The sequence below is a fragment of the Chroicocephalus ridibundus genome, chromosome 3 (assembly GCF_963924245.1).
Source record: "Chroicocephalus ridibundus chromosome 3, bChrRid1.1, whole genome shotgun sequence".
Classification (NCBI taxonomy): Eukaryota; Metazoa; Chordata; class Aves; order Charadriiformes; family Laridae; genus Chroicocephalus; species Chroicocephalus ridibundus.
The window spans coordinates 94,197,112-94,773,827 of NC_086286.1; the positions used below are offsets into that span (position 1 = coordinate 94,197,112).

At 39.7% G+C, this 576,716-nt stretch overlaps 4 protein-coding genes and 1 long non-coding RNA gene across 14 annotated transcripts; 4 read left to right on the forward strand and 1 right to left on the reverse strand.

The window, feature by feature from the left end:
- The first annotated feature begins 12,284 nt into the window (after positions 1 to 12,284).
- On the forward strand, positions 12,285 to 123,225 carry FILIP1 (filamin A interacting protein 1). Of its 7 annotated transcripts, none has more exons than XM_063330149.1 (8): positions 12,285 to 12,762; positions 41,690 to 41,829; positions 58,187 to 58,465; positions 76,713 to 76,886; positions 79,016 to 79,194; positions 104,503 to 107,308; positions 114,310 to 114,533; positions 117,297 to 120,166. In XM_063330149.1, exons 3-7 carry the CDS (start codon positions 58,193 to 58,195, stop codon positions 114,514 to 114,516), a joined length of 3,639 nt encoding a protein of 1,212 aa, XP_063186219.1. In that variant the 5' UTR covers positions 12,285 to 12,762; positions 41,690 to 41,829; positions 58,187 to 58,192; the 3' UTR covers positions 114,517 to 114,533; positions 117,297 to 120,166. The 7 variants fall into 7 exon arrangements, with proteins under 7 accessions (XP_063186219.1, XP_063186220.1, XP_063186217.1 ...); XM_063330150.1 differs by lacking the exon at positions 117,297 to 120,166 and adding an exon at positions 116,144 to 116,670; XM_063330147.1 differs by lacking the exon at positions 117,297 to 120,166 and adding an exon at positions 122,392 to 123,225 and having other exon boundaries at positions 12,286 to 12,762.
- A 5,757-nt stretch (positions 123,226 to 128,982) lies between these two features.
- TMEM30A (transmembrane protein 30A) lies at positions 128,983 to 142,427 on the forward strand. Its single transcript, XM_063330154.1, has 7 exons — positions 128,983 to 129,336; positions 135,377 to 135,493; positions 136,130 to 136,237; positions 137,363 to 137,450; positions 137,925 to 138,068; positions 139,796 to 140,002; positions 140,927 to 142,427. Exons 1-7 carry the CDS (start codon positions 129,055 to 129,057, stop codon positions 141,118 to 141,120), a joined length of 1,140 nt encoding a protein of 379 aa, XP_063186224.1. The 5' UTR covers positions 128,983 to 129,054; the 3' UTR covers positions 141,121 to 142,427.
- A 5,775-nt stretch (positions 142,428 to 148,202) lies between these two features.
- Positions 148,203 to 152,228, forward strand: LOC134513447 (cytochrome c oxidase subunit 7A2, mitochondrial). The gene is made up of 4 exons (XM_063330155.1): positions 148,203 to 148,311; positions 149,539 to 149,628; positions 151,068 to 151,152; positions 152,013 to 152,228. The coding sequence occupies exons 1-4, from the start codon at positions 148,294 to 148,296 to the stop codon at positions 152,069 to 152,071; spliced, it is 252 nt and encodes an 83-aa protein (XP_063186225.1). The 5' UTR covers positions 148,203 to 148,293; the 3' UTR covers positions 152,072 to 152,228.
- Positions 152,229 to 152,374: 146 nt separating this feature from the next.
- Positions 152,375 to 164,113, reverse strand: LOC134513448 (uncharacterized). Of its 2 annotated transcripts, XR_010070430.1 has the most exons (6): positions 163,988 to 164,113; positions 162,679 to 162,824; positions 158,391 to 158,494; positions 155,195 to 155,259; positions 153,856 to 154,040; positions 152,375 to 152,797 (listed from the first exon to the last, which is right to left on the reverse strand). It is a non-coding gene; the product is annotated as an uncharacterized LOC134513448 (long non-coding RNA). The 2 variants fall into 2 exon arrangements; XR_010070429.1 differs by having other exon boundaries at positions 152,375 to 154,040.
- Positions 164,114 to 168,107: 3,994 nt separating this feature from the next.
- Positions 168,108 to 270,169, forward strand: COL12A1 (collagen type XII alpha 1 chain). 3 transcript variants are annotated; one of them, XM_063330156.1, is made up of 67 exons: positions 168,108 to 168,126; positions 168,484 to 168,569; positions 171,196 to 171,303; positions 179,689 to 179,805; positions 180,494 to 180,637; positions 181,564 to 181,620; positions 182,346 to 182,609; positions 182,723 to 182,887; positions 183,341 to 183,514; positions 184,344 to 184,634; positions 184,859 to 185,461; positions 186,832 to 187,104; positions 189,740 to 190,012; positions 190,962 to 191,234; positions 202,350 to 202,619; positions 204,530 to 204,796; positions 207,038 to 207,230; positions 207,935 to 208,056; positions 210,733 to 210,882; positions 210,966 to 211,085; positions 211,634 to 211,798; positions 211,989 to 212,135; positions 212,757 to 212,896; positions 214,077 to 214,206; positions 215,264 to 215,409; positions 215,688 to 215,817; positions 216,629 to 216,768; positions 217,527 to 217,656; positions 219,033 to 219,172; positions 219,455 to 219,587; positions 219,688 to 219,714; positions 220,026 to 220,168; positions 222,598 to 222,727; positions 223,597 to 223,736; positions 224,816 to 224,945; positions 225,566 to 225,708; positions 226,712 to 226,841; positions 227,770 to 227,912; positions 229,460 to 229,589; positions 229,757 to 229,876; positions 230,517 to 230,663; positions 231,468 to 231,584; positions 232,013 to 232,159; positions 232,631 to 232,705; positions 233,270 to 233,409; positions 234,525 to 234,648; positions 234,849 to 234,992; positions 237,216 to 237,380; positions 238,229 to 238,267; positions 238,361 to 238,499; positions 240,606 to 240,748; positions 241,128 to 241,237; positions 246,345 to 246,494; positions 247,678 to 247,755; positions 248,387 to 248,473; positions 249,352 to 249,405; positions 249,928 to 250,023; positions 251,446 to 251,499; positions 252,990 to 253,043; positions 254,331 to 254,384; positions 255,554 to 255,625; positions 262,286 to 262,321; positions 262,432 to 262,498; positions 264,132 to 264,320; positions 265,408 to 265,476; positions 266,526 to 266,696; positions 267,835 to 270,169. In XM_063330156.1, exons 3-67 carry the CDS (start codon positions 171,231 to 171,233, stop codon positions 267,843 to 267,845), a joined length of 9,198 nt encoding a protein of 3,065 aa, XP_063186226.1. In that variant the 5' UTR covers positions 168,108 to 168,126; positions 168,484 to 168,569; positions 171,196 to 171,230; the 3' UTR covers positions 267,846 to 270,169. The 3 variants fall into 3 exon arrangements, with proteins under 3 accessions (XP_063186226.1, XP_063186227.1, XP_063186228.1); XM_063330157.1 differs by lacking the exons at positions 168,108 to 168,126; positions 168,484 to 168,569 and adding an exon at positions 168,310 to 168,440; XM_063330158.1 differs by lacking the exons at positions 168,108 to 168,126; positions 267,835 to 270,169 and adding an exon at positions 267,056 to 267,828 and having other exon boundaries at positions 168,311 to 168,569.
- Positions 270,170 to 576,716: the final 306,547 nt, after the last annotated feature.

Consider the following 576,716-nt stretch of genomic DNA (forward strand, 5'->3'; position numbering starts at 1 on the left):
TGTGTAACCCCTGTCAGTATCCTGAATAAGTCTCGGAGCTGTGGGACAGAGTTTGAGCAATATTTACATATTATGATACACTGAAAAGTTGCAATATACAGATTGTTGAACTGGTGGAGCTAGACAAGTAAGAGAAGTTAATCAGGGAACTGCCATGCTGGGTTTTTAACAAATGGTGCATTGCTGTTTTACCATGAGATGTACCTCAGAAAGAATGAGAAGTTTTAGAAGCTGTGGGCAGTGCAGGGTAACTGGACCACTGTGATTCCATTTTTTGCAAAGGTCAGGTGAAGGCTGACTTAATTTTATTGGTAGCTGAGCAGAAGACAAACCTGTTTACATTCCAGAGGAATTAGTTTCATAATTGTGGTGAAGTCAAAGAGGAATTTGGGAGGGTTTGCTCATTAATGATCTTTCAGAACAAGATTTCGGCGCCTCTCCTTTTCCTTTTATATGCTTTAACTCATCTATTTTTATTTTATTCAAACAGTACAGAAAAATATGAATTTTTATTTCTGAAGTTGTTCTTTATAAGCAGAGTTTGCTATAAGTGTGCTTATTCTGTTGTAACAAGGAGGTAATTTCATAATATTTATAAAATTCTAATTTGTGAAGGTAATGATGTTGGAGAATTATTGAAAACATGGAAAATTTATTCTTCTGCCTTCTCTTGTACTTACTTATTCATTGAAGAAACCTGAGGCAAGATCTGGGATGTCAGAAATATTTATATAATAGAATAGAGAGATATGCATATTCAGTTCTACAAAAGGGTTTAAAGTTTATATGACCCATATATGTTTGGACTAGATTTTGTTCTTTGTGGAATCTCTCAAAAGTACGATTGTAGTATTTTTGGAGTAACCTATTTTTCCATTCATTCTTGTAATGTATCCAGGAAAAAAATCTGCGATAGAATAAAAGGACATGCACTAGCTAGGATTAAACAAAAAAGCAGGGAATCAGTGGTAGCAAAAAAAAAAAAAAGAGTGACTAAACAGTCAGAGGGTATTCACTAACCCCCCCCGCCCGCTTCTGACCTGAAGACAGTAGTGGAAGGACCTCTTCCCACAGTGCCTCTGTAAAGGTTTTATTGGTTTTGATGGAGAAAGATCTCAAAGTAAGGAGATACTGCTCTCCACCGAGAAGCAAGTCCCTTTTTCTTTAGGATGTAGTGTTTGCCTGAGGGTGACTAGTCCTGCCTGTGCCCTTGTCCGCACAGGGGATGCTTTTTCTTTTTGTGCATTGAAGTGCCACTTGTAACTTCAAACCCTGGCCATCATTTGCCTTTCTGTGAGTGTAATACACTCAACTACTGCTAAATCCCTTATATTCAAGAGGAAAAATGTGTAGCAGGCAGGTGATGAGGAGCTGTATCCTTTCCTACCATCCTAAAAAAACTTCTCATATGTAGCTCTTGTTCTACATCCTCAGTTCCACCTCTAGCATTCTGATGATTTGAGATCAGTAGTTTGGTTGCTCAGGAGTGTCACAGAGATGCCAATAATGCATGAGTATGTCTTTTGCTTTAATAATTGTTGAAGTTCATTTAGATGTTTGGAGGCAAATTGGTTTATTATATGTCTTTATATATCTTCCTCTATATATATGTATCAAAAAAATCAAATCCCATGTTTGCAGCTAAAAGTCTATCTTGGTGGCTGTCTCTTGCTCTATGTGATGGCCCTGTTTTTGTTATGAATGGTGGAAATAAACCTCAGTGCAGGTAAAGGCTTGAAACTCATGCTCCTACTAAAGAGTGTTTATTGTTCCTGGATTTGAGGAGACGTTACATTTAATGATGTCTGTCAGCTGTCAGTGTAAGTGAAACTGATTGCACAAAACACTCATTTATGTCTAGTTAGGTTCTTACCTGCCCTCATCACTGAAACTTCTACACTCCTGCTACAATATATCAGGTGCACAGACTGCCCGTCTCACCTCTTCACTGGTTTATTTTCTTTTATGCATCAGGACATTTTTCTATTTTCTTCCCTTTCCTGGTTGGATGATTTGTTTGGCTGTTTCTGAAGAGCTTTTTCTCTTAGATTTGTCAGTTTATTGCTTAGTAGAGAAGGTACAATTCCTACTAATATTTAAGGTGAAGGATAAAGAGCTCTTCTTCATCAGATTTTCCTCCTCCTTTGACTAGGAACCAATCCTTTTGGTTTCTTTGTCTTACAGAGCTCTACGGCTGTATGTGGCAAATCAGCCATATCCTTCAGCTACAGCAAAATTAATCTTTTCTTCAGGTGCTCAGGTTCTGCTTCAGTACTTTGTTACCCTCTGTTGAGAATAATTTATTTTACTTGTTTTGCAATGTTTTTCTGATTTGTCTTGTTTTTAACTTCAAATGGTCACGTTATTCTGTTCTGTTTGAGTTAATTCCCGGCTATGTCACCATGGTCTGGAGAGTATTAGCTTTTTATCTGTTACTTCTTTTCTGAAGGGTATACTCTCCCTAGAAGAGTCTCAGTGATGGTGCCCTCGAGATTTGTTGTTTGCTGGAAATTTTTTATATAACAATCTGTCATACATGCAGCACTAAGAAGCGAGCAACGCAGAAGCACTTAGTGGATGATGTGGAGGACATCTTTTTGACAGAAATATAGGAGAATAATTTGAGATTCATAAGTGTCTTCCTGACTTTCTAGAAGGATTTACTTAGACCTGAGGGAGAAAGAAAAACTGCTTAATATGTAAGAGTTGTGGGAAAACCATGACAAAATAAAGTAAGCTTCAATTTTTAAAGGTATACATGTGTGAGGGAAGTACAAACCACTTACAAATCTTGGCCTCCCGCCTTCTGTAAAAGGAGGAATGTGAGGGTAATATTTGCCAAAAAGAGATCTGTTTCTGGTTAAAGGAATCTTAGACTTAATGTAGATTCTAGGGGTAATAAAACAGAAGTAGCACAAAGTGCATCAGCTCTGAATATTAATTGAATCATATGTTTCCTCAGTATCAGTTAAATGTGTAGTTCAAGATGTTCTTTGGACTTCTCTTAGATAGTTGAACACTGACTTTGAAAGGCAGTTAGATACTGTGCTCTTCAGTGTTGGAAGGCCTGTAGGACTTAAATTACCAGGAAAGGACTATCAGTTTGAACAACCAGCAGTGCAACTTGCTGCCTGTCCCTGTTCTATTTAGCTACATGCTAACTATGAAGACTTAGGTCTTTACACACAAGAGTCTTTAAACCATGAAAATAACCAAAATTTCAGGAATTTGTAGGGGGAAAAAGAATGAATCTGGTTTATTTACTTTCTTGTTGAACCTAAATTTTATTTACTTCTTAAAAATGTGTTACATAAAATAGCACATGGAAAATACTACTAGATATGTAATGAAATTAATACAAATTATTATTCTAGAAAAATGATAAATAGAAGACGTGCAATTGTGCTGCAGACTAGATTCTTCTCACATTACTCAGACCATCCAAAAATGAGTGTTTAATCATCTCCTCTGGATGAAATTATTCACTTTGACTATAGAGGGAGCATAAACAACCAGCTCAGATTGTATACCTAACTTCACGGCTAATTTAGGTATGATTAAATCTGCTCTGATGTACTGTTAATTTTGTGTGTTGACTCCATACTTGGAGATGTTCTGAAGCCATTTGGATATGGTCCTGGGCAGCCTGCTGTAGGTCACCTTGCTTGAGCAGAAGAGTTGGATGAGATGACCGCCAGAGGTCCCTCCCAATCTGAACCATGGTCTGATTCTGTGGCAGCTTTTAAAAAAATATGAAATTCCAAGTAGAAAGTAGCAATATTGTTAATTTGTAAAGAGAAAGGTGGCCTAATAAAATAAATCATGTAATTTCCTTACGAACTTCTTTAGCCAGTACTAGCTCTGGCCTCTCTGCTGAGCAGTCTTTGTGCTGTTATGCTTTTGAGTACTGAAAGCAGGGATACTCAGGAATTAGATGAATATAGATCTACTTTAATTAGACAGGTAATGAAAAAGAAGAAAACCTACATTGCTGTCAGTAGGGATTGTTCCTTACATTTGACTTAGTTTGTACCTTGTTCTGTTGAGGTTGCTTATATCTTGAAAGCCAATAGTTTAGTGGATGCGGAATGTTTAAGGCACTATTTGTATTTGGCTCCCTTTCATTTTCTAGGAAGAGGTGCCTTGCAAGGAGGCATTCTTCAGTGCTCTTGCTACCTCAGGTTCAGGTTTCTCTGTGTCTCCCCTCTCTTGATTTCTATACTGTGCAGTAACATATTTCCCTGTTGCATAGGGATTCCCCGTCTCAACTTCCATCACTGTTTTGGTTTCTCCAAAAAACTGCATTCTTATTTACAAGGACTGAGAGGAACCTCAAGTAGTTTCTCCTAACTTAGAGGGGTTTTCATCTCAGTAATTTTTGTTAGTAGGCAGGTATTGGACATGCATCACAGTTTTTGGTTCAGATGGATTTTCTAAGCAATTCATAGTCAATATATGTGGAAGAAAAGGGGTTATATCTGTCAGTTTGTTCTTTAGCACCATGAGCATACGGTTTCAGTCAGTCATGTACTGATATGATCCTGGTCACCTCTTCCTACTTTAGTGCTAGATTCTCCCATGAGTGATGTTCTAGCATGGCGGTTTGTAGTTAGAGTGAAGGTGGCAGATTTAATATTCAGTCCAAACATGTTATTGTTCAAACTTTTTCTGTTATTCCAACTGCTGACTGACTGGTAATAACAGGAGTAACATTTGTGGTTTTTTACAGAGAATGTTTTCCAACAGATATGTTTTTAAAATACATATCCTCCTGCTGTTTGAAAAAAAAAAAAAAAAAAGTAGTTGTATAGTTTTAATGCCAAAATATACAGAAAGTTTATATGCTAATATGGAAAAGTTGGGGCATATCTGGCCCTAAAGCAATAAAACCTTTTTTTTTTTTTCCCAAGTTCCCTATTTGCATCCTCACTTGTTACTGTTAAAATTTTGTTATCTAAATTTCAACAGTCAATAAAAAAGGCAGAACAAGTCTCTTCTAACATTCCCCAGTAAACTGTGTGCTTAGAAAACTGTTCTAAACATGACTGCTTAAAAACAAGGCATTTTGAAAGACCATTCTATTTTTGAGTATCACTCGCAAGCAATGTCTCTTCATGCAAGTGAATGGAACAGCAGTTTAACTGAGCCATCTTCATTATTATTCACCAAATTCTTAAATAATAGGAAGTAGAAATAAGTGCTTCAGCAGGTTCCTCTTACCCGCATCTGTGAAAGTAAAACCACGAAGTGTAAATTATGGCAAATGTTCAGAGATATCTGGAAAACAGGACCTATTGTTTGCTGAACAGTTTGACAGAAGTAAGCTATTTTGCATATATGGTCTTTATATTTAAAATGGCATGTCTTTGATACTTTATACTTACTATAATCTTGAATTTCAAAACCCTGCTTCTGGCTCCTTGCAGAGATGTTCCTCAAGCATGGACTTGCACCTGAACCTAAATACCTTATCCCTTCCCTCTTGTTCTCCTGCTCAGTGCATGCAAATTATTCTTGCAAATGCTATGACTGTCTTCGAGAGGTGTATGTGTACAGTTTGGTCCTGGGACTGGAGACAATTCTTCGTGGAAAAAGTTAGTCGGCCTGTTATTTACATATGGAGTATATCTGTGGCTCATCTCTGGGGCATCTTGTCCTGAGGCTTCCAGAGAAACAAAATTAGGAAAGGCTGCTCCTGCCAGCCTACTCTTTCCTAGGTAGAGAACTCCAGGCAGGTACCTATTTTGAAGCTATCAGGATGCTTATACATATTTTAGCCACTCCTTTCTCCTCAGCAATTCAAGTTCTACAGGTCCATAGATAATGTAATAATGAGTCTAGGCTTCTGTCAATAAAATCTGCAGGAGTACTAGTAATGTGCGTGTTAGCTTACAATGTCTTAAGTGAAGTAAGGTTAAACCACTCAGAACTTGAACTGAAACATGTAAACGGCCCTGAGTTGATGACAGAAACCAGTGTCTCCTGGGAAATGCAGCTGCAGTTTGGGGATATGCAGTGGAAGCAGCCTCCCCCCAGCCTGCAGGAAAGCAAGCAAGGGAGCAACGGATGGTGCAGAAATGGGTGCAAGGAATACAGCCCTCTCTCTCCATCCTCTCACACCGTCTACTGTGAATTAACCCCAGTGTATTAGATAGGTGGCACTGTGTTCTTGGAGATTCAAAACCAGAGCTTCGTCTCCTATGGACGTCCAATAGTGCATGACACTGTTTGCAGGTGTAGAGGTGCTGTTTGTTCTTGGTGATCTAGTCCTTAGGTGTCGCAGCTTTAATAATAAATTCAGAAGATCTGTTTTGTTCGGGGAAAATATTCTATTACTTCTGGTCTGCACATTTATTAATATTCTTAGTTTATGAAGACTGCCATGTTTCACCTCAGACTGCTGCATTTCATTTGAAGATGGCTCATTTGTATGGAGGGGAGAGATCTGGTAAAGAGCACATCTACGTCAGAGGGAATTTACCAAGTTGTGTCAATATCTGTACAGTTACATAATTACAATAACAGAATGGCATCTATTTGATAATTCCACTTTTTCTGCAAGTCATTGGACTAATGAATGAAATACAGCAGAAAGAACTGAAACCATCTTAAAGATAAATGGACAGACTCTTCACTGGTATAAAATAAATGTTGATCTACTGACTGTAATTGAGCTACGGTTTTCTGGTTCACAGCTTGTTATATTTTTCTGAAAAGACAGGGTGCTAAGTAGATTGAATACAAGCTGAACTACAAGGAGAAGAATGTTTTGTTTGGTCTTATTCCATTAAAAGTGTAAGTGAAGTTTCTGTTTGTTTCCTTAATATCAAGCATTTATAATATTCTTTGCATGTGCTACTGATAATTACCTACCTGTAGCTGATATCTTCATGTTCCTTTCTGAGTGGTTTTTCCTTTACATAGATCTTTGTAAAAGTAAGATTCATACTAATATTGAATGGAAGGTGATATTTTGATTACATTACAAAAATCTGTAGCAATTCTTTTGTGCTCCCCTCAGGGTTGAAAAGCGCACAAACAAATCTTGAGAAAATACAGGACTATTTTCATTCAGTGCAACATCTCATCATGGGATTATTCATGAACCATATTCCAGGTGTCCTTTCATGGAAATATTTAAGCCTCAAAACAGTATTCTATTTTTATCTGTATTTATCCATAGTTATCTGATAGATAATCTAATGTTACAGCATTAGAGAAGTAGGGTCCTTGCTTATTTCCTTGATTATTTTTTTACAACTGTATGTAATTTCTGGGTTCTTTCATAATGTACAAATATCTGCTAAGGGACAGTAAGAAGTTCACTGTATTTAGTCCCTTAAAAGAGAAGGCTCAGAACTGACTTGATTATGATTTTTAATTACCTGCATAGGGAAAAGTGGTGTAGAATTGTTTTCACTCTGTGGCCCAAGGACATCTGTGCACTATTTCCAAGGGGGTCACAAAACCCAGGAAAAACACAGCTAGCTCCTGCAGGCTTAGATTTTCTCTGCAGTGTTGTTAATCTCCACAGGAACATTTTTAGAATTGAACAAATCGAAAGAGGTTGAAGGCCACTGACTAGACATCTCATGGGCTAAAATCATCCAACATCAAACTGGAAATAAATTGCAAAGTTTCAGTTTGCTTAAAACAGTAAGTGTAATTAACTGTTGGTCTGCATTATGTGTTGCTGTGTCAAATTCTCCATATTAGATTTATATAATCTTTCTAAAAGATGTGCTTTAATTCACTGTAACTTGCTGTTTTGCATGAGGAAAATTCCACAGCCTTTCCTGTGTAGGAGGCTATATTAGATTATGAAAATAGTTTTTTCTGGCCTTAAAAGCAATTAATCCGTGTTCAGCTCATTTTTATCATAGTCTTTGAGCACATTGCATACCACTCCTTGGGTGTGGCAGCGAAGCAAATATGATGATTCACTCCATTTTCAGAGGTCTGAGTTGGCACTTTCCTCCAGGCTTGTGCTTCAGAATGTCTCCATTTGACCCAAATGTAAGTGAGAGACAGGTTCTAGGGCTTTGGACTCAAAAGTGTCCCAACATGATTCTAAAGTTACCACTTTTTTTTCTGTCATTTTTCATAGACAGTGTTGTGCCCCTCTAAGTCTGATGGGCCGTCCGATGTTCTTGATGTGGCTATGTATCTAACTGTCTCAAGTTGTCTTTGAATTTCACCTCACTTCATTCAGAGAAGACTTAGGAAATGCCATAATTTTCGTTGGTACAATGGAGAAACACAAAATTGAAAACAACTGAAATGTCGAAGTCTTTTAATATGTTTATTTCATTAAAATTACAAAATAAAAAAGCAAAAAATGCTTTTTGAACACAGAATATAGATCAAGACAGCATTTGAAGAATCAAAATGAAAGTCACCCTGGTTTTATTTCACTGATAAAGCATGCAAAACTGCTATAGGAAAGACTATAAAACTCCAGTAAGTGTTCCTGGAGGTTTGTGACTGTGGCAAAGCATCTTAAGGCACTAATTTTTTTTATATATCTGACATGTTTACCACTAGAAAAATTAATGTCATATGTTTTGCAGATGTCAATAAAGGGAGTAAATAGCGTAAGGAAAATATAAATAGCAGTGTTAATTATGCAGTTCACTTTTTAATTCTACATAGTTTTCTTAGGAAAAGAAATTACATATCTGGGAAAATATTTGGATTGCAGAATGTCACAAAGTATTTTTTAGTTTCATTAATTTGGCAAGATTATAAAATAGACAACTAAACTAAATCTATGAGGTAAATGGCAGAAATGTGGTTTTTTTCTTTGGTTCTAAAAAAAAGCAGGTGCTTGAGCTGAAGATATAGCAGACCTAATATCTAAAAAGCAATATCGGCTTTTATGAGGTGACAATGGTATCTGGAAAAATGAAAAGAATAAATACCTAGCCCTCTCAAAATATAGATTTGAGGAGGTGCAGCCAAGATGAGTTTAATCAAAACATGATCAAACACCCTCCCTTCCAATGTACTGTAACACAGCACAAGTTATACTGTAAAGCCAAAACAAAGCTAAAAGCACTAACGCAATTTAAAATAATATAGCTTTTATGGAAGTGAGCGATAAGTATTATGAAAGCAGGGGATCAGAAGACTATGGTGCACTACCCTTCAGGCAAACAAAAAATTATTTTTTTAGAAACTAAAATACTGATCACTCTTACTTCAATGCATTTTAAGGAGCAACTTAATGAGGAGCTGACAGTGGTTGCTCACACAGAATTATACAAATAGTAGAGCTCCTCAGGACGTAAACAGTTGAGAAACTCTAAGCCCATATAGATAGATTTGTTTCTAATATTTTGGTCTAGTTAATTATGATATAAAATATTTGAAAAGGACAAAGGTAGATGGCTGTATCTCTGGATGCCACTATGACTTAAGAGAATGAAATATATGCATACACTACAGTCATAGATAGTTGAGATAAAAATTATATAGTAATACTATAGTATGTGTTCCAGAAAAAGTTTATTTACAGGCATGCATTTTAAGGTCAAGAGGGACCAGTAAGGTCAGAAGAAGACATCTGTTTTGATCTTCTCTATAAAAAATCATGGATTTTCTGCCAGTAATTTCTGCATCAAGCCTGGAATTTCTCTAGAGCAGCTTAGGTCATAAAAATTTTTCTTCCATTTACTAGTAAAGTAAGTATAGAGAAATATGATAGTGTGAACAATGACAATCCCTCTGCTGTATTTGTGACTAACATTATCTCCAAAAATGGCAACAGGCCCTGCTGCTGCTCTTGTTCACTCTCTAGAGCCATATTTTGTCACCTTTGCTTTGCATTGCTCTAGCCTTTGGTGTTTTGATTGAAATAGTGCTGAGAGCTTTGGCTTCCATTAAAAATGCTCTTAAAAGTATTTACTTTGGACTCTAGTATCCTGGTTGCTTGATTAAGAGATAACGTAAGAAATTATTAAAAAATCACTTTTTAGACTTAGTTGTAGGATGTCACTAGGACTTAAGATAATGCTGTACATTGACATTACGACCTAACGTAGGATGCCAAACTAAAAAGTCTCTTTTGTGGTTCTGTTTTTCTCTTATTCCCCAGCCTCCACAACCTAGCTATTTATAACTATTTTTTCCATCATTCTTAGGGGAAATACTTAGATGCGAACCATTTTCATAGTGCACAAATTTTAAAGTTTTACACTTCCAGTAATGCAGATTAATTACACTCTTTCCTATGCTAGAAGTCTCTATATGTTCTTTGATTCACTTGCAAAATCTTCTATTTTCCTCAGATTTTTTGCTGAAATCCCCACTGTGTTACAGGATTAATATCTATGCTGCACAGCTGGGGAGTAAGTTTGCAAGTGTACAAGAATGAGCAGACTTGCATCAGCAGGTCACTATTGAAACCCACCCACAAGGGCTGGCAGCGGAGATTGCCTCCTAAGAGGTTGTATTGTTTTCCACTCAGTGAATGTGCCACTAACTAATAGAAGAGAAATGTTGAGAATCATTTGGTTTCTCTGAGATTTATGAGCCAAGTTAATTGTTTAGTTTTCCTGATTTATTGTAGTTGAATGGATAAAGTACTATTAATATTGCACTTTGAGCAAGAAATTGAGGCCAGAATAGTCAAAACGTTACTCATCTGATTGGAGTACGTCAATTTTATATGAGGGCAAAATCAGATGTTCTTTTTAGAATGTGGATGTATGTAACTCACTTCAGTTCAAAGTGTAAGCATGTAACACCAAACTTTGTGCCAATATATTATGTGTTTCTACAATAATCTTCCAAATAGCTGTTTCTGTAAAATAGAAGTGTTTGTATTTTTATACATTCTAGCTATTCTGTCCAAGTCAAATATTGAAATGGATAACATGAAATTAGTGATTATTACTTGGTCTCCAAAATAAAATATGTTTGACATGATGGAAGCATTTGAGGCATTTATAAATGCATCATCAATGTCTAAATAACAGTTACTTGACATAATACCTAATATTTACTTCATTTTCTGCTTATGAGCTCCTTAGGAATGAAAGTATTTTTTCATTTTTCCTTACTTGTTTAGAAAATAACACAGGTCAAGCAGAAGTCATTCCAGAGACAGGGTTAGAGCACCAGACTACAGCTAATCCTACAGCTGCTTCCCGTGAGGGCTTGTACTCACCCCCTGGCATGTCATATAGTTGTGGCCGATTAGGTTCCTGCATGTTGAAATTGCCACAAAGGACATCAAATCTCTTCACTACACATCCTGCTATTTGCACAGTGGCCCAGCATCATTGTTGTGATTTGCTCGAATCTCCTTCTTTTGCTCTGAAAGTTTGTGGCGTCTCAATGTATAAATATCGGCAAGCAAATCTTTTAGCATCTTTCTACTTTTTTCTCCTCTTTCTTCTCTCTTTCCTTCCTCTTCATCTAACCCTAGGCGAATATGGTAAATTGTCACCAGGGAAAAGCTTTCCAAAGGAGGCTCATTCTGCATTTTGCTCTGAAGCACAGCTCAGATGAGAACAGAGCTGTTGGGGTAAAGCATTTTCCTTGCCAGAGATATTTACAGGGGCTTCGCTCTGGAGTCTGGTATCTGCAGCATCTTTGGAGAATCTTGATATCGTGGTGGTTTGTGAGCTGAAAAGCTGCCCGATTTACTGCTGGTCTGTTGATTAAGAGACTTACAGCTTAGAATTAGGAAGAGTAATTACATCCAGAAGCAAGTGTGGATACATGAAAATGTATACAGCCCTGGAGTGATGCGTTCCTAATATCCATATCAAACAAATTGGGGTTTGTGTGGCTTTCCTTTTCTTCTTCAGTGAGAGTTAGAGACAGAGTAGGAATTACTGTAGGAAGCTCTTGGTCTGGGAAAAAAGGTTGTCTTTGGAATAAATACCACACTGAAAACTTTCCAGCCTAAGACTTTCATTAATTTATCCATGTCATTTTAATATATTTAAACTCTGTAAAAAATTATGCTGCAAAAAGTTCTCCCCACGTGTAATTTTTCCTCAAGTGAAGTGCATACCTTTCAAATTATAAACTTCCTACTTGTCCTAGGAAAATCCTCACTGTATAAATAATTGAACTCATCTGCTGTGAACACAAGTATTCTTTCTCTAGCAGTCTAAAATATATGCCTAAATACACATCTTGTACTTAGTGCTTTAAATAGTAATTACTCCCGTGAAGTCACTGGAAGCCCTTAAAAGGATTTGACAATTTCCCCACAATCTTTCAGTGAATGTAGTAGCTGGGCTGTGCGGTGCTACATCCACTGATAATTCAGCAGCTGAGGAACTCAGCAAAGCCTGCTCCAAACTTCTCAGCTGTTGACAGGCTTGACTTGCTGAGAACACTGGTTAAATATAGCACAAGCGAGCTGAGCTCAACAAAGTCATTGCTGTAACACTGTGTGAAGAGACCAGAAGAGGGGAAATACAATCTGAGAACTAAACTGCCAAAGCCTAACACCACCTAGCAACAGTTGAAAAAACTTTTAAACAAAAGTCTGGGTGAGACACAGACAGAGTATACCTCCTACTTCTCCTGCCTGGGATTTCTGCGAGAAGCAGCTCCGGTCTTCTGTTCTCTACCCCATTTCCTTCATTACTTCAGCTGCCGGTAGACCTAGAAAAGTGGGGAAAGTTTCTCTCTTTGTGTTCTCCTGGTCTGGATCGGTCTACTACTGTGGTGGTGCTGTGGGACGAGCTACTGCAATCTTGCAGTGTAAAGGATATACTCCTAGGTTCGTGTTGCTGACAGGTAAGACTGAGCTAACCACTCCAACGCATTCTTTTTAAAAGAGCGATTTACTTCTTTTAAGAAAGTGACTATTGTCTCTTTCCTTCTATGAACAATCTTCTGCATAATTTGGGTCCAAGTAGGTGAAAGCTGGGATAAAAGTTTTAGATTCTTTTTTATGCTTTCATCACATTGCTTAAATAACTTTTGCAGTTCTTAGAACAAGCATAATCAAGTAGGTAGTAGTAATATGAAAAAATGTGTATAGAATTTGACATGTATCTTGCTTGTATCTGCTTACATGCTGACAGAAGACAAACCAACATTTAAGAATAGAATACATATCAATCCTTACCAGTGGTAGTCTAGCAGCTATTAAAAACAGTGACAGCTTGTGTGATAAGTGAGAGGAAATAGCCATTCAGTAACTGAATTAACTGAATACTTTGTGACCCAGTGCGTTTGTACCTTTCGTTTCCTTAGTAACTTTTAGCACAGGCACACCTGGTGCCTTTCGTACTACTCTTGTGACAACAGCTCTTGGTTCTTCCTCTTGCACTTATTTACATAGAATGAATATTAATCTCTGCTTGATTGGTTAGCTGTATAATGCAACCATCCTAAAGACTGACCTTATGTTTATTGTACCCAAGTGTGCTTGAGCTGGGTCATTGTTATTAAGGTGTTTGTTTCTTTTAGCAAAATAAATGAGAAACCAGTCCTCAGATGTTTTACCCTGGCAGCAGAATGGAAGCATGTTTATCCATTGGAAATGCATATCCTATGGTCCTGTAATGGTCATGTAATTTAAGGGAGGAATTGCATAGTATGATTTGCTTTGTCTAAACTGACAAAAGCTGTTTGGTCAATTGAAGAATGAATTCACACACACACACCCCCGCCCCATCTTTTAAAGCCATTTTCTCCAAACAAAAGAAATCCAGTATGCATGAATTTTTAAAAGACGTACTGATTATGAATTCATATGCAATATGAATTCAGTTATGAAGGCAAAGATTTAAAGAATGCACTTAACCCCTGCGAAAACCCTGTTCACAGATTTATTTAGAATTGTCTCAGATGAAAAATATTTGTCCATTCCTTGAGATGAGAAGGTCTTGCTTCAGCTAAATGATTCTAGTTTCATCCCTGCATACTATAGAAATGACATCAATACCACATCTTAGCAGTGATATGCTTACAGATTGGATGAAATTAAAATACTCTGAAGCAACTTTGACTTAGTGGCTGAGAATGTAACTGCCTGTGAAACAGTAAGATAAATGAAGTACTAGGATGGAGGAAAATTCTTAAAAGCAAACACAATGTAGTTTACATTTTATTTCATAGCAAGGGGCATACTACTTAAGCACTAAATAGGAATTCTCTTTGTTGGCCATGATTTAATGTGATAACCATTACTGTGAAATTACTGCAGCACTATGGTATCCCAAATCTAAACCTCAAAAGGAAACTTTGGTATTGCTTTTTAATATAGACATATCCTGAGAAAGTTATTTTTTTTGAAGAAAGCTGTACAGTGAGAACTAAAACAGAGACAATATGATTTGTACAGTTTTTATCATATTGACATTAGAGTGAAAATTCCTGTTTCTTATTTTGACTGAGTTAATTGGCAAATAATAAACTGTGAAGAAAGGGCAATTTTGACTTTCTGAATATATAGGGATGACAAAATCAAGGAAAATGCTATGCTAATAATTGCCTTTTGGATTTAATTGTCACTCAGCATAATGTATGGTTTTACGATTTTACTTTTCTTGCACAATTTACTTTTAGCAAAGTTTTTAAAAGCAAAACTCAAATTTATTAGCCCAATAACTATCAAATGAAGTCACTTTTGAAGAGTCTGATAGTCACTTCCAACTCTAACACACGGAGTTGTGGTTTTACATACATCTGTCTTCCTTTCCACTTCAAAATGGAGGAGGAGGCTAAAATTACTCTTCTCAACAGGTGTCCACAAAGAGTCTCTGGGATTTTCCAATCAAATCTGTGGAATATGTAATGTGGCTATTCAACAGATGGTTTCATATTTGAAGAATAGCCAATTCTACTAATGACTACAGTGAAACCATGCTCAATTTTATATCAAATCAAAAAGTAATTTAGGTTTTGGCGATAGACTTAATTGTAGAGATTTTCTTGGAAGACAAGTAGACATAGCATACCCATTTATTTTCCCCATTATATATTATTTTGATTTTGTTTATATTCCCATAGCTGTGCAATGAATGCTGCCTTTCATGGTGCTAAAGCCTGTGTATTCCTCCCAATCTGAATCCACTTCCAGCCTCTGCCTGTGGCTCATTCTTTCACCTTCATTACAGCAATACTATAATTTATGGCCTCTTTTAGCCAATCTAGCCACAGCTAAAGTCATCATCTTAACTGGGAGTTTTGTCATCGCCTCAGTCTTTCAATCTCTTTATACGTCTGGTTCTTTTTAACACCAAATTCAAGGACTTGAAATTCATCTTCAAAGCTCAGCACTGTTCTGTCCTTGCCTACATCTGCCTCGATTTTCCCATAGTCCTCCCACTCATATCTGGTAGACTATTAACCTTCAGCTCTGGTGTTAACTGGTCCATCCTCTATGATACTGGCTTTAGTAAGCTTGACATCGACTTAATGACAGAGGAGTTTTCTATAGTGCCTCTCACTGTAGCACCTGACACTAATGTCATGGAAAGACTAAACTTGTCTACTACCAGAGCTATGTCGACCAAGGCAGGGCTCCTGAAGATACAGTTGTGCATCCTGAAAGCAGCTTGTGGAGTAAGCATGAGTATACTGGGAAATCTCTACTTTTACTAGTATGCCCTGTTTTGTTCCTCTGGGTCACAATTTCGCCAGTGTAGCCATTTCCGTGCTGAAGGCTTCTTACTGATACAAGTGTATCCGTAAAACTCCTGATGCAGGGTCTTAATGTTGGCACAAATTCCACACATGCTTAATTTAAAGCTTTTGGTAATCTCATCTAACTCAGTTGATGTGCCCCCAGGCACAAATTAAGAATGTGCCTCAGAGCTGTGCTGAGTCAGAGGCCAGGTTTATGCCACTGAATTCAGAGTGAGATTTCCTTTGAGTTTAATAAGATCAGCTCTTAGCATTCAATAATTAACAGATAAATTTCCAGTCCCCTCAAGAGCATTTAACAAAATGGACCATCTGTATTCCTGTCCAAATATTTTTTTTCCTAAGAGACATTTTACTTTTTCTCTAATTTCCTGTTTCTTCCCTTCCTTTCTCAAGGTTTGTTGTTGCAGTTTGCCATACTATTTTAATATATAAGCTGAATTTGGGGACAGGGATTTTGTCCTACATGTTTAAAATGCCATTTGGAGTAATAGAGCTATAATATTTGTGAAGAAGCCAGATGAAACAACAGGACAAAAGAAAAGGAACTCCACTTCATGTATTCATACTTACTATTTCACAAAAAATATTTAGTATATAAAACCTAAGATAAGAACTGAAAGCTAGAAAGATAAAATAGTGTATGTGATTAAATAATGATAAGCTGTTGTATAGAAAGGTTTAAATATTCTTTACGAGAAGTACAAACACCTATACTTTTCAGCTTCATCACCTTATTCTGGTACTTTTCATTTTTAGCCGTTTATCTTTTGATTTCTCTCAGTGTTTAATACTGAAAGTTGTTTTCTAATTTTATACGGAATATTGGGAATTATTTGGGGAATACAGTTGTTTCTTTATGTTAGAGGATATTGGATTGCTGAGGAAACAATTATTTAATAAAGAATTAAGATTTCTTAACCCCTCTTGTTCCCATTTAGTAGCTAGTATTTGTACCAAGTTAGTGATACTAGGAAAAATAAAGCATTTATAACACAGTCCTGTATTTATTCTCTGAGGTACCAGTGTCTGAAGGAGAGGAACAGTTGTACCTATTTCCTGTTCAGGAGAGACAGTGGGAGTCTCTAATCATGTTGAAGATTGTGTGATGACTAATGTATTTGAGAAAATTGTGCCTTTATGGATACTTGTTTAGATTTTTCCTTTTATTTTGGGTCTTTTAACCTACTCCTCTGGCTTCTGCAGATGATCTCACTTCCTGTATCACTTTTTATTCTTACCATCATAGCAAAATAAATACTAACATAAATGCAAACACAAAGTCTTTTTAAGTTGGGACAGCTTTTTTTTTTTTCTTTTTTTTTAAAATTCAAGATGGCTTTGCCCTATCATTCTCATTCTACTTTGGCTGGACTATATCTCTAAATCTTTTCCACAAGTAAAGCATGCAAATGCTAACTGTAAAGATAATATGTAAGATTACATAGATTGTGGTCACCTCCAAAATGGTTTGCACACTTTGCAAATAAAGACAAAAAGGCAGCTCCTCTATTAAAACTATTAAAAGTGTATATCCTAAAAGCACATTTGCATTTTAATTTGAAATCAATCTTCTGTGGATACACAGCTGTTAAAGTACATGATTTATCCTAGGCTGTTTAGAGAGCAGTGTTCTGAGGCAATGAAATGACACTGCTTTTTTTTTTTTCAGCAGTTAATAGAAGATTGCTATATGTGGTATTCTAGAACTGAGAGAAAAATTAAGAATTCCAACATCCAGTTCTTTAATATTGCAGCTTTATGAGTGCTGAAACTTAATCAGAAATATGCGTGTGTGCACATGCGCATGCTTTTTGTAAGAAAGCAGTGCTTTTTGGCATTACAGAACGCGTTGCTGAAGGAATGGGACAATCACATCCGAAGTACGGGGAAACAGACTGGAGCTTGTACTTTTTGCCTTAAATGGGCAACCCGTCTCATTGCTGTTAGCTGACACAAGCAAAGGGGTGTGTGAATCTAATAGATTGCTGTACGTTGTCCAAATGAGTTTCATTTCAAAGCTGATAAAACAGCAATTAAAATATTAATTATCTATGATGTGACCAGACTCTCATATAAACCGATGAGGTTTCAGAACAAGAGCAAAAACCTCAAGGAATTTGCAATAAACTTTTGGAGTTTGGTTTCTGTACTTTAAGAGCCCTTTAATATAGTGAGGGTTGCTTTATTTGCTTTTCCTTTTTGGGGAAATGGTGTCAAAGCGTATAATGTTTTGTGATTTATGCTGTTCAAAAGTTTGTTCCAGTGCATATGTAAAAGTAATATTTTGGAAGCTTCTATGTGAAGTCCACAGTATTTAGAAGCTTGTAGGTTTTGGGGGTGGGGAAGGGTATCTAACTAACTAGTGTGTTATGGCTGTGGCTAGCAAGAGCAGAGCTACATCTTCACTAACAAACTTTTAAAAAAAACTGAGAAAAAATGGATTCTATTGTAATAACAGAAAAGAGTATTTTAGAAAATTATTTTAAGGCAGCTCCTCTAAAAAAAAAAAAAAAAAGAAGTAATTGAAATGAAAGATTATGTGTCCTTGTTAGAAGAATTTTCATTACGGTTTATCAGACTGCTTGCATTTTTCAGAAAATACAAAGCAACCGAACGCAATAGAAAGCAGGAGACTGCTAACATCAGTGTAATCGAATTGCTGCCAACTTGCCTTGTTTATCTAAGAGATCTCTGTGAAAATAAGGTCTTTCCCACACATGCATGAGTCATAGGATGTAATGGGGCTAAGCAGACTTGCTTCAGCTTTCTAATGTGCACATATCTAAGCTAACCTGTTTCAGTGCCTGTTCCTGTAACTAAATGAGCTCTAGCTTAACAACAGGAAGGGAGAAGCGGTGGTGAGTTCATGGTGCTATTTCAGTGCAATAACCTTAATGCTAAGGAAACGATGCAATTTCCATTTATTGGGAAAACTGCAGTTACTCTGACAACAAATACACACTAAAGAAAAACATATACAATTTATCATCAAGTTCAAATTTGTGAATGTAGTAGATAGGATATTCATAAAGCCTCACACTAGCTAGTTATGTGACTCAAAGGACATTCTTACTTTTAAAATATATAATTCATATTGCTGAAAAAATACCCCTTAAAAAGCCGTAAGCAAGGGCATAAATAAAAGGGAGGCAAACCACATGTGGTTAGCCATGACTTGTTCAGTGTTGGGCTGACTAAAATTTTTTAAAAAATTAGGCATATATTTCTCATGCTAAAGCTATTCAGTTGCTGTGTCTGTCATTCATACTTAGTCCCAAAATCTCACTTGTCCCACCATCTGTAATCACGAAACCTCTTGGATAAAACTTTTGAGGTAGAGTAGTTGTTCTAGAGTGTCTTATTTCTCCTCCTTTTATTCTTCTACAAGGACTTCTGTAATAAAAAGAAACGCAAATTATTTTCCAGTAGATAAGAATTTCAGTTCCTCAATCTGATAAAATTCTTTAGAGAAAAATAAGCATTCTGATTTTTGATGCTGGGCAGTCAACAGAAGGAAGGGAATGATGCCATGCTAGATATCCTCAAGCATGTCAAACATAGTGCAGAACAAGATGTCCCTTCTGCACGGAGGGACACACATGGCAACACAGCTCCTGAGTGCCAGAGGAATCACGTGTTATGAGGCAGCTGGCTATGGGAGCTGCCACCACTTCGAGTGGCAGGAGCCAGAAGCTAGAAGCCAAGTCACAAAAGGCATCACATTGCAAATAGTAAAAGGCAGGGTCATATTAGCATGTCCTCTGAGTGAGGGGTGCCACTTGTGGAGTTACAGAACCAGAATTTAGGTGGAAGGAATTGACAAGAAGTCATCTAGTCTCACTCAAAGTGGGACTAACTCCAGAGTCTGATCAGGTTATTTTCAGTTATCTTGAGTATTTTAATTTGCAATTATTCTAACGTCTCACATCTTATCTGGATCACAAAGTTTTGAACATGGTTGGCTGAGGAATATTTTGTCAGTGATGATAATCAGTATATTGAAATCCATACGCTGAATAAAAGATGACTGGAGAGGTGGTTGATAGTAACAAAAATCACAGGCCTTTGGCACTTTCAAAATTGCAAAAGAAGCAACATCTGTTGAGTTTTTTTGTTCAATTTTGTTACATTTGATGTGCTATATCCTAAAATAAGCATAAATAATAAGAACCAAAAATCTTGTATGTAATTTTCTATCCTAGTTTACTCCAGCTTTTAGAATGCATACCCTCCTCCACCTCCCTGATCCATTCTGTTTGAGAGCCAAACATTTAGAATTAGGATAGCATTAAGGTGCCATCTCTCTGCAAAAGAATTCTGAAAAAAAGGTTAAGTGTATTCTATCTTTATCTTTCCAGGTAGTCCAATAAGCTGAAAGGCTAGCATTGAGATTGTCAGTAATAAGCAAATAAGGAAGGAAAACAGAGATGCTGCTTTTGAGGAGGGAAACCCTGAAGACTGCCTCCACTGCTCAGCTCACTTTTCTTACTGAACATCTCTTTCCAATTGTATCCTAACTAATCAGGAACAGAGCATGACGCGCATATGGCAGACAGGATTCCTAGATGGAGTTCTGGTTAACCTGAGACTAGCTCAGGCTCTTTTGGTTTAGAAAAGCTCTTGATTGTGGAAGCATCTAAATTTACCTGGCAGTGGTTACTGTAGCATGAAGCAAGGACAAAGTAGTGGTCTTGTGGCACTCAAAGGGATGTGGCAGGCAGTCTTTCCATATAGGATTACTCATACCTATTAAGAATAATCACTGAAGACAGGTATTCTTCTTCTCTTTAGATGAATCAGCAAGTAATGCTCCTAAAGCTGGGTGCTGTAATTAAAATTTTGCCGATACACAACAGGATTGCTGTGGTACTTGGGGACCCAGGAGGACTTGTTCAGAGGCCTCTCTGGAGCCTCTCTGGTTCCAAGAAAACAAATTCCCACCAGTGATACCAGTTTCTAGCCCCTGTTCAATATTGCTACCAGGCACAAAACCTATGTCACCACAGGTCTCTGAAAACTAATGAAGTGCTAGAAAAATACATGATATTAGCTATAGACAGCGTAATGAGTTTCTCCTTAGCTTAGAGAGCACAAAGGAAACACAGTAAAATATCAGAAATAAATTGAATGATCTACATAAGTGTTCAGTGAATACCCTGAACACAACACAACAGTTTGTAACAGTTTGTTGAGGAATAAGTAGAATGGGAACAATTCTGCAGGCTACTGCTGTCAACTGAAAAAATCCCTCCAAGACAGCACTGAGTATCTAAAAATGAGGCAAGCATAACTGCACACAAGGTGGGTTAATTTAGATACCTTCAGCATTACTTGTATAAACAAAGACTAAATCACCCTACAGGGAACAGGCTGTAAGAGTGACAGGACATATGATGGATTGCTTATTATTCAGGTTCCCACTCCAAAATATTCATGCCATGTTTGAATTTTGTTGTTTATACCTTTCAAATAATGTTACCTTAAAATGTGAGGTGCTGGGTACCATACTGTGGGAGAGGAGGGCTGGTTAAATGGCTGGCTTTCACATCAGTGACTCCTTGTATGACTCTCAGCAAGTTATTTACTTCTACACTTTTAATAACACCTGGGATGTTACAAGAATAAATATAGTAGTGACTTTGACACCCTGAGATGTTACAGTATTGAACATCATGTCAACAGCTTTGAATAAGGAGACTTAAATAGCCTTCCTTGGAAACCAGATTCTGCTGGGAGAAGTAGGAATAGAAGTTGAATTAGTCCGAATGACAATATGTATTTTTAGAGGAGCTCCCCAGAGGGAAGTATAGCTGTGCCCTGAGCTGCGAGTAGCAAGAAATCAGCTATACTGGTAAAGCACAGCAGAAAAAGGAAAGAGGGGGACTGGGGATGTGACCAGGAAGCTGTAAGAACAAAACCATACCAAAATAGAAGGTAAACTAGTGTCAATACTAAGATGTTTAGGAAAAACAAACCCATTCCCTCAGGTTCAGTTGTACCAGAAGAGATTCATAGGGCAAAGGTGGTGCTGTCCACTCCTGGACTTCTTGTTGTTTTGGCAGTGCTCAGGACAAGCTGCCGGATATAAGGAGGCTACTGGGGAAAAAAACAAGCTTGGAGGAAAAAGGACATTTGAGGGAAGGAGTGGACAGGTGGCAATTACCCAAATTAGCCGATGGTGGGGCAGCCCCGGAGCTACCACGGGGCTGGGGAGAGGCCACAGGAACCCCATGTACTGGCTGGGGGAAGAGACGGCATCTGGAAAACAGAAATGTCCTGCCGTGCTGTCTGTCTCCTGCAGGCCTGGGCAAGTAGTTGGTGTTTCCAGTCTTTCCCGCCTTGTTAAAGCAATGCTGACAGCTCAGGTGACTGTCTTGGTAGCTGAGATTTTTGATAAAGAGTTACCCTAGGGATTAGGTTGCCATTACATGACTCAGCTTTAATAAAAAACAGAGAAAATTAGAAAAAAATAGTCCTGATGTCTTCAAGAGAGTTGAAGTCTGTGAACTGTAGATGATCTGATACCATGAGGTATTGCTTTAAAATCTCCTGAAACACAGCTTTGGAAGATTATCTCAAAGTTTTGAATGTGTGCTGTCGACAATACCAATAGACAGAAGGGACAGTAGGTCCAAGAGCAGGGCAGAGTCTGACACTCACGTATGTGCCATGGCACAGAAGAGACAGGCCAAGGCTTGCAGCCACAGCTGCCAAAACACTGCTAAAGGCAGTGCAGGTCTTCCACACCATGCCCTGCCATGGTGTAGTGGCAGCAGTAACTGCAAAGGCAGGCCTGAAGTTAGTTCAGAAGAAAGGAAGAGGTTTGGAAATAATTTCTTGAAAGTTTACTTGAGAGCCTTCTTAGGGGGGAAAAGAATGGAGTAATAAATGACCTTTACTTAGACTTCATGAAAGGGATGTCAAGTCTTTATTGTGAGAGCATCCTCTGTTAAAAGATGAGAAATGTGGATGTCCAAGCAGCCACCCACAACCTGGGTGTACCAGCACAGGCTGGGCAGGAACCAAACTGCTCTGCATGTCCTGCTTTGCTTCGAGAGGCAGTGAAAGCTGTAGTCCTCCCTTGGGGCATGATGTGGGGAAGGGTTGTGGGAACATAAGGAAAACGTACCTACCAAAAAAAGGGTAGCGTAAGAGTGAAAAATTAAAGTCTCCTGGGGTGGTTATATTAAGCTGCAAGAAAGGGGAGTGGAAAGCTAAAGAAACAAGTGGCACCCTTTTATGGGATCCCAACTAGCTTTAGGAAACCACTTAATTTCCATCGAAAAATAGAGGCCCATGGTAACGACATTTTGAAGGCTCCAAAAATGCTGGGGAGTTGCACACATGCCATAATGTTGTACTGAAATGTAGCAGCATTTTAGCAAATGATTTAGCATTGTGGGGAGCAGAGCTTCTCACCCTATGTACAACAGTAGGACCCATGCTCTTGCAAAAAAATCACACCATTCTTTAACAGACCATGAGTTCAAAAAGTTTGTTTAAAATCTCACAGTAAATTGTAGCATATCAGGGTTTTGTGTTTGGGTTTTTTTTAATTTAGTGGTTTTGTTTTGTTCTTTTTTGTGGTTTTTTTTTTTTTAATTTTTTCTTTTATTAGTGAAAGAACAAAGTTACACCCTCAGGACCTGCTGTCTCAAGGCTGAACCTAGTATCTAATCTCTAAGATCCCCTGGACAGCCTACTTCATTCTTGTTTTCCTGGTGTAAAAGCAAGAGACTCTGAGAAATGGACAACTATTAGCTTCATTTCAGGGTGGTCATTTGGTTGCTTCTTGAATTAGGCAGCTTGAGATGCTTGAAAACAGCTCAGTGTGTCTCCCCCAAAGGATACATATACATCACATCTCTGATGTGTCTAAGCTCCCTTGGCCTCTGTCCAGGAACATCCAGATTTCCTGACTCATGGCAATGTACCCTGTCTGGTTGTACTTCATTAGCAGCAGCTCAAAAATCAGAACAGTATTCTGCTGTTGCATAAGTTTTTCCAAGCAGTAAACAATAACACCCCGCCACAAGCTTTATTACATTTCTCTTGGAATTCAAGATCCAGAAAAGGCTGACGCTTAGTATTTTCTTTAATGGCAATCCAAAAAGACTGTAAGATGTTATTCTTCAATAAATATTTTCAGGATAGCTTAGTACCTTATTAATTAAGTGTTCTGAAAAGGAAGAATAAATGCTACAGAAGCTACAATAAGCCAATAATTTTTCTCCCAGCTGAGAAATATGGTTATGATTTTTTATTGTCATATCAATTTTGTTGCTATATCAGCACTTACACACTAAAATGGTGAGGGTAAATTTAGGGCTACAGAAGCTGAGAATAATTAGTAGGGAAAATTACATTTTATTAGAGTAGTAGCATACCATTCACTAAGTCCTATTCTGAATAGCTCTTCTTTACTTGCATCTCAAGCATTTGTTTAAAACATTTTAAAAGCAGTAGCATTATCAACTGGCTCAAAGCAGGTTTGAAAATAAACAGTCCATGACTATTAATGGGATTCATTAAAAGAAAACTCTGTCTGACTCTAAAATCTATTTCGGAGCTACGATTGCTCCTCTCCCCTGCTTGTGGCACGATGCAGCTGCTCTTTCTTTAATATTTTTGCTGACAGCTACAGCTGACAGATAACATTTCAGTTCACCCCAACATCAACCCTATCTCAAGGCTCCCTTACTTAGATTGAAAATGCTGGCTTCTTCATGGCTTTACCTGTATCACAGTGCAACCCTGTAACTATGCGATTATTCATATCAGTCACTTGTAATGGAGCACATATAGACGGTGATGCACGAAAAAATAGTTTCAGGGAACAAAGCCAAAAGACCAGAGAACCTGAGCGGGGTCAGTGAGAAGGGTGTACAGGAATAAAGTAACTGTTATTTTGCAACACAGTCAGTCTCTAAAAGGCTGCAGTTGAGTTTTCTTTGTATGAAATGCCAGAGGAGGCAGGAGTTTCCTATGGGAACACATAAGCAAAGTGTCAGAGGATTTCACAGCGTCGAGGGCAGGCACAGCTCCAGCCTGGGTGAGGGTGGCAGGCAGGAATAGGGCTGCAGTCGGGTCACGTGTTGGGGAAGCGCATGAGCCATCCCACGGTTGCTAATGGCACAGCAACAGCTCCTTTTCTTTCCCTTACTTCATCTCCTCTCACACACTCTAAGAAAATAGGCCCTGAATCTGGGAATAAAAATAATATTGCATATGTAGCTATGCAATATGTCCATTGGTATTTTTTAACATTACAATATTTGTCACCTTATATGTTTGTTATTGTAGTTTTAGTTATATTTGTTATCACAGTCAATATAAAAAATATTTTATCCATCTTAATGTATAATCCCCTAGCAAACAAGCTTTGATTTCTTGGTTCATAAAAGTTTTCGTGTAATAGTCAATCACTCAGTAATACCGTGGTGATTCACCCAAAAGGAACGTTTCAGAAATGCAGCACTGTTTTCCTCCCAGACAGAAAACAAGAACATTTACAGTGCTCCCAGTTCTGTGCCTGAACCTCTGAAGCTGTAAGACAGGAGAAGGCGGTGGTGAAGGATAGGTTTCAGAAGTAGCCATCATGTAAAAGAGAGACCCAAAGAGAAAAATGGGAAGGAGACATTGCTTAGTTAGTCCTTCAAAGGAATTCCCAGGAAAATCAATTATGATTAAGACTGTGCATATATCTGTACTTTTTTGATTGATGGCTGAATCTAAAAAACAAAAACAAATGAATGCTTTGGTATGTTTTTTCAGGATTTGCAGTGAGGCACATTAGTTTTTGTTTGGATTAAATATTTTACCAGACTGCAAAAATACTGTTTTTATTATGGGGCTCTTCTAGCAAAATTTAAAGAACAGGAAGACAAGTGGGAGTTTGGAACCATGAAAAAAAACCCAAAGCAACTCAGAAAGGAAAAGGTTAGAATGCTTTATTGCTACAATACAGGGATTAAAACATAGTCTTCCACCTCTCAGGGAAATACTTTAAATACAAGGTATTCTAAGATGACTGCTTCTTTCTTCACAGAGAAAAAAAAGCCTACTTTATATGAAATACTTAAATATTCACCGGAGCAAGAGGTGACACTTGGGAAGACCCGAAACTACATGCAAAGTCATGGAGTTGTTCATACTCCCTGTGACCCAAAATTTACTCATTTGTATTCAAATACGCATTTTGAATCATGCAGACAGTAATCATGCAGACAATTTGAACAGCAGTTTCTGTCTGTATAGTAAGAACCTAAAACACTACTGGGCTTTGACGGGGAATTGGGACATGTGGATAAAAAGGGCAAAGAAACCATTTTCTCATCTCTTTTCTGCTTCACGCTGATAGTACCTCTGACTTGTGATGTTAGTGTTGGGGCAAAAAAGATCAGAAACAGCAAAAAGATCTGTTTCTGCAGTTCATACATTCCATTTTCATTTTTTGTTTCTATGAAACTTTATACTGAATTTGACCCAAATCTGCTTCAGAGTACTCAAACCCATGTTTTTAGGTGGGATGAATTGTTTACTAGAAGACGCTGCCCAGCACAATTTCAGCTTCAGGCTCTGATGAGGCTGTTCTGCTTCCAGTCCCCTGGTGGTGGGAATCCCCAGGAGCAAAGCCTTCTCAGAAAGATGGATGCGTAGCTGTAACACCAGGGATTAGGTGAGACAAGCACATCCTTGAGTCTTTAGAGATAGTGTGCACGTGCCTCAGCCCTTCTCTAGGCCACAGGAACTGACGTAGTGCTGGAGAATATTGATATTAACCCCATATTCCCATTTGTCTCCATAGAGAGAACCTAAGCAGGCACAAAACCATCACTGAAAAAAATATCTACTAGTACAAATAAATACTATGGTGTCACTATACTATGAGGAAAGCAACAAACCTAGTTTTTCTGTGAGTCCAGTGATGCAGCCTTTAACAGTTTAAGAAATACCTAGTGTGAGTACTGTTGTATTTTAATTTTGGTTTATTTTGTCTTCTTTGGTCAACTCTTCTTCCACAGGCTTCTCAAGGATGGCAAAAACTTTGTGATTCTGTCATGCAGTTCAGTGGAATCATTTGGATTCTAACTCTGAGGAGAAGCATTTCATCTGTGTAACCCCTAAAATCAAAACAGTTTCTTTATGGAAACAAGCCTGCCTTAAACAGCTTGCATTAAAACTCCATTATAGTTAATAGGTCAGAATTCCCAAGGACATCGCAGAAAAGTCTGGCAGAGTGTCAGAGAGGTCATCTTAAAAATGCTGTGATAGATCATTGCAGGCAGGAAAAAATAAATTGCAGACATTATGTTATTTTTATATATTTTTCAGAGTGCTGCCAAAATAGGTCATTTGCAGATCAAATAAAGGAAAACATTTAGCAAATTTGGCTGAAACCATTATGAGGAACATTTATAAATTTCTTCGGGCATCTGAGAATGGGCTGTGTATGTCAGCTCACTGATCATGACCATCTCCTTTTTTCATGTACTCTGTAAGAAACCATGAATCTTTAATAAAAATGCTTCTTTTTGTAACACAGAATGAAGGGAATGGATTTGTTGATAAGGAGTCTTATCAACAGAGATAGGTACATTTTCAGTCTCATCTGTTTAATTCTAGAAAGAGAACTAGTTGTTCTAAGTCAAATACTTCAGTTGCTTTCTCTTCTTTGTGAGTCCTTCCTAAAAGTCATGAGAAAACTGCGAAAAAATCAGGATGTTCCATACACATACTTCTGTGAGTCCAGTGATTCTGGACTCTGGATTTCTCTGATCTAGAAAATAACCTAAACTCTGTTAAGAGAGGCGTTTGAAGGATTTCTGTTAGTCTCGGGTTTTGTCATCCCATCATCAAAATATAGCCAATCAACTGGGCATTAGGAATAGATGAAAATTGGAAGTCTAAATGTGAGCAGATATTAAATACTCTATTAAAAGTTAGGTGTGCTGATTGACTTGCAAATGCTGGGACATAGATGAGAAGACATACTACAGAGCAAGCTGATAACAAGACCTCTATCTAAGTTTGCCTGACATTTTTCATTATGAAATCTAGTCTTGCATGAAACCCAGTTGTTTACAGCTTCGCCAAACTGCAGTTGTTCAGGCTGGATGTCTGGCTGAGTCTGCATTGGTTTTGGAAGTTTCAACTAGAACGCTTTGAGCATTTCCAAGAATGAGATGAGAGAAAATTGTTTGCCCATGTGAAAACAATCCCATAACCATTTTGCTGAAGAGCTTTAATGTCTTCATGTTCCAGAATGATCTATTGAAATTCAGCCAGTAAACTGCTCTGTGGCAGTGAATTGACTTTTGCCATCCCTGTGAAAATCATGCCAGGCTAAAAGCCACTGAAAAAAGTATTTCACCAAGGACACCTGGTAGAGATTTGTAGCTAACTTCTCAGAATAGCCCACATACACTGATGCTGTCCCAGTTCTTCACATCTCACCTGTTGCAGCTGGCTTATGCACATACCATTTCCAGAGAGCATCTCCATTTTGGGGTTCCAGGGCTAAGCAATACTCTTCCCACAGTTACTTCTTCATCTGATGCTACAGCACTACAGCACAAAAAATGACGTGAAGGATCTTGCTGCTTCTGTTTCAACAATACTTCCTCAGTAGAGCCTGTGCCACGGTGGGGAAAAATGTATGGACAGCATCATTGCCCTTGCTGCTATGGAAGGACACTAGGAGGGAATAGCACTGTGACAATAGACTGTGACCTGTCAGTCAGGATTTCTTTGCCAGTGATAAGTATTGTCCATCACCTTTGCTATGGAATTGAAACACTGTCTTTGGGAAGGCAGAGGATAATCAGCAATCACACCGACACTTTGGCAGTGTAAACATGCTTTTATTAGTTATTTATCTGGATCTTCAATTGACTCATTTGGAATCAAAATTGTCTCAGTTCATGTATCTGTGGTCTGAGCTTTTTGTCATTGCTCTGTTTGGCGTTCACCATCGCCTGCCAGGCCGAGCTGGACTTCTCTCAGTGCCAGCATCTGCCTCGGCTGACCTTCCAGCTGTGATCTTTGGAAGTGATTGTCCCCAATCCCTCTCTAACAGTGGCAACTCTTCAGAGTGCAATATCACCCGTCTGCATGGCACCATGCTTCCCTGCAAAGCTGTCTTCTCAGTTCTCCCTTTGGATTAAGGCACAGGGCAGGCTTCTGAGGCAATTTGCTCAACCTGCTTTATTTTTGTAGAAACAGCTATGGCAGTTGCTACTCCCCCATATTTTTACCATCTTCGCTGTTCCTCTTCTCTCTGCTGCACTCGCCCTCAGGAATTCATTCCATCTGACTGTGCCATCTGTCAGAGTGCTTCTCATTTGCTTGCCCTCCTCTCAAAAATTAGGGCTTTGCAGTTCTGCTGCAGTTTCGTAGAGCAACAATACATGCTTCCACTTCTCACAGTTTCATCTTTGTTTGAAAGCAATGTGGTAACAGCCATACAGAAACCGTTAAGAATTTATGGATGACGCTTTGGCTATGTCAGCTATCAGGAAATTAGACAATGCCAATGCCAGTTCTCTGGCCTTCAGTCCAAATGTCACTGTCCGATCATGCCTATGTTATTAAACTTCCTCAGCCTTCAAAACAGGTTGGCTATGTCCAGGCTGCCAGCCTCTGGCTAGGCTGGTTCCCAGCCCGGACTAATTCCTGAACCATTCCAGGAGGGCTGTGCCAAAATTTTGACCAAGCCTTGGCACTGTTTAACCTACAAGTTTAGACATAATCCTTATGTCATACTCATCTGAACACATCGAATGCCTGGGATCATCTGAACAATCACATAAAACCCTTTCTGCATTATAAAAATATATTTTATTATTATTGAATCAGACTTCTCTAAGATTACAGATAGAGTGACTGCTTTCCAAGAATATTTTGAACTTCCAACACTGGAAAATTCTAGCATTGGAAAAAATTTTGTGACACATGTTTAAACTGATTTTTTTAGTTGGTTCCTTAGGCATTATTTTAGTATCTCCTCAGCATGCACCTTTGTTTGCTTTCTACTGTTCTGCTTCAACTATCTGTTTCCTTGTTCTCCTTTCATTACATGAATAAAAAAAAAAAAAAAAAACAACAGACAATTTTAATTAAGCTCGGGGACTAATGTTTCCACCTGAACTATTGTAATTAATGAGCATAGCAGATGATACTTTGGTCAGATGAGTCAAAGCTAGTAACACTTCATTGGGTCTTCTTAGTTCCTCATGGACAACAGTGCTTAGAGCTACAGGCACAATTGTGCACAGGATTTCACAGGACTATCTCCTTTTCAAAAGGAAACATATGAGCAAGGAAAAAAATACCGGCAGAAAAGCTTATTTTAACCATATGTGTGTTTGGAGGACTGTCTTTTATTGAACAGGAGTTCAATGAATAACATAAAAAACTTGTACAGGCAATTCTAAGACCTGTCAGGGAAGAGAAAAATAAGAATTTCTTGATGCATCAACGGCTAAACTGTAAACGGCCAACAAACCAACCAGAAACTCAAATAACCACTTTGAACCCTTGGCTTCAGCAGAATAGAGCACTTGGCTTTTACATAGTGGGAACATCAGGCTATGCAGGGCTTTCTACACTCTTCCATGCAGAAGTAGAGCATTGGTGTTTGCAGCAACTCACAAGGATTTGATGCCAGCTGAATCCCTTGACCCTCCTCTCCTGTGAAAGGACAGTGGCAGTGCCTTAGAGTCCCTGGAGTTGTTCTCTGTGATAGTAAGGCAGAACCTCAAAGGCAACTCCATCCTAAATAGCATGAAGTAAAAAAGACCACCCCTCTTCTTGCATAAGTTTCCAGTGCTCCATGCATGTTTTGTTGCAATTAGAATTGTATATATCACAATTTTAAAGCAAACCAAAAAGACTTTTATCTGCCAACATCCTCGTTCAACTCCTTCTCCAAGAGCTGATGAAATCATCTGACATAAAGCAGAGCAGAGGCTGCATTCTTTACAGAGCTTTGAGTGATGCATATTTTACCAACTTATCCATGAGAAAGGGATTCTTGAACAAAACAGCTAAGCAAAAGAAGAGATCATTTTAAAAATATGCTTATGTGGAATTTTAGTTGTGACATGCACCGTGAACATTGCTAATGATTTCAGATATCAGACCATTCTGCAATTAAGCAGCAATCAATGCACTTTTAAAATTGTTGCTCTGAAAATGTAATTTATGATTCCCTACTTTTATCTCAAATGTATTTCTGGCTTAAAAAAATACGGATACAGATTGTTTAAAAACTTCAGCCCTAATTCAGCTCAAGTTTCTGAGGAATAACTGTTACATCAGTAAACATAAATCATAGAATCATAGAATCATAGAATGATTTGGGTTGGAAGGGACCTTAAAGACCATCTAGTTCCAACCCCCCTGCCATGGGCAGGGAAACCTTCCACTAGACCAGGCTGCTCAAAGCCCCATCCAGCCTGGCCTTGAACACTTCCAGGGATGGGGTATCGACAACTTCCCTGGGCAACCTGTTCCAGTGTCTCACCACCCTCACAGTAAAGAATTTCTTCCTAATATCCAATCTAACTCTATCCTCTTTCAGTTTGAAGCCATTACCCCTCGTCCTATTGCTACACTCCCTGATAAAGAGTCCCTCCCCATCTTTCCTGTAGGCCCCCTTTAGGTACTAGAAGGCCGCTATGAGGTCTTCCCGGAGCCTTTTCTTCTCCAGGTTGAACAGCCCCAACTCTCTCAGCCTGTCTTCATAAGAGAGGTGCTCCAGACCTCTGATCATCTTCATGGTCCTTCTCTGGACTCACTCCAATAGGTCCATGTCCTTCTTATGTTGGGGCCTCCACAGCTGGACGCAGTACTCTAGGTGGGGTCTCACTAGAGTGGAGTAGAGGGGAAGCATCACCTCCCTCAACCTGCTGGCCACGCATCTTTTGATGCAGCCTAGGATGTGGTTGGCCTTCTGGGCTGTGGGCGCACATTGTCAAGTCATGTTGAGCTTCTCATCCACCAACACCCCCAAGTCCTTCTCCTCAGGGCTGCTCTCAATCCATTGTCCCCCCATCCTGTATTTGTGTTTGGGATTGCCCTGACCCACATGTGGGACCTTGCACTTGGCTTTGTTGAACTTCACGAGATTTGCATGGGCTCATCTCTCAAGCCTGTCCAGGTCCCTCTGGATGGCATCCCTTCCCTGTGTGTCAACCGCACCACACAGCTTGGTGTCATCGGCAAACTTGCTGAGGGTTCACTTAATCCCACTGTCCATGTCACCAACAAAGATGTTAAGCAGCACCAGTCTCTAAATATATGTAAGATTCAGACCCTTGCTATTCAAGATATTCACCTTTAATTTTAGGTGCTTGAGGCATTACCGAAAGCTTAAAAATATTACTGAAAAGAGTGCTGTGATATCTGAGCCATGGCATGCAACTCATTCGCATGCCCAGTGACAAACAGGATGCTCTGCCCTTCTTTCTGCCCACCAGAACAGTTGATTTTGGATTTAATTTACAGGTGTGGCATGTGCTTTTGGTATAACATTTTGCAGTTCCCTGCTGCTCTGTTCTTCTTTTTAGGCCCATTAAATACTGTTTATTTAACAAAAAATGTTTTGCAAGAACAGCTTTCTCATTTGAACTGCTCAGTAATGACAACAAATTTTTGTAGTTTAAGACTAACATAAGCCAGTTCCAGAGCACCTGCCGAGAGACATTATGACTTTTGTGTACATTAGCTGAGGATACAGATAGGTTGTGTTGTTGCAGGGTATGAATTACGTTTTTTCTTCTAAAAATAGAAATCTTTTGCATTTGGACAATAAAGGGTTCATAGCGTGTGCATTCAAAACTATTCAATAAAAGCATCCTCAGTGAGATAACAGTACATTTTTCATGTCACAACTACAGTCGGATAAAGAAGCCTGCTTTCAAGGGCCGCAGCCAAGCCATAGTAATTTAAAATAGCTGAGCATCCAGTCCTTCAGTTTTAAATCCATGTTCTGTCATAAGCAATCAGATGAAAAAAGGGAACTTTACTAAATTAGTAGTAAGCCACTGATGAGTTTTCCCAAGGTGAGGTTTAAGCCTTGCCCTCTCTCTGTGCCAACCCCTGTAATTCAGTCAACTGGAGGGAACTCCACAGCATAATTTGTGGCAGCTGGGGACTGCATGCGTGCTCTGCTCTGGGAAAGCAAACAAACCAAGCAAGACACAAACCAGCAGCCAAAAGCAGATAGCCAGGGAGAGCAAGTGCAGGGCAAGGATTTGAAATTTCCTCTGAGCGTTCTCCCTGCCTCCAGCTATTTTCAGTTTAAGAGATTGCCTGAAACTGATGTGGTTTATCTGCTTAACAGCCATAAGTGAGTATTTCTTCCAAGTATTTCTACTGTCTCCCTCCAAGCTATGTTAACTTCTGCATCCACAGACGAGACATTCTGTGGCTCTGCTGTTCGGTGTGTGAAGAACCACCCCATTCTGTTTGTCAGTGGAGACTGCTTCAAAGTCCGTGTAAAGCGAAAATAACCAGCCAAAGAAGGCAGGTGCCAGGACGTGACAGGAGCGTAGACTAGGTTTCTACTAGAATTCTATGGATTTGAGAGATGTCAAAGTCACCCACCTTCCTGGCTTCCTTCCCACACACAGCCAGGATGGGAGGTAGCCAACTCCAGACCCTTGCAGAGCCCAGTTCCCCGGCCTGCCGATGAGCAAGGAAGGGTGAAGGCAAATGCTCTCTGGCTGCCACGATGCACAGAAACGATCTGATAACTCCGGGAGATTCTTTAGAATAGGTTTGCCTCTCACAGCCAAAGAATAAAAAACCTGCACAGGAAATTCTTGCCCAGGGATCTAGATCTAGAATTAGAACCATAAACTTTCTGGCCATCCCAAGACTGTTTCCCTGTGATATTTCAGAGGAGCACAGAAACCAGCAGTCCTCAGGGAGGCTCTAATGTACTTATGCCAGTCATAATGGAGACTTAAAACCTATAGTGCTGGAGATTCCTTAGTGAAGCCGTGTCTTGTATCTGATAAACAAACCTGAATGAAACAATGATGTGGCCCATTAGGATTTTCTCAGGCACCTTTCAGGGTGCCAACACTTCTTTTTTGACTCACTTGTGGAACAAGCTCATGATCTTTTCCTTGTCAGTGTTTGGCAGCTCTGTGTAGGATCTGCATGCAAGATACCATGGTGCTTTTGTTATGTGAATAAGCGTCTGTTAGGAATCTCACCGCAACCACTAATTTATTCCATATAAACAGCAGAGAAGTCATGAGAAAATACAGGCTCCGGTTTAGTACCAACCTGGCCTGCCGTCACACAAGCTCATTTAAGTGTTGCATTTTGATCAGTGCTTGCTGAGTGTAGCGCCATGCTTAATTTATCTTGTCTAAATCAATGCAGAGTAGTGACCACTTTCACAGGACATGGAGATTATTTAATTTATGAATTGGCGAAATCCGTCTATTTACACAGCAAAGCACCTATTAAGCATTGAAAAAAAGCAGAAAATGCCTAGCCACCTTGGGGTTTTTTGCACGAGCCTTTAAGAATAATCTGTAAATTTTCAAATGAAGATTAACATAATTCAGCATGTTACTGTTTTAGAACTACATTGCTATATTTACTATAAAGTGGTGGAAAAGAGATCGGACATCATGCTTTAAATTAGTAGGTGACACAGTGATTTATGTTACTTATAATGTGGGAGGAAGAAGTTAAGAATTAGCAGTCTGAAGGCAAATAAATCTTGACAAATCAAAGGAGTACATTCTAAAAAAAAATGTTTGAATCACTGATGCGTAAATTCAGAATCTCGTGTCAGAAAGTATAAATTCAGCATATAGCTTTTCTTTTGAATATGGATGAAGTTTTCTTTTAAAAATAGCGAGGACATGTATGAAAAAATGTTTCATAACATCAGCCTTCCAAAAACTCATCAGTTCCCATTTATTCATGATCTATTTGAAGAGTTCAGAGCACATGGACAGTTTCTGTTCAAATCAAGGACTGTTTTTGCTTGAGAAAAAAGTAGCAGTTTAAGGAGGAAACAAGACTGTTTTGATTTACATACATCATGTGGACTGCTGAGGTAAATCAGGAATTTGAAAAATGCATTTCTCTTCTGACTGAATCCTTAAAAATACAAAATGGGAATAGAATCAGAGGCTATGATGAAAATCAGTGGCATTGTCAGTCAAAAGTGTAATTGTGATTGCTTAGTTGAGAGAAAAAAGTGTAAAGGAGGCATGAAGGAAGGATGTTGAATAAGAAGAGGCTGGAGAAGATGGATGGATGCTCCTTCATAATGCATGAGTGAATGTGCATATGGTAAAAGCAAAAGGCAACAAAATTAAAACGAAAAAATACATGCCAAGCTATGTAGACAAACATATGTAAATGGGTGCTTGATTTTCACCATGTTTGATTGAAGCCAGAAGCTTAGAACTCTCAAAAGTATTTTATATAAGGGAGGAAAAGATGTTAGAAGTCAATAATTCCGGTCCTAAGCCATCTGTTAACTGATGACAATGGAGAGATGTTTTCCATTCTACTGGATCCTTTCTTCCTGAGCATGTATGCTGAATCTGAAGAGCTGAAATTAGCATTGTTCACAAGAAAACAGTGAGAGATTTTTAACTTAACTGGCTAAGAAGTGAACTGCTAATAATAAAACCAGCAAAACTGATATTAGGTTTATGAAGCCATCTTAGGTGGGAGTAGAGTGAATCAAGTTAAGATACTATTAATTACCATAAGATACAATATTATAGTAATGTTTTGGGCATCTTCATAGTAAAATTTGCCCTCACAGTGCTAGTACACTTTATGTGAAGATACCATGCTGCTATTTCTATCAAAATTTCAAATAGGAGCTACATGAAAGTAAAAATACGGGTAGTTCCATCATGGCCATAGTTTTGTCCCATTTGGGGGAACTCTGTGAATGTGTGTGCATTTAGAAAGAAATACTTTTTGTAAATGACTGATTTTTATGTAAACTTTTTACTGCTTTTGATGAAAGTAGTTTTTTTTCCAAACTTTTTTTTTACCCAAGAAGTTTTCTGCTTTGTAGAAGTTCATGGGGTTTTACTTCAAGCTCAGCATAAGCAATCTTTTAAACATGAAAAAAATGAAGTTCAAAAAGTAACTCCAAAAATGGATGGTTCTGTTTTTAACAAAATGTCTTTCCTCTCACATGTATAACCCATGCTAACCCAAAGTAAATGAGAAACAATCATAATTCTGTTCCTTTGGCTATATCTTTTGGATACCCTCCAACATAAAATGCATTAGCACAAAAATGTACTTGTCCTTAATTAATTTATAGCTCAGAGCAAAATACCATAAATAACAGTTGAACTTCAGCTGCAAAGGTTTTAAACTCATGGATAAAATGTTGTATTAAATTTGTAATAAAACTTAAACAGTGCTAGAGGACAAGTAGAACTAATTATCAATAATCTTAGGAATTTCAGTGATGGACAACTGAATGTAAAAGATATTTATTTTGTAGTACATTTGGGTTATATTGAGTTTATTGTCATTGTTGGAGAGAAAATTATTTAAGTTTTACCACTACCCTGAACAAACACACTTACTAAACTGAACTATTTGGTTGGGAGTTTTGTTTTGTTTTGATTTGGTTTTAAATAGCTTGAAGCACATAAAGGATGCTGGCATATCTTGTTCTGAGGCATGCATGGTTGAAGGTTACAGAATCTGCATGATATACTATAGCTCTATGGAGGAACACAGGACCGTAAAGGATCTAATGAGTCATCAGATCTGTTGTCCTAATATTGCAATCCCATTTTATAATCCCCTTCATAAACTTATGAAGTTCCACTGTGACTGCAGTTAGGATTTTTGCTGCTGTTACTCCAACTGAAAAATTGTTCCCAAATCTCATTACTCCAAGCCAGAATCTGTTTGTGGGTTTTAGCATAGATTAAATTCTGGCCAGTCTGTGCCGATGAGTTCCTTTGCCAACATTGTCATTTAGTTTAAATGACTCTCCCATCTTCCTGATGTTTACCTCCATGATATATTTATAGACAGCAACTGGATCACTTAACAGCCTTAATTTTGCTAAACTAAACAAGCCAAGCTCTTCATTCTGTTTTCTCATGTGATAGGTTCTCTATTCCCCTGATCATCCTACAAGTCCATCTTTGTACCTGAACAAGTCTGAGGTAATGTGCTACAAATGACAAAGCCTTCTATAATAGCATAATAAAAGAAACCATAGCAAACAGAGTAATAATTTCAGGCTTGCAAGGATGTGCTGTGCCAAATATTTAGGAGGTTGAGTAAAGGTTTTGAAATCTTCTAAGAGGATCTTTATTAGAAATAATAGTGTGGTTTTTTTCTAAGTTGTTGATTGAAATTGAAATATGAAAGGTTTTAGGGTTTTAATCAAAAGCTGGGAAATCAATGAAAATTATTGTTTGGTTAATACCTTCAGTCAGCACAGTATGCAATTGATTAGATTTGTGACAGCAATCATTGAACAAACAGGTCTGGCATTTTGAAAGTTTGTTTGACAGCAATGATGGAGAAAATTCCTATGAACACTGTATGGTATGTGATCAGTCTTTCCTGGAGAAGCCACAATTGCATTCACATGTTGTTCTTTAAGAAATTTCAATGGCAGGATTCAAGGGGTTAGTTCCCTGGAGTTAGCTCTGCAGAGTGCTCCTGTAGGTATGAGCCACTGGAAAAAAGAAGAGAATGTGGGGACAACTGATCCCATCACCTTCCAGGACCACAGAGAAATGGATATTTTGGTCAAATCGAGTATCCTGTGGTCTCTTGTGCCATAGCTTCTTGGAAAACTCCAGGAAACTCATGACTCCCAGCTGTTAATACTGTGACAGCAATCTTTTTTGGCTGTTTTAATTTTAAACCTTATTAAGTCAATAGTTTAATCAAGTTGCAAGGGGAGCTTCATACAGAAACATTTTCCCAGTCATGCTGAGCCTGCCATCCCAGCGCGTGGGGCCACAATCACTGGAGTGTAGGATGCCTCTGTTAGTGTGAAGAAGAACATTGGTGGGGGAGCATTTGTTTTTCTACAATCCTTCTTTTCTGGGGAATAAACACACATGTCTTTTTCAGCTTTTCTCTGTCTTCTATAATAAGGAAAAAAGACCTTTTGTAATACGCTGTAGGAGAGAAGCACAAATTTATCTGGTACATGCACATATGAAGATCAAGGAAAATGAAAAGCTTTTAAAATACAAGCAATTTCTTAAGCAAAAGCAAAGGGGAATCCCAACCGTGGTTACGAGTAATTAAATACACAAGGAAATGTATGTCAGGGCACTACATGGGTGGCTGCTCCCTGGGGGCTAAGAGCAGGGGGAATCCCCGTGGGGACTAGTGGGCTGGTGGCAGTGCCAGCACTGAGCATCAGGCACTTCCCTGGGGATGGCGCGAGGCTGGGATGGGCCATGGGCCCACGAGTGGGCCTGGCTCAGTGGGGCCCATGGCCAGGCAGGGCAGGGCTGTGAGGAGCTGGAGACTGGCCCTACTGCGGTGATGCTGGGGCACGGGCTGATGGCCCTTGGCAGGGCTGACATGGGATACCATTGTCAGGGCCCAATAGGATATTGTCCTAAGGGCCCTGACAATAAATTAAATGGAACCGTAATTGTAATGAACATTTCTGATTATCAAAATAGTTGATTTGATAGTGAAAGCCATCACATGCTGTCTGCCCCCATGGTGGTCTGTGGGCTGTGGGAAGTAGGTGCCCCTTTGTGCATCCCGAAGCCTTCTCCAGCCGATGTCGGTGGGGTGTAGGGTGCTTGCCAAAATCAGCTTCAGTTTGTGTCGTATTCTGACTAACTCTGCATAGCCAGACCTTCACAGTGCCCCACCACACTGCCCGACCAGAAGGACTTCGTTGTACCATCCCCAGCATGACAGCTGAGGCTTGGAGCTGCAAAGGAGCGAAAAGCAGCTTTGAAAGCTCTTTGCTTTCCCTGGCTGTTCCTTTGAGGGTCCTGGGAACTGTGGCTCATAGATCAATGGGAAGATGGGGACTTTCATCAAAGCTGTTGTTAGGGTATCTTGGCCAACCTGCCAAAGAAAAACTTCAGCTTTCCTTCTGCTTAGTTTGATTCGATGATCCATGGTGCATCTGGGGAAAGGGGGCATGTGTATGTGAATGAGAAAAGCCGAGAGGCTTTCTTCAAAACAGATCTACAGAGAATCAATAGCTTTTTATTACTGCACTGAGAGTAACAAACAAAAATGATTCTATTTAGTGTATGTGATTAAAGCTCTCAACAACTGGCATGGAAAAAAGAGCCCAAGAAGCATCCTGCTGTGCAAAGGGCTGTGATGGAATTGTAGCCCTGTTACATTAAAAATGCCAGTGAGGGAAAGCCTGCAAGCAAACCTGCTTCTTTCATTAGCCTAACGGTGGTTAGGAGCATTTTTGATGTACCCGTGTGATGGCTGGGAGTGAAATACCAGCCTTGTTCAAATCAGTCACAAAATCCCATGGGCTTTTTGGTACAACACAATGTTGTATAGCGGAGAGTATTTTAATTAAATGCAGTGGTGTTCATCCTGACTGTTTCTTTTACTCACCATATTTACTGTGGCATCACTTAGTTAAAATGGAGAATAAGATATGTATAGGCATAAATATTATCTCAAGATATTTTAAAGTTTAATGAAAAAAAATGTTTTCCAGAGTAGTGTAAAACATCTACCTTTATCCTGCTACTTTGTAAAACATCAGAAGATATAAATTACTCAAGTCCTGACTGTGTTCCAGGATGTCTCCTCTTGGGAAGATTTAGCTGTAGTTACTACACTTGTAAGATGACTTTAAAACAATATATAGTGGAGGGAAAGTACTCTTAAGGGCCTATTTTTACACCACATCTCCTGTGAACAAGGTTTCTGCAAATCATGAACACCACTTTTTTTGCATTCAGTGCATCATATTTTAATCTCGTTTAGATTGCTGAAAATCCAGAGTAACATTTGTAAACTCAGAAAAATCAAGACAAATGAGGTCAGAATTTGACCCATTAAGCCTTGGTCCACCATTTCTGTAATCTTAATAATTAGTATGAGGTGACTGACAGAAAACTATTTTTTATTTCTTATACTTTGTGAATTGCACTGAAAATTAAGTTCTTCATTGCAAAAGCATGGCTCACTTTCTTTTATTGACTCTACATAGTTGCATATTAACTTTTAAAAACAATAGTCTTGATCCTTCCTCTGTTCAAATTAATGAGAACACTCTTACAGACTTTTTTTTGAAGGACAAACTTTTTGTAGGGCAAAGAATCCCATGTGCCTCATACAAAATTATCTCTGCTTCATGTAAACTATCGTGCCAGATGCGATTCAGAGCTTGTGGGTATAACAGTGTGATAACCTGAATTCTTACACTTGTAGGAAATGGTTTTTGCGATTAATAAACAAACAAATAGATGGATAACTGCTCAATTTTCTCCTAGAACTATCTGTTCAGGACTGAAGTTTTCTAAACAAATTTTCAATAAAATTGAAGTATTTATCAGTAAAATCTGGGTTTTTTTCCTATAAAGCCAATTTAACTGTGATTACAGCCGGTTAAGATTTCATTACTGTATCTATCTTTGTGGTGTTCACAATCCAATAAATCTTGTTCTTTCAATTCAGAGCAAGGACAAAAAAAATGTACAAATACCTAGTTGGTATTTACTATTTTGCAAGAATTCACATACAGTTTGTTAAGAAATAATGGTGAAACGTGTCATACACTGTTCTAACTGCTATTAACTTAGACACTGTAGTAGTCCTGCTTTATTCCTTAAATGGTAATGTCCCTAGTATGACTACATTGTTATTAGGAGAACTATATAAATGATTTAAGTAACAGTCAGTCTGTTGAACTGAACAAAATTGTTACTGTTTTCTTTTAAAAAATCACGGTTTTTCAGAACACCATGTTATCCTTGACCAAGTGTTTTGCCAAAGGAAAGACCTCTATGGTCTCACAGTCGTCAGGAGCTCTCTGGCACCACAGTCCTGCCCCTGAGCCTGCCTGGACACATCACTGCTCAGACCTATTGGCTCTGATCTTTCCATGCTGTCTCTGAAGTGAGTTCAACCTACGAAACTCTACTTATACTGTAACTGTGCTGCACAGTTGAGAAGGTCAGGGCAGAATTCAGGGACTCCACAAGGTGGATTTAAATTCGGTTCATTTATGCAAACTAATCAAATGCACGAATGAGCTTTTATCAGCACGAGACCTTGCCTCCCTCCAGTGTTACGGCTCTCTTCCTCATCATATGCCCTGCAATGTCCCCAGCTTTCCAGTAGCAATGCTCCCAATTCCCTTCATGTCTTCTATATCTCCATGGTGTTTGGAGTTGTCACCATGTCTCCAGCCTTCCTTTGTTTGCGTTGTGGGCTTTGAAAGAAACTGGTCTGCAGCCCTTGCTGTGCTGCAGATTTCCCAGTGTGACCAGCCAAGGGAGTCATGCATTCTCACTGAGCAGCTCAAAGTCTGCAGACCACGTGGGCCAAGCTGGACATGTTACTTCTCTGCTGTCTTTTCAGCATTACATTGCATTTCGTTGCATTGCACATAATCTACAGAACTAGTCTACTCAATGAGGAACCCAGTGCATTACCTACTGGCTTTTTTCTTCCCTCGTTATGGCTGCTTTTTTTTTTGTATGGAGGGGGTTATTTGGTGTTAATTGCTAAATTATTGCAGAAAGCTGCATCTTGTGGTACCAGCTCTTAGGAGGCAGCAGGAGCGTGAGGTTTTACCACCTCTGGGTTTGTATACTGTATCATAATGGCAAGCACGTTGCCTAGTGTATTCTGAATTCTTCAGGTTGCTGTACTCTGTCATGGCTTTGGAGGCACATGGATAAAATCAATGGAAATCTCTAAATTAAAAAATACAAGCATTTTCAAGCCACTTTAAGTCTGGAAGTCTGTGTTTTCTAGCTGGCCTGCTGGCTGGCAGGCAGAGCAAGCAGAACATGCTGCTTCTCACTTTGCACTTGTGGGCAGACCCTGAGCCTTATCTTTTCTCTAGGGAGCAGCAGGGATCCCAGTCAGCCTCAGGTGGGAGCAGCGGAGTGATGGCACAGGGACACCTCCATCCTCGACTCCCTCCTCCCCCCTCCGGACCTAGATTCTAGTGAAGCCCCGCTCTGGAAGCATCCCTCGACACAGGTATTACTCCACACCATGGTCTGTCTGGATGACACGTAGGAGCTTCCAGGTGGAGCTGAGCTCCTAAATTAATAACATTCAGGAGATGCTGTTGCAATAGCATGGCTGGAAAGCAATGCTTGAGCTTCTGCAGATGTCGGCTCCAGGAGGTGACCAAAATGACTTATGTCATGTCGTGTCTTTCAAAGGCTCATCTGAATTGCAGAGCTGTCAAAGCCCTCAGGGACTGTTGGGGATTACCAAGGACATCCTGAATGTTCATTATTTTCCCTGAAATTTTTTAGCATGATGGGTTAATAATAAGCATCCTGAGTTAATGAGTTAGCATAATGAGGAACTCTTCAGCGCTGACTCTTATGACCATACTGGGTGTCTCACAATATTTGCCTGGTATTTTGCCTGTCTTTTAAAAGACCCATTGCTGGTTTCACATTGGTTATATAGTAATCTTTATTTCCAGTTTTAAAATGCCTCATGGTGCTGGAACATACTTTGAAATCGTGAACCCAGCTCAAAAACTGGAAGGCACTCATTAACTGATTTTATAAAAAATTCACAACTTCAAGCCCAATATCATATAATATATTTAAATGTCTGACTCATTTGGAAAGCTTGGGATTTTCTATATTAATTATGGCCTCAGAAGATCTATGTCAACAGTCAGAAAGCAACTCCATTTGTAGTCAAGGATTGCAAACACAATCTTCCTGGAACTGAAAGTTGTACATTGTGCAATTTTTATGGCTTGTATAGCTTTTCTATTTTTAGTTGGTTGAAACCTGCAATACATCATCTAATCCTCCTTAAATTGTCATTCATAATGCTAATTTCCATTAACTTGGCATAAATAAGGTGGTTTTTTTCTTAAATTTGTATAGTTACTATTTTGCCTAACAATGTTACAAGAACAAAACTGGTTTTTTCTCTGATACAAAGTTGATGTGAATACAAATTGCTAATGGTGTGTTTCTAGTTATGGAATTTTTAAACCAAATTAAAAAAAAATCCACAGTATTTTCTTTTTTATTTAAAAATATATAGTGTTATGAAGTTCAATGACTGTTACATTACTTCAACAAACTATTTAATCCTCCACCTTTATAGGCATTTGGAAAAGTTTCTCTGAGGTTTGGGAAAGCCTAATAGAATTGCACTTTTCAGCTTTTTTGAAGATACAATAGGAAGAACAATTCTGGGTTTTTTCCTTTCTGGAAATACATCTTCAGTGTATTAGAGATCAGTCAGTGACAAGTATTTGTACGTAACTCTCCAGCCTTGTTTTTGCTTACTTAAATAGAGATAATGTCATGTATTTGGCTACCTACAGAAATTGTTTGCGCAACATTACTTCATACCCTGGCAGAGCAGAGGGCAGGGGAGCTAAGCCTGCTGCTGGCACACCAGTTCATGATGTCTGTTCCATAATGCTAAATGCTGGGTTCTGACAGTATTTTTATTTTCCAGACTTTCCTATCCCTCTAATTATAATCTTTTGTCTTTGACCCATAGGCTTATTTCAACAAGTCCCGGGTTTGTGGAATAGTCTGTGTTTGCTGCTTTCCGTGGGGTATGGCCAGGTGATTTCTGGTGCCTGGAAGGCTGGTGCTACAGCCGAGCCACGCTATCATGCCAACATGTGCTGCTAAGCTTTTATCCATACAGGCTTTTGGTTTTTCTTGATGCCAAAAAGTAATAACATTTGTATTAGTAAGTACAAGTATAATAAAGATCTTTTTTTGCAAGCATGACAGCTACCTTAGGTCAAGCACATGGCAAACTCCCAGCTGTACAGATTTTTTCTAAATATGGCCATTTCATACCAGGTCAGTTTTGCAGTCCTAGAATCGACTGACAAACTGCTGACTGATTTTTATTTTTATTTTTTAATTTATGCTGTTTGTTTGACATACACTCAATGATGTTGAACAGGATTAATTTGAAAGATATAGCAGGATACCAGATTTTGAAATTAACTTTGATTAAATGAGTTACAGAACTTAACATGGAGGCAAATATTTTTGGGGGTTTTTGACTGAGTTTAATAATTTCTCTAAGACAGTGATATACAAATCCCAAAGCACTGTGCTGATAAAAGAAAATCCAAAAGTGTAACTGAACGGAAATGAATACGAATTGACATTTAATTCAGTTTCCTAGCTGCTAAATATTTTAGTGATAAACAAATGTATATATTCCTCAAATTACATTTAGTTTAGCAGACTCTTTCACGTTTAAAGACATAAAATATTCTTAATAATTTAGTAAGGAAATAGTTATTCAATGTGAGGACTTTGTCCTGACTTTTCCGAAAGCCTTGTGAAGTATTCTCAATATATATACAGGGGAGGCTCAGCTGACTAGTCTGGGCTTGCTTTTTCTGGACAGCCGTGCTTTCCAGTTAGCTATTGGGTTAGTTACTGGAGTGCTCCCCTTTAACCTTCAGCTGGGCAAGTCTGAAAAAAACTCCTCCACCTCTGAAATTCCTGCAGTGTGCAAGTGGACAAATACAGATAGGGAAAAGCTCTTATCTGTGGGCAATGCAGTGAATTTTAAGAGGAAAGAGTTCCCTCAAGGCTCACTTAGACATTGTTACTAGGGATAGAAACCCGAGTGAGGTTTATTCTCACTGGGGAATAGTGAGTAAAACAGCATGCAAAGTGTGAAATGAGCACGTCAGAATACTTTCTGTTACATCTTGTTTCTTAAGATAACTAAACATAGCACCTTAATATGACAAGAAATCAATTTGCATCCTCTCAGGAGGAAAACTGCTTAATCTTGCTCTTCCCAAACAACAAATGAGAAGCTAAAAAGCAATAACAGTATCATTTTGAGCAATTCAGACACAGGACGAAAGATTAGGCTTTGACCATAACCAGCATTTACGCCTAGGAAAGCAGCTGCCTGGGCAGCTTGTTCCTGTGGAGCCAAGATGTGTCGGAGCTGCCAACAGCAACCGCGGCATGTCCTTGCCAAGGCCATGGGTCCGCCACACATGCCCAGGAGAAGCAGCCCAAAGTAATTTCTCAGTCACCTAAACTTCCTTGAAGGCAGATGAAAAATATTTAAGTAAACAAATAAGTAATGCTGAGACATTACATAACTGCTGGGTCAGACAGTTTTTCACTAAATAAAGAGAAACAGTCATTTCTCTATATGCTGCTTTCTTACCCAATTTCTTACCTGATTTACCAATCATATACCAACTGCATATGCCTCTCTTTTTTTTCTGGATGATGACTAAACTTTTTGGCATTATTGTGAAAAGTCAAATCAGTCTTTTAAATTTGTGTTGAGACACACAGCGATGCCTTAATATTTATAGGCACCCATCAATTCCCTTCAGCAATGCTGAGACCCACATTGCTTTTCTGTCGTCCACTTTCTCATAGGAAATAGGAACTTGAAAATGTTATTATTAATTATTTTTCATATTTACTTTAATTATTAAAAATGAGTCTCCAGTTTCACTTGCTTTAACCAAAAGAAAGCTGACATAGATCCAGTGTTTATTGCTGTTTCTTAAATTACTTGTTTTGGGCAATAATGGCTGAATTCCCCCCTCTTTTCCCTCCCAAGAAAGAGAGTTCAGCCACAAGGAATTGTGGCTGGAGAGTCAAATGAGCTCATTTCCCAGTTAGGTAGCTCAGTAAGGGTGAGCTTTTGATTCTTTTCAGTACTTTTTAGAAGTAGTGGGTTCTTTGCTCCTCTTGAACAGAAGTGTCCCTGCAGCAGTGGTCTGTGTACTGATGCCTTGTAGAAAATCCATCCCAGCAGCACAAGCCACTTGAGTTGATGACTTCATTAACACAAAGTTGGCAGGGCTGGTTATCAGAGGGACTGTGAGGGGTGGCCACAGTCCCACAGCCTCTGTCATGTCCTAACATTTGCCACCAAATGTGGCGCTGCATGTCAGATGCTGATAATGAGGTGTCAAATACCTGCTATTGCCTCCCCACCCAACAGCAAATTCGGCCTTTGTGATGATGCATTTGTGGTTCCAGCGCCAGTTTATCAATCAGCTTACTGATGTGCCCAAATTAGGGGCACAGCCCCTTCAGAGAGGTCAGTGGTGGCTCAGAGGGGCACAACTGAGACCTTCCAGCACATCCCGGGGGCAGGAGGCAGCAGTGTCCTCCAGCCATGTCCTCTCACGAGGGGGAGGCTGGAGCAACACCGCCCTCTGCCCGGCACCTTTTTCCATGGAAAGAAAATCAGGGGTTGCCTTCTCTGATAGACAGGAGCCATGGTGGGCTTCAGCAGTGGTCACTGGAGCTGCATGACAGAGGACGAGGACAAGCCTGAAGTCTTAACATAGCCTCAGAGACCTCGGGCTCCATTTCAAAGACATTGCAAATTATGGATGAAACCTAAACTCCTAGCTCAGTCACACAAGTGAGATACTTAAAGCTGAACAGTGTGAATTTGTGCCAGTGCAGATGATTTTATCTTCATCTAGGCTTGTAAAACACCCACTCCATTTGTAGGTGTCTTTTAAATATCTTTCCATGGCTCTGAACTGAAATTACTCTCTAAGAAAAGCAGCTAAGAATTTTTTACTCTATCCTAGCGGAAAAAAACCAAAATGCAACCTTTTAAAAAAAGTTAAGTAAGGTAGGGTGTTTGGCTAGTTGCAACAAGACAGACACAATTCACTTAGATTTTATCCCTGTTGAAATTGGATTTTAAGAACTCACAGATAATCTGTCAGCAGGTAATTTTAGTTATGTTAATGCGAGACCAAGCCCACACAGAGATATTTATTTGCTTCTTCCTTCCCTCTTCCTTCCCTATTCGAAGTAGCTATGTCATGTTTTCAGCTTAGCCTGACTTTTCGCTCTGCGCTAAAAAGCCAGGTGAAGATTTGAGCAGATTACCATTGACAGACTGTTCAAATAGTGATGAAAACCAGCTCAACCTGTAGATGCAGGATAACTCTTTAACTTCATTCTTTTCAAGTGAAATCGTCTAGGGATTTTGAAACTAAGACATTAGAAGAGGCACGTAAATATGGTTTCTATAGATGAAAGCTATTTTCAATGCCCAGGTGAGGTATCTGCAGGTTTTTGTGCTGCTTCCTGTCAGTGTGAGGCATTGGTTTTATTTAAATCAGTTAGGCTAACATTTACTTCTTTACTGACTTTGCCACAAGTTCTGAAGTCAGTGGAAAGCCTGCAGGATTACTGGGGAAATAATGACAGTCACTGGGCTGGCACTGCCAAGGAATGAAGTAAGACTCTCCTTTCCTTTTACCTCTTTACAAATACTCAAATACTAAGGAAGTGAAGGCCAGGGCTTTGAATAATGCAAGGACCATGCTGGAGCCTCCCAGTGCTAGTCCTCTTATCAGTGACATGAAGCAGAAGAGCTCAAAGTTTGTGCCACTGAGCGCAGAAAAAAAAGCCAGGAGAAGGCTGGTGTGGCTTCGGGATGTTGTGCAACCTCTCTCTCTGCTTCAGCTGCACTGACTCTTCCTGAGCCCTGATGAACTGTTCCACCTCCAGACCATCTTTCAATAGCAACTTAAAAATGTGCCTCTACAATACGTAATACACTTCTGCGTGCCTTGACCTAACTTATTTGAAAAAATACGGATTCTTTTCTGTTTTCCCACCACCCTCCACTTATTTTCTCTCTGCAGACCGTGTATTTATGGTGAGTTGCACTTTCCCTTTGCATGGCTGATTAGTTTTCCATTGCCTTTGTTTGTAAAGGAGAAGGCTGTGGAAAGGAAGGCTGTAAGTTAAACAGTCCCAGGGCTTGAGCACGGATACTTGAAGGTGAATGTCTGTACTCTTATTAAACTGTTGGAGTGGTCCCCGGCACGCTTTTGGCCAGGCCACTTAACACACTCCCAAACCATTTAAGAGCGTGTTTCGGGAGTCAGCATGGGCTAGGAGCAATTCCCAGTGGGCAGTGTGGATGCAGCCAGCATGTTATGGATGCTAAGAGGGCTTAAGAGCCTGAAGGATTTTCCAGGACAGCTGGCCTCGCAGTGAGAGAGCAATCCTGGACATGGTTAATCTTCAGTGTATGTGTAGCCAGAAAATTATCTTTCTTTTTTTTTTTTCCCAACTGGAAAAATATTATTTTAAAACCACCAAAACTGATAGTGAAACTCAAGGGCACATTTAGTATCAGAGACTATTTTTAACTCCTTGTTTTGAAACCAGTTAAACTTCACAGAGGAGGAACCTTTTGGGAGGTGGAAGACAGCCCAGTCTAACAGAGGGGGTTAAATTCACCTCTTACCAAACGACCAGGCATTCATGTGCAAGCTGGTACTCTGTCTATCAACAACTGAAACTTCCTACAAAGGAGTCACTGAGAGAGATTTGGAACTTGCTCCCTGCTTTGGTTGACAGCTGAAATTTGAGATGCTGCAGATGTGTTTTTACACCGTTGTCTCTTGGAGACAATATTTGTAGATGACACAGGTCCTCTGTATAATTTTTTTTCCCTTTTTGATAAAATCTGTAAGGGTATCTACACTGTGATTATTTTTTGATATTTTTGTAAAATAAAAGAAGGATAAATTAGTCAAATGTAAAATGTAGCCATGGTCGTTTACTGGTTTCAGTAAAATCAGAGCTGTGCAAAAAAGTACAGGATTCACGATTCACATCAGGTGAGCGAACGACAGCAAAATACTTCCCTCGACCCAAAGGTTTAAGTTTGCTTTTGGGACATTTAGCTTTTTGTCTTGGCTCACACTTGTTAAAATCCAAGTTAATTAAAAAAAAAATAAATTTCAAAGTGAAAAGTTGAAATAGATTTTGTAGAAAGCTAATAATAAGAGTTAGTTTCCTCTTTTTTTTTTTTTCTTTTTTCCCCTGTTTGCCTCATGATTCATTCCGAGGTTAAAGTAGGATTGCAGGGACCATGGAATGATTTTACTTTATATACTTTGTTCCCTCAATTACATACCACTTTTAGGTATTTTCGGTTGGTCACTGTAAGGACAGAGACAAGGGACTCGAAGGCAAGAGCTGTGATGGTTATCAGCCTGCTCCTGTCTGTTGCTGCTTTCAGAATTTTCCTGCCATCTTGGAAGCAGAAAATGCATTGCTATAGGAGCAGTGGTCTTCAGAAACTACTTACGAGAGATACAGCGTGGTTCATAAGTCCATAACATATTTAATCTTGCAGGTTATCAGCTTGCTTCTGTGCTGTCAACAAAAAGAAATAACTAATGCTTACTTAACACCAAAGATTACCCATCTGCGGGAGTGAAAAATCTTTGGTAGGCCAGCTAATCCGCATCACCTCTTACAATTTTGCAGGCACATTCTGGCTGTCAGGTGATAAAACAAATGTTTAGTGGGTTTGGACTGAAACTAATGGTGACATTGCTGTCTTTATCTTCATGTGAAGTTCACAGTTTGATTTTCAATTGAAATGGCGTATCTCAAAAGGGCAGAAGGCTGTAAAGCAATATGTGAAGAATCTTGATAGGGCACAGTGCTCATCCAGCTCTCAAGGGGTGGCTGTGTCTTGAGACAGACTCCATCAGGTGCAAGGTACGCAGCCCCAGCAATCAGGGGCATTTCTTTCCTCCAAGGATTCATGCTTTTCCTTCAAATCAGGGGCGGTCCTGGGCACAGAACCCTCCAGTGGGCTGGAAACAGGGTGGGAAGAGGGATGAATAGGAACCAACCTACTTCCATGTCTCCCAGCTCAGCTGAAACATGCCAGAAAGGCGCCACCGCAGGCAGTTGGCACTGTTGCCACCTATCTTGCTCCTGGCCAGTCCCTTTCAGCCAGATAGTGACTCCAGAGAATAAATATCTAAACCCTCGTCAGACCTAGCGGCATGTTTGTCTAGTGGTGTCAGCTACTTGAGCTGTCTCTTCTCTGTGACTCCTGTTTGTACTTTCTGGCAGCTGGGAAGCACAGTAATCAAAACACGGGTAGAGTGATATATAAAAGTTTATTTTTTTGACTGAATGATGATCTAATAGCTTATCATTCCTCATGCCTCATGCATCCAAGATGTTTTTCCAGATGAAGCCTGGGAAACATGAATCTTTGTGAAACAAGTCTATGTTACTCCTTAGTTGGTCAGCATGCATTACTCAAGTAAAAGTATTCCAGCTGAAACCACAAGTTTTCCTGAAAATGACAAAATTAATGGAATTATACCAGCATAAACTCTGTTCTTTGTAAACCTCGTCCATAATTTAGCCAGAGAAGAGTTTATCTTGGAATTAAGAAAATGGTGTTAAAGTGGTATAAATCTGCCTTAGTGATGGCTGGGTTTCCTCTTTTAGTTTTGTGAAATCCTTTTCTGCTTTCAAGCAGATTATACCTATTCAGAATGGCTCCTGGATGTGGCATTTTCAGAAATCTTTTTCGTTTCTTCTTGAGAATACATTTATGCTTATTCCTCTCATTTCTTTTTTCAAGCAAAGGAACTATTGTTCATATAATCCTTGGTGAATATAATCCATGTGCTACTACAATCCACTGTTACAAGAATCAATTTTAGAAGCTATAAAATAAATCTTTGATAAAGCAAAAAGGCTTTCCTGATTCTCATGCTGTACGTCAATGAGTGTGTCTGCTGTAACTTTGCTACTTTTCTACACTATTTGCAAGCAGCATAAAAAGAAAAGTTCTATTCACCAAATAGATTAGGGAATAATGAGATAGCAATGACTTGATAGAAGAAAACAATCCTTGTCCTGCATCTAAAACAGTCAACCACATTTTTTTCAGAGACCCTTAAAAGGGGCAAATTCTCCTGTCTCATAATTAAAAAGACTCAAGTTTCTTCCACTGATGAGACTCGTATGTATGGTGTGACAAAATGAGGGAGGCACTGCGACACCCATCTGCCATGGGGCAGTATCTCCTTTCTGCCCAGGCTCCTCCGAGCAATGCCATGGCCTCTCCCCCTCACTTGAGCACAGGCGGATGGTGCAGCCCAGGGACCAGCCCAATCCGCTGCATCTGGGACAGGGCTTACAGGGTGGGAGGGAGCCCATGGAGCAGCACTCCCAATACAGATGGTGCAAACCCTGCTACGGAGGCAGAGTTAACAGGATGACATGAACGTTTCTTCTTCAGCACACGAGGCTCAGCACACGTGCTTGGGCATTGCTCCTCCTAACACCTGTGTAACAAATGCTTTACTAGCGCAGCAAGCAGACCAGCTGAAAGGACAGAAGGCAGCTGTGGTGTTATGCAGAGGCATAGTGGGGCAGAGTGGCTCGAAAGCAGCCCGTCAGAAAAGGACTTGGGAGTGTTGGTTGACAGACGGCTGAATATGAGCCAGCAGTGTGCCCAGGTGGCCAAGAAGGCCAACAGCATCCTGGCCTGTATCAGGAATAGTGTGGTGAGCCGGACTAGGGAAGTGATCATCCCCCTGTACTCGGCACTGGTGAGGCCCCACCTCGAGTACTGCCTTCAGTTTTGGGCCCCTCGCTACAAGAGGGACATTGAGGTGTTGGAGCGTGTCCAGAGAAGGGCTACAAAGCTGGTGAGGGGTCTGGAGGACAAACCTTATGAAGAACGACTGAGGGAGCTGGGGTTGTTTAGCCTGAAGAAGAGGAGGCTGAGGGGAGACCTTATCACCCTCTACAACTACCTGAAAGGAGGTTGTAGAGAGATGGGGGCTGACCTCTTCTCCCAGGTGACAAGTGATAGGACAAGAGGAAACGGGTTCAAGTTACGTCAGGGGAGGTTTAGATTAGATATTAGGAGACATTTTTTCACTGAAAGGGTTATTAAACATTGGAATAGGCTGCCCAGGGAGGTGGTGGATTCACCATCCCTGGAGGTGTTTAAAAAAAGGGTAGATGGGGCACTTAGGGACATGGTTTAGAAGTGGCTCTTGTCAGGGTAGGCTAAAGGTTGGACTCGATGATCTTAAAGGTCCCTTCCAACCTCAGCAATTCTATGATTCTATGATTCTAAGTCCTTTCCTAGTCTGTATAAGAATCACAGCCCTGTGGCTTGGTTATTTGAGCTGTTTACTGAGTAGAGAATTGTCCTGATTCATAAAGTATCCATACCTCCGTGCCAATAGTCCAACAACAAGGGCAAGCAGCTAACACAGGCTCTCACAAAAGCACAAGAGTAATGTATAATACTGTCAGAAGGAACAAAGACCTTTCTTTGTTTGCTCTTGTAGATAAGTTGTGATACATATGAGGGCAAGAGACTGGGGGAGGGTTAGAGAGCACAATGGATTAGTGCTCTAGGCGCGAATGTGTAGAAATTCAGGAAACTCCAGAATTGCTAAGGGTTTGCTATTTGTTCTGTTCTTCACTGTATTAGTCATTTGGTTTAGCACTCTCCTCTGACCAGCATGACTGAAACAAACACTGGAGTCATCTGCAAAAGGAAAACCAAGAATGAGGTCTGCGTTCCCTTGGCATGGTGTTGTTCAGCTATCACGCAGTCCGAAGTCTGACGCACGTCTGCTTCATGCAGCAGCATCTAAGTCCAACTGGGCAGCATTGCTCAGCACGCAGCTCTGCACAATGCAGCCATTAGGTCTTACCTGGTCCTATGACAACCTCTTGGTAGTGTCATTCTTTCTATTTCTTCAAGTCAGACAAAACAATAATAACAAGCATTTGCAGACCCCAGGAAAACAGCCTGGAATGACTAGTAATAAAACTATTAATTTTAATCAGCCTTTGAGGTGGTGTGAACACTTGCATGTCTACATGTTTGTCCTGTGAAAGCCACACACTGAGGCCACGTAGCCTTGGTTCTGGCTACCCAGATCCCTTGGGGCTAAAGCCATCCATCCCCATCTGAGGTGGTCTTGCCGAGGACTTTTAAACAAACAAGGTCAATTTAGTCTCCCTGTCTTCCTCTCTTCCTGACATCTGAGAAGGTGTCATCTTTTTTGTATTTTTGTTTGGTGGGTTTTTTTTGTTGGTATCTACTACTTGCATATACAGACCGATACTATTTAGAAAATTTTCCTGCTCTCCTCTTCATTTATGGGTGTTTCAGATCTGATGGAGGTTTTAGATTATTTGGTCCCCATTCTGAATATTTTTTAACTTCTTTTTAAGTCCTGTGCTATACATTGATTGTTAATCACTGGGCAGAGATTTGGCTTCCTCAGTGTCTGAGTTCTCAGCAATCTCCCATGTGTACCAGGCAGTTCTGCACAGCGCTTTGCTCCATTCCAAATGCCTACGCAGGGGAGCCTCTGAAAGATTCAGTTCCCATCACCACAGCTGAGAAACAATTCCAGTTTTGGCTCACTAATAACCCAATTGCACAGACCCTACAATACATTGTTAGCCTGTCAGAAACCCAGCATTTTCATGTGATATCTTAATCAGTTAGATCTGCAACTGAACTCCAGACTACAAATTTTTAGCCAAAGGCAACAACCATATCATGGCTGTAAATCAACTTTTTTTGTGTGCGTGTATTATAATATTACTATTATTATTATTATTACTATTTTAAAGGAAAGTACTATGAGCCAAAATCAGCATGTCTAATTAGCAGGAGGGACTACATGTTAAGTTCAAAGAACCCTTTTGCATTATCTGATTCTAATAACACTAGTAACAGAGCCTAATCTAACCTGTCATTTCAAGAGCTACAGAGAGAACAAATTGCCATCGACGGGGGAAAGGTTTGGAACAGCATCCAGTCTGTCCTCTCCTGACATCCTACTCAGCAAATTCCTTACAGATTTCCTCCTGATGTCACTAAAACTAACATAAAGGTTATTTCATAAAATCTTATGTGGATTGCTAACTTGTGAAAAGCGAAGGACCCATGCCCAGAACAACAATACAGACTCAAGTAAATAATCATAGCATTTATCCTTTGTCCTTAAAGCTTAACAGACGAGTGAAACAGAGGAGAGGCTGAAGAGTTCCCATGCCAAGTACCAATGCTGTGAGCACATATTAAAACGAGTAGCCAGGTGACTGATCATATAAAGACTTCTTGTTTGACTAGAGACTGTTAGGAAAGATTTCCAGTTTAATATGCAATATGATGAGGAGTGGGAAAAAAAACACAGTAGAGTTCAATATTAAATGCTAAAGTCATTATAAATCATACCAGCTATTTCTTCAGGGAACACAATCCCTTCAGCAGATCAGAAATGCTGTAATATATAGAGGTGTGATCGGGGCAGACAGCAGAAGGACATTTGTTACCAGTGTTAGACCGGCAGTGTCCCCAGAATCAATTTTGGAGCCCTGGTGAAACAACAGATAGGCAAAGTTTTAGGATTTTGGTATTTACATACCGAAATAATGTCGTGCAGCTGGTCAGAAACTTTTCTTCTTTATCATGATGCCATCAGAAATACAGACGGATGTCCAAAATGATAAAACTAAGCACTCCTTTCCAGCACACAGTATTTCAGCCAAGATCACTGGTATGTTCTGGCTACTTCATGCTGCTCTAATTAAAACTCAGTCATTCTTACAGCTGCTTTGTATTCCTAGAGCACTGCACAACAGCTGGATCATGCCGTTGATTTTGGCCCTTAAACTCCTTGGCAATTGCTGTGTGAATATCAAAACTTTGTCCCTTTCTGTCACCATTGAAGCCTGGGTTCACCTGCATCTCTGGCTCCATCACACAACACCTTTGCCTTTGGATAACATGTTGGAAAAGTATCAACATCGTAACCAAAGACAGAGTAGGTGTTAGTATTACACTGATTTTGGCAGGCTTTTACACAAAGAAATGTTGTTAGGGGCAATGCCCCCGAGAGTGACAGATTGTCTGCCACACTTACTGTGATGTAAGACTTGCTGCAAAATAAATCTACAAGTGCTAAAGAAATTTTAAAAAAGGCCAAGTCTGACTTCCTTTAATGACAATCATATTCTAATTAGCTAGTTGGTACAAAACTCCAGATCAATTGATTAAGCTATTCTGCTGCTGTATAAATGAATTTAAAAAAAGATATAATTTGCATCTGTCCTTTGTGGACCTATATGGATTTACACCAAGTAATAGCACACTTTAAAGATGCATTCCTTATTTGTCTGTTAGCATGCTTATAAACCTATAGTCAGCTACTTAGCCTTTACATGGCTTCATGAATTGTTATCTCAGCTCCCACAGGGACAGATGGTTCAAAGTGGCTGTCATGAGTTATGATGTGACAGTGTGACACACCACCTTTCGTGAAGTCTAACATATCCAGCTAAGTGCATCTGGTTGATTATGCAATGCTTGAGGTGGATGATGTGTCTCAACTAGTCGTGAGTTAAATTTAAAATTAATTGTGCACCTTCAGGTCTAACGGTTGAGTCATCTTACTACAGAGAAATCACTAACGCAGCATGTTACTAAGCAGAATACACTGTAATGAAATAATCTTTTTTCCACTGGAAAGCATATGTAAGACAGACTTGCAATATTTATTCTTAAAACATGTAGGATGTTCTAGAGCCATTAAACCATTCACTCTAAGCCATGAAAAACAGGTTTGGTTTAGAGATGAAAGTGGCTGGAGGCTGTGACCCACAGGGACTCAGAAGGAAACACTTAGAAAATAGAGACAGATTGAATCCCAAGTGCTCTCTCCTGAGAGGAAGCATGGTTGGAAAGTTTAAATCCCATTAAAGTTAAACAAATTGAAAAGCCCTATCTGAGAGGAAACATAGTACAATGTTTATTTTTCCATTACAAACCTGAGACCTAAAAGATTTCCTGAGGTTCTCAGGTATTGTTCATGCTTATAATGGTGATCTGTTTTTAGAAAGTGTAATTCATGTGTTTAATCCAAACTGTTTGATGAAAAACACACTGCATAAACATTCAGGAAGTTAAAGGCCATTGTATACCTGTATCACATATTGTTTGGATAGGAGCAGACTTAAAATGCAAGGAATCTCATCGTGAAACTCTCTCACTCGAAAACATCAGGTCTAATTCTCTCCCCATTTATGCTTCTGGACCAATTCCACTGAATTAATGAAGTTAAGACATGAGTAACCAATGATAATAAAAAGAAAATCTTCCTGCTGAGTGTGAAACTACCAAAATGCAAGGCTAATGTGAGCAAGAGATTTATAACACTGGCTTGAGTCAAGTAAGTAGCAAACCATAGCAGGCCCAGTGTTACATTAGACAAGCTGATTAGTCAATGTTTTTTATGTTTTGCCCCATCATGAGCAAATTGCTACTCTGAGATCCTTATCAGAAAAGTATATGATGTTAGTGATGTTAGAAGCATCTGTTTGACTAATGAACAAGCTGCAAACTAAATCCAGAGATGAATTTCAGTGAGAGGTATGATTTGGAAGCAGTGGAGTATTATTCATTAGATCTATTGATATAAAACCTGGGCAAGTTTCAGATATACAGACCCTTCTTCAGCTTTCTTCAGTCTGTGTTCCAATTGTAGTTGATCTAAAGCAAGATATTTCTCTGTGCAGATCTTGCTTTCTAGTATTCTTAGACTATCTTGGGTAAAGTGGATTTAAGTAAAAAAATAAGGTACCAGAAAATATGACCTTATACAAAAGTAAATTGGAGTAAGGCAACATAAACTCCTGATGGGTTCCCTTGTCTGTTATACAAGCAATTTCAGGTGGGATGAAGAATATCTAATTTTTAGGAGACCAACTTACTTTTTACATCTGAGTTTGGCCCTGAACCAAGCCTAAATTTACTATTGCTTTTGTATTGTGTATGACAAATATCTTGATTGCAAATAACAATCAAGATCTTCTACAGTTAAACACTGAAAATAATTACAAAGACCTACTTCAACATAACATAGGAAGGTGACAGGATAACAAGGTGAGAGGTAGTAATATGGATCCATATATAAACATGCCTGAGTTTCCTATGCACACCTGTTTAATAATGATAAGTAATGAAATACACACTCAGGAACCCATCCTGTCTTCTGTGTCATTGTTAATCAGTGACACAGGACGAGACCTTAGAGGGTAAATGGGATTTTAAGGGCTAGCAACCTCCCTGGCCAATCTGCAGGGTCAAGGGGGAAGAAAGGTGGGAGATACGCATAGGACAAAAAACCAGACAGGCAGATTAAGCTAATTTTAGTAGACTGTGTTGTGTGGATGACAACTTGAAAAGGGCTGATGGGTAAGAAAGAGAAAACATGTGAAAAGATTTGAAGATAAGGGCAAATGGTTTAACCTGATATTGCTGAATGGCATTCAGCAGAGAGAATCAGTGAACGCTGTTGTTTGATGAGGGTGACACGCAGGAAGGATGATTTTCACAGCTATGTTTTCTGTGACACTAAGCTATGTTACTTGTAAACTAAAAAGTCCCAGGGCCCCCATCCTGTCCCTGGGGTTAAATAGCACAATCCAGCCATGCTCGTACTACTAAAGTCTCTTCTCTTCCAGAACAGGTTGGCTGTGTCTGGACCTGGCCTAGATTAATTCCTGAATTGTGCCCAGGAACTGTTTGGGAGAGAGTTATAGTTTGCCTGGACCAGCAGTGTGCCAAGGAGCATGCTAAAAATTTCACAATACAGTAGGTCAAGTGCTACAGCTCAGGAACATTTGCTGTCGCTGTTTAATTTCTTAGGATAGACATAGTTTAAGAGTGCAGTGCAGGTGCTTAAGAGGACAGAGATGTGAGCATTCAATAACCATGACCTGACAGTTTGGAGAAACGTTGAATGTTCTGGAAGGACTGCCTTGATCTTGCCCGTTTACCTCTTAGTGGTTTCATGCCCTCTGTGCTCTTTTTTGAAACTTCTTTTTGACTTTCCTTTATGACACTTACTGACTAATAATTTCATGCAGTATTTAGCTTAAGATGGAGTTTACCACTTCATCTAGTCTACGTTCCCCATCTTTCTTGGTTACCTGGAATAAAACCATTGCTTCACTCAGGGAAACTATAGTGTGACCTTTGTTTGTCATGCACTGTCACTCCACTCTCATAGAGAATATACACTCAAGGAATATGCTTCTCCAAAATTTAATTGCATTCCCGTCTCTCAAGTAAACCTCATATTAAAATAAGATCTACTTAACAACCTGCTTTGCTTTGTAGCGATGAGTTGTGAATGATCAAAATGTTGACTGAAGGGAAGGGAACACTGGAAAATGTTCTTTACCATTTTCCTGCATCACTTTTAAGTTCCATACATTTAAACTCATATCAGCATCTTGGCATGCTGAAAAAGATGGTTACCCTGACTTTGGGATTCTGTTAAATTTATAATTAATGCCTTGGATTCACTGGATGCCACACACAGAGTTGTTGAAGTGGCTGAGCTTTCTACCACCATCTCTTGAGCATGACAGTATATTTCAGTTTTTAGAAGATTGCTGTTCTTCCAAAAGACAGTATTTCCACTATGGTTTTTGTAAGTAATTTTGTTTATAAAAGCATCTTTATGTTTGTTTCTTTCTAGGTAGGGATGAGATCCCGAAACCAAGGTGGAGAAAGCTCGTCTAACGGGCACTTCTCCAGTTCCAAGCCTGTCATCAGCCATGCAGAGAATGAAAAACTTCAGGAGGATGCCAAGAAAAAGAACAAACCTCATCGGAAGGAAGATGAGGTCATGGTTTCAGCAACTGTCAAACGGCACTCAAAATCACCTGGACCTACTGAACGAAAGAACAAGAAGTCCATAGAGCTTTCTAAAGAGGACTTGATAAAACTCCTCAGTATAATGGAAGGAGAACTGCAGGTAAATTAAACATCTTTTAAACTGCATTTTCTATGTACCTATTTATTTTTAGGTTGTCCAAAAAGCACAGGGCTCAACAGAGAGGGACACGCAAATTTAAGGCGAAGGACCATAAGGAGAGAGCAATGGTAGTTGGTGTTTAACAGGATGGTCATAGTTTTAAGTACTGTTTTATTTACCACGTCTATCTGCAGCTACCAAAGCAAAAGACATTATAAACACCTGTCAGAACTGATGAAGAAAGGGGGATCTGCAGGTCTTGAACACTTAAAAAGAGGCAGAAACAACCACAGGGGAATCACTTTGAGAGAAAAGGACAGCAAATATAGTGAGTGTAATTACAATCGTTGATGCAAGTATTCAAGAGACAAATCTGCAAGTCAGTAACACTGAAAAAGGAATTAAGACGGCCCCTGGACCTTCTGCATATTAAAATGTTGCTCAGGGCTCAGCCAAAGCTCTGCCTGTTCTGCCTGGCCTCCAGCACTCTGCACATTCCCTGCCTTGAAAAGACTCATTAGTTTTATTTCTTGGAGTAGTGCTCGCTTTAAAGTTTTCTCAGTTGTCCTGTTTTGCATGTTTATTCAGCCCAGTAGTAAGTCCACGATGGCAGACAGCCTGATGTTGTGCTTAACTCATCCCCCAAATGTCCATCCAGTTTTGAGGATTCTCTTTAATGCTAATACATCATTGAACTCTCAGAAGTGTCAGCCTTCAGGGAATTTCAAAATAAAGAGCTGAAACATGGTATTTCAGAAAGTCAATATGAATCCTTCTAACTTTTCAAAACTTACCCCTTTTTGCAGTAGGACCGCTTGCCAAATTTGTACGTTCTTTTGTTTGCACTTCAGTGATATTTTTCACTGACCTATGGACTAGCAGAAAAAAACCCGCCCAACCTGTGTGAAAACATTTTATCTCAATCCCTTTATTCTAGTTAACCATCATTATTTAGCATTTCATATAAGGCTTTACTTTTTTCCTGAAACCCACATTCATAACTTTTTTACTCTAATTTGGACTTGTTATCATCTTATCTGATTACAAGAAGCAATTGTTTTGTTAATGTCTTTGGTATATGAGTCACCTGAGTTGCGCCTTTACCATAACTCTGAGATTTCACCTCATTAAGGATCATTAAGTATCACTCTTCCTGTACATAATTCACCTTTGGTTTGTCAGAAAGTACTTTCAAGTTTCAGGAAATATGTATTCAAACTAAATAATTTTGTCACAAAGATACAGAATGGTTGTTTTGCAGTGAAAAATTATGGAAAAAAGCAAGAAAATCTACTGAATGCAATTTTGCAAAGGAAAAATCTTTTATCATTACAGAACAGTATCCATTTTTATAGTGCTTCATTTTGCTTTATACAAAAACTTGTATATGACATTTCCTAGAAGATGGAGCTAGCATGCAGCTTCAGTGGTGACTAGAATCAAACCTCATTAGAAAGGTGTCCTGCTCATGTGCTGTTCAGAAAGATTTATCCTGAAGTCCCCTTTGTGGTCTGGAAAGGGGAGGTGAAGAAAGTCACTAATGTTTCCTGCATGGCAATAAATGTGGTCTTTATTCTTATCTCTGAGTAATTCTCCTGTTCAGTACATGGAAATGTGGCTCTTCACCATAGTCTTTTACTTTATGGGGGAGTTACACAATCTTTAAGGGACTGCCCACCTTCTGATTATCCCTATGAGGTGGTGGGGATAGCTGCCATCTGCACTGTAATATGGGCTGAAAATCCTCACCAAGATGATACTCTCATTGTCCTGGTCAATACTTTTAGGGATATTTGTACATACAGACCCCACAGAGATGTTAGGCACTGGCTAAATCTTCCTGGTGTCACGGGAGGATTGTGAGGACAACCAAGCTGGTAGTTGTAGAGTGCGTTTGTTTTTCTGCTCCTTACTGCCAGGCAGAGAAGAGAATCGTTATTCTTTTGAATCCACAGGAGCTTTGAATTTCATTTCAAAAACCCCCTTTTAAATTAGTTATTTACCTGGTACCTGTGTTGAACCGTTACTGAATCGGGCAAGCTATAGCACTTTGGCTTGAGATGAGAGCCTGGCTTTGATGCTACAAATGAAGATGCGCCAAGGAAGACTCCAGCCAAAATAAATACTCTGGTATTACCTCCTGGCCGTCACAGTGACCTAATGCACTGAGTCATTTCGTGGCTTTTCATTTTCAGGTCTGTTTGGACACTTCTGGTGGCTGGCTGGCGTTTTGTTGGACTGACAAATCAGACTGTGGGTTTATTTTGAAGCCATTTCAATACTGGCAAAGCAAACATTATATAGGCATATGTAAAAAGATTTTGTTTTGAGAAGAACAGCAGGCTGTACCTGTAGGGAGATTCCCTCCCTGTAGGGGGGAATAACATACCATGACTGTTTACTTAGCAGCCACGAGCAGGATAGATCTTACGTCTGCACTATCAAAGGCAGAGCATGTAGACACTGCCTTGTAAACCCCAAAGAGCGAGCGCAGCAATGGGAAGTAATCTGGTTGTGACAACCATGGGGTTAGCAGGGTAAACTGGTAATGTATACGTATGCTTCATGTGCTTAGTTCACTAGCCACATAATCTAACAACATAGCAAGCATAGACCCATGCCATGCGGCTGCCGGTATGAATTTTGAGTCCTAACTTTGGGACCTGACCTCCCAGATCTTCATTTTGAAGGTGAATGTGCCAGTAAACTGTGGAGATATGCCCTAGCAGTGAAGTGAAGTTTATGTCTTTCTTTTCTTTTTTTTTTCTTTTTTCTTTTTTTTTTTTTTAATTATAATAACCTCAGGTAGTTTTCCTGTGCTGTAGCTTCCAGGGTCAAGTTGGACTCAGCTCTCTCTGCCTGTTGTCAGGCTCCCTGGCTGGGCCCTGTGCACTTACTGAATATAGAGAAGGAAAGCTTTTCGTAAATGGCTGAGGTCACCGTAGCCTAGGCCTTATTTTGTAAGAAAACAAAAGGGGAGAAAAAGTATACAGAAGCTGCGGTGATGAAAATGTATCCCAATATACATGGCAGGAGAGCTCTTAAGTGCAACTTCTCTGAAGGACAGTGGGAAACAAATGAACTGATGACAGGAGCTGATTTTAAAGGCCTTATAGCTCAGTGCAGTGTCTTTTCTCTTGTGAGATCTCACTGCTCATATAAAAAACAGTGATTACAGGGTCTTTAAATACATATTGGATATACAGGGACAAAAAAATCCATGAAGGATTTCTTTCTATACCTGAAAAAAAATTCTAATTTTTAAATACTGCAAAACTGATTTGAAAAGAAAACTTCAAACACCAGGAGAATAAATCGGACAATGAAGGTATAGTATTAATTTCCCTGGTAGTTGCAGTGATTTCAGTCAAACCAACATGTGAATATTATTAATTACAGACCAACATAGGCAGTGTGCATCTTTACAATGATGATATAATCCTATCTGTGGTTCACAGATTTTTGTCCAACAGCCTATGTATTTGTCCTGGCAGGAATATATTCCCTGTACACTTTCTGAGCCACAGCCATTAATCTCCAGTGATACCAACACTGATTTTCAACATTTCCTGATTAGGGGCCTGAAGGGAAATGAGGAGCAGTATTCATACATGTTTACCATTCACTGTTGTGTTGTGTGCTTGGAAAAAAAACCCATAATAATAAAAGTTCATTTATGAAGACAGCATCTCACTAAAAATCATTGGATTTTTCAAGAAAAATAATTTCTTAACCAGGTTCCGTGCCTGTTGCCAGATGACTGTTTAAGCTTGGGAGACAGTTTCCTATGTTTCATACCAATTCAAATAGTAACAACTTTTCCACTCAAGGCCTTTGTTATAGGCCATGTTTGACTGTGTTTCTGCAGTGCAGAAATGGCATTCATCTCCTGCAGCTCAGCCACCCGTTCCTGTTGAGGTCCTTCACACACTTTAGGGCAGGTGGAAGTGCTTCCTGAGAGCCTGGTGCTGTGGAGGAGCAGAGCTTGTGCTTTATCTATACTTCCTGAGAAGTCTTTGGACTTCCAAATGGTCGAGTGTAACGCTGGGTTTGGACTGACTTTTGAAGGGAAACACTGTGTAGCAGATATTCAGAGGTAAATCTATTTGCATAGAATCCCTTCTTCAAGGGGAGAGACCAAATGACTCCACTGTCAAAGGAGCCCTTTCCTTTAATCTGCATTTATTTAAAACTGCATTTAGTGGTTAATTTGAGTGCTCACACAAGGTGTCAGAGCTATAGCTCCCCAGGAAGGACGTCTCCCCTTGCCTGGGGAGCAGCAGCCAATGCACTCCATGGCAAGGTGTGCTCTCCCTATATCTCTGGCTCTGGCTCGACGCCAACACTCCTCGTCATGTCCAGTTTGGTGTCTCTGATGAGGTTGCTAATGAAAACATCATTCCAGGATTAAGACTGGGGTTAGCAGGTTAATTGCATTTGTGCCCCTGATTACCAAACTGCAGATTGCACTGGTGGCTTCATCAGCTGCAGGGGGGGCTTGTGTTGGGGCAGGTACCAGGGGCTGGTTGCTGATGGTTGAAATAGGGTAACTGTGGGGGGAAGGAGCTCTGTCATCCAAGAGAGCCAGGAGGAGCTCACCTTCAGGTGGGCTGCAAGACTTTCTTCTTGACCTGGGTGTATCAGGGAAGGGTTAGCAGAGGTGAGGGCTATGTGTTTTGTTCTCTCTGGTAAGGTTTTCGTAAGTTTTTTATGAAAAAATTAGATAATTCTTTACTGTTTCTGACATTTTAAAAGGTATTTTAGTATTTTGCCATCTGTCTTTCTATCAGAAAAACTAAGCTTTATAAATGTAATGGAAAGGAAAATTCTTTACTGTTTCCATTTTTCTGCCTTCTACTTTCTTTCCTTTTTGTAAAGCTACATATTTTATTGACACTTTTTGATTTATAATCATTCTGTTCGGTTCTCTCTCCTAAGATCTAACGTTCCCTCTTTCTTCAGCTTTCCTTCTCTTCTTTATTTCTCTGGTAGTGACCTCTTCCCTTATTCTACCTTTTTGTCTCTTCCTAACTCAGGCTTTTCTTATCCTCATACTGCAGACGGATTGACTGACCCATTTTCCTGAGAATCCTGGAGATAAAATTGTAGAAAATGTGCTGTAGATCAAGTCCCAGCAGCTGATTCTTTAGTCAACCTCTTCATTTAACCTTTGTTAAATTCATCAAGCTGTGTTTTAAGGTTAGGTGGGTTGTTTACCTTGACTACTCCTATTAAAAAAATTCAGAACTGGAAAGCTTTAATGTTCAGCAGATTTCTCTCTTAATTTCTAATTGTAATTATGTCTAGTGAAATCTTTATGAAATTGCGCTATACACTGATCATTCTTTGAAAAGTCTACCTCTCTCCCTACTGTTTGGTGCCTGATGTGTTAGTAGCCAGCAGTTTCGCACTCTCTGAGCCTTTGTTTCACAGTGCTAGCCATGCCATGTCCTTTTAGTTTCCTCTAGCAAACAGGCTTTCCACATCTCCTGTCACCCCTTGATCAGCACCACTTACACCCTGGGTTCATCTTTCTTAAAGTTTGTTGCTGGAACTGCACATGGTGCAGTAGGAGAGAGCTCATTGGTGCCTCATACATTTGTTTTAACATTTCCCTTTCGCTGCTGACATGGCTTTACTTGGCCTTCCTATCACTTGTCAGTCTGACTGATATAAGTGAGAGAGTTTGATTCTTTAGCTGTAGTTGTGATGTTTTTCTCTCTGTCTCTTTTTCCTCTTGCTGCAATGTGTGAACTTTCATGTAATGCCTTGAACTGCTTTTGTTTCAAAGTTGACTCTCCTGAGTTGTTGGAACAACATTGTAATAGCCACCTAGATATTGTTTAGTTAAAAACATTGTACAAACTCATGTATTTTTTTCTTCAGTGCCTTTCTTGATACTCTTGCATTAATATTATTAAATATTGAGCTGCCTGAAAGGTGGGTGGAAACCAGATGTTTCTTTTGGGCAATCTTAAAGTCAGAAGAGAAAGTTGTGACAAGATGCCTTGGCACCAGAGGAAAGAGTACATAGCAGAGTGAAGAGCAGGTGTTTTCAAATGGTCATTAGCAAAATCCTGTAGTTTGAGAAGCTAGAGAGGATCCAGAGTGGAAAGATTAGGTAAAGCTAGTGAAAAGTGCATGTAAAGTAGTTTTGCATACATGTTTATAACTGCGAAGTCTTGTTAATTGGATTGAAATAGATTAGGATTTTCTGAGCGTATCATACAGATGAAATTCAAATTCCCCAAGAGAAAAACTTTGGCATGTGCAAAGCTACAGGGAAAAAGAGAAGATAGGGTTAATGTGAGGAGGGAGAGGTGACTTAAGGAGAAAGGAATGAGAGGAAAGAGGTTGGGCAATAGAAGAAAAAGAGTGTAAGGAAAAGGGGAATAAGACAGTGATAAATAGAGCCAAGCTAGAGTCTTGGAAAGGACAAGACAATGAAGAGAAAGATAGTAGCCACACTGTAGCAAAATAAGAGCCTAAAAAAATCCCCCGAAATGTCTGGCGTAAGAATATCAGTACAACAAGTCAAAAAATTCTCTCCCCTCTGACTGACTCCTTGTTTGTTTGTGTTTTCCTGGTGAAGCAGGCTTTCCAGGGACAAAAAAATTAAGTTAGGATAGACTTCAGACCACAAATTCTCTCTTCTATTTTCATTGAATAATTTATAACCAGAGATTAATTTTGTCCAGAATAGTGTTTTTTCTGTAGCTTGCAATCATTGCTCTGCAAAGTGCAGGAGATATCATGGGAGATGAGCGGGACTTGTCTAGCAAGTCCCAGAATAATGAATTTTAAAATAGAACCCTGCTGTTTTATGAGAGAGGGGAGAAAAAAAAAAAAAGATAAAACAGTCGACTGAAATATAGTTAAATTGTGCCATTCAGGCAATTTCCTGCTCCCTCTGAAATGAAGGGCAGATGTACTACAAACCATAGTGATGATAGCCATCTCTTTGGTAATAAAATTGCTTTAGAATTATATGTTTTTCAAAGTAATTATCCTCAATAAAATGTCACTGTCACTGGACAGCTGTAGTCTGAAACCTCTTTCAGAAAGACATTTTAACATCCTTCTCTGTTAATGACTGAGCTGTACTTAACAGAGCTACATCTGTCGTGTTATTTAGGCTTGGAGGGTCAGAAGAGACAGGAATAATTGGCAGGTGTCTCTGATCCGTTGAACATCTCATCTAGAGTGGAGGGAAGAGTATGAGCAGCTTTTTTAAAAAAAAAAAATAAAAAATAAAAAATTCTTGGTCTCCTGTCCAGAACAGAATAGAAAGGGCTGCCCCTGATCAACTTTTAAGTTTTGGTCCTGTTCCCACTGGGATCAGTGACTTTCACTGATCCTCCTTTGCAATCTTTTTGAAATAAGTTTAATCAACTGATGTCACTTGACTCTATTTTTTTTTTTTTCAAATTTACTTAATAGAAATTGTATACTCAGTGCAACGGTAATGAGAAACCTTGTATCTTTTCTCATTTTCTTGACAGAAGGCTCACTCTGTGGGAGAAGAAATGGCCAATCCTTTTGCAATAAATGCTAGATGCATGGACTCTCTGGCTTTAAAATATCTGGGATTCTTGGGAGAGCTTGCAATGAGCATATGTCTTATGTGTCATAATGCTGTCCAGTACTCTGAGTCACCAGCTGTTAATTTAACATTGCAGTTGTAGCTGAGTCTGTTTTTATTAACTTTGCTGTCCCAGTTGTGTATTTATTAAGTTTGTGTCTCCTGTTCTCCAGCTGGGGATCAGATAAGCTCTTGAGAGCAAATCAGATTGTTTTCCATCCAAAATGAGCTTTAATAAAAGCAAATATAAGTCTTTATATAATAATTGTGAGAACATGGCTATCTGAGAAAGTGTCTTGTTTCTAGGGTTAAAGGCTCCACCTATTGGTTGACTAAAGTGAGAGAAATGTAACATTTTCACATAGAAAACTGCTGTCCCTACTGAACATCCTGTGTCTTGCCACATCTTTACGAAATTGCTGGCTTCAGTGCAGAATTTTGCGTGATGTCCAGAATAAAATGAGCTCAGTGACTTATTTCTGAGGGCTGTGCACATGCAGCATCCAAAATGATGCACTGCTGAGACACTATGAAGGGAAGTCCTTTCCTAAGACAGGAATCTTTTGGATTTTGCAAGGGAAGTCTTTCTTATCCTGGAAATGATTGTTTTTCTTTGCATAAAAATTAGCAGTCAGTGGAACTGACTAACCCAACTACAGTTGCATGGTAACTTCCAGGCATTTGTCACCTTCAGATTTAAACAAGTCAGAAACAGATGTATTGATGTGGCCAGCTTCATAATGAAAACCTTATTCCCCAGTATTGGCTCACGCAGTCTCAGCAGTTCAGGCAAAATGGCGTGTTGAAGGTCTTCAGAGTTGTTCCTGGGAATGCAATGGGAGGATGGACAGGGGAGAGGATGTCCAAGTGGGGCTTGGCGATGGCAAGGGGAAGGACAGACATTGGGAAGTATCAGGGGTATTTTAGAGACAGCAGGAGGCTCTGAGGGCATCGTGGGCATGACCAGGAGCTCTCGCTCTGCACCTTTCATTGCCCACCGTCTCTAAGTTACTTCACTCTAAGAGTTCGTGCCACTTCCTTCATTTCCTCTGACAACTCCTCTGTTCAAATAATTGGCTATGCTGGTGAATGCTTGCTGTAATGCAGTCCTACTGTTCTTGCCCATTCATCAGTCATCAGTAACTTGAAAGCACATCCGTGTAGCACAGAGCACTGAAAAACAGCTTGTTGAAGCCAACAAAATGCTTGGACAAGAAAAAGTTGTGTATACAGTTTATTACACATGTATACACACTTATGTCTCTTGGTATCCCACTCTGAGTTATGCTCATGTCTCCGCAGAGGAGGCAGAAGGATTTCCTCTGAATGTCATCATCCTGACGACTACAGTCCCGCTGGCACCAGTGTGTCTCTTGCTCCGTCCTGCTCCATGCACGCTCATTCCTATCAGAAGGCAGCTAGATCACTGTGGAAAAAAAAATACCTGGGCAGGTTTCTTCCTCTTGGACAGGGAGTACTTCTTATGCCAGCAGCTTCGAGTGCCTCCCTGACGCTCAGGTCAGAGCACATAATTTCAGGTGCTTCAGTTCCTTATACAGCCAATGAAGCACTTTCAAAGAGCAATTTAGACAACCCGAGTTACGTGTCCAATGAAGATACTTTTTAGTTTCCAATGGATTTCAACAAATTGGATGATAGTATAGAAATACATAAACATGGAGGCAACAAAAGAATATAATGAATGGGGGGAAATTAATAGGAGAACAGCTGTATTGATGTCAGATTGACATATTTTTTTGTAGTATTCATAGCGTTAGTACCTCGATCTTATATACACTTATTAATTAAATCTCACAGCATTCCCGGGAAGAATTATTTCCCTTATGGAATGGAAATTGGAGTATGGTGAGGTGTGAAGCTTTCTCGTGTGAAGCATGAGAAAGAGGTCCATGAATAGAACATGGATCTCTTGCGTCTTGGTCCAGACTGGTCAATGTAAGATTAATGGGCAAATGATAACACAAGAAAAAGGAAAATAATTTTTTTTTTCTGTTATTACTCTTTCATTAGTCATCTTTCTTTTTTTTTTTCTTCCTAAAGAGGGGCTAACTGATCACAAAATAAGTTGTGGTTATAAAAGGAACACTGCAACTTACTACACAATTCCAGCAATATCAAAACACCTTAATGTGTGGGAAATGTGCTGCAATTTTAATGAATTCCTATACTGCTGTAGTATTGCTCATGGTTGGCCATTCACCTGGGATATGGAAAGCTGCAGATCATTTCCTTAGCATGAATAAGCTAGAATAGGGACTCAGTCATTCGGGTTTTCATGACTGATTTGGAGTACCTGAACCAGGGAGCTCTCCTCTGCCTTTGCAAGCATTGTGGTGACTAGGGCTGCTCAGAGGAAAGACATAGAGTTACTTTGGTAATTACCTCTTTTGTTAGGATTCACATTCCATCCCGCAGCCATACACCAGCCCTGAACTGTGAATACAGTCATTCCTGTGCTGTTGTTAATGATTCTTCTTGCTCAGGTGTCCAAAAAGGTGTTTTAACAGAAGTTCCTTCCTCTCCCTGCCAGCTAGTTTGATCAATCTGTGGTCTCTGCTTGCTGCTGGACTTCAGGTCACGTGCAACATGTTCTTCTATGGTTAATGTTGGCTGAGACGTAAACTCTGTGACTGGATATGGCAAACTCAAAACAGTGGGGTTAGCCATTGTGATGCATTGCTGAAGCATGTAGAGCATATCCCAACATGCACATGTTTGTGCACATAACTGACAGTGACCCCTCGCGTTGGTCTCTCTGTGCTGACTGGATCATGACACTCTAATTCCGTATGCTGCAGTAACTGCCCCACGGTTCGACAATATCAAGCAAAGCGCTCTTTCAGTGTGAAAAGACAAGACAGGATATCCCAGACCCTAATAATTCTGAAAACATCAAGCAGTGTGGAGTTAATACTTCTCGGGGCCTTGCCATGGGAATTTTCTGGCCGTGGCCCAGACTACAGATAATTAATTATGTCAGTGAAAGGCTCTGGTGGCCTGTTTTCTTCAGAAAAAAGTGACATCATCCATGGAGCTCTCTGGCAATAAAGCAGAACAAAGCTGTGTGGGCAGGAAATAACAGACAGATGTCTTCTAGCGCTCATTTGATCTGTTTCGAAGCTTGCTGTAAGAAATAATACATTGCTCAGTACTGCTTCTCCTCAGCTCTGCAATCTTTAGCGTGGACTTTTTTAAACATAAGAGGCCAAATTAATCTCTGATGTAATTCTTTTGGAGCCACTTCAGAGCATTTGTGCAGTGGATGCACAATCATGTGCCTCTCCTCCAGTATTGATTTTAGGAGGACTTTCTGTATTATCACGGTAAGATAAAGCACAACAAAATGAAATACACTGTATAGCTCCAAAGGCTTCATACAAGGTAAGAAAGTTCTGCATGGTGTGGAGAAGACAGGACAATTCTGTTTCATATCCCCAGGCCTGAGGGATCACTTGCATTTCTGGATATATTTCGCTAAACTTTTGTACAAAAGCAACGATGGTCACTTTTTGTCACTGAAGTAATCTCTTTACCTCCAAAGTTAATGACATACATAGACCCGAGTCCAGAAATGTTAAAAGAAACTTGTGCAAGTGAATTCCACAGTTTCAAGTATTAGGAAATCAAGCTAAGATGAAAGGCAAGAAAAAGACTTTGCTGTACATAGAGTCTTCCTTGCAAGAAAAACTATGCATACGTATCATTAGCCAGCAGTTTGCATGTCTAGCATCACTGAGTGATATAAACAAGGCTACTTCAGATATGTGGTACAGGAAAGAAAAATATTTCTTAAGTCTTTAGCAAAAAGGAGCTTTGTATGATGCAATGTGCAGTAGAGTATCTAATCTCCCAGCTTCGAAGCACAGTTTGTACATTGAGTACACCTGACCCGGAAGACAAGTTGCTACCCAGTCCTTGTAGCAGTATGAAAGGATAGCTTGAGGAATCAGGCATTTAACGAAAGCGTCATTCTGGTAGGCAGGGGTAATTTTTATTACTTTCTCTATTTATATTTACAGTATCATGACACAAAATGAAGAAAGGGCACTTTCCTTTTAATCATTTGAATTTCCTCCTAAGGTAAGAAAAGAAGGGAAATTACTGAGTTTAAATGTAGATTAGCGTTAAGAAAGTTTTGCAGATAGTTTTTCAAGAATACCTGCTTGAAGATGCTTTCTTCATTAATGTAAAATAAACGGACACAGGGTAGTCACTCTCTGAGGTCTCTAATGGGGATTATCAGAGATAAAACTATTCCTGCACTGGCAGCAACACAGCATGAGCTTGTCCTGGATAGTGCAGAAAGCAGTGTGAGAACATCCTCCTGATTTCCCTCAAAAGGATGCCTTGAGTGTGATGTTTGTTAGGTCTAGGTGAAACATTTGTAAAGTTTACTGGAATGCAGGAAATCGGCCGCTGGTAAGATCACGACATTACATGGAGAACCTGTGACCTTATCTAGTTTCTGATGCAGTATAGAGCAGCTGCTGCACTATAAATAACCTGAACTGTGTGAAATGCAAGTAACAACATAAGTAGAAGCAAAGGTTCCTGTCTGTGGTTTGATAGTTATTTCTTGCCATTAATCACTGGCAAGAAAAATAGGGCTTCATAAACATTAAACCTCTATTACTTGTGCTTTCACTTGTGCAGGCATAATAAAGTGTCATGATAACAAGAAAATAAATAGTCAAAAAAAGGAAATATCAGATCTTCCAAATATAGCATAAGTGCATTCCCTGTAAATACTACTACTGCTCCCAAATTTTCAAAACTTCTTTTAATTAATTGAGAGGATTGTCATCATGTTATTGAATATTTAGATTTCTCTGAAGTAGTTAGATGTATTTTTGATGGCTCCAAACATGGAGCTATGAAGGAAATAGTTACTAGTAACTGATTTAAAGAGAGGCATATTGTGAATTTGCAGGAAGGCGACTTACAAACAAAATCCAAGAGTTTAGGAGATGTACTGGCAAAACATCTTGAATTGGATTTTACTCTCATCTGACAGTGATTACTTTGACTCTATTCAGCCCATCTTGAATACAACTGAATTTTTTTTCCGATTTACTAGGTGCCTTACATGAAATGAGTTTGATCAGCTCAGTCCCATTTCCCAGGTGACAAATGGGCTGTGGCAAAAATTCCCCGTTTAGTGGGTGCTGAGTTTTGTTCGCAGTCTCACGGGAGAGGCCAAAGACTGTGGGAATGGGGAGAGGGGGCTGTAGTAAATTGGCAGGGCAGGGCACGAGGAGGAAGCACGTTTGAACGCCGGGCTTGTGTAACAGTATTTCCATTGACCAAGAATTTGGTTGCTAGGCTGCCGGTCCCCTTTTACAAGCAGCAGAATCATGCTATTGTTCCCTAAATGGTTTCAGTTTTATGCAGGGACCTCTTTACATCCTTTCTATATCATTTAAATATTTTACTAGGCACGTAGTAAAGCTGAGTTTGGAACTCAGACCCCTGCTTTGCTCAAGCCAGTGAGCAAAAGAAAGCCCTTCTTTTTTATTCTGCCAAAAAGTGAGTATTTCAGGGTAACCCTGCAAAGAGTGGCCTCATGTCAGCCTTCCAGCTGGGTGGCTAACATGCACTCTGGAGGGGAGGGGAGCATTGTCTTGGGGAATTTGTATTTCCCAGGTGGAAATGCAGACACCACATCTTAAGTAAGTGCACTAATCACTAGGTAGTAGAGCGGAAGGAAAGGAGACCAGGCAAAGCTGTGCAGGACAGCAGTGATCCATGGCACTTCAGCCCCTCCATGGACATACTCAAGATCTAAGGCCATCAGCCTTCAGAATTTGTCACCTCCAGTAAGCATAAAACAAGGCTTAGGTACAGTTCAATTTTGCAGTTCCTCTATTAGCAGGGACAGCTAAAGGAGTTAACTGAGTACTGTGTCCAGTTCTACTCCCCACAATTTAAAAAAGATGCAGACAGGCTGGAGAAGGCCCAAAGGAAGGCCATGGTGATCAAAGGGCTGGAGAATGTGCCCCATGAGGAAAGATACATTGAAGGAATTGGGTCTTTTCTCCCTGGAGAAGAGAAGGCTGGGGAGGGGCTCATCACAGTACTCCAGTACTTAAAGGGCAGCTACAAAGATGACGGAGGCTCTTGCTTCACAAGGAGACACGGAGAAGACAAGGGGCAATGGAGTACAAGCTGCAGCAGGAGAGGTTTCATCTTGACATAAGAAAGAAATTTTTTACAGTGGGAACAATCATTCACTGGAACAGCCTCCCCATGGACGTGGTTGAGTCCCCATCACTGGAAGTTTTCAAGGACAGGGTGCTAGATGATCTCATTTAGACTTCCTTTCCCATGAAAAGTTGGACCAGATGATCTTTTGAAGTCCCTTCCAACGTGGGCTGTTCTATGGTTCTATGAGTTTGATGGACAGGGAGTCTCTAAACAGACTTTGCTCCTGGCAAAAATGAGTGTGGAAAAACACCGCTCAGCATATCTGGCCTTCTGTGTTTCTTGCCTTGGGAGTATTTCTAAGAGGTAAAAGTGACTTCTTCGTTAATCTGTCTTCATTGCTCCTACTTGTAGAGAATCAGGTACTTAGGAGAACTGTATTAACAGAAAAATCTGTTTGTTTTCAAGAATCCACAATATGAACAGTATAGATAAAAAGTTATCTTGGGGTTTTCTGTAGGACAATTTAAGTGATGAAAAAACAATAAAAGTAAACGTATGTGTTTTCTAAATTCTGTATCTTTAATTTAAAGAACTCTTCTGACTAATTGCAGTCTTCTGGACTTACGCAAATAACTTCCATTGTGTTACAAGCTGTTGCAATATGTGGTCTTCTCATGCCTGAATATTCTCTCACATCAGAACACCAACAAAACAAAACAAAATGACTTAAGAGATGGCTTTCCTGTGCCAAACGCCATGTTTCTTTTACCAAAACAGCTAACAACTTTCCTCTGGGATTTGTATACAAGTTTACTTCCAATTTGAAATCTCATCCTTGTGTTTGTCTCCTAGTTTATGATTTATGCTAAACAGCATTGTGCTTTGAGACAGGGGAGGCACCTTCAGTAAATGTCCATCAGTAGAAACAGCTTGCCAGTATGGTTCCCTCTTCTTAGCAAGGACCCCCCACTTTGAGCCTCTTGTACCTCTTCCCAGGCACATGAGTTGAAGTAGACCAAGTGTTCCTCCACAGGATTATTCTGACTTGTTGTCTGAAAATAGGCTGTATCCTGCAGTTTAATATCACAATAGTTGTTCACTATACGTTGAAAGAAAACATCTCTATGTGAGCTACCCTCTAGTTGTTTCAGTGGAATATTCGTCATCTGGAGGAAACGTGAAATCATGAGTTACACAGGCCTGCTGTTTCAGCTCCTTCCCTCTACATTTATCCTAAGGAGTTTCAGAGAGACTAACTGGAGTTTGCAAATCCTGAGGCTGATGGGAGTTTAGGATGTCACCTGGGCCTCTCTCTGACCTAGGCTAGCTCCACTTCACAATCTTCCTATGCTGGGGATTGTTGCTGACCAAATAAAAAGCAAATTTCTCTTCAGTTTATTATTAGCATGAGGCCCCTTTTTTGGGCCAGTGCTTCCTAGCAACCTGAGGGTCTGTTTGTTAGTTTGCTTTTCACAAACTGTTATCATAAGCCCATGGAAACAGAGTACTTGGTGAATTAGCTGATACCCTTGAAAAGATAACGATAGGAGCGGTGGCCAAGCCCAGAAAAGGCAGAAGGCACCTTGCTACGCTAACGTGATCCAGATCCTGAGTGCCTGCAGAGCATGGGGTGTCCAAGAAGGGGGATGTGAGCAGGGAGCTGCCTGCGCCCTGGGGATGGTGCCACCCAGGCTGGGTACCATCCCCTTGGGCTGTAGCAAGCGGTTTTTAGGGCTGACAACCCTGCCCTGTTCCCTGGAGCTAAGCATGTCACTGCTTCCTTTAAAAGACAAAGCCATGAATAAGGGTTTCCTTCAAAGCTCTGAACTGAACTTGGGTACCTTCTTTCCCTTAGGAAAGCACCTTGCTTAGGGTGCTGGTTCCTCCATTCAGCATCACTCGCTCCCCTGGCTCAGCTCCCTTTGGCCCTCGGGGGACCCAAACCCGCAGCTTCCAGAAACCTTTCTTAGCTGGCAAGCTATAAGCTGTTTCAGGTACTCTCACTCCCTCCTGCTAGAGTTGCTCCATTTTAATCAGTAATGATTAAAGACTAATGAGGCTGGAAGGAAAGTATGCATGACAGTGGACAACTGGACAGGAGCTGGGGCTCTCACTGGCAAGAGCAATGTTCGGTCCCTCACTCAGCTATTACTGTATTAAATAGCCATTGCAGGGACTGGAGTCCAGCTCTTTGCTCTCCCAAGTCACAGTGCTAAGTCACCAAGCCCAAGCTGTCTCTGTTTGCTCTGCCTGGTGCTGTCAATGTTTAATTACACCGTCCAGGGATCAACAGCTTCAACAGAAGAGAATGAATTCATCCTCCTCCCCTTCCAAATAGACCAGGGTCCGAGGTGTGCCTCACCCTGAGGAATGGGGTGTGTGGGGCATGAAGCCTTCTGTGTTTAGGACCAAAACGAATCGTGGTTTCAGCATGCTTGGTTGTGGCCCTTGGTGTGCAGGGTGGAAGGGGGCTGGCCCCCCCATCCTGCTGTTTTCGGTGCCCCATTTGCACAGTGCTCTCCCCAAGCACGCCTGTGGCATGGGGCACCCCCTGCAAGGCACACAGCAGGACATTGAATTCCTTCCTTGGGTATGATACAGATACGGCCCAAAAGCTTTCTCTGGTGATAATTATAATGGTGATATTTATAAATACCCTAAAACTCCCATGCTATTCTATTAGATTTTTAAGGCCTTTTTCTTCAGTATAGGAGCATTGGCTTCATGGTAACAAAGACAGCAAGATAACTGTTATTTCCACAGGGATATAAAAAAATGATATATTCTCAAACCTGTCTAAAACTTTCCTAAAATAATATTTTTCCTTTGCTGAGAGTGGCATATTCTCAGGACGTGATGTAGTGAGGTGTAAAGGCTCTCTTGGCACTCCTTGCGACTAACCCACATAATTCACTTGTAGTTTTGACATCCATGAGTGATGCACCTTTCCCACGCTTGTGCTGAAAAAAGATTAATACCATTCCAGTCTGTATTTTGTATCTTGCAGACTTGTGCACAGCTTTTACTTCAGCTTACAAAATGTACAGTGTAAGCTCCTACAGCTAGCTGTTTATAAATGGGCTAGTTCCCAATTGTGTGGCATGATCTTTGCCTTAAGTTCATTTTTTGTTTCATTTTCATGTTACTTTATTTTATTAAAAAAAAAGATTAAAGGGTCTTTGCCATTTTCTGAAATTATTTCCTTGCTCATTTTAAAAGCAGGTGGTTTTGTAGAGCTGTGATGCCTCTGTGGTATTAGGTAAAGATTTAAGATTTGCTACAGGGATAATACAGAATGCCATTATGAAGAATGTGGAAAAGCATGAAGCCTGGTCAGTCCATAAATCCTAAACAGTCATTGCTTACATAGGGGCAAGATCCGTAAGGGGTTTTTCCTAAAATATCTGAACCTTTTCTCAGCCCTTAATTTGCATGCCAAGCTCACACGGGTTGTGTCAGAAGAGCTGTTGAGAGAAAAATTGGTGTCTGTACCCTTCTTCCCCCCACACTTTGGGCTTACGGGAGAGATGGGAAAATGTGGGAGCTCCCTCATGCCCATCAAAAACTTGTACCTTTTACAGCCCCTCCCTGTATAAGCCTTATAAACCTGCCTTGAAGGACAAGCAAGTGCCCTGCCCCCATTTTACAGATGGCTTAACAGATGTTGGCAAGTATCATTAGAAACAGAGCTTGGGATTAAGCGTTTGTCCACAGCATAGCCCTAAAATGCCCCTTCTTCATAGCCAGGTGGCCTTGCAGAGCAGTCTCATCATGCCCAGATGCCTGCTTGTGCTGCCTGAAACTGGGGGCTCCCACCCAGAGCAGGGAGAAGGAGCCAGGACCTGCGATCCCCTCGGCCACAGGAGCACCCCTGCTCCCAGGTGCACCCCTGCTCCAGCATCAGCAGCTCTCCTCCGCTGCTGGGGGGGTTTGCTTAGCCTCTTAGAGTCTGCCACCAGTTATGCCGGTTATAAGGGGTCTGCAACACTTCTAGGGTTTTGTTTAAAAAAACAAAAGTTAGAAAACTTTAAAAGATACTTGAAGAGAACATTTAGTCACAAAGTCAGGTAGGGAACAATGAGGAAATACTTGATTTGAGGCTGTCTGAGAAATATTAATTCAGCCCACTTGTGCTGCTTGTTCTACTCATGTCCTTACCCCAGTCAGGGAACAGTATGGGCAGTGAGTAAGATGAAGGATATGAAGAGTAATGATGTTCCCTCGCTATAGATGCAACCCAGATAAAAATTCATAGCATCCAAATGTAATGACAGGCAGGAATAGATTATTTAGTGCCTACAAGGATGACATTTGGATTGCGCAGATCATGTTTACTCTGATATCTTCCAAAGTTTTTTATGGTTGCATTGGCAGCCCGGCATTCTTCTAATTTATTTTATTTTTATATATGCAGTCTGTCCATATGAAATGGCCCTATTTTCCCCGTTTTCCCGTGTTGGTTAATAGGTTGGCTTATGGTACTGATTTGCTATGTTACAGGCAAGGGAGGATGTGATCCACATGCTGAAGACAGAGAAAACCAAACCTGAAGTTTTAGAAGCTCATTATGGGTCTGCAGCTCCAGAGAACGTGCTCCGAGTGCTACACAGGGATGCCATACTTGCCCAAGAAAAGTCTATAGGGGAAGATGTCTATGAGAAACCAATTTCAGAGGTAATAACTTGATTTACATCATTACATCTGTGCAGGGGGAATCCTAGCCAGAAGTGAGACGCCATGTATTTGACATGTGTGCAAAACACACAAGAGGATAATACAGCGCTTGTACAAATGACAAGAAATTGAAGAAGAACTGAATATTCTTGTTCACTCAACCACAGGATAAATTGTAAGCAAAATCACTGGGTTTGAACACAAACAATAAAGAGCTTGTATGCTCCTTAGGGCTAGTGCCATTAAGCGAGAACAAAATCTTTGGGTGTTACATTTCTGTTTTTTAAATTCCTTTTAATTATAGGCTCCAACTTCTGCTGCTCACAGCACTGGTAAGCACTCTCTGATTTTCTTGGCATACTAGAGCAATATCATGTGGGTAGTTAGGAAAAGAAGACCTTCAGAGATTGACTTTGACTATATTTATGGGATCATAAATCCATAATCATTTTACGTCACTTAAGCTGTAGGACTGCTAAGTCAGTTCATCCCCTAAAGGAGACTTGTATGACTTGATCCCTTGCTTTAAAATAAATGAATGTAGAATAGACCTGGGAATATCTGAGGCCAGTGTGAACGCCAAAATAAGCAGCCACTGCTCATGTTTATAGTTTCCTAACATCCAGGGCATGGAGAAAGAGCATGCAACGATGTACAATATAATATACTGTAGCACCTGCCCAAATCTTCATAGTTCCTCCTATTAGAAGATTTAATTTTTTCACCAGGAATTATGTCTAACATGGGATAGACATATGTGTGTGTATTCTGCGTATTTATACTGTGTATTCTCATTGAAGCGTCTTCTGGAATTTTGGAGATGATAGTAAATAAGGAAAGCAAACATTAGCTTGCAGGATCATGCGTGAAATACTGTTTAGCAACATTACAAGAGCCTAGCAGGGCTTTTTGTCTAAAGCAGCTGATAATTTGATGGGAACCTCAGTGTAAAACTTCTGTCATATGTAGGTCTACAGGGGTTATGTTGGAGCTAAAATAGGATGATGGCAAAATTTCATAAGTGCAAAAGATCTACTCTCAAAGGCTGAATCCAACCTGTCTCCTTTAAAAAATGCAGTGACTATTTTACTTTGATTGCTATGGTCAACTTCTAGAGAGCAAATAGCTGTGGTCCTCCTGCTCTCTTATTTCTCTCCATTTGTGGAGGCATCCTGTGAAATAGCAACTGCCTGGTACAGCCGGGGCAGGGGAAGATGCGATTCCCACAAGGCAAGGGCTGGGGGTGGGCAGAGCAGGCTCTGCCAGCTGCTGTACTGGGGCCAGGCAAGCAGAGAAACACCAGGGCTGAGGGCTGCTTTGGTGGGGAGGAGGATGGATTTTGTCATCTGCTCTCAAGGAACAGTGAAAGGAGCAACATGAATAGCTGTTGCGGCTTCGGTGTGTCCTGGCAACTTTTTAGACACCCCTCCCTGGCTTTAGTCTTTCTTTGAGTAATAATTGGCATATTAAATTAATTAAAAAAAAAAACACAAAACAAAACAGATGACAAAAAAGGTAAAGTGTTGATAATAAAGAAAGAGAATTTCCGTCAAAAAACAGGCTGAGGGGAAAACCCTAAGGCTTATAATGAATTGTATTCGGTAATGTAAAATTGAATCTATGCTGAACCTAATTTTTAGCTCAGCAGTCCTACAGATGTGTTGAAGATGCATAGCTCAAATTTCAGGCTTGATCTTACACCTTGGACTCCACATCTAGGTGTCTAGTCCCCATAGATGTGTGTGAACTCAGGCTCCCAGGGCCTGAGGGCATGTATCCTGCCCTGGCAATTGCTACAGCTTTTCCCATGTGAAATGAGGGAAGTGTGCAGAGCATCTCACCACAGGGGAAATTCAGTACTGCAATAATATTATTTGTTACCCTAAAACTAACCAAAGTTCTGTCCTCTGTGTATCTGAGAACTGCAAATGTTTATTGCAAAGACGCCGTTCAAAGAAATCATTACTTTTACAGGACAGTTACTCTTATTTCGAGTCACTGCTTTATGTAAAGCCCAAGACAAAATTATGGGACTTGCATTTACCAAACACAACATTGTTGGTTAATAAATCAGATGAAGTAAGCAAGGAGACCTTTAAAACAGTCTATTCTCCTTTCCTACAATCCAGCTGGACAGACTTGAAGAAAAGCAGAAAGAGACGTATCGGCGCATGCTGGAACAGCTCCTGTTGGCAGAAAAGTGCCATCGCCGCACAGTTTATGAGCTAGAAAATGAGAAACATAAACACACAGATTACATGAACAAGAGCGATGACTTTACCAACCTCTTGGAACAGGAGCGGGAGAGGTGAGTACGTGAGACAGTGCAAAGAGTATCCCCAATGTCCTAGTGCTTGTCAGTTCAGCAGTGACACGGCCTGGCATTTTCTGTGTTTAAATGACACTAAACTCATGTGTAAACCATTTGTAAATGTCGGTCCCCTCATGTTATTAGTAAGTACATTACTGAGCTAGTCTAGAGCTGGAGGAATACCATTGACTGTTCTGGTAGCGTGCGCTTGAATTGAGAAGCGAATTTGTTTTGAATTACTCATGCCCATTTTGGGTTCACCTCCTGGTAGCTTTTGATCAGGTGTTATTTGTGTTGGCTGAGGTTGGGGCTGGCTTGCTCAGCTACGCGCCGCATTTTGTGAAGGACAGGGCACTATTTGTCACAGCAGGAAGGTGGCGTAAGGAAAACCACATCACACATTAGGGTACTGGCACACAAGTGGTAGGGACTTTGCCCTGCCCTTCGCATTTAGGCTTGCAAAGTCACAAACTATTTGCATTATTTTTCATATTTTTGAAGACACATGCCTCAGGCAAGATCTATGTTCCCCTGGAAGGAAATATTTTCACGTTTTATAAAACGTGCCCAGCCTGGGATGGACTGGCTGCAGTGTTTATCTCACAGGCTCATAGGCTCCAGCTTTTTTTTTCTTCAAGTGTTTGTCCTGCTTGTGGGAGTAATTTGTTCTCTGAGTCTCTAAAAAAAGAAAGAGAACCAACCTTAGGTGAAGAATAAGCACTTGGTAACAGCCTCAGTTTTTCAGTATGAAATTTTCATGTTTGTACCAAACTGCTTGAAATCAATCCACAACATTTTATTTCAAAAAAAAAACCAAACAAAACCAAGCTCTGAGAAAATGACTTAAGGCAAGTTCAAAGAAGAAAGGCTTTTGAGGAAACCACAGTCTGGTGGCAGACATTTGCAAAAAGCCAGGAGCTAAATTGTTTAGTGTATTTCCTGAGCTCAGTTCAACGCCAGCTTTGAGTAGGTGGCACATGAGCTACAGTGACCGTATTTCCTGGTTTAATAGCTGCTGGTTTTCTGTCTCTCTGTTTTCCTAGGTTGATTGGCAAACTTTAAAGGACCAAAATGCTTCTGCATCTTAGCAATGTGATTCTTTTAGCAGAAAATAAAAAAAATAATGTTGTATTTCCCAGTAAGGAGCAATTTCACATCTGATTCTCATAGATGCCATTTCTTCTCTATGCTGAATATCTGTGTATGTGTGAACATGCAGGCAACTAAAATGCTACAAAAGAAAAAGTGGTATTAAAATACCATTTACATTTGTCTTTACATTTTATATTTGCTTTCATTTGACAATTGTTACCTTCTTATTATTCCAGCTCAACACGTGAAGGCCACTACATAGCCTAAGATTATGACCTGCTTTAAAACTACTTCCTTCAATGAATTGATTAAAAAGCTTAGTGTCTCACATTACTACTGCTGAGATATCAAGCACCATCTCTGTGGGCATTTTCTCATACTCTTCCTGCTCTTTTGTGTCTTTTGAACTTCAGTTGTTCCACATTCTACCATTTTTGGAAAAACAGCAATGAAAAAAAGGATAATTTGAGTTTGAACTTCTATTGAAAGCAGATCTTTAAAAGGAACTAAATCTGCCAGCTTTAGTCACCAATGCCTCTGTACTGGTAGCTGCGGGGGAAGAACTGCAGTGCTGAAGCCCTTTTGATTTATGTTGAGTGACACGAGAAACCTGATGTTTGCTATTTAATCCACTTTGTTTGTCTAAGGCACTAATGAGAAAATTCGTTTCAAGTTTAGCAGCGACCAAGCAGAGAGAACATGGCATGTAGCTAAACATAGAAAACCAAGCATGCACGTCCCTCCCTCTTCAGGGTCCTCCTCCCAGATCACTTGCAGAGCAGATTAACAGTCAGGATGGGCTGAAAACCACTCATTAGTGTATAGTCTTAAATGATCTCAAGTCCTCACCTTTGTTTGCTGGGCGCACATGAAACTGAGGCAGCACCCACATCTTCGTAGGTATTAAAAACTGGAAATAGTATCATTTGAGGGCTATATTCACAGAGAAAGAGAGGGTGATGGGATGACTTCTCAGGAAAGTCCCACAGTGGCAATCAGCAATAGATTTTTGCTGAAAATAAAGAGTTTGAAGTGGAAAGATTAAGTTGCAATAGGTTAAAACATACAAAATCTCCCATACTCGTTCAATCTGTATATCGGAACAGAGAACTGACCTGCCCAAAGGCATTTCTCAGGGTCCCGTGTAGGCATTCTTGTTTTATAAGTACCACTTTATATATAATTTGTTTTACTGTGTTGCTTTGAGGCCTGAGGGTTATTTTATTAAGAGCTGAACAGACTTGTAGTCTCCATGAAAAAGAAAAGGGACACAGAGGTGAACTTTGCCCGTCAGCCACTCCGCTGCACTCGTAGTTATAATGTTAATGAGACAGGGTGAGCTGGAGGAAGAACAGTCCTGTGGGATGGCTATCTCACAGCAGTCTGGTACAATGAGAGCAGTGATAATTTCTGTCCTGGATCTAAGTAATTTCAGTAATTTCTTTCCTTACAGTGTTTTACCAACCTTTCCTAACTATTGTTGTCCACATGAACTTTTAGAGGCCACATCTGCCTTTGCTGTCCTGTGAAAATTTGAACAAGATATAATGGGAAATTCTTTAAGAGCAGAAATATGCCTTGGTTCTAATGTATTTCTAGCACTCTCTTAATGTATTTACTTTGGAATATTTTTCTACATACACTTTCATGCATTATCTCTAATCCATCCACAACAACATGACATGAAAGCAAACAGTCCCGATGGGAGACTAATTATTAGGTCAACCTTGCACAGGAAGGAAGTAACAGGAAAACATGGTTTGTCAAGAATAATTACGCATGAAAAGTATAAAAAAGAGGAAATTGTACACAGGAATATTCAAAATGTAGACAGCAAGGAGGAGTAAACGGAGAAAGCTGGACAGCCTGACTGTTGGTCTTGGCTCTGCAACACCAAGTGCAACTAACCTGTAGAAAGGTTGTGGAAAAGGTTGGCATGTTACAGGAAAAGAGTAGTGACAACCATTTGCTGGACAGAAATGAAAGAACTCTGGTACATTTAGTGGAAGGTGCTTCTACAGACATAGTGTCTGAAATGTTTTGCAAATTTCCCTACAGTACGCTATAATCATACTTGAAGATGGGAATATTTTGAAAGTTAGGGATAGTATTTTCTATTTTTACCATTCTATCAAAATTCCCCTTTTCTGCACTTGCTCACCTCAGCTGCTCTTCCTGTAACATCAAGTTCTCCGTGGGCATCTCCTATCCCCAGGAGTGCAAAAGCAGCCATGTTCCTGGAGCCTCCTGACGAGGCTGAGCAATAAGGAGAAGAGCTGGAAGCCCCCGGGCCCCCTCAGAGGCCTTTGGTGGCAGACAGTGGCATGAGGAGTCTCTGGTCTGGCAGATGGAGAATGAGGGGTCTGACTAGAGCTTCACTAACAACGTGTCTTGCAGTGGACACCTGAAGAGCAGGAGACCATGCAGTGGACCTGCAATGATAGAATTAGTCCTCCCGGCACAGGCACCCTCCTGATCTTCAGCCAGGCTTTGGGGAGGGAGGGAGCTGGCGGCGTGAGCTTGGGCACCGAGCTGGCTGCAGCTGAACCAGCTGTTGGCACTCCCCTGCCCGAGCAAACTCTTGTGTAAAGCAGGTTTAACATGAAGTGGTACTTGGTTGTCCTCTGTTCTGGCTAGTCCCAGCCCTCTTGCCTTTAGGGAACTGGGTGGAGGGGGGGAAATCTTTAGGATCAGTTATGAACTGTTTTATTTGATCAGCAGGGCTTTTTCTTCTAGTGGAAAAGGGGAGAGCTCTGTGTAACCTCGGCACTGCTTCGACCTCTCGATCGACCTAGGAGATGATGTTTAAAATCCTGACATTTTTAGAGGTGCTAATCTCTGAACAATTTGTCTTGTACTCTTCTTTTAATCCCGTTTGTTGACAGCACATTTTGCTGCTATTAAAAACGCTGGAAAGCTCCCATTGATTTTAATGGTTCAGAAACAGGCTTGTGGTGAGCACCACTGAGCCAGTCCTGCAGGAGGGATGGCAGAAATAGCCTGAAAGCCTTCAAAAATGGGGGGAGGGGAGAGTTTCTTTCATATGCATGGGACGTGGTTTGTGGAATAGAGGGTGCGATGTGGCAGAAAGGCTTTGTTGGAGCTGGTTAAGGGAGATCTGTGCAACTGCTTTGTGCGTAATTTGATCATTTCCAGCACGATCCCTGAGACTGCTGAGACTCTTTTACCCCACCACACAACGTGTCAGTAAATACACACCCTGTATCTAATGTAAGCATTGTCTGTCTGAAAGCATCGATATTATGTTTAGTCACATTTTATTGTAAGACTTCATAGAAGCAATGAGGATTTCAAATTGGCTCTTGCTTTCTTTGCTGCAGCTTCAAATTATTCTTTACAACCGCAGCGACAGTGTTCCCAGTGCGCTGAAGCATTTCGCATTTTCCTCAAAGGCAAGGCCGAGGATTCAGGCTGTACTTCCTAAGCAGTGCCCTGCTAAATCTGGTTTTAGTTAAACCCCCTTTTTGAAGTACATGGCCATAATTAGATCTGCTTAGAGGAGACAGCAGGACTGTGACCCCAGATCTTTCCTCCACAAAGTTTCCTTTCAGTCTTCGTGTAAAATTGTCTCCTCTCTGCCTCCCCCATCACAGCACCCCCAGCAAGGAATGCACTGGCAAGTCCCTCGGAGGTCTGTGATAATACATTCCTCTCAGCTTCGGTCATCCTGGCACCGAGATGCTCTTGGCTGCTCTGCTGGTGATGTAATTCTGGGCCCGCATCACCTGCAAAGGAAACTGATCTGTGAGCAATAAAGCACACAGCCGTCTTGAAACAAAAATGGGAATGTTGACGTTAGCAAGTTTTTAAAATCTTTTTTCCCCCCTTTTTGCATTTCTGCTTTTATTACCAAAGCTCCTCTTCTTCCTTTTCCCACGAGACGGCAGCACCAAGCCTTTCATTGGGAAGTGCTTGTCTTTTTGTTCCCGTTTATTTCATGGACCCAAGCAAGTGTAAAGGCTGGAGTGTGAGACAGCTTGGAGATTTTGTGTGCGTTACCTTTCCAGTTTGCATTTTCTCTTGATTTTTATGGAGATTGTAAAATAAAGAAGCTGGCAGGAAGACAGCCAGGCAGAGTATCCATCAGTCAATTACTTGTTTAGAGAACAATCAAGCCAAAAGTACGAAGTGTTCAGGGCTAATAAATCTCTGTGATTTACCAGTTTAAGGCCAAATTCTGTGGTAAGAATAGCCCCATACAGAGATTGGGGTGAGGTGTATGGTGCAAACGTATAGCACAGATTTTGGCCTGTAACTGTGTAATCTATTGGTGATTCCTTTAAAATCTGGAAAGTAAGTTTCTTTACAGAAAGATTTTTGCTGGATTTTTTCTCCGAGAGTTCTTAGCCATATTTGCACTCTGACTTTTTTCTCATATGGTGATTGTTTCTGTGTCCTGGTTTCCAAATTGTGACACAAAAAGAAGGAAAAGCCAGCCTGATGGGACTGTGGGAATTCACCATTGCCTACAGTAGTTACTCATCTTACCGCACATTACTGGCCGTAGTAAAGCACTGAGTCACTCTCTGTCTACTTCTCAGTAAGTGCATCTCTAAACTTTTAATGTCATAATGAGGAAGACAAGGGCAACAGTACAGTTTTCATTCTTTTCTTTTAGGCTGACATACTATCTATATGGTTTGGAAACACTGGCTATTTTCTGTCAATGTAATATATTCACAGGATCACAGATCACAAATTCTGTGGTAGTCTATTAAAAGAAATAAATGAAAAAACCTGGCAATGACAAATACCATTTCTGCACAGTTAAGTAAATCTGAAGGTCATCCATTTTGCAGGTCTTGTCCTGTTTTACAGCTCTAGCTGACTGCAAGGCAGTGACTGCTCAAAGTTTATGTTTTAACTAATGAATCTGGTCCCAAGTTCCAACAAAACGGCTCCAAAGGTAATTTAAAAATGAGAGAACAAACAGATACATCAGACTGTGGAGAAACAATATGAAAGTATTGCGAGTCTTACACAATGTGAGGCTTGCCATGAGCTGGGACTAATCCAAATCCATCTCTTCACACTTGGATAGTCCTCAAAACTGTCCAGTCTTTCAGTCACTTCTGGGATTATATAAAATGGCATCATGTGTTGTTTCAGCTATTCTTCCAAAATTATTTCTAAGTAGGCATCAGCTTCACAGCCCTTGAGAGAGAATTATTATACAAAACTACATGTAGTTCATTATTCCTAGCAAGTTTGCTTGCTAAAATCATCAATTCAAATGCTCACAGGGTCAGATGGGGGGAAAAAATGACTTCATTCAAAATCTACTCACGAACCCAAACTCTGTCCAGGGTGCAATAGGTAACAATTTTAATATTTAAGGGGGCTTTGGCATGTTTCAGAGTTATTATACTACTGAAATAAATATCAATTCACAGCTCTACTGAGGCCATCTTTTTAAGTTGTCATTTTTTTAGGCAAAGAAAACAAGAACTCAGTCAGGGTCATGTAGGGAAAATTGCTTCCTCATTCAGAAAGATTAGAAACAGGTTTCAGTTGAAGTGCCAGGTTGTTTCAATGAATTTCTAAAAAATTTAGACAGATTCCAGCTATTTACAAGTACAAATACATGCTCATAGGCACTCAGACTTGAACATGTTGGATATTTGCTTTATGTTTAAATGGAAGTTTACCTGTGCAGAGATGTACAGACTGATTAGCGAAGTATATGACTTACTAGTTTGATTAATGCCCTACAAATATTCAAGACCTGTTCTGCATGGCCAGATAACTTCCACTAAGTTGTGTGAAGAACCTCAAGATGTCATCTAACTTGGGGGGGTTCTTCTGGCTCAGTGAGCTTACACAGCAGCTTTCCTAACCCTAAACCAATGTAATGCTTTTTTCATTTTCTTGCCCCAAAAGGGTGCTATGTGCATCCCTTCTCCTTCTGGCAGTATCTCCACCAGCAGTGGAGCATACGAATAGTGAGTTTTGTATTTGCATCATTTCAGTTTTCTGTTCCCACTCTTCCCAGTTAAGTCACTTTTATACTTTCTGAGTTCTTTTTACCAAAGGGGCGAAAATCTTCTTGTAGGTCAGTACCTGGGCATTCAAATTCCCACAGACACAGGAATTCACTGGGCCGGGTCTCTCCATCTCCTGAAAAGTGAGGATTTTTCACTTGTTGGCTTGGTGAATGGTACCAAGATACGGTCCTCTCTATCTGCTGCTTTTATTAAAATGACAAAGATGGAAATGAAATTACTTATTCAAGATGAACAAATGTTTAACTGAAATCCACATGAAACTTTTTATTCACTTGAATAAGAGAGAAAACTAAAGTGTGGGTTTTTTTTCTTTGATAATTGCATATCGAATTTTTGGTTCAGCTCTAGAACTGAAAAATCAATTACTCACACAGCTCTGTTATCCAGTTGCTTATGTTAGGGAATGATTAATAGTAATGTAGCTGACTATGTAATGCCCTAATGAGAAAAGATAAAGAAATGAGCAGAAAATGAGGCTAAATTACAGCAGAGTGACAGCAATGCTTTTCTGATGATAGCAATTATGTCATAGGTGAAAAAGTATCTCTTGGTGACAAGTATATATATCACAGGACGAAAGTTCCTGTACAGTTCCTTTTAAAATGTTTATTTTCAAAGGAACTGGAAAGGGATAAACGTATTCTCTTTCATCATTTAAATATCAGGCTTTTCCTAGATGATTTGGTTTAAAATGATGCATAGCTTTCAACATTTTTTCATTTTGCAAATTACTGGCTGGGATACAATGCTGGTTTGCAAAAACAGTAGGGGCAAAACAGCCTCTCTATACTGGGGAAAGGCAGGGGTGTGGTGTGGAGGATGGAGCATTGCCGCTTGCAGTTGTTGCACAGCTCACGCTTTGTGGGCGCTGCTAATCCTACGATGGAGAAGAGCATGTCCTGGTTTGACTGGCTCATGTCCTCACCTGACAGACCACGTGCTGTTGGTCCAGCTTGCTTTTGGCGATTGTTTTGTGCCCATCATTAGCACACTGAACTCTCTGCACCCAGCTTCTTTGGGTCTTAGGAAATAACTAATCCATAAAAACGCCAACCTGACACTGGATTTTATGAGCACAGAGCTGGCACTGGTGCAATTCCTTTGAAGTCAGTAGAGCTTTTCTTGATTAATGGGATTAATGAGAATCTGTGTAGGAACTCTAAAGATGTTAAAATAACGTGTATGTGTGTGTGTGTACCTGTAGAAGTATACATACATGCATATATAAATGTATTACATGCAGCAGTTTCTTGAGTGGAGTTACAGCTCCTGGATAAGATTTTGCTCTCCAGCAAAATAACTTAAAAATCTATTTATTTCCTGTATGATTATATTTTATATACCTTCTATATGCATTTCTGTTTATGATGATAATAATTTATTACTATATTATTTTTACGTAATGTTTACAGCCATATAATGCCTTTGTGTTTTGAATTATTTTTGGTCAGCATTGCCTATTGATTCTGCCAAGGAGGCTGTAAGCTTTTCCAAATTGATTTTGCCTCTCTCTGTGTGTGAAGCATCATTTGCACTTATGTCACTATAACATTTTAAAAGAAAATAGTAATTTGTAAGCAAGGATGCTCAGTGGAAGTCAACAGCTGACAACAAAATACCTGATTAGAAAACAGGATGCATAAGCCCTGCAGTTATTCAGAGGGCAACACAGACATGGTAGAAAGAAATTTTAAGGCAAGCAGAGGCAAGAAGAGCACCTTCTAATTCACACTTACTGCATCGGAACTGGCGTGGTTTCTGCTTGCTTGCTCTCCATCTGGTTACATGAGTTTTCTCTGTCCTTTCCTTTCACCATTACCAGCTCAACAGGCTGGTGGACAGGACATCATCTTGGAAAGGGGTAGAGCAAGTTGGAATATTTCAGACTGAGGAGAGGAATAAAAGCAGGTATGCTGGTGCAAGAGGCAGCACCATTGCAAGTCTTCTTTCAAATGGAAGCACCTGTAGCTCCCTGTCCTTGCGCAATGGCTGTGGTCAGCCCCTTGCCATTCTATGGGCAAAGACATGTATTTCATGGGTCCCAAATAACCTCGAGTGGAGAATGATATTCAGCTCAGGCAAGATGATGGGACTTCCAAGTATGTGCAACAGCAAGTTTGTGCAACCAAAATACAGATCTGCCCAAGAATCAGGTGCCTATGAATATTCAGATTTATATGTGTGTTGGTTTTTGTTTGTTTTTTATGTTTCCCTCTTTAAATTCTTCATTAACCGCATTCCAGAAATCTATGTGAGTCTTTTTTTGGATCCTGCTCTAAGCAACTACAAGTAGGAGGTTAAAATAGCAGGCTCAAATCTCAGGGGAGTCTAGACCCGGGGTGAGTGCTGCGGGGTGTACAGTGGAGACAGTCTCTCCTATAATTGTCTCTCAATAGACACAAATCTTCTAATGCAAGCAACAAACCTAAGAATTGCATGAGCTGTAGTAATTAGCTACGTGGTAGTAGAAAAGCTTTGTGTAGGTGTGTGTGTGGGGTGTGTTTGGGGTTTTTTTTCAGGGTTGTGGTGGGTTTTGGTGGTGTTGGTTTTTTCTTTGCCGGGGTGGTAGGGGGACGCGTCCATTTATGCTGCACCTCCAGAACACAGGGGCTAAAAGCACTAGCAAAGGTGGGGTTGTGAGATGGATGTGGTGGGCAGGTGTGTGCTCCTTTGGGTTCAGGGCAAGAGCTGAGAATCCTGGCATGAACATTAACAGAAATACCTTCATAGCCTTTCAGACTGACAGGTGGGACATGGCATATTAGGATGTGGTGTGACAGCCAGGATTACTCAGTGCTGATGTTGTTAAAATCTATCAGTCTCTCCTTAGTTCATAAAAGCAGCTGCTGACTGCCCTTTTACAGCATTTGAAAATTTTGCTGAGGATTCATTATTTGCTAAATCACTGAATATGGTGCTCATAGGAAGTCATGTTCAAAAATCAAGAAGGAATCTTCATGAGATTATGTACTTTTCTCCGCTTTTATAGGTGTGTATTGTTTTATCCTTATGTCAACCTGTGACTGAGGTAGCCAAATATAATATAAAACAGTGCACATGTAGCCGGTATTTCTAAGAAAATCTGAGACCCTCCATTGAGGTTTGGCGAAAGTAGAGCTCTGTGGAGCCTGCCAGGGGGATGACAGAGGGAAGAAAGATGGTGAAGAGATGAATACAGAAGAGAGACCAAGTTGCAAGCAGAAGACATATAAAGAAAAATACATTAAAAATGCAGTAGAAGGCAACATAGTGATAATGTTGCTTGATGCAGTATAGCACGGGCACTGGGACTTCCCATAACTTGTTTGCACCAACAGATGATACACTTTAGGGAAAAAACTACTTTTGCCTTGATTTTCTGTTTCCAGTAAGGGAATATTCAGCACTGTTCTTCATGAGTTAATTCTTCTTGTCATGCTTAAAAATGTGACCCTTATCTCTAGATAGAGTATTTCTGTCCTACAAACCCACACTTGGAGAAGTCAGGTGAGGGGGAGGCAGCAGAAATGGCAACAAGAGAGCAGAGAGTCAGCTGCCAACAGAACAAAAGCAACACACAGGTGAAAATCAGCCAGGGTTAATTAATGTCCCAGATGCAACTTGAGCAAAAGAGGCTGAGATACTGCCAAAAGACTAAGTTTCTCTCTCCTGGTAAGCTGAGAACAGCCGTGGCGCTCTCTGTTTGCAAAGCTCAAGGTCACTCCTCCGCATAATTTTTCCGCATGAACACCTAGCACATCAAAAGTGAGTAATTTAGAAAAACAAGGATGGAGACCAGAGCAGTGAAAGATGGCACTAGCAGGGTGCTCTGATAAAGCATGGATGCATGGAAGCAGGCAATGCTAAAAATGGCAGGTCCACAGGGGGCAGCAAGGAATCATCTAGACAGCCTGGGTTGATGGGCTGAGGCCAATGGTATGAGGTTCAACAAGGCCAACTGCTGGGTCCTGCACTTGGGTCACAACAACCCCATGCAGCGCTACAGGCTTGGGGAACAGTGGCTGGAAAGCTGTCTGGCAGAAAAGGGACGCGGGGTGTTGGTCAACAGCCAGCTGAATATGAGCCAGCAGTGTGCCCAGGTGGCCAAGAAGGCCAATAGCATACCGGCCTGTGTCAGGAATAGTGTAGCCAGCAGGACTAGGGGAGCAATCAACCCCCTGTACTTGACACTGGTGAGGCCCCACCTTGAATACTGTGTCCAGTTTTGGGCTCCTCACCACAAGAAAGACACTGAGGTGCTGGAGCGAGTCCAGAGAAGAAGCATGGAAGCTGGTGATGGGTCTGGAGCATGAGAAGCAGCTGAGGGAACTGGGGTTGTTTAGCCTGGAGAAAAGGAGGCTGAGGGGAGACCTTATCACCCTCTACAACTGCCTGAAAGGAGGCTGTAGCCAGGTGGGGATCGGTCTCTTCTCCCAAGTAACAGGGAACAGGACAAGAGGAAATGGCCTCAAGTCGCCAGGGGAGGTTTAGATTGGATATTAGGAGAAATTTCTTCACTGAAAGGGTTATCAAGCATTGGAACAGGCTGCCCAGGGAAGTGGTTGAGTCACCATCCCTGGAGGTATTTAAAAGACGGGTAGACGTGGTGCTTAGGGACATGGTTTAGTGGTGGGCTTGGCAGTGCGAGGGTAACGGCTGGACTCAAATGATCTTAAAGGTCTTTTCCAATCCAGATGATTCTATAATTCTATGATTTTATGATTCTCTGATTCTATGATTATGCCATGTGGCACTTCTCTGAGGTCCTGGACACCTCTGCCCCTGACTCTAGTGAAGTTTTGGTCAAAGGGCCACAGCCTGCTTCTATGACACTGTTGGTGCTTATTCACAAAAAAATGATCAGAACATACTATGAAACAGTAGCCTTGACCTGGTATAATTAGTTGCATAGACAGGTCCTTATCTAGCTGTATCACCTTTACTTAAGGGAGTTCCACCAATGCAGTCTTTGTTCGTTTTGGAGAGAAGAAACTAGTGATATAATTTCATGTTGTGCATTTCTGTATTAATCTATGATTTCCACTCAATTTTTTTCTACCTATTTATTAAATATCTGTCTCAGGTGTGTAATATTTGAGATACTGAGCTTTCACAGATATCAAAAGGATACACACAAGTGTTAGGTACAGTGGAGTGCAGAAAGTACAAAACAAGAAGGAAAAAAAAAAAAAAGGAAAGCAAAGCCAGAAATGCTTTTGTTAAACTTTTGAATCATGCTTCCATAAAAGGCAGCAGATCCTAATGTAGGGCAATTTTCATGCTGCAAAGAGAAAAAGAATTTTAAATCTAGGCAGCGTGACTTATTTAGAAAGATCTGGGGAGTAATAAAAAAGCCAGTGTGTGAATGTGTGTGTGTGCGCACGCAGTTTCTTTAACAGCTGCATGGTACAACCTGTTTTAAATAAGAACAAAGGTGAACAAAGCCAGTTGTCAGTGCAGCTCACCAAATGAAGTTTTTTAGTGTGCATGACGTATGCCATATAAAATGTATTGCCTGAGATATAACAGCACAGAGTCCAACTTAAAGTCTTTTTCTCAGGCTTTTCCTACCAAGTTGCATTTCAAGAATTTATTGTATTGATCTTCATCATTGTTTTTTGCCCAAAAGGCCCAACAGATCAACTTGTTCACTGTATCTTCAGCAGCAAATTAAAATCAGCTTCTTACCTCCCTCAATATTCAAAGTTTTCATGTTCTATCAAGATGCCACTGAACTCATTAATATCTGTTATGCTCAGCATAGGCAACTGGCTAAGTAGAAAGCGGAGGACAGGTCTGACTTACCAAATGAGTTTGACTTGCCAAAAGAAGGCAAAACCCCCCCAAAATAATGATGGAAGATTTTCACTGCTTTGGGGGTTTTATGAACAAAAAAAAAAACAACTGGCGAGCTACACAGTGTACTTTTTCATGTACTTAAGTAAACACAATTTCAGGAAAATTTGTGTTTTGCGTAAATAGAAATATTTGGGGTTTTCGTAATGCGTTAGAGAGCTTGGAGAGAGTCGCAAGTGCTGCCTTTGCTATAAATGTTACATATGTTTCTGCACTGAAGATAAAGAGCGGACAGAGAGCAGCGCAGTCTGCTCGAAAGGTTACAAAGCCCTGTTTACGGAGAATTTTATAATCAGGCAATCATTTGTTACAAGCCTCCAAGATCCACAAGAGGAATCAATCGTTGTGCAGAGTTTAGTGAATTTTTAAAGAGAGCAACAATATCAAAGAAATGTGTAGTCTATTAGCACATCATTAAATAGTTAAACCAATTCCATCTTTTGCTTCCCAGTTACTCTCCTCTATCGCAGACAACTGTGCCAGATGCATAGTACAATTTCTGACTTTCAGAGGTGAGCTGAAATTTGGGATTCCTGGCTATTCCCTCCCCAGCTTTTCTTTCTGGTGTTTTTCATATCTGGTCTCACAATGTTGCAAGTGCTGCTTTACTCAGGAATGCGTTTCTTGGACTACTTCATCCCAATGAAAGCATAAACAAAAAGATTAATGAAATTCTGGGGAGCAAGTTAGATTTTCCCAGCCTTTGATGTGACTTAAAAGTGAAGGTACTCTTGAGAAATAACAACATAGAGGACCTTTATATTTTTGTATGTACACATAATTTGATTCCTATGCAGTAAAAGAGAAGTTGTAAAGGTTAAAGACCTGTTTGACCTTAGTTATGACATGCTACGTGATGTCCTGTATAGCTCTGGTACTGCTGTAGTGGTAGTTACCTGGAGTAGTTGTACTGGTGATGGAGAACACTTTAATTATGAAGTCTGGTGATGGTACAGACATATTTCAGCTAGTGCAGGGTGTGTAGGCTCACCACTACCATGCTGCACTTTGTCTAAGAAGCCCTGCATCCAGTTGTCTGTTGGCTCACAACCAGACAACTTCAGTGACTCTACATCACCTTCCCCGGGTTTTCTCTCCTAAGTTGTAGTGTAAGCTGTAGGAGCTGGTGGTCTTGCATAAGTCCCCTCTGGGGATCACTGGTGGTCACAGGTGACACAGTCACATGGTGACTACCATGAGGTAGTGTATATGGCGAATGTCACCTTGTCTTAGTGATCTGACCTAATTTAGATTTTTTTAACATGAGGTTGGTCAAGCCCTGCAACAGGTAGCCCGGAGAGGTTGTGATGCCTCCATCCTTGGAGGTGTCTGGGACTTGGGTAGAGTAAGCCCTGTGCAACCTGCTCTAACTGGACCTGTGGGAGGCTGGACTAGACATCTTCAAGGTCCTTTCCAACCTCAACCATTCTGTTGTTTTATGATGCGGCACCCTCCAGAGGACACCACGCATTTCCTTGTGACTCTGCTTGCACCAGGCCAAGAAGCAGTGGCTTAGACTGGGGCAGGCTCTGTGGCAACCTCTGGACATTCCCTTTAATGTGTTCCTTGCCAGGCAGGGACACTGTCAATGTCCTCAGTCACCCTCTGGCCTTCTCATGACACATTATTGTTCCATCTGCTGGCTTTTTGCTGCCAAATTTGTGATGAATAGAGGTAATGCCTTGAAGTCTGTGGTGTAGACAGGAGTCCGCTACATGGCTGCTGCGACTGTGAGTGGTCAGACTTCATGAAACGGGTGATCCCTTCTGACCTGGACCCCCAGAGCCCTCCCCCTTCTTCACGTCACATCTGTAGAAAGCTGACTGCTATAGTCTCACTGCTGCTTTCCTAATAGAAATATTAGGTTCCCCTTGTTGTCCCTGAAATTTCTGCTCTGAGCTGAGACCATGAAAACACAGATGAGGGAAGATGTGTTGCTTGCTGTTCCAGCCTGGTCCAAGCACAGCATCACGGATCAGAGAAGAGCCAGAGCAGATATGAGGGGACATCTAGGAGGGTTGTGGATTTAGAAATGGAGTGCAGAGGCGAGGAGGACTCTGGGAGTGAACGGTGGGTGCAGCGGGACTGGGACGAGCTGTGCAATGAGTTCAGAGCCCAGAGCCGGCTGGGACAGGCTGTGTGACCAGATATCCTCCTGCAGAGCCAGCAGCGCCGGCGGGGCAGAGCCTCGCCCCCAGCTGCTGATCATACTCAAACCCATCTGTCAGCAGATAGTTTTGAAACTTGCTTTGCAAAGTGCTCTGTGCCCGTCTAGTATCAAACTGCCTCGAGGCTGACAACCTGCTATTGCTATCAATTATTTGGTTAACTCAGAGTATAGAGTTTTATGCAGGCAATCTGAAGGATCTAAACTCTTCTGACAATCTCCCTGAGTGCCCATGTAATGCCACAACATTAAATTTCAGTGGTGGATATTTATTTTAGTGTTTGCTGTTATGCTAGCAATTTCCTTTTTTTAAAGAATATGTAGCTCTACCAGAACAGTTATTAGGATTGCAAAGGACGCGGTAAATAGATTAAGCAGAACGTTTGTCTGCTAGATGCGTGTGAACATTTGTAATTGCATAATCAAACACAAGTTTTGTTCAGAGACGTTTCCTCTGACACTGGAAAAATGGAAATGTATTGAGATGCATCAGCTTTGCACACAGAAGGCAACAATTTCTCTGTAGGACCCCAGCTTCATCTTTTGGAAAGTATTTAGTAAATGAGGTAGGGGAACATAAAAAGGGAGAGAATGATTAAGGCTGGTATATGTTTCCTTGGAAAATATGACTCTACCCCTGTTGAGTTTGTGTGACGGATTTCCTACACGGTGCAAGTCACATGAAGCTAATTTACATGGATAGGGAACATTTTTCACTTTAAGACTGATGCTTATTTTGGGGAGCTTGGCGGAGATCTGGGCTCTGACGTGCAGGAGTCTGGAGCATCCGCTCCTGGGCTGGAGGCAAAGGGGGCTGTAATCTGAGCACCCACAGTACTCACAGCACCCGCCCTGCAGTGCTCCAAAAACCACATCCTACATATCCCAGAGCAGGTGTCCAACCTAGACCCTAGTCCCGTTGTGCTTCTATTTCCCACCCAGCAATGAGCAATTCTGTTCTCAGCAGTCTGAAGAGCGTGTGGTAAATCCGGCCTTGAATAAAGAGCATAAAATCCATAAAAACCATTAAACACCCGCGTTTCAAATGAGCACTGCTCAGCCCACGTGCTGAATGGAGGAAGGGTCCTAAGGAAAAATAATGAAAGAACACAAAATTAGATAGTCTCTCAAAAATGTAAACACACACACGCTGGCCTATTTTTATGTATAATAATATTTAGCATGATACACTTTCAGTGGTTTTGTACATTACAGGCTTGTTAAAGAGGAAGGTGAATGGGAAGGGGAAGAGGGAAGAAAAGGAGGAGAAGGGGAAAGGGAGGGGAAAGGAGAGAGTAGTTTCTAGTTCCCCTTGAGACTGAAGAGGTGACTGTGGGCAATCTACAGAATCATTAGGCAAATAGAAGGAATCCCCAAATTCTTGGCTGGAAACAAAGGAGCTGAATTAGGACTTCTTTAATTCAAGGAGCTAGCAGAATGGTGCTTTTCAGACCTCACGCAGACTCTCCCTCAGTTAGCCTTGCTACTATGCATGAATTTTCAAAACCAAATGTGCATGTATATTAAATCCACGGGGGATTTTCATCATGTATTCACGCCTTTATCAACTGATCTTAAGATCAGCCAGTGCTTACTAAGAGCAGTACCGCTGCTTCAAACACCGGCAAGACAAGAGAAAAGCAACAGGAACTTTTCTTGAGTCAGAGGAATGAAGTGGCAGCTCGGACTGGGAAGCATCGCTTTTGTGCGTCCTCGTTCAGTTACGCGAAAGCAACTGGCAAGGGTTTCCTGCGATCAAATTATTATTTCTTAATCGTTAACCTATAAACTGCAAGCCCGGAGGGGGGCTGTCAATAATAAACTCCGGGAAAGGGGCGCTAAAAGGAAGGGCTGGCCGAAACGAGCCACCGACTCGCCTACACCCTTTCCACCCCTCCTGCCCCGCCGAGGCGGCTCCACCCCTTCCCCCTGCCCCGGCGGGGGGCGCACAATGCTGCCACCCGGCCCCGGGCCCCCCCGCCACGGCCCCGGTCTCCCCCCGTCGCCCCGGTCCCCCCTGATCCGTCCCCCACCCCTGCTCCGCCGCCCCGGCCCCCGCCCGGCGGCGGGTCGCAGCCGTCACCTTGCATTGCGCGGGGGCCATGGCAGCGAGGTGAGGGCGCCGTCCCTCCGGCGGAGGGGCTGAGCCGGCGCGGGGCGAGTCGTGCTGCAAAATTTTCCTTTTGTATTACTTTTTTGGTAGCTTGTCTAATTATAAGGTAAGATTTTATTTATTTATTTATTTATTTTTATTAATTTGAGCAGCGCTAATTGTTGTTGTACATGCGCACCTCAGTGGTTAACTGAGCCCACTGGGCGCCGGCGGGAGGCTGGAGCGGGGTCCGCGTCCGGGGCGGGGGGGGACCCGGGATGCTCGGTGCGCGCCCGGGGCAGCCCCGCTCCCGCCGTCGCGGCTCCGGCTCCAGCCGGGCTGGATGGGGCGGAACTGCGCTGATACTGATGTTTGGCTGGAGCCGGGGAAGGTGCACCTGGTGGGGTCGTGCTGTGGGGGTGTTCCTCGCCCGGACAGCGAGCGCACCGAGGGGTCAGGGGAGGATAACCGCAGCTCGGAGACAGGTTTGGCAAATTTCATCCCTCAGCTGAGCGCTGCTGCCGCTTCCTTTTCTCACAGATGCTGTTTGCATGCTTTCTACTCCCCCTCCCTCCCCCCCCTTCCCCCCTGTGATCTGCGAAATTAATGTGGATATCTTAATTGGGGGGCTGGAAAAAAACGCCTGTCCGGTTGTAATACTGTTTCATAGCCTGAACGGGTTTTGGCCGTGTTTTGTTCTTTAAGGTCTTTGGTGCTTTTCTTATGTGAACAAGGTGCTGGAAAGGTGGTGGGACACTGAATCTAGTAAGTGTTCTTACTCCAAAATACTGCTTTTAGTCACTCTTCAGTTGAAGTAAGACAGTTTCAACACAAATGAACTATTTCAGAAAACTTGATTTTAACTTTTACAAAATCAATGTTAAAAACAAAAGGGGGAGGAAAAGTTGTTGTAGAAGATAAACAATGTGTCCTCCTAAGTAAAGAAAATATTTTAATTCTTTCAGTATAACTTGGGAACTGTTATGTAGTTTTGAAGTAGCAAGAATATTAATTTTACTCTTGATATAATTCGATACAATCACTTCTCAAAAGTTAATTCACCAGCGAAGAATATGCAGTTTTTTACACTTCAACTTTGTATAGTAGGTAGCCACAAAAATTTGTCTGTAGAGTTACTAGAACTGATAACTATTTTTTTTTTGAAGTTTTTATTTGTATTCAGAGTTGACCCTGTGATAAACTGAACAGCAACTCAGGGAGTTCTGTAGCAAGGTCATTCAAACATTTGTCTCTGTTCTTGCCTTTAAACTTTAATGGATAGAAAGGAGAAAGTAACACAGATGTGCTTTATTATTTTTCTTACCATGGCATCTGATTTCATTTACATCTTTCTTCTCTCAGTTGAGATGGATATGAGGGGAGGACTAAAGTTGATGATTTGAAAGTGTTACCTAATTTTGAATTGCCCAACTTGAGTGTTAGGCCTGATTGTTTTGCATCCTGGAGAGCCTGACCACCTTTTGGCTCTCTTTGGTTTTAGCTGAAATTTTAAGTGCTCAGAATCAGTGAGATTCAGCCTCTGGGTATCTCAGCCTGGCCCCAAACATGGAAGGACTCAGAAATTGTCCTGACATGTGGAGGATTTCTCAGTGCCTGTAGAAATAATCTTCAAAATCAGCTGTAGTACATTAAACAGGAAAAAAAAAATGAAGAGGGAACTCCTTTATTAAGTTAAACCACCTCTTGCTGGTTTTCATTGTCCCAGGATTCCAGTGAGCAGCCTCTCACATCACTTAATGGGCACCAGCTTTCTAGCTACTGCTAGGAAGTTGTCCAGTCTCTCTAACTCTGCATATGCAGTAGTAAACTCTTTAGGGTTGAAGTGGAAAGTCGAGCTTGCGAAGGCGTTTGCTTTCCCAGTGCTTCCTTGGGATTGCTGTGTGAGTGACTGAAATGCTGCTGGTCCCTTGAGGAGGAAGCAGCCTTCATCAGCCATCAGTCAGCTCATCCTTAGAGTGACCAAATCCTTGTTAACGTGCTTCTCTTAACCCCCACTTACTGGCTGTCCACAAAACAGGATAGAAGTCATTATATCCCATCACAACAAACTTTTTTGAATTTAAATGGCAAAATAAGGTACTACAGGAGCAGTACGTCTGAGATGGCTTTGTGCTAGAGCAGCAATGAGGAGCTCTGTGGACCTCCAGGCTGTGTACGAACTCAGTTAAAAGGTCCTCCAGAGACCTTACCTGCTTCTGTCCTTCCCATCTTCTTCCTTCTACCTGCTGTTCCTCCTGCTGCCCCTGTCTTGATAGCGGGAGAAATAGCTCTCCACCTCTTGGCAGATTGCTCTTCACGTTAGCCTCTCCTGCAAGTGCTTCATTAAACTCTGGGAGACAACTTGGGAAGCTTGGCTTAGTCTATTTGCAACGCAGGGAGCTAAACCAGGCCAACACAGCTGAAATGCGGTGCCAAAATGTTCACACAAACCGCAGGGGCAGCTCATGTCCTTTCATGTCATCCTCTGGCTTGCCCTGCCTTACCAGGGTTTCCTCACGTAAGCGAGTGCCCATTTCTGCGCTAGAGATGGAAAAGGTCGCACGAGCATTTGTGATGTTTTCTTATCTTGATGGAAGTACAAATGGAAAGGGCAATGCAAACACTGATGTAATTTTCAATAAACGTTTTGTGAGCTTTTCACTTTTGCATGCTCTGTTTAAAACATTCTGAAGTGAATGCTTTTTTGAAGGGAGAGGTGGGTTCTTAGAAATTACTGAGCATCTTTCCTGTGATAATTGAAAATTCTTCGTATTTTCTTAAAATACTGTAAGCTACTTGGGAGAATGGCTTCTTGTATCAGCTGTCAGTGCTGAGTGGGGTTTTTATAGTTCCCAGTTTGCTGCATTTATTGTATTTCAAATGTAGTCATGAAGTTTATGATCCTTCAGAAGGCAAGAAAATGTCTACTGACCACTATTTGTAATTTCTCTTGCAAATGTAGACAAGAACTAATGCTTGATTTTAGCTAAGATCTTGCTGCTGCTACTGCTTTTACCATAAATAAATCCCATCTGAAACCCAGTAATGCCCATTGGAGCTCTGCAATGGGCTATGGTGTGAAACTATTGCAATGTCTTTCAAAAACACGAAATCGCTGTTCTCCAGCTGCAAGTTATAACTTATGTTGAAGTCTTGCTCTGGTCTGAGAAGACGCTCTGAGAATGGTACTGTGGGGTTCCTCCTTTGCATCTCAGTCAGTGCTGGACTTGACATACACAGAAATAAAACAGGAAAAACTATGTGGTTAAGCAAAGTCTGTAGCTTTGAGTCAATGAATTGATCACAGCCTTAAAGAGAATGTGAAACCACCCTGATGACTAACCAGCAGACTCCAGCAAGAAGCCCTTCAACCACTCTGTGTTTCTCATTGGAAGGAGGAGATACAGCCATCCATGTCCTCTGTCACCTTCAGGGCAGACTCAGGGACTTGCTTGCAGCTGACCAAAGCCCTGCCTCCATTGGACATCTCTTCCCAATGTATCCAATGTGCTGTTTTACAAACTGTGTCTACGCCATAACCCAGAACCGTCTCTGACGCATATGGTGACACAATAACTGGACTTTCTGGCAGCTGGCATGTAGCTGGGGCGGGGGGAGAAGGTATGGTATTGGCCAGGTTTGCTTTAAGGAAAAATTGCCATCCAAACCTGAAGAAGACATTAGCCCCAGCCTGAGCAAGGCAGTCAGGACTGGTAAGACAAAGCATAGGAATATAACTATAATAAAAGAAGTGAAGCCACATCTCTGGAGGGATAGGGTTCAGCATCTATCAGCATCTCGTTGCACTTCTGATGGTCAATCTGAAGCTTGGAGGGCAGAAAGGGAAGCAGAAAGACCTTATGCAATGAAGTGCTTCAGTACCAAACCCAAAGGAAGGAGGACAGGGCGGGCCTGGTTATTGCCCATCAGCTCTTACCTTCCTCCTCACTGACTGCTTCCAGCACACCATTCATGAAGGAGGTTAAAACTAAGTCCCTAGTTGCTCTTCCTCTACTCCGGGGTCTCCCCACTCGGTGAGCTGAGATTGGTTGTTGAAAGTCTTCACGCTCCAAAGTCCCCAGCATGGCTGCCCACAGACCTCCATCCTGCTGCCCCAGCACTGGCCGCGCAGCTGTGACCAGCAAACGCTGCAGTCTGTGGAGGGATTCAGGAGACGCAGCTCCCCGATGCAGCAGGGACCACGTGAGGTTGCATCAGTAGCTTTTGTAGTCCAGTGTCCTGCCCTGCGCCATTAGGGTCAGAGGCGTTTCCGTTTCCTTTGTGATACAAAATGTGGTACAAGGGAAGAGCATTGTCCTGGCGTGTTTGTTTTTAACTGAGGCAGTTAACAGTTTGCGTGGGCTCATACCTAAGGGATTGCTATTTTATTTGTCCAACATACTGCAAGGGGGAGTCTGATCATCTTGAATGCAGGACAGCTGAAGGCACCTGTTCTTCAAATACTGTGGGGAGGACAGATAGCGAGGAGCAGAGACCACCTGGACCCTCATGGCAGCGGAAGACCATGTATTCAGGGAACAACTTGGGCGGCATGTTTTGACATGATGCGTGTGGTAACCCGTGGGGAGAAGAGATGCTGCACAGACCTCTGCAGTGCTGCCCACAGAGGAGCAGGCACTGTGGTCCCCCTCTCCTCAGGGAAGTGGAGCAAATCTGCCTCCATCCCTGCTGTGCCGAGCCCCTGAGACTCTTACTGATGAATGCAGGTTTTCCAATGGTATCCAAATATTTCTCCCCATCTCTAAAAAACCAAACAACACAGCAAATAGGGGGACTAGATTGGGGGTACCAAATTGTTGGCTTGTCAGTGTTTTGGCTGTATCTAGCCCCGCATTTCATTAATAAAGGTTTTGTTTTGTTTTTCTTTTCTTTTTTGTTTATTTTGACCCTGAACGGAGGTGCTTTCAAACTCTTGATAATCCAGAGTGCAGTTGCTCTGGATAACACATTGAAGGCACATGTGCTGTGAGTGTGAGGTGCTTTCAGTATTACATCGGAGCCCATGCAGGTCTTCATTACTTAGCAAACATTAGCAGCAGCAGTCAGGTGAGAAGCCTGTTGTGAGGGTCAAGAGGGGACAACGTTAGCTTGCAGTCCTGCAGAAATTCCAGTTTAACCGCTAAGGTATGAGAGTTGTACAAGGATGGGAAAGCAAGAGCAAGCTTAAACTCAGCTTTATTTTAGTGTTTAGAAGTAACACTGAAGAGACGTAGATTTTGTTTATTACTTTGGCATCTGCACAGACTTGGATGCTGCTTTGCCATCCATCCCTCGCGGAACCAGATTTTAGAAGCAGTTTCCCTGGACATGGAAACCAGAAGTATTGTCAAGTATCTTCTGTGAAAGTTCACTTGTCAAATCTTGGGCAGTCTAGTTTCACTGTGTAAAAGCTGAGGCAGGATAAAACGCTGCACGGTGCTTCCTACCTTGTTCAGCACGGACATGTTAGCAAATTCACCTCCGTGTATTGGCACAGTTACAGTGCTTTATTTTTGCTTTTCCCAGAGGGGCCAGGCCAGTTATTGCCCAGTGCTGACTCTCCTGCGAGGTACAGCAAGGTAGTGACAGCACTACTCCCGTTGTTCAGTCTCATCCCTGGCATTTCTTTGTCTTAGTTTAACAGACACTTGGGGTTTTTTTCAGTGGCTTTCTCAGGAGTGTTCCCCAGTAGACTCTCAGGTAATCGTGAGGCCAGTGAATTGTTTTGAACTCTGTTTAGCAGCCTGGTTGGTGTCTACCACCTGTAGCAACTGCTGTGTGAAAACCACGCGTGTCCTTTATGAACAGCCTAGGAATTCAAAATCACTGGCAGTTTGCTGAGCGGCTCTAGATAGGCTTTCAAGTGGCAAGATTGTTAAAAGGAAAACAAAATGCTGTCTCGTTTGTTTTTTTTTCTTTAATTTATAGGGGTCACCTTAAAATTTTCCTGTGGGACAAGGGAGGCTGGAAACGTTCTCTGATTTGAAGATCTCATATTCTCGTATATATGTTCATGACTTTGAGAGATGGGTCATTTAGAGCACCACCGGGTTAGGGCACACTGTTCTGTCATAGCAAATAATATTTTGTGAAAGGATGCATACTATTTCTTTAAAAATGTAGCCTGGGGGAGATGAGGGAGAGTTCTTGGCAGAAACTTTTGCATGAAGCGGTGTGATAGAGCAGCCAGGGAATACATTGCATGCTAATAAAGTTCCTTCTTCAGTGTGAAAAGTGCATGCTTTGTGAGTGGCAGCGGGTCTTTTTTACCTTTTGACATTCTAACTTGACCCATAATGAGGCATCCACCAGCACGCCTTTTCAGTCCTTTCCAAAGAGCTGCCAAAACTGAAGAGATTTTTTTGAGAATAATCTGTGACCCAGCAAGGTTGGCTGTAAGGTTTGTTTGTTTTTCTCTCTCCCGCTGGTTCCTACTATTCTCTTACTCCCACATCCTATCCGACTCTTGTTTTCAAATGCATTCTTCAGCCTTCTCCTTCCCTACCTACTGCATCCTGTGTTCTGCTTTCTGACTTCCTTCTCTTTTCTTATAGCTTTTCTTTCCAGTTCCTGTTCGTTCTGGTCCCTGAGGAGCAAGGAGTGAAACATTAACAGTTGCTGGAGGACCAAGTTAATATGGCTGTTGTTATGAGTTTAGAGTTCAGGTGAGGGCTCCGGGAGACATCCTTTGTGTACAACATTGTGCCCCGGAGCTCTTTGCACCGTTTCATTGCTGGGGCAGCAGAGAGGAATGTGTATCTGTGCTTCACGCACTACCATCTACAGTCCAGCATTTACAATAAAAATACTGATAAAAGTCGATCTTTACTAAGATATGGATGTTCTTGTTATTGCAAGTTGGTTAAAAGGTGGTAAATTGCTCTGCTATTATCGCTTCACTGCGTGTCTCAGTTACAAAGAAGTTGAAAAGCTTCAGAAGTAGGGTAAGCAAAGCAACTGGATTTGAATCATCACACACGTCTTGACAAGAGAGTATGGGAGTTGCAGATATTTTGACAGTGGTTTGAAAAACGTGTCATTTCATGGTAAATTCAGCATGCATACCTGTGTCTTTAAGTCATATTGCTGCTTTTACAATAAGGGTCTGGCATTAGTAGGGGATATATCCCTGTGTTATCTGTACCTGTTTGTCAGTTGAGGATCACCATCCTCATAAATCTGTGCTTACAATATGTGTAGAAACTTCCCGTGCTGATGTCAACATCCTGAATGTGAATCACAGATATAAAATACTTCTATGACTAATAATAAGGCTGGAAAATGTAGGTCTTTATTATCTTTCTGAGGATACACTAAATTTGTGTATTGTGAGCTTTTATATTGTCTGAAAATACAGCTTTACAGACTATATAAAGAAGAGCATTTTTTCAGCTGAGGTTAGCTGTAGCCAAAGGTTTGATTAGTCTGACCCTTGGCAGTCCCCAAAATCTACTACTCTAAATGGAAATCTGCCTGGAAGAAGAAACTTTTTAATATAATAGTCACTGTGCTGGCAAATTTATCTTCCTGCTAATTTCTTATGCCTGTGATGCCCAGATGGGTATCAGTTGTGTGCTAATGTAATCTTCTGTCCTGCTGGTTTATTTATAACCAGCATTGATCCATTTACGTATGGCTGCATATAGCAATTAGTTTTCATTTTTTATCTTATTTTACGCATTTCTGTGTATGGAAGACCTAAGGAGGAATCCACCTTGTAAAACAAGTTTGGTATAAATGGATTGGTGAGCACATATACCTGTCCTGTTGGGGTATTATATACTTTTACCAATATCATCCCAACAGAGAAATAAATGTAAAGGAATTAAAACCTGATGTATTTGTTATCTATACCTGTATAAAAATTCACTGCTTTTCAGATTTCTAGATGATTCTGCATAGTTTTCAGTTAAGTCTTGTAATTTAAAATATTTGGTTTGGGAATGTAACTGTAGTAGGTAGTTATTTCTTGAAAGACTACTTAGTTTATTAATGAAAAAAAATTGATAAAGTGAAGGTGTTCTTAAAAAAATGGAGAAATAAACCTATATATATATATATTAGTTTAATGCATCTCTTCTAACTTGTTTCAGGTTGAAGAAACTTCTTGAGCAGGAGAAGATCTATCAAGCCCGGAAGGAGAAGGAACATACAAAGAGACTCAATAAACTAAGAGAAGAACTAGTCAAGCTCAAATCATTTGCACTCATGCTGGTAGATGAAAGACAAATGCATATTGAACAACTTGGTCAACAAAGCCAGAAAATACAGGACTTAAACCAAAAGCTAAAGGAAGAAGAAGAAAAGCTTAAAATTATCAGTGCAAAAACAAAAGAAGATGGTCAAAAACTGATGAAACTAGAGGCAGAACTTGAACATAAAACATCATCATTTTCTCAAGAACATGAGGAGATGACTGCTAAACTGGCTAATCAAGAGTCCCATAATAGACAGCTGAGGCTTAAGCTAGTGGGGTTGACTCGCAGAATAGAGGAGCTAGAAGAAACTAACAAAAATCTTCAAAAAGCTGAGGAGGAACTTCAGGAACTAAGAGATAAAATAGCAAAAGGGGAATGTGGGAACTCTAGCTTAATGGCAGAAGTGGAAAACCTCCGCAAGCGTGTGCTTGAAATGGAGGGGAAAGATGAAGAGATCACAAAAACCGAATCTCAGTGTAAAGAGCTGAAAAATAAACTGCAAGAGGAAGAGCACCATAGCAAAGAGTTGAAACTTGAAGTGGAAAAATTGCAGAAAAGAATGTCAGAACTAGAGAAGCTGGAAGAGGCTTTCAGTAAAAGTAAGTCTGAATGCACCCAGCTACACTTAAACTTGGAGAAAGAAAAGAATTTGACTAAGGATTTGATAAATGAGTTGGAAGTGGTGAAGACTCGAGTGAAAGACCTTGAGGCATCAGAAAGCAAATTGGAAAAGGCTGAAATAAGCTTAAAAGATGACCTTACAAAGCTGAAGTCATTTACTGTAATGTTGGTTGATGAACGAAAAAACATGATGGAGAAAATAAAACAGGAGGAAAAAAAGGTTGAGGGTCTAACCAAGAATTTTAAAGTTGAACAAGGGAAAGTTATGGATGTAACAGAGAAACTGATAGAAGAAAGTAAGAAATTTTTGAAGCTGAAATCCGAAATGGAGGAAAAAGTGTCTAGTTTGACAAAGGAAAGGGATGAGTTAATTGGCAAACTGAGAAGTGAAGAAGAAAAATCCTCTGAACTAAGCTGTAGAGTTGACCTGTTAAAGAAAAGAATTGATGGTATGGAGGAAGTAGAAAGAGAAATTACAAGAGGTCGAAGCAGGAAAGGACCAGAGCATGGTTGTCATGAGGACAACAAGATTAAAGAACTTACTGTTGAAATTGAAAGACTGAAAAAACGTCTCAAACAATTGGAAGTGGTGGAAGGAGATTTGATGAAGACAGAAGATGAATATGATCAGCTTGAGCAGAAATTTAGGACTGAGCAGGATAAAGCTAACTTTCTTTCTCAGCAGCTGGAGGAAATGAAACTTCAGATTGCCAAAACCAAAGCAATAGAAAAAGGTGAAGCAGTGAGCCAGGAGGCAGAGCTCAGGCACAGGTTTCGTCTGGAAGAGGCCAAAAGCAGAGATTTGAAAGCAGAAGTTCAAGCTCTTAAGGAAAAAATCCATGAGCTGATGAACAAAGAAGACCAGCTTTCTCAGCTCCAAGTTGATTATTCGGTTCTGCAGCAAAGGTTTATGGAAGAAGAAAATAAAAACAAGAGCATGGGGCAGGAAGTTCTGAACCTAACAAGAGAGCTGGAGCTTTCTAAGCGTTACAGCCGTGCTCTGAGGCCCAGCATAAATGGACGAAGAATGGTTGATGTTCCTGTGACATCCACTGGCGTGCAAACAGATGCTGTAAGCAGTGAAGCAGCAGAAGAAGAAACCCCAGCAGTGTTTATAAGGAAATCCTTCCAGGAGGAGAATCACATCATGAGCAATCTGAGACAGGTGGGTCTGAAAAAACCCATGGAGCGTTCTTCAGTGCTTGAGAGATATCCTCCAGCAGCAAATGAACTTGCAATGAGGAAATCTTGGATACCATGGATGAGAAAGAGGGAAACTGGGGCTCAGGCAACTCCTGATAAAGGAGCCCGAACCCACGGTAGTCCAGCGCATCCCGGGGAGGTTGTGCTTTCACCGAAGCAGGGTCAACCTCTTCATATTCGGGTGACACCAGACCATGAGAACAGCACAGCTACTTTGGAGATAACCAGTCCAACCTCAGAGGAATTTTTTTCAAGTACCACTGTCATTCCTACTTTGGGAAATCAGAAGCCACGAATAACCATCATTCCCTCTCCAAACGTTATGCCTCAAAAAGGAAAAGGCAGTGAAAGTCCCATGGGCCCAGATCGTTCTATGTCTCCAGTTACTATAACAACGTTCTCCAGGGAAAAGTCCCCAGAGGGAGGGAGAGCACCCTTCGCCGACAGACCTGCGTCGCCAATTCAGATTATGACAGTATCAACATCCGCAGCACCGGCAGAAATCTCTGTCTCTCCGCAATCACAAGATATGACCATGGGAAGGGCTGTCTTCAAAGTAACACCGGAAAAACAAACCGTCCCGACTCCAATCCGCAAGTACAATGCCAACGCCAACATTATTACGACAGAAGACAACAAAATCCACATCCACCTAGGTTCCCAGTTTAAACGCTCTCCCACTGCTGCAGCTGATGGTGCGAGTTCTGTGATAACAGTCAGACCGGTGAATATAGCAGCAGAGAAAGAAGTTGTGACGGGTACTGTCCTTCGATCGCCTCGGAACAACCTGTCCTCGCGACCTGCATCAAGCAAGGTGACAAGTACTATCACTATAACCCCTGTTACAACGTCTTCCACCCGAGGAACACAATCAGTGGTAAGCAGGGTAGTCTCATGATGTAGTCTTCATAAAAAGGGCAACCATAGTTTGGGTTTGAGACACCAGCAGGGAAAAAATGTGTGGGGTGAGGAGAAACTCTTGACTTCCCTACATTTGTTTCAGGTACGAGCTTAACTATAAAATCAGAATTTGCCCGATTATTGTATTTTTGTACCAGTGTTGGACACTGGTATACTTTTGTCATTATCTCCCAAAGGGGTGACTTTCAAAGGAGGTCCTTTCAAAGTTCCTTTGAAGTTATTTTCATAATGGCAATCCTGTAGAATTGCAAGTGAGAGACGGAGAGGGAAAAAGAATGATGGAGATGACAGAGGCGGAAACTGTATTTTTATCTTTGGTGAGTGCAATTTCTGCATAATGATTTTTGGCCCAGCCGGTGGGTGTTTATAGTCTGATCATGCAGGCTGGTATTTCTTTGGTATAATCCCATTATAGTTATAATTCAATTAATATAATATCTGCTATAATACTGAACTCCAAAGGAATAAATAGGCAGACATGGTATCGTTGCTTACAGCTCCAAACCTCTTTCAGCCAGTAAACAGTAAAGCTCTTTCTGTTCCTCTGAAATCCTCAGCTTCTGTAAGTGCTGTATTACAATAGTGCTTCCTCTAACATATTTTTTGCAGCTTTCTCCCCGTGCCTCTGTGGTGGCATCTCACCTTCTTTTTCATACTTAAATCAGTTTCTCACCTCTGTCTTTAAACATAACGGACAATATTTATTGATAGTCCTTCCCCCAGGTTTATTATCCAACATGGTTTTGCATTGCTTTAGTTGGAAATACTCTAGGAAAGAAGAATTTAACCAAAATAGAAAACCATCAGTACTGCATTAGTCCAAAAGCTTATTTAGCTGCAGAGCCTGCAGCAGATGCTTAGGGGAAGATAATTTTAAGTGGGTAAACACACAGTAATGTTTCCCTCAGCGTCTGTTCTCGGTTTTTGGCAATAGGTGGGTATTTCTTTCTGAACCAGGGCCTGTAGCCACATCTTTGTGTTTAATAGACCGTGGCAGAGTTTTCTTCCATTTATTATTCTAATTGCTTTTTGAACTCATTTATACTGTTGTTTCCACAACATCAGGGGGCAGTGAATTCAGTTGTGGGCTCTGGGAAAAATGCTCTTTTGTTTGATACCTTTTATGCAATACCTTCATTGGTTACAGCCTCTTTCTTGTATCTTGACAAATACTGAATAGTCATCCCCTGTTCATTTGTCTGCAGACCCCTGCAACACGCCTCTTCAGCCATCTCTTTCCAAGCTGAAACGTCAAAGTGTATTTAAGATACACTTCCACACTTTCGGAGAGAGGCTGCCATTCCCATTTAAGCTCTCTGACTTAAGAAATCTTGCATTCGTCATACAGATCCATTTGGACTTGCACATGCGCCCTCTCTCTCTCCCCACATAATACGTAATGTCTTGTAGATACTTTACTGTACAGCGTTTTCCTACATATTAGAGGCAACTGTTCATTTTTTAAAAAGTCTTGAACTAATTAATTTACAAACTCTTTTGTCTCTTGTAAGCTTGGAAAACTTTTTTTTCTAAGAGTTCCTCATTCTTTTTTACTAGATGTCTGCCTCTACTGTGATGATGCACTGAACCATGACAGACAAAACTTTTTTGTTTTGTTTTCAGCTGGCTAAAAAGTGGCTTCTTTCTTCACTTCATCCTCCCTGATTTGGAATGTAAGGAAAATAGTTCAACCATGAGATTTACTTTATCTTACGCTTCCCTTTGTTTTTTAAGGTCCGTAGTCAGATGAGCAGGGAACTTCGGACGAGCCCAAATGTGCCTGTTCCTCCCTAGCCTTCTGAAAAAAACATCCAGAAGTTGTATATTCACCATCTGTTTTGCAAATGACTACTTTACAAACACATTTCAGTACCCCTAGTCAGAAAAAACAAGTTCTGATCATTTACTCCATAACCCTAGAAGAAACCAACATTGATATAATTTTGGGGGTTGGAGTTCATGAAATCAAAGAAGACAAACTGATACACAGCTGCTTTCTTAGCTCACTGGTTTTAATTTTTTTCTTAACTCGGCTCATACAAGATGCTTTGTACAATGTACCAATGCAGTGCCAAGCTACAAAGGAGAAAATAATTCTGAAGTTCCTAGCTCTCATCTGTTGCTATAAAAAATTTGCAGTTACTGTTTTCATACTTGAAAACATTTAACTGTTCTTCCAATTTGAATTTACTGAGTTATCCTCAGTACTGCAGGTGAAGTTAATTTTAAGGTGCACACATGGTACTATTAAAAGCTCAGCATGAGCTGTGCTGTTTCCCTGCATATATGAGTCCAAAACCAGAGGCTGTGGTTTCATGATGGACCATCATGATTTTGAACCTCATGAATCCCATGGATTAAGGGGTGTTAACGGTTGTATTGATTTACAGTGACATACACTGAAGAGTAGCTACAGATTTATATTCCCCTGATCCAGGTCCTCTTCTGAGTTCTGCAGCAGTTTTGATTTAGATAAAATGAAACCCTGATCCAAAGAAAGACACGGGCACCTGAAGGAGAACTTGGGAAAATTTTGAGCACTTAACCAAAAAGATGAACCAAAAAATTAACCCGAATGTTTTAGAGGTACTTCATGTTCTGCCTGCTGCACAAGCCCAAGGCCGGCCAGCTGAGCAGCTGGCCTCGTCACACCAGCACTGCCACCAGCGTATTCCAGTCCCACAGGGGTCTCCACGGCAGGAGCTGATGTGATGGAGACTGTTTGACCAGTTGGATGAAATTCAGCATTTAACATAGAACCATTGCCACTTCGATTAAAAAAAAAAAAAAGACCAAACCCTAAGCTGGTAGTTGCCTTTTATATGCTAGCCTATGGATCTGGGTACTTACCATAGAAGTGGAAAAAATGGGGTTTGGTCCTCCTTAACTTGATTAGAATCAGACCCACTCCCAGCAAAATACTTGGACTACCCTAGCAGACCTCGCAGCTAATTTTTTTATTACAGATGTGTCACAGCACAACCAAAAATACATGGCTATAAGACCAGAGGGTATGCAGACCAAAATGAGCCTGAAACTGTAGCCTGGTTGTTAGTATTGCCTTAGCACATTAGCCCAAGTCCCTATTCCCAGGACAGTTCATATCGTTTACAGTAAAAATGCCACAGAATAAAAGCAAATATTCAACGAAAAAAAACAAACTGTGGTGCCTGTATCCTGTTTTTTGATTTAGGCCTTACGTTTGGCTGTAGGCTTAGTGGTGAGTTTGGATCTTCTTTGGCTACTAGGATGGTTGTCAGTCCGCACATCCCTGTGCACCCCACCTCCTACAAGCCTGGCATGCCGTGCCAGTTGTTCATGCTGCCAGGATACGCACTGAATCCGGCGACAGGCAAATCTGCAGGGAGCAGAGGGAATTCCGGTTGCAGCAGAGCCAGTATAATGGCACGGCACCAACCATGCAAGGCGTCCCGTGACGGAGGCAACAAGGCACGGCTGAAAGGCTGTTGGGTGCCAGAGCTAACCGGGCACACGTTAAAGCTGCTATAAGGGTACTTTCATTTGGACAGCATTTAATTTGAGATCGGCATCTAAATTTAGCTCTTTGTAGGTGTCCCATATATGCTCTAAGCTTCTGCTAGAGTTCCTAGAGGTCCAGGGGTCAGCTCACTTGCCCGTATGGAGGTGCATGGTGCTATCTGCATGCCCTGTGGCAGTTGAGACACGTGCACGAGGCTGGTAGGTATAACACACACCTGTATCTTTCTGTAGTGGAAGCTGATGGGAAACCTCAGGTGGCACAGGATGCCTCAGTGCCGGCAACTGAGTCAGTTCCTACTTGTCAGTCCCCCCCTGCTCCACTGTGCGGAGGCTGGAGAGTGATGCAGCTGAGGTGCTGCTGGCATCAGTGTGAGCTGAATTGCCCGCTGGGCTCCAGTGACTGTATTGACTAGTTCTCAAGTCCCACCTTTTGAGGATTCGGTTGCCTAAACATACTTCTTTAGTGTCGTTTGAAGTGATGTCAACTAACTTCCTAGTTGACTTGTCAACCTAACTTCCAGCTGCTTTATCAGAGGCTACAGGTCTCCTTCGGTCCCCTGTCTTATCTACCAGCCCTGTGCAGATAGTCCTGTGTCAGCCACTGAATGGAACCATTTCTGTCCAGGCCAAGCTGGTCCCTGATCTGATCAAAAACAAGTGCTGAAAAAGCACCTTTTTAATGAAAATATTCCAAAAGTAAATGTGTGCATGAAAGCACTCTTTTTGTGTGTCACTAAAATGCATTAAGCAGGATCTGTTATAAACCACTAAAACATGCTAAATGTTCTGTACATTCAAATTGCTTTTCTTCCTTTAATGGGACTCTCTGACCTTCCTGCAGCCTCACAGCTTAATATACTTGCCAGGGTCCACAGTGAGCACCGATTATCGACCTAACCGGCTTAGCAGCTGCATGTATTTATCTCCCTCTCAGTAATGTATTTACTAACCTCGCTCCGGCCCCCTGTGCCCTTCCAGCAACACATACTGCCAGCTCAGAGCCAGCCAACATCACTCTGCGTCCCGTGGGGCCACGGCTCCGGCTCTCCATGCCGGCAGCGTAAGGGTTGGTTTCTGGTTGGAGCCGCATTCCTGTATCAAGACAGCAGCCTACAGACAAACTGGGCTGGAGGGAATTGCTTAGAGCTTGATTCTTGGAAGAAATGGCTAAGAGACAGTCAATTGTGTGGGTTCTCTGCCACAGATGGGTACCGGAGAGTGTCCTCTGCGTGCTCACCCCATCGCTCTCACCAAAGGGGACTGCTTGGTGAGGAGCCACCTTTGTGCCATTTCACTTGGCAAACACAAAATGCTTTTCCAGCTGCCTGTGAAGCTGGCATTAGCTTCCATGTGATCAACATGTTAGTATGCCCTAAGGAAGGCAACTAAGAAATTTAAAGCAAGTTAGAGTTCTTTTCAAAGTGCTTTTGAGCGATTTAGGCTTGAAATGAGTAACTTGAAAGCGCCCAAATCCTTAGTTAATAATTTACATGTGAATAAAGCTGAAGAAATGCCTGAGATTCCAGCTACTTCATTTGATTGCCTCATGTTTACACACTGTGGAGCTCTTTCAGGGAGTACAAGATGTTTGTCATTTGGGTTCCCTGGGATGTTGACATATTTTCCAAGGCTGATGGAATGCATTTGCATGTTTTGCCTTACAGAATTGTATGGGACTAACTTGTTTTGACATCTACATGTGAGTTCCATATTAGCCTTTAGACTGCTATTGTAAATGTTGCTTTTAGTTATTGAAAATGGCTTCCTTCCTGCCAGGCAGACAGCATTCAAGTTTTCCAATTGTGATTTTTTTTTTTGTGTACACATGGGGTTTTGAACTGTTCTTAGAAGATTAAGGAATGGTTTTCCTTTGAATACTCAGGATGCAGACAGAAGGCTCTGATGCTACTGGCTGGAAATTCTTCGAGAGGGAAAAATGTTCCTTCGTGGAGCATTTTTTAAGGGCATTTTCAAGTAAATGTGCAAATATGTGTTGCAGTCGATGCAATCCCCTAATCCAGTCTATTTCAGGAGTTTCGTTTTATTGTGCTTACATGTCATAAGTTGCAGAATTTAGTCATTTAGCAGATGGGTCTAGCCAGGATTCCAGGATCTTATGAGAAGTGTTCTCTTTTGTGAGCTCAAAGTCTTTGTCCATTATCTGAACAGAAAAAAGTCACATATGAAATTCAGCTGAGACACTAAAGTTGTCACTGCTAACATTTGTATTTGTATTGCACGCTGCAGAAGATAAACCACATTTTCCTTTCAGAATTGTCATGATTAGAAGTATTTTCTTTAGGTCGTGGTCCATAAGGGGTAGCTTCCAGTTTTGGCCTTGCAGAGTATGTGCAACATTATCTGGCCAATGGAGATAGAAAATACCAGTTGGCCCTTTTTTGAATCTTTTTGACCTATCCAAGTGCATTTACACAGTGGGATTCAGTTGCCTAAACTATGTACTGATTGCCATTTTCAGAGCTATAGGAGAGCCAGCCTGGCCTGCAGCTAGTGTTCCAGAAAGGCACAGAGCCCTGGTAGGAGCCCTGTTGGGTCTGCCAGCCCCATGCTTGGGTCCTCAACCACATTCCATCCAGAAGAAAAAAAACATTAAAAATTTCTCAAGGCCAGTTTTTAATTTTTCTGAAGTCACCAAATTTGACAATAAGTATGCTTGGTAGGCTGTTGTCCAGGGCAGCAGACTGGCAGATAATAAAATGACCATGTCCAGACTGCTTTGAGGTATCCCTGGAAATCTAGGTTGCCTGCTTCACCCTCACTAGAGTTCATGAAGTTGTGGCTAGGGCTTGGAGGGGGAGAGCCCTCTCCCACATCCCTCCTCCCACAGCCACAGGAGAAGGAAATCCAAATCTTCCCTCTGTCTCTCTCTCCCAGCCCCTTCCCTGCACTTCCCAGTGCAGAAATAAGCGGCTCTGGCCATGGCCAAAGCATACTTTGGGAAGCGAAGTTCAATTTTAACTATAATGCTGAGAAATCTTGCTCCAGCACTGAAAATACAGCAGTTACTCTGGGTTCAGCGTTAGCCTCGTGTGGCTATATTGTTTTGAGGGCCCGCTGCCTCTGTGCAGGATGCTAATATTGCATCTGTCTGACAGCTGAGCCAGCGTTTCGGTAGCCTGTAAGGCCATCCTGCTCTGTGTTGTGCTGTGGACTCGGAGTTTTGCAGGGATTCCCATCCCCATGACATCTTGATGCAAAACACTGGACCTCCGCTCTGGGAAAAACATTTGATCGCAACTGTACCTTTGTCCCTGCTCTAGCAGTACGTGCTGTGGGCAGGTTCCAAATGTAAACGTTAATTTGCTAATAGGCGTGATTTGGGACGTGGTGGCTTGAGAGGTAGAAGAAGAACCAATGAAAAGTATAAGATGAGCATATATGAGAAGAAAAAAGTCCTCCATTCATGTCGTTTCTCTCTGTCTCTCTCTTTTGCAGACAGGACAGGATGGGTCATCCCCGAGACCTGCACCCACCCGCATTCCTGTGTCAAAAGGTATGAAAGCAGGAAAGCCAGTAGTGGCAGCCCCAGGAGCAGGAAATGTGACAAAATTCGAGCCTCGTGCTGAGACTCAGTCTATGAAAATAGAACTGAAGAAATCTTCAGCCAGCAGCTCTGCCTCCCTGGGCGGGGGTCAGGGCTGATGGCGGTGGCTCAGGGGGTATGTTCTGCAGGTTTTGCTGCTACCATGGAAGTCAGCCCCCTGTCTGTGTAGTTGCTCACGTTTACCTGTACTAATGGAGTCCTGCAGCTGTCACTCACAACAAACTAATAAGTGTGTGCACTGACTACTTAAGTAACAACAACCTTTTGTTTTCTTACTGAAGTTAAAATAATAAAAAAGAAGCCATCAAAAGGCAGTACGCCAGGAAGATTTCCAGCCTAGGAAGTGATAACGGGGCAACTGCACTAGGTTATTGATCTAGCCCGGGATTTCTTAATGATAGACTTCGTCACTTTCTAATAGATCGAAGGGAGTTTGGTCACTTCTACTACATTGTCTTCCACCTTAACAGATCACTTTCCACCTTCGCTGCTGCATGGGGCACTTTCCTTCCTGCCTGTGATCACATTTTTTGAGATGCTGCGTTGCCTAGGGAAGCAACGCCAGGAGACAGCACACTTGAGGTCGCGTTTTAATGAAAGCTAGTACCGCAGGGGTGGGAAGGAGAGGAAGAGAGGAAGGATGGGCGCTGTGTGACCAGCCTTCTCTCTAGGAGTCTCCCATCCAGTACTTAAAGGGGGCCTACAGGAAGGATGGGGAGGGACTCTTTATCAGGGAGTGTAATGATAGGACACGGGGTAACAGCCTCAAATTGAAAGAGGGGAGATTTAGGTTGGATATCAGGAAGATATTCTTTACTGTGAGGGTGGTGAGGCACTGGAACAGGTTGCCCAGAGACGCTGTGGATGCCCCATCCCTGGAAGTGTTCAAGGCCAGGCTGGATGGGGCTTTGAGCAGCCTGGTCTAGTGGGAGGTGTCCCTGCCCATGGCAGGGGGTTGGAGCTAGATGATCTTTAATGTCCCTTCCAACCTGAACCATTCTGTGATTCTGTGATCTAAATCAGCATTTCTCAGTGGTGAGCTGCTTTCTCAAGGTGGTTACAAAATTCAAGGGGGTGGGGAGGTTGCACAACGTTCGGCCGCAGCAGCAGTAAGCAGCAGCTTATTTCTTACAAAGGGGGTTAAAGCTTGTAGATGGTTACAGCCGGGTCCCTGACTTACACACACTGGGTTACTGCCAGCTCAGGGGTCAGATGAAGCCAAGGGAGCCAAAAGGTGTTTAGTCCTTGAAAAAAGTTTGAGAAACATTGATCTGGCTGAAGTCAATACAGTCCATTTGTGCCTGCTGCAAAGACCACTAAAGGCTACGAAGCAAGTCACGCCATTGGCTTCACTAGGTTTTCAGTTTTCCAGTTTGGATGGGCTTGGTCTATGTTTAAACCTTGATTTCCAAGCATCTTTATGTCTTAGAGGGGAAGTCAGCACAGCGTGCTGGTGCCAGGAGTTGCTATGTAAAGGCACAGCTCAGGTACAGACAGTGAAAAGGATAGGGTTTGGTATGGAAGTTACTCTCAGTTCTCAGTTGTTTGAAGTATTTAGTCTTAAATACAGACCGCTTCACAATACCATGGTGATTCCTTGTTTTTCCTTCCCTCTTTGTGATTTCCTCATATATGTTTGCATTTTTAAGCATGCTTTAAGGAATTTTTCCAGCATGGAAATGGTGTGGATGCTCATGATTGTTATGATTGTTTATTTAATAACAGGAAAGTTATTAAAGGGCATTTCCATTAAGTGATCAATTTCCACAGAAGAAAGTCACAACCAAAAGAAATGGAGCCAAGCAGACTGATAAATGATGGTTTTAAAGCTCTCGTAACTCAACCACCACAGCGAGCTGTAAAGGACCCAGTGGTTAGGAATAGCTTTCAGAAGGCAAGGCAGGAAGACGACCAATAAATAATAAATACAATTCACAGCAAAGAAAATGCACCAGTGGGTGAAATATTAAATGGCTTTCTGTCTGGGAGAAGAGATTTGATGGAAGAATCTGCCACAGAAGGTCAGCAAAATTATATCAGCCCAAGCAATGTTTAGTCTTCAGTCTGCACTTTGCATTGCTGTCCAATTTAAGATCCGGATATGGCCATTATCCCAGGGTAAAGCTGGTATTTTATTATTCACACGAGGGGCACTTCTGTGATGCAGAAGCTGCTGCCGTATCAGAAAAGGAGTAGGCTTCAATTTTTACACGTGTAGCATCTGCAATACCAGTTAATTTTAAGGTGCTTGTTCCTATGACATCTGAAAATCAGATTCATATTAGTAACATTTTTCATAACACACAATTCCCAGTATTTCAGATAAAACCTGGAAACTGGAATTAGCAAGCAATGTGAGTTACCATGCCAGAAATATATCAGATCCTCTCAATTAATTGTTAGCGCTTAAAAGCCTCAATTTGTCAATAAATTGTTGCCAAGATCTTACTGTTCTTATTGTAACATAGACATTTTTTAGCTGATGTTTGAAGAAAACATGTTATTAAGAGCTTTTTGCTGGATATTCACTCTAAGTATTGGCACTGAAGCAAGTCTTCAGGTCAAAACAGTCATTTAAATAACATTGCAAACATGAGCCCCAAGATAATGTGGCTCGATACAGCGATGAACTACAGCTGCCTTAAGCCTTCCTTTTCAGATCCTTGTTTCAGCTAAAATAGGTATTTTAGCTGAAAATAGGTATTTATAGCTAAAATAGCTAAAAATAGGTATTTAGTTGTACTCATAATTTTTTAACATCTGTTTTAATTGACCTGAGATTGTTGTTTCTTAAAGGCAGAAGAAGAGTAAGATGAAAAAAGAAAGCCTATAATTCAGAAGTCTTAAAAGTTGAAGTGTAACTGTCTTTATTATATAGGAATTTCTTCTGAATCTGAAGACAGTTATATTTAGTGACTACAGTAAGATTCTCCATTCAGTCGGTCAGCTCCAGAAGGGAATTTGGACAACCAAGTCTAAAGACAGTGCCTAAGCCCCAGAGGCATCTTGAAGATCTTCATGAAGTTCTTCCTCTGCACTTCTCTAGTCAGTGTTTCAGTTGTGACTTAACTAGCACTGCAGCCTCTGAACCTAACTGAGATCCATAATCTAGGTATTCTTGTATTTCCTCTAAGGGCTTTAAGTCAAGGCACAGTTTCATGGTTGCTTAAAGTCAGGATGTAACCCCACACTGGAGTCAAAAGCTGTAGTCCTGTCTTTGTCACCTCTAGCAAGGAAAGTACTCACTTCCATTTGGTTTTCCCTTGAGCTGGCACAAGTGTTTGAATTTAACTGGGAAACTGATCTGAACTAAAAGAAATCTGGCAAAACCCAAAAAGCTTTAACATAGCTTAGTTCCAGGCTCTCAGGACGGAAAAAGAAGGAAGGCGGGCGTAGGAAACCAGTGGCTGTTTTAAACTGATTGTGGAATCATGAATGCCTCCTCGTTGATCAAATACCACACAAATGTAGGGGTGGTGCTGCTTATTTTAAAAGGCCTTTGATGGAAACCTTTCTTCAAAGGTAGGAGACAGGTTCCCCTTTCTCACTGGTATCTGATGAGACTCAAACCTACATCAGCTGCAGCCAAGTTCACCAGTGGCACTGACAGACAGTTGAGAGGGAAGAAGGTGGTGTTCGCATTCCCTCCTGTAAAGGCTGGGCTGTTCTGCATGGAGGGCTTCAGTATTCACTGAGCAGAAAGAAGAGAGTGGTTGAGTGGTCAGCATATTGAACTAGGAGGAGGGAGCCCCCCCGGATTCTGGTCCCTGTTCCAAAGGCTGCTTTTGAGCCTGGCCTTTTGTGAAAAGAAGGCTTATAAGATGAAGTGTCTGTGTTCATCCATCCCTCCTTCTGTCCTTCATTGATAATAACATTGAACACATCAACCAATTTCACCCAAATCTGACAAAGCAATAAGGGTTTCTAGAATGAGAAGTTCTTCCAGTTTAATGAAAAGGGCGACAGAGAAGAGGAGCAAGACCTTGGCAGTGCCCCACTGTGCAGAAGAATGTAGCATGAGCTCACCTTCATACAACATCAAAGAAGGAACACAGGAGAATGATGTCAGAAATACCACAAGGACAAGCTTTGTTCAGACCTCAGATTTTACTAGGCGCCAAAGAATCAAACTGTGACACACCAGTCCATAGGAAAATATCGGGGCTTCTTGTGTGTTCTACGTTACTGGATTACAGCGCAGAAAGCAAGCCTTCCTCTGCCCAGGCCATCATCTAGACTGACTCATCCTCATTGTTTCTCTCTCTTACTTTTTTATCTGTATTGATTTCTTATGAAGTGGAACAGTTTCAGTAGCAAAATGCACTCAGCTCAGAGCAATAATGATAGTTAGCATGCTTCATCAGGAACCGAGCTGGCTGAGAACCAATCTTTGTATTTTTGGTAGGAGTCAATGTCAGCTGGAGAGATGCCCTGTTCTGGCTGACTGCGTGGCCATATAAGCAGTTACGATAACTCGAGCCCAGCAGTGGGACAGCAGTGAGGTGGAGAGGCAGAAGAGCAGGGAAAGGGCCAGCCCATTCATGAGCAGCACGTATGGACTGAGAAGGTGCACCCTCAGTTCTCCAGATGACCTCTGTGATTTTAAATCTAGTTCCTAATAAGTTTTCCACTGTGTTCTCTAGATTAGATCCTGTCACCTGAATTACTGTTACATATGAGTATTGCTAGTGTAGTCACTAACAGAGCAATACATTTGAGTAAGTGTAACTGAAAACGCGGGAGCACAGAACTTCAGCCCTAATGCCTGGGGGATTTCTTTCAGACTGGTAAACATGGTGAGCAAATAATAGAAGAAAACCAGAGATTTTGATTTATTTTGCCCACCATTTTTGCATTTCGTGACACCCATTAGTGTGATTTTTCAAAAAACAAATAACACTTTGTGACTCTTCTGAATATGCTCACAGAGTACGCATGTTACCATATTTAAACCTCAAACCACTTACAGCACATAAGTAATTGGCATCGTGTGAGTAATCTCTGAAGGCACGTTAATACGTTGATTCATGCCAGTTGGATGCCAAGTCTTATGTTACTGCCTGCAGTGTGCTACATGTGTTCTAAAACATGCCCAGTGTTTACATGAATTTTCAGTGATTCTGATCAGAAATGGAAGAGCATGTCTTTAAAGAGAGTAAGCAACTGTCCTGCTGGGTTTCAGGTGCGTGGCATCAGCTGCAACAGTCAGGACAATTTTCAGACCAATTACGTGTTCCCATCACACCTCAGTGGCCGATTTCATTGAGTCGGTTTGAAACCTGTAGTTCGCTGGCAGGAGTTTCTGTGAGCTCATCTTTCGAACTTGTTTTCATTTAGGGGAATGTTTTTCTCCCCTCTGTCAGTGTGAGTTACCCTCTTCCCCTTAATTTTGCCTGAGCTTTCTCACGCAAAACCCTATGCAACATTTCTTGTTGTAGATGTTAACTTCACTTTGAATCTTGCTCCCTACGTGCTGCTCTTACTTGGCTTTTTGGAAGATGCAATCAGGGTTAATTACTCTTAGATGCAGAGCTATCAGCTCTGAGAGTCAGGTATGAATCACTCAGGAATGAACGGTTCTTCACTTTAAAAACTCTCTTCGACAGGATTTTAAAAATAGAAACACTGATGTATCATTTCTGTTGCTTGGGTGTGCGTTGTCTGTGGCACATACATTTTTAAATTATCTGGCGTTACCTGTTTGTATATATTGTAAGAAGAAATTAAACTTCGTATGTTAAAATGTCAGTTGATGTGCTTCATTATATGACTCGGTATTTTTCATAGGCTACCTGTTAGTGTTGTGTTTCTTGGAGAAGCTCTGATTTGCATCGGTGGGACTGAAAGCAAAATTAGCAGTTTTACATTAACTGCGTTTTCTTTTCCTGTCATTAAAATAAATTGTTTTGTTTAAGTGACTTTGTAGCTTCTTGAAACATTCACATCTATAACCCTAGAAAAATTTAAGTAATCATATCCTACAGATATAATCATATTCCTACAGAACTCTGACAAAATCTGCCCTACTATAATTTTAGTTTAATTACTGTTCGGACACCTCTTTTACTAACTACAATATGTGTGTGTATAAATATATGTGTTTATTTTTTTATATATATATAAACATTTTAAATGAAAAAATGGTTGAAAAACTAAGAGCAAACATATACATGTACGTGAGAAATGAATACTAGAAGTGGAAATTATTTGATTTTTTAATTATTTCTCCTGCTCTTTTCTGCATAATTGCTGTATTGGGTCTGTAGGAGGAAGACTGATTCAGAAACCTACTGTAGTTTTGCTGTTCAATCAGTAATTTGGCCTTTACAAGGAGCATGATACTTTTCTGCTGGTCATTTAGTTTTCAGAATTTTGTATCTAAACTCCATATTAATATATAATGTGCATAGCGCATATTAAGAAAAATTTGTTTTATATAGAGTTCGTGTGACTCCCATTGAACTTAATGGGAGATTTCACCTGAGGTTACAATCTGATACTAAGTAAATGCAGCTTTTCACATCATATTCCTCAAGAGCTTGAAGTTAAAGATCAGCACTGGTTGTACGGTAAATTTTTATTGTAGTTTGTGGTTCTTTCACAATTCATTGCTCAAAAACTGGAATGTGCCACCTAGTGGCAAAATTCTGGTATTAAGAGTACAAGGAAAACGTTTTGATTTTCTTTCCTCTTAGAATTTAACTTAATCAAAAGTCTTGCAACATTAGGGAGCAGAAAAAGGCACAAGTCAATAAAAACATAAAAGCGAAAAAATACATGATTAGTGTCATTTCTTGGGTCATGTCAATCCTGAAAAACCTTCAGACTATTAAGAGAGGAAGGAATCTTAAAAAACCCAACCAAATAATTTCAATTAAGAAAATAAATGCTTCTGAAAATGTATTATTGTATGTTTCTAGTTAGCATTGGTACAGTTACATTATTTCAAATGCATAAACCACACCTTTTCAGAGAAAACCAGCATTGATAGCTAAGGTCTTACATTGAAAAAGTTGCCTGTAAGAGCAGCATATATGGATAGAAGAGAAGACCAGGTCCTTAGTATTTCAGCAGAGCCCAGAGATTAATCAGGATCAGGGATCTCCTGCATTACACACAGGGCAAGGTCAAGTCCAGCCTTTCAATGACAACGCCAATACTTAGTTTTGCCTGCGGTGGCTGAAATCTGTCCCTATTAAAGTCAGTAGCAAAATTCAAGCAGACTTACTGACTCCAGCGTAGCTTTATAAGCCAAATTTCAATTAAAAATGAGAATTGACCTCCTAACCTCTTCCTCATCCCCATTTCAGAATTGCTAGTGGGTTTATGACAGATTTGCTCAGACAGGATACAAGAGGCCCCACTCCAAGTCTTCCTCTACCTGATTTGGGTGTGGGACTGGAACCTTGGTGTTCCTGTGGTTTAATCCATTCAACTACATTATTCTTTTTCCCTATGGACAACCGAGTGATGGTCTTGACATTGCAGTGGAAGCCAAGGGCTCCTGAGTTGTAGCCTGATACAAATTTAGTTTGCCTTTGTAGCATTAGCCAGGATGGTTTTTATCAACCACTGATGTAAGTCCACATTTCTAGAGGAAAGTGTAGTGATAAGATGAAGGGTAACGGTTTTAAACTGAAAGAGGGGAGATTTAGATTAGGTATTAGGAAGAAATTCTTTGCTGTGAGAGTGGTGAGACACTGGAACAGGTTGCCCAGAGAAGCTGTGGATGCCCCATCCCTGGAGGTGTTCAAGGCCAGGCTGGATGGGGCTTTGAGCAGCCTGGTCTAGTGGAAGGTGTCCCTGCCCATGGCAGGGGATTGGAACTAGATGATCTTGAAGGTCCCTTCCAACCCAAACCAATCTATGGTTCTATGAACAATGCTTTGCGCTGCCATTGTAACTGTTCTTCTTTAAAGTGTCATCTCTTCGCAGTTTCATAAACCCAAATGTTTTGCTCTCTTTTCTTTTAGAGAGTGTCATCATTCACCAGTTACGCATGAACTCTAGATGAGTTACCGCCCCCCCCGCACGCTCTGTGTGCACCACCCTCCTTGCCAGTTGGATGGATCACTGTAGAAGCTCTCTACCATCAACACACCAGGGTCACTCGTGCTACTGATTATTCATGGAAGTATTTGTTACTTCCATTAGATTTTATATATTTTTTTTTCTTGGTAGAGCTTTAAGAATGAAGGGCCTTGCTGATATTTTTAAAGTACATAGTCAGAGAGAGAAGCAGTCTTTCTGCCGGCTGAATTTCACTTTTATTTGCAAAGCCTAAGGCATGTGCTTTATTTTGTTTGATGTTTGCGATATAATTTATTTTTATAACACAATTTGTAAAGTAACTGTCCCAAAGTTGCAATTCCTGTTGTCCATGGCGCATTTATTTGTAGAATACACTGTCAAATTCGCAATTTGATATTTTTTTAATAGAGAGTATGTAAAGAAAGAAAAATTTTAACTTCAGCAGTGTTTTGTGTTTAAATGGAAAAATATTCAGCACATTTTTTTTGCCACCACGAGATTCTGTGAGACTAAATACTCTGAAGACTGCTGTATGGAATTTGTACTATCGCAGAATATTTCTTGCACTGTGTGATGGTTTGGCATAAAATTAAGCATTAAAGTCCAATGCCTTGAAATACAACCAGATTTACTCATTTTAAACAATGTAAGCCAGTTTTTAAAGCTGTGATTTTTTTTTCTATATAATGTATGTTTTTACTTCTGCCTGTACCAAAAAAGCTGATTTTCATTACACTGTAACTAATAAATTTTCACAACTATGCAAATGTAATCAAGTGTTTGAATTTGAAGTCTAATTTCTTAAGGTTGGCAGTACTCGTGTATGTATTTGTTTATAGGGACAGAATGCATGGCTTTGGAAGTTCCATTTTCTCACTGGTGTCCCACTGTGGTATCACAGTGATGTACGTAGTAAAACTGATTCAGATGGTTTTAGATATGGAGCGGAATCTATCAACCAAGCCCTTAATGACTTAATGAACCTTGTGCTTTCGCTGCACTGTCAGAGACGTTTGACTGGTACAATCAGAATATTTAGTCCTGGACTAGTAGAACTGTACAAGTGAGATCCCACGCACTCTGCCCTACGCCGAAGGGCGCATTTTACACTGGTGGCTGTAGCTTTTCAAGTAGCATCCAGAGAATTCTGTGGCAGCTATACTTAAAATGATTTTTTTGAATGAATTTATATATAAAGCTGGATACAACCCAGGCAGGGCCTTTTTTTCCCTATGCATTTCATAATGAATTATTTTTAATCTAAGTCATTGGCACATATTTAAAATACTGCGGATTTTTTAATTGCAGAAGCTACTGGGAGAAATTACTTTTTGGAAGGGCAAATGGTGTTGCTTGCAGGAGATGTGCTGTGAGACGCCGGAAAGATGCATTAACTCAGTGTCCCACTGAGAGGACTAGGTCAGTTCATCTTTGAAGCTGCAATACCGCACTGCTGCCGAGTCAATTCGATCTTCATGGGAGCCACAGGAGCTGCTTTTCCTTCTAGACAGGAGTTCTGCAGCAAATGCTGACGCTGTAGAGAAGCAGGATATTCCGGGACCTGTGTAAACTTCCTTGGAGCTTCTCTGCATTGTAAAGAGCTGGCTAATACAGCTATACTGAACAAGCAAAACAAATGCTGCTTATCATTGCAAAAGAGTCGTTTTGTTGGTGTAGCGTATACTTCAGCTGGTACACCAAGTTTTTTAAGGAGTGTGTGGTTTTTTTCTTACGGCAGAGGATATATGCCAATAACATAGCTGTGTCTGTAGATCACATTTTAGAGTGAGCTGAGAAGAATTCCAGCTTTTGGAGCATGATACAGCTGAGGTGAATAAAGTTTAGTACGTGCCACATTTCAGTTTACTGCACGGTAGAGTGAACATCGTAATGACCCAGATCTTCTATTTTCAAAGCATTACTAGGGAATCAAAACCTATCCGTGTTAAGAACTACATTGAGCTCATCTGGAATGAAACTGCCAGCTATTTGAAAGTGACAGTGACGTGCCTGAAATAAACTTCAGCTTTTAAATATGAGTAAGAAGATATAAGCAAAATCTTATTCTGAAATTGAGTCTGGATTTAAAAGGTCTCAATCAAAGTAGAAAATATTTTTCCTTGTCTAGATTTTAATATAAAGCTGATTCAGTATGAGTGTCTGTGGAAGGTGTCCCCTTTTGGTTTATGATTCTGAAACAAATATATAAACATCTACGGTTTCGCAAGTACATTAAGTTTTTAAGCTTTACAAAATAAAGGTTTGTTTAAAGCATAACTACAGTCGTGTTGTATTTGAAATCGTTTAGATTTTAAAAATATTTTCGGTGAACTGCAGCACTTTGGAGTAGGAGACTGGTAACACTGGTCATAAAAGATCCGGGGTGATACACACTATTTAATCGCTGGCTGATAATGGTTTATGCTGGTGGAATAATAAATTCTGATCCGACACCTGGCAGGCAGATAAATTATTTCATAGAAATGCCTGGAGGGTAAAACTCCTGTGTGCTTTGACAGGTGCTATTTCATCTTCAATGCATTTACGTTCCTGGTCAATTTTTTTACATTACCTAATTTGGATATGAATCTAAAACAAATAAGTAAAGAAAGTGCATTAGCCACATAATGAGCTGCTATTCTGGGGATACTCGGGAAGAAATCTATTAATATAGACTAAAGATGTGATTAATTTCTACAAGTATTGTCATTTTAAAGGAAGTAATCAGGAAGTGCTTTCAGACTGACAATGTAGAGGCTACCTTGGGCTATGGAGAGCAGCAGCTTTTAAGGAATTTAAAAGCAGTGAAAGATCCAATTTTCTCTTAAAGATCTCTTCCTGTCTGAAGAGGATTGAAAGGCCTGTGTTAGTATAATTATAGGTGATGGTATATAATGTTTCAGTCTATTAAAAAAATCTCCAGTTCTTTGATTTCTAGAGAAAAACTTTACAGCCAGTGAGTTTTCCTTTTGCGTCACTGTGAAACATAATTGGACTAAAGGGGAGACAAAATTGCCTGTTTTGTAGAACTATCTCTAATGTAGAAAACAAGATATAAAATGGAGGTTACTGCCCTGACTGTTCCACCTCTACTGTGCATCACTGAGTTCCATCTCCCCTTCTGAACAGTTACATTTAAGTTGAAAACTTCATATATAATGCTTTAAGTTATGTAGATTTAGTCCCTGAAATAATCTATTTGGCAGTTACTGCATTTTATTTGGATTACATTCAAAATATTCTGTTCTAAATATTAGGAGGGTTAACCGCATAAGGTTTTATTTGTTTAATTTTATTTTGAAAAGTATTAATTATTTGCATCTTTCCTAGAAATAAGTGGACAATGTGACAGGGTAAGTGCCAGAAGAAGATCACTTTGGGGGCTTAATGGAATACAATTAAAAAGTAAATGCAAACTGGTGGTCTTTTAGATTAACTACAATATATTAATTTGTGTACAATTTTAAGGCTCATTTTATAACCCTGAAATGAGACTTCAGTTTTCAAATTAAAATTCTGTAATTTTAGCATTTATTCTTAGATAGTCAGATACATATTTGCTTATTCCTTGCCTTAAAAATGTAACACATTGAGGCCTTGACTATGTGATATGTCTGTGCTAGGTGAATGCCTAATAAATCAGTTTGCCATTCCACATATTAAAAAAGGAACATTATAAATGTATGTTTCAATAAGTGTTTTTCTTTTTTTTTCTGTATCTATTTGACTTATAACTGCACACGAACCACCATGACCACATCGCACAGCACCTCATTGTAGAATTTCATGAACATTAAATTTGTTGGTTGCACTTGCTTGGATAGAAATGGGTTTGCCATAGCGTAAAACGGTGAAATAATATCCAACCAAGACCTTAGCTTACCAATGAAAAAGTAAAACCGATATATCGAAGTACTTATGCTGATATTCTTGATTTCTCTAGAGACTGGAAGTAAGATACCCTCTGATTGCATCCAGTTATGTTACTGAGGATATAATCCTTTTGGCAAAAAGAAAAATCACACTTCTGATTAACCTGGTTGTTACAGTGCAAAGGGTACGCCAAGCTTATAGATGAACATATGGCCTTAGTTACAACTAGCTGAAGAGAGAGCTATGAATGGCTAATAGCAGATCTGATCTGTATGGTAGCTTAGAATGTTTTTTATGTTTCACATCGTGCAGAACGGTTTCAAGCAGAAATTTGTTCAGACACCTCACTTCAGTTGTTGCTTTGTCAATGTGGCAACGCTTATCCTCACATCAGGACTTGGCCACGAGGATGTGTACCATACCACACCTTGTTAAATTTGTCCAAAAATTCAAAAGTTCAAAATTGGACAGCAGCTGATTCCACTGGGTGGAAAGGAGGAAGTTCTCCTGTTTTCTCCTTCTTCCACATTTCCCAGATCTATCCTGGGCTTTTGTGGCTCTGGCTGTATTAGCATGACATTTGATACAAACGGAGCAGATGAGCGCTCAAAAGCTCTGGGGCTCTTCATATTTCCATGGGACATAATTTGAGTTTTTCCTGAGCTGGGTTTAGCCTGGCGCCCAGGCAAAACGTTTCCCCTGCAGGTCGCTTTGAAATTTTCTGAAGGGAAACTTTCACATCGACCTGTGTTTGCCTGACTGAGGGCATCTCTGCAAGATCCTCTAGGGAGTTCACACAAATGACAGCACAACATCAGTGATCCACACCATCACCTCCGTGGCTATTCCCCCACAACCGACAGAGTTTGTGCCCAGTTTAACCACTGCAGAACAGATTCCCACACAAATTTAACCTGCCCATTCTTGCCAGTCCTCTCATACCTGCAGCATCAGGTTCGCGACTTCCTGACACTGCCCCTTGGTTATCCTGCTTCCAGAGAAATGTCTTGCCATCTCACAGCAGTTTTACCAGCAGCCTTGTTCCCTTGGGATCCCAGGTTGCACCTCGCTGGATTTTCTGTGAGGCTGTGGGAGTAAAAGTTACTACAGCTGAAGGTGGTAATTGAAAACAAAAGATAATAAAGAAAAAGGTGATAGTAGGGCCAAGGGGCTTAGGAAGGTGAAATGACAGCAAAAGGTAGGGCCCACAAGATAATGGAAAGGATAAATTAGGAATGAGATTTAGCTTTAGCCCAGATGCCACAAGGAACACGAATAATTTTTGAACCCTAAATAACTACTTAGGCAACAAAGTAATTCTTAAATTTCAGATGCTTAAGTGTGCAAATTTCCTATGCTGCCTGCAGAGAGGTCTTTCGAGTCTCCAGACAGACACGGCATTTGCACAAGTCATTTGCTCCCCCCAGTGGTCTTTGCTGATACTTTCGATACTTCAGAGAACGAAAAGGCATTTGTTTTAGTGAAACTGTTCCACAGACAGCTAAAACGTCTTAGACTGGATTGCATGCTTATAAAATTATTTAAATAGTTTTAATTATTTTTTCCTAAGTAAATACATAAATACTTGCCGAAAGTGGATTTTGGCTACTCTCTATGTAGTGAGGACTACACCGCCCTCACAAAACAATCTTCAACGTAAAACTGCCAATGAAGTGAGAAATACGGACTTTCAGTGTCACATTCACTTGAGCAATTCCTGATAAAGCAGGTATTCTGGGATACGAAGACATAATCCGACACTGCTTTCCACAAGGCAACTACTTAATGAATAGAACCCCCATTGGTTCCTAAAGGGAAAAAAAAGTAACTATGACAGCAATGTCCCTGTCCACACTCACTGCACTGTGATTTGCTCACACATCTTCTGACAAGAGAGCAGGAATACAGCACGAAACAACTCCCAAAAGTGATGATTAGTATGAATGGCTTCATCCAGGTAAGCTCTTACAACTTTGCTGAGACTATTACATCTCTACAGTGGCACTGGCGCTGTCCCTGAGAGCAGGCAGCTTAAGTTAACCTCTCCATTTTCGATCCACCGTTGCTGCCTTTTTCCATCAACCCTCCTCCGAAGCAGTGGGAACAGGGGATAGGGGGGGCTCCTCCTGAAGCACAGCGCAGGGGTGACAAGGCCGCAGGCCCAGGCCTTCTCCCCTCAGAGGCGGCAGCAGCAGGCGGCAGCGGCCGCCCTGGCCTGGCCTGGCCTGGCCTCTCCCCGGAGGGCGGCAGTCACACCCCCGAGGAAGGGGCCTGCGTGCCCGCTGGGACCCAACTGCTTCACCGGAAGCGTGCGAGGGCGGTGGAAAGTGACGCAATGCGTTACGCAGCGCGGCAAGGCCTGAGGGAGGTGTCTCAGCGGCACGGCCCGCCCGCGGCGCGGCGCAGCCACTGCGCATGCGCGCTCCCGCCGAAGCGCGCCCCTTACTGCGCATGCGCCCTTTGACCCCGCCCCTCGGCGGCACCACGCGCGTCGCAGCCTCCGCGCATGCGCACTCCGGCCCCACCCGCCGGGGGCGCCCCCGCACCTGCGCACGCGCAGCTCCGTGCCGCCCCGTTCTCTCGCCGCCGGGGACGGGCGCGGGGCGTGGCCGGGGGGGGGGCGGTGCGGCGTCATCAGGCACGCGCCCGCCTCCGGTCACGTGCTGGGGGGTATCGGTGAGGCGGGGTTGGGGGTGTCGCCGGCGGTGCCGGTGTCAGCGCGGGGTGCTATCATGGCGGTGAACTACAGCGCGAAGGAGGAGGCGGACGGGCACCCCTCGGGCGGCGTCGGGGTGCCGGGCGGCGGCGGTGGGGCGGTGGGCGGCGGCGGCGGCGGGGGTGCGGTGAAGACCCGCAAGCCCGATAACACGGCGTTCAAGCAGCAGCGGCTGCCGGCCTGGCAGCCCATCCTGACGGCGGGCACGGTGCTGCCGGCCTTCTTCATCATCGGCCTCATCTTCATCCCCATCGGCATCGGCATCTTCGTTACCTCCAACAACATCCGGGAGTACGAGGTGCGGGGGGGGGACGGGGACACGGGCCCGGGTTCGGAAGCCCCCGGAGGCCGCTCGGGGGGCGCCGGGCCGGGCCAGGCCGGGCCAGGTGAGCGGCGTTCGGGATGGCCTGCCCCCGCAGGCCCCCGCGCCTCCTTGCGACATCGGGCGGCGTCTGTCGCTGCCGATACCCGGCGAGACGTCGAGGTGGCGAACGCGGTTTCCGTGAAGAACGGACCCCTCGCCCTGGCGGCTCCGGATCGGTTTAACGTTTGTGCTCTTTGACAAACCATCCATTAATGGCCCTGAGGACGCTGAGCTTGCAGAGTGTCCTCCGCCTGGGCCGCAGGCCTCCTGTCAGCCTTGCAAGTGCTCCCCGGTGAACTTCAGGGAAGTTAATGGCGGTAGTTAATCAACGCAGCCCGATGCAGGTCCTGTTCTCGGTGGTACAGAAAGTACGTGTGTCGTCCTTGGGACAGGTGTCCCTGCCCGTGGCAGGGGGTTGGGACTAGATGATCTTGAAGGTCCCTTCTGACCTAAACCATTCTGTGATAGCTTGTGGCAATGGGATATATACCTTTAAATGTCCCGAAGTAATTACAGTTTCAAGACAGAACTCTGCGGTGAATGCATTGCTGTTCTTACGCGCCCGAATGATCTAACGTTTTAGATGCTCTATGGGAGACCGGGGTGTCCGGAGTAAACTTAGAAACAAAGATGGATGAGTGTGGCTTTTTCTAATTATACTTACAAAACCTGAGTCACTTACATCAGATAATTAACCACATCGCTGCTGTGAAAAGTTGCTGAGCATTAACCAAAAACTGAACCATGTGTCACAGTTACGTCCATTTGGTAGCAGGATCACTTTATGTTGTAAGGAAACAACCCAAAGGGCTTAGGGACAACCTTGAAAAGTAGCCTGATAGCTATGATTAGTTTCGGTGGGCTAATGTGACAAAGACTGATTTTAGCAAAATAAAAAAACAAAAAAAAAACAACAAGCAAAACTAAAACAAAAAAGTGGAGTTGTTTGTTGGATTGCTGTGTTTGAGAATATGAATTTTTGTGGATCGAATCATTCTAGTTATCAGAGTAAGCTGTCACTTTCAAATGAGCAGTGTTCAAGGCAGTGGCTTGGCTGGTGGTAGCAATGTGGCAGTGAAGCCCAATTAACTAAAGAAATCCTGAGGCAGACAATGAATGGTATTATATTTTCATATTTCTGTTAAAATGTAAACAATGTTAAAATAAAACCAATTTAGGGTTCACTTTCCTTTTATGTTAAGAGCTAAAATTCCAGTCAAGGAGAAAAGCAGAAGTGAAAAAAGAACAAAGCTGAGGTGTATTTTACAGTGTCCGAATGTTGTATGTAAGCATATTTTTAAGAAGCAGTTTTGTCTTGTGTCAACGTTTGAGGGTATGCAGAACACGTGAAAATTGACACGTGCAGAACACTGCCAAGTTGTCTTGGGCATGTAGACATTTAAATTGTTGTGTTATAGTCATATTTAAGGTAAATAAAATCACATGTTTTCAATAGGACACTCAATAGAGAGAAATAAAAATTAGTTAGCAAAGATAATTTTTTTGACAATTGCATTTAAAATAGCCATTTTGATAGTAAAGCAATACAAAGTTTAACATCATAATGATTGTAAGGTAAATATAATTGCATAAATAGATCTCTTTTTTTTTCATTATGACTGGATCTGCATTGATCTATAGGGACAGGAAATGCATTGGAGTTTCATGAATCCAAAAATGTAAGCAACTCCTTGTGCATATATCGCTGCTGTATGCATATATGCAATTTTTATATACTAGTGTTGCTTAGCAGCTCAGTCACGTACTCCTGGTAAGTTCCAGCAGGAGGCAAAACCTAGATGTTCCCACCTAATGTGCAGTACGAAAATCCATAGGTGAGCTGGGAGCATGACTGATGCTCCCCTACGCAATCAGATTGCATATATAAAGCAGTAGTAGCCATTTGTATTTGGAAACCAGTTGGCCTGTGCTGGCCTTCCACCCATTGTAATTTCAAGATCTTCAAGATTAGAAAGAGTTTCGTTTTTTCGTTTTGCTGTGTGGGTTCAGACTGGTAGTATCCACCTCACATGAAGCTCTCCCAAGTCAGATCATTAGGCTTCTGTGAGGACAGGAGCGACAGAGTTCCTGACTGCTGAAAGTATGAACAGACAGTCGGGGTATACAAGTGAGAATGGGGAAACTTGGGTCCTGTTCTCTGATCCTCATGTTTGTTTTATCAAGCATATCAATGCAGAAATTCTGTGAATGAGATTATAATTCTAAAGGCAGCTGAATTTTGTGGAGGGAAAAAAAAAAGTTTAAATCAAAAAAGGCTTTACAGTTGCAAGAACAAAACATAGATGAAGCATTTTACAGACCAGCGTTTGGGCTCTGAACGCCAGTGAGGCATGCAGATTAAGACACTGCTGTGACCCCTGTGCTTAGCTGAGATACGTCCCTGCTTGGTGTGCTGTCTTCTGTTAGTAACTTCCGAGTGTTACTCACAAATAGCTGTAAATTTAGCTCTGGGAGACAAGACATCTAGAAGCTAGGTGCAGTGACTAAGCTCTTTTAAGAACGCAATTGGAAGAGGAAGCAGAGGTAGTTGTTTACACCCACCTCCTAGGCAATAGCATACTTGTTAAGTGTGTATGCATATATATATATCTGCCTGTAAACTTAGTGTATTGGAATTGAATAGGATGTATAATTTATGCCCCTGAAATACACGTTTACGTACAGTTCAAATCACCCTTCCCTGGAACTAGATATTGCAGCCATTAGTATCCCTGTGCGCTGTGCTGTTTTCATACAGGTGCAGGGACTGAGCAGCAAAATGTAGCTTTTCCATTGATTTCCTTTATAAGCTCTTTTGAATTCAATTGTGGAAGATTTCCAACAGCTTAAGTGTACTAGAATTATAGGGTTTTTTTGAGTTGGTGTTCTCTAGCATTTTCTTACTGTTTTAAAGGGTATAAACAGCCATTCGTCTTGGGTCTATCGTGAAAATAGTTCATTTGGGTGGAAAATGAGAATCAGCTGTGTGAGTGTATCTTTTTGCCCTGTTATTAAAAGGTGAAAAAGTTATTTTTCCTGAATTGCTTTTTTTTTTTCTTTAGAGTGGATGCAAAGCATTGGCAGAGCATATTAAAATGTGATAAAAACTGAGAAGTATCCAAAACATTAATTGTGTAGGAAGGAGATCTTTGTGCTGTGACTGCTGCTATGAAATGCATAATAGTAGTTAAAAAGCCAGATAGACTTTAAGGCATGACTAGGAATGAAGAACTGGAAGAAAGTAGATTACTGTTGCATGTGTCTTCAGTGTTGTGTGCAGTTCCAGTAGCCCCATCTCAAAAACGATACAAAGCTTAACAAAATCTACAGAGAGGGATAGCAAAGAGTTATGGGATGCCTTTTATACAAGAAGGGGCTGAGCAGAGTAGGATAAATACGTGACAGCGCATGAAGTCTACAAAGTCGTAAATGGTTTGGAGAATACGTACATGCAATAGTTATGTTATTTCTATACTTCAAAAACGTAAATCGAAAGAGGAGGACATCAACAGCCTGAAAAGCCATTGGTGCCTGATAGCTTGGATGCACGCAGTGTCCTTGGATCAGGGGTTGTTGGGAAGGGCTTGCTCTGTGTGGGTTTGTCATATGAACGCTGGGTCCGGCAGGTTCCTGCCACAGACCCCAAAGTCAGTCCTTCAGTTCTCAAAGTCCTGGTTTTGTCATTTTGTCAAGAGGTGAAGACAGATACCTCTATCCCTTTAGTTAAACTCTCTGTTGAATGTAACCTGTAAATGTGGATGCAGAAAAAAACACTTGTGTTAGCAGTTATTGTCCAGGAAAGCTCTTGCATAGCATTGAGTCTGATAGCAGTGATTAAAAGCATGCTTCTGTTTCAGTATACACCAATTTCATGCTTCGCAGAATTTATTCAATTATATTTTTAAAAGTGAAGTCTTTAGATCTTTCACAACCTTGGAGTATTTGAATTTTGTTCTTGATCTTAAACAACTTCTTAAACTTTTTTGTTGGGCAACAAAGATGGTTGAGGGACTGGAGCATCTCCCTTATGAGGAAAGGCTGAGAGAGCTGGGACTCTTCAGCCTGGAGAAGAGAAGGTTGAGGGGGGACCTGATTAATGTTTACAAGTATCTAAAGGGTGGGTTTAAGGAGGACGGAGCCAGGCTCTTTTAAGTGCCAGTCCCCCTTTTAAGTTCCAGTAACAGGACGAGGGGTAATGGGCACAAGCTGGAACATAGGAAGTTCCGATCAAATACGAGAAAAAACTTCTTTACGGTGAGGGTGACAGAGCACTGGAACAGGCTGCCCAGGGAGGTTGTGGAGTCCCCTTCTCTGGAGACTTTCAAGACCTGCCTGGCTGCAGTCCTGAGTAATGTGCTCTAGGCAATCCCGCTTTAGCAGGGGAGTTGGACTAGATGATCTCTAGAGGTCCCTTCCAACTCTGAGAATTCCGTGATTCTCCACATGCTGAAGAACTAGCTCAGGATATGGAGGTTTAAGTTCTTTCTAAAGGAAATGCTTGTTTAAGATTATTTTAGCAGGAAAAAAAAAAACAAACAAAAAACCAAAAACCAAACAAACCACCAGGTTAGCCTTGAACAAATGAGATGAGTTGTCTGTTGAGAGCTGTGGTGGTTTGTCTGTCTGCTGTAGCTAAACAGAGCTCTTCAGGACCACTGCAGTAGTGCTATTTCTAGATCAGCGTAAACTCAATATCTTGTTCAACAAAGGAAGCAAAGATTATGTGATCCTCTCTCACTCTCTGCCAGATAATGGCTTCTGAAGCTGACTCGTTTCAGCTAGGCTCATTAGGGTGTAGGTCTCATCTGTCAGAAACCTGGCAAAAGAGCAGATACTAATAATAAAGCTGAAGGAAGGGCTGGAGCGTAATAGATATCAAAGAAATCACAGGAAGAGAGACCTTGAAGAAGATCCAGAGGAAAACAGGCTTCAGTTGTTTCCTGAACCTTGAAACTGCGTGTTTGTTTTAGCTAACCTTAATACAGGTATTAGGACAGATGATAAGTCACTCTAATTCTTGATAATGCGTTCCACTACAAGCATGTATCAGGGCAAACAGTTTGCAGCAGCCTTTCATAAAACTATAGAGGTGTTGTAGTTTAAATGTTAAACAGTTTGTTGCCGTAACTTGGTACATGTTTCAGCAATCTCAGTCTAAATTCTAAATAGAAAGTTCATAGTAAACGTAGAAATACATAGGTTATAGGCAGATGGAAGCTTTCTGCGGCTGCACTTGTAGCTAGCCTGCTGAGTCCGCGTTAATTATTTTCTGCCATCCACATGCTGGAGCTATAGATAAGGGAGAGCTAATGTGGTCCAGTGACTTCAGTTGGCTGGAGCCATAGGGTGATCTCGTGGCTGCTCAGGATATGTTGTGTGTACTGTCCAGGTAGCCTGTATGTACAGACTACATCCTCCCTATTTTAGGAGAGTTTTTGGGCATTAAGTGATTCTTTTTTTTTTTTTTTTCGTTTTTTTAATGTTCTGACTAATTAGATGGCTAAAAATGGTCAGCAAAACAAGTTTTCTAATGCAAACCTTCTTTATCAATTACTAGATTTTTAAAAATTTAAGCTCTCTGGAAGGCATGTAAAAGCTCAGATCTGCTTGTCATGTAGTGTGCGTGTGTTTGGAAACATCCTCTTGTCAGGAGTGTCTGCTGTTGGTGTTTTGGTGTGTGTTTTTTGTTTTGTTTGTTTTGGGGTTTGGTTTTGTTTTGTTTTTCTCCAGCCCTAATGGCCTGCCTCAGTGTTAAATTTGTTTGGGGCTGAAATTGAGCATATAGACAGAATCATAAAATCTTTAGAAGACCCTCTTCGGATCATCCTATAGGCCTGAATGGGCTTTTGGAGTTGAGGTGTAATAAGACTACAGAATGAATGCCATGTTAACTCTCTGGCTTATTAATCAATTTTTTTCCTAACTCTCCCATTGTAAACTAATGACTTTTTTTTTTTTTTCCCCCCTGTTACAGATTGACTATACAGGAACAGAGCCTTCTAGTCCCTGCAACAAATGTTTAAATGTGTCCTGGGACAGCACACCACCTTGTACTTGCACCATCAATTTCACACTGGAACATTCATTTGAGGTATGCCACCCTGTATGCAAAGTGAAATTAGAACAGTTTGTATGGTTTATTTCATAATTGATAGGAAAGCTGTATCATTTAAGTCCTAATTTTTTTCCTATTTTAAAGGATTATTCCTAGTTTTCCTATGAACTTGGATCTGATTTTTTTTGTGCAGGGATGAGATGTTTTTTTATGCTTCTGTTTTTCTGGAAATGTACAACATTAAATGGAATGCTTGTGCTTTACACATTTCGATTTAGCGTGTAGTGAGTAGATGGGCTATTCCTGCACGATTTACAAAAACTCAGTTCAACAAGAATTGGAAATACCAGATAAGTGCTTTCTGACAAACTGGAGGCAAATAATAAGGCTTATGTGGTTAACATCAGACACATTAGGTGTTGGGATTAGTGCTGGTGATAATCATTCTGATAGTTTATGAGATGTTGATAGTGTTTGACTTCAGGGTGCCAGTTTATGTTAGGATAGTACTCTTACGGATGCAGGCTTGAGGCTTTATGAATGTTGCTGTAAGGTAAACACAGTTTAAGAGGTTAAAATTTTAACATTATGATAATTAGCATGTTCATATGTTCTATTGATCTGTTCTTTGTGTGCATGTAAAACCCTCTTGCCCCAACTTGCTTCTTGTAGAGCAATGTATTCATGTATTATGGACTTTCCAACTTCTATCAAAACCATCGTCGTTATGTGAAATCTCGAGATGACAGCCAGCTAAATGGAGATAACAGTTCCCTACTTGTAGGTATTTATGCTTGCATAATAATAGCAACCAACTTCTGAGTAGTGCATAAATCACCATGTAGCAGAGTATATAGTTTAATAATAATAATAATGAGGTACTAGATTTTTTTTTGCATAACAGAAGACAACCATAAGAAATTCATAATTTGTTTACAAAAAATAACTGTGAAATACTGTAAAATGTCATGTCAGACTTTTCATTAAGTGGACAGCAATGCAGTACTTTGATTGCTTCTCAAATTTGAATAGTTTTAAACTGTCTTTTTATCTTCAGTCAGTAGCATCTATCTGTATCTGTTCTGTCTAAAGTTTTCATTTTCAGTCTAAAATAATATTTGGTTTCCTAGCACTTGGTTTGGATATTGTAGCGAAATGCATCTGGCTTTGTAGACTCTGGTTCAATATTGAACATCAGTGATATTGGAAAATACCAGTATTGTTTATTCTGTTCAAGATACTGTGTAATGTTCAGGGACAGATTTCTCCTCCTCTTAATTTTTATAAGGAGTGGAAATGCAGTTGCGTTCTTTCTCCAACAAGAATGATTCTCTCTTTTCACCTGTAAACTTTAAAAAGCTTAAAAAACTTTAAAAAAGGGGAGAGTTTCAGGATGCTACATCTGATGACTGACACAGGGTTTGTGGGGACTTTTGCTTTCATTTTTGTCATGCTGTTGGAGTCCTGACAACCTTTTGTATTTTATGTTACGCTTGGTTTCTTATCATAGTCTATTTTCTATAATGTTGATGCATACTTAAAAAAAAAACAGCTTTAAAGAAATAATTGAGTACTTCATGTTGAAAGACTGTTTCTATTAAAAGACAAAAGGAAAAAAGTTCTAATAGCTTCCAAGAAAAGCCTTGTTTTTAGTATGACCATGATGGGATTCTGAGTTTATTTGTGTTTTATTTATATTTTATTCCTGCTTGTAAAAGAAAAATGAATTATGCTAACTGGTATTGAATGCCGAAGTATTTGTACATGTCCTGACTTGTGAGAAGATTATTTTGTGGTACATTGGTACATTTAAGATGTGCACATTATTGAGGCACTGTAGTAAAAACCAGGTTAGTTGGATAAACTAGCACAGATTAATCTGCTTTTTTTCTTTCTAACTATCAGAATCCAAGTAAGGAATGTGAGCCTTACCGCACGAATGAGGACAAACCCATTGCTCCTTGTGGAGCTATTGCCAATAGTATGTTTAATGGTATGGTAACACTTTTAAGTTATTACTTGGATGTTTTTGTGATCTAGTGTATGTTTTGTGTTTTGTTGCAAAATATTCTGAGTGAAGACATCATAGGCTTTTTTGGTTTGAATTAACACGTTTTTGTTGTTCAGAGTAAAGTAAATATCTTCTGTTGGGCTGCTGTTGCTTTTTTCAAAATTGCTATCAGAATTAATTTAATCTGATAGTGTGCAAAGCATGGAAATACCTGTTGAGAGAAGCTGTTAGTGCTGTGGAGTACCCATATAGATACCATATACGGATAACATGCTGCTATCTAATGTACATTGATTCTTACAGAACAGCTTGTGATTGTGTCAGGCAGGTAATAAATGCCTTGTCCAGTTTTTTTTTGTTTTGTTTCTCCTGGAGGCAATTGTTTCACTGCCTATCAGGATTATCGGTCTAATGAAAGCTTCTTCAGCTGGTGTTCTAATTTGATTTTCTTCTTAGATACATTGGAATTATACCGCATTGATAATGACACAAGGACTCCTATTACTTTGATTAAAAAAGGCATTGCGTGGTGGACAGATAAAAATGTAAAGTTCAGGAATCCCACAGGAGATGGAAACAACTTAACTGCACTTTTCCAAGGTAAAATAAAAGATATGAAATCTTAAGAATAACAAAACACTTCAAACACACTTTGATTCCAATGAGTTTTATCTCATTGACAAGATTTTACTGAATGTGCTAATTAAAAATATTGTGCTAATTAAAAAATTTTAAGAAGAGATCCAAGCTAAGGACTACTCTGCTATCTAGAAAGATTGTCTTTAAATAATGAAAGCTTCACATTTCACGTGAAGTGTTTGGTTTTTACTTTTACTGTAATCAGTAACTTGTTTTTGCTTTAAAATTTCTGCGTTTTTTTCACTTTGGATACTGAGAAGAGCCTAATGTGTGCATTGCTGTTGTGGTTTAACACCAGCTGGCAACTAAGCACTACAGAGCTGCTCACTAACTGTGCCTTCTCCCAGTGGGACGGTGGGGAGAATTGTAAGGGTAACAGTGAGAAAACTCGTGGGTTGAGGTACAGACAGTTTAATAATAAAAAAAAAATAAAATTGTAAGGGGGGGGGAACCCAACCAAACAACAATGGAGGAAAATGAAACCCAAGAAAAACAAGTGATGCAAAAGAAAACAATTGCTTATCACCAACCGAGTCCCTGAGCGATGGCAGTCCCTGCCTACCTCTACCAACCCAGTTTTATTGCTGAGCATGATGTCACATGGTATGGAATATCCCTGTGGCCAGTTGGGGTCAGCTGTCCTGGCTGTGTCCCCTCCCAGCCTCTTGTGCACCCCCAGCCTGCTCGCTGGCAGGGCAGTCTGAGGAGCAGAAAAGGCCTTGAGGCTGTGTAAGCACTGTTCAGCATAAATAAAACATCAGTGTGTAATCAGTGCTATTTTCATCACAAATCCAAAACATAGCAGGATACAAGCTACTATGAAGAATTTAACTCAATCCCAGCCAAAACCAGTATAACTGTTATGATGCTTGGATTTAACTTGAAAAGAAATCCTGCAGTTGTTTAATCAAACTCTTCATACGGAGTTTTCATTTAAATGTTTCTACTGCTAGATTGTGTGCAAGTTTTCTAAAAACCTGATTCTTTTTTGTGATTAGAAGTGACTGATGTCTCTCATTTGTTAGGTTAAATACAGTTTGGTAAATCAAAGTTTTCTTTGGCTACCAGCGTCTGAAAATAATCTTCCTCAGGGCTCTGAGGTGTGTGTGTATGTGTTTATGCAAAGCATATAATAATTTCAGGTTTAACCTGATGTGGGTTTCTTGCTTAGTCACAGCCAAATTGCATGTTACCAGTGTGATGCTAAACCTTGGAAAAGCAGATACCTTAACACAGTGTAGAATTGTATTTCCAATAAAATTAGGAGAGTCATTAGTATGGCATCATCTAAAATACTGTACATAATTTTATTTGCTCATGGTCCAGGAAGTAGTAGTCGAACTCGAACAAGTGAGTGGAGGAGCTGTCATCATGGAGAACTATCTCACTAAGGTTGAGTAATGTTTTGAGACAAGACTTCCTAGCTATATAAACATGTAGGGAAGGCAGATTTGTTTAAACAAATGGACAGTGCTGTCATGAGAATAAATGGATATGCACTACTATTTCTGCTGCAAAATAAAAAGTTTTTAAACAGACCCCAGCATCTTGCAATAATAGTGAGACAACCTGTCTGTACTGTTTGGAAGTTAATGTTTTTTTTGTAATAGAATGAATTTGATGAGCTGGTGTGTTACTTAGTCCTGTATTTGAAATACCTTATTGTTACTATTTTTGTTTAATCCTAGGCACAACAAAGCCTGTGAACTGGCCCAAGCCAGTGTATATGCTGGACTCGGAGCCTGACAACAATGGCTTTATCAATGAAGACTTCATTGTGTGGATGCGTACTGCTGCTCTGCCAACATTCCGCAAGCTGTATCGTCTCATTGAAAGGAAGAATAACTTACAGCCTACCTTACAGGCTGGAAGATATTCTTTGGATATTGCATACAGTATCCTTTGAAAAACCTTTGAAAGTGGCTAAGGGCCTTAGGTGGATTACATAGGCATATATTTGTCCAAGTTCAAATTGAACTAAGCGTTTTGGTTTTTTTTTCATCTCTTAAAAAAAAAAGATGATACGGAGCTGTGGTTGAAAACTGGTAGTCAGAATAGGGTAGAATATTGCCATCTTTTAATTCTGTGTAAGTTTTTATAGAACTAGTAGCTTCATAGCTAGAGGGAAATCGGATTGCTTGGGAGCTGTAAAGGAACTGAGAGATGCACAGGAGAAAGGAAAGAGGTAGTTGGTAGCCTAGAAATTTGAGAACTTTAACTTCAAGGTGTAATGGCAATATGTAATCAGGGGCAGACTGACTTTGGAGGTCAGAAAAATGCCAGAGCTGTGGCTCAGATGGAGATATGTCATTCTATTGTGGACAAACTATAGACTAGGTAGAAGTGCAGGAGACTAGAGGAGGAGGGTTGTCATAGTTACCAAATTCTTAAAATTCAAAAGCACTTAATGATAATTTTAAAATAGCTACTGCGGTATTTTACTGTGCTGCAAAACTGTGGGGAGTGCATATAAAACTGAATTAACATGAAGACAAATTTTGTACTAAAACATATTCAAAAATTAAAATTTAGCTTTCCCTCACTTTATTGAAGCTGCTTTCAAAAACTCAAAACCATGCATTTACTCCTCCCTTACAAGGGAGTTAACATCTAACATGGCATTTTTCTTGGAGTAGCTGACAGTGCCCAGATTAGTACTAGCCTAAAAGAACAGCTAAATGTTTCATATTTACACTTCCAGTACTCAAAGGCAGCAGTTTGTATTTGGAACCTCAGTAAAATGACCCAAAACTTTAAGGTGTCTGACACACAAAGCTAAACTTGGAAATGTGCTTCTTGTTTTCCTAAATGTTTTTCAGATTACCCTGTACACAGTTTTGATGGACGAAAAAGAATGATCCTGAGCACCATCTCGTGGATGGGAGGCAAAAATCCTTTTCTGGGAATTGCTTACATCACTGTTGGGTCCATATGCTTCTTCCTAGGAGTTGTATTGCTGATCATCCATCACAAATATGGAAATCGAAACACTAGTGCAGACATTCCCAATTAATCTCGCATTCTGAAAACAAATGTACTGCATGTGCATCAAGGCCAGTCCAGAATGGACCCAGTTTTTGAAAGATAAATCTCTGCTTCTGTCACTTCTGAGACTGGGTACATAGTTTTGATCTAAAGCTCCCCTTTCCCATACCGTGGATTAACTCTTGAAAATGACGGGTATACAATTAGCTGTATTGATTGTATCTCTGCCTATGTCAGAAATAATTTTTTTTTCTGATATTTGCCTCTAACTAGGCAGGCCACACGATGCATATAGCTCCTGTTCCCTTGATGCATCTGCTGCTTGTTCATGTGCTGTGTGATGTCGGTATGATTCAGTACCTATAGATTGTGTGGAGAAAGACTGTTGTAAGATACTGTAAACTTTCCGGAATTCAGATATCAGCGCTGTTGAAAGGAAAAGTCAAGTCTTAAATGTTTTTTCAATTTACTGTCTTGTGTGCATGGGCTCCTACATTTCTTGCTGAGATTTTAATATATTTATATAAGTTGTTAAATATTTTTCCTGTGTCCTGCCCACTTCTGTTGTGTTAAAGGATTTAAGTGCTGTGTAAATTTCAGCGCTCTGGATTCTTTGTATATTTACAATATATGTGCCTGGCCAGTAAACTAGCATCCTATGAAGATATCAGAGAACCTACTTGTTAATTATCTGCGTGAGTCCCTTTTAAAGTTTGTTCTAAATTGGGAAATGTTTCTTGCAGGTAGAACCTACTTTTTTTCTAATTTTCTTTGCTTTAAGTCATATCCAATACTAGTTTACCTCTTGTGCTTGCTGGTTTTGCTTTTCATGAGCAGCTCCAAGCGTTAATTAAAAAGAACCTAAAATGTTTTTTCTGTTCACAAATTTGGGTGAATTCCTTTTATTGGAGGAGTTTCTTAAATTTCTTGAGGCATACGTATTCGGAGCAGGCTTTGTTGTAAAGGAATTATCATACACTTTTTCCTTATTTGGAGTGAACACCACATTAATTTTTTGCGGTGTTAGGATAGTAAACTATAGAAATTCAAAAGTTGAGATGGAAGTAACCTTTTTTCACTGAAATGCAGGTTGAGCTTGCTGTGAAACCTAATTTAAATCCTGCAGTTAGAAGCAATGGGTGGGTTAGTGTCTTAAATCAAATTACAGAAGGGTTCACTTTTAGGTTAATTAAAAGTTAAGTGCAACCTGTAAAATATTACTTTTTGGTGACTTTTTTTAGATGATGCACAGAAATTGTAATGTATATCGTGGAGATCACTTTATATGCAACTAGCTTGATAAAGTATTGAGTATATTAAAAAAGACCTAATACATTCTGCAAACCATTTAAAAGAGATTTTATTGTGTTGTTGAACATGCATTTATTTTCATTGATTTTCAGTAAGTGTGAATGCAGTTTTAGTTCTATTTCTGGGATTGCATATTTGTTACAAAAAGCTGTTTATTCATGGTCCAATAGCTTAATCTAGAGCCAGCTTTAAACACCACTATTAATTTATCACATAAACATATGAATGTTTTTACTGAATTACCCGTGTCATCTTTTTAAGCTGGCAGTTTAAGTGTGTAAGTCTGTATAAACTATGGAATGAAGCAACGCTTCCAGTGTGCTAGCTTTCTGTAACTCCATATAATAATTTCTTTGCATAGTACAGCGTGGCAGCACAGAACTTCAAATAGCCAAAACGCTTTAAGATTTTATTTAAAGTGTTGCATCTCTGTTGCTGGAATTATAGAATAAGGGTATGTACCTCTGTATATTGCAAGGCAAAAAGCTCGCACAAAATGTTAAACTGGCTTTCATCTATAGAGTAGCTGCTAAAATATAGTAAGCAAGTAAAGGGGGTGTCTCCCAATTACTGGTTATTAAAATATTTTGATTTTTAAACTTTGTGTTTGTCACTTGAAATGCAAATATGTTCTGCTTCATTCATAATCCCTGTCTTTTCCCAAGTAGGAAATGCTGCCTTTTGGGCTGTGTTCAAAATTAAAAGCAAAGTATTTTTCTATCTTTACCTTAAAATATTTTTCAATGCCTTACCTTTTTTTTCTACTGACTACAGCTGTCGGTGCTGCTTAATGAGGTGCACCAGGATGAGAATTGCTGTCTGGTTTCTGTTACAATTAAGCTTTTTCTCTGAGAGCCTGTAGCTGTAAATACTTGTCAGGCAGTATGCCTGACAGACAGTGTGCCTGCGGAGCTTAAACGGCTTATAAGATCTTAAAATATTAGGTCAAATTTGTAAACTCTTCCTTCACTCATGCTCGTTTGCCTTGATGTCATGTTGGTAACTATGGAGATCTTTGGATGTTACATTACTCACAAGTTAGGTGTCACGGGTTATATTTGGGTTTGATTGCTTGTGACCCAGTTCTCCAGTGGCATCCTTCAGAGGTGTTCGTTGCCAGGGTTCAGGAATACCAAGAGTGAAGCCTCTGCTTTCCGAGTGCCCATCAGGCCCTTCCCAGGTCTTACCCAACTGAGGCAGGGCCCAAAGTGTGAGAGGTTATGAGCTTTCTGGAGGCTGCCGCTGTGATGAGGGTCTGCTTATGAATGAGTCTTTCCTGGAGAGAGTTAATTTGGGAAACTAGGATATGTCCCTGTCTTCTGCAAGAGCTCTCCAAATTCACTAGTGTGAGACCAACTTCCTTCTGGTTTCTTGTAACAGAAAGAACTAGTTTCCTAACTTGTTTCTTCTACACTATAACAAAGCAGATTGTCACCTCAGGTGGTTTTTTAACTGCGTCGGGCTGTTTGGGGAGCTGTCAGTTGTGTTTTGCAGAGTCACAGGGAAGAGTTACCAGCTTATAACTGGAATGTGAAGGATCCTTCACAGCCTTTGCCTGCCAAGGTCACACTGGTACTGAAACTAGGTTCTCAGCAGCATGGTTTTGCTTTAATTATGAATGTTAAACCTTGAAGAATGGGAGACTCGTCTTTATTTATAGAAAGGGAGGAAAGGCCATGACTGTCTAGAGTCAAATAACATCTGCAAGGACGTGTATCTACTAGAATACATCAAATAGAGCAGTGACGGCGGCTGGTGTTTGGATTGGATTCATGGAGGCGTTATTGACTGCACCTTTCTCTCAGATGCCCTGGCTTGCAGTGGGAAAACAAGGGTTTACAATGTCTGTAGACAGACAGATGTCCAAGACTGAGTTGAAGTGAGTGTCTGCTGGAAAAATGTGATTAAGTCTAAAGCAGAATGTACCTACAGTTACTTAAAAAAAAAATAAATTGTTACTGGTAAGAATGCAACTGTGGAAAACAATAAGGCATTAACCATCGAGTAATCTGGAAACACTGCAAATTATTCTGATCTTCCAAGTTGACAAAACATGAATATGGTTTCTGATTTTGACTGAAAATTTGTGATCTACTCTTGGTACTACGTAAGTAGTCTTTGTTTTTATAGAAGTTTGATATTTGTGTTACCTGGGGCTGTTCCCTGTAACTGAACTAACTAGCTATGGTGAGTTAGGAATGAAGAGGGCAACAATGCAAAGGCCTTCAGGAAGGTTTGCAATATCAATCTTAAAATCAAGCCAGTCCCATCAGGGTTTTTTTTTTTGTATTGCCCTAGTCAGTGAGTTTAAAAAACAGCAACAAAAAAACTCCACAAAACCAAACACAAAAAAATCCCAACACCCCAAAATGTCCCACATATCAAATACTTGTCTGTATTGAACAGCCTGCCAGAAATTCTCACTTTCAAAGTAGGAGAAAAAGTGTGAAAATCTAAGCAAATTTCATTTCTGCTCTCTTCTTAGCAACATGATTGTTTTATGGAAGAGGCTGCTTCTAGCAGTGTGAAAATGCACTCTGAGGTAGAAAGCACAGTTGCAAAAGGTTCTTTTTGTTTTGTTTTGTAGCAGTCGCATTGAATTTTCCTCAGCAGTATTTTCATATAAAAATACCCTACGTTCTAGCTCACGGAATCTGTTCTGATCGCTGTGTTGCCTTCTATGCTCAAATGTGAAGTCTAATCTTACTTGACAGTTTCAATTAAGACCAAAGTCCATTATGAATTGGCCTGATAAGAATTAGCAGGTCCTTAGACGACCTGAGTCTCAAATAAGCAACTACCTTCCTGTAAGCCTCCCATTCCAAACGTGCTCAGCCTGGGTTTGAAAATAAAGTAATACCGTCCGGGGGTGAGTTATACCAACTGCTGCTAGAAAGTCTGAAGTTGGAAAATTATCTTTCTCATTTCCTGTTGGGAATGAGATAGAGGAGTAAAAGCCTAAGTCAATAATTCATGAAGCTCAATAAGTTTAAAAAAATACTGAAAGAAAGTAGGTGGAGTTCTCTCTCTGATTTCAGATAAAGATGACATGAACAATTCAAGCAAGTTGAATACCAGAGTTATGTCCAAGTTTAATTGAATTTGCACCAGAGCAAGTGGATTGTGCTCAAATTTTGCAAAATAAAATGGTGAGATGCTTTAAGTAGCGTTAGACAGCCAGGAGGGTAATTAATGACCTCATTAATTCTGTAATGGAAATGGGAAAGTTTGGACTGGGATGTTTTTAGAGGAAACGAAAATACAGTTGTCTCCAGGCTTGCCTACTGACGCCTGGCACTATGGGGCTGAAGTTGGTGTGTGCTTCACAACAGATGCTTGTGAACTTCGGAACAAATCGTTGTTATGTCAGCAAGTTCTAACACAATTTTAGTGTATTATACAGCTCAAAGTAGCTTGGAAAATGGTTATACTAAGACAGAATACAGTTTGTTTTCTGCATATACAACGTAGCTTTTAACTGAGTTAGTCAATTATTTTGTTTGCAAGAAAAAAAATTAAACTGGTGGGCAGGCAAGAGTCTGAAGGAGGTTTAAAAACAAATTGTAACTTTCAGCTGTCCTGCTGCACCAGGGGTGTCCACTTCCACAGTTGGGTAGAATGTGAACTCAGTTGTTCGTGCGATCTCTCTAGTAGGGTTTACGTACCCTTCTATTACTGGTTTAAGAGGTAAAACGTTTTTTGTGATGAGTGCTTATTAACATACAGATTAACAGCCCTGTCTGCATTCTGGTTTAAACAAAACTGTTTAGCAAAGCATTTTGAATGCAATACATGCAAAAGTTACTCTGTCCTGTTAGGAAAAAGCGGTCTGTGTTTTTGCTTTAGTGAAATACCCTCACCCTGAGGCAGGAAGTTGCCCTTTCTCTTTCCCTCAAGTTTTCATTTCTTCATGGATTAGTCAACACTGAAGACAGCAGCTCTGCTTGCTCTGAGCAGTCATCTTGTAGCTTGGATTGGTACGTAACCCACATGCCAAGCTTTAAGTATGGCCTCTCTGTTGTAAAGAGTATTTTGACAGACAGTAGCACTGAAGCTCGGATTCAGACGCACCAGGAGATCGCCCACAGTGCAGAAATTAAGCAATAATAGTTTCTTTGCGGATTATGATCCTTTTACCAGTATCCAAATACAACTGAGTATGTAAAAATTAGAATAAAAATATTATATGCACTCCTAAGATGAAAGATTGCAAGAGGAATGAATGGAAATCTATCTTGCAGTAGTAGTAATGTATTTTAAGTGTTATTCTAAAACAGCACTGCTTGAGCGTTCAAAAACTATTTGTTAAATAATGCATCCCATTTCCTCCTTTGTTACCACACATCATATTTCTCTCTGATTATGCTTTCTAAATGGTATTTTTAATATTCTACTCAGCTAAGACTATACCTATAAATACTTCCTCTTTGTGTTTTTAGTTTCTTTCTGGGGCAGCTCATCAGTCTGAGAAGTGCTGTGCTTTGAGATATGATCCTTGTTATTTCCATACTAGATTGAGCACTAATTTGCTGTGTTTGACAGACATTATTCATCACGAGGTTTGGTACCAGTGCAAAAGCAGTGTAATGCCAAAACCTGCGCGTACTGCAGCTGCAGCAAAGCCAGGAAATAGTGTTTCTGATAGCATTGTATTTCAGTGTAAGGTTGAAGCATGACAAGATGCAATTGTGGGACTAGATCTGCAATGCAGAAAAACCACAGGCTTCTCGGAGAACATCCTTGAAGGGCAAATAGATTACTTCAGAATCAAATAGGCTTGCATTTCATACAAATCTGGCATTGCTTTGCTGTCTGTAATTACCTATTGTGAAACACGAAGCTGAAGTTGGGTTTTCTTTTCTCACATGCAGATTACTCAGTATCCCTGCTACTAATGAAGTTTGAGGCAGTGGGCAGGTACATATTTTATTTTGGAGGTTTTTTGTTTGTTTGTTTTCTGTGCTCACCAAGGGATGTTGCATCTATCCAAGGGTGCGAGAGCCACCCAGCTGGGTCAGACCCGGGCTTGGCCGAGCTCCGTGTCCTGCCTCCAGCGATGGCCCAAGGGGATGTCGCGGGAGTCCCTATGAACAGAAGCAGCCCGTGGTGGAACTCTCCTGGGCCTTGCTTCCAGCCTTCGCGGGTCTGTAACGTTTTTAATGAAAGGTGATTTTAAAATCTGTATGTAGCAGCTCTGAAGGCTTTTCTTTCATGGATTTGCCAAAGCGTCCTCTGAAGGCTAAGAAGTGGCCGCCACCTGCAGCATCCCGTGGAAACACGTTTCCTCAGTTTATGCTGCACGAGGTGCAGAGATACCCCATGGTTTGACCCCGCGCCCAGCTGCGGCGTTTGCTGCCCTGTTCTGCTGCTTCTGGAGACGCTGCCGCTCTTGCCTCCCCTTCCCTATCCCGCCCTCGCTGTGCGGGGCTCGCCTCATGTTCCCGCGCCCTGAAATGGGACAGACGTCCCGGCCATTCCTGCCTAGACGGGGCGGGGGGTGTGGGCTCGGCCTGGGCCTTCCCCCACCTCAAGCCTCCCTTCTGCCCTGCGGCGCCGCCCGCCGTCGTTGTTTTACTGAGGAAAGGCTGTCGCGGGGGTGCGAGGAGGGGGATGGCTTTTCCCAGACCAGCCTGGAAACAGCCGGGCGCGCTCACGCACCGCCGCGCTTCTCCCCAAGGCGGCTGCCGGCCCCGCCGCCGCCATCTTCTCCCGCCCCCGTCACGGGGAGGACTGACGCGGGGGGCGCTGTAGGCTCCGCGGTGGCGCTCTGGGCGCGCGGCGCGGCTGCCTCTGTGGTCCCATCGGTTGAAGGGGGGGAGGGGGGAAGGGGAGGTGCTTCCGCTTCCGCTGCCCTTGTTACCGGCGGGAGGTGACGGGACCAAGAGCCGCGATGTGGCGGAACCTGCTGGTGAGGCCCCGGGGCCGGCCCGGCCGGGCTGAGGGGAGCAGCCCGCTACCGCTCTGTCAGCCCCCGGCGGGGCTGCGGCTCCCGGGGCGGGGCGGGCAGCTGAGCCGGGCTCTGTGTGTGGGGGGTGGTGGGGGTGGTGGTGGTTCTCTCAGGGGCTGTCGGCGCCCGGCCGGGCCGGGCCGCGGGAGCTCGGGCGCCTGGGCGCCTCGCTGCCGGCCGGGCTAATACCCGGAGCTGCTGCAGGAGCCGCTGGGGATGAGGGACGGGGAGGGGGAAGTGTTGCATTTCAAGTCCTGTCCCACTCGCTCCACCTAGTGCTGAGCTTCAGGAACTCGAAGGGATGGGAGTCGGTGGGGTCTGGGTTGTTCCCATAAGACGGCTCTAAGGAGACCAGTTTTACGCTGTGGTTATTTGGGGTGTGCGAGGGGAGGAGGTGCGTTGTTCCGTTACTCGCAGCCACAGCCAGCATCACCTGGATGTTTCTCCCCCGGCTGCGTTTTTAGCGGGGGTGATTTTGCGGGGGAGGATCAATGTTGCTTGAAGGAGACTGTTGGCAGGGTAGAAGTACAGCTGGCTCCTACCTTTGAGACTTGAGATGTTAATGAAAGCAGACTTTGAGCCATCAGAAGGATCGTAGGTTTTCTTTGTCTGACCTGTGCTAACGAACACCTATATGATCTGACTACAGAAAACAGTTCTAGCTTAGGATGCTGCAGGGTGTCTTTAGCTCTATTTGTGTGTGCCTCCTTCAGCTCTATGAAGGGTAGCTCCCATGCTGGTGTCTAGCAGGTGAACTGCAGCTGAGAAAAGGTCCTTGGCTGCTCAAATGTGTTTGTCTTAAATACTGTTGCCCCTATCACTAGAGTCAGACACAGAAAATCTCTGCCTGAAACGGAGATCTGAGGGGCTGAGGTCAAGATTTCCCCAAAAGGATTCGAATTAGGAAGGTTATGCCACTGATCCATAAATCTGTTGTATCTTAACGGAAGTAATTATCTTGAGTTCTCTTTTTCAGTAACCGGTCAATCAGTCTTTTATGTAGTCTGTTGAAAGACTGACTGAATGAAAAAGTGGGTTGTGGTGAGGTTTTGGTTTTTTTTAAGACTTTCTTTTCGTCTTGTGCCTTCCACTTATAGCTTACTTCTTTAAAAAAATACTGCTACTCCAGTGTGGATATAGCTGAAAAATTTCACTGTTTTTAAAACACTGTTTTATCTTTTATTTCAGGGTCTTCGCCAGATTTCCCAGAGGACCATAAGCACTGCTTCACGCAGGCAGTTTGAAAATAGAGTTCCTGAGAAGCAGAAGCTTTTTCAGGTATTGAATGAGCTCTGGTAATAGAATAATGTTAGTAGAATGACAAGGTTTTAGTAGACCATAACTGCATATGTTCTGTTGCTAATGAACTGGTGAAAGTCCTCTTTACATCTGAGGTGACTTCTTGAAATCAGTTGTACAACTATAGTGTTTGGAATCAGCAGTTATTTTTTACAGAGATTAAGATTACTTGTGCACGCATACTTGACTTGCTGACTCCTTAGGGTTTTTTACCCTGTGAAATGATTTGTACCTGAGTTTCTTATGAGTAGTGGGCACTGTACAAAGATAGAGACACAGTACTCTGAAGTGGACTGAGATGGGGGAGTATGTCCTGAGAAAAACAGCAAGTGAGAGGACGGAAGTACAGTGAAAAGTTTAACCTCCAATCTTACAGCCATATCCATAGCTCATAGACTCCATAATTCTTAATGAGGATGTGGTGGTATTGTACGTCTTGGTTATGAAAACAGTAAAGCCTTAAAGGATTGGATTCGCTCCTAGAAAACTATTGAATCTTTAAAAGTAATTTCTGAACAAATCTCTTTCTGACTGATAGGGCCACCTAGTGAGAACTAGTGGTTTTTCAAATGCCAAAGCAGTGGATACTCGAGAGCATACTCCCAACTGTGAGCCACAACCTGGCTTCATTCTGAGGATAGAATAGACTGAGCTTCAGCAGTGTGAAAGGGGAAAAATACGTTAGAAGCCCTGGTTTAATAGTTTTTGTGTCTTGTTGCTTTCCTTTCCCCTGAAAGAGAAAGCCAGTCTTGTCGGGACACTAAGGAGCACAGTTTTGATTGTGAGCCAAGGGTAAGCGTGATGTTGGCGATGGGTGAGGTCAGAGGTTCTCCTTCTGCTGGCAGAGCTCTCTATGCATATCTCTTCCTCCTCCCATTCCTTTCTTGTGGGGCAGCAAGTTAAGCTGGGCTTGGTTCCACCAGCACTGGAAACAGGCTTAAATTCCAGAGCAGTATAAACTCGCCGATAAGGGTAAAGATCACGAGGATCTGGTGTCTGGGAGTTTTACTTTGGGTGGAGCAAAACATTTTCCTGTATGACACCAGGTGATAGTAGAGGCTCCTACCCTTGCCGCTCTCTATGCCGGAGACGGATGGGAAGTTTCTAGGGATGGTACTCATACCCTGTGCACCCGAGGGGGGCTGGCAACTGGTGTCAGAAGATTTCAGGCGTCTGCCAGTGGCTGCTTTGGAAATGAATGTGCACATCACTTACTGTATTTCCCTAGTGAGTGATCACCTGACACCAGCGTGAAAGCTTGAAAGACAACGCAGAATCTAAATAAGGTTCAGTGTCTTTTAGGAGTTGGGAAGATAATTTGGGGAAGTAATTCTTGTTGTGGGTAATTCTAGTTATATTAACACAGTGTTGCAATAACCGTATTTAAATAGTTTCTTTTTGTCACTTGTTTCCATTAGGAGGATAATGGCATTCCAGTGCATCTTAAAGGTGGTGTAATGGATGCTCTGTTGTATAGAGTCACCATGGGTCTGACAGTTTTTGGTAAGGCCAATACTAAAATATTTATGCTTTGGTGCAATTTCCAACGTGCTACTGTTAAAATACTTTTTTCTTTGGTACAATCTCCAGCAAATTCCTCTGTAAATTAGTTATGTAGTTCCTTTAGTCTGTTCTTCAGAGCATGCAAAATGCATATAGAGAGGGGAAAAAAACATTTGGACACACTATGTATTTATTTGTGCTTTGTCAAGGTTAGCTTTTCAGATGGCTTTTTTCCCCTGACTAATAGTACTATGGGCTGGATACTCCTTCAGAATTCATGTATGACGTTAGAGAAAACTAGAACTACTTAGAAAGCTTATTCTGAAAAGGAGTAAAATGTAATTATAGCACATACCCATACCAGTTTTTTTCACTAGCCCCTTTTTAGTGCTAGGTGATACTTGATGTGCGGAGTTTTCGCATGCTGTGAAAACTAGCAGAATATATCCAAGCTTTATGATACTGTATATATCTAACCTTTACGTTGCTTGTTACATGGTTTTGTAATAGCCTCTAACTTAAATGTGTTGATCTGATGTATTTTCAGTTCAGTAACTTTAAGAATGAGTAACCATTACTTTACGATTGTCTAAGTTCCACAAACGTGCCTCTCCCCTTTTTTTTTTTTCCCTGTTTATTTTTATGCAGCCTATGGAGATGTATTTAAGGATTTTTATTTTTTAAAATATGAAGTGCCAAAAAAAAAAATTTGTTGAGATGTGGCTGTGGAAATGTGTTGTGTCTGAATTGTAGCTGCTTATTGTCAACATTTCTTCTGGAACAAACCGTGAAAGGGAAAGCTGTCTTGAAAGAAATTCTGTTTACCATTCTGAAAATATCTTTTCTGTCTCTTAATTCAGGAACGGCCTATGTTGTTTATGAGCTGCTTGTCGCTTCAATGCCCAAGAAGCAGAAATGATTCCAGTTCAGGATGCCTCAGTGACTAGCATCTCTTCGTCCAACTCCATGTGACTATGATGGCAGCTTATACGTATTATAAGCAGCTGGCTTAATGCTTGGAGTCATAATTTAATTGTAACATGTTAACTGCAATCAATAAAGCAGTTTTTACGTTGCGTTGTGGTGTTCTCGACTGTATCATGTGTTCTATATTAGAGTGCTTTTTACTTCCAGTAAATGTACATTGAGTTGATTAATATGCAGATTTTTGAATTGTGAGCCTTTTTTCTTTGTATGTCGTTTATGTTAGTACTTCAAAGGTGAGTAAAATGCCCTGAATTCCTGTGAGAAAGTGATATCGTGTCTTCATTATAGCAATTTCATCTTCTTGCTTTAGCAGAGCAAATTAATCTTATAATAAATGATTAGGATTAGATTAAACCTGTGTGGAAATGAATGTTGAGGACTCGATGATTATGCTGTATCTTTGTTGTCAACTGCTGGAAGTTTCAGTTGCCTTTCTCTGCTACAGCTTAATGGAACATCACATTTCCTGAAAAGAATGAAGACTTCTAAGCATGCAGACGTGATTAGCAAGTGATTGTGTATTTATTTTGCTGCCCATGAAATCAACGTACGTATGTTAATGATGATTAAGACTCGCTAATCTTCCAGCATTGCCTCATGTTTCAGGTGGCTAAGGCCAGCTTGTTCTCAGTCATTAGGGTAAGTAAAGCAATCAGTTCTGTAGCGTAAAATAAGAAAAAAAAAAGTTTATTAGAGAATTTGTTGCTATTCTAGAGCCAATAGTAAAGTGGAGGAGGGACACAATAGATGTTAATACGAACTGTACTGGTGCAGTGCTAGAATTTCTACTGATTGAAAAGGTTTACAGTGACTTAATTAGATACTCTGGCAGTTGACGGCTAATTTGATCTAGGCCGAACTGGACACTCTTAAATCAGAAAAACTGAAGATATTGAAAGCAGTGCTTAGAAAAGCTCCAAATTCTTATTAATCATTTTTGACAGTTTTTAAGGCTCTTTTGGAAGAATTTCTCCAGCCTTCGCTGTAACTTTGAGAACAGGCTAAATGCTTAGAGAGACTGCCTTCTCTCTTTATGAATTTTACTTTTCTGAGGTTTGAGAATAGGACTGCTCCGTGTCTGTAGGGCAGGAGTAGATCTAGTTCATAAGTTAACCGGTTAATCCAGGTTAACTGGATTAAGTATCAAACAACTATATCTTAATTTGGGTTGGGAGGAACCTCTGAAGGCCAGCTGGTCCAATGTTCTGCTTAGAGCAGTGACCCTTCAAAGCTACACTGGGTCGCCCAGGGCCTTGGCCTCTCACACAAGGAGTATCTCCAAGGACGGAGATTTGACAGCCTCTGCGCAACCAGTTCCAGAGCTTCACCGTCTTTTCTCTGAAGAGTATCTTTCCTTTTCTGGGATACAGGAATACGTGGTGTTAGCATTCCTGTAACACCGCTTTAAAGGAAGCCACAATTGCACTTGACTACTTCCACCCATATAGCACAAATTTTACAAACTTAAGTGGGAAAGCGGGTATCTTTGAATGTTTTATGTTAGGGAATGAGGCAAAAGCTGGAGGCGTGGCTGAGTATTTTAGGCTGCTGCTACTCCTTCCTGTCAGGGTGGCACAGTAGCTGCTGCTTCTAAAGCTCATCAACACTATGGTTTCTGGGAGAGCTGTCAGCGCTGCTCCAAACTTTCTTGCAGCAATTTGAAACTATGTGCCTTTAAGTTACGTGCCTTAGCGATAACAGCTGAGGAGTGCTCACCTGCTCTGTTTCACCAGCAGACCTGTATGACAGCTCCCTGCGGATGTAGAGACACAACGAAAGGCTGATAAAGCTAATGGTTTGACCATGATCCTTCCTGAAGTTGTCCTCTTTCCGTGGCTGAGGTGGTGTTCATCAGCTTGCTATGGCACTGACAACTACAAATGCCGCTGGAGATCCATCATCTTGGGAGGAGAAAAATTTGATTGTGGTTTAGAATTGGGGAGGGATATCCAGTAATAGCTATTAGCTGCTATCGTGTGTTTGGGAACAAGCCTTACACCTGAAGTAGCTAGTGCTTCTAGGAAGCATCTCTAAGTGGGTGCATATGAGAATCACTTACAAGCTTACCCGGATGCCTCTCACTAGCTTAACTTGCAATTACTGGGGAAGAACATCTCTGGAGAACCAGCAGTACCTGGGCGTCCCTAGTTAAGTTTTATGTTCCCAACACAGTTGGTGCCTTTGTAGCCTTCCTGTCAAGTTGCTACTTGTGGTTCATTATACTGAAGCTCTGGTGTTGTCTCTGTAACAAATAGAGCTTCTAAAAAAAAAAAAAAAAAAAAAAAAAAAAAAAAAAAACCAAACAAAAAAAAGGAATCCACCGAAATAATCCTTTTGTTTCCCTTCTCAAGGAAACAGTGGGTTTTCCGAAATGTGAAAATGAGCGCAAAAATCTAGCTTCCCACTCCACTACTGTTTTAAGCCTCTTGTGGATTAAGCGCGTTTAGAATTTTTCATTGCTATCCTGGAGAACCAGAATATGCTTGTTAAACTTGAGGCAAACTGGAGGAGAAGGGCCAGTGTACTCAGAACTTTCTAGTAGAACCAAAAATCTTAAAACAGGAGAGTGGGAGAATACCCCTCGATGGTAGTCTCTCTGCGTGGGTGGGGTTAGTCAACTGTATGACCAAAAGAGTAAGAACTGCCTGGATAGACATCTTGGAAGAAGGTTTGGGAAATGGGGTACAGCTTACCTCGAGATGAACATTGATGCCTACAAGGAAGTGCAACCTTCCAGCACAGCGAACTATACTTCACAGCATGTGAAGGAACCGATCTGCTCTCTGCGACACTGGTAAGGCTTCTGCGGCTACCGTGTGCCCAGGGTTACTACCAAGATGTGGACCGAGTGGTGGGCATCTGGAAGGCAGCATAAGGAAAAAGTCAAAACCTTTAAAAAGCCCACATCCTTTCCCACCCGCAGGAATTATGAAGAATATTGAAAGAAGGACAAATGTTTAAATAGTCTAAACTATAAAAATCCTGTGATGAGCTAGCTAGGTGTTAAATGTGTGTTTCTGTGTGCAACCAAAGCAGAATGGACAGTCGTTCTCACCATCTACTGCATCTCAGAGTCTTCTGTCTCAGCGACAGCTTGTGAGCTGTGCTGCAGGTGGCACCCTGGTGGGAGGACATGTGGGGTTAATGCAAGCCAGGAAAAAGATCTTTGTACTGCAAAGCAATCGGTATTTACAGACAAAGCCTTGAAATGTTGTTTAAATGAATAACAAATGACCAAAAATTGTTCTGGCAGAGGTGGGTCTGGTAATCCCAAAAGGTGTCCCTGAAGCCTGCAGCTGGAGGCCGGGGCCGTGCTGTGCTGCTGGCGAGCGCTCACGGGGTGGCGTGCGAAAGCCGTGGCTCTGCCAGCGCTTCAGGGATTTTTTTCTGCTGCTGGAGCTGGAGGAGGATGAAACCAAACAAGAGCCACCGTCAGCTGCTCAGCACCACTTTCTGGGGCCGCATTGTAAAGCTAAGAGGGAAATTCCCATCCCCTGTTCAGTCTATATGTGTATTTTGTTGCAGGCATGTCCATGTCACAAGCTGCCAGAAGATGTAAATTAGGTGCCTATACTGTCTATACTGTCTTTCCCTAGGAATATGAAAAAAGAGAGCTACAAATCTTCTCTTACAGCTAAAATGAATGGAAAGTTTCTGGAAATATCTGAAGATCCTATGTTCGATGTCCCTGTGGGTACAAGTAAAAGCAGCGACTTCTATTACACCTTGTTAATGTGAGAAGTTAAACTTTAAAAAAGAAAATGGTCAGTATTGTGAAGTCTTAGATTGCTAGCAGTTAATGTACTCCAGTTATGTGCTTTTCTTACCTGATTCTATTACTGTAGTGCTTAATTACCACCCTTAATATTTTTTTGAGTTAGATTGAGTTTATTGATGTAAATATTACTACCTTACTGCATTCCGCTTTTTGAATTGTGTTTAGGCAATAGACATGGTATCTTCCTAAACAGAGATTTCATGTTCGTGTAAACTTTATTTTGTATTTCATGTTCACATAAACTTTATTTTTCAGTTCTTGTAATTAGAAATGTTAGCTATGATTTTTTTATATTTTGGTTTAATGGATGGGAAAGCCTCTTGATGCTGAAGACAGGGGAATGCTGTCCTGGCTTCCACTGAGCTGGATTGTTCTAAATGTCATCCCGAAAATATGGAAGACGTTTTCTGCTAGATAGGCAATGAGTGCTCCATCTCTTCCACCCCCTTTGCCACCCTATTTTTCATTATTTAAGCTTTTAACCTTACATGGTTTTAAGGTTAACAAAGAAAGCTTAGTAGTGTGCCAGCTTTGGCAGAATGAAAAAAAATAAAATTGTTCATGCTACTGTAAGAGAAATGACTATTCAAACAAGAATCAGACAGATGAAAGAGATGAAAACTAAATCCTCAGTATTGCAGTTCTAGGTTACACAATCCTTTCTGAGACTCCAGATGCACAGACCGTGTTTTACTTTCTCCGCTGGGAAGGTAGCTCAGAACTATCTACTCTTAGAACTGTGCCCTGGGCTACATTTTCTTGGCTGCTGAATATATGTATAGATCCAATTAGCCTGACGCACTCAAAAATTTCCCTGATAAAAGTATGAGGACTAGTAATACACAGTATCACAGCATCAGCTTCCTAAAAGACACCACGAAAAATGTTCAGAAACTCTTCGAAATAAAAACACCGGAGAGATCTCTAGGTGTATGGCCTTACCTGTACTTTTTTTTCTTTGTTGAGATCCCAGAGTAAAAATACCACTTTTCTAACGTTGCTCGCCTTGGCTGTCACTGCTCTGAACTATGAGAAAGCGTGATGAATTTTTTTTGGCATCTGTTGTATTAACCTGTCCATCCTTACTCCCCCATTCTTTCCCAATTCTGTTACATATCAAAGAGCTGGAGGTTGACCTTCATAGTTGCTAGAGTGAATCAGACTTTCAAAGGCAAAATCAATCTGATCAACCTGACATGACCCTAAATAAGGTATTTAGGTGATGAGTAAGTCAGAACCAACATATCTTTTCATGTGCATGCTTGTGCGATTATTTTTTTAAACAAGTTCCTTTTAATAATAACACCACCTTCTCGAGTCAAACTTGCCTGAGCCTTTCCACTTATTTTTTCAGTACTCAGTCAATTCTGCTGTAAAAATAATGGCTTGTCCCGAAACACCACGTGAGGAGAATTTCTTGTCTGTACTGTACTTGAGTGTGAGTATTCAAGTCTTCAAACTTGGTGGGCAGCGCACACAGTCTGAGAGATACGTTTTGGTCTTGTCTCAATATTTCTCAAGAGTTGCTCTTATTATTCACAGGTTTTCTAACTGATTTTCTAACTGACTAACTGATCACAGGCTTGCCCAAAACACACGTACAGCTACAGCACACTCATATCTATTTTCTCAAAAAGATACATCCTCGCAAAAAAAAAAGTAATTGGCTGGGATTCCTATTTTTAAATGTTGTGGTAAGTCAAATTCACTCACAGGGGCTGGGGAAGTACGTGAGAGAAGGGTGTTACCCCACTGCGTTCCCAGTCAGGCAGTCCTGGTTTTAGCTCCTCAGGGAATACCAGTATCTGTACTCAGCTCACTCAGCTCACAAAATATTTCCTCCCGTTGCATATAGCCTGCTATGTCCTAGAGAAAACTACCAAAGAGGGATTAATTTGTCCTTTGCTCATGTGTTTCTTTCTTTGAGTTCCCAATCCACCAATGTGAACTTTCTGAAACATGAAGGATCCTTCCTCTCCTCTGTCTGGGTCATGCATTGCATGTAATTATCTTTCCTCTCCCTCCCCAGTATTTTATCATTTTATTTTTATGTCACCAGCTTTGGTATTTTTATTGGTGAAACAGTCTGTCCCTTGTGTTGTTGGGTCTTTGCTGGCTGCAGAAAAGGCAAGATGCTGTCTGGTGGGCATGGAAATAAATTGGAAAGGGATGATCAGGTAAGATCCGGTAATATTTAAGCTTTACATATACCAGAACATGGAAGGAGCTACAATACAATAGACCACAAGAGGCTTGGAGGTTTAGAGTTACCTAAGTTAGGGCTTCCTAAATAGAATTGTTACAAACGAAGTATGAAATGAACAAGATCATGGCATTGTTTTAAAAGCATATTGCAGCATAGGTGCTCTCTTTCCTCTATCAGCAACATGCATTTGACTGCTAACGGAAGTGTAAAATAAGAGAAGAGTATAGTGTCTTGTGATATGTCAGTTTAATAAAATGGTATCCTTACCATTAGAGGTGTATCGAGGAATAACTCTCTTCTTGAGGCTGTCTGTGTTCACCTAGAGATGCAGTTCCCTGTGATTTCACCAGGAGAAACAGCAGAATGTTTTCCTTGAAAAAAAGACAATGAGGTGTTCAACTGAGGTACTTTATATGTGCTCATCCAAAAGTTTTTCATCTGCCACAAGCATCCAGAAACAAGTTGAACTGTCTCTTAATGTCTTTGGGTTAAATACTTTCTAGAGGACTTCTTAGGGCCAAAAGAGAGATATGTTTATTTGTCCAGTTTTAACAATATCTGAGACAGTGGCAAAAAAATTTAGATATTTGTAGATGGCTGTCTTTAATTTTCCACAGAAGTTTTCCCTTTTAACCAAGAAAACTGGGCTGTGCAAGACCTGAAGTATGTGATCTGCCCAAAATGTTCTTACTCCCAAGTTAAGATTCCTCCAAATCTCCTGGTATCGTTCTCATCAATATGACCTTAACATTATGCATCGATATTCAGAGATGCTTTTTGGAATAAAAGGGAGAGAGGGAGATTTGGTGCTACTAGAGCTTGTCTCACCTGTTGAGACAGTTTGTGCCCTGTAACAGTGAGCAGCTTCTGTTCCTGCAGGGGTGCAAGGAGGAGCTTGTGGTTCCATCAGGACCTTTAAGCTACAAATGTGTTCTTTAACTGATTGAGTTATATATATTTATTTAATATCAAAATGGTTCCACATTGTTTCATCTCAACATGAGCACTTACGCTGGATGACTAATGTCCTGGGACCTGAAGTTTATAATGGAAAGGCTGACACACGCACACATGCAATCTTATCTATCGTAACACTATGCAAAAGGGAATTATATAATTAAAACATTTTAATGATCTCTATTGCTCAGTGGGAAGTTACAAGTCCCAAAGGACCCAGGCCAACTTTGTTATCAAGGTTTATTCAGCCATCTCTTAGGAGCAGTAGGGCACATTTTGCTAAATATAGTGCGGTGTGCTAATATGTGCTATGTGTGGAGCATTGCACTGGGACCACTGTGCCACAGAGCTGGAGCCCAGTGCACCGGGAGGTTAGTACACCTTCTCCCTTTGCCTGGGATTTTCAGAAATGCGTGCCTAAACTTAGACTCCTAAATTCATACTCAGGCATTTACATAAATAGCCTCGTTTTTCCGAAGAGCAGTACCAAGAAATTCCCTTCTATTAAAATCATAAAATTGAAAAAAAATCTTACAACAGCAGCAACAAGAAGAAACGATTTTATTATTTCTGGAAATAGTACTCAAACGTACGGCCAGATTTTGGGAAAAGAAGAGGGGAATCACAACTTTTGGTTACCCCAGCTTAATTAATTCTGGGGTGTAAATGCAGTTTCTGAAAGGAAGTCACAAAACTTGGGACTGGTGCAGGAGGGACATCAACTGTGTGGCTAGTAAAAGCTGCCTATGATGTATTTCACAGAGTTAGGCAGGAACCTCTGTCACAATCTTTATCTCTCTGTTCAGGTCTAAGATCCAAAAGCAGATGGGTAGAGACTGGCAATCACTACCAGCCAAACGTCTTTTGATCAACATCAGGCACACTTGCTGGTCTCATTCTGGTCCCCCCAACAAATAAGCGCAGACGTGAGCAGACTACAAAGCTCAGCACCAGCAGAAGACTTGGCTGGCAAAAATACCAGGGGTGAAAAGTAAAAGCGCTCAAACCAGTTGCCTAAACTTGGGTGTCTAGCACCACCTCGGGCTATATTTGAGGCATTTATGTGGGGCTGGCAAATACAACACAGTGAGTTGTGCCTGCAGAATACTCACGTGCCCATGGTACAGCAGTTGGGGGCTTGGCAGGATGCCTGTGGCACCCAAAATGGCACTGGGTCTTGCCTCAGCCTCCTCAGTGGCCTACCACAGTTTGAGATCTGCCAGCCTACGTAGGTCCTGGGCTTTAGCTGGCAGCTCTGCAAGAGGTCTCAGATGCTGCAGGGCACTCAAATGGCTCCAGAGCCCGATGTGAAAGCAGCTGGGCCAAGCCCCATGGACAGTGGGTGGCCAAACTGCTCAGGCACCGCTGAGTTCGTTAACTAGATCTTCATCATCCACTGCAGAAGTTTAGATGCTGGGCCGACGTGGAGGCAACCAAATGCATCTTAACCCAGAGCGAAATGCCACTTGAAGTGACCATGCAGGACAAAGTCATGAGCGCAGCTGATGTGCTCAAGAAGCACAGCTGCGATGGTGGAGCATGTGTCAAACAGCACATCCCTTGTCTGCCTTCTCACCTTCTCTGGAGGTTAGGAAAGCAGATTCTGTAGTTATTATTAGAAAATAAGGTCCCAACAGCTACTCCTAGCATAAAGAAAGGGACCCCATCTTGCAGCTGTGGCTGTTCTTAATTGGGGAAGAAGATCATGATGTAGTACAGCCCCGGTTGTGATGTGCCTTAAGCAGCCCATCACCTAACTACATATCAAAGAGCGCTGGGCAGAGGGTAAAGGAGCAATAGGTCGGGTGTACCAGCTGAACATTTGCACTCTAGAAAATGTAAAAGCAAAAGATGGAAAGAAGCTGGGTGGTGTTTCAGAACATAATTTGTGCTTAAAAAACTATTTGTTTAAAAATCCTAAACAGATTATTTTTTTAATACTGCTTTTTTTTTTTTTTTTTTTTTTTTTTGGAAAACAAATAAGAGACGCTGGAGCTAGTAGCAAACATATTTCTCCAGAAAAAATAATATGTTATAACAGAAATCAGGACAATGCCAAAACCAAGACATGTTCAATAAACCGGGGAGGTTAAAAACTAACAGAGTAGCGAGGCCAGCTGGAAAGCATCCGAGAGAGCGGAGGAAAGGGCATGCGAGAGGAGACATTTTAACAGCTTCCTGTGAAGTCTCTCTGCAAGCTGTAGAGGTGTTGATACACAAGAGAGACACTGAACTCCAACAGGTGAAAAAGGCTGCCAGCAAAGGGTGGGTACGAGCTTTCAAGTAACCCTTATGAGTAGAAACAAAAAACAATAGTGTTCTGTTTACACAACAGAGTGCTTCTGATACTGAAGCACAGGGCAACATCTATTTATAATCCAAATAAATCTTATGTTCTGGTATTTGGAAATGTCAGCATTCAACATATTGGGAAGCAGCAGCCACAAGGCTGCATTAAGAAATGCCGATTTAAGTCTGCATTGTTTTGGTCTGTGTATTTTCCTCTTTAGTGACTAGTCAGTTACGACCTGTGCAAAAGAAACTGATTTCTTCTTTAAAGTTAGCTCGTGTGGAGTTCATATATGTCCTGACAGGTGTTACCTAGGCAGTGCTTTTAATGCCTGCAAGCTAAGCTCTTGCCTCTTTTTTTCCACAAAACCCTCATGGATGGAATTTCCATGTCCATCATCACCTGTGATAAGTGACATGCAGATGAGAGCCCCATAGCTCTCACAGACGTATGTATAACCTGGGCTACCCAGCTCCTTGGGCCTGGTGTATTCCCTGGCCATGTCCTGGCTCAAGTTTTCTCTCTTGGGCGTACTGTTCTTCTCTTTTGGAGAGGAAAGAGCTGTGGCGAATGCCACAACCTGCCGGCATGGACATCAAGGCACTGAGATTGGGAAGGCAGGGAGAGGGGAAAAAAGGGGGGGACATGATGACCATTGAGTCCATCTCCCCTGAAGTTTAGAAATGGTCAAAAAATTACATGACTTTTAAGTACAGATATGCTGCAGCAGCAAAAAGGTTTTTAGCAAGACTGGTGGGGTCTGTACCTCTGGCAGTCACATGTAGGAAGGAATCTCCCAGTCCTAGTTCTTTGCTCTCAGGCTGAGAGTTTGCAGAGATACCAGTTAAGCAGACAGTTAATTTTTTGTATTAAACTGAGACTATTTTTGTGGAATCATCCAAAGACAAAGGCTTCTCTGGTGTAGTTTTGGGTTTTTTTTCCCCCTAAATCATTTTTCCTTTCACTTCAAAATAGACTTTTAATCTGTCGATCCAACTTATTTCTGACTGCTGCGCTCATAGCCCAACTATGGTCAACATGCGACTCACCTCAAACAAGTCATTATCTATTGTCAGCCACTAGGAAACAGCTCCCCAAAGTGTGCTGTTAGTACTAAGTATGGTATGGAGGCTTTCTCTTTGAAGTCCTAGCGTACTTTAAATAACGGGGGATAAACTAAATGGCCTCTCAGAATCTTTTCCAGACTCATTTACTATGGTTTTGTGCATTCGTACCAGATTCGGTTGTTAGAGTGTTTAAGCCTTTGAATGTTTGTCCCCCTGAACTGGCAGAAAGTTTGGGGCTGACCTTTACATCCTCTAAACCTTCTTGGAAAGATGAGTATTGGGAGAGAGTGCAGCGGCAGCTGAATATTCCTCCTTGACAGCTTCCCTCTGACCTGCCCCTCAGGCAGGGGAATGGCAGCATCCCTCCACACTCAGTGCCTTTTGTGCCTGTTGGGGAGAGAAGGACAACAGCAGCGGTTGGCCTAATGACAAGGTATTTGGCCTTAAAATTCCCCCAATATAATTAGTTATTCCAATTATTAGTCTGCAACAATGGGATCAGGTCACTCATTAGCTAACACAACTTGAACTTTCAGTATCTTTGAATACCTTGTCCATTCAGGCACAAGCTGATCTTTTCCATAAACCTACCTACCACCTACACAGACCCTGCTGTCACAATATATATTGACATTTTTTGATACAGAAGTACTGATAAGAATTAGCAAAATGTTCCTATTCAGAGCTTGGCACCACACCATTTAAGACTTTGTTGTGGATTAATATTGTGTGCTTCTTTGTAGGGAGTGACTACATTGAAATTGTTGAAGGGTTACCAGATGCAGGGGAACCTACAGCTATTAACCTTTCATCATATGTTGAATCCAATTAGGTACTCAGAGAACACTATATTATAATGTTCTGCGAGTAGCAGCTACTGGCTAGTGATGTTTAAAAGTATTTTGATTCTCTAAAATGATATGTTTCCTCAGTGGAATATCATTCTTTCACTGAGAACCCTTCAGCCACATGAAGAAGAGGAATACTTAGACCTGCATCTGCAGGTCTTTGTGGCTTGTCCATTGCTGTGACGGGAACGGTCACATTAAGACATAACGTGATGCCTGACAAATGTAAAGGGTCATTGTCCTCAGCTGATTTCTTTTCTAGCCCTCTTTAATCAAGCAAGATTTGTACTGGCTTCATTGGGGAATGCTTCCTGAATAGATCAGGATTCTGTTGTGAAATAACAAACCAGGTTCTTTCAAACAAAGCAACTTAATTTAGGAATGTTTTAATATAAGGCGCGTTCCATATATATATGGAAGGGCCTATAAGATCACTGCATCTAATTTTTTCCAGTTTTAATATCAAAGATCTGATATTTTTTAAAAATGACTGTCTACAAATTAAATGGTTTTTATGAGACTCCCAGATTGCATTAGAAGGCCAGTTCCGTTCTATTTATATCTCTGCTTTTGAATGATTTATTTACTTTTCCAGTCCTACTTATTTGGAACCACAATAATTTCTTACTTTCAGAGCATTACATGATGGGAAAAACCAGTTAGAGAAATTAAAGAAATAAATAGTTGCTAAGGAAAACATACCTGGTGAGGTAGATAATTATTTCATGGCTGTAACACTCTCCTGGGACGCTGCTTCCATAGTTGTTCCACTAGATGAGCAGATTTCAGATAGAACCAGTCCTCTCTGAACACTGCTAATATAAGAAGCCATTCCTCATTATGAGAGGTCAGACTAGTACTGCTCTCTGAATACCAGCTCTGAAATGAAATTATCTGAATAAATAAACACCAGACCGAGTTCTTCTCATGCCATTGACTGCAAATCTCTCAGAGAAGGCAGGGCCTGGAGGAAGCGGTTTGCTGTATTTTGCCTTTCTGTATTTTGTAGATGCAGATATAATACTGTGCAATATTAGCTTTATGACTGATTTAATAGGGAATAAAAAATACGCTGGAAAGGTCGTCCTTTGTGCTGTAAGGAATGAATGGGCCTCCTAAATGACTGTAGCAAGACTGTGTAATTTAGATACACTGTAGTGATAAATGCAGTGACAGACTGACCAGCAAAGTAGTTCTCGGGTAGATGGAGGTAAGTCACTGGGAGCAGCACAGTTTTGCCTGTATATCAACATTAAATGCTGAATCTACCCATTGTTTAATGTTCAAAAAGCTGACAATTTCTTTGATTCTCCCTCTGTGTAAAGCATATACACAAATATATATATGTGTGTGTGTATATATATATGTGTGTGTGTATATATATATATATGAGAAAATAAGGCATTTACCATATTCATATATAAAGCAGATGCAACTAACTGTCAGGAAGCCACAGAGGCCAAATCTAGCATGATATCCACACGGTAAACAATACTCAAGGTTTACAGTGCTGAAATGCAGAACGTCCTGTTTTATTCTGCCCTGGCGATGCAGCCTAAGGAAATAAAAAAAAGGTGCCAGGAGCACAAAGTATCTTGAATTACTCTAGACCCCGAACCAGTTCAAAATTTCTAAGAAATAACTGGTTACCTGCAGTATTACTATCACATACCTACACCAGAAATGGGCATCTGCATTAAAAGAATAAATATGAATTCAAATCTTGATTTTTGTATTTAAATTTGTCACCGTTTCAACTTATTCAGCTTAGATAGCAAAGGAAATTGCAGAGCTGGAGTGCATGGCCTTAATGTGTTTAACACTTGTCTAAGAAACAAGCAGACAGGAGAGTGTTAGTAAATGTTTATGCATTTCAGAAATGCCTTCTGCATCACATACTATGTACTCAGACTATGAATGTACATAGCAACAGAGCTGATTAAAAACAACCCGTTTAATTACTGTGATGTATGGAAGCACATATTCTAAATGCAATTTGTTGGTGTATTTTACATGTAAAAGGTCTTAGGAGGAACATAGCTAGAATGGTTAGAACAAAGAGTTAAAGATAAGAATGAAATCCTGCTGCCCTTGGAGTCAATGAATTATTTGCTTTTGCCAGCTCTGAGATTAAGAAATTATGCAAAGAAATTAAGCAAAGCTGGTCAGCTGAGAGGAATGGGAGACAGTCCCCTCAGCAGCACCTAAATCTGTGAGGGAGAGACTATGAGATTCTTGCACCTTTGAGAGACCCATTGGTTTCAATGTCTGCACTCATGTAAATCCAGTTGTAGAATTAATTAATTAATGTACCAAATTATTTAAATATATTAAAATAATTGTTCTGAGTGATTGAACTTTTAAATAGAATAATACATATTTTCTTCCATCCTCATTTTTTTTGCATTAATTGATTTTAACTATTAACATAAAATCTTGGTTACCCTATGATGAAAAAATCCAAAGCACATTGTAAAAAATGCTGTCTCAGTGCACAAGTGATAAAAATACCTCAGTTCCTATGGAATTCCTAATTCACTTCCTATGGAAGGATATTTCATTGTAATCCCTGATACCCATTCTTCTGAAACTGTTGTTCACACCACATTTATACTGGAGTTCTTGGCTTGTTCACTCAGGAAATTAAATTCAAATTTAAAAAAGTATCTTAGAAATATTGCTTTTGCATATCAGATCTGGATAGGAAGAAATTAAATTCTTTGTGCCAAAATGCCAAAAGTGAAAATCCAACTCAACAGCTGGGCAAGGGGGTTAATAGGTCAAGAGTTTTTTAAAGCTTATCAGCGGAGGAGATGTTGCTTTTGGAAAGTGCATTTAATCAACACCAGACAGCTGAAGCGGTGGTGTGTCCCTAAGACTAGCTGACTCACATCCAAAGTGTCTGGAAATGTCAGCGCACGTTTTCTGGTTATCACTTTCTTTTCAGCGTTTGGGTTCTCATGCAGATAACTGGAGTATTACAGAAATTAAGACAACCTGACTCAGGTCAGGAGAGAGAAGTCCTCCTGTCGACATGTCCTTGATCTCCCAATCCTGTGTAAAAAGTGCCCAGCAGCTGTCCTCCAACAAACTGTTGATCTCTATTATCAGGCACTTCCACCCTGTCTGGAACTTGTCCCGATTGCTCTCAAATTCACATCTGTGCAAAAAGCTGATATGGGGCCAATATGCCCCAAAATCATAGAATCACAGAATGGTTCGGGTTGGAAGGGACCTTAAAAATGACCTAGTTCCAACCCCACTGCCTTGGGCGGGGACACCTCCCACTAGACCAGGCTGCTCAAAGCCCCATCCAGCCTGGCCTTGAACACTTCCAGGGATGGGGCATCCACAACTTCTCTGGCCAAACTGTTCCAGTGCCTCACCACCCTCACAGTAAAGAATTTCTTCCTAATATCCAATCTAAATCTCCCCTCTTTCAGTTTGAAACCGTTACCCCTCGTCCTATCGCTACACTCCCTGATAAAGTCCCTCCCCATCTCTCCTGTAAGCCCCTTCAGGTACGGAAAGGCTGCTATAAGGTCTCCCCGGAGCCTTCTCTTCTCCAGGCGGAACAGCCCCAGCTCTCTCAGCCTGTCTCAGCCTGTGCTCCAGCCCTCTGATCACCTTCGTGGCCCTCTTCTGGACCCGCTCCAACAGGTCCATGGATATCACCGACTTCTCCAAACGACGGGGTCCTAAACTCCGCACTGAGGGCCTGGCCCCGTCGCGCCCTCTCCCCACCCTTCCCAGGCTTTTCTTTTCCTTCCTGTCCCTTCCCGTTTCTAACAGCGGTGGCCCGGGGGTGCCCCGCGGTAGCCTCGGTCCGTGGCCCGTCCGTGCCCGCCGCCGCCGCCGGGGGGCGCCCGCGCACCGCAAATAGCCCCGGTGCGGCGGGGGCTGCGCGGGCTCGGTGCTGCGGGGTCGGGCGACTGGGACGCGGCGGGCTGCGGCTGGGAGTCACCCGCAGCTGCTCTCCCTCCTTGTCTGCTCCCGCTCTGGTCCCTTTCCGCCTCTCGCGTTTGCGGACCCTCTCCGCGGGGACGGTGACATCCCGTATTTTAGCCCGGAGGAGCCTGTTCCGAGAGCGTTACCGAGGCTGCCGTTCCCCACGGGTGCGGGAACAGACCTCGCTGCGGCACGGCCCCGGCCGGGGGCTACCGGCTTGCCCCGGGCAGTGAAGGGCCCACGCGTCCCGCCTTGTCACCCCCCTGGCACGGCGCGCTGTGACACTCCCGGGAGCAAGCGCCGGGAGGCCCTCGCCGAGCCTCTCGCCCAGCGGGCTGCCCGATTTTGGGACGTGCAGCTGCTTTTGGATGCACCCGGTTTCAGACAGGGGCACGGGCGCGGGTTTGCCCGCAGGGTGCGGGGGAGGAGGCGGTGGGGGCCGGGCGCCCCATCCCCTCTGCCCGCGGAGCCCCGGGCACCGGCGGCGCTTCGTGCTCGAAGCGAAACAGCGGTGTGTCGAGGGAGGTGGTTTAATGCATGTAGGCTGTACAGGGTGGAGGCCAGACACACCTGAATTGTGTTAAAATGACCGTATTCTCTTTGCCCCCGAGGCTCCCGGCCGCGGAGCTGCCCACGTCCCCTCTGCAGGGCTATCCCGGGGACCAGCCTCGGCCCCAGGGGACGGGGACGACTGCGTGGAAACCCCCACGCGGGGACACCCTCCGCGCCGCCATCCCTCGAAGCCGTGGCCGGGGAGTCAGTTTTTCCACTGCCCTCCCGTGTTCCCCCCGGTCTGGGAAGCCGAGGGGAGGGAGGGGGCGGCGGGCCGGGCCCCTGCCCCCGGGCGCGCTGCCGCGGCGGCCGCCCGCCTCATGCCGCAGGAATGCGCGGAGGTATGCGCCAGTTTCCAGAAGTGGATCCCCTTCCTTGCTGGAGCAGAGCAGCGCGCATATATCACCCGGTGGCAGCAGTCCACCTTCCCTGCAGTTTCGTAACCGCTTACGAGGGTAAATTGAGAGTTGGGAACAGCCCTCTATTAAGTAGCAGATTGAGAAGAGGCTCTTCCCACTTGGAGAAGGCAAGTCTTCCCAGACGGACCCCTCGCATCGGGAGCTACAGTAATCGAGGCGCCTCCTCTGCGCTCAGCTATTGCTGCTGCTTCTGCTCCTCCTTCGCCGCCGCTGCTACGTGCTGCTCCCTCCACAAGGTGCCCCCGGAGCTTCATCCTTTCTCCTCCTCCCTTTCTCCAGGTCCGACGGCTGCGGCTCCTGCTGCAGGCACCGCCGGAGGAGCTGCCCCGCCACCGACCCCGCCAACCCTGCAGCCGCCCCTGAAGGTCTGTGCCCGCGCAGGAGCGGGGATCCCCTGCCCTCCCTCCCCTCGGCCGATCCCCCGTCGCCTGTCCCTCCGCACCAGGCACGCAGCCCCTTCTCATGCACCTTAGGCTGAGATTAATCAGCGCTGGGTTGAAGGCTGACATAGGATGGGGGACAGAGCGTGTGTCTGCCTGTGTCTGTCTGTCTGTCTGTGCGCGTTGGGCATGTCAGAGCCGGCTCGCAGGCGTTGCGGCCGAGAGGGCGGCGGAGCGGCGCGGAGCAGAGAGACCCTCGAGGGGTGCTGCTGGCCCTCCGGCCCCGGGGGAGGCACGGGGGAGCCCGGCGGGCTGCCGCGCAGATGTGCAGGGGGAGGCGGCGGTGGCGGTGGCGACGTCCCGGCCGCGGTGGGTCCCTCCGTCCGGAGACACCAGGCGGAGCCCGGTGTCAGCGCCCAGCGCGCCGGGCGGCGGGCGACCGCTGCGGCTTTGGCAGGAGCTCTGGCTTCCCTCCCCTCTGTGTGCAGCTGCCGGTGATGCTTTCTCCCCTTTCCAGGTTTTTTATGCCCTTTGATAGGTAGTGGGTTTTTCCTGTGGTTTGTTTTTTTTTTTTCGTTTATGTTATTCTTTTTTCTTCTTGAAAGTGTTTAATGTCCTGCAGTGCGCGGTTTGGAAATGCTTTGGCTAAGCTTTGGTAGGTTGAATTAGCGTGAGATTGGGCTGGTACTGCTGGAAGCCCGCTTTTTTTAAAGTGGTCTCTAAAGATCAATGAGAATACCTTTAGTCCTGACACAGCCTGCTTGTGTCCCTGCTGAGCCAGCGAGAGGACCTTTCCTCCGCCACCTCCAGGCTTTCTTTCACATGCCTAAGTGCCAGAAAGAAAGAAGGTGTTTCTGGTTGGGCAAATGAATAGTTTGGCTGAGACATTTTATTTCATGGGAAAAAAAAAAAAAAATACCAGAAATGGTAGACCTGCAGTAGTGAACTAGGTGCCTTTGTGAGGTGATTTATTTCTGTTGCTCTTGAAAAGGATCAAAAGATGGCACTCCAAGCCCACACAAGATATCTGGGACAAAAGTCCATTTACATTGAGTTTAGGTGATCCTTAAGCTCTCTGCAGAATGCAGTCGATATGCTCAGGGACAGCCGTTTCCCACACAGAGCACTGATATGATTTTCACCTTTCAGAACAATTTAATGCTAACCTTGGTCTTTCTTGTGTTAGTGTCAGGGAGTCATTACCGTCAATATTACTCTGTTTACCTGCTGGAGGTATCACTGGTCTGAAACCATTGCTTAGTTTTTCTTTGAGCACTTGTTATTTTTATGTGCAGTAAAGGCATTTGGCTAAGGCTAGTGTATACAGCTGCCCGGCAGAAGCCTGTTAAGTTCAGTGTCGGTAACTGGGAAATTCCTGGATCTCCACAGCATCTACCCACTAAATGTATCTTGCTGGTTAGTTCTCTAGATGGCAGAATAATATTATTTTCCCCTTCAGCTGTTTCTGCGGACTAATGATCTATGTATTTTTCTTTTGTTTTGCTCTTGGCACCTTCCCTGTAAAATTTGTTGCCTAATTGCTTTTGGAATTCTCTTTCATCCAGCCTAATTATGATATATGATGTATTTATGACTTTATTCAAACAAATTACCCTTCCCCTACTTCCTAAGCTAGAAACCCCCAAACTTCAGAAACACTGATGTGCGTATGCGATGAAGACTGTTCATATTAGCCTTTACTTGGACAAGGAAATAATTTGGAAGTCTTGCTGGAGCAATTGGGAGTAATTTGACTTGACCTAGAGCATATAGTTAGGAAGGTGTAGCTGCTTGCAATTAGGATCCACTAACTTGGCCTAATCTCACCAATTTTGCTAGACAACCTGCCGTGATTGTGAGACTCTTTCACCTGCCTGCTTTTTACAGTGTATTGTAAATCTATTTTCTCTCAGGACGTGTAAATGAATTATCAGATGTTGAAACATCATGGCTAGACAGACGTGTCAGGTTTCAGTTGTGTTACACACACTTCTGTATAATCTATTTCAGACTTTCAAGAAATGAAGAATAGCACATTCGTAGGCAGAACCCCTCAAAAAAAGTTTTATTACAGTTTCCAAGCTGCCTTGAGACCACTAAAACACAGCTAACTAAGTGCTTCAACAGTTACGAAAAAGGAGCCGAATAAAATCCCCAGCTGAAAGAGACATTTAGTTGATCCAAGGCAGAAATGACCTCTGAATTAGCTATCATCGCACGCGGCAATGAAGTCATGGAGCTCCCTCCTGGCTCCTGCCTGTGCAGAGGCACAGATCTTCACCGCGCTTCCCTGATCAAATTAACCCCAACTAGGTTAAAGCCGTGTGTGCTTACCGTGATTGGAAAGGGTTCAGCAACAAAAGGCACATTATTGCGAGACGAGACTCTCCAGTTAGTCATGCAGATCTGTCATCGTCTTGGATGGCTTTCAAGTCTAGAGGTTTCAACCTGGTCCCGTGGGTGGGGGCTGGGGATAAGGGAACAAAGTGAAATCCACGGTTCGTCTTTTTTATGTTTCATGAATACACCCACGCAATCCTCTAATCCACGCGTATCATTTCCTTCTCCTTTCTCCATTTTTTTTTTTTTTCCACCCTCCCCATCACTGCAGATTCATTCATGTTGTTGTGATCTGAAAGGGCAGAAATGAAGACAGCGCTGTGCTCGGCAGTCGCTGCTCTGTGTGCAGCCGCCCTCCTCTCCTCCATCGAGGCTGAAGGTAACCTTCCCCTCCCTGTCCCCTTGCCCCCGGTGTCCTGCTGACCAGCAAACCTCCCAACCAGCCTTGAGCTACCGGCTCTCTCCCTCTCTGTTTTTGAGTGTAACTACTTCACGTTCTCTCTTTCTCTCCTTCAGAGAAACGCCTCTCCTTCCTTGCCCAGCTCCTTCTGTGCTCTGTTTCTCCCGGCTAGTCAGCCGGACCGTAGCTCCCTCTCTCTGTCTCTCTGGTGTGCTGTCCACACCGCCCCGCAGACAGGACATGGGCCACCGGCCGGTGTGGCCGCCCGGGCACAGGGCCCCTAGGAACCCGCTGCCATGGCTGCTGCTGGCGGGCAGCCCGGCATGGCTGGGCCTGTGGCGCTGCCCCGCTGACGGACCGAGAATGGCTGGTCTCTGTGCTGTAGAGTCTCGTTTAGTTATGTTGAGAGAGGAAACGAAAAACCCACCACCCAACAACCCGCAGCTTTGAAATAAAATGCTCCCACAGAGCCTGTCTCTCTGCGCCTGTGTGTTTTGTCCGGGCGGGACCCTTCGCCTCCGCCCCGCCGGCCTGCCGGCACACCGGCCTCCCCTGCTCAGCCAGGCGACCCCCGGCTGAGCCCTGGGTGGGCCTGACCTTCCCTCGGGGACACTTCAGCCTCTACGGTGGCTCTGACGTGGGGGACACCTCTGGGGAGATGCTGCCACCACCATGACATATGTCCTGGGCACTGCCGAAGGGTGGCTGGGCCTGGGCCAGGCCTTGCTGTGATGGCCAGGGCCCCAAGGCTCTGGCATGCACATGGCGCCGTCACACCCAAAGAGGCCTTTGTTCTGCTCCTCCTCTTCCTTTCACGGTGCCGGCCCAGTCTCTCTGGAGGCTGAGGTCCCTGTCAGCCCGTGGCAGTGTCCTGCCTCCAGCTGCAGGGATGAAGACCTGGGGAGAGCCATTGTGGCCGCCACGCTCACCACGGAGTGGCTCAAAATGGCCTGGCCCTGGCACGTTTGCCTGCCTGGTGGATTAACAGCAAGTGTGGGGGCAACCTCCCCTGTGGCCCTCTGTGTGAGCTGCACGGTTTTGGTCTTGGTAATAATATTTCTGCCAGCAGTGGCTGCCAGGGGAAATAAAGATGCTGGATGTCCTGTGCTGAAATGACTTGATCTGACCTCTAGGACCTGACTCCGTCATAGGGTGATCCGAACCACTGGGTGTGAACTCCCCTGGATTTACTGGAAAAGCCCAGAAGCCAGTGTCTGGTAATTCAGTTTTTTCCCCCTTCCTTTTCTTTCTGTATTGAACTAAAACAAATTCTCGGATCGTGGCCTGCTGCAAGCGCCTGTGTCTGGACCTGGTCACCTTGTCTGATGGCTACTAAAAGCTGGCGTATCAGAGATGCCTCTGGGACCTCCCGGCAGCGGTGCTTGCTTGAAGCATGCAGATGTAACGTACACTGGCTTTCTGGAAAAAGATGACATTTCTGCCAGTAGTGCAACATCTGGTCACCCTAGGAGAGAATCAGCCTGCTGCCTTCCTCTCGCGCTGCGTTGTTGTTGGCTGAGGAACCGAAAAAGGTCATTTGAAGTCATTTCAGAGTTGCATTTGAAATGCAGGACCGCTGTGCCAGAGAAAGCAGAGAAAGTGTACAGTTTTGATGGAGGAAGGGAGTGGGTGTGTTTGTGCATTCTTCCCCATCTTAGGAGGGAGTTCACTCGGAGCTGGAGTAATGTTGCTGTTGTACTGCACCACTGGTTACATGTATGGAGTAGGTTATTTCAAAGTGTAAGCAAAGGTGTTTTATTTAACTGTAGTGTGGACTAAACCAGTTGTAGCTTGAGCGCTGTTAATGAAAGCTACAAAAATTTATTTGGAGAAACACAGTTATTTTATAACAATGAAACTAGATGCATTGCCAGACAAGCTGGCCAAGCTTGTTTGGATGTGATGTTGAAGGATGTGCCATTGCTAAGCAAAAGGGTGGACAAAGCCTGGTCTTGTGAGTTGTAGAGAGCTCCTGGACAGGACTTACTCTACTCTGCATTCACAAATGTGTATTAAACAAAATACCTAGTTTACAGTGGTCAGGTTTCTATGACAAACTTCTCCTAGCTCCAGGGTTTTGAAGAAAGAGCAGAAAAGTGCCTTGAGTAGGAAGGGCCGTGAGAAATAATGGTGCTGAAAATGGAATTTAAAAGCTAGGAGTAGCTTTGGACTTGCTCTGGTGGGAATTGCTTTTGTAGAGCTTTTTTGCAGTATGTTTTTTATTTGCACTACACTGGTCATCCTGCACTGTTTTAATTTTGTGCTTCAATTTCCATCATGTTGTAAATTGCACGTTGGTTCTTATTTACTTTAGTTCTGGTTTAATTACAACTTAAATCCTGTCTGCTGAACTGACTTTCTTCTGTGGACAGTTGTCCTTTAGTCTATTTTTCTAACTTTCAGATCACATTGTGACAAAGCTGTCCCTCCACCAGTCAATCCTGTCTGTCGTCTTCTTTTTTTTGCTTTGTTTTGTTTTGGTTTTGTTCCTTTGGCCCTCTCTGTGTTGTTCACAAGAGATGCAGTTTGAATTTTCTTTCTCTGAGGTGTGGGTAGACACTTGGTGGTATGAAAAAGTGAGAGGAGGATGAGGGAGAGGGTCATTTGATGTGGTGGAGATTGCTGATATGGTGTGGGAAGATGGAGCGAAAGCAGAGGGAAGGAAAAGCTTAGTTCTATTTTTCTGCCTTCCTTCAGCTTTCATTTTTCAGTCTCCCCTGGGAGTAGATCTGGTGTTTATCTGATACTGCTGTTCGTAGATTCCTAAAACTTGCAGGATGAAACTGGTTCTTCATCAGCATCACAGCTGCTCTGCGAGTCCTTCGTGAGAGCCGTGCTCTGTTGCTGTTGGCAAGGGAGTGAACTGCAGTAACGATGTTAGAGCTTTTCTACGGAGATAAAGCAACACAGGGGTTTTGAGGACAATCACTGTGGCACTAGAGGGGGTAAAACCAACATATAGTCTAAATGCATTCATGGCATTTCACTGGGGAAGTTGTTTGTTTACCCTGGACAAGGAAGCAAATCTGTTTTCATGCTCAGCATTTTTGCTCTTTTTTTTAGAGTGAAATTCTTGTTTTATTTTGCAATCCTTCTGACGTCTCCCTCTCAGCTTCTTGTGCGTGATGCCATTTTCTGCTCTGTTCAAGTTGCTTCTTGCCTTTTTAGTCCAGCACTGCAATACTCCAGCACATTCCCTGTGTGTCCTTGTGTCAAGATTTCTTTCTCTCACAGTATTTTTTCCATTTGTGATCACAGAGAACCAGGGGGAATCCTATGTCCTTTTGCTAGATAAGAATTATTTTAGTCATAGTTGAGTAGATTACTATGCAAATAACCTGTTAGTTATAATCTCAAGGTAATGCTGTGATGTCATGGCTTGTGTAGTGTGTTGTGTTTCCTAATACAGAGGGATTTTCAAAGGTACAGGAAAGGAATGAGGAAATCATTGGTTCTGCGTGACCTCGCTAAGCATGTGAAGGTGCTGACTTTTCAATGTTTCAGGAGCTGGTTCAGACCTAGAAAAGTCCATTTTCTAGGCTGGAGGTAGGGAAGGAGGGTGTCACTGAGCCAAGCGTGGGACCTTTGTGTCGTGCAGAAAAAGGTGTGTCAGGTGAAAAATCTGTCTCCGGGACATGCAGTACAGTAAGTGACAAATAATTGCAGTGCAGCAGTTACAGAGGATTAGAAAGTTTCTCATGTAGTAAAGCTTGTGTTGAGTATGTTAATTTTAATTGACTGAATGGTTTAGAGATGATCGGGGATAGCTGAAACTTTTAAAATTAGCCACCTATTCAGCTTTGGAACTGGACCATTATTTTATTATGTTTTGGTGTCCAATTTCTGTCTATCAAGAAACTAGCTGTTGATTTCCAAGTTCCTAAAGAGAGAACGATGTAGACTGATGTGTGAAATTGAAACTTGTATATACATGAAGTGACTGTAACTCCCTGATTTTCCTGCTGCTAATTAGAAGCAAAGTGTATGTGTGTGTATATGTATATACACATGCACATACATATATATGCACAAACATGCATAAAATTTGGTAAATGTTCATGCATGCAGTGTGCGTATATATATATGCAATTATGTTTAGTTACATGCATCTTTATATGCATAGGTATATATATTTAAATGAATTTTTTTCAAAATACAGTTATGAGCTAAATATTTTGTATTTTGAAGAAATTTCATATACATGTATAAAATAAAAAAAATGCAAACATACAGGTGGCAATGTTTCTCTGTTGTGATTGGCAATGAATATCTAACGAGGCTGAGAAGCTGCTCTTTACTACATTGCTAGGCTGTAGCTTGTTCTTTCTCCCATTCACAGTGGCAATACTGACTTCGAAGGAGCCTGACTGGGGTTGTGATCTGGTTGGTTGTGTCGAATTCATGTCATATAGGAAGAAAATAGTAAATGAGGAGTTTTGGCCTCTTCCAGTCTTGGCAGGGCTTATCTCAGTGGGAGCAAGGCTGGACTTATTCTTCAGCTTCCGTGGCCTGTACGTTATTTTAACATGGGCTAACATGTTGTTTCACATGCTAATTATAGTGAGTCTTTTCTAGTGATGGAATTACAGATTTTGTTTCACATAGGGATTGTGGATGGCAGCTACTTCCAAGTTATATCACTTTTAAGTCTGATTCTAGATTTAAATTGTTTGATCTTCTGATTATATTTTAATGCTCTCTTGTTAAGAAATTCATTGGGATTCTGTAGCAGTCACATTGTGTTATCTGTAAAAAGCTGTAGGCTTTTGTATATTAGGTTTGTATTACCTGTTAAGTAATACAAGCTAGTATAAGATATACATAGCATGAGAAAGATGCCTTGCTCTATATTTTTTGTTTCAGAAAATATACTGTTATTATACATGTATGTAACACAAGGAGTGGCAATGAATTAAGTATATAATGGCTGATTTTTTTTTTTCTTCTTTCTTTTGTGGTGCACAAGATAGGATATCTGATGGAGGAAGTTATCACATCATAGTTCTAAGAGTTGTGGAAATTAACACTGTGTAAACATTATTGTCATACAGCGAGAAATTTTTTTTTACTACACTGGAAACCTGTAGGGGAGCCATACATTTCTGTGCATCGACAGTGGAATCACTGTATTAAGGCAATACTATAATGCCATCACATGTTACCGTCATGATCCTGTGCCTTGTCAAGTCAGTGAGAGGTTTGGCGTGGATTTTGATGGATACAGGATGACTGATCAGCAGTGTCACTCACTGTAAGCATATGTGCAACTTCACTTACGCAAGTAGCCTGACATCAAGACCACTTGCTTGAGTAAAGCTGCACTGACACACAAGCCTTTGTCGAGTGGAGTTTTAAGGTTTGTCCCTGTAATGGGACAAACTCCCACCACAACCAGGGGCATTTTGTTCCTAGAAGTCTGTCCTGATTCCATATTGCAGATGTATTATTTTCCCACTGGTCAGTTCCCTTCTGGAAGGAAAATTTTAATACGATGGAGTAACAGTTGCCCTGTTTGATTGTCTCAATCAGGTTTTTCTCATCTAAACATTTTGCTGTACTTCAGATAGACTTACTGCTCTCAGTCATATGACTATGGTTTTGTCTTCACCCTGCAGCCAGTTTCACATGGGTGAAATCTGACCCATGTGAAGGTCCATGGATGTTTCAGAGGTTCTGTTTGAGTATCAAAAGCTCACGGGCCATCTGGAAGATATTTTGATGACACTGGATCCAAACAGGCTTTTTTTTTTTCACTCAGGCGAGGTTCCTTTTTGGATTTCAATGGGAGAAGTACTCAGTGCTTGAGTTTGATAAACCAGATTGAGAATGAATGGATTTAAAATGCAGCCGCGAAGACTGGCGTTAGGTGTTGGGAATAACTTTACAATGATAAAGGGAGTGAGGCATTAGAGTAATTTCTGTGGGAAGCTGCCAGTCTTGCCAACAGTGGAGATCTTTAAGAATGATCCAAGCAAACATGTCAGGAGTGACATGGGGTAGCCGATCATGTCTTGTCCATGGGATGGACAAGGGGACTTTCTGAGGTCCCCTGCAACACTTCTGAAAGGCTGTGAGCACCTGGATGAATGGATACGTCACTTCTGTATCGATGTCCTATTCTTGTTGCCTGCCAAGATCCACATCTGAATTTTCATAAAATGGATTAAAACCCTTTAAAATGTTAAAGACTTCTCCTCACAGTCAGTTTTTTCAGTTTATCTGGAATCCGGTCATTTGGATATCAACAAGTTGGGCTGCTGCTGTCCTTCAGCAGTTAAAGCCTAAAGTCTCCTCTGCAACATGCCAATTTACTTGCAAGGTTGGTGGTGCTATTTTTTCCATGTACTGAATTTTTTTAAAAAGCATGCTCAGGTCAGTTGTCTCTGCCTTTGCATTAAATTTGTCCTGAGCCATTGCTACTGAAACAATATTTTATAATGATATTCTTATCACCTAAATGTATTTTACTATTAACACGTGTTGCATGATTTTGGTACTAAGTAACTACCCTGCTCTCCCTAGCATTGTGATACTGATAAACTGAATGGTGAATAAACTGTGCATGCAGGTTAATGGTCTAATCTCACTGCCTGTGTATGGACAATAGGAAGAATAACATTTACTTCAGTACTAGCGTATCTATTGTATCAGTATTTCAAAGCCATATTATCCTATGGTTGGAAATTAGAGTAAATTAAAAGGAAAAAAAAATGCCTACACAATTGGTTGACAGTTTTTTTGAGCTCAGCACTACTTGTTGCAATTGGACAATGTCTTTTCGTAAGTATACGTTCTAGCATTTATTTCTTTATCTGCTCTTTAAATTATGTTCAAAACTGAACAGAATCTGACATATGATGGAGATCTTCCATGAAGCAGAGAAGATCTGTCTATTAAAAATGCCTGCAAAACGGTCTCACAAGTAGTTAAGGAAAGTATGGCTGAATCTAATCTTACTTTGTAGACCTATTTAAACAATAATATAATATATAATACACCTACCATGCACTGACAGTGAGTCAGTAAAATACTGCATGAAAAAGCATGACAATTTTACAAAGAGAATATCATTATAAAATATTTATGAAACGTCTTTGTGTAATGAACCTTGTACATGGAGGCTTTTGTCCATCATGGGAAGCTAAAAAAATAATAATCAACATTTCATTTACATATGCATGATGCTGCAAAATAGCGTATGTAAACTATTTCTTTCTGTACTGTTCAATTACTTCTGTCATCAGCTCCTACAAGTTTTATTTGCAGTCATTTGTTCAGGTCACTGGTGCCCTCTTTGCTGTTTTCTATAAATTCTGTAAAATAAATGTCCATAAATATACTTTGATGTTGTCTTTTCATAATTAACCATTGTGTTGTTTGGAACCATACTGGCATTTTATGTTAAAATGCCACTACTAGTATGGGTACACCTGCTGCAAAGGGAACATGAAAACAATAGTTTACACCTTTGAAATTGTACAGCAATCTGGTGTAAACAGGTAGAATCTTATTTTTTGTGAACTTTCACATCAGCTCAAATATTTCAGCAAATTGCAACCATTTCTAACCCCATTTATTATCCTCTTGGTTCCTGAGTTCTTTGCATCCATATGCAAAGTATGTCACTTTCGTGGCTTCTAGGAACAAAGGGGTGGAGCCGTCCACCTTTTGAAACAAAATGATACGTCAGTATATCCTTATTACTGATATACATTTTACATGTATATTCGTATCTAGACCCTAACAGAAATTGTTTTACTGATCATTAAATGCCCAATCTTTTCCTGTATTCTTTAAAATATCTTTTTTTCTCTGCCAAGTTTCTAGATTCAGTGAAATTGATACAAAATATGACTATGCAGAGACTATATTAAAAAGCTGATCAATTCTTTGATGTCTAATTAAGAAGAGTACTGTGTTCTCAATGTCCTAAGTGATCTCATGATATTGTAAGCAGGTTGTGATTTTGGCATGCTTGTACGGATTGCACCCAGCATGTAAAAAAATTTCCTTTAATTGTTATGTGAAATGTTTGCATATGTGGTGATTATCTGTGAACTCATTGTACATGTATCCAAATGTGTTTTCTATTGTGCTTGATTTTGCTGGCCATTCTTGAATGTCTTGGCAACTCAAGAAACATATGTTCTGTGCTGTCCTCTGTAATGCGTATACTCTTTGATGTTTTGTCATATTTTGTCAGCTTTTATTTTACTCTTTTTCCAACAACATATCTTTATATTTGTTGGAAACAAATTTATGCAAAGACAATTTTAGTAAGCTTTGCTCAACATTATTTTATTTATTCATTTGCCAAAGCTTGTTCAAACTTTTAAACATCCACCTGGTGTAAATCTTTTGCAGTTAATCCACCGTCAGACTTGAATTTTACAATTATAGATGAACATAATGTTCAAATGTCATGGAAAAGGCCACCAGATGCAATAGTGGGTTACAGGATAACAGTGGTTCCAACAAATGGTGAGTTCTGTAAAATTTTGTTATGTCATTAAATTTTTGGAAAACTTGGGTCTTATCTCTAACCTGGGTATAAGAGTAGCTATTAACATCTTTCTGAAGTTTGTGATCAATACTGGGTAGCAGCAAAGAACATACAGGAAGGAGCAGTGATTGTTCAAAGTTAGAGTTTTTCTTACCGTAGCGTTTCTTCTTTGGGGACTGCAAGTAGGAAGTTTTGGACGCCTTTCCTTTGCAAGGAGTAAAAAGAAGGTAGAATCATCACTCTGCTCCTCTCCTGCCAGCAGTGATGTCATATGTCATATAACTTCCTGATAATGGCTGTGTAAGATACCCATTATTCTGTTTCACTTTGAGAGATGCTCAGTGGAAAAGAGAAATTGAATCAGAACTGGATCGTGATTTGTTACATGATAGTACGTTTTGTATGTGCATTTTAAGTTTCAAATTTCCTAGAATTTATTAAACACTGCAGGTATTTTGTTCACTATTGAAGACAGGTTAGTTGGAAGTTTCATGTTTCGAAATTCATACTTCAGGAAAAAAGAAGGTGTTATTGTTTTAAGATTATCATGGGGTTTTAGATAGATAATTCTCTGTTGCTGGTTTGTTTTTTTTTTTTAATGATCAACTTGTCATTGATATTGCAGGATTTAAAGGCTGCATTAACTGTTTTATATATTTATTGCAGATGGGCCTACTAAAGAATTTACTCTTTCACCTAGCACTACCCAAACTGTCTTATCAGATCTCACACCTGATATAGAGTATGTTGTATCAATAGCTTCATATGATGAAAGAGAGGAGAGTCTACCTGTGTTTGGCCAATTGACAAGTAAGTACCTGTAATACAATTAGAAAATTGAGTAAGATAACCGAGTGGTCATTCACAAAACTTGTCTTTGTTCCCATTTCTCAACAAATTTGCCACATACCTAAACTCAGATCAGATGTAGCTATCTGAGCAGCCTTTTTCCATTAAGCATAATTCCTAGTAAAAGCAGACATAATTTGCAACAGATAAGAGGAGATGAATATGGATATACTGTGTCTGACAACCCCCATAGAGTTATTTGCAGGAGGCCACTGGCTCTTTTGAACTAAACCTGCTTGCTGTAGACTGTATCTGCTGAAGTCAAGGGGAAGACTTTCATTGACCTCAGTGACAAATTAATCTGACCAGCTTCTTGTATGTGTGTGGGGAAAAAAGGCTAAATACCTTCATCAAACAATAACATGTGACACAATATGTCTATATGCATAATAAAATATGGAATTTAAATTTTTAAAATTTGTATTTAATAATTAAATAGAGCTTAAAATAAATGTAATTAAATAAAAATGTTAAACACAGCAGACTATCTTCTTTGACACATTTTGGCATATGTCCCAGGCTTCCCAAACAACCATGGGAAAATTACTTATGATGAGTTCCCCTATGTGTTAGACCAATAGTTAGACCAATAGACCAATAATATTGGTATTTCATCCAGGGATGTTTCAATTAATTTTCAGGAAATTACTGTACAAGATGTGCAAATATAGAGGGTTCTTAATTATTTGCATTTTCTGTATCTTGTGTTGCCCTGAATGCTATGTTGTCAAATCTGTAAGTACAGGTGATGTATACATAACTTGCATTTATGTTTTCATGTTCTGAGGCTTGTCAGATTTGTGTCCCTAATTCCCTACATGCTTTTCTTTGATGTTTCCAAATTTAATCTGATTCCCTCCATTAATTCTATGTTGTGCTTTGTGCAGTTCAGACAGGTGGTCCAGGGATACCAGAGGAAAAGAAGGTTGAGGCTCAATTACAAAGTAAGTTGTTTTGTCTTTCAGCTTATCTGACGTTTCAGAGAGAAGTGGTCTAGGTCTAGGTCCCCATATAGTTAAACTAGGGCCCCATATAGTTAAACCGTGTTCCTGTGTTATACCTAGCAATGAAATTTACTTGTAAAATTGTCCATAGATAAGAAAACTTGAGAAGGGACTGGGATGGAAGGAATTTATAGCTGCATTGAAAGAATATGGTGCAAAGTTGTAACCGAAACTAGGAATTTCATGCAACTAAACCAAGCAAGTCCACGAGTGTCGTAATCCTGTTAACAAAAGACGTTGTGCTGTGGATAAAAGGCATTGCAGAAGAACTTGTGCAGCTATTATGGGGAGATAAAGATCCAAAGCAGAAGTGTTAACAAAATGAAATGTTCCTATCACATCAAACTGTTGCAAAAAGTTTTGTATGTGAATTTTCATCTGCTGTGGCATAACAGATATTGTGGCATAGCGTGAGAGGTGTCTCAAAACTGAGTATCTAGGTGACAGTTGCCTTTTGCTAATGGCAGCTAGAAGGCTCATATGGATGTTCACTTACGCGAATAATGCTTCCCCAAGTAAGATATTCCAGATAAGAATATCAATCTGTTAGATATCTGTTTGTTTTATCTTTTACCTACTAAGTTTCTGTCAGACCTTTCTCACTGATTTGTAAGAACGTGATTGCTCATTTGCTAACAGAGATGTTTTTTTTTTCTGTGTTTCAGGATGCTCCATAAGTGCAATGACAGATTTAGTTTTCCTGGTAGATGGTTCATGGAGTGTGGGGAGAAATAACTTCAAATATATTCTGGACTTCATGGTTGCTCTTGTATCAGCTTTTGACATTGGGGAAGAAAAGACGAGAGTTGGAGTTGTTCAGTACAGTTCAGATACAAGAACAGAGTTCAATTTAAATCAGTATTTCAGAAGAAGTGATCTTATTGATGCAATTAAAAGGATACCTTACAAAGGTGGCAACACAATGACAGGTACAGATTTCCCACATGCCTGTTTATTCAGCATTTCATTTTATAATTCAAATTTGCTTCAAATCTTAGTTCATTCAAGGCTAATAAAATTCAACTTGTGGTGTGGTTTTTAGGTGAGGCTATTGATTACCTGGTTCAAAACACCTTCACTGAGTCTGCTGGAGCAAGAAAAGGCTTTCCTAAAGTAGCAATTGTCATTACGGATGGAAAAGCTCAAGATGAAGTTGAAATTCCTGCAAGAGAGCTTCGCAACATAGGAGTTGAAGTTTTTTCTTTGGGTACGTTGAGTTTTTCTGATGATTGAAAGATTAACATTCCTAAAGAAGCAACTTATATGTTTTACAGATTCTGTGTTTCAAGAATTTCGCTATGCCACTCTTTCCATGTGTATGCCTTGAAATGGGTTGTTTGCGCCTTCCAGAGTGGAACATACCAGTTGTGTTAATTTGATAGTAATTCTGTAGCTCCTACATGGAGATTAAGATGACTGACAAGTATAGTTTCAACACTGGCCTTATTGAAGATACCACATTATTTTCTCAGGTTGAAAATGGAGTATGTCACTTACCTGTATTAATCATTATTTTGTAGATCGATTATTGATGACGACAGAAGATAGAACTGAATTAAACTCAGCTTTACCCCAGGATGTTCTGATATTGTATGAATACATTCACAGGTGTCTGTATTTTGTGGCCACTTAACACAGTCCTGTCTATTGCAACTTGTAGGAATTAAAGCAGCAGATGCAAAGGAACTCAAGCTAATTGCATCTCAGCCTTCACTGAAGCATGTGTTCAACGTGGCTAATTTTGATGGAATTGTCGATATACAGAATGAAATTATCTTGCAAGTGTGCTCTGGTGTTGATGAACAACTAGGTGAACTGGTCAGTGGAGAAGAAGGTGAGATATTTTATATAACTATATTTATTGGCTTCAGTTTATTCTGATTGCATGTTTAAGGGGTTATGCCTACTTCCTTTGCTTTATTTCTGGAGTTTGATCCTTTGCCTCATTAGCAAGTGGGGAAACCAGGTCTCAGCTTTGTGCACTTAAATGCAGGAGAACAGAACATGCGACGTAGTAGATTTGGAATAGCTCCATTATTCCATATTTTCAAGGGCAACACAGTGATGTGCAGCTATCAGAGTCTCATACAGCCAGTTTGGACACCGGCATCACTTCTGTGGAAAAATGTACTAAAGGGAAAAAAAAGTGCGTGGTGAATGGGCAGAATATGTAATAGGTTAAGAACAAAGGAATGAAAACTGGAGAATGCTGAGAAAACACAGACGTCAAGCTGTATCATTGCAGCTTTCTGGCCTCGTAAGCTTCTAAGTCACTACTTTTTCTTTGACCAAAATGTCAGCAGAGGTGACTCCACTGTCATTGTGCTCTGCTCAGGTCTGCATTTCTTCACACTTTCTACTGTGTTTCTGTGGGTGTAGCTTTCACTGCTAGTTGAAATAGTATTAAAGCAAGGCAGCATTTCTCCTGGAACGTCTACTACACTTGGGGGACCACAAATGCATTGTTCATATTTCTACCCTCTCACTGATGCCTCGTTTGGACTGTCCTGTAATTCACTTGTGTTTATTTATGCTAAAAAAATAAGTGATTTTTAGCAAACATTAAGCAAAGATAACTAACTTTATTCTAGAAATAAAAACCTGGAAGAAAATCAATTTATAATTATAATTAATATTTTGCATTTGGTTTTGATTTCTTTCAGTGGTGGAACCTCCTTCAAATCTGGTGGCCACTCAGATCTCCTCAAAATCTGTTAGGATCACTTGGGATCCATCCACAAGCCAAATAACTGGCTATCGGCTGCAGTTCATTCCAATGATAGCTGGTGGAAAACAACATGTACTGAGTGTGGGTCCTCAGACTACTGCTCTGAATGTTAAAGATCTCTCTCCAGACACAGAGTATCAAATTAATGTTTATGCAATGAAAGGACTGACCCCCAGTGAGCCAATAACAATAATGGAAAAAACACAACAAGTAAAAGTTCAAGTGGGTGAGTTAGGAGCTACTGTGTTATTTTCAAACAGTAGCTTTTTGTTGTTTGAACCTCTGATGCTTGTTTTAATATCATACCTTTACTATTTATAAGAAACAGCTTTACTCGGAATGATTTATTTCCTTTATAAAAAACCGGGTATGATATTCAAACTGCAGATGCAATTGTAATGCTCTGGCTATTGAATATCTGTTTAAAGTGGTGATTCTTTTTCTTCACAGAATGCTCACGTGGTGTGGATGTAAAAGCTGATGTTGTGTTTTTAGTGGATGGTTCCTACAGCATTGGTATCGCCAATTTTGTTAAAGTAAGAGCCTTTTTGGAAGTGTTAGTTAAAAGCTTTGAGATATCGCCTCGAAAAGTACAGATAAGTCTTGTCCAGTACAGCAGAGATCCCTATATGGAGTTTTCTTTGAACAGATACAACAGAGTGGAAGACATAATTCAGGCTATTAACACCTTCCCCTACAGAGGTGGATCTACCAACACAGGCAAAGCGATGACATATGTGAGGGAGAAAGTATTTGTTACCAGTAAAGGATCAAGACCAAATGTGCCGAGAGTCATGATTCTTATTACTGATGGAAAATCATCAGATGCTTTTAAAGAACCTGCAATAAAGCTGAGGGATGCGGATGTAGAAATATTTGCAGTTGGTGTGAAGGATGCAGTGCGTACAGAGTTAGAAGCAATTGCATCACCTCCTGCTGAAACCCACGTTTACACAGTGGAAGATTTTGATGCTTTTCAAAGAATATCATTTGAACTTACACAGTCTGTCTGCCTACGGATTGAGCAGGAACTGGCTGCTATAAGGAAAAAATGTAAGTAACTACTATTACTTAGAGAAATGTAGAGAATGCGATGAAAAAAGATTGTAACCAATGTTTTGTGCCTAAGGAATTGATGATATTGTCCATATACAAATGATAATTTTAATAACTGGGGATTTGGGTCTCATTTTCAAACATATTAAAAGCAATGGGGGAAATTAATGGAAAAAAGGACCTGAAAAAATTATTGGAGAAATATTTTTTTCCCCTTCCCTCCTAGGTACCTAGAAAACTATTAAAGTGTGTGTCTATCTGGAACGACCTTAGTGGATGTGCTCTGCTTTTACACTCAATGTCTTGAGTAAAACAGTTACTAGGGCCATTCTTCTTTAGCGGTCCAAAATGAGGTAGCTGGTTTAAGCTTGTCTTTTAGAATTTCAAAGGCAATGGTGCAATGCCAACACCTCCAGAAGGTGATTTGATTAATTTTTAGTGTAAAATGAATGGCCCTCTGAAATGGGCTTAGACAAGACAATTTGAGACAGCAAAATCTAGGTGATATTAATATAAATCTAACTGTAAAAACTGAAATGAAATAGCACGTGAAAGTCTTCACATGCATCCAAATTTGGTGAGCTTGGATAATGTTTAATATTTGAAAGATTTCTAAATGACCAACTTTTGGTCAGCTAAAGTTACTTATGATCAGTTGCACCCTCAGTGTCCCTACCTATATTTAGTAGAACAGTAACATTGAATAGTCCCCAGTATTGAAAACCCCACTCTCTTTAAAAATAAGCCTTTTGTTTCAGGATAGCTTTGAGGAACAAACCAGCAAAGCAGCCTTTGTTTTAGAGGGCTCAAGCAGTCTTAACATCCCCACTGTTAGGCTGACTAGGCCAACCAAAACAAGCCCAGGATGTCAGGTTTGTGTTTGTGCCTCATGTCAAGTTCCTTGTTTCCCTTTGACTCCATTCCTGAAAAAATACTGGGATTTATTTTGTCCTATTTGTAATCTAGATCTGAAAAAATCCAAGGATTCTTGGTTCCCATTGAGGGTATAATGTTATTTCTGTTCATGGGACATGTGAAAGAGGGAACTCAACTTGATCATCAGATTCTAACTTAAGTTTTCATAAATACATTTTTTTAGATGGAATGTTCTCATTCAATATAGAAATCACTGTGTTGGTGCTTCTACTCATTATTGTATGATTTGAGACAACCTAGATATGAACTTCATGAAATTTGATAGCTATAAGCAAGTATAGAAAACAAATACTGTTGCATGTGCAACAAAATATCTGTTCAATTAGAATAAATAAAATTATTGAGGGACATTTTTAATTTAATTTAGAGATTTTGTATTAAAAAATATTCTAGCAAGTATGCCTCATCTGTGCATTTTTATTTTCATACAGCTTACGTACCCGCAAAGAATATGGTCTTTTCTGATGTAACATCTGACAGTTTCAAAGTGAGCTGGTCTCCAGCTGGATCTGAGGTTTTGTCCTATCTAATTAAATATAAAGTAGCAGTCGGTGGAGATGAATTCATTGTTTCAGTACCAGCTTCGAGTACTAGCTCAGTTCTCACCAACTTGCTCCCTGAAACTACTTACGCAGTCAGTGTGATTTCTGAATATGAAGATGGTGACGGCCCTCCCTTGGATGGAGAGGAAACCACTTTAGAAGGTAGGCTTCCCATTATTCTCGGACACAAAAGAGTTATATGTTCAAATAAGAATTTGCTTTGAGAGAATGGGTGTATGTGGAACAGCCAGCTAAGGCTGAGAAGCTGTACTAGTATGCAGGATGAGAATAAACATTGCTGTCTCTCAATGCCTTTGGTAAAGATACGAAATTCCAATAATAGGCCAACATTAAATCATTAAGATTGGATTTTATTTTCCCTGAAAGTTGGATGGATGCTGTGTTTCTTTGCAGTGCCCTGGTTTTGAATGAAGTCAATAATATGTTGGATTTGATGATCTTAAAGGTCCCTTCCAACCTCAGCAATTCTATGATTCTATAAATTAATTGGCATGTAGTAGTCTTAATATACAGTTAAGTTGGACTAGGTGATCATTGTACGTGCCTTCCAACTGAACTATTCTATTCTATTTAATATTTATGACTTGGATGCAGGAATGCATGTTGACTTCAATTCATTTAAAGTCAAGCATGTTACCTATGTAATTTGCTGTGTCTACATCTAACTTACATTAAAAGAAATTCTGTTTTATGTACCATAGGCTCAAAGGGGGCTGAGTTTTTGATCAGCTGTTTCTCATCAGAACTTCATGGGTCTGATCCAGTAACTCTTACTGATTCAAAACTTTCACTGATGTTAGTATGAGTTTATGTGATCAATGGCTGTAAATTTAAGCGTGGTGGCTGTAGTTTTTCTTGGTAGACTTGCCATGATGCATTTCCACTGATTTAAAGAAGGGTGACAGTAAATTTGATTTTTCTATTCCAGTAGTTGAATACTCAGTCTAGTCTAAATCATGCTTCTTAAAATATTGATCTACTCTTTTTCATTATTCCATGCTGTCATTTGTGACCTTTGGTGATGTAAATGGTTCCAAGGGAGCAAAAGAAACAGCATGGAAATTTGTTAATTGCTTTCCTCTTAGGACTGACAGAAATACACACTTATAAAATAGCTTAGTTTGGATGTTAAGTTTGGAAGATAAAGGTTTCGCTGTTGGTGTGCATATTTCCATGACTGTATCAGTCAGAATGTTTTGGCCACACATAAATTTCCCTTAGGAAAACAGAGAAGCTCTTGGCTGATAGAATATGTAGCTTGTGAGCGTAAGGGTCAGGAGAAGGAATAGCTTTCACAAAAATAATCAGTATTCCCATGCTGCAACTGATACTACCTTCAATAATTGTCAGCATCTTGATCTGATGAAATCCCAAAAAGTCTGAGAAGACAGAGTTCTTCTACAATCATGTAAACATCAGCAGCTCTCCATGCAGATCTAGCTAACAATTTGGGCCAGACAGCTTTCTTGGCAACTGGCTTTGGTTTCAGGCTTTTAAAGAATTTGAAAGTATTGTGTTTCTGATTAGTAGAAAACAAGTTTGATTCTTTGAAACTGGGATTATTAATTGCTCCACTCTTAGCAGGTCTGTAATTTAACACTGAAGAACAATGCTTTTGGCATATAATAGAATCATAGAATGGTTCAGGTTGGAAGGGACCTTAAAGATCATCTAGTTCCAACCCCCCTGCCATGGGCAGGGACACCTCCCACTAGACCAGGCTGCTCAAAGCCCCATCCAGCCTGGCCTTGAACACTTCCAGGGATGGGGCATCCACAGCTTCCCTGAGCAACCTGTTCCAGTGTCTCACCACTCTCACAGTAAAGAATTTCTTCCTGATATCCAATCTAAATCTACCCTCTTTCAGTTTGAAGCCATTACCCCGTGTCCTATCATTACAGTCCCTGATAAAGAGTCCCTCCCCATCATACTTCAGACAGTGAACAACAAAAACCACAACTTTTTTTGCCTAAATGACAGTGCTATGTGCTGCTAGGCAACCTGCAGCACAGTAGATCTTAATGTATGTCGGAAGAGTCAAGTCCTTCTTTTGTGTGCCCGTTGAGTTCGTATGAAATTACCTGACCGGCTGTATCTTTTGACAAGGAGCAGACCAGGTTAAATCATTCACCACAATTTCTCCTTAATTTCTGTGATAATAAGCTATTTCTTGTCTTTGAGTTTTGAGACTTAATTCAGAAGCCTTTTTTAAACGTTAGATGCAACTCATATTACAAGGAATATATTTTTTTGTTGTGAAAATTTAATTTAAGGAATTAGAATTGTTGTTGCGCTTTTTCCTGTTGCATTTACCTTGGTCATTTCTTTAAAATAGGAGAGCTGCCCGTGTGTAGTCAGGTATATCTGACAACTCTCTGTACATGGAGGTGATGCAGAAGCAAATGGCCACAGCAAAGAAATCTATAAGATTTGTTGTGTTAAGAGATTTCCCCACCATGCCCAAATGTCCCTTAAATAGTTCAGTTCTATTGTTACTGCTATACACAATCAGACTGTCTTAAGTTTCAGAAGTGGTTGTATAAAGCGGGATTAATGTACTTTTGGGGACAACTTTGTTACAACTGATGATTGTAACTCTGGCCCTAAATTTTCAGAAAAGACTAATGGTTTGCGTGCCTTAAAACAATGGGAGGGCAATATAAGCTGTTGTTTTGTTAAACTGGATGAGCTAACAGAATGGTTTGAATGATTTCTCTTCAGATACTACTTCATTAAAAACAAATATTTACAAATTATATGCGTATATTTTTTGCAGTTAAAGGTGCTCCTCGAAACTTAAGGATAACAGATGAAACTACTGATAGCTTTGTAGTTGGCTGGACTCCAGCTCCAGGAAATGTCCTACGGTACAGGCTTGTATATAGACCGCTTACTGGAGGAGAAAGGAGACAAGTGACTGTCTCAGCAAATGAAAGATCAACTACTCTACAGAACTTGATCCAAGATACAAGATATGAAGTGTCTGTTATTCCTGAGTATCAGTCTGGGCCTGGGAATTCCCTGAATGGATATGCAAAAACTGATGAAGGTACAATGCTGTGAATGTAGTAAGCTTGAGAAGAATTCCCTGCATGCTGACATATACCTACTGAAAAGAGAATAACCCATATTGGCCATATGTATTATTCCAGATGAACAGGGACTTACAAAATTACTCAAGCCTAGTTGAGAGGTAATTTAAGACAATATAATTTATCAAAACTGTAATATTTAATTTTAAACGATAGTCTATTGAACCTGAAACACCTACTATGGCAGAGTAACTTGGGTGAAGAATCTGCTTGTATGTTTAATTAATTGTCCTTATGATTCTTCATATTGTCAGTGATATAAATTATATTTCTTTTCATCAAATTCAGACCCTGTTTGAACTTTTTTCTGAATGGCTAGCAAGGAATGAATGGAACATTTAATTTACTAAAATTATCACTGTAGCCTTAACTTGTATGAAAATGTATGAACCTTTAACAGGTGTCATGCCTTATTAAACAAAATCCAAAGATTACAGAGACAGCATGAAAGTCCTGATCACTGGTGAAACTTCACTGAGATTGTAAATATAAGTAACCAGAAAAACTATCATCAAAAATAACTCTGTAGGAAAACATAATATGTTAATTTCACCTTTCATTGGTGATCTTTGACTTGATTCTGCAGACAGTGACTTCAGCGTGTATCTTGGCATGTTAAAGTTGAGCATATGTTCAGGTGCTAATATGTATAAGTGTTCCAGGGTTGAGCCTGTTTTAGCAGAAACAAATAGAAGCATAAAGACTTCATTGGACATATTTCCTTAAGGAGGGTGGGGATGGAATTCTACAATCCTGGTTGCAGTAAAGTTATACTGTAGCAGCGTTAGTGCAGGCTATTCAGGAATTATTTTTTCAGAATTAAATCCTATGTTGTGGTAACCTAAAAAATAAACCAGGAAGTGATGCTTGCTTCAACTTGTTTTCAACATCTTTTGACACGTGCAGTCCGAGGACATCCAAGAAATTTGAGAGTTTCTGATGCTACAACATCAACAATGAAGTTGTCTTGGAGTCCTGCTCCTGGCAAAGTGCAGCAGTATTTTATAACATACACTCCAGTCGCAGGAGGTGAAACTAAGGAAGTGACTGTGAAAGGTGACACTACCTCTAAAGTGCTGAAAGGCTTAGACCAAGCCACTAGGTATGCACTGACTGTGTCTGCCTTGTATGCTTCTGGAGCAGGAGAGGCCCTTTCTGGAGAGGGAGAAACACTTGAAGGTAATTATTTATTGTTTCTGTACAGTCATTCATTTATTTGATTGATGTTTAAGGTGTCTTAAATCGTACTGTTTTCCTGAGTTTTCTGTAGAAGTAAATATGTGAATGAAAAAATGGGCATAAAGACATTCTCCTACTTTACAGGGATTTTCCAAACCTACTGTCTGTCAGAGAAAACAGTAGGGTCAAATCAACTGCTTGCGGAGGGGGATCTGGGTCTCTTGAAAAAGATATTGCCAGAAGCACCAACCAAAACTGAGTGTACTTCAACACCAGCCTCAGTGAAATATTTTGTCTTACAACTCTCAACTTCCAAGCAGTTTTAGTGGCAGATTGTTCTTAATGTAACAGGTTTAATGGGGTTAAAGTATCTCACTCATTTGAAAATTTGCAGGGTTTCTACTGTACTGAGGCTGAAAGATGTTCAGGGACCATTTTTACATTAGAGAAGCAATATTTAGTCGAGGCATAGGAATAATGAATCAGATCCTGCTTTTAACTAACAGGAGTAAGAACCTGGATCTGAGCATTAACAGAATGCTGGCAAAAGCCTAAGTTGGAGCCAAAGACTTTCTTATAAGGAGGGGAGGCTGCTCTCGCTCTGCCTTTGAGCAGAGAATTTCTCAGGCTTGCTTTCTGTGAGCATTCTCAGTGTCATCTGTTCATTGTCAGAGGATAGGGAAAGCTGCCTCCTAGGCCATGAAAGGAAGTGTGACTGTGCTCTGTGCTGGCCAGGTATGTATTGCTAAAGTCTGGCACTGCAGCTGTGTAGGCATGGGCACTTGAAAACATCTTGCAGATGAATTACGTGGAATTAAAACTTGTCCATTGACACTAATGGAGTTATAGTATGGATATAATTGGCTCTCAGTTTCTCCATCAGTTTAACTTTTTGTTTTTGACATAGGTTAGGAAGCAAACCAGAAAACCTATTTTGAATAGGAAACTGTAAAAAAATAAAAATCAGTTCCAATGATTCACCAATACGCTGAATTCATCCCACTAGAATTTAGACGCATATTTGAACACTGCAGTTTGCAGCATGGACTCTCTAGGATTCTTCTATGATTAATGAAGAAAGGCAGATACATCCAGAAGGCAGGTAGTCAATCTGAGATCTCATTTTTCCTTCAAAGGAACATTTCTCTGTCCGTTGACTATAGAAGGAGCAACCGAGAGCCAGGCACCAAACTCCTGCCTGCCCCCCTACCTAAGTCTCAGGCAATCCATCTACTTTCTCTGATGGCTGCACCCTGTCTCAGGGTACCAGACACCTTGCAGTTTTCATGCTGCAAGTTTGCTAACTCCCTTGCTTTCACTACCCATGCAAGATCCAAAATGCTTCTTTTGTGGGAGAAAAGGACCTGTCTCCTGCCCGGAACACTGCTCAAGTCGGGTAAGGGAGAACGGGTAGCTGCCCATATTCTGCCCATATCCTCCAGAAAAGCCAGAGATGATCAGGATTTAGTGAAATTCCCTGTTGGTGGTGGTGCTGCCATTTCCTTTTGTATAGTATTCTACTAGGACTAACACTTCTTTAGGAGGAAGAGGGAGCATGGAGGTGTAGGCCTTAGTCTGGGGGAGTTTGAACTCACATCTCCACATCCCAGCAGATTCACAATGCTGTAGTGTATGCTGGGCAAGAGTCTCCTTTACTCTTTCTGTTGAACCTGAGCCACTGTACACCCAGGAATGCAAATTTCACTCTCAGAACAAGAGCAGACTGGATCCCAAGTGGACAGAGGAGCCTGACATCCCTGCTTTTTTCTCTGTGCTGTCACTGGAACGAGGAATTCCTCGGTCTTCCTTTGCAAATCTTGAGAGGCCTCTGTCTCTCTGTTAAACAGACTGAATTGTCCACTTCCTTATGGAGATGCCTCAAGTTTTAGTGAAGGGTTGACCAAGTTAACTGTTTACGCTTCGTAGAAAAATTTTCATTGAGTATCTTTGTAGTAGACCCGTGAGAGTCCCTTTATTAACATGGAGCTCTGAAGAGATCAAGTGTGTTCAAATTCGTATAATAAGCTTAGCTTTTTAGCCTATCATAAAACTTGAGCAGTAGAAAAGTCTTTTAAGGCATTGCCTAGAGCTTCAGTTAAAACATATTCTAAATAGAGAGAGCAGTGAATGAAATACAGCAGAATCAAAAAGACAGAGTCATCAGAAAAACAGAATTCGGTCTCAGGTAGAGACTGTCTTGTCCTTCCAGTCCTCCCCCCACAGGAGAGCTCTGATTCTGATTTGGAATTTCTGCAGTGATAAATTGTCAATGAGAAGAGTCAAAGAATTTAAAAGGATAGTTGACTATATCTCAGGAATGGATTTATACGTAACTAGATGGAATTTAAAATGGATGTTGCACTTAAAAGGATACAGAAACATTCCTGTAAGAGGTTTTACTCCAAGCAACTGAATTAAAACCTTATGTCAAAAATTCTGTAATTCTTGACAGATTTTGTCTTGTGATAAATAAGAATAAATGAGCATCCTGTCACGTAACTGAATTACTTTTTATTCAGTTCCTCAGCTGGGAGAAAACCAAATTAAAAATGACTTTTATCATTTTGACAGGTATAGCTTTTTGACTCAAGTGCATATCTTTTGAAGATTCAGCTGGATTTGAAAATCCTATCAAGGTGCACTCCAGAAAACATTATTTTTCGCATTAAACCTGTCTATTAAATTTTTCTTGGTTAGATAAAATGATAGTAAGAGCATATACAGATGTCAGTCATTACTGGCTGATCAAAGGTAAAGAACAGAATACAAATTTCTGTTTGCATGACAACAGAGGCCTAAATCATGATGTTTCCTCATGGAACATCCACTGTGTATTTCAGTAATCAGCATATCTGCAGTTTCATGAGGTAATAAAAATACTTGAATTAGGACAAAATTCTTTGGACATGGTCCATAGATATTTTAAAAGACTCTCTGACTAATGTTATGAAAGGTTCTCAGAATATCTGTTGAAGTACATATAAACCAATATTTCATTGTATGGTACTTTCTTACCTCATTGGAGGATAAGAAGACAAAACCTTTGAGGAAAAACAGAAAATTAAGAACAAAAGGGTGGCAATTTTGGAACTGAAAGGGAACATTCAAACTTCAAAGCTTAGTATAGAAGTTTACTTGAAAAAAGAAGTTATGCTGCCTGTGAAGCTGAAATAAATTTGGTTGGACTTGGCTGAAGATACACAGGTCAGTGAAGTGAATACTTGACTAACTATTAGCTGAAATAACTTGTCTGACTGAGTCTGGGAATGGGACAGATCTTAACTCCTAGAGAAATAAACTTATCAACAGTAATGACAAAAAAGCTGTGAAAGGAAGCATAAAAAAGTGGTTAGTATTTCAGTTAGTTTTTCCATGAGCCATAGTGTCTGAGAAACAAAATAATGCAGCGTGTGTTTGTCATTGGCAACAGCACTGAAGTACTGAACACCTAAGTATTTTCCTGTATCAGGAATCCCAGTGGGGCTTACTTGATGTCTTCACCATATGAATTCTCACCAAATCTATCCAGTCAGTGATGCCATAGTTGCTGGCCACTTCAGTTCATCATCATCTCCAGAGCTAGGCTTGAGATTGCCTTTCAAACTGGGATAGTCGTTAATTTATGGTATTGATACTGAGAAATCAGTTTGGGTGTAGGGAACATTTCAGCACTAACAGGAAAGTGAGAAAAGAGGAGCTGGATACAGTAGCTTCTCCAGCCATTGTGTAGTCAAGCGGCAGGAAATGAAAAATCCAAGCTCTCAGATGTTTATGGAATTTTACTGAGTCACTAAATGGTCCCCTGTGACTAAGTGTGTAGATGAGCATTCTTACTGCCTTCAGTAATGATTTATTTTGCTCTGCATGTAGTAGGAGAATTCACGTGGGCAGTTACTGCGTCTCAGTTGCAAGGGTAGCCTTCAGCAGAGAGAGAAAACCTGGTAATTTTTTAGACTGTTCTAACATGATTTGCAAGAACATTTCTGCCCAGGCACTCACTGAAGGTCCTTCCATTATGTGTGTTATATTCAAAGTATTTTGGAGCAGTTAAAAATTGCTTTTGGATGTTCCTCCTCTTCCTCTGCTTTGCTTTGCACGACAGTTTTTCAGTGTTTTGAAGTGGCTTGTCTGTTTTGGGGTACTTGGGAAAATCAATCTATACAAGCCCAGTAATCATTCTGTGTACTTGATATTATTTACCATCTGGGGAATCTCTGCTTCTCCTTTTGTTTTTCTTTTTGCTAAGTATATGCTTGCCCTTATTGTTTCTCCACGTAAAACAGAGGACAATTATACCCCCAAGTAACTGTAGATAATCTCTTCTATAAACTGTTTGCATAGCTATTTGGTCCTGCCCAAAGATAAGCACATGCCAGAGGATCAGAATTTTATGAACTGTTCACAGACAACATGGTACAGAGAGTTTAGCAAATGAGTAATCAGAAAATTACTCCTTTCTGAGGGTGCTGTCCCATACAGGTAACCGTTATTCAGAGAGAATGGGTTTCTTTCTTTTTTGTTTGTGGAGTGGGAAAAGAGAAACAATGTTTTTGCCCCTTTGTTGAAGGATTGTGCTTTCCTTCTTCAGTAATTGAGATTTTAGGAAATTTATAGTGGTCTGATCTTTTATACAACCTCTTTCAGTCACTGGCTGATTTTGTCTGCAGTTACGAAGTACCATCCAGAGGTGAAAGTTCTGGAGCTTTATATTTCATACTGCATTAAACATAACTGCACGTGCAAAATATGTGCTGTAGAAAACTCTCCTCTTTTATCCTCTCACTTTCGAAAGTGCATGGTGATCAATCACTAGGCAGCTTTGGTTGGAGCCCTTCTATAAAGGTGCCATGGAAAAATTTTCCTCAGACACGTTTTGTTGGCTGTGATTCCCCTCAGCTCACACAAAGTCGTTGAAACTGCTAAAGTAAATGAAATCAGTGCAGGCTGCTGTTTGCTGTGTGGTGGAACAAGGCTTGTGGCAACCGGAGGAACTAAACGAATTAGCACTGATGGTTATATTTGATGATACATAACGCAGATTGACGAACAAGCACAAAGCACCCACAGGAATGCCTTAGGGAAAAGTCTCCCTCTTATCCCCAAACACCCCAAACGTTAACCATTTGGCTTTCAGGTTTTTTTTGGATCATATGATCTTACCCAAGTCATCATACACCAGAAATAAAATACAATGATAAGCATAGTGAGGGCGGTGAGTGTAAATGCAACAGACAGCAAGCGTTTTGTGAGAGCTACTGTTTTTCTAATCTGTTTTTTAATAAGAGAGGTAGTTGCAAGTCTGGCAAGAATTTGGTTTTCTGCCCAAAGGCATGCTGTCATATGAAAAGAACATACTGCACGTTAGCCGCTAAATAGATTAACCTTCGTAATTTGCAGTTGTTTTAAAGAGAAACAAATTCATTGCTAGATTAAGTAATCTACACAAAAATGTTTAATCCTACTGCATGTCTGAAAATTTGAAAGCTGCAGATCTGTTTTATGAGTGTCATTTTGCTGGCAGTTATGAATTTTTCAGAACAGCTTTAAGAATATTTCGGTTACTGAGTTTAAGCAGTCATTACACTTTTAAGTACGAATTTCAGAGAAATTTAAGAAAAAAGCTTTTTTTCTTTTTTTTTCTTTCTTTTTTTTTTTTTTTAAGAAAAAGATTCAGTGGTCAGATTCCCATCTTGCTTGCACTGATAAATTTCAAAGTATTTTCCACTGATATCAGTGAAGTTCCTAGGCTAAAACCACGGTGTAAATGGATGTAGTTCTTTTGAAAGAAATGAGACTGCTAGTCTATATTAGTCCATTTTATTCCTTACCTGTGTACATTTTAGAATAAACAACAGGAGGTGTAGGGTATTATATTCAGGAGATAAATTTAAGAGATAATTATGTCATAGTCTCTTCCCCTTTAGAAAGATAATCTTTATGTTTTAGTGACGTAGGGCCCAGTCCTGCCATCCCATTTGAGAGGTACTCTGTGCTGTGAGAGTTAGGCTGTACTAAAGCAATATGTTAAAAAAAGTTGTCATGACTGAGTCACTTTTCAGTTTTATATTATTTTCTGTTGTATATATTTCTTAGAGATTAGGTTTAGGGATTTTGCTGAGGCGGGCTCTTTTTTTGGTCAGAAAATGGATAGTAGTTCTTTGGTAAATAAATGATTTATTTTAGCTGTTTCTATAGTAACATAAGAATGCTTTAGAAATGAATGACCTCCTACAGGCAGAATAGTACAAATTCAAGTGACATTTTCTTACAATGAGGTTTTTAGCATATCACAGGGACTTTTCGTAATGTTCAGGCTGTTTCCGTCCTGACGGAAAAAAGGACTCAGTGTCCTCAGAAGATTTAACGCTGTTTCATGCATTTTTTAAATTATACATTCCAAGATTTTTGAGTCTGACATTTGAAATTGACTTTTGATAATCTGTGGAAAATTATCTTAGTTTTATATTGGAAATTAAATATATACCAGAAGAAAATTAACAAAGGGGAAGGTTGAATGAATAATAAAAAGATATTTCTAGACAGTTGAGAGTAGTGTTAACTGATTAACTGCTGGAAGAGACAGATTAAATATTAAAGGAACTGAGTATGTATTCCAGTTGGCTTTATCCCAGAGGAGGGACTCAGGAATGCTCTGGGCAAAGTCCCTCTGTTTTGGGTCAGAACTCTTCTGGTTTGCATCTTCTCACCTTTCTGCATTCCCAGTAGCATAAGAGCAAGAAACCTGCTCTACCAGAGCATTCCCTTTGTGTAGCAAGTCCTTGACTCTCCCCTGCACCATGTCCACATCCCCTCCCTAAATGCTTGAGGGCTGGTACTCCAGGAATAACCAACTACTTTGGGGCTCGCAGGGAAGGATATCAGCCGGCCAAAGTGACTGCCTACTACAATGCAGAGGGGAGTCTGACCATTAAGCTAAAATCTTAAAGTGATTCAGCTACCATCTCATCTGATGCGTGCACTTGGATCCTTGGCTGCAGCGGCCCAGCCTGCTGACTTAATGGGATACTCCTGATGTATCCCATTGTAAACAAGGCAGGACTGGGACCATACAATTTTGGTATACGCCTCTGCAAGAGAAGGCTCATTTATTTAGTTGATTCTGACCTTTTAGGATGTTGGCTTAGATCAATTCTATGTTTAACTTAAATGAAACATGACTCTGCATGAAATTTACCGCTGCAGATTGATTTTGAAAGCTGGTTTTAAGAGCATATGCAGAAAATTGTTTACTCTTTGGATCCAAACTGCATGAACAATTTCCACTGAAATCAGCTGGAGTTGTCTAAATGTTTCTGAAGGGGAAGGCCATTTGGATAAGGCCATTTGATTTTTATGAATGTCAACGTTTTAATTTTAGCTGATTCACAGTCTTGTGTTCAATAACAATAGTGATTGCTGGAGAGCTATGGGAAGGGTGCCAAGTGGACACAGGGAAACTGCTTTAATATTATATCATGTCTCTGGCATACTATAGTGGAAAAACTTAATATGGAAACTGGACATTGCAGAAGTCCAGAACTGGATGTAAAAGCACCTGACTGAAAGTTACCAAGTTAATTTCTGAGAGTGTGTCTGCACTACTGTACTACAAGATGCATCTTGTAGTAGAGATGTACTGTAGGCAGACTGCAGATCTGAGCTAAAGGCTGCTGAAGAGAATCTGATAGCCTGAAACTGGTGACTGGCTTGCTCACCCAGGTAGGGGTTTGACCTGTTTGTGCAAGCGCTTTGCTTTACTGAGCACGTACTCACTATGGGTTACAGCTGCGCTTACACCAGCTGGTTTGGTGCTCCAGAGCGTCATAGGACCTAATGCCTGCTAGGGGATAATTTTCAAAAACCAGCTGTTTCCTCACTTGCTGATGGCTTGGGGGCTGCATGAAGTGATAGGCGTACTCTAACTTCCATTTCAAGTCAGGAAAAAGCAGGAGTCTTTTGACTGTTAACCACTTGTGAGCCAGTCAGCCAGCCCTTTTCTTTCTTACAGCGTGCATTGTCTTTCCATGCTCCTTATCCGTCCTGTTTAAACAAGCGGGCAAGAAGCAGGTGTACAACAAGCATTTCTGAACATGTGGACCAAAGAACAGAATGACTGCTTAGATGTTACAGTTGTACTTTTTTTTTTTTGTGAAACATAGGCAAGGTAACTAGGTATTTTGTTTTAATCCAAGGGAAAAATATCTCGTAGGTCTAATTGTATGTTTGCTAGTCACTACATTATACCAGTGTTATAGTGGAGCTTAAATATGTTTCTTGACTCTGAATGTAGCAGCTTAAATAGTACTTGATGGAATCCTAATAATTTAGGACTTACAGTTGGACTGCATCTTAAACACAGCTGCTCCCCCAATACAAAAACACTTTTGGGAGAAACAGTGAGGCAGAAAAAAGCTGTCAGTGAACTTCCACCTCACACATGAGGTGCAAATCAAGTTAGTGTGTTATGTTAAAGAAATGTTCTCGGTTGCAGTGTAACATATAAAAAGTCCAATTTCCTTTAGTAGGTAAGTTGTCTTGTCAGCAGTTTCCAACTATTTGAAGTAAAAATTTTCCATTTAGTTCTAGTGGTTTGGTAGGAATCCCAGTCCCTTTTCCCTCTCTTACCTTGCCTTATAAAAAAGACATTTAGTTCCAAAGAATATTTCTTTCAGAACCAACATGTTACAGTAACTGGTGTTCATTACAGTCCATTCCAAACAAATTATTTTCCTCTGTTATTTAATGACCTCAATAATGACTTAATCAATAATGGTTTTAAATATGCAGTTATTTTTGCAGTGTTTCCAACATATATCATTAACTGTAGCGTCCAAGAGTAGACTTGCAAAAAATTGTGCTGTGGTAGCAGATACTTTAATACTGAAATCATGTTGTGGCAGAGCCATGTTTTAAAGTAGCCAAAATAAAGTGACTTGTATATTTATATTACATTAAAATATGGAAAGAAAGAGTTTTATTGTGAGACATCTGTGCATTCTATCAAGTTAGGTTTTCCATATTTTTTCCATTTGGATTGCCTTAATATTTTTTTTTATTGTATGAAAAAGCCAAGATTTGGGAGTAGAAGCTTAAGAGCAGACAGAAAAATTGGTGTAATTTACTTTTGAAGGCAAATCTTTTTTTCAGGCTTCCAGGAAAATTAGCCTTTGGAGTTTAGATTCTGCCCTGGTTTTTATTTAATGCAGTTGCTGAATTCAGTGAGATTGCATGAAGCATGAGCTGAATCAGGCCTTTTCACTATAACTTTTTCACTATATGCAACTGCTGTTGTTGTGAAATGATAAACAAGTAAACTTTACCAAAACCTCTGTATCTTAATATTTTTTTTTAGAAAAGATGGCATAAATTGTGATGATTTACATTGTGAGGCTAAAAATTTGTTTGAAGAGTAAAATTATAAGAACTGATGCAGAGTTGGGACGGCAAGAGAATTGCCGCTAGAAGAACGTGGTGGGATGTTCCAAGATTCTGAATTAGAATCAGAAAAACCCCACAATGCAAAGAAATTCTGCTACGTGCTCTATTTAGCTGTATTTGAGAGTCAGCTTTGTGATTGGAGTGGTACCCTCTGATTCTGTAATCTGTGTAGGTTTTGAATCTTTATTATACTGTAAGCATTGGTTTCATCAGATAGTTGATATTAATTTCCATTCATCGTTAAGCCAAGTAGGACTCATTGGCTCAGTTTTAATGAAGTTGTGCTGGCAATGAGATATTTCCAAAATGAAATATTTCTACAGGTAGTTAGTTCTTTTTGCTCCTGCAGAATTGTGTTTGGAAATGTTGCAGATTTGTGGTGGGAGTGAGAGATGAATACAAAAAGTGAAAACACAGTGTATGACTTTGAGCAACTGGTTGCTCAGTCTTGAACTGAAACTGCTTCAGGCATCTGAAAACAGTGAGGTCTGTTCTTGCAATGAGCCTAAGCAGTGGAAATTGGATAGGTACTGAATTTCTGTGTGTTCAAAGAATTTTGACTCTGGTCCTGTAGTTTCTATGGTATAATATAGGGATATATTTTTATCAGTGCAAGTAAAGCTTAACTGTGATGCCATGAGGCCACCTCAAGTGTTTAAGTCCTCTTGCTAAGCAGTCTCTCAGGAATGTCCTGTAGGCCACAGAGAATACATGCCAAAGAACCGAGCACTTCTGTGTGTATGTGGATCTGGTTTTGTAGATCCCTTTTGCAGATCTTGCTACAGTGAGGCTATTGCGTTAAACCCACCAGTCAGCGCTCCTTTCCTGCCATCAAAAGCCAGCTTCTGCAAAAGGAAAATTGAACATACGTTATAAATGTATGTTAAACATTAAACAGAGGCACTCCTTTCACTCCACCACTTAAGACCAATGAGCTCCATTTTTAAGCAGTGGAATTACTCTGGTGTGTTAGGTGAAACTCACGCATCCAGCTGACAACTGGGTTTCACAGACTAACGAGCTGTTTCCTTCATTCCAAGCTGGCTGGAACAAACTACAGGGAGGAAAGAGGTACAAGTCTTATGAGTGGAAAGATGGAAACTGTTTTCTACTGTAACGGTGGCATGAGGTAGACATACTGCAAATTAGTTGTAAACATGAAATAAAATAGCTGATAGATCTGGAGAGATAAGAACAGTACTATTAAATAAGAAGTTACGGTTGTCAGAGAAACGACTGTTTCACTCAGGCAAAAGTCTCCTTTGTTTAATCCCCGGGAAAAAAGTTACACACATAAGGATGAAGAAGAATGAATGAAATAAAATTGTTTACTTGAGAGTTAAATTCTACCTAAATGAGCCGCAGCACATTTAAGCACTGACTTCATGCCAAGTCTTTGATTAATGCCATTTTTATGTTGCATATTCTAAAGCATAACTGCTAAGTATCTTGCATGGTAAGAGATAGATAGGGTCATTCATAATCTAAAGTTAGCTTTAAGCATTTTGTTGAAAAATCCATTAATTTTCTCTTGGAACTACAAATGTATGTTATTGAAACTAATATCGATGGGAAAAGTTTGGTTTTGCTCTTACGATCATTTTACTTTGCCATTTGTACTTTGCTAACTTTTGCTATTTATATTTTAGAGGTAATTTGCTGTTTTCTTTCTTGCAGAACGCGGTTCACCACGTAATTTGGTTACCACAGATATAACTGACACTACAGTTGGATTATCATGGACACCAGCTCCAGGAACAGTTAATAATTACAGGATAGTGTGGAAATCACTTTATGATGATACAGTGGGAGAGAAGAGAGTCCCTGGAAATACAGTGGATGCTGTGCTAGAAGGCTTGGAGCCAGAGACTAAATATGGGATTTCAGTATATGCAATCTACAGCAGTGGAGAGGGAGACCCAGTAGAAGGAGAGGCTTTTACTGACGGTGAGTGTACTACAACGTTACCACCATTTGTAACATTCTGTTCTTGATGAAATTATCATATTTTAAAGAAAATGGACCTTATTTTTCATCACCTTTTTTTTCTAAAAAGTCCCCCCAAACCAAAATGCCACCTCAGATCAGTCAATTCTGGCTTTTTGTTTGACCATTAAAAAAAAAGGAAAATCTCTTCTATGTCATGTAGATTTGGATTCAGCAAGAATTACTTCCAACTTAAGACTTGATTTTGTCTGCAAATTACTCTGAAGCCAGCCTTCCATAGGTTTGGTGTGACTGCTGGAAATCAGCTGGAGGAAATGTTATGGATATAGTAAGGAGGAAAGGTGGGGTAAATTCCCGCAGAACCAATGAATTGCCTTTCCAAGTTATTGCCCTTTCCAGTCTTCACAGTCCTCAAACTGAGGCTCACTGGGTCATTTTGATGTTTGTTATTTACCTTTCCTGAGGGTCTTCTATTTTCTTATTTGATAAACATTATGTACTATTAGTCAAAGCAGGTCAAGCCTCTCTTGCAGCGTAGGCAAAGAAAAAAACCACGGAGAGGCCAGGGATAGCTTGTTGCTGTATAGGGAGAACTGGCAAGTAGAGGATACAGAATGAATGAAGGGATGCCCTGGATTAGCCTTGATGTTTCTGTTGTTTGCCTAAAGGGGCCACGTGAAGACAAAGCCTGAGGGAGTGATGTGGGAGTGCTTCATGTGTGTTTACATGTTCTTGTACTCTTTGCTAAGCATCTGTTTTGACTACTGTTGGAGACAGGATGCTGAACTGCGTTAACCTTTGTCCTTCATCCAGTGTAGTTACTCTTAAGGTCTCCCAAGTGTAGTGATTGCTGCCATTGGTAAGAGCTGACTCCCCAGAGTCAAAGCAGACTGCTGTCCCACGTCTTCCTTCTTTCTTCACGAACCGCAGCGTTAGCTGTCCAGCCTTTTCTAGGTTAAGTCGGCAGCTTAGCCATATCATTTGTTGCTTCTCTCAACGTGCTGCCTGAGGGAATTTGCTGTCAGGCCTATCAATAGACCCAGACCTGAGACTAACTAACATTGCATCTTTCTGTTGCAAATACAATTAGAAATTTTCAGTTCCTAGGACTGGGAGAGGATACTGTAGTCTGCAAAGCCTACCTTACCGTGTGATGAAATGCTGACTGATTCTAGCGGGCCAAGAAGGTTCTGTTTTGCCAAAACCTAGATGGCTTATTCCGGCTGACAGCCAGAATTACATACCTTTCAGTTCACTTCACATCATTTGTAACATTTGTACAGTCTGGAAAATATCTCTTAGAAGCCGAGTGCTGCAATTTGTAGAGAAAATGCTTTATTAGACCATGTGCTTATTTCAGCACATATAATATCCTGTAAATAGCGGTGAGTGATTTTTCCAAGCATTTGGAAAGTCACTCAGCGCTATTTGCAGGATAGTTTGTATGGAGCCTAACACCCAGCAGTTTAGATATTTACCAGTACCTTCTCAGATGTGTAAACTCGAAACTTAGAAAATCTTAATTCTATAGGACTTTGTGTTCATGAAAAAAAGGCTTTATAATTTATCAGTTTCACTTGAGAGTGCTGAATCCGTTACTTAACAGCTTACTGAAAAGTGTGAGTAAATAAAACTCCCAATTATGCTGTGTCATCGTGTAATTTATACCTCCCTCTTTTTTTTTTTTCTCTGTAGTGGAAAGCACACTTATGTTTCTTTAGTCCATTAAACTTAAAAATAATTTAACAATGGTCTGTGAGATTCCCCTGTGTCTTCCCCACAATCAAATACTGTAATTTTAAAGAGGGCAATTTTTTTTTTAATACAGCAGAATGAATTTTATAGACATGCATTTGAACATATCTTTATGTGACAAAGTAAATATTTATCCGTATTTTTACACTGAAAAGTGTCACCAAATGCCAGGACTGTGACAGTAGACAACGAGACAGAAAATACAATGAGGGTTACATGGCAGCCTTCACCTGGGAAAGTCTTGTCTTACCGTGTTTACTACCGACCACGCAGTGGAGGACGGCAGATGTTTGGAAGAGTAAATGCTCCTGCTACAAGCATAGTGTTAAAGCGACTTAAGCCGCGAACTACTTATGACCTCAGTGTTGTTCCAATTTATGATTTTGGACAAGGAAAATCAAGAAAAGCAGTAGGAACAACAGGTACGTATCACAAGCTTGAACAGGATTTGATAATTAAAATTTTGTGCTTGAAATTAATAATCACAATATGTAGAAAAGTATGGTGGAGTCTGACAAGATCATGAATTAAGAGGCAAATTGAAGAAAATGTTAGAGGTTGAGAAAAGTGTTTGATTTGTTGGAAACTTCACTATGGCGTAGCCTGAGCACAGCCTTTTGCTGTTGATATCAAGGCTGTAAATGTGGTGTAAAATCTGGTTGAAAATACTGGACTTGTTTTGAAACACTGTCATCAGAAGGTAAAACAAGGTGTTTTGTGAGGAACACGGTATATCAACAGACTACTTAATCATTTTGTTTTCAGTTGAAAGTTTCATAATTTGCCTTTTGGTCCTGGGTACTGATTAAATAGCTAACCAGTATCCTGTTACTTAGATTTGTCTTCTTTGGTCACATTTTTTCTGTGGAAAACCTGAGGTAATAAAAAGGGGGAGTAGATGATTTTGAAGCCTCATCAGTGGAAGTCTGACCTCAGAGATCATGGTCTTTTGGACAAGCCGTCTTCTCTCTCAGAAGCTGAAACTCTAAAACATTTACTAAGTCCTGGTGAGGGGATTTTTGTGGTAAAAGCAAAACTCATTTTCTGCTCTGTCTTTGGTATGAATCTGATGCTGGTCTTTCATTTTTTGTAAGGAAATGAAAAGATCTATCCAGGTCAAGTCAACCAGATTTCGAGTCAGTTTTTTCTTCCGTAGAGAGCCATTACCAAAAGAGAATTTTTTTCAAGATGTTTTTCCCTGTATGGGATTAGTGCCATTCACTGAGAGACACTATAAATACTTCATGCCATCCTCTGTTCTTGAGCATACGTCATATTGAATGATGACAGGAAGCAAGAAACAAGTCTCCTGACAGTGGAGATATTGGCACCTCAGTTACTGAAGGAAGACTTCTTTTTCAATTAAAATGCTGTTGATGTAGAGGAGTCATGAAAACTTGATCAGCTCTTGATCAACACCTACTTTTTAAATCTTGAAAATTATACTGAGATAAATCTCAGATCATCCAGCTGCTTTTGATTTTTGACCCATTCATCTTGATATGGATATGCCTCTGTGCTTTCACTGTGAATAATTGTGGTGGTAATCACTTTTTGCAAGCAAGTGGAGCCTGAGTGATCTTGTTAGTTGAAGCTGCCATGATAATTCAGGGAGCAGTATCATGGGGGATGAGACAGAGAAGAGGCATTTTTCCTTGTGAGTGAGAGTGTATCTACTGTTTCTCATCAGAATTCACAATCTGAGGACACTTATGATCTTTCAGCTATAGTTAGACAATTACGTAGACACAGGGATAAGACAAACTCACTGCTGCAGTATTTTCTATGGCTGCACTTCAGATACGCACAAAAGCAAAAGGGATGCAGAAGTTAGCATCAGGCTTGTTAAGCACTCTGTCTGTGTGTGAGTACTGACCTGCACTGGGTAGCCACTAGTCTTCAGAGGAAGTTGCTTTTGACCTAAAAACCTCAAGCCATTTGGCTGGCACTCCTCTGAAAAAATATTTTTTGATGTACTGCCACACCTGTGGTTGGTGAAGTTGCTTGAGCTGCCAGGCCCTGAGCACATCAAGGGAGAGGACTGTTGACAGGACCTTTTCTACAATGAGTCCTTGCTTTCAACCTCTCTCACCTGTGGGACCCAGAGCTCTGAGGAGGCAGCTTGAGAAGTGATACTGGTGATTGAGTACTGTCTAGGAGTCACTTTTGCCTGCAGTAAATTCTGATTTTTTCCAGTGTTGGTTTGAGAGGAAGCTGCTTCCATTTCTGTCTTTTGGCTCACCTACTTGTTGACATTTAAAAGAGAGAGGGCTAGTCTAAGCTGGCCATCTAGTCTTTCTCCATAATTAATAAAGAGAAAGACTGATGGTGGTTAGTCCACCTATTGTCAACATTTATTGTAAGATCAGATGGATGTTTAAGGTAGGTGAGATGAATTGCTATCTATCCCTCAGTTTGTTGGTAGAGGGAGCCTTGATGACAAACTTAGCCCCCATACCTATTGGTTAGGTAGATAAAATTAGGTGAAGTGAATCTCGCCTATCATCTCTTCGTATTTGTCTTTATGTCAAAGGAAAGGCACAAAGAGTTTAGGGCTGCTACTAATCCAGGATTTGCATATAGATTTTTACATAAAAGCGTACTTTTTGATTTTTTTTCCATAACCAGACCTGATTTAAATCCTTTTTTTTCCATCTTTGCAGCCTCTCCCTTTAAGCCACCTCGAAATTTGAGAACTTCTGATTCAACTATGTCAAGTTTCCGAGTAACCTGGGAGCCAGCCCCAGGGCGAGTGAAGGGGTACAAAGTAACTTTCCACCCTACCGAAGATGACGGGAGTCTTGGAGAATTAATAGTGGGGCCATACGACAGCACAGTGGTATTGGAGGAGCTTAGGTATGGATAATAATTCATGGTTTGGTTTTTTTTTTTAAATAACTTTAGATTAGGGTTTTGTTTACTTGTGACCTGTGATTGAAATGCCTGGCAAAATCTACTGTAAGTAAGAAAGTAATTGTGTCAATAAGCTACAAGGATCTTGTTATGCAGTCTCTGAAAGATACCTGGCAGGGCTCTTTCTGAGATTATTCACATCACTTGTGGTGAAGGACTGAAGGAGGCAAAGATGTGGGCAGAGGCTGCGTACTGCATTTTGTATATGAGAAAGCTAATGCAACACTGAAGAAAGTTGGGATTTCTAAAGTTTCCTCCCAAAAGTTCCTTACCTCACGTGAAAAAAACCTAGTTTAGTTCTTGATTTATTTTCTCAGAGGCCTGGATTTATAAAGTAGGCTTCAGTCCATGTCAAAATCTGTTATGCAAATGTATTAACTGTATTAAAAATAGGATAATTAATTATGATGTTAATTTTTATTAATCTTAAATTACTTGAAAAAAGTAGGCTATAAATTTAAGTATAGAATCTAGAATCAGCTTTTAATTTGCCAAAACTTCACCATCTTGTGGAAGAGCTAGTCTTTGGGCTTCACGTTTTAGCACCTTTGCTGTGGGGATTTTTTTCTGAGGATTTCATAAATGAAGTGTCAGCATTTAGCTAGCCAAGTGAATTTAGTTACAGTACATTTGTTTAACTATTGCAGGGCAGGAACTACGTATAAGGTAAATGTTTTTGGAATGTTTGAAGGAGGAGAGAGCAGCCCTCTGGTTGGACAAGAGATGACCACCCTTTCAGATACTACTTCGGAGCCATTTTTGTCTAGAGGTAAACATGATTGGATTGAAGAAAAGGCAGCCTTGGCTTATGGATAAAAGAAGACTAAAAGTTTACCAGCATTTCCTTATCATTTTTCTAATCATATAAATATTTATTTACAGGATTCAGTATACTCCCTGCCCTGATGGCATAGCCTCTGGTCTGAAACGACCACTAAGTGTGCCTCAGTTCACGATTCTAGTCCTCTGCACCCTTTAGATGATCTTACAAAGATGATAACTCAGACAACCCATGTTGTGCTGATTACCCAAAGCCATCTGCGTTGCATTTTAAAGCCATCCACATCTGTGTTAAATCACATAAGGTCAAATTCTTGAACAGAGATCATGGCTCATCTACAGGGGTGTTCACAGGAGTAGAACAAGGAATTTTAAGCAGATCTTTAGCCCTTTGCTTGTCCTTATATGGTGACTTTTTGTTTTAAGACTAAGATGGTATAATGAACAAAGATCTGATAGTTGGGAATGTCCCAGTGTTACTGTGTATTATTTAAGTTTGTATGCAACATAACCGTTATTTAGTCTTTTTTTTTTTTTTACTATAGAAGGAGGAGACTTAGTTCAGAAATGCAATTGTTGAGTGCTCTCCAGTATCTGTTTGGGACTTTCTCCCTGTGTAGCTAAACCTTCCAGTCGAAGTTTTATGAATGTTATGATAGCAGCTCCCTTGATGTGGTTAATGGGCCCCTGCATGCTAAGGGTTGTGCTTTGTGCCCACCATACTCTCAATTAATATTGGATGCAGAGTTTCAAGGCTCAGTCCTCCTTCATGGAAAGCATAAAGAAGCAGGTCTTTGCTTGGTAATAGCCAGATATACATGTAGAAGTAAAGACTTTTCTCTGCCATTTCAAGGCCTACATAACCATCAGAGAGAATTTGGTGAGGAGAAAGAACCTGGCTGCAAAGACCTTTCAGAGTTAAATAAAGAAAAAAAAGTTTCTGACGATAGACTTTATATTCTTTTTGCTTAACCTCTTTGGTGCCTTGTTTCCACACTGGGCTGCGTGAAAAATATTTGTCTCATGTAATTTTGTTGACATTTTTAGAAACTTCTAAATTAATTGCTGTCCCACTCTGTCTAATACAAGAGGGTAAAACTGAGCAAAAATACATAATAGTCCATCAGTGACATTAGAGTAAAGCTGTAATAAGTCTGGCAGGAAAAGAATTGCACCAAGAGAGGTTTGTTATTTTTTTATTATGGCAGCTGTCATTTCTGTCTTCAGTATTATATTCATTAAGTTAATTAGTTTTACTAATGCATGGATTTGAGTCATGGTTAATGTGAAAAATGAATTTTATACCTGGGACTGTAAATGCAATAGTATGTTATTTATTAATGGGGGAAAAAAAATATCACCCTAGGTCTGGTGCCTTTGCTAGAATTTTCCATGTGGGGAACTATGGTAGTTAGAAGAAAAACAAAAAGTCAAAATAGTTTAATTTTTATATTGTACATGAAGCTAACTTTAACTTCCATATTAAAGTTATGCATGCAATTTTTTGAACTAACATGGTTTTATTTAAACCCTACTCCCAACTGATTTTATTGTCCTGACTAAAGACTAGATCTATATTTTCTATGCAGAAGAGGATCATGCTTTTAACCCCCAGGTACATGGAATAGTTATATTCATGAGTCTACAGTGTTGGATCAATTATGTGGAACATATATGAAATCACAATATCTTTCAACTGTGATGAGTGTGGCTGATTTTTCTCAATGGGATTTCTTCCATATAAAGACCAGAAGCTCTGATGGCAGGAAGCCAGAAAATTTGCAGCTGGTAACACAATCTACAGGAAAAGAGAGAGAGCAAGGATTCTTTTTTTTTTTTTTTTTTTGCAAATGGCTGCGGATAAAATCATTGTGTCTGTCTGTTTTGTATAAATATTTGTTATTTTCCTTGTGATGAAAACAATATGATGCGTATTTTATTCTGTAATTTTTACAATGAAGATGTCTGAAATAACTTCCTGCCTTTTCAGAACATTGCAGCTTTATATAAATGTTTGTTCTTGTCCCCTCTCTATCTCTCGACCTACGTTTATGTTTGTGTATCTTCTTTAAATTTTGTTCTTTCTTTCCTGGATGTGCAAACTTCTATACCACCTGTAGTACTATGCCTTTTTCCCCTGAAAATTCAGAAATATGTATTTGAAAGTGGTTGTAATATATGCTATTAATTCCACTATCACATAATTGAAAATAAAGCGGTAGTTTAGCTAACCAAGACAGACTAAAATACTGTAAATTTGGATAATCTGATAACGTTCACTGCCATGTCAGTGGCTAGCTCAGTAGTCTTTTAAAAAACCACTGAAATAAAGTTATCAACCATCCTTAAAGACCAAAACAGATAATGTCGTGACGAGAGAGAAGAGCACTGGCCTTGACATTTGTGAGGGCTTATTTATAAAAGGAAACATACATGAAGAAATTTATGCAGCTCTTGCCATGGAACCAGTGACTAGTGTGAATAACGTTCACAAAGAGGTCATAGTTGACAGAGTGCCAGTGAATAAAACTAGAGCTATTTTGGAAGCTAACGCATGACATATGTCATATAAAAGGATGGGGAAAGAAAGCTATCATGCTAAGGCGATATTTTTCTGGTTGAAAGCTGTCATGGTAAGGTTATATTTTTCTGGTTGACACGGCAGGTTTAGAATGTAGAACGAGAGCAGAAGCTGATATCGTGCTGCTGGTGGACGGCTCATGGAGTATTGGGCGGCCAAATTTTAAAACTATCAGGAGCTTCATTTCCCGTATTGTTGAAGTTTTTGATATTGGTCCTGACAAAGTACAGATTGGTAAGTCCTTGTATGTTGGAGGGAAAATGAGGCGTAACTACTACACAGCCACATAATAACTGAGTAATGGTGTTTTTTTCCAGGTCTTGCACAGTATAGTGGAGATCCCAGGACAGAATGGAATCTCAACGCTTATCGAACCAAACAGGCATTGCTAGAGGCTGTAGCCAATTTACCGTACAAAGGAGGCAATACTCTAACAGGTTTGTCATGCTGCCAGGATTTTCCTTAAGCTCCAATAAAAATAATTATAGTAGCTGACCCCAGTATTGTTTAGTGAGCTCAAATTTGTCTATGATGAAAGGGCCTTACAGTTCAATTCAGTACATTTCAGAGAGACCAGGCATAGCATGTAGACATATAAAGTCGGTGGAAATCTGGAGAAAAGTGACGGAGGAGAGCTTAGGCGATGAAGAGCTTGGGTTGTTGTTGAGCATATGAGAAGAAAAAAAAGGGAGTTCCATGTCAGGGTTGGGATGAAGGCAACGTGAGGACCCAGAAGGGAGGCTAGAGGAGATCAGACAGGAGGGTGATGCATAAAAGAGATTAGAGACTTTGAGAGGGATGAAATAGTATCAGTTGCTGATAAGTCTAGATGATGAGCTGCAACTAGGTTCTGAGAGCTTCTAGAAGGAAGCATATCGTGGAATGATATTGTCAGAGTGAAATCACTAGGATGAAATACTGTCCTTTACCATGACTACTATATGGAAATAGTTTATAGTGAAGGTTACGTTCTTTATCATACTAGGCATGGCCTTGGATTTCATCTTAAAAAATAACTTCAAACAAGATGCAGGCTTAAGGCCCAGAGCTCGCAAAATTGGTGTTCTCATCACTGATGGCAAATCACAAGATGATGTAGTCAGCCCTTCAAGAAGACTCAGAGATGAGGGAGTGGAACTTTATGCAATTGGTAAGTATTATATGAAGAGGTAGCCTACGCCAGCCCCCTCTTGCCCATCTGCTACGTGCACAGAGAAGTGGCTACATACATAAGTACCTAAAAGGGTATTCAAAGAATGTGTTTAAGGACTTAAGTTCATGGCGTTATGTTCCTTGGCCATCATTTCTAAGAAGTTTTGTTTTCATATTTTCTCTGTAAGGTATTAAAAATGCAGATGAAAATGAATTGAAGCAGATTGCAACGGATCCAGATGACATCCATGCTTACAATGTTGCAGATTTCTCCTTCCTGGCTAGCATTGTTGATGATGTAACCACGAATCTGTGCAACAGTGTGAAAGGTCCAGGTACATCGCATTTTCAGTCTAATTCATCCTTTTTCCATTTATGTGCTTGCACTGCTAATTCCTTTCTACTACTTATTGGGAACACTGTGTAGCTCTGGGCTGTTTTTTCAGCTGCTGGTGTGAGGAAGTTGTGCAGACCACCTGGTCTACCCTGCAGGGGTTCTTCCTTTGCTTTCAACAATGACTGTGTTATACCTAACACAGCGTGACATGACTGGACGTGCCTTCTTTTCTTCCAGAGTCAGGAACTATGTGGCTCAGTGTGTCACCTTTTTGCTCATTGTGGCAGGTTCTTTGTCATGTAATAAGAAAAAGTACTTTTCAAGTATTAATGTCTGACAGTCCAAAAGCAAAGCTGAGCATGGAAAAACAGTAATGTTAGGTGATGGGTCTCCAGTGCAACACTGGAAGGAATGATAAGGAACTTGTTTGGCCTTGAGGGTGTGATGGTGAGCTATCTCTTCACAGAGTTGTTTGAAGAATTTCTGAGGAAACAGAAACATGAGCAAGTACCTAAAGTGTTGTTGGTTTTTTTTTCCCAAGTAATTTTTTTTGTCTCATGTTTTTATTCCGGATGATACAAGATAAATTAATAACTTTTTTATTTGCTTACACTTGTAGGTGATTTACCACCTCCTTCTAACCTAGTTATTTCAGAAGTGACACCTCGTTCTTTCAGACTGAGGTGGAGTCCACCTCCTGAGAGTGTTGATAGATACAGAGTTGAATATTACCCTACTTCTGGAGGTAGCCCTCAACAGGTTAGTACTGTATCTTCATCTCTGACATTGTCCATAATAACCTTAGACTTCCACATCATAGTAATATCATTCTGAAGTTTGTCCTGTGTATGGTATAACAGTAAATGAAAAAAGGCTCCCAAGGTCAAGAATATCATGCCTCAGTAAATGATACACAAAATTACAAAAAGTAGGAGCATAAAGATGACTTTTGTTGTTTTAAAATGTATTTCTTAAAAACGGTTGACTGATATTTCTAGTAAGTGCTTTGTGTTAATAATCCATTGTCATATATTTTTTTAAATGTCTGTAGTAGAAATTTTCTGAGCATGCTCATGGGTAGGCTCACTCTGCTTTTAGTACATTTTCTTGTTAATAGAAAAAAAGACAGTGGGTGATACAGGTTGTGAGGTAGTGCTTAGATTAACATTGTATGGCGGTACTTTGAATCTGTGCCTAAGCATATCCTCTAAAATGTTTAATGCACAGGGTCAAACTCGTCTTGTGGTTATTCTCTACACAGAGAGCCAGTAACTGGCAACCCTTGATTCTAGGCAATCTGAATTGCTCATCACTCTCTTCAACCAGACAGAATAGTATTTTGGAGAATTAAGTCAGGCACCTCTGTGTACCTAACTGTGAATTTCCCATCTCGGAATGTGGATTTTAAATCTTAACTCAGATTTGACTCATGGAGAATTTAATCTTAATAAATTATGACCTCAGGATATGGCCTTTGATTAGGGTTAGAGCAGCCATTACAGTGCACACTGACTTTACAGCTTGACAGCTTGCTGGCGTTTCTGTTCCACGAGGTGTTGCTAATGCCATGTGCTGTAACCATATAGATTATCCTGGGTGTTTAAAACTTTTTTCCAAAGTGGTAACATACATCTCTGGCACTTTCATTATGTTGCTGAGTAATATAAAAGTGTAAACCCATGCGTGAAAGCAGTGAGTGCTGCTAGATATATCCATCTCTATTGAAAACAAGTGCCTGTATGAGGTTTACTTATTGCTTGCATTGCAAAAATAATGGTATGCTGTAAGACAAAATACATCGAAGATTAAGACCATACTTATTTTGAGTTCCATACCATTGCTTTCTGAAGAGTTTCGCAAGGAATGATTTTTTTTGATAGAGATAAGATTACAAATGCATTTGTTGTACAGTGGTTAACATTGCTTCTCTTTTATGTAGTTTTATGTAAGTAGGATGGAAACAACGACAGTTCTGAAAGATCTGAAACCTGAAACAGAATATGTTGTTAGCGTGTTTTCTGTGGTAGAAGATGAAAGCAGTGAACCTCTAATCGGCAGGGAAACAACTTGTAAGTTAGAAATGCAACTTGAATAACATGTTAACAGACAGTTTGACATACGGGGACCTATCCAGTAGGACTTTTAGCACTATGGACTTTCTTCTTAGAAGAAACAAAATTTTTCATTTGAATGACCAAATTGTGTTGTGTTACACTGGTTGTTCAGATCTTGGCGGAAAAACTTTAGCAAAGTGAAACTGCATTGTGGTAAAAAATGCTTGTCCCAGCTTCATTCTAGGCTCATGAAGCATGGCTGTACAAGACTAGAGCAAAAGACATGAATTACAAGACAGAGTTTATAAATTTCTGGAATCTGATCATATACAAATGTGTACTTCATTTTTATGCTAGATAATTAATTCCTGCTACTAGCAGCCATAATTCTATAGAAATTCATTTTAATTTTATAAAGTCAACACAAATCCAGTTCAACACAATTACATCACTTCTATGAGACATAACTTAGCCATTATGTTTCCATTATTAGCTGTCTGCGTGATAGATTTTAGATATGTTTATGCTGAATGCAATATAGGGTGACTTTCCTGCCTCTTTAAGTGTATTGAATGTTAGGTGTTCATGTCACTTCTTTGATTGTTATATATTACGCTTGTCATAAGCCCTCAAAGTATGCGCCTGATTTTTATAAAGTCTGTGGTAATTTTTTGTGTTTATTTAATAATTTGAGACATACAGAAAAAAAGAAGAAAGTACAAAAAATCCTTTAATAAGTACAGATCCCAAACCAGTCATGTTCTGTTTCATATTAGAGCATTCATGTGAGTTAATGTTGCTTTCTAGAATATTCAAGTGTTCCATTGCAAGCTTGTAAGATAGTTTTAACTATGTTTAGCAAATCTGTAGCTCATTCAAAATGTGACGACCATTACCTCATTCTTAAACTAAGCAGAACTTAAAATACCACTGCTTTCAGGTATTCTACTACCCATAATGTACCCTAATACCCATATGCAATGTTCTCAGCAGCACTACCGCTACCATAAGTGAAATATGAGAGGTGAAGGTGGTAAAGGAAATAAATTAAAATACATATTTCATTTGGCAGTGCCAGTCTCTTCAGTTAGAAACCTGAATGTTTATGACATTGGATCAACTTCCATGCGAGTGAGATGGGAACCTCTCAACGGAGCTACTGGTTATTTGTTAACATATGAAGCTGTGAATGCCACAGTCCCAACCACAGAAAAAGAGGTAAGAGAATCTGTCTTCACTTCCTGTACTCTACCAAAAGTAAACTAAGGAAAACAGATAGATTTTCTTGATATATCATAGTAGTCAAAAGAGACTGGCATGTACTTCTCAAAGTGCAGTATACTTCCTGGGATATTGTATACAATGACATCAGTCAGGAAGCTGTAAATATACTGTGAATCTCACAAACAAAATTCCCTGGAAGTTAAATCATTGCTTGTTATTCTGCCATTGCTTTCTTCAGTTTTTAAACACAATGTGTTATTTTTCATGTGCAGATGCGTGTTGGACCATCAGTGAATGAAGTTCAGCTGGTGGATCTCATCCCCAATACTGCGTACACTTTAACAGCTTACGTATTGTTTGGTGATATCACCAGTGATCCACTCACCACCCAGGAAGTGACATGTATGGACATCTTGATTTTTGCTTTGTTCTTACTGCTTCAGCAACATCTTTACTTAATTTTATTTCATGCAAGAGTTTTCATATATTCTTGCTTGTTTAGAAGACCATCTTTTCCGTGTTTTATGCATTTTCTAACACCCATACATTTGCAAAAGATCTTAAAGGCAATTTCAATTAAAAGGGACCAGGTAATGAAAGAGGAACAAAAGGTTTTTTTCCTTGAATAATGAAGGGAGTTGGCTTGACAATCTCGAGGTTATGGTGTTTTTAAAAGGTCTCAGTTTTGCTTGCATTAACTTAGAAACCTTGTTCCTGAGTTCAGACATTCTCTTAAGTATAGAAAATCCAAAGAAAAATGCCATACCAAGAAAAAAAATGATCTAAACATGGCTTCCTCTTTTAAACCTTTCATTAAACATCTTTCCTTGAACATTTCCTACTGTCAGAGGCATGTTTCTTGGCTAGATGCACACAGTATGGTTATTATGTTCTTAAAAAATGTTAAACCCTTAATTGTACATGAAAAGTGACTGTTGTCACCAAAAGTTATGATCTTAAGCACCGATACTTCTGAAAGCATTGTGCTTATAATTTACAAAGGTGAAGCTACTGTGGTTTATAGCTGTCTTGCTCATTGCTGGAACAATAAGGTCTTAAGCCGTCTCATCTAATGGCCAGAGCAATGAACTTCCCAGAAAGTTATTGCCTCCATTTCAATGAAATACATGAAAATAATTTAATTTCTTCTGTGAAAGATCTGTACTTCTGCCCTGAATAGCATTTTCACTTACTATTGTCATTATTTTTACAGTACCTTTGCCTGGACCCAGAGGCTTAACAATTCAAGACGTTACTCACAGCAGCATGAATGTCCTTTGGGATCCTGCCCCAGGGAAAGTTCGAAAATATATCCTAAGATACAAAATAGCTGATGAAGCTGATGTAAAGGAGGTAAACGACAGGAATATTTTTGAAAGTACTAGAAGACAGTTTTATTTCGGGGAAGTAGGTTACTAAAATAATAGTAAAAGTAGCATTATAAACCACCATTGAGAATAAAGAACATCAGTCATAGTGATTGCAGTCAGGAAAGGGTACTGATTTCTTGGAAATTGAATAAGCACAAGATAGATTTCTTTGTGTACTCCCCTCTTCCTCCTCCTCCAGAGAGGAAAAATCCTCATACTGACTGGAGAATTTTCCTGTGCTTTGATAAATAGCCGTTCATACTCCCTGCCTAAGTGTTTTCTTGCCAAGCTCTAAGAACAGCTTACAATTAGGAGGACAGGATTGTGGAATAAAGGTATGTTAGCCCCCTTGCCCACTGTTAGAACACTTGTGAGCATTCTTAGAGATGCCTTTGAGTTATGTGCAAGCTTTCCATAATTGCACTGCTAGGCATGAATCAGCTCTTGGAGGATTAAGTGTGTTTTTGTAAGGGAATGAGAATTTCCTGGAGATGCACTCTGCATCCTCGTTTCCAAAAGAATGAAGCAGTGAAAGATCCACAAGTGGTACTAGTATCTGAGACAATCTTGCTTGCAAGGGAATTAGTAGATAGCACTCAATATTCAGGTGTAAATTTAGGGGTAAATGGAAAAATTTAGTGCAGAATACTTCTCTGTTTTTCAGTACAGGAATTTCTGCCATTTAATCAAATGCAGAGTCAGAGCAATTTACAGTTCTTAAGTCACTACTTTTATTCTTAGGTGGAAATCGACAGACTCAAAACCAGCACTACTCTCTCTGACCTGTCCTCCCAAACACTGTATAATGTAAAAATTGTTGCTGTATACGATGAAGGGGAATCCCTACCGATAAATGCAGAAGCTGTCACTCGTAAGTTTTCCTAATAACCCTTCTTGTGGTTATTTTAGCCTTACGTTCTATTTAAGTTGTGTGTGCTCCAATATATTACTGAGTTGAGGTGGAACTGTAATTTAATTTATCTGAGAAATATTTTGCTTGCATTTATAGCGTTATTTGCAACATAATAATCGCTGTGAATCTTAGAGGTCTGCAGTCTGTAGAGAGGTGACAGGTCAGCAACTGAAGCAAAATTATTTGTGTTTAGAGGCTGAAGGGGAGTTGTAGGGGTAGAATTACTAAGAAAATATGAGGGCAGAGGAAAGGTTTAACAAGTCTATGCAGAAATCTAGGAAAGTGACTGGGAAGCTGGGGCGTATGCTAGAGGATTAGAGAGACATGATCTTGCTTTTGATCAAAGAGAGTTTTTGAACCATGGTATGCTAAACCAGTCTGTACTTTTAGAGAATCATAAAGGCAGCATTTGCGTAATCTTGACAAACAGAGGCAAGAAAATGGTGTTGCACAAATGGTAAGAGCCAATCTCCACACAAGAGAGGTGACAGACTGAAAGGAGAAAGCCCTCATCCTGATCTAGGCTTATGATTTAAGAAGACAGACATCCAGAAGATCTAGAATAGAAATAAGTGATGTTACCTTATCACTGCCCCTCACTCTGGTGTGAAAAAAAAAAAAAGAAAAAGACAAAAAGCACGCACATGCTCTCTCTCTTTTTTTTTTTTTCTTTCGAATTTTTAATTGTGTAGCCCTGTGTATTTAAAAATGTTTGTGAGATTTTTTTCCTTGCTTTTGTGCTGACCTTTTCTCTATAGCTGTGGTTTTGTGGGAATGTGTTTAAGGAGAAAGAGGAAAGCTCTGCCAAAGAAATTATTTTTAGTTTAATTCTCTGGTTTTACCTATTTACTAATTTCTTCCCAGTGGTTGTAATATTTTGCCTCCTTAACCTACAGTTAACCTATGTGAATTCTTTCTAAATAAGTGGTATAATTCAGTCATGACTTATTTGGCTTATATAAAGAATTTTAAGATCTGGGAGAAACTCATGCAGGAGCTTGACCTCTGTGTGTGGGAGTTCATAATCACTCCTTCTAACTCCAAAATGTAAGAGCAAGGACTGCAGTTGTTGTGAGTAGGCATGTGAGTTGTGACCTCTGCTGAGGTCAGTGGTGCTATCAGTTGATAACCTGGTGATGTGACCTTATGAAGGACGATTTGCTTAGTGTAGGTGGGCTCTATTATACTGCAGCATTTTATTGTAGTCATTAGGGAGATCAATCTTCTATGTAATCTTCTAAATTCTTCGTCTGAGTAATTCCATGTATACAATAATTAATTGTATTTATTTTGTAGTTACATTTTGTGGAATACTTTTCCTTTTCTCATAATAGAGCCTGTGCCAGCACCAGTCAATCTCAGAATCACAGATGTAACCACCAATAGTTTCAGAGGAACTTGGGATCATGGAGCTCCAGATGTCTCTCTATATAGAATAACCTGGGGACCCTATGGAAGATCGGAAAAACAGGAGGTGAGGATAGATAGTCACCATAAGATTTTGTGGGTAGGCTCTCAGAGGATATATTTTTAAAATCAGAAGTGTAATTAATAAACGGCCTATACCTTGCAAGCCCTTCTGTTGCACTCAATGGAAATTCAGTGAGAAGATGTAGAACGCGTAGTTACAGCCACCTGTAGGGATGTTACTGTGTAAAAAGTTACTCAATTATATCCCATTGTCTTTTTGTTTGTTTTGTTTTGTTTGTTTTGCTTTTATTTATTTCTTTTTTCTTTTTAAATATTTCTCCACAAGACTATCTTAAATGGGGATGAGAATAGTGTGGTCTTTGAAAATTTGAATCCAGATACATTATATGACATCTCAGTTACTGCCATCTATCCGGATGAATCAGAAAGTGATGACCTCATTGGCAGTGAACGAACATGTAAGTAAATTTAGGGTTTCTGCATGTTGTTATTCATAGTTATTAAATCAGAAAGCATATACATACAAGAATTCTGAAAACTCTTTCTACTTTTTTCTAGTACCTTTGGTACCAATCACCACACAAGGTAAGAATCTGAATTTCCAGGTATGGTCTTTTTAAGTGAAACTTGTAGCTATCTTTTTCTAAACTGTGAGGAATGTTGACATTAAAAAGCTGAGATCATTTAATAAATATTATTGTGTATTTTGAAGAATACCAAACACTAGATTACCGCATGTTTATTATTTTACAAACATCACAGTTTATGTTGTCTTGTACTTAATACATTCTGCTCTTGGTCAGGCATTCATGCAGCCCTAAAAGTATGAATGAAGCATTTGTACCTGCTTTTTGCTTGAATTACATATTTATTCTTTCCTTTATTACGTTTCTCAGCCCCAAAGAGTGGCCCGCGAAATCTTCAGGTGTACAATGCAACTTCACACAGTTTGACTGTGAAGTGGGATCCTGCCAGTGGTCGAGTGCAGAGATACAGGATCATTTACCAGCCTATCAGTGGGGATGGCCCTGAACAGTCGGTAACTAATTTTGAAGTGATATAGTTATTCAACCTTAAATTATAGTTCCGCAAGTTAATCCATTAAAATAATTTATTTTCAAAGCACAACAGTGTATATATTAATCATCTTTTAGGTAAAGGTGAATATTTGTAGAGGATAAGTATATATTCCCACCTTTTTCTTTCTCCCCTTTCAAATACAAGATAGAATGCTCTTTATGGAGCAAAAATAACTTTGGATACAGCCTATTTTCTTGAAAATCAGGTAATCTATACATACAACTAGAATAAAATTAAAAAGTGTTGAGGACCAAATCAATCGGCACGTGAGACTACAAGTCACAGATACACAGTCATCACAACAAGCAATAAGATGAACTCCCATGACTACTTCCATAATCCAGAGTTTTCCATTGTTCTCATGGCATGGTTCATGTGCTATCAGAGGGACTTTGCTGTGGAACGTACTGTGGACAGTGGAGACTATTTCTTACCACCCTAGGGACAGAGTAGCCACCCAGAAGCAGCAGCTGCAAAAACGAATACGTGCAAAACATATGCTAGGGAAGTGTTTGAGGTACTTAAGTGTCTTTTAATACGATTGAGCAGCTGTAATGATAGGGAGAGCCAGTACCGTATGATCAGCCAGCTTTCCCCGCATCGTCAGCAAGAGCTGTGTTAACTACTGGAGGCCTACGCAAAACAGTCTGGGAATGGTAATTCAGTCAGCCTGTTTATCAGAAATGTGTGCTACTTAAAAATGCCTTATTCTGCAGTGGGAGGCTGTTGTGGTTACTGCCAAATGACTCAGAGGAACAATCTCAGATGAAAACCACGCTCATTAGCTTGTTCCTGTAGTCGGAGATCACACATGTTCAGAAACGTATCTAAGAATGTTTACTTTAGAATCAGTTGGATACTTACGCACCCATTTTTACTGTCTTCTGAACAACATGCATTTGAGTTGAGGTAATTGAACTGTTGAATGAATTGAGTAGTTGAGTGCAAGTTTAGTGAGAAACCACTAGAAGAATTAGGAACAACAGTAAGGTTAATTAATATCTGTAATTAATCGCTTGTACTGGAATGAAAAAAGAATTATGGACATTCTGTTGAAATTTGTGCAAAGAATACACTTAGACTTAATTATTCACAACTGGATAGAGTCCAGCAGTGTCAGTTGGAGAAGACACCTCTTTTTGAGGAAAGCACACAGAACACTCACGCTCTGTTCGTGGCAGACATTTTAATGTTTGTCTGCAAATAGTTCTCAGTCATACGACAGTAATTCCTTGTCTGCTTTTTTTTGTTACTATGATATTTTGTTAAACTGCAGGTGCTGGATAGGCAATACCAGTGTCCCCACTGAAATATTTTAAATAGAATTTCTAGAAGTTTTTTCTTGCTCCGTCTGACATTTTATGGCCTCAGCACCAAGAAAGATCATAGGTGATTTGAAGACAACTCCAGAGACCATCATGATCATTTAGGGTCAGGTTTTCAGAGGCAGATAGATACTAAAATATAGAGGCAGCCATGATGGGATGCTAAAAGCATTTCTGCTTTGAACTGAGCTTTTTACACTTGATTACAAATAAAAAGTTTCCTTGTAAATTAAAATAATCTACTTCTATCAAATGTGAAGATGTATAAATGCTCGCTCATTATCAGTTCATCATCAGAAGCTTTTAAGTGCTATGACAAACATATTGGATGAATAGGCCTTGAGACCGTGCAGATAGTCTTAAAAGTACAAAGGATGCACTTAAGCAAGTGTAGTTTCACACAAAACACAAAAAGCTCATGATTCACAAATGCTGAAGATCGAAGTATTATTCTCAATGCACTTTAAATCTTTTACTTGGTGATTATGATCACAGGATGATATGTAAAAGAAAAATCGAAATAAAAGACGTATAATGACTTTAGGCTCTTGACAAATATGTTTTAGAAGCTGAAGTATCATGCTGTACAATTTTTGAAATCAAGGAGAGACAATGTTGATGTTGTATCAAATGTACTTTAGAGATCTACACAGTGTTGTAATTTATTCTGTGCTTGCATCCTACCTGAGAGTGGAGCATAAAGAGCCCAATTCAAAGTCTGTCAAAATGAATAAAAGACTGTCATTGATTTCAGTATGATATAGTCAGAGGCAATGTGGAGAAACAGCTTTGTGCTGGCACAGAACTGGCAGTTGATATATAATTGTTGTTATATGCAAGTTTGGAGGTCTTAAAGAATACTGGCTTTGTGTCACGGGACTCTGTCTAAATTTGCTAAAATGAGCATGTACTAAATATTATTATTGTTCAATGTCTACCATCAGTGTCAGTCACAAGAGCATTGCAGCATATGATATATCATAGCAGTTTCCACTCTGCGTCAAATGCTTACATAAGAGAGGCAGCGGAAAAGGGATTTTCATCTTCTTTTGTTTTACTGCAGACTATGGTTGGAGGGCGACAGAACAGTGTGGTGATACAGAAGCTTCAGCCTGACACACCGTATGCTATTACTGTGTCATCAATGTACGCAGATGGTGAAGGGGGACGAATGACAGGACGAGGCAGAACCAGTAAGTAACTGCTTGAGATCTTCTTACTAGGTGTGAAACAATATGATGTATTGCTTTTCAAATTAGCTGAGAAAAATTTCTTGTGGTGAAATTCATCCCATCTGTATTTGTCATTTGTCCTTTGATGGGTTTCAAGTATCTAAAGCAAGAAGGCCTGTCAGTCTCCTGGCAGAGAGAAACCCTGGGTCACTACCTTAGACTGAATGCCCGGCTTTTAAGGCTGAGAAACCCTAATGTTACTATGGAACTTCTTCATTTTCATCTGTTTAATTGTCTTACGCCACAATTTAGTAAACACCTTAAAGCATCTGAAGGCATGTGACTCATATGTGTGCTGTTAAGTATAAGTTTACTATTTTCCTGTCAGCACCTTCAGTTCAGAGGCTGACCTTTACTGTGTGCACTTTGAGACTCTACCATTTTATGCTGATAGCATTGTTTTGATCCTGCTATAGAAAGCACTGAGTGATATGCTGCCAGAGGCACTTCAGGTATAAAAATCAATTAACTATTTTTAATTAATTATTTAACTATAAAATTATAAATAACTTCATTAATTCATTTGTACTTAGTTTACTTTTGACCCTGCAATGGTAAGTCAGACAGAGGAATGGAGAAAACAATCCTGATGAACTCATCATATAATTCTAAGATAGTGTCCAGAAAGAAATTTTTCTTACTATATATAGCATTCCGTATGCTGTTGGATGGGGCTGATGTGTTCTGATTAATGAAGACAAATAACATTTAATATGAACTATTAAACCTGCAGTTTTTTAAATTTCCTAATGATACATTACATAGGCATGATTTTACATTGCAGGCGAGAGAATGTGGTTGCATATTTCTGACAACTTGGTCTGTTTCAGAACCTCTTACTACTGTGAAGAACTTGCTAGTTTATGACCCAACCACCAGTACTCTGAATGTTCGATGGGATCATGCAGAAGGAAGTCCTCGCCAGTATAAAGTGTTTTATGGACCTACAGCTGGAGGTGCAGAAGAAATGGTAAATACTTTGTGTGGATCTCACTGTCTCAGATAAATTGCAGCTCATGGTGCTAGTGAGGGAAATGCTGCTTGTTTGCCTATGCACTGGCTTTTTTTCCTGTTCATAACTACCTGGAGAAAATGCAGAGCATCTCCATGAAAGTCACTTACTCCCATATGTATTACAGATTATTGATTTTATATAGTAGACCTTCAGTGGTTAATTCTTAGCACAGGGATTTAATAGCACACAAAATTTTTGTTTGTTTATTCTTAGAGCAGTATGTGTGTGAATGTAAAGCTGACTTCAGGGTGTACAAAAGGCTAGAAAGTCAGCAGACCTCATTTCTACACATTTTTACTGCTAAGAAGTCACGTGACTGTAGGGAGTCAGCCGGGATGATATTTGTGAAAGCAGAAAAACCCACATAGGTGTTTTATTCCAATCTCCTAAAATTACTCAATTGCTGAAGAGCTAAAACAGTCTTGAAAATGGGAACCCTTGTTGCAGACTAGGAAAATGCTATTCTTTCCCACTTTTGTTTCTTTATCCACATGTGTGCATTCGATAAGCCTGTGAAATGAGGAGTACATGAATTGACGCTGCTTCAATAGCATCTAGAGAGCTACTGATGATGAATATCCTTAAATGTTCTGGAATTAACACGAGCTGCTCACTACTTCTTCTCATTAGCATGTTGTAGTGTTATGTAATGTTTATTTTTTGATTTAGAAATTGACTTTTTAATGCTTCTGAGCTGCTAAATAGTAGTCATTAAAGAAATCACTGCCGATTTTGCTACTGTTACTAGTAGAACAGGATTTGGACCCAAAAGTGAACACAGCTGTAAGGAATTGTATTGGAGAGCATGGGACTTAACAACTGTTTTGGTTAAGTCCAAGGCAGAACTTTCTTGAAAGGCAATTCCAGAAGATACCATGAACCCTGTTACTTCAGGCTTCACCTTTTGTAAAATTTTTATCACAACCAGTCTAGAAATGAGATGTGGTGGAGGAGTAAGGGAGATACAAAAAAGCTTAAACTTTTTGCATACTTATGTAAATGTCATGCCCCTACCTTTCCTTTTAAATTTGTAGACCACAGTACCAGGAAACACAAACTATGTCATCTTGAGGACTCTTGAACCCAACACACCTTACACTGTAACTGTGGTTCCAGTCTTTCCAGAGGGGGATGGTGGACGTGTCTCTGACACTGGAAGAACTTGTAAGTAAAATAGCACTTTTCAAGAAAATGTTAGGATTTTTTGTGTGAGTGGCTCAGATCATTAGAAATTAGAAATCTGCATCAAATGTGGAAGTTTATATTCCCCAAAGTTTATATTCCACTTATGTCAGGCAAACTCAGCTCTCATGTTGTGCAGCAAACTTACTGTTTACTTCTACACAATAGCAAAATTTTAACTGTAGTGCCAGTAGCAATACTGGTGAACAAATGGCAAATATTGGTGTTAATCCATGCTAATGTCCATACCATATATTTAAAATTTTCCGGGGAGTTTGAGTTCCTAATGACAGCATGATCTAAAATGTGTAGTTTGTGGCTACTTTCCATACCTGTCTGGTCGACAATAGGGTAGCAAAGTGTTATGATCATACTTCCAATTTGCAGCATAAACATCTGTACTTTGCTGCCGGATGGGAATGTTTGTAACGTCTAATATCTGAGATTCTTAGATTTGTAGATTTTGGGGCAACAAAAGTAATGTATTTTTCTTGGGCTGATGCACTTTTCAGCTTCCTTTGAGCACTGTTATGAATTCAAGTAGAAGTAGAACTTACGTAAGCAACTTTGCAAAACTTAATTTAAATTATCCTTGATCCTAGTGGAGAGAGGAACACCAAGAAACATTCAAGTTTACAATCCCACACCAAACAGTATGAATGTCCGATGGGAACCCGCTCCAGGTCCAGTACAGCAATATAGAATTAATTACTCTCCACTGTCTGGCCCAAGGCCATCAGAATCTGTAAGTAATTTAGTTTTTATACTACTCCTTAACAGTGTGTGGAGGATATTGCTTTCTTCAATGAGTGTAAAACAATAATAATAAACTCAGGCCAACTGTCTGCCCAGGAGTGTCCCTGCTGAAAATAGCGTCTACAGGAATTTAGGCCGTTGTAAATAAATGCTTAATTTGGTGACACAATAGAAATAACAAATAAGATTCCCATTTAAAACTGAGTATTGAGGATTGAGTATCCTTCATCGTATTGCAGGTAAAGATGAGTTAAAATAAAACCTTTTTTTTTTTTGAAACAGACAGGAAAAACCAACAAATATTTATTAGGAAATGTTTAATTGTGAAACCAGATACCAAGTTTATGTGATTTTACCACTAAACCATCTGTTCACCCCAAATCATTAGTGTTTAAGAAGGTCTTGGTGAGTAGTGAAGTCTTGATATGGGTAAAGATTTACCCTCCAGATGTTAAGAGTTCTTGGATTTGTGTAGTTTTAGAGCTAAGCCTGTGAATGTTCTCACACAAAATGTACACCCATATTGTACATGTACAGGTGGATATGTTTTTATGTAAGGAAGCATAAGATTTTTAATGAATAATTTGCATCTGTAAAGTGAAACTGAATATTACTTCACACATGAGTGGGACCTGTGTATTAGTACCTGTTAGAAAATGTCCTTTATGTATGTCAGTAAACCATGACAGAATTTACTTTTTTGGTTTCTGTTCCTAAATGTTTCTTTTTTTTCTGAACTATTTTTATGTAAAATCTGGAAAATAACAATTCCATTTGCAGAATATGAGCTCCTTATGTATATATGCAATTTGTTTTGCACCTCCTCATGAATTTTTATCAACATTACTAAACTTGTATTATTTTTCTTGGAAAATGTGTGGTCTGGTCATGCTCCCAGCATTTTCTGTATTTCATTCAAATTGTTCATTTTAAAAAGACATGGTATAAACTGAAGATTTTTTTTATATAGGTGCCTTTTGTTTCTGTTTTAGATTGTGGTACCAGGCAACACTCGTGATGTGATGCTGGAGCGCTTGACCCCTGACACTGCTTACTCAATAAACGTTATAGCTCTGTATGCAGATGGAGAGGGAAATCCAAGCCAAGCTCAGGGAAGAACATGTAAGAGGCAGTCAGTACTTGCTTTGTGAAATATATGTGAAAACTGATGTGTGAAGAATTTATAAAATTGGTTGCAATCACAAATAGCATAAGCCATTCAGTGCAACTCTGAGATTAATGCATCTGAATTATGGCTGAAGCAATTGCAGGCCTCCATGGAGGGGAGCTTTTGCTATGTTGTCTATGTTGTGGTACATGCATAATCACCAAAGTAATTTTCACTGGTGAAATAAGCCTAATTTGAACATTTAAGAGTTTAAAAGCTGTTCTTTAAAATGTGATTACAGATAAATAGCAATTTGTCTTTTGGAAAAAAATAGCACGTTAAGATGGATAGAATTTGCTGTCCACAGAAAAAAACGTGCTTCGTGTTTTGTGTCTTACATGATAATTGTATATGTCAGCCTCCCCAGATGTTTGTTTTTTGCTGGAGATGCCTAAACACCAAAACCTCCTTGTTACAACTTAGCTTGTGGGATCTTCGTTGGCTTACACTTGGCTTCTTTAAAATTCATTTTAGAAATAACATGTAAAGAAATTGTCTATGGCAATAATAGGTCACCTCTCTTTTGCTGTTTCTATGCTTTCTCTATTAAATCCCCATATTCATCTAAAACTTGCAGATGTGACAGGCTATAGTTACACTTGTCTGCAAGAGTCTGAGAAGCAGAATTATGTCGGTGCTCACTTTGCATGTCACTCTGATGTTCTCTCCCATACTGCTCCAGTTCCTTCAGTTAAGACCCTATCTATTTAAGACCTTCAGGCACTGCTGTATTATCATTGACTAAATCTACCTGTATATGTTTATTCAGGGTTTCAAGAAGGGCCGTTAACTTTGGCTTCAGGGCAGCATTTGAATCAGTGAGAACAACACTGAACTGGAAGAATCATGCTCCATACAACCTTCTGTATTTTCTTTCTTTAGTGCCTCGCAGTGGTCCAAGGAATGTGAGAGTGTTCGATGAGACCACAAACAGCCTTTCTGTACAATGGGACCATGCTGATGGGCCAGTCCAGCAGTACAGAATCATTTATTCACCCACTGTGGGGGACCCGATTGATGAATATGTAAGTTCTGCAGTTCCTTAGTAAGCACTGAGATGTTCTTAGTTGATTCTTTAGACTACAGAATAACAAAGACACATATTTTACATGTAGTACACTTTGCATGCCCTATGGGTTCTTTGGTCAATGTTGTCAATGCTGAGAAGCCACGGTTTGTATGAAAGTTTCCTTTTTTTTTTCCCCCACAAAGTCACAGAACATACACAGTTTAATGAACAAACTTGTGTGTAAAATAATGTTAAATGTGTGAGTCACATATTAATCAGAAGATTCTGAGCAGAACCTTCTTCCTGACATTTAGTTTAAACATTGTGCTACAGTGAATAGCCATCTATTATTCCATACGCTATTCATTATGAAGTCAGTGAGCTAAGATACAGAATAAACATAAGTTTGCATTTTATAAATTGAAGAGTGTTGGCAGAGTTTAATAAGAAAGCAATGGTAACTTTGATTCAGCAACTAACTTGCTTTTGTAAGGTTCAGTCTGAATTGTAAGTGTTTGTGTTTAATTTCCTGCAGCTTAATGGTAGCACAAGTTAATCTGATGCTTATAAAATTCTCTGAGTGTTTATAGCAAAACCAAACTCAGATCCTATAGAGGTCAATGACAGAATTCCTGCTGGCTGCCACCAGCCAAAATTAAACATGTATAAGAGCACTATCTAAATGCTATTACTGTTTATATATCAGTGTATTGGGCATGCTGAAAATTCACTGTTTGAAAATTCCTTACCAGATCTGTTAATCGGGACACACATCTTTCAACATACATATGTGCTTTACAGAAAATATTGGACATTTCATAAAAATAGCAAGTCTCAAATGGCTGAACATTTTTATCAAGTAATAATGGAAAATGTTGACTGGGACTTGTTTTTGAGACAGATATCTCAAGTTATTTTCCGTTGTTTCAGTGCTGTCTGGTCACTTTATGGAGCAGTGTCACTTTTTGGATTATACCCGCCTTTTTGTTGGAAGGGAGCAATGGTGCATGGCTGCACCAGGAAGTTGAGGAGACTGAGGGATGCATAAATAGGCATGTTTTTACATAGCAAAATATTTAGAGCTTCCTTCTCAGACTAACTTGTTTCTTCCAAAAAAATGATATTCTAAGACGAGGATAATGAAAAGGTAGAAATGAAACTGATGGGTAGCATGAATGACTGACCTCCATCCCCATTTTAGGAGCTTTTTCCTCTCTTTCTCTGTCTCCAAACACATCATCATCATTTTTTCCTTTCTATGAGGAAACAATACTGAAATCTTGGCGAGGAACTGCAGCATCTCAGTCCAATGTGAGGGTAGGGACTGAAAAGCCAATTTGATTTATCTTTTTGTGCTGACCACGGTGTTCTATAATTTAAAATAACAGATACTAATAATTGTTTATAGGCTATAACCTTTAAGATATCCCGAATGACTTTATCTACAGTGGACATAAAAAAAGTGCACCAAGTGTTGAAAGAAATTTTTAGTTCTAGTTACTGCCATTATTGATCAGTTACAGGACTGTGAGTTTATTTACATCTGTTTCTTTTGTGTTCTAGACAACAGTTCCTGGAATAAGAAATAATGTGATACTACAACCACTGCAATCAGATACACCATACAAAATTACTGTTGTGGCTGTGTACGAAGATGGAGATGGTGGACAACTGACTGGGAATGGCAGAACTGGTAATTAGTTTTAATATTGTATATTCTTTTTTAAATTTAAGACACATATTCCGTGAGCACTCCAATGTTGTTAAGGTTTCATTATGTTAATTACATCTTACAATGTAAGTTTCTAGAGGTTGAAAAACAGTCACTAGTCTAATTGGAATGTTTTTCTTCATTTTTAGTTGGCCTGCTTCCTCCTCAAAATATGTATATAACTGATGAATGGTATACACGATTCAGAGTTTCCTGGGATCCTTCACCATCCCCTGTTCTTGGCTATAAAATTGTATACAAACCTGTAGGTAAGAAAACCTATTAATTCTGAGTATACCACTTTCAGAATAGTGAGTGGCTAATGGGAGATCAGGATAGAAATCATATGTATCATGAAATGTTTGTGTTAAAGGATTTATTTATTTCCTTTGTTTACTGATTTTGATGAAAGCTTAAGTCTTATCAGTATTTCATAAGAAGCACAAACTATCAAATACAGTGTTTCGTACATGCAGTTGTACAGTCAAAATTTAATACAGTGACTAGATAAAGTCCTGGACCAGACTTTGTTTTCATCTTTTTAATACCTCTTGTCCTTCTGAGGATATGAACTGGTGGTGTATGTGGAATAAGTATTGGACTGCTATTAGGTACTAATATCCTTCAGAACCTTTGTTTTATGTGGCAGTGAAACAATATACATACCTTTCTGTAAGTTAAATTAAACACAAACATTGCACAATAGCTTATAAAGCTATGTATATGTTCTATTTGCAACAGTCTAATATGCTAAAATTTAAGAAATTAGTATGTTTTGTTTCAGAAAAAATGAGATGATATGCAAAAAACCTTAATGATATGTAAAAGATGGCAGATAGTTTTGTAGCTCATCTAATCATTAATCTTTCTCTCTCTCTTTACCTCCTTAATATTTCCTTTCAATTCAAGGTTCAAATGAGCCCATGGAGGTTTTTGTGGGAGAAGTGACTTCCTACACCTTACATAATCTGTCTCCCAGTACTACCTATGATGTGAATGTTTATGCCCAATATGATTCTGGAATGAGCATACCTTTGACAGATCAAGGCACTACATGTAAGTCAAAATACGTTTGTTGTAATCATGCTAGATACGTATGATGATCTGATGTAACATGGATCAAGAGAGGATTTTTAAGGCTGGTTGTTAGAAAGTTTGAATATCCTCTCATGGAGAATACTTACCATCTGTCCATGACGTAGACCTTAAAAACACTAAGCTTGGGAACAGTAATGGAAATACAGTTTTAAGTAATGATTTGATGATATAAAGTTTTCCAGTCTGCTTCCTAAAATTTTATTCAGCAATAGTTGGAGTCAGTCTTTAACTGTCTCCAGGGTGCTACAGAATCTAACCGTGCTAAGCAGGTCTAGGGTTTTTTGCTACTCTGCTTATATCTCACGTTAGATCTCCAGTGATTGAAACTTCAGCTTTTCAGAAGGAGATCATTTTGTTGATAGCTTCAGATAAGAAACTTCTAAAATTTTCTTCAGTTAAGATGAATCAAGCATCCTGAGTTTTGTTGACTCAGTACATTCTTTTCATATTGCCATATATACGAGTCAGATTCTGATTTTTGGAAGTTTCTTATCTTCTAAAGAACTCAACTTACTTCATGTTAAAACTCATAAAATGGGCTGTTACCCACAAAGGGAAGGGTATCAAACTTTAGGTTTTTGTAAATAGGTAGGCTGGGATCTCTAGGGTGTAACAGAAAATGAAGAGCTTTGACTAGAACTGCTTGTTCTTTCTGTGAGCATTTAAAAAAATCAATTTCTGAACAATAATTTTCATTTGGATGTACTTTATCCATTACATACTATTTTCCAAAGAACAATTTCTTTCTTTCTCTGCTCACAGTATATTTGAATGTCACTGACCTAACAAGTTACAAAGTGGGTTGGGATACTTTCTGTATCCGATGGTCACCTCATCGGTCAGCAACTTCCTACAGACTGAAGTTAAACCCAGCTGATGGTAAGTGCATTTTCTGGAAACATAATTGTCTTATTTCAATGACAGCAACACTTACTTGGGATAGTGGCAAGCACCCACCAGAAACCATGATACATCTGGTTGAGCTTTAAAGCTCTGAATATAACCTGTTTTTCTAGAGTGCTGAAAAAGCTGCAAAGACTGAGTGCTGCTTATTGTCAAGTTAACTTTCACTAGTGGGTATCTGCTAGTTACCTGGGTTTTACGTGTACACTGCAATATATGCTTCAGGGTGCATAATCACCACATAATCTTGGTCTAGAAAAGCTTTTACGGGACAAGAATAAGACTGCTGTCCCCCCCACTCCAGCCTCCTCTCAAGAGGTCTCTAATTTCTGCAATTATTTGTACACATATTAAAAGGGAAATAGTGGGTTCTAACTTTCTTTCTATTGGGCTTTTTTTGACAGGTTCCAGAGGACAGGAAATCACAGTACGTGGATCAGAAACGAGCCATTGTTTTACTGGCCTCTCACCAGACACAGAGTACAATGCTACCGTCTTTGTTCAGACCCCTAACCTTGAGGGACCTCCAGTCTCTATGAGGGAGCATACAGGTAGGTAATAGGTACTGTGAACCTTAAGTTTTGGCTATAGAACTTGTCTTGTTTCAGCTGTAGAACTTGCTCCTAAATTGCTCAGAATACCTCTTTTAAATGATCTTTCCTCTTTCTCTCAGTATAATGTAAACTGGAGTTAACGAGGGAAAGAGAGATTCTTATGCTCTTCTTCAAATCAAGTATTTCCTAGTATTTAGATGAAAAATGCTAGGAAATTATGCACATTATCAGGTGCAGCATTACCAGTCTCATGTAAAAGTGTTCCTGTTATAATAAAATAATGTACCTTTGTTTTAACAATAGCTATAATCTCATTACTCTTGTAACAATAAATTTTTCCTTGCCAATTATACATTGTTTAGGTTAGTGAGAAAAGATTGCAATCTTTCTGTGTGGTAATATAATACATAATCTAGAGTTTGAATGAAATAATTTATGTGGAGTCAAAAAATTATTATTTCATTTCAGTCCTCAAACCTACGGAGGCACCAACTCCCCCACCTACACCTCCTCCACCTCCCACGATCCCTCCAGCTCGGGATGGTATGTTTATTTGTAGAATTATTCAGTATTTTTATGTAGTTGCTGCACTACTTCAGAGTTTAATTTTATTTTTCATAAATTTAAACAGATTTAAAACTAGCACAGCGTTTTAGGGAAATTAAGCTTGAGATCAGTTTCCTAATGCCATCCATTTGCTCTTGAGCTTTACTAGACTTCAGTGTTTCATGTTTTAGAACAGCAAGGTGCATACATTTTGGGAAAAAAATCATGATATTCTATAGCTCTGCGGCAAGTCTGAGAGTCTGCCTGCCCTCAGCGGACAATTTATATTTTATGGTAGCTGCTCAGAAAAAAATATTAAATAATTAATTTAAACCATTTACATTTGATTCTTAAGCTCATCCTCATTTCTTGAACTTTTATTTGAAAAATTTTAATAAATGTTTTAGTGTTGAGCATTAGCCCTCCGCCAGGTTGACTGTGTGGTAATAGAAGTTTGCTGAGTATTTGTCATTCTTGAGTTTTCCAATTTTGAAGCAATGCTCATTATTTCACAGTGATATGATTGATGTGTTTTAAGTGTGCCTTTTCTTGGTCTTTCAGTATGCAGAGGTGCCAAAGCTGATATAGTATTCTTGACTGATGCTTCCTGGAGTATTGGTGATGATAACTTCAACAAAGTAGTGAAATTTGTTTTTAATACAGTAGGAGCCTTTGACTTGATTAATCCTGCTGGAATCCAGGTAGGTTGTTATTTCTATTGGGTACATTTTGGAAGGAAACTGAAGATGAAGCAGAATTAATAAAGTTACATCTGATTTTTCCTTCCTTTCAGAATGCTGTCATTTTTTTGTGTTAGATTGTTGTACAACACATGTGTACGTGTGTGCATCCATAATTATTTATGAAATATATTGGTCATCCAAGGGAATCCAGTCTATCCTGAGAGGTTACTATTCTGAAAGACAAGTTTGTAGTGTGTGGGAATCCTCCAGGCAGAGAAACTGGGGTGATGTATGGTCAATGTGCAGTTAGTTTTACATTTTTTTTGTACAGGGCATCAACAGCTGGTACACTGCCTAGGTGTAGGTGCTAGGTTTTGCCTGTGTCATATCAGAAGTCTGTTTTGGGGACAGTCTGACTGTTGAGTGAGGGTTACATTTTAATTTCTCAGTGCAAGAAAGGAGTCTTATGCATGTAGAGTCCAGCTCGTTTGCCATTAGCCTTGTCTTGTCAAGCTGCCTAGAATCCCACTGCAGTAAGTAGGCAGAATTCCTTTGAGAGGGGCACTTGTAGAAGTATCTTCATCCCATCCTAAAGATAGATAACATGGGGCCACTCCACAGTGGGCAAAGTGAAAATATGAAAAGGTGAAAAGTTAGTCATCTTAATGAATTAATTCATCTTTAAAGAGTAAACAGTAATAGCTAATGAGGAATGGACTATCAGGATTTCTGGGCTCATCACAGTTGTGTCAAAAACATTTCCTGTCAGGCTTCTTACTGTAAGCCTTGCACCATTCCAGGTTTTCTTCTGCTTAAGGGAAGCTGGATGAGATCACTGCCTAGGTTCCCATAACCATTTCTCTTTCACTAGATGAAGCGAATGACATGATATGTGAGAGGGTTTCTTACAAGGTATTTCTGGAACATTGCAACGATGAGAAAAAAGTGCTGTGTGCACATTGCTGTGATGATATCTGTGTATGTAAATATGTGTGTGTGTGTATAATCATACATATATGAAAAAGATTTTACAATTATTTAATACTTACTAATATATCACAATATTTCAATGGAGAGAGCTGGTCTGGAACATGGAGGTATGAGACTGAACACTGCGATATATTGCGTTTCAGGTTTCATTTGTGCAGTACAGTGATGAGGCAAAATCTGAATTTAAACTGAATACATTTGATGACAAGGCCCAGGCCCTGGGAGCTCTTCAAAATATTCAGTACAGAGGAGGAAACACAAGGACAGGTAATTCTGAGCAGTAATCATATTTCTTTAAGATTAAATGTTGTCAGAAACTGCCTCATTATCCTAATATTGCATGGCTGAAAAATTAGGTTTTTTCGTTCTGTTTTAGCTGTGTGGCTGTTGCCCTTTCAGAGTAAAGTAAGGGATTTCTTCTCTTGCGGATAATATGGCTGACTCCTTGTTCATTGTGCACTTTGCAGGCAAAGCCCTAACATTTATCAAAGAAAAGGTTTTGACTTGGGAGAGTGGCATGAGGCGAGGTGTTCCCAAGGTACTTGTTGTTGTCACTGATGGTCGGTCTCAGGATGAGGTGAGGAAAGCAGCAACCGTCATACAGCACTCCGGTAAGCAGTTCACACTATCTTGCTGTATCATTTCCTTATGTGTTAAGCAATGCAATTATAAGTGGTGCTTCAATCAACTGGGAGTCCTTTACTCATCATTTATGGACTCAGAAACGTATTCTGAGTATTTGGGAAAAACTCAAAGCTATTTAAAGAATTTAGACTCTCTGGGCCAGACTTTGTCTTTCTCTAGCCTTCTCTCTGAGGAAGAATGTGATGTCCCAAGGCTTTCAAGTAATTCATCTTGCATACCATTTCATAGACATGACTTTTGCTTACTTCTTTCTCTCCTTGCTGGGGGGACCACAGGGATCATTGCGAAGTGTACTCCATTCTAGTGCTTTTGTTGTAATGGGCCTGGATTTTTGATCTTTATGTTTTATATGTTTTACCTGGTGTAAACCCGTGAATCTCCAGTGAAAGTAACTGCTTTTGGTGGAGCTGGGTCTGAACTGACTCCTTCATTGCCTTTTGAGCTGCGAAGTATTGCACTTCCTCTTCAGATTTGCTGAATGTGGCTTATGTGAGTCTAAAAATCTATTCCTGTCCCTGCACCCAGCAGTTTTGCATTTCAGTGCATGAACCACCTCGAGTCCTGTTCCCCGAGTAAGGAGATGTTGTACTTCATTACAAAAATCACTGGCATGTAAACCACAAGTGGTTGTCATCTCTGCCTCTGTGATCTGAAGGAATCAGCTCTGTCTAGATGGTTTCTAAAGATGTTTGGCTATCATAAAAATCTCTACAGTCTCCCTGGATAATCTGCTTCAGTGCTTTACTACTCTAATAGTTGGAAAGCTTTGCCTCACATTTCACCTAAGTGTTTCTTCAGGCTAATGAAACTATTGTCTTATTTTCATTTACCTAGTTAACTGGGAAGGCAGTTGATCACTGCCCACTGTAACGGGCCTTCATATTTGAAGTCTGTTGTCATTTCCTCTTTCTGTCTTCTCTTTTCTAGACTAAACAAAACCATTTCCTTCAACCTCCTCTTGATCATGTTTTCCAAACCCCTTATCATTTTTGCTCTCCTCTCTACTTGCTTTGGTTTCTTTGCATCTTAAGTGTCATGCTCAAAGCTGGACAGAGTATTCCAGCCAAAGCTTCACCAGAATCAGATACAAAGGAATTATTATCTTCTTTTTGAAAAATTAACAAATTAAATAAAGATCGATTTATCATTTGCAATAAAAGTGAATTCTTCTTTCAGCCTTCAACCAGCATTTCCAATGTCTGTGCAGGTTCTTGTCAATGAAATTTTGTGGGAGATTTTTTTCTATGTAGTGCTGAATTGTGTAGTGACATTTTTTTTCTTCCTTGTTTTCTGGTATGGCAAAGAGAGGTCAAATTATCACATGAAGGCATAGGTGGGAGAAGGGAAAGGAAGAAATGAGTCAGAAACAGAATTCTGTAAAGGCTGGAAGATAGCAGGAAACAAAAACTTAACATGGAAGGCAAGGAGGCACTAATTTAAGGATTTGAAGAAGAAAATCATCCTGATAAAGAAGCAGATTATGCCATTACACAATTCTAGGCTCTGGGTTCTTCTCATTTGTCTTCAGGCATCTAATAACTAAATGCCTAGTCTCAGGCCATCATGTAGGGGGTCCTTTTATGTCCAGTGAAGAGAGCAACATATAGGCATCTACATACCATGGCTTCTTCTGTCTTGAAGGGAGGTGAGATGAATTGCATTCTGAATCTGCCCATGTCTGTCTGTTGATTATAGAGACTAGACAACTAAGACTTGTTCCTAACTTGGAAAGTAAAAACTGGTGAGATGAATGCCACCCAAAGAAAGTGACACTGAGAAGCATGAAATGCAGCAGATGACAACAGATAGAAAACTGGATAACAAATAGTCTGCACAGAGATTTTGGACACAGAACAGACACAAGATACTGTAGAATTGAGAGGATTGTACATTTTGCATGAAAAAGTGAGGGGACTATGTAGGCAAAGCTATGTGAGATTGGATAATGCTCAAGAAAAATCAATGAAGGAAGGAGGAGAAAGCTTTGAAAGAAAGATGCAAAGTCCGTTTAATCCCTCCTGAGCTTTAATAGGGTGAAAGGATGTCCAGAATGTATGCCTATAATGAAGACCAGATAAAAGACTAGGTAGAGCCTGAGAAATCCATGATAGAGATGGTTTGTGAATATTGGCCTGAAAAATGGTAATGTATGTTTACTATATTTCAAGTAACAAGTGTTATTTTTACAGGCTTCAGTGTCTTTGTGGTCGGTGTGGCTGATGTAGATTACAATGAGCTGGCCAAGATTGCCAGCAAGCCCAGTGAGCGTCATGTATTTATTGTTGATGACTTCGATGCCTTTGAAAAGATTCAAGATAACCTTGTCACCTTTGTGTGTGAGACAGCTACCTCAAGTGAGTAGAAGACACCGTTTTCCCAAATGAATACATTTGTTTATATACTGCTACAGTTGCCAACCCATTTGAGGTATATCAAAAGAAATGTTCATATATAAAAGTTAGGTTTCATAATAACTGGACATAGTTAAAGGGAGCAAATTACCTTTTCAAAATTTTGAAGTAGGTATTATATTTTATATAATCTTGTCTCATGTTTCAAAAGTACTGGTACAACAAAAAGAGAGTAACAGTCAGTGAGAACTACTGCTCTTCTAGAAGTAGAAGGATGCCTAATATGAACTGGGGGGTACAGCAGGTCTCTTACCACTGCTCTAGGGGTGCTAAACAGGTGCAGCTATGGAGTGTGATGCTGTTTTAAAGTTATCTAAATAAAGTTCAGTTGTTTACTCAAGTAAAATCCTTCTATGGCAAAAATGAGAAATTCTCAGGCCTGTTATGTGCAACTGTGTACTCCCTAACTGCCTCATCCACTAGCTCCTGAGGAGCCATATAAATCTGCAGTTTTTTCTTGTGAATCTGACAGCTATTATGCAGCCTGACTCATGCCTTAAATATTCATGGAAAGACTGTGTCATTTGCTCCTTTCTTCTTATGAATTAGACTCAAAATATTTGGGGGGTTCATTTGTTATTCCATACAATTTGTCACAGTAGAAATATCCTACTAAAAGTAACGAGTACATCTACCACAGAGCAGAACACAGTATGACAAATGTAACAGAAGTTGGCTGATAATTAATAACGGCACAGACTTTTCGGTAATAAAACTTCCTGAAGTATACATATGCTCATATCCTGTTAGGTTTTATAGTTTTGAATTACATGTTGTTTCATGTCTTTTAGCTTGTCCTCTTATTTACTTGGAGGGGTACACTTCACCTGGTAAGTAACTGTCTAAAACTTTGGCATAGATGCATTTGTATCTTTTACAGCTCTACAGTGTTTTTATTTTTTATTTTCTCTCCGGATTTAAAGGTTTCAAGATGCTGGAATCATATAATCTAACAGAGAAGCATTTTGCTTCTGTACAAGGTGTATCACTGGAATCAGGCTCTTTCCCAAGCTATGTAGCATATAGACTCCACAAAAATGCCTTTGTCAGCCAGCCAATACGGTAAGTAAACCTGAAAGACTCATATTTAGGGCAAGCAGGTGAGGAAGGATTAATAGAGTTTATAGATGATAGCATTAGTATTTTATGGAAGATGCATTTGTTTGATGTTCTTTTTACTGAACTCCAAGAAATATACTCCGAAGGAACGTCTATCATTGTTATCATTAAAGGCTAAGCTCTTTCTTCCATTGTGATCTGTTCACTATTAATTGTTCTTTTTTGGAGATTATGCTTTTAACCGTTCGAGTTGCATATAATCCACAGTCTGTCTTTAGGCAGTTGTACAGCCTCTTTAGTACAACAAGCCCACGTCGCTGGAGGGAAACAGTTTCAATACGCAGGGATAAGCACCACTTTTTGCAGGGGCATCGTTCATAGTGCAGTAGGCAGTTCATTGATGCCATTGACTTAGGGTAGTTTCTTCTCTACTTGACTTGCTTTATTTGGCGAGTGGAGTTTTCAAGGGCCTGTGGTCTTAGAACTTGGATATGAAGGGCTAATATACGGTCTTTCTAACATTTTTTCACAAAAAAAAAAAAAAAATAGCAGTTAGTTTTACTAAGAGGAGAACAGTACCTCTGTTTTTCTTTTTACATTTGTTCCTCTGGTATCTGTTTAAGTAAGTTTCAAAAAAGTCATTTTGAGTCAGAGGAGATGCCTAAAGATAGCCCATTGTTCCTATAAAATTTAAGGAAATTTAACCTTCTTTTTATACAGGCCTTTGAAATCTTCTGCAGTCCTGACAGATCAGGTAAAGGTCAGATCACAGGCACAGGAGCTGAGGTGCATGAAGAAATAATTTCTTTTTGCCAAACTTCTCAGCTCACAACTTTAAAAGTTGAGGACTCGAGGACTTGAGTTCATTGACGTGCCATTATAGCTATGGGGGTGATAGATCTCTGACAGCCTGGATTTTTATGATCTAGGGAAGTACAGATAATCCCAGTCACTGGCATCTTGTTTTGCAACTCTCCTACATTAAGATTAAACTTGCATTTAGCAGGATAAAATGATAAACAGACTTTCTATTTATTTCATTTTTTTTAGAATGTTGTGATACATAGTCCGTTGTCTGCTGTAAGGGGTGGAGTAGACTTACCAGAGTATTCTGGGCATTTATTTTTCATGAGAAGCCAGAAAATAAAACTCAGTTTAGACTGAGTCAGCAAAGCAATACAAGCATCCTGATCCTGGTGGCATAGTTGTTTCCATATCTGAGATAACTTGGTATCCAAGTTATAAATATTATTGCTATATCTACTTTAATATTTCATTTCTTGCGCTGTGCTGTGTGGTGTTGTCTACTTAGTGATTGTGCTGTTATTGCAGAGTGTCCATAATTGTATGGGCGCAAAATCTTTGCCTAGAATACAGAGCAGCTTCTCTCTTCATTTTAAGGTTTCTATGTTTATGTTCAGGAGGCCAAATCCCCCTCTCAGCTCCATTAAAACAGAAACTACCTTCTTTCTTACAAATCCCTTCCCGGATTCCCTCCCTTCCCCTTCGAAAATGTTGGAGGCCATTTAATGCATGTTTTTATTTACTTTTGCCTTTCTGTTTTTTAATGTCTAACAGTCTGAACATTACAAATCTGAACCTCAGCCACTGATGAGGCCCAAATACATCACTAATTGCAGGGAATATGTTAAATACATCCTTCATTGTATCTGTGCCTGAAGGGCGGCAATAGTTAAGTGTTTTCTGTTGCCTGTCTAAACCAGGCCAGAAGAAAAAAGTATAAAGCTAGGGTCCTATTTTCTGTACTTATCACCAAGGAATTTGAAATATGTGTAGTTTATGCATAATCTTGCCACAAGAATACATCTCCAAGAGTTCTTGGTCATATTCTGGCTTCCTCCATAACCATGGTGCCTACATCAATTGAAGACAGGCCGTGAGTTCATTTTAACGAATCACACAATGATTTTTATCACAAAGTTCTATTCTATTTGAGAAAATGCTATTTTGTTAAAATGCTCAGTTCCATTAAACAATGTGGTTTCCCTGTTACTCTCATGTCTTTTCTTAGAAAAAGAGCAAATTATGAAGATCTTGTTTTCCTCGTGTGTTTCCATGTGAAATAATGTCCTCATATTGTCTTAACAGGGAGATTCACCCAGAGGGATTGCCACAGGCATACACTATCATTCTGTTATTCCGTCTTCTGCCCGAATCCCCCAACGAGCCTTTTGCAATTTGGCAGATTACAGACAGAGATTACAAACCACAAGTTGGAGTTGTGCTTGATCGTAAGGATGATTTTACTTAGTGTGCAGAGAATTTATATATTACATTACTTTGCATGCATTCTTCCCAAATATTTCCAAACCCAAAGCATTCTTACATGGTAAAAGGATTATATATTTTAGTTTTAAAAGATTTTTTTTTTTTTTTTTTTTTACTTTGTACATCAATTATTTTTTCAACTAACAATAATTCAGTTAAGCTATGTTTCAACTTTGGTATTACCTCTAAAACCCAAGGAATGTACATCTATGTACTTATGGGTCAATAAGACCCATATATACATGGTTACCCATTTGAGTGGGTGTCTTAGGTATCCGACGTGTATCTTAAGATAGTGGTTTTAATAGTACATATAAAATGAATTATTTTCATTTATTGCAGCTGCGAGCAAAGTGCTGTCATTCTTTAACAAGGATACAAGGGGAGAGGTTCAAACTGTAACTTTTGATAATGATGAAGTAAAGAAAATCTTTTACGGAAGCTTCCACAAGGTAAAGGATTTAAATTATGAATGTTGCTTTCTGAAGTGCTGTTCTTTGAAACAAAAGACAAGGAAGCATAAGTCACTGTCAGTTATATCCAGTCTTTGTATAGTACTGTAAGTTGACGTAGGGACTTACAGATCGTAGAAAACAGGATCTCTGAAGATACAGCTCTTTTTATTATTGAGTTAAAGGCTTACTTTGAACCAATGTAAGAGATTTGTAAAGAACTTGTCAAGGATTTGTCAAGATTGTGTAAGCGGAGGGATATATCTGAACAAGACATCATAGCCTGATTCCTGGCACATAAAAAAGGAAGAATAAAAGATAAACTGGAAAAAAAAAGGAAAAGAAGTTGTGATGAGAAAAGACTAGGGGGAGAGAGTAGTGATTTGGAATCATCCAAAGAAGAAGAAGATATAACTACAGAAAGTATGTAGCTATTGAGTTATAGAAAAAGGCAGGGAGCCAATTTTGGGAGGTGAATAGCATATTGAATAAGATTCATATGTTTAACAAATATAATAGATGCATATGTATATATTTTGTATGTATGCATGTGTATTGGTATATTTTGGGCTTAAATTCACTGAGCCTAAAATATTCCATAGTATTCCAAAGTAATATTAACTAAGCAACAATAATGACAGAGAGCCCATAAAAGATCATATAACCTATTTGCAATTTAGAATGAAACGCATGGTTTTTGAGCTGTTAAAATGGCTACTGAAATCCTTACATGTTACTGCATCTGCCTTCAACTGTGATAGTTGTGAGCTTGCTTTTCCAATTTTATACACTGAATTATGAAAACTCGATCCTGCCGGGCTTCCTTACCTCTAGTCATGGGGAGGTGTCTGACTGAGGCTACATATATGTCTAAAACACAATTTAAAAAATATTTTCATGCTGTGTTACGCATGTATGTTTAGGGCAAAAAAAGTGAGTTGCAATTGCAACATTTTTGGTCAGCTGAAATGCACATTCTCATGTTTTCATTTATCTCCCTTCTGTTTTTTTCTGATGACTAAATATGGCTGGAGTATAACATTTGTTTTCTTTATGATACCCTCTCCTGCATGACTAGTCACTACCAGCATTCCTTTGAGGATAGAGATAAGAGGTTGCCTCTGTCTGCTTGCTGATACTGGAGGCCACATTGTCAACCGATCTCTGCTAGGCTGAAACCAGGGCAAGCTAGCTGGTACCAGCACTATGTTTTCTGACTCAATCTGTTTAAAACACGGATGACTACAGGAATCACACAGTACTATAAAAGCTATCAGTTTCCTCAGAATTTGACAGAGGAAAATTTCCCAAGATGCTTCTATGTCATGTCCAATTATTCTTGTGTTTATAATTTATTTAATGGTTAATTATTTTTGCATATATGAATAGATGTTTATGTCACTGGCTTTGTGACTGATAATTATAAGTAGGCTTGAATCACACCTACATTAGGCAGCCTCTATTTTTGGCATTTGGCTTTTTGCCTTTCTTTTTTTTTTGGTATAGCTTAGTAGGACAACTGAGTTTTAAGGAAATTTAAAAGTTGAGTCAACTTATCACCGAGAAGTACTGTTAAAACACAGAACAGCAGGCAGTGTCCCTCATTTTAGATATCAGTGTGAGAACTGAGAATTCCCTTTTTCAGGTCAGTGGTGTGAAGCTTTCTACATGCTGTACTGCCAGCAGACTGTTTTAAGTGTCTGCTCCTAATTTAATTGACATACAGAGTCATATTTTCCCTTGCAGTTCCTCTAAATGTGATAGAGCTGAGTAGAATTATCTGATAGCACAGACAGTAAATCTGTGCTCATTTATCAGAGCAAATGGGGAACAACCTACAACCCCAGCAACACTAGCAGTTATGCATAGCTGTGTATTATACTTATTGGTGAAAAATAATTACAGGGGAAATAAAAATCCAGCATTTTGTATTATTTTAATAGTTAAATACACTCATACATGTGAACAGAAAGCAATCCTGTGATGCCAAACAATGTATCGGAGTAACAACCATTTGCAAATTTTCTTAAAGCTCTGGAACTATGAATTCTTGCTTGTAGGACTATTTCTTAAGCAAAAAGGAATCATGTACGAGCTATTTAGTGGAGGAAACAAAAGAAAACAAAAGTTCAGATTTTGATAGTATTTAAAGTAACTGGAGTAGCCTTGATTTAAAGAGCTGTATTTGGGATTTTTCACCATGTAACTGAGCTGACTCCTCTGGATTGTCTCCAGGATGATTACTGAGATTGCTATATGGGTCAGGTTGTTAATGATAGCATCATGGGATTCCCCAGCTCGTGTGCTGGGAAAGTCCTATGTATCAGTCATGTTGATTAGCTCCTAATAAAGGATAGTAGTAGTTTCAGCTTGATGAAGGAAGGAAAGTAAGATTAACACATTTCAGAAGGTACTTTGCAATTTCTCCTGCCATCCAGTTTCAAAGAAATAACAAATCTTTAGAACGCGAGAAGATGTTTTCCAAAATATCAAACATTTTTGTGGTTTTCATTCGATGACTTACTGGCTCATTCAGTGAAGCACAGTTAACTACACCTAACTGTGCAGGGAAATTTACTTTGGCATACTTGAATGCTTTGCGTAGCATAGCGATGGTGAAAGCTGTTGAATCTGGCAGGTCCCATAGGAAAAATCCTGACTGCCTGAGACAGTCATTAAATTTATAACTGAATGCTTTGGAGAGACAGATGACTTCTACTTTCTTATTCTTACCATGCTAGACTTCCTTGTAGATTGCAGTTTTGCAGTAGTCAGCCACAGGAAATTTGATAATGACTGTATGTCTTTCTGCTGATGTACATATGGGATAATAGTTTGCTTAGCTTATTGATGTGGTTCATTTAGCAGTACATCAGAACTCCATCAAACTTTGTCTTAGAAGGGGTCCAGAGAGAAAGATTAAACTATGTTTTCTTTCTTAAAACCTCAGTGCCTTCTGGCACTGGAAATGATCAAAAGTGATGCTTTATGTTGGTGTGTTAGAAATTGAAGAGAATGTTTCTGTTAACATTTTTGTTAAAAACAAAATGCAGCAGGATTGAATACAGAGATGTATTACTTACTGTAAACACTAGATGCATACTTTTATTGGATTTATGCTTGGGCCATGAGATTCAGGCTGGAATTCAGAGCTGGCATTAAATCAACAGTGAGCTGAGTCAATGGCTTGGAGGAGCTCTGCTTATTTTTGACTGCTGGGGTTGCTTCTTCTTTGGATAGATGTACGATGCTCAGCAGTCATTGCTGTTTGAACATTTTCAAATTGATGATCCCCATTCAGCATTCTGATGTAGATTCATCTCTCATAAGTTTTGTGTGCAAATGAGAATGCAGTAATATGTGTTCACTATGCAGATGTCATTTGCTTTTTCTAATTTGTGACAAATACTTAACATTCCACTGGAAGGATTTGCATGTTAGGTACCTTTAAGAGTTAGTAAATTACATCTGTGATAATTTTAAACTGTTTGATGCATTAGTTAACTATATGTATAAATGATAATGAATTTAAAATTTTGGCTTATTTTATTTTGTGGAAAGTTTGGTACGTAATACCAAAATATACTTTGGACGCACTCAGCTATCTTTCCACTAGTTTTTTATTCGGTCAATGAACAACGTTGGGAATGTTAATTATAAAAACATTTGTATACACAGCACTGAGAATTAAACTGTGATGCCAACTGAATTTCATATGACAAAAAAATGAGGACAGTTTCAAAATTCTTAATTCCAATTAAATAAAGCATAAGCACATCATGTTTTAAAAGTTTTAGATAAGCAGTGCTGATGCCTTGGAGACTGCTCCACATGGGAAAATATCTAATATGGAAAAAAAGAACAAATTCTCCGGAGATTGTTCAGGCACTTGTTGACTCAGGACATTTAAGGGAATCTCTGTTTCAACTTTATGCCAATTTTTTTAAGCACTCATCAAATAGCAATATGTTTCTGAAGGGTTATGTACTGTGATAACACAAGCTTTAAAATATAAATACATACTTGAAGGATTCTTTACTGCTGATCTTACTGTGTTGATATTTTAACAGATATATGTTATAATGTTCTGTATAAAATATATGCAGTATATATGCCACTGAAACCTTTATTTTGCTTTAGGATGTTCTTCCATCAAATGCATATTAGAGTTTTTAAAGTGTCAGACCCTTTTTTCTTTCTTGGAGATTCCTGAATGTCTTCTGTTCTCATAGATATGTAGGAAATTCACTTGCGTAACATTTGTCATATGTGCTATAAATTTTTGGAATGGTAACCTTTGCTTCAATTTTGTTTGTTCTTCTGTTTAAGGTTTACTGTGTGTTTAAGGTTTACCCCAAGCACTTCGTTCTCTTCTCCTGGTAAACTTACTCTCCCTTCGTTACAGTCATTCTTTTCTCCCTCCTAAGTTTCCCTTATTTCCAATAATTAATCTCTTCCTCTTCTTCCCTCTTTCCCCGTATTTTGGCATATGTTTTTGTAGCCAAATTTCTCTCACGGAAATTTCTCTCTTGCATCTTCGATTATTTAGTCTTTTTCTGGGCAGGCTTCTCTGCTCACTTCCTGTATCTCAATGCAACTACTGCCTCTGGTTGAGTCATCTGTGGAAACTGAATCCTGGATCTTTGGATCTGAAACAATCTAGTCTCTGAACTACAGACAGTCTATTAGCCACTGGGCAGTCACAGACTCATAAACCTCTTGTGTGGTCCCAGCCATCAGAAGAGGACAAGAAAAGCTTGTATTCCCTTCCTCTCAAAAATTCTTTTTATTTTTTACTTTTCTGCCATCTTAAAGCAATTCTCAGGCAAGGTTTTTAAAATAGATCATTGTTGTTCAACCATTATAGTAAATAGTACTTCTTAGCTGTGCTTGTGTGTTCATCTTATTGACCTTCAACACATTTTAAAGCGGTTACTAATGTCATAGACTGTCCTTGGGTTTAAATTTTTCCACCAGTTGAAAGTACAGCAGGATTACTAGGAAGAAAATTTAAAACAGTGCTACCTAAACAGTGAAATACTGTTAAAGTATTAAAGTAAATATGCCTATGTGCCTTTTCTAAATATTATGTTAAACTTTTTTTCAGGTCCATATTGTTGTAAGTTCATCAAATGTTAAGATTTACATTGACTGCAGTGAAATACTGGAAAAACCAATTAAGGAGGCTGGGAACATCACAACTGATGGCTATGAAATACTTGGGAAACTTCTGAAAGGTGACCGGAGATCAGCAACGGTAAGCAATAAACATTAATCCATTCATTAATGCAAATCATTGAAATTTTCTGAGGAAAGATGTTAGAGATTAAGGATTGCTAAGAAAACAGTATCTTAGCACCAAAGCTTTCAAGTGTCTGTGCTGCAAGACCCAGTATACTTAACTGAGAAGATTGGTCTTGATAGCTTTTCATTCTAGCAGAATTGCAAGAACAAAAATCTAATAGTTGAAAGTTGCAGTCAGGTAAATTCAAACAAAAGCAGAAATGTTTTTCTTTTAATAGGGAGAGCAGTTAGTCATTGGAACCATTTACTGTGGATTCTCTGTCATTGGAAATCCTTAAATGAAGATTGTTTTGTTTTTCTAAAAGACATACTCTAATGAACAGGTTGTAATTCTGACAAGTCCTATGGTCCGTCTTGTCTTGGGTGATCAGAGTAATCCCCATTGGCTTTATGATCTATAAACCTATAATGAAAAAGTGGCTGCTGCTATGAAGGGCACATCGATTATCTTGATGGATTAACTATACTTAATATGTAATCAATGGTATTACCTGGTCTTCATATTAGAAGATTCAAGTCTGCAATCTGACCCATGTGTGCAAACCCTAACACCTGAAGAAGATTCCTGGTGCTCAACACCAAATGTTTGGTTGGATGTATCAAACTACAGAGTCATAGCTCTTGGGGTGAAAGAAAGAGAGGAAACTCTTTTACTGTACACTCTACCCACCTACCTACCTACCAGCCTTTCTGCAGAACTCGTCCCTGATGCCAGTGAAAAGTTCCATACATGAATCTGAATTAATATACGACCCAAGGACCACAGTCCTTAGAGCTGGTCCAAAAGTTTTTCAGCCAGATTTCATGTTGAAGTGCACAGGCAGTCAGCCGATGTAGAAGTTCGTTGGTATTATTCATTAAGTATAGCAAAATATTTCTCGTGTCTCTCTATGTGGTTACCTTTTGCCCCAGAGCAAGAGCAAGCACCAGTGCTTGAAGTCCTTGTAGTCTTCTGTAGGGTTGGTTTTAAATTTTTTATTTTTAAATAATTTTTCTTTCAGTGTCAAAAAAAGAAGTGAAAGTCTTAATGACGTTAACTACATAAATTGCTTGAGGAGTCATTTTTAATGATAATGCCACTAGATTTCATAAATAACATCTCTAGTATTTTTCAAGAGTCCTCCTTTCTTTTACAGTTAGAAATCCAGAATTTTGACATTGTATGCAGTCCAGTTTGGACTAGCAGAGACAGATGCTGTGATCTTCCTTCTATGGTAAGTATAAATGAACCAATGGCCATTCAGAAAATTGTTACTAATAGCAAATTTAACATTATCAATATTAGCCTTGTATTATACCTCATAATGACAAAACATCTAAATCATAGTAGTCAGAGCAGCCAGTGAGCAACACTGGATTTCAAAGTTTTGTGTCTGAGGGAGAAAGATTGCACTGTGCTAGAATTGAGTCCCTTAGGAATGGTGGGAAACACGTCAGTTATAATTTGTATTTCAGTGGTATTTAAGATCCTAGGTATTATGAATGGAACAGCTATATTATTTTTTTATTTAATCTGTTCTTAGATTGGTGTTCAAAAAGTAGCTAGTTTATTCTTTGTCACTGCAAGCTGATTGTCTAATGGATCTAAGTATTAAAACAACAGAAATTGCATATGAATTTGATTTTGCTTGTACGTCTGTTGTTAGTGTCTTGTATAGCTCGCAGACAAAATTTCCTAAAAATGTGAAAGGTCCTGTAGAAACATTTGGAAAACACTGGTTAGCTGTGAATTTTACTTGTTCTTGAATATATATAGAGAATCCTGCTGTTATTGTTTTAGAAAAGTATACTGCCACCAAGTACTTTTTTTAAACAGGACAGTAATAGTTGTGATTAAATTTTCAGAGAGATGAAGCAAAATGCCCAGCTCTTCCAAATGCTTGTACCTGTACTCAAGACAGTGTGGGACCTCCAGGACCCCCTGGACCAGCTGTAAGAACTATTCACAATAGACAGATTTTCTGATTTTTAAATTTATGGAAGTAGTTATGTGTTGATCTGTGGTTTTGTGAAACAAAGGCCTGTCAGAGGGATAGTTTCTATCAACATGTCCATAACATCATGGTAATCTGTTCCCCTTTCATCTTAGTTTAAAACACAGTTGGGCAGCTCCTACCACCTCTACTTGTTTATATAATAATCCTTTTCCCATATTTCCAATGTGCTCACTGTGATTAGCTCCTCATCGTTTGATAGGTTGAAAGAATCTGGCCCAATCTCAGCTGTCTTGCACTTCATGTGCAAGATATTTTTAATGGACTGTGCAAATATTTTTCCTAAATACAGAGTCAGGATTTCACTCCAAGGAAAGATTCTTTACTCTGTCAGGGAAATAAATTAGTTACTCTCTTTTTTTTTTATGTGGAGAGATAGTAATCTATGGAATGGATAAGCTCCTACCGATTGCTTTGAGTATAAGGGAGTTATACTCAACCCAGTAGTCTGTCTACTTTGAAGCGATCAAAAATGCTGCATGAGGAATCTGAAGCCCAGTTAAGTTCTCTGGCAGTCTACTAGAGAGGTTATCCAGAGATTTTGATGAAGATAAATTGAAGAAATTTGTATCTGCAGAGAAAAAAATGACAATAATTTTTAATGGGCTGAATTGTCAAGGCCGAAGCTGATGTGGTTTACTTGAGTTTCTGATGCATCTTTTATTCTAGTACTCTTTTTAGCAGTGTGATCTGTACACTTCAGTACTTTGGGCTTTCACATAAGTATTTGATAAGAGGATTCATAATGCACACCAGTATGATGTACTCTTGATTTACCTGTATGAGATACATTTTCTGTCCAAATATTCAATTTAGGGCGGCCCAGGCGCTAAGGGTCCCAGAGGTGAAAGGGGTTTGACTGGATCATCTGTAAGTATCTTTCTGGAATGCATCTATGATGTTGCTACATGCTTACATATATGAAAATTTGTATGCTTAGTTCTATGCTGAGCTAAGAATGGAGATTAAAAATTTACTTGGAAATATGCCTATATGTTATTTATGTGCAGCCTGCCTATTCGAGACTATAAATACATAGCCTATGTATACACATAGCCTCAAAGGCATTGACTGCACGTTAGGAAACTAGAGTTCATGCACCAGGATGTTAATACACCCTCTGCAGCATTGTTCTTTCTTCTTTACAGAGGAGACAGCTATACTTCTAATTAACGTTGCCAGAAGGCATGTATTGGCCTGAGACTGACAACATGAATCAGAGAATAGTTTATGAAAGGATATGCCACTTGGATAACTGTTTCCACAGTTGTTCTGAAGTATTGAATGTGCCTCCGGGCTTCTGACCTTAAGTGTCTAACTCAAATGATTTTGCAGTTACAGATCTAAGAAGGGGTTGTCATTTACAATCTTGTTTTAATTTTCTGCTTTAAGGGGCCACCTGGTCCTCGTGGCGAGACAGGTCCTCCTGGTCCTCAAGGTCCCCCAGGTCCACAAGGCCCCAATGGGCTTTCAATTCCAGGTGAACCGGTGAGTGGCCATTCTGAATGTGGGTGGGAATGTGTGGAGTCAGATCTATCTGTGGGGGTGGTGGTCTTGGGAAGAGGGTGGCAGCTTTGCCCTAACATTTGTTTTTCCCTGTATTTTCCAAGTCATTTTCCGAAACAAGTCTCTCTCAATACAATAGCATTTTCTATCCTGAATGTTACATGTGCTTACGGGATGCCTATGAAGGGATAGAGTCTAAAGGTTGTAATGTACATCATGCTACTCTGTTTTTAGTCTTACAGCTTTTCTGTAGAGTTGCTAGGCCTTAAAGTTCTAGGACTCAAAACTATCAAACTGTCATGCAGGAAAATTAAGCATGCAATATTACTCTGAAGACTTTCTCACAGATTTACATGTCTAGCTTCTCTTTTCTGAGCTTAAATCAGTAGCTAGAAGTTCAGAGAGGCAATGGGTGCATAGATCTAGTCATGCAAAACAGCCCTTCATTCCTGGGAGGCTTTCTTGGAAACAGCATGTATATTTTAGTGAGCAGCGACTTCTGATTTCATGTACATGCCTTCAACGCCAGAGTAACTTTCTTAACACTGATGAAGTTTCACCAGATTCTGTTTTTTATAGCAGATAGCGTAGGTAACCCTTTGTCTACATTCTAAATTTATGAAGACTGCTTTTGCCATATTTGAATAAGTAATCACCCCAACAGCAGGAATATAATGTTGATGTTTCCTGTTTAGGATTAGCTTGAATTTTAATATAATCACGTCCTTTTTATATGAAGTCCTTGATTAAAATATAAAGTTTATGAAAAAAAATAGACTTGATGTCTGAATGCACAGTCTCATTTTGCATTTGAACTAGGTTACCTTCTCAGTCTGTAATGTAATATGGGAGATAGAAAATAAAATATGCTTTAAGATAAACACTAAGTACACCTTCTGTTTTGTAAGGACAAAGTAGAAAGATTTTATTAGCCAGTGTAGATGCTTTTCAGTTTTTTCTTGTATACTGGGAGGAAAAACTTCATCAAGGTGACCTAGAGGTGCCAAACAGCAAGAAGGGCCAAACAGCAAGAAGGGCCAAACACATTCCTTTTACATGTGGAATACAATAAATACATTTATTTGTCATATTAAGTTTGAAACCTCTGAAGAATGAAAACACCAACGTTGGTAGAACTTCTCATTAGTTATCAAAATCTGTGCCCCCTTCAAATGTCTGCCTGCCCGTGTTTTTAATATAATGTCAACCAGTCATCCTGCAGTTGCAAATGTTTGTGAAGTGATCAGTATTGCTTCAGTTAAGAGGTATATGTATCTTGATTTATTCCATAATACGTAGTTGGCTTATGGATTCCTTAATTTAGGTATCTTGCAGGAAATATTTTATGTCCATTTACACATTCTGTAATTCAGAATATCTAACAATCATTTGTGAAAATTATAGGGTCGTCAAGGAATGAAAGGTGATGCTGGCCAGCCTGGACTACCAGGGCGATCGGTAAGTCGACACTTAGACAAGACAATGTCATTTTACACTATGCGTGATGCAGGTTGGCTGCTGGACAGCTGTCTTTGACATCACTAGGAGTCATGGGCTCTTCTCATACCTTCCTAAGCAATAGTTTTGGAAACATAATTATCTCACACTTAGGAATTTGAAATGTGGGAAATAGTAAACCATTCAAAACAGCAAGAGTGAAAGAACAGCTGTACTGAGTCAAGCCAAATATCCATCTGGACAGTTGTGAATGCACAGGGACAGACCATTGGATTGGGAAAAGTACACTGATAACTCCCCAGGAAAAGTCCCTCAACTTCTGACCACCTGCAGTTAAATGTCTTCCTAAAATAAAGGTTGCAGAACCTTTGCTGAACCCCTCTTCAGCAATGTTGTCTAATTCCTTTCTACTTTTGGAAGTCAAATGGTCTTGGAACATTAATTGTATGCTTTCTGGAAGAAGAAAGCAATATTAAATTTCACTTATTTGCAGGTTTCTATATTGTAAAGTAGGATTAGGTTTTGTGGAGAAAAAATAAGGGGTTTTTTTGATAATCAGCCAGATATGGATAATCTAAGGTCATTCATCTGCACATGTGCTGATATAACTGAGCTTCCTTGGTTACTATGTTGTCCTTGATTTTATTGGGGATATAAAGACTATACAGGAGATATTTAAGTGGTTTTGTGGATTTAGTTTCATATATCAGATAAGGTCAGTCATAGACCAAGGCCCTTGTATTCTTTATCTGTTTTATTAGTCCCTATAACCCTGAGTAATATACATTTAGGCATTAGTAATGTCCTGTAGAAAGCAATGCTATATTTTAGTGTATGGTGATATTAGGCAGGAAAGGGGGAAGAACATGACAACACAATACAAAGCTGTTCGATATCCAGTTCCTACAATAGTGGTACAGATCCTACAGAAATTATTCCTGAGTGTTCTCTAATGTAGCCTGCCTGTTTAATTTTAGGGTTTGTTCTCTACCCAGAAGCTACAAGGAACAGAAACAGAGAATTTAGAATGTGCACAATAAAACAGCAGAATGTTAAAAAATAGGGCAATAGGGGGAAAAGAATAATAAAAGAAGAGTCTAATTTTTTTCTTTACATACACTCTAATTGATGACTGCAGCTAGGCTTTAGCACCAGGTGTTAAAGAATTAGCTGATATCTGTAAGTCATGCTTGTAAAGACAATAAACCAGATATATCTGTTTTATGGGAACAGTACTGAAAATTATTTTTGAAGTTGAATTATGAGCTCATAAGGAAATGGAAGTAAAAAGTAGAGTGAGAGTGAAGACTCTTGTATCGTGCATATGAAATAAATGGTTCTCCTAAAGGTTTGTTTTATTTTTGTAAATGACAAAAAGCAACATTGAAGACAGTTAAATATTTAAATGTGTGCATGTATACTGGAGTGATTATCATAGCAGTGATGTTTGTTCTGTCATGGATACAGTTTATCACGCCTTTTCCCTCTAGGGAACCCCAGGTTTACCTGGTCCACCTGGCCCAGTGGGACCTCCAGGAGAAAGGGTAAGGTTTCCTCAGTTTATCTTCTGAAAAGATGAAGTAATGTGGTTGCTTTTGTTTTGTTGTTTGTTTTTTTTTTCTTTTTCCATTGTTTATCATATCTTTCTATTTTCAAATGCTTTTTCAAAAGGAGTCCTTTTATCAGTATCCAACCTGCAGAGGTAAAAGTGGAAGGACTAGAAAAACCTAGAGGTGAAAACCTCCCCAGATAGCCATAGGGTAGCCAGACAGGTTCTGTAAAAATTGCATTGCTCACTCTCCTGACTAGGTTCTCAAATGCCTGCACCCATAGAGCAGGATGTCCCCTGAGCAGGGCCCTGCTGAGGTACTCAGCCCTGCTGTCTTCCACACACTGTTGCTACTGCAGGGCACCCCTTCAAAACTCTGCTTGTCTCAACATCTGGGAGATGTCATATCTGTAACGAATCTGTCTGTGCCATTCTTACTGTGAAGGTCAAGTTCGCTTCTTAATCTTTGACTATCTGGAGCTAAGAACTTTTCTTTGGATGGGGGATTATGAAGACAAATGTCTTCATGATGAAGGGCATGCACACAGGTATTTCGTTGTGGAGTTGTTGCAATCCCATTCTTCTAATTTCGGGTCAACTAAGCAAATCTCTTTTGTCTTCATAGTGGCATATCACCTTTGAGATGATTGAAGCAATGACTTTACAGTCAAAATTAATAGCTGATGTATGCATTTATAGTTATCCTTTAGTGGGAGCTGATAGCTGGAAATGAAAACAGACCACCATGTGATAGCCAGTTCCCAAAGAACATACCATTGGATTGGTGGGTCATTAGGGGGCTATGGACCATCAATGTTCATTTGTGAGTGCTATTTTAGATTACTGAAGTGGGATTTCTCAGCATCTCTTGTTGCAGGGGAAGTATCTGAGAGGGAAGTTTTTCTTCATTTAAGTAGAAACCTCAGATTTTCCAGCTAATCTGTGAGTGAGAGAACAGCAAAAAGGGAGATCTTGCTCCTATGGGATAGAACAACGATTCCTTTTCTTAAAAATGTTGAGAGACTCATTCCATCTTCAGTTAATCAACAGCAGCTGAACATCCTCTAAGCTGGCTGAAAATCATTGTTCCATAGCCTTCTCCAGCATTAGTTGTGATAGCTATTTTTATAACTTACATTACAGATAGGTTTTAAAATATATGCTAGTAGTAATCAGGAGTATTACATAACCTTAATCATAATCAATTACATAATCTTGAAGTCCATTTTAATCAGGCTAAAATCCTAAATTAATGTCTAATCATGCTTTTGTTTTTGAATAGGGTTTCACAGGAAAAGATGGTCCCACAGGTCCCAGAGGCCCACCAGGACCAGCGGTAAATATAATTTTGTCTTTGATACACTCTGAAATAAGAGACCTGAGCCCAGAAAGAGCCACATTGACATTTTCAGTTTCTATCAAATATGAAATGGATCCTTTGTTTAATATCCTAAATGGATCTGTGAAACTCTCAGTAAAAGGTGAGCAGACAGCTGCACAAAGCATGTCTTCACAAACATTCATAAGAGATGTTTTGAAACTGATTTCTGCCAGTGTAAATAAGGGAAGAAACATATTTCTTGGTTCTTTAGCCATGATCTTTAAATGCATAGCTAGGTCTACGGAAGCCAATCAGCTTATTACTTGTAGTCTGGTGAAAAAAAATGCTGTCAATGCATTTTTTTTTTCTTGACAAGAGTATTTGAGGATTGTTTTTTGCTGAAAAAGATACTTCATTGTAGCTATGTTCCCACATTGATTGTTCCCACATCATTTCTAACGTGATCCCACATTATTTTGTGGGATCACGTTAGAAAAGGTGCTGGTTGTTAGAGAAAAACATGTTATGCTGGATCAGACAGCCTGAGATAAGCAAGTTGCTGCAGCTCCATGTTACCAGTTCCAACCAGTAGTGAGTCAGAAGATGTATTGTCAGTAGGCACATGTACACAGAGCGCACATTTTTACCACGTATATTTATATAGACAGGAGTCGCTAGGGCACGGTATTATTTGGGCTGCCCCTGCTCCCCCATGTTTGTCTTTCTGGTGCTCTTTTGTGGGTGTGCAGATAAGCTTTTATCATATAACCTAACACCGGTCTTTTATTTGTTCATATTTATCTAGTATCACTAGAATGAATTTTATGGGCTTCTTGTGGACTTTTACACGGATCACAGACCTCCTAGATGAAGTTAGGAGGCCAAACTGTCTTGTACTGCTTTAGGAATCCGTCATTAGGAGCAATAGAAAAAACATACAGACACATTTTTAGATTCAGAAATGCCTGTTAAACTGGTGTTATGTAAAAGGACACATGTCTGTGAAGAAACAAACCATTTTTTCTGGAGGAAAGTTTTCAAGCCTGATCTGTATTTAACAGAAAAAAACACCCAAAACCTGACATTTTCAGTATTGCTTTGCACTCACTACAACAACACATTTCTTATTAGCACTTAGGCCATTGTGGATTTCCACAATTCAATTTACATGTCTTCTGCTGTAGGGTGCCCCAGGAGTTCCAGGAGTTGCTGGCCCAAGTGGAAAACCAGGGAAGCCAGGAGATCGTGGGACACCAGTAAGATAATGATACGCTTATAGTATCAAATTTAAAATTACAGTCTGTTGATGAATATGAGACTGCTCCTTGCTTTAAATACTTGTCTTGCACTTATGACAGTGGTTAATACAATGGAGCTGACCTAAGACCGCAAGCCTTTTTTTCTATCAGTTTTATTTTTACAGTATGCCATTTTGCTGAGTTTAATAGTTGGGGCTGGAAATTGTGGTCTGTGGTTTCCACTAAAAAGATCATGGACTATTACGTGCCAAGATATATATTCCTACACTGCATAAGCAGGAAGAACTGGGTCAGCAAAATGACTGGAAAGTCTTTATATTTGTGTATGTGTGTATATAGTATAAAAGTGGTTTACTGCTGAAAATGAACAATCTTTGATAATGTTACATAATCATTTCTGTTTTGCAAGTGTTTTGTGTTTTTTATAATGTGATTTCAAAATTACTTGGGGGGAGGGGGTGGTTTCTGTGGGTTCTATTCAAACCTTTAAAGTTAAAGTGCATCCTGAATAGGGAGAAAGAGCGGGAGGTGCTGCCTCCCACCAACAGTTTCAGCAGAAATTTGAATGGATTCATTTATAGGATGTTTGAGTCAGGAGTGGAGACAGCAATTGAAACAGGAAGTCATTCATTACTTGTACCTTAATGTCTGGCAATCAGCCAGAATTTTCCATCCCCCTTCAATGTCATTGTGTATACGATAGATAGATAATTTGGAAGAATATATAGTAGTCTGGACAGCTTGATGGTTATGAAGTGGAAGTTCCTAGGAACACCTGGAAACTGGGTCATTTTCTCATACATATGTTCTCATACCTATAAATCCCATTTCTCCTTTCAGTAGAGGACGTTGAGTGTCTTAGGAAAGCACTGAAGCTTTCCTGCCTTTAGACGTACATTGCTAATGTAAAATTCCTGCCAGGTCAGATGCTTGATAGACGTAGCTGGGGCACAAGGTGCTGTGGTTTGTTCACAAGTGAGCTTCAAACTACCAGGTGTACTCAACTTTTCCTTCACCTGGGACACTGGATAACTGACTCAGTTCAGAGCAAAGATTTTCTGCAGGTGCATAGAAAGAACTTTGTCTACAAGCCCAGTTTCAGTGATTTTGCAAAGCAAGGCAGTCAACTCCTGTCCAAGCATGATGTATAAGTTCTCCTACGCTCTAATCTGAAGAGTTCCTTTCAGTTAGAAATACATTTTTTTTTTCCAGTTATTGCACTTTCTTGTAATGTGACACTGTGCATCATATTTACCATTTCTTATGTTTCTAGAACAGATCCCAGCAGGAATTCTGGCTTGCACCTTGCACAGATGTTTTATCAGACTCCTGGTGGACAGAATTTCAACGCCTTTCCTTTGTGTTTAGTATTAGAATTGCCAAAGGTGCAGCCTAATGGCCAAATGCAACTTGTGGTGTCATAAATCATAGTTCAGGCTTGCCTGAATTTGTTACTTCCTGTCCTGGAGAAAGACAATAAAGCTTCACATTGCCTCTGGTAAATAAAAGGAGTAAATAATTTTCGACCAGATCCTGCCATTTTTTCCTCTACCTGAACAATCTGTATTGCTGGCACTATGCAGCGCAAGTCAGGTGAAAGACCCCTACAAAGCAAGGGACATTATACCCCAGGCAAAAGATACACAGCTACATGTAAATTATGAAGAGCCTTGGTGTTGTGAAGACATTCCCAGTGAATGCAGTCAATGGAATCTCTCTCCTGATGTGTTAAATAACACTAATGTGCTAAGCTGAGGCAGACCACACCACGAATGTGGCTGTAAACATTACTTTAATCTGTACTTATACTAGAACAAGTTGATACTTCAAGTGTTAACTGAATTTTCATGGAAATAGGAAATTTGACTTCATTATCTGCTTATAAGTACTTCCAATATTCCAAGTTTGAGAAAAGAAGGCTCCAAGGAGACCTTACAGTGGCATACCAGACCTTATAGTGGCCTACCAGTATCTTAAGGGGGCCTACAAGAAAGCTGGTGAGGGACTTTTTAGGATGTCAGGTAATGGTAGGACTAGAGGGAATGGATTAAAACTAGAGATGGGTTGATTCAGACTGGACATTAGGGAGAAGTTCTTCACCATGAGGGTGGTGAGACACTGGAACAGGTTGCCAAGTGAGGTGGTGGAAGACCCATCCCTGGAAGTTTTTAAGGCCCGGCTGGATGGGGCTCTGAGCAGCCCGGTCTAGTGGGAGGTGTCCCTGCCCATGGCAGGGGAGTTGGAACTAGATGATCTTTAAGGTCCCTTCCAATGCTAACAATTCTATGATTCTATAAGTTCCAAAACTCAGGTGTTTTTTTCATTGTAGTAACAAAATGACTGAAAAAGGAACAGTAAGAACACAAACGAGTCAGTAATCTATTAGGAATTGAGCACTGACTATCCTCAAGGAGACTAAAATATCTGTCCTCTGTCTATCTCGTCCAACAGAGAGTGAAAATTTCCGTAAATATAACATAGGGTAACAACCATCAAGGGTAAGAAAGAGTCATTAATCTAAAAGAGGATATTAGCTCAAGAAGAAACGGATATGTTTCCTGTGAAAAATTGTTATGGGAAATAGAAGATCTTGGACTATCAGAGAAGAAAAGTTCCAGTACTGTTTTATAGGTGTGAGGGTGAAAATGGTAATGCATGTGTAGGCACACTAAGTGGTCTTAGGGTAGAGGTGTCTTGTTTATGAACCAGACTCTGTGACAACAGGGTCTAGAAGGTCCCCAGGAAACAGTGCAAGGCATTCATGTTTTATATATAAGGTGCTATTAGACTGATGTCTCCAGGACCAAATAGACTGTGAAAACCTCTAGAGGTTAATCCCTAGCAGGGATGTTTGTTGCGAGTTAAATGCAGCTTTTGAGCATTTTCCATTCTCTGCTGCCATGTGTTTACTGATCTTGTATCCATCTGTGCAGACATCCTAGATGAAGTCTCAAAAAGACACTGCTTTGGGAGCAGTGAACTGGTGGTTCTTGTGGGGAGCAAAAAACATTCTTTTGGGGGAAACAATTGAGCACATTATCTTTCAAAGTAAAAATAGCAAAATTTCCTTTGTTTTGTCCTCCTTCAGCCATAGAACTTTGCTGTAGCCCCAGCCTTCATCCCACAGCTCAGAAAAATCCCACATGCAGCATAAACTAGCTTTTCCACACACTGACCCCAAGTGACTCCTTCATTGCAGGATATCAACAAAACAGAATGTCAGCAGCAGCTGCTGCTTCTCAAAATGCTGGCAAGCAGTTGGCTAAATTGCACGTTTTTGTCTATTAAAAGAAAATAAACTGAAATTCAAGAAGAATATAACCAAGTGGGAGGAAGATGCAAATAGCAACTCAGCAATTGCAGTTGTTATTATTTTTTGGAAATCATATTTCTAAAACATCCAGGTAGAAAATGAACTTTATTGTTAACATAGCTAGTCAGCCTCTAATCTTCAAATTTTAGAGTTAGTTTGGAATAGCCCATAGATTTCCAATCATCAAGCTGAATCATTGTATCTTTGCAAGGTCACAAATTGAAGATGAATTGTAAAGTTGACTATATATCACTTATAATTAAGGAATAGCCATAGCATTTTTCTAGCTGGGGGACCTTTGCTGTCAATACTTTGGAGCAATGTTGTGCGTTTGTTACCAGAGCGCCTTCCTGTCTTACCAACATGGCTTGTGGCTGAAGGCAGGAGGAACTTTTCTTGACTGGTCAGCAAAAATATTGCCAGAAACAGTATATAGGATTTGAACGTTTTAAGTTTGCTTAATTTCTCTTTTCTCTTCTGTGTATAGTTCTGTTGTATGAATGAGCTAGCAAGTGAATTCATCGGAACAGGGCATTTTAAGTAGTTATTAGAATATTGGTGGGATAGTAGACCAGAAATCTGATTTCTAGTGCTTGCACTTACCTACTGAATAATCAAGAAAACATACTGCATGATTTTCTTCCACTCAAAACAATACAAGGTTGTACCATGAAAGCCTTAGAAAGAATGAGAATTAGAATGAGCAGGCGTTATAATAAGCAGATAACGTCAAATGAATATGCTTTCAGAAAATAGCCAAAAGTTGCCAAGTTTCAAACACAAGGAGAAACACCAAATAATTTGTTAATATTTTTTCCCCCAGATTTTCATACTACAGACTAGAGCAACAGAAAAACCTGCAATTCTATTCAATTGATATTTCAGATAAAATGATAGTTTATGACTGAGGCATTAATGTCTGAATTGAGAGTCAAATTACATGTCTTTTAGAGCTTCAGTACATCAGTATTTATCACAATTTAATTAGAGAATGACAGGTAGAAATGTCATATTTTCCGGGTAGTTTTAATTGTTACAGCTTATTTATGTGGTTATGGCATTTACAAGTCCATGGTCTGTTTCAGCGTGTGGCTGTGCTAAGCTAAACTAAAAGACAGACCTTTTCCCTGTGGACTTCACAGAGTAAGAAAAGATACAGATGAAAGAGCGAAGGACAGAAGGGAGAGAATATTCAGCGGTTTGCTGGGTATATTGTTTACATATTAGTAACTGTCTCATTGGTGGCATAATTTATTCTAGTGTCACATCTTTCATTTGAGTCTGTACAACTAATTTTGTGTGAACGATCTGTTATGCCTGATGCAAATGTATGGTATTCCAACTGCTTAACTCACTGATGGATGAGCTGCCTCGTTTTTCCTGTGGCGTGTCATGGGGTAGGTGTATGCAGCACTGCTGCAGAGAAGCTCGGGTAGCGTACTGAGTTCACACCCCGACATACCCCATGGGAATTTGTTTTGCCGAAAACCTTGATGGAAGTCTATGAAGCAGTGCCACCGCATTCGAATTGCATCCGCTGTGACCTCAGTGGAATGATTTGTTGTCTTGTGTTGTTGAAATTAATTGTGGGTACTGTGGGAATGTTATGAGAAACAGCTGCGGCCCACACTTAGCCTTTGCTTTGTAAATGGTGATAAACAGGCTCCTTAAAGAAATACTACAATTTAAAAAGCAGTAATACCTAGGATGTATGTGTAACTATGTGGAGATCCATGCAGAGCAGAAGATGACCAAACTGGTCTTCACCTTTGAAATATACCTTATGTGCAAATAGTCATTTAGGCTACAAGTGAAAATCTATTTGAACTCATACTAGCCCCTTTTTGCTTGACTAACAAAGCTCTTGTGCTCTTTGGACACATTCTGGCAGGTGAATTTACCTGTGATTTTTAGGAGGACTCAGCTGTGGCCTAACTCTGCATCCACTGAAGTCACCTGTAAAACTCACACTGGGCACTTAAGGAGGCATAGTTTAGGGCAAAATTTTATTTGTACTACCCTGGAATTTGGCACACATGGTATTTGTTACAGTGAGTATTCAAGAGCATTGGAAGAGCTATTCGTAACAGCTTCCTAAGGAGGTCTTGCAGTAAATGCAATTTTCTTTTTTTTTCTTTTGTATTTTGATGTCACAATTGAAAGAATAATTTTTTAAAGAGTGACCTAGTGGCTAAACCAAATGACTGTGAATCTAATTTTTTACTTATTTTAAATGGGCATTTGCCATTTTTACTGTGGCCAAAATAATGTCAAATAGATCAAAGCAAGTGATAAACATCCTTCTGAGATCATTGCTGTCTGTTTTGAAAATCTTTAAAAATCCATCATACCCAGCATCGTAATTACATTTTCTTTGGAAAGTATGATTTGCTCTCTCTTGATGCTTTTCTTTGCTAGCAGTGGAATGCAAACATAAGGCTAAAATCTTGGAATGTTGTGTGAGAGGCGCACTCAAAATTTTGTTTGCAGAGTACATTGTGCTTGCATATCTCCAGTTCAGCATTTAAAAACATCTTTACAGCGTACCTGATGTTTTTCTGGCCATGGACACATACATACATAAAAACTAGAATCAGTCCTTCTGGTTGGCTTCTTACATAGTATTCTTGAAAACCAAAAAACCCATAAAACCCACTAGAATATTCAAAGGCCAATGGAAATTGCTGTTAGACAAAAGTTAGCTCTTGGAAAATGTCAATAATTATAAAGTAGCTCAAGCTAAGACTTCTATGAGGCTATCGTATGACCAGAAAAGGTTGAGAATTAGCAGGGAAGCTGTCGTTATAAATATAATAAGCGCTTAATGGCATCTGTCGATCTTATGTGTCATCTCTGCATAGCGCTTCTTTGCTTAACACAGGGTCTGTGTTAAGGAGACAGCTACCCTTCCTACACACGTGTTATTCTTCCTAGCTTACCTTCTTTAATGATGAGTTGGCTTAAGACTTAAAATTAAACAGTCATATATAATTCACACAAGACTATTCACCATTTACAGAAGTGGAATGCTAGAAATTCAACTTTCAAATTGCCAGTATGCTCCCAGTGTCAGAATACGTCAGTTTCTTTGGCTCTAGTTTGAATTTTTCCTTCAGATCTTTTTCTTCTGCATGTCAGTGTGTTTGATTATACGAAAAGATCACTGCTTGTCCAGTCTTTTTTGGCACCTGCTGTAGCATCTCTGAAATGTAAAGTTCAAGGAGGACCAGGTCTGTCTTCTTGAAGGAGTCAAAATGTTTTCTAAAATTGCATATATCAAACCTGTAGGTGGGGTGGAATGACATAATCCTTCAGTTGTTTTATTTTTACTGTATTTGTTTTAGGGTGCACCTGGAATGAAGGGAGAAAAAGGTGACAGAGTAAGTCTGCTTTAAAGTCAGTTTTTCTCAGATTCTTTTAATTAATCACTATGTCTTTAAAAGCACAGACACTTGCTAATAAAACACTTGGTTTGGTTTTGATTATTTAGGGTGACATTGCTTCTCAGAACATGATGCGAGCAGTCGCAAGACAAGTTTGTGAACAACTGATAAATGGTAAACAGTGTTGCTTGCTTTGTTGCTCATACTAATAATTTATTACTTTGTTTGTTCAAAGAGAAAACAGTGGTTTAAATTGAAGGTGAGAGATACTGGCCACAGAGCATAGCAAGAACATGAGTGATCTGATAGCTGTCCAATGCCAATGAGTTGGTGGAAAAAAATGTAGCACTAAATTTTTGCCAGATCCAGATGACTAGCTTGATCGTGAACTAATCTGTGACCTTTGGCAATACGCATGCAAGTCTAATGCTCTGTACAAGGAAAGTGACTTTCCTTTTGTCAATCTGGTCCAAAATTACTTCATCTTCGTCATAAAATCAAGATACGTTTTTTCATTAGACATGTCTTATCTTCAGGAGGAGGGAATCAGTGAGAAAAAGGATGCTCACTGCAGGTACTTTGCTAGCAGGAAAAGACAGATGAGTGTTGGGTAAATACTGTGCACAGAATCAGCTGTGTTATGGCAGTGAAAATGATACTTATTTGGATAAGGACTCCAAATTGAATTGCAGTCCTCTACTGCCACAGGGTGCAGCTCTGCAGTCCGTGAAAGCGTTCTCTACAGAGGCTTTCTTTGCCATCAGTAGATCTGCTGAGGGGGGCAGAGACAAATGTGCCCATAAATTGTTCTTAATATTATTTCTATGACAAGGGCAAGTGCCGATTGAGGTAAACAGATGTACCTTTTGGTTCGTTAGCAGTGCTTGTGTACAGGAATGGGGACAGCATGTCCTTTAAAATGTCTGGGGTGGCTGCTATTTGAAATGCATCTATTAGTTACCCATCACAGCGGAAGAAAAGTACATTCATGAACATGCTAGGCTTATGATGTGTTACCTGAGTTCTTTTAGCACCTCTTTTTTGAACATCCCTGCCTTATTTTTTTTTTCATATTCAGCTGATCTTTTCAGGGTTATGATAGGACTGACACATTACACTAATCAAGTAGGGTTAGATGTGGCGCACGCGCACACACACACACACACCCCCACACACCCACCATTAAGGGCTCATTTCTGCATAGCTACACAATACTGTTGCGTTTGTTCAGACACATTTATTTGGAAATGAAATTTGCCTATATGCAGAAGGCATATAGGTAGAAGCCTGTGCATCCTACAGGCTTAAGAAAGCAACTTCATAGGCTGTGCGCTGCTTGCTCTACCTGAGAAAAATTTATACTGTGTTTGTGGTAGCTTCAGAGCTCTGAAAGTACATAGAAATGTGATACTCCACCTTTTGAAGTGTAACAACTCATTTCTGTTCTTCAGAGTAGAAACTCTTAATAAGAGCTGTGATGGCAAGAATGTTGTAAACAAATGTGTATTTTGTGACTTTAATCCCTTTAAAATTAATTTTGATTAATGTTATTGGCTTCCAGAATCCCCCTTACCTTTCTTCCCTCCCTCCTCCATTTATGTTCAGCCTTTTTATCAGATATTCATCTTAAGTCTTTCTAATTCATCTGTACCAGTTCGCTGCTAATTTATTGAATGGCAACAAGGATAGGATTTAACGAAGAGAGATGATTTGTTATTCCTTTCCACTCTGATAAAAGACTTTCACTCATTTCACATAGTTTATTGAACTTTTTTTATTTTTCTTTATTTTTCTTTCCTTTTTGAAGGTCAAATGAGCCGGTTCAATCAAATGCTGAATCAGATCCCGAACGATTATTATTCAAATCGTAACCAGCCAGGGCCACCAGGACCACCTGGTCCCCCAGGAGCTGCTGGGACAAGAGGAGAGCCTGGACCTGGAGGAAGACCAGGATTCCCAGGGCCTCCTGGGGTCCAAGGACCACCCGGTGAAAGAGGTGAGTAAATTCCAAGGCAGCTGTATATTTCACAGTGGACATAGTGCAGAGGCTGCCAGAGGAGCAGTCTGATCCCTTTACCATGTCAGACTAGGAAGCCCACTGCTAGCATTCGCCTGTTAGGTCAGTTGCGATGCAACTGAGGGACACTGATGTTCTTGAGGACAAGGTTAATTACGGCAGTGTTTTCCTCTGTCTCTCCCCTGCTCGTGTTTCATGAATCACAAGTTGGTATAACATCTTGGCTGCTGTCTCAGGCTTCCACAGGATATCCCAGGAAAGTGAATGTTCTCAGAACTCTTCTGGCACTAAACAGCTACATCTTGAAAGGCTGTTTGGAGTAACACAACTCTTTGCAGAACAGAACTGTGATTAAGAGAGAAAATGAGTCATTACCAAGAATAAAAAGTAGGAGTTGAAAGAATTAGGTCTACATCCTTGGCTCTATGCAGTGTTCTGAGGGAGGGAAGCAACTCTGAATTGAGTTTGAGCATATGTGTAAACCCATTTTGTGGCTACCTTGGACCCCTGCAATGACATGGAGTGTCTGTACTGTCCTGCATTGTGGCCTTTGCTTATTGCAGCTACTCTACTGTAGCATAGACTCAGTGCTGTGTTTTCTGGCATATGTGTTAGTATAATCTTTAAAATAGACTTAAAAAAATCAAGGAAGAATGAATTTCTGAGTTCTGCTCTTTCTTAAACTTCATCATAACTGTTTCTAAGAAGGTCTAAAGCATCCTTTATAGCAGAAGTATGCAAGCTTGAAAATACCTTCCTGTTTGTAATTTAAAATAATAAGGTTCTGTGGTATTTTAAGTATATCAAAGACTTTTCTATGTTTGAGAAAGTTTATTCACACTAAATTACCTCTGCATACTACTTTATTTGTAGGTTAATATATATTTATATCCAAATTATTTTCCCAAATGCACATTTGGACATCTGTTCAAAATAAGGTTTGACCAGCCTTGTTACATTAAATAATGGGAACTAAATATTAATATCAATGAGAGCATAAAGAAATATTTGTTGATGTAGTTTCCTTCCTTTGGTTTTTATTGCTTTTTTAAATTTTATTTTATAGGAATGCCTGGAGAGAAAGGTGAAAGAGGGACTGGATCTCAAGGACCACGAGGTTTGCCGGGACCACCTGGTAAATATTTCTTGTTTTATCAGATTACAGAAAAGTAGGAGAAAAAGACAATGTTTCTTCATAGGCAACCAGACTACATGTAGTGAATGAACATGCTTTACTCTGTTCAGTTCATGTTTTTTATTAGAGTTTACTGGAAACCCCTACAAAAAAGGGCAATTCAGAAAGATTTTTGGATGTGGCTAATAGGTATTTATCTTTATCTTGTAATTTACTCTTCTAGTATGCTTGCTTGTGTGAAAATGTATTTAATGAAAATACATTGTCCAAATATTTGATGGATATTTTCGTAAGTGTTATCAGATGATACTTTTGCAGTATCTAGTTCCATTATTTACTTGTGATTACAGAACTACAAATAGTCCCTGGACTTCAAAATATTCCCACAAGCAGGGTTACCAGATGATAGAGTCAGATGATTTGACTATTCGTTTTGGTCTTTGTATCATGCAATTTTGTTCACTGACACCTTGGCAGAATTCAGCTACATCATTTGTTTCCTTGTAGTTTACTCAGCTCAACATGGTTTTTCATTACAGGACCCATCAGATGCTTGCAGCAAATTGTAGCCTCTGTTACTTGAAGCTTTACTTTTCTGCTAACCATAATAAGACCGGTTCCAAAAAAAACATTACCTCATCTATCCTGGGGCTAGAGGGTAGCAGAATTAATGTACTCCTATATTTTAATTGAAAACCAGTGTGCTTGTCTAATCTAGTAGTTTCCCTTGAGATCTTCGTATCTTACATGGAGGGGAAATAAACCAGAGAATTCATTGATGTTTCTTACTTGGCTGAAATTTTACTAAATCAGTTTCTGTGAATAAATCCGTAAGTAAGCCACACACAGGGAAGCAACTAATGATGAGTCACATTTCTAGTTTTCTTTTGTTTTTCTTTCTGCTGACCCCCATTTAGCAACTAAGTGCAAGTGTTTTCTCACCAAAGACATAGCCTAGACTGTGTAGTCTAGACAGCAGTAATGTTAGCTGTTTTATCAAGCTAGCTCTTAAAGAAAACAAGCCCCCAACCTTTCAATTCTAAAAATAGGTCCACAAGGAGAGTCTAGAACTGGTCCACCAGGCTCCACAGGATCACGAGGACCACCAGGGCCGCCCGGTCGTCCTGGAAATGCGGGTATTCGAGGTCCCCCAGGGCCACCAGGATATTGTGATTCATCCCAGTGTGCTAGCATCCCTTACAATGGCCAAGGATTCCCAGGTAGGTTATGAACAACTTGCCTTAAATAGCCTTTGCAGATGTGGCTGTTCATATTAAGCTGCTTTACATGAGACAGTCCTGCTAGCCTGGACATACTGAATCAGGAGGAAGTGGTTGCAGTGAGCAGGCCTGCCTCATTGTAATGTGCAGGTATATGAGCAGTCATTTGGACTTTGATGCAGATTCACTTGATGTTACATGCGGTTTACTTAAAATAGGAAGTAGTAATTAAATATTTTAGTCTTTTTTTTTTAAACATAGACAGTTAGTCGTTGATAATGTTGCTCATAGGATTTAAGTGACCATTTTCTTCTTCTTCTTTTTTCCCCTCCACCCCCACCCCTTCCAATCGTCTTCAGAACAAGGTTGAATTCTCCATGTTTCTCTTGAAAAATAAAAAGAATGCTGTGGTTGGCAATTTCCGTGTGTCTCTTTTTGAGCAATGTCAGGATTATTTATACAAAATTGATACCTGAAATAAAAATTTCCCACAAAGGAAATCCATTTGGTGATACAGTGCAGACAACTGAAAAACACCACTGTCCTACAATTTCTACTGAGTTAAACGCCATGGAGTCTCTGATTAGCCCTGGGTCATATCAGCCTTCCACTTTGTGATGTAGCTCAAAACAGTAGGCTGCTTCTGGAATCAAAATAAAGGGTCACAGCGGCCACCAATTTCTGACTGGAAAGATTCTAATATATTTTAACATGGGGATCCTGCAGGACCACGGTATTGTTAACAAATTAATATGTATGCATTGCAACATCTCAAAATTAGTGTATGTGATACTACTATTGGATATGGTTTGCTGTTAGTGTATTGTGCATGTACCCATGAAAAGAAAATAAAAGAAAAGAGATATATATATATATATGTACACACTTGCAGACTCAGTGCTGCTGGTTAAAGAGCCAGGTGGTTGTGCGGATCTCACACAAAATTCTTATTTAAATGAAAGAGAAAGAAAATTGTACCTGTGATTCAGCAGTGTTCTCCTTTCTAGTAAGCAGCTATGTATACATATATAAATATATGCCTATGACTTAACTGTTATGTATTTAGTTGAATGAAAGTATGTTTTTGCACATCAGATGGACTTTTTAAAAGACTAACATCATCTTTGACCTGTTTCAGGTTTCGGCTAACACATTTTCTAAGTCGCCAGTGCTGCTTACAGTTTGAATACATGAAAATCCTGTTTCTGAGATGTTTGCGCACGTGCTTATTAGAAAATGAGTCCGTATGGATATTTCACCACGGATATGGTTTTTGAACCATGTTGGCCTCATAGAATGGGGAGATTCTTTTTACTAACCCAACTCGTGAATGAGATAAAGGACAGTGATGTCAATTCATTAAGCCGGTTGCATTTCAATAATAAAATAGACAGTCTTTCTTTTTTAAAAAAAAAGACCCAGACTTTTAAAAAAGCCTCAGTGGTGAAGGAGGCTTATAAAACTACTAACCAGCAAAGGTAATGCCATTAGAAGAGACAGATTTAACCCGGTAAATGAGAAATGACTTATGTAAATAGTAAACTAATTGTGGCTTGTAAATGGTTTGTACGGGACCGTATCCACTAAAATCTGTTAACAACTCTACATGATGCTTTTGCATAAAAGCCTGCTGCTGCTTGCTGTATGCCGGAATAACATCTTTGACAACTTATGAAACCTACCTGTCTGTTGCTTGTTACCAACATGTCTGAATCGGGGCATGTGCCTTTTTTATATGTAATCTTGTTGGATTCTGTAACTGCAGTTATAAATACCAAAGTTTTATAATTATTTTTCTTCTGTTTTGCTGTAGTTTTTGGTGTTCCTGAAGCACCAGCTGTAACTCGGTTTGTTACGAGGAACAGCACGAGAAAATGACATGTACTGTATATTGCCGCTGGTGATGATAGTTATATCTACATTTACTTTCCCATTCTCAGAGAAAATTAGTATATGCCAACCCCCCCGTTCATTTTACCTGCTCCATGTCTTCTACTAATTACGCAGTCTAAAATAAAGTCCAGTGCTTGGATTTACTGAAGTAGCTGTAAAATAATATTTTTATTTGATTTGCTTTGGTGGTTTTTTTTTCCCCTTTTACAATAACTGGTCCCTTGCGTAATTTAAGACTCTTTCTGCAATGTTTTGTGTATTATAACTACAAAGCCTTTCAAAATTAATTTTAAACTTTTTATTATTTTACTGCCAAAAAGCATTCATGAAAAAAATGAAAAATACCCCCAGTGAACTATTAATTTATATATTTATTATATATGGAAATAAGATCGGACTAACATTATGTAGGCAAACTAACTTTCGTTGTATTTGTGGATTCACAAACATGCGATAACTATTATGTTCAATCGGACAACTATTTTCAACCAGAACCATACGTGCCTGAAAGTGGACCCTATCAGCCTGAAGGTGAACCCTTTATAGTACCTATGGAGTCAGAAAGGAGAGAGGACGAGTATGAGGACTATGGAGTTGAAATGCATTCACCAGAATACCCTGAGCACATGCGCTGGAAAAGATCACTGTCAAGAAAAGCAAAACCAGAACCATAAAAGATCTGGGTCTTGTTTTGGTTTTTTGGGTTGGCGGTATTTTGGTTTTGCTATACTTGCATTTGCAGATACACACAGGGAGAGCGCATCATTTCTTTAGCAAAGTAGCTTTCCAGTCTTTTCATATCAGATGCATCCCTGGTTTGTATCTTGCTTATGTGGGGATAGCAATGTGTGTACCTAGAGACTTCGTATTGCTCTGGAAACGCTTGTAAAATACTTTTGCTTATAGTGGCTGCGTACAGGTTAATATGTGCATTCAGTTATCCCAATGCTGCCTTTCATTAAAATAATGTAAAAACAAATAAATAAAAAAGAGAAAACCAAAAAACCAAAACAAAAATAACCACAGAGCTGCTGCAAATTTTCTACGGACCGTCTGCTTTAGCTCTACATTTTTCTTCTTTTTCAAATGCATGTTTGCAGTTCGGTCAGATCACAGGTCTGCATTATCTAGTTAAAAAAGAAAGAAACAAAAGGTTCCCTCTCCTTCCAATGTCATTGTCATTTTCTTCTATTCTTAGTTACACTTTGCAGAGCATATACTGCTCTTATACATCTCCTTTAAACACCACAGACATTAAGTAGCTGAAATCATTGTATCAACTGGATACGGTTTAATAATGCCTGAAATCTCCTTGTTTGTAGACACAGTAACTTTTATGCCAAATTGCAGTCAATCCTGCAGAGATGGAATTGCATGTTTATGTTGTATATTTAGTATGGAATTTTTTTTTCAGAATACAATGTTTCTTAGTTATCAAAAGCAGTTGGAAATTGTTTGCAAGACTATGGATATAGAATTGCTGCTTTTATATTTTAACTGCAAATTGTGAATTTCACTGCCTTATATTATTTATTTCTGAAATGAAAGAGGCATTTTTCAATAAAACTACTGAAAATTTATACGTGTCTGTTCATTTTTTGAAAGGCACGGTGAGACTGATCTGTGTGTATTCTATTAGTGTTATTCACTCAGTCGTTTGGAAATTCCAGGTACTCAAAATCAACTAGAGTGGGAACAGTCTTAAAATAGCTATTTGGGCTGTGGTGTCTAGAGGTGGGTGGATGAAAGAGGAGAGGCTTCCTCTGTCTGAGGTATAAGACTTAAAAAATTCAATCTGCAAGGCTTTTGGTGAAGAAAACAGAAGAGAGGCTTTGAGCTTCAGTTGCTGTCTTTTTTGGGCGTTCTGATGGGTGGCTGTTGCAGAGAGAGAGAGAGACTCTTTCCACCTGAGGAACTACTTGGCCTGCAGTGAGTACCTAAAGCCACACAAACTTTTAATTCCTCATGTGCTGTGGGCATTGTAGCCACGGCAGCGCTGAGTTCAGTGTGGGCAAAGAGCTCGCTTGAGGAAGTGGGTGTCTGGTGTTTGCTGAGCTACATCCTGATGGGACCATCCATGAACTGGCTACTGTCTTCTCAGGACGTCATCTGTGCCTGCACAAGCTTTGATCACAGTGATGCAGCTTTTCCTAGAGAGGGTGACAAGGATGATTTGGAAAAGAACAAAACTGCGTCGGACCAGAAGAGTCACTTGGTAACTGAGGAGGAGAGAGTGAACTGGTGGTGATCCTTCCTGTCCAGGGTATCTTAGCCAAGGTCTGTCTTAGAAGTAGAAATGGCTTTTGCAATAGGACCTGGAGCAAAGCTTTTTGACTTCATTGGGAAAGCTGGAATGCCGTTTATTAGTATCGTGCAAGACAGCTGCCACAGAAGTGAAGCTAAATGTGCAGGCTGGCTTCCCATTCACTGAATTTTACTCCGCGCTGGAAGCTATATGACAAATTTTAGTGTCCACAAAAGGAAATTATACTACAACTCCATAGAGTGCCTGACTGGTTATCAGTGAAATGAAATCCAAACAAAAGGCATTTCAAAGAGTGATCCTGATTACAGACATATGCCTTTTAGACTGTAAGAGAGTAATTCTGGGATGAACTGAGGAACATTTAAAGGAGAATCAAAGCCATTGATTCTTTATGTTTTCTTCTAATTACAGAGAGTTAATTATCAAAAACATATCCTGCAGCTTGATGTGCAATGAAGAAGTGCATGTGTCTGGCAGAAAAAAAGATACCGGTAGAAATTTGGAGTAGTAATTAAAATGTTTCTCTGAATTGTGTTTAAAAAAATCAGCATCTTGAATTGATCTCCCATCTGACTTTTTCTGGCATTAAGGTGTCCCTTGGACAAGCTTAACCAGATGCCCGTATCTTCATAAAAAAGATTCCCTTCTGTCCTCCAAGCAGAAAGTTTTACCTTATTTAAAGCATGTATTTTAAATTATTTTTCTATTTCTTCACACAACACACCCAATGCCTGTCAACCATGCCTTGTATTCTTTGTGTCCTTTATTAATATCAATCTTATTAGGGAAGCTGCTATTCAATTATCTGGTGGCCGGAAATATTTAAACATTCAATAAAACCTAAGCTTATTGTTAGTACGTTTTAACGACAAAATTCTGCTCACGGATGTGCAGGATGGATACCATCTCTAGGATGTGTACTTCCTACAGGCACAGAATTACAAAGTATGAGTCATGACCATCTCTGAACTTGAGATGAGTGTCGGTAAACATTTGGATTTCATCAAAAAATCTCCATAATCCCCAAACCTGGTTAACACTTCTTTCACCTGTGCCACGATATTTGACAGAGGCATCCTTCTTCTGACAGTGTATTTTGAAGTAAAAAGGACTTTCATCTGAAATCTGGAGAAAATACTTGAAACGTTTGCACAGCACATAAATGAGTGTTTACTGATGGAGGCCAACAAGGAAGAACAACTCATTTCCAGGAATTCTCAGGGGAATGAATGACTCTCGGGGGGCAGGGGGCTACTGATGACACTTCTGGGAAAGCTGTTGCAAAGCTGAGCCAAGCAAATCCTGGAGAAATACACATGCAAAGCAAATACAAACAAGTTTGAGTTCTTGAACATCTCATGCACAACTGAGCAGTTTACATAGGCTGGAAGTTTTAAAGAAGGAAATGGTTTAAAAGCTCAATTTTAATTGTATACGTATTTTCTCTCGTTTTGGAAAAAACTGTGTATGAACCACCAGGTGGGAAAGGGCTGCTGCTTGTTTGAAATCTGGGCTGAGCATTGCGGAGAGGACAGTCTTAATGAAGACAGTCTTTCTGTGTTTGGCAAACATTTGCTCGGAGAGCAAGTTCTTCACATTCCTGACAGAATGGATAGGAAAACTGCACAAATACCTGCACAGCGCTACTGTTTTATGAAGGCTAAATATTATGGTAATGCATCACTGCTGAGATCTCTGTACGATAATGGGCAAATTGGAGTGAAGGACACCATGTAAAGAGCCTTATTTGAAAACGTGCCTCCCTTCATTTTTATTTGTGTTGTGGTTTTGCAATAATCTTTCAAATGGCCTAGCACTGACTGCACAGAGATGCTTATAAAAGCAGAAGATAAAGGGACAGTGACTGATTTTGCCAGACATGAAGAGTTTCAACCAACAACATAAGCTCTTGATCTTTGTTCCCATGAAAGCCCCTTTTGATATATAAAAAAGGTATATTAGTGATAACTTGATCAATCTATATAGATCTTAAAGGCAGTAATTTATATTTGCAAGTTTCCAAAATAAATTCCACTATGGAAAACACATTAAAGGAGTCACATAAACCTGAAGGTTGTCCACTACCTTTATGAAGAGAAATATTGTGTTGGTATTTTTTTGACTGCAGCTCAGACCAAAGTTACAAATGGGAAAACTTTTTGGGAAGATGTTGTACTGTGAAAACACTAATTATTTTCATGTCAGCTTTTTAATATAAGAATGAATACCTTTTGTGTCCTTCTACTTTAGATGCCTCATTGAACATACTGATATGAAGGCAGTTGTATTCCTGGTCTTCAAAGTCAAAAAGATCAGACTGGCTTATAGCCATCAAGAAAACAAAGCTTCTAAGAAAAGTTTTTGTTCCTTCAATATTCTGCAGAAGGCCTCAAAACCTCAAACTTTTGCCTTGAACAGCTAGTTAAAAGATGCACAGCCATCAGTTTCATGCTCTATTAAAAGAGATGGGAATGAAAGGAAATTCTCTTGAAGGCTTTTTCACGTCTGAACACTTCTTCAATGACATTCAGTGAAAAAGGATAGACTCAGACAGGGATTTTAGTGCTGATACTCTATTGGCCTCTGAAGAGAAATGCTCGGTTGCATTTTCATTGAGTTATTTTCCTGTGCTGTTTAATACGACTCACATCTCATTGGTTTTGTTCTTTTGTGTCATGCATGAGATCATTGAGCTAATTATGACAAACTGCACCCCAGGGGGTGATTCTGAAATGCAAAGTGGAATCCTCCCTCCTGTAAGATCTGCTACATTTTGCCACTGAGTATAGTGAGGTTGAATTTATAGTCTTGCCTTCATTCAACAAATGTCTTCTGTAAGGTTGGAGATCTAGAAAGCCCTTAGCAATAAATTATTTGGGTTCTTTTTTGATGAGGAAATGCAACAAGACCATTTGGAGCTGTCACCCAGATGCTGCTCTCAGTTTCATTTCTGGGTCAACTTTGCTGCTGTGAATTTCTTCATTCTTGAAAATCACTGTTTCTGAACTGTTCTTACAGAATAGTGCCTAGTTTGACTTCTACTGTCTTTCATTTTGATATAGACAGTCCAGGATGTCTTGAAGGTTTAGTTCATGACCACTGTACCTTTTGTTTGTTCAACCCATATTTATATTTATATGGGTTGAGGGAAAGGGACTTTTTACGAGGACGAGGGGTAATGGCTTCAAACTGGAAGAGTTTGGACTGGAAGACTTAGGTTAGCTACCAGGAAGAAATTTTGGACTATGAGGGTGGTGAGGCACTGGAACAGGTTGCCCAGAGAAATTGTGGATGCCCCATCCCTGTAGGTGTTCAAGGCCAGGCTGGATGGGGCTTTGAGCAGCCTGGTCTAGTGGGAGGTGTCCCTGCCCATGGCAGGGGGGTTGGAACTAGATGATCTTGAAGGTCCCTTCCTACCCAAACCATTCTATGGTTCTATGATTCTTCCCTAGAGTGATGCAAGCTACTTACTGGATTTTTCAGGAGTTGCTAAAGGTTAGGGAACATGACATTTCTGGGTGCTCACTTTGACACACTCATTTATCTCTTAGTTTCTGAAGGCAACATGACTCTAATAACTCGACGTCTTTAATCAGCCTTGCGTTATCTTCTAAGTCACTACCAAGATTATTTGTATAATATTAAATATTGAAAAAAAACAATAAAAACAGGACAGAGAAGAAATATCCTCTGTCTCCCATTTTCATAGCATGTTATCCCTGCAAAGTTCTTAAGTTAAAAATACTGAAGGAGATGGATTTTATTCCTTCAGATGTAATGAAAGTAGAAAAGCTTCAGATGCTCAGGAAATACCAGAAAGGAGAAAACAAAAGCTGTATCTTTTTCCATTAGAGAGGGCACCTTTCCAGAGACTTCTGCCATAAAATTCACCAGAATTATTGGCCTCTGAGCAAAAGAAAGATATTTATAAGTTACCAGAACTCCAGTATTGATCATGACAAAAGTGTTCCTGTTTGGGTAAGCAGAAGTATATAAGACTAATAAATATTCAAGTAATACTGTTTTTACAGCTGCCAAACTGAAGCAAATGTGAGATGTTATCAGTTATAATGGCTTGCCGTTTGTGTCTCATAGCAACCACCACTGGAAAGTTGCAACACATCATTTAATGTTTGCAGTTTTGGGCCCCGTTCATGACAAAGAACAGAACAAATTAATTAAAATTACTGTACACTGTACAGTAATGGTTTTCTCTTTATCAGTTATGCCCCTGCACAGTCTTCCTTCCCTTCTTCCATGCCCTCTTTCCTTCCTGAAGCTTATGTGCTATTCCACTCTGTTCAGCCCTCCTGCCTGTGCAGCTCCAGGCTCCTCAGGCACAAGGACATGTTGGAGCTAGTCCAGTTGAGGATCACCAAGGTGGTCCAGGGGCTGGAGCGCCTGGTGATTGCAAGAGTTGGGCTTGTTTAGCCTGGCAAAGAAGTCTGTCAAGGAGGGATCCCTCTGCAGATAAGAGAAGGGTTGTTTTTTTTTCAAAGCCCAAGGTATTTTTTTTATAATTACTGAACTTTTTTTGATTTCAGTGTATTTAGGATTTGTCCCTAAAAAGCTGAAAAGGAATCCTGGCCCAATATCCATCCTTAGATGTTTATCCTTAAGTTTTGAGTTCTAAAAACTCTGCTGATGTGAGAAATGTCAGCATAACATCAAATAAAGTGCAATCTGCAGACTTGCTTTCTTTGGCAGTTCCTCAGAATACCGTGAATATTCTGTGTTGTTATTTGGCAATGCCTTTGTGTACAGTATATCTGACAGAAAACGCCTGTAGACTAAAATCCCAGCCAGTGCATCCTCCAAGGTAGTATCCGGAGGTTATATTTCTCAATCTCCCTAACTGATCTCTTTTCAGTAGCAACAGAAGTCAAAACAGCACCAAACATTTCATGTATCTGTCCCATTTCTCAAAGACATGTCTGAAAGACGTGTTTTCCCTCTACGGCACTTGATTCCCACCGAAAAAGCCAAGAAATTTGTGAGTGAAATAGGTGAACCTTTCAGAAATTTGAAAAGAAGTTTAAAATGTGTAGTAAAGATTAAAAGCTTTACTTCAGACAGTGACATGAAATGAAGCTGTTTCCATGATTCAGAACAGTGCTGGACCAACGTAAGTTCCCACCCACAGGTCACGAAAACCAGACAGAGAGACCATCTTGCACAAGAACTGTGTGCTACCACAGGGCCACAGGTCGCTCCCATTTCTTCCTGAATCTGAGACATCGGAGGTGATTAAAAAGACAGGAAGGGGAAAGCAGCACTAATGAGATTCCCAACAGTTTCCTCAATGCAATAGTTTATTTAGCATGGGCCCAAACGCTGAGTTATCATCAGTGCACTGACTGTGATCTCAGTGAGCCATGGCAATAAGGAATTTCAAGAAAAAGAGGTTTTCTAAAGACCATATCCATCTTACCTGGATTTTGCCTTTATTTAGTTTCTTTAAAATGCAGCTTCTTCCTCCAGTTGAAGTGGGAGCCAGTTCCGAACTACTTCTTGCTCATGTAGATGAAATTGGGGAAAGGAGGAAGAATTCGCCAGCTGTGATCCCAATGCCCCGATCAAACAATTTTCTAACCACTCCCTCAGCGTGTGTTACTGGCCTGTCATGTGTCTGTGAACCTGAAAGGTTCAGAATAACCTTCAGAATAAAACAAAGATCAATTGTGAAGGAGCAAAGGCGAAACATCCAATTGCAGTCACCAGCTGGTGTAGTGTGATGACTGTTTTCTCCTGGAGTAGGCTGGGAGGAAAGGCTAGTCTTCAAGGGTGGAAGAACGTCTTTACTGAGCCAGGAAAGAGAATATGACTTGCCATTCTTCCTTTGACAGACAAAGGTCTTAAGAGCTCTTGCATAGCAGGTGCCCTCATTCAGACTCCATCCACTTGTAGTCATCCCAGAAATCAAAGTAATTTGTTCATTTTCATAAGGATCATCATTGTCCTTGGCCAAAAGAATGTTTTCTGAACGCTGCTTCTTTTGTTCCACACACAGAGCGCAAGTTACACTGCCTGTGCTGGCAAAACGATGGAAAGTTCATCCTGTTAGTTTATACGCTAACAAACAAACGAAACTCAATGGGACCTAACCCATTTTATTAAGCACTTCATCTTTTAGCCCATGAACTAAAATTTTAGGTTTTTAGTGACACACTCTAAAATAAGTATCAGAGTTACCTGTAAAGGCATGGAAAGGCTCATGTTCTGTAGGAAGCATCCAGTTGGGGCAGTATAAGAACTTAAACTTGCGGATCTGCACACCTGAGAGGGGCCTCTTGGCTTGGAAGATCAGCGTATTAGAGTAACCACACTTGTCTCATGTTGTCCAGCATGAGCAAAAGGGCAAGAGCTCTGTGTTGTCCAGCAGGACATCACTCCATAAGTAACTGTCTTAACAGCTGGAGACCAGCACTTCTGCAGCATCACTGGGGCTGATGGCCCCAGGCTGGGCTGAAATGGCATCCTGGGACACAGGCATGGTGTGGAGGCCCCAGTGGGAGTTTGGCACGGACCGTCAGGCCTAGCACTGCCCTCAGGTCTCTGAAATACTATTTTCTGCTCATACACTATTTTACAATATTTATTTAGTTTGGGAAATCTTCAAATGGTCGTCATTGGGGCTACTGCTTCACCAGGATGGATGGTAAAATTGTGCAAAACATGTCCCTTATGAGCCCTATATGGGCTGTTCCTCCTGAGACTGGAGATATGCTGTGAGGGACAATGGCTGCTGACATTGGAAGATGACTCAATGCAACACGGTCTTGCTGGAGGGGATGGACAAGAGTGAGTGTTGTCACTAAATAAAAATGACAATGAAGCCTCTACTGAAAAAGAGAAGTGGAATAAATTAAAACCAAGGCATTAGGCCTGGTAATAGTTGGACTACAGACACTGGAACAGATGTAAAATTTAAGAAAATCCACAGTTTTGTTCACAAATCCTCATGCTCCTATTTAAGGCAACGCTATTTACTGCTGCTCTTTGAGATCTACTGGGGAAAAAATGATGAAAATTGTAGCTGATGATCTCCAGGAATATAAAAACAGAAAGTAAGAGGCCTACACTTTTAAATAGATGTAGTCATCATTCCTTTCTGGCAGAAGATACACAGATACAATTTCTGCATATGCTAAAAATGCAGCCATTTGAAGCCGAAGGTGATTGAAATTTTTTTCAAAAGGGTGTATGTTGAGAAATGTGAATAACAATTGCTGTGTCCTGCTTTATACACTAGTATACAGAAATAGTAACTAGAAATGGAGAATGAATAAGAGCTACAGACAGTTATTTATAAATAGATATTTTAGGCAATTCTCTCGGGAATTAAGCTCTAGATGGAAAGACACTTAAAGGAGACACAGACAATAATATTTCAGCCAAGCAGTGGCTTCGTCAGAGGCAATATTACATATTTGCTGAAAGAAAACTTTTCTTCAACAATCCTGCATGAGAGAATTCAATCAGATGTTTGACTCTGACTCAGTTCATCTGCGCTATGTCTCAACTTCAGTCTAACTGCATTACTCAGACTTTCAACTTATAATTTTAAATTCCTGCCTTAAACGAAAAGATTCTCCTTTCGCATTTCTGAATCTTACTATGACTCCTATTCAAAGCTGGATGGGTAATATTACAGCCATATATGGCTAGCTATCACAAGAACAGCTTTTCCTATTTTCTGCATAGTAATACCGTGCATTTTTAATGGATCTAGCTTGTGTTTTAGAGTAAATGAAGAGTTCATGATGTCTCAAAGAAAAGCATATTATCTGTCCCTTCTTAGAAGTACTTCTAAGATGGCCTTATAAAATATGGTTGGATTCAATGTTAAGTTAGAGATGGTAGAGAGGAAAAAGCATCTGTATGGGTATATGCAAGGACAGTTTCATTTCAGATCAAGGTATAGATCTTACCCAGAAGTGCTCAGCAAAGACAGAGCTCCTTTATTTTTATTCCCTTCTAACAGTCTTTATTAGAATTTCTGCATGCATTGTAATGCTTCACAAATGTAGGTAAGAAAGTCCAGTCAACTGTGCTTTCAGAACCCTAACAGATCAAAATAGCTTATATTTCCCATGTAGAATGACTTTTTTTCGCTCACTTTGCATTCTGTGTAAACAGAGTGAATAGAATGAAGTACATTATGATAAAATGTGTTTTGTGATTCATAAGATGTATATTCACTGTCATGTCTTGGTGTGATACGTATTTCATTTATTTAATCTATTTTGCTTTTGCAGTTTTAAGAATGGCTACAGCTAGATCATCTGGGAAGTTCTCACTGTAATACCAATAGAGTATGACATTTTGTTCCAGTTTAAACTTCACTCAGCTTTATCTGCTACATCTGATTTTATTCTTGCGATTCTTTCCCTGGGATCATCACTTACACAAAATGCTGCAAAATTATACATATTTCTAAAGCTGCATGAATCAATTCAGCTTTGGCAGTCAAAATTTACAACCAACTTTTCTCACTTTCTTAGCATGTAGTGTTTTGGCACATCCCATTGGGCTATGATTATCCTGTAACATTAGTAGCGCTGTGCGTTGTACTTTGGGAAAAGCCACATCGCAGTGTGGTGGAAATTCCACTGGAGGAAGAACTAGTTCCTTCCAAACCAATTGGGTTTTGCCTTTAATAAACTCTTTAGATATGGATCAGTATGGAATTTCATGAGTTGTGGCCAGATTTTCAATAAGTCTCAGTAATCTGAGTTAAGCCTTTTTTTTTTTTTTTTTTTTTTCCAGAAAGTTCAACTTCTGTTTAGGCACTGAGTCTAGTTCTAGTTCAGATGTAAACCATCTTTTTAAAGGAGGGTGGTTAGCCGCACTGTGAAGGTGCTGATCCCTAGCTAGCAAGATCTTCTGAAAGGATGCACTTTTTGCTGTGGTTCAATGCCACACTAGCGTATCCAGATAGCTCCTGAGTTGGAGGTGGCTTGTAACAACCCATCTTCAAATGCAGGTAGGGTTTACATTTGCTTGTCTTGAAACAACTACGTGGCCTTAATCTAAATGAGATGGTCATGTTTTCAAGAATGTCTAGTGTGTAAGAATTCATTGTCTGTCTGCAGTGAACATGAATATAGAAGATAGTGTCAGAGAAAAGTAGGAGGAAAAAAAATGTTAGCCGGTGTCCTTAGCACCCAAAGTGCATAGACTACAGGCCAGACGAGAGCATGGAACAGGTTCAGCGTGGCAGCTCAAGGGAGGTGGTGGGATGGCATTTCCAGGAGTAGGGGGAAGAAAAAGGAAACAGAAGGAAAACCAGAGCTGCACCCAGGTACTGCTCAGCTATAATGCAACCTGGGAATCCCTATGGGTTCCCTGTAGGATCAGCTATTTACCGTTCATAGATATAGTAAGTTCATTCACTTTAGACCATGAACCCATACTGTATAGTGACCCAGAGCTTTCCATGAGGAAGCAGTATGTACCTACTGAAAGGTAGACAGTCAAGTCAATATCATCTTTGGGTGGGTGAATTTGTATCTCACAACTAAATATGCTACTAATAGAGTATAAAAATAAAATGCAGAATGATTTTCTTGTGGGCTCTTTTTAGAGTAGAAACTAAATAATGCTCCAAGGAGAAAGAAAGTAGAGAAAAGTATTGTCTCTCCCATATTAAAAATATCCATCCATCTTTCCTAATAGGTAGGACACACAAAAGGCACATCTGCTAAAAATATCTGCCACTGAACAGAAGCATATGAGCTAGGTTATATAAAAGCCTAATTGTTTTAACAAATGATGAATAAAACAAAATTAGTTTTGTAATTCCTACAAGTCTTTCTGTCATCATATATATTTAAATGAAATGTAGGTAGTTGCACAAGGGCAAATGCCTTCTTTCTCTTGCACTTTAAAAACATTTAAATTTTCATAGGTTTCTTCCTATCCAACCATGACTTTATGGTTATTGAAAAATGAGTCAAATCTTGGTGGTGCTTTCTGCCAGCTTATTACAGATTGATCATTCTTCACTCACTCCTCACCTCCACATTTTTCTGGAGTAGACCAGTATGGGTGACATTGTAGCGAGTGTCTGCTATAGGCTGCCTGACTGGGAAAAACAAGTGGATGAGGTCTTCTACAGACAGCTAAAAGTAGCCTCATGTTTACAGGCCCTGGTCCTCATGGGAACCTTAACCATTGAGATAACTTTCGGGGGGACGACACTGCAGGACATAAGCAATCCAGGAGGTTCCTGGGTTGTATTGATAGAGAAGTCAACAAGAAGACACGGTCTGCTGGATCTCAGAAACAAGGAAGGGCTCATTGGAGATGTGAAGGCCAAAGGCAGCCTTGGCTGTAGTGACTGTAAGATGGTGGAGTTTAAGATTCTGATAGGAGGGAGGATGGTAAAAAGCAAGCTCATAACCATGGACTGCAGGAGAGCAGATTTTGACCTCTTCAGGAATCTGCATTCCATGGGATAAAGTGCTAGGGGCAAGAGGGGTCCAAGAAATCTGATTGATATTCAAGGATCACATCCTCCAAGCTTAGGAACAGTCCGTCCCAATGAGCAGGATGTCAAGCAAAGATGCCAGGAGGCCTGCATGGATGAACAAGGAGCTCTTGGCAAAACTCAGACATAAAAAGTGTGTTTTCACTGTGAAGGTGACTGAACACTGGTACAGGTTGTCCAGAGAGGCTGAGGAGTCTCCATCCTTGGAGACACATTCAAAAACTGTCTGGAGGTAGTCCTGGGCAGCTGGCTTTAGGTGGCCCTGACTGAGCAGGGAGATAGGACAAGATGACCTCCAGAGGTCCCTTCTAGCCTCAACAGTTCCGTGATTCTGTGACTCAGTAATTGGCTCTTCCTTAATTCCTTCAATGCAAAATGGATCGTACCTGCATGCAAAACACTTGGGCAAGTGTAATAAAATGAATGTAATTTGAATTTCTGGCACAATTTCTTATGCTGTAAAAATAGTTGTTGGGATGAAGCATGAAGATGTCATTAGCAGTGTTTTATGATCTCCTCAGATTTTGAGGTCTTGCCAGTCTAGCCTTCCCCCGCAGCTCCCACTGCAAACTTATCTCAAAGAAATGTTGAGTATCCATCATTAGCACAGCAAGTTTCCAAGTATTGTGACATGAGTCATGTAAATTTATGCAGTCACTGTCAAAGCATTTAAAATAGAGGCTTATTTTCAAAAGTGACTCCTTAGAGAGGGCAATATTTTTATGTAAACAAATGACAAAGCACTAAATAGAGGCTGCAGTTTTGGAAGAGGATGGGAGCCCGATGTGTGCAGAGGTGGCTTCTGAGCATCTCTGCTGTGTCCTCCATGACCTAGTGGTGTACTACGGCCAGCATAATTTCCCACCCCGGGTCACCCAGCACGTCATAGCTCTGATCCCACATATGGCAGAATTATGTGCTTTCTCTCAGAGGCCAACTCCTACCATGGTTTGAAAAACTGCAGTTCTGAGCTGCTTTCAGGCAGACCTGAATTTGGACCTGAACAGTCACTTGGTTTATGTGTAGAATTGAAAATTAAGGCAACTAATCCTATGGAAAAATTTTTAGGGAAAGAGCTGTCCCAGGACTGATGAAGGGCAATGCTACGGGAAGGTCATAATATAGCAGATTTCTGACTGTGCTCGTCTAATTCCTGCTCTTAACCTTTTCTTGGCATCTTGTAAAATAAATAATGGCAGTCAGCATGGGAAACAAGATTTTTATAAGACCTCTTTTTAGACTAAAAAAGTGAGGCAATAATGATTTCAGCTCTTTCTGTCCCATTTTGTTCTCCTCCCTCATTATAAGGGACTAAAAGCAATGGAGGACCAACCTTCTTGCTCGCTGAAATGCTCTGCTTTTAAATTAATTATTAGCTGCCACCCAGTGAAAGCTTTGGAACATGAACCATGGTGCTAACTGGAACACCAGTGACTGATCCAAGAGGGAACCTTATCCATTAAAAGAGGTGTTTGTTAGAGGAGTATCCTCTCAATGGCAACGATCTGGGGAAGATCACTGACAGCTGTCTTTCAGTGGTTTGTCACTCTGTGGCAGATTATTGTTCAGATGCAACCTACTATTTTGACATTATCGCTGACTTGTTCTTTCTGGAGAAGTAGCTTCAGGCTTGGTTTCAGTCAGAGCTTGGTTTATTGCCAGGATCTATCACAAACACAACCACAAAGCTTCAGGGAGGGATGAATTATATGTCTTTATTTAAATGGACCCCCTTAGTTCTGCTACATTCAACATACTGTCAACAAACCGTTCTTCCTTCAGAAGATAAACCAGCAGTTCACATCACTGCCAGGAGGACTATCCATGCCCCATAGCTCTTTCTAGCTATGCTGCTCTTCAGGAAAAATGCTGAAATACGTTGTGTCAGCTGGTGGGAAACACTGCCTTCAGATCTTTGATGAATAGAGGAGAGCCTTGATTCCTTGTTTTCATTTTTTCCCCTGGGGTTATTCAACATGCCAAGTCTAAAATTAATGCTCATGATGCTCTTAAAGCAGAATGAAACCCTGGCACTGAAGGCTTTTATGGGCTGTGATGTCATGCCTAGAGACAAGTTTGTTTATGTGGTTGAAAGTGGACTTACTGGGTTTTCCCATTGCTTTTTGCTTGCCCATGCCAGTACAGTCTGTTCTTGCAGAGGGCTGGATTCCTACAAAATACTTTTGAAAAGAAAAACAAACATTATCTTTTATATCTGTAGACATCTTCTCTTTCGATCTTTTACTTATCATCTTAACCTTTCTGATGTGATATCATAATCCTCCTTGGCACTAATCCAGTATTTCTCTGGATTGGTCAGTGGTCTGGATTGCTCAGTGTTGTAACTGCAACTGGAAAACCAGGTTGATTCTTGTATTTTCCTATCCTGTTCTTATTTTTGCATCCCTGAAGAGCTCAAAAAATTTGTTTTGGATGCGTTCAGATTTATGATAAACACTTTGATTACAAATTTGGATAGTTTAAAAATTTGATTTTGGGATGCTACTTCAGCTCATGTGTTTTGGAAATGCATGAACTGAAAGACTGCCCTACCTTCAAACGCAGCAGCAGACTCGTAAGAGGAAGGACACAATATGCTGGTTTCATGGCACAACCTTTGGCTGGAGGAGGACTTAGACCACTCTTATAGAAGGAGGATTTTGACATGTGTGTGGATATCAGTTTGCAGCTCAGCTGTTGTTCCTCACTGTACCTTTTCCCTAATTTGGTTAGGTGAGATGGATTTGTGTCTTTGAGCCTGTTTGAAGTATACCTTAGAATCATAGAATCAGAATCATTTAGGTTGGAAAAGACCCTTGGGATCATCGAGTCCAACCATCAACTCCACTCTACAAAGTTCTCCCTTACACCATATCCCTTAACACCACACCTAAACGAGTCTTAAACACATTCAGGGATGGTGACTCCACCACCTCCCTGGGCAGCCTATTCCAGTGTCTGACCACTCTTTCTGTGACGGATTTTTTCCTAATGTCCAGCCTAAACCTACCCTGCTGCAGCTTGAACCCATTCCCTCTTGTTCTATCACTAATTACCTGTGAGAAGAGACCAGCACCAACCTCTCTACAATGGCCTTTCAAGTAGTTGTAGAGAGCGATGAGGTCTCCCCTCAGCCTCCTCTTCCTCAAACTAAACAGTCCCAGCTCCTTCAATTGCTCCTCATAAGATTTATTCTCCAGGCCCTTCGCCAGCTTCGTTGCCCTCCTCTGCACTCGCTCCAGCCTTGCACAAAGGCACTGCAGTAAGTCATGTCGGTGTCGTGACCTGTGTTGTGGAAGGACATCCGCACTAACACTGTTCAGGGCCAGTCCAGAGAGGGGTAAAGTGGAAATAAATCTGGGCTCTAAAACTGCTTGCGAAGCATTGTAAGGTTAGCCAGAGCTCAACCAGGTCAGGCATAACCAAAGCAGTGCCAGGCTAGTGGGGCCAGCACATCGCAGACTTAAAGAACCTGCACACGTACACGCACACAGACACACAGATGTTTGTTTCGCAGTAGGATCTGCTCAATTTGTGTCTTACCTAGGCTGACTAGCAGAGAAACTCATCCTTGCCCTGAGTAACTGCTGACGTGTTCTGAGCCTCCATGCCCCACTCCTGCAGCGAGAGCCAGGTCTTCCTCAGCAGGGAGAGGTGGCAATGGCGAGAGGTGGCACAAGTGGCTGCGTGTCCAGTGCCCGGCTCCCAGGGCTTCGAAGTGTCCACATGGCTAGGCATGCAGGGAAGGGAGCTCATCTCCTCTGGTCCAGGTGTCCTGAGGTGCTATGTGGAGACTGGGTCTAGGCAAGCTCTTCTATCACTATTAAAAACCATGATAATTTTACAATTTTGGCAACCTAACAATAATTTTTATCAGGAAAAACAATCAATGACTCCCACTACAGATTGGCATAAATAATTTATTTTTTATACACAAACAAAAATATTGTGTTTGTGGCTTCTGGGGTAAAGTCTCATGCTAATTTCCCTGTCAATTCTGTTTGCTGCAAAGTTTCATAAATGGATCAGCATTTCTATAAACTCACATCTTCATAGTGGGAATCTTGTTTCAAAGCTTTTCTGTTTGTTTGTTCTGATGCACATTATAGATACTGTATTATATTTACTGAACATTTACTACTTACTGGTTTGTCATTTTGGGTGTGGTGACTCACAGTTGCTGTCTATGCTTCTTCGGAAGTTTGCTATGAAGAAGGAAACTGTGCTAAAGCACTTGGGTCTTTATTTTGGACCACGAATTGGAAAAGATTTGCAGAGGCAATATGTATGTGCTACTACGTGGAGAAAAAGCAGCAAAAGACAGCATGTATGTTCTAGACCCATGAAGTATTCTGGGTCCAGAGAGAATAGAAGTCAACCAGAAGTCTTTCCATTGACTGTACTGGATTTTGGATTAAGTTTTGTGTATGTAAGTGGCGTCCAAAGGTCTGAGCTGTTCACAAATGGTCCATGTCTGTTGTAGTTACTGGGAAATGCAGGGAATGGGCCAGAGCTCAAAGCTTCAGCTTTTTCAATTCCAAGTCACACAGACAAAAAGAAAGATGCCATTATCCAACCTGCTGCAGTCCTCCAGAGCGCTGAGTTTCCCTGTGATCCAACTCCTCAGCTATTAAAAAAGTAACAAAAATTTTGCTGGCTAGAAGTACGTTGGGCAGGAACTGGTGAATCTCAGCAAAGGGGACGAGTCATTCTGAAAATGGTCATAAATATAGTTGGGCTGGAAATTAGGAATACAGAGACTTTCTGAAGTTTCAGTATATAATATAATATAAGTAAACCCATAAATGCAGTGAGTTTTGAGATGAAGATTGCTAAGCGTAGGGAGGGGAATCTTATGGGAGCATTCCAATCCTGGCAAAGTTGCTAGCCACAGACTGCCTTAGGAAGAGATTACGTGGTACAGTGTCTGCCATTGTGGGGACTAGGTTCAATGAATAAATACACTACAATAAAAGCTCAGAAGACTAAAGTATGCAGGTATTGAGGGAGCTGCAAAAACTCACAGGATAGGTTTCTATGTACCCTGCATTAGCTACTGAAATAATCTATTCAAGTGCAACATAATATACTACACTGAAGAACTAGCATGGGTCTCAAATTAAGAGTTACGTCTCATGTTGACTTTATGTACAATATTTAAGAAATAGAGTGCTTTGAACTTGAATTTCCCATCTTCCCATAGGAAAAAAAAAAGACCTGGAGAATTCTGTTCACTGGAGCAAACCAGACTATTGGCAAAATATTTGCAGAGAACCTTTAAATCCACAGATGGAAAAGGCCTGCAGAAATCACTGCATAAAAAATAACCAAAAGAATTAAGAAGTTGTTGATCTTTTCTTGAGAAATGGTGGTCTAGAGGACAGCTGTTTGCTATACTTGAAACTAGTTCTATGTGCGTAATCCCGAGGAGGATACACTTCCAACTCCAGGTGAGCATAATCAATGGCACAGTTAAGTAGGATGTAAACTGCCTTCAGCATTTGTTACCTCTTACTCATGTTAGCTAAGAAAATAAAATCGCTTCTGCCAATGCTTCGGTTATTGCCAAGAGGTCTAGTGTGTATAAGAAACAGGAGGGAGAAGTTGGGAAACTTGTTGCTTCTTGCTTATAAGAGCCCCAAAAGAGATTATGAATTGCTTTCTTCAAAGGGAGTCCTATTATCTGACCTGGTTTATCAATCTCAGCTTCAGGAACACAGAAACAATTTCCAGCTTTACTGCACCTTTCCAAATATGACAGAAGAGTTTAAAGCATGGGTTGTGACCACTGTCTGTTGCTGCTGAGAGGAGTGCTAGACATTGTGTACAAACAGCTGGACACACCACAGAGGGCAATGTCTGTTTGACAATTATTCATTGTTCAGGGAATTGAAGGAGAACTCTCCAAAAGCGTAGCTGGCTGTCATCACTATTTGATTAAATCCTGCAAAGTAAAATTGGAGATAAACTAAATTATGTGGTTTTGTATTTGTGCTGGGTGCTCTTTATATCTAACAAGCACCCAGATTTTGAGAAAATATGGTAAAATAAGATCAGAATGAAACACTTTGACTTCAGATTTGCAAAACTGCCATGAGAAAAGTAGCACTGAAGGAGAATATGCCTTACAGTCACAGAAAATCTATTCATCCCTTCTTCCATCAGTGGTGACAACAACAGACAGACACTTACTGGTTAAAATAAAAGGTGACTCACACAGGCAGTGTGGGTGAGTAAAACTTTGCAAGACTGCCTTTCATATTTGACCAGTGTAATGATTATGTTGCAGACCTTTTATGGATGATTTGGAGTATATGTGAGCATAGAATGCATGTGGGGGTGAGAAACAGTTTTTTTTTCCCACATACAAACCCTAACCACATGAATCTCAAATGAGACTTAAAGCCATAGTTCAAAGCAAGCCCAGTTGCACTGGGCTGAGCCATTTTTAGTGTGCAGAAAGAGCAGGAAACAGGAGCTTGTGCCCTTTTCGGAGTCATTTTAGGACACCATAAGGCCTAAGAGAATGGAAGTAGAGGAACTGCTGTCTTTTCCTAATCAGAAAGGCTGTTGCCCATGATCAGGTTCTGCCCGTACACTCCAGCCCAGTAGGCACAATTGCACAAACCAGATAGATGGAGTTTGTACAAATTAACGTCCAGTAAATGGTAGTACTTTGAGTCTTCTTGCATGAGAGGCATAGTTTTCAACAGTGTGAAGTCAAATCCAATCTTGTGTTCTCAGCCTTGGATGTTGATTTTCAGTCAAGGCAGTCCCCTGGGGTCAGGATTTTCTTCCCATGTGTCATACAAAGAGTTAGAAGAGCTTCATTGGACACTGGCTAACTGCAGCGGTATGTGCAACCTTAGAGCTTTTCCTGGGAGTCGAGGGGCCAAATCAACTATGCAGAGGTCAGCTTGGTGGCATTTCTCATTCTGAAGCCCAACATGGTCTTCCCTCAGATGCATACTACAGTCCCTTGGCAGGGTCCTTTTACATTCTCACTCAGAAGAGCTTCTTTATTGCTCGAGTGTGACTCTTGCTGTACATCAGATTAAAATTTCCTATTTTCTTGAGCACAGCTATCATGAAACTTTTTTGCTACGTAGGCCAGGATATTGTTGTTGTTGTTGCTGCCCCTCGTCTCTATCAATTACACAACCAACTAAAAAAGTAGAGTTTAATATGTGCTCATGTGTTTGTCCCTTTCTGAATAATTGCTGAGACCTTGTGACGTGGTGAACAGGCAGGAAGCCCCTCTTCTCAACATGCAGCAGGCCGTGATGGGTGTGTGAGCTTTTCTTCCAGGTGTTAACATGCCTTGAGCACTATCCTGATTTCTGGGTGGTGCTGCCTCCTTTGGCACTGTCTAGAGGAGTTACCAAACCTGTAGAGACAGAGTGACCTTGTGACATGGCTGCTCAGGATGCAGCCTTGTTTTTGTGACCTTGGTTGAGCAGGTGGTGCAGCTAGGTCTGGCACACATTGACATTCCTGGGAGAAAACATCAGGCTTGCCTGAGACCTCCCTGTGGCTTTTCTGGTCCTGTGCTCTGCATGTGCTGCCACTGGACCTACAGAAAAAGTATGCTTCATAATAAGTCTGTCCTCCTTTTAACTTTCACATCTCTTGGTACACCTTCTGACTTGATTCTCTTCCCTACCACAGATTTTCTTGGGGCTATTTCTCCTGTCACTCCCCTTCCCCCTGCCTTTCCCTTTTCCTTGTGGATACAATCTAAATTTCTCCACAGCTTTAGGGACCGGAGGAAGTTTCTAATTCATCTGATCCCTGCACTCCTGTTGTCTAGCTGTTGTGAAAGAAGAGTTTGGTGTAGCCAGGGTTGAGTGTGGAGAGAGAGAAGGAGAGAACACCGCGGCTGATGCATGAGGCACTGGCTATGGGACAGAGAAAAGGCATACACTGATTTATTCCTGCCAGTAGTTATTGCCCTCTCTTTGGGTTCTCTATAGGTACCAGCACCTCCTTCTGCCATATGACCTGCCCTTCCACTTCTTCATGGGCAGGAGCAGCAGACAAATAGTTGTCCATTTGGGGTAAAAAATTATTTTTGCTTATTCTTCACAGCATTATTCTTTCTTTGATACATTCACGCCCCTGAGGTCCTAATCATGTGAAAACCAGAACAGAAGGAAGGCAAGGAGGTCTGGAGCACTAGCTTCAACCACCCCCAAACCTTGGGGATGTTTTTCTCTAACTATGCACAGACATGCAATTGGAGTTGCCTAAAATCACGATGACACTTTGAAATGAAGGGTATTTGGCTCCTAAATCTACATCTAACTCAATCTGCAGTGTTAAGTTCCTTTCAAAAATGTGTCCTGTTTAATAGTTAGATTTTGAATTTCCTGTTCTAGATGTATCACTTCCACAACCTATTAGTTACAGAATTACAATCCAAAGTGTATTTTTTAAACTTAATTGAATTTATTTTTGGAAGCTCTCTGGAGATATACCAACAAGAAAGAGGCAATTAGTCAGTAGAAGCAAAACTTCATACGCATGGCAGCATTTTCAGTAATTCCTTTCTGCTATACAAATCACATCATCACTGCTGGGGTTTTCCTGGCTATATTTCTTAATTTCTGAAACCATGTAGTTTAAGATACCTTTGGAATGGAAATAATTATAATATATTGTCCTTGTGACATTTTCTTATGTTGAAATGAGTTGGGGCCCTTGCAGGGATGATCCAGCTAATCCCTCTTTCCAAAGCAGGGCACCACTAGAAGTCACTTGACGGCATCTGGAGTGGATTGCCTGAAGGAAATGTAGGCAATCTTTGGATGTCTGGCTTTTGTCAATACCACTGTACACATTTAATGACGATATGATGCAAGAAAAGTCCTGCTTTCCTGCTCAGCCTTGTGATCTCAAGGTCTGCAAGCAAGTTTCTTAATGCTACTGTGAGACTGGACTGTTTAATCTGTCGTGTAAGCAATTTAAGGATTTCCATTGCCCTTCTCTCCTGCCAGCAACTGGAAGCATAGTCAGGACCACAGAGTCATAAAGAGTCTTAGGACATGTGCACTAAAACCCATCAATTCTAAGGTTGGCATGTGGCACTGGGTTTTTTGTACATGCCAGAACACTAATGCTTGCAGAGCAGGTGCTTACTATTCGATAATTTCCTGCACCTCCTTTTTTGCTACCCAAAACCAAAGGAATAAATAGGGCTGCTATTCTTGGCAAATCTGGGTCATATTAAACACAAACTTGTGGCTACTTTCAGCATGTAAGAGTCAAGACAACACACAGCAAAGGGGTTTTTCCTCCCCATTTTTAATATAAGCCTCAAATCAGAGCCACTAAGTAAGGACCCTGAGGCCTAGTTTTGTGTATTCAAAATTCTGCTTTGGTTAGTACATTAGTGCTTTTAAAATATTGGTTAGTTCTGCTGACAGCTGCAGACTGTGACTTCCATGAGGCTACTTTGAAGTTTGTTGCATGGATTTGTAGGACCTCATCAGATGTTCCTCCTTAGCTTGCAACAAGGCTGCTTCTCTGCAGGAGGGTGAGCCAGGGCTCAGCCCTCAGCCCGCTCCACTCCTTTGTTTGCTCCACTCCTCAGCCAGGAGCTCCACTCCTTTAGTTACTCCACTGTATTTTTGGCAGTCCAGTCGACTCTCCAGGTAGGGTAAACAGTTTTGAGGAATTGCTGCCCCAGGTGCAATTAAGCAATGCACCGGTGTCCTTGGGAGCAGAAAGGCCCAGCAGTCATTCTTCAATTCCTGCTACCTCTTGTCTCTAGACTGCCCACCAGCAAGGTCAGCTGTTGGGGGGGAATGTGTAGCTGGGAAGTCATGTAAGTTGGAAGAAGGGATCCATCAACTAAGCCTTTTTCTTAACAGAAATTTAAGCCATACAGAGCCATTATTCAAGATAGCTGGTGGGACACAGAAAAGGGTTAGATTTCCTCCTTTGTGATTTTAGCTTGGCTTCATATGAGCATACTACAGTATTTTAGCACCTAACCTAAAAGTGGCATGCCAAATATCCTGGCTTCTAATTTGGAATGCTTCTGCAAGTGTTATTTCCCTTGTCCTCTCTAATTGCACTGAGAAGCAGCTGTATCATCCATTTATTGCCAGCATGTCAGCTCTAAACAATACAGTATAAGTCATCGCCATCCTCCTATCACATATTTATGAGAAGCATCTTCATGCAATTTCCCAAGTTGCTCTTCTCACAAGAGAAGAATCTTCTCATATTTATTAAAAAATTCAATAACTACACATATGTTAACATATGCCTGTTCTATAGCACCTGAGAAGCTGAACACTAATTGGCGATATGCTGAGAGAGTTGCCTATCAGACTAAGTTATGCAGATCTAACTATTGTCTCTTTTTATACAAAAATTGGCTCAATTTTTGGTTCTGCAATTGTGCAGTGCACAAGGGTCCCGGACCACGACTGACACACAGAAGCATCACTGCAAAGCAAATAATCAATAAAGATCAATAGTGACAATTACGCCTATTCTGTGAGCCTAAGAGAGTTCTCCAGTGACAGGGAATGAGGTGTGTAACCCATCCTGGGCGCTGTGCAGGGTAGAAAAGGGAGATTAATCTAACATCTGGATTTAACATGGATTTATATAAGCTGTGGCAGATAGGGCACATGTTCTTTGGAAAAGGTGAGATAAAAGTGATGTGAAAATCCAGCAGGTGAGACATATTTCTGTTTAACAGAAACAGGTATCAAACAGGACCCTTGAGATATTTGGGGAATTTGTAGAATTGCATAGACATCTTTTAAATTAAAATTTCAGTCCTGTGTCTTAAAAAAAACTGTCATGTTCTCTCTCTCTCCACACTGAAATATACATACACACGTGCACACTATATTTTTTTATATGAGTATATATGTGTGTATACATATACACTGAAATGACCTTTTATTTTAAGACAAACAACAGATAATTAACAAAATCTTTTAGCTGCTGAGCTAAGGAATTCTTGTAAAATTGCAGTTATTGTTCAAACACAAAATTATCACAGGATGTGGTTTTCAAAAGGCAGCGAGGGATAAGGGTTGACCATCCTGAAGTAGGGTTCTCCTTTTGCATGGTACTTTACATTCTACTTTTAAAAAGTAGTCTCCCTGGGTTTCTGGCCAAAAGTTCATCACAAAAGCAACACAAAACTACATAAACTGTCACATTATCACCACCTGGCGCTGCTGTTTTGCGTGATTACGTAGGTTGAAACCTAGAAGCAGCTCACAGTGTTATTGTTCAGATCACCTCCTGCAGGCTAACGGATGTTACCCAGTAACTAACCTATGTTCATGACCCATCATTTATTGAAGTACTTCTCCATAGGCAGATCAATTTAATTAAAAAGCAAAGCAGCTTAAAAAAGAAAACAAAAGGTCCCAGCAGTTGGAAATTAAAGCCAAGTAAACCCAGGTGGCAGTACTGACAGTGAAGGTAAATTAACTATTAAAATGCTGTAACTAAGGATGTGAAATCTGTGACAATTTAAATCCTTAAATAAAAGCTGTTGTGCCCTTTGAAAAGATATCACCTGGTTCTGAGACTCACTCAATGAATACCCATGAGCAAAATAGATAGATAGTCATTAGAGAAGAAGGGGTAAATGGGTCTCTCTGTCCCAGCCCAGATTTTCCAAGTTCCTTGGTAAACTGCAAGGTAAGTTGGAGCTATTACATTTGCTATGAGTATTTTTTTCGCATCTCATGGCACCTAATCTGCACTTGCAGTCACCCATATGATCTAGGGATGGGGCACAGAGAGGAATGTGTGACATACAGTTAGTTAATATCTAATGCCTCCCACGTGATGTGCCCTGATGTGGAAGGATAATGGACTTGAGAGACCATCTGAGTGGGAAAAAAGTTCAAGCTCCTGCGTCAGAGAGAGAGAGAGAGACGGCTCACCATATCTTCTGCAAGGGTGGTAGGCTAGCCTGTTTTCTGCATGTGAATCCAGAGGGCTGCCCCAGGGGTCCCTCTGGAGTTTGTGCAGTTCCTTCACAAAGGCCTGAGATTACATCCAAAGGGCTGTGTTACACGTGGGGACTTGCTTTCCCCAAATGGTGATCTCTATAAGGAAGGAAGGGAGACCCCTTCCTCCAATGACCTCTTTGTTGCGTTTCACGTTACTACTTTCAGCCCCTCCTCTCCTGTACAGAAGGATTCTGGGGTTACTGGATGAAAACTAGCTTTTAGGAATACTTCTTTTGGCAACTCATTTCACTTCTAAGCAAATAGCTCGAGATGGCAGAGTTTTCCACTTTCATTAACTCTGCTCCCTCTCCAGCAGTGCGTTGCTGACAAGCGTAAGTGCTCTCATTGTTAAGAGCAATTGTTCGGTCTGCGTCCATATTGTTCAAACAATGTCTGTATTGTTAGGAGCAACATTGTTCAGAGCAAGCAAATATTGCATTGGCTCCAGAGGAAGTCTGGAAAACGCTATTGTGGAGAAAACTGCATTTTTACATGTGTCCAGTGTTTCTGTCTCATTTCAAGTTTGGTTTACCATGATGAGTCATCGTGGTGGCGTAAGGAAGTGGAGGAGCCAAATACATGCCTCTTGCTACAGACGTTTCTCTGTTAACATCCCCATTTGGACATTTGCTGCATACATGCAGGCTCTGAACCTTGTCCGCAGGGAGCGGCTGAGCAGCCTTACTCTCTGGCTACCGCAAAATCTCACCCAGTCAGACGTACGGCACGTCTGCCAGCACACCTACACACAGAAGGAAGGCCCAAAAAAGATGGATTCCCTTGGGTTTCCTTAGGAATGTAGTTGTAGAAGATTGATATAGGAAGCTGTGGCTTAAATAGAAGTGGTGTGAGGAGTAAAGGCAATGTTGTGGTTGTGGTTCAGCACTAATTTAGCTCCTCTGCTGCTCCCTGAGTAACTTCGAGCAAGTCACGTAGGATCTCCAGCCTTGGCTGTCCATCTGTACGTTGAGTCAATACTTCTCCTTTCTTAAACTTTGTCAAGACCTGGTGTCTGAAATAATGGGGCCTGATGTAAGACAGAAGTGATCTCACGTAATTATACAGATGTCTGCAAGTTATTTAACTGTGTGATTTAAAGGAATATGCTATTTGAATGTGTTTTAATCAGCTACAAAATGCTCTATTCAGCATGCTATATAAGCACAATGACATTCGGATGAAAAATGGGCCAATTTAAAATATACTAAAAATAACAATATATAAGCAAGTCACATAGCATGACTTTTAGAGGATCAAAATAGCAATGAACAGAATAACCATTGCATTTTTAAAACTACCACGTAAAATTTGGTCACTTTGGCTGTCTATCAGCAAATAACACAAAATGAGGTTTATATGTGAACATCCTCTTCTACAAGTTGCTTCAAAATGTTAAACTCTTAACGTCCTCAACTTGTTGAGCTGACTGGTGCAAAAGAAAATAATCGGCCTTTGGGTGTCTTCAACAGACCAGTAGATTTTGATCTGAAGTTAATATTAGCATGTTCTGTTGCTGTAGTCAATATACAAGTTACAGTAGGATCACTGGCCAAGGTAGGAACAGCCATGTCAACTCAAATCAGGTGTCTGCCTAGCCCAATATCCTTTTGCAACAGGCAAGGGGAAGCCTAGAGGGCAACCATGTGAGATATTTCCCCCAAGTGCTCTTCTGCCCTCCAGCTATTTCAGCTCAGGAAATTTCCTGAGACAGATATCATACTGAACCATAGTAATTTGAAGACTTTGTTCTGAAATAAGGCTGCCAACAGAGCAGGGTACATACATACAATGTGGATCCAGCAGTTTAGGGATTTTTGGAGGTGGATGTACATCTGCTCAATAGTCTTCTCTATGCTGTTCCAGATGTCTGCTTGGCTTCCAAACTCTCCATCCTCTATTGCTATGTGGGTTTTGCTCCCAGCTCATACTGGCATTAACAATGACGGTAGTTTAAGCAAATGTACATACACTGCAGATAACTCTAAGACTGACACTTATAAAAACCTGACCAACAACAACGCCTCAAGGATAAACCATCAGAATACCATACAGAACAGTAAAGAAAAAATCATTTCCTACTCTGAGAACAATTTGTAGTCCAAAAGTATCTGTTAGTGGATCTGCTGCCCTTGAATTTTTTTTTAATCCCCTTTTAAGCCTGTGGATACTGTCTGCCTCCACAAATTCACGTGTCAACAAGTTCCAGAACTTCACTACCCTTTGTGTAAAAAATGTACTTCTTTTTAGCTATTTCATACTAATCTCCTACTAATTCATCGAGGGCCTGCAGTGACAGTCTTGTGGATTATGATGAAAAACATGTGTTCTTTTTCTTTTTAACCATGACTATTATGACTTTGTAAACCTCATGAATATTTCATTCAACCTTCTTCTCATTGAAATGTCCCAGAGTTTTTTGTTTCTTACTGTATGGCAGCTGCTTCATCCTCTTGATCATTTTGAGTGCCTTTCTCTGTGTTTTGTTCATCTCCCCTCCATCCTTTGGACGTGAAAAACACGACTATGCACAGTATACCAAATGCAGGTGTAACAAAGTTTTCAATAGTGGCAAAATGATGCCCACCATGTTGTTCTCCACACCCTTTCTGGTGACACAGAGCACTCCAGTGGCTCTCTTCAGGCTGCCACTGCCCACTGAGCCAATGATTTCAGAGACCAGAGATGACTCCAAATGCTTGAGTTGCACATTGAGTTGCTGAACTCAGACCTGACAGCCGCATCTGTAGACGTGATATACATCATTTCTACTTATATGTGTCACCTTCTGTTTTTCTGCACTGGAGTTCACTTGTCACTTTTTGCCCGCTCACTCACCATTTGACTGCCTGAAAGGCCTTAGTGTCATTGCCAGACTTGGAGTTTCCACTAGATGTTCCTCTCATCAGGTCACTGATGAAGATGTTGACTGTAACCAGTCCCAGTAGCAACTGCCAAGGGACTCCACTAGTGAAACTGCTTTCTCTCCTCTAACCAATTTTAACTCCACAAAAGGACCTTCACTTCAGTCCTATGGTGACTTAATTTCTGTAATTGTCAGGACCTGAAGGCAAGAATAAGTCTTTATTGCCCTGATCAGCTTCACCTTTGGGCCACATCCACTCCACTGCCTGTGGGCCCAGGGGCTCCATTTCAGCCCTGGCCCTGAGACATGCTGAAGGTAATCTTGTTCTTGGCCTTTTGTCCTGCTGCCCTGACTTACTGGCTGAGATTTTATTGCTTTGCTGGTGTAGCCTAATCTCTATCCCTGTCTCGTTGTTGGACCTATGCTGTAGGTAATCTCCTGTTCTTCCTGGCAGGACTTTCTGGGTTGACCCTGGACCTGACTCAACACATGACTTCACCCTACCTGTTGATCTCTGGGCAGTTGATGACACCTGTTACACTCACCACCCTGGTCCTGCTCAGGTGCTGTGGGACAGTGCCCAAGCGTGATGGCATTGCTTGTGCTGGGGTCACCTTTGACTCCTGGCTTGCCCTCTCATGGAGTAGCCCTGCTCCTGCTGCTTTCTGGCAGTAGTAAGTGCAGCAGGATTTTCCTTTTGCAGAAGTCACACTGACACATTTTATGGTCTTGCTCTTCATTATCGATTCTACCATCTCACCAGGACTGGAAATCTGTCTCATTAGTCTGTCATGCCCAGGTTCCCTTGTAAAGCATCTTCAATAGATGGCAGTTATATCATCAGTCCTTTGACATCATGGCTGTTTGCACGACAGGTTGCATACCTTGTCCAGCAGCTGTGAAACTTCATGTTAGAGTTACTCAGAGCACTTGGGTGAGCACCAACCAGCCCTGTGTATTTTTTTACTATCTGTTTGAACGTCCTTTGCTCTAAATGCTTTTTAAAATTGGATGATTTTTATTTTCTTTCTGAATTTCTGCATTGAGGTTACCTGAGCATCCTGGTGGTTTCAAACAGCCTCCAGGTGGCTTGTAGGCTTTTTGCCTTTTTGTATTGCATTTTTTTGGGGGTTGTTTTTTTTGTGTGTGTTTTGTGGCTTGTGTTTTCTTTTTTTTTTTTCTTTTCTTATTATCTGATTTTAGAGAGTCCTTTTTCTTGGAATTCCTTGTGATGTGTTGATTTACCTTACTGTCAGCTATTACTGTCTGCTTTCCTCTTAATATCTTTTGAACTAAGGCTTATGGGCCTCTTAAGGCTACATCTGGAACAGCATCACTTCTTGTAGGTCCTGCAACTGGCTGGTTGACGAAACAGTCCTTTACTGGGCAGCTGAAATATCTCCTTGTTACTCAATCTTCAAAACTCATAGCTTGTCTAGTGTTGTTAAACTTTTCCTGATTGTTATCATTATTCCAAATGGGCTCAGTAGAACAGTTCTAGTATTACATTTTTGCTTTTAGAATATGGGATTTCTACCAACAGAGATTTCAGGGTGCTTCTATTTTCTTGTGGTACTTGAGCTGCTCTACTGCATGTACAGCACTACTCCTTTACCTAAGTATCTTGTCCCTCTAAAGCTGATAACCTACAAACAGTGATAACCTACAAACAGTGAACGTTGTCCTTCCAGGAGGCCTCTGATGTGCTGCTGTGTCAGAGTTATCACTCAGTGCCTGACCAGTGTTTCCCTTGTCCTAATTTTTAGGTATCTGTCATTGCAGTAGAAGCACTTCCAGGCTTTGTTTTTGCTCTGTTGCTCAATATCACAGTCTATCTCTTTTCTTTCTTGTCTATGTTATTTATTTTTCTCACTGACTTTTTCAGCATGTCTCAAGTGTGCCTAACTGAGCCTCTTGTCGTTGCTCTGAGCCCAGAGAACAACTTCACCCTAACATAAACATGCTGTTGGCAGCGTTTCAGTTACCTTTGGCTGTCTAAACTGATTCTAGATATTTAAGTTTATGAATTTGGGCCATTCTCAGTGGGCCAGAAGATGATACAGAGCTGGGGCAAAATCACGACCTTTGAGACCCGCTGCTGGAGGCTGGGTAGAGTACTCTAGAGCACCTCAAAGGGCATCAGATCCTTTTGTATGGAAAGCTGAATCAAGCTCCTGACACTAGCAGCCTGTTCAGTGCTAATCAAGGAAATAAAATGCATCTGATCTTCCCTGCCACCATGCAGTGCATATACATCTGTACCTGAACACAAGGGTATATGATAAACAAAAGTCTTTTTTTATAGAGACAATCTTAGCATGAGACTTTTTGGGGTATGCTTAGCTGAGTGTAAAACAGGAAAGACTGGGGGGGTGATTGTCAGACACTGAAAAATCTGAATACAAACCTCCAGGAAAAGAAAAAGGTAATGAAACCAGAATGGCAACTGAAGCATTTTTTAAATGTTTAGCTTTTGGGATAATTTTTGTCATTTCCCTAATGGTTGTTTACACTTCCAAAATTACTACTATCCACTACAGTACTACTTCCCACAGACAAACAAAAATTCTACGAAGACAGAGCTACATTAGTGCTTTGGTTAGGGTAAACCCTACTCTGAGTTTTTGCCTTATGGACACGTAAGTTGCTGTACTTTTTTTGGGAAGTGAATTATTAACATTTCCTTAGACATTAGACAGAAAATTTCATTGCCCTTACACCACAAGAGAAGTGATATAACCTAGAAGAATTATATGTTGTGGGTTTTTTCTTTTTAATTGTGGTAAATTTTTTCTTTTTTAATTGTGATATTTTGTAGCTTTGAGCTTTTCCCTCCTTTTCCCAATCCCCTAAATTGTCATTGATATTTCAGTCAGATAATTGAAATTAACACACCTTTCATCTTACATTCAGATTTGCTATATATTCTGAGTAGCCACTGATCTCAAGGAGGGATTTTTCTTTATAATTATTCAGGCTCTAATGGAAACCCTTTACACAGATTATATCCATAGCTCTTGCTCTCACATAGGTAGAATTGAAATTTAGGAAATGGAAGAAAGACTGTATGGCATATACAGGAACAGTGTTAGAGGTGAGTGTATGAGAGGTAGTTAGTGTACTTCATTAGTCGGGATAATAAACTCTCAAAGACTCAGTGAGGCGGGACTCATTCTACAGGGTGCCTGCTCCAATAACAGTTCAGTGTAAAACAGGGTACATGGAGTCTCAGTTGTGCAAGATGCTTATCTAACCTAGAAATGCCTGTGACCAAATGAATGCCCTGATTTGAAATCTTGTTATTTAGTGCCTATATGTTATGTGGGGTCAGGGTAACAGAATGTATTTAAAGGCTAGAATAAAAGATTCCATGTTTGTAACAGTCTGGACATCTTGGACAACCTACTAGCTCAAAGGGATTTTTGGAAAACAACATGTTTAGAAATGCCTCTTTCTTCCCTCTTGATATCAATGACATGCACTGATATAGACCTACTGACCTTGGAAAAGTATCCAAAATCCTCCCTAAATAAGATTTCAGGGGTAAAAATTACATTATTGCTGTCTCCATAAGCTCAGCATCCTGGCGCTATCGCTATTTCTTACTAGTTTGGTGTGAACAGCATAACTGGAAAAAATCTCATATACTAACTGGCTAGTGATAAAGCCATTAAAAGCCAAGTAATAATCAACAACATATTTGAAGGCTGACATCTTCTTCACTTGTCAAGTAATGCAAATGTAGCAGTTGGTAGATTATTCTATTTACAAAGAAACAGAACAGCAGCGGAAGATTAATTCTTGAGGTTATCATCCTTTGATCCTGATCAGAAGCTGAAGAATATTGTGCTTTTTGAAGTTAGCTGTTACTAGGGGTTACTAGCTGTTACTACAATTACTAGGGCTAGCATACGGTAAGTAAGGAAGCTGAATTCTTACATCCTATCATTTGTTCTAAGGTATTTAAGAACTCAATCCATTGTGGAAATACAGTGCAGTCTGCACTGGCTGACCTTAGGACTTTAATAGGTAGGACAGAGCGGATGAACAGAAATCGTCTCAAAGAAAGGGCCTTATTTCTCTCTGCTGCCTTCTGCAATGCATAAGGAACTGCACGGGAACAACCATCAGAAGCCTGGGCAGGTACTGGTGAGAAGTGTATGGTACTCCTGAAAAAGCACAATGAAAATTCTTAGTCACAGTCACAACAGCTGCACAGGGGGGCATCCTCCTAGGAGGGTGCCCCTGTGGGACCCTATCACTGCTCTTTTCTGCTGACCCCTGGGGAGAGTTTTCCTTTTTCCTTTTCTCTCTCTCCTTTTTTGTTTTTATTTTCCCCAGAAGTAACTTTCACCATTGGAGCCATTGCCTGTTGACAATTAGGGTCCTTGAGTTATGGGTCTCAGTAATAAAGCTTTGTGTATGTAAACCGGTTTCAACATCCTTTGTGCAACAGCGTGCATCTTGGTACTTCACCATGTGAACTGCCCAAAGCAATTGCTGTAGATCAGGAGGAATTTTTTTAACAAATGTTATGCATTTGCCCAAGACTGCACACGTTTAACTTGGAGATAAGATTGTTACTAGATAAGAATACTTAGTAATTGTTTTAAAACTGTGATAAGAATTAATCGTAGCGTCATATAATCATTTAGGTTGGAAAGGACCTTTAAAGTCATTGAGTGCAACTATTAACCTAGGACTGCCAAGTCCACCACTAAACCTTGTTTCTAAGCACCACATCTACATGTCTTTTAAATATCTGTAGGGATGGTCATTCAACCACTTCTCTGGGCAGCCTGTTCCAATGCTTGACAACCCTTTTGGTGAAGAAATTTTTCCAATCTAAACTTCCCCTCGTGTAACTTGAGGCCATTTCCTCTTGTCCTATCACTTGTTAGGAGAACAGACCGCCCCCTGCCTTGCTACAACCCCTTTTCAGGTAATTGTAGAGAGCAATAAAGTCTCCCCTCAGCCTCCTTTTCTCCAGGCTAAACAACCCCAGTTCCCTCAGCTGCTCCTCATAAGACTTGTTCTCTTGACCCTTCACCAGCTTTGTTGCTCTTCTTTGGACATGCTCCATCACCTCAATGTGGTGCTGGAGCACCACAGCACCACCTGATCAGCAGGTCAGAAAGACCTTCCAAAGATTAAATCTGTCCAAGATGAAGCATGAGCTTCTGTGCAAATGGCTGATGAACCCTGAGACATTGACGATGAATGAGACTATCGCAGTGTAAACTTATTCTAAGGTGCTTAACTTCCATTGACATATTAGATGTACGATTTTTAATAACAGGAATGATCATCACTCCGGGGAACTAAAGGGATTCAGAATAGACTGTATAATCAGTTAAGTCCAGATACATGTTTTTTTTGGTGATAAGATGTGCTCCAGTGCAGCCTTTGGAATGAAGTATAAAACAACTCTCGAGAACCTGTTAGTGTGTAGTGCCGTTGCTCACAAGGCTCCTAAGCACAGGGCTGAGACGCAGAAAGAGGAAGGATGTCTTCTGAAAAGACACTTCAGGGACACTGGAGGTTTATTTGCTGGTATGTAACCTGCCAGCCAAATCTTTTAAGCTGTTAGAAGCAAATAGGCAGCAAAAGAGCACCTGTATGAGGGAAGGTACAGCCTTTCAGTTCAACTACAGCAAGACTGGTGCACTACATGGTTCTTGTTGCACAACGGCTAATGTTATTTGCACTATGTTGTCCTGTTCATTCTCAGCTGCGAGTGACTTGTGATGATTAAGCAAGAAATAGTGTATTATCACATGTCTACATGATACTTTACAGGGAATTATAACTGTTTTCCTGTAATCAGAGTTGATCGTAGGGAAAAATTTGCAGAAGCAAAGGGCCTAGCACAGCTGTGGGAAGTGCGACACTGAAGGCAAAGTTCCTTGCACAAGAAATGAAGGGCCTGGGTCCTCAAATCAGACCAAGGGCAGGTTCATGCCTGGGTCAAAGAAGAAAAGAACCAGACAGGGAGAACAGCGTGATACAAAAAGCAGACAGAGAGACTCTCCTGGGGAGAGATAGAACGAGTGTGTGAAACTGTTATTTGCTAACTCCCTCGTTAATGCTTATGACTAATTATGGCAATTAGCAATAAATACACAGTGCCATATCTGCTAAGTAGTTATTTCACCACAAAATGCAAGTGCTGTTGTGCATATTTTCTTCCAATTCTTGGCCAGGATTAGCTAATCAGAGGAAGAAACTGATCAACATGACTGAAAAGTCATGTTGATCATGACTGAGGAAGGGGAACTCTACTCTCCATGGCAGCCTTGAAGTAGTGACACGTATTTGTGTTACTAAATTATTACTTTGTATTAATTTACTCTTGGGTCACTTTAGGAGAAATGGGGAACACTGAGAATAGAGCAGTGTTAAATTGATGAATGAATAATCAGCTGAATCATCACAAATGAGGAAAAAAGTTCATTAATCCAACTGTGAAAGGATTTTGTCTCTTTATTTTTGATAATGAATTCCGTGGTCCCTAGTAGAGAAGTAGAAGACAGCTTTCTAGCTTTTGCTTTAACCTACTTTGTTGTGTTAGTGCTTCCAGTGGAAAATCTTTTTAAGTTGTAAAGATTTTAGAAAAATCCTGTGTGGGAGAAATGACTGTGAAGATGATGAATTTTTGGTAATGAGGCATCCCGTAGGAGCTGTGCTGTATGTGTCAGGCTTGTGCAGAAGTCTTAAATACCCTAGAGCACCTATTTCTTTGCAACATAAGGTTAACAAATATGCTAGGTAAGGCATTCTTTGGATGTGGCAGCCAGAGGCCAGACAACGCCAGAAAGAGCAGTAGACACTAAAACTTGTGCAAGAAGTGGAATTCAGCTTATGATGACAACATCTACATTTAGGCACTCTGGGGGTTATTTAGGCAATACCTTTTGAGATGTCTTAGGCAATCTTTCCTGTCCTCTAGATGCTGCTCAGGGAGGGGATCAGTCCTCCATAATCCATGTGAAACATCCAGCCATCCCCTGTGGATGCCATGTGTACTCCTGGGCATTCAAAAGGCACTTGACACCAACTTGCGAGCAGCTGAATCAAACTTTAGATAGGTCTAGACTTGTTGGAGCTCCCTCTGTAGTCAGGGGACAGAAAAAGGCTTCACATTGACCAGGAAGGAAGCCTAAAAGACAGTGCTGTTGAATTTGGAGAGGGATTGTGAGAATAGGAGTGAGATGTTGGCCAGTTCTGTATGCATATTTATTTGCAGCATTTTGAATTGGTCCTGAAATTTAAAATAAAATAATTTGCTTCCATCTCCAAACATAAACAGGTCAATTTGTAAATACACACTGACTTTAGACTTAATACCAGAGACGGTGTGTCAGAAATTTAGAGTAAATTGAGACAGATAATTGTAAAGAAAAAAACCAGTTGCTTATCAGAAGTAACAAAGATAAAAACTTTGATGTATGTCAGGATGTGTATATGTCAAGAGATGATGAAGCAAAAAGAATCATTACATATAAGTGTCAAATCAAAGAAGTGTATGACTGTGTCAGAAAAAGACTGCAAGCTTTTCAACTGAGTTTAGAAAAGTCAGAGGAGTATCTGTGAACACATATCACAAAGGCAAGTAAACAAAAAACATTCCCCAGTTAAAAGGGAAGTTTGGAGAGAGAGGAGAGCCTTTTTCTCACTCAACAGAATTGTAATCTTTGAAGATAAGAGAAACTGAGGGCGGAAACACAGGAAAAAGGAAAGAGAATTAATGTGTTTGAACAGACTTTATTGTCTTTATGCAGGTAGGTGACTTAAAATTTTTACATATCTATGATATCAAAGTTTACCATTTTATGAAACTTATCTAAGCTTTCAGTTATGGAAAATCAGAAGATTTAGCCCTTTTGATGGGAAGCTTTGAACATAAAAACTGCATTTGACAGTCTGGCTACGCTTGGAGTCAAAAAGCCTAGGAAAAAACCCAAATCAAGCCTTGATCCTTTGAACAAAACCCAAAATAGGATACTGATAACAAATAGGTACCTACATGGAGTAATCTAGTTGAACACAAATCATCCATTTCCTCTGTCAATAATCAAAGGCTGACCTTGTTCCAAATACCTGTCAGCAAACAGGATGTAAAGAAGATAGGGAAGGAACTAGCAAACTTAAAAACTTCTTCCTATCATGTTTTCATGGGTTTTTTTTTTTTTTTATAGTACTTTCAATCGTGCTAGAAACTTGCTAGCAATAACCCATGAATGACAAAGAGAAAAAAGGTGATCCTCAGTTCCAGATGGTGATATTGAGACTTCTGCCACAGCTGGGAAGCTCCAAGGCAAGAGAGTTTTGAATTCATGTTGAAGGTGAGAAACAAAGAAACCAAACTGCAGCGAAACATGCAGGCAGTAGGCAACACTGCAGACTCTCTGGAAGTTGAAATCGTTACCTTGATCATAAGAAGCATTCCTCTGCTATGAGAATGATTGTGACTTTTCATGGAGGCAACACAACAGTGGTGGTGATAGATAGCACGTTCATTCGATGTGCTTACTACTTGCTGCAGATGTGGCTGGGCAGCAGGCAGGAGACCCCTGCTTGCCTTGTCCTGGATGCTGCTCTCTGCATCAGGTGAAGCTCCTGGGAGGCGGAGATTTCTCTTGGACTATCTAGGCATGCACATCTGGAGTAGAAGATGGGACAGTCAGTGTGAGAGCATGAGGGAGCCAGCAGGCAGGAGTCTGCAGTGTTCAGACACTGGGAGTTTTCTGAGAGGCCTAGGGAACAAATACACGTCTTGGAGGTGATGGGAAGAAGACCTTCCGAGTGGACCCCACGCAGGCTGCCCAGTGTTTGTTGCAACCCAGGGTGCCAGGAGAAAGCTGTTGGCCTGAGAGAAGACTGGTGAAAAGGACTTGCATGCCAAAGGGCAGTTTTGTTTTCTAACCTTTTATTTTAATCTGTCTCATCTGCTAGAGTTGACTCATTCTGATGTCAAAAATTACTGGGTTTTTGGTCTTTGTTTTCAGAAATCTTGGCTGTATAGATCTAAACCTTTGCTATTCTTGGCACTCTCCCTGTAAGTGCAGACAGATGCACCTCAAAGTAGTGGCTGGCTCGCGAGCCTTTCAGAGTCAGCAAGGCCTGGATACATCCCACTGAGCATTAGGCATAAAGCTGAAGTAATTAAGGGAAGGAATAACCTTTCCTAACTGCATTTTGCTGAAAAAGTGTCTGTTTAGTGGAAACTATTCCCTAGGAATGATTTGCCAGGCACATGAGAGGTTGGATGGAGGGCCAGAGCAGGGCAGGCCTGTCGCTCCTGCTGACCACACTGGTACCTCGTATGCCGTTAGTTAAATTCCTGGCACCTGAGCAGGTGAATCTGTGTCCAAGAGGGCAGATCTTCTCTGGAGATATTCAAAACCCATCTGGATGTGTTCCTGTCCAACCCGCTCACGGTGAACCTGCTTTGGCAGGGGGGTTGGACAAGATGATCTCTGAAGGTCCCTTCCAACCTCTACCATTCTGTGATTCTATGAAATTAAAACGCCTTGCTTAAAGTACACAAGCTTATAGCAGGCTGGAAAAGAAGGTGGTTGGTGATAAGATTTTTCTTATTGTGAATTGTATTAAATTGGTGCAACAAGGTGAATCCTTTGTTAGGATTACTGGATCCAGGACACTGGCTCTCATCCAGCATCCTTTATTTCTGCAACACGAATCAGGTATCTCTAATAAAGAACCACCTCTGTGAATGCCAGCTAACAGTGCAATGTTCTTTTTTTACAGCAGATAGAAGGCTGTTTATAACGGAAGGGAAACATTTCAGATATTAATAAGGGTGTAATATTCTCCTCATCCCTCATTTGAAAGTTATTGCTAAGGAACAGGAGAAAAGAGCTGAATGTGTGGAGTTCTGTGTGCGAGGGCAAGACTCCTGGGCTCCTCCCAGAAGTTTTGGGAGGCTGAGTTTCGTATATAAATACCATCGAAAGGAAAGAAGGATGGACTGGTAGCAGAGAACCCCATAAATTAGTCTCTTGGAAAAATGCTTGCTGTTGCTCTTTGTTAAAGAGCAACTATGATAATGCTGAGAGGAGAACTTGCTAGCTAATCTTAAGAACTACTTTGTGGACACTGCAATAGTAGGCTGGAGCTTGTCTTGGTTTTTGGAAGAGAGGTCAGCCTTTTAAGAAAGAAGGGGAGAGAGAGTCTCAGGCTGGAAGTGGCTGCTTCTAAACGGGTTGATGTATGAAGCAAGCAGTGCCATTTCCTTTTTGTCTGATAATTGTGGGGCACTCTGGGCCATGATTTTCTGAGCCATTTGTGTACTACTTGATATAAATGTTAAAGGTTACAGACAATGCTGAGAACAAGGCAGACACATTTTGTGTGGTTGCCTCAAGTCAAATCTAAGAGAAGATTAGACTTAATTTTCATCAGATCTTAGTAATACATATTTTTCATACCTCTGCCTACTTATACTTATTTTCTTATACAGCATTTACAAGTATGTCTCTATATAGACATCTATATATACCATAGACTGATGCATATTATTATATGTATTAGATTGCTATTAAGAGGTTTCTTCCATTAATCTCTGTTGTTCTGTTGTTTTTAGAGGCGAAGAATAAAAATGAAATGGATTTCTGCCAAACACTAACTAAAATAATACCAGGTCAGTCATAAAAAGTGTTCCTTTAGTGAAAAAATACAGATTTTGCAGACCTGTGACTTCAGCAAAGAAAGTTAGGTTGTGTTTGGTGGGTGAGAAGAACAGAGTTTTGCATCGTCCACAGAAATCAAAACCAACTGTGAGCCTTAGAAAGCACTGCAAGGAATCCCAGCAGGCACCCGTGAACATGATTAACAATAGCACTTTAAAGGACTACATTTTCAAAGTGATGTGTGAGGTTTTAGCCTCCTGACATCCACCAAATGTGATGAAAGTCATGTGGCTAAAAGTTGTGCAATGCTGTGAAAATTCAGAAGATTAGGATCATTTGATCAGACGACATGAGAACCATATGATTAAAGTGTCTGTAGTTCCAAGTTCCAAGACAATGGAAATTTATAAGGCTCTTTATATCATGAGAATTTAAATAGCTAGAGGAGTGCAGATGGCATGGTGCGAGTTCGCAAAACGCTGCAGTGCACGGGTAGATAGATGTACAGATATGTGAATGTAAGTGAAGGAGGCAAACCTGAGTACTTTTTTTCCCTTTCTCCCCACACAGGATTTTTATGCAACTACATTAAGTTCCCATATGTTGTAAAACAGTACTTGAATATCCAGTGTTTATCTACAAGTTGTAATAGTGGCTTTTATTACAATCAAGAGTTTCGATGAGGGTGTATCACTATTATAGAGGCCTATTATAAATATTCCATCAAAAAACTGTGATAAAAATTAGGATCCTTAAATACTACCAGTATTGCTGAACAATATAATTACTGATATATAAAAAAAGAATAAAGGTGATAAGAAGTAAATATTTTAGGTAACATTCACCTCAGCTTTAGCTGTCTGAACTGAGGTGTTCAGCCTAAGGCAGCTGTTCTGGATTCTAAGGCAAAACACAGATATCTTCCACTTAAATGCCCATCTTAGTCATTTATCTCCTTTTACATCTCCATAATTTACCTTCTGGAGGCAGCTCCCTGCATCCTATTGTCATATTTTATTTTTTTTTCCTCCAGGACTTTTTTTTGAATCTGTTCAAGGATCTTCTCATTCCACTTTTTAAAATTTCTGGACTTTTCTCCCTTCTTTGCTATTTTTCCCTCCCTTTAGAGGTCTTGCTTTGCTAGAAGGAAGAGGAATTAGTGACAAATGGGTGAATCCCAGAAGTTTGGTTCCTTATCTGATGTCTCTTAAATTATGAACTTTTGCATTTCCGAAATCGGCCTACAAAGTTCATGAGAACAGAAGACTCATGAGAAAAGACTGCCTTGCATGATTTTGAGTGTTTTCTCCTTTTCATTTGGCGAAGCATATGATTTGAATAGAGGACTTTGGCATTCTTACTCATAGACGTTGCCAGAAACCGGAAGCACAAAGGCATACAAAACTGAAGCAAAATGAAAATAAATTAGTCAAGGGTTTTGAAGCTAAAAATAATTTGGTTTGCAGAGTTCAAGTTTTAAGAAAAGGTTCAGGGTCAGGAGCTGGAAAATATCTAATTTGATATGGCTTAAATTTGCCCATTGATATAGTTTTTTGAAGTTTTACAATTTGGACCTTGTATCCAACATGGGTCTGAAAGAAAGAAGAGTTGTATTTATTCTGTCAAATTCCTGCCTGACTGGGGATCAGCAAGTTCTGTTTTATGCACTGGGTGCGTTCTTACACCATGGAAGAGACAGTCTCTGCCATAAAGAGGACAGATTGGAAGTAGGCAAACAAAAGAGCATTATTATCCAGAAAATACAGGTGAGGAACGTGACTTGCCTAGAGACCCAAGGAGTGTTGGTGGCAGATGCAGGAGCAGGACTCTCTTTACAATCAGCTCACATTAAGACCGTTTTTGGCCTTCAAGAACAAAGCTTTCTGACACTATTTGTTCTGACAGCAACCTTAACTCAGAAGCTGGAGGCTAGCTGTAAACCACACGTGGTCGAGTATCAAAGCATAATGAGGGTTACAGCTGTGAGATGAGGTTCGTAGTGATGGTAAATGCAGTGCTTCTAATAGAAGTTGCCTTCAGCCACCTCTAAAAAAGCAGAATGCCTTCTATTTTATGAGAAACTAAAAGGTGTTTTTTCACATGACGGAAACTACCATTTAGTTTTCTGTGAATGTTTTTGTGCATAAAATAGTCACTTTATGTAAATCTAAAAATATTTTGTATAAGATTGAATGGCACCTAATTTTTATTACTAGAAAGAATGGCTGATGAAGATAGTAATTTTTTTGTTGAAGTCATAATACTGTTTTTCAAACATGGAATGAAATAAAAGAAAATTGACGTCTCGATACAGCTGTGCTGTTACTATACTCTTTGAGCACCGAAGAAGAGTTAAATAGTGCACTCCGCTTACAGCTGAGCATTTATGTTTGGGTTGACGTCCAGATAATTGCTTATATTTGACTGAGGCATTAATGTGAATTTCTAGATGAACTCAGAAAAGAATTTAAAAAAATAAAAAAAAAAACAAGGATTCCAAACTCTATCTTATAATAAATTTATTGGTAAATGGATAGTGTGCCAGAGCAGAAACAAATAGGAATGATGGAGCACAGGACAATCTTTCAAAAATGAAGTCATAAAAACTTAATGTGTCTGGAAGAAAATGAAGTCCAAATGTTTTACATTACATCTAGGAAACCAGTGCATTTTAATATGACTTAAAATTTTTACTATAAAGCTTATTTTCTCAGCAGTTGTAATGGATAATATAATCACAGGAGGAAAACATAAATATTTTAAACCAAACTGAAAGCAACATTACGCTAGATGCTGCAAATAAAACTAGTAACTGTTTGTAAGATACTCAATACATGGATGGTCATAAAAATGCTTAGTGTAATTATCAATAATGTTTAATGCAAATGCAAAGAACCTGGCAGTTGAAAGAGCCACAGCAGGTAAAACAAAGAAAAGATGTAAATAAAGTGAATCTTACTCCAGTGTAAACTAGTAGAATTTAATAGAACAAGGACTTAAGATTGTGGTATGGCACTTCATCTGTTGCTTGCATGAATCTTAAAACTGTAGCACAAGGAATGCAACTCCTGAAGCCATGTTACAAATTCAAGGGTGAAGAGTACAAATCTACCTTTAAAATTCCAAGCTTAATTCCTTAATGTGCCTCTGCAGCTTAGATCAATATACAACTATGCAAATATCAGATGTTTTAGTAAAAATCCTGTTTGCTCCCAAGAATAATTGTGCGTAAGATATTCACTGATTACAACTTTTATATGCCTTGATTGAAATTTATGTATTTTGTGCAAATTGGTTCTTCCTGTTCTGTTTCCTGTATGGACTCCCTTTTAAGGGCTGATTTGCCCAAGGATATTTTTAGTGTTCTCCTTAGTCTATATTGCCTGATGAATCATTAGAATGGATACTGCTAATATGCTAGGATATTGCAAGCAATGAGATACAGTCCTGAGAGATTCAGAAAAAAGCACCAAACAATTTATTTATGTTTCACCAGAACATCTGAGTCAGTCCAACGGGCAGCACTGCCGGTGAGCAGATAAGTGTGCAATATCTGGCATGATTCACTGCCCTTGATGCATCGTTGCTTCTAGTGACCCCTCCTGATGAGCCAGGAAATCAAGAGTTGTAGATGCAAAAAGTGAGGCTAGTCTCTGTTGGGGGTGTTCACGTGGGACGGAGAACATGCTGGGAAGGGAATCCTTGGAGCAAACGGGCCATTGAGGAGTGTTATGCAGGGAAGATAAGGAGTGGGCCTTTCATATTAAGGATCTCCTTGGCTTCACAGAGCTCTATAGGGAGAAACTAGAGACATGCCTATTGGGAGCTTCTGCATCAACTTCAGAGGGGAAAGTAACGCTGGGTGGTACATCTTGGGAGTCCGCTACACACCTCCTGACTGATAGGAAATAGAGGAAGGGGTCTTCCCCCAAAAACTACTGAAAATCTCCCATCTGCAGGCACCTATCATTATGGATGGCCCCAACCATCCACAGACAACTGCTGTGAGGGCAATGTGGCTTCATGCAAATAACTCAAGGTTAGATTTTGTGGATGACACGTTTCCAATGCAACCATTAGAGAGACTGGCCAGGTGTGTTGCTCTGTTGGATTTACTAATCACGGACCGAGAAGGACTGATGAAAAATGCAGTCACTGGTGCCATCCTAGGGTGCAGGGAGAGCAAGGTAATGGAGTTCAGGATCTGGAGGAAGGCTGGAAATAAAACTGCAGAGCTGGGGCTCTAGACTCTCAGGGAACAGACATGGTTATTTAAGGAATTGCTAAGCAAAATCCTCTGGGAAGCAGCCATGCAAGGGCAGGGTGCCCAACAGAGCTGGATGACTCCTTCAAAGTGAACTCACTGAGGGATCAGGAACAAGCCATCCTTTTGTGTGGGAAAACTAGAAGTTTCAGCACAAAGCCAGCTTGACTGAAAGGGAGCTTCTTGATGAACTAAGATACAGTGAACATGTTTGAAGTGGAAACAAAACCAGGCAACAAAGGAAGAATATAAAAGGATTGCTAAGGTACTTAGGGACAAAATCAGGAAAGTCAAAACCCAGATAAAGCTAAAAGTACCTTCATTAAATTGAACAATAAGCACAAGTTGTAAAGGGAAGATGTGGGGCTGCTGATGTATAAGAGACAACACAGTGTGGATTATTTGGAAAAGGTTGAAGTTTTTACCTTGCTCATCACAGGCAGAACCTCCTCCCTGCAAGTATCAGAATAGCTTGGGAAGGAGCCAGCACTGGGTGAACAAGTTAGAAACTACTTCATCTGGACATATTCATATCCTTGGGACTGAACTAAAGGTGCTGAAAAAGTTGGCTGCTGTAGTTGCCTTGTTGGCTGCTGTGATTGCAAGGCTCCTCTGTATTGTCTGTGAAAAATAGTGATGAATGGAAAAAGCGAAAATTACAGTCATATTCAAGATGGCAAAAAAGAGGGTCTGGAACACTGAGCTGCTGGCTCACCTCTGTCCCTGTGAAGACCAATGTGCATGATCTTCTCTTGGAACCCATTTCTAAACTCAAACAGGACAAGGAGGTAATCAGAAACAGTCATCCTGATTGCCTTCTGTAGTGAAATGACTGGTTATGGGAATGAGGGGAGGGAGGTGGACGTGCCTTTAGTAAGGTTTCTGACCTCGGGCTCTCATCTGGAAGCTGAGAATGTATGGGCTGGTTGATCAGACCATTGGGTGAGTTGAAAATTGGCTTGGTTGCAAGGCCCAAAATGTAGTACTCGATGGCTCTGTGCCCAGCTGGCAGCCAGTAGCAAGCAAAGTACTCCAGGGTTGATAATAGAGCTGATGTTCTTCAGTATTTTTATCAGTAACTAGTATAATAAAACAGAAAGCACTGTCTGGCAAATTTGCAGGAGTCATTAAGTTAGGGAGGAGCTGCTGATACAGTAAAGGACACAGTTTCTATCCACATTGACCTTGATAAACTTGAGGATTGGGCCAGCATGAATTTCAAGAAAAAGAGTACGTATCCACACCTGGGAGACTGGAACAGGCTGGGTGAGTAGCAGCCTTGCTGCAGAGGATCTTGGGAATACAATAGAGGGCAAAGAGGTTCGTGTAGGTTGGAAAGGTCTCCGGAGGTTGTCTTGTTGAACATTCTGCCATCAGATCAGGTTGCTCCGAGCCTTTTCCAGTTGTGTTTTGAATACCTCCAAGGATGGAGACTCCACAACCTCAACCTGATATAGTGCTTATCTACCCTCATATCGTGAATTTTTCTGTATATTGAGTTGGGATTTCTTGTGTTCTAACTTGTGTTTGTTGCCTCTTGTCCTCTCTGCACCTCCGAGAAAAGTATCTCTGTCTTCTCTTACCCTCCCAGTACATCATTGTAGATAGCGGTAATATCTCCCACAGCCTTCTTTCTCTGTACTGACCAAACCCAGCTCCCTCAGTCCCTCCTTGAACATCCTGTGTTTCAGCCCCCTGAGTGCCTCGGTGACTCTCACACTGAAGTGACCCCAGAGGCCAATATCTATCTTGTACTGGAGTGAGCCCAAAACTGGATACAGAACGTGTGGTTTCACAAGAGCTGCAAAGAGGGAAGAGTCAATTCCCTTGACTGTTGGCTAAGCTCTTTTTAAATATAGCCCAAAAGCTGGTTGACTTTCTTTGCTGCATGTGTTCACTACTGACTCATTTTCAGCTTCTTTTCCACAAGGACACCAAGGGCTTTTCTGCAAAGCTGCTTGAATATGAGCCAAAAGTGCACTGCCATTATGAACGAGGAAAAGTGCATAATGGACTACCGGATACATTAGGAAAGTGTGGCCAGCAGGTTGGAGGAATTTATTATAACCCTCTGAATGGCTCTGGTGAGACCACATCTGGAACACTGCAACCTGTGTTAAGTCCTCTTTTCAAGTGGATTTTTAAAAATGGGGAGAGGCCAATGGAGGCTTTCTTCAGTGGTTAGAGATTTTGAACAGATGGCCTTTGCAGAGGGGTTGGGGAAGCTGGTCTCATTCAGCATGACAAAGAGGAAGTTAAGTCTGGCAGCAGCCTACAGATACTTGAATGGCAGTTGCAAAGGTTATGGAGCTTAGCTCTTTGCAGTAGTGGCAAATGGTATAATATGAGACAACAGCACAAAGTGCAATTTGAGAGGCTGGACATTAGGAGAAAATATTTTAATTGTGAGGGTAGAGAAGCACAGGATTTAGTCACCCAGAGAGCTGGTTGACTCTCCATTCTTGTAGGTTTTCAAGACTTGGTTAGACAAAGCTGTGGCAGACCTGATCTAGTACCTCTTTTGAGACCTGCAGATGTTCATTGCAGAAACATTTCTGTGATTCTGTGATCCAGTGCTGTTAGGCAGATAGCCCTCAGACGAATAAACTGTGCTGTTCACCAGAAATCATCACTCCTTTTCAACACTCAAGGAGGCACAGCTGGAATGAACAACGCTTTCCACTGATAACGGCCAAGAAGAATGGAATACTTCTTTTTTTTTAATTTGCACTTGGCTGTAGTGATTCAAATGATGATGACCTTCCTGTTTCATTTCTATAGTTCTCTTTAGCTAGAAATGAAACCACTTACCTTAGAGTAGCTAAAAATGAGTCAGGATTAGTAACCATTCTGTTCAGAGAAGGGAGAAAAGCTTGTTGATACTATTTCTTCACTGCATTGTGACTGCATTTCACAGAGGTTAGTTCTAAAATGAAAGATGGTCAGAAAAGTATATTTTCTTGGAAATGCTGATGAACATCAAGAAGTTGATAGTAAGGACTACTGACGTAGTGGCAACTACTATGAGAAATGAGATTCCTGGTGATTTGACCTCTCTTCTGGTGGATGCTGATGCAGTGGCATTAAACCCAGTTTCCCAATAAATGTCACTAGCAATTTAGTGCAGCAAGTGATAACTGTGAAAGAATTCAGAAGTTTCAAGCAATTATTCCTCATACTTTTTGTTAGTACGGATGGAAGTATCTTTAGATAGGCTATATTAGTTTATGTTAGCTTAGTTATGTTGTTAGTATACTTACATTAATCTATATTCAGTAGATTCATGCTTCACCTCAAATGTTACTTGAGGATGTGCTCCTTTATGCATCATATTTATATATGAATGCATTCTCCTGGCATTGGGAGCTCATTCACAACCAAGAAAAGTACATATAAGAAATAAAGGACTTTTTTTTTTTATTTTAATTTTTTTTTTCCACTCTGGTTCTGGCTCTCAGTACAAGTAGGGAAGACGACTTCATGCCCCGTATTCCTAATTTTGAATGAGCAGGAGGCATGACCTGGGCTACTTTGCTTATATGTGTTGGCCAATAATGCAGATTGGATAGCAGGGAAGAACTTAGCGTGGCTGACAGCATTAAACAGCTTGGTCTTTGCAGTGAAAAGTGGGCATTGAAGTCATCATTTGTGTTATTCCTGCAAAGACAAAGCAAAGGCATGGCTGCTTGCTCAGAGCTCTGACATAATAGCCGAATTTTAATTGTTCTCATTATGCAAGTTTTATTAGATGCATGTATTTCAATGAAGTTTTTGCCAGGAAACTGACAGATGTTTCAAGCTGATCAAATGGTTGGAATTTTTTGAAGTGTTATGGTCTTATGTTGTTTACTGGAGTCAGACAAAGGGATTGAGAGTTTCCAAAACGTTTAGTCCTCTTGTTCCAAACGGCAGGTTAATTTTTAAATCCTTCAATAGCACTCAGTTTTAAAACAAAAGCAATATCACATTACAATAAGAACAAATCAGAGTTCCTTTGCAAAGAGAAAGCTTAACTAAATAGTTGGAGGACTATGTCATTTGGAATGCAGATATAAATTTAATCACGAATATGTTTAGATTGGAGTAATTTAGGGAATGAGAAATTCCAAAATGTTTTGCATTAGCCAATGTTGTTGAAGAGGTGACCTGGCAAAGCACAAAGCCTGTGTGTCAATTGAATGTTTTCTGATAGCCAGAAAACTATTAGTTTGTGATTCTTCTTGAGCCTAGAAATGGCTCCCATTCTATAAATTATAATGATTTCTTTCTCTTTTTAAAATCAAATCTCCAGGTCTTTACTTCAGTATTTCCCCATAGTGATACCAAATGTTTGTGTATGTGTGACAGTGTACGAACCCCAGTTTTACGGATACATGTGCATTGCATATTCTGCTTGTGAAGAGTCCTAAATCAATGGGAATCTTTTTGCCTGTGTAATTAAGTATGCACATAAGTGGGAGATCAAGGCCTGAGCAGTGTGTTCACTTTCTTTCATCTGTATCATGTTAGACCCCTATCCTGGGGAAACCGTGAGATGTTTTTCAAGGAAATCTAGTTCAGAAAATAGTCCTGTTTCAAGGATTAAGATGATGTAAAACACAGGCTCTTGGGAATAAGACATAAAACTCTTGGGGAAAAAAAAATGTTCTTTACCTAGGGGTTAAGAAAGGAAGAAGCTGCTTGGAGAGATCTCAAACTAGGAACTGGGCCATCACGGTCCTTTTATAGCATAACTACCTGGATAGATGTCATTGGCTGCCTGCAACAACCAAGGTATGCAGAAGACAATCCAGGAATCGCAGAATGGTAGGTGTTGGAAGAGACCTTCAGAGATCAGCTACCCCAACCCCCCTGCCAAAGCAGATTCACCTAAAGCAGGCTGGACAGGAAGCATGCAGACTGATTTTGAGTATCTCCAGAGAAGGAGACTCCACAGCCTCTCTGAGCAGCCGGTCTGATTACAGACTGCCCAGAGAGAATGGGAAGAGTGTCTGATTACCTGATTTCTGCAGAACTTCTAATAAAGACAAATGGTGCAGAGCCTAGACTCTGACTTCTGCCTCAATTAAGGAACTGTGACAAATCGACTGAGGCTCTGGATGCAATTTTTAGCCTGAGTTCTGCACAGCCTCCATATTAGTGATGCCCAGAGGGTAAAACTTCCTTTCCCTTTATGGGATAGGCAGTACTAGTGCAGTTGTGAAAGTTTTTTGTTTTATTTTGCAAGTTAAGAATGTACCAATGAGTAGTTGCTTTTAGGTAGACAGAGTGTTGTCACTGGAGACTTTTAAAAGTGTTTTACATTAATTTGAAGAATGTTTTGAAGCAGGTAAGAAAAAGAAGCAACTGTATTTTTGCAACAGAACTTTACTTCATCCTTCTTATTACTATACACCTGGATAAAGAATAGAAATAGAATATTATATTCTGTTTCAGTTGAGTTGGAGGTGACCTACAATGATCATATAGTCCAACTGCCTGACCACTTCAGAGCTGACCAAAAGTTAAAGCGTATTATTAAGGACATTGTCCAAATTTCTCTTAAACACTGAGAGGCTTGGGGCATCGACCACCCCTTTAGGAAGCCTTGTCCAGTTTTTAACAACCCTCTCAGTAAAGAAATGCTTTCTAATTTTGCTACTGTATTCTAAAGCCCCCTGTCTCCTAGTTTTCTTCTAACTCTCCCTGCTTTAGGCTTTCCTCTTCCGCTATTGTGTACACAGCTTGACTAAAGCCCTTTGGAAATCTTTTGCACTAATGTTTGACTGTCTTGTCAGATACCCCACAAAACACCAGCTCAGTTTTTGATTCCAACATGGGAAATGCCCATATAAGAAAGGCAGTGCCTTCTGTCTGTGAATTCCTGTCATCCCAGAGGAAACAGAGAATTCAAGCGAACCCACTAGGACAGGCTTTTACTCTTTTCCTGGTTAACTTGCTTGTCATATTGCAGGCCCAATAAGAAAATCAGTGACAGTAAACATGGTAAGAATGACATTATTTTCTTCTCTAGGTTACAATGTTACTAAAATGACTAATGAATAAAAGCTTGCAATTTTTTTGAACAAAGAGCTACTACATGTTTTTTTACTTGAGCAAGCGGCATTCTTTCTATTGCTGTATTAGTCTGAACATCTAAACCCACTGCTCATTATATTGACTAAGCTACTGCACACTAGTACTTCTGGCACGATCTACTAAGTCTAAAGACTAAGCTGGTGGTATAAATTGCACCAAAACACATACAGAAGGGTCAAAAATATATACTTAGGAGTCTTCAGCTTCTTGCTTACAATACATCACACCATTTTATTGTGAGAAAAAAAAAAGGAATCTTGGCATCACAGTTCATTCTTAAATATAGGAAGGGAGCCTTTCTTTAATCTCAGTTCAATTGCAAATAAAATTAATAGTTTAGGAATTTTTTGTGTCATCTAGCAGCCAAAGCAAAGAAATAGGAGGAAGCTCAACTTCCTCTACTCTAAGTCAGCAGTAAAATAAAAGCAATAGTACTTCCTTGAATTTTTCTTAAGAAAAGCGAGGGATAGAAAGCAGCCCCCTGCCCCAGTTACTTACCCACAGGGTTTGTAACACCAGCACATAGAGGAATCAAACCTGCAATGGTTCATTGTGATGAGCCAACAGCAACCTCCAAAGAGGCCACCCTGACAAATCTAATTGCTGGCACCTGTGAGTCCTTCAGCATGAGTTCAGGGTGGAGTCGCCTGGTTACAGACCCCTACGGATTCCTGAAATTCTACTAGTAAAATGGATTAAAACTGGGAATTCTGATAGTGTTGTTTTCTCGGCAGACTGGGAATAATCTGCACAATGCAAGCAGTTCATCACTAGCTCTTTGTGAAAGAATGTTATTTCTTTGAATTTACTTACTGTGAAATAGCCCTGGTTTAGAGTTTGTTATTCAGTTTGCTAAGGTTGCCTGAGAAGTAAGTGGCTGTGTTCCAGAGAGTGGAACTCATATAAAGGTAATGTTGTGTCCTTTATTTACACTCCTGGTCTTGCTTTCTGATCAGCCTTTATGTCAGCTATTATGACCACTATATGAGTTAAACAGGTCAGAGCTTCACAGATTTTCTCATCTGGGTCCTGCCATTGTGCAGATGGTAGATGATATCAGTGATGGTGCCAGCAGCAGCTCCTGTCTCTGTAGTAGTCCATATGTGCATGATGAAAGGCTTACACTTTCACTCTTTCTCCTTCAGCCTTCTGGAACATATTCTGTCCTCCCTAAACTAACTTGGCTGATTTTTCTACAACTTGTTTCTCTCCTGCCATTTTAAAAGAAATCTGGAAAACTCTGCTGCATGTGGTACAGAAAGAAAAGGAAGCTGCAGAATGTTATAAGGATCAAAGTAACATCACGGTGGAAACTGAGAGTAATTTTTATTCTCATTCTGTTGTTTTATAGGATATTTTTGAGACTATAAATAGAATATTCCAATGAAGATCACAGATGCAATGTCTGATGGAGATAAAACTTTGAGTGTGAGTCTTGACAAAACTAAAATCAAGTTCTAATAAATTTCCTATTCCAGAAATTACTTGGCAGTCCGAAAAGGAAGTTGGGAAACATGTATTGCTTAACCTACTGTTGAAACAGAATGTTTCAGATTAGTGCATTTTGCCTGTGGCTATGCCAGACTGAAGACACCTCCAGCTTGTCACAGAAACTAATCCCAGCCTGGCGGGTAATTGGATGGAGAGACCACCTGGGATTCTCGGGTGCTATAAACACAAGCCAAGAAACTGTGGCTAAACATTTGGCAAATATCTGACAATGGAAACCCAGTGAGTGGAAAGACTTCACTTGGCCCTATTGTTGTTCCCTTGGCCCTATTGTTGTTCCTGAGCTAGCAGACCAGAGCAGAAGAAAGCTTTTGCTTTTTATTCATTAATTTGAACAATAAGGGAACAATAAGAGATTGTGAATTTTCTAGAAAAGGTAGCTTTAATTGAAGGTTGGTCTGAAGGTCCTGGAGACATACATATCGTCACAGAATATTGCTAAGCCACAATGCATTGTGTGAATTAGTTCTAGGGTGAGTGGTAATTATTAAAGTGGATTTCATACAGTTATGTCAATGAATTCTTATCTGAAGTTGTCGATTTACTGAAGGATAGGACTGCCATTAAAGGACCTTGATATGCAGGCTGACAAGTATCTCAAGAAATTTAACAAAGAAAAATGCAAAATCTTACACCTGGGAGGGAATGACCCCAGGGTGGGATCTGACTGGCTAGGGAGGAAATTTGTAGAAGACTTGGTCCTGGTGGACAAGTTGAACAAGAGTACACAGGGTGCCCTTGCAGTGACAAAGGGTCAGCACATTGTGGACTGCAGTAGCAAGCTGTAGCTAATTGGTTCAGAAAAGTGATTAGTCCACTGTACTCACCCCTTGTGAGTCCATATCTGTAATACCGTGCCTGGTTTTCAGCTCCCTACTAATAAAAGAGATATTAGCAAGAGACTGCATCCTGTGGAGGGCAACCAAGATAGTTAGGGGCTGGAGCATACAAGGAATGAAGAGTGGCTGAGATGTCTGGTTTGTTTAACTTGGAGAAATGCAGGCTAAAGACGGATCTAATTGTTGTCTCTAATTGCCCAATGTGTGGGTTAAGAGGGAGCCAGATTTTCCTTGGAGGTGCGTAATGAAAGAATGAGAGGCAATGATCACAAGTTGCAAGAAGGAAAATTCTTACATGAGAGTGGGTAAGTGGTAGAACATGTTTCCCAGAGATATTATGAAAACTGCATCATTGGGGGATTTTCAAAACTCTACTAGACCTGAGCAACCTGATCTAGCTTTGAAGTTGGCCTTGCTTTGTGCAGGGAAGCTGAACCAGCTGACCTCGAGAGGCTCCTTCCAATCTGAATTATTCTATGATTGTAAATACTGTAAATCCTGATTTATCAAATTCTTAATCAGAAGAATATATCAACTCCATTGTATTATGCTTAACATTTAGAACTGATATAGTCTGTATCAAGCTATTATTGTTAGAACATAATTTGTAGCTAGAGAGTTTCCCCCACTTTTCCCTTTGGAACAAGTATTTCTTGCAGGCCTTGACAAGCGTTGTGTTGGGGAATCTGATTGGCTCCAAAATGGGATTTTTGATCAGAGAAAGTCACAGTCCACAGGTACTAACAAAAAGCCAAGTGTCTGAAGCATCAGCCTGGCAAATGAACATTCAGTTTCTTCTTCTACCTTGGAACTACATGGAAAATGAGCACTTTACATACCACAAAAGCTATTTTTAGATTGGTCTCTCATATTTTGTAATATTATTACCTCATGCTTATAAATAAAAATGCTGAAGCAGTCATTCATAGACACCTCTTAAAAAAAAGCCTTCAGTCTTGAAAGAGTGGAGATATCTGAGCACCTTTCCCTAAAGGAACCTGTTCTCGTTCTTAACTGGTGTTGGATTCCATTGTAAGCATATTTTCAAATTTCAACCATAAACTTTAGATTTGAAAATGTAAGACTTCTTTCCTGGTTTTGATTCCTTGTCTAACTTTGCTCTTACAAATTCTCACTATTTTTACCTACTGTAGCATGAGAGAAAAAAAATCTACTTTATACTCCGACTTCTGTACAGAATCTAGATGGAATTTTTACTGATGGTAACTGGCAGGAACTGCGTCTCTCCAGGAGTGGAATTTCTGCTGCCATCAATTCTACTTGCTTGAACAATGAAAGACGAAAATCACCTAAAGTCTAAGCCATTTGCTTAATCATCTCTGGGTATTTGTAATCTTTTCTATTAGGTAACTCAAGACATGGAACTGTTTTTTCAATGTGAAATAATTTAAAGTAAGGCTTTTTGTGCTGTGGTATTTTCAAGATGCTGTCCCGTAGGAAGTCACCATACTCTTCACTGTGACTGAACAAATATATTTATATAATTATAGTGATTAAGATACACATTTATGGGGCAAGGAAGGAGATACCTTTCCTAAACTAGACAATGAGCAAATGTGACTCTGTTTATTTGCCTCTCGTTTTTATTAGGTAGCATAGAGATGGTGATGGACAGGGAAAGCACTATTCTCTTGCTTTCTCAGCCTTCTTCAATTTGTGGACGCCTAAAATTTTTCTTGGATTTTCTAGTTCAGTGTATAGGCTTAGGACAGGACATGGGATGTCCCAAGCACGATGCTAGACAAGAGAAGAAAGCCCCAGCTCTTTATAGGAGGGGCCTAGCCTACTTTCCCCATTCCTCCTACCATCCACAAAATAGCAGTTGAAGAGGGTCAGACCAAACTTTTGTCTAGCTCTTCTTCCCACCGTCCAGCCACAGATGGATGATGAAAGAAAGCCCTTAAGAGCAAAGTGCCTTGTCAGTGTTGGCTCTTTCATGCTGCTGGGACTCAGAGACTGGGAGGCTGCCAGAGCAGGAGACAGTTGGCATGCTGCCCATCATGTTTAACAGCTGCCAACACAACTGTGAATTTGTCTTATCCATTCTTGAAACCTACTTATAACTATGACCCTCAAAACATGCTTTAGAAATTAGTTTCACTATTCAGCTGTACCATGTGTGGAAATCTGTGTCCTTTTGTTTGCTTTCCATCGGCATTTGGTGCTAAATGATTTTCCCAGTAATAGATTTTGTTTGTCAGCTTCTCCAGCCCTAGATGATTGCCTAGGTATGATTCTTGGATACGTATTTCTATATGGTTCCTCTTAGAAAAACAATTATCAAAACTTCACTAAATATTACTTCACACGTTTCTTTATTTTCCAGTTTATTTGAGCAAAAATTAGTAAGATTCATACTGATACTGTGCAACTTTTAAATATCTGAGCCCTGAATTTGGTAGTGCCTGAAGTTCTTTGCAATTTATATGAACTTGCTGAGAGAAATGGATCTGATTCAGACCTCAATATGCCTATTTAAATGAAAAATTGATTTTACAGAAAGCCTGCAGAATTGACCTATGTATGAACAGCTGGATCAGTACATGGCCCATTATCTCCAGATAAAGACTGAGATGCACCCCCAAGAGATTTCAGGATGAGACACTTTAATCTGGAATTCTGATCAAAACTGAGGAGTTGCTATGTGAGATTAAATAACTTTAAGGATATTTCTAAAATATGATTCAATTCTGAACCACTTGGGAAAGCATTCCGCAGCAACACGAATGAAAGCAAAAGCATCATCATCTCCAACTAGTTCACTCTAATTATAAAGAAATTCTGGAAAAAAACCCAGATAAACTGGTTTCATGTCTAAAGTGTGCATAAAAGTGCATATATTTCTGTACAGCTACCTTAATTCATGGAGCTGAGAACAACTCCATGAATGGAATGTGTGGATGGGCCTTTGTAGGGAGTTAGCAGTCCCTTTTATTGGCATTTGCTCTGGGCCAGGAGTCTGGGGCGCTTTACAGGCTGTCACGAGGTATGGTAGACCAAATTTATTTAATCTAGGATGTAGAAAGCTAGGCAGAATTTTAAGACTAACAAAAAAAATATAAAAATCTACTATTCATTACAACAGCCAAGCACAACCTCTTTTTCATGCAGGGATATGAAAAATTGGCTCTAAAAAGTGGGTGTTCTACTTTAACCAACTTTAAAATTCAATCAAACCAACAAATGAAACCCTGATTCTGCATATTTTGGTCCACTCTAAAATATTGTGGGAAGATTGCAATAAACATCCTTATTAGTGAAAATTTAGCACAGCATGTGAAACTATTTAAATTTCAAAATTTACCAGAGACCAATTTCTGGCATCAATTCTGTCATTTCCTAACAGTCCACTCCAAGTGGTAAGCAGTCCCTGGCCACTACTCTTTCATCTGAACTCCTAGGTTACTTTTCAAATATGAAAAGTCCTACTGGTTTCGAGGTTGCTAAGAGCCTGAGTCGCAATGCAAACTGTACCCTGCTAGTGAGTCTGAGGGCACTGAGCTTGGGAAGGCTGATATAGCCCAGAGAGGTCTATATGGTCTGAAATCACTCTTCAAGACCATCTTTGCCAGCCCTGCCACTCATGAGCCTGTAAGTACAGCCTGAAGGCTGGGCAATGTGCACCCAATGGGGCAGATGGAATCACAGCACAAGGAAGTGTCCTTTGCTCACTGTGTGAAATGTGGCCAGAGAGCAGGTAGGAAGGATAGCTGTAGCTACAGCAACTCCAGATACTGCTTGATAGTCAAAAAGCACAAAAGATGATCTCTCAGTCTGATCGACTAGGCTTTGTCATGGGCTAAGCTCTCCAAAGGACACCTGTGGGGTGCACAACTTTTCTAGGCTCCTTGATGAAGAATGAAACCCCTACAGTCCTGTCATATTCTTTTGTAGCCCGGGTACGCACACACATACCCTGAATCCCAGCCAGATGGGATCCTGGTTTCACTGGTTACTTTTGCAGAGATGCATAATAAGTAGAGCATACAACATCTATAGATCAAGTTTGCAGGACAGCAAGGGAAGTAACTGATCTAGATGAAACATAAACTTCACAGGCTCTTACCCATCACCGCAAGGTATTCTTGTGGCTCAGATCAGCATCTTCTGTGCTATACAATACCCTTCCTCTTCAGTTCATGCACTTTCTTACGAATCATAGTCCTCCTTAACTGTGAGTAACTAGGTTTGACTGGACAGGTCCCACAGCTAAACAACTTTTCTCTAATATAAAAATGTGCTTCTCTCCTTCTCCAGTACCTTCGTTTGCCTTCTGACATACTGTGTTCTCTGTGTTTTAAGTGCCACCATTAGAACTTCTGCTTCAACATTCTGCAGATGGGGCTTTTTCACTGCCAAGTACCAGCTACGTTCAGGTTTATGGAAGGAAAGTTTATCCTCATTATCTCAGCAGCTGTCCCCAGACGCTGTTCCTGTATCAGCTGCCCTGTATCAGCTGCCAGCTGCCAAAAGAATGCTGTACCATTGCACCTGATTGGGGATGGGGGCAGGGGAAATGAGGACTTCTGTGCCATAGAGGTGCACTCCATCATTACAGCCATGAGGAGATCTGTAAGAAACTCCTCTTGCCATACTCATCCAGAGGCAGGTGCCCCCAAATCATAAGAGCAGTTCTTTGACATATGTACTGAGGTCCTTTAATAGAACATGGAGCAAAGAGCTGTAGAGCCCGAGTTGTTTCTTGCTTGCAGAGCAGTATATATCTGCTGGGTTGACTTCATGCCATGCTGGCACAAAATCAGAGCATGAATACTTTTTGCAAAACTGCTGTCAGAGACTCAGCAGAGCTTTACTGCTTGCTGATGAAGACAGAAAATAAGCTGGTGAGTTATCACTGAAAAGTGTGTATATACAGCCTAAGAGACAGATTTACTCCTCCTGAAATGAAAGAAAAAGCTCTTAGGTGAGCCTCATTGCAGTGTAGTTATCTTCTGTGACTGACGAACAAGGGTGAACAGGGGTGAGGTGCGTGTGAAAAGGCAGCTAGAAGGAGGCAGGGAGGTCCAGGTATGCCAGTGCCTTCCAGAGAGGGCTGAGCAATGACCCTCTGGGTACCTCTGAAGCCAACTCTTGATCAAACAAGCACAACTGCTCCAGCCATACTGCTCAATGCAGTAAAACTTTTCATTACATTCTCTAGGCAGGAAAGCACACTTTTTTCGCAAAGTTTCACATAATTATCCATGCACACACACCCATCACAATAATGACAGGTGTTTCTGGTTTACATGCCATTTGTGCTTAAGCACTTCTGGCATGGGTATGCCTGCAAGGAGAAGCTGGCGGGATGCCATCATCTTGAGGAGCTGCAAACTACAACCTCTTGTCTCTCTTTCCTTCCTTGGTTGAAAAAAAAAGTATGTGGTGACACCTCTTTGCAAAATTAACTTAATTAAATATCTTCTACTTCTCAGAGATCCCTGAATTGTGCCTGTGAAGACAGGACACCTATTTCTGTTTTGGAGAGAATTCTTTAGGACCTCATAGTGGGATTTTATGACAGCTATTTGAAGTAACTTTGTTTTAAAACCTCCGTTCTGGATAGGCTATATTTCCAAGGAAGATGGAGCCATCTCAGTTTACTTTGGGTTTTAACATTTTTGTATGCTCTTCTTTCCGTGCTCTTTTTTTTTCTTATCCCTCCCCCCGCCCCTGAGTCATATTAGAAAGGTTTATTTTTGGAAAGAGATTTAGGTTCTTAAACATAGAACAATTTTAGGTGCTCTGCAGTGTCTGAGTGAGGCCCATCTGCATGGGGCTGGGACATACAACACAGGACCTGCAGAAAGATGCCTCCTGATGGGGTGCGTCACATGGGCAGGACCCTCTAAGGCATCTGTGATGCCATTAGGCAGCTACTGAAATCCTGTCTTTGGTGTGAGGGGTAGGAGACATGAAAGCTGAGAGGCTTGACCAGGAAGCATGCGTGGGTTGGGTGGCTGTTGTAGCTTCCTTTTTTAATGGAACATGGAAGAAAAGGGGAAAGAAAAAGAACAAGGCAAGTATAAACATATAAACAAATATGGTTTTGCAAGCTGCCTGCGGCTCCTGTGCTGGAGACCAACAGTGTTTCCAGCTTGCTCTTCTGTTTTGTACTTGGCTTGCAGATGAAAGATTAAGAGTGCACAGGCCAGTAAGGAGTATCCATTACTGACACCCCCACAGACTGCCATCCTGAATCCCTGGGAAAAGCATTCCGTACAACCATATAAAATAGCAGTGACAAAGGCAAGCAAACAAAGAGAAGGCTTTTTTTCCACCCAGAATAAAAATAGCTGGAAAAACCCTCCCTGGCCCCAGAATGCAACAACCTATTCAGGAAAGCAAAGAAGATAATCATGATAATGGAAAAAACAACTTATAACTAGTTTACACTTTGTGCCATGGTATTGGTAAGGGATGTTTCTTCAGAGGCTGAGGGCCTACGTAAATAGCGTAAAAATAATTAAATCCATCAGTTCTCTCATAGCAGCTTCCAACCTGAATTGAAAGGTTCTTTTCCTGTTTTTATTTGCTTAGCCTCAGTTGGATGTTCTACAAAACACAGCAGCGCAGGAAGGAAGGACCTTGCTCTCAGGAGCTGAGAGACAAAAATACACGAATGTGTGAAGTAGCAGCTTGAAAATTCAAAGGGAGGAGTCATTCCATTGGATGTTCTTCGTAAAATTTGTTATGTCGGGTGGTGTTTTACCATTGCCCAATTAATTTTTAAGTGGACAGGTGCTCTTGGTTTTGGCTGTGAGCTGAAGATAGTTACGTGGTCTACAGGTAGGTCGGGCCATATAGCTATTGCAGTGTAATAGCACTCTGCAGTATCAAGCATCTAAGGTGTAAAAAAGGAAAAATCAAATTCTCTTCCAGCTTTCAGCTGCTTATTTATTAAGCAACTTCCTTCTACATCAAACTTTTTAAAGCTCTTGCATATCCTCAAGATTATGGGTGATTATCACCATCTGGGATGCACCCTCTTGGGTGCACTAGAGCTTTCCCTTTTCAATGGTGTGCAATATGGGCCAGTGATGTCTCAGCTGCATCCCAGGCAGCAGCGGGATCAGCTTGTTGCAAATACCAGCAAGGCATTCTTAGAAATGAAATGTCCTGCCTCCCTGCTGGAGCTTGCTGCTGGTGCTTTGATTTCTCCCCACCTCCTCGCACACTGTCTCCTGATGCAGCTCATTTTGGTGTCCTTTTTGCCTGTTCCAGTTGTAGGTATCACAGCCTCCAGAAGGCGATACAGCATGAGGCCTGACACTACCCTTTCAGGAGGTAAGAATGGTCTACGTAACCTGAAATACATTGTCCTCAATTATTCCTCTAATGTGGTTTTCCTCCTCTTCAGATTCCATTTTGGTAAAGGCTTCCCTGGAGATGTGTATTTATGACTTTTGCCCCATTTTTGCCATACTTTCCTTTCCTCAAGGCTCTGGATAAATGCTAAAACCTAACTATCCCTTCTTTTCTTCTGAAACCTGAAGTTAAACTAGTGAAAAATCTGTATGTACCGTATCTGTCTTCAGCTGTCACTGTCTCCTGTCACTATTTGGATGAAATATGTACAGTTGTCTTTTAATCAGATATAAACTTTAGTCAGAGCCTCAATAATTGTTTTTTTATCCTCAGAAGCTGTCTCTGAGTTTCTTCATCTGCTTTGATTTTTATTACCTTTTTTTTTTTTGGGGGGGGTGGGTGTGCTGATTCCTGAGAGAGGGAATAAGGTGTTAGTAATCTACAAGAGACTGGAGAACACAACTCCTCATCTGAGCACTGTGTGTGCTGTTGAGTCCAGGACATGTCAGAAAGATGGCTGCCATGTGCATCAGCCCTGCATTTTCAAACAGCAGGGCTTCTGCTGCCTCAGTGAAGTGTCTGCCTCCACAAGCGTAGTGTGTTTGCCAGCACCACTTCCAATAATATTAACATCAACCAGTCTTACCTCCTTGTGATCCCTCATCTATCTATTTCCGCTGTTCCCCCTCTCCTTAAAGAGCAATATGAAAGCTGACTTCCCATTTTTAAGGTGTTTACAAGCGCAATGAAGTTCTTGTTCATAGCGAAATACTACAGCAACCACAACAACACAAACTAGTTATTTGCTCTGCGAGCAGTTGTCGTGGCTTAACCCCAGCCAGCAGCTGGGCACCACGCAGCTGCTGTCTCGCTCCCCCGCAACAGGACGGGGGACAGAATTGGAAGGATAAAAGTGAGAAAACTTGTGGGTTGAGATAAAGACAGTTTAATAAGTAAAACAATAAAAAAAAACCCTCCCACCCCCTAAAAAACTCTAAGAAAAAACAAAGATGTGAAACAAAACCCCAAACACAGTAACGCACCACCAGGTGACCGATGCCCAGCCAGTTGTCAAGCAATGGCAGCCCTGGCAAACTGGCCCTCTGTTTTTTATCTCTGTTTTTTATTGCTGAGCACCATGTCATATTGTATGGAATATCTTTTTGTCAGTTGGGGGTCAGCTGTCTCAGCTGTGTGCCGTCCCAGCTTCTTGCCCACCCCAGCCTACTCGCTGTCAGGGCAGTGTGAGAAACCAAAAAGGCCTTGATGCTGTGTAAGCACTGCTTAGCAATACCTGAAACGTCCCTGTATTATCAACATAGTTTTCATCACAAATCCAAACCAACACTGTACCAGCTACTATGACGAAAATTATCTCAGCCAACTCCATTGGAACTACAATCTGTCTCAAAGGCAGAAGGGTAACTAAATGAACTGTGATGGTGAAAATAATACACATTTTCTGGCAGAATATGAGGTGTGAACAGATCACCCATATTTCATTATTGTGACCTTAAACTGCAGAGGAATAAAGGAACCAGACTTTTTAGTTGTTTTCTATTTTGTTAGTTTATCTTCTCAGGTGCTTTGGTTGGTATAGCTTTGGTCAACATTATATATATTACATGTTCACTGTATAAATGCATATTTAATATAATATATTACACATATAGTAGTATTCTAACCCATGACTGAGGACTGACCAGAACAGGTCACAGCTTTATAACTAGCATGGTCATAGCTTGTTTACGTGCCTGGAAATGCAAAATGGGGGTCTCCACCAAAAGAGAATTCAATGCCTAATTTGTCCACTTCACAATGTACTCCAGTAACTGGCCGAACGCGCCTTCAGTTCTGCACTTCAGGGTTCTACCACAAATGAAAATGTCTCCTTCAATAAATGGAAACCTTTTGGTGAATGAATCAGAGACCACATCAGGGCTGAAACTTCAAATAAATAAATTTCATTACAGATTTAATTGCATCCATGTGTTCAGTATCAACAGCTTCTAAGGAGGGTTTGTTACTGATGAAGAAGAACAGCCAGCAGGAAATAGTGGCATGCTGAATTAAACTTGAACGCTCTAATCAAGACAAGGCATGGGTGTAAATTCAGCTTCTTTGATGTATCACTCCCCAACGTTATTAGCTAACAACCATTTGTTTGCTCTACTTCTTTGAGGCAACAGATCGGGTTGGACGACATTTATTTTCTGTGTTATTGGTTAACAGGACAAGTAAAGATTTTCTAAAGCAATTTCAAGCAAAGGAATAACTCAACAAGCAAATTAGCAATGCCACTGAGGGCGGAGGAGAAAGAAAACCTATTTGATGCTGCTGATTATACAGTGTCTTTTATTGTGTCCAAAGAAAGAAATGCTAAGACTGCTGAGAATAATATATTTCACAGGAGAAAATCTTTATATTGTGGTGAAAAAAGAATGTGACGTCTGTGATGCTGAACTTAACCTGTGCTTTACCAAGGGACCCATGATTGCTCGGAGACATTAAAAATACGTCCTTTTCTCATTGTATTCACTGAGTGATGGTGATATACGAATGGTTATAGGAAGGTGGCAAACAGAAAGCTCCAGCCAAACAGAACTTAATTCTTCCTTTGTAGCTATTAATTGCTAAGACACAGTTGCTAATTATGCAAAGCTGTGTCCCTTTTTTCCTGCCTTATCAAAGGACAAAACTGCAGCACAACTCATTTAGACAAAATTTTATTTTTCTTTTGTGTAAACTCTTCAATTAGTAATCAAAACAGTAGATTGATCAAAGTCTCCTGCCATCTAAAATGGAAATATTTTGGAAACTCTTTTATGTTCATTTTTATAACCTGATGGATCTCCTGGTAGTGTAAAAACCAAATAATCTATTTTTTATGTGAATCTGTAATAACATGTGCTGCCTATTTTAGGGTATTGCATGAGATTTATAGGCAATTTTAAATCACTGAGACTGAATCAAAATTTTAAAGACTAGATTAACCACCAGATAATATTCCACCTAGTAGCCCTTGGTTAGTTCCATCCTGTAGGGTGCTCTCATCGAGTTCCCACCTTTCTTTTGGAGAGGACAGGAGCAGGTCTTTGAAGAGCAGATCTCCATGAAGATCTGAATAGCCCTTGTGTGCCTGTGGCTGTGTGTCTATCTGTGCGGAGACCAGAGGCTTGTCTTGCTCTGTGTGTACAAGCACGCGTAAAGGCCAACCTCCCAAGTGCAAAAGCAGAACTAGAAGTCTGCCCCAGGCTGTCACATTTCTTTAGGAGATTTGTCACATTTCTTTCCAGACAGAATCAGGAAATACAGAACATCTAAGTAATCTTTTCAATAAAACTGTAGTTTTATTTTGCATTCTGACTTATTCAGAGTCTACAGTATGCACACACTTGGTATTGCTCAGAGGACTGCCCAGGGATCCTCCCCTCTTGCTCTGCTCATTCAGTGGGTTACTCTGCGTATTCTCAAAGAAAAGAACTTCCAAAAGAAGTACGATAAACCAGCAAAGTCCGAGTACTGTGTTCAGCTAGAACTGAAAGAAGTTCATTCATTACCTGGTCTAGTGTGAGGTGTTCCTGGCCATGGCAGGGGGGATGCAACTAGATGATCGTTAAGGTTCCTTCCAACCCAAACCATTCTATGATTGCATGAGCTCAGCAAAGCACTTGGGTTAAAATTTGAAAATTCTGTGCCATTACTAAATATTCTTCTCAGTTCATTGCAATATATTCCTACATGTCATGCAGGCTCACTGCTTGAATTTAACAGACTGAGCCATGAGTCAAGGTGTGCAGATTTTGACCAACAAAACCAAAATGCTCCTCAGATGGTGTAGCCTTTCAGATTCAGGACCAAATATTAAAGAATCATCTACTGAATCCTCTAGTCCTCTATACAATTTTCAAAAGGCAATTCAAGTTTTTACAGCCAAATATCTTAGGGATTCTAAACTTTATGGGAAAATAAACTAGGTGTGTAAACGATTAATTGCACATGTTATATATCTGTATGTGTCTACTGCTATAGGTGGTCTTTCTATGAGATGAACTGTCACTGCTGTCCATGACTGTAAATACAAAATTTAGGACCTCCGTTACGATGATACCTTTCAAATATAAATGATTTGACTACTGAGAAGAAACACACTGGTTTAGAAAGAGTAGATGGCAATAACAAACGAGCCATTGTCCAAGAACCCTCTTTGCAGCACAAAATGATGCCAAGACTGTTCCAGTAATATTGCACCAGAATTCAAATCATTCCAATAATGAAGACTATGTTTTCAAAAGCAGCAGATGGTTTTGGCGTTAGAATCAAGAAAGTGTATCCTTTCTCAGCCAGGAGAGACCAAAGAGTAGCTCGGTTGTAAGGCTGAGATTATCCACTGTTTGTGAAACTTTGAGCACTGTGATTGCAGAAGAGCTTTAATTCTGGCCTGAGGTGACAGGGAGAGCTTTCAAGTGGTAACATGCTTATCTGAATGTTCAGAGAGCATTATTCAGGAAATCAAACTGGTAATCCCATCAGTTGAATCTTTTGAAAACTTTTTAATACTTATGCTTCTCGTTGGAGAAGAAAGCCATGGGTGGATCCGAAGCACAAAAACAATAATTGGGAACCACTGTTTGTGAATGACTTCAAAGGACTTTGGATCAAACTCATTGTGACAGCAGGCTTTCCCCTGATATTTTAATACTTCCATACTCAGCTTTATCCAAAGCAGGCAGTGAACTGAAAGGCAGAAGTAAAGCAAATGTTTTTGAATGGATCTTGAAGGGAAATGATCTTGAAGGGAATCTGAAGACGAGTGTAATTACCAAAGAGAATCAGTTCTGACATGAGTAGGCATGTGTAAGAAAAGAGAAGATGTAAAGGGAACTAATGCATGATCAGTAGAAAGTGAAGTATAAGAGTGAGGTGCCTATGCTGCAGGTCAAACTCCCAAGGCAATGGCCACGTCACATCTGTTCTGTGTCTGGAAGTAATTCTGAGAAGTGAACACATATGGGGCCATATGTTGTGCAAGTCCAGTTGTGTCTGTGCAATGGCTTAGTGTGATTCTCTGAAAAAAAATCAAAACCCAAAAAATCCCTCAAAACAACATTATTTATTTTAATTGTTTTTATAACCCTACCTGTCAGAGGTGTAAATTTAATTATTTACATGTAATACATGCAGTGTTCAGAGCAGCTGTGTCGTAGAAGGCTCATTTATAAATGTATTTCATGACTGTGATGCTGCCAGTTATTTATTTATGAAGGTCTCAAGAAAGACATTCTTTGTTGAAAATTCTTGGAATGAAATGAGGAACATATAGATAGTTATGATGGCATTTTTTCAGCAGAAACATTACATATCTTTTCCACAATTCACAAAATTTTAAAAACCACATAATGGGTTTCCTTTGCTTTCTAGCTATTCAGCACAAATGTGGTTGTCTATTCATTTCTAGTTAGCCACCTCCTTGGAAACCTCCTGTGGAAAGCTAAAAGAGGATGTAATCGATATCCCCATATTCTGAATCCTCAACCCTTACTGAGAAATACCCTTACTAATACACAATTGAAATATTTAAGATGTGTTTTGAAGCTGATTCTCTTTTGGAGTTGCAGTAGGAAGAGAAAACCCTTTGAGACTTAATTACTGTAAGGACTATTTATCTTTTCCATTTTCAAATAGATGCTTACCAACCACAGTTATGGTTCCTTGTCAGGAAAGAACTATTGCCATATATCATTATGAAACTGAGGTCCATTTTCAAGGTACCATTACAGTAGCACAAAGGCATGAGCATATACTGGAAAGGCAGTGAGATGGCATTTGCTTCAGACTGTAGGCAGCATCTCTCTTACCTTCTTTGTTACATTCCTGACACTACCCATCTATTTACACCAGATTATTCCCTGCTTGTGAGGTGGGGGAAAGGGAGACAGGAGCTTGTGCAGCACCCACCCACAGACTCTGAAAAATTAGAAATGGAAAAGGTTGGTCAGCTGATTAGCCACATCAAATGGTTGTGTTGAATTATGAGTGAGAATTTCATTACCAACACAGGTATTGTCCCAAAGGAACAGGCAGTGGGTCGTGCACCATGGAAGGGCAAGCTGTCATGTTCAAGCATCGCAGCCTGTCTGACCAAACTGGAGAGTCAGGCTGGTGGATTGAGAGCTAGACCCAGGTTTTTTCATTGCTGAAGGCAAAGTACACGCTGATGGCCATGGTAACTAGTCACTGCACAGAGCGGAGGTAATGTGCGTGTAATCCCAGTGAGCTCTGGATTTATTGACCCTTCAACTGATTCACAGGATGGGCCTAATAACACTGGGCCAAAAACTACATACGTACAGGGAAACAGCCAAGACTAGCTTTTTCCTGCTTCCTTTCATACATTTTTAGCACTGTATTTTTTTTTAAAGGAAGCAAAGAAAGAAGGGGGAGGTCAGAGCCAAGATCTGATCCAAGGAGACCTTCCCCTGAATCTGGTATCCGAATTTTGAGTCTTGCATGGTTAAAGTTGCTTTAATCAATGTTCTCCACATCACCTGACGATAATACACATAACAGAAATGTCTTGGTTACGTCTATGCCTGAGGGCTGGAGGAACCTGGGTTCCAAACCTGCCAAAGGCAAATCACTTAAACATTTTGTTTCTCCACTTGTGAGACAAGGATGATAATAGTGCCTCTGTGGAAAAAGATGGCTACAGGACTATATTTTTACTTCTGCAGATCCTGTAAATTTATTCAGTTCTTCTGCAGTCTCATCAGCTTCAGCTGGAATTATGATCTTCACCTCTTCGTCCTGCCGCCCCAGGCCTCCTCCTTGGTCTGCTGTGCTCCTCTCACGGCCCCTGTGTCTGTTCTCCTCCCTTGGGGCCAGGAGTTCTCATGTAAGCAGTGGCTGTATTTTTTGTTTCTTTCCCCCCTTTTTTTCCCATATACTCTGTGTATTTCATTTTGCATCCTGCTTTCCTTTAGCTACCTTTGGGGACCCCCAGGCTTGTCACTCATGGAAAACAGATTGCACTGAGAATAGAGAGCAGGCTGGGATAGGGCAGCAAAGGAAAGATACATCTGATGAGGTAAATGCTGGCCCAGAGTCCTGAAGAAACCACAGAGCAGCATTAACATTTCCAGGCAGCTGGCTCAGCAGTGATGTATTCTCCTACTGGTTAAGCAGCGATCGTTGTCAGTGCTCTCGGAGCACCACGCTCAGCAGGAATGAAAAGAGTAGCAGCTAGTGGCGCTGTGAAAAACATGTGCTTGCCCTGCTTGTGGTTGGGACGGGACACAGAAAACATGGCTCCAAAAATCTCCTCTGCAGCACCTTCTCCTGGTCCACCTAAAGAGAAACCGCAGGCAGCGTCTCGAGAGACTACCCGCCCTGTTGTCTCCCCAGAGGCAAAGAACGTAATTGCTGCTGTCAAGCCTGTATCGCCACCAGCATCTTTGTGGTGGTGAATGTTCAATGGTAATTGTGATATACATACCTCTTTAAACAAACCACATTGCCGTGACAAACACCAGCTGAATTCATGTTTACATGCGGACAGATGCAACCTGCAGCCACTTATGGTTTGTAGCCATGGGCAAATAATAGTGTAGACAAACTAGATCTGATTTTTCTCACTTGATCTGTTGGACTCAGCAGTGTTACGCTGCTATAAAGGAAAGAATAGCTAGACCTGTAGTGTCTTGGCAGGTTTAATTGAGGACAGTCTCTATCTAAAGGGCAGCAGGTCAGCCCATGGTTTGGGCTCTGTGCCTGCACAGGGGCAAAGAAGGATGGAAAAACGCTCCTTCCCCGCTTGCTGTGGTCTTTCCACATGCTTTCTCTCTCACCTCATGTCCAGGCACACAATGGCAAATGGGCAAAGGCAGCTTCCCAGTGTCCTGCCTCTCCCAGTTCAAAGGCCATTATGATGGATTCAGCCACAATAGCAATGGGAAACAGAGACTCCCTGTTGTACTTTACAAAATGTGCACTGTACCAGGCAATGGCAACAGGGGGCTGCAACTCATTTGTCCTCTTACTGCCAGCATGTAAAGTCACTGGACTTTTCTAGGGGGGGAGAGCATGGAGGGCAATAACACAAGACGTCACACAAGATGGAGCAGAGAAAGCTTGGGGATGTCTGTGAGCCAAGGCTGGCAGAGGACAGTGATGGATATCATGTGTCAGGTTGCAGCACACACACAGAAGCATGGCTGATGTCTTATACTACTTAAAGCCACTGCCTAAATATTATAGTGTTAAAAAATAAGATTCCCAGTGGTTCCATCCCATGGAGATCTTGTTCCATTGTAGAATATTTTGTACCATTTGTCATATTTCTTAGAGTTTAGCTCTTTTGCTGCAGCATGGGAAGTGACAAAGCACCTTCTGTGCTGCCTCATAATCCTGCCAGTAAGTTTCAAATGCAGCATTTGTTTAAAACAGAGTCGATACAGGATGAAAAGTAACACTCTAGCAGGGAAGAGGTTGAGTGTATTTGAACTTATTTGTTTCATGTTCCTTTTCGTTGCTTGAGCTTTTCCTACAAGCTTCTACACCCTCATTAATTGCAGCTGACCATAAAACCCTACAAGTTATTCAAAAGCTTTAATGGTAGGATTTTCAGGGATAGCATTTAATTGCTTATAAAACTCCATGAACACATTTAGCTCAGGGAGGATTCCTGCGGGCTTACCATCAAAAACCCATTTGATCTGTATTTGCCAACTTTCCCGGTAATATCACATGCTCACGTTAACTACTTCATTAGAGAACCAAACAAGAATTTACAAGAGAAGTGAATATATATTCTCTACACTGTTTAAATATGAGTCATTAATAGTGGAAAAGGACACAAACCAAAACGTGAACATGCAGGCATGCAATTAGTTATCTTACAGAAAAACACCTCTGATGTTTCACAGCTTCTATTTTCATAATATTTGTTTAGATTTCCTGTCTTTGAGGACAAACTATCCTCACACAGCTGTCAGCATCTGTGAAAAGTTTTCTTTAAAGGCCTAGTGAATATATGGCAATGTTTTTTATATTTTTGGTTCCTTTTTTTTTGCCCCAAATACCCTTTTCTTTTAAGAACCAAACAAACTTATGAAACAAGCTTATGAACCAGACAATACAACGCTGCAAGAAGACATAAGTTCATGATCTAAAGGAATGCTGAGGCAAACTATTTTAACCCTGTTTTCTGACCCTAAGTTCTCAAAAATTATGTTCAGAGATGCCAGGAATTATCTGTCAGTTGAAAAGGCTGATAAACAAATTACCGTCAAAATGATTTACTACTGGTGTAGAGAAAATACAGAAGTGAGATGTGCCCATCATCTTTGGAGTGAGTAGGTTCATAACTGGGAAGAAATTGTTACATTGTAGTGGAAGATAGATATGGGGATCAAACTTCTGTACCACTACAGCAAATCCTACCCTATAGGATAGAAAGCCAGAATATATTATTGTGTAGTGCTCTCTGGACTTTATTACAAGTTTGTGTAAATTAAAGGTACTTTAACCTACATTTGGAGATCAAACTGTCCCAAGGATTGCTTCTCAAGGTCCTGCAGTGAGTACAGCTCAGCTGAGCTTACAAAACCTCATCATGCTCAGGTCTGAGGTCTACTTGATGAAACCACCTATAGCTGAATAGCTAGAAATCACCTACATTCTTAATTTGTAAATCTGACTAAATACACTGGTTTCTTAGGTTTTTTGTTTTGTTTTCATTTTTGTTTTTAATATCTTTTTGCCCAGCAAAGAGAAGTGCCAATTTTAATAATCTGTAAAGCTGTGACATAGTATTGTACTGAAGCAGTACAGTACCTTAGAATTTTTGTCCAGATACACCTCTAAATTTCTGGAGTTTCTCATGACACTGTTGGATTTTGTGCAGGCTCCAGGCATAACTGGGGGCAATCAGCTATAAAACAAACAAGCAAACCAAACCAACCAAACAAACAATTAAAAAGAGGTGTTCATAATGTTTTGCTCCTTTTTTGCCCCTTTTAGGAGTTTTACTCGCAGCCACTTTGTGACTTTGGCACAGAACTGTATTCCCACACATTGCTTCTCACTTCTTGCTTTCCAACTTGCATCTTCTATCCAGGGTTTATCTGTAGGGACATCTCCAGATAAACCCTTGATAAGCAGAGGGATACGTCTCTCTGGAGGGACGTCTGCCTTATCTCCTGCTTCTGGGCCATGGCATCCGCATGAGAGGTCTAAGAACCTTCATACTGTCACTGTGTCTGCCGTGTCTGGAGGCAGTAGCCTTCAAATAAGGGGCAATAACTAGCAACTTAGGGCTTGATGAGCATATCTGCCCTTCCTCACGGGGCTTTGCTGACCTACACTGCCTAGTCATGGAGGCTTTCTCTGAAAGACTGCTTCAAATGCACAAGGCCCAGGAATTGTTGACATTTGTTCAACTTGCACGTTTTGCGTATGATTTCCAGATTAGTTTGTGGCAGAATCTTGAATGGCACAATTGGCAAATGCCTAATGCACTTTATTAGAGTAAATAATGATGTGAGAGGATGAAGAAGAGGTATTTCAAACAGCACTTTTACTGAGGGAGACACAAAAACGTGTTCCAAAGACTGAAGAAAAAGCTGTACTCAGAATGCTGCTGAAGCTGCAACACAAGAGAAACTTTTAAAAGCCAGAGACAGCAGGTTATGAGGAAATAGTGTATAGAAGCAGAGAAACGGAGAAAGAAGGAGATTTTAATTCCTATTTCAGTTAGAAAAATGTGCTTGGCAAAAGTGCTCCTCTCCAGACTGAAAATGGCAGTCCCATCAGTTTTCCCAACAGCCCCATTAGTTTTCACCGTGACCATAAACCAGCAAACGCAGTAAGGGTAGAAACCTTGATCAGAAAAGGGGGAAATATTTACCAAATGTCAGCACACTCATTTTCAGCGTTTGGAAACCTAACAGAGGCCCCTATCCAACTCTCAGTGATCCCAGTGGAAACCCTCTTCCCCAACTGATTTCACTGGGATCCAGACTGAGCCTGTAGAGCAAAACTGGTGAGACGAAGATGGAAAGTTAGGGTCAAGTCAAAATTCCTGTAATCTGCAGCATTTCTGGGAGGCTCGGTTTAAGTTTGTACCCTTCCACTCACATACGCACTGCACACCAGCCAGACAGGATACTCAGACTTACTGACTTTCTAAATATTTCTTGAAACCTCTGGAATGTTTTGGGCAAGATCCAGGAGCTGGAAAAATATAACCGTGGAGCTTCTTGAGAAAAAAAATATAAAATACTGGTAATTATTTGAAAGACCACTAATTTAGAGTGACTGAGGGAACCCAAAAGTTGCTGAACGGGTGGAACAGCTGGGTGAGGTTCCAGGCAGAGGGACTTGTGCTGGAAATCAAAGCCACGCAGCTGAGATTGAAGCTGCTGGGCTCACTCTAAACTTTGCCTCAAGTTTGGAAGGGCTGGTAATAGCCATACACAGTGCCATCTAGTGGGTCCGGGACAGCTTTTAACTATTTCTTGGGGCTCTCGGAGTAGCTCTGAGGTCGGCTGTCAGAACCTGGCATTGATGACTCTGTAGCTGAAGGGTCTGGTACATCGATTTTCTTGTTGGCATTGTGGAGCATGGCTGCAGCGATAGATATAGGGGAATGCACAAGATGTCAGCAAGATCAGAACGTACTGAGATCTGCATGAGACTGAAAAACAGCGTATGCCCTGTGCTGAGAAAGGAGAAATACCCCTGGGAACTGTAGGAAATGGCGTTAATAGGGTATGTGAGGTTTTTTCCCTCCAAAATGAAAAGCAAAGAGGCAAAAACCCTATCTCACTCTCACCTCCCACCAGCACCTGGTGGGTAAAAGGGCAGATGTCCTTATTTTCCCTCACCTTTCATCCTGTCACACTGATGTGGGACGGCTGGGGCTGAAGATGTTTCTCTCAGGCCTGTCTGCTGTCTGCTGCTCCTGTAACCAGAGTTAGACTGATCGTCGTGATGGGTTCAGGAAAGAGTTTTCCCCAAGCTCTGATTAGGAAGGATCTTTGAATTTTTATTGAAAGTACAAAATCTCTGATGTGGGGAGATGCCAAGAATATTGTCTACAGTTCTTTTTGTAGTGAAGGTCTGGATATTATTATAAGATGTTGGGAAATCCTCTGAGGGTTTTGCAGTGTGGGAAAGAGTAGAGCGCTTTGATCCAGCAGTATGTTACCTGGTTGTGGACAGGGGATGGACTCGATGATTCATGTAATCTCTTCTAGTCCTTGTTCCTCCCTGGGAGTTTGCTCTGCTCTTCTTTTCCTTCCAAGGAAAGAAGAGTGCAAGATTTCATCCCCTGGGTCAATTGCATGCTGCTTCCTCACTTTGTTTAGCAACATGAATAACTGCTGTCCATGAGATAATTCACCCCTGTGAATTCGTTGGGGGATGCAAAGCCTGGCCTCGCTCGCTGTGCAGAGTGGTGGCTTTCAAACCATCAGGGAAGGCTTGTTTGCACTATATAGCGGTCTCCCTCTTGAGACTGGTGGGGTGTAAATGTTCATGTTCCTTGAAATAGAAGTTGATCGGCAGATCAGAACATTGTTTCCTTAATATACGTGCAGAGGATCCTGCAAGGAGATGGAGCAACAAACAATGGCATATCAAAGGTACCCAGGAGAGACAAATGTGGAAAGAAAAAAGTGAAAACATCAAATTAGTGATGGAAAAGGCTTTTTTTTTTTAGCATTAAGGTGGCTTCAACTTTGCTTTGCAGAGTTATAGCCTGCATTTGCAGTTTCTTTCTTAAATATTGAAGGAATCAGACAAAGATTGTAATTGTGTATACTTGTGCTTAGATAGTGCTGTTTGTTTTCTGCCTTAGCACTCATACATTTAGTTCTTAATGTAGCTGCAAATAGAGGAACATCTTTCTTCCAAAGAAACAGTACAGACTTATCCAACTCAGAGTATCCATCTTGATTGGATTCCCATTATTCTGGTTTTAGGTTCCAATTTTGTTAGAGTGACATTGTGAATGGCATTAATTTGAATTGATTTTATGAACAAAATTGAATCAAGGACATAATAAATGCTGGAGAGAGGAAAAAATTGTGATTAAAATAAATAGGCCATATTTGTTCTTTATCAAGCTCTCCTTCTCTTATACCCACATGCACAGATTTTTTTCATTTAGCAAAAAAATATATAGCTATATAAAACCTAATAATGCTTACTACAATACTTAAAGCGTTGTAAAAGATAAAAATAATACCCCACACTCTTTGTCTTCTCATGGCAATGGTTCCCTATATACCAGTAGCAATTCTCTATAGGTCCTAAAAGAAGACTAAATTCTTCCAATGGGGACTTCAAGTGCAAATGGTTAAGCAGACATTATGACCTTACAGCAAGGATTTCAGCTAAGTCTGAATTACACAGTCTCAGCTGTGGAAAGAACAAATCCAAGAGTCACAAAGGGATGTTAATAGCACATAGGACTGAATATACCATGACTGTGCTTGTCAGTAAGTGAGCCAATAATTAAATAATACAGTACAGTAAAGCTATAAACACATATTAACCATTTAGCACTTTGGGTCCTGATCCAGGAAAACAATTCAGCCTTTGCCTAATTCCAAGCATGTGACTAGTCCCTTTGAAGTAAATGGAAAAAAGTTAATTGGGGTCAGAGCCTCAAAATGGGAGTTTGCCATTTATTCACTCGAGTGCCTCCTGCAGAGAGACAGCTCGTGGCTCTCTGCCAGGTCATGTGTATACTGAGCGGTGGGGTGATTTCAGCCTCTTTCGTTCTTTTGGGATCTTCCCCTCCCTGCCGTTAGCATGCCTGTTTTCTTCACTGCTCTGCCTCACACTCTGCTTTCGTAAACCAGAACTATCCTCACCTCCTCTCACCTCTTCCCTGAATTATCATGGGACTATCTCCACACAGGCAAATACCACCCATCGGTGACCTAGATGGCCAGTTGCTCTGTGGGTGTCATGCGTGCATCCACACAGGGAATTACTGATGATCAGTTGTTAAATTCTGGTGTGAACAAGTTCCCATGGACAGACAGGCTCGATACAGACAGAGCTAGACCGGCTCCCCTGGCTGCCACCAGCAAGCTGTAGTGATTCCATCTGAAGCACGGTTCCTAAATTTAATTGATTTGGGGATCATCATGCGCAGAATGGGTCTGAAATCATTCCAATACCACTAGCAGTACATACAGCACAGTCTGGGAACCTCTGCCTGGAAAGACACGTACTTTTGCTGGAGAAAACCACTATCCTTGAATATCGCATACCTTCCCTCATGAGCCATCAGACACATCTTTCATTTAAGCAGGCACAGAATCAATACTTATTCCAGTAATAGATATCTGACTAACAGCTTAGAAATGTCTGGTTTGAGTCATTCACTACTATCTTTGCGTCCGTTGCTTGGTGGTCCAAAAAACTGTGAAATACCCACCATAAAGGGGGAAAAAAAAAAGTAAATATCCACACCGTGTGTAGGAAATGTTTGCGTCTGAAAATCTTTATGTCCCTTTTCTACAACACAGCCCAAATGTTTCGTTGTTTTCAGTCTCAAGTGCATTCTTCTGCTCTAGAGCTATACATTTATTTATTTAACTTCTTGTTTTCCCTTGACTTCTTTCCATGTAATTTTCTTCTCTTTGCCTTTGGCTATGCATAGCTTTTTCTGAAAGAACATTTTGTACATAATCTCTAAGCAGGTTAGTTTCATGTACATGGTGACTGATGGGGCTGGGACTGGCAGCACCAGCTCATGGGATTTGTGGATCCCCTCATTCTGCTTTTTGAAAGCTGGGAGGGGGATACTTTTAGACTGAAAAGTAGAAAATCACATCCAACTTCTGTGAATATGAATCATGTTGCCAACTCATGCTTGCTGTGCTGGAAATGTATTTGGAGGAGAATCTTTTATTTTGTCGCTAGCAGCAAATAGATACTTTCAATCATTTGTCTTCCTTTTTTTTTTTTTTCTTCCTTCCTGGTTTCCATGCTACATCCTGAGCTACTTCTTGTTCAGACAGGTGCCCACTTCCTTTTTCCTTCTTCTTAACAAAACAATCACAGCCAAGCAAGGATCAGGGAATGGCTGATTTCTCTCACCAACGGCACATGCAATGGGAATGCCCTTGTGCATCCCTGAAAGCACCTCTTTACAAAGTGCAGGGTGTGCCAAACTGCCCCAGGACCCAGCCTGGGCTCTGATGGTGTTCCTAGGAGCACCGTCCGACTGCCTGGCTGTGAACAGGCTGATCTGCAATGGGAATAGAGGGCACGTGACCACAGATGTTCTTTCACTAATGATTCATTTTTCATTCTTCTCCACTTAATTTACCAACGGTGATCAAATGGCCTCTTTGATCATGAAATGCCCCAAAAGGGCTGAGACTTAGTACTTCTCACGCTTTTGTAGGAGAAATAGACTTATGTTATCTAGACGCTATTTCATATTGAAATATATGCAACATATTTCTGTCTATTATATGCCTTGTTTGTGTCTACCATACACTTTTCAGGTAAAGAGAAGTAGAAATATTTGTTAGTCTAAAATATTGAACAACAGATGAGAGTTAAAAAGAAAAAAAACAGCAAGGAAAAAGAAAAAGGGAAAACAAAGAAAAAGAAAAAGGAAAAGGAAAAGAAGAAGGAAAAGAAGAAAAAGAAAAAAGAGGAGAAAAAGAAGAAAAGAAGAAAAACCCAAAAACAAAATTGAGAAAAAGAAAAAGAAAGAGAAAAGTGAAAAAAAAAGAGAAAAATAAATAGAAAAAGTAAACGAAAAAGAATAAGAAAGAGGAAAAGCTCAACATCTTCATCTGAATGAATGCCAGGATCTGAGGAATTTCAGGTTTGTGACCACCTGAGGAACCTAAAGAAACTGAAGTGTATGGTACCTGACGACATGCATCCCAGAGTCCTGAGGGAATTCATTGATGTAGTTGCCAAACCACTCTCCATGATATTTGAAAAGTCGTGTCAGTCAGGTAAAGTCCCTGGTGACTGGAAAAAGGGAAACATTGTCCCCATTTTTAACAAGGGTAGAAAGGAGGACCCTGGGAACTACTGACCTGTCTGCCTCACCTCTGTGCCTGGAAACATGTAACAGATCCTCCTAGAAGCTATGCTAAGGCACATGAAGGACAGGAAGGTGACTTGAGACAGCCAGAATGGCTTCACCAAGGGCAAGTCCTGCCTGACCAACCTAGTGGCCTTCTATGATGAAGTCACTCCATCATGGACAAGGGAAGAGCTCTGGATGTTGTCTATCCGGAATTCTGCAAGGCCTATGACATGGCCGCCAACAACATCCTTTTCTCTAAATTGGAGAGAGATGGATTTGGTGGGTAGACTTTTTAGTGGATGAGGAACTAGTTGGATGGTCACATGCAGAAAGGGTAGTTGCCATTGGATCAATGTCCAGATGGAGATCGGTGACAAGTGGTGTACCTCAGGGAGTTGTATTGGGATGAGTACTGTTTAATATCTTCATCAATGACATAGTGAAATCGAGTGCACCCTCAGCAAGTTTGCAGATGACACCAAGCTGAGTGATGTGATTGATATGCCTGAGGGACAGGCTGTCATCCAGAGGGACCTGCACAGGCTTGAGAAGTGGGCCCATGTGAAACCTCATGAGGTTCAAAAAGGCCAAGTCCAGGGTCCTGCACCTGGGTCAGGGCAACCCTTGGTATCAGTACAGGCTGGGGGATGAAGGTATTGAGAGTAGCCCTGAGAAGAAGGATTTGGGGGTACTGGTGGATGAAAAGCTGGACATGAGCTGACAACGTGCCTACAGCCCAGAAGGCCAACCGTATCCTGGGATGCATCAAAAGAAGTGTGGCCAGCAGGTTGAGGGAAGTGTTTCTGCCCCTCTGCTCCATTTTCATGAGACCCCACATGGAGTACTGTGTCCAACTCTGGAGGCCTTCAGCACGGGAAAGACATGGACCTGTTGAAGCGAGTCCAGAGGAGGGCCACAAAAATGGTCAGAGGGCTGGAGCACCTCTCCTATGGGAAAAGGCTGAGAGAGTCGGGGTTGTTCAGTCTCCAGGGAGACCTTATTGTGGCCTTCCAGTACTTAAAGGGAGCTTATAAGAATGATGGGGAAGAACTTTTTAGTAGGGCCTGTTGTGATAGGACAAGGGGTAATGGCGTTAAACTAAAAGAGGGTAGATTTAGGCTAGATATAAGGAAGAAATTTTTATTGTGAGGGTGGTGAAACACTGGCATAGGTTGCCCAGAGAGGTGGTAGATGCCCCATCCCTGGAAACATTCAAGGTCAGGTTGGATGGGGCTCTGAGCAACCTGATCTAGTGGAAGAGGCCCCTGCTCACTGCAGAGGGTTTGGACTAGATGACCTTTAATGGTCCCTTCCAACCCAAACTATCCTATCATTCTATGAATTCACTCCCTAGAAGGAAAGGTATGTGCATTTCCACATGTGTAGAACAGTGCATTGAAACGCTCTCTCTATGTCTCAAAAGTATTGAGATAAATAATACTGTGATGTCGGGAAGGCAGGAAGAGCATTGTAATTGGTGCTCAAAATGATTTCTTCTTAAAACATACTTGGTTGCTCTGGAAGCTTCCACTCTTTGGATTGGACTTTTCCATTGTGGTGGCCTCCTCTTACTTGTACAAATACTGCTGTAAATTTGGGGAACGTAGAATCATAGAATAGTTTGGGTTGGAAGGCACCTTTAGAGGTCTAGTCCAACCCCCCTGCAATGAGCAGGGACATCTTCAATCACCAGGTCCATGATTTTTAGTAAAGCATATCTTCATGCAGAGCATCCAGTAAAAAACAGCTGATTTTGGCAACAATTAGCAAAGTGCTTCAGAGCTTTCAGTGCAGTCTAAGATGTTATATGCAAGGCCTATGCAAGAAGAAACAGTAGCAGCATAACTGCACAGCCCTTAACCTTGCTCTGCAGTCCCTGCAAAGTCATGTTGCTCTGCCTAAACTAGCCAGCTTTCTATCAATTCACAGGAATGTCAATGGGATATGCCAAGTGTTATCTGTGTACGTGTTGAATGATCACTAGTTAAAATGGTGGAAGTATTCCTGGGAAATTATTTAGAATAGTGTAAAGACGTATTTTCTTCCGCAGAAAAGGTCCTTGGGCATTTTCTAGAATAAAACAAACAAACAACAAACAAACAATCCTATCAGAGAAATCTTCTCCCTGCCCTTTTCTCTTCTACACCTGGGTCCTTTCTTCAGCAGGGGGATGGATGTCCTTACCATGCTAACCCCTTAATGTATTTTTGCCTCGCTCTTTCTATTTTCAGAACTCAGATTTGTTGACTTTTGCTGTTTTCCTACCTTTTTTTTTCCCCCTCCAAAGCTCTCTTTAATTATGGTCTTTTGATATTGCCACAGCTCACACTCAGTGTGTATCAGGGTTCAGCACTCTTGCTTAAATTGACTTTTTCACTCTCTCTTGTCACTTCTGTCACAGTCAAACAAATTGGCTAGTACGAAAGCCCTGACCTGACTGCATTATTCCTAGATAGAGATGGTAACCTCTTTGACATTAGAACATAGGCTAAAGAGGGTCCTGAGGGGCCTTGTCTTTGTCTAAGAGACCTGCCCAGACTCTTGAGCTGACAGCCCCAGAATAGGAAGTCAAGGGAAGAGTTTGGTCTAGGTACTGTCTGCCAAGGGTCACTTCCCACCGCCTGGGGGCTGGTAGCATCAGGGTTGCTGAAGCATGAGGCACAGGCCTCTGTAGTTAGAGGTAACGTATGAAGGAAAAACAGAAACAGCTTTATTTTGTGCCTCATCTTTATTTGGTATGAGCTCATATGTGGAAGTGCTTGGTACTTTGACTCATGTTAAAAATAATTGTTATGGTTATGAGAAATGCATTTTCTCATTCAATAAAACAAAAAAAAGCAAATATTTGATCCTGTGTACAGGGATATGATTGACTTTTAATGAACTCTATAGGGTCTCTTGTTAGTTTTTACGTTTAGACTTGTAACTTTTGACCTTTTTCTGGCATGCCAGCCATACCAAATGGTTTATAGAGCTATATTCACAAAATATGGGAGCTTTAAAATTTATGTCCCTGGATATACTTTCCAAAGCAGGATGCCTGAGCTGGTACAAAGTGCACTCATATTTGTTCCTCAACATTAACAAATTCCCCCAAATTGAATTTGAAAGGTGGAGGGTGTTTTATTTCCAGAAAATAACAGTATTTCTACAAGACATTTGGGATAATTTATGGCCTTGTCCTGTAACACCAACTGACTGTTAAATAATATAGGGGAGAAATGTATGATTGAAAGCAGAGAGTATAAAGACCTAGTAGATTATCTAATCTTTATCTTTTCCAGTATATTGATTTCTCTGGTAGGGACTGGATAAACACAATGCTTTCCTGACTAATCTCTACACTTATTTTTTTAAGGTGTATTTTTGAGAAAGATTTTTTCTGGAGACATTAAGAGGGCATCACAGAACAGGCAAACGGAGCATTTATTCTACAGAGCTCTCAGAACTGAGGCCTAATTTCTGCCACTATGTCTTTTATTTGCTCAGTGTCCTGTGTGCCTTATGATGTTACTGAGGTAAGAACTGCAAAAATACCGGTAATGTAGGGCATCATTTATCACTGAAAAAAATCAAGCTGTGTATTCATCAATGGATTGCTGTGACTTGCTTGCTAGATAAGTGGAAGTGTTTAACACAGTCAGGTGTTCAAATCCCGCTCTCTCTCTGAATTGCCTCATTGTTTGCTGATGGCTCACAAACAGAGTGATGGCATGAATGGGACTTGGGAAAGCACCTGTGCTTGAAGAGAATACATATGAAGATGAGAAAGCAGTGCCAGGTCCTGCTCCCATGAAAGAGCAATTGTGGCAGATATCCAAAGACTACTGAAAGAAGGGACCTGAGGAAATAAGATTTGTATATATCCGTCAGGTGAACAATGCCTTAGTTGAATTATGTATACCATGGAAAAGTTCAATAATCTCTAGGAAGGTAAAGTTGATTTTTTGATAATTAAAGCTACTCTCTGTCTGTCTTCTTGTTTGAGTACTTATTTCCTGCATTTAGAAAGTCAAAGGCATTAAGATCATTTTGTGAAATATATATATGACTAAGGAATAAATGCGAACATGACAATTTAGAGACATCCTACATGGTAGCTATTTGTCAACCTGTTGTTTCGTCCTCTCGAGAAAACAGCGAGAGAAAATGTTAAGGCAATTCATTTTCATTCTGTGCCCCTTTCTTCAGTTCCTCCTCTACTTCTCTTTTTTCTATTGCCTTTCCTTATCTTACCATGATTTTACTTAGATTCTAAGGTCTAAATAAATTTGACTAAGGGGCTGCTGCTTCAAACTAATGCAGTGTTTACGACTTTTTGGAAGATTGCTACAATGCATGCAATAAATAATTGAATGAAAATTTTGAATACAAAGATTCAAAGCCTAGAGAAGTATCATTACCTCATCTGTCTTATGTATGACACTTGTGTGACGCTTGTGATCCTTGTGTACTTTGGTTGCAACTGTCTCATTCATAAATGAATCTGGCTTGAATATCTGTCCTGTTATTCGAGCCACTCATGTAAATATTGAATATTTATATAGCAAAATATATTAGAAATAGCATAATAAATAATAACACACTAAATTTGAATTATATTTATATAATAAATTATAATATTTTGTGTAATGATAATGATTTTTTGAACCATGCTTCCTAAGTGCTTTTGGTTTGATAGTGAGCCCTTGATAACTACTATTTCAGTTTAGTTTTTTGACTGCTTATTCGCTTAATCTATAGTGACTTTGTTTTGGCTAGTGATGTACAAACTTATTCTGGTTGTGAAAGACTACTTACAGATTGATAATTCTGTGCAACCCAAATACTTGCTTAAACAACTGCATTTTGGTTGAGCTTGCAGTCTAATGACAGCCATGACCATATGTGGGGTTCTGAGCCTAGTTTGTGAACAACCACTCTAGACTGTATTTCCATTGTCTGTTTATGAGGATGTCATGTGAGGCACTATCACAAGCTTATTATAGCCAGGCATATCATATCATATCATATCATATCATATCATATCATATCATATCATATCATATCATATCATATCAATGTACTGCTTCCTGCCTACCCCATAAGTCAGTTATCCCCCCCTATTATAGTCAGTTATCCTGTCAAAGAAAGAAATTCGATTGAGCTGACAAACTCTGTTGGCTGGCACCCTACCAGGTACCAGTGGGGCCTGCCAAGATTTGTTTTGGCAGCCTCTCCCACCAGAGCTATGAAAGCTGGCGGGGCACAGAAAAACAGATGTTGTGCTTACGCTAAGGAATTATTTATAATGACATTGCTTATGATAAATCTATGCTGTCTGTTTCTTCCTGCCTTAGGAGTTTCCATATTAGCATTCTTGCACCAGGTGAGATCCTTGACTGTGGAGGCATTAATGATTTCCTTTGAAAAATTGTGAAAAGAGGTTGAAGTTATACAAAGCTTCAGAAAGGATCTTGTGATACCTTTCTTCAAGAAGAGAAATGTGGGGAAAAAACCCAAAGAACTTTTATTTCTGTGCATAAACACTTAGAAGATAAGAAGATGATGAATATGTGGTACCAGGTCGTAGTAAGCAATTTGGAGGCCCTGGCCGTGGTTTCTGCAGATGTGCAGTGCCGCACGTACCAGGAAAGATCAACGAGTCAGAATGACTGAGTAGTCACTGAGGAGACCTGTACCCTGTGAGCAGTGACTGTGTCTGCCCACAAGAGAGGACTGCTGGTGTGAGAAGCTACACTGTGCTGATCCCCCGATCTACAAGGCTGGGGTACCTACTGGACCACACTCCAGCCCCCTTCCAATCAGGATCCTGCCTTGCCTTTGGATGGAGGCAGGCATGGAGATGCAGGAAAAAAAATCTGGGGATATGATGGGTAGAAAGAGGTCGGCAGAGACACCAAGGTGGGAGGCCTCCAGGCTTCATAGTATAGGATACTGAATTCACAGCAAGTGAGATGCAGACACAGATGGGATGCATTTCATACCTGTAAGTTTGATATATCTAGTATTGGACCCCTTACAACAGTCGTGACCATTTCGAACTGGAAACACAAGGTATGGTGTCTCAGTTATTTAAGCCTTGAATCAACACTAGAGCCAAAATGGATTTATCAAGAACAAATTGTTTTAAATCCATTTAATTTCCTTCTGGGAAGGGATAACAGCCCCCGTGGACAGGAGACAAGAGGTAAGTATGATGTTACTTGGCTTTATTAACTGTTTTCACACTGTTTCATAATATTGTCTTAAGCAATGAAGGAAATGGGGTCAATAGGAAATAATCAAAAAGTGCTGCAAAACTGGCTGGAGAAACACACATGGAATAGCTGCCATTGGTCCAGTGCTGGAGTTTTTCCTATGCTCAAAGCTATTCACATTTTGTTACTTACTGAAAAGTTTTGTGTTTGAATAAGAGATATGTTTATTAAAACCAGAAATTACGACAAAATAAGAGAAGCTAAAGAATTCTGTAGGACAGAGTGAGAACTCAGAATTAACTGATGCTATTAGAGATACTTTCTGAAATAGGATGCAGTTCACTACAGATAGTTCCAAAGGGTTTAATTAGGTTCATCTCATCTGAACTTTATCTAAGAGTTTGGGATGCAGTCTAATCTAGTAGAAGAGAGTCAACATCCCCGAAATCAGCTAAAAGACTTTGCTGTTGTGGTTAGAAAAAGTGGGAAAAACTGAATTAAGAGTGTAATCCCTGCACAGTTTGAAGATGCCTTGACTATGAATCTGCAATATCATGCAGATCTGGAAAAAGCAAATGCCAAGCAGGATATCGCATATACTTACTGAGACGTGTCTTGCAGACCCAGGAACTGTGCCACTTACACTGAAAATGGACAGGGATATTTAGGGATAAATGGTATTTCATTTTCCTGAGACAGTAGGCTGAACTGACATGGACCTGTTGGAGTGAGTCCAGAGGAGGGCCCCAAAGATGATCAGAGGCTGGAGCACCTCTCTTACGAAGACAGGCTGAGAGTTGGGGTTGTTCAGCCTGGAGAAGAGAAGGCTCCAGGGAGACCTTATAACAGCCTTTCAGGGGGCCTACAGAAAAGGCAGGGAGGGATCTTTATCAGAGAGTGTAGCGATAGGACAAGGGGTAAGAGTTTTAAACTGAGAGAGGATAGATTTAGATTAGATATTAGGAATAAATTCTTTACTGTTAGGGTGGTGAGACACTGGAACAGGTTGCCCAGGGAAATTGTGGATGCCCCATCCCTGGAAGTGTTCAAGGCCAGGCTGGATGGGGCTTTGAGCAGCCTGGTCTAGCGGAGGTGTCCCTGCCCATGGCAGGGAGGTTGGAACTAGATGATCTCTAAGGTCCCATCCAACTCTATTCATTCTGTGATTCCATGAATTCTGTAAGCAATCCCAGACTGGTAAACATTATTGACCAGGCTTCCAGTAGCAATTCACCTATTGCGCTCAAATATCAATGTCAACTACATCAGTATCGACTCATCTTTGCCCTTTCACCAGCAAATCAAAAACTTAATGGTTTCTTGCGTACTAATGAGTGGTGTATTTTGCTTCCCTGCAGAAGCCACTCGGTTCAGTGCAGCTGATATCCCCACTTTTGAAGATTTTCACATGTGTTAAAAATAAGAGATAGATTGAATTAATTCTCTGTTAGGAGTTTCCTGGGTCTCTCTTGAGCTACCAACTTTGCCCCTTCTTGGCACTACATTTCAGCTCTCATTTCTTCCACTCACCTGGAAATCAGGGAGGGACTAGTGTATAGAGTTCAGTCTTTTGATGCCTCCACACTTGTCTGTCTTCAAATTGAAGATCTCAGAATTGCCCAGCTGAGGGTCATGCCAAAATGCATTAAAAAAGCCCAGGAGATGTGTGGACAGCATCTAGATATGGAAGGGCTATTACAACCTTTGGCAATGTCTGTGCCAGGGTAAGACATCTTGGAAAGTCTCATATCAATAAATCTCTGTCTTCTGACGCACGACTGCCTTGCAGACATCTAGTGCACACCTCATACAGCCTGCCTGGCTTCGCATACCTGGACATGTAGAGTCCCACATGCCCTCGAGGGCTCTCTGCGCTCAGCTGGAGTGAAGAAGATGGATTAATTTGATCTTGACAGCACTCTTGGAGCGCTCATAGTAGATAGAGTCTGATAGTTATTGAGATTTCTGTGGTTCCAGCAGATAAAGAAGACCTATTGCCAGAGAAGACATCCACTTCAGTTTGTTCGGTGACTTGGGCTTGTTATTTTTTTTTTCACATTGGTTTATTTATCTGTAAAATTACATTTTAAAATTTTGTTTTTCAGTTTTCTGAATATGTACACTGTGCTTAGTGCTGCTTTTCTAACTACACTGATCTGAAAAGATGCCAAGTTGCTGTACAAATTACAACCATCACAAAAACGAAGCCCTGCAGTGAAAAACATTGCCAACAGTCTATCTGTAGAAAAGAAGATAACTAAAGAATAGGATAACTGCAACCACAAAAATAAAGTACCTTTTGAGTAAAGAACACATGATAGCACCAATTTTTTCTGATGGGCCATTGCCATCAAGCATTTTGTCGAAAGTGAATTTTGAACACCTAAGAGCTATTTTCCCAAATGCAAATTAAATCTGAAATCTATATGTAGTAATTAACAAAAAGAAATAAATGAACACATCTTTAATAAAAAAGAAAGCACAACAAATTCCTACAAAACATAGTTCATTTGTTGTTGAGTCTACAAAACTGGTAATGTGGCAGCAGACGATTGGTGTAAAGTTAGTGCTACTGTCTCTTACATATTTTCTCTGTCAGCTCTATAGCTTTTAACATCTGCCTAGACACGTCTTAGCAGAAATGCTCCTGCTTCTTTCCATCATCCTTTCAAGGATATTAGAAATCAAGGATGTGATTGCAAGAGTTTCTGGAGTGAAATCTCAACCACTGGGAATGCTGGCATTTTTGAGCATGAGCCAGCTCTGCATAAGCTCAGCATCTCTGGATTTTTTAATTTGTCCTTTTTTTTTGTGACTTATTTCGTTCTTATGGTAGTATTTTATTTTTAAAACTCTATTAGAATAAATGAGTTCAGCGTACTTCTTCAAAACTCACTGCTGGGAACAGCAAGAGAGGCTCCTTGGACATATTAAAGAGACTCTCTGATCCCTGAAAATTAGCGCAAGCAATATAGCACATCCTCACAAAATAAGTCTGAAAAGATGTCTGTACATGTAAATTTCCACCAGTCTAAAATTACAATGTGCTTGTCATTTGTCCAAGCAGACGGATATCGCTGTCAGACCATGACCCAGTGCTGTGCCCAAGGGCTCCTTGAGGCACCCTGGGTAAACCACACTGAAATTCCCTTTGCCTCAACCACCCATTGGTTAAGTGATAATGATGGCACATATGGGTCTTGTCAGGTAAAAATTTGAGGGACACTGTAATACAATGCCAAACAGACTCTGTAAAATGGAAAAGTATCACTAAAAGAACCTGTTTTCTAAAATGTGCTGTAAGCTTTAAATACATACCAAGCTTTTGACAGAGTCGGTACGTATGGGGCAAATGCAATACTTTCTGATCGCTGATGTTCTTCTAGCAGAAATTAATCATGTTGCAAAAAATCCATAACCATCTAGTCAGTAGCAAATATCTTTGAAATTTTAATGAGAAGACTATTTTGGCGTATAAGCTTTCCCACCCACCCCCACTCCCCCCACACTAAAAAATGAGGATTTGTACATTTTTATTTTTTTTTTAATTTAAAGCAAATTTTAGCAGAAATTGATTATTTATTGGATATGGGATAACTCAGGGACAGGAGGAAGAAGGATAATGGTTTCCCACTTCAAAATGTAAAGGAATATACTTTGAAAATTATTGGCTTTAAAGAGGCATTAGACTTTTGGCCAGCCGAGAGAAACAATCACTTTGCTAAATCTGGATGTCTGGGTTCAGAGCCATGTATTTAGGTTCTAGTAGATTCAAATTTCACACATTATGGAAGTTTTTTAAGGTAGTTTAAAAAATTCTATGACTGTTTCTTCAATTAAGATCCTATTTTTGAGTACTTGTTGGTGGAAGTAATACACGTTCATCAGATGAGGCTATTTTTTCTTGGGTGCCTGCTCTCTCACTTGATGGAAATAGAACCAATCAAAATAAAAAAACATTGCTACAGAGTTATAAAATTAAGCTTTAGGAATTTTCTGATGTGCTATCATGTCACTCAGTGCCATAGCTGAATTGCTGAATAAATGGAAAAAAAAAACCCTGTGCAACCGAGGAAATTAAAGGTCACATGTAGCAGTAAAATGAAAGTAAAATTCTGCATTATATATGCACATAAAGACATTTTACTTCTCCATGTTATTTAAATTCTTCATTTGATACTCAAGTGGCCAGAATGAGAATGAAATGAATCCTGGACAATGCTCTTCTACCTCACACTTTGTGAAAATATGGTTTTTCGGGGAAACTATTCCTCAAATGCCTATAGCAGAAGCTCACCTTTGATGCATTCTGTCCTTTAAGACATCTTTAACAGTTTGAGGTCACTACTGGAGGACATATTCCCGCAAGTGAAAGAAAGGCAACAACCTCTGCTTTTCACATAAAGGTTTTGAATTTCTGACATTTTTTAAAACACATTGTGTCTCCTTCTCCTTCCCAGTGTTCTGAAGTGAGAAAATAGTATTATTTTATAAATTTAGGGTAGATTGCAGCCTCTGTAACTTAGGTGCTTATGCAGAGATACACAGTAGTAGTATTGTCCTTCAAGAGCTCTATCTATCTACCTCTATTGCCTGAATAGGAAATATAGGTATTTTCTGCCTAAATTAAGACATAAATTAGGTTCTCAGGTTAGACAGACTAGATGCCATGTTATAACTCTGCATGTTGTAACCACCAGGATTTCTTACCAGCAGTACTGCTGTAAGGAAGATGGAGCTAGCATCTACAACACAGAAGGGTAGAGGGGAGGTTTGTGCCCTTCTGGAGTGGAGCTGGTTGCTAGCAGGGACACTTCTGTTGGTCTAAAATGGCATTAGATGCAGATGTGGCATGGCTGAATCCTGTTTGTGTAATCTGACACCGAGAAGGAGGGCTCCAGCAAGAGATATTAGACTCTTCATCTATCTACATGTCTTTGCCTTTGGCTCAAGAGAAATTAAACACTAGGCAATAAGGAAAAGAATAAATTCAACTGGATTCCTACTTTCAAGATGTGGAGACTGATTTCTCATCTTTGTCTTAGAGGTTATCAGTCAGTTACATTTGAAGGTGTCTGAAGAAAAGCAGTGGTAACCCAGGAAAGGTGCTTTCCATTTTTGGCTGGTACCATCGTTTAGAATTTTACCAGATAGGCAGAGATGAAAAAACATTGTATAAAAATTGTGTGGAGTTACTAATGACCTTTATCTAATGAAATAATGGAATAAACTGACTTCAACAGCAAACACAGTTCAACAACAAGTACTCTGATTCATGGCCAAAATTTAGGGGAAGCTTATGGTATAAAAAGAATTTGTATCAACTGAGACTTGATCACGTGTACTTTTGTTTGAACGGAGAAAGGTTGCTTTTGTACAGAGAAAGAAAGAGGATTCATAATAAGTCCACTACTTTGGTTGAAAGAATAATCAACACATAAATGTTCGAATTTAACCCTGATGGGTTTCCTCCTGACCACAAGTAAGAACAAGTTGGAAGAAAATGTTGCCTGAATGCTTGCTGAGCAGGAAATTTAATCAACTTACCTTCAAGGGATAATTTTCACAGCATATCAGGATAAATGATCTGGAGGAACCTGTAATTATTGAAACCAAATTTAATTTGTTGTTGGATGAAAAGCACAAAATAGCTTAATAAAATGAACCGTCTATCATCTCAGCTGAGATGCAAGCAATCACATTTTTGCTGTATGGACTTGTCTTTGATCAGGAATTTCAAATTGCCAGTGAATTAGTAGATGTGATCATCATATCACGGGCACATTACTACCAACCTAAATACCAGCTGAAATGATTATTTTCTCCCCCAGACCTTCCTATCTTCCATTATTGTATTGCACCATGGTATTCCTACTTGTACAGGCTCACAACCTAACATCCTCAATTATTTGTGACAATAATAAATGAGAAATAGAAATTATATGATGGGCCACAGCTCTTCAAAATGAACCAACACTGGAATTGAATTTCACAAGAAACTTACACCATTTCCAAAATTAGCTTTGATTTTATTTATTTATTTATTTTGTTTTTTACGAGAATAGCATATACAAGGGCAGTGCCTTATGCTTCTTCAATATGCTATTATTTTGTTTAATTATAGAAAACATAAATAACTGAACTAAGTAATAAGTCTGCTAATGTGGTGATAGCTCGTGCAGGTGATTACTCCCAGAGGGTTCTGTTCTTGTCGCAGTCACTCTCATCCCCTCTTCTAAATCCTCCTCTACAACATTTACAATAAAATTTGCTGTGTTTCAATTTAGTCAATGTGCATTTTGGACAAGCAATTTTATAGATATGAGAGAAATGAAAAACCCAATAACATTTAAAGAACTGTCCAAGGCAATCTCTTAAGAATTAGAGGATGATCCTGAGAACTGAGGAGGGCAAATATAGGACTTTAGAAACAGGACGAGAAGAATCTGGTTGATTTTCTAAACTTCATTGTCCAGAGAGGCGTTGGTGCAGATGATTTCTGAACATTGAGATGATCTTACAATAGAACAAGATTGCAAGAAGCAGCAAGTATAGCTCTTGCTAGCAAGTCACACCCAAGTAAATGATCCTTTGACTAGTTCATTTGTACAGCATCTAAGGAAGAGGGTGGGACAATAGGATGGTCTAATAAAGCCTCATAAAATAATGACATCTCTCACACAAATTACTGTCTACATGACATTACTGTAAACTGGATGCCCAGTGTCGGCAAAAGCAATTATCGTTAGTGCATTGTGAAAGTTTAATTGGCTGGGAACGTTTTCTTACAGGAAAATCACAAACTATATTTATAGAGATGGATGCAAAGTAACTCCATCTATGTGTGGATAACACTTGCCTAGGAGGGGTTGAAGCTTTGTCAAGGACAGGATGAAGTGCTAGGTACAAAGAGGACACACTGCAGATACTGGGTTCGTCCCGTAGATGCAATTCATCATCATCATCAGTGGCATTTTGTATCTTGATAAATGGCATTTTTCCAAATTCTGGGACTTGTCAGGCACTGACAATTTGATCTTCAACAACTGAATTCTATGGGAGCTTCATGAATTTCACAGGAGCAGGAGGAGGGCTTTAACTATTCATATTATTCAAGAACAGAAAGAAGGACTCATCTTCATTTCAGTCTCTTAAAGTGAAAACATTAAGTGGAAAAGTTCCTGTTCACTCCTTTCCTCTCTTAATGACAGATATGCAGAGAAACCCTTTCTGTAACTACCTATCTCCTTTGTCCAAATTGCATTTTGGCATCTTTCACTTCAGGCTGATGCAGGTATGTAGCTCAAAGCTCTATTCCATGCCTTCTCCCTGGGAGCTGAAGCAGAGGAGATAGGAAGAGTATTGTGGCTCCACTCCTTTCTTCAGCTCTGGAACAATGACAGAAGGACTTATGCATGAGTCACACACTTGTCAAAAAGTTACTTTGAGATTGGACAATCGTATCAGGTTGAGGAATCAGGAGAGGAAATACAGTGTAAACTCCCAGAAGAACTACACTACAGTGTCACTTACTTGGCCCAAAAAACGGGCTAATATTTGGGGCTTTGTTTATTGTTTTTATTAAGACAAATTTATGTTAGAATTGTTAGTTTCTTTCATGTCATAATTTACCAAATCCCATAGACAAAATTCTGTCTTCCAGAACACAGTAAGAATAAGACACCCGGGGGGAATTCCTTTGTTTTGCTCTCTCAGCCTAACCTTCACCCAAGTGCTCTACCCAAGAAACTCCTTTTCCTGTTTTGCCTTAGTTTCTTTCAAGTTTACACTCTCACTGATTGTTTTGAAGCCTCCTCAGTTTCTTCCTGTCCACTGTCTGCTTCTCAGCTCCTTCTGACAAATGAATACAAATAGCTTCACTAATTAATTCCTGGCCCCTGTGTTTTCCTTCAGTTTGGTTTGGGCCATGGCTTTCATTACATCTTTTTTTTGCTCGACAAGGGGCATTTAATCATTCCTTCTTTTAGTGTTACTGGAAGGACGTGATTGTGGTCTCCAGCAGGCTTTTTAATTTGAAACAGTGAAATTCAGACTTGTTACGATGAAAGATTCTTTTCTGGCCTACTCTTAATTACCGTTTCCAGACATTCTCAAAAGAGAACTGTTGGTATGGATCCAGGAAATTTTTTATATGTTTCTTTCGCTTAGGTGTGGCAACCACATAACCACAGGCACAAATAGATTATCCTAGGGTCAGAGACTCGTTATGTGCAAGTGGAAAATGAAGTGTGGGAGAGATGGACGAAAAGCCTGTTTAAAAGAAGAGTCTTGCCGACAATATCAATTAACGTGGCTGTTTTATCAGTTTTTGTCATAACGTATGTACAGTAATGAATGATGACATAGTTCACCGGAGAGATGAAACTGAAGTTCATTTATTTACTTGGACAGACAAATTTGCATTTGAAGTATGGTAAAAGCTAGCTATGTAACACCATTTATATTCAAACATATTACCATTAACCTGGTTGCCACATAAACTAAAAATGGCATTGATTCCAAGCGAATAAACATTAATTTTCCTTTCTCCAGTAGTTATGCTGCTTTCTCAAATATGGTTTTATTGTTATATTTCCAGAGAAACCTTTTTTTGAGGGAAAGCTTGTGAAAATGGCACATGTGGTTTTGCAAGGTGGCATTGTGAAGACATGAAGTCTGGTGGTTATAGTGATATACAGAAATTCCTGAAACGAGAAGTGTCCCTAGGTGTTGTAATTTTTCTTCTATTGCCTGTCATGAATGAGGGGCCTAATTGCTACGCATAAGGAAATTATCCCCTTAATTTTTCTTGTGTTTTAGTGTGTCAGGTCAGCCACCCCCCCAAAATCCCAAAAGGGGTGTACCTGAAACTCATTTTTTATATGAACTTTGACATCTTAGCACAGCTACACTTTGGAGGTTGAAACCATTTATAGGATTTAGGTGACCAGATCCTGGTATCTAATTAAGACCTTTTCGACACTGGTCTGACAATTAGAGTACTTGTCCAGGAAGTGGGAGACCTGGCTTTCAGACCAGGAAATGCACCAATCACCCAACATTTTGCGTAGCAAGCAATCCTCACTCTGGGTGATGTTGGGCTATGGTACAGACAGGAATGCACAAGGAGAACAGACGGGCTTTGTAACACAGTGGTTAGAGAACTCTGCTTTTGGAAAAGCTTGGCTCCTGGGCCACGTGCCCAGAACTGTTTGTGCATTTTACTTCAGCTCATTGCTGGATAAAAACAGAAACACTGAAGAGAACAATGACTGGAACTGCACCTCTGTGCCTTTCCAGCAAAGTTCCTGAGTCATTACAGTATTAAGTCAAGCACCCATTGCCACTGTGGTTTTGACTGTCCATGGTTCCAGCATCAACAAGAGATATGGAAAGTGAGTGTTTTTTCCAGCACAATCAGTTGTTTAGTAGTTCAGGCAAAATAGAATGCACACAAAATAGAACATAGGTAAAAAAAGAGTCTTAAATGGAGATTTGCTCTCTGTGACACCTGAAAGGTGAAAACATAAGTTTCTGAAAAACATGGGTTTTTCAGCTGATCTCAGAGAAATATGTTATAAACACGCTTTACATTTAAGTATGCACAAGAGAGACAGTTGCAATAATGACTTTTTGGGTTGAAGCTTCATGTTGGAGAGGGAGTTTAAATCACGCAAAAAATGGTAATACATGATAAGTCAACTAGATAAGGCTGTAAGTGTGCAGCACACATCAAGTACATGAATGTGCTAGATGGACTAAAAGATAATTAAAAGATCACCTAAAAGACGAACTTTCAATTGACCAGTACTTTTAACTTATGCAACTAGGTTATTCTTGGAGCACTAAAATGCTCTCTAGATCTTCTTCCAGCTTCCCTGAATAGACAACCTTTCCTAAATTTATTTAGTTTTGAATAACCCTGACTGAGGCTCAGCACCTTTGCAAGTTCTTGGAGTGATTTCATTTAATTGCCATGAATCTTTGTTTTAGACTTCAGAGATGTCCTTCAGAGGATGGGCAGCTTCTTTTCATGTTAGCCATTTGTCTGACAAATTTCAGCCTAGCTGAGGACAGAACTCATGTTGGTCTTCTGTCATAGAAACACTGGAGGAAATAAAATCTCCATAATTTTTTCACCATTTTAAAATTTTCTTTACTGCCTCAAGATGAGCCTTTTAGCTCGTACGGGAACCCAACAGCCAGATACATATTCTCTAATTCATATTTTCATGAAATTCAAGATGATGGTTGTTTCTATTTGTGTAGACCTTTGTTTTTGTAGAAGCAACATTTTAGAAAAAATGTATCAAAAGTATATGAAAGAGGTAAGCATATGAAAAATGCTAAAAGCATTTTTTATTTAATAACATTTTACTTAGGATGACTGACCTGCTGGGAGAACTAAATAGAAGAATGTTCCCAACTTTCAACATTACACAATGCTATAATATCTTGGTTTTGGATTATTGTCTCTTCCTAAAAATGTATGGTCTCCAGATCCCAGTGACGATAACCTCAATAGCACAGCAGGCTTCAGAAAATGGCTCCAGTGGCTTCAACAGTGTATTCCTGATTTCCTCTGGTTCTCTGCTGTTTTAATTTTTTATTACAGCTTTAACTTCTCTTTCTTAAAAAGTTCTGGACTTTTAACCACATCTTGCCCTGAGCTACATTTAAAATTGCTGTAACTGAAAGTGCAATTTTATTTCTCTTATTTTTATGGAAATTTCCACTGGTGTATTAGATAGGAATCTGTTTATACTCAGCTTCACTGTCACTCTTTAGAAGAGCTATTTCCCTTTATCATCGATAAAGTGAATATTTCATATAGTCACAAGGGAGTGAAAAAATATTTCAGAACAGGAAAGTATAATTAGAAAAACCTCAGTGGGGAAAAAGCTTTAAAATATTTTTGAGTTGCTTCAAAAATCAATTAGATTTCAAGGGGTCTGTGTCTAATTCTGATTCTCAGAATGATTTCTTGGGAAATAAACTTCCCAATCAATTTAATTACACTATCTACATCTGTTCATATTTATCTAGAGTTTATGAGATGGATCAAGACTGTTGCCAACTCCTGTGATTTTATTACATGTCTTATGAGATTTGGTTGAGAGTTTTTCTAAATCTCATGTGACCTCACATTCATTGTTTCAAACCTAATGAAATCTTCCTCAAGTATAACGGTTCCTATTACTTTCTGCAGGGCTTAAATGAAACTACCTTTCTTTAGCTGTGGTACGATCATTCCCTACAATCTTTGTCTTTACAGTAAGAATTTGCCCATGAGAAGTAGGATGGCTGCCAGCAGCTTCTCAAGACCTTGTCGGATATAAGAAATATTTGTATCTGTGACTAATAGGGTATTTAGAAAACTGTAAGGAAAGAAGTTACTAAAAATAACTATATTTAAGAAGGATAAACTGTTTTCTGTTCTAGATCATATTTTGAAAGAAAGGATGAAGACCACAGGAAAATGGTTTTTAAAGCCACATGGATTGTGTGAAACTAATCCAAAAGCTTCTTTGACAATATAACAAACATTGAAGACACCATCCTCCCCGCCCCCCTACCCCCAACTATTAGTCTAATCTATCTGGACTTCATTAACACACATAATACAGTATTCAATTTCAAAGAATATTGGCACTGGGCCAGAGTTAGACAAAAATTGTCTTCAGGAGAACTCTTGAGGAGATGTGTTGCCTAGGGAAAAATTAGGCAGGATAGAAATCACAATGGACTTCCTCGGCAGTTTGTTCAGGGATTGTTTTCTGTAGTTTTGTCATTAGTGGTGTGTAAAAACCTAAGCTCTGTTGTTTACGGGTTCCATTACCAATATGAAAGAAAATTCAACTTTCACAGTGAAATGTCATAGTGAATTTGGGTAACCTTGAACTCATGTAAAAGTAGTGTATGGAAATAAATTGGTATAATGTACAATGCTGATTTTCTGTGGTTTGGTTTTTTAAAGGGGTTTTATTTGGTTGATGGCTTTGAATTTATTTTTTTAATAGCACCTATGTAGTGAATTTGACCTGGAATTTGTCAAAATTGGAAAGCTAATTTCAACTTGTTAGCTATACAAATTCAACCTTGCTGAATTCTTTACTTATCAATCTCTTACTGAAATTAATATGCCTTAGAAAGGGAAATATAGTTAATCATAGTGTGTTTCATCCCAGAAAAGATATTAACAAAAGTCAAACAAACACTGGTGTGCAGGAAGTCATGAAGAAAAATATTGTTTTTAAAGGTTTCAGTATTAGTGTTTGGGTTGTAATAGTCTTAGAAAAATTAGTATGTCTTTTTACTTTTGTATCTTTCTAATGGCAAGTTTTAAGAAATGTATTTAAAGGTAAATAAAAAAAAAAAAAGGAAAAAAGAAGAGAACTTGGCAGGCAACACAAAACTCCACATAACCCTGAATAAATTGTCTTCATGTTGCCAGCATTAATTGAAATAATTCATACTATTATAAGCAAAGGGCAGAAACACAACATGCATTTCACAGAAGCACCTATAGGTAGGCTGTATTTTATCTATCCAGAACCCTTTCATATAAGCACAATAGCCTAACTGTCTTCATATTGACATTCTACTATTTCAAAACACTGTCCCATTTGGCACAGATATTTTCTGCTAGCAGCTAAATGTAATTTGTCTCGGGGCACAAAATCTGTTAGTTTCAGTAAAGTCTTAGAAGGAAGCCAGCATCGGTAAGTAAATAAACCAACCTAGAGTTTCCCTTTGAAGATTACGGCTATTGACAAGTCACAGGATGTAAGAAAGAGGAGAGGCTGTGCCAGTATTTGTGTTGAATAACACTTCTTCTGTATATTAAAGCATAGGATTTTAGTATGTGCCTTGAGCATTGTACAACTTTGCGAAGTGATACTCTTCTGTTTTCCCTCTTAGTCTGCATACTTCATGATTTTTATTTACTGAGTCTTTGACGCAAAGCTCATGCCATAAAAATTCAGGAATTGCCAGAGAGTATTATCATCTTTGAGTACTCTTCTGTTTCCATTTTGTATCTCTGCTTCTTGCATACAATCTGTATTTATTTCCGCAGAGTGACACAGTTTCTGCAGTGGAGAGAGAGAGTCTCCCCGGACTCCAACTTCTTCACAGGCTATGCTACAGAAAAGTTTGATGAATTGGGCATTTTCCTAGAAATTAAGGCAATGTAAGGCTTTTAGGAGTCCTTTCCTGCAGGGGTTTAAAAATGAGAACTCCTGGCTCCTATATTTCAGCCACTGGAGAATTTTTCAGTATGAAAACTAGGGTCTGGCAGCCCTGGCTTGCAGGTAATGCTCTCTTGAGTTTGAATTCCAACTGTGTACTCCACTTCATTGTAGGTGCAGGACCTAGTCTGAATAGAGCCCAGAGTACCTCAAATAGTTTGGATTAAGCAGCCCCTGTTTTCTGGTGTCCAGCATGTATGCCTGTGATGGCTGTCTTGGAATTTGTGGTAGGAACTAGTGAATTTGCATGAAATGTCACAGAAGTATCATTTCAGAAGATGCTATGCCTTTCTTTTTTTTCATAATTTTGAAGCATGCTGTTTGGGTTTCAAAATTCTTCATCTAAGTTTGCGAAGTCAAATCAAGAAAAGAATTTTCCTTTTTGAATGCTAGCTATCACCTGTGGGATTATCCCACCTGTATGAAACCCCTCCAGCAATTCCCCTTTTGCTCTCTCTTGTGGAAATGGCTTGGCAGCCATCTCACTTCTAGCCTTTCTTCTGAAATAATTCTCACTTGTCTGACATTTCCTCTCTACTGCTCATGCGGCTCAAGGCCAATAAAATAAATCTGTAGCCAGCTCTGGGTTCCTTTGCACTCCTCTGTCATTTATCTCATTACGGATTCCTTGTCATGTTAAGTTGTGAAGAATGGAAGGAGTCATTAGTTGTTTTAAAACTTCCTTTCTTTTCTGAATCTTTCAGCACCAAACCCATCTGCTGTAAAAAGCTCTGGTTGCACTTTCATGTGCCGCTGAGTATCATATGTCTCTTCCATCTTCTTATCATGATTTGGTCCACAGCCAGGTTCTGAATAGCAAGTCATCTATCCCATTTGCTTATCAGATCATGGTAAAGACCTTCTTTCAGTGGGATGAAAATCTTGGACGTTTTGTCTTCCGGGCCATAAACTTGCAGTTGAAAATTTTGACATCCTGTTTCATCATGAAGCAGGCTCTTGCTGTAGTCTGAGTGGCTGATCATGCTTTAGGATTATCCTCTGGTGGTTTGATATGTATTTTTTGCAGCTGCATGTTTTTTTTTCAGAGCTGCATAAATCCTCACATGAATGCCATCATCTCACAACAGTGCAATAGTCACTATTAGCTAAACAGGTTGGGAACAGCAAATGAGAAAAAACAAATTTATAGTAGTACCAGGAGAAAAGGTTCCTATTATTTAGATCAAATTCTGACTCATTGACAGGCTGGGAGAAGAAGTGGTGAGGAACCAGAAAGACTGTGAAGGCTTGATGATGTTGTGCAGTATGTAAATGCAAAATAATGTTATGAAATTTCAACTAATTCAAAGAATGAAATCATATATTGATCTACAAGACAGAGAGAAGCATACGAGATCCACAGTGTCAATAAACTTGGTGGGAATTATTTAAACAAAAGATGGAAGTCTTTGTCTATGTATTTATACGTACACTTATATTAAATTCAAAATACTAAAAATATAATAAAGAATGGAAATCTTTGCAATAGACAAAGGAGTATGTATATCTAGCAAGATGGTCAGTGCCAAATATCTTTATCTGAGCTTTCTGAGAGCTGTTTTTAGGAAATTAGAATTTACTCTTTCCCAAAGATTCTACTGGAATTCCTTTTGGCCCTGGATTCTTTAATTAGAAAATACAACTTTTTTTTTTTTTTTTTGGTATAGAGTGTTATAATGTCTGAATGCATGACATTTTGATCAAGAGAAGAAGAGCAGACGGAAAGCAAAGCAGCTTAATCTGCTTTGATTAGTTTTGAAAGAGTTTAATCTGTCGAGCAATAATTCAAACAAACCTGTGAACTTGTAGAAGTAGCATAACTAGAGAAAAGCTAATACATAAAAGTGCACAATTGTTTACGTGAAGGTTTAGGCATGTCAAAACATGCCTCAGCAGAAAAGGAAGCAGTGAAAATATTTCTTTGAAATATAGGCAGACAAATTTAAGTGTCTCGTCTAGATGTCCAAACTGGCTGCACAGGCATTCAGATCTCAAGAACAGAAAAGATGTCCAGCTGGTGTGCTATGCAAATCTTGATAATGGGTCTAAGAAGGGTAAAAAGTTTTAGTTCAGAGGCATCAGTGCTGAGATATAGTGCAAGTACCAAGCAAATATAAAATAAAATTCTGTCTAGGAGAGTTTGTGTGGCTTACTGTTAATAACATAGTCAGTACAGGCAATATTTAGCCTATTTATCCCAGCCATTTATTCTAGACAGAAAGTAAAAGAAGCTGACTGTCAATCCACTTAAATAAAGAAGGAAGTTTTGTCCTGTGTCCAGGACTATACAACGTTTCTGGCACTAGTCAACATTTTCATTAATGACATGAATGATGGAAGAAAGAACATCTTTATTACATTAGCAGACAACAGCAAGCGGGAACAGCGCAGTAGAGGACAAGGTTAGAATTTAGCCAGGACCTTGACAAATTGGAGAGGAGATATGAGAAAAATAGGATGTGATTCCGTAAGGACAAGCAAGAGCTCTATATTTAGCCAGGAATTGTCAGCTACAGAAACGCAGGATGCAAAACAACTGGTTGCCTAGCGGTTCTGCAGAGAAGGATCCCAAGGTTGTAGTGGATCATAGCTGGACATGAATCGACAACATCACAGCATGTAGTAAGGAAGGCAGGACGAATACCAGACTATAGTCATGTTTTTTGTAAGACATATGAAGAATTTTTTCTGCTCAGCATAGTATTAGAACCACCTTAGCTGGAGCACTGTCTCCAGTTAGGGGACTATACTTTTAAGACAAGGTGTAGATCGGTTTGAAAGAGCAGAGCAGTGAGAATCGTTGGAGGCCAGAAAATATAATGGATGAGGAAAGTTGTAAACATTATAGTTGTTTGGTCTAGACAAGGGAAGATTGATATGAGACATGATAACAGACTTCAAATATTAAAAAAGAAACTGCACAATGGAAGGGAATGTATCAGTAGTGGATAGTATAAGACATAATTGGCTTAAACTACAGCAAAGGAGACTTAGGCTAGACATTAGGAAAAACTTCCTAAGGACAGTGAAATACCAAGATAGATTTCCTAAAAAGGTTGTGTAATACTTGTCTGCATTGTTAGAGGCTTTTAAGGATTGCTTAAACAGGTATCTGCCAGGAATATTTTAACTAAGCACTCTAAAAGTGAAGTGTACATGTAGATTAAGTTGTTCATAATAAAATAAAGTTGCATTGGTGGTACTGAAGTCACCTTGGTTCCAGAAACAGGTGTCAGGTACTCAGCCAGTGTTACCTATCATGGTGTAAGAAACTTTCATGATGATTAACAGAGATTTGGAGTATGACTGAGTATCCTTGTGGTTCGAGCAGCCATATGTGCTGGGTGTCGGACAATGCTTATCCTCCCTGTTGCCCTGCTACATTTAGCGAACTCTTTTATGACCCTGGGGATACTGTTGAGGATAGCCAGATGTTTTGGACCCATTCCTGGTCATCTCATTTCCACAGAATGATGTAATCCTGCCTGGAATACTTCTGTCTCTGACCCAAAATTGCAACCAATACCTGTGTGGGAAGATGAAATGTTGCTGCTTAGACAGTCCTGCCTCTTCTCAGTATATTGGTCAAGGATGGCTTGATTGCCTGGTTCCGTCAAGTACAAGTGACATGAGTGGTAACACAAGGTCCAAGTCTCATCATGCCCTGCACATGAGCCACACACAGAGTCTGTTCAGGTCACGTAGATCTCAGAGTTGCTGATGGATTTGGTTGAATTTGAACTGTAGTTGTGTAGTCACCTAAATTGAAGCAAAGAACATTACAGAGGGGGAAAACCATCTGGAATAGTTATCAATTGGCTGTGAGATCCTCTGGGCAGGTTGAATGGAGGCCATCAATACCCCTTAGCTTCACCAATGTAAGTGCCAGCTAACAGACTCCAGTCAGTGTTGGGACTCCCCATCAGAGTAGGGGCAGCCTTAGGTTCCCCCTTGTGTGTATTGCTGAGAAAGGCTCTAAAAAGCTGTCAATAGCACCAAACAGTAAATTTTTTAGGGAGAACAACTCTATATGGGCTGCTTATAGATTACAGCACAGCCTATGGCACAAACAACTGAGCTCATAAGGTTAAAATGGGGAAAAGGACGGAAAACCAAAATCTTTTCCATTTTGTCCTACCAAATACCCCAAAATGAAAACTACAAAAATTTACTTTGGGTGAGAAGCCATCCTTCTGAAAAGACAAAGGGAACATGAAGAATGTAAGACTAAAATTCAGAAATTTATACAAATTCACTCTAGCATTTATTATTGACTTGTAAAAACTGAATTGTTCCTTCTGCTTTCTTCTTTTGCTCTTTTTCTAGTTTCAAATGTTTTGTTTGTCCTGCTGTTTAATTAGCACATCCTGTTCTTTGTTACCTGCTGTTTACTGCAATTCCCCTCCATGTCACAAATCACTATAATCATATGGATGATGAGATCTCTGGTTTCTTCTTGGCATTTCCCTGTTCAACCCTTGTTACTCAAATACAGAATAATAAAGAGTTAATAACTAATATTGACATTTATGCCCAATGATTTTGAGACTGATCCAAAGCCTCTAATTCTTAATGGGCTGTTGGTTATGTCTCAAGTGAGGATATGCTTTCACAGAATTAAAAAAACCACCACCCACTATCATAGTGTAAACAGTATTTTATCACTATTTTTTCTGGCAAAGCTTTTCTTACAGAGTAGTGCTCACTTTGACCATCTGAGCTCACTTAAGTGAAACCAAGCAATCTCTTCTGATTTATATTCCAGGCTTCCCAATTTTTTTTATTTTCTGACATCAGAACCGTTGCCTATTTTTTCATCAAGCTTTTTAATTCTTTTACGATTTTAAGACTTATTAATGCTTTCATAGTAATTTTCACAAAAATTAGTATCAAGAGGAACTCCAAAGTTTCCTAAATTTAACCTGCATGTGACAAACCAGGGAATTTCACCCAAATGCACCTCTGTCTTCAGCAAAGCTTTGGTAGACATTAACAAAAACCAGAAGAGACCAATATTCCATCGATAGTGGCAAAATAGTTGAGACAAATGTAAATGGTGTCAGTGAGTCAGGCATGAGATTCCAGATTATCACTGAATGCTAAATTGCTAAGGAAAACAAGATCCTTCCAAAAAAAAGAAAAGAGAACCAGTGACCAGTATAAATTTTGTGCAGCATACTTCAGTCAGGCACCTGGGAGGCTTCTGCATGCACAACTGAATGCCAATCCATCTTTCTCAAGATGCTGCAGCCTTCAGCTCTCAGGCTAGCACTCTGTGATCAATGTCTGATGCTGTAGAGAAAGATAAAAAATATTTAATCAAAATTCTCTTCATTTATAAGTCATCTTATATAATTACTACTAACCCTCTGAACCTAAGAATTTATTAATAAGTATTATTGGGCTATAAAGACACAAAGGCTACATTGTAATGCAAGAAAGGCTTGTTCAAGCCAACCATCTCAACTCTGCCTTCACCTGATGCAGGCATAAAACAAACCATGTTTTTTAAAACCTTACACTCATTTTTCCTCAAAAGTTTCAACCAAATGTCCATCCACTATGACCCTTGGACAACTCTGTCAGTGTTTAATCCCACATCTGTGGTTGGGTTGCCCCAAGCACATATGGCAAAATATCTTTTACAGTTCTAGACCGTTTTTATGGCACTGTTGAAATCTCTGACAAAATCTGGGACAAAATGGCCTGATAACAATGCCTGGTATGGGAAAGTAACAGCGTATGTAATGGGACACCCAACACTGAGAGGGAGTTTGCCCCGAACTGGTTATGTAAAAGAGCAAGATGAAAATAAACCAACTAAAGAATACCCAGTGAATTACACAGACTTTGGAAACAAAGTCTTCCCAACTCAAGCAGCAGTGTCACAGGAACGTTAAAGCCTGTAATGGGGTGTTGGGAGAGGCCTTGGAATGGGAGGAGGAACAGTGACCCTGGTGGGCACAGCCAAGCTTTGCCCCACAGCATGAGGGGCGCAGGAACAGCCTGCACCCAGCCAGGGATGCACAGCAGAGGGGTGGCATGGGGGAACCCCTCCTTGGGGTGCACGTGTACTGGCTGAGTACCCTCCACATGAGGGTCTGGCGGTTTATGCTGTATATCTGGTACTGATACATAGTTCACTGATGACTGGCTAATTATGTGTCATTAATAAATCAATAAACTCCTTCCATCCTGCTTTGTTTAAAGTAGGCAAACTGAGCATTTTCCCATGCAGCAGTCCCAGACATTTGACTTTGCATCATTGTTTTTCTACTCTGAAAACAACGCACCCTGCTCCATAGCTCGCATGGTATGTTCCCAGAGATAATACATTTTGTTTAGTTGTATTGAACACATCTGGTTGCATTCTGACAATTTCAGAAAATGATCTAGAATGCTTTCTGTCAGTTACTTGTCCTCATTACTTATTGTCATGCCATTTAAAAAAAAAAATTACCATAAAGATTTTATAGGATAAAAATACTTGCTAGCACTGATCCAAGAACTTTTCTTATTAGTAATCCTTTCTCTTTTACATATTAGCTTTGAAAATTGTATGTTGAGCTCTGTCAACAAGATAGCTTTCAAGTAATTTATTTTTTGTCCTGCTATTAGTGTATAATGCAATATTGAAAATGTCATATAGTAATAAGTCAAGTACTGACTGTAAAACATCAGAATGTGCTATCTTCCAAATGTCAGCGACATTGCTTTTGGAAACCAGATTTGTACTGCTGTCAATAAAGACCACAAATTTATTTCTGACAAGACTTTTGTCTGTGAACAAGGTCGGCTTATTTAAATTCCAGGTTTTATCTTTATTTGCACGTATCTATGAATCTATTTAAATTGCTTTATTTTAGCCTTCCTATAAGTTAAGCTATTTAATTCACAGGATTATTCACTTTATCCTGTTTAAATACTGGAACCACATTTGTAGTTACCAAATCACTTGGAATTTCTTCAGTTTCCCAGGACTTGTTAAACATCGCATGAGTTGTTCTGAAAGCTCACAGCTGGCTTTCTTAGGGCTCTTGGGTGTCAGTTATCTCGGCCTGTTGATTTGCAAATGTTTAATTTCAACAGATGTTCCTTTACATCTTTCTTTGCTACACATGGTAAACTTGCTATTACAGCAGCAACAGCATCTGGGATACATACGACCTCATGTTTCTTTCCACATACAGCGCATAAATGACAGTGGTCATTTCTGCATTGTCATTCATTTTTTTGCCAGAGCCATCTAGATGGACGTGTACCTGTAATCCAGTCCTCTCAATATTAGCTTTCTTTCTGTTTTAGCAGGCCTTCAGTATCCCCTTTTAACTACGCTGGCCTGCTATCCAGAATAACCTTTTTTCATGTTCTTGGAATTGTGGTTTATGGGATGGATATTCATGAACAATTCATGAACAATTCCTGGCTTTTATTAAAACACTCCACATTGAACACATGTGCTTTGTCAGTTATCATCAGTTGCTTCAAATTTGGTAAAAGTGAACACTTCAGGGTTCAGGTATGCTGATAATGGGTTAGTGCTGTGTTCTGTTCTCGTAACTGAAATCTAGATTAAGATCACTGGCATCTTTTTCCAGGTAATTGCCGCATCTCTGCCAGTAGGAATAACGCCCAAATACCAAGTTACCTCATGCTGTTCGCTCTTGGCTACTCAACTTGTCCAGCAAAGACCCCTTGAGTTGAAGTCACTCTTGGCAACACTGGTTTTCTTCCTACTGCATCTGAGCTGTGGTTTAAGGAGCAGTTTGCATTGTGCATGAAAGATTAAGATTGTAACAGAAAGGTACCTTCTTTACTTTCATTAACTAGAACTTCTGTTCATAAACTTTCATAGTGCAGTATTTGGAGTCCTCTGTGGCTGCAGTGTCTCTGATGTGAGCTGTTACTTCCTCTCCCTCATGCTTCTTCCAGTCATTCTATTTTTCTAAAGGCAAATTACAGGGTTAGTTGCAATATTCATACAATAAGATTCATCTTGCCACTTTGCAGCACTACCTGCTCTGTAGTCCTTCTCACACAAGGACACCTCCATGCCACTCATCAGGGCGACAGCCTAGACTCCCAGCATTGTTATATAGATGTTAAAGAAGGGTGTCTTCCTTCTGTGCTTAGATTATTATGAGGTCACAAATTTCATGTACATAGCTTGGTGTACGTCCTATAATGACAGTGCTGTTATTCTGCTCTGTTTAGGTAGCTGCAAAACCTTTCTGGCTAATCTTTGCTGCTGAGAAAAGAACCATCTGATTTGTACCATGACCTCCTTACAGCAAATGATACCACCCTACCCAAATTACACATTTCTCTCTCCACTCACATAAAACACGTTTTCATTTGTAGTAGACACTGCCTTTTTTTCTTCCGTTACTCAAGAAACAGAAGGGATTTCTGAGAATGCCAGAAGGCTACTCCATCAGCTTCCTACCCAGTTTCTTGTCCGGGAGGTAACATAGGTAATTTTCAAATTTGGATGATGACTCTCTTAGATGTCAAATAGATAATCCAAAAAGTTTACCATAGAGAGCTTCTAAACGGACAGGCTTGTACAAGCTCACTTGTCCTATCTGATTAAGTACAGATACTCAAACCCAACAAAACTACTATAAGTATAAAACTTGCATAAGTCTATTAGTTCATTCTAGAACATTGTCTAACAGAACGACCTCTGCAGCTTGGCAGGTTCAATGGATATGCAGGCATAAATATCTGATGTTTATCACCCCTGACTCATGAAATAGTAACTTATTTGGGGCATGAAAAGTGCTTGTCATTGCATGACAAATGTGAAGAAAGTTATGGTAAAAATTTGGCTCTTTACAGCCAGGAGTTCACCTTAAGTGTGCACATATGAAGATCACGAACTAAATCTACATTCAGGCATCTAACCACAGACTATGTATACTTAGCAGAAATGCAAGCTCTTTTTTTTAAACTCCCAACTGGTTTGATTTTGGGAGTAAAAAGCTTTTACAAAATCGCTTCTCAGAAATATGTTATTTGGTACAATAATATCTTGAGGTTTGCATAATGATCTTAGTATGCCATCTTTACTCTTTCAGAATGAACAGATTGACATAATCACAAATGTAAACAAGAGTGCACTGATGATCTGACTTCATCTCAAAAAGAGTGAAAGGAACTGTAAAAGGAAGACCAGTGTTATTGCTGCATGGGGTGTCATTTGCCTAATTTTATTTTTGAGGCAGATATTGCAGGTGCGTGCAATACCATATGCACCCTGGTGCAATCCATATATAATGTAACAGAGGTTAGGAAAGAGAGTTCAGCTCGGTTTCTTTTTTATGACGTTTAGAACCCCTTTGGGAATGTTTTTTCTCCTTAGTGACAGGTAATGTGCACAGGTGCTGTTTAATAAGCAGCAGAAAATTATTAGCGATTTTTAAAAATCAAACATTTTATTAATTTCTGTATCAAGTAACTAAGAAAGTTTTTTTTCCCCTTGGTTTCCATATCAAACCACAAATTTTTATTCTTGAAAGAACTAAAAAACAACTTCTTAAAAAAGAATAGGCGAACTACTATTTAGAGCATGAAAATATATATAACATAATTACATGTTAAAGCACAGCTGCTTTAACACCTGTGATATTAATTTGAATGGGACAGAATATAATATTGAAAATAAGTGATCATCTAGCAATGAAACATGAGAAATCCCCAATGTGGGATATTCATCACGTTTTGAATAGCTTTTCAGTTACTGACACTGAAGGTGATATTCATATATCACATCTAACACAGACTAGCTCTTTTGACAGGATGCTCAGGAAAATTCCCATTGTCTCAAGGCACATTAGGAGAGAGAGAAGATATATGGTGGACAAAGGGAAGAAGGAATCTTATGAACTATGACCTTCAGAAAGGAAGACATATTATTTATATACACTGATAAAGTTTGCTCTGCCACTGAGGACTGTAAAGGTAACACAGCTAGGGGAGTGAATGATAGACACTATGGTTAATCCTGGGCCTCACAGGTCTCTCTGCCTGGCAGCAAAACAGGGGAGAGAGACACTACCTGTGGTACAGGAGGATAGTGTTGGCACAGCTTGAGTAAACTGAACATATTTGAGTCTGTAGGACCAGGTGTGGTGCAACATGGTGAAATGGCTGAGGTCCTTGCAAGGCTGATCTCCATTGCCGATGAACAACAGCATGGCAAACATTGCACCCATCTTCCAAAAGGGGTGAATCATCTTCAGAGAAGAACAACTCAGGAATTATAGACCAGTCAGCTTCACCTCAGCCCCTGTAACACGTTGTGGAGAAAGTCCTCCAGGAAGCCATGTCCAGGCATTGAAATCCCAATGGACAAGTGGTTTAATCTTGAGGAACTTTCGGATGCATACTGGAATTAAAAATGTACTCCCTTCTTCCTTCTTCAGGCCAATGCTCTGGTTTTGTTATCTTTTCATTGGCAAACACATAGCTGTGTTATGCTGGTGTATTCGTCTACAAACTAAACCTCATGGAAGTACTGGATTCAGCTTTTGTCTCACCTTTTCTCCAAGTATCCCCAACAGCAGACCCTCATTTTGTTACACTGACTGAGTTGCAGTATTCTATATTAATCAGTTCTATATTTAACCATTCCGGTTAGCTTATGATGAAACACTGAAGTTGAAGGCACTTAAAAGAACAAGTTTACTTATGCACTGTATTTATTGTTGTAAAAATTACTCTACCGGCCTAAGGAGAGCATAGATATTTCATGGATGGAGAAATTCCAACTATACGTTAGATGATTTTTCTCTTGGAAAGATTAAACGCACAATATTTCATTCCATCTTGATTTGCCTCATTTACAAAATTGGCAGCTGGGTCCCTTGATAAAATGTGTCTGTTCTTCAAAAATTTGCATGTGGTAAAAATGATAATGTTGTTTAGAGTTGGAATGGCTTCAGATTGCACATTTAGCTGTCACTGTTGCTTTTATTTATGTATTTGTTTAATTTAACTTTCTTTCTTCCTTTCTTCTTTTCTCTATTTGCAGTTGCAGAGGAATTCTATTACGTTGATTATATAGTTGGCTTTTGACAACTGCAAAATTATAAATGAGTAAAAGAATGTTTCACCCTCAAAAATCTGGATTAAATGCTTCAGAAAAAATGAAATTATTTTATGCTCATGTATGAGTTCAAAAATTGTCTTAACTTCATATATACCCGGTCACATTCTTCTGGGGGCTGCCTTTTTGCACTCTCTTGTCTGCACTTTAAATTTGACTTTGTGTGGTCTATCATGGTCACTTCTTATTTCCTGAGACACTGTGGTAGTGGAGATCAATTTAGATATTTGAACTGACAAATCCTTGGCTTAACACTTGGTCCAGCAAAGAACTTGAAACTGTGATTAACTTTAAGCACCACTGATTTTCATGGGACTGATCATATGCCTTAAAGTAATCACTTCTCTTGGGTCTGTGTCCAAGAACTGAGGGTTCTGCTTGGCTTGGGGAGGGGACTGCACTTTTCCCCTCGGTTAGGTGCTCAAAAGTGTCCACATGCCAGGAGTGCTCAGGCATTTGGAGAGGACATGGGAGAAGAAGCAAAAAAAGGGTAACACTTTGATAGTAATTTGCTATGCACTTTTATAAAGTCAAATGATGATTTTGGTTTGTTAATTTTGATGAAGAGGGGGTAGGGCAAGATCTAGAGCCTAGACCAGTATGCAGAACCTGTGTATAGAAACTTCAGTTTGTGAGACGAGTATGCTTGATTTACTAGCAAATGGTGACTACAGCTACATCACAGCCCCTTTGCAGTCATTATCATCTCCTAAACAGCTTCTGTTACCACCAAGTATTGGACAAAATTAACCCTGCTGCTAGCAGCCAGACGGTAATTTATAAGCATGCAAAATTTTTAATCCAAAATTCAGCTGAACCTTGCATCCCACATGGATCATCTCCCTTTTGACAAAAGATTATTACCATTATGTCAGAATGGAAGTAACGTCTACATACACGTCTGAAACTGCAAACTGCAACTCAGATGCTATTTTTAGTCTTAAAAGGCACTGTTATACCTATTTTGAGATTCAGTATGTGTACAATCCCTTCAGATTCCCTGGAATGAAGTCCCCAACATACACTTTTCACCTGAAGATCTCTCTTTGTCTTGCCTTGCCTTGCCTTTGCCTTGTCTTGTCTTCCCTTTTCTTGTTAACTAATTCCCCTTCTAATTCCCCTAACACATCTGGAGTTAACAAAGAAAAAGAGCTAATGCAGCTGTTTGTGTGCCATCACTGGGCTCAGTCTTCTGCATATTCTGTCCCTTTCCGTGCCCTTTGTCTCTTGTCTATTCAGTGGGAAAAGCCTGTTAAGAGAAGGAACTGCATTTGTACAAAACAAAGCACTGTGGAGACTATTTTTCAGTGAGCTCCCGAGGTTTACTGTAACATCTATAATAGCAAATACTTTAATGTAATGTGGCAACAGTTCAGTAAGGACAAGAAAAAAATAAATGGCATTTAGGTCACATTCCTAGTTTCTGAGAAAATACTGAGGGGTAAAAGAAGGAAAAGAAATAGACTTATGTCTGGAAAAAGCTAATGTACGTAGCTAAGTCCCCTAACATGAAAAAAGAACTGTGTCACAGACATAGCTGAGGTTAAGAATAGACATGTTACATCATCTTTTGCACAATGCAGTAGTGAGGAAAGGGAGGAAATGAGGCCTTAGGAAAAGACTAAATAAATTACAGACAGATTTTATAGAAAAATGGCTAGACTGGAAGCTGCTTAGGAAAAAATCTGAATTGTGATCTGTGTTAGATACAGGTAAGGAAAGAATGGAAAGAACTACTCTAACAAAAAGAATCGAATAGTTGGGATTACTGATGGCATGGTAGAAATGGTCAGAGGATCTCAGAACAGTCCATTTTTACTTTTTTTAAGAGATCCTGTAATTGCTTCTGGCATGTTAGCAATGGTGGCAGGCTGTGCAGCAGCCTTTCAAACTCTAAAGTCTCCCTAAGCCCAACAGGAAAAATGTATACAAAACTCTGAACAGGTTTTTTTCCCCACAATTGACTTTATCCAAGACTGCAAACAAATTAGTCAAGAGAAGGTTCTTTTGAGAGAAAATTCTAACTTCAGAACGATATCTCTGGCACCTCTTCTATAGCACACGGAAAATAAGGGAGTTTCATTAGTCCTGTGAGAACACAGAACCTCTGTAGGATGGGAGCTGTGCTCAGGGGTGGCAACATCCCATCCTCCTTGGAGAATAGCGGCACTTAGATGGAAGGATAGTTACTGCTTGGGGTGTGCAGAGGAGCTCCTAATAAACATAGCCCACAAGCCAACTGAAGGCTAGGCTTCTTTGCACAGACTGAACAAACCGTTCAAAAACTCTTTCTTTATTTCATTGATGGTTTTAATAATGAATAATCCAGAAAGCAATAGTTAACCTGTTAAACCATAGTGCAAGGAGCTGAGCTGGATGGCCTGTCAGCCTCTAAATTTTCAGCGAGGGCTTTATAGAAAGACCTGTTCTGTCCTTCCATTTCTAGCCTGAAGCAGAGAAGTGGAGGGAGGGAGAAAAAAAGTCTGCTTGGTGTTTCTTAGTTCATCTGGAAAAAAACCAACATCCCAGGTCTGAAAGTATAGACTAAAGGTCTGAAAGTATAGACTAAAAGTCTGAAAGCAATTTAAACTGTTTGGATAAAAGTTTGGAAAAATAAACAAAGTGCATATGGTTACATGAGAAAAATGCTGGATAGTAAATAATTAAGTTAGAAGCAGGTGTCAGGCAAAGATTGAAAAAGCTATCGCCTAGGGATAAAGGTAAACTGGGGATGATACAATGTGTCCACTGAAATCAACCATTAGTTCAATTCTGGAGCACTGCATGGATATGGGACAGGATGGGGTCTACTTCCTGGAAGCTAGCTTTTGGCTCTGGACACTAGGAAGATTGAACCATATCCTGGAACACCCTACAATTTAGTACCTCTTGTCACTCTGTGTTTTTTAGCAATTATACTTTCTGAAATTTTATTTAAAATTCTTTAGCATGGCAATATAATTTTACTTCAAATGAGCAAGCAGATTCAGGAAAGGTATGTGTCATGTAAAGGACAGTAGCTCTTGATTCCACTTTCACTTGGGGATTCCACTGTAGAAGAGTTTGTGTCCCAGAAACAGACAAAAGAGCAGTTTGTAATTGGTTTGTGTTCACAGCCCCATGTAAATCCAAATGTAAGCCAGTGACAACACAAGATGTGCTTACCTTGTAAAAGGGTCCATGCTGTTTCTATCTGACTCTTCTAAAGAAGGGAAGCATCTCTCAGATTATAACAGGTGTCACAAAGGTGTAATAAGTCTCTTGAAACCTGTAGCGGGACACTGTGAATCAGAGAATGTCAACCACAGCAACTTTTTTCAGGGCAGCGCTGGCTTTGTGCTGGCCTCCAGAAGACCAGGTAATGGATTCCTTCCATTGCTTCCATCTTCACAATGTCTTCTTGACCCTCCTGGCTTCATCTCACAAACTTACTACTGCAAAGCTCTTAGGAGACTTTGGGCAAGCTCTCATTAATGGAGACTAGACAGAAGATACTGCATACGTATATGACAGCAATAAGTTAAGGATGATTGAGTAAAATTAACTTTGGCATTTTTAAAATTTTGATGTTCAATTTGCAACTATAATACTTTTTTTTAAAGAGTGCTTTTAAAGAATTTCCTGCTGTGTATAAAATACAGTGAAAAAAAAATAATTGTCTGGTTTTATGCAAAGCTAAAACAGAAGACTGCCTTCTAATCATTGCATAATAAATGAGACACAACATTACAGGAACAGACAATGGAAATTTATGCACTTGGATCCATATTTAAAGAAGAAAACAAATAATATTTAGGGTTTAATATTTTTTTTTGCCAATGCAGAGGAATCTGTCTTATAAGTGTGCTTCCTGTTACAATTTCAGATGATCATTTCCTGATTCCAGATAGATTGCTTGTTCCCAGTCCTCCACAGTAAAGCAACTAAAAAAACCTCTCCAGAACTATAGGGGATTAAGCTGTCAGAAATGTAAATCTAAATGTAGGTAAAACCTGCTCTCGTTGCTATTTTAATCTGAACAGACACTAGCTCAGCCTACTCAGAAAATAAAAATAAATTTAAAACAGACATCAAGGAGTCACATACTTTACGGGAGCCCTGCCTCAAATGGCCTAACCAAGCAGGGTCACTATGGCTGAACACTGAGACTGTTTAAGAATAAATATCAGTTCCAAAGAGAATTGGCATACTGTGGCAGTCTTCATTGTTTCCATTATTACCATGGTTTTATAGGGTTTAGAACTCTCTTACAGTTTAAAATGTCATATCCCAACCAAATTCAGTGTGGTGTGATTATTGCAGTAAATCCCCTCAAAAATAATTCTTCTAGCTTTCATTTTGAGTTTGGCAAATGCAATAAAAGAGACAGCATCGTTTGGCTTGCAGTCACTAGGTGGTCCCACAGAAAACTGTCTTGCCAACAGAGCAGCTCAGAGCTTCTCAGCATTGGAAGCAAAATTAAAATTCTACCACCAAGAAGCTCCTGTTTTGGTGATGGGGGAGAGGGGTAAGTGACAGAGCTGAAATGGTAGAGCAGGAAGGGAGACAAATGCTGCTGCTATTCCAGGACTGCCATATACACTCCAGTCTGCCAACGACTGCAGCCAGCAACGTTTCCAGGTTTCTAGCACAGGCAAAAAGCCTCTGACAAATCTATTTTGCTACTGCTCTGTGTCACTGTATCTTTCCATATATGCCAGTATAAATGTCACCAGTCCCACAGGTGTAACCCACAAGGATAAGGTCAAGCACCAATGGGTAAAACCCCATCCCTGACTGCCTCGTACCCTGGTGTGACAGCCTCTGTCAGCTGCTACTGGCACCAATGCTGCTGGTTAATCTACAGTCCAACAACAAGCACCTCAACACCCTCATCAGTATACCCTTCCACACAAAACTTCACTTTAATAGAGGGCTGGAATGGGGCTTACTGGTCCTTGATTGCTCTGTGTACTAGAAAGGCCCAGGACCTCACTAGGGTAGGGGACAGAGAAGGAAGGGGGAACAGTAATGTGGAAGCATGTGTTGACTCAGGAATGAGCTGACACATCCTAGCAGTTTTTTGGACTAAAACCTTCACTGGCTTTACTTAACTTAGCTGGGAATATTGTCTAGAATTCTAAATAGTTGTTTTTGCACAATGCGTATAAACACTCAGTGTAAACCTACTTCTTTAACAACGTTCCTGAGTTATCCTGCTTGTTTATGCTTATCTTGATTGTCTGAGTGGAATATTTTAACACTGGAACTCTAAAGGCAACTGGTATGGTACCAATGGTATGTGATCTGACGTGTTCAAGTCAAATGCAGATATTTGTCTACATGCAATTTTATGCTGGATTTTTAAATTGTATTCCCTTCTGGAGAGATGTTGGCACACCAGAAGCAGGAGTGGGAGTGCAGATGGTGGGGAACTGTGTTAAGAACCAGTATCAACTTGATTTTCATGCTGGCATTTTGCCTTTCAGTCTGGAAGTCTTCTTCTGGAAGGCATTTTGCCTTACAGTCTGGTTTTTAGACACCTACTAGTAACGAATCTCCTTGCTGGCATTAAGCCTTGACATATTGGAAGTATATTGGAGTTTATGACTCCATAGATTCATATATTGATTGCTGATGACTTGCACGCACATAAACCACACAGTGAAAGAAACTTAACAGCCTGTAAAATAAGTATGAGAAAGAACTGACAAGGACTGTTCAGTTCATTATTATCTCATGAGATAATATGTATCTTACTCATTTTATATTACATGAAATTCTTTCAGAAGAGCTATTTAGCAGCTCAAATGCACATTCTTGTACAAAACTAAACACCTAGCTATGAAACTCAGGCTGTTTCTCTCTTGGATACATTTCTCTAAAGTCTAGCATGTTGTGGATGCCCCATCCCTGGAAGTGTTCAAGGCCAGGCTGGATGGGGCTTTGGGCAACCTGGTCTAGTGGGAGGTGTCCCTGCCCAGGGCAGGAGGGTTGGAACTAGGTGATCTTTAAAGTCCCTTCTAACCCAAACCATTCTATGATTCTATGATTCTATGTAATTTTGTAAAATCCTTTGGTCTTGATGTAACAAATGGAGGACAATATTTCAAGACAGACTACATAAATGGAGTCTTGAAATTTAGAGTTCTGGTTCTGAGGGGTTTTGGTTCTGACTTCTCTATGAGGTGATAGCTCAGTGTATGTAGATACAAATAAATGGAGAATCAAGTTCAGTAATAGTGTTCCCTTCTTCCCTTGCCTTCCCTTGCCTTCCCTTGCCTTCCCTTGCCTTCCCTTCCCTTCCCTTGCCTTCCCTTCCCTTCCCTTGCCTTCCCTTCCCTTCCCTTCCCTTCCCTTCCCTTCCCTTCCCTTCCCTTCCCTTCCCTTCCCTTCCCTTCCCTTCCCTTCCCTTCCCTTCCCTTCCCTTCCCTTCCCTTCCCTTCCCTTCCCTTCCCTTCCCTTCCCTTCCCTTCCCTTCCCTTCCCTTCCCTTCCCTTCCCTTCCCTTCCCTTCCCTTCCCTTCCCTTCCCTTCCCTTCCCTTCCCTTCCCTTCCCTTCCCTTCCCTTCCCTTCCCTTCCCTTTATTGGATAACTTCACTAAAGCAAGATGGCTTGAGTTGCTTATAATAATTTCCTTTATTAAGTGTAACTTTCCCTATTGCTTAAGAGAGCATTACAAGACTGATAGTTTTCTGCAAACAAACCATGAACCAATCTGTTGCATACTGAAAACGTCTGCACAAATTACAAAAAGAAAACCCAAGAAACTTAGATACCATAGAACTCTGCTATGACCACATTTTGAATTTATCTGTTTTCTATCTTTGGTATTGCTTTGCTTCATTTTCTGGTCTTTTTGCTTGTTTTTTTGGATGCATATGACAAACAGTGATGACTAAGACTATGATTGAAGGATTAATCCTCTATTTTCTTTTTGCTTGAGTGAACCAAATTAAACAAATGACCACAAAGTTTAACTTTCCTTAGTATCAAGAGGAGCATCTGGGACTGTTTGTTTTGAGCGTGTACCTTTTTGAAACATACATCCATAAAACATTTCCAGCTAGTCTCACGAGGCCCAGTTCTTCTCTCATTCAACTTGGATAAGCCAGGAATTACTCCACTCAGTGGAGAATGTTAGGTTGCTCAAGTAAATGAAAATTTCAAGTAAATGACAGCAGAAGCTTTCATCGGCTGCATTTATCTTTTTCTGTTTCAGCTTTTGAATTTACTTGTGTGCCAGACAAAATGGCAGCTTCCCAAGTCTCTGAGTAATAAGAGAATGATAAATGGTTCTTTTTGGTTACAATAGCTCTATGTGAATTGTAGGACTGAGGCATGTCTTCCTGCTCCTCTCTCTACTGCATGCCCCACTTGTTATCTGGGTGCATTGCGGGTAAACCTGGGGCTGGGCAGTAAAGGCACAGTGTAGTGACCCAGTGTCTGGACAGTGGGTGACTGGGCAGGACTATAAGTACCCTGTGAATTTATACACATGGGTCTTGTCAGTGAAGGTCACCAAAGGATTTCCTTTTAGGCAATTTTTAAGCAGCATGAGAATGTATAAACAGAGCACTTAGCTGGGATTACATTTTGAGGAGAACAATGATGTTTCAGTATAAAACTGCATCGATTTCTCTCACCGATGTCTGCTCCTGCTTAGCCAGAAACGGCTGCAGCCTACACATTCTCACTTTTGAATGTCATGGAGACTGCTCTCTACCACTGTTATGACACTCGTAAGTGGCGTGACCAAATTGTTTATGATCACAGAAGCTGTTCAGTTATTTCTTCTTTTTTATTGTTGTGTTCTAGGAAATTAATGGATTACAATTCGAAATGCAAAATGAAAGGATTAACGTGCTAATTGGTATGCCTTAATTCAGTGTTTATTTTATTTGCAATTTACATATTTAAAATATGAAGACTGGGCCCAATGGGTGGAGATGAAAGAGCTTTGCCTAATTGAAGGCATTGTTTCACTAATTTTCATAGTAATGAAGTTGTATCACAGGCTAATGCATTGTATTATTAGTAAACCAAAGTTAGGGAATAGAACACAATGGTCTGGAAAACAAAACAAAACAAAACAAAACAAAAAATGTTCCTCATATGTCTCCGAGAACTTCCATGAACTTGGACCCTACAGTAAAACATGAGGTGTACTGCTGGCTATGGGATAGTGGGAAAATCCTTAGAAATTTCTGTGCTTTTGGCAAACTTCCTGGGGAAAACTATGATTAACAATATCATTTCATTGAAAACCAAGTGGTGCACTTGAACTTCACGTTTTTTCAGTGACCAGAAAATCCAGAAATGATGGTTTAATAGTAAAATTTGGAGACTCTCTGATTTTTGTGACCATGTGGATAACAACAGATTTGAGGCTTCTTGTAATATAAAAAAGACCTGTATCACTCTTTCTGATAGTGCCCATGTAGCTCGCTCCCGTGAGGGAAGCCTTTCTTGTTCTTATACTCCAACTCTTCAACATCATACTGGTGGAACTATTGGGCAACTTCTTCCGTATTAGTACAATTTCCAATCATCCCATCTCCTCTATTCTTCCTCTTTTCAACACCATCTCATCTGACATCATTATCCATCATCTTTTCTTTCATGAATATTTCCTAAACGATTTTGCCTCTTGTCTCTCATTCTTCTTGTCCTAAGAATTTTCCGCCTCCCTGTTGAAAACACCTATTTCAAGTGATGACCTTTCTTAATATTTCCTCACTTTGCATCTTTTTTTAATCTGAAACATTGAATCAGCTCTCCCATTCAAATGGATTTTTCAGCTTCATGTCTCCATGTCTATTTAGAGAATAACATAAAGATATCCAAGCCTTACACTGACAAAGTTCAAGTAGATACTGCAGGCTAGCTACGGTAACACATATCTTAAAATTAGTTGCTAGAGCTGCTTGAGAAATAATAAATTATCTCAGAGCATGCTTGTGGACTGTAAATCACACATAATCCAATTAGTTTGATGCTATCTTATTTACAAGAGAGACACATAAACTTGGACTGCAGTGGCACCCCAGCCATTTATTCCATAAAACAAAGCTTTCTGGAGTGTGAGTGAGGCAAGGGGTTTAACCTGGGAGGCAGTCTTCAGACCCAGACAAAAAAAGGTATATCACAAGTTTAGCTGCTATGAGAGGCAAGAAGTACCATAAAGTAGACATCTGGATTGTTTTTTATGGCATAGCTGAGCATTTAGTGCCTAAATCAAAGAAGGACTGGCTTTGACTTTCAGTTATTAAAAACTGTCATTGCAAAACTCTGCCTTCAGTGTTATTGAAGATTACAAGTCTCTTGCACACAGTCTGAATCTCCTCTTTCTACAGACCATATTCCCTTTCCATATTGATGTTCTTGGGATACTTCTACTTTAAATATTCTGTTTTTCCCACTAGCATGGGCTTCCAAAGCATATAAACTAGATGAAAAAATACCAATAAACAATGAATGAGAAATTTTATAACTGATAGATCAGTGGTCATAGCAAAGAACAGATGCCCTCCTTGCAAGTGCATAAGCTTGGCTCCTAGAAGGTCCAAATTCCAGACCCACCTCAGTTGATTATTGGTTAAATTGCTTGTTTGCTTCTGTGCTTTGACTAGTGCTTTTTGTCTACATCTTAACTCCTTTGTTGAGCACAGCAAATGAAAACAGCACTATCAACTAGAATGGTTTCTTCTTTCTCATCATTATAATGCCTGGTTATTATAATACAGTACCAAGCCATGTAGTTTTGACTTCAGTTATTTGCATGTTTGTGTTGCATTCCTTTGACTCTTAAAGAAAATATGTTAATTTTCTTATGGGAATGCCACACAGAGTCTGCTGGTATGGTTAAGAGGGTATTTTGACATCACCATTTAATTATCTCGGGTCATTCCTAAAATAAAATTTGTTCTGTTATTTGAAATGAATTTGTCTCACTTCAGTAAAATGAATAAGGTTTTAGTTCCTTTTCCCACTGAGGTTAAGAAGGAACAGATATATGAATTTTCCCTTCAGGTAAGACTGAATAAATCTTGAAGTTCATTCAGAAGGTGAGTGGGTACTTATGAAATAGGATGCAATTCATGGTCACTGCTATTGAAATTTGTACTTCCACTTTGTATTCTGCTTGAACAGAAAACAATTTCTTCTCTTGTAAAATGATCTGACATGATAGATCTGTGGGTTTTTATGGTATCCAATTTTAAGTAGTTCCTTTCTCTGCATTGACAATGACCTATGGATACTTGAAGCCGGAACAAGAGATTTCTCAGCAACCTTCCTGAATATTGTACCTTTTTCCACTGGAGGGTGTCTTCAATGTTGGCTGGTCTCTCGTGGAACTGTCAGTTCCTTATTTGGGTATAAATATCTAGCTGGCACTGGGACATCTTTGTGATGGTACTTGCTGCATCTGGAAAAAATAAAATACAAAAATGCCTTTCACCACTTTTTGGTTGTTTCTTAACTTCAATCTTAAGCAAGGCCAACAGGAAAGGCCCATGTAGAAAACAGAGACATTTTAGGAAGTGGACCAATTGTCCTCTATCAATCTACACGTCTTGCTGAAAAATGTGGTTGAAAGTGCTGCAGTGTTTCACTGTCTGCTCCTGATAATATGTCTCCACAATTGCTCTGCTCTTCTGATATGACTGATTTCAGGAAAACCCATAGGAGTTCTGTATTTTCTTTTAAGATACATCACAATGAAGAGACATCTCTTATCTCTTATCTCATCTCTTGAGAGCGCATGCCATATTCTCTGATGCTTCATCCAATGCTGAAATTTTCTTTTTATTTTACAACCTGTGAGCTAGAAATATTTGCTGTAAGCGTAAACAGCAAATGTTTTTGTCAGTTGTCTCCAAATAAAATTTTATGGATCTGATAAGACCTTTAAAAGGGCAAAGAACATTTACTGCTTGTTGTTCCTCCTGTGGATATTGGTGTGCTGCTCCTTCCATAGCTATTATATATCTCATGTTATGCTGAGGAGCACTGATCACCAATATACCGGAAGAAAGAGAGGAAGAAACAAACATGGGAAGAAACTTCAGAGTTTTTATCAGCCTCTGAAAGAGACTGGAGATATTTATTATTTATATAATTTTGAAGGTAAAAATTTAAATTAAACTCAAACTTTATTCTGTTAAAAATAATGTAATCTGTTTTCATGTGGGGGTAGTTACTGGTATTGTATATATAAGAAAAAAAAGATGGTATTTCTTATGAAAGCTGCTGACGTGAAAATCTTGGAAAATTAAGTTTTTTTCTTTACAGTACATGTTTTACACTGATATGGTCAATGTGAAAAACAAGCATTTACATTATGAATCGCACAAAGTATAACAATGATGTATCAGGGAAAGGAAAACCTTACAACAAAAGTGTTCTTTATCCAAAAAGCGACCATATGAGGTTACCTCTTATATGTAGCTTGTCTGGTTTTGTCTGAATGACAAAAATCAATGTGTAATACTCGGGTCTCAAAAGCATCTTGGGAAATCTTACTGGGTTCCTTTATTATATTTACTGCACTGAAAAACTACTAAGCTCCCAAAGGGCCACATTCTTCTTGGCTGCACTTGTGGAGCTCATTGGAACCAGGTGTCACAAAACCCTGACAAAAGGCTGAATTTGAAAATAACAGGGCTGGTACACGAAGCCAGCGGCACAATATGTCCTGCTGGATCTTTCCCCCCTGGTTCAATGATGCACAAGTCAGAAAATTTTTGTTTTGGAGATATTAGGTGTGACTGCTCAGAGTGATCATTTAATGTGACGAGGTATGTAATAAAAATGTGATAGGACATGTAATTGGAAGGCAAGAGTGTGGTAATATCATATTTCTTTGACCCTGGTATACTTACCCATCTCTTTTTTAGTGGTTTTGGACTATTTCATCTGAGCTGGTGTTAGGCTTTGTCTCAGCCAAGAGACTGCGGTTCTGTAACCTCAGGCACTTAAATATTTCATTTGAATAAAAATCCAATAAACTAGGATAATCCTTGCAAAAATGGGAAAGAAGGGCAAGCAGACAAGCAAGTCATTTGACCCTGCTAGAAAACTGACAAAACTTGCTCAGAGCAAGCAGCAAAATAATGTGAAACCTGGTTTCAGAACACAAATGACCCAAAGAGAAGCACTGTGGAAATTCAGGAGCGCAACAGGTTTGCAGGTAGTTGATTAACATAAGTCATAAGGAAACTCAGGTTAAGTCCATAGCAGCAACGCCCTGTTTGCTTGAAGGGCCATATTTAACACAAAACAACAAAAAGCTCGTGTGGACAAGGGTGTGGGAAACATCAGAAGCAAAAGGTAGAAGTAGCTCCATCTGATCATTCTCAGCAGGATCTGGTTTCCAGCATCTTTTATATGGTGTAAGCAGATTTTTGGTTAGAGCAATGTGTAGAGGTAAAAACTCTGGTTACAAAATTTATACAACAGTGAAAACATTATCCCCACTTCATCATCTTTTCAGATTAATCACTTCTGTAGAGTTAAAAAGGAACTACATAGATATATCATGTCAGAAGTCTAATGTGATTTTGAGGAGATACAACTGTGCTCAGACAAGCAAGAAGTGTGGTAAGGCAGTATGTGTGACAAAAATAATAGAAATATTTTTTCCTCCTAAATGTTTATAGGCTTGTCATTTGTTACTGGTAAATTGATGAATACCTCAAGAGACTAGGCTCAATTCTTCCAACAGTGCACTGTAAATAGTGCGAAGTTTGTTACCTCAAGCACTTCTTCCCATCTAGGACCTTTTATTCCTAACTGGCAAGGCTTCCTGAATTAGGAAGACTGGAACTGAGATTTTTACTGGAATCACAGAGCCAAACTACCAAAGTACTGAACATAGGAGAGCCCGTAGAGATCACTTGATCCCATCCATGTGATACTGAAAGACATGGACTGAGATTTGAATCAGAAACTTTCAAAAGTATTCTGGCAATATAAGACCAGGAATTACCTCTTAAATGGACTTTATCTTGTTAGCTCAAGAGGTGGATCTTTTATAAATGCTGTCTTTCATAAAAACCAAACATCTGAATGTAAGAATCACCAATGTTTCCATCAGATTCTCTCTCTGTAGAAAAATGAAAGCTAAGGAAGACAGCCTCCTGCATTCCTGAAGGATTACATGTGATCTTGCTAATTCAAGAAAGCTGAAGACTGGCTGCTGAATGTCTAAAAAGGGCAGAACAGATTTTTGTCAGAGGCAACACTTCCTATTCTTTATATGGTCATTTATATTTATTTTGTACTGATATTTCATCCTGTCGTACGTTCTTCGTTAATGGAAGTCTTGACTCGGGTTTTGTCACCACAACCTTTTTAGAAGTGTTCAGTGGCCACAAGGGCACTCTTAAGCAGGAGGTAAGAAGCTTTGGAAAAAGGAAAGAAAGTGAATCTTTTCAATATGCTAGCCACAGTATGTCTGCAATAGCCTCAGTTTTCAGTTCCTATACTGTTTGCCATCCTAGCAACTGGAAAAATATTTTTTACTCGCAAAGTGAGTATGTTTGTGCGGGAAGACAACTGGGATCCAGTGATGCAGAGCCAAAAATGCCATCTTACAGAGCAAAAATTTAGAGCAAAGTCACAGTTTAATGTAAAAGTATGAATGGGACTGTATTTTACAGAATTGGAGGCATCTCTTAAAGCACAGGAACTCTGGACTATGTTCTTTTTTTAAAGGCCACCTGAAATAAGTGATGTCTATTTAGTTCCTCTTGTCATACATTCACTATACTCCTGTGCCTGCTGCAATAGGAATAAGGACTGAGAAAGTATAGGTAGAACACTACTGTGGCCTTAGCCCACAGCTTCATCAGCCTATGGGAGGGATTAGGTGGCCCAACTACCTGCAATAACATGGGATGCGACTTAGTAACAAAGTCAATCTCTTCAACATTGTGTTCTTTAAATACCATAATAAAGAAACTGGGACTAATATAATGACTAATTCCTTCATTTCAGCACACACACAAAAGTAGTCTCTCCACATGCGTAGTGTCCACAAATTCCTTCTTCAGATTTTATTTTCTGTGAGTAAACTGCACATAGAGTTGGGCAAATGGTTAATTATGCATGCAGTTAAAATTATGCAAAACAGTTTTTATCTGAAGAAGTTGGGAAAAAAATAAAATATAAACTTTGAAAAGAAGAAATCTTATTACCTTATTAAATGTGTCAAACAGTAATTCTAAATTATGTTATATATCAAAATTAACACTATATTAAACAGAGCATAAAAGAAATAGACTATAAGCCAATTTTGTGAAAACATGAATGATGTTAAGAAGCGTATGTGCAACTTTGGACTGTGATTTTTCTGTAAACGTAGTCCCTTGTAGATTGTATAGTTAACATCTGGAAATTTTTCTATGTTAGTTTCACGTGTAACTATATTAATAAAAATTCTGACCCATCATTTACCATCAAATGAGTGATGATGAAGTAGGTTAGAATTAGGTTAAAGTGTAGAGTTATCCTTGTGGCACACTTCCAATACTCCAATAATGTTCATTCCTTGCATCCTGGATGTGATGTTGACTCAGCTCCATGGTACTGTCTGGACCTGAGAGACACAGCAAAACACAAAGTGATTCTTCTACTTCTTCAGTTAGAAATCTGGAGCTGGATATAGTTTCTCAGACTCACCGAAAACATGCTAGGCAACTCCCATGACTAACTAGGTTATCACAAATAGCTTCATCCAAGTATGGAAAATTAGTTGATCCTTTTTTTACCTCAGAGACCAAATGGATGGTTGTACAAAACACTATAATGTGCCAGATGAGACAGCCTGTTATTTGCTGTGACCCTGGGCAAAATGAAACTAAAAATACAGTAGAAAAAGGAAAAAATCCACATTTTTTTCTTTTACCTTTTGTTTGCTTTGTGCTCCTTATCTAATTATTTTCCTATTTTCAGCATTCTTATGAGAGATATAAGACAAGCTTACCTTTACGTTTTTTCTCACTTTACATCTGCTATTTCAACTTCAAACAAATGTAGCTGCATGGGTAGGAAGAAAATTTTATTAATTGTCTTTGAGACGCTTTCAACAGAAAAAGCAATTATTTCTCAGCATTTATATAAACAAAAAAAAGATTAGTTAGGTGGCAGTGTAGTGCATTTATGAGTTTATCTGTAAAGATAACATCAAATGTTTGTGTCATGGTTAGTTTTGGGATCTGCAAGACCAAGTCATCAGAGTCAAAGTTCAGATGAAGAAATGCACGTCAGCTGATATCTTGCCAAAATGCACAGCATTTGGAACAAGGATTTTAGTTTGGACAGAACACTTCTCAGTTTATCAGTCTTGATAAATTATTTTTGCACATACTAATAACAAACCGTATTGGTTTATTTTTACGCAAATGGAATCAAGTTGGAAGAGCAAACAAACACAAAGCTTTTATAGGGAGAGGGGAAAAATATGACTTGCCACTTATACTGTGAATGTAATTTTCACTCACAGCAGTGACTCACATTCAACTGCTTTTTTTAAAAAGATAGAAAGAATGGAATGGTACCTCTATGATTTAAACAATATGACACAGGTCACTTTCTGAGTCCAACAGAGAGCTTGCTATGGCCTGTGCCTTGAACATTTCTCCTGAGATGTTAGTGTCACTTTTCACTTTGAGATGTTCTCAGGTCCCTGACTAGCTCACAAACATTTAGGAAAAAGGGAGTGACCAAGAGAATCTATATCTCATTGCATAAATAAATAGAAATCAAAGGAGCACGTAAGATCAACTGTCAGCTTTCCTGTATTTTATAGGCTGTCAAATTATTATCAGTCTGAAAATGATCACTTGTTCAAACTTTTCTGTAGTACAGTCTTTAATATGTGGGGCATGGGAGTGAAGCAGAAGAGATCAAAACACCTATTGCCATCTTGCCCTGTACTGGGTTTGCCTGGCAAGGGTTTGGTAGCAGGGGGCTAAAGGGGTGGCTTCTGTGAGAAGCTGCTAGAAGCTTCCCCTACATCTGATAGAGCCAATGCTCCAAGACAGACCTGCCGCTGGCCAAGGCTGAGCCCATCAGTGGCAGAGGTAGCAACTCTGTCATAACATATTTAAGAAGGGAAAAAAAATACAAAAAACCAAACAGCAACCAGGAGAGAGGAGTGAGAGAAATAACTCTGCCGACACCAAGGTCAGTGAAGAAGGAGGGGCAGGGGGTGGTCCAAGCACCACAGCAGAGATTCCCCTGCAGCCCACGGTAAAGACCATGATGAGGCAAGCTGTCCCCCTGCAGCTCATGGAGGTTAATGGTGGAGCAGATATCCCCCTTCATCACCCCACGCTGGAGCAAGTGGATGCTTGAAGGAGGCTGTGGCCCCATGGGAAGCCTGCACTGGAGCAGGCTCCTGGCAGAACTTGGGAGAGTAGCCCATGCTGGAGCAGGTTTCTTGGCAGGCCTTGTGACCCCATGGGGGACCCACACTGGAGAAGTTTGTAAAGAACTGCAGCCTGTGGGAAGGATTCACGTTGGAGAGTTCATGGAGAACTGTCTCCTGTGGGAGGGACCTCATGCTGGAGCAGGTAAAGAGTGTGAGGACTCCTCCCCGTGAGGAGGAAGGAGCAGCAGTGACAATGTCTGATGAACTGACTGCAATCCACGTTCACTGTCCCCCCACACTGCTGAGGGGGAAGGAGGTAGAGAAATCGGGAGCCAAGTTGAGCCCGGGAAGAAGGGAGGGGTGGGGGGAAGGTGTTATAAGATTTGGTTTCTATTTGTCATTGCCCTACTCTGACTCCTAATTGGAAATAAATTGGTGAACAATGTCTCCCTGTCCGTATCTCAACCTATGAGCCTTTTGTTATATTTTCTCTCCCCTGTCCAGCTGAGGAGGGGAGTGATAGAGTGGCTTGGGGGGCATCTTTATGCTTGCAGTATTTAAGTCTTCTGTGCAGGGGATACACTTAAGCATCTTCAACAACTTGGTGCTGAATGTGAGTTACTGTATGAATAATAGAATGTAATACTTAACTATTTTCCATGGAAATCCCTCCTGAGCTTGTAATTTGCATCCTTGGTGCTGCTTTTCATCTCCAGACTTAATGCAGCTGATGTCCTATATACCAAAGGAGAACACTTCCCTATCTCACTCCATTAGAATAGAATAGAATAGAATAGAATAGAATAGAATAGAATAGAATAGAATAGAACAGAACAGAATATTTCAGTCCAACTGCCTGACCAGTTCAGGGCTGACCAAAAGTTAAAGCATATTATTAAGGGCATTGTCCAAATGCCTCAAACACTGACAGGCTTGGGGTATCCTTGGGGTACCCTACCCCAACCTTGGGGTAGGTTGTTTGTTTGTGGTGGTTTGTGGTGGGTTTTTTTTTTGGTATGTGTATGGTTGGACTCGATGATCTCAAAGGTCCTTTTCAACCATGAAGATTCCATGATTCTAAGAGTTCAAATAAGAGTATAAATAAATAGCTCAGCAATATTTTGTGCTTTTGAAGGCTTGCAAAATGGTGATCAGGGTTGAGGTTCATCTCACTAAACACAAGCCATCTAAAAGCTAGGGCATGCAGCCTTAGCTGGTTGCTAGTTCTTCCTGTTGTGAAGGGAGAGACAGCCACGTCCACCAGATGGCTTAGCCTGCAGGCTCTTCGCATCTGTCTCAAGACAGGGTACGTTTCCATTTGAAGATGGCTGTGTCTATCCATTGATCAGGAATGCTGAGCATTTTAGTCACATTTAGAATAACATCAGTTTAACTCCTTTGTAAGAAATAAGGGTTTAGGCAAGTCCTTGGCCCCATCATTTGCTCCACTCAGTACCACTGTTCTCTACTGTGAGCTCCTTGACTGACTATAATCCTTTGTATGTGCTCATAAAGATTTCTAAACATCCAAATGGTTATACACCGAGAGGTACTTGCCATTTTTATGATGGATTTGGGGAAGAAATATCTTTGCCCCATTGTTTGCCTTTGTTGTTGTTCATGGGGGATTGATTGTTTAGAAGTTGTAGGTTTTAAGTGTGATCCTCTTTATAAGGAAGAGCTTTTCCTTCCTGGTTTCCACATGGTCCTATCCAGCCTCAGGGGAATTTATTCTCCCAGCACCACAGTAGGAGATAGGAATTGAGAAAAGGACCTGAGACTCCAAGTTTTCCATAGTTTAAAGAAATATTGGTTAAGCCAGGAACTAAACCCTCTCCTTTTAATTTTCATGTCATGCCCTTTGTACTAGCCTCTTGTTCATTCGTCCACAAATGAAAAAGCAGGTAATTTCTCTGGCTTTCACTCACTCTCTTGCTCTCTCATTCTCTCACTGTCTCACTCCTATTTAAGTCCAAAGAGAAGTACATTTTTTATTTAGGAACTGGGGTCACCATGGATCACTAAAGCCAAAAATACTTTTGTTCATGAATTCAGTGTGAGGAAGATCACTCTCTAAAACTACTGTTTTTAGCAGTAAGCAGAAAAATTTCATGATGTGTGTGTTGGCATTGGGAAAGTTACCGAAATAGGTTTTCAGATTCTTCACCTGAAATATGATATGAAGAATCCAGCTTTCATGCAGTCATGCACCATTAGCTAAGTTTAACAAATGCTTTAAACTCTCAGACTGAAGCAATAATTTTGATTATGATTATAGTGATATAAACCAGGCCTGAAATATAACAACAGGATTCCCTGGAGAGCAGAATGAGAGTTAGAAATGAAAACCCATGTTCAGTGAGGTGTTCCAGTACAAGTGTGGAGGGCCTTTTGTGAAAGAGATTCAACACGTGTCACTTTTCACATGTGCTTGGACAGGGTTGTGGGTACCAGGGAGGCATCTGGAAGAAGAAGAATCCAGACATTTGTTTTAGGATAGCCTGTGTGAGAAGCTGGCAATGTTAATGCATAAATGGGAGCAGTTGGTAATTCTCTGTTGAAACACCATGTACCCTAAATACTGCTGGCTCTTGTTCAATGGTGCAGATGATTTCTTTTCTGAATATCACTAAAAGTATTCTACTTGCATTAAATCATGTACAGTTTTCCTTTAAGGCAGTAAAAAGCATCTTTGACTTATGGCTGTATTTAAACTAGACAGACAAATGCAGCCAACTAAATCAAACACACACAACTGTTTTGACAAATTACTTGCAAATTATGGTTTTAATTTGTGCTAATGGATGTGAATGTGAGCCCCTGATCCCACTAAGTAGATAAGGTAAAGTGCAGGTTGATTTGTCAATGTAATCTGACAAACAATATCCATACAGTTAATTCTGGCATGTAGTTCTCATTGATTGACTCTTATGAATAGTGTGGTGGGTTTTTAGAGTGATCACAAAGAAACATGAATTAATCAAACCAGTTCAGTTTGTAACCTGAACTAGTCTTGACTCATCAGATGGAAAAACTGAGTAAAAGCGAAGGCGACTTCAGTTTTCTTTCAAAATAAATCTAACTTGGAAAAAATGGTAGGAAGACGTATAATTCAGTTTTCAGTTTCAAGGCAATTTTGTCTGGCCTGACTGAAAAAAGAAAGTTTCTGGAAAAGTCACATGACTTCCTAGGTTTACTAATTTAAACCCCCAAATATTTGGAATCAACTTGAGAAATGTTTTCAAGGGAAAATTTAATGGCAGTTTGTGTTCCCCCTCTTCCTGGGCTAGACAAACTATGTTATCACTGAATTAAAAGCAGCCAAGTTTCACATTTCTGCAGTGTTCAGTCCTATTTTTTTCAGTTCAGCATTACTTGCAGGCCATCCTGCAAGTAACATCCTGATTTGATACCACTGTTGCAGTAATTGACACCTTTAATGAGGCTGATTATGGCTTGAATTTCCATTTATCACTGGAGTCTCAGTTGCTTAAGCAGCACCAGAACACACACATACTAGTTTAGAGGACAAGGATCACAGATCTTTGACAGAAGGCTTTTGTTCGCGTAATTTCCCCAAAATATCATTTGTGTACCCTTTTCCACCTGAACTCCATGACAGAATGATGGGATCTTCTGTCAGATCTAAGAAGATAAACCACCCTATTTATGTCCCCAGTGAAGCCACATGAACGTTAACAGGATGGTGAGACTAGATCAGGAGCAACAGACAAAGTATGGAAAGGTGAAGGCGGAGGACAGTAAGGGCAGACAGCAAGGGGAGGCACAGAGGGAAAGATGAAATAAAGGCGATACTGAATCCAGCATTGAGTCATATAATCCTAAAAAGAATAATTATTCATGAGGGAGAGCTTGCCAAATGGAAACTGGAGACTACAACAATAGAGGTTACTTGACCAGGGCCAAATGGAGGTGAGTAGCATCCTTACTGAGCGAATATTGACTGAAGCAAGATAGTAAGTGTGATTTGTAATACTGCCGGTACGCTCATGCCTTCTCAGATGTACTAGAGGTCCTAGAATTCCCTGTGTATTTCACCCAGTCAAAATCTTGCAGTTTATCTAAACTGGCAAAGAAGTGCAACTCTTCTTATTAGTTTGCTAGTGTCTGCAAATATCAGCTTCATGTTTGTTACAATCTTCAAGACTATCACATCCCTTTTTATTTTCCCTTTTCCAGTTGAGTTTTGGCAAGAGTAAACATGCAATTTTAGTAATCCAAAAAGAAAGTGGTTCAAAGCAGGGAGAATTATATTACACCTGGTGAGAAAGAAACCTAATCTTTAATTTTCACCAGCTCGCCAAAGTTCATGGTACAGAATTGGATTCAGATGGTAGAATCTACTTGCGGCATGTACAAAAGTGCTGTTCGAGAGAAATCTGAAAGGTGATAACAGGGTACATTGTTAGTGAGAAATGGTCAGGTGGAAATGTGTATGTATAGTCAAACATTTGTCTTCAGTTAATACAGAACTGGTGGCAATTACGTGAGACTAAAGTCTGAGTTACACTCTTGTTAACTAAATGTAAAACTATTTTTTCCTCACAGAAAAATCATAATTCTCAGGGTAAGATTCATTGGCAATTCAATGCATTCAAATGTCAGCATGTGCAAATAAAATTCAAATAGGCAAGACATCAAAAAGCAAAAATATAATTGTATTAATCCTCTGTAAAATACGGACACTTCATTTTCATATTTTCATTAGAATATTCTTGAAAGATCATGAAATGAGATACTCATGATCTCTTAATCACACAACACCCCTAACCATATAAAACTTCAATTTCCTAAATATTTTTCTAGAACCTGAAAGTCAGTACAGTTTATGCAGCTTTCTCTTTCCTGTAAATTAAACAATATGCATGGAATGTGTATGTTGAGACAGAATAGTTGGAAGTGGTGGATCTAATGGATCTCCACAGTACCTCCACTCTACGCAAGAGTCATAGCTACAATGATTAATTTGAAAATAAAATACTGGAAAGCTAAGAAATTTAAAATAGATTTATTTTAATGTCATTAGTCATGTTATTCATAGTATTTTTAACAAGAACAGCAGGTTATTATACTTGTATTCATTATGAAAATTAAATTTAAAATATTTCTTTTCTTTGACTGCATCACATAAGCAGAGCAAAAGTCATGAAACTTTCACCAGGACTGGAAAATGAGTAAGACTGAAGAATAAATATTTAGATTATAATTATCTAATAAATGTGTCCAATCTGTCAGCTATGTACTATTTGTATAGTGTCATGGACGGTGAGGTAAATAACATTCTATGCCTTTAAAATAGGTGGGGGAGTTAAATGCTTAGCTGAACTTCTGAGATTAGCACATGCTTTAAAAAGAGTCTTAATCGGATCCTGTTTGCTTTCCTTTTTCCTCTGTGGGTCCCCATTCCTGCCATCAGTCTAGCACAAGACAGGCAATGGTGGCATGTCTTATATTCAGACTGACACCAGAAGCAATCAGCCTATGGAATTGAGTACTGGAAACACTGCAGAGAATGAGACTGGTGAATAAAGTTAATGAAATTCCTCCTTGCACGGCCTTGAGTCACAAAGAAAAGATATTGGAGGAAGCCCATAGAAAACAAATTCTAGACAGGTTACTTGAGACTTTCGATGTCAGGAAGTGGGAAAAATAACTCCACAGAAAGACACTCTCAGATGGAACTTCTGAGGAACAGGTAACTTCTATGCAGTTTGTAAGAGAACACCTCGTTCCTTGACAGGGTTGGCAAGCCAAGGGAATGGTTCTTCATATGATTAAGCTCAAAATAGCTACAAGAAAAATGAACAAACACTGGCAATTTGACTTTGGGAAAACTGTTAGCTAGGGTGTATGTGACATCTGAAGAGTGATGAATGTTGTGCTAGGCATGTGATAAAACAAAGAAGTGTGATCAAAAATTAGGTTGATGTTCATTGGGAGTTTGGACTCAACAGCAGAAGAACAAACATACATAGCTTCAGAAGGGAGGTATTTAGCAAAAGCTGCATTTATTGGAAAGGTAACGTGCCTGGGAGAGGAGAGAATAAGTGCAGAGCAGACAAGTACAGTGCAACTGCGAAACAGCTGCTGGGAGAGCAAATTGGTATATTCTTTTCTACTGTAATATGGAATAAGAAGGAGAGAAATGTGTCCACTTTATTTTAATAACTTTAGAAATGTTCATAAAAGTCAAAACTGTCATTAAGATATAAGAATATAAAAAAAACAACAGAGGAAGCAAGTTGTTCATGTGATAACTTTAGCAGTACTTGTGGTAATGACACAGTGTTCAAACTTTCACACATTGCAATAACAAATGGCAAATTAAAGGACATTTGCTATTGCACAGAAGCAACAGAAATAAACATAACAGCAGTCTAGAGATAAAAATTCTTGAAGTCATTCATCTGGGTAAAAATCTCTCATGAGTATCATAGAAAAAAGGACAAGTCACAGTAAGGGAAAATAAATATATTTTATGAAGATATTTGATGTCGTTTAAGGTACTGAGGGTAGGATTTATCTTATTGCAGTATTATTTTAGTTTATTCCTAGAGCCAAGTGTCTTTACAACTAAACAGAAAAAAATCCAGTCAATTCTATGCCATAATTTGTTCAATTTATTTTAGAAGTCTATTTTACAGTCAGATGCATCACTTAGTAGATGCACTTATTTTTCTCCACTACGTAGAATGGTAGTCTATAAAATCAGTTTGAATGTAGTCACCTAAACTGTAGACATCTAAACCTGACTGCCACAAATCTTGATGGACTGTCTACCCGATCATTTCAAAAAATCCTGTTCTCTGCAACTCTGGTGCAGAGAAGCGGACGCATTAAGTACCTTCAACAAGGCCGTGCTGCGTGGGGAGGGAATGCTGAAAAGTTAGAAGAGCATTTGGATTAGGGAATGCTGAAAAATTGGAAGAGCACTTGGATTACCCTTCTGTGCACAACGGAAATCCAAACATTGGTATTATGTGGTTATGCAGAGGCATACAAGTAGGAACGCTGCAACTTCCCCACAGCGCTATCCTCACTTAGACTGTCTGTAGCAAAAGTATTGTATATATAAGGTTTCACAGCCTTTGGAGGCGCAGTCAGCACTACAGACTTCTTTTTTTCCCTCATCGCCCTCTTCTCTCAGTTGCTGCCTTCTTCTCATCCTTAGATTAGCACTGATGTGTCTTTGGCCCTTTCATCCCACAAATGCATCCTCACTTTTCTATCTCTGGAAGCCATGATTAATCTTAAGGTGTAGCAAGTAGGTAGATGCAGTGGGCAAAATCCTCTTTACATAGCAGTTTTCTTATAGGAACTTTTACTTTCTTGATGGGAGAACAGGCGATGTTTCCAGCTGGACAGGTTAAAAAATAAAATGAAAGAGGAAGGTATCTGCCAGAGTCCATGTACACAGTAAAGCAGAATATCACAAAGAAAACATTTCCAAACACCTCATATTTTGTCTTCTAGGGGAACATTTTGGCCCATCATGTTAGAGTAATGCAAACCCACTGTGTTCCATTTGAAAATTAAAAAATATCTTGAAATGAAGGCTGAGAATCTGGGTTATAAGCAGTCGTAGAAATAACATATTGAAGATAATTCTAAATCTAAATACTCACGCATAAACACATGTTCAAGGTGGAAAAATGTTTTGGAGCACTTTTTCCACCTTCCAAGGACAGTATAAATTTGTCTTTTACACTGCATTCTACCTTTTTGGAAATTATTATTTTAAATGATTTGTCCAAGATGTAAGTGTTTTGTTTTTTTTTCCCAGCTATGACTCTCATTTTCTTTAATTTGTATTATTGCAGCTTTTTTTATTGGATCTCTCCTGTAACCGGCCTCGGACTCGGTTTACCCAGGGCCTGGCTCTTGGATCCTCCCATCCCTCGTTGCCTCACACACAGACATACTCAAGCAAATGGGTGGGTCTCTCAACCAACCCACCTAAACACAAGACCTCCTCAGTCGTTGGCTTGGACCTCTTTGTCCCTCCAGTAGCCAACTCTCAGGTCCTCTGGTCTCTCCGGTATCCAGCACAGGCTTATGGTTGCTTCAGTAGCTGTCTCCCAAATCTCATGTATGCCTGCAGAATAAAGAGTCCTTCTACCCAGGAAAGTAGAAATGGAGCTTGACAGGGCAGGCTGCAGTGATCAGGCACATGTCTGTACAAGCACATGGCCAGGCAAGTGTCCTGACCAGCACCTATTTACATGTGACTGTCCCCTTTTAGCCCCTCATCTATTTTCCCATGCTTGTTCCTCCAAAAACCACCGTGAACTCTCCTTTTCCCAACCCTTGATTTTTCTCCCAGATATCCCATAATAAGGCTTGTACAGTCCCAAGATTCTCTTCTGCACCCACAATAAGTCCCATATGTGGGTATATGGGGCAGTGAGGTGACCCAGAGTGCCTCCTGACTCATCATGATGGATTTCACTCTAGACCACAGATTTCCTGGGGCATTCCTGGGAAGGACTGGGTCAGCGGCTCATGTCTCTGATGGGGTTATTGGTGATCCCCTGCCCAACATTGTACCTCTGTGCCTTGTATCTGAGTGGAGATGAACCTTTTATCACATAACCGACACAGAATTCTGGACTCTATTAGTAGTAATCAATTTTAGTATAGATAAAAGAAGTTTGTAAAGTGTGAGAACTAAGATTTCACTTACTGTACTGAAAATGGACTTCAAAATAGAAGTTTCACTATAATGTAAATTACTTTAGTGTTGAATATAGTATCATGCTGTGCCAAGATTTATGAACCTATAAATATAAAAAGAGAGCATGAAGTCTCTGAAGTTTAATTTAACTAAAATTGTCATCTCATGTCCTCTGTTGTCTTAGAAAAAGATATTTAATGAGAGCTTTTATAAGACATGAAAGAGAAAACTAGGGATATGGAACATAAAGAGCGAAGATGGAGACTGCTTGATATTGGTTTCTATAATTAGTTTGACAGCACTGTTTAATCTAATATCTGTTACAAATGTTTAAAGCTACGATACTTGGAAAAAATTGAGAGCCACTTAATTTTTCACCCAGTCACCTGTACAGCTCACTTAAAAGGGGATCTTCAGGACACAGACTGAAAGCACATCAAGGGGGAAAGGATATACTTCTACCCCAGCAAGGAATAAACTGAAGCAATTCTAATTCTGTTGAGTTGATTGAGTTCTATCCAGCATGCACCAGTTAAATTTAGTAGACTACAATCTGGGATCTGTAAATCAGCCAAAGCCCATTTTATCCATAATGATAAATAAAGACTTGGTTGCTTTTATTCATTAAAAGCTTTTGTGTACTTTCCTAAGTCCGTACATTTTTTTGTAATTATTCATTGCCCTGAGAAGAACACAGCTCCTCTACAGAATTGTGGCCAGGTTTGAACTGTATTACATTTTCAATTAGTAGTCTTTTACTGTCTGCTTTTATTAAGTCTGTAGAAGAGGAATAGTGCAAAACACAGGTTTGTTCACTTCCTTTTTCAACTACAGCAACTGTATTACCTTGTCTATGACTATCTAATGAATTTTTTACAATCTGGACTTTCAGGGTTATTAATAGAAAATACTGCATAAAAATGCAGTTACCTGTTATCATTAATAAACAAGCATGGGGTCAGAAAAAAACACTGGTAACATACTAAACCGTAGAGATTTAGATTTAATCAAAACCCTCATAAAAGATTCAGCTAAAGCTTAAAAGCATTTATTTAAAGAAATAGAGACAGAGCCACACAGCTGGGTTTGTAATATAATTTGTTTGTAATTTATGTCATTTCAGGACAGAAAAAAATCAAAGACGTTAATCAAATAATGAAAATGTAACCAGGTCATATGTGATGTAAGTAGAATTAAGGGAACTGGAAAACGGTGGACTATCATGACAGGAAATAAAAAACATTAATACTTTACCACACATGTCATATGGAAGCCAATAATAGAAAACAGCTCTCCTCATGCTGTGTGAGAAAGAAGACCAAAAAAGATTGACTATCTAATTACAATCACTGTTTATAAAAGGTATAAGTAGGAGAAAACTCAAATTAGTCTTTACTGACAGTATGGAAAAGTTTTATCTCAGGGTTTTAAAAGTACTATTTTTTATGCCTTCACAGACTATTTGGTGAGCTGAGGCATTTTCAAGAAATCTTGGTGTCCGAAAGATCCTGATTTGACAAAACAAGTGTTCCTGAGAAAAGTGAGTGTCACCAAATTTCTCAATTAAAAACAAAAAAAGTTTTAAAGATATCAATATTTTGATTAAACTTTTGATAAATAATGTATTCTGTTTTCCTCATTTGAAGTGGCATTTTCTTCTGAAAGTGAGGTAATCCATTACTATAGTTACAGATTAAATAAACTAAATAGTATGTAAAACTTTTGATTGCCCAAGTTGTTTTGAAAAGATTACTTTTATTGTGAAGGTTGGTCAAGATTTTTACATTTCATCGTGAACGAAGTTCTATTGACAGCAAATAAGCATCTACTATTCTTGACATGAAAATATTGGACTATAATTTCACATTTAAAAGATGCCTATTATTTATATTTCAGACTTAATTTCTTAATTTTCGGACATGCATTTCCATTTTTAATTCGTTCTCTAAGAAGGGAAGTTATATATTTCAAAACTTCATTAATCCACCTAATCATCTTGAAGAAAGAAATGGGCTTTGTAGTGCAGCCCCAGGGGATGTATATTGCAGTGCAGTGGGCCTTTTGCTGAGAAAACGAACCATCAGGCTAAATATTTAATTCTGTTGACATTTAGCTTGACATCTGCAGCTGGAACAAACTGTCAGAGGGACTCATGAAAAGAAAGATGGTGTCACTAATAGCCAGGTAGGTTACAAGAGATACGAACATGATCTCTGAACATCGCCATGGGAGACCAAATCTTGTCTGAGTACCAGTGGTAACGTAATTCCTTAGTTTGCCACCCCAGATAGATTAACACATGGAGCTGGGAGAGAATCTTGTGGCATTCATTTTGCACAGAAACGCTCACACAGCTTTATAAATCTAAGCCTATAGCTCAAGCCACACATGTGAAGGTTGGGAAGGCCTGGTGACTATTCAGTGTGAATGGCCTTCACGAATAGCCTCATGCAGGGCTTTAGAAAGCCTGGGCCTGAGTGTGAAAGAAAAATGTGAGTATGCCTGCTTTGCTGTACAGGAAAAAAGCACATTCAGCAGCAATGTCACCCCTTTTTCCAATTGTAGGGGAAGAATAAGACAGAGAACTAAGAACATACCTGAAATGCAAATATTTGTATATTAAATCTGGACTACGAAATTATTAGTAGGACAAGAGAGTACTCTATTTTTTACCAGTACCTTCTCTACTAGCTTTGCTTACACCTTGTCCAGACAGAACCTTGAACACTGTTCCCTTAATCCTTATCTTTCAAAATTAGTATGAAACCTCAAGCATCCTTCTGTATGGGCTAGGCTAAAAGACCAGCCATCGGTTGGGTACCTTTCGCACATTTGTAGCTCTACAGCCGGAATCATCTTCCTGTCTTTGTGCCGTTTCATCCGTGCTGAGTGTCAAGGATGACACATACAAATGCTTCAGGACCTCACACAAGATCACATTCTTGTGGTCCTTAGTACCATGGTGGAGAATGTCTGGGGCTGCCTTTTTAAATGATCCAAAGTCTATTCTTTAACTGAGTTTGGAAGGTATTATGGGTATTTCAGATAACAAAGTCTGTGATTTTATATGGTTCATCAAGCTCATTGTATTTATGTCCTAGTCATTCTTTCCACTTTGTATCATATAGAGAAAGGAATGCTATAATACTGCACAGAAACCTGGAAAAAAACTGATTATTTTTCAGATATTTCTGTTTGTCTGGGTTTAGAATTATGAATTTCACATTCTAGGTTAAACTTAAGAAATCCTTATCTTGAGTTTTTTAGTATGGGATTTAACTCACCTACTCTGAAATAGCCAAAAGGTAATGATTTCCAGCCACGTTATTCTAAACTCCCTTTGTAGCCAATGTTTAATTAATTCGTGTCATACGAAGGTGAAATGAATAGCCCTCTGAAATATTTTATCTCTTGACTAGAAAGACAGCTAGATAAGCACTTTAGGGTTAGACAAATAATTTCTAGATGCCAGCATCAATAGGAATGTAACCCTCTTTAAGTCGCTTTAGGATCTATAAAAGCTAGTCTCATACTTCTCCAAATCAGTAGATTTTTTTAAAGAGGTACTGGGCATAGATGCATTTGTTAAAGCCATTGCTTTTCGTGATGCAGCTAACAAAGATGAGCGATGTGGTTACCATGCATGTCTCTGGATTTAGCTGGAAATTTCATCCTGGCACTGAGAAACTTGCTCCACCCAAGGTCTACTTGAAACTTCTCTGAAACCTTACAATTTTTTTTGCATTAGTATTTTATGAAGAACAAGTCCTGACCACATCTGTTTTAGAGTGTCCAAGTAACTTTCGTAGACTCCTGAAGTGCTTCAGAGATGCATTTAGACAATTGCACTTAGATTCTGGTCTAGGCAGATTTCAGTCTCCTATTCCTTAAAACCCAGCTCAGTCACCTCCATTGACGTATTGCCAGAGGTCATAGTATACGACAGCCAGTCAATCTGCCAATCAGTCTGTGCTTTTTGTGGTGGGTTAATCTTGACTGGATGCCAGGATCAGATGATTGGTAAATCAATAGAAAAGCAGACAGTTCTGTGCAAAATTAATCTGGTGTAATGACCTGGTTTCATCTGGAATTGAGCAGAGACTCATTACAAGTTCCATGGAAGTGCAATTGGCACTGAACGCCATGACAAGCTGAGCTAAGGATATCAAAAAGCTAAAGGTACACCCACAACTAATTTTCAGCTTTTTGCCCACCTCATAGACATTACTCTAACCTGTAGATAGAAAACTAAGAAAATGAGCTGAAAAGCATTTTATCTCAGTGCGTCAAGATTTGGGATAGGTGGTATACAACACAGCTATTCAGGTCTTAACATGAGTTTTATATATTTTCCTGACAGCAATCTCGTTTATATTACAGGTGAATTGAAAAGAACTGGTGCATTTTAAACTCTGCTCTGATCTACCTGTACATTACGTTAATTATTCTTTTGTTTTATTTCACATATTAGTATCACCCGAAATCCATGGTTTTCCTCTTCACGTGCATGGGAAAGGCCACAGGGAAATTCCAATTTTTTTGTGTTAGTGGAATTACATCTACCCTCACTTTGAGTAAAATTCTGCAGGTCATGCTGGAGTAAATCATTGACCTCCCAAAAATATGATTTATTTTCCATAACAGTTTGACATTTGCAAGTTTCTCTTTGGCCGTTCCTTTCACTTTAAGGAAGAGACAGTGAAGAGAGTGTTTAAAATGAAAAGCAGTAGCTAACTGCTGTGAGAGGAGACTAAAAGACAGAGACTTGCCTTGCTATGCTACTTGACTTGTAACAACATGCAAATTGCAAGACTTGCTTTTGTCAGTTTAGTAGTATCTAAAATCATGGGCTCCTCCGCTCCCTTAAGCCTTCTCTGCTTCATCTTTCCAAGGAAGGGTGGGACAGAGGTGAGGACAATTAGATACAATTTTTCTTCCCACTGCGTCAAATCACACGAAAACTGATTTTTCAATCCTTTCTCTTCTTTCCTTCTGAAAATTCTGTGAGAAGAGAAACAGTTTGTAGCACACCCGGAAAGTTAGTACATCTGTTGAAAGCGTTTCAGAAACATATACCAAAACAGAGACTATCTCATAAAGAACGTCCATCCAGCAGCTCCGCCATATAAAATGAAGGTCTCTTAGCTCCTGCATGTCCAGTAAATCTATAAACCAGTTATCTTTAAGCATTCAGGCATAAACTATGTGGTGTGTTCTTGTGCAAAACAGCCCCTTAACACTCCTCCCTCCACCCCACCAATAATCAGAATCCTACAGTGGGCTGTTGGTAGGTACAGCTTCACCCGCATTAACTTCGGTTCCCAAATATGAACATCTAAGTATACTCTCTTTCAGAAGAACTGATATAAAACCAAAACTAATGGACCTTGTTCTCTGCCTAAAGATAATTTTCCTCCATCAATGGGTAAGATGAGGTAGAGATACAGGCCAGTGAAGGTACATCCAACCTGTCTTTCTGTTCTTGCAAACACATTGGGCAGGAGGAAAGAGAGGAGAGAAACTTACACTTAGTGTCTTCCACACAGACCAGCCATTTCTCAGTACTGAACTCCAAAACATTCGTGAAGACAGGAGTTGTTTCAAAATAGTGCTCTGAACCTTGTTTAGCATCTGTAGGTTAATCTCTAAATCCATGTGTTTCAAAATAGGAATTGTAAAATAGTACTCTTAATCACCAGGAAACCTGTAACTGATGTAAATATGGCAATTTCAGCTCTAAACCTGTCTCTAAATTAGAAAACGGCCAGCTCTGGTGAAGAACTCCAGTATTACCTTAGCACACTGTATTGCAACCACCCTTTACAAGAGTTTTAGCAGGAAAGGGAGATACAGCTGAGGAAGATGCCTGTGTAAACAGATTGTTATTTTCTTTTTTTAAGTAAGAAATGAAATATTGCTTTTTTCTTCTATTATTCTATTGCTGGAACACTCCTCTTCCATGGGGAGCTAGCAATCATTCTCCACCTGAAACAGCAAAAATTCTTTGAATTTTTACCTAGAATATTTCATGAAGAAAACAACATTAAGTGATCATCTATGCTAATCTCTTCAAACACTTGCTGAAACTTTGGTAACTGGGAACGTACGATTATGGTTCCCTTGTGTCTTCAATGGAAAATGAATCATTCCATGAATATTGTTGCTTTAATTTTTTCCATCCATAACCTTTCTAATTATGGGAGAGAATAAGGAAGGAAAGGAAGGGAAGAAGCTAGAGAGCCCTCTGGCAAGATGCAAATAATGGCTGACATGTACAAAATTTAAGCATTTCTATTTGAAACTCTTAACAGAAAGTTTGCCATTTTTCAAAACAACTTTGAAAATAAACCTCAAATCTTCGTCTCCTCACAATGAACTGTTAATGAATTTAGGTGGCTGTGGCTTCTCAGATACTCAAGCAAATTGACAATGTTATCCCTCAGTCGGCATTTATGAGCTGCTTCCTGAATGGGAACTCCCCACACTGCCACCAGCTGTCTTAAAATGAAGAGCATTTTGTCACTGAGCTCCAGGAGGAGGGCATGGAGAATATCCCCAGCTCCACTATAGCACAAATCCTCCTCCTTTGCCAGCGCTTTCCTTGTCCTCTGTCAGCCTCCACTAACCTCAAAAATGTCTGTGGCCTTTGGGTTTTTTTTCTGATCCCACCAACAGAACAAAATGCATGTGCACGATAAACATTAGCAAAAATTGTTCTGCAGAAGTTGGAATATCTGCCACAGCTCTTCAGTTACAGACGCGCTTGCAATGCCTGAAGTAGGCTAGAGCCTGCATGCAGAAGTACAGCTGCAACCTCGCAGCACGGCAACTGTGGATTGGCATGGCAGCGAAAGGAATCATGTGCTGATTCACATACATCAAGTTGATATTTCAGTGTCTTGTAAAATCTGTGTCAGGTGGAAGTAGTTAGGAAAAGATACTGGAATTTGTTGTGCATGGCAAGGAGGCATGTTTTATCCTGGCACTAGAAAATTTCCTGCTTCATGTTTGTAGCATAGGTGAATCTTCCTGCTTGACAGAGATTTGTGTCTGGGTGCCAGGCAGTCATATTTTATGTGATGTATAGGCAAACACAAGCTTAGGTGTTTGAATGTATTTCCATGTAGAAATACCTGTGTCACTAATGCAGTAAGTTATTCTGAAAATAGTTAGTAAAAATATCCATAAAACCAACACTGAAATTTATATTTAAACATACCTCCACCGAGAAAATTCCCTTGTTAACTGTATCCAGTTAGTTAGATAACTTTCTGATTAGGCATAGGCACATCTAACAGACTGCAGATGACACTGGTCACCAAAATGGGAAGATTTAATCATCACAGGGAAGAAACAACTTTCTTTACGCCATCTGGCATAGCTAGAGCAAACTGAACAGAAATCAGGGCTGGCATTTTAGAATACTTCTTTTTTTTTAAAGAAAGTATCAACATTTTTGTGGATTGTCTTTTATCCAAAAGAAAACAGAAGGAGAGTTGGCTTGGTGTATAGTTTTCAGCTTCTTGACTGTGGGAGGAGAACAACTAATTTAGGCACTCTAATATCTTAAAGGGTTGTTGATCATCCCTTAGAACTTCATGACAGTAGTCAGTAATAGAGGAATTATCAAAGATTTTCAGGTCCTCTGGTTTGCAAAGTCTTTCTCCAAAGGTGGACATATGTGACCGAAAGATGAACAAAATTGTTTAATGAAAAAAGATAGCTACCATTACAAATCCTGAAAATTTACCGGAGAAACTTTGCTCCCTTCAGGTTTTCTTCCCTGAGGCCCTTTCCTATATCCATTGTTACAAATGACTATACTTCATACTGTATATGGATTCCTGAAAGTAACCGAAAATCTGAAAATCCAGTATTTTCTAAGCAATGATTTCAATTAGAAGATAATAAATACCCATATATGTCGTTAAACATCCTACATCTCTGTACCAGTGGAAAGCTCTATTAAAAGCTTGGAGCTATTTGCAAATTAATTATTTTCTTACCCCAGGCATCTTGTAAGAGCATAACATTAACTTAATGGATTTTTGTTCCTTTCCACAGTTTTGTTTACATTATAATGTTCAGTAAGCATTTCCTTACTGAAAAGCGTGAGTTGAAAATGACGAGGAAAGAGAATATGACAGAAGAGAAGCTGAATAACGGCTTATCCATGGAATAAAAGCAGAAAGAATATAATTAGGATTAGGAGGGCAACAGAATTGAAACCTCTGGGCTTTAATACCCTCACTGCCACTGATCCTGTCACTGATTTGAGAGCCATCAATTATTTCTGATTTACTTCTGCCATGTATAAATATAAGGTGACGATGACCTACCAAACATTAGTGAAAAACTTATTTGAAAACTATTATTGAAAACTATCTGAAAATTATTTGAAAACTATTTTGAGGCCCTCACTTCTGTACTATGCCGTTACATATTTATTTAACAGAGGTTTCAAGCAACAGTCCCAATAGTTAGGGGTGGGTGAGTACACAGGCTAAATTAACAATGGAATTGAATCTTTCTTAAAACTTGAATTGGACCTCTGATGCTTTGGTTAAATTTCTCGAGGTGATTTTTCATTTTTATGTGCTCTAAACTCCCTGGCTCCAGTGGGCCATAAAAACAGATGTGCTGAAATACAAACACTACCGGAAGGTTGCTTTTGTGGTATTTCCAGCCTGAAGGGAAGCCAAAGATGTTAGAAATCCCTTGAGAATGCTTATTTCCAGCCTATTTTTGCAGGCAGATTTGTCTATCATTCATTTATTTTATGACGGTAACCCAGGATGGACAGGAAATAGCAGAACTCAAACACGCTCTGTCTGTTATTGGGTCGCATTCCTACAAGGTGCTGAGCAGAACTGCATGGAGAAAGGTAATTGTGATTCCTGAACAGTTTCCGTATTTTGAAGCTTGGTTGCAGTTTGATTTTTTTTATGGAATCAAATGATATCAACACTCTCAAGTGAGAAGTGAGGGCTCCTCTCCCTGTGCTGTGAGAGTGCATGAGGGATCCTGGAAGTGGAGACTGCTGGCAGAAAATTGAGAGGAATTTTATCTGAATTTGATCTGGTTCCAGTTAGAATTTTATTGGAATCAAATAAACTTTGTGAATCACTGTGTCCTGAATGAACTTGTAAATTCTGCAGGAAACATATTCTGAAATTTCTTTCATCCTTTTGAGCTTCAGAGACTTCTGAGAAGATACAAATTTCATGCTCACTGGGGTTTCAAGCATCAGCTGACCCAGGACACCTTAAAAGAAGCATATAGATCTGGTTCAGCTACCTAAAACCAGAAGCCTTGTGCTGTTTAAGTTGTGCATCTGATGTTGTGAGATCTATGACACAGGACCCATAGCACACTGAGTCCTTCCAGCTTGGCAGCTAGAACTCGTGTGAGATATGCAGGGGCATCACAAATACCTATACTTAAGCAACCAACTTGAGACTCTGGGGCATGATTCAGTTCCAAACTAGGACGCTTAAATCTAAGGGTCTACCCTTAGGTGTACCACTGATGCCATAAGTGCCTAAGATCCCATTAAAGAAAATGAAGGTTGGTGATAGGTAATGACAGAGATTATGCCATGATGGAGCAGAGAGAGCTATTAGTGGACTAGCCACTGAGTGTCTACTTTAGGGTGAGTTGAATTTCCTTCTAAGCTCCACTAACTGTCTTGACTAGACTCCAGTGACAATAACGGGAAATCTGACATTTGCTATGGCAGTATATACTTGCATGTAGACTAGACACTTAATTTACGTGTCTTGACACTGGATTAGATTCTGCTCCTAATGGCTTATCAACTGAATTGTTCCACTTACATTTACTGTACTGACTCGACACTTGGTTCAGTCCAGACTGAGGTAGCTGGTAACAGTTTAGGTATTCCACATAACCCCAGTATCACACCTGCCTACGCTGTGCAGATGACATGTGCTTTATGGAGCGTCAAATGGTAATACCTGTCTAAGTTTAGGCATCTGAGTACCATGCTAGGTCTCCAGCGACTGTAAAGTAATCTTGTAATTTCACTTTAACCTAAGCTTCTGGAATAATTTCAGATGCTGTGTGAAAAACGTCTGATGCATCCATGTTGGACTGCCAGATGCGCATCTATGAGAGATGTGGGGCAGCCAAATGCCAGTCAATAATCTCTATGTCTTGGGAATTTCTAGGGCTCTGGAACATCTCTAGCACACATGTAGATACCTACACATAGAACACCCGCAGTTCTGTCCCACCCTACATCTTTAAGGTGAATCACAAAAAAAGAAGCTACCACTGAATATTCTTTGATTCAGAGGCAAGTTTGGGTTATATTTACATCTTGGGATGGAACATAGCTTCTGTTGCCTTAAAAATTAGGGCACTTAAACTATTATTTGATTCAGCAGTTTTTACTGCTGTCACTACTGTTATAAAAATCTGCATCCCTGATTTGGACTTAAAACTCCAATACAGAATATAATAAAGAAAAACATTATAGCTGGCTTTAGAAGCTTCGCATCCTTTTTGGTTTTACAATGCAGTCTAAGCAGATCAGAAAAGTGGGATATAGCTTTTGTTATTGCATTTAAAGCATATTATTTCCTTTCTGTGTTCTTTCTTGAGCAGGTTTTGCATTACAGCTTGCAGTTGTTATTTTGAATTCTTTTTTAAATAGCTAGAAATATTATTGATCTCCTGATAGGCAAAATTTTCTACAGGAAGGTCTTTTTAGATGTTCACACACTAACAAATAAAAAACTCCTAAAAGTACGTGCTGTGCAGGTGTTCATGTCTGCCTCTGGCTCATGAACAAAGCATAGGAGAGTCACAGCAATGTGTTCTTTGGCTCTGGATTGTAAAGTTGCAGGTAACTTAGATTTTCATATTTTCTTTTTTAATGTTGATATTAGACACTTTTGAAACTTCAGCTGTAGAAAGATTGAATCTAAGATGGCACTTCCAGAATGCCAGAAGGGATCACTTTGATAATTTAATTTGACCTCCTATATCACTTGAGCCATAGGCCTTCTCTACTTTGAACTAGGGCATGGCTTTCAGCAATATATCTTATCTTCTCCACATGGGCTTTTATAGTTGTTAGCAAAACATTACTCCAATAAATTAGCTTCAAAGAAAAAAAAAGTCCCTTAAACAAGCCTCCAACTTCTTCCTAAGCTTAATTTTTCTAACTTTATCATCCAAAGACTGTTCTGGTGCTGCAGGTTTCTTTGACAGAGAATCCTCTATTGAAAAATGTTGTTCCATAACAATGCTTTTATGACTGTAACTGGGACACTATCTTAAAATAAGTATATTGGGCTCTTCAAGTTCTTAATTGTAAAATATTGTTTCCAATCCTCCAGTCATTCTTCTGTCTCTTCCCTGACTAATTTGAGTTATCAGCAGCTTTTCTTAAATGTGCGTACTGATTTTGGCTGAGACGATAGAGTTAATTTTCTTCATAGTAGCTGGTACGGGGCTGTGTTTTGGATTTGAGATGAAAACAGTGTTGATTACACCAGGATATTTCAGTTATTGCTGACCAGTGTTTAAACAGCATCAAGGTCTTCTCTGCTTCTCACGCCACCCCACCAGCGAGCAGGCTGGGGGGGCACGAGAAGTTGGGAGGGGACACAGCTGGGACAGCTCACCCTGACTGACCAAAGGGCTATCCCATACTATATGATGGTATTGGTTGTTGGTGATGTCAGCCCTACCATGAAGTAACAATTCTGTGAAGGAGAAAAAGAAATTATATACCGGTTCTGGCTCTTTGTGTAGTTCCTCTTTCTTTCTGATGTATTCTGCTTCCTTTTTAATGAAGCAAAAATGTCCCTTTTAGAAAATAAACTGTTTCAGTTTGGTAGGATAGGGTTAGCATTTGTTGATATGGAAAAGTGAAGAATGATTTCATGTTTTCAGTTTATGGCCTGTCCATGAAAAACCTTGTGACTTACATTTATCTTCAGAAAAGGAGATCCTGTGGTTCATAGAGCAGACATAATTTTTAAGGAACTGGGTGATAGTACAGTATCAATAGTATCAATACCAAACAAATTTTACTAAGGAAGCAGTGGAGAAAAAAAATTAGCTGAACAATGTAATGAGATTTAAGTGCCTGAAGGAATATTGTGATAGACAACTACTTTAATAGCAATGGTTCATGGCCAGACTCAACTTAAAACTGTATCAGTCAAGCGGCATGCAGTTTTACCTCATAATTTTGTCTATTTTTGTAAAAAAGTAGGTAATTTACCAAATGCAGAGTGCCTGCAGATGTTCAGGCCACCTCTGGGGTGAAGCACTGCAACCACTTCTTAATGCACTCCAGCACTTGTCAGGAGTTCTTCAGAGGGTAGGATGTGCAGAAAAATATTACATGCAGTTGAAACTGAGCCAAGAAAACAGAATTTACTTATTTGAACTAAAATCTCTCTCCTTCAGATGTTACCAACTCAGCATGATGGCACATAACACACTGAGAGACCTTGTGTCCTTATAGATTCAAAGGGAAAACAGCCACTGACTGACTTGTCAGCATTGCTTCATGCTGTATGTAAGATTCCCCTTTGAGATTTCTGATTCTTTTGCTAACCAGACCCTACCCTGCTGAACTTATGAGATCTGACAGAAAAGTAGTGTGAGTGGCATATGTGCAAGTTATTACTATAAATTGCAGGAAATTCATGTGTCTAATTTCCAACAGCGTGGGTAATTCCTTCATTTCACTGTAACACCTATTTCATAAAGTTTCCAATAAGCCACGTGGATGTTTCTGTGGTATGTTTTGCTCCTGAATCTGAAATAAGTACTGCTTTATTAATCCTCGCCATAGGGCATTCAGATCATGATTTTACCTGCCATGTTCTACCTGCCGCTAACAGAAAGACTAGTGTTTTGAAAGGGCTGGATCACCATCAGTCTTGGATGTTATGATGCTAAGTAGCTCTACTTATTTGAAACAAGATGTTGAATTACTGTCCAAATTCTCGAGCTGAACAATCTTATGATTTACATCTCATAAAATTTAGCTTGGCTAAGCCGGTCCACTGAGTCGTGCAGGTATGATAACTCCATTGCTGGTGACTTGGAAAGAATGTCTAGATCTCAAGTTAGCTCAGTCCTACCATCAGTCATCTCATCAACTCTAGTAATATCAATGTGAAACTAGGATATTTTCCTCTATAACCTGAACCTTTTCAATGCTACAGCAGGAGAGTCTGTTTAAAAAGCAAATCCTTTAAATGATTGGGGCAGTTTTGCTTTCAAATAAGAAGGAAAACAATGTTGAAAATAAGCATATGTCTATTTTGTAAAATCATGTATTTTTCTTTCAGTGTGGAAGAACATATTTCAACACCTTAGAAACAGGCGTGTTTTGTTATTATAATATTGAAGTCACTAGTGTTAGAAATTGATAAATGTGTTGTGACAGAATAACAGAATTTTTTTTCCTTACTCCTTAATTTTTGTTTCTCTGAAATGTGTTAAGAAATATTTTTCGGTTGGCCTTGTTCGTCTGTAAATCTATATAAATGTGCATTGTTTTTTCATACTGTTTTTACAAACCTGGTACAAACCCTGGGTAAGGAGAGTAATCTAAAAATTAATTTTAGAAGCTGATGCAAATTTAGTGGAAATAAACCAGTCTCAAACTAATGAGGTGTTTGAATTCATCCTATCTTACTTTTGCGAATTAATAGAAAGACCTAGATAGATGTCTAATTACCTCCTTCAACCACCAGGGAGAGATCAACATCATGAGACAGTGATTCAGCACATGCAAGAACTGTAAAGATAGGCAGGAGGAATCTGAGTCCGGCTTGCAGGTACATGGACATGAGTAAAATTATTTTAACTCCTACTGTAGTTTAAGCTGTGCAACTCATCGTGAAGGCAAGGCCTCTGGTAATTTCAAATATAGGTTAAATTGTAAGATGATACCAGTGGTTATGCATCTAAAATAATGGACAACTCTGGTGATCAAAAGAAAATGACAGGTAATGAATGTAATAATAAGAAGAATACTTCAGCCGATATATTAGCAGTAGGAAGAGAGAGGGTCCTGGACTGAACCTCTGTAATGGGAAAACATTTTGCATTGGCTGTCCCTGGAAAACTCAAATGTGGAGAGAAGAGGTTAGATCCTGTTTTCCTTCTTTAAAACCATATTTGGAGCAGAAGTATGCATGTGATGAAAGCTTGCTGTTGAAGCTGCAACCACTGAAAGTAAAGGAACCGGAAAGTCTGAGAAAACTGTAAGAAATAAACCTCAAGTAGTTCAAAGTATGAAGGGCAAATGACAGAACTAGATGGGTTACATGGAATTTGCTCTTTGAAAATGTTGGTGTCATCCCTTTTCCAATCTAATTGTCTCACTGTCTTCTCTACGACATCCGTCTATAATTATGGCAACTTGCTGTTGTGATGGAGCACTACATAACCTCTCAACTTTGAAGGAAAAGGAGAGACAGAGAAACAGAAAGATAGGGGCCATATATGTAAATGCTTAATTGCTCTGAATGATACTTTTAGGGATCGTTCTTAACAGGTACGTTGCAGGAAAGATGACCAGACATACAGTTTGTGACACATAAGTCCTTACAATTGGCACGCATAAAATTTTTTGGAGTGTTCATGCTTAGATGAAGCTTAGTTGTTTCATATGTGTTCATACAATGAAGGATGGCTAGCTTTTTGTTTGTTTGTTTTCATAACTTCCATGCAACCTGATAAAATAGTTATAAAACTTCCGTGTTTACTAAAGAGGAAAAAGCACACGTGCTATGGTTTGGCATACATTTCATTCATCCATTCCAGCTGGAAAAGGTTATCAAGCTTATTTCAGCTGGTTTGATATGTTGTCCTGACTGGTGATTCATTTTAAGTTGAAAACATGTGCTTATGTGGCACTCAAATAGAACAGTCTTAAAAGACAAGTTTATGAGTGATGGGAGTGGGTGACCAGTGATCAGTTACCCTGTCCTTGAATATTGCCATGTGGTATGACAGTGGTTAAAAAGACCTAACTCTATGCTGCACTTAATGAACTTCAACTTATCAAGAGGCCTGCTCTATATGAAAATGTTCTTTATGAGGGAAAAATATACAAGAGCAATGTACTGTGAGTAATTTCCCTTTAATGTTTTTCCATAGAGAAAATTCAACACATCAAATGTCAAACTATTGGAAGGGTAAATAAACAAGCACATTTAGAGCAATGAAAAACAGTCTTGATGGCCCAAAGCATACATGAATGTTAAAAGCCATACAACTATGTTATAAACAGAAAAAAAAATGCTTTTAATAAAAACTTGGAGAGTTTTATACTTGTCTGCTTGGTGAGCAAAAGGAAAATGAATATGTCCAATTCAGAAGCTGATTTAAGCCAAAAAGATTCTTATAAAATTAAAGCTTACAAAGCTGGAAATGAACCTTTTGTAAAAGGAAATGGAAAGAAATTCTTTTAAGTTCAAAAGGTATCTTCAAAGTGACAAAATTGGATTGGAAAGGAACATGAAACATTCTTTTGCACAATGTCTGTCTTTTATTTGCTGATGTATATGCCTCCTAATCAATGAGTGCCAGTCCTTCAGGTTCATCAAACAGATAGAAATATAGTAAACAAGTATATTTCTTTGCATTCAATAATTTAATTTTTTCTTCTAGACTGTGATATCAACATCTGCTTGGTGAATGAGTAGTGTTTTGTATTCAGTTTAGGATTTCTGTTATAAGCAAAACAATAGTGTCACAGTTTAAAGTACAAGTATGCATGGAAGAAATGACATCACTGTGCTTTGTACTTAATTCCTCTCCTTTTCCATATTCCACTTTTTTCCATATTAAGCTACCTCAGTTTACAAGCTAGAAGATGAACATTCTGTGATGCCATGATTTCAAACTGTACAACCCAAGAAGCTAGCATCTCTTCTCTCTCTTTTGTTCTCCCCTGTTATAAAAATTTTGCCGTTGGTTGGGGCACAGATAGCAAATTGTTTGATGCAGGAGCAGAAGGAACTATAGGTTCCTTTTTCTGTAAACAGGCTCATCAGTGGTATTGAAAACTTTGCTTATTGCAGAAAAGTGAATGTGGAAAATGAATGGGCATACGGGGTATTGCAGGTAGCCAGTAGTACTTTATTATGGGTTAGCCTAAAACGACTGTAGCCTGTGCTTAACAAGTTCAATAAATGCTGCCTGGAAAATCAACACAGTTAAGGGTGTTAGAAGTTATAGACAGATGAATAACAGAATGAGAATTAATATTTGGCAGAAGATGTCCGTATCTACTTGAAAATATTATTGGAAAAAGAAACAGGAACAGTTAATTAACAAATAGCTTTCTGGAAAGAAACTTAACAGACATAGCCTTCTCAGTGCGAGTGCTAATATTCTTTGTTTCAAATAGTGTATCATCAAGTTACTATTTGTATGAATATTTCTTTTTGACTGGGTTTTAGCATGTATGAAAGATGCCAGACTGGGAGCTTTGGAAACCGAGTTTATTTACCCAAAGAAAGCCTACAGCCTCAGCAACAGCAGTAAGAACCAGTGTTCACCTCCTCACACTGAGAAGCCTGTTCTGCAGAACTACTAAGCCAGAGAATAGGTCAGCTTCCACGTACATTAGCCTTTGGCCTCTCTGCAGAGGCTGCCAACAAGAATGCCAATTAATGACAGCTGCGTTGGACATCTGTTGACTGGGAACTAAACTGAGACTGCAGATTCCTTTCACACAGCCTACCAAACACCCATCAAATGGCAATTTCTTTTTGACCTTGGTCAGCATTAGAAGTATTTTCCAATGAGGAAAATTTCTCAAAAGTGGTAGGTTGATCAGGATAAAGAAAAAAATAGGTTTTTTTCCCCTTTGGCAGGGCAAATTCCTTTTATAAAGCTTAACAAAAAATACATACAGTTACAGAAAATTTATGTGGATGTGTCAGAGAAATCCCTTTTGAAGGGATTATGTGACTGCAGAGATATTTGCTTAAGATTATTTGATACTTTGTTAATGAAAATGTTATTAAAAATGAGGTTTCTTTAGAAAGGGAACATTTTCCCAGAGTATTTTGTGAAACAATTTTTTTTGTTGGGTTGAAAAGTTTACTTTGAAAATATTAAAATTTTGTTACATCAGAATGCACTAGAACCCCTACAGAGACCTTGAAAGATCCTTTTCTGAAAAGACAGGCAACAGTTTATTGCCTGGAGGACTTTCAGGGCCCTTCAAAACGTGTACTCAACAGAGTACTATCTAGGCTAAATTTTAAGTACAGAGTTTTAAAAAGATTTACTTTAAACTACGTTTAAAGGTATTTGTGATTAAATAGATTGTACAAAAATCCTGCTGCCTTAAGGCAGTGTTTGGCATGGTCAGCATCCATTCACACCCTCCACAAAACTGGATCTCTGATGCTATGGACAGTACTCGACACGCGAATTCCCTCTGGTGCACAGACATGAGAGCAGTTATTATTGGTGCTTTTGAATCAGATTTGTCTTACTTTTGGTTTGAGCTTACATTTGCGTTTTTACATGACACTTCACTAAAACATGGCCTAACAGTATGATGTTTCCAAAATCTAAGAAGCAGAAGGCTATGAATACACAGATGAGCATATTACAAAGAAACCTTTTAGGGGAGAGAAAGTAAATGGCAAATAAAGCAGCTGACTGTTTCAGAAGTGCACTTCCGACTACTTGGCAGCTTTTCAGTTCGGTTCCATGTCTAAGACTGTAGGTTATATTCAGTCACTTGCTGGAGAGCCAAACCCTTATGCCTTAAATCAGGGGCACGATCAACACCGTTCCCTGGGGAGAAAGTACAGATACGGCCAAGAGAAAGGAGGTCCTCACAGGCTTGCGTCATGAAGTTTCGTCATCCACTTACCCTCTGGGCCAATGCAGATCAGTTCCCAGAGTGTTCCCTGAGACTCTGCAGATTCATGAGGTCTCAACAGTCCCTGTGGTATACAGAAGATTGTAAAAATCACTTGCTGTTCTTGTAGTCAACTCCATCTGACTAAAGAAGAGCACAAGTGTCAGGAGGTTACCTTATTTTTACAGATACATCTATTCATTATAAATGTCTTCCTTTTCCAGTTCCTTATATCTGCTGGCCAATCCAGGCAGAGGGAAACTGTTGCATGGAAAAAGACTCTTTCTAGGCTAAAGGACTGTTACCATTAATGTAGAAGAATTCTTTCATACAAGTCGGGGAGAAGTATTAAGTCCATAATTCTTATTATGCCAGTTGCATCCACTCATTAACATCAGCGTATCTCATGTTTCAAAAAGGTCCTAAAAATTCATAATGCGCTGTGCTACGGACTGTAAATATGCTAGTACGGGAAAGTTGTTCCTCTTTCCTAGTGACATGAATTAGCAGAAAACTTTTTAGCATGTGTTGCATTCCTGTGAAGATGGACAGAAAGCAATACATCTTAACACTGAAGGAGGAAATTTCCAGGAAGCCAAATTCCAAGAACATGACGTATGCCTCTGGAATCTGCTCACTGGAACATTAGGTAAATTTGTGCTGAAACTTTTCTGGCTCGAAATTTGATTCTGCATCTACAGGAGAAGGTCCTTTGCTAACATCGTGACTATGCAATAAATAGCTTTCTGTTTCTTTTCCTGCATTTGTGCTACATTTATCTGAATTCTTTTCTCTGTATCAAAAAAAAAAAAAGCAGCATCTATTTCACCAGTTCATTTTTTTCTTTGTCTACAGTTTAATCAACAGGGAGAGAGAAGGAAAGATAGAAAAACAAGCTTATGCTATTTTATGATGGGAATGAAATGATAACTAGCTGACAGATACCATAAAGTCTTTTTGATGATTTTGGTTCATGTTATGATTTTAAACTGTATCAGAACTCCATATGACAACCAAATAATGAATAACATGAAAAGGTATCCTCAGTTACAAGGAGGAAAGACATTCATTTGTGTATTGCTCTAAAATGTTGTGGTGGATCAGAATTGAGTGCATATTAAATTCAGGATAAAAGCCTGACGATAACAGCTGTTTAATTGGTTTTAAACTGATAAAAAATTCTTTGTGGCTTTACTAGGATAGAAGTTATTGATCACTTATTATCTGATGCTGGATTTTTTGAAATTACTGGGTAATTTTACAATTTTCAAAATGAGATTACTAGTTTCTTCTGGCTCTTTCAAGGAATGTGTCTGTCATCTTTTAAAATTTATCTCTTTAATGACAATTTCAAATTTTAGCTGTATGTAAAACACAAAAGGGAAACAAATAATAGAAGTACATAATAGCTTTCACAAACCACATTGCATTTTATGGTTTAGCTGGCAACTACACTTGTAATGATATTCAAGACTGAGAGACAATTAACGATTAATAGATTTTTACATGTATTGAGTTACATAATTAAAAACTAAAAAGCAGTCAAAGTCAGAGGGCATTTTCTTAAATATTCGTATTGTCTTGGGGCAAGGAAAATTTTGATACTGCCATGAAACACTGGGCTAAATTAAAAGAGTTGGTGAATTTGGAGAGAGTCTGTGTCAATGTAACTACATGTTCTCCTGACCACCCGTTTTGTTTACAAAGTGCTGCTGGCTTAGACTTGGATTCTTTTCAGTACATTGCCTTGTTAAGAACCCTTTGACTTTTGCCTCTTGACTAAATGCATGAGAGACTCTAAATGAGTCTAGTGGAATTTTAAATTGCTTTTATTCATTCCTTCCTATATCAAACTGTACTACGGTGACAGTATCTTTAAGGATTTATTTAATTTTTTAGAGCACACCTGCACAGACTTTTCCAAAATATTCTTGAAGTCCTCATCAGAAACTAATTAACTCTGCATGCTGCTTCACATCCTATAGGTCTCATGCCTTCTCATCAGAAAATGCCATAAATTCTTTTGGAACTACAAATTGTTGTTGACTCGTTTTACACATACTGGAAGCTGAAGGTGCCTCCAAGCTCAAAGTGCTGTAGCACAGAACTGAGACAGTAAGTTTATATATTATTTCAGAGGAAAAGATGTCTGCATCATTTCTACCACTTCCGGTGACATGTTGAGCATCCTGGAATTCTTCCAACTCTTTGCTATGTAAATGCAAATGTATTTAGCTGGAAAGTTTGTATAGAACTTTTTCTAATGAAAATACTACTAAGAATGCAAATTAATCTTGAGCACATACATGTTTCATCTATCACCATATGCTATATATTTATAGAATATTGGGTCTTAGACTGAGATTCCAAAGCAATAGTTTTTGCGGAAGAGACTAGTCTGATATTTCACGTTTCCTACTTTTTTTCCCTCTCCTCTTATTTAGGATCTTTGCACCACTTAGCAGGTAAGGCTGCAGCAAGATGAGGAGAGTTTTATTTTTAGTTCACTGCACTACAATCAGTTTTCTAGGTCAAAGTTTTCCTTAGTGTATATGACTCAATATCAAGCCAAAAATTCTTTGTGAGTTTTCGGCAGAGGAGTGATGTCAGCCATTTAGTTTTTGGAGTGATTTTCCATGGATTCAAGCCATTGGTGGATATGGGAAAATTATTTGGAAAGATGAGCCATTTCTCCATAGACTACATCCAACTTTTCAAAATTTCTAATAGTTAATTGAGCGTAAGTCATCAGATGGAATTTGTGATTGAGCAGATCAATGTTTTCTAGTCTGTACGGAGGAGCCTTTGTCAGCTGTGGTGTGTATTCAACTGAGATTCTTTTTCAAATAGGTTTGGTGAAAGGGATTCATCAGGTCCCCTTAACTACCACTGCTAGTCACTAACTGACATCAACACTAAAAACTGGCACAAGTATTAAGAAAGGGAATTCTCTGCAAGGGAATGTGCAGTGGTGTCTTAAGCCACTAGCCTGTAGCTGCCCCAAAACCAACAGAGGTTGAGTACCTTTATTTCCAAGTGCATGTAGCATGTAGCAAATACCTTGAAAAGTGTTTTAATATTTTAACTGTTTTTTGAAATAGTGCAGAGTTGATAGTAAGTGCATGATAGTGAATGCAGGCTTCTAATTGCTAATGTTAATCATGTGTCTAAATCTTTGCAAAGCCGAGGCCCACAAAGTGAAAATGAGGAGACTGCAGGATTAAACTGTAACTTGTTTGTAAATACATTAATATAAAGATGGACATGTTAAGCTATGCCTACTTATGTTAATTTCCAGAAAAATGTGAATATTAACATGCTTTTTAATAACAGCTCTAGAGAAATAAGCAGGAAAGCATCACACTATATACCTAAGGCATAGTCCAGCAAATACTTCAGGGGCTATAACCTGAAGTCATGAAGGGTTAGCTTCCAAGTGACAGCTCAGTAACTTTTCAATACAGTTCAGAATGTTGAGATAAAAAAAGAAAAAATAACAGATTTTTAGCTGATGTAAACTACTCTTTGAGAAGAAGACACCAGCAGAGGCAGAAACTGCAGTGATTCTGTAAGTAGCTTGCTGTCCAGCGAAGACAGCTGTGTTGAATGGAGTCTGTTTTAATTTGCAAGAAAAGATTTAGGTTATACTGACATATGTAGTATGTTTTAATAGATTTCTCTGACCGTGGTAAACCTTTGAAAAAATCAATAAGGCATTAGTTTCAGAGAAGCTGTTTTCCCTTTTAGTCTTTGGCCAGAAGTGGAAGGACAGGACAAAATGTTGAGTGTGAATGGAGGGAGGGATACTCTGCCTCTGTCGATACTGCGGGCAGGTCTGCTCCGCAGTGTGCCCCGCAGCCACTTGTTACCTAGCCTGGCAGGCTTATAGCAGTGCGTTACAGCCCCCTTGCTATGAGCCAGTGTTTCCTTCTAGCAGAAGCTGGCATGTACGGGGTGGATGCTGCACGCCCACACCACATCCTGACCTGCAGCCAGGGCACTGCCGAAGCACTCACCCACGCCTGGCAGGCAGGGAGCATTCTCATTAGCTGAGTTTAGACTTCCCCAGGGTAATTACGCTCTGGAGAGAGAAAGAACAATGGCCTTTTAATACGGGGAGAGGAGAGAAAGGTCATATCGAAGGCAAGGTTTCTATCATTTTGATCATGGAGATTATTTGCAAGGAAGTTAATTTGTATTTTCTCATCATGGTTTATTTCTATCTCCACATCTTTTAATCCATCTGCTTCATCCTGTTACAGTGCCAGTCTGCCGGAAAGTTGTTTTCATTTACTGTTTTGATTTCTACTAAACAATGTATCCTGACCCCTACTGCTTATGTCCTTCTCATGAGTTTGCTGGCAAACAGATATTATATATAATGCCTTTAATGTAAAAGATGCCACAGCAGGACCCAGAAGCATGGACTCGTTCAGCTAGTGTGAAAATGAATGAGGTGGAATGAAAGCCTTCCCAAGGAAAAACTGAATGAAGGGAAAGGTTTTGGGGTTTTTTTTGCTGCAGTCAGCTGGTCTTTTTTTTAAGCTCACTTTGAAAGCCATTGAATTCTTTCTGAGGTGCTCATTAGCTACACTTAGCGGATAACAGTGCATTTATTTTGGCACAAAGTTGGTGGGCAGAGAGAGTCAGAAGGCAACTTAAAGGACTTAAATAGTTTTAATGCCAGTGGAGGGAGTGCATGGTCTGAGCAAGGAGAAAGAAAGGAGAAAACAAACACTGAAGAAATTAGCAGTTTATTTCCCTTCTGAATTGCAGGTGAAAGGGGTGAACCAGAGCCTACAGGAAAACAAGTTTTCATCTCATATGTACATTTGTTGCAGGGCTAGTTCTCATTTTTTATGAGTTTGCTATGAATAGTCAAAAATTCTGGCTTGCATAGTTGAAGGCATATGTATTGTGAACAAAGGAGGATGGTGAGTGGAAGATCTTCATACTGGTGTCCCTTGCAGATACTCAATCTTAGGCAACGTGCCTTAATGATCTTCTTGAAACAAGCAACATGGCCCCATATTACGTAATCTTTCTATGGAAATAAGCTTTTCCAAAGCTTAGAAACATTTTTAAGCAATGTTTGCATATCTGTGATATTACAAAACCTTGTTAAGAGTGAACATAGGAACTAAGACGTAAGAAACAAACCTGCCAAGCAACCTCTAAGTCCTTGTTGTGTATATACAAGAGGAACATTTTATTTTATGGTTAATAAGCTGGATTCAAAGTTCACTGAAGTCAAAGAGAATCTTTCCATTGACTTAACTGGAATCTGGGCCCAACCCAACATCCTTTAGGCTTGAGCTGCAATTGTAGCCAGCAAATCGTTAGCACTGTGAAGGTAACTTCAATCAACAACTGGTCTTCTGGTCCATTGCAGTCTCTTGCTAAAGGCATTTGGGAAGAGCTGCAGAGGTTAATGGAGAATTAACATGACTGCCAGTGTCACGTTTAAAAAAAAAAATTAAAAAAAATGGAAGACATTTGTATGTCCTGAGCATGTGGGTGCCAGGCTGACCCTTTCGGGGAGTGTGAAGTAGAGAGAAGGAACAGAGCTATAGCATAATTGAATGTTTGATATAAGCGTCCATGGAATCAAAAGAATGTATCCAGCTTTATGTCTGAGGTCCAAGGTGAGACCAAAAGTTTTAACTGAGTGCAGACTGATAGCCAGATAGCCGGCACTGCAATGCTCCTGTTAAACTGCAATTAAACATTCATGGGGTTCTGGCTGTGGTTCATGCTGTGGGAGCATTGGTATGAAAACCGGAGTTCAGATATTCATCTCCATCAAGCATATACTGAACTGTGTGAGTAGAGTGACAGGAAATGCAAAATTTGGTCAGTTGAGGTGCAATATTGAAATGAGCCTGAGAGGTGAAGGAGAGCTGTGAGTTGTGTAGGTAGGGCCAGCAGTATTATTTTGGGAAAGGCTGTAACTTTCACTTGGTTTTCTTGGCAGTTTTCCTAGCTTTTACTGAAACCTTTTACAAGGTCTGACATACATGACACACTTAGCTAAAAAAGAGCCAAACCAGAGCAGCTGCCCTATATCCAAGCACAAGTACGGGTTCATTTTCGTTGGTAGCAGGTCCATTCCACCACACCATTTCCCATACAGAGCACTCATACTCCTCTGCAGAAGAACCAAGAAATGACCAACCCCATTGCATGCATATCATGAGTGTCTCTGTGTTTTTATGTGGGCTGAGCAAGTTTTACTGCCCCCAATATGCTTACTCCTTTACTGCTTAGCCATGCAGGAGATTCCCACTGTCTCTTTCTAAGAAACTGCATGAAAGCAATGTGGATTGCTATGACATTTTTATATCTGTAAAGAGACTTGGTCCATCACAAGCAAAACTTTACATTTTTTTAATGAGATACAGGTTTGGGATGTGGGATGGCTGTGGGTTCTGCTCTAAATCAAATCTTTCAAATCCTTCTACTGGAGAAGCACAGTGCTCAGAGGCCATGTGGAAACATGTGGATGAGAGGGCAGTGATGGCAACCTGGAGTGCTCTTGCATGTCTGTCATCTTCTGCTCTGACACTACAGACACTTGCAAGGCAAGGAAAGTGTCTCTAGGAAATATCCATATTTTTAAAAGTCTTACAAACATAGTCATTTACAGTAAATATGCTTCTCCATATTATTTTATCTTTGCAGTCTGAATAAACATATTTTCTGCTTTCTAAGTGGCATCAGTAAAGTGAGAAATAATAAAATTATTGCGTTTTATAAAAAAAATAGCTTTGAAAAGCTCTAATGCACAATGTTTGCAAGTTGTCTGCAGTGTGTATTGTAAACAGAAAATGTTCAAACATGCCTGAAGGGTTACGGTGCCAAATTTCCACTAAAATTAATGGAAACTTGGCATCCAGATGCTCTAGGTGGCTTCTGAAAATCCCACACCTCTTCTATGTTTGTGGAGTAGGCAGAATTTTCTGATGTAAAACATTGTTTGAAAAGTCACGTAAATTACACAAAACAGGAGTTTATATTTCAGACTCAGTAGTGAGTTCATCTAAAAATAGCTGCTTCAAAGGGAATACAAGTCACTGGAGGGTAACCATCTGACTGGGCTGTGGTTTTAAAAGAAAGGTTACTTAAACATAAGATAAACACGGAGCAATCTGTTCAAGCTTTAAAACAGCCTCTAGTGCTGTCAAAAACTAGAATTCTGAAGAAAGCAAGTGGGAAGATACCCTTTCCTGAAAAAAATAAGTGCTGCAAAAATGAGGATGCATGCTGGAAAGGAATGCCTTCCAGGGCGTGTAAAGATTAGCTCAGAATTTAGTAGTCACTGGACTTCACAATACAAACCGGTGTTACAGTTCTTTCTCTAAATACAGTGGAAAGTCTGAGGGATCTGTGCAATCTTCTGTATATGGGTAAAAAGACAGACATCTCACATCTGAAATACAAAATTAGAATGGGCACCTGATGTCCCTCCAGCCAAAAAAGTATTTGGTTACTTGAGAATTCCAGAAGAATTAAACAGGAATTAAAGCATTAAAGTGATTATTTCCAACACCTTCTCTGGGATCCACTGACATTCCTAGTAAGGAAAGCCACGTTGCCCTCAAGATCATCTCAGTGCAGTCTTTTTGCAAACTGGGATAATATCAGTCCAACTTGCACAGGATTGCAGGCAATGAAATACTAACTCCCAGCGATTGTTTGCAAATAAACAGCCTTTGATGCCTTATGAACTACTGAGTGAGTTGGAGTTGCTTTGTCTGGAATGACATTTCAAGAACAGCAAGTGGCTTTCTTTATTGGATCTGAAACATCATTTTTGGGCATACCATATGCTGTGAAGCATTTGTAGCAGATGATTATCAAACGACAGCATGCAAGAGAAAAAGGGCTGACCTGAGCATAGCCTCTCTATGAAGCATTGTGTAAAACAGTTATTTTTTATGTTTTATAAAATCTTCCTAAAAAAATAAAAAGGAAAACATACCAAGATTATTTCGAATACTTTCTTCCAGGATGACACATCTGTCTATGCTGGGTTTGCCCAACTGATTTCTTATGGATTTCCCTTTTTTTCTTTCTTTTTTAAAGCTGATTTCTTTTTATCCTTTGTCTGCCCTTGACCATGCCCTTTGTCCCTGTTGTGTGTTGCAAGAACTCCATAAAGCGCTATTGACTCTGACAACTCTAACCTGTTGAAAGACTGTGTCCATACTTACAATTTTATGTTCCCTTCTGCCAGGTGATCATTGCCTGCCATGGCTTCCAGCAAACACTCCTTTGAAGCTAACTTCTCTCATGAGACACTTCTTTGTGATGATGACTTTAGCAAAGTTATAACCTCACCTGCGCACATCAGGCTTCTGAGCTATAGCAGCACAGAAACTCCTCATGGACTGCATTTTCTCTGGAACAAGAGTATGAGGTTAAAATAAATATCTGCTGCACTCTTATGTTCCATCCCATGGGCAGTGAGTGGTACTGAGTTTATCAGAAGAAAACACATGAAACCTCAAGTACACAATTATAGAGAAATCCACCACATGGAATATTTTTCCTCAACTTATTTCTGGGAGTGGCACACGCTACAAGTGCTTGGATTTCTAGCCTACTTATTTTCTGTATCCCGCCTGCTGCAGAATAAAAGAACAGAGGTGACCAATATTGAAATAACTATCAAATCTGGATTAATATTAAGCTTGGCCTTCATGAGAGCTCTTCAGATGCAACTTTTCTTTGCCATATAACTACCCAGTGGCCTTCATCATCAGTTCCTAACTCTCTCACAGCTAGACTCTATCAGAAATGAAGGCAAACTCAAGGTGAGAAAGTGCCACTGAATTATAAAATGGAAATGGAATATTATCACTTCCTTGTGTTTCCAGGAGCTTACTCTTGTAACTAGGGACCAAGTGTTCTCAACATGGCATGAGGGTCAGATTCTAGATGTAAACCCCAAAAAATCTGCAGCTTGAATCAGCACACAGCCCCCTAGAGAATGAAATTGCATTGTTCTGATGCTTAAGGAAGAGCTCATCTTCCTTCTACACAGAAAATGGATTAAACAACTGAGTTGAAGCACCAGGAGCTTATCATAAATGGAGAGAAAGCCAAACCACATAATGAATTATTTTAATTAGCTGTAGTAAACCTTAGGTAAAAAAAAAACTTTCTGCCCCTTACATAGCTGTGATAGCCCCAGTCAAGTCCTTCTCTGAATGATGAACTGATGGCCCAACTTTCTTTCTCTCTACACAATCTGTCAATCTGTTATTCTTAGAAGAGGTTCTGCTTTTGGCTCTTCACATCCCTCCCAGTTCAAACAATCAGTGTCCTATGCTGGGCTGCACTGTAGGTGCTGCACCAGAGTCTGTACCATAAATAGCCGAAGGTGGCAGAGTGGGTCTTTCACTCCCTTTGGACATGGTGCCAGGAAGCTCCACTTGCCAGATTCATGAGCAGACAGCCCTGTGCTGAGCCTGCTGCCAGCCCCTGCACTGTGCCCATCTGTGGGCAGCTTTTGCAGCACAGCCTGTGTTTTCATTCTTTAGGAAATAGTTGGTGATGTTCAGAGGAGGTGTCAGATGAGAACCATCACTGCACTGTACGTGTTCTGCAATATACCCAGGCTGTTCAGGCTTGCAGAGAGGTTTTAGTAGTCCTGTTGCTAAGCAAAGGTGCTCCATCACAGGTAGGTAGTTGTGCCAGTAAAACAATGGGCAATATATCAAGCCTGAAACAGGACTTATCCTAAAGGCATTGGAAAGAGTCAAATGCTTATCCTGAAAAATCAAAGGAAAGGAATGGAGGATATTCAACTTTAGTATCTAATGGGCATTATCTGTTCAGTTGCACTTTTACTAACTGGATTACTGCTACGAAAGAGCACCTTCCTAAAGTAGAAATACAAGCTTAAGTTGCATAACTGTCAAAGACAGGGGGTGAAAGTCAGCAACAAGTAAATGTAAATGGTTGAAGACTTCTTTTTATTCTACAATCACCAATTAATATTTTACAATGTAGCAGTTTTGATTGCTATTGGGCAAATTAGCCATGTATTACTACATGGGAAATGAAAAGAAATCCCCTCACTAGCTAAGGATACTAGAATAAAAGGTGTCTTCATGATTATTGAACAAGCAGATGTCTAATCTACTGAAAAGTTCTTTCGTTTTTGCAGGTTTATTTGTAGAATTTCTTCAATTTATCTCTTTGTAAAACCTTAACTACAGAAAAAATATTTCCTAAATTTTCATGCTAATGGGGAAATTCAATTCCTTTCTAAACTTTGGATTAATTGCTGTCACTACTCTATAAAAAAACAATCCATGTCACATAGCAATAAGCAGATGCACTGATGGAAACTGAACGAACAGTAAGGTAGGCTTTTAGCTCCATGAATCCATGGGGACTACAGAAAATGTATATATCTTTAGGTAATACAGTAGATCAATCTGAATGAATGCTTCAGAACTGATGAACACTGCAAAGGACAGCCAGGCTTGATTTCTTTAAAAGAGGAATCACAGACGAAGCCGAATTCTCTTTTTGTGAGAAATTATGGCATTGTGCATGTTTATTTCCTCCATCCATGCTTATATCAAGTACACAGTTGAATAAACCTCTTTTGGGCTAGTATTTGGTTTCCCTTTTTTTAGAGTGGTTGTTTTTATTTCTTTATAGAATCATTGAGTTGTTTGGGTTGGAAAGGACCTTTAAAGATCATCTAGAGGGACCTTTAAAGATCTTCAATGTTATAATCTCAGAACTAGTAGGGGTGGATAAACAAGGCTATTCACAATGGCTAATTTTAAACACAGAGACCAGTCTAAATTAAGCTCTCCTCTTGAGTCATTCTCCAAAGGAGAATCTGTCTGCGTCTCTCTTTCTCTCTCTCTTTTTGCCTAAAGAAGCTGGGGAAGAGATTAGCCCTTACGAATATTCTCTCTGATACTAAGTCATGTTTTTCCTGAAGAACAGAATACTTGTATGTTAAACAAAGGGGAAAGGGACCTTAGTGAAAAAGGTTTTCAAACAAACTGAAAAAGAGAGGTGACCTTTGAAGATAACTCTCAATCTAGAATCCTGCTGAGACGTGTCATTCTTTTAAGCAGGATGCAGAATTATAGTGTATGTCTATACTGTTCTCTGTAAATACAGCTGTCACAATTTGCTGACTTATAATTTCTCTCTCATATCCAATTTATTTTTACTTTATTAACGTTGAAAAAAACCTACACACGTAGCAGTTTTGCTAGGATCCCTACAAGTTTTGCCACAGATGCGTAGCTGTTAGTGTCTTTTGTGAAGGTTTTCTCCATTTTTATCCAAAGCTTTAACAAAACTATGTGCAAAATGTAAATATAAACAGCCGAGGGAGCAGTCTCCAAAATGTGTGTCCACACTGTTTCCAAACTAGGAGATATCCCATCCAAATACCTTTGGAATTGGGGCAGTACTGTACGAGTCAACAAGGGATAAATGTGATTAGAAACTTTATTACAGAGTAATTCTTAACTTTGAAAAAAAGTAAAGCTTTTCTGTTTTGAGTCGAGGATTCCTAAGGATTTACTGGAAAATACACAGAGCCAATAGTATTTTTAAAAAATATCTGCATTATAAAACATCAAAGTCTTGGACATAAATCCTGAGCATGTTGTATAACACTGTTCACATGGTGAGCAAGTAAACTCTACCTAAAGTGTACAGAGTCTAAATGTTATGTCTTAAGCCATATTTATGTAAAACGTGAGTTGAGTATGGAGTGAGTATGAGCAACTGTTCCATATATCTATGGAGAAGACATGCAAATCTTAAATTACAGGATATAAACAAAGAATGATAATAAATGTCAAACTTCTGCTTCGGAGAGATTTATGTTGTGTTTTCATAAGCAAAATATCACAATATCTCTATTAACTAAATTGTGATGACTATTCTGGTAAATGTCATCTAAACAATTTAAATATTTAGTATTCTGTTCCACATCCATACCACTGGAGCAGCATGCTAATAAATAATAACAATGATTCAAGTTTTCAGCTCACCCAAATGTAATAAAAGGCTCAAAATAAATTGTGATCAAAATATTCAAGCTGTGATTCAGTAAGACCCTTTAAATAAACACATGGGAAAACTATTAGAAACAGGGAGAACTCAGTTTGATAATACATGACATTCCACTTATGGAAAAAAATGCTTTGCTTTATTGCCTAACACAGGAAGCTTTCTGCTACTAGCTAATACCAAAGCACATTCAAAAGACCAAAATGTCAAAACATGACTGTTTTTCCCTATTTGAACTATTTAAATACACAGATCCAAGAGACCTCATGAGTGACAGAAGTGACTTAGAGGAGAAATATGCCATTTTCAGTTACCATACTTGGAATCAGAGATGAAGAAATGATTGTAGCAGTAAAACTCAACTATAAAGTACGAACAGAATATAATAGAATACAGTGAATTCTACTCGAGTAATTCAAAGCACCTTTACACATATTGATTATCTAAGGATTGCAATTTATGGAGGTGGGAAAGATGAGTAATATTATACTTAATACTTAAATATTAAATTATTATACTTAATACTTAAAAAATTAACATCCAGAAATGTCTTGGCCACAGGACTTTGAATAGAGGTATTCTAACTCCCAGACTCTTTCCCTTACCTGTCGGTAGTACCCCCTGCCTTGGACACAGCATGTGGATAGGAACCATGTTACCTACCTACATCCACGTGGACAGCTGTCTATTTACAGTCCTCCTAAACTGAGATTTAATAGGGTTTTGCAGGTTTCTAGAAAGAAAATTAATTAATACTATTTGATTTTTACTATGTGGAAAGAGGACAGTAACGCAGGTGTCTCACAGTCCAAAAAGTTACCTACAAGTTATATGTGTGCTTACATTTACTATGCAAATCAGCAATAGAAAGAGTTGCATGTGAGTGTCAGACACACCATGTAATCTGGGCACCAGCTGTTGCTAAAAGTGGGCGGTGACGGTGGCATTGAAAAATGTGGTAGGGGCTGTGGTGGGAAGCTGACAGGGATGAATCTCCCCTTCCCATCCCTCAAGGCTGTGAACTTCTCAAGCAGCACTGCCTTCTCAGCTAAGAATATCTGGCATGGCCTGCAAGAGAGGAAACAGCAGCAGCAGGAAGCAGATCAGATTGGAAGTGGGATTTTAACAGGTGATACCGGAACTGGTTGTGATTTTAAAAGCTCATTCAGCTGACCAGGACCAAAACTTTCTTAGTGCTGCCCTGGAGAGAATAACAAAGCTCAGAGCAAGCAAGATTGAAAGCAAGTAACATATTCCTGTGAGGAGTAAAGCAAACTATCATACAATATTCAGCTAGCGACTGTATAGAAATCAAGTGGGGATCATAAACATTCTGGAAATGTTACCATATAATCACAAATTTGTGATGTCACTGAATTATCACTGATTGAAAAATCTTGGATTTATCTGGAAAATAATATTAGTTTAAAATTTTATAGCTGTGCCATCAATATTTCTGTAATTTTAAAGAATATTAACAAAGCACTGTTTTATTGTACCATGTGTGAAGAGAGGGAAGATAGAAATCTACTGAGGAAAGGAGAGATTCTAACTCAACATAGTCAGAAAAATTACATAAATGTGATCCTTTATCAGTTTTTCAATATAAAACACTACAAATTTTGTAATAAAATCGAGTGTTCGGTAGTCAGCAGCTGTTGAGGCAACAGAGAGCAGCAGTAGCTGGAGCAGAGTAATGTGTGCATGTTTCTGCCTCTTAACATCAGTAGGTTTATTGGCTGAGAATCGTTATGACTAATGATTTATAAACAGAAATAATATGGGCTTAATTCTTTGGGTCTGGGACTCAGAAACAATTTTGTTTTGTTCAGCAAATAAAGAATGAAGTACTGTTCAAAGGTATTTTTAGAGAGCATCTTTCTTTAATTAAAGTGATTGCAGTGACCACTGTTTTCGGGCAACGTACGTACACTTCTACAGGAATAAGAACAATTTGCTTATGAGATACTTATTCTTTTCTCACTTCAAAATGCTGTCAGGGAGAGAAGTGGAGGAAATTGATACTTTCTCCTTTTTGGTAGATGAGATGGTAGAGAAAGATAGACACCAGTGACCACACCAGGATGCCAAAACAGAAGCAATTTAGTTCAAAGGGATTTAAGGTACTGCACAATTAAACAAGACACTGAAAAAGATATGTATGGCTCTGGAAAGGGACTGAATTTCCCTACAGGCACATGTGCTTGATGGAATATAGCAACATAAAATTAAATGTAAATTCTGCTTAGAAAGGCTACAGCCTCAGGGATGACATGATCCTTCAATCAGTAAGTCTAGGTGTTTTCTGGTGTGGGATATGCAGATATGTGATAAAGGGCAATTTCTTTCTCATGTGAAAGATAATGAACAAAAATTTTAAATACTCACTGACTCTTAGGAAGAGAAAGACATTCACAGAATATAAAAGATCCTCTCACTTCTTCCTTTTCACAAGAAATTTGAAACTTGCATGAGTCTCTAGGTTACCCATCCTTCAACAGCCTTCTGTTGATCAGAAAGTATGCCATGTGTCAGAGAGCTAGGGGTAGCAGGAAATAACTACCTAAAGCTGTTCAAATCTAAGGTACTATAACAACCTGGAAGCATAAATATACAGATAAACATCTTACAAATATAATACATGAGTTGAAGTATGTTCAGACATTTTTTGTCAAATAATTTTGAAAAGTAACAAAAAAAAGAAACCTGAGAGAGGGAACATGACTCTCAAAAACTATTTTCAACATATAGCTGGACAGGCTCGCTATCTGTCAGGCTACATGCAAGTCACAATCAAGGTACTCAAAACTTTCTGAACTAAATAAATGATCGCCCATTACTTTCTGCCTGTTGTACTAAACTTTATAAAACTTTACTGTATTTAAAGTGTATATATGCTAACCTGAGATCACTGTAGCAAACCTTTTCATTTATGTCTTTACTCATGAAGACAGAATGATGCAAAATAGAGAAGTTTTTAAATACTTTGTGAAGTGCTACAACTTAAAAAAATCCCATTGTGTATAGCTTGGTTGCAACCTACCTAATCTCTTTCAGCGTAAGGTGAAGCACTCAATGCAGACTTCTTGTCAAAATCAATTGATTTACTTCTTTGATTTACTTTTTTTGATTTGGTTTTGAGCATGATATTTTCAAATTCTCACTGAATCCACATAGACCTGGCAAGAAATATTTGAGGCTCAATATACATTCTGTTCTTACACCTTTATCTCTCCTTAGTGTAAGTGTCTCCATAAGCCCTACTACAACCTTCCCACTTTGCCAGCCCAGGATCCTAGGCACCGACCAGCCCTAGTAGTGTCTCCTGGGCTCAGGCTGCAGAATAAATTCCTCAGTCATAAGAAAGAGCCATGAGAGGGTCTGTAACAAGAGAAGAAAGGTAGAGGTGGGATTGCTGAGTCGGGGTCATTAGTAGCTTAAGGGTTCAAGAGGGGAAATAGCAACTTGGAAAGGTGTATAAAACTAAAAAAATAATAAAAAATAAGAGAGTCTGCTTGAGGTTGGTTAGGAAGCTTTGGGTCAAGTTATTAGAGTTACCACTGTCAATGTAGCTGGGGGACAATAGGACTGAGAAATTGCCCGCAGAAGCCACAAGGGCCAACCTTCCTCTCCTGCCTAGGTAGCAAAGACTTTCTGGGTGCTGTATTAGGGTACTGAGCACATGGATGCTTAGTCTAACAGCTCATCAAATCCTAAATATTTTTTTTGTCTGATACTGAATTAAAAATTGCTTTTCATTTTCAAGTTGCATATATCACAACCAATTCCGGTATCACCTGTTAAAATCCCACTTCCAATCTGGTCTGCTTCCTGCTGCTGCTGTTTCCTCTCTTGCAGGCCATGCCAGATATTCTTAGCTGAGAAGGCAGTGCTGCTTGAGAAGTTCACAGCCTTGAGGGATGGGAAGGGGAGATTCATCCCAGTCAGCTTCCCACCACAGCCCCTACCACATTTTTCAATGCCACCGTCACCGCCCACTTTTAGCAACAGCTGGTGCCCAGATTACATGGTGTGTCTGACACTCACATGCAACTCTTTCTATTGCTGATTTGCATAGTAAATGTAAGCACACATATAACTTGTAGGTAACTTTTTGGACTGTGAGACACTTGCATTACTGTCCTCTTTCCATATAGTAAAACTATATATATATATATCCTGCTTACAGAGTCTCTGCACCAAGTTAAAGATGACCAGACAAACTGACCCAGAACAAGGGAGGTAACATTATCCTCCTTCCATCTGCCGCTGTTCCCTCTTCACTTCCCCACCTTGAAGTTGCTACTTCTTTTCTTAGACAACAACAGCAGGTGAAACCTGGAGTTATTTGACCCCCTTTGCTTACCCCTTTTGTAGGGCCACGGCAGTATCACTACAGAAATATCAGTCAGGAAGTATTTTTCCACCCTGTCTACTGTGGGTTTCTGTTAGGAAACTGATGGTCCCAGACATTAAAACCCATTTCAGCTGATGTATGGAAATGCCATCCTTAATTAGGTAGCTGTTTTATTGATGTTGAAACCAAACCTTCTTCTGTACAGTAGTATAAACATCCCAGTGTTCCGTGTTTCAACTGCCATTGTTTTTCTGTAGACTTCATATAGATTTCAGATCAAGAATGCTAGAGCAGGCAAAGTGGCATTGAAATCAGACGTTCAATTTACTGCTAATAGCTCTGGAGGGAATGAGAAACAAACAGCGAGAACAATTTTGTGGGGTTCACTGTTCACTGCTTCAGAAGCTAAGCTAAGACTGGTTAACTTAGTAGATTTCTGAAGGTGTGAAGATGATTTTCTTTAACACAGAATTTTTACTTGCGGTTTCTGGGTAACTTTGCATCATCAAAAGAAGATATGGATCTGCTGCAGAGGCGTATCTGCTATTTTGCAGAACTTTCAGAACTTCCTGCCTCAATGTTACGAGGTGAAGAAAAAGTCACCAGTAAAGAATATAAATCTCACTTGGAGTAAGTGTGGTAATTTGTTGTGGACCAGGACAACCATTTCTGAAGAGTGGAATTACATTTCTTCATTGAGTAGCGCCAGGAAATTGATTTGTGTTCATTAAAGCAGAGAAGAAAGTGGTGTTCTTGACCTATAGTTCCTACCCTTTCACATAAGATAATAATAATTTATTGTTGCTTCATTTGTTCTCTGCTGCCTAAAGTTCACCGCTGGAATTCAAACCTGCTTTCATGTGGCTTCAAGTGGCCCATATTTCTTAAGAAGCATGGTGTTCTGTGGCAGAAGTTCTGGCGGAAAAGGTATTTTCCTGCCAGTATGCCAAACATACTGGATCTATTCGAGTCCTTAGTACCCTTTTCAAAGCTTTCTGGTTTCATGAGCCATTTTCCTGGCATCTCAGAATGGCTAAATTCTGGTTTTATAAGGGGAAAGTACTGGATTTTTTTTTCCATCCTCTAATCCACTCTATCACAAAGGGGCTTTTGCGCGTATGGTTTTGTTCCTCAGTGGGAACATGGTCTAAGCAGATGTTCCTCTACAACGATGATGCAAAGAAACAGCATTTATGTAATGTTTGTCTATGGATGGCTTTCATTAGGTTGCACTATCAGGTGTAGAAGTATTAATTTTGACTTGCAATTTCAGGTAATTGCTGAATAAAATTGCTGATATTTTGTAAACAACAATTTTTCCCAAGAAGTCAAAACTCAGTGTCCTGACTCTGGCTTTTGTACTAGCCTGACAATCCAGGTCTCTGGATTTACCTGGGCTTTTCTTGGCCTGAGCAGATCTCGGCTTGTTTCAGTTGTGGCAGCAGCTGTCTAGCAGTCAGGTAACCAATGTCTAAGGTTTTGGCAGTTTAGTTTCAGTTTATGCTAATGACAGGCAGTTATTCCCCGTATATATATGGAATGAGCTGTATATGACTAGAGTAAAATGCAGTGCGGAAGAGCACAGGCTCAAGACGATACCAGATTTCCCAGACTGTAAACTCAAATCAGACTTGTCAATCAACAGCCCCTGCAGGAGTGCAACCTTGTGAGTCAGGAAAAGAAAAGAGAGATAGATGTTAGGGATAACAAGAACAGAAGAACTGTATAATTGGGAACCAAGAAAAAGAAAGAACATGTGAGCAAACTGCCTTAAAAAAGTTAAAAAAACCCAAAAACAGAAGAAGGAGGAAAAGAGCATCACTACACACATCATGCTCCTTCTGAGAAGAAAGAAACCCTCACAACAAGAATCATGCTCCTTCTGGTGAAGACTTTGGAATGTTGACAACTTATTGTAAGCACCACACCTCTTTATTTTTATTTTTTTTTGAGGAAGACAGAAACTGTCAAGATTATGACCCAGAGGGATATTGGAAGGTTGAATATAATACTCTAAGAAAGTGATAGATGCTGGGATGTATTTGTGCAACAAGTTAAACTGCATTGTTAAAGATTTTTTGTATTACCTAAGAATTTTGATTAACTGACTGTTAAAGAATGAGATGGACTAATAATAAATTCATAGCTTCTTCTATATGGTATGTTCCATTTTGCGCATAACAACATTATAAGAGTGAGAGTATTATCATTGAGCAAGGCAGCAGATAATGAACCTAATTTGCCTCTTTACACACGTGGGAATGAGAGAAAAGAGGAATGATAAAGAAAATTCAACAAATTAAGTCAGAACTAATTATTTCTGGTGAAGAGAGAGGAAAACAATTGTATTGTAACATTGAAATAAACAGAGATAGCTGTTTTGAGTAAATGTTTATAAAATTGCAATTATTGAGAATACATAAAGGAATTCAGAGTTATAACAAGGAAAATAATAAAAACTCGTTCTTGATTATTTTTGAGGAAACTGGAAAATAAATTAAGTGCTTTTAACTGAGTGCAAACAGAGAAAGAAGCTCAATGGTGGACACATGCATGACAAATGAAACTTAGGACATAATAACTATTACAGAGGCCTCGTTCCTCCCAAAGGAAGAGGCCGCGTTGTAGAGTTACAGGACATTCCAAAAGAAAATGTTCAACAGAGAAAAGCAGAATAGGAAAGGGAGTGTATCTTTGAACTGTAGGAAAGTCAAAAGCAATCTTGAATGAAAAATAAAATCAATTTGGCAAAATTAGCATGGAGCAAATGTCTAAGCACCAAAAATATAAAGTGGTAACTTACAGACTTATCACCAAAATAAGTACAGAGCAGAGGTCAGAAAAATATCTCAGCTGCTCTAAATTAGTACAATTGAGTTGCTTTCAGTGGAGCTTCAGTGATTTGCATCATCTAAAGATAAGTGAAGGAACAGTCTAGATAAAAAAAGAAGATGAAAGATGACAGCCATACTCCTAAGCAGGAAACCATGGAGGAACTTAAACGAGGACTATCATAAATGATTCCTGTTAAAGCTGGGTTTTATTAACATTATCTGATCTCGGATTCACTTAGGCTTTGGAGCTTTTAAAGCTAGATTCACATTAAAAGCTCTTCGAATTGTTTTTCCCATAAGAAAACTTGTAAAAAGAGGAGTGGGAAAGAAATAAAGGGGAAAAAATCCAGTAAAAAGAGGGATGACAGCTGGAGAAGAAAGAACAGGGCATTCAGAACTTTGGATAATACCTTAGAAAACCTATTGTTCATTATTCTGAGCCAGGGTGACATTCCAGCCCTGATCTCTCTGTGACTTTGATCTGCTTTGTGGTCATTTTTAACCAGATGGGGTATAATTCTCCATGAAACATAGCTGTGTGAAAAAGAATACTCAAGATTTGTAAATCACCTCCTATACGTAGCAACAAAAACGTACATCCTGTGTTCCACTGTCTTTTTTTTATGGCATTTGCAGGTTCAGGCTAAGATGTAACACTGTGTTAACGGTTTTATTAGAGGATATGTTTTTAATTCCTATGTAACACATATTTAGTGCAAATGAACATCATTGTGATGGAAAAGGTCAAAATGAAGCAAAGAAAGCATTCAAAAATAATAGATGGCTTTGTGGGGGGTATATGTAAGTACAGAATATCATACAGACTCAGAGCTCAAATTCCCCACATGTGTTGGAATTTACATTTGGAAATATAATGAATTTCAGATGCTGGTTAAAGTTGCACCTTTGTCCTACTCTTCAGCTCAATCCCTGCTGACAAGATAGGTTTCACTGACCTCTGGTGTCTGTAAACATTTTTTCTCTACTATGTAACCCATTTTGGTTCCAAATAAAGATCGCCTTGCAATGTTTCAGCTGTTTTTTTTTTCCTCTCCTGAACAGGGGATAGTCAAATGTAATAGAAGTGCTATATTCATATACTAAATCCTCCGAACTCAGCAGGCTGTACTCAATAACCTTGAATTCATATTTGGTGCTTATAGCTTTAGTTGTCCTGACTATAATAACTAAATCATCTGACATGAGACAATACGGTGAAAAAGCAATTGTAGCAATTGCTTTTATACCCTCTTATTTTACTAGGAGAAACAGTTGTTTCCATGACAGAATAGTTTTATGAACTACAGTGTCACGTTTTCTCATCTTCATTGCTCTTATTGTTTAAATGCTACTTTAGTTTCAGAAGTCCTTTACAAAATTCACTGATACATTTGTAAAATTAGATATAAATCAAGGCTTAAATAGATCAGAATCTGAATCAGGAAGAGTGAATAGGGACAGAAAGATCTATGGGATCAAGATGAAAAGCAGCTTGCTTAACTTCTTGAAATTACAGATACATGCTTTAGAAAATGTAACCTCCATTTTCACCTTAGTGTTTTAAAGTCCAATTTCCATAATAATCTAGGCACCCGGCTGCCATTAGCACAATGCGTCAAGATGGTCAATCATTCCTTTAATAAAAATGGGTCACACAAATGTGATGTCTATGTCCTTTCCTACAAGTACAATACAACTCTCAGCTCATACTTTTAGCAGATTAGAAAAACATGTTTTTCAGGCCTATGCCTAAGTAATATCACAGATAACTTGCAAGATCATTTCAGTGCTCTGCGATGAACATTGAAACTACATTTCTAAATGCAAAGCTGAAATAGGACCATGACTCAAGTAGCCCAGAACTTGTGTAATAAAGCCCTTGTCCACCATCTATGGCAGTGGATCTTGCTGGGACTTCTTCATGATACTTTTTTTTTCTGTTCTTTTTCACAGCTGGTAATCATTCTTTACTTGCTTCTGCCATCAAAACTGCTGTCCATCAGACTACTTAACTTGCAGTTGCATTTTTAGACATTTGTTTTCTGTAATTTCTATAGGAAATACCATTAAATTGCAAAAAGAAGTGGTATTAATATGAATCAGAAAATGTCTGGAAACACATCAAGTGTGAATTGTTTTTCAAATACTCAAATTTGTGGAGACGAAAGAAAATATGGAGCATGTTTGATTCTTCCCTGCTTTCTCTACAGGGCCTCTACATATGGCAGAAGGACAGTCTTGGAGGACAAGAAGCAAAAGGGTAAAAATAAAAAGTGGCCTATTTATGCCTCATGGAAGCATTGCTTTAAGCCATATCATGGCCATCACATAACTCTTGTCTTGCTCCTGACAGCACCCTCCTTTGTTGCAGTCCAGCATAGGTGGGGAAGAAGCCCCTGTTAGGTTCTCAAAATCAGCTGTCTCTATTGTCAATGGAGAAAGAGCAGTGCCTGAAGAGGACAAAGCAGAGCAACAAAGTCAGGTTATAAATAACTGATTCTATCAGTCATCTTTGCAGAGGTATATTTCTCTATGTTGACTATAGAGGGAGCCCCATCTCTTAACCTGGGCATCTGTTAGATGCCTAAAGAAAGACGTTGTAAATAACTCCCTGAAACAACTGTTCTTTTATTAATGAATCATGTATAGTTATGAGGGGTAGATCTTTTCTTCCTATTTTCCTTTTTTAAAATATATATATACCTGGCAATTAAAATCTGTAGTTATTTCCAAGCCACAAAATACCTTCCAAACTAATTTCCAGTACCTTCTCCAAAAGTTTTGTCTGGCAAGCAACAGAAATTTCCAACCTTTTAATATGTACAAGCATAGTAAAAAATTGGCCATATAGAAAGAGGAATTCTCAAAAGGCCTTGTAGCGAATGGAAAGACCTGCACTAATATCTTCTCTTCATAGGCCTGGAAACATAAAGGAAGTACATACACTGTTTACAGGAGTTTCATCTCACTCCACTTTATTAAGACTCCCAGTTGCTGGTCCAAATTCGACATGTGCTTAGATTGAAAATCAGAATTTTACAGTTTGTTCTCTACTTCTTTCCCCCTCCTGTGTGCTTATGAACAATTTCCATTTAACCAGCACCTAGTAGAATGTTTTGTGTGCACATGAACAAAATGCCACACTGAAACAGATGCGAGACAGCAGCGTCATGCTGAAAATCCACGCGCACGTGGAATACCCACTAACTTGTCCCTGCCACGGTGGAAAATATCAGTTGAAATGTCAGAGGTTTGTAACGCCATTAGGCAAGAGATAAACAAACCATCTGAGACATCATCTTGGCTCTCCACTAGGCTCAGGCAGCATCAGCTGTAGTTGTAGTTTTCCTTTTTATATGGTTCCACTTTTACAAGCTTGTGCATGGAGTCCACATCATGAGCATGTGTTGAAAACCTCTTCAGGACACTCCCAGCTTCTTTCCCAACCTGTACATGTGTTTTCATTTTTTCAGCACTTAGCAGTTGATAGTTTGCCACACACCAGAGCAAGAGAGGGGAAAATGAGAAGCCTCTTCACCCTACCCCTTGCCCCCAAAATGGAGATTTTGTTTCTGCTGTTTCTTTTTTTAGGGTGTCGGGTAATTTTCAGTCAAAGAAGCAGAACTCATTTGTTTTGCAGATTTGTCTTTCATACAAAAAAGGATCACATTAAAAATCTCATGAGGTATTTTCTGGAAAAAGCAAATATGTTCCTTTTGGAAAGAGATTCTCCTAAGCTTTTACTCATTATTTGGTGAAAGGAATGCTCTTACCAACTGCAGATGAGACCCCTCTATTGATTTCTTTCATTCCAGAGAACATGAGACATGGATTCTGCAAGAAAAACTGGAAGTGAGCTTTTGTGTGCAGTTCAGTCTAGCTAGGGCGGAGCACAGACAGGGCTGCTGCTGCTGCTTCTGCCTCTGTGTCCAGTTCCTGATGAATTTCACATAAACACACTGCACACAGACTAACTTTTGTTGGAGTCGCCTTATGGCCATATGTTTTTGCAGTTCCTTTTGCTGGTCCTTGTAAGAATCTGGAAACAAGGTCCTCTTATTGTAACTGATTTATTTTTTTCTTTGTCTCAGTATGCATGAGAATCTTAAGCAAGTATTTAACAGCAAAGGAAATATCAAGTATATTAGGTTAGATTCTAGGTTGTCTTGGAAATCTATGTAAGCAAACCAGAACAAAGAAATCCAGGCTTGATCAAGACAAATTTTGATGAAGAAGCTTTAAGTTTTTGAACTCCATCCCATTTCTAGGAGCTAGTGGTTGTTGCCTCTTTTCAGTAGTTTGTGGTGGGACATATACATCTCACCAAAGTCTAGCCTTTTACTAGAGAAGATTAATGGAGAAAGACTGGAACAAGGATGCATATCCTAAGTCACGGGTATTAGGATATCACATTGCTGAATAATGCTTCATTTTGTATCTGACAAAAATGAAGTATGTGAGAATGTGAGGATGATAGCAATAAATCATTCAATATTATTCTTTAAAAAAATGTGGTATTATGTACAACACTGCGTATTATTCTGAAAGAGGTTACTAATGTGGAAGTAAATAAATATAGATTTTCAATACATTTTTCCATGTTTCTGTAATAAAATAAAACAAAAAAAGAAACCCAGTAACATGCTGTTCTAGTTCATTTAGAGATGCTCCTTCTGGTTTTGAATATGGAGGAAGGTGTAAGGATATCTTTATAAAATGTAACTTTAATACTTAAATTCTAGGTAGCAGTCAAATGTGCATTTTCACCAGAAATTCCACATTAATCTTCCTAGACCAGTAAAAGTGGACAAAATTTTAATTAAAAATAAATGCAACATTAAAACATTAAAAAGATTAAGAAAAAAACAACATTGTTCCCAAAGCAGTTAATTGGAAAGATTATTTTCCTTTATGCAGCCAAAACATGACACAGGTACATAATGTAGTAATCCATGGGCTTAATGTACAGTTAAGGATGCTAAGTTAAAATAGAGCACAATTAAATAATTTTGTTACAACTCATGAACAGGGAGCACATTATATTTTTATGTTTGTGTGTGTTTCCATTAGAACCTACTTTTAAAAAAGAGTGGGGGAAAAAGATTATTTTCTGGTGGAATTTTTGGTAAACTCTCACATGTACTGAGATCCAGTAAGAGATTCTACACACTGTACTCACACTCTCATGGAAGAGAATGACTTGAGAAGCCAACTTTTTGAAATAGCACCTGTAATCTTTGGAATTTAGCCTTATTTAAGCTTTCCATCCTTAATATTTCCCTCAAATTTCTTTTTCCAGATGCAATGGAATGAGAGAAGCTCCACAATTGAAGGCTTAAGAGCTTGTGCACAAAGGTAAAGTATTCCTTGAACGTCCTAGCTTTTCTTCTACGTGGTCGCAGTCATGTTGGGATTCAGCCAGCTTACAGTCCTCTATCCGTACTTTTCTGAGAAAGCTGCCTGAACCAAATAGCTCAAATGTGTTGGACGCACTCAGATGTGTGGGAGACATGAGGATCTTCATCATAATGATGCTACAAAAAAACTTCCCTAGCAAGATATATGGTGCTGTCAGCCAAAATGGGACCTGACCCTGAAGACTTTCATGCTTATTGAATTTAATAGATTGTAGTGCACTTATAGTATAAGTTTTAGAATGATACCCATCATATCCAATTTTTGGAACAAGAGACCAGCTGTGGTGCATCAGCTGTCCTCCTTGTTCCACTGTAAGCTTTGCTTCTCAATGATATACTCAAGGATAAAGGTGAACAAGGGGAAAACAATGGTTCAAAGCTGAGAACATGAGGTCTCATCAGACCTCCAGCAGGTAGATTACTGACCAGAAAGTCTGCTGGTCTTGTCTGGCAGCTGTAGGAATTGATGGAGTTCCTTATCCTCTCAAGATAGCCTCCAAACAGGAACCCTCTCCTCCACAGAGGAGGTAGCACTCAGACTGGTGTAAATGGTTAGTACAAAGAAACCAAGGGGAGGAAGTGAATTTAAATTGGATTCCCCAGAAGAAGACCACAACTTCCTCCAAGGAAAAGATGGGTGCATCCCTATGAGTTGGAAATCAAGGCAAAGGAGGCAGGGGACCTGCATGGGTAAGCAAGGAGCTTCTGGAAAAACTCAAATGGAAGAAGGAAGTTTACAGAATGTGGAAAAAGGGACTGGACACTTAGGAGAAATATAGGAACATAGTCAGAATATGAAGAGATGCAACAAGGAAGGCTAAGGCCCACTTGGAATTAAATCTGACAGGGGACTTCAAGGACAACATGAAGAGCTTCTTCAAGTACATCAGTAGCAAAAGGAAGACTAGGGAAAATGTGGACATGCTGCTCAATGAGGTGGGTGCCCAGGTGATGGAGGATACAGAGAAGGCAGAGTTACTGAATGCCATCTTTGCTTCAGTCTTTACTGCTAAGGCTGGCCCTCAGGAATCCCAGACCCTTGAAGTAAGAGAAAAAGGCTGGAGAAAGGAAGACTTTGCCTTGGTTGCAGAGGATCAGGTTAGATATAATTTAGGCAAACCTGACACCCACAAATCCATGGGCCTGATGGGATGCACAGTCTTGCTTCAGGCTTTACAAAGGGCGAGAAGGAAGACCCAGGAAACTACAGGCCAGTGAACCTCACCTCCATGTCTGGAAAGGTGATGGAACATCTCATTCTGGATGTCATCTCTAAGCATATGGAGGAAAAGAAGGTTGTTGGGAGCGGTCAACACAGATTCACCAAGGGGAAATCATGCTTGACCAAACAGATAGCCTTCTATGATGGCATGACTGGCTGGGTAGAAGAGAGAAGAGAGAGCGTCTACCTGGACTTCAGAAAAGTTTTTGTCTCCCATGAGATCCTCATAGGTAAGCTTAGGAAGTGTGGTTTAGATGAGTCGACAGGGAGGTGGATTGAGAACTGGCTGAATGGCAGAGCTCAGAGGGTTGTGATCAGTGGTGCAGTGTTGTTGGAGGCCTGTAACTAGCGGTGCTCCCCAGGGGTCAGTACTGGGTCTGGTCTCGTTCAATATATTCATCAATGACCTGGATGAGGGGACAGAAAGTACCTTCAGCAAGTTCGCTGATGATACAAAACAGGGAGGAGTGGCTGACACACCAGAAGGTTGTGTCACCATTCAGTGAGACCTGGACAGGCTAGAGAGCTGGGTGGAGAGGAACATAATGAAGTTCAACAAAGGTAAGTGTAGGGTGCTGCACCTGGGGAGGAATAGCCCCATACACCAGCACAGGTTAGGGGCTGACCTGCTGGAAAGCAGCTCTGCAGAGAAGGACCTGGGAGTTACGGTGGACCAGTTGATTATGAGGCAGTAACATGCCTTTGTGGCCAAGATAGCCAATGGTCTCCTGGGGTCCATTAAAAAGAGCGTGGCCAGCAGGTTGAGGGAGGTCATCCTCCCCCTCTACTCTGCCCTGGTGAAGCCATATCTGCAGTACTGTGTCCAGTCATGGGATGCCCAGTTCAAGAAAGACAGGGAACTACTGGAGAGAGTCCCTCTGCTGGACTAGTAAGGTCTCGTCTGTATCTCGTTTTTAGTAGGTCTTGCAGAGTACATTGGTGTAGAAAAACTAGAGATGGTGTAGAGAAAAGCAAGAAAAAAAGGAACATATAGAAAGCTTTTCATACAAAGGGTGAAAGATGAAGGAGAGGAGGAAGCATTTAATAATTTTTAAATACACAAAATTTGAGAAAGACAAATAGAAAAATATGCCCAGGTCCACAGTGGATGAGATAAACTGCAGCAGGGAAAATCAGTTTAAATACCAGGATAATTTCTTAGCAGAAGGAGTAGAAGTACGCTTTGGAGAGCTGGAGAAACCTGGGAATGTTTGCAGTTGTGGGGCTCCTAAAGAGTAGTTTAAACAAACTTCTGTCAGGACAGACAAAGGTATAAATGCTTCTGGTTGAAATTGAGGCATAGATTGGAAGACGCCATACAACCCTTTTCTAGATTCTGTAAGGTTGCTTATTTATTTTTTATTTTTTCTGGCTGTTGTTGGCCTATGATCTTCCCATGTCAGTTTTCAGAGGAAGGAAACACTGACAATTCGAAAGAGCGCATATAGTTACCCAGATATTCTAATCTTACTGAATGCTTAGCAGACTTTAGGAGACTGGTTTGAATGTTTTGGCCACGTGTACAACAGGGAAGGTAAAACAAACGAAAAAAGGAAAACTGCCAGGAAAAAAAAAATAATTAGTTACAGAATGATGGAGGGCTGTATTAAATACATTATTAGCTGGGAATGTTCAAAAGAAATTGTAAAGAACAGTGTAATAAATATAAGAAATGAGACTCAAGCCCAAAACAAACATTTGGTTGAAATACCTTTAACTTTGATAGGTTTTGCACATTCATATTCTTCAGATAAAGTGAAAAAGCATAATATTTTTTTCAGGTTAAGATCTGTCTTAAGTTTGTTACATTGTCTTAAGACCACTCTTTTGGTTTTTTATGATGACAAACACTAGTGTCTCAACTGGTGACGAGCAAGAAGGTTACTGGGCATACCAAAAATGCGCATCATGCTGACCTTTGCTAAATTGGCACTTCTGAGCTTCCAGGGACATGACTTGCCTCACAGAGGAAAAGGAATGCTGGCAGTACTGTATTTAATTTGAGCCAGCATATACTGTTTCTTTCAAATGTACTTAAAAATACATATGTTCTTTGTGGAAAATAGTTAGGCATCCAACACTGCTGTTTGTATTCAGTGATAGAAAAGTCAAGCAGCAAAGGAAAAGCTGACCTTCAGTCTGGTTGAGGTACTGCTGCTTTATTTTTCAGTCATTTTATGGCACCATTTTGTAGAAAGAGACCTTTTTTATCTTTGTTGTTGTTTCTTAGCCAAAGACTATTTTTTAAATTAGTTTCCCCCAGTAGGCTCAAGGTGGCTGCAAATGTTCTAGAGAGCAAAAGCTTAAGGACAACTTTTGTAGGAAAGTGACTGAGGCTACTTACATCTTTCAGGAAAGAACTTTGGGACATGAGAAAGAATGCCAAATAAAAAGAAAAGAGTTAAACAAAAAAGTATCCAGTAGGTATAAAAACGTTTCCAGAAAGAACTGGAGTAGGGAAAAGGTTCGTCTTTGACATCATGGCTAAACTAAGGTGAGGTTTACATTTTCTGTGACATGGATAAAATAAGTCATATTTCAGACCTCATTTGGACACTATCAAAAACTTCAAAATTTACTTCAGCTGTTTGGAAGTACCTTCCAGGTGTTCTGACTCTGTCCAGATGTGCAATTTCATGGTTCATGTTTTCCCCTGAAGTGAGACCAGTTAAAGCAACTTTCAAATACTGACAGGCCTGTTGAATGCAGAACATATATAACTTACAATATCAGTGTTGCTTAAAGAAGATGCAGTCTATCATAATTGGAGCTTACACATGGTATCCATAGGAGTCTTGATACAATCTGAGCTATCTTTTTGTGAAACAAATGGAGAATCTTTTACCAGTTTATTCAAAAGGAAAAAAATGTGTATAATATCACAAAACTCTGCAAGTCCCATGTTAGAGAACTCACATGCTGTTAATTTCTCTAAGACGGATGCACTGTCCAGCTCACTCTGCACAGGGAGTGAAGAGCTTATGGACTATACTGAGTAAGTCCATGAGAACAAAAGATCTGTTTTCTTAAAGTTCCTATGCAGTTCAAGTTGTGATGAACCATATAAGGAAAAGGAATGCTTTGGGTATTGGTATGTAAATATTTATATCCACATTTCAATGTTCATCTTAAGATTTCAACATTCAGACCAAGAATTAAGGAACAAATGATTTCCAAGAGATTGCAACATATCTAAGAACAACCTGGAAGTATTACAGCTGAATTTGTCTTAAAAATCTCTCTAAACTAAAAACTATTCACAGGAGGAAGAAATAAAATGGGTGATTGCTTTTTATTTGCAGGAAAAAATGCAGCAGGAATATACAGATAGAATATTTGGTATTCACCCAGCATTTCTATTACAGGATTTTGATGTTGCTTCCAAAGGTAGCGTTAGACACATCTGATTCTTCAGAGGTACAGCTCAAAAAAGACAAGATATTATTCAGAAAAGATGAAGCTTTTGACAGCTGAGATAAAAGTTTATGTACATTCCATAAATTGGGAAATCATGCTTCACTTTGAAATATTGTAAAAGGTTTTTATAAGACCATAAGGATGTTTTGGACTGCATATATTTTATCAGTACTTAATGTGTTCTGCCACAGAGTTTGCGATTTCTACATTTTTCGGGAGTCAAAATTTTGCATTTCCTCATGTTCATGCTGAGCAAGAGACTATTGGAAATTAAACTCAAAGCAGGATTCCCACTGATGTCAGTGGGAATGGGACTTATCACTGCATGCATTCATGGTGTGAGTCATACTAACATAACTGTCTGATGATCGTGTTTCCTTTATGCTTCTCTTTTTAATTTACTAAATTATTAGGATGAAAGGATCACAAGACAATTCAGGCACTAAAGGACATTGGGAGATCTTTAGTCCAGTCTACATAAAGTAGCTTCATCTCTTAGGTCAGACCAGTTTTCTTAGGGTTTTGTCCAAATGAATCTTGAAAACGTCCAACAATGTAGACTGGGAAACCTCTGGGCAACCCCTCTGGTCAAAAACGGAAGGGTGGAGGAAAGATGTTGGGTTGGGTTTTTTTGTTTTGTTTTATTTCTCACTGCTCAAATCTAATAATTAAATAATTAAGTCATTTTTCCCCAAGTCATGTCTGTTTTGCCTGTGATGGTAACTGGTAAGCAATCTTCCTGTCTTTATCTTGACCACACAAGCTTTTTCATTCTATTTACGCCCCCTGTTCTGTGATAAGGGGGCGGGAAGGAGTAGCTGGGTGGGTGTCTGGCTGCAGGCCAAGGCTAACCCACCACACCAATACAGACCACTCGGATACTTCACTTGGTGCCAACCTTCACATTGGGTATGACCCGTTCACCACCACCCTCTGAGCCTGATCATCCAACCAGGTTTTTATCTATCCTGATATGCATATACCATCCTAATATTTTAATTATTTCAATGATATTCTTAAACTTTTTTCCTAATGTCTATTTATATTTTATGGCCTCTTTTTTTTTTTACTTGATAGTGGACTTTATATATTTTACGTAATGTCTAGTAGTTCACAGACATCAACTGCTGCCTGAAACAGCGTAGAGATTCATAAACACATTAAAACCTGTCTGGATTATAGATAAGGATCAAGCCATAGACCTATCAAGCCATGAAAATTGCTCAGCTGCTATCTGGAAGGGAGTGATCTCTTTGATGGATGAAATGCCGGTAAGGATACACTTTGGGCCTTACAATGGCCCATTAACGCTTTATATGAGCACATACAAACTGTTATTCTGTAAAATCTCAACACAGACAAGCATTCATTGCAGTACTTAAGCCAATAGTTTTGTGACAAATACAACATTTTACATTAAGAGTTTTCCAAAGTCCAATCCACTTCAGATTGAAGATATTTGATATTAAACCCTTGCTGCATATAAATGGTGAGTTTAAGAAATTGTCTGAATTGTCAGAAGTTAAGCACATGAGTAGCAGTGTTTCATGACATGTATGGTTTCACAAGACATGCGTGTGTTAACTCTGGGAGATTACACGTAGGGAGGCAGCCAAGAGGGTTTATTGATACAAGTACTTATATCTTATATCTTATTCTATTCTTTATAGAACCACATGGCCCAAATGAGTGGCAATCTCTTTTCCATGCTCACTTTTTCTTTGCTACACTCATCTGCTGCGCACAGTGATGAACCTTCACTGCAGAAATTTTCTCTTGCGTGGTTATACAGCTGCCAATACTTCCAAGTTAAGCATATTACAGTCTCCTTTACCCTCCTGTCTCCTTTAACTCCTCTCAATCAGCTGTGTGCTTTCATTACAAAGCAAAGACCAATTTAATTAATTTCTCTCACGCTTCACTTGGTTTGAAGTAATTTTTCTAATAATTTTATATTCCATTAACTCTTATGCCTTGCCAGTGAAAAAAATTAGATCCCAGCTAATAGGAAAATGCAGTTAGTATGGGGTGAGTATGTACAATAGATAAATACGATAAAAATGCTGGAGCATTTTTATGTTCATGGCATTTTTGTTGTATTGAGGCAGTAATCATGAAAATCCAATTTTGTAAGAAAAGGCAAACTATGCTCTGTCAAATCAAATTAATTACACAAGCAACTTTAGAATGAAGTGCACTGATCACTGTAGAAAGCTGTATTTGCATCTCAGCTGCAAGATGCTCAGCCCAAAGCAGAATATTCTATAGCTTTTGAGGGCATTCAGACAGTCTTTCAGACAGCTGCTTTGTATTCATGAACTTAATTTAAAGTCAATGGCCCCAAAAGAGCTGAAACTAATCTCTCATCCCTGAGAAAATATGTTATAGGAAAAAAAAAAGAAGAAAAACCAGTGGGCTAGAACATGGCACTGTGGTTAGGATATAACAACCTATCAGTTTTGCTTTTGCATGACAGCTGAAAGTTAAATGCCTAAAGGATTTAGAGAAAAACAGCCTTAGTTTTGTACCTCACTTCCCTATCTGTGCAATTGGGATGTTAATTGTACTTCTGTAAACCTCAGCGGAGTGTGGGCTATTGAAGGCTGCAACCTCAAAAGGAAATAGGTACGTCGGCGTTGCTCTGCTTGATGTCTGGAGGCCTGGAAAATAGTTCAAATCTAGAAATTGATATCTAAGCCCAGGGAAAGTTAACCTGTGCCTTGTCTGGGCCATGGCTCCTGGGCTTCTGTGTGTGCCCCGACTGCATCATGCTGAACTGAGAGAGCTGCACGTGCCATTTCCCAGCTGAGCAGACTGTAATGGAAGTGTAATGCATTTCAGCATCTTCTGGATTTGGACAGCCAAGAGACTGAGACTGCAGTACCAGTGTAGACTTAGACACCTCTGAATAGGATTCACATTGTGTAAGTGTAAGTGTGTGTGAATGCGTAAGTATCCCATGGCATTCTGTACCCTCTAAAAGCTTAGCAACACTGTTAACTGTCCAGGTGAGAAGTATTTGTTTTGCAACATGTTTTATATTTAGGCTTGGGAAGATGAAGTGAAATTTAAAGCAAAATAAGTGTACAGACAAACCATAGTGAAGAGCAGCATTGTCATTGCTGCATTCCAGTAATCATTGACCTTCAGTATGACTAATGGGGGTAGTGAGGAGGAACATATTCTCCATTCTGGAAAAAAAACCTACTGTCTGTTTCTTGATCTGCCATCTCTCTTGGGTTTTTTTACACTTGTATCTCTGTTCTCTAGGTGCTTACATCAAACAAATAAAAGTACAGAGGAATTAATTGACCTGCATACCGGAGACTGAGTCCCTCTTCACCCACCATGCCATCCAAGCCAAAGTTTGCTTCCCACTGGCTCCCTTTGTCTCAGCATCAACACACAGGAGCTTTTAGTATCACCTGTGGTTGACTGGGAGCATCTGACCCATTATGGTGGAAATTATCTGTACCAGAAAAATCACAGAACATTAATAGGTTTCCAACCCTCATTAGAATCACAGGTGCTAAAGTTAAAAAGTACAAAGCTAGCAAACATATATGGTGAACATATTTTACAGATAATGTGAAAATGTCTAAGAAACTGTGAAGAATGTTAAAGCTCCAGGGAGCAGTTCCAAAAAATACAAGTTGCCTGTTCCGCTCAGCAAGGGCCCTTGGTCATAGTTCACATGCCGCTATTGTGAACTTCATCATTCCTCAACAAGCAAAAGAGATGGCCAAAAACTACACAATTTTCTGTGCGTCGAGTCTTGTATTGTTGGCCCAGCTAAGTCAATGTCTTTTATTTCACTTCCTCATGTTGTTGAAGAGGTAGGTAGGACATAAGAAGTTTTCATACCCATCTCAAGGACTCTAGATGAACACACACAAGCACGTCAAGGACATAAGGACTATTTTGTAGAAAACACCTTGTTTTGATGCTTGCGTAGATGACGTAACCAAGGTGTCCCCATTTTTTTCTCATTACATCTGTATGTCAAGCACCTAAAATATAGTAATCTTCCTGATGAAAGTTTGCAATAAATATTAGGATACAGCTATGTCATATTCACTTACAATGAGGAAGATGCATACTCTGAGATCTTTTTTCTGTTTTTAAAGCTGTGTGTTAAAACAGCACAGAGGTTTTTACTAAGTCCATCCAGCTAATTTATTATTTGAAATTTATATTAAATTAAATTCACCATAACAGATTCCTAGCTGATGAAACATCACTGAGAAGTTTTTGACTATGGCACAGATTTATTATTCATAAATAAGAATAAGATAATAAGAAAGATAATGATAACAATAAGATAATTTCTAGCTCTAAAAATATTTCTCGAATGGCTATATCAAGTTTTTCGTAACTTTTTCCTACTTTGTGATTTTTTGTAAACATTAATTCTTTGGACAATGAGTATTTGTTGTTTTATGTCTCCATACTCAGGATTTTGTTGCTAAGTTTGACATTTTCCTGCAGAGCAAGGATCTACTAAACCCATCGATTTTTAACTACAAGCATTATGCATTTTTTCAAAATTTGAGGTTTAATTTCTGTAAAACAAAATAAACAATTTAGGATGAAAACAAAACAACTGGGAAAACCAGGCAAAGATAAAAACTTTATGCAAATGCTTCTGTTTGGTTGGAATAGATGAAGAAAAAGATTTAAGTTCTGTCACAGGACCAGGCAGATGCAATAATGACACTGTGAACTCAAATGTAACCCACCAGTGAAAACACAGGTATATGCAAGACATGTAAGCATGAAGGCAATGTTATGATCTTTTTCCACCAGCACCTTCTAGCATAAATAGTCTAAAAACACACCTTGGACCTGAAGTTCATTGCCTAAATCCAGGTTTCCTCTGTAGTTTTCTGTAGTCAAAGGAGACAGATAGGCACCTTGGGAGGATATCTGTCTGAGGAAAAGCTAAATCACTCTTTGACAGTGTCTGTCTATTAGTTCCATACTAAATTTTGTTTAGTGTAATAACAGTGAAGAGAAAAAATGTGAACTTGAGAATATTTGTCCTACAGTGCTAGGTAAACTATGTAACAATATTTTTTTTTCAGGTACTTTAAAAATACCTAGCTTGACTAGACATTCAAAAGGCAATAAATTTTGCCTTCTTCAGGATAATTATTGACGTGTTGGCTGTAGTGTTTATCTGCTGTCTGTGAGTTCTGTCAGCTCTCTCTTGGAGAACGCTTGGGCAAATAAAGTTGCATTTGCAGCAGTGATTTTGAGGACAGACTGTCCCTTGGACTGTTGTTACTGAAACACTTGTCTGCTTTCCAATTGTCATAGCAGCGACAGTCTGGAAAAGTCTCCAGAGAGCTTTTGAACCCAAGATCACAATTTGCATTCCTGGCTGAACTATATGCCACCATAATACTCAGAGAAAGCCATCCAAAGGCATAAGCAGTTTAGAACCGCTCTAAATTTCCTTGGCATTAAGGTCCTGGCTGTGATTACACTGTTAGAGAAGTGCAAAGCTGGCTAAAACTCACCTTTTCCCCATGCTTTCCTTTGTCTCGAATTCCATCTAAATATCTAGTTAGGAAGCACTTTTTGTGATTGCATTTTAATTTTCTTTGCAGCTAATCATGGATGTGAACACACCATCCCTGGATTTTCTTAACGACTGTCAGTTCAGGAAATTCCAGAGCTGCAAGGCAAAGTCTGCAAAATGAAGATGCCTTTTGGCTTACCTTTCTGCTCCCTATTAATTTATCTTACTTCACGAACAAGTGCAATTGCCAATAAAAAGCTTCACAATCTGTCTTTTGATTTATATGAAGTTCTGACAAAATTTCTCTTGGAAAGACGCCTGTCATTTGACGTCAGAGGTCTTAATACATTTGCTTTTCATCTAGCGGTTGGATTAAGCAAGTTGCCATCCGCTGACGCCTCTGCTTCCCCCCATCACATTTCTTGAATGTTTGATTCCAGTGATATATGCTTGAGGGTTCCTTTCTCAAAGGAATGGCATTCACAGCAGGACGTGGGAAATTTAATTCAAGGGTACAAATACAGTCTTTCCAAATCAGCTCTTTTAATGGAATGGTGACTGTTTCTGGGAGCTTTTAAGAAACCATCTTTTGAACACTGATCTGGTTCTGTTGGCCCTTTTTAGCTTCCAAAATCCTTCCAGTATGGGCTTTTGTTGGGGACTGTATTCTTTTCAGAAGGGGTGGTCACACTGTCATATGCATTTAACCGAAGACCCATAAAATGAGATGGGGGTGCTTACTGCTTTCCATTGATCCTATGGGGAGCTAGGTGCCTGCATCTTGCCCTTAGAACTGTAATCATACTCGAGGTCATGTCAGTCCCTCCTTTGATTCTTAGGTTATGTGTGACTCAGGTGGTCCAGCTTTCCTATGCTAAAGGATTGAACAGCATGCCTTGCTCTGTACACAGACATTGTAAATACAGAGGTTAGATTTATTTCCATTACCTATGTAAAAGGCCAAAATCAAAGTGGCAAGCACGTAGATATGCAATATGCTGGAATATACCTTGACATCCTTTATGAAGGCACAGAGGGATTCTCAGTTGAAATCAGTTACACCTACGAAACTAAATGAAGCCTGTCTGATTCAATGCTACCATCATGTTTGTAACCTTTCATGACTATTGACAGATTTTTAGGAAAAAATTCCAATAATCACTTCAGCATCACACTGCATTTCATCACTGTGTTACATTGCCTTGTAGAGGCTCATGCCCCTATCTTATTCGAAAGTCTGTTTTTTTTGCCTAAACTTCATCTCCCTTAATGTAACATGGAGGTCATGTGGCCTCAGATACATTATAAAAGGCACAGTCTTGTTAATATGAAAAGCGTGGGAAGTGACAAATCTGAATTACAGCTCCTTTGTGGCCAAATCACCACAAGAGAGAATTAAAGAAATGAAGAGAGTTCAGGGTTTATCACTTCCAGTCTCCTTCTCTGAGGTACTGTCAAACATGGTCAGATCAATCCCGACATATTCACTCTGAAAAATGTCTACTGAAGGAAATGTCACTTATTCTCTGATCCACTTAACTTGCCTGTCCACTGAGTCTGCAGATAAAAATGTCCAGACTAACTAAATTATCTGCACTGTACAAAGTGCAGCCCTTTCTGCACTGTGTAACAGTGCTGTCATCAGCACCACACAAACAAGGAAATTTAGCTTTCCTGTCTAACATGAGGCTAATTAATTAGTATTTTGCTATCCTCAGAGCTGGTGGAAAATAATTTGCGGTTTTAGAGACCGAGACTTCAGAAGAGATGCAGATATGTGAAAAAAGTGCAGGGAGGATCCAGAAAAAAAATAAAATGCTATTTTTATATATATGTTGAAAAGTCATGAATAAGCTTACACATGAGAGTGTGGAACAGGCATTGAAAACTAGCTCCCCTGAATGACTATAAGACACTTAAGATTTCTAAGACCTTCTAGAAAAACTTTGTCAAATACTTTTTCCTAGGTTCTCCCAGAACTTTGCTATGGCCACAGTTTATGCAGTGGAAAATCCCTTGTGTCAATTTGTGATGGGTAAAAATGCCCCCTTATTTGTTTCTAGGACCCCACCATTGATCAGATGAACTCTCTAATGTTTTAGAGGAGGTGTGCCAGCTATCTATTGCCTTTAAAAAAGTGAAATGATCCTTCAAAGGCAAAAACAAAAGTTAAAAAAGGCAAATAATTTTTAACTATACATGATTTCTCGCATTAGTGGTTAATTTAATTTAATTTATTTTAAAAGGGTACCACTGTTTTCACAAACTTTCTTTTTGAAAGATCTCAGTATTTTAGTTCTAATAATCTAAACAAATAACAATGAGCACAACTGGGAGCATGTTTCTTTATTTGCATTAGTCACTGGAAAATTAGAGAGAAGAAACCTTGCAGAGTTAACAAGTCATTGGGAAGCTGCAGTTAAGCACAACCCATTAGAAAGAAACTATTTCATGCATATAGGAAAAAACAGCACAGGCTGCAGTAGAAGTGTCAGCTACAATTTGTGGTGCTGTTAAGATGAAGAATTATGCAAGCAGACTTCCAGCCAGTTACCAAGGCCCTTTGCAGGTTAAAAATACCTCTACATTTTTTTCCTATGTGTCTGTTTTGCTGCATGCCTACGAAAGTAACGTGTTGATAAATAGTTAGGGCTTTTTGCCACTCTTTCATGGACAAGATAATTAATGAGTTTGAGTCTCAGCCTACTATTTCTGGAAATACCTAGTTTGTGCTTCTAGAAGGTCATATTCACTAAAGTGGTGGCAGGGATTAATTTGTTTCATTTCTGTTGGCATGTCAATACAACCAGCCAACGCTCACCTGCGCTTTAAAAGCCCATGGCTGCTGAAGGAATAAAGCATCAGCCGTCATCATGTCATTACCTTTTCTAAGGCTGCATGGTAAGTGAAGACAGCAGCCAGTTAAACCCACATCAAATATTTAGTAGGCATAAAATAATACATCCAAGACATATATTTGTGAAACTGGTAGAAATATAAAGTGCCTCTTGAATTTGGTGTAAGTATAGGAGCTTCAGATTTTACTTTTTTTTTTTTTTCCAATTATCACTTAATGACCAATGATGTCTGTCTTTAAATTCCAGGAATAGGTGATATAGTATGTGAGAAGATACATTAGCGTAATTTAAGAAAGCAGGATTGTTTTCAACTCTTTACAAAAAGTTTTGAAAGCATTATAGAAAATCAGTCCTTTGCTGCTGCCTGTTTCTCGTACTCTTACAAACCCTCACACACTGGTAATTTTGAGTTTCTGGCTGCGTCTCAGTACAATGGTGCATTGGCACGTGCAGTCAGCCTGATTTCTCAACAAGCATAGTTTCAAAGTCCAAATCTGGCAAAGGAAAATGTGTTCTAGGGTTCATTTGATTGTACTGCCCAAGCCACTATCAAATGAGACTGAGACCATTGACTTGTGCTTGAGCTGGGAAAGGACAGTCCTGCAGATGGAGAGGTCACTGCCTTCCTTCAGAGGTCGGGGAATCATATATTCATCTTCCTCCTTAAACGCCATTTCTGATAAGCTTTTCTGAAGGGCAACCCCTTCTCTGGCATGTTTTCTTGGAGTCTGAGGGGGTGTGAGGAACAGTGACCATAAGAAGAGGAGGTAGGTCTGGAAATCCCATTAGCCTGGCCAGCAAACTGGCCCCAAGTGAGTTGGGGGCCAGTGTACATGTAGACCAAGAGTAGGAGATTAACCACAGGCAGCAATTCCACTCTGCTGCTGCTTTGTGCGGAAAATATCACAGCTGATTTTCTGAAGGAAGGGGAAAAAAAAAAGAGAAGGTAGTCCAAATGCTTTTAAATGATGAGCAATAGGAACTCATTAAATGATGCCATTCGAAATGTTATCTAATAGTGATTTTCTTCTTTCTCATGTTCATATAGTCACCATGAACAAATTATCTATACACCAAAAAACTTTTCAGTTACAGAATCAGAAAACCAAAGTGCCTCTTCCTATGAGGCATCACCTGCTTCTGCTCTCAGAAGAATCACAAAAGAGAGAGATGTGATTAAAGTAACCCCTCGCTAATCGGGCAGCTCACTGCCCTGCTGGAACTAGGAGTCTGAGGCCACTGTGGGTTGCTCAGCGCACCTGGATAAAGAAGCCAAGATGAAGCAGTGGAGGTGTTGAAGCCAAATAGCTTGAACAATGAGGCAATGGTGGGCTAATGGCGGACAGCAGGCACTCCTGAACCCGCAGTTCAGGATAACCATCAGATAACCATCAGGATAACCATCAGATAAGACTTCAACCATCAGCTGTTCGAAGGAAGAGTCTTCCAGATTTCCTGGGGTTTCTGGAGTGGATACGATATCCCTCTGCACCTTCATAAGAGCATAAAAAAATGCCTAAAAGTGGCCCATTGAAGGAACCACTCTGTCTCCGGCAGCAGGGGAGGACACAAGCTTGGCTGCTGTCTGCTGTGCATTCCCTGGTAACCCCAGCTGCACTGAAATTGTGTATTTGAAGTTGACCTGCTCATATATTCCGTTCATCAACCATATCTTTATCTTATGGGTTTTTTTGTCTCATCTTTTTAAAGAATTAGCTTTTCAGGGTAGGAACTCTTATCTCCATTTGTCTAGTACCTGTCTGAGTCCTTTTCTTGGCTTGGTCCTAGTAATTTGCATACTGAACATGAAAATAAATGAAAAGGAAGAGGAGAAATGCTGCAGGCAAAATGAGGTAGATCCCCGCTCATAGATGAAAATATATGCCATTACTCCAACTGGATATAGGAATGTCATCTGTTTTCTCAGAGGTGTGCAAACACATGTCTGTAATTCTAAGATGTATGACTAACACATGTATATATTTCTCTTTAGACCTGGTTGAGATCTACAAAGGCTGATGCTTGGACTTGATTTATGCACTGCATATCTTCATCTCTTCATTATGGTAATCCTTGTTGTCAGACTGCAATGGTTTAAATGTTAATCATATTTAGTTTCATCTGCACTATATGTTATACTGCCTCATAATTTCCAAAAACTACTCTTCGTATAAAGAAAAAAGTAATAAACATTTTAAAGAACGGGTGCAGACACTGACACATGTAGTCAAATGTGCTCACTTCCCCCAAACACACTCCCATGAGCAGAGAACACCAAAAACACGTGTTTTCTCCAGGGAATGCAGCACAACTGTAATATTCATTTACTTTCATGATTTTTCTCAGGTCGTCTGTCTTTCCATGAGTTGATGTGGCAGGAATGTACTATGGAGTCATCAGTTTCTTTAAAAAATAGGAGAAAGCAGTTTTCTGACACCTGTACAGTCTTTGGGACACTCACTGCCCATTGCTTTGGAAAATCTGAAGACAGCTCTGCCTCAGATGAGCCTTCCTAGGCTACACAGCCACTACTGCATGCCTTGTGACTAGGCTAAAAAGCTTAGTCAAGACTGGATGGATCTTCATCACAGACACCCATCTGGCTGGGAAGCTTAACTTCATTTCTGCAAAAAAGATTTGATGTTTTGAAAAGGCTTTTTTGGGAGATGAAAAGCCAAACTCTCTGTTTCCACTACAGTAACATGTCCATGTTTCTGAAACACATTGTGCTCTCCAGCGTTCCTCGCTCTATGACAGCCTGATGAGAAGCACTAGAGCTGAGGAGCTGGTGGAGTCCTGGGGGCTGGCTGGCCGCATCTGCCTGGGGGTGTCGTAGGACCAGGGAACTGCAAGGAGCCCAACTATCAGACTCTGTCACATGAGCCACCAAGAAGCTAGGTGTCCGTGAATCACCATTTTCCTGTGGGAAAACCGTCTGTCACAAAATCTCCTCGTATATCTTCCTAGAACAAAAATTCTCCAGTTTTCATGCTGAGACAAGAAAGGGATAGAGGTTTTTTTCTGCCCACAGTGCATCTTTAGTAATAGAGGAAAGGATAACACAGCTACAGCTCTATGTTACCGGATCACAGTCCCAGGATTACCTACAGAAATCTTTCTATTACCTTTAGTAAAAAGATAATAGAATTAATATGTGATTATTTTAGAAATGAAAGTGATGGGTTGTGTTCAGTATGATTGCTGGAGCCACTATTTTCATTACTTGGATAGTTGGTGGATATGTGGAAGTTCCAGAATTTTTAATGACTTTTCCAAAGACTTTCAAATTGAATGAATCTTCCTTTTCAAATGGAAAGTCATTAGCCTGCTTTACAATCACTACTTCCTTCCTTAGGGAGCATTCAGAGTACCTTTGGAGATAGAGGAAAGCAAAATGATTAATACTGACTTTAATCATTACTTCCTCAGTATTAATAATATTCTCTTGTAAATAAGCGAGTGTCTCTAGAATGCATTAAAAAGATCCAAGAAGAACCATAGAATCATTTATACAGGACACAGAATGGACTTCTGAAGCAGGTCCAGCTTTGAAACTGGATCCAGCTAGTTGGATCAGGTTGCTCAGAGTCACCTACAATTGCATTGCAATTGCCTTTGAGGATGGAGGTTCTATAACCCTTCTGGGTGGACCATGTCAGTGCTTGACTGTCTTTGCTGTGAAAAAATATTTCCCAGTAGCTAACTGGAATTTGCAACTTGTAGCCATTGTCCCTCATTGTTTTGCTGTGCACATTCAAGAGTCTGGCTTTATCTTCTCTATAACCTCCTATTAGATAGATGGTGTCAGCATTAAGATTCCCTCTTTAACCTTGCCTTCTCTGAAGAAGTACGAACGCAGCTCTTTCAGTCCCTCTGTACGTGTCAGGTGCCTCCTGATCATCACAGTGATCTTGCCCTGGATCCTCCAGTTTGTCAATGTCTTTCTTGTTCTGGGCACTCCAAATCTGGACACTTCCAGATGTAGCTTACAAGGGCTGAAGAGAGGGAAATAAACAAATAATAATTTTCCTTATCTGCTAGCTCCACTCTTGCTAACATAGCTCAGTATGATGCAAAGACAGGCTGTTGATTAATGCTTGACTGATTGACTGCCGGGACCCCAGGTCAACTTCTGCAAAGCTACTTTTTTTTCCAGTCAGATCCCAGCCTGCACTGCTGCATGGGGTTATTCTATCCCAGAGGTAGGACTTTGTATTTACTTCTTTTTAACTTCATGGGGTTCTTGTCTGCCCGTTTCTTCAGCCTGTCCAGGTCTGTCTGAATAGCAGCCCTAGTCTCCTTCGTGCCAGCCGCTCCTGACAATGTAGTATTGCCCACAGCCTTGCAGAGTCTGTATTCCACCCCTGCAGCCACTGAACAGTATCAGCCTCTGGGAAACACCATTTGGAACTAGTTTCTGGTATACCACTTCGTATTGCAAAACCCGCTGTGTCTGTCAAGTACTCATACACCAGACTGTAGGAAGCATGAAGTGTTTAGGGTTATTGATCCACTATTGCTATTTAACTGAAACTGATTAAACCATTTTTTCCCAGTTCCTCGCTGATTCCTGATCCTGAAAATATTCTCCGCTTATATCAAGTAACCCTCCAGGTTAACCGACTCTATGGACACATGCTTTTGAACACACATTTGACCTTCAGCTTTCCTATTTTACCAGCTAAAACGGAACCAAAACTCAGCCAGCTTTGAAAGTGCAGTTATCTGCTACCATGAGATAGCAGGGGCACCTACACACACAGTAGGAGAGAAGAGAAGCAAAGTCTTCTGTGTGCTTGCAACCTCTCATTGTCTCTTAAAGGCTTAAATTTGCTCTGCTCTGCGATTTAAGCATGAACGACAAAGAGAACACAAAGCATTACATTATACTGTATTCTGCAATGCTAAATACATATATGGATTTCATTAGGTTTTCATTAGTTCAGTGGAAAGGCCATCTGTGAGCTCCAGTGAACACAACACAGTAACGTGGAATCCAAACAGACCATCTGGTAAACTCTAGAGAAAGTTCAAACAGAAACTAGTATGTGATCAACTTTGGAAAAAGAAAATTTAAATGTGAAGAAAAAGCACACTTCCAATTCATGACTCAATAAAAAACCTCCCTGTTCATTAACATGCACTCAGCATAATAGAAATTGTACAATACAGAGAGAACTTGTTTACGTACATTAGGAATAAGCTCTGAGTATTTCATTTCATTCATTCATTAATGGATGCACTCCATTATGCAAAATAGGTTGCTTCATTTCACTGAGAAATCCTGCATCCATTTATATAAGAATTCAATTAATTTCCACTTTTAAAGCACTACTGACACTAATTTTACTGTGTTATAGACAAACTCGCACCAAAATGTCTGTAGGTTTTTAAAAAGCACTTTAAGACAATTCCAACCAAATATCTCGGGGCCTGCTGAGTCTCTGTGATAGAGCATAAAGTGCACCAAGAAACTGTTGTCAATGATGACAGGAACTGCTGAGCACTGAAGTGACAAATGTATCCCTTAAATAAGCTTTTGTTATTCCCTTCTCCGTTCCGTGAAGCTACCCAAGATCATGTAGCTGCCCCAGGCCACTCACCCCTACCAAACACCATTCCTCCCAGCATGAGATAACTTTTACTTAACAGCCTGCTGACAGCCTGAAAGAGGAATCGGCGATATTTATTATGAAAGCACTGTCCTCTCTCAATGCTAGCAGTTTAACAGAATTTTCAGTAATTCAGCCTATATAAAAGTTGAAGATAGATGACGAAGTCAAAGCATTTGGATCGTGGATTTGTTCTCTTTCTTTTCCCGTATGAGGACAGACTGTTTGCTGGGAAGGCATTTCTTGCTGAAAAACAAAGGGCTTTAAAAATACTGGGTTCATACGAGCAGTGGAAAGCCAAAATACATATTTAACTTCTTTTCCACTGCTTACTCTGTGCCTTAAAGTTTTTAGGCTCAGCTAATATGGGAGAACTCCAAATTGTAAGATTGCTTTCACTGGTGTAGACAGATTATAAAGTCAGTTTCAGAACAATGTAACAGCAACAATCCTAGCTGTGATGATATCCGTAAATCTTCATACCAGGGGGAGAATGAGGTGTTAAATCAGGTATATTTATATAGTAATTTGTTCATGAAATCTAAAGTTGGCAACTGAAGGAAACTATTCATATGTACCTATTCTTAAAATTACAAGAGCAGATATTATCATAAAACCCGAATGTGTGATTTTGCCTCTATTTTTAGGTATATTGAAGGCCTAGAAAATGTCAAGAAAATCTATTTTTCTGGAAAAATCTGTGCTGTGGACACGAACAAGTTGAATGAGATTTCCAGAACACTGGACCAGCTTGTCAGCTGGTGTAAATTAGTGCAATTTTAACATACTCAAAGAATGTATGTTAGCATCATCTGGTAGCTTTGGGAAATAAAAAAATAATTTGTAAGAACATTTTTAACTGTTTCCTTTTAGGTGAAAACTTTGATATGTGTACAAAAAGTTTCCAGAGATTTTCCTTTTTGAGTTGCATTATTAAGAAATCTTAATTGAAGTTGAGTGTCTGAAAAAAGATTCTGCTTTTCTTTATTCCTAGAACAAAGAAAAGCTGTATTAGTGTCACAACCATTTCAAAAATTTATATTTTCATCTTTTAGGGAAAATACCAAAATTAGTTCATTTAATCCAGTAACTGCTCTCTAGCAACTGAAAAACTTGTTTAGAAGGTGAGTGTTCAGACACTGAACAACATCATTGTGTAAGAAAACCTCTTTATTCCAAACTTTAAGAAGAAATAAAGGTTTAACATAGGCACCATTCTAGTTGTTCTCAATTACAGCTGAATCAGTTTCTTCCTTATCCTGTTCCATTTTTGATGTTCAAGTTTTTTGTGACAGAAGCCCCCAGTGCTGTTTTCTTTTGAATTTTTTTATTTGCTCCTTTTTGTTAGATAAGCTCTGCTTCTTGTATGAAAAGATAATATTCCTTCTGCCATTTTCTTTATTGTTGGTTGTATTTTGATCATGATTTATTATTTTCTATCTTACCTTAAAACAGATATAATCTGATATCTCTCCTGGATTCTCCTGAATTATTCCCCATATCCCCCTTCACTTATCTGCAAGTGAAACATACCAGTGATGCGCCCTTACTTGCAGGAGTGGACTATGTCGCCTTCAAAATACTCTATCACAGTGTCTATCACTCCAATGCAGACAGGAGGGAAGTCCTTTCACTCCACTGCCATACATAATGACGTGTTTGTATCATGCCTGGAGGATTAGAGCTCACATTGATGCTAATTCTGTAATATGATGAAGTTTGAGTGAAAAGCAAGTTGTATTTGTAGGTAGAGTGCAGGCTGAAGAAGTAAAGGGACTTCATTGAGCTTTTAATTGGTTTTGAAACTTGCCTAGCTTGTCAATAAGGAGCATTGGGCCTTACAGTGAGTAAACAACTTTTCAGTGCCTCGTGTCCTGGTGGACAACAGGGTGACCATGAGCCAGCAATGTGCCCTTGTGGCCAAGAAGGCCAATGGCATCCTGGGGTTCATCAAGAAGAGTGTGTCCAGCAGGTTGAGGGAGGTCATCCTCCCCCTCTACTCTGCCTTGGTGAGGCCACACCTGGAGTACTGGGTCCAGTTCTGGTCTCCCCGGTTCAAGAAGGACAGGGAACTGCTGGAGAGGGTGCAGCAGAGAGCCACCAAGATGATTAGGGGACTGGAACACCTCTCTAGGGCTATTTTTGTTAACCAGGCAAGGTGTCTAGTATGCCGTGAGACCACATGAAAGACAAAAGGATGAAGCGACAGTGTAGAACACTCCAGGCCGAAGAAATAGTAACAAAGCTCAGGGAACTTTCAGTTCTCAAGAGTGATTTCCTCTTGAGTGTCTGACTTCCCACTATAATGACAATTTTTCCCACCGCTCCCTAAAGTTATGTCTGAAAACCAGCTAAACATGAAGAAGTAGATATTATCTTTGTAGGTACACGGGTTCCTGACAGTGATTGGGTTTGCAACACAGAGTGCCAGTCTGTGGTTGCAAGTCACTGGTGATATGAAAGACCTCTACATGATCAAAAATGGCATGGAGAGGGCAAACTATCTGACTGCTAGCTTTTCTAATACAAGAACTAAGGGCCTGCAGGTAAAAACAGCAGTAGTTGGGATCAAAACAAATGAGAGGAGGTGGCTGTGGATCATGAATGGAGACCTCCCTAAGAGAGAAAGCCCATCCAAAAAGTTTGCATGGTTTTAAGGGGAAATCGAACAAATACTTGCAGTACAGATCTACGGTGGTTACTAGATAGACAGAACACATCAGGTTTAAGGGATGATTAAAAATAGCTAGTAGCTAGCAGAGTACTTCAGTAAATGTTATATGTGCCTTCTCTGTTTTCCTTTCTTCATGCCTGTGTTTAAGGTGACTAGTAGAGACAGAGTACTAAGCAAAACAGATCTTTAATCTGAATCCCTACAGCTTTTCTCATGTTTCTTTTCAGCTACTAGTCACTTATCCATGCCTTGCTTCTCAGACTCTGTATTCCCACGACTCCTTCCAAAATGGGTTCAAAGACTTCATCAATGAGGAATACATTATCATGGTAATTCTCTATGTTCTCCCCATTCTGGGAAAGACACAGCTATGAGATCAATGCCAAAAATAGAAAGAAACAATATATTGTGCTTTATGCACCATCTGTGTCATCTGAACTATATTTTCTGTTTAAATCCTTTTTTTTTCTGAAGGATCATATGTCAGTGCAAACCTCCAAAACAGAGCATTGGTTTATCTATTTGTCACTGCTCTTCATATTTTTGACACTGACATCACAAATCATTAGGATATCTAAGCAATCTCTTTGTCTTTGCATTTGTCCTCAACAGATATTGTTTCGCTTGTGCAAGTTACTCAATGCGAAATGAAAGTCATGTAGACTTCTTTCTATAATGAGGATCTATAAGAAAGATGAAGAGGAAAAAGTAATTTAAAACAAGTAAGGGAGGAAGAAAATTGCTATAAAGAAGAAAAGAGAGCACAGAAAAAGGAAGGTGGTCACGCATGGCAAAATGGAAGGAATGTGCACCAGATAATTTGAGACTGGTAGCTGTCTGAAATTACTACTTCATGATAATCATTACCTAATGGCTTCCTGTGAGGACAATAATTTGGCATAAGAAAGACTTTAATCCAGAATAATTACTTTGCTAAGACTTAGTTTAGCTGATTTAGCTTAGCCGACTTAGCTTTAGCTTGGAATAAAGCTTTTTTTTTTTTTTTTTTTTGAAAAAGTATTTTCACATGGGAACTTGTCTGGAACAGTTAAATTGTATTGGAATACCTTCTTGGTATGAGCTTTGCTGCTCATTTCCTCCTGTCTAGATGAGGTTTCAGCATGTTCCTTCTACATGAGGACTGTTATCAAGGCCTGATTCTGATTTCATTTATATAGCACCATTTTATACCAACATACCCAAATAAATTTATTGGAGTCATTCCTGATTTAGTCTGGTATGAGATCAATATCAGGATTTTATGGCTGTTTGAATAGATGCTTTCTCTGTTTAACATCCAAGATGGAAAGAAAAGTTTGGATCAAACTATAAATATTTTTTGTTTCTCATCCTTGCTGAAATGAATATGAAGTAAAAAAGTTTAATGCAATACAACACATCGCATTTGGCCCAAGATGAAACATTTCATATATTCTAAGTAAAACAAAGAAAGGAGGATTCACAAAATAAAAATTCCTCAAACTGCTGTTATTCTCTTCCTCTCTCTTTTACTTACCAGTTCAAGGTCAGACTTTTCAGTCATACTTGAAAAATAAACCCAGCTACTACAGTTTTGAACTTGTTTCAAGAAAATGCCTTAACAACCAGGCTATACGCCATTCTAAAAGGAAAAGTGATCTCCTTTCCTGTGATGCTTTTACACCCACTTTAAATAGCATTCATTATTACACAGAAATCATATTCATCTGGTTAAATTCAGATGTCTACATCTAGATACCCTCAAATCCCTCTAAATAACAGTGAGAAATAAGCACTTTGAGGATGTGATTCACTTTATATGATCTAAAATAAGCATGACATCTTTCTTTGACCTTCAAGACCTAAATCTGCACCCCCTCCTTATGCCAGCAAGCTTTTTTACTGTATGCCAGACAACCCTTAACATCACAGAGGATATTTCTGTCTACACTGTCCTCTACAATACCAGATCGCCACCTGACTCATACAGATCATACAGGCAGTCTGTTATTCTTTAAAACCAGTGGATGCTGAGTTGGGCAGATATGTCCCAGACATCCAGTTTACATATTTGTCACACTCTTGGCTGAGGAATGCCTTGCTACTTTCCAGTTAGACTTAAGCCAGGGCAAATAAAATGCAAATGCAAACATGTATTCATAACATCTAATATAGACAACTACAGGTGGTTTTTAGAGTCAGAAGTGAGAAAATGAAATACAAATACCACTTATTCTACTTACATCTATGATCTAAATATCTAAACAGACCTTGTTTCTGAGACTAAGCTGGAAGTGGATAATTGCCATTATGCTGTTTTCCACTGTGGGATAACCACAGGGTTGAGGCCTCTATAGCCACTATCTTCCTCTTAGGCCTATTGCAACAACAGTTCAGGTGATTTAAACTGTAGGCTCTTTATTTCTTTTCCTGAATGCGGAACAAGTCCCGACAGGAGGCATAAGTGTTACATGGAGACGTATAAACACAATGGATGTTTAAAACAAAGTGAGATCAACCCCTAGAGTCCCACCTGCCAGAGGAACATCTGAAGCACCAGAGAAGAAGGCAACTCCTGTCCTTACGTGCTTATGTAACTCTTCTTATGTTACTCTTTAAATAGTTCATGCAAAGCAGAGCAGTTACAACAGGAATATCCTAACACTTCACCTCACAAAATCTTACAGCTTGATGGCACTCAAGAGAGAGGTGGAAGAAAGACACCAAGTCAAATGTTTAGAGTGGACCGAGACTTGAAGGGCCTGCCTGCCAAATGGTTTATGTAGCCACCTGGATATATAAACACCAAAGGCGATGCTTCCAAATCCCTTATGTCAGACCTATTCTACTCCATTTTCACATAGCCATTGGCAGAAAGCAAGCTGGTGGAGCAATCCTTCTTTTCCACGAACAATGTCAAAGGGTAAATTCAGGACTCTCAAACATACATTTGAAATCTGTTGGCTAAAGGAAAGAAGAAAATCTGTATGCACTAGTACGCAATCTAACCCCTATATTTATGTGGATGTAGACATATAAAGCAAACTGCTTGACAACTAATCAGTAAAGTCAGACTAAATTTGTAAATTTTGCAAGAATGACTGAAACCAGGTTTAGATTTTAAGACATCCAACACATGAAAAAGAGCTTCAATTCTAAGCTAAAGAGATCTGAGATGCACTCAATAGGTCTCCCAAATAATGAACAAATCTGCTGCCCCTAATTTTTTTTGTATCACCCTAAATTCCCTTAGCAGCCTATGGGATTCTCAGCTAGCCTAGGTAGCTCTTCACTAGACTATGGTCACATCCGTGACCACAATAAGGATAAAAATGCCCCCCTGTTTCAATTACTGGGGGGAGGTCTGCTGTGTAACACAATGCTGATTTCATATGCTGTGCAGACATTTTTAAGGTGTTATCTAATTTCATAAATTATAACATCTACTTCCCCGTCTCAGGTTGTATAAATCAGTACTAGAAAAAGCACTTGGGATAACCCAAAGGAAAATTCAGTGAGTGAATGAAGTCTCCCTCTCCTTTTCTCTAAGTAGATCCCATTCTCAGTAGAGAAAGCAGTCCACCACTGATGCCAGGAAAGAGGAGGAGGGTGAGAATTGTGCTGCACAGAATTTGTGAGGTGTGGAGCTATTTTAATATTGCTGGATGAAAAATTTGTTACTAAAATAAGAGTAGGGAATGAATCCACCTCCACCAAAGTGAAGGAATGTTGGCTTCAATAGTTTTAAATGCTCCAATAAAAATGCTACTTTTTCATAATTCTGTCTATGTTCACTTTCAACTTGGTCTCCATAAACTGCTGACACTTGATGAAAGCTTTGCCCTAGGCATTTAATTTTCATTATCAGTGCTTTGTGTTTGGTACAGAGAAACAGACATCAAAACCTGAGCAAAAAAAAGTTACAGACAAGAAGAATATGTGCTATATGTCATGGAATGACACAGTTCTAGGACATTCCAAGTGTGTAAACATAATAAAATAGTCATTAAATGTTTAGGCATAAACCAGATCTCAAATGCCAAAATAACGTGCAATTATTCAAGAATTCTTGATTAAGAACTCTATATGTTTTGTGCTTTAATTTCATGTTCATCTGAAAAAGCAGATGTGACAGTGTTTCCAGGAAGAATGCCTTCATTTTATTTAAAAAAAAAGCCATAAAAAGAGTGCAAATCTTGATCTTGAATGAATTATTAATATGGAAAGAATGTATTCTTCACTGCATGTAACTTGGTTCCTTTATTTTCAAAGTTGCATACAAAACCCCATCATATAATAACAGGGTCATTTTAAGCAGGCCTTGCACTGTCTAGCAGCGACAATGCGGGATTCAATACAGTGGAGAAATCAGTCCACAGTATCAGTTTCCAGGTTATGACGTAGGATTGCATTTGCCCCTCTACAGATCTTTGGAGCATACAGTTCTGCTGTATACCGTTCAATACAGTTCAATAAATTTCAGAACATATTTATATAAAGTCTTTCCTCAAGACTGTCTGTTGACTCAAGAGCTAAAGGGTTGATCCTTTTGATTGACCAGTCCTTCCAGCTGAGCATTTGAGAACCTGGCTTTACTGTGGGTCACCACAGTGCCAGAACACTTGATAGTCCATCATGTAGAGTAATGCAGTATCTTTTGCTGACCTTGGCAGTTTGAGACTGTTCATATTCAGCTCATTTGAAAAGCTATATTATCCCCTGCATTGTACATTCAGTTTTTTGTAAGGAACTATCAACTTACATTTAGAAGACATTCCTTTACTTAACTGTCTATGTTCAAGGAAAAAGAGCTATTTTATTTGACTGAAAGAGAAAATATCCTCTGCAGTTCATTTCTGCTATCTCACTGGCAGAGATTTTTGGTTTGTCAGAAACAAGGAAGGGGGAAAGGGAAAGAGAAGCCCACGTGTGGCTATTGTGGAACTTTCTTTTCTACCTATTCTTATTTCTTCTTCCTTCTTCTTCATTCTTCAGTGCAGCCAGGGGTCCCACCTGAGCAGGAAGGGAAGCAAGCAAGCAAGAAACAGTGGCTAGAGGGTGTGGCAGTTCCTTGCTCACTTTCTGTCCTACATATGAAGTTTTTAAACCATGTAGTAGCCTTCCCACTCCCTTTTTTCTCCATGCTTTAGAATTAAGAGTTTGTATTTCAAAGATGAAGGTATGAATAATGTCCAGTCTGGGTAAACTGGGTGGAATTTCTCTCCTCAGTGGATTTTACACAGAATGGGTCTTCGGGTTTTGCTATTTTAACAGCATCCTTAGATTAATCAAGCTTAGAAGGGTTGTCTGCAATAACCAATGTCAAATGTACTGAAAAACTCAGGGTGACACGGAGGTAGAGAAATTTTGTGTTTCCCTATTTTTCTTCACAACGTACTGAATTCAAAGTGTTAGGCTGAATGGAGACACTTTGAATTTGGTTATCGGCTATGAAACCAACTTAACTATCACACTGTACCTACATAAATAGGTGCCATTTTGGCAGAAGATGTTTACTGCTTTTAAATTAAGTGTTTCCTCAAATGTCTCCAAGGAAGGAAACTCTCCAGGCAGCCTGGTCCAGAGTCTGAACATCCTCATGGCCATTTTTTTTCCTTTATGTTCAATGCAAATTTTCCATCTTGTGGATTTTACCTCTCGTCTTATCTGTGCACCCCTAAGAAGAGTCTGGATCCATCCTCTTTCCATTATCTTATCAGGTATTTGCAGATATCAGTAAGATCTCCTCCAAAGCCTCCTCTTCTCCAAGCTGAATGAACCCAGCTACCTCAGCCTCTCCTTTCTTTTCATGTGCTCCAACAGCCTATCTATCTTGGTCAAAATCATAAACAAAAAGTAGTCCAATGTCTAGGGACTTCAAATGTGAGAAGCCAGCTGAAGTCCCTGTTGTATGTATTTTGGAGAAGGGATCTGAAGTTTTACTTCTCTTCTAAACTTATGTTTAATTATCAAATTACAGATATTTGTCACCTTTGTCACATCTCCTGAAGGAATAGTTCTACTTTATACGAACAATAAAATGTACCTGTGGGCAGTAAAGAAAGCAAGGACAAGCTTTCCACAATCTCCATTGGAGAAGATCAAAGTCCAAATACATAGGGCAGCATGTTAAAACTAAATCAGGCAACTTGTGAATCCATCCTTCGAGCAAGCTATTGTTTATAATGATGTGATTCTCTGGTGAAAAGCATGAAGTGGTCTTGGATGGAGTATAGAACCAAAATGTAACTCTGAAATATTGCCGTATTTAACAAAGAAAGCACTATTTTGGGGTTTTGAAAACTAACAATTGATAGTGCTTGACAATTGAAATATGTCTTTCTTTTAGCTTCTTTTTGAAGAAGTAAGTTGTGGTTAGTTAAAATGTGTGGTAATTCCTGAGAGCAACTGTAAGACTTTTAAAGTACTTGAATATGGTGTTTAATGACCTAGTATATTACCTTACAGCAAATCCACCAGACAGACGCGCCTGATTTCCTGCTTGTTTTACTTACGCTTGGAGATCTCCATACATTCTTGTAAGTGATTACTTTCAGCAGTAAACTAACCAAGCCCAGGTTTTACACAACCTTGAGGACTACAGGCCTTTCCCAGTGAACAGTTCTACCAATGTCTTTAGGAGTCTTGTCTAAGATGGGGGATTTGAGGAAATTCGTAGTTCCAAGGATTTGGGGACATAGTTCGGTATTGGACAGTAACAACCCCATAAATCATGAAGATTAAAAGATGAAATATTACCAGTATTTTAATTTAACATAAGGGTATGCAGAGAAGGAGCTGAACTAACTAGTCACTAAAATATATAACCTGGTCCCATGGAAGGTGTCCCTGCCCATGGCAGGGGTGTTGGAACCGAATGATCTTCAATGTCCCTTCCAACCCAAACCATTCTATGATTTTATGATTCTATGATATTTTTAACAAATTGTTACTGATTGAAATAACTCCCTACCCAGGGTGTGACTCACTCACACACTTTTAATTTAACTTAAATAACAACAGCTTTTATCAGTTCATTTTTGAACGTTCTGCTATAGACACGTTTCCCAAACAGCATGGTTATGAAATAATATGACAAGAACTAGAGGAAACCATGCTTTAATAGGTAGCTAAGGTTTTGTTTAGCCTTATGGGAAGAGGACTGCGGACATCATTTTACTTTTACTACTTCTCCAGTTCTCATTTTTGCTCTCTATATATGTAGCAACTCCAGAGAGATGATCTGCTATATAACCTTTCTCTACAGATGCTTTTATATGTACCACATGAAACAAGCATAAAGAAAGCAAAAAGAATGTATACATTGCATTATGGTAATAGAGTGGTTATGATAATTTCTTGCAGGTCCTTAACATGGATGTGATGTGTTCTCTGGACTCAGGACAGCTCTTCTCTGCCATCACCACGCTACCTGGTGGCTGGTCTGAGGGGGTGAGAAGGAACTATATGTGAATGCTGACTGCATCATTCCTGCATATGCCATTGAAGGCAAGAGGCTGCGAGCCCATATAGATGGCCTAATCGAACTCTGAGGCTCAGATGAAGCTTGATTGATGTCGTATCACTAAAAATGTCTTTTTTCTTCATCTTGCAGGATTTTCTGAGATAAACTACTTTATCGCCTTCTTACCTGTACTCACCCTTCTCATTACTTCTTCCTTCAGTTTTCTTTCTAGTTGTCTGAAACCTTCCTGTTAAAACCTACCAGCATACGTCTTTAGACTCATGAGGCATTTGCCAACATCATACAGTATGATCCAGATGTATGTAACTTCCCTTCCCTATTGTCGTGTCTGTCAAGTCTACTCAAAGCATAATGTGCTTAAAGCAAGTTTCATCTGCTACTCAGTGGTGTACTGAGAATAGCATAGTGGTATCAGTGTATGATAATGATCTCAACACCTCTGCTGATAACCCAGCTGACTGGGCTTTAATCAGTCCATTATTCTGCGTCTTTCATATATTTCTTTGCCCTTCCAGCACATTTAGGGAAATAAAGAAAAAAAATATTTTCCATATTTGTTGTAGTTTGAACTTTTGTGCCTCTTCAGAAAGACCTTTTCTACTTTTAGAGTATTGAGAACATAAAACCATTATGTTTTTTCTCATAGGTACTCATGCAGATGAGCCATGTAGTTTGCTATCAGCATACTCACTAAAATTAAATTGAACATCTTTTTCACTGCAAGTTCACCAAAACATAAACATAAAGGCATCACATTGAAATCTATGCATCTCCTGACAATTTTGATTATACATGTACTCTGTTATCTTTTTCTTTAAAAATATACATTATCTTTTAAAACTGTAGATGTTTTACCTGACTCCTAATTGTAGACTGTAATGGAAAAAAGCCATACGCACATAACCACTGAAATGAGCTTTATAATTTTTAAATGTTTAGTGCTATTTCCTTCGTTTGAAAGATCAGCAGTCTGCCCTGGCATGCTATCTTTCCTGGTGGAACACAAGCGTAATGGAAAAGTATAGTCGATGCTCTGCCATAAGAACCTCCCTAGCCAAAAGTCATTTGCTTCGACAGAATAATATACCAATTCTTATGGAAATATTGCCATTCTCTGTTCTAGGCACTGTTGGAGGATTGCAAGGAATTACAGCTCAGAAAGTGAAGGAAAATGTGCATGATGTTAATTTTCCTTAGGGTTCAAAGAATGATAGCCATCATCCACTGGAATGCTGGAAAGTTGGAGCAAATAGTATTATCTGTAATTAAGGTAATCAGTATAAAAAGAAAACAATATATTTCCTTAAGCAACAAACATTGCAATTACAGCAGTGAGTAAAACATATCGAATGAGCTACCCTGTCTTTGCCAGGAGTCTGTGAGTGGCATTGTAAAGGGGAAGGGAGAGAAAAGAGTATGGGATTGTCATAACTGATATCAGATGCAAGTCAGATGTGCTTTTTTGGCTGCATTTGGGCTGGTGTTTTAATTAACCTTTGACACTGCTTCCAGCCTACTCTTTGTTGCTGATCACAACACCTCCACTAGAGGGTACCACACTAAATCTGTCAGTGTAACAGCATAGGAAATCAGTCCCTAACCCATTTCTGTCAGAATGGTACAAGTCAGTTTAAATAATTTAAAGAGTAGAGCTCTTTCTCTCAAGCGTGCTTAACTAGTTTCATCCTATATCTGAGTAAATGTTGTTGCATTCAATGCATTTGGGTTTTAGTGAAGTTGCATCTACTGAAGACGACTTTAGTTTTACACCAAGGGCGTGTACCAGTAGTCCAGATTTAGAGCACGTGCCTGATAATACAGAATTCTTACAGTCATTTAGTTTGATTTGTGACACTAAGTGAACCCAGGACATGACCTCACGCCAACAAACTGACCTAGCCATCAGGCTTAATGAAAATATCATATGTACAACAAAGTAGAAGGGCAACAAGAGGACACACTGAAAGGAAGAGCCAAGCACCCAGCTTGTGGGCTGCCTAGTTCCCCACATGACCCTGCTGAGGGTTATACCTACGGGGCTACTGGCTACTCTGGGCTACCAGGTCTCTTAGCTGTGTTTAACAAAATCTGTCTCAGACCTGAGAAATTACCTTGAATTTCATAGGATTTCAGAGAACACGTATTTCCTGAAAAAAGTTTTCAGCTGAAAAATTCAGCATCAACCCAAGCAACCACTAAAATCTTGGTACACAGTTGAAATTCTTAGTTCTGAATATCATTGAATAAGATTGTTCAGCCAGATCCTTAATTTATTCACAGAGGAACTCTCCACTCCTGTGTCTCCCACCTTGGTGCTCATTATTTGTCATACCAGCATGAAAGTGATACAAAAAATAGTGGGGCATTGCATTCAAAATTAAAAAGAAAGACATTTGGATTTATTTTTTTTTAAGAGAATACAAAAAGAATATTTAATTGTGGAAGAGTTTGAGGCTGAGGGCTGTGAGGCTGAGGGCTGTGAGGCTGAGCAGCCAGTCTTATAATTGTAGTTGGAGAATTTACATGAATTCAAGATAACAGAGTTGGGTTTGATTGAGATCTGGGAAAAATAATCCCAGCGATATCATAACTCAAGATTCAGAATTAAAAGTCTGCAAAGATTATCAGAATTAAATCAAGAAAATCAGGCAATTAAGAATTCACATAATCGAAAGAAGACACTATATTAATCTTTTAGATAACTCAGAAGCCATACTTGGAGAACTGAGGGTGTCTAAGTGGTAAGAATTTATACAAAAATGCAATACATAACATCTATTTTGGAAATTTCTGCATGTGCCATCACTGGTGTGCAGATCACAAACCCCAGGGATGTTAGCAGCCCAACTAGTAACATGATGTTCCTCATGGGAGCAGTAGCCAGTGCTGTAGCTAAAGATCATAGAATCATAGAATCATAGAATCATAGAATCATAGGGTTGGAAGGGACCTCTGGAGATCATCTAGTCCAACCCCCCTGCCAGAGCAGGGTCACCTAGAGCAGGTTACACAGGAACACGTCCAGGTGGGTTTTGAATGTCTCCAGAGATGGAGACTCCACCACCTCTCTGGGCAGCCTGTTCCAGTGCTCTGCCACCCTCAGGGTAAAGAAGTTCCTCCTCATGTTTAGGTGGAACTTCCTATGTTCCAGTTTGTGCCCATTGCCTCTTGTCCTGTCCCCGGGCACCACTGAAAAGAGCCTCGCCCCATCGTCCTGACACCCACCCTTTAAGTATTTATAAGCGTTGATAAGGTCCCCCCTCAGCTGTCTTTTTTCCAGACTGAAGAGACCCAAATCCCTCAGCCTTTAAACATGAACATAGCATTCAGTGGAACATGGATCCAGCAGGGATCAAAAGGACTGATATTTCTTTAGAGTTGGAAGTTGGTATACAGAAGTGGTATTGCCCAGACTGCTGTGGGTTTTGGACAATTCCGAAGTGGAGCAGAGGATAAAGGGACTCTTGCTCCTGATCTGAGTGCTACTAAAGTAGCAACAGCTTTGGGTAACTATTTCATAGAATCACAGAACCATAGAATGGTTTGGGTGAGAAGGGACCTTAAAGATCATCTAGTTCCAACCCCCCTGCCCTGGGCAGGGACACCTCCCACTAGACCAGGCTGCTCAAAGCCCCATCCAGCCTGGCCTTGAACACTTCCAGGGATGGGGCATCCACAACTTCTCTGGGCAACCTTGTCTGAAGAATGACACTCTGTAGTAATTATTATTTCTAAGTCATCAGTGTTTTTTAACTTCTGTTCATATATGTAGAAAAATATAACACCCATGCCTCAAAGAACAAACAGCTTTTCTATGAAAAAAACCAACCAAAACCCCACGTCACCCTAGGTGGCGTTGTTATGATGTTCTTCTCATTTAAAATCTTCTTGAAAAAAGTGAAAAGATCTTAATGCCAGCCACTGCCCTTTCAACTACACAATGTTCTCACAGTATTTCATGATATTGTTCCTACAGTTTTGCATTGGCACTTCAAAAGTGATGATCCTGAACTGCTTAATCATAAATCATTCAGGTTGTAACAGCAACGTAGGTTTGATATTGATTTCTTTTTTAAAAGAAAGACTTTCTAAAGCCAGTCTCAAGAGAACTCCTCAGTCTTTCCTCTTCAACAAAGTGTCCTGAAGAAGATGAAATGCATGCCTGTGGTTGGTATTGGTATTTAAACCTTAGCTGGGTTGCCAAACACTTCAGCTAGCAATATTTGTTCCTCATGAGCCACGGCGCAATTTAACTCCACTCTTCTGTTGAAATAATTTTAATCCTTTCCAGAATGTAAAAAGATGTATTTAATACAGAGTTGTTTTGACAGACAGCCCCACTAAACCCAAGGTTGAATTAAATGTATACAAGTAATATTACATCTGCAAACTGTTTCTGTTTTATGTAACAACAATGGCATCTACTTTGTAAATATTGTAAAACCACATGTACTCCTCAGTATATATACTGAACACTAACACAGTAACATATATTTCCTCATGATTATTCTAATGGTTTAAACGATATGTATTTGTGATGACTCATGGTAAAAAGGCCATATGTACACTACTCACATATTCAAAGTTCAAAAGCATATCATTGAAAAGTCAAGCTGTTAAAAGTTATAAAAAGCAGAATTATGTTTGCTTGTGCATACAGCCTTTGATAGTGTGATCACATGCTAGTGTTTCGTCAGGATCCTTTTCTCCTCTACTAGGCCAGAGAAGGAGTAATGCTGCCTTATTAAGCACCCATTCTCTACTTCAGTGTATGCCTGATTTACTGGCACATCTAACAACGTCCTTGAACACCAAGTTTGCCCGCTCCTGGGCACAAATCTTTTAGAAATTAAAGTGTGTAAGAAATATAGGGTACATGAGCTGTTATTCTATGGTAGCTAATACAGCCACCACCCTGGCTTTCAGAACAGCCTTTTCACTAGCTAAACTAGCATGCTGCCCTTCATTTCCTTAGAGGGGGATTGTTTTGCCCTTCAGTCACATATGAACCCAGAGACCCTGCCCATGGCTTTGCCATCATATGCCGCATATAAATAACATCTAATTTGAAAAGTCAAATGGCCGAGAGAAGTAAAATACCAAAGTCACTGTGAAGAACGTGTCTGAGATTACTCTCAACATAAGCCTTCATTAAAAATGTTTGAACTTTAATTAGTATTATATCTTCTTTTTGACAACTAAAACATCTTTTTCTATTGACTCAAAGATACATATTCTGATTCTGGTTACTATTGAGATGGATATCTGGAACAGCAAGTAAGCCTGCTTGACACAGCAGCAAAGAATACATAGTCTGCTAATCAGAACATAATTAAACCTGGCTTACTGTCCAGCTACACATACAGGAACTACAACTGGAGAAGCAATATGAAAGAGGAGAAGGGTATGTGTAGTACAAGAAAAATGACATAGAAGAGTTTCTTTGACTGGATTAAGTTATCTGTTCTCACAGGCTATCAAAAGTGTAGCACTTTTCATAGTGCTCTTTCATTTCAGCAGTGCTTGGCTACTAAAGCAATCCCAGTGGGGGACAGTGAAACCAAGCAGAGATGGATGAATTGATGAAAGCCTGCATTCTTTGTGGCAGAAGCCATTTCAACTTCCCTTTTCTTTCTTGCCAAACAGGCATTCTCACCTAATGAGGCAGCATGGTACAGTGGTAGATATGAATGTCCATGATTCCTATGCCAGCCTATGTCATTCCTACATCATTCTTACGTCATTCCTACTTCAGTGAGGTTGATTGCAGATCCCCACTTCAAAAGGTACACTGAAAGTGTGTGTTTCCCTTCTTTGATTCATTCACCATTCTCAAAGGAACATGTGCTCTGTCACTGTTAGACCACACAGAAATCACTTTATTGCTAGACTAAACTAGAACACACTGGTTTTATCAAGGGTATAATTAAAAATTATTTGAAGATTAGACAGTTCTGAAGGAAAAGAACAACACACAAACTCATGCCTGTACTTAAAAATCAGGCATTCTTCTATAGCTGCTTCAGTTTGTTAATTATCTCAGAAGAAATAGTATCCCACCCTTTGAGTTGCTGTGATCAGCATTTTTCTTGAGCTATGTCCTTCTTATTATGCTTAAGGGGGCCACCCGATTTCTTCTCTTGGACTGTGGGGTGCAAGTGTGAGTTCTGCAGTACTGCCTTATTTTCTTGTCCAGGCTGGAAGGATCTCCACCTCTCAAGTAGCTCATATGAGGCACTGGCACAGCATGTGCAACCAAGGAGGAATTGTTATCTGCTTCCCTGCTTCTGCTTTATCCTTAATTTGAAATTCTGTTGAGCTCCTTCATTAACATGTCTCCTTTAGATTCAGAAAGACTGCAACAAAATCTCACGAAAAGATAAAAAATTATGAAAAAGTATTATCTTAGGAAAAGAGGAAAGAGTATTCAAAGTGCCCATCTGTGTGTGAGTTGGTATTAGGAGATATCACATGTTTGTCTATTTTTCATGGTGCTTCTCAGTTTTTTGAGCATCTATATGTCAGAAATATGAAGGCTTTTTAACATACTCTAGGTTTAAAATTATCATCTGGCTACCTTGAGGAGGAGGTTAGAAGATGCTGTAGACTTGTCTTTGTCTCAACTCTTGTGCAAATTAGCCCTCCCAGTTCCAAGATCCAGGTTCTCAGTCTACATACCCATGTGAGAAATTCTCACAACTTGTGCTAGGGTTGAGTTTCTTTGGCCACTTACTGGTGAATCCATTCACACCCCAGGAACTGCCATAGAAATCTAGGTTTGTGGGGTGAGTCACTGTGATACAGACCAGAAAAAATAATACGAGGTTCAATTCTGGAGAGTAAAAGAATTTAATGTCTCTTGGAAGCAATGGAAAACAAGGTCATGGTTAAAGAGCAATTATACAAAATTCTCAGGAAGGAGAGGTTCATAGGAAAGTTTAGGCTGCCAGTTATGATTTATCGATGTTATTTTAAAGTATCATGGAAAATAAATCTGAGGATGGCAACACAGGCTGGAACAGTGCCTGCTTTGTGTTTAGAATGCTTTGTGACCACACCTGTTTGCAGTCCCTTTTGGTAACAAATCAAGCGTTAAAATATTTTCATTTCAGTCAGAAATGGTTTTCTGTGTCTACATACTAGTGGTCATATGCTAGTGTAATTTATAACATTTCAGTATATAATTTAAGAAAATCGTATTTAAGCACTTATGTGGCAACTGCTGTTATTCCAGAAAGCAGACATCCATCACAACACAATTTTTTGGGATGCGGAAACATTTCCATTAGGCTTCCCACTATTCAAAACTTTGACTGCTTGGCCATTAAAAAAAAATTGTGGACAGAAAGTTAGTTTGCAATACCTTTGTTAAAAATCCTGAAGTAAACTCTGAATATAAAGTTTTTTTAAAAAATAATTTTAAGAAGAAAAAACAATTTTCCCCTCCTTTAAATGTTTGTTTAAAAAGCCATAGTAAAAATTAAGAAAAAAAAACATAGAACTAGGTTGAATCTGCAATCTGTCTTTTTTGCTCTCTGAAAGCTACCAGAAATATTGTGATGTTATTAACATTTGAAAATCATTCACCTGAATGGTCAGAATATTTGAAGGGGATAGCATATGGAGCATTCTAAATATACATATACTTTCCTTTTCCTTTATAGTTTAATTCATAAATAAGAAAAAATACTTCCATTTGTATGAGGGGGATCTTATTAATGTATACAAATGCAATATGCGAAGGAAGGATATACAGAAGATGGAGCCAGGCTCTTTGCAGAAGCACCCCGTGACAGGACCAGAGGCAATGGGCAGAAACTGAAACACAGGAGGTTCCCTCTGAACATCTGGAAACGCTGTTTTACTGTGAGGGTGATTGAGCACTGTCACATATTGCCCAGAGAGGTCATGGAGTCCCCCATCCTTGGAGATATTCAAAAACTGTCTGGATCGGAGCCTGGGCAACTGGCTCTAGGTGGCTCTGATTGAGCAGGGGAGTTGCACCAGATGAACTCCAGAGGTCCCTTCCAATCTCAACCACTCTGTGATTCTGTGATAAATATTCAGTAATGAGTAGTCTAGGAAGCGATATTAATGATTTCTATCCCACTGTCATGTATTGGATATATCACATGACACATTGCATACATCACATGGACACCAGGAATTTTTTGAGTTTTAAACGAGTCAAATATAACATTTACTAGTAACAGACAGTTGAAATTCGTATTAAAACCCACTCCTAAACTCCTTATTCTTATCACTGCCATAAGTCCCCATAAAACTTTCATAATGCTTTTCAAACGGGTTCATTATTCCTGTGATATTTAGTGGTATACTTGTTAGCATAAATTTCATACAGGATTTATACGACATTGTCCCTCGCCATTGAAATTTCTTTTTCCCCCTCACTACTCTGAAAATTCTTTAATCTTGAAAGATTGCAGACCAAATGCAGTTTGAAAATACACAAAATCAATACATTACAGTACAAGAAAAGGCAGATCCACCTAAATCTGTGATAGAAGCTCTGTTACATCTTTAAGCCATGAATTTCAGTGTTCTTAGAAATATATGAATAGTAGATGCCGAATTTGATAAATTTGGAAATAAAGACAATTAAATTAAGAAGAAAAGAAATAAAAGCTTCAGGTTGTGTGTACATTAGGTAACAGAAATTCAGAACTATTATGTAATAGCTGAAAGCAATGTTTTGCTAAGTGGAAAAAATTTTTGTTGTGCTGTTTACACAGCATCAGGTAGAGTTAAGGTCATGTACTTAGTTTAATCTTTGGACATCTCTGACTTGTGTTTCTAACACGGTAACCCTATTGGTCTATTATTTGGAGGAGAGAGATACATGAAAATCTCCTGCTAAAATAGAGCTTAAAACCTTGCATTTAAGTTGCAAAATCGCTCAAAATTATGAAATGATGAAAACATTTGCCCAATTTATGCTTATGTGTTTGGAAGAGATGGTCAATTCAGTCATCATTTACTATTTTCATACAGAATAGCCGTCTTATTTAATGCATAAGGAAGGCTTACATTGATAGAGAAGCAGAATTGAGTAATAATGGAGATGATTCTCTAAAAACCTGACTTTGCAACTTTACGTTATTATTTTATCACATTTATGCAATTTCCTTAGGTTGTAAAAAGCAAATTGAAATCTTTACATTTCATTGTGTAATGTTCAAATGGATTGTCAGAAAAGCTGCAACTTTTAGATCAGAAATTTTAAACCATTTTCAGCATGTGAGCCCCTAACACTTTTTCCTAATTGATGTGTGGACTACTACATACTGTGTTTTGCCTGCTGGTAATAGGCTTTTTGCTTTTCCCTGTTGCCTGTAAATCTGCCTCTAATTTTGATGCTTGAGTTAATGAAGTGAGCGGTAGCAGTAATAGGTTACTATCCTAAGAGTGGACCGGTGGTACAGAAACATGACGTACAATGGCAACGGCCTTGACAGATCACTGTAGGACCTCTTATTCCATGCTGAAAAGGGGACTTGGTACTAAAGGAGTTGTTTTCTCCTCAGAAACATTATTTTCCTCAGAAGACTGACTCCTTAATAAGATTTTCATCTAGACTTTACTATTCATAGGCTCCTGCTTTTTAAACCCAAATCCTTCAATTTGTCCTGCTAATTTTTAGTTACAAGAAATGCAGCTCTGCCACCCATTCTCTTTTACCCTAGATTTCACATGGATTTTGTTTTGCCTCTAGATTTCCTTCCTTGGTTTCAAGCCATAGCTTTTTGACCAGCCAGTCAGAGTTCACATCTTCTACTAGTCTCTGCTGTGCACCAGCATCCACCTCTCTGGCTTGTTCTACTTGCATTTCTGTGGTGTCCTATGCTCAGCTTCTGTCCTGTGTGCGTTTGCATAAGGCTTCTTCTCCCGTGACACTTGCTGGGTGTCAGCAAGTGGATCATTCACAGTGCAGAAGACAGGACCTTCTTTCTCTCCCTTCTCATGTCTGGCCCCATCCCAGCCTGGAAATAACAGTGTTAAGAAAAGCCCAGAATCCTCCAAGAATATGTGGGATGACAGCACTGTCCTATGCTGGGGTTAGTGAATGAATGATTCAAAGAAGAGGAGAACCAGCAGAACCTATTGTTTTTTTGCGAATGACATACAGACAGTTTCAGAAAAGGGGGTGAGCTTGAGTATGCTCAGTAAAAACAGAAACTTCTGGGATTTTTGTGGTCAAGCTTTAGCAAACTTCTAGTGAGTTCATACAAATTGAACTTTTCCAAGATTTACATTATGGGTGGTTTATTGTACGGATAGCAAAAAGCACATCGGTGACACACAGACCACCCTTTTGCCAGATGTCAAGTTCCTGCTCCAACATATGAGGAGGGCACAAAAGCCGCCAAAGTAAAGGTAACAGGATTGATTTTGCTGTTAAAAGCAAAATTTAGCATGTTTTCCTCTTGCTTCACAGCAGAAAAATTTTGGCTGAAATTTTCCAAAAGATTTCTTCACAAGGCAAATCCCATCCATAAAAAATTTCAACCTAAACAGTTAGTTTGGCAAAAGTATAAGCAACTAGGTCTTATAACAGGAAATGTTTGCAGCCTTAATACTAGGCAGTGCTACCAATTCAGTGTAAAATTTACTCAGCACCACCCTATTGCACTGACAAAGTTATTCATCTGCATGCAAGGCCAAGTTGTGAACTTGGAAAGCATGAGCGTTAACTCACAGTTGATGCTGACTAGTGTTGACTACCAAGATTTTCTTTTAACCACAGCCTTTGGCCATTTTTTGCAGCATAGCTGATTACACTCCACAGCTATGCCATATTTTGGAATGTCCTTTACCAAGTTTGACATTCACGGTCACTTCAAGATGAAAAGAAGAGAAAGATGGCTTAGGAAGTTTCCATCAAAGCTGTTACGACTGAAGGTAATTTTTGAACCCTTTTTACTCTTCCGTGAGGATACTTTCTGCCTGTGTGGTTTTGCTGTGCTGGAGGGGAAAATGAGGGTATCCACAACATAAAATATACAATACATTACCATTGCGTATCACTGAAGACTCCATAGCAGTGATGCCAAGACCAGTAGGTGACTGGTATGTAGGTTTCTTCAACTATTCCATTAGATGTACAGTGACCATAGGTGCCAAGGGGCTTTGCTTTTAGTTTTTGTTTTCCAGCATAATGTTGCAGTATCACTGCAAGTAGATACAACACTATGTCATCTGTAATGGATCTAGAAAAGTCACCTTTCTCATAGGATTTTGTCAGCCATGTTACTTGTATTTTCTACTGGTCCAGGCCCAGAAACGTGTTGGAGAGGTGTATTTCTCTGGGCAGCCTCTTCTTCCTCTGAGCTGATATTTTAAGCGTAACAATACACAACACTGAGAGTCTTTCAAAATTTACAAGCTCAGCCATGGACTCGAAGCTGCAAGCACTGCTTTCTTGTTACTTCCCTTGAAGAATTAAGCTTCCAAAACAGAGAGAAGAGGGGACATACCTATGAGTCACCATTACCACCAAAGCCCACTGACAGAGATGACTGCAGCAGCACAAGGTGGCAGTCATCTCTTGGTCTGAAAGTGGTCTTACAGAGCATTTCACTGACACAACATTCCCTTCCTGAGCTCCTAGAGATGATACTACCTCTTACCTAGCACTGCTGTGCCATGTCATAGTTAGCTGCTCAAGAAGAATTGAGGGTGAAAACATTTATTAAACATTAGAGGGTAAAATGCACACTGAAAAATGAAAAAATAAAGCATACTGTTACAAAGTCAGAGGCTTAAGAATGAATATTATATTGAAAAGAAACTTAACCATGCTAAATATTTCAAAATCACAGAAATGCATTATTGGATAATCAAATAACCTCACAACTTCCATGTAGAGATATCATGCAATAACTATGTGATTGTGATTAAGGCAAAATTCCTGCCTGCTGTTGCAGGCAGCAAGAGGGAAGTATTGTGGCTGCATGATTTCTAATGAATTAGTTGACAGCTAGGGACACTATTTTAAAGAAAAAAAAATCCATTAACCAAGTCTAATTTAATATCTAGGAAAGCATTTATGTGCAAGGATTACTTATTTCATATGAAGTCTAGAGCTGTCATTAGAAATGAAGGTTTAAATCCTCTTGATTCAATAAACTACTCCAATTAAATCTCAGGATTTAGTCTCAGGATTCACTGTAAAAGTTGTTAATGTACAGAGTAGATTATGGTTTTCTTCTTTCCCTTTATCCAAGTGGAGCTTTACCTGCTAGCAACTCAGCAGGCATTGATATTTAGTTTGTACATCAGAATAGAACTCAATGTTTCTGCAGCTTTCTACTTAAGTATTGATGGGTTTATTTTATTACTAAATATGCTTTCATTTCACCTATTGGCAAAAAAAACCCCTGATGATTAACAATAAATTTATACAGAGACAAAAGCCAGGAGTACGAATGAAGAGAGACAGAGAAGTCACAAAGTATATCTTTCTATGAGTTCTGAAGACTTTTATTATGCTTCGATTTTTTTTTATGCTTATATTCGATCCTTGGAAAAGTAACTGTGACTAAAAGGAATAATAGAGTTTAAAAAGAAGTGTCAGTAACAAATGCCACCTTTCATTTACTCTAAATAACCAATTCATTTTTGCTAGGAGCCTAGTCCTGAGCCTTGGCCACAAAGATGCTGTAGAAATACTGGTACCAGCTTTGCTGAGATTTCTGTAATTTAGTTCATTTCATCTACTCGTAAGAAGCATGGACTAGTGAATCAAATGGCAGCTGGAATGTTCCTGGACGGAAAATAAGAATACAGTTTTGAGAAAAATGGTAAAGTTTGAACATTTGGTTTCATTTTATAATAGAATAAAAATGACATCCTTTGAAATATTTAATTTAAAATGCAAGAGACAGTCTTGCTTGTTCTCCAAAACAGCCCACACCCCAGTGGTTAGGATGTTGGAGTAAAAGCTGTTTGGAAGATTTTCAATAAAGTGTATTTTATTGGAAAACAGCAGTTCATTAAAATGGGAAACAAATCCATTTATCACAATGTTATTAGAAGAATTTTCAGACCTAGGTCAATCTTTCTCATTCAAGATGTAAGAATGCCCTTATAAAGAGACTTGAACTTAGTTCTTCTGGGTCCCTAATGAACTCCCACAGAAAGATGACCATTAGGTTTAGACTTAATTTCCTACTCTGCGACAGACTTCTCATGTTATCTTGAACAAGTTGCTTTGGTTCAGATTATTTAAAGAAGTTGAATATCTAAGCCCACTACATATGCACATTTTTTCCAGTTTAACTACATGGTCTAATCTTACAAAGAGGCCAGAGCACATGTCAGAACAAGATATGGAAACACCAACTACAGACCGTCAATGGATAAGATAACAGCTTGACATTTACACATTTAGTGGTGGTGGGAACAAATACACTATGATTGAGTACTGGTGGCAAAGGATGCTGAGAAGATGTGGGCAACCAAGTTTCAAGTTCACACTTTGCTCCCAAGGCTGCAGACTTTGGATCATCGAATTGAGCACCTTGACATAGCTGGCAACTTTGTTTTCTGATCTGTTTTATAAAACAATCAAACTACATTTTAAAGCTATTTTATCTGAGAGACTATAGGACTGGGAACAGCTCCAGTACCTCACCGCTTTTATTGCCAAACAGCCTTTTTTATCCATTAATCAAAAACTATTAATTTAACATTTCACACTCGTTTGCCAATGCTGTCCTTTGACTTAAATAGCTTCTTTCTTCACTGGAATTTGTGCACCTGATGTATCTAGAGCTAGCAATCATACCCATTCTAAACTTTGCTTTTTCTAGGTTAGACAACAAATCTCTTTTACTATCCCTTTGTAAATACAGTTTATCTCTGCTGCAAATTCCAGTAGCCCTCCTCCACACATCTTCCAATGGGACTTTTTTTTCAACACATAAATGCATTAATACTTGTCTATCTCTTTCTGGTAATACTTGCTGGATGGACTCTAGGATCCTTCAGCTTCTCCTGATATGGAAAATCACTGATGGTTCTGAGTCACTGTGCAACTTGTTCATAGGCCCTGGTCCTCTTTTCTTTTTTCTTTGCTGATGGATGGACCACTGGAAAGGTGAGAAAACCCTTCTGCTTCAGGTCTGGAAGTGTATACCCTAATTCACTACCATCAAAAGTAATCACATTTTTATTACTTCCATTTTCCAGTAATTTCATTTTTCTGTTTTTATATATGTGTGTGTGTGTGTATATATATACACACCTATACATATATATCCATCTGTATTTGACAGTTTGTGTCGTCAACAAATTTTCTTAGACCATTTTTTACTACTTGTGCTGAATTCAATATTGAAAACGTGAAATTATATTGGCCTGGAGACTGATCCTTGAGGAGCTCCAGCCATAAATTCTTTTCAGCCCAGTCTGCCCTTTTTAACACATACTACTTGTGTTTCCCCTCACCCGCACAGAGGTTTCTGCACCAGTCTTAATTACTCTTATTTACTCTCTACCAGTCTTACATACTGTCATGTTTGGCCATAGACTCTGCCAGTAGTACAAGACATGAGCTTCTGCTCCAAGTTAACGTATCAGAGATTTTAATGTGATCTCTCACATCACAGTGAATAACAGACCTGCAAGTTTACTGACTTCTCTTCATAATTCCCATCTTCTTGTGGTTGCAGAAATATCTGTCTACGCAGAGACCATGTAATCATTGTTTAATGCTAGGAGAGTGTCTGGAGCTGTGAAGTACAGGAAAACTCCTGGTTGCAAAGGCAAGTGGGGCCTCTAACTGAGAAGGCATATTCCATTGGTCAAATTGCTGTACGTTATGCACAACAACCGTGAGTGAAGTGCTTATATATCCCTAAGGATATGAGCCTTAATCTTCTCATGTGTTAGCTGCCATTCTGCACAGAAAACATTACTTCCAGTGTATCTTTCTTATAGGTTTGAGTCAGGTATAAACAACTTCTGAAATTACAATCATGTGCTGTATAATGCTCAAATTGTAGCATGTGCAGAATCAGAAATATGGTCAAAATTATGTGCAGTTCTGCAAAATATATTTTTAATCACATGCATTGTTTTGTCCTCAAATTTCATACAATAAATGCTAATGAAGTAGTAGAATATCTACTATTGGCAGCTGGAAAAGCTACTGATATCTGGTTTTCTCTCCTTAATTTTCCTCTGTTTTAACATAAGCATTTTTCTAGCATGAATGGATACAGATTTTCCATTAAAAACTGTTTCAGTGGATGAGTAAATGTCTGCCAATGTTACAGCCAGCGCATGAAGAATCCAGCTTCACAGTCTCGCCAGCACAGCAATTAGGACCACATGTGCTAGAGAGGGAAGGGAAGCCTATGCATAGTGATGACAGTCCCATAAGGCCTGATGGCTGCCTTTCCAGTCCCGAATTTCAGGGACTTTTAAAAACATATCTGCCTATTATAAAGTTTCTGGTTTGTGTATTTAAAATCCACAGTACTTCTTTCTATAGTGTTATTCATCTCTTCTTTGACTGTTTGTATTTATGCCTTATTATATCAGAAAAAGAGTCAGTTTTCAAACGACTGAATGCAAGAGCAATTAAAACATACTAATGTTGAGGATGTATACAAGTTGTTTGCATATAGGTAGCTATATGTATACAGGTGTGTATGTACGTATAAAAATATACAAGAAAATTAAGCTTACAAGTGTTTATATCACGAATAACTCATGGGAATGACAGAGCCTTTGGAAGCTTCTACACCTCAATCAATGGCTTTGTTTGGTGAATGTGGGAAATGTGTCACTTGTTTAGCAGCCTGTGTGAAAATCCATCTGGCGTAATGCTCCAATCTCTTCTCAACAACTGTACAAATCATGCTTGAATATCTGGATATTAGTGATGTGTTTTGTGAAAGAGATTGTAAGCCTGGATGGGCATGGAAACCAAACTGTACTGCTGCTATAAAGTTTAATGGTGATTTGCGCAACTAAACTATATTAATGGCAAATCCATATACATAAATCCAATGCATAAATCCAAGTGCAAATGGTAATAAAATGATAGCAGCCATCAAGGGAAAAAAGGATCAACTTTCCAAAGTAGGATTAGAGGCTACTGACATTCAGACAGAGAGCTCTCTTACCTTATGAGCCGAATTGCATATTTTCAAAGAACAGCTCAGCCTTGCTCAGTGACAGCAGACAGAGATGAAAACATGATTACTATGGGATGGCACAGTGCTTGAGATGCCAGGGAACAGGCTGTGTGCGCACTTGAGCCAGGATGCAGACAGGAACCTGGGCTATTGGTGCAGAGACCAGGAGGTCACCCAGTTCCATGCTTCACAGCTTAAAAGGCAATTCCAGTCCTTCCTGCATACACTGGAGGGGCTGTGTGTTAGTCACCCGGTGGGCACACCTGTCTCTGAAGAGTAGCCTGAGATTTGCAAGGGCAACATGACACATCTCTCACGTCAGCCACCAGGCTGTTATGGCCAGGCTGTTACACCAGACATGTCACAGCCCCTTGTTACTAGTTAATTGGGTAAACTCAAAGCACAGACTCACGTCCCAGCACCTGGCTGGCCCTACTGCACAACAGCCCGCATGCTGCCCAGTCCACGACGCTATCCTTCCCCCAGACACTGCTGGAGGTGTAGCCCCTGCCAGGCTCCATTCCCAGTGTGGGTTTTGGATGGGGGCTCCCCGGTTTGGGAGGGGAAGAGAGCTCTGATTTGGGGACAGGAGACAGTTTGGGCTATGTATCTTACGGCTAGAGAATGGTCCTCACTCTTGTTTTTCACTAGCTTTACTGGTCTTATCTTATCCAAGTACACTCCCCGCGAGGCAGCAAGGACCCAGCTGTCAACTGTCTAAATTTTGAGGGAATTCAGTGCTACAGAGTGAAAACTTGTAACATAGTCAAACTGTGGGGTTAAGGATGCTTGCCTCGGGGTGCAGGGTGCACTCTTTATGTAAGTACTGGACCCACCACACTATACTGAGGCATACTGCTGCAAAGAGCTCAATATTTTCAACGATTTTCTTTAGTCAGTTCATTAAGCACTGTGCTTGAAAGTCAAATTTTTGTGTGAAGACTCTTACCTTTTTCACATACTCAAATTAAAAAAATCATTACTTTACCTTTGCATTAATAACATTCACCAGCATACTCTGTCCATTCATTTGGGGCCCAGAGCAGATAAGAAACGCCTGCAGTATGCTGAACGACAGAAGCACAATATTTTGGTTAGGATGGGTACTGCCAGAAAAAGCCCTGACATCTAGCGATTTAAGGTTGGTAGGAACTGTAAATCCCCAAAGGGCTGAAACCAGACTCTTATATTTTTTTTCTGCCATGGCGCAGTGCCAACAGGATGCCGTTGTGTTACAGCATTGCAGTGAAGTGGTTAGGGTCAGAATTGCATTTAGGCACAGTCATTGTTGGATAACTGCCCGTCCAGCCTCATTCATTCACATACGGTACATATGCTTATAATGCATTTCAAGGCCTCTGAAACATGGACTTGAAACCAAGAGAGAGAACAATAAAAATTTAACCAACCAGCATAGCTGGTTCCTTTCCCAGTCTCTGAACTCTATCCAGAAGACACAGCCAGACATGGCTTGAAGAAAGAGCCCATAATCCAGAGAATGCAAGAAGAAGATGGAGAGAAAAGGAGTTTTCAGGACATCAGTTAAGGAAAAAAAAATGGTCTTGCTTACATATGGTACTAAGGAGTCTACAGATGTGCACAGGATGAAACCTTATCCTCAGCTTCAGGCATACATTTCTCAGGAAATCACTAACTTCCAGCATGGCCCCTGATATTGGTCTGGTAGATACAGGAGCCTTGACCTTGTACTTCCTTTTCACATAATGTTCTCCTGATATTTTAAGAAAACGGATTTATAATATTTTTGTAAATGGATCCTGTAAATGGATTTTGTAAATGGAAATCAGGACGTATGTGGCTGCAAAATTAAGATTCTTGTAAGATGCAATTTAAAAACTCTCCTTCAGGGCACAGCTATGCTATGGGGTACAGTGCAGTGCTGTGTAGAGAGGCAGACAGAGCTGTGGCTGTTCTGCCTGGAGAAGAGAAGGCTCAGGGTGGGTTTTATGAATGTCATGGTGGGGGGCAGTAAAGAAGATGAAGTCAGGATCTCCTCTGAGATTTCCAGAAACAGGACAAGAAGCTTTGGCAACTAATTGAAATACAGGAAATTCCATTTAAGTGTAGAAAAAGGTAGGGGGTTTTAATGTGAATGTGGCTGAGCACTGGAACAGGTTGCCCAGAGAGGTTGTGGAGTCTCCATCCTTGGAGATATTAAAAACTCAATTGGATACAACCCTGTGCAAGATGCTGGAGCTGACCCTGGCTTGAACTAGATGGTCTCCAGAGGTGTCTTCCAGCCTTGACCTGTGGTTCTGCAGTCTGTAAACAGCAGTGATTTGGCAGCTCTAGGACAAAGAAGACAGGCTGTATTGGTGGGATGCTGTGCTCAGCCTGGTCAGTGAGATTAGTTTTTGTTCAGTGCCACCTAACATAGTTTTACAACTTCTGACACCCAAGCTGGTGCCTCTGCATGCTGCAACATTAGGGTATTTAGATTTGTCACCTCTTCCTGTTAAGAGCTTCATTGCTCCATGCCAGTGTCCTACATATGGCCTTGTATTCCTGGAAAATGCCTTCAGTTTGAGTTTTCTTCCTCTAGTTTTAACTGCTGTCAAGTTTTGTATGGCATTCTGAAGGTCTGGAGGTCCTATGTGAGAGATCAAGAAACTGGACGCTTGGGAACATTATGCCCAAATGTAGTATTATTATCTGATCATGATACAATTAGTAAAATAATTTTTGTTGACAAGTCTACAAAGCACACGATTGACGCTCTTTCTCCATTACAGAAACCTCACTATTTGCTGCTGAAATGTCAGCCAAATAATATGAAGTGATATCTTCCGATTAGAGCTAGATTTTTAAAATAACCACTCTTTCTATTAATCAGTTTTATGTGTACTTCAGCAAATACCAACAGAAACATTCTTCTTAACATGGGAAAATTTATAAAATAGAAATAGTTTTAATACAGAAAACTTTTTTTTTTTTTTCGCTTGACAACTCTGTGGTATACTTTGGATCTAGTTACACCATGTCAAGAATATGGGGTGAAACCCTACCCCTATTGAAATCACAAATAGGCAAGGGTTTCATGCATGAACTGTAATTGGCAAGACTTAAATGTCATAAATATTCATTTTGTTTGGAATTAATGATGGAATAAGGATATGTGAAATGCTGTTTTTGAGACACATTTTGAGAATTTTGAGAACTATTTTAAGAGATACACTCATTTTACCTACTTGGTAAAATTTTTGGCCTTGATTCTTGTCTCACAGTAACATTGAACAGGATGGGGCTTGCTAGGTCATCGAGTTTGGTCTTCTTATATAACTTTATAATAATACTCTGTATTCATTTATCCAGGGGCGTCCTAAGTGCTTCTTGTTTTTATTAGTCTAAAGAAAAACCTGTTCAGTTACCCAGTTACTGGTGGCATTTTAAGTGCATTGTGTCACTTCTGCACTAGTACATTGGTAGAACCGAAACAGCAAACTGGCTGGAATACCACAATCTAGCACAAAATTAATAGGGAAGAGCTACCCTTTATAAATCAGAGCGGTTGTCCAGAGAGGCTGGATGCAGCTGTGCATAAACAGGAAAACTCTGCAGCTGCTCTCCTGTCCAGTGATCTAGTCTGTGAGCGCACTGGTTGACATTAATGGATGAGAGTTCCTCTTAGTGCTTAGCATAAATCTGTGGCTAGCCCTCAATACCACGTTTAAGTACCTTACTGGGTTTGGGCCATCATTGGGGTATTAATGAATATTTTTTCTGTGACTCATAAATAAAGTTTCTTACAAAGGAATACTTTTAAACAGCATCAAGGTATTTCTTGAGTGGGAAATATTGTTGCTTACAAGTTGATACCCACCAAGTATCTGCCTAGTAAGTTTTAACATCTCATGGTGTGTACCATATTCTGTTAAAGCATATTCACCTATTAAGTTGTGTGTATCTGTCTTTTGATGATGTATCAATAGAATGTTCTTGTCATAATTTGAAATGAAGAGGCTGCAATAAACACTGATCTTAGTCCTAGCTGGCAGATTTTGTTGAGACAAATTACTAGGAGGCTGTATACATTTTCATAACTTTATGTTACTAAAGAAATCACAAGCAATGACACCATAAGGGAAAAAAATAATTCAGCTGTCTGGTAGATTTAATTTTTTATGAACCCCTGGAACAAGTTGTGCCTGGAATAGACCCTTGATCAGCATGGCATCACTGGAGTCTTGAGGCATCTTTCTTTGCCTGCAATGTATTTTTTATGGGTAAGTACTGTGAAAATCATCTTTACAGCTCTCATCAATCTTAAAGCACTCTGGAGACACATTTTAATCCCTATATACAGATCGTGCAAATATATCACAGAGAACTGAAAGGACCTCCTGAAAACTACCCAGTAGGTCAGCAGCAAAACTGGCATTGGATTCCTCCTTGAATATATCCTACTTATCCAGACATAACATTTCCCAAAATGTTATCACTTCTTTGAAATCATTGCCAAGCATTTCCTTTGCTTACCTTCTTGCTCTGATCCTCGTGGGCTAGGTACAAAGTTGTTCTTTCAGGCATAGGCAGCCAGAAGTGATGCAAACAGACAGATTCCTAAGCATTTCACCAATTTTGTGACTGTCTGGATTTCTGTGTTTAGGAGAAAGAGAAAAGCAACTACAGAAATTGTGCATGCACTACTCTATGCACTAGTTAATGAATTAAGGTCAATTAGTTATCACTGGCTGGAGTTTAGCGTCTCATTCCTTAGATAACTGTAAAATTACTTCAGACTGTAGAAACTGCTTTTTTTTTTTTATTTTTTGGCTTGTACTGTGTGTGTGCATCTAGCCAGCTATATATGTGCAGTTCAGCTTCAAAAACTAGAGAAAGAAGACCACCACCACAAACTTCAGTGATGTGATTTTGATAGCCTCAGCCTGACTAACAAACTGCTGTCAAAGTGACATCCCAGTAGTAGGCAAAGGTGGAAAGGAATCACCCAGCTATACTACTTGTAAATATATGTGGCTATCATAGCCCAAAGGGATTCAAGACTGCTTAGACACAGGCATGTTGTGTTTTCTAGGCCAGAATGCAGTTTGTCAAGAGTTTGGATAGAAAAAAGAAAAAGTCTAACCATCTACAATCATTTTACAGACTTCTATTCTCTTGGTTATGCCTTCACGGCAAAAGTAGCCTTGCTCTAGTGCTCCTCCTCAGCCTTGCTTTTGCTGCACAAGCAAATATCTCAGTCAAATGATCCCTCAGATCAGGCTAAATGGCCAAGCTGAGTGCTGCTGTTTTGGTAAGACTGGTAATACTTCCCCATTTTTGTGTGGATACATTAAATTAAGCAAATGCTACATCTCCAGCCTTTTCCCAGGATTTCCAGAACAAAGCAACTCCTCCCACCATCCACTGGGAAAGCAGCAGAGTGGTTCTGCATATCAATACAGGAAACGTCCCTAGGAATCCTATTGGTGCACCTGTGTGATAACAGTGCTGGTGAGGACATATAATGACAAATAGTGCTAGTTAATTGAGAGGGAAAACTGTAAAAGCTTTTCTAATTCTATTTATGTCTTTAAAAAAAAAAAAAAGGCAAAGAAAGGGAAGTTATGTACCGTCAGGCATGTGCGTGTGAAAAATGTGATAACTGCTTTATTTTGCTTAAATGCTATTGGCCAGATTCTCACTTGTTGTAATTTAATGAGGCTATGATCATTCATTTTAAAGCAGCTTCAGTAGATGTGGATGTGGTTTTAATACTGGACACGGTAGAAACAGCAAGAAAACCAACAATATGCATGTAGCTGTTGCAGCATAGGGACAAGATTTTGAGTAGCAGAGGTCCATATTTAGATTCTGATTTTGATAACAAGGTTAAGTGGCCCAATTCTTAAAAATCCTGGCTACACAGCAAGTCTTCCTGGTGTCAGTGCCACATATGGTCTTAATACATTTCATCTCAAGGTGATTCCTCACCAATTGCTTTCACAGTTTCTTCAATAAATGTATCTGCTGGGTCCTCTGCACTTGATGATTGCTTTCCTATTTAAACATGCATCAAAATTCTTGTAAGGCTCTTTCAACCCTTGCTGAGGTATGTCTTCTGTATTTGTGCAGAAGTTGTGGTCTGCCTTGGCCACATATCATATATCATAATGCTTCTAAGGGACAGGGGAAGTCAGTACTTGATTCTATCAACCAGGGACTCATATAGCTCATAAACATTTTCCACCCCCTAGGGAGAATATTATGCTTTGTTGTGTGACTCAGCTCATTATCTTCTGTTCAGCTGGTGTCAGAATCTGACCCTTCTTCTTGAAACACTACGTTTCCAGTTTTTAAGTTTACTTATTTTCACATTTCATGAGTAAATGTTGGATAACAACATTTCTTGTGGCAACTCAGATGAACCAGAAGTGTTCCACAGGAAAATGGCAGACATGCTAGCAGATGGAAATGATGCCACAACTTGGACTATGGCTCTGAATCAGCAGGAGGACTGTATTAAACAGTTCTCAAACTATGGCAAGGAAATAAAAGAGGAAAATATTCTTCTAGCAAGACTGGAACTTACATACTTGGTGAATAGCATAGTGCAAATTAACCGAAGAATGCGTTCATCTGAGTAAATGACGAAATAGAGACTAACACAAATAACAGTACTTCAAGTACCAGTACCAAAGTACAGAGATTCCTGGAAAAGTTTACATGCTTTTCCATATTCCAGTCACACATACCTTCAGTAACTGTGTTGTCTAAAGAGTCATTCCAGGAAGACTGAGAGAAGTGACATGCTGTAACACCATGGAGAAGCAAAAAGAAGCATGCACAAAAACACCTATTCTGCATAATCTGATTCCAAACAGGTTTGTTAAATCATTTGCTAATTTAGCATAAGAAAGATCAGTGGAAAGTGCTTTGTTGACTTTGTTTGTGGAGGAATGACTTCAAATTCAAGAAAGAAACAAAAACTTCTAAATTAATAATCAGATACACTCTCACTAGAAGTCAGACTTGAAAGCCTTCAGAAAATCTGCTTTGCAAATAATGGAGCAGTAATGAGGTGACTTCAACAAAGCTATTTACAGTCACCCATGAAATGCTTCTGTGATGACACAGAAAAAGTTGTCTGATGTTATGAGAAACACTGTTTGTAAATCTTGAGTTGCCACTGATGACAGCTGATACACAATAAGTATCAGAACAATGACTACTGATGATGTAATACTATCTACTGCCGCTGATGTACAGAAATGACTACAAAGCTCCACGCGAAATAAGTTAAAGATCTTGCATGGCATTCTGGATAATCACAATTCATCATTGAGACATGAATTGCCAAAGAAAAACAGGAAAATGTTATACCTCTTCTCCTTTAGGAAATCTGTCTCTGAAGACTATCAGAGAGCCCAGCACTTAGTCTTTGTTCCACAAATCCAGCTACAATCCAGTTGGTCTTTGTTCCAGGACCAAATACATTATAGCATTTTACTTACTGGGTGCTTCTAAAGCACAAAGATGAAATGAAGAGGGTTTGATTTACTGTGATCTCTTATGTTTCCTGGACCATGTGCCAACAAATATTTTTTTCTGTTAATGAAATTATTGCCAGATAGTGGTCTTAGGTCTGTACCACACACGCAGAGAATTAACTGCTGGAGGACCTTGTCTTCCCATTGCAATTGGGCTGATCTTGTTGGCACACTGTTGTATGCCCTTCACCAGGAGAAAAACTGTTTTGTTCTTGAGATTGAGCATAAAGACAAATGTGCACAAAATACAACCTCTACAGCACATAAAATTGCTAATTTATGCACCTATGGATTGCTTTATCATAGCCATCATATCTGCAACCTGTCCTAGAAAGATCCTCAGTCTTGATTTAGGGGTGTTCATGATAGCAAATCCTTCCTACCACTAAGAAAATTGTTTCAGTTGTCAGTAACCGTCCCCTGTCAAAATAGCATGCTACTCTTGCCTGAGTTGTTCTGTCTTTGTATTTTAGCTTTCATCTTCTGTTATGCTTTTCTGCCATATTTTTATGCTGGTTTTCTGTTTAATGTTTTCGCAACAGAATAAAACATTTTCTTCATCAACATTTTTAAAGAATCTTCTTAAAGAAACTTGACTTACTGCTTGTTGCTGGAAACTGATTTCCTATACCAGTGTTATAGGAAATCTCTAAATGATTACTGTGTTCTGGATTAGGACAGAGGCTTTTTAAACAGAGAGAAGGAAAATTTCATGTGTCATAACAAAATTAACTGCATTTTCTACTGAATATGAGTACCATGGGCCAGCTGAGTTATGGAGTGAGAACTTTACCTATATAGTAAAAGAAAGGAATTTTTAGGATAACAAATTTCCATGGAGACATCCAAAGGGAGTGTTCTCATATACACACAGTTAAAACTCAGTAGTATCCTATCGTGAAGTGATACTTCATAGATTTTGTTATGTTATGGGAGACAGTGAGTGTTGAAAGCCTTACCAAATCAAACTAAAAAATATCCACTGCTCTCACCTCATCTACCAGGCCAGTCATCTCAGTATAGAAGGCATCAGGTTGGTGAAACGTGATTTCCCCTTCATAAATCTACGCTGACTATTCCCAATTGCCTTCTTGTACATGTGTTTAGAAATGGTTTCAAGGAGGTTTTGCTCCATGGGCCTCACTGGAATTTGAAGTAAGGGTTGTGGTTCCCCAGATCCTCTTTCTTTTCCTACTTGAAGGCAGGGGTGACATTTGCTTTCTACCAGTCCTTGGGAATTTTCCCCGATTGCCATGACCTTTCAAAGATAATCAAGTGGCCTCACAGTGGCATCAGCTATCTCCCTCAGTACTTGTGATTGCATACCACCAGGCACCACGGATGTATGTATTTCCAGTTTAAGTGTTTCCTAATACGATTCTGCTTCACGAAAGATAAATCTCCATTGCTCCAGACTTTTCTTCTGGTCTTAGGGGCCTGGGATTGCTGAAGGCCTATCCTACCAGTAAAGACTGAAGCCAAGAAGGCATTTACTACCTTGGACTTTTCCAGATCCCTTGTCAGATGTTCCCCTGCCCCATTCAAATTTCCCTTGTCTTCCTTTTGTGGCTGATGTACTTGAAGAAGCTCTTCTTGTTGCCCTTCACATCCCTCGCCATACTGAACTCCAGGTGGACTTTGGCTTTTCTAGCTCTCTCCCTGCACACTTGAACAGTGTCTCCATATTTCTTCCTGCTCCTGCTTCCACCTCTTTCTGTTTATGTTTATCAGGAACATCTTGCTCAGCCATGTAGGCCACCTGCACCTTTGCTTAACTTCTGGTACCTGGGGATGGAAGTTTCTTGAGCTTGAAGAAGGTAATCCTTGAATATCAACCAGCTCTCCAGGACCCCTCTTCTCTCCAGGACTAATTCTCATAGAATTCTTCCAAGCAGGTACCTGAACAGGTCAAAGTGTCCTCTCCTGAAGTTCAGGACTGTGACCCTCTTTTCTGTCCTGTTCCCTCCTCTCAATATGCTGAACTCCACCATCTCATGCTCACACCAGTCCTACAGCTGGACAAGCCTTGTTGGCCTCTCCAAAACGTTCCTGATCCAAGCTCCTGGCATGCAGCGAACCTCGCTAGGCAGCAGGTCAGGTGGGCAGACAGGGACTTCTGTCCCACAGCAGGGAGTCTCCCACCACTGCCTTCCAGTGCTGCCACAGGGCTCATGTGTCACCGGCTCAGAGTCTTCATGGACACAGGTCCCAGAACCTCCTCTGCTGCCAGGGCACTGACCCCCTTCTGGAGGCTGCATGCTGTAGTTGCACAGATGTGTTCTGTTGCATTATAAACTTCAGTAAAACCTTACAAAGGCAATAAAAGATGTAATAATCATTAACAATTGCGTTGTATACTGAGGTAACTATAAAAAGTTATTTTAAAAATTGAGTGAAAAATTGAGCCAGAGGCTTACCATTAACATTGCTTCTCATCATTTATAGGGGTTATGATCTTGGGGTGATGAATCCTTGCTACAGTGCATTACCTCAACAACACAGTCCAATTATCGCTGATGGTTAATAAAAACCCAGAAGTTTATAAGAAACTACCACTAAGTATGTGGTACGTAACTTCTCATTGAAAGCCACATCCAAATGAACAAACCAAACTATGTGCTGTACTCTTTAGTTTTAGAACATTTTGTTTTCTTTGTAAGTGTAACACAGCAGGTACTGAAGACAGTTTGAATGTTTTCAACTGCTCCATTTTCTTTGCCTGAAATGTGGTCACTTTAGCAACATGATACTATGAAAATCTCCAGTTTCAGAAGAACTGTCTGCATACTAAATTTAAAGGGCCAAAACGCAATGTTTTATTCTTAGATTATATTTATCATAGCCCATAGAAAACAGAGTGGAAGAAACCTCACAGAGTCACCAAGTCCTCCTCCACAAGAATATCCAAACTGTTGGCTATATACAAACCATTCTTGGCAGATGATTGTCTAATGCTGGTCTTCAAAATATTCAGTGATAGAGAATCTACAATGTCCTCAGACAGCTTGTTCCAGTCCTTGGTCTGATCACTGACAGGGTTTCGTCACTTGGGCCGGAGCTTCAGTGCCTACAATCTCAGCCTGCTAAAGACAGAACAGTTTGTTCTATTTGTTACCTTTTACATACTTAAAGAATGTTATCACCCCCTCCAGCCACCCCTTCTCCAGCCTAAACATTCCAAATTCCTTTGGCATATTTTTTCCATAGATCTTTCTTTCTAGACCTCTGATCATTCTTTGTACTTTTTCCAAATAGTCTATACATCCTTTGAATAAAGACCTTGAAAACATAGCATTGGGCTTCTGCTGTTGTCTTATCCTATTGAGCAGACATACGTTATAGATGAAATTTCTATTTATACATCTCAGAATGATATTTGCCTCATTCCCCAGCCACACGACATTGTTGTTTCATGCAGTTTGTGATGTAATATAACCTCCTGAGCTTTTCCTGAAGAATTGCTACCCAACCAGTTGAACATATTATTTACACAGACTGTTCTATATACCCGAGTATGTTTACGTCCTATTTTTTGGACTATGTTTCTAGCTCGTGAGTCTCTATCCAAACCTGTACTCTGGCTCTAAGACAAATAGAAGCCCTACTTCCATTACACTTTAGTTTTGCACTATATACTATAGTTTTCTAAGACCATATTTCTTAAAATTGCTTATGAGAATGTTATGTGAGAAACTGTCAAAATTCTGACTAAAGTCAAGAGATATCTGGCACCTATTGACTATATTCTGTCCACAAGGCCTCCTGCTCTGTCATAACTAGAAGTGAAGCTACTTTGGAGAGGTTTATTCTCAACAAATCCATGTTGGCTCTTACTTACCTCCCTGTTATCTTCCAAGTGCTTACAAATACTTTAGCTGATTATTGTTCCAGTACTTTTCCAGGAACTGAAGTTGATTCCTCTGCAAGTCCCTGACTCTTTCTTTTTCCTACTTCTAAAGATAGGCTCTGTACTTGACATTTTCCAGTCTCTCAGAACTTCACCATTCCCTTGTGTGTTCTCAAAGACAATCGCTAGTAGCTTGGAAATTATTTCAGTAATTTTTGTAAGTGTCCTCAGGTGAATTGCAGCAAGGCCAGCTGATGCGACAACATTCTAGTTGGATGAGTATTCATCATATATTTTTTCCTATTTTGTCTTCAACACCTCTCTTTTTATTAGGGGTATTAATTGTGATTGATAAACTTCTGCCCACAGTTAATCTTTGCATGAGAAAGCAGTGACGTTGTGAACTCACATTTTCTTACTGTCACCATTCATAGGATTTTTACACTGTTTATCTCCCTTTCAAATGTTTCAGAGGAGATAAAAAAACTTAATCCTTTTACATATAAATAGATTGAGACATAACTCAGATGTCATTCACACCAGAATAGATGAAGAGTCATGCTCCCCAGGTCATTGTTGTTAATGTGAGGGAAAACAGAAAGAAAGAGTTGCCAGAGAAAGGAAACTAATTTGAACAACAATTTTTTAGAGCTCTGAATGTGTGGATTTAGTACAATTAGGTTTCAAAGTATTATTACTACTGTATGCAGTTTGTGTCAATTAGCAGCTTTTCCAGTGATAAGTGTTATAACAAGTCTGCAAAAAGTGTTAGATAAAAGGAAAAGATAACGAGCAAGCTTACAATGTGGTCTTATGGGCTTCATGAAGAAGTGCTTGCTATTTTTATATTTTTTGAGGGAAAAAAAAGTTAGTTAAAAATAAAATTTCCAAAAGACAGAGGAATAATACAGGTTAAGCCAACTTTTTCAGGATCCATAAATCCTTGCATAAATCCTTCTGATGGGAAAATCTTTAAATATTCATCTTCAAGGAAAAGAAAGAATGTTGATTCTGGCACCAACTGTTAACCATCTACCTATCATTTTTCATGAGTTACCAAAGACAAAGCCAGTTAGGCACATGTGTGAAAAATTCCTCCTTGTGGAAATGTATAAAAATCTATCAGGTTTGTTCAGAGACTTTTAGCTTCACCAACCTATTACTTCGCTAACAGAAAAGTCTGTCAAGACTAGTACCTTGACTAGTCCTTTGATCTAGTGATTTCAATTCACAGATGCAGCACTGACATCTTAGCTAGGTGAAAAAGGGAAGGCATCTTTTGCAAACCGTTTACTATTGTAATGCTGAAGTCTGCTTTTGGGATTCGATTCAGCCAAAGTTTATCTGTGTGAGAATAGCCCCAGCCATTAGATTGTATCAGGCATTAGTCAGCCTTGGAGACACACTGGAGGGTTTTCTGACCTGTCCCAGCTGGAAAAGACTGTATCAAATGATGGGATGGCAGAAGATCCATGCCAGGCAGTAACAACCGGACGTTACAACCACCATCCTCTTTATTTTCACTGTGCAGGACAAGCCCATTCCTTGCTCATCCAGCTGTTTATTCCTTTGGTGTCAGACAGACATTGGAAGCTGACCCTGCTCTGCAGTCCTGAGTATAGCCTAGAAGTACTCCTCTGGGAAGTAGGAGCTCTGGGGCTGAATCCCTTGAGACTCAGAGAGAAATTAGGTCTGTGGCTGAGAGGCTGTTTGACAAAGTTAGCATTCACGCCTTCAGAAGAGGATGCCCACATCCAGGGAGGAGTGTGTCCAGCTACTGTCTTTGCTTAGTATGTACAGTTGGACACCTTTAACACCTGCTTTACCAGGGAGAGAAATACAGACCTGCTCTTCAGTTTGAATCTCATGAATAGCCAGCTTTGTGAGTCTTGACCGGAGAGATGATCTTCAGTCACCTGCTGTCTTGGACAGTTCAGACCAGTGACTTGAATTGCCAGTAAAAATAGGGCCAGCTAGGATTTCTGCCAGTAAAACTATTTCTTTTGTCAGATCATGTTCAGGAGCTCTGAATTTCCAGGATTCACATTTCACAAGCATTTGTGCCATATGAAAGGGCTGGGAATTCCTGGGCTTCCAGCATGTATCTTCTGGTCCTAAGGCCAGGGCTCTCAAGGCTTCCAGGTGCCTTGTTCCATGGAGAGGAACTGGCTATGGCAAAGAAAGTTATTTCCAGGGAAATATTTTTAAAATTAAGTTTTCTTTCTGCTTTATAGAGAAGACCTTTAAAAACAGTAAAAGGGTTTCCCGAGAGAAGGAAATTCTTTTGAAGTTTTGATCAACGCTGACTGGAAGTGAACTGAGAGAGCAGTTAGTGGATGATGGGTATGGGAGGAGTGTCAGATTGTCTGGCACTCCATGTTCTGATAGTCAGAGATTTATAATGTTGCAAATTTAAACCATATATGTGAATTTTTCTGGGACAGGTGTCTTCCTTTGGCTGAATAGTTTTAGAAAATATCAGACAAAATAGTTCAGCTGTTGCTGAAAAACAGATAGAGAAAAATGCTGATTTACATCGATAAAACAAAAATAAAGGGAAAAACCTCTACCCACCAATCTTTCCACAAGACCTTCAAATTTGCCAGGATGCTTGTCTTTCCATCAGAAAACTCTCATTTTAATTCCCCCAGGGAAGAGAATGAAGAAAAATATTGGATGTTTCTGCATGCTGGTTATACATCATCCATCTTTGCACCCATCCATCCTGTGTATGGAATGAGGCAAGATAGTTAAGGTGGAAGGGGATCAAAATAAAATAACAATTTGGAGTGGACAAACGAAGACTCTGCCATTGGGCAGGACCAGTAAAAGACAAATTTAAGATGTTCGTTAGAAGTTGAATGTCTACCAGCTTTAAAATTTTGTATGCTGTATGGCGCATAATGTATATATGTATCCTTTAAGTATGTCACGATTGTAAGAATCACATCATTATCTGCAGGCAATGAAACAATCTATTCCCAACGCTACTCACTGGACACTAGAAAAGTCTGCAAAGGGCCCAGGTGTTTTCTAGCCCCTGAAGGACCACGCTGGGGTCTGTGCTCCCTTTCTGCTGTGTGTTGAGAGGCTCTATTACAACCAGGTAGCTTCACACACCTAAGCCAGGTCCACCCCTGCTTCAGGCCAAAAGCAGTTCCTGCAATGCAGGGCAGGACGAGGGAGACACAGGCACAGGTGGGGGTGGTTGTTTATCGAGTTATCAGGGTCTGGCATGACTGCCATTAAGCCAGAGCTAAGAAGCTCAGTCCTGCAGAGCTGTAGGTCTCTGCACTGAGGTCCCCATAATTTTTGAGCATGGCAGTGCGTTAAATGAGGTACTGGTTCCACACCTTTAAGAAGTGTTTTGCCCACGTTAAGTTTTCCTGCAACATGGAATATTCAGGAGCCCAACACTGGCAGCCAGGAGCTCCAGGGCTCAGCTCTGGGCTGTCAGAATTTGTTTGCTCGGGATATGGATGCAGGAAGCTCAATGCAGAAGCTTCTGCCAGAATCAGCCTTAATCTGGCCTGGCTAGCATGTTCCACTACCATTATCCAGGATAACTCAATCTCAAAACATATTGGATGACAGAGAATTGACTATAGAGACATGAAATTAATTTCTTGCTCCATGCTGCTTCTTGAAGGAGAGAAGTAGAGCAGCAGTAATTTAATTTATGATCTTATGATCTGGCACTGGAAAGTACTTCTTGTGTCATGGATTCAAGTGCCCTGCTACTTCAGAAACCACTTCATCTAACCCTGTTCATAAATTTATCTTAAAATCGGTTAGATTTCTAGTCCATACTACAGCCCCAGGAAAGTAATTACAGAATAGCATTGCTTTGATTATTTGAATTATTATGGTTTCCAGACCAAGTTCCTGGCTGGTTTATGCATAATAGCTCTTGTGCCAACATTGTTCTTTAACTTAGATATCCCTTCCCTTTCTGCATTATCTAATCTCTTGATGTATTCATAGTCAGTAATTAAAAGCACAAAACAAAAAACTCTTATCTACAGTTGTATTTCTCCAAAGATATTTTATACAGATATCTATCGAAAGAAAAGCCAAGATAAGCTGATATTTTGGCATCAGGTTAAGAAAATATTCTCATTGTCAAACCCGGACAAATAAGTGAAATATGTGGGCTGGCAAATACCTGTTATCTCCCTACCCATACATATTACCCATCCTATGTATTGTTTCCCTGATCCAAAGAGCAATATTTCAGTGCTCCTGAACACCGGAAAGAGGAGAGGATCCTGCAGAAGGCCCTGGAGCTCTTTTCTTCATGGGAAGCAGAGGTGCGCTCAGGGCAGAGTCAGGGTCCATCAGCACATCAAAATGGGGCAGCTGAGGCATTCTAGGCCTGTATAAAATGAATATACCTGTAAGAAAAAGCAAAATCTTGTCAAGTGGAGGCTATCACATTGTACTGTGTTTTATTTTTTCCTTCTTTTTTCTTTTCATGTGTGTGTGGAGTGAAGATTGTAGATACCTGGACTAGACAGGCTCAACTGAGCCAACCGGGAAATTCACCATTGGATTGTTTCCATTTATTCCATTGCATTTTGTATCAGACCCCAAAATTACCTGACAGGCCAGAGTGACGCAGGTTCTTGGCTCATTAGATAGAGGAAATGCCTTTTTTTTTTTTGGAAGTATTGGCCAGCTGTATTCAAGGGAGAAATCCTTCCACCTACTTCCCCAAAACCATGGTGTTCACATTCTTGAAATGTTTTCTTTAACAATTAGAATCTCTTCTGGAATCTGCAGTGAGGCAAGTGGGTCTTTGGGGGGTTATGTTTTCCTCAAATCTTGACCCAGTATGTTAGTCACTAAAGAAGTTGTTACTTTTAAGTTGTTGGCATGTAGGTTAGAAGGTCACATTATGTGCACCATTTGGGGTTAAAACAAACAAGCCAAGTAAACCTTCAAGCAGGGCAAGGAACCCTGGCATAAAAGCCACCTGCTGGTCAAGCTATTCTATCCTTTTGAAAAATCTTTGCAAGTTTGCAAGTTTGGCAAGAGTTTAAATCAAAGCCAGGGAAGAAAGAAGCCTCCATTTCAAAACTGCTATAATATGATCCTTTAGCCATCTGATTTATGTTAAAATACAGATTCTGAGAGTGCCCAATTTGATTCAAAGACCAAAGATCAGAAAGGGCAAATCTTAATGAGTTTTCTCAAAGAGTGTCTAATCTATTCTTGCACAACTGAAATATAGCTTGACTCCTTTACTGTATGATGCTATTTACATTAACTTATTGCATGTGCTGGAAAAAAGTGTTGATACAGGGATTTTGTTTCCTTTTGTTCATACAAGAAAGTTTGGTTCTATAAGAAGTTTGTAATCTTGACGTACATGCAAGCAGAATAAATGGGCTGCTTGCAGCAAGATCTGTAAATGGTCTCCAGTTCCTACTTTTGTTTAAACTGGCACCATCAGAAGTACATTACATTCTGCTTTACAAGCTAAATTTTATTTATTGCTTTTAGAAATATGGCCTTACTATATAAAAATATATTAACTATCTTAGCTCATATTGTGTACAGAAGCTTGAGTAGTCTTTGCCACCGACACAGTGTGTCAGAAATTAGAAACAGATGGTAATTACCAGGAACAAAGATGAGGTTTCAGAGGAGAATGGATGCAGTGCATTCCAGAGCACACAGAGTATTTTTTTCCATGAAGATTAATGGCTATTACAAAGGCATTGTGTTCAGTGAAGTCACATATCACTGACTTACCTAGAAAGTGAAGCAATCCATTTTTACAGGCTGACATAATTTAGAAGTTTGTGAAGGGGTCAGTGTGACTGATAGAAACCTCAGATTATACTAGATACTTTTCTTCCACGTTTTGTTTTGCAATGTTGCGGCTCTTGCCTTTATCTGTTTCCCTGTTTTTCTCTGCCTCCATTAATCATTCGGGTATATATATTTTTTATCTATTGTGCTTGACACAATTGAAAATATATTAACTTATCACAGTATGAGAAACCATAAATTCCATATTTGCAAATAAGATCTCTGTTAATCACAAGGAAGAATCTTCAGCTGTGTGATTTCAACCATTTACAAATGACCAGCATTTAAATCTTGTTTGACATTTTGATCTGTGCAGTGTCTTTAAAAACACACAATATCCATTTATCTTATTTATCTGTACAGTCTTGCAGTGTTGTATAATTACAGTATATAGGAAAAAGACTCATTCTACAGGTGGTGGCAACATAGTTTAATAACTAATTTTCAGAAACCCTGCTTCTGTTGAATTGTTATTGCTCTATTCATCCTATTATATGCAAAAAGATAATTTGCCACTAAAATGTTCTATGAAGCAATTGGATTTTATGACAGGACATCATAGCAAGTGTTATGTGTGCTAAGAACTGAGATATTCAATTAAAAGATTTGAAGCAAGCAATTATGAGCTTCAGATTTTGAATTATTTCAAACCTCTCATAATTGGGTAAAGGACGTTCTCTAGTGCCTAAACTTAATATAACAAATTTCATAGAGGGTTATCGTTCTGAAGGACTCTGCACTAGAATTCTGCATGTGGAAGTGGAAAGAATAACACGCAATTTTAACCACGTTGCTGCTGTATTCTGATTCAATGACCTAATAATATTGGCTTAAAAGGTCTTTCAAACAGTTAACACTGAGGCACTCACATGTATTTCACTGGCTTGTGTGGCAGATCTCCAGGGGTCAATTACCTAAGAAGTATCTCCACAAACCATTTGTTTTATTTCTGTGGGAGTACACAGTAAAAACAGGAAACCTAAATGAATGAACAGTTCCTTCTCCAGAGACAGATATAGTGCCATCATTCCTGGCATTGGGCAAGCTGACAGCTACACTGGTAAACATCTGAAAAACCATGCCAGCTTCTGCTCCATCGGTAACCCAGGGAAATGCTTTCCAAATAGAAGGAGACACCAATGCCAACAGGAAACCGTCTATCCCATTCATAGTTGTGAGGAGATACAAGGAATTCCAGAGCCAAAAAAAGGAATCCATAATAAAAATGTTGAACCAGTCTATTGATAACTATATTTCTTGAAAATCTCCCTTTGGACTGAAAATCAGCTGGCAGAGGCCACTCTTGATTCTCACCTGTTCCTGCTCCCCTGGATAGCTCTGGAGTGGCGAGATCCTGTCTCCTGCACCCCAGCAGGGGCTTATGTGCAAAGTCTGCCCTGTTGATCTGCTGGCCACTGCCTCCCCCCGGCACCCTGTTGCCGAAACCCCCTCTGTCTTGTGATGGGGAGGTGGGAGAATTTCCCTCAGCAGAAGGATTCCACACCAGTAAATGTTGAGATTAGAGGAGTTAAATGCCTTAAGGTGCACCAACCAAGTACAATTCTGTTGATAAGGTGTTTTGCCAGGAAAGGTGATTAAATTACTTGTACTTCTTTCAAACACTTTAAAAGTCATAGTATCTTTAAAAGGACTTGATTCAAAATTACTACTCATAGTTGTTCAGAGAAAAAAAAGGTGAAAAAAGAAATGTCCTTCAAGGAGAAGTGTTCTTGTCTACACACTAGTCCTGTGTGTATGCAAAATACGAGATGTGTTTGTGCAGGCACACCTACAGCTACATTATTTAGAGAGAGAAAAAGTTGCTGCAGCAAGGAACAAAATTGGTTCTTGACAGTTAAGTTATAAAATATCTCCAAAATTTTCATAATTTTTATTTAAATCCATAATCAATTACCAAAATACAATTTTCATCTCCTAATTAAAGGAACTAGGACGTGTTTGTGTTTTGCAGCTATAGTTGTCTGCTTTATAGATTTTGGAGGCTCAGTAGCTTATGCCCAAATCTGCTATGTAGGGGTGAAAAATGTGCTTTAAGACCCGGCACTCATTACAAGTACGTAACATATACTTGTACAGTATAGTTATTGTATTAGTCACAAAGCTAAACATGTATATAAATGTTTTCAGTCATGGATTGCATATTTACAAATGCCAAAGATTACATCATGCTTCCCCATCTTATTGCTTACTCTCTGTTGTATTTTTCATTCATATCCACCATATGTTCAATAACAGTCCTTTATAAAATGATGATTTTTTTCATTTAAATATTAGATATTCTCTTCAGCAGGTGCCATCTTGTGGTGCCTTTTTCAAGCAGAAAGGAACTTCCACAGAACCATCTCACATTTTACAGTGTTCAGCAAAAGCATTTTCAAAAATACAGAATTCACAGTCACTTCTGCTCAGTTCATTCAGGAGCTTTACACGCGCAGATGCTTACAGAAGTTTCTAACCCAAAGGGTGTGTTTTTAAAAAATAAAATAAAGTATTTTCTATGTGTATCTTTGTAGATTTCAGATGTCTGCAAGACTTGGGTTCCCTTACTTGTATTGTTTTCTTAGTTTACTGAAAGGTCATTTAGTTTGGCAGAGGATATTTCTACTACTGAGCATTCACATGAACAAAAAAGAAGGGCCTCTTGGCCTCTGTAAAAAGTTCTCACATCATTTAGCCATGATCCAAAAAATTCCTTCCTGGAGGACTTTCTCCAAAATGCATATATATTCCCATTGCTTTCAAAAATTTATTAATACAATGTGTAATAGAGATGATAATAAATACTCTTGTTCCATCGTCAATATTGCAATGGAAGAACAGGGTTCTTTGTTCACATTGAAAAGTTCCTACCCAAATGTGTCTGAGAGTGGAGCATCTGCAATTATCATGTATTTTATTTGAGCTGAAAAAATATTGCTATATCCAAATACATCCCAGAGTTTTGGGCATTCAGGAATTCAGAGCTGGATTCCAATCTTCCACTTAGGCTTTTCCAAAACCCCAAGTCTGAGTCCCTTCAAACTTCAAGGGGATTCCACTTTTGAGCCAAGTTTCCTGGTCGAATTTGTGCATGCAAGAGTAAAGGACAAGACTGAACGTAAATGCTGTCTACTGTTTAAACACCCGGACAGGGCACTACTGTAGCCACCAAAGCATCTTACCACATTAGGGGGGTGCCCTGTGGGAGGTTTGTTGTCAACCCCAGGCCACCATTTCCACATCCTTGCCTACCCTCCAGACTGATGGTTGTCCTCTGCTCCTGGGAGTCACGCCTTCTCCTGCTCCTTGTTGTAACTCTGTGAGAAACAGCAGGCAGATAAAAAAAAGGTCAGCAGGGGAAGCCAACACATCTGTAATTGAAAGCAAAAAGAAAAAGAAGAAAAGACATCAAACTGTTCTCATATGGTTTTTGACCCAAGTATGTTGCTGGTGGTGCTGAGACTGCCCCAGTCTCACTCCAGCAGTGATTTTATTTTGGAGTACCCCAAGGACTCCACAGCTGTATGATGAAACTGATAGACGAGCAGTACACTTTAATGTGTAAATAGGCCTGGCAGGCTCTGTAGACTTGGACTGTTTTGTTTGGGGATGTGCAGGAGCCAGACTGATGTAAGAGCTCAGCTCGGGCTCCCAGCCCATTTGTCACGTCATGTGCTGCTTCAGTGGAGAGGCTGGGACACGCTCTGGTGGAGAAATGGTCTGAGGGGCACCTGCAACACCCAGCTCTGATACGTGCTGTGATAACATTTGCAATTCTCCCAGGGAAGAATTACCTGTGTGAAGGAAAAAGATCTTGGGTAATGCAGGTGCTGTGTGTTTCTGCCTTTGAAAAGAAGATTTGCTCTTGGCCGACAGAATGATTCTGTTTGAATTTTTCAACAGTTTGGGCTTCAGAGTGTTGGAGTTATCCAGTCCATGTAATGTGATTTACACATTTTGATTTCCAACACAAACAGGCACAGGCTAACCTGAAAAGGAAGAGATGAAAGATATCACACATAATTAAAACATGTTTGCAAATGCATTTACAGCTTTTTCTTTTACACTGGCAGATTATGATACTATCAACTCTCCTACTGAATTGGTCAAGACGCTTTTGCAATACATTAACAATTTTACAGAAATGCCAATCAGTAAAGCACAATTGCTATCTAAACCCTTCATGCCTTTGTATTCAGATGAGGATGAACTGATGTTTTTCATCCCCTGATTTTCCAAATTAGCAACAGGTGCTTTGCCATTACCTACCATTGAAGGATAAGACACTTTGGCAGATCTCAGTTTCTGCTGAACTTGTAGAGGGGAAAGTTCCTGCCCCCTGCCTCTCAGTCAACTGGTTGCATTATCTCACAGATCCTGCCCAGCAGTGAGAACAAATAAAATGTTGGTGACAATAAGGTTTGTTGATCTTTTATAAGCATAGTATGAATATGGCAGCTGTCAGCAGTGCGCAACATTCCCCTCAGGAGGAAGGAAGGATCAAAATACAAGGTTCTGCAAGCCTGCAACTGCTTCTGAGGAGAGCTGGAGATGACAGCAGCAGCAGGACACAGTCTACTGGGGTATGTGGCCTCTGACAAGTGCTGATAATCTGTACCTGGTTGTATGTCCTGGAGGCCCAAGCCTAGAGAGATTTCTAAAGTCAGAAAGAATCTTGACTGGAAAAGTCGTGCAAGCCGGAGGCACGCAAGCTTAGTTTCAGTCTGCAGGAAAGGAAGAGATAATTACTTTTGCCAAGGGTAGTGAGGACCCAGCTTTAAAAAGACCAGTGCAATTCAGTACTATACGTGTGGAGGCCTCACATCAGAGTCAGATTCAAAACCTAGTCTAATTAAAGCGTATTAGAGCACAATTTTTGACATATTTTACCAGAAAAAAAATAAAAAGGAGAAATGAATTGTCTAAATGATAGAAAAAGTTTTATAAAGAAAGATGAAAAAATATTAATGTTAACAGACAGTTGTCCAGGGTTTTGTCTGGAATATTCCTATTAAATACATGTATGGTAGATTTGGCAAGAGCATGCTCTACGCTGTCTAAATCACCGTTTATGTGGATGTGGCAAAGCAGTATATGGCAACAAAGGATCAGCGCAGTCTGCATCTTGGAAAATAGAAGCTAAATTTATTATAGAGTCTCAACTAAATTACACTAATGAGTTCAATAGAAGCACTGAAAAAAGGATTCAGGCTGTCTCCTATCCAGGGTATCACATCCTGGCTCCTCTTCTGTGGAGAGAAGTAGTCCCAGATGTAAGTTAAAACTCATCATGGACAGCATAGGTAGTGTCGTGAAACCTCAACTCAGGAAAACCCTTCAGCACATGCTTATCTTTATGCGAGTATCACTTCCAAGGACCAACACTCAGGTGTTAGAAATAAAGACTTTACCTAATCATTTTGTTGACGCAGTTCCTAACTTCTTTTTATTGCAAAAACAGTCTAATAAAAAGTCCTTCAGTCCTGAAGGGTCCAAGCAGCAGGAAGGAGAGGGGAGAGACTGTTAATTTAGTGCTGGCCTTGCTTTCCAACTTGAAGGCAGTAGGCAGGCTTAGCAAGGCACAGCCTCAGTGATTATTTCATTTACAGTCTGACCCATGGGGTTATGGGCCCAGATTTAACAACCTGGTAGTCTTTCCCAAGCAGTTTGCATCAGAACTTCAGCACATCCCTGGTGGCCAAATTAAAAGAACCGCAGTCATGAAGTCAGCCCTTTCATTAATTTGTTGAAACAAGCAGTAAAGCCAAACATACTAAGCAAGCCAGTCTCCTAAGTTGTATGAATGGAAGTTCATGCTTAACAGAAACTTATTCTCTCTGACCTTTCTGGGAATTTGAAATAATCACTTTTTAGTCTGAAGCTGCAGGTCTGTCCTATATTAGGAGCCCTCAGTTTCATTATGTATTTCCCTTTAAATCTAACAATGGATTCTAGAAGAAAGTCAATTCCACTTGCAAAAATAGCTGCTGTTCCTAGGTTTAAATCCTTCAAAGATTATGGGTCTTTGCAGTGGAATATTTTCTGGATTTAGACAGGGCAGATGATTAAGCACAGTCAGAGTCTTTATCCTTTTCTTTGTAATGCAAGATGCCTGCATCTATACTACCATGAATGCTTCCCATCCGGGAAGCCTGGGTTCAGGTGTTTGCCCTGACCACATCCTACTTGTGTGATAGATTAAGGTGCTGGTCTATAAGACGCCCTTCTCCCTCTTTCTTCTCCACACCTCAGCTCTGGGCTAAGGAAATTAAAGTGAATGGCTCAGAGAGGGTCGTGACATGTTCATAACAAGGACCTGATCTGGAAAAGGACTGAGAAGTACATGACAGCATGTACCAAAAAGCAAACCTGGTATTTAAGCTAAACACTTCCTCTGAAACATGGCTCGTCTGCAGTCACCAATTCCATCAGAAACACGAACAGTGGTATGGTCATTGTTTGGAAGTGAGGTCAGTGGTTGAGGACTCCAGACCTCTGTATTTATTTATTTGGCTTTACCTACCTCTTCTCTTTTTTTGTTAGAAAATTTCCAGTTCTTCTGGCATCATCACTCACTAGCGTGTCAGACATATTTGGTCTTTGTTTACTTAATCGAAACATCAGCAGTCGACATAACTTGTGTTATTGGCCTCCTCCCATAATCTTGCAGTGCTAAGCAGAAGTTCATGTCTGATGTTATTGTCTTTCCCAGTCAAAGCTTTAGCCTTTCAATTCCATTTTCCAATGCTAAGTCTAAATGGACCAAATCTAAATGTCTTGTGGGCAACTGCATGCAGATATATTTAAGGTTTATAATCCAAACCAGTACCAGTTTATATTATCTATTTGGTTTGGTGTTCATCTCATACTGTGTCCTTTCATCATTTCCAAAATTATTTGCATGGCCTCTATGTCACATCCACCTGCCTTTGAGTGTCATAGTTCATTCCTTTGTGTTGCATTAAGAAGTTATACGATAGGTAGTTATACTACTAGCACTAATATGCCTGCAAAAATAATATATCAGAGGAAGAAAAACACATACATTTTAAGCTTGTATTCAACTTCACTTTGCAAGTAAAGTGGGAAGGCTGGGAGCATGAGAGGATCCAGTTAGATTTAGTGTACCATATGCAAAAGACACTTCAGTCTTTGATTGTTGATGTTGATTTGTGACAGGCAGAGTGAGGAGCTGCACTCACGTGTACACAGAGAAATATATAGAAGACAGTAGTAGTTAACATAGTGTTCCCTAGAGCTGGCTCATCCATTTACTTCAGTTTTGCACCAAAAGCAACTTAAAACTTTCTGTAAGATATATTGACTTTCTTTTTTCCTCCAACTCAAATTTTCTTTTTCATATGCTTTTCAAAACTCATATCTGATTCCCTATCTTTTTAGGTGTCCCTAAGCCATAATGAATCTTTTTAAATGATATTTTAACATCCTACTAAAGACTCAGTGTTGATGATACTTACGTCAAAAATTGTAGGTATTTGAAATGGAAAAGGTCATGTACTTCACCCTCCTCTCAAAGTTAAACTGTTCTTACATTAAATCTCTTAGCACTTTATTCATCTTAGTTAAAAAATTGCTGAATAATGGAGTTTTCACCATTTCCTCTGGGCAACTGAGTGCTGAAAATAACATAAAAGTCTCCAATCATTGTCTTCGTGAAGCATTTATGAAATGCTATAGGGAAGCATTACTGCTGTTATTTGAGTATGTTTTATTTTTTCTTTTGGAAAAGTTCTGCTTGAAGAGATATTTGGACTGGCCGAAGCACACATCCTTATGGCTGTGACATACAGAGGAATGTCGGGTGACAAATGTCCATCCGTATGTCAAAATGTGTTTTCTCCATTGTTAGCTGGGAGCAGGGACAGGAGGTCGCAGAGCATTCTCCCATAGACACGAGACTCATGATTACAACCCACAAAGGCTGAACACCTACCCGTTCTTGTAGAAAGTGTTTGGTAAGGGGACTCAGAAGCCTGAAGTCTAGGAAAAAGGCAGTTTTCCTTAAGCATGGAACTGCAGACTGGAGGAATTATTCCATGGATGGCAAACGAGAGACAACAATGGGTCCCACTGCTCCTGGACTAGCTAAAAGAAGACATCCAGCACCTCTTCTATGTCAGGGACTCCAAAGAGAGAATCATCTAATGAGGTTTTTTTTAATGAAGCTTGTGTGTGAACACATAAAATTGACTGATTGTAAACAAAAGCGTAGACTATTGTTTTATAAGTGAATATAATATTTGGCCTTTTTGGCCATTTCGTAATAGAGCCTTTTATAAAGGAGGTTGCTGGTGCAACAGCACTTACCGCAAACTTCTCCAAGAAAGAAATTGTTGTAGCATTGTGTAGTACTGGCTGCTTGCCACAAATAGGCAATTTTAATCGGGTTTTAATCAAACTTCAGTCCAGAAGGGGAAAGCTGTGATATTCCAAATTGGTGTGAGTAGGGGCAGAATTAGAAGCACCTGGATGGAGGCAGAAGGCAAATCTGTCAAAGTGTCACTTTCTGTCATCCCTGTGGTAGCAGTTGGGCTTGGACTCTTCACATAGTCAAAAGTATTGGATAGACACAATGACTGTGTCAAGAGCAGTAAATTAAAGGTGCCTGGGATTGTTCTTTTGGTAATGAGGCCAGTTGGCATTCAATAGCTCATGTCCAAAACTGCCTATGAGAAATTATGTAGCCGGACACAAACAACCTGCTTGGAATGATCCTTAGTCTGTCTAGTCCCTGAGCTTCACCAGGACCTGTCAGAAAGTGAGCTAGCTATTGTGCACCAAAAATGCGTCATGGACCTTTCTAACAACTTAACTATAGAGACAATTCATTTTCAGTAACTGGAATGTTTCCTGGCATTCTTTATTTAAGTGCACAGATACACCCATCATAGTTCTATTACAAAAGGCTTCAGTGATGTAAACAATTACAAATAGTCATAGTATCACTTCAATATTTTAACATAGTATTTTTAAAGTAGAGGTACATTGTGTTAAGGGCTGTGATGATAGTTTTGTTTTAAAGTTTGGGAACGTGAAAAAAAAAAAAGTTTTGCGTTTTTAGAAAACAATGAATCCAATTAAAATTTCATGAGATTCCATTTCAGAGGAGTCTCCAGAGGGCAAAAGCAAGTCATCTGCTAAAAAATCTTGTGCAATAGTCTTAAGGAAAATTTTCATTCCTTCATTAAATGGGCAGAAGTTTTTCCAGTCCTCTTTTGTTTCCATTTTGCATTTAACTTTTTATTTCCCTACTTCATGATACACGGAGGAAGTTCTGACACTCTCCATCTGTTGATTCAATTACCCCATGTTTCATTCCTGTTTTCAGTATTGTTTTTTGCCTGTTTTAAGAGGCTGAGAGCAGACGTTGGGCATGCATAAGAGAAACATACAAAAAGCATTCTGGCCACCTAGCTCGTTCCAAGCAAAAAGGAACGTGTGAATGTATTTTGCAACTGCTAAGTCAGCTGTTTCCACAGTAAAGTTATTACTACCCATAGCCCAATAAAAGCCCTTGCTAAGAATTTTGGAAAGGCTTATTATGCTGTATTGTTTACTGAATTAACTCTTCTACATATCATGTCATGCAAAGCAATTATTTTTACCTGAAAAAGAGGGCTGAAAAATAGAGGTGCAACTTCAATGAGAATTCTAATAATTTAACTAGGTTTTTTTTACCTGAAAAACTGTTGTATCACACTTTGCTACTTATTATATGTTCTACTGAAATTCTGACACATTTGCTGCCAAGGACGCAAGGGCAAATGACTGGAAAGCAAGAGATAAAGCAAGAAAAAAAATACAGTCATAAATAATTACACACAGACTTCAGTGAGCTGCATTCTTGCATAGTCATTCTCATCAACCTTAAGTCACATAATAGGCTTTGATCATTGAGTTAACAACATAAAATCTATTTGAATAACAGTAATAGAGTAAATCTCTTATGACTGCTGTAGCTTGGTTTAAGAACAATTGTAATCTAAATTACAATAGTAGCATATAATTGCCCTTTTCCTGATCCAGGTGATTTTGAGAGTCACAGGAATAAAGAAAGAGTAGGGGTGGAAAATGCAAAGGAACAGTGAGATGAATACTGGAAATACAGCCATAAAAAAAAGCTGAATGAGAAATATTCTGAACCAAGTGATGAATTGTATTAAAACAGGCTTGGAAGCGTGAGCAAAGGTGCTGCTTCTTGTTGTCCAGTTCCTACTGCATTTACAGAACCTGAACTTTATACTATGTTTGTAAAATACAGTATCACAGGAAAGAAATACAGATGTGTCCTCACTGAAAAAATGTGCTTGAATCCATTGTTTCAGATAAAATACACAGAAATGTTCTTGTTTCATATTCTGACCTACTTATCCTACACATTAGTTTTAAAAAATCTACATAGCAAGAGAGATATGAAGCAACACTAATGGCATAATCTGTATCACTAAGACCTGTGATAACTTCAGGACTTTTTTTTTTCACAAATTCACTTCAGAAATTCAGACCAAAGAACACTAGGAAGGGTCCCAAAACAGGTCATCTCCATCCCACAAACCTTTCTCAAAAAGGTGAAGGAAGAGAATGAAGAGATTAAATGAAGGGTCGGTCGTTTCCAGATGTTGATGTAGGTACAAGACGGTTGTACATAGGAAGAATCCCATTGCAGTGATTTGCAGTTGGCCTGTGCAGATAAGCTACCTATTGTAGATTATTGTGTGTTGTTCACATACCTGTAAAGGGTGGTCATGACAAAGCCACTCTGAGCTGCAGGCTGCCTAGAACTAACCAGTAGGAAATACTGAGCACAGCGGTATGTTTAAAATTCTGTACTCAGAGCCACAAATTCTCTTCTGTGAATTTACCTAATTCATTGTGACTCATATTTTTATAATTAATACTAGTGGTGTTATCAGTAGAGACTGTTTCTTCAATAATATCATAGGAACTGGACTGCATACACAGAATTATGAAATTCAGGATTTGGGTCCTCTTCAAGCCTTGTAGCAATCTCGAAGAAGCCATTTTCATCGTGTCTTCTGGAGGGAAATATCACAACAAAATTGGCTTGCCTGAAAATCCCCAAGGTTTCATAAACTCTGAGAAAAAAAATTATCAAAAAAACTAGTGTGCCAATATAGACTTAGGTCAGCAGAGACATCTGAGAGTCACAACTTCTCATATCAAATTGCCATCTCCCTCCAACTGCAAACCCCACCAACGATTCTTTTGTAAAACTATGACACTTCCATTTTCCTTTGTCTTTAGCTCTTCAGATTTTTAATAGGAAGGGGAAAAAAATCAAAGGATGAAAGGAAACAAAATAAAGAGCAAAATGTACATACAGGTCCAGAATCACCCGAGAAGTTTGACACGGAGCATGACATTGTTATAGCCTAAGAAGACGCTTAAGAAAATCCAAGAACTAGGTTCCTCTCCCTGAAAAAAAGTAAACATTTTGGGTATACCCTAGAGATTTGCTTAAGATAGAACAGCTCATCCCAGTGGTGGGAGAGAAAAGTCTTACTGGAGAGCAAAGTCTCTCAGAAAATATCTTCATCAGTGTTCACGGAACTGGTGTCTTGAGTATGTCTCTAGCTATGCAAACCCATGGGCCTAAGCATAAGTTTTTGGCATTCCAAGTGCACTATTGCTCAATGGTATTTTTGGAGGATTCTTTTCCCCGAGCTTTCGAATGCCATTCCTGTGGACAGGAGGCATAGGCTCGTGTCTGCAAATGATCTACCTTTGTACTTACTACTGTCATCTACCATGATCCCTCTTCTGAAAATTCTTCTCCATATCAATATATTGAAAGGCAAGCTGTTGTTGCTAGAGGTAGAATCTCAATTTTTTTGGCAAAGTAGGTTTCTTTTGCAAATAATGCCTCCGATTATATGAGTGTCTCTGAAGGGTGTGGTAATGTCCTTTAGCATTTCAACACATCTCAAAAATAATTAGAAATAGCCTACCATGAGTGGATATTAATGCTCAAATCCCTGTTATTAGGTCACATATGGTCTAAATTGCAAGACTTGAAATAACAATCAAACATAACATGCTTTGAAAGTATTCACTCGACAAATTGTATAATTATATTACATTTAACTACACCTTATTAAATATGTCATAAACATAAGCTATGTCCACAAATGCTTGTTCTGCTTCAGGACCTGGCCAAAGCCCAGAAGACCAAAGTCAAAAAAAAAATGACAAAGCAGATTAATGAGACATTTTAAAGTCTCAGAGCCGTTTCAGTGGATTTGAATTCTGCTAAAAGCTGGTATTTCATCCTATTTTTTTCCTCAGTGACCCTATATTAACTTCTCAAGATTTTTATCTCTTTGTCTCAAGTTCTGAAAAGTTGCTGAGATGTGTGCTAGAAAAACCAGAAAAGTTACACATAGATTGACCAGAAGTGGGTGAGATAATGATATTGTGTAGACCCTTGCAGATTTATGACATGAAGACTTTTTTTTTAGTTCATTTGATATTAACAAACGAATTCAGCTCTGCTTCTATCTCAGAAGACAGAATTTGATATCTTCACTACTGTAATATTTTTAAAATTAATCTTACCCATATTTTTTTTCTTAAGTAATCTTGCCTTGCCACACTGTGACTCTGACTTGTGAGATTTATTGAGGGATATAGTGTTTTCTTCATTATATGAGCTGTTTAAATAAAGACAGTGTGACTTTCGAAGAGCTAAAGTTTTAGTTCAATCAGAATTTATGGTCTTAATATAGAAACACTAGGAAGAATTCTTTGGTTTGTTTTATTGCCTTAAAAATTTATGAATCTATAAGAGGCCATCTTTCTTAATCTTAGGGTAAATTCTACAGATCCTATGGGAAGTTTAGGAACAGATAAGTACAAAAGCTGCTTTCTTCATTCCTCTATAACAGAAGTGGGAAACTGATGAACAGAAAGAAGACTGAGGAGGTATGGGACTCCTCACATGTCTAGCTGCTTCTCAGTGGGACTTAGGGCTGCAAAATTTGCCTTATAACTTAATATACCAGTAGTACGGAATATTAACATGAAAAGATAGTGGTAGCATTATCTCACGATTTTTTATTAGAAATTGATACTTTCTGAAGATTACATTTGCCAATTGCATTGACCACAAAGTACTTCAAAGACAAAGCCTTTATTCCATTGAATTGTGAGAAAACCCCAGTGCAGAACGATGAAACGATGTACCAGAAATACCGCTGGATCTATCACTCCTGATGAATACTCTCTTCCTTAGGTTGGAATATATCGAATATAGGTGGCTTCATAACACTTGTGTGCACATACATGCGCTATCCTTGCTGGGTTTTTTAATGCATTGACATTTATATTACAAGTTACATAACATATCAATCATATGATATCAAACGAACACATAGCTTCCAGTGAAAGGGTAGATCTGCTACTTGTGCTATCTTAGGGCTTTAAATAAACACACACACAGTTGCCCACGAAGCTTAAAATCTAAAAAACCAGCTTGTTCATCATAAAGAAGTTTACTACCCTAACTTTGCTCTAAGGGCTGCATTAGACAAAAATAACAGCAGAAAAAAAATAAAATAATGCAACTATACTTGGCTTCCAAGTACAAAGGTACAAAAAGTCTTACATAGAATCATAGAATCATTTAGGTTGGAAAGGACCCTTGGGATCATCGAGTCCAACCATCAACTCCACTCTACAAAGTTCTCCCTTACACCATATCCCTTAACACCACATCTAAACGAGTCTTAAACACATTCAGGGATGGTGACTCCACCATCATCTCTGGATATTAGTCATAAATATTGTAAAAGAAACATACTGAAAAGGCAATATCAACATAGAATTTTGACATTATTATTATTTCTAGGCAACTGTGAAAAATTTTGTGAATCCAAGATCAGAGGAAGGACAATGCTCAACTATCCAATATGCAAAGGAATGAGAGAGTTTTCCACAGCCAGACTTGCTTTTTGTCTTTCCTTATCCACCTTTATTATATTGAGTCTTTAGCCCAAACAATATATACACTGAAAAAGGTATAGGGGAGGGGTAGATAGATCCTTTATTAGTCATGTCAAGTTTGTCTTCTGTTTAGATATATTTTACACTTTCTTTAGTTCAAATAGGTCTGGATTCCTAATTGTTTTGCAATAAAAAACTCTGTCCCTGGCAGTTTCTACAATAACAGAAGGTATCTAGTTTTATCTTTCTTCTGGGCATTAATCACATTCCCTGTGGGATCTCATTTCATGCTTTCTAGAATAATATCCTAAAAAAAGGGAGATAAATTTATGGTCACTTTTTGTTCTTTTCTATGCTTGTGTACATATCAAAGCCAGGCATATGCCACTTATCTGCTTCTCCTGTAAAAATTTCCTTATTTTCTTCAGTGGGTATGGCATACCTATCCTGGACTAGCTGGAAGACCACTATCTTTATGCCAGTCTTAAACCTTGTTGTGGGGTTAGTGAGCTCAAACTTGAAAGAATATGAGGTTATCTGTGACAGTAACTTATCTCCAAGTAATATAGGAAATAACAATTTTAAACTAGTTTAATATTTAGCTTTGTCTTCCCTTATAATACCATTAAATGAGTACATTCAGGACTAATTCAAGGCATGATTCAAATTCCACTGAACCCCCTGATACATTCTCACTGACTTTGATGAGTTTCAGACCTGATCTGTAGAGAAATCCCTGTATTAATTATGACACTGCCTGTAGGAAAGGGCATTTCTTGTGATTGCTCACCCAAATCCTACCTGGCGTGTGGATGCACCGATGGAACTGGGAGCTATAACCTACTTATTTCTTGTAAATCATCATGTTCTTCACCCGTCCAAGAATCTTACTGATGCTATGCATTTCCCAATGACACCTTTCTCTTTTAATTGGTCTAGAAAAAAAAAAAATTAAAGCCGTCAGTGTGGCAATCCCTTCTCTGAGTGGAGTGCATTTTGAAAGCACAAAATCGTTGTCCTTCTCTTCACCTGTGCTGTTTTCATTGCTGATCAAGAAGGATATACAGGGAAACAGTCCAGGGAAATCTAAATGAAAATATATTTAGGGGTTAGGAAGGAGTGAATTTAAAAGGGAAGAGCAATACAACAGAATAGTTACACTGGCTAAATGAGAACACGATTGTAACACGAATAAATACCAAGGACAGAGGGCTGTATATGTGGCACCTTGGCTATGGACAAACACCAGTCAGGGTAAAAGAAACAAAGGGACAATATAGACTGCATATAAACCTACACCTCTGTTCATTGTATTGTGAGCTTCTAATACAGTATCACTGAGAGCATCTGATAGTATACTTGCCAACACATTAATTCCCTAAACTTGATCCTCAGTTGCAACAACTGAGAGTAGTTCTGTTGAAGTTGGTGCAGCTATAATGATTATATGGATAGCCTTCAATGTCAATAAAATGGTTGGGATGATTTAATAGGACTGAGCAAATACCACAAAATATTTTCCAGAAATACTTAGTTAAAAAAAATCTGCATTCGTTTTGGCTGCATTTCTCCCCCTTTCTCATTCCTTTTCTGGGAAATGGCATATTTATGACAGGGGAGCTCCCACTGCACCAGCCAAAGGAAGAATTATGGAGAAGTGCAGGTTCCCGGACCACAGGGAACTGCATTCCTCTATATTCTTTTCATTGTTTAACCCCTGATCTTAACAAACATTTATTCTGGAAGCAGTATTCATGGAAACAGAAAGTTTCAAATTATTATTTTGAAGTGTCTGCTTGATGTGACTTTTGAGAAAATAAACATACTTATCAGTTGGTCTGGAGAGACATTCTTCCAGTTGAAGAAGAAAATCTGTACTGTGTAATACATGTGGGGCTAATTACAATTCATCAGCATTCAAGCTGGTTGAAAACTAACCCAACTTCCATTCACAGAAATTAGACCTGACACCCATATTAAAAAAATAAACTCAAAACCCAACAAGATCATAAATCAAAAAAACCCACCACCAAAAGCCAGCCTGCCAGAGCCTCAGTTCTTCAGTGAAATCAGAAGACAGTGCTAAAGCAGCTTCATGAATATCAGCTTCACTGGACTGTTAGGAAGAAGCTCACAGAGCCGAACTTTGGGGCAGTTTGGGTAGCTCAGCTTCTTGGGAGTACCTAAGCCCAAGTTTCAGAAGCCGGCTCGGGGTACAGTCTTGCATCTTAGAACAGGGCAACACCAAAAGTAGCAGCTGGCTTTCTCAGGATTTACAGATCCCTGCTGATGAGCCAAATGATAAGCCAAAGGAGCCAAACCCTGCTTACTGCCTCAAACCCTATGGCACAGACACACAAGTAAATAACCATTTTAAAGGCCACTGTTTGCCCTGAGGTCAACTGGCATAACCTGGCTCTCTTCCATATGGACAGCTGAACTTTCTTACCTGCTGAAACAGGATATCCACACCTAAACTACCTGTTAGAAAACAACCCATAGCCCATGCTAAACCCCCAGATGTAGCCAGACATTAAAGACTTAACTGGGCTGGACTAAACTAAGCTGTTAACTTTTTCATGTGGACATCTGTGTGATGTGACCAGTCCTTTCCTCTGATTGTTTCGATTTCTAGTATGTTGTCCCAGGTTTAATGTTCATAGAAATGAATAGCCAATGTTTCCTAAGGAATCTGAGAGAAATTATGAAGATCCAAGAACATTTGTAAACAAAAAATAAGGAAGATTTTAGTTCCTTGAATGAAATGACACATGGGGTGGAATGGAAGATGTTACAGAAAGGCACTCATTGGTTTGGATGGTAGGGGGATTTATTTAATCCCAGGTTATTTGTGTTGTCATGTTTCTCATTTGCATGAGTCTTTTCCCATATTTCACAGCTATTTTTCTTTATGAATATTGTTTTGATTCTTTAGTAACCAGAAATATCTCGTGTTCATGTCAAATTATTCTCAGTTGATCTATATATAAGCAGCCTGCCATACCACTAAACAAATTCAATATGTGGCTCCCAAATAGATCCAATCTCCAATTATCCATATAGTAATACGAAAATAAAAGTCTTATATGACATGGCTTTATGTGTAGGACAAGAGGAATCGACAACACTTTTTGGTAAAACTCAGGAATTTTCCAAAATGTCTTTCATTTCAGTAAAGGCATGTTTATTTTCTACTCCAGAGTGTTTCAAATGCAAATCACAGGGCATATGAAATGTGATATATCCCTGCATTTTTTCCTCATGACATTTTTTGATTCCATGCAATCAAATGTTATAGAAAATCATAAGGTTGCTTGAATCTTGTCTGCTGTGGGACTGTCCCTGTCTCTAACTGATCTGATGGCTCTTTCCAGGCCCACTTGATCATGTGGGACCTTTAAAGATCAGCTAGTCCAAACCCACTGGCACTGGCAAAGACATTTTTCAGTAGATCACAATGCTCAAAGCCCCATCCAACCTGACCTTAAACACTCATTGATGGGGCGTCTGCAACTTCTTTGGGCAACATGTTTCAGTGTCTAACTACCCTCATCATAGAAAATTTATTCCTTATGTCCAATTTCTTTCTGCCTTTCTTATAAGCCTCCTTTAAGTACTGAAAGGCCAATCATCTGCAATAGCAGTTCGAATGGGAAAGACAGGGTTAATCTTATCCCAGAAGATGGCCTGACTACTGCACCAGCAGGTACCCTTGAAAAATCTCTTCACCTTTACAAGCTGAGCCACTGCAGAAGCAGAAATGGAAGACTTGGTAGGGCTGCTGGATGACATCCACTTTGGCACAGCAGGAAGAGCACTCACCCTGCTGCACAGACACAGTTTTTTAGTTAAGGCTGTCACTGGCCTGGTGATGCATGGGCCCTACTGGGACATAAAAACTGTGATTGCATAGCACTGTTCCAGGAAGAGATCTCCAAGGCCACCTAACCCATCCCTGGAAGTGTTCAAGGCCAGGCTGGATGAGCCTTTGAACAGCCTGGTCTAGGGGAAGGTGTCCCTGGCCAAGGCAGGGGGTTTGGAACTAGATGATCTTTAAGGTCCCTTCCAACCTGAACCGTTCTGTGATTCTGTGTGATCCAATCCCCTCCTCAAAGCTGGGCCAACACAAAAGTTAGGCAAGGTTAGTAAGGGCTTTGTGCAGTCAGGCTGCACAACCTTTGTGGGTAACCTGCTTAATTATCTTCTCAGTGATTTTTTTTTCTTATGTCCTGTGTTTCTACAAAGCATCACTGTCTCTCAGCGCTGCTGAGGACGAGAAGAAGCTGGGCTTCCATCTCGTCCCTTCTGCAGGAGAAGTTCCGCCTATCAGACTGCCAGGAACAAAGAGGTTCAGAAACAAAATAGTTTAAATTAATGGAAGGTCCTACTGATTTCTCTTGCTATGCAGGAAGGAGGTAGGGGAGCCTAACATTGGCACAGACAGACTCAACAGATCTAGGCAGAAACAAGGGTAACATCCCTTGCACTCTGATGTTGAAGGGGAAGAGCAAATTTCTCATCTGAGTAGAACAACATTATTGGTCTCCAGGATTCAAAACCCATTCAGTGACTAGCCTGTACTTGAAAAAAGGTAGCAATCGGAAGACTTTACTGTAACACTTTGTGTAGCAACCTGAACAAAATGCAAATAGTGTCATGAAGTAATGGGTTTGAGGGATTGCAGAGAATGGAACAAACGGTGGGAAAGTTCAGGGAAATAAAAAGAGGGTGAAGATCAGAAGGAAGCAAACAAAATTTCAGAATATTCTGTGTTGGTAACTTCCAAGTGTGGTCCCAAAGGAAAGCACAAATCATGACCCAGGGTGCTTACACAGGTTTGTCCGTAGTTGTTCTTTTTTTTCTCACTGAGATTCATGTAAGAATTATGGAAATGTTATGACTACATAAACTGCAAAAGAAAAGAATAGGAAGCAGAGCTACTGCAAAGCCCAGTGTTCATTAGGTAAGATACAACAAGATTTTTTTACCTGAGAAGATAGAAACAGTTGCTTTATTTTAACCTCCCACAAAGAAGTGTATTCATTCCAAGAAACCATACACAGAGAGCAGACAAAATAACGTTAGTGAAGTACTGATGACAGATATGTTTCAACAGCATATTAGAAATGACCCAAATAAAGGTTTTGGAACCTGAGAAGCTGGCTGTGTGACAAGTTCTGCCTTTCACCATCTCAGATATAAAAGTGGCTGATGACATTGGAAGTGGCTTACTCTCTCTGAAATTATAAACAGCTAAGAATTTTAAAAAGCAGAGCATTTATGCGCTTCAGGCAGCATCATCTCCCACCTTGTACCAGGTGTTTTATCTCTTTAGAAGCAGCATTGAGGAGAAATGAACACATGCAAATTGTCTCCTGGCTCTGCAGCGGCTGCCAGTGAAGCGACTAGCAAGGGTGCACAGCGGTGTGCAGAGGGAGTCCCGTGGGATATCTAACAATGGTTTGCTGAGTTATTGGCCAGTCCACTTGGGAAGTTATCCTTGGACTTCAGGGAATACCGAAAGAAAGGGAGGGGAATGTGTGAAGTTCTACACCGTGCTGAACTCTTACAAGTGTCTTCTCTGTTCTTGGTTTTATATGCAGAAATAGGGCTAAAGATAACCATGGTCTACTTCATCACATTGAAAAGAACATATGGGTAAATATAATGCTTACTGAGAACCAGGAAATACATTCCCTCAGCATTTATAGGGTCCAAAATGCCTGCATATCACAGACCATGCTATTGACAACTCCCTGCCCTTAGCCTAAAATTGGATTTGGCCTATTTTATTAGTCCTTTCTACGTTAGTATTTTTAAAAAGATGCACTGAAGTCACACATGCTCAAATTAGTTATGAAAACAAGCCTCCTTTCTTGTAAAAACAGCCTTATAAAAGCAGGCACAGGGTTGTCTAACATGCAATCGCAAGGATAAAACAATTGTCTGCGAAAGACTAAGGTTTGATTACTTCAACGTCCAGATTATATTCCCCTTGATTTTCAAGGATTTAGTATCAATCAGACTGCCATTGTATAAGTAGTAATGATCCATCTTTCTCCTTACTCAGCCAAGTTGATGATGAAAGCATGTCACCTGTAATAAAGGCAAAACTTGGTTTTATGCCGCAAAACATGGTTTTATGCCACAAAATATTCCAGTGGAAGTGCTTGACTTTTAATGCAAATTTGTATATTAGTAATTAGCACCTAGCAGATTAGTAGCCAATTCACTTTTTACTCAGCTTTCTTTTTATTTTTTTTTTAAATTCATTTATTTCACAGCTAATTAGTTTAGCAGTTTATTTAGTGGCCATAGAATCATAGAATAGTTTGGATTGGAAAGAACCTTTAAAGGTCACCTAGTCCAACCTCCCTGCAATGAGCAGGGACATCTTCAACTAGATCAGGTTGCTCAGAGCCCCGTCGAACCTGACTTTGAACATTTCCAGGGATGGGGCATCTATTACCTCTCTGGGAAACATGTGCCAGTGTTTCACCACCCTCATAGTAAAAAATTTCTTCCTTTAATCTAAATCTACCCTCTTTCAGTTTAAAACCATTACCCCTTGTCCTGTCACAACAGGCCCTTTTAAACTATCTGTGCCCATCTTATATTTGTGCCCATCTTTCTTATAAGCCTGAAAACTTATAAGTACTGAAAGGCCACAAGGTCTCCCCAGAACCTTCTCCAGGCTGAACAACCCCAACTGTCTCAGCCTGTCCTCATAAGAGAGGTGCTCCATCCCTCTGATCATTTTTGTGGCCCTCCTCTGGACCTGCTCCAACAGGTCCATGTCTTTGCTGTGCTGAGGGCTCCAGAGCTGGACACAGTACTCCAGGTGGAGTCTCACCAGAGCGGAGTAGAGGGGCAGAATCACCTCCCTTGACCTGCTGTCCATGCTTCTTTTGATGCAGCCCAGGATGAGGTTGGCTTTCTGGTCTGCGAGCGCACATTGCTGGCTCATGTCCAGCTTTTCATCCGCCAGTACTGCCAAGTCCTTCTCCTCAGGGCTTCTCTCAATACTTTCATTACCCATCCTGTACTAATACTGGGGGTTGCCCCAATCCAGGTGGAGGACCCTGCACTTGGCCTTGTTGAACCTCATGAGGTTCCCATGTCTGGGTCCCTCTGGATGGCATCCTGTCCCTCAGGCATGTCAAACGCACCACTCAGCGTGGTGTCATCTGCAAACTTGCTGAAGGTGCACTCAATCCCACTATCTATGTCATTGATGAAGATATTAAATAGTACTGGTCCCAATATGGATTCCTGAGGGACACCACTTTTCACTTATCTCCATCTGGATGCTGAGCCATCAGCCAATACCTTCTGGATGTGACCATCCAACTAATTCCTCATCCACCAAACAGTCCATATCTCTCCAATTTGGAGAGACGGATGCTGGGGGCGGCGGGGGGGGGCAGTTTCTAAGGCCTTACAAAAGTCCAGATAGGCTACATATGTAGCTCTTCCTACCCTTGTTAACAATGGGTGCAATGTTTCCCTTTTTCCAGTCCTGGGGTCTTCACCTGACTGACTTGACTTTTCAGATATCATGGAGAATGGCTTGGCAACTACATAAGCTAATTCCCTCAGGACTCTGGGATGCATCTTGTGAGGTCCCATAGACTTCTGTTTGTTCAGGTTCCTCAGGTGGTCATGAACTTGGTTGTCTCTTACAGTGGGAGGGACTTTGCTCCCCCAGTCCCTGCCTTGCAGCCCATCCACTCAAGAGGTGTGGGGAGAGAGGTTGACAGTGAAGACTGATGCAAAACAGTTGTTGAGTACTTCAGCCTTGTCCTCATTCGTTGTTAACAGTTTGCCAGTCTTTCTTATCGGGGGGGTACACTTTCTTTGACCTTTCTTTTCTGGCTGATATACCTGTAGAGGACCTTATTATTATTCTTTGCATCCCTTGACAAGTTCAGCTCCAGCCACACCCTGGCCTTCCTGACCCCATCCCTACACAACCAGGCAGTATCCCTGTACTCTTCCCAGGATACCTGTCCCTGCTTCCACTGCCTGTGCAATTCCTTCTTGCCCTTTAGTTTGACCAGCAGGTCTTGACTCAGCCGTGCTGGTCTCTTGCCACCCTTTCCTGATGTCTTACACCTGGGGATCGAGAGCTCTTGTGCTCTATGAAAGTGTCCTTAAAGATCCACCAGCTCCGTTCTGTTCCCTTGTCCCTGAGGGCAGTTTCCTTGGGGGTTCTATTGACTAACTCCTTGAAGAGCTGGAATTTTACTTTCCTAAAATTCAGGGTCCTGACTTTACTCTTCTCCTGACCCATATCCCTCAGGGCAAACCCAAGTCAGTCTGATGCCTCTTGTGGCAAAGGCTGGAATTAGCTTAGAAGGAGCAACAGCAAGCTGGAAAAAGTATTGCAAGCATGGAAAGTCAAATTCAAATGCAACTCATCCACATGGTTAAGAAAATGGACTACTCAGATCATTATCAAATGGTATGGAAAAAATCTAAGCCTACTCATTTTCCAAGGTTTAAAATATCTGAACTTATTCTGAACTCCAGTGGTACTTATGAGTTTCTGTTCATGAAAACTGCATCAAAAATGACAGTGCAGGATTTCTTTCAGTATTATTTTATCTATGCAGTAGCATACATTAAAAAAAAATATGAAGATTTTAAGATTGCAAGTTACGGACACAACAAATATAGAAGTTTGGATTATCAGAACAGGTAACACTTTTCATATCTGGGACATCTATCTATGGTAAATTTCTAGGTTGAAATGAACAGAAGTCTTCCTAAATATTCTGAATAGTCAGATGGCCTTTGTTTTCCTTGTCTAAACAACTAACTCTTTGATGTCTGCATAAATACCACAATATGTAACTGGCCCTTCAAGGCATTTCTAGTCTAATAGAAATTTACCAAATACCCCATCTGAAAGTTCTTTTCAAATTGACAGTGAATAGAGGGCTTGTAAATTGTTGCTGTGCACAAAGTAGGTAATTATGAATTAGGCATACTCTGATGCTAATACCACTTACAGTCATTCACATTTTCCACTGATGTGAACTTTTAAAGATAGTGAAACTTAAGAGGGCACTAAAAATTAGGATTTGGTACTTCCTATTACATGGTATATTTTTGTTGCTACGTTTATAAAGTTTGGAGAAGTGATGGCAAAGTCGGCAGTTTTACAAGCTTCCCATCTTTTGCTTGAGAAGAAAATCTTCCTGTTTAATAGAGATGTTATCGTGAGCTTTGAAAATACAATCATCACAGCACTTGTCAGTGCAGGTCTCTAAGTCCCATGCAGACTTGGGGGTGGATTAAAACCACTCCTTTCCTGCAGTCCTCAAGGAATATCTGGGAAAATTTAATTTTCTATTAGAAGCTGCACAGCTCAATTCCCTTGTCCCCGCCTTAAATATACCATGTTTTGAGTCTCTGTTTTTATGTCTCTTTAGGAGTAGTTCCCCTTCACTGAGGATTTTAGATTCTGGGATTTTCTAGAAATTAAATGAACACAGACTACCAACATCCATGTTTTCACTACGCTGTACATTTTAAATAATGTTTAAAAGTTTCTGCAATTTACAAATTATAATGCCTGTTTTACAGATCAGCAAAACAGAAAAATTATTTGACTTGTAAAAACAGAAATGAGAAACGAAAATTAAAATCCGCCAAGACTGGGAATATTTTTAGAGCAAAACAGTTGCAACAATTTGGCCAATTAGCCAAACCTACCTGAGAAGGCATAAACAAATGGCCTGTCAAACCATGAAAATGCTGGAGTAAGGAGCTGTGAGCCCCATCACCCCAGTGATTCCTACCCACAATGGGTCTTTGCTAGCAGCTCATTTGCTCTTTTTTTTTTTTTTTTTCTTCCTGTCTAGTCTTCATAGGTAAAAAATTCAACGGCTTCTTCTGCAAGTACCAAGAGGGTCTTTTTGTGAATTATCATTTTAAAGGTCAGGAATTTATTACACTATATGTCTTTATTATCAGGAATATTGGTAGCACAACACCAAGAACACTCATAATGGTTCATAAATCATAAATGATAAGTTACAATTCATATTCTTTCTAGTATGTTCCTAGAAACAATTAAACACTGAAGACATAAGTGAAAGCATTGCACTATTTGATGCCTAGTTGTATAATAATCAGGGGAAGAAGTATATTTTATTACATTATCTGCCCCTTTTGGTTCACATATTCTGAAAGATTAATTGTCCTTATTATTTCAATTCCTAATGGCATAAAGCCAAAAGAAATAAGATTTGCAAGGAGAGCTAGCTAGAAATGCCACCAAGAGAAGGCTCTGATTTTTAGGATTTTTCTTACTGCCATTTTACACTGAGTTTCACAGTGCCTGCCTGCTGAGACTGATGCTGCTAATAAGACCAAGGTCAAAAGTCACTGCAGAAAATAACCACATTGGTTTATGTTATGCCTGTGTTCTGAACCTTAAGCAGTTTTTTTCAATCACATCTCTGCTGGAGACAAGTCCCTTCGCAGATGAACCTAGAGATCAAGTTATGAGCAATTCTCATCCACATCAGTGAAAAATTCATTTCCTAAGTTGAACTTGCTTCTGAAGGCCCTGTAAAATAAAGCGGTTGACTCTGTATGATTCTGTGTATCTGGCTGAAGCAGATGAGACAATTCCTTCCACTGACCCTACTGTGGGAGTGATAGCTTCCAGCAAGGGAGCGATAGCAATCATCTGGCAGACAAGGGCAATGGAGAGGAGTTACCCTCAGTCCTCACAGCATTTCTGCACTGACTGTCTAGCCATTGCCTGAGACTTCTGGACACTGAGGAGTACAGGATTTGCCGTGCTTTTCTTGTCCACATCAGTCTATCTGTAAGGATCAAATAACTTCATAGGGACTAAATAACTTCTTAAAAAAGGATTAGCTAGTCACTTCCTTGACCTTCCTGTCCCTTTCTTCCTGTGCTGAAGCGTTTCCCAGTGCTAAAGACAGGGTGGGCTATTTATGCATCACTCAGTTCTGCACTGTGCCTGTCTTCTAGCTCACTCCCTGTTATATGAAAGTAGATTATTTTGTAATTATTTTTCAGATGTTTACACTGTGGTATTTTAGACAGATTTCTTCAAAGGAATCTTGCTATGATAGACCATTTGCCTACGATTCTTTTTTTAATATACTGGCTTTTTTTTTCGTTGCTCTTGATTTCCTTCCTTCCTGACCGCCTCATCCTGTACCACTGAAATCAATGGAAATTCTAAAATTAATTTAAATACATGCTTTCAAAAAAGTAGCCAAGAAGACAAGAGCAGGCCTATGTTCTCAGCAGCATCTGATGTCACCATAAATGTATAAAAGCCTCTAAAATAATAGGTCTCAAATGTTCTCAGAACTCTGGTGTAAAATTAACATTTGCATCATCTATTCTATCAATGTCAGCAACTCATCGACTGGAAATTTCAGATCACCCAAGTCTTCCTTAAAATTGGAATAAAATGTAACCCTCCCTAAGAAAAATATTTTCCATCTGATTTGTGCTTTCCATTTAGAATGTGTAAGCAGTATAATGTCCTTAAAACCTTCTGATTTAGGTTAAAACTATGCACTGTATTGAGAAACACCTAATTTATTTATTTATAATTTTTCGTCAGTCCTTGGCACTAATCTTTGGTAATCTGGATAAGCTTTCCACTAATTTCTGCATGAAGAGGGCATGCAGACAGGCTTACATTGCTCATAGGGATTTTTAGTTACAGATTTGTTATTCAGTTACAAAGTTTGAAACTGATCAGTTTTGCCTGAAGTCCTTCTCTGATTGCATATCTAAATACTGCCATTTAGAAAAGCCTTTGAAAACACTGTGCTTTTCAATGTCAGCAGTATGAATAATTAAAGAAAAGACATTTTGAAATACATAAAATATGGAAAGGTTTTGTTACACATTTTAAATGTCAAGACAAGTTTTGGACTATCTATGTAGTGCCTTAAGAAATATTCTGGAAGATATATTTTAACCTAGTATAACGAAGTATTGTTGCTTGATTTTTTACAGCAAGGATTGCCGGGTTAGCAAGATTTTAAAATGCTAGGCTAGAAAGCTTTCCATTGCAGCTTTTCAGTTATTCCTGGCAATTTTGGTTTTACATCTACTAATGAATCTCACATTATGATTCTTTTGACTCACTGACATGCTGAGATGATTTCTAAATTCAAAATAATTTAATGGAAAAGGTGGATAGCTAATACATAGAGTTCAGAATATGTTTAAGCTCTTAAAAAACCCAACAGAATTATCTCTGGACCTTCTACTTGCACTTTGCTTTTATTATGCACTGAAAAACCCTCACAGTAATGATGAAAGTGAAACCAAATAACCACAATACAACAGAATGATTTTACAGAAAGGACTGATAAGAGATGAAACCACTCAGCTATCAGCAAGGAAGCAGTTTCCACTATTCCATCTCAGATCTCTCACCTCTGGCCCTTAAAGCAGAGTATGAAACACCTTCTAAAAGCTAATCATACAACTGTAGAATGGTTTTGGTCGTAAGGGACCATTAAAGGTCATCTAGTCCAACCTCCCCTGCAGTGAGCTGGGACATCTTCAACTAGATCAGCTTGCTCAGAGCCCTGTCCAACCTGACTTTCAACACTTCCAGGGATGGGGCATCTATTACCTCTCTGGGAAACCTGTGCCAGTGTTTCACCACCCTCATAGTAAAAAATTTCTTCCCTATGTCTAATCTAAATCTACTCTTTTTCAGTTTGAAACCATTACCCTTGTCCAACTACGACAAGCCCTTTTAAAGAGTCTGTCCCCATCTTTCTTATAAGCTCTCTTTAAGTATTGAAAGGCCAAACAAGGCCTCCCCAGAGCCTTCTCTTCTCCAGGCTGAACAACCCCAACTGTCTCAGCCTGTCCTCATAAGAGAGGTGCTCCATCCCTCTGACCATTTTTGTGGCCCTCCTCTGGACCTGCTCCAACAGGTCCATGTCTTTGCTGTGCTGAGGGCTCCAGAGCTGGACACAGTACTCCAGGTGGAGTCTCACCAGAGCGGAGTAGAGGGGCAGAATCACCTCCCTTGACCTGCTGTCCATGCTTCTTTTGATGCAGACCAGGATATGATCATCTTTCTGGGCTATGAGCACACAAATGTGTATGAATAAAATGTGGAGAATAAAATTAAAATGTGGGGAAAATAAAATGTGGGAATAAACTCCACAGGTCTACTGAATAGCAAAACACACAAACTCTGATACAGTACCTTTTTCCTCCACCCAATACTTGCAAATTCCACAATTTGCAAACATGATGCATCTCTTTTCTCCCTGGCAATTAACATCTCTCTCTTGCCTGCCCCTCCACTTACATGCCTTTTACTCGAAAGATTTAACTATGTTTTCTTATAGACATGATCTGATAAACACCTAATTAAACTGTGAGCATTGCTTTCAGGTTTTATTTGGTTGCTGAGGTTCCTCTTTCTATTTCAGAAATGAGGACAAGACAGTAACCCTGAAGACAGTAGCTTGACCATGCTAACTGGTCAAGTAAAAGATTAGTGCTGAAATATGTCCTTCCAAACCATTTTTTATAAGCTACTCCTTTGTAATATTATCATTTATATTCAGAGTCATAAAATGAGGCCTTACAAGGTAAGTTCTGCAGGTTAGCAACAGGGAAATCCAGTGATGGAAAGGTCATCGATAACATCTGCCTGTCTCCCTCTGCTACTCTTTTGATTTGTACAACTGCAGGACCTTCTGATTGATCTACTTCTCTTGTTTTTAACCAGACCCCAAATATTTGCAAACCAGGTGTCTTTACAAAAAGGAAGATATAGAAATATCTTTTTGTCCTAGTGTGATAAACACCTTCGGTGCACTTGGGCTTCTGGCATGGACCCCATGACCTCATAACATATCAGAAATTGCCGCATTTCTTGGATACCACTGATCACTGGAACACATTTCCTCCTCACTTGATCTCTGAAATGCCAACAGATATATTGAGATGTTCAGCTTGAATGGAGAAGCTCAAATTTGTAGCATGTTGGAAAGCCGGCCACTTCTTAATGTGTTCAGTTGTTTGATATGCCATCACATGCTTGTGTGAGAAAGCTTTAACATTGACTACCCTGTTAAGTCAACCTAAGAGAAAATGAAAATACAAAAACTTATTTACATGACCTATCTTAAGATGTCTCTCACAGGAGGACTCACCTTCTAGAGATGCCTATTTTTCTCCACTGGCCATAAAGGGAAATTCAGATGTCTAAGCTAAGACAGATGATCCCACCCTCAGTATATACATTTCAGTGTGAACATCCATCTGCTCAACCTTATATGTATATCAACTTGTACATAAACAGATATGCTGATAACAACATCAATATCAGAGTAATGCACTTATCTGATTACTGTTTTTTGATTGAGACCAGCCATAAATGTAGTCAACTATTTGGGATAATGACAGATTTATTATGACTGATCCCCAAAATCCTTGACCTGCATATTCCAGACAGGCCGACCCTTCTTTCCGAGAGAGGAATCCCTATCCATCTTTTTATTCAATGCTCATGTTAAACCATTTCTCTCATTCACTTGCAATAAAAGCTTTTCTGTGGGATTTAAGCAATCATTTTCACCAATCAAATACTTTATGTTGATAATCAAATGAGCTTTTATAGTAGTAGCTGCCAAATCCCCGCAGTCCAAGGATTGGTTATAAATACAATCCCTTGAGCAACCATGCATAGCAAGCAAATTAATAACTATCATGACTGATTTATGGGCAACTTACAGACAGAAAGAGTCTGTAATGGGATACAATATATACATCATATACTATGAATTGGTGAAGGACTGCCAGACCATCTACTCTGGCCACCTGCAAACCATAGACATCAGTATCATGTTGCAGCAATAACCCATGGGGAAGAATTCGTATTCTAAACCAGCCGGTTGGATTAGAAGACTCAATGGAACAATTCAGTTTTCTCATGTGTTCATTGAGGAGACATCCAGAGACAGATGTTGGGAAAAACTATTACATTTTTATTTTTGAATTTTCTCTCCTCCTTTACACTTAATTGATTACTCACAATTTCATGTTATTCCCTTGAGACAGAGCTGAGGGTTCCCTCCTGAGACAAGACATCTAACTCAATGAAGCTCATTCTTGAAAAACATGGCCAAAGTAATTTCCAGTTTGCTCAACCTATGAGTCAAAGCACCAAACAGGGAAGTTGAGTTCCTTTGTATTTTAGAGGAATAGAAGCAACCCGGATGCCCCAGGTCTTGGCAAATGTTACACAACCTCCTGTCAACTCTCCATTTAAACTTAATCAGTCTTACATTCTTACAATATCCTGCTTCGCATCACATTCAGCTTCCACCACAAGCCACTTTTACCATAAAATGCAGACCATTTCCTGGTCCAGCTTCCTCAGCACCACTGGATGCATCTTGCTGCGTGGGCTTATGTTTTTACAGGTGTCTTAATGCTCCAAGACTTGATCTTTCTCCACTGTGGGTAACGCTTCACACCCACAGACTCCACTATTAGGCTCAGGAATCTGGCAGGTCTGAAGGCGGACCTTACCAGTGAAGACCTCAGCAAAAATAGTCACACAAATAAAGCTGTGAATTGTAATATTGCAGAGATGGTTTCAGCACCAGACAGTACTGTCCTTTCTTGGATCAGACCAAAAAAGGCCCACTGGAGAAGGTTTTAATTCTTTGTGGTGGACAGTTTCCATAGGGAATGTCACAATTAGTTTATGAATCACACATATTCTGCCTGGGTACAGCATAGGTGTGAACCTCTCGAAGGCTACTTTGGGTTGGATGGGTTAGTCCCAGTGTGCTCCATACATACCACTCCTTTCTCACTGCTTAGAGTCAGAGTCCTGGAATGGGAACGCAGAAGCTGGCAAAGCCAATAGGCTATTCCTGTAAGGTAGGTTAATATTTGAAAATCGGGATTATATTAAATTACAATACCGTGGTCTACTTTGACACCGGGTTATCAGCAGGCTCCACAAGAGTGTGACAGCTAATCGGCATGTGCCAGAATGATCTTCTCAGTGTGTTAATGACTGTATCTACATTTAATGCAGCACATGCAAGAAGAATCCCTACAGACCACTGTTCCTATATATGTATAATCTAAGGTTTTCTCATCTACCAAACTCCTTGTATCTATACTCTAAAATGACTAATCAAAATAAGGCTGTTGTGAAGTATAAATCAAAATGAACCTTCTCCAACAAAACAGAAAAAATAAGCCGCTCCCATCAAATTAAAATTTTATTGGAAGTTTGAGACTTTGGGAATGAATTTGCAATATCTATTACAGCAAAGGATGATGTAAAAGAGTACAATTGTAACATTCCTCCAAGTCCACATAAAAATGTGACTCAAAATTTATTTTTTTTTTGCTATTTTTATAGCCACACTAGTACAATATGATAATGTAATTAAGTAGCAGGGACAATATCATATAAGAGAAAGGGTTCACTTTTGACTTCCCTGTAAGAAGTAGCATAGCATATGAAACATCCTTATCACCCATGCAAGTTCTCTGCTATTGTTTCCAAGCCATCCATCTTTAGCTATTGCTGTTGCTTCAGGTTTATTAATGTTTACCAAAACTGTGTTCAACGTTTTGCTCTAAAAGGCTTTTTGATAAATGATTGGATTCAGGTGTGTAATATGTAAGTCCTCTGTAAAATCTTCTTTGGCTTTCATGTCAATCTGACATCTGAACCACACCTCTTATTTGCTTCAGAAGATGAGAGAATGGTTCGAAACATTGCTTAAGTAAAGGCAGTGGAAAGGAAAAGATTTTACTCAAGGTCACTATTTACTGTGAAGGTGACTGTCATCAGGATTGAGTCACGGTGGTGGTTTCTAAAACGGTTGTTAATACTTGGAAGCTAGACGGAAAGTAGCACCATTTTTGCGGCAGCCTGCTATCAATCCCTGATTTGAGGTCAGGTGCATACCTGCCCTTTTTATATTAACATTATCCCTGGACTAATGAAAATGAGCAACACAGCGAGTAAAGTAGCAAACCTAAATTCGCATGATTTTATGGGAGAATTTCAGACAGCCACAGAGCTAGCTGTCAGAGTCCACACCCAGACCTCTTGCCCCATGACTTCAGTGGAATAAGCGCCATATTAGCGCCATATAATTTTCTGATTTCTCTTAACTCAAGCAGTTGGGACTAATCCAGCCTCCACTGAAGCTGAAGAAGTGAATTCATAAACTGTGTCTCTAGGACAGCACTCACTTCCCTGCTATGCCCAATTATTTCACATATAACAGAGACTAACAGACCTTTAGACTTCTCCTCTGCTTTGCCAAGTTCGCCCAGCTATAAACTGGATTAAGCTCTATCAGCTGTAAAAATGATTAGCAAATTGGCTTTCAGCACTTTAAGATCATAAAAATGAACTTTTAATGACTTTTTAACAATCCCCACTTACTTAAAAGAGCACTATTCTTTTCTTTCTTCTGTACTGAGTAAAAGATACAGACTGAAAGCTTAAAAATTGTCAGTTTCTAGTCAGAGTTCTCAAAATCTGTATTTCTCAGGTGGGAATTCAGATATATACTCTCAAAACCAAAGTTGGTCTGATACTTCACGTTGATTTCTGTGGCCAGAAATATTTTGGGTATATATCACACAAATGATCAATCACGTTATGAAGCATGGTCCCTTCCAACCTACGTGATTCCTCAGTGGATCCATGGATGCTTAGAAAATAACTATTTCAAAATCTTGTTTTATCCATGAACAAAAATTTTTATATTAATAGCCTAATCCTGTCAGTCAACCAACCTGTTATCCCTGTTTGCCAGCAAAATGAAGGTTTCCATGTTCAGTTATTCCTTAGACGCAACATGAAAACCATACGGGTTTCCTTTGGTCAGTCACCTCAGTAAGTCACTAAGTGTAGATTAAGTTTGCTCTACTGATGAAACTTTGCCCCAAAACACTGTGTACAGAGCATATGTTTTGAATTGTCTGTATTTGTATAGTAATAAAATGTTCCTTCATTCCTAATCAAAGCACGTACCAGTACATTTTAGGACACTTTTCTTCCTAGCCAGCTTGAGAGTTGATTTATATGTAGTTAAATGTTCCTTTCTATAGGAATTCCAATTCAATTCTGAAGAGGCAAGCATCTCTGCATTCTTCAGATAGTGTGCATGGCAGGAATATTAGAAATGTGTAGCATTATTTAGGAATGTGTGCATCCAGCAGACTATGCATGCTTTCCATGCCTGAATAATCTAAACCAGAATATACAATATGAAAATTTCCTCCCTATTCCCCCAACACTGCTGGCATAAGATAATGGCTTTATGAATCCTTGGCACTCTAGAAGCAGTTCTTTTGTTCTCATTCATCCTGGGGCTGACAGGGCTATCTCTGAATGCTGGGATTCAGCATTCACCCACTTCAGCGCCCGGCTCTCGCTGGCTGCCACCCGCAGCTGGGAGAAAGTGATGATCAGGCAGAACCACCAAGTTTCTATGTGGGGACTGGCTCAGTCCCTTTAAAATAACTGAGCTTCATTGGAAAAATTGAATTAAAAAGCAAGGGCTGTGAACAGGCATCTCTAAATCCCAAATTAGTCCCAGTTGGTCCCTAACTAAGCACACTGACTAGCTTTGTCATGAACCTGACCAGTTAACAAGTTTCTTTAGCTTCTGTGTATCCTTAATCGGCACTTGCACTGGCCTAGGTTTTGAGAGAAAGGGGTAGCTTTGTCCTTAAGTCCGTGGATTGGTATATACTAAACATAGGATAATTTCCCAATTCTGCCACGGACATCTTATGATACAAATGGCATGTTATTCAATTTCTTTGCATCCTTATTCCCCAAATAAAGGATAATGTTGTTAAGATGCTGCAGTGCTCAGTTCTGTGTTTCTAATATATACAGACATTATGATAATGAGGGACAGTAAGTAGACAGACAGTGCAAATATCCATACCCTGGAGAAATATCCACTGAATGAGAATTTTGCTCATCTAACAGTAAATCATCAATCTGTAATGATTTCAGCAGTTGGCCATTTGGTAGTAAAACCATCAGTCCTACAGTATGGGCAGATGCCTCTATAGCTATTATTTCATGCAGCTGAGATCAGGATTTGGCCCTAACATTTAAATTGCCCTGATGAATTCTGCTTCTAAAAATAATCCAGAAACAGATTGCAGAGGGTGAACGGTATGCTGAAGTACTAGCTCATCTATGAAACCTTCTTTTTTTGTGAAGACTTAAAAGAGCATTGTGCCGCACTGCCTCCCTTTTCTATTTCAGCTCCAGCAGTCCACAGCAAGAAGTGGTGGTGAATAAAACAGTTTGCCAGATGAACTGAAAACAGACTTAGCCTAATGTTGGTTATGGCCTATTTACAATGCTGGCTGCAAAACTCAACCCTCCCCTACCACTCCATAAGCCTAAGAGCACAGTTTTACTTAGACTATGGAAAAGTGATATTTTTCAAAGCACTCATCCAAACAGAGATCTGGCTGCAAGGGATATTGTGGGCAGAATCATGTTGTGCCCTTTCATGAGTGCTTATAATAATGGTACTTTTTGTTCTTGCCGTGGCTTTTGGCAGAAGATTTGCCTTTTTGAGGTTGAAAATAACTACAACAGCGTATTTGTGTGACATGAGTGCGAGCTGCGGGCTTTGCCTTGTACCTCAGTGTGAGAACCTATGTTGCCTCTGAGGAGCTCATGCGTATTAGCACAACGTAGACAGCTTCCTTTGAACACCAAAACTTCAACAAATCAAACTGTGTTTGAGATTTTACTGACTTGCAAACACATCGCAGCATCTCTGATTAATTCATCCCTTCCCTCTGCTAACATTTATTTTTTGTAACATAGGTATGCAAGCCAGCCTGTAGTCTGGTCTCTTCTGTGTTCTTGCTCCCTCCTAACTGTTGTCTGAGACTGTATTTTATCCTTCAAGACGCTCCCACAGCCTCAGCCTGGTTATTTTCCCAGAGTGCTAAAGACAGTAGGGATGAGGAACCACAACCTCCCTGAGAGCAGCAGGAAAGGTGAAATGACTAGGGCTAGCAGGCAGGGCAGACGGCTCAAGGATTTTTAACAAACACAGCAGAGATTGGGAGAACATTTTAATTCTGATTCATGGAGACATTTGTAGAGAGGCTGTGCATAGTAGATATTTTCACCATCCTTCAGTAGCTTTGGGAGGCACCAGAGCTAGAGTTATACACTTTCTGAAGCTGCTAGGTGGGATGATAGGCTTCCCAGTAAACTTGCATAGAAAAGACTCTTCTCCTTCCTGAGGGGGGCAAGGAGGACACCATCAAATGGCCGAAGTTAGGAGGGACCACCATGGGGGTAGACTAAGCTAGACGGGAGAAGCATCCAGTTTGTAGAATATAAATTCACACCCAATTACTCTTATATGGTCTTTGAAGCATGTATTGCCTGTAATTTGGGTGTTGAAAGCTGTGGAGTTTTTTTTCAGTCTCATTATGGTGGCATCAGAAGGATTAAATCCAGTATCCATATCAAAAATCCCTATTCCTTATAAAGAAGGCAGCTTGCAATTCAGGATAATATTGAGAGATTATATGAGAGTGTGCTCAGCCAACACGCACTTGGCCTGGAGCAAATAAAAGAAGTTAATTCCATTAGAGTTGTGAAGAGACTTCTGAACCTGTTGACAATTGTTTTCAAGCAATTATAAGCAAAGAAGGTGTAGATCCAGTTGTTGTGTGATGAGAAAAATATTTTAATGGGTCTCTAAGCTCTCTAAGCACCAATGCAGACTCTCTAGCGAATAGTAGCCAGGCTACAACTGAATCTTCACAAAGCCAAGCTTTCCATGATAATGCAAATATAAAGTGTTTCAAAGAGCTGTGTATGTTCTCTAACTACCTAAACCCGGACTAAGTTTCGTGTGGCTGAGCAGAGCCAAAGGTCTTTGCTTTGGCCTGACAGGCTAATGGAGTGAAACTTCAGTGATCTTCACTAAGACGTGTGTAGATTAAAAGCTTACTACTGTTCTTCCTGCTGAAGCCCAGCCAGGAACAACAGAGGACGGCACTGGGCTGATGTCATTGTCTGGAGCTGCTGGGACCACATTTATCAAACTAGACGTGCTATGGAGGCTAAATAACGGGTTGCAAGCACTGAGGGTTTTAAATCTGAAAAGCCTCATACTGCTTTGAAAGCCTTAAATAAAGATCCACTTAAACTGGCAGTGAACCTAGAGAAAACCCTCTCTGCTGACTACACTTGCATCTATGTCACTGTTTTTCAACAGCATAAAAAAAAAATGTATGTGAATTCATGCACTGGGAATGCATGAAGACAACAGATTTCTAGCCATACCTCTGCTAGTACCAGAAGTAGTAAGTTTGTTTGAAAAAAAGCATTTGTTCTAAGCATGGGACAGAGAGCATTTGATATTAATGTGAAGTGGTTTAAATGGCTCCTCATATGCACTGCTTAAAAGATTGTCAGTGCAAGTTATTTTTAAGTCCCAAATGCACCAAAAGATGACTGATATACACAGATAAACACCAACGCATGGGTGGAAAGAAAGCAGATAGCCAATTTTTATTTTGAAGTCTTATCCACTTAAGAAATAGTTTATAGTTTATGCATTATATTGTTTTCATTTTGTACAGATTTTTATTTTCGTTTTCTAAAAATCTGCCTTTGATTATCTCTCTATATGAAGCAAGTACTTTGTCCTTCTCCCTGAAAACAGCAAAGTAAAAATTTAGGGTTTTCTTCACATTCCTTTATGGCTTCTAAATGACATAGAAGAGTTATGGCAAATTCCTTATACTATTACACATACTACATGGATTGCAAACCGCCTGCATCATTCTGCTTGGCATGGGCAGTCATCTGTATGTAATACAGTTATATACCTTCGAAGTAAAGACAACCAATTTATCCTACAGATTACTTCTAGGCAAATGAAGTAGCTGCACCACATCAGTCAAAACATTCCTTCTCATTACTTCAGGTAAAAAAAAGAGAAGTTTTTTCAGTGTATCCATAAAGATGTCCTAAAAAAATCAATTTTTGGTTTGTTTTGGGGGATCAGCTATAAAATATTAACAGTCTAATCTGAAAGATATTTTGGACATTTTGTAGGTGAACACGAAAAAAATCCTGTTGCAATTTAGATTTTCTTCAACAAGCAGTAGCAAAACAAGTAGATTTTAAACTCACCTGTTCAATTATTAACTTCCATTAAGTCTACAAATTATTAAAAATTGAAACTAAATTACAAAAAATATTTCTCCAGTTCTGGATTGCAAAATGCTAAAAAGTCTTTTCTCCTGATTCCTAGGAGAGACATACCAGTGTTAGAATTTCATTTTGTTAGAAAAACACTAACAGTTTAGTAGGATATTTTTTCTTCCTATTTGAATCTTCTCCATATATTTCATTTACTGTGAAGTAGTGAAGCTGTTTTATTAAATGTACACATTAAACAGAAAGTCTGTATGGAAGATACGTTCACTGAATAATTATAAATATAGTTCCCCAGCAGGTGTTTACACTTGGAGTCATACCTGCTGAACAGCAGTTTTTAAACTTTCTATTCCTGAGGCAATCATGTAGAATAGAATCTCATCCGGATTACAGCTGGTTGCAATTTTCTGGGAGAAAAAAACAAAACAAAAAAAACCCCCACAAAACCAACGAAAAAAAACCAACAAACACAAACATTTTTTGTTTGGAAAAAAGAAAGTTACTTACTTGTAACCATTCTTCTTTAATATGTCTTCTCAAAATGTACACTCTCGCTACCTTTATATAAGCCCTGCAGCTGGATGAATTTCTGCCATAATGATACTTAGTGGAATATGAATAAAGCTAGTGTCCCTCTTGTGCGTGCGAAAAAGCTGGAGGATGTTTACAACTCCAATCTCTTCTCAGTCACAGAAATCCTGTGTCATCTATAGGGACTTTGAAGAAGAACAAGTGTGAGAGGAAGGGTACCTATAGGCGGGCAGACAATGTATAGGGACTGATAGTCACAAGGGCACAAGGCATACGGGAGATAACCGGTGGGCCGGACGCATTGCCCCGGAGGAGCAGAGAAGCAAGGACTGCTTCAGCGACCACGTCCACAGCACAGCCTGGGGGCTCAGGGTGGCTGAAAACAAACATTTTGATTTAAATTAATGATCAGAAAGAACACAGTTGTATTCAGAAATGCCGAAACCTATTCTTAATAGTAAACCAGTAGCTTCTAAATCCAGATTTCTGCTCTGGTGATGTTTCAGATTTTGGGCCTAGTTTAGCACACGAACCACACAGTGAATACTAGAAATTTCTCTGGGGTAGATATTAGTTATCATTTCTCCTTACAGCCTATTTAAAACCCTTTGTTTCCGTGTTACCAATGCCCCTTGCTAGTTGCTCTTCAAATAGCATCATGACAATCAATACTGTAAAACTAGGTACCCAAGAAAGAGCCAAGTAACTGTGCAAAGATTTCAGTTCAGGTGCAAATAAAGGAGTAATTTAAGATATTTCTGTGCTTTTAGGAACACCTTGGTGATCAGAGGGTAGAAGATGGAACTGTTGTGCTGGGTGATGCACGTGCTCCTGCAGAGCCCAGTGGCAAGCAAATTCTGGCAGTGAGAAAGTGGCTGCTCCTTAAGGTATCCTTCATTTCCAGAAAAAACTCATCCAAGGATTATTCTACGTAATTGTTCTGACTTTAGCTTCTTAATTTCAGGTTGACCATCAGTGCGTTGCCTGTACTTCACACTTTATTGTACCAGTGATTTGTGCTGTGGGGAAGCCGTATTTCCAATCCCGTGTTGTTCGGGCCACCCTGGTGGTAAGCAAGACTCCTTTATTTTCATTGCATTCCCTAGGAGCTAGAGCCTCAGCTTCCACAGGGATAACTGCAATTTCTTTCAACTTCCAGATGTCAGGAAAAGAGAAATCAGGTAAAAGGTGTAGATGTTCAGTTAACATTGGACTAAGTATACATATGCATCAGTTGTCTTAGGAGTTATTTGCTTATAGCTCACCTACCAAACCCCGAAAAATTTCCCCTATAAGCATGTAACCTATGCAGCGTTATTCAAGTGCTACTTTAAAATGTCATTCCTTGGAGATTATCTCCTTTCTCTTGCCTAGAAAGTGGGTGCAGCTTTGTTGCTGAAACGTCAGTGTGGCTAGAGATCTTAATGAAACACACTTTACAATAAATAAACTTAACTTCTCCTAAATAAATAGTGTGTATTCAGAGTTATTGACACTTATGTACTCATCCAGATATTGTCTTCTTTATTCTAGATAGACAATACCACTATCAGTAACAGCATACCAGAACTCCAACAGTAAGCATAGACAAAGTTTTAGGGACATTTTATTATGGAAATGGAGGATGATGTCATCTTTCTATGTAAGCAAACATACTATGGGACAGTATGTAAGTCTGGTTCTTTTAGAAAGTACAGGCACAATGTGTTCAGCAGTTATAAACTCTTAATGAATTACGGTTTTTATTTCCCTTCTCTTGTCACTTTAGATTCTGAGAAGTATCTTTGAGTAGTATTGCAATTTATGATACATGTGGAAGGAAGACTGGCTAGAATGAGGAGTAAGAATTAGATACATATTCCAATTATTATACTCTCCTGTATTGTAACAGACATTTGTCTTCAGAATACTTGATTTAAGCTCATTACTTAAGCTCATTATACTTCCTCATAATCTTTTTTTCCCTTAAAACTGGTAAAGCTGATGAAGAAGACTGAATCTTTAACAATGTAAAGAAGTTCTCTAAAATGGCAACGTTACTCTGTTAAGAAACTTTACAGCTTGCCTAAGTGATCATAACAAGCACATTCTTAAAGCCACATTTATGGAACAAGTGCTGCATAATGGACAACCACACTGATCATTCTGTGTGAGATCATTTTTATTAGTGTCATTATAATGCTCTGAGATAACCGACTCTAACAGTTTAATCTTACAAATCAGACATATTCTGGCTACTGTGATGGAAATCTTCAACCACTCTCCAAAACAGCCTAGAACGGCCAGAATAAATAGCAATTGTGAAATATTGTTCCTTAAACTTAATTAGGTGGCAGATTCTTGTGGGAGCCTTTTAGAATTCTAATATACAATTTACAGAAAGAATAAAATAATTTTTCAGCTTCTGACATCACAGAATGGCATTACTTCTATATGTCTTAAAAATAATTGGAAATGTAGTGTCAATTGATAGGAGTGAGACTGTTTTTTTTTCTTTCTTTCTTTTCTTTTTTTTTTACCCCCAAAATAACTCTTCAGGACATAGGGAGTGTATCTGAAGGGCTCTCAATTTCTTTTACCCTTGAAGTGTCCCAATTGTAAAAAACTCATTTTAAAAAATTCAATGTACTCAAGGGCCTTCTATAATTCCATCATTCCGTGGCTTCTAAGTAGCATCAGACATTGGGAGAGATGGATTTATCACAAGGAAATGTAAGAGGGGGCAGTTGCTCCATTGTGCAGCCCACAAATCAACCCCACGGGTGCTTCCAGCCTTAGCCCAAGTCTATCAGTAGGCCAAGTACGTGGGTTTTTTTAAGCAGCGTAGCATAAGTGTTTCCAGAGAAATTCAAGCAAGCGTGAAGTTTCCTAGCCAAGTTGTGTTGCTGCTCTTTGAATTTACAATTCTGAGAAAGTATTCTACTTAAATGGAAAAACAAACAGATTCCCCCAGTCGTAGCCCCTTCTTCCATATGCATAGACATCTGCCATAGGAAGTTTTTACAAGCTAAGAAGGAGAACGTGGGACCCTCATACTAACACTTGCCCTCTCTTCTCTGTCTGAAGGATTCTCTCAAGAATCCTTTTGCCCATTATTTGGTAAAAATCATTAAAACCAGTCAGTTTGTTTTGGCTGAGTTTGAGACTGATTCAATCCATTTTGAGCTATTTTTTAGTGGTTTCATTATCCAAACTTGTATGCATCTTTTGGGCTCAGGAAACTTGGCACAAGTGCAGTGTTCTTAGTTTCAAAAGTATTAAAACATCTTTCCCTTTCACCAGGGTTTTATTTCTCTCATTACACCATACAAAAAGAAGCAAGAGCTCCTCATTCTGCTGCCAAATTTCATTCTCATAATAATAACAAGAAGTAAACTGAAACAAACAATACAAAATAGGTCATTTTTATTCTACCTCGCATATGTTCATATAATTAAAAAAGGGTTACAAGACAACTGACTTTCCTCTAAAAAATCTGTCAAAGTGCCAAAGTGCCAAAAGCCACTATTTCAAGATCTTCATAAAGGCATATCAAAAGGGGTGAGTACAGGTGGTGATAAAAGATGATGGAACAGCTCGTTCTGGGTGTCATCTCAAGGCGCGTGGAGGAAAGGAAAGCTATCAGAAGTACTCAGCATGGATTCACCAGGGGGAAATCATGTCTGACTAACCTGATAGCCTTCTACGATGGCATGACTAGATGGATAGACGAGGGGAGGGCGGTAGATGTGGTCTACCTTGACTTAAGCAAGGCGTTTGACACGGTCTCCCACAGCATCCTCATAGGGAAGCTTAGGAAGTGTGGGTTAGATGAATGGACAGTGGGGTGGATAGAAAACTGGTTGAAAGATAGAGCTCAGAGGGTTGTGATTAGGGGCACAGAGTCTAGTTGGAGACCAGTGACGAGTGGTGTTCCCCAGGGGTCAGTACTGGGTCCAGTCCTGTTCAACATATTCATCAATGACCTGGATGAGGGGATAGAGTGCACCCTCAGCAAGTTTGCTGATGACACCAAGCTGGGTGGGGTGGCTGACACACCGGAAGGCTGTGCCGACATACAGAGAGACCTGGACAGGTTGGAGATCTGGGCAGAGAGAAACCTTATGAAGTTCAACAAGGGCAAGTGTAGGGTGCTGCACCTGGGGAGGAACAACCCCATGCACCAGTACAGGTTGGGTGCTGACCTGCTGGAGAGCAGCTCTGTGGAAAGAGACCTGGGAGTCCTGGTGGACAACAGGATGACCATGAGTCAGCAATGTGCCCTTGTGGCCAAGAAGGCCAATGGCATCCTGGGGTGCATCAAGAAGAGTGTGGCCAGCAGGTCAAGGGAGGTCATCCTCCCCCTCTACTCTGCCTTGGTGAGGCCGCACCTGGAGTACTGTGTCCAGTTCTGGGCTCCCCGGTTCAAGAGGGACAGGGAACTGCTGGAAAGGGTGCAGCGGAGGGCTACGAGGATGATTAGGGGACTGGAACACCTCTCTTATGAGGAAAGGCTGAGGGATTTGGGTCTCTTCAGTCTGGAAAAAAGACGTCTGAGGGGTGACCTTATCAACGCTTATAAATACTTAAAGGGTGGGTGTCAGGACGATGGGGCGAGGCTCTTTTCAGTGGTGCCCGGGGACAGGACAAGAGGCAATGGGCACAAACTGGAACATAGGAAGTTCCACCTAAACATGAGGAGGAACTTCTTTACCCTGAGGGTGGCAGAGCACTGGAACAGGCTGCCCAGAGAGGTGGTGGAGTCTCCATCTCTGGAGACATTCAAAACCCACCTGGACGTGTTCCTGTGTAACCTGCTCTAGGTGACCCTGCTCTGGCAGGGGGGTTGGACTAGATGATCTCCAGAGGTCCCTTCCAACCCTATGATTCTATGATTCTATGATTCTATGATTCTATGATTCTAAACACAGCAGAAATATTAGAGAATAATGAAAGTTTGACTACTTAAAATAGTTTGATCCTTTATTTTTTTGGAACACCATCTGTTTGTAAATGGTGGGAGATCTTTGACAGGATAGGAAAATTACAATGAAAGACTAATGAGAAATGCGCTTAAAATTAGTTTCTATGAAGTTGAGGAATACATTAATTAATAATAAAATATAGCCATGTCACTAAGAGATTTACAAAAATCTGTGGCATGTTACAAGCAATGTCAACACCATAGGCCACAGATTATTGGTATAGATTTGGGGATTTTTGGAATCCTCATATTCTATACCATTCAGATTGATCATTTGACCTACCTACCTATCCTCTAGGATTTTTCTAGGAATTTCTAGGAAATTTCTTTCCCACTCAACAGTTCTTCATCTTTTATTGTTTTGTAAAGTGCTTCTTTACCTCTTCTCACTTCTAACAGAGCCCTGCTCTGTATTTTCCCTTTTCTGCTATAACCATACTACTTGACAAAACTGAACTCATAATTCAAGGGGAGATTACATCATGAATTTATACGATGACTGTAATATTTGCAGTGTTGAAATCTGAGTTTCTTCACTGTCAGTCAGTACCCAGAAGTGGATTGTAGAGTCTTTCTTTCTGTAAGTATAAGGACTTTTTGCAGTATTAACTTTTCTTTCATGAAAGTAGGTAACATTTCACCAAACAGATGACTCCTGATATTCAGATGTTGGATTGAATTATCTATTTAAGAGCCACCTAGTGGGTACAAAGTAGAGTTTCTAACTAGGTGAACAAGAGACAATTTGGCAATAATATGTTCATTTTGAGTCCTGTTTCCATCAGGAATGGTAGAAAAGTTATTTTTCATTTAATTTTAAAGCTTGAAGAGAATTAACATTTTGAGAGTGTTCGGAAAGTATAATATCAAAGAGTGTGGGCATTGCTAGAACAAATTTATCCCAGTATTTCAGAAAATATTCAGTCATAATTCAGATATTTATACTAATGGATTTCTCTATAGCTTTCTGAATATTGTCCAATCTAGCTTCAACATTGAGCAATTTATTAAAATTTCCTGTTTCAAATAGACCTGACACACAGTCATACTTTCCACAAGAATGGCTGTCCATCCTGGTTGATACCATGACCAACAGCAATAGATACGTAGCTAAGAATAGAAAAATACACTAACTTGTAGCCGTCTATAATTCACCAGATCTACAGTTAGTAGTCCTTGAATTGTCCTGTGGCGTTTAGATGGCCTCCAGTTTGCCTTTGACGGATTTATTCCATGTACTTGCATTTTGAAGCAACATAAATTTTTGACATATACATTGTCTTGAGGAAATACATTCCACCATTTTGATACTTGCTGTTGTCCATTTTGCACCTTGACAACTGATAATCTGATTTGATGGCTTTTAGTTCCCATATTATGAAAACCAACAACTGTTTTCTGTTGATGTTTTCAGTGCCCTCTTCAGATTTTACAGACCTCTCTCAGCGAGCTCTTTTCCTGGCTGAAGAGACCTATCGTATTGAATCACTCCTTTCATGGCAGATTTCCAGACCCTTTGTCACCCTTGTCTCCTTTCTCTGAATTCTGCCTCAGCATTTTTGAGATGCAGAGAAGAGAGCAGTACCCTGTAGTCAAGACAGGGCTGCACTGTGGACTCAGAGTCACATAATGAAACTTTCTTTTTCACTGTGCCTTTCCCTGTAACTCCTACTACTCGAGCTGCTTCCATGACCACTACTGAACTATTCATAGAAATATGAATTATAACTCCAAGATCTTTTTTCTGAATAGCAATCTCTAACTCAGAGCCCATCAGCAAATACGCATGCGTGTGTGTGTGCATGTAGGTAGCTAGTTTAGTTATTTATGGTATATTTAGTTATTTTTCCTTCTGTACATTGCTATGCATTCATTGTCACTGATTTGCATAACTCATTTTACTCCCATCATCACATACCACATATACTCATTTACTCTAATGTTGAGTAAATAGAGATTTTAAAGGAACTTATTCTTATTTTGAAATAGTTGGTATTGAATTTATTGTCTTCTTTTTTACCCAGCAGTAAGTGACTTCTTACCATGCAGGATAAGAATAATTTTTAATAATTTTTTTTTTCGGACTAGTTTTGTCTTGAGGAATAAAAATGCCAAGAATGTGACTTAACGTAGTATATACTAGGAAAAATCTTTATAAGAGAAAAAATTATCTACAACTGCTTTTTAAATTTGAAAATCAAGAAATTGTTAAATATGGTTTAAACACATTCTTCAAACACAGTATTTCACACTTAGTTTAGTAAATCTGTGTTATCTTTTTCTACAGCCTTTTCTTTCTGCTTTGAGTCACCACATACCTACGACAATAATTGAATTGTTTTTGGATTTAGACAATATGTGATTTTTCTGTCTGCTTAACTGTTGTGGACTCAAAGCTTTGCTTTCCACTTTTCACAATGTTGCTGTGAGATTTCAGGCAGGTCACTTTTCTCTTAGCTCCTCTTCTGTTTATTTGGGTTAATAAGTCAATGACATAGGTTGAGAGACAAGATATGCTCATGTGTCAGTGGGAATGGGAGCCATGTATGTCGTGAAAGGTAGAGTGAAAGTTATAGGGGATATTCTTTTTTACTGTAGTCTCAGATTCATCAGTTAAGTTCCAAAGTCCATTAGATAGGTATAACCTAAATAACCACCCTCAAAATGACAACTTACACCATGACAGTGAGGATGATAGTATTATTTATTCCACAAAGCGATGAGCATTTGCAGTGGCTAATATATATTTGGGTATATAAATGTTCAGATACTGAAGTCAATGTTAATTCTTGTTTTCAGTTGTTTTTTTTTTATTTGTGCTTTCATTTCAACTACTTATTTATAGAAACCAGAATTAAATTATTTAAACGCTAGCTCACTGATCTGATCTTTGACCAAAGCAACACTAATAGCAATACGTGCAATTACTTCTGGACTGTTTGAAAGGAGTTTTGATTACTTGGTTGTGTACTTAGCACAAAGAAGGAAAGGGCATACACATTATTGATGCCACAAAACAATGTAAAGGGAACCCTACATGTTCTTGTTAAAAATATGTAAAGAATTTCCATACTAATAAAATATCTTTAGGGACATCACAAAATTCGTGGAAAGAAGGTTAATTCATGATGGATTTCAAGGAAAATTATTACTGTGACAAAGTGTTTACCACATTGCAAGCTAAATTTACAACTGCGGCTGTGTATCACAACATATTATTTATAGTAAAAGATAGAAACTTCACTGAAGTGGACCAACAGGGGAGTCCATCTGTGGCACAGCTGGGACAAGGGGCCTTGTGTGCTGAGCAAGAGAAGAGTGTAGGCTGCGGTAGATTAGGAGCAAGACCCTCAGCTTTGTGTCTGGTACTCATCCTGATTTAAGGCCATGAAACAGCAGTGTCCCAGACCAGCCCTGCCATGAAGTGGAAGAGATAGATAGTTTCTTGTAGGAAGAAAAATTGGGGAACATCACAGTGCTGAAAATGTCATCTGCTTAGGTTAGAAAACTTGCAGTTTCTCTGGATCAGCTTAAGGTCTTCAGTAGGAGTGCTGAAACAGCTGAAACAAGGGAGATTTATGAGGTCCAAGCTGCTACTCAGAGACACATGTGGAATTACTCCGAGGTGTTGCTCTCCAGTAATGTGTGGGTGTTTTGTAGGTAGTTTGGAAAGCAGGAGTCTAGCTGGAGGTCTGGCAAATTTTATTAATCTCAGCAGATTGTAAAGCTCATTACTGGAACCTCAGTGACCTTTATAAAACTGGTGCCTTTCAACCATTCCTAGTTTGGCCTTGAATGTTCACTTCGGTGTTATCCATTTAATCTCATACATTTTACCTTGCTGTAATCTTTCAGACAGACTTCATTTGAAGTGTAGCTCGCAAGCTGCTTTGGATGTAGGATGTGGCAAAAATGGGTTACAAGCAGCTGTAATTATTATTTTGTTTTAAAAACAGCTTGTTAAAAGTGACTTGGATCTGTTTTTTAAAGAAACCAATGGCTATTTTCTCCTGGCCATGTTCCGGAAGAATACATTTGATGCTCAAAGAACTTTTATTAAATGGTAGAGAAAGTCCAAAATTCGGTTTGGAATGGAAATCTTAAGGAAATCACCCTGAACAGGGGTGTTACTGCTGTTGCTGCTGAATGTAACCCTAGCGTGCATTTTCTTATAATTTGAAATGGGGAGAATGAATAAAGATGAAGAGGAAAGATAATCTCTGGACAAAAAACTTTGAAAATTAATGTAAAGGTGTTAAACCACAAAAAATAAAAATTCTGGAGTATTTTTATCAAGTTTTACAAATTGTTTATGGCAAAGAGAGACTGAATGCGGAAATGAAGCAAAAGAAGAGTCTGGCATGTGTCAGAAGTGAAGTGAATAGTGCAAGAGCACATACAAAATTGACTATTAACCTTCACAAATTATGGTGTAGTTTTGGACATATGGTGAAAAACTGGCACATACTGAAAAGTTTTTTCTTCATTATCTTATATAAAATATTTTCTATTGGTACATAGAAAAACCTAGAGATTTGTCAGTCAACCAACCTGGCAATGTGGATAGAGAAAATGAACCGGCATAAGAAAATTCTCTGGTATATGAGAAATATAACACATATTAAGTATCTTAATGCCCAAATACTGGAAATAATATTCTAATTGTTTGGTTGAAACAGTATAGCTGAGATAATGCCATGGGCTCCCCTTTGCGTAATTAGCACAAACCAGCATAGATGTGTAGCTGGATTCTGAGTACTGACAATATGAGAATATGCATCTTCTTTGTGTGGTGAATTTCTACTAATGAAAGAACAAAGCATAAAAATGAATGCATTACCAACCTAAAGACTTTTAAGATTTCTTTCATCTTTGATTCTTTTAGGTAACAGACATTAACTGGAATTCTAATAATGAAAAATTATCATCATGATTGTCTGAAACTACTGTACCGCCTTGAAAAGAAACGTTCTTATGTTGGGGAAACTATGGATTTGGGTTTTTTAGTTCTATGAAATTTACATAAGAAAAAGTAAATTCACTGGGTGAGAGGACAATTTGAGTTATAGGGTCAGAAAATAATTTAGGTTTGACGGGACCTCTGCAGGTCACCTTATCTAGCCCTGTTCGAAAGGGCTAACTTCAAAGTTAGATCAAGTTGTTCAGGTCCTTAATACCTTCTGTCACTAGATACAAATAGGAGAGGAATTGTGGAAAAATCAAAGAGCAGCAAAACGCTTCCAGGCCATTTCTTTTTTTTATGTTCTGCTTGTTTTAAATGGAGGTTTCAGGCAAGTTCACACCTCGTATAGCTGCAAAGCTCCATGATATCAGACGCAGCAGTTGAAACAGGACCATTACCATCACCTAATCTGACCATATGTGTAACACAAGCGGTAGGTCTTTCCTGACTTACTATTTATTCAGACCTACTACCCTGTGGTTATTTGTAAAAAAAAAACAAAAAAGGTTATTAAGTATTAGAACTAGTTAGGCATGTTAAGGTACAATGGGAACTTTATCCTGGAAAATGTTCTCTGATGCTGCGCCCTCCTACTTTGGATTATATTCAGTAAGGATTATCTGAGGAAATCACTTTAAAGGAAATTCTTTTAAAACACTGCATGTTACATGAAATACAGACTAAGTACGTGTCTGACAGAGCTTTAAGGTTGACCCTACACACTTTTTCTTCATAACGACCAATATAAAACAACAAAAATTACTTTAAAGCCCTATTACTCTGTAACTTATAACTTTTGAAACAGAGAAAACTCAGCTTTTCTGGGAAGCAGGAAGGTTAGAAAACCCATCTCTTCACTCCAGACTTGTCCTCAACCCAGCAAATTTCAGCACTTTCCTGAATTGTGTCAGTGTCCGTGTTGTCCCTCCTGAGCCAGGGGATGGTTTGTTCCAAGCACCTCCGAAGACTGGCTGTTGGCCTGCATCCTGCCCATGACCCAGGAGCCTCTCCCACGCCTCCGACGCACGTTGCCACCTCCCTACTTGCTCAGCCCATGGCTTCTCTCTGCATGCAAACGCTGGGCTGCTCCCCAGAAAGGTGCAACCACCCCTCCTGCCAGATGTTTCTACCTGACCCAGAATGTGACAGACAGGATAAGGCCACCTTCTACCTTGCTTAGCAACACGTTTTTAGTAAAGCAGAACATATGGTGCACATACAGTAAACCGAGCACAAACGAAACCTTTGTACCGTCTGTCACAATGTGCGAAAGCATGGAAACTCTGACAAGAGCTAGAACACCTCTTTCAGAAAGAAGATTGGACTGCTAGCAAGATTGGCTTTGACAATAACATTTCAATCCAAAATTACTTCCCCCCAAACCCAAAATAGTGTGGGAGTATTTGGAGCCGACATTTGGGTTCAGGCTGTACCTGGGGGAGGGGGAGAAGAAATTGCTCATTGTTCAGTGTAGCGCCTGGCAGTTCTGTTAATAAGCAATGAATCAGAAAAATATTTGCTTCTACAAAGAATTAACCAATTACTGATTAACTCTTATTCAATCTAAATTTGAATCAGGTGCCTGTAGTTCACAGTTTCATGTGGGCCAAGCAATTTCCAAGACTATGCCTTCATTAGAAAGTCAGAAATCAAGTAGAAAAATTTTTTAAAAAGGTTTTAAATTGTTTTTACGATATTCCATTTGCCAGTCATTTTGCATGAACAAAAGAATTTCAAGGAAAAAACGATTAAGTGGAGAAACAATTGTATGGTAAGTCTAAGTGAAAGCAAATTCTCCACCCTATAAAAACTTTAACCTTTCATAAAACTTCATTTTCTATAGTAGGATGAAACCTGGTACATAGACATGTAACCAAAAGTGCTCCAGTTGTGACAGTTTGAGAGATTACCTCTTCCTTGTTGACTGCAAGGTCGTTTTAGGGATGCCTTGTTCGCTTATCTTAGATGTGAAGTGAAATTTATGAGTCTACCTCATCTCCACCGTCATTTAAACTACTGCATTTTAACTACTGCAGCTGGGACACTCCAACACCACATTCTGGCATGGGGATACCTCACTAAGGTGAAATAATTTAATTATGTGTGATGATACATCTGTACTCTAAGATTATTTTTTGCTATAAAAAAGGAGGAACAAGGTGCTGACAGGTGGTGCACTTCAGCTCGTCCACTTCTCTGACACGTGGGAGAACTAAGATCAAGCCTCAACATCAGTGCTTATTAATCATGTTTGGAAACTGCAACTGCTCCAAAAGACAGAAACAAGGCAGCTGGTTTATAAAAGCCAATCATTAGAGCAGGCAAATGTGAATGACAAGATGCTCAAGTTTCGGTCTCTCAGCTGAATAAAGTACAAGAAGGATTTCAAGCCATCTCTCCGATGCCAGGAGACTACTTACCAATTCGGGTATAGCATCTCACCTTCCACCTCTTCCCCTCCTCCCCTTTTTCACAAATTCTTGTCCAAATAGAGCATCGAGCAAAGGTATTGCCTCGGACTTGCACTTTGCAAATGGTTTGTGAAAGCTGCTGAAATGTAGCGTGAGTTTAAGATTCAGAACAACATGTGAAAATAGAAGGAGAAGTTGCACAATATTTGAGAAGATTTGTTTGGAAAGAAAAAAAGAATCTCTTGGAAGGCAGAAACAAGCTTTTCTTAACAAACACCGAAATCTCAGTTTATCAATAACTGTAATCATGATTCTCTAAACCATTTCTAAATAAAATGATTCCAGTATTAAATGCTTTAGTAAGTGCCTTGCTAAAAATCTAATTACATCATGTGATCAGTGAAAGTCAAAGTCAAAAAATCGTTGAAGATATTTTCGAGTGAAAATGACAAACCATTGAGGTGAACTCCCAAAGGGGATGATGGAATAACCCTTCCTTGATTCTTTAGCTGAAGACTGAATGTAATTCTGAATACACATCAGCCAGACACATGGAATACAACAGCAAACAAAAAAAAAGAAGAAAGGGGTTTTACATGTAAGCTTTTGGGTGAAATGTAAAGTCTCTTCACAAACAGGAGGATGGCCTGGATTTTCCAGTGATCCCTTTTGACCCAAATGCTATGAAAGAAAAACAAAACAAAAACAAACTATGAATCAGATCACTTCTAAGTAATGGTCCCTCGAATGGAATGTTTTCTTAATCCGACTATTTCTGTAATGCTGTCAAATCAGCCAGTCATATTTTCCTGGTACAGTTTGTCCTTTATTTACTTTTTACCCTTCTGGAAGTTTTCAATATTAAATTATACCTACATGTGCATTAATGGAAGTATTTTCCTGAGGAAAGAAATGTGATCGACTGGACACTATTTGTCATGCTGGTCACCTTCTGTTTTTCAGTTTGATTTATTTCCCTTCAGCCAGCAGGGCTGTTCCAAGAATTTCTAAGTGTTATTATCAGTCATTTGAAAAGGTTATTACTTCACTGTATAACTACTTAATTTGCATACAATCTGGTCTGACTGATTGTGATATATTTAACTGTCTGGGTATTGCCTTTCTTGTTCTTTGGCAAGTGCCCCACCTCCAAAAAAGGTTTTTCCAGGGAAGCGAGAATAAAAAGAAGGTAAGTGACTGGCAATTGTGAACATGTGCAGAAAACTATCACAGAGAAATATGCATTCCCTTTTTGTGCCTCTTCCCTCCATGGTCTGCAGTTTATGTAACACAGTGTCAGATGGACTGTGGTCCGTAGAGAGGATTGAACAGCTTCAGGCAAGCCGAAGAGGAGTTCTTACATCCGAGGAGAAAAAAAAAAAGGCCAAAAAAAAAAAAAAAGCACAGTGACAACAGAATCTTTTTCTTTAAAAAAGTTTCTTAAAAGGTTTTCTTAAGACACTTCAGTTTTATGACAGTTAGATTTTTAGATGAAGAAAAAAACCAGGTAATTCTGCTTCACTGAAACTGTATTTTGTTGGGGAAAAAACCCTGTTGTTTTGTTGGACTTTTCATAGTCAACTGGAGGCTTCTCAGCAGCACAAACACAACTGAACTTTGTTGGTTCTAGATGGAGGGGCAAACCTTCAGCCACAAGAAGGGAAATAGCAGAGAAAGGGACTGGCTGGAGTCGGAGAGATCTGGTCAATCGGGCCTGTCGTTCCTTGGAAGATGGGAAGGAAATCCTCATGGGATGGCTTTTCATGGGAGCTCCTTCCCCTTAGTCGGAAGTTTCTCCCCTGTGCCCTCACCCACCCCTTCCAGCAGCAGCAGCCGCCACACAGCCAGCCCTTCCACAGCCTTTTGTCCAGGACCTGCACCTGGGCACTGCGATACGCAGCCCCTCTGCTCCCTGCGAGGCAAGGACTCCCTACACCACGCAAGGAAAGAATTACCTACCTTAGACCAAACAACCCACAGGGGTCATGATCTTCCTAAGATCAGTAGCATAAGCAGAAAGGTGGCAAAGCTACCCCGTAGCTGTGGGCCGTGTCCACTGCCCTGCCGTGGGGTGGATGGAGACTCAGAGCTGACTTTTTGGCAGGAGGCATAGCTGTGTGAGTATAAGCTCTGTGATTTGCAAACTCGCCCAAAACATAGGACACCTCAAACTGCTGCCTTTGCCAGAAAGGGAAAAAAACTAATAAATCATATGGATTAAATTAATTAATAGGGATAAAATTAAATTAAATTAAAGGGGTCAAGTTTTACCCCTTCTTTAAATATGAATATAAAAGGCCACAGGAAAACAGCACATCACAATCTCCTTGTAATTGCCAACTCACAGTAAAACTTAAATTGTACACTGGTCTGCAGATAACCGCATATCGTCATCATGAATAGTTAATGAATACTTGATAGTGTTTATCTATTCACTACAAAATGTCCGCCTGGCTCTCTACCATCAATGACCAGTGCAGACCAATTCCAGCCCAATTAATATGGACTGGAAGGCTCCTCCCAGGTTGAGCTCAGTTCCCAGCTATGACAGGAAACCACAAGCTATGTAAACAAATGGATATTTTGGTAAAGGAGATATCCAAATTTGTATTTAGTAATTGTTAAAACAAATACGTATTCTGACCAATAATAGGCAAAATTAATACAGATGAAAGATTTATGGAAAAGTTGGTTGAAAATGCATAAGGAAAATATTTTGTCATGTGTTTGCCAATTCCTATAGATCTTTTCAGAGCTCCACGCTTACTTCCTCCTTACATTGAATATTTTGCCTTTAGCAGAGGTTTAATGATTGCAGTGTTAAGATGTTCCAAGTGCTAATTTTTTGATAGTTTTGGCATGTCTGTTTGATTCAGGATTAACAGTGAACAATATGAACCGAATCTGTATTTATATGGCTGGCAAATGTATCATGTAATTTCAAAGGAAATCGTAGTTATACCACAATTATGCAAAGTGAATACTAGACTGTACTCTCAGACCTTCTGCTACTTAATATTTCGTTATTTCTCTGTTTAGATCATAGTTCATAAAGCTAAGATACACTTATGTGCATTTGAAAAGGCCTGAAGTTCAGATTCCTTTTATCAAGGAGCAGCATCCACCCTCACATTTCAGCCCCGTGGGAAAAGAAGCTCCATATCTGTAGCTTTGACCAAGTGGTCTACTCTTGACATCTGTTCTAGAAGAGGAAGCAATGAGATCTTTTTCACACTTAAGCAAGTAGTATAGATGACACATAAAATTGGAATTCTGTTTCAAAGGAAAATTGCTGATTTGTTTCTGTGCAACCACTTGTACACAACAAACCCCGTGCGCAGATCCATTCACAAGACCAGGGCCTTTCTCAGGGGTGCAAACCACAGAAGCAGAGAAGATGATGATGTTTTTACCAGATGGCTGATAAAAGTGTTGAGCATTTGCTCCTTTTCCCTGCTGTCTTCCCGACTACCACATAGCTATACAATTACAGCTGAATTACACTGTAGGATTGGTCCTCCTGGCTGATGATCAAAAAGAGTATTCACATGCACAGTTATGTAGATCTTTGTCCTGTTTTGGATCCCATAAATGTCTTGGTACTGTGTCCCAGAAAGAGATACTACAAATACTTAATTTCCATATTCATGTGTCATCTTCTGACTTCTGAAGTTATCCATATTCTTGCAGAAAGTTTATCTTGAATATACCAGTTTCAGGAAGACACTCAGTAGCTTATAGAGCGAAAGCTGTAAGGGGAGCACCAAAATATTTTGTATTTCATCATGCATGATTTATTTAACTGAGTACCCAGACAGCTATTTCTGGCTTACATTATTACAACTACCCATGATTCTTCAGACTTTCAAGGACGGACACAGTATAACACAATAGTAAACATAATGGACCAAATCTCAGCTCTGCACATATTTAAGTACTATTTAGCCCTGCTTAGGCATTCATCTTGTGAAATGCTATCTCTTCAGACTATTCCATTTCTCATTTGGTTTGACACTCTCAGATTTCATTAAAGCCTGTTTTTATCAAGCTTTTTGGAGCCTCAAAGTAGAATTTCCCTTTTTGTTAGGATTTGGTGACAAGTAGCATTAATATATCAGATTTACTTTCCCTCTAGCATGCAAAGGAATTATTTTGGTTGCTTAATCATATAATTAATCATAATAATTTTTTCTGGTGTGGAAATCAATGTCCTTGCATTAATTGTACTGTATTAATGCAATGTAATTAATTAATGGCATATTAATAATAGTCTTAATTCAGGTATCAATGTCTGAGTGCATTAAGGTCACGTTCTAGCCTATATCTTATGCATCTGCCCGCTTTCTTAACGATCCAGGCGTAGGAACCCTAAATCCATTCCCTGTCTTCCCATGATCCTCTGGCACACATTTAAGACACAAATCACAGTTTTCAGAGGAATTTCAATTTTGTGAAAAAACAGTTTTGCAGTTTTCTGTATGAGCACCTTTAGTAATTGTTCTGCTTTGGGATGATGCTGGCCAGAAGCCACGCTGGAGATAGGGATGGACCAGTCTGAGCTGAACAGATGTCACCAGCTCCTGGAGAAGATAAGGCACCTTCACAGATCGGGACAGCAGGAAAACTTTGAAACTCTTTGAAAAAATGCACAAAACACAGAAATTATGCCTGTTATGCTAAAGGCCTTTTCCTATAAATCCTTACCAGTGAAAATCAAGTTCTATAAAAATTCAAAAGCAGCCAATGAGAAGATTTTACTCTTCAAATGAAGAAGGCTGAGAGATTTTGAACAGCTCAGCAATCAACTTTGCATTGACATTGATTTTATATGGAAAATTCATAAGTTGTATGATCCTGCATGGCACTATCAAACCATCAGATATTAGATAGGTAGGGAGATAGAGAGACAGCTAGTTATTAACCTGAAGGAAGTCAAAGAAAAGTCTAGTTCACATCCTTTTATGCATGTGCAGTTACCCCACATATCTCTACCTCTATTGACCCATGTATATGCTCTGTATGATCCAAGTTTGAACTATTTATTTCTCCACAATGCCACGCCATGTACGTGGGTATATTCTCATACAGAATAATATTTATCACCTGCTCATACTCTTACTTAAATATAAGCCACCAGTAAAATTTGAAAAAGAGCATACAATACAACTATTGGGCATAGTGCTTTGTGGCAATTTCAAGAAATACCAGAGAATCAACGGGACAGACTTAAAAGGACAGGCCATATGCAGAAGTCATTCCATTTCCTTCTTGTTTCTAACAAACTAAAACCAGACTGCTTAGACCTACACCTAAGAAATAAAACTAAAAAAAACTAAATAAAAATAAAATGCTCAAAAAAACAGTGAGGTTATTTCCCAGCTACTTCAGATAAGCTTTCTCAGATGACAGAAAGATGACTGCTCTAAAGAAAAGCTGTCATTTAAATATAATAATATAGTTTTTGTCAGAGGTAACAAATGCATCCTGATTGCATTTCTTGTTGGATTGGCAATATGTGATTGATGGACATGAACTTTAACCTGTGGTTTGCTAGTGTCTTTTGGCAAAAGGAGCTTAAGCTGGAGATCATTCCCTGGATTTAGTTTGATTGACCAAACACTCTGTGATTTACCTTATTAGGAAAGACATCTAACAGTGGAGACCGCGTCAGCATTCCAGATGAAAGCCGTTCACCACTGACCAGCTTGTGGAAATTACAGTACAGAATTTTAAAATACGAACGTTTTATTTTTACTGCAAATGTCATTGCTTTATCCTATTCACATCTTGGAAGATGAGCATTACAGAGGTAGTACACAGGTCCTTTTCCTGCTATATCTAATTTATACACGTACAGACTTCTTCACACTAATAGTACAAACGGTAGATATAAGTACAATATGTTTAAAATAATGTCTTATGCCAATTCAAATTTTATAAGACCAATCTTTGGCTCCTTCCTCATGCCTTACATGTTTAAAATCTTATTGCAAGGAGCATGAACATAGGCTATGTTTCTCTCAAAGGAAAAATCCAGTTATCAAAATGTTATGCTACAGAAAATTCAAATAAGAATATATTCGCAGTCAATAATGACCTTTTGCAAACTCCCCAGCACACTGAAGTTTTGTATAAGGTATTTTAGTAGTATATTTTCATCACAGGAATGTAAATATAAAAGTCACAAGCTTAAATGTTAGCTAACTTTCTAGACAGGAAAAACAACAAAAAAAAGAATAAATATCCCTTTAAGACTTTTTTGGATTTGAAATGGAGATGAAGCACAGCTTGAACCATTGGATGCATGGCACCTCATTGGTTTCTGCTGGCCTTTGAAAAAGTCCTGACATGTTTTTCACCACCCTACAGCCCTCAGATTAACATAGAGATGTGCTTTTGGGACCTATTGCAGATTGCTTTAATCATCTTTCTGGGAAAACTGGAAAGGATTATTCCCCATGCCAACGAGATGCCTCTACAGTAACCCCATGTAACACCAAGGACAAAGCAGGAGAGACCAGGAGGTATCCACCCAGTTGTTGAAATGAAGCAGGTTTCAGGGATGTTATATGGGTTCATCTTCCAGAAGGGCCTCAGCCTCCTTGTAAAACTGAGCTGGAAGGATATCAGGAGGAAGACATCCCCAAAGCAAGCTGGGACACCCCATCGTGCCTGTGTTAGGTGTTAGGGGCCCAGTCAGGGAAAGGGGGAAAGGCAGCTATTCATCAAGCAGAAACAGTTTTGTAAGGAAACATGATCCCCAATGTGAAGGTCACTGACTCCTATCGGGTCCAGGACAATGGGGCCTGTGTGGTGGGCACAGCACAAATTTCACGCTGTTTTTCATACAATACTTAAAAAAATATACAAATCTTTTGCTCTAAAGGACAAGTCAGATGTTGAATATTTTGAAAGGTAGTAATACTGTCAAATTTAATAACAAGAATTTAGAACCGATCTAGCTATTTCTACTCAGAAAACTGGAGGATGGATCAATAAGTTTTATTGTACTCAAATATTAAAGCAGAATTTTAAGGACATTAGCTTCCAACATGAGAAAATGCCTCAGAGTGTTTCTTTTCTGTGACATGCCTCAAGTAATGACTGAGTTTAGAGAGTGTTAGTTTTTCAGCACAAATCTTACAAGGCCTTGAAGGAGAGCTGGGAAAGGAAGAGCAGAGGAGATGGGTCTTCCCATTGCCAGACTGCCCGACCTGTCCTTTCGTGGGAGGCAGCCTTAGGGATGCACTGCCATTCTTCTGCTGCTTCAGGCACCAGCAGCAACACCGAGGGAGTCCTTTCTCTCCCATGAAGCACATCAGGTGTTTTTTGTCTTCTGCCTCGCAGTTCCCTGCTCGGCTGCCATCGTGCAACCGAAGACTCCCCCAAATCTTCCTGCAAATCTTCATCAGTGACAGCACTCCACCACCATATGCCTCATCAGTACCCAGACCATCACAGTCCCCTTGTGGAAGACCCAGAAGATTTAGCTCAAAACGCTAAATGTATCAAAGCTCAGACGTCCATATGGACACAATTCTCGTGTGAAATGTCCAGAGGCCTGTGATCATGAGCAATTTCAGTAGCTTTCTGCCCAGCCCCTCTGAGCCACAGGGCTGGCCACAACATCATTCCTGCATTCTCTCTAGCACAAGGAATTACAATCTGCTCTCCAGCTCTCCACTAGGGCTTCAGTAACTCTCAGCTCCCTTTTACGGAAGTATAAGATGTCTCTGTGTAGTTACTGTAGCTTCTGGTAGAAAGATAGGGTGTATCTTATCTTGTATTTCAAATGTATTTTTTAGGCTTACAAAATTAAGCTCCCTTCCCTTCCCTGACCTGCCCCACCCTGCCTTTTTTTTCCTCTGTTTTTTTTTTTTATTTTTTTGGCAGGGAAGTTCCGGATCATGTTGAACTCCAAGGATGAAAACCGCAAGAACGTAAGAAAATCATTACAATCTTTGTTTAAATCACAGCTGTATGATGCCAAAAATATTTGCTCCTGGTATTTATTCCCTATTGTCAAAATCATTGCAAATAGCAGTCTATCTGAAACACATGGATTAAGTCACTGGCAGAAAGCAAAGTGACAGCCCTGTGAGCTGTATGAAGCATGCCACACTGACACTGGAGATTATCCACTTGCATTGCCTCAAAAATTATTTATGTTCATCACTGCTTCAAAGAAACAAGATAAAATGCTGATAAACTGAATAACAATTATCTGACCCACTATGCAAACAATATGAGTGACTCATTTAAACTGACATTTGAGATTGGCTGTACTAGCCATTTATTTTGGCAGTGCTCAACAAGAGATGAAACTCAAATGAAGCTGATTGAAGACAAATATTGATTACTCTGCCTTGCACCACCATTTGTCCTGGAATGTAGCAGTCACATAAGAAATTAAATACCTGATTGTTGTGTGTTTGTTTCCTCTGAATCAGAAACTGAGGTAATTCTGAAACAAATTATTACAGTAAAAGATTGTGTTATATTTAACATTGAGAATAGACTCACCTCTAAGGTTTGTTGCAAAACCCATTCCTGACCAACTCAGACGATCGTGATGATATCAAGCAGAAAAATACAGACAATGCCAAGTGAGAAAACTATCCAAAACTATTCTCCTGCAGGTGTGCTTGCCTTTGCTTTTCAAGGAGATTGGTGCAGAAAGAACAAGGACCATCTTTACTTTTTGTGTTGTGCAAGCCTGGGTTGCCAGGTTGTGGCATGGCTGGGCTCCGTGCTGAACCTGGATGCAACAGGTCTCAGGAACTTGGCTTGAGTATGGGGAGCCTGTCAGTCCTAAAACTTTGAGTTTTAATTCTTGAACTGAGTCACGTGCTATTCTACAAAACAAAAACACTTAAAAAAGGTACTTATCTGTAAGCACATATGTGGGCTTCATATCCTTAAATTAGATTATTTGTGTAGGTGCAGTTAAGTATACGCCTAAAAGCTTTGCTCCAAAGAGATGGATTTAGACACATTAGCTGTATAAGCACTGTAATAACAAAGTCCCTGTATCTTATCTGATTGCCTTCAGAGCTTTAATATTTTGCATGCCAGCCTTTAGTGTTAGAGAATAACCCAGCACATGGTTTATAGAGATGACCCAGAGACGCTGTACTGCATGACACAGCAACTCTTTTTTTCCACACAAGCAAACAGCTGAAAAGGGTGAACCCCTGCCTACTTTTGCATGAACTTTTGTCATAAGGCTGGATCTCCAAGTAAACAGAGAACTCTGAATATAATGAAAAAAATGTTTTCGGCACTTCCATTTACCCTTTGTGTACTGTTCTGAAAACTATATTATTTTAATAAATAAAACTATATTCTTCCACTGTGAAAATACTCCCATGGCAATCAAGTGGGTTTACCAGTGCCATGTATTCTCAAGTAAACAGGACCATAATAAAAGGTGAAGTTCTTCCCTCAATTTCTGGTTTTTCCTCAATTAAGATTTGAAACACCTTGTCACAAACTGTTGTGGTTTTTTTTTTACTGGGTGCCTATTTTACAAGCATTCTTATATCAGTACTGAAAAACATTCTAAAGATGAAAAATTGAAAAAGAGAGTAGAAGTATGAATCTCAACTCCCTTCTCAACAGCAAAAATGCAACATGGCAAAAGAGAAAATTTAATCATTAATCATGACCACATCATGCAAAAAAATCAGCTCTGTTTTTTTGTGTCAGCAAATCCTTTCTTGCTGGAGATCAATGTTGTCATCTATCTTGTGTGTTTAACTTTCAAACAACACTTGCTGCAAACTCATTTCAGATTTCAGGTTTCTTGACTCATAAATTCACTTGCATGTGATTGATTTCTAGTGAAGTGTGACTAATCAGTTTAATCATATACTACTGCTTTTTCAATGAACAGGTAAGAATGCTTACCTTAAAAAATGCAAATTTTAACAATTACTTCTGAGATAAATTTTCAGACAATTTATAATTATGTGTGAAAAAATAATATTCTTATTAATAACCTCATAACTATGTGAACACTCATGCTCAACAAATGATGGACCATTGTAAATATGCAGTAAATTTTTCGTGTTTATTCACATAAATCTTTGATTCATTGCCGGTGTATTTAGCTAGCTTAACCTCCTGGGTGGTACTGTTTTGCAGTAAATCAATACTGTTTACACATATAAGAATGCCGTCAAGACATATTTGACATGAAAAAGCCAATAAGAAAAAAATAGTAAAAATTTACATAAGCTAGCACTAATTTTATGAATCCTTATTTTGCTATTTAAGCTTTGACATGGCAATGTTTCATTAATAACAACTTAAATTATATATGAACACCTGGATGTATCTGTATTTTCCTGGTGGAACACTCTTTAATATGGGAGCAGTATGTGGTCTGTGGATATAAGATAAGAACCAAGTACTTGATCCTTGCTTTCCCCAGAACAGAAGACAACAGGAGTTGAGTTCCTTTGTAAGGAGATGCTGCAGACCTTTTAAGTCACCATTTCAAGCTAGAACACAGCCTAAAAGTCAGCCACACAAGCAAAAGTTTGGGCAAAGCTACAGTCACACCACCTAGTAACAACTACTTCGCCTCTTCAGAGGAGGGCTGCTGTTCCTTTTTAATTCTTCCAGAAATAAACATACAGCTTGGGTAGCACAGGAAGATGCAATGCCAATGCCAGAGGAAGAAAAGGCACGAGCCTGAAATACCGGGAGATTCACTACTCTCATTCTCAGGAGGAAAACCAAAATGTAAAAGTAGTTGGTGACTTCCCCCTGCTGGTAGTGAAGAGACCCATCTGTCTCCCAACCCTGATTATTGCTATCCAAAATGTTACTGACAGCATAAAGAGGCCCATCTGGACTCCTGGTACATGTTCTCCTTCATGCAAAGACAAATGCCTCAATCAGAGACAGCCTAAGCAGACCACAAGTGACTACAGTGCTCTGGCAGTGGCAAGGGTTACTCTCAGCAGCCCTCCTGGGAAAAAAAAACAGGGTTCAAACAGGGACAAACACAGCCTGAGGGTAAATACAGCCATGCCAATAACCTCAGCAGTGGGGCTTTGCTATCCTTAACCATGGAATGATGTTCTGTGAACTACTGGGTGAGGATAGACTCCCCCAGAAGAAGACAAAGAGTAACTCTGAACACTTGCAAATGCCATGAGAAATGTTTTAATTAGGATTGAGGACAGAGTGAGCAAATTCCTCCAGGTAAGTATAAACAGGACAGACGTTTTAAAGTTAGTGGGACAAAGTTTTCCACAACAGAATCAAAAGAAAGATTTTTCTTTTGATTGTGCATCACCTGCTAATTAGAAATGCCTTAATTCCAATGCAAGAGACATGGGAAGTAAATTTCAGAAGTAGAAAGTCCTAATACATAACCCAAACCAGGATTTAATTGGTAGAGAAAATTTGGTAGGCTATTTTTTTTTATGCCAGGAATATTAATATGAAAGAAACATCATCAATTCCTTTAACCGTGCTTGTTGGCTACTAACAATAGGTTACGAAGTAATGGTCTTGAGCTACAACAGGAAAATGGGGTATTAGAAGTGTAACAAAAACCATGGGCATGCTGTCAACTCTTCAGCATCAGGAATGTTTAGGTACATTTCAAATATCTGTCAGGAATAGCAAAGATGAAACTGATGCGGGGAGAGGCAGCGAGTAGATAAAATGAACTCCTGAGGTCTCTTTCAGCCAACAGTTCTGTGATTTTCTTATCTCCATGTAAAGCTAAAGTGTGACTAAATTATTCAGGGAGGCACCAGACGTATTCAGAAAACAGGCATTTCATTTGGTGAAGAAATTCCAGGTCTGGCATTTTTTGTTTTCCTATCAGGAGGAAACCAAATTCACAAGATAAAGAGTCACTTCATCCGTGAGCTGATCACACAGCGAGTGGGGGACTTGTGCAAGGCTACACGCAGCTCGGGACAAGGCTCTGCTTTGTCTGCTTGGGGGAAGGGTTTTTTTTTGCCATGATTATATCGTCTCACTTTATTAAATGACGAAAGAACCCCTACCTGGCCCTTCAGTCTCCCATACTGTGTCTGTTTTCAGATGGATTTTTTAACCAGATATTCTGTCTAGGGCCTGAAGACAACTATTGCAGCTGCGGTTGTTTTTGCCATCTAAACAGATGCAGTATAGCAGAAGTTCTGGTTTCTCTCAGTTCATGGTTTCTGATATATAAAGTTTCATTTGAGAATTTCTGTTCCACTCCAGAAGTGGTGTAATATGCTTTTTCAAGTCCATTTTGATGTCTTGTGACTGTACTGTAATACTATAGTGCATAGACTAAAGTGTAATGCTATGCTCTCATCCTTTGCTCACTGGTGAAAAGATTTCTTTGCAGCTCAGACTAGTTTAGTAGTAAGGAGTATCAGACTTTGCCCCCAGATCTTCCAAAGAATATATAGTTTCTACAGGCTCTGAGTAACTGACTTTAACAGTTTACCTTCTGCAGAAGACATTAACTTCTATGGAAATGTGATAATCAGCCTCTGAGGCTTGCATGTAACGATTACCAAGTTGTACGCTTGTAACATGAGTGAAGAGAAATGATTCATGAGTGAAGAGAAATTATTCATGTGTCTGTGAGTTGCTATAAAAGCACGTAAGATCAATCAATCTTCTCAATTCATCTATTTTTGACAATGGGTTTCATGCTGCAATATTTAAGCTGGCCGTTCTTTTGATTTCTGAAAACATAATTAAAACTTCGCCTTTTTTTAATCATGCTTAAATTCCTTCGTGCTCAGTATGAAAAAAAGACTTTTATTCTGATCTTCATTCTCTCATACCACTTTCGAAACATGTCCTCAATATGACGGTGAGATATAGTCCTATGTTGCTATTTCTCTGGCCCCAAAGCACTTTGCAAAGTATTGAGGTGCTGGATGCTATGGGAATTGACTCAATCAGGTTACAGAAGAGGTGTTGTGAACACTGCAGACTTAGATGGTGGCTGCATTGGGATTATTTCACTGGCACCGAGATTCAGCTCCATATGGAGAGAAATGCAGTAACCGTTTGCTCTTTGAAACAGAAAAGGAACATCATGTGCAGCCATAACAGAAGCATCCTTCAGTACAAACAAATGTATCAACAACCATAACAAGGCAATTCAGGGTTTAGTTTGCAGAAGAACAGCAAACTGTTGGATCCGAACGCAAAAAAGATGACATTTTGTTATTGGAAATTTCAAAGGATTTGAAACCACCTGACAACTTCCTTTTTGTTGAACGCCCACAGACAGTAAATTCAGTACTGGGGGCTGCTGACAGATGCTCCTCGCTTCTAGAGAAATTTTACGAATAACATTTTAATCCTTTCTTCAGGTTTTTTGGAGAATACTTCCATGCCTGCCTATCTCAGTAAAATATGTTTTGATTCCTTCCAGACCAGCCTGCAGTTATGTGATATATTTGGGCATGAAGCATTTAGTATTTGGGAAACTCAACCCAGGAACAAGGTCTTTTGGTATATCTTTCCTGCAAATACACCATAGCCATCTTCCATTCCTACCTGCAGTTTTCTGTTGGTTACTGAATCAAATTCCAGCTGAGTTGCATGTGTTGAAAGACTCAGGGATTAACAGTAGGTTTAGCAAAGGTCTGAACGTAGTTTTCCTTACAGACGGTAAAATAAAGATGCGCCAGTTACGTACTTCTGATTTAATTCGGATCATCTCTCCATATGGTCACACAAATGTGATAAAAGTTACTATAGAAAATATCATATGCTTGCACTGCAAAACCAAGAAGAAATAAACTTCACATTCTGAAGAATACCACATAAATACGCTCACTTGCTCTAGGTGACCCTGCTCTGGCAGGGGGGTTGGACTATATGATCTGCAGAGGTCCCTTCCAACCTCTGCCATTCTGTGATTCTAGCAAATGTATGCTGATACTTTGTTAGCATAGTCATAATCCCAATAATAAAGACAGGATGGACGCTGATAATCTGAGATGTCTGCTTTTGAAAACAGTTAATTCTCTAACTAAATCCTCTGACACATTTATCTCCAAGCTATCTAATGCATATATACTTCCATGGTATACCTTAGCTTCTAATGTTTTTACGCAAAATGTGGAAGCTAAGTGTCTCCAGCTCTATTGTCATCCCTCTCCTCAGATAGCAACTCTTTAGCTCTAGATTACATACCATAAGTGGCACAAGTTAGGATATACATTTAAATACAAACCGAGATCACAAACTAATATAAAAACCGGAAAGTCTCTATACTTATGTCTATGCTACTATCTTTTCTCCCTGCTCTTTCTTTTTTTCTGCAATGAAAAAAAAAAAGACTTTTTAATATGAGGCTTAGTCTCAAAACCACTTTCTATCAGCATCTCACATATTGCAAAAGTAGATCCCTCACTGTGTTCACACACCTGTCTCCTTACTGGATTTAGGTCACATTATAGCCATCCCTATTTAAGACATGCATGATGACTGCTATTGCAGAAATATTCTTGTGTAAAAAATAAATAAAATAAAAAAAAATGTGGACTTTTTTCTAAATCCCAGAGCTCACTTGCCAAGAGGAAACAGGGTCACTACTTTATTTCAAATTAGGCATTTAAGATTTACCTGTGTAGCACACATGCTGTATATCATCCTCCAGCACCCTGAGGGAAAGAAATACATTATTTATGTAGCTTTGCAGTAGCTTTCTGTAAGTAAATGCCTATTGGGACTTTACAGGTTAGCTTCCTGGTTTAGAATATTTTTATGGCATTGCATTATGTCATGAAGGAAACTGCTCCAAGTAAAAAATTTAACTCAAACAGTAATAATTTAGAAACTCCTTTTCCAACTGTAGTGCTGAATTTATTATGATCCATGGAGGCATTTACAGCTGATAGCTACTTCAGAAGACAAATGTTTCAGTATGACATGTGCTTTGACAGCCATTTGATTCTTGCCATGACTTTCTCTGTTGGGCTGGGCTGGAAAACATACGTGAGGATTAAAGCTGTGCCCTCAGTAAGTCGGGGAGTTCATATATACATGCTTCCACAAAATTCACAGCATTGTAAGTATTGTGTACTCACCACCAAAGTTTGAATTTGGCTTGGGCACAATATGGAGGAGACACCTAACACTAGGGTTTCATATTGAAGTGTCTTGGCTTTACCTTATCATTAAAAAACAAGATCTAAGCATTGTCCTCCAGGGCCAATGTCTTCATTGCAGACAGGGTGCTGGGAGACAGTGGACAGGGAGGGGGTGCAGAAGTTCAGCATGGGAAGCCATCTCCTAGGCAGGCTTTTGCCCGGCAGCAGCAGCCCCAGCAGGACCACAGGTCTCACCCACCAGCCCCCACACACACCTCACTGCCATGCAGAGGGATTTCGGCTGGAGAGTTGACTGACCACCTCAGGACCACCTCCACCTCACAGGATTTAATCTCGGATCCACTGAAAATATCGGCAGTAGTCCCACAGACTCATATTGCACAGGACTGAGTCTTTAATGGGGAATGGCATTAATATTAATGTGTTTTGCCTGTCTTTACTACAAAAGTTTCAATTTTTGTATGAGATTCATATATATGCTCATCCAGTCGGCTAGTGTACTGTTAGTGCAGCTTTACTGAAGTCAATGAAGTTAAATTGATCTAAACCAAATTATCTTCATTAGTTTAATCTAGAAGAGGGTATGAATCACCTGTATGTAAATTAAAAATATTTATATGTGACAAGGAGAAGCAACGAGCCTAACTTATTTTAAAAGTTCTTTCTGTCTTTCTTTGAAAGAACTGTATTTTATACAATATTCTTTGATCATAAAATTTAATCAAAACAACGTCTCATTTGCTGAATGCCTGCTGTTCCAGCCTTCGTTGTCGTCTTCACATAATTTTCAAAACATGTCAAACTGAAATTGTTTCTGATGGAGACAAATGTCCACTTGGGACTCCGATGAGATCATTGCAATCATTCCTACTTGTGACCTAAGCAGAAAAACACATTAACATGCCATTTTTATTACTGCAAGTTTCACTTCCTACGAGCAACATTTATTTGGTCTCAGTAAGAGGGTATTAAAGCTTAGATCAAGTTAGGACCACAGCAATCCAATAGAAGTGACCTTTCACTTCCTCTCAGCTGAAAACAGACCTTTCCGGAATAAAGCAGAAAAATGTCAGAGACTGTCAATGTGTATTATGTAGAGTGCTTGTGGGCTTCATGGTAGACGCACCATGAATTAAGTTTTATTCACAGTTATCATATTTATGCTGTAAAATTTTGTACTTTTGCATATTTTAGCATTTGTGCTTAATCTTATCCTCTTTTAATATCACAGCTATACAAAGTATATGCCCAGTTCTGTACCGTAGAAAACCTGAATTCCGTATGCCATAGAACTGTTTTGCATGCTTGTTGTTCCCGCTTTCCTGTGGAGGAACGAGTATTCCTTCTGCCAGAAATATAACCGAGAACTCTCAGAGATATTCAAGACAAAGTGTCATCAGTCACCGGAAACCAAATGCTGCTCATTCAGGAAATAAATTAAATATAGCCATACTGTGTCCATCTCACAAATCTCCTAACCCTGCACACATCTACCCAACTCCACACCTATGAATTACCAACTCATGGCCACCGTGACCCCAGCGAGAGCCTCCAAAGTGGTTTTATTCCCACAGTCTGAGCAGCACTCACATCTAAAATCGCCATCCCTCTGCTCTGTTTCTCTTCCTTGTTCACCTTTGATAGTCTTCATCTTTCCAGAAAAAAGTCATTGGCTTGAGCTTTCGGTCGAAGACCTAGAAAATTAAATCATCTGGATGCTTAGTGAGGCAGTGAGTTCAACAGATGGACTTAAAGTAAGAGTTCATTGGGTCTACGGAAGGCAGAAAGGAAAAAAAAAAATGCAGTAACAATTCACAAGTGGCAAATTACCATTAACATCAACAAAGCTCTCTGGTAGCGGTCCAAACCCAAGTCCTTCTCTGAAAACTGCATGACTGGGCAGCTGCTTGCTCCTCCTGTTCCCTCTTACATCTTGCTCACTACTGGCTGCCTCGAGGAAGGGAAGAGAATGAGTTTTGGAGTCCCTCAGCAGCCTGCCTCATTTGAGGCTTCAGGGAGAGGAGAGCCTCGCTGCACGGCTCCCATCTTAATAAATTATTTGTTATTCCTGGAAATTCCTGTTTTGGGCTATTCCTGCTCAAAGCCGCTGCTGCTGGTTGCTCCCCTTCACCAGTTCCCCGCCAATCACCTCTAGCTGAGATTTCTGATATTCCTGCAAATCGTATTTTCTTCTAATCATCCTCGCTGGCCTTGGCCTTTTTGCAGTCATTTAAATTAGCCAGGTTCACCATATTGCTTTAACATCCACTCCGTTGGCTGGACTCCTGCTCTGCTGCTACTGTGGCTTGCTGAGCCATTCCTTGCACAGAAGCCTCTGGCACCATTTCAGCTCCTGAGAAAGGAGGCACTGGTAGGCATGATCCATTCAGCATCCATGGTGCAGTTGACGTGTTCAGTAAGGAATATTTTCTCTTTTTTCCAAAAAATTAATTCTCAGAATTCTTTGTGCAGTTTTACTGCAGGCCAAGCTGCAGCCAAAGATCTCACTGTGAACCCTCACCCCAGGCTCTCTGAAAATTGTTTGTCTATGCTTTTCACAACCTGATTATGAATGACATCATATCTTTCCCTCAATTTTATAACAGAACTGTTTTTAATAGAAGCGTCACATGCCATTGCCAAGCTGTGTGAAAGCTGGACTTGTTTCTGCCTGTGTGTTGGCCCGCTCTATCCACCGACTGCCTCTGTTTTTCACCATGGCCCTCAGCACCCATGGGAAGACTGTTTTCCCAGTCTCTGGGGAACAACAGCTCTTCTTGCTCAGGCTTCAGTCCACCAGCCTGCACGGTTACACAATGTAATATGAGGAACTCCACTACTGTTGCTACAATTAGTCTAGACTTTCACCAGTGCATTAAAAAAAAACCAAAACTGGTCTAGAGAGAGTCTGATATGGTGGATTAGATACACGTTGCCAGCCTAGTATAGAGTTTTAGTACAAAAAATTAAGGCTTGGTTTGCTATGCTCCGGTTTTGGAGTAGGAGAAAACCTGATGTAAGTTCCACTGCTGCTGTAAATCACGCAGAAGACCTTACTGACCCATGGATAGCGAATTTAATGGACTGCAGAACTGGCTCTTAATGCCTGCTGTAGGCAATCTGCAGATCCTGCTCTCACTGTGAGGCAAGATGGTTAGGAAACTTCAGTGGTTACAGGTTCAGGTTCATAAAAACCACCCTTTAGACTGCTCTCCCAGTGAAATAAATTTGGCAATTTTTATTAATTCTAAGTTGTAATTGTACAGAACATGCAGAAAGGAAAAAAGTCTGTGCCCTCTGCCTCTATTTTTCTTCTGTCTTGTTTTTGCAGGCATTCATTCTTTAATTCCTTATATAGTAAAAGAAACACCAAATAAGTTCACAAACACACTACGTGGAGCTTTTGAAGCCTATATACATAAAAATAGTGATTTATGGTTTGACACTGTAGCAGACTTCTCTGAAAATGGTTTCTATTAAAAGAAAATTTGTGTTACCAAAAATAAATCTCTTCTGAAATGAGCAAAGAAAAAGAGTTGATGTGGGAGGGAAACCAAAAGCAAACAACAAAAGGAAATGAAATCCTGGGAAAACAGAACAAATTAAACCAAAACAATCAGGTTCAAGTTTCCAGAGTTGCAGGCTGGGTTATTGCTGCTGTTGTTCTTGATTTTCAGTTTCAGGAATGTTTGACTGGTTAAGTGGTTTCTGCATTTCCCCTCATTAACTTGATTTTTAGAAAGTCCATAAGAACATCTATCTTTCTGCTTCATCCTGATTAGCTTGTGCTTCTTCTCTGTCCCAGATGCACTAAACTATGCTTTGGTGGCCAAATATCACCACCAATTTGAAAGTCCCAGCTCCAGGACAATGACCATTGTCTCAAACTATAGCACTAGTTCACTTAACTATGTAGTTAACAGTAAGAGAAACAGAAACTTGCCTGGATTTGAAGATGGGTGAAAATAACTACTTTGTTCAGATAAGCAAAAGGCAAGTTTATGTATCTAGACTGAGATCCTCTATGTTTGGCTGAGAACCACTGTGAAAAGGTAAAAAAACCCAACCTGTGAACTTGTTGTAATATCTCTACTCTCACTGTAATGAACTTCCACGGTCCATTTTCACTGGCTTCTATAAACAAAGGGAAAATGCCTGCAAAATACAGTGTGGAACTTCTATGTATGAGTGTGAGGGTCTCTTCTGTATTTTTTGGCACTTTTCTTGTGTCGATTTCTCAATAATCCATTTCTGAAAAAAGAACCAATTTGTGTATGTAATATTTGAAACTGTGGGATGGAGAATTTTAGGTTTGTCTTCATTAGTCAATTGACTCATCTCTACTAGTATTCTGAAGCCATTTCACCAAAGATTAGAGCTCCTTATGCTGCAAATTTAGAAGGCAGAGCAGCCCTATCCGTAAGGCCTGTCCCAAAACAAGTAGAACTAAACTTCAATATTGTGTCTTTTATTGTGGAATAATACTAATCCAAAATGAAATCTTGAGTGTCAGAGAAGTTTAGTGTAGAATACTTATTGTTTTATAGGAATTACAGTTAAATTTTGAAGAAATAATTAATATTTTCTAAGGGGCATTTAAATAAGACAAGAGTGCTGTTTTCATTCTTACTTTTATACTCTTTCAGATAACTTTTATGTTCCTCTTACCAAGAAAAGTGCTTCCTTTATACTCAAAAGAAAATTAACTGTTGTATGCACAGACTTTCTTCTCATGGAATTTGCAAAAAACATAGTTACATTCCTCAGAGAGATTAAATTACATTATGAAAGTGTCATGGCTACTTAATATATTTATATTCAAGTCCAATTTCTAGTGGCTTGGATGTTGCTACTGCTGTTCTCTGTAGGCAAAAGAAATGCATTGAGGGCTCAGGACTGCCACAGAGATTTACTGTTCTCCTAGAGTATATCTTTTGATGTTTTCACAGAAAAAAAAAAAAACAAAAAAAAAAGAAAAAAAAGCATAACATATCAGTGCTTGTTGCTATATATAATGTGCAATACGTCATTCTGCCATAGTAAAGACACAGAACCACGCAAAGCATAAGGTTCAGTAACACTTATAAGAATATATCCAGAAATCAAAGACTACCTTATGCACGTCAGATGGATTTGTTTGCATGGGTCACAGAAACAAGAAATCGGGGTTGGAGCAGTGGGAGGAGATGTTTAGGTAAAAAGGTGAAAAAGGGATGGGAAAATGGAAAGTAACAGAAACTGTGCTGCAATGCAACGGGTGATATGACTGTATATGCCATTCTAGTTGTGTGCCTCAAAATATTCATCCAAAGATTTTGTGGGGCAGCAAGTGGAAGCAAATACATAGGTTTGTTTATGTAAGGGTCTTTCAGATTGTTAAACTTTCAGAGTTTCACCTGTTTGGCTCGTCTTTCACACCCTTTACTCAAAGGCTCTAATTTCAGGTGCTACTTCACTGTCCCAGGCGTGAGCTGGCACCCTCACTTTATACAGCTCTTCCTAGGAGCCAGGCATCCTTTGGAAACCCTAGAAGGGACCTGGGTGTGGTGGGAGCTGGAGTAAAGCATTCAAGCGTTCACTCTCTCTTCCAAACAAGGAGCATGCCAGAACTGCAGTCTGTTCTCTTCAGCGACCTTCAACACTTCCAAATCCATCGGTCTTAATGCTGCATCTTTTAGGCCTGGGAAAATAAGTGGAAAACATGGAATATTAGTGATGAGACAGAAGATCAGAAGAGAGACTTGTCCCCTCTCAAAAAAACAAAAACAAAAACAAAAACAAAAACAAAACAAAAACAAAAACAAAACCCAACAAGAAAACAGAGCAGAAAAGAAACAGAGAGACAGGTAAAGAAACAGGAATGTGGCCAACATGAAACTGAGAGTCCCCTATGAATTCTTTGGGGAAAAAAGAGGCTTTTGTCAGTAAGAAAATAAATTAAAAGGTTTCCACAGTGGTAGAGGCTCAGGCATCTTTCCAGCTGCCTCTCAGCAATTTTAGGAGCCAAAAAGAAGTGCTCAATAATACAAGAATGAAACGATGATCCTTTCTTTTTTCCTTCTTATGAAAAAGTTTTGAGTGTTAGAGTTTCAACTGTTCCTTACATAGAATGAACTACAGGGGAAAATACACAGGTGAAAGTCTATTATACACTCAGGAAAATGTAGGCAAATAGAGATGATCTATTTTTAGACAGTACCTTTAAGAACAAGAAAGCATTGTACATAAAATCTAGTTTTGATTTAATTTTGTTGAAAGATGCCTCCTGAAAAATTTGAAATACCAACTTTAAGAAAAATTCTGTTGAGAGGCTGTGTTTTTGAACCCAGACATACCTAGATCATTTATCATCAAAGATTATTGCCTTAAAAGTATGAACTCTGCTTATTTCCACCTGAAGCCATCAGTTTGTTTGCAACATCACACTCTGTTGCCATGGAGCCATCTATGAGAGCATAGAGAGATTTCAGCTTGTGATGGGCTGACTATGGAAAGTTCCACCCTTTAGTTTGGATAAATATCAACATTCAGATGTTAAATTATGCAAATCTTCTCTCAATTAACTAATCTTTTGGAAATCGCTTGCTGTCTCCCTTTGACCCTTCATCAATTTCTCCTTCCCCACAGTCATTCATTCATGCCAGCACCCTGTAACACAGCAGCGTGAGGCAGTGCCTCCTCCCTAATTTGTCATCTTACCACACGCTGCCCACACTTGGATGGCTCCCAAAAGCTCTGTGAGTCCTGACAGCCCACTGGAGCTCTGCTAAGCCCTTTCTTCTTTCACTGCTCTGATCCTGTGCAATGCCAAGAATTTTATGTACACTCAAAAGTATCGTACTGTAATTAGTTCTGGTTTGTCTCATTAGAGGCAGCCACGGCATTATGACCACTGACAATTTAATCATGACTTTCGTGGCATTTACTATCACTAAAGACCCTTGAGTGCAATGATTGCAAATGAGTGTCTACGTCATTAAGAGGTCATTGCACTTCTAAGTCTACGATTTCAAAGACAATCTGAAAGTTATGAGCCTGGTCTCTCTGAAAGGCTCAGTAGCCAAAGATTATTTTTTTTATATAATCCAAAATAGCTTTCATATAAAAAGCCTCATGGTTTCAGCATCATGTGGCCTAATATTTTTTTTTTAATCTCCGAGACTGAACATGCTATGGTCAGATTTGTATCAGAACGAGGTTAGTAGCAGCACCGCAATTTACGTTTAATATCTTCAAGGATGTTGCAACAGATGGAAACGTAGCCGACAGCAATGCACACAAGGTGAGCATAGGGCTATTGTGGAATCATTAGGCTGCATGGTCTACAGAAAAGTTAGAGAAAGGAACGAGTTAAACAAAAACGGACTCTGCTGGAATCAGAAAAAGCAAGGAGCAGAAAGGATCTGCTTCCATGAAGACTTATCTGAGGTTTAATTCAGAGCCAAATTATGTTGAGGGTTTTATGTAAAGATTGATGACATCAACAGAATACTGAAAACAATTAAGATCTTAGATCATTTTTTGTGCTTGTGTGTCATTTATAGCTCATGCTATCCTACCAAAATCATTAGCAGGTTCAAGTGGATGTTTGGCAGAAATTTTACAGAAATATTACCACAATATGCAGCAGTGGTTAGGGACAATTGGAGATCAATATAAATGCAAAGGAAAGAAAGTTCCCTAAATCTCAGTACATTTCAGTGACTCCAAACTCCTTACAAAAGGATCTTTAAGTGGAAGCAGCCCACAGTTTTGTTTCTCATAGTGTTTTTTTTTCTTGTTTCTTTTCTTAAAATAATCCTTCAACATCGTAAAATTTCTGAAATAAAGTAAGCACTCCGTAACAGATAATACAGAAATGAACCTGATTTTCCTTAGATACACGTTGTTGCACTTTCAAAGGATGATGTTTTGCTTTTGTCGACAACCAAAGAACAGCATTATGGAAAAATAAATGGGCTATAATATTTTCTTGCTAACTTTCGTATGTATCTGATGAACATCGAGGGAAAATAGCTCTATGAAATATTTGGTTTTTTCTTTTCATAAACCAGACAAGATATTTTCTCATCAAGCTTGCAACGTATGCATGCTGCTCCAACAAGTTTAGATATACGTTAATTGTAAATCTTACCCTCTGCTGATGGCAGTAAGATCAAGAGAGACCTAAAGGACATGTAGAAAGTGGGCAAACCAGGAAATGTAAACATAATGCTGTAACACATACTGCTCAGCACCACAAGCCAGAAATCTCAACCTTTTTCATCCTTTCAGCTGAACTATTATTCTATTTAAAGAAAATTGACCAGATTTCAAGTTTGTACTCCACATGGTGGACATTTGTGTCAGTATAAGACAAGAATTTGGTTTCAAGACAATTAGTTCCAGGATCTGGAATTACTCCTTACTGTACTTTTTGAGATAAAAAGATAACATACAGAACAGAACACAGTCATGAACAGCAGTTTGTTTCTTATTAAAATTACTTGGACCTAATTCCTCAGACTTTTTGTTTTCACTAATATCTTTCACCGGATGAATGTTTTCCCAGCTTTTCATCCACAGTGTTGACATCTCTCACATCTGTGAGCTGTCATTTTTGACCCATCTTCACTTTGTCTCATATATTACACTCATATTTTCCCAAAAGCTAGCTTGTGTCTGAATCTTGGTTTCTTTCAAAATAATCTGGTTTGCTTTCATGCTTATAGATTGTATTATTTTACTATTTTGAACCATACCTGTTCCACTGTGGAAGGAAAAACAAATGTATCTGCAGGTACATAAGAAAGACTTCACTGAAATATGAAGCTATTTTAAAATTTTTAATGGAAAATGGGGACATCCATAAGCAACACACACTTCCGCAGTTTCTTTAAAACCGGTTGTTAGATTTGGACTATATTGTCAAAGTTTAACTATATGGAATGAACTACTCGAGCTATATCCATTGCCATTAGTATTTAAAGTTCTTCAGCACATTTGATAATAGTTACTTTATTCTGAGTTCATATATTTTCCCTTTCATATACTTCATATATAGTTTCACATACTTTCCCCTTACCCCTCTGTTTTCCCACAATTGTCCCTCTCCAAATTACCTAAATCCATCCCTTTCCTATCCTAAACAGAATCATGGAATGGTTCAGGTTCGAAGGGACCTTAAAGATCATCTAGTTCCGACCCCCTGCCATGGGCAAGGACACCTCCCACTAGACCAGGCTGCTCAAAGCCCCATCCAGCCTGGCCTTGAACACCTCCAGGGATGGGGCAGTAACAATTTCCC

What these genes read in the sequence shown, in the direction of transcription:
- FILIP1 (XM_063330149.1), top strand. Translation starts at nt 58,193, where the DNA reads ATGAGATCCCGAAACCAAGGTGGAGAAAGCTCGTCTAACGGGCACTTC. An exon ending in TAATGGAAGGAGAACTGCAG is followed by an intron (nt 58,466 to 76,712) that starts GTAAATTAAACA and finishes GCTATGTTACAG; the next exon opens with GCAAGGGAGGATGTGATCCA. An exon ending in ATGAGAAACCAATTTCAGAG is followed by an intron (nt 76,887 to 79,015) that starts GTAATAACTTGA and finishes CCTACAATCCAG; the next exon opens with CTGGACAGACTTGAAGAAAA.
- TMEM30A (XM_063330154.1), top strand. Translation starts at nt 129,055, where the DNA reads ATGGCGGTGAACTACAGCGCGAAGGAGGAGGCGGACGGGCACCCCTCG. An exon ending in GAGATAACAGTTCCCTACTT is followed by an intron (nt 136,238 to 137,362) that starts GTAGGTATTTAT and finishes TCTAACTATCAG; the next exon opens with AATCCAAGTAAGGAATGTGA. An exon ending in TGCCAATAGTATGTTTAATG is followed by an intron (nt 137,451 to 137,924) that starts GTATGGTAACAC and finishes TTTTCTTCTTAG; the next exon opens with ATACATTGGAATTATACCGC.
- COL12A1 (XM_063330156.1), top strand. Translation starts at nt 171,231, where the DNA reads ATGAAGACAGCGCTGTGCTCGGCAGTCGCTGCTCTGTGTGCAGCCGCC. An exon ending in AACAGTGGTTCCAACAAATG is followed by an intron (nt 179,806 to 180,493) that starts GTGAGTTCTGTA and finishes TATTTATTGCAG; the next exon opens with ATGGGCCTACTAAAGAATTT. An exon ending in AATCGGCAGGGAAACAACTT is followed by an intron (nt 214,207 to 215,263) that starts GTAAGTTAGAAA and finishes TTCATTTGGCAG; the next exon opens with TGCCAGTCTCTTCAGTTAGA.
- LOC134513447 (XM_063330155.1), top strand. An exon ending in AGAAGCAGAAGCTTTTTCAG is followed by an intron (nt 149,629 to 151,067) that starts GTATTGAATGAG and finishes TGTTTCCATTAG; the next exon opens with GAGGATAATGGCATTCCAGT. An exon ending in CATGGGTCTGACAGTTTTTG is followed by an intron (nt 151,153 to 152,012) that starts GTAAGGCCAATA and finishes CTCTTAATTCAG; the next exon opens with GAACGGCCTATGTTGTTTAT.